Source organism: Typopeltis vanoorti, chromosome 21, assembly GCF_054136105.1.
Source record: "Typopeltis vanoorti isolate ZY-2024b chromosome 21, IOZ_Tvanoo_1.0, whole genome shotgun sequence".
NCBI lineage: Eukaryota > Metazoa > Arthropoda > Arachnida > Uropygi > Thelyphonidae > Typopeltis > Typopeltis vanoorti.
The window spans coordinates 66,219,620-66,724,811 of NC_143569.1; the positions used below are offsets into that span (position 1 = coordinate 66,219,620).

The following is a 505,192-nucleotide window of genomic DNA, read 5'->3' on the forward strand; positions in this document are numbered from 1 at the left end:
AAATTCCGAGAATTACAAGAATTCTTATAAAATTGCACTTGCGATATAAATCGCAAGTGCAATTTTCACGATATAAATTGCAGTTGCGCATGATCAAGAAATGGCTATTAATGTATACCAAATATACATTATTTTTAGTCATTTTTTCTCCCCCCCCTTTTTTTTTTTTGGTTTGCTGTTGGAAAAAAATAAAGAGTTGAAATTTTAGTTTTTGCGCATGCTCAGAAAAAAAAAAACCACATGTTCAAAAGGAAAAAAAATCCGCGCATGCTCAGAAGACAAAAAGCCTGCGCATGCTCAGAAAAAAAAAACCACATGTTCAAAAGAAAAAAAAATCCGCGCATGCTCAGAAGAAAAAAAATTAGCACATTATAAAATCCCATGAATGTAAACAATCTATTCTGCTCGTATAAAAAAGAGCCTTTTTGCCGTGAATAACCAAAATCTAAATTAAGTGAAAAATACCGAATTTTCTGCAAATATCATTATGCTAATTTTAGCCTTCAAGTTTATAAAATAAGATTGTTCGAAAACTTAATTCAAATTCTCCTAGTGGTGCGCATACATCAACCCATACATTAAAAAGAAAAAAGGAAAAAAAAAAGACGTGTATCAAAAGGAAGTTGGAATGTCGAGTGTTTTCAATCTTAGGATGGATACTATTCATTTCCGACGTCATCCCGTCCCTTCCCCACAAACAGAAACATTAATTCTTCTCAAGTAACGAAATCTCTACGGTATTCCTTCACAATCTCCATATCTTCTTGCGTCGACCCACTCGTTGACTGCCGATTAATTATTCATGAGTCCGATATACTCTTTCTACACAAACACTTTGTGACGGTGGTAAATGTTTGTAGGAAAAGCTGGTTAGAAATTGCCTTCTCTTATACAAAAGTTTGTATGCAAATGATTAAAAAAAAAAAAGACTTTCACAGAAAGTGGACAACGTAGACGTTTTCTGGAAATTAATGAGAATTTTTAGATTCGTTGAAAGGAATAAATGTGAGGTCAGTAAGATAAATATGTTTACGGAAGCGAAATCTTTTGAAAAAAATCCGACGAAATATATTTACAATCGAGATATGTGTACTCATTTTGTTGACAAAGAATATCAATAGATTTTTTTTTTTAGAAAACCAGGAATAAATGCATATCAAGTATCTGTTATATTTTCCTATCCCAAATTATTCATTACAAGTCTTTTTAGTGCATAATTTCGAAACCTGTTTACGTATGCGTATTAAGAAATTGCCGAAGATCCACTTCATCGAAATCATTCATTTTTGCCTTAGAATTCATTTCCGAAATTGATGAAGCTAATTTCTATAAATAAAAAATAAAAGCAAAAATATTCCATAAACAGAACTTGATATGACTTGATGATTGCAATTAATATATTTAATTTCTTTCAAATCCTAATGATGTATAGGAAAAATTATTAAAAACTTAAATTTGTATCGGTAATGTTACAAAAGTAATCATCCAGAGAAATGCAGACTTCATCATGACAATGCGCCTGCACATTAATCTGTGCTTAATGTGCAAGCGCATTGTCATGATGAAGTTTACATTTCGCTGGATGTTTACTTTTGTAATATCACCGATAAAAATAAATGTTGACCGTCGTCACTAGTGAAGATCGTCTGTCAGTGAGAACTCAGAGTAGTCATTGATGGCCAATAATCGATCATGTCTTGTTAAACACCTACATCCAAGCATTATTTCTTAATTTTTAGTGTTCATCCATGTTTAAAATAAAGAGACAATTCCAAACCCTGATGGACTATTGTGTTACTTGAAAAATACTGTTTGTGGTCATTCATATGTTCTTGTTATTTACACATCTTAATGCATGCATTCCTTGTTCTTGTATCTTCGACTTCAAAAATACGCTAAAAATGAATTAGCATTCAACGCTGACCACAAATGGTTCAAAAATTAACGAGATGATTTTTTTGTGCTAATAATCAGTTATTTCAATATGATAGAAGATTGCATCAGTTTCCATTTTTTGAAATGAGATTTTGCATTGGGTAAAATCTGATGTTATAATGCGTGAAGACTTCATAAAGGCGGCAGAATAGAAGCTGGGTTGCTGACGAAAACATTTAATACTATCCAGGAAATTCGAGAAACGGTTTCTTAAGCTTTACAAGTAAAGCGGAATTGATCAGTCTCGGGTGGAGGTGGAATATTTTGTTCTCGAGATTAATTTTCTCTTCTCATAAAATAGATAAAATGAAGATCAGAAAACAGGCGTTTGATTGGCATTAAGAATCATGGCCTTGATTCTACTCTCATCCTACCAATCATTTCTAAACATCACTAGAGACAACAAAAATCTAGCGCTAATTCATAACTTTGACCCTAGAGCCTTGCATGTTAATTACAATTTTAAATAAGTGACTCTTTCCTATTGATTTCTAGAGGTGAAATTTAATATTTCTATTAAAAGATTAACTATAACGTTCAGTTATTGAAACTAAAAGAACTACCTTGCTTTGGTAGTTAAAGAAATGGATATTTGAGAATAATAAATTATATTTCATCAAAGTATGTAATTCCAAGCAAACGTTTACAGCGAATACTCTTTATTTTGATTACGAGCGCTTATAAAGAAAGTGATGGGAATGCTTATAGGAAAATACCTGCTGGTTTAGCACCCCCGTATTGTCGTGTAGTCGCTATCACTTCACGACTTGTTTTTCAGTTGTAAATACCTGGCTCGAATCCCGTTTAATATAAGACCAGTCTCGTATGGAGTTGGAAGGGTTTTTTACCTTCCGGAAATTAAGGTTTTACATCCCATTAAAAGGGCAAACTGGTCAAAACCCACGCTGTTAACAAACGTGATGCACTGTCCAAATGTGTGTCCACTAACATAATTACTTGCTTCGTTCGTAATTCCAAACAAACTCAATCGTTCCTAAACCGTCATTATGCAAAACAAATCATAAACTGATTTATTTCACTTGTGAGGTCTTTGGATAAACCAATACTGAATTAATCTTGTTGTAGGGAGAATTTATATTTCCTGGCTGTAAAAATCCCACCAATTTCCAATGATGGCATTGAAAATTTTATTGCCGAGTAGTAATTTAAAAATCACCATTGTATCAATGAAGAATAAGGGCGAATTCGGTTACATGGGAGAAAGTTCTTAAGCTGTTTTCCATTCTATGAAATTCAAACTGTTGTCCCAAATATTTTCTCTCGATGGCAACGTCATTTTAATCTTAAACTTCTTCTTAATCTTAATCTTAACTTCTTCACCACTAGTAGGCCTACTAATTACCGGTCTTCAAGATAGATTCAGCCACTCTCAATCAATAGAAGGGCTTGCCTGCATCACTCACCTCCGGGCTAGTGATGTGGAAAGCTTCAAAGAAACTCGAGCAATAGCTTGATATTTTCAAGGCATTTGAACAGACTTGGCATCTGGCACAGTGGCCTTCTCCTATGATATTGCTGTTTTGTGTAATTGGATTAGCTTTATTTGCTACTTTAAATCCTATCTGTCCCAGTTATAATGATGAACGTGCACTTACTCACAACTGTTTCGTGTTCGACAGGCCAAACAGAACGCAGACATTCAAACCACCAAGATCTCCAACTGGCGCCTTAAATTGAGATTTTCATGCTATTCAGCAAACAAATACTTTCAATACACGTAAAGCCCTGTCATTCCTTTTTCTCAAAATACCCCATCTCATTTATCCGTATTTATTATCCATATTCACAGACAGGATGTGGACTGATATCCTTTCTTGGATTAAATCTGGCCTTTTTTTTCTTCTGAGAAATGAACGCGGTAAATCTCTTGCTTCATCACTCCCAAACACTTAGCAAAAGACTCAAAATACTGAGTCTTTGAGCCCAAAGACTCAGTATGTTTGACTATTCTTCCTTCCTTCAACAAGATCGCCAATCAATGAACTGTTGTTGAACAGATTGGCTTGACACCCGACATCCATTTCGTCCGACAGGTATTCTGTTTGATGTGAATCAGGAATGCCAGTTAAGTTTGTCTACATAATTTTTAACAGTTGTGATAATGCGCTCGGGATTAAAGTCTAACCCCAATATGAACCCCGAAAAGGATGTAGCATGATTCCCTCCTCTTCCGATACATTACAAATTACTCACTATTCTTTTGACATCACTGTGGTCAATGCTTCTGATTTTTATTGTTGATGTTTGGCTTACGCACATCTATTCTTACGTAGGAACTAAAACAGCGCAACTCAGCTCTTTACATAACATCCTACTAGTGACACAAATCCTATGGCCGCTGCGTATGGTTGAATTTGTACTATCACACATGGATCAGCAGCCGCTGATATGGCAACTAGAGACTCAGTCGCTTTCTAAGTCCGTAAATTTTCTACATGCTAGGGACTTTATACAGATATACAGTTTACTCGAAAGTATATATGCTTTACTTGTTTGAGAAAGAAATCAAAGGTCTATGAAAGAGTAAATCAGCGATTCTTTGTGAAAACCGATCGTCAGTTAGTCTGAATATCCTCTTCCAAATAGCATCAAGCAATTTTAGGGAGAATTTTGATGTATCACGCCATGGCTGAGATGGGCTTGTGCTAGAAACTGTTGAAGGTATGTTAACTCAAAGAGCGAAATATGATTTAGTTTAAAGATCTTGGTATTATTCAAAATTAGGGAGGTGATGCATGTTCTATCTTTCGAGGTTAGACAGGACTTATTTCGGTACCATTAAAGTACACAAGATTTTCCTTGACCTACTGAAAAATTGCAAAGCAGGTCAGTGTTTAGGATATTCATTAGTTCTCTAATACTCCTGTGCTGGCGGGACAATCTGAAGAGGAGAAATCATTTGCTCTGCCATGACACGTAGTGAGCCCTTCAAGAGAAAGCTGATGAGCCTTGTAAAAGATAGCGAACATGCTCTAGGATGGTATTTGATGAGCAGTTCTATGTGGCACACTTGATCAAATACCTTAGAAATGTCAAGAGCAAGTGTACAAAAATCTTTCCATGGCTTGTGTCCAAAAGTAGATGGTGAAAGCTAAAAGTTCTTTTTCCTCTCTTCACTTCTCTCATAAAGATGGACAAGCTCATGAGATTGTTCATTCTTTTGAGAGAGGGAGAGAGAGAGAGAGAACTGAAGTGAGGGAAGCTAGACAGTTGCTTGTCGACTGAATGAAGGCTCCTTTCTGTGCTATAGGATGAATGCATGCCGGTTGAGTAGAAAAGATTAAAGAGAAGATATTGGATAGGTGTCAGTTGTAGTGAACAAGTTTTTGGAACAATAGGGGATTACCATTAGAATCACATGATTCGTTGGTATCCAAGTTACTCAGGATTCCTCTGATTTCTTTCTGTTGAAAGACTAGCTGTATCATGGACCAATCGTTTCTTGGTAATGTGGGAATACCTTTCTTTTGTACTCACTTCAAGATTTGAGGAGAAAAGCGATGCTAGTATACATATCAACCGTGTTTTTGAGTCATGTTACAGTAGTGCCATCTGGTGAGCGCGATGGAAGCACGAATAGACAAACATTGTCCAATGACCTTGGGCGAGGGAATAGAATCCTGGATTACTGTTTGAATAAGAGGAAAGTTTGCAATACTCAGCCCATTCAAAATCGGATTTAAATTTATTGATGGCGTTTTTTAAGTAGTTGAAAGCTGAAGTGTAAGAGCTAAGTGCGTTAGCGAATGTTTGATATTAAGACACTTGCGATATGCTGAAGTTTGTTGTTGTTGTGGTGGTGGTGGTTTCCACTACGGAAACCGTAGCCGAACTATGGAAAGGTGGAGTAAAAATCACGAGGTCAAACCCATTTGGCATTCTTATATTATCAGACGACACGAGACAGAGTGACTAGATGGAAAGTGCTTGAGTATTTCGACTGAATACATATATGCAGATAGACAGATATAGTTTGGGTTTCTACCTTATGCTTTTACTATATTTAATCTATTTAATCACAAATTTGCTAGTTATTCTGCTGAAGTGATTTAATAATCTTATTTCGTGTAAAGTTATAAAAATATTTGATTTTATAATTTTCTTCTAAGTTATTGCAACATCAGTACAATTCATTTTCACTTTACCAACCTTTAGTATTTTCTAGAAGTCGCGACTGTTTTCATTAAAAAAAAAAATTAGAACGGACATTTAAAATTATAAACATAATTTCAAATTGATTTCTAATATATTTAGAAAATTTAATTATAATTTACATAAAATATAATCAAATATTCATGTTTTATTTTAGTATAATATTTTATAATATGTTCTAGTATAATATAAATATATTATAATATAATGTATTTATACTATAAATACTAAATATTATAGTAAAATATATTATAGCATAATATAAATTTTAATATTTAGTTCTAAAAAATGTAAACATTTGTTTAACACCTTTTATAAATTAGCATAAGTTAATTATATCTATATCTATTTCTTAGTAGTTTTCTGTTGAGGAATTGTTTCATTCAATCCAATACCCTTGGAGGGTAATGGATGGCAATGCTGTAGCCAATGAAGTTCTAACTGAGGCTTGGCTAGGCTATTACCCTCCTGCCATGATCAGAGCTTTAATTGCTCAATAACATCTTATCCGTACACTGTCCTCTACAGATAACGGGGAAGATGAAAAGCATTCTTGCTTCGCCCCTTTAAGCCAGTCCTTATTATAAGGACTAAGCCTTCTGTTTGTTCATTCACCGAGAAACCGGCACTCCATACATCTCTTCCCTTCTTCGTGATCTTGCATGAAAAATTCTTCGTGAAGTCGAGTTCACATTCAAACCCACTAATCGTGCAAGCTGTCAATTACAATGAGACTGATTACTACAACCGATCATAGCTAACACTACTGCCCTCAGAGGGCGAGCTTAATTGCTCACAAATCTCCCATTCCCAAATAACTCTCATTACAGATAAAGGGGAATATGAAAAGCACTTGTGCTTCACCCATCCTGTCACTAATGTCAATGGTCTGTTTGTTCTGTGCAACTCTATCGAGATACAGATATTCTTCATCTCTTATCTTTTTATAGATATACATAAGATCATACTTCAGAGGATCATTTCTGTAGTGTGATTAACTTAACAGGCTAATAGCATTTCGTAGTATCTGTTCTTAACCGTAACATCGGTACGAGTTCCTTCGGGGCTCACGATATTTAACCGGATATTTACAGATCTTCCTAAACCCCGGACTGGGGAGATTTCAAACACTCGGTGGTGGGAATAGTTAGCCCCCCCCCCTCCAGTACTCCAACGATGTCATCTGTTGGTCCTCGCGTCCGAACCCTCGGCTTTGAGGTGGATGCGTCAACGCCAGCTAGGGGAATAGCAAGAGCTCTCATGGACCATGTAGGAGCCGAAAATATATTCGGGTTCGCTCCTTATGGCGGCGGAAGATACCAAGTAGTCACCAAGAACATCGCTTCCAGGAATAAGATACTTGGCGGTTTTGAATGTGGAGGTAAAACAATTTCTCCCTTCATGGTAGGGAGCATCCTTAAAATGCTCAAAATATCTTGATTTCCCCCTAGAATACGCGGAGAATGAAGACATCATTCGGAGTGTGTTCTCGAAGTGGGGTAATGTAAAAGAAATCCAGATCCTTAACGATGCAGAAAACCCAGAGTGGAAATCAGGAGAATTTAACATCTCCCTTGAGATGAAAACAGAAGTGCCCAACTTCATTCTCATTGGTTTCGCCAGGGTAATGGTCAACTACCCTGGCGTGAAAAAACAATGTTTTAGATGTGGTGCCTTCAGTCATCTTGGGGCAGACTGCCCCAGAATCAAATGCAAAAATTGTCTGAAAATAACCCATACAATAGATAAATGCAAGCCAGCTTGCCTCAAATGTGGTACCTTGTACCACAAAGTGGACACCTGCCCGTCCAGAACCCATGCAGAAAGGATGGGAGGCACGATAAAACCAACAGCTACTACAGAACAAGTGCCAGGAAACCCGGATTTTCCAACTCTAAACGAGGCATACGACAAAATAACGGCCGTAGAAGAGAAGGCAGCCGCCACAGAAACCATAACATCCACACCTAAGAAAGAGAAGAAGCGAGAAATCCATGAAGAAGAAACAGTCAAAAAACAAGCTGCCACACATGATGAAAGCAATGCAGAAGAAGAGAAAGAAAAGGAAACAGAAAATATGGAGGCAAACAGCGCCCCCTTCAAAAGACCACTCAGTCCAGAGGAAAAGGAGAGGAAAAAATTAAAACCAGCAGAAACAGAAGAATAAGAGACTCCTCATGCAAAAGAGCAGGGGAGACTCTAAAGCATCTAGTTAAAGGTATCCCTGGGGTGGCAGAAAAATTTAAAAATGCAATGGTGAGAATAGGGGAACCTGAGCTCCTCCTCACTGGGAAATATGGTCCCAACGTAGTTAGTGAAAAATGGGGTGACCTATTTGTTGAAGACATCAGCAAAATCACCTCTGACCAAGTACAGGGAGCCCTGGACATAGACGAGGAGGCGGCATCGGCGTTCTTCATAGCTCTCTCCAAATTAGACATGGCCAAGGGAAGTGAGGTGGCTAAAAGAATAATGACTGCCCATAACAAACGACAGTCATAATAACAATCCCATGGTTTCTCGTCCATAGCTACACTGTTCTCTAGTTCCCACAGGTGGGGGAGGGCTTGAGAACATGAGCAGCGAAGGCTTACAACGAGGCGGTGCAGCTCCTTGAGAGCTGCACCACTCAGGCCAACCCTTCCCCCACCTTTCTTTTTCGGTTTCCAGTCTTATCTATAGTTTTGTTTTCTCTGTACTTCATGTTTTTGTTTTTGTTACATGTTTTTGTTTTTGTTACATGTTTCCTTTTTAGTATTTTTCCTTTTTCTAAAGTAAAAAATCAACGACCGTTTTAGAATCGCCCCTGGGGGGGGCAAACAGCTAAAACAAGTCGACTGAGGCCTCTTTCACCTACTCTACCACTATGCACTCTATCTTTATTTCCTCTCCTACTATCTGCTGAATCTCAGCATCTATCTCACTCCACAGGTCAATGAATCAAGTTTGTTGAACTCACAAATTATTATTATAGCAACAGTTATTTTCAAAAGCATCTGTACATCCCATCAAATTGGTTCGACTAGCTGCAAATTACGAAGCAACGGATTACTTCAAACATAAAAGACCAAAACCCATCTTAAACTACAATTCGGATGTTTAATATTCAAGCCCGCTCAGGGAGAGCAATTGGCTCATAAATTTTTCCACTCACTGTTTCCCTATCATATAGGGTGAGTATGAAAAGCATTTTGCTTCACCCTTTATGTCAGAAATGTTAATCGTTAATTCATCTGTTTATTCTATTAATTAGTATTAATAATACAGTCATCTAAATTCCCGCTCATACTGGTGTCAGTGGATTTGTAAAAAGCGTTCGATGGTGCAAAGCACAACTTCCTGTTCTAAATCCTAGAGGATGTGGCTTCTTGCAAAAGGGAATAATCAAAACTAACGCAGTGAGAGGAACACCACCGCCCATAGGCTCCAAACAGAGCAAGACTGTCGTGTATGCTGATGATATTGTTAGAACCCTTCGGGATTCCGATTCGATTTACATTTTCTTCGGCAAATTACAACGGGTTGGTGTGCTCAGTGGTCTTCGCGCAAACCTGGACAAAACGAAACTCTTTTTTTTTTTTTTTGAAAATCCAGCCCTGCCAATCTTCCGTTATGGTTTGACACCATTAACCGGACCACTAACAATATTAGGAATTCCCTTCCTTGTGTTGGTAAGACAGGGATTCAATTCCCGTCATTTCAATCTCATCCCTTTTAAAACAAACTACCTATCTTTCAACGCTAAAGCAAAAGTCATCAAAATACGAACTGTTGCACACAATCAACTTAACAAGCAAACATCACAGACGCACAAGATACAAGCAGCTCATCGACTTCTTTGGGAGCCATAGGAAACACCAGGTACGGAGAACTTTTCTCCATCTCTTCCGCTACTCAAGGAGGGTTCGCCCTGTCGATCTTGAAATATTCCTCTTTCACTGTTCGAACCATACGGAAAGCGTTGGCATCAAATCACCCGTCTGACAATCTAATGAAATACTTTATTGGATATTTCCTACCCTGTTACGGAATCACGGGCTACGCTGGACCATGTGCGGAGATGGAGCCAGAGTGGTACCCTACTATTTATTTATTATTATTATTTTCTATTTATTTATCCGAACTGCGCCATTTGTAATTGTCTTTGTTTTCGGAGATACTCTTATCTTTAATGAGCCCTCCTCCCCTTACATCGGTATCTGTGTCTGCTTGAGCATATGTTAAGTTCGTTCTGAGACGGTAACCTCTGTCTTTGCCTAAGATGTTCTAATCTTAAAACTCCCAAAAATTTCAACATATATCATGTAAATATTAGGTCGATAAGGTCAAATGTTGATAATTTAATGTTACTTTTCACAGAAATCCAATCTCATATATAGATGTACTAGTCCTAAGTGAAATATGGATCAAACAACTTGAGGTTGATCGTTATTCTCGCGCAAATTACGATGCGTATTATGATTGTCGCGACTATAATCGTTCAGGTGGATTAATTCTATACGCGCGGAAGAATATTTATAAATTTCATAGATTGAAATCAAAAATGCAAAGCGCTGAAACTGTAGCGATTAACGACACAGCAATGAATATACTTATATTTGCTATATACCGTGCACACGATGGCCCAGTTGATATCTTTCTATCAGAGCTAAATAATGTCCTAAAAACTTCAAAACACGACAGTATCATACTAGTGGGGAATACAAATCTGGACCTTAATAAGAATAATATTAACACTGAAGAATATAAAAATATACCATCTACTCATGGGTTTCTTGCTTACATCGATGGCAATACGAGAGAACCGGACAACTCAGCAAGTTGTATTGATTGCATATTCATAAGAAACAGAATGGACTATGAGGTATCCTCAGCAATCTACTTTAGCAAAATAACGGATCACCATTCGGTACTGTCGAAACTATGCTTATTTAATAGCGTTGACATGAGCTGTGCAGATAGTCATAAAAAATTCGAAATTGGCACCGATTATAATAAATTTGAGAACTACATAAAACATCATCAACTGCCACAAACCGACACATCAGATGCAAATCAGCTACATGAGGAATTTATCAAAATGGTTAAATATGCAGACAGCAAATCGCAATACTACAAAAAAAGGATGTTCACACACACTGGATAACAGATGAACTAAAAATATGATAAGGACAAAAGAAAAGCTCTATCATAAGCATAGGAAAAATCCCTACAATTTAATGTTTGAACAGTTAATATGATAATAGGAAACACAAAGCAGAAAACTCGCAAATTCCCAGAGAGTAATGACGTCACCGATGTACTTAATAAAATGAACAACCACTTTACAAACTATGGTAGTTGTGATTTCGACCCTGCAGAAAAGACTAAGTACGTGAGTCACCTTTCATTGATTAAGAATTCCATGTATCTACACGCAGTAAACGAAGATGAGGTAGAGTGCAGTAATCGGATTCAAAAAAGGGGAAAAAAATGGAATGTGACAATATAAAAGTCAAAAAACTAAACATTATCATTAAATACTAATTACAGTTCTTTACAAATATCATTAATAAATCCTTCGAACACGGTAAATTTATAGAACACTTAAAGACTGCTTCAGTTGTACCTCTATATAAAGGAGGTGACAGAAATGAAATCAAAAATTACAGACCAATATCTATACCATCCACAATCTCAAAGGTTATTGAAATTCTAATTTAAAAAAATCTTAAATACAATATCCTTTTACACAATTAATCAATACGGTTTAAATCTGGATATAGTACCGAAAACGTGCTATTGGAGTTTCATAAAACGATCTATAGTGGAATAAGTAAAGGAATGCACACAGCAGCCGTTTTTCTTGATATATCTAAGGCGTTCGACTGTGTTCATCATGACTTATTGCTACTGAAAATGTCCAAATACGGCATCAGAGGAATTACTAATGACTGGTGTCAGATCCTATCTGAATAATAGAAAACAATATACCAGCTACGGCACATTCAATTAGTGCAACAAAAATAATAAAATACGGAGTCTCGCAAGGGTCTTTACTATGACCCATCCTATTTTTAATATATGTTAATGATCTATGTAAATACAAACTTTTTGGAAAAAATGATATCCTTCGCTGACGATACGGCATTAGTATACACCGAAATGACCCTCGAGGATCTAAAAAATCGGATTAATCGTGATATGTTAAAACTAAATAAATGGTTTAGAAATAATGGACTTAAAATTAATACCGATAAAACGAGATTATGTACTTCACATTATCAGATAAGCTAGACCACAATATAACCACAAAATGGCATGAAAGGAAATGTTGTGACATCCTAAATTGTAACTGTAGCTTAATCAAAAAAACAAAATCCGTCAGGTATTTGGGCCTCCCTATCGATAGCAATATGAAGTGGAACTCTCACACCACTTTCTTAACAAATAAGTTCAGGTTCATAATTAACAGAATATATTATGTTAAAAAAAATTATTGTAAATGCAGCATTCTTAAGATGCTTATACTATTCCTGGGTAAATCCCTCACTGCAATGTGGCATCACCTGTTGGGGCGAGGATTATTACAACCATCAGCTTCCATTAATACGAATACAAACAGAATAATTAGAGCCATAACTACTACCGACTTCGCACATACAACCAACGATCTGTATGTCGTTCATAATATTCTACCACCACAGAAACTATATCTATATGGTTATCTATTATATGTAAAAAGAAACACTGAATCCATAGTCTATAGACTATGGATTACTCAGCGGTCGGAACATGCTGGTAGTACCCAAGGCAAACAAAGAAATGTTTCATACATCCTTCGAATGTCTAGCGATAGCAGCTACAATCAGCTCCCAAATGAAATCAAATCTATAACCTCAGCTTATGCATTTAGAAAAAGATTGAGAGACTACCTCATGGGACTAAGCAATGTTGACAATTACTTTAAACGTATAGTATAAGCGATCATAGGAACTCATATATCAAATCCAATTAAGGTACCAATATACTGTACTAACTAGTTCATTCAATTAGGAGACGAATATACTGTATTAACATGCACATCAAATGAAACCGTGTAAGGTGAGCCCTCATAGATGCGGTTACCGGACTCTCTGCGACTGTTTCGAGCTAATTATTTCTCTGGTAATCAGTATGGCTACGGCCGTTGGTTACACATAAATACAGAAACTAACATTATCACTAAAACCAGTAACTTATTATAAACTACGAAAACTACTCGAAATGTATTTTACTCTACTTGCATATATGAGAAAACGTTTTATTAACTATAACAAAATAAGTAGCCAAAAATTAGTGTAAGTACCAACAGAAAATGATAGTAATACTTCAACTGTATTGTATAATACTGTACATTATTGTAAAATAGTGTACATTGAATTGTACTACTCGAATTTAGAGAAAGATGTTGGAAGTTTTTTCCCACTTGGTTAGACTTTAGTTTAATTTAGTTTAATCCTTTATCCAAGCGTAAGCCTCAATCCTGAAGATACTTCGGGTGCAAACTTTGTTTGCTTACACTTGGATAAAGGAAATTTTGTCTTTTTGGGACTATTGATAAAAAAAAAGGAAAAACCTCTATTTAAGGGGAAATCCTCAATTTAGAATGTTAATGTTTAATAGACCTTGAAAAATTTATATTAGTTAACAATTGCGCGACCAAGGACTATGCACGTTTTTTATTCTTTACAAACATGAGAATTTATCTGCAAAGCACATATAAGAGCCCTTTGTTCATTAATCGCAAGCACCTCTGAATTGTACAGTCGTGGCAGTTACTTTATCTTGATCACACAGGTCCGATAAGTTTTTGTGAGACAGTGCATTGGATCACAAAGATCAGGCAAGCCATTTACAAGACAAAACATGTTTATTTTAACTAAAACAGCAATGGGCATATCACGTGCTTGAATCAAAATTTACGAAGTAAAGCTAAGCACACATTAAACAAAGAAATCTCACACAACTTATTTTTCACACGAGAAAGGTCCTTAGCTTGTAAAGCCTTGCATTCAATTTTTATAGAATTTAAGGCAAAATTTATGCAACACTGTCTATGCGTTAGTTAACACAAGCAGTACACAAAATTACACCATTTATTTATGCACATACAGAATAACTCTTGGCTCTCAAGTTCTTTGCTACGTGTTACAATTGATTAAACAGGACTAGCATCGATTATCTACAGAAACAATCTTGGACATCAACATAGAGCAATCTATTTACTAGCTCACAGTATCTTGTAAAGTCCTACGGTTTTCGAGAAGGTATGGGTGAGTTCCGCTGGTTCCATCCTGATTCTTGCGAAACGGTTACTATTTGATTGTTTTCGTCTTGCTAGTTCTCTCCCTTGGAAAAAGAATAGTTCTTCGGCGATGTTAGGAACTGCTCCGGTTGCAGCATGTCAGCATAGGACGGTACTTTCGTCGAAGAGCATCTCGGAAGGTTCTTTTGAATACGGACTCCTCCCCTTGCACTAGGGTTATCTACCAGTGAACTTCCCAAGATCTCCCCGTAGGACTCCTCGAGGGGCTTCTTCCCAAGACTCCAGAAAAATTCGAAAAAAAAGCCCTCTCGCCGGCCAATCACGGCCTTTTATATCATTCGACGTCCCTTGTCCTACCATCCAAACTCCCTCGATTTTTTTGGAAGCGCCTTGACGTCACCTACGCTTACTTTAGGTCTTAGGACAAAACTCCTATATTTTAGTGACCTTAGAGATTATTGTTCACCTTCAGCTCACTAGCATAATCCTGTCTAATCCTTTAAGTTAGGTGTACTTGTAGTTCTACATTCAGTTATTTTCACAATATAATACAAAGTTCAATACATTAAAGCAGGTTATATGCACATCTAATTTTATATATTTTATGTAAAATCGATAGAGGTGAAAAAAATTTTCTTTGTTTCACCATAAGAGATTTTACAATACTGTACAATATGTATAACACTAAAAAGATTTGCTACAGATGGAGTTCGGGTGCTTCAGCTTAGTCCAAAGCAGCTGCACTGGAAACGTTTCGATTTCTTTGGTTTAGAAAAGCCTGATCTGGACACGAATGAAGAGGTGATCTTTATGAATATCAGAAACATCTGGGAGGCAACCTTTTCACTAGGATTTGGCTTGGAGAATCGCTTACGGCCGACTCCGGATGAAAGTGAAATCACAACATCGCTTCTCACCTTGTGACCCCCCCCCCCTTTTGCGAAGTATGCCATGCATGAAACTGTAGGGAACCTCTTCCACCAGTGCAGCGCATTTGGCGAAGGTTTGCTGAAGTGCTTACGATTCCGTTGTGCATTGCGGTTTACCCCACCGATGAGGAAAAACAAAAAAAAAACTAATTTTTCTCATCAATGTTCTAAAAATATCGCATATGGAAAGTATAAAAAACATCTCCTCACTGAGGAAGACAGAATTTACCATCGAATTAGGAACTGTTTCTCCGCCTATCTGTCTCTCTCTCTCTCTCGCTCTCTGTTTATCTCTTTCTCTCTCTCTCTCTGTTGAATCTCAGCGCCACTTTTATTCTCAAAAGGCCAATGATGAGAGTCTTGAAGTCGCATAATATATTTATCTAAATCCAGAGAAACATTTTATTTATTGTGATATTGATTTAGAAATATATAATAAATTCTTAGGAAACAAATATTAATAATAAATTATAAAAATTTATCATCATGAGATATTTCCACAGAATCCTAGGTCTCTTCGCAGGAGGGCACTGGACTACCAGAACCCACTTTATACAGATTTGACTGTATGCCGAATATAAAAGTCTAATTAACATAAAATGTTAATTAGATAAATCAAATTAGTTAATTAGATTAGATTAAATGTTAACATAAAGATTCCTCTCGTCAAGAAGATAAATGAATCGGTCTTGTCCATTCTCATTCGAAGAGCACACTGTTCTGGTGTCCTTCCAAGTGTGCTACGAAAGCACTTTATTTATTTATATTTACATAACATATGGAACAATAAAAACGAGTAAAATAAAATAGAAATTAATATAGAAGATGATTATTTCTCCTTTTTTTATGAATGTCTAATAGCCTAACAAATACCAAAGGAACTGGGTAACAAGTTCAGAACAATCTTAGGAAGAATACATAAAAGAATTAAAATCTCAGCCCGAAAAAAGCTTTTGAGGATAATTTCTCCAGTTTGCTATCATCGAACAATAATAGAAGACAAATGTTAAAGATTAAAAATAAATTTTATAGATATCTATCAAAGTTATCACGAAGTATATCCTAGTGGTCTAATATTCCACAATACAAGAAAATTAGCTAGAGAATACACGCAGTAATATGCTATCCTCAGTCCTTCCCCAGAAAAAAATATGAAATAAACCCAGTCAGATCCCTAGCTGGTAGTTTATTTCATGTTTTTGAAAGCATCTAATATAACTCAACAAATATAAACGCTCCACATGGAAATAAAAATCATGACTAGGAAACATAATGCTGATGCCACCGAAGGTATTTTTAATTCTTTAAGTTAATTTAGTTAATTTGAAATATTTTTTAAAAATTTATTTAACAAGTATAATACAAGATGAAAACATATTATTTACTAGATAGATTTTCAAAGAAATAATAAGAAATTTTGTATTATCTTTGGATACCAATTGTTATTTCAAATATTTTTATATAAATAAATATATTAGTTCCTTGTAATGGCCGGGTTGGACTTGCCGAAATCCTGTTAAGCGTACAACTGGTGAGATACAAAAACAGATTTGCTTACTGGTACATCTAATAAAATAATATCTTGAATTAAATATATAGTGGTACGCCAATGGAAAATCTAATATCTTGAATTAAATATAGTGGTACGCCACTGGAGAAGGTTGGGAACCCCTGCTGTAGCATATAGCATATTTGCCAGTAATGACAGTTGTCAGATTTGACTACGCTGCTGATTGATTCTGATTCTGTTCCTTCGTTGTCGTTTTGGAAGGCCACGTCCACTTAGATTCTTGCCTGACGTTGGTAGTTTCTTCTCTTAGGAGCCTCAAACTGCGGCGGTGAGACTTCTGTCACATATTGTTGAACACGGTGCCAGAGGTGTAGGTGTAGGTGTTCGTGAGTTGATAGAGGCAGGTGATTGTCTGTTATTCGGGTGGTGAACACATCGTTTATAGTTAGCTGGGTGAGAACCACCAAAGTTTGCACAACTAGCCAGGGTGGTTTTTGGCTTTGTGCCGGTGTTAGTGAGGTGGTTCTTGGAACATTTCAGGCATTTATACTCTGCCTTGCAGAGTCTCTCAGCATGCCAAATCTTTGCCCTCTCTGGCACTGTCCACTTGAAGCTTTCATCCTCGGAGGCTCTCGGGTGATCCGAAGTCCACAGATTGATCTTAGGTCATAAATATTTTTTATAAGCTTTATGGATATCCACTAAAACCAGAGGAATGGGGGTTTTGTCAGCTCTAGTCATCCTACTGACCTTAATAGGTGGCAAGTCCTAGTGGTAGAGGTCGGCCTCTATTTTATCTGTAGTTACATCCTCTGTAACACCTCGGAGGACCACCTTCAGATTCCTCTCCGAGCCGAGAGAGAAAGTGTGGTATTGAGTATTACTTGAACCTAACTCTTTGGTCAGTTTTCTATAGTCCATTACGGTAGCATGCTGCATTTTGATGCCACCATCCATATTCGTAGCTGAGATATAATTGTATTTGTAAGTTTGCCATGGTGGACCTTAAGTGTGTCCATTTTTTCTTCTCCCAGAGGACAATCGATGGTACTCTCTCTTTGGGGGAGGCCGAGGGATCGGAACTCAGAGTGTCATCTGGGAGAAGTTCCAAATTCAGCTTCTCCTCCATCTGGGCAGTGTCTTCTCCCTCCTCAACGTCTTCTGGCAAGGAGTAGAAATTAAAGATGCCGGACCACTCGCGTTTGACGTTTTTTACAATCTTTTTGAGAATGATGAGAGCCCGCCCTTTGTCGAGCGATTCAATATAAGCATCATCTTCCTCCTCGCACAAGGTGATGATAGCACTACAATAGTCAATAATCTGTTATTTATAATATTTATAAGCCAACAATGGCGATTCTAACGACGGTGTGTAACGGAAGTAAAAATTAGGCCTAGTAAATCGCCCTCGTTGCAATTTCAGCAGGTCCAATCCTCCACCAGCTGCTAAAAAAATATTTCTATATGAAACACGATCTCTCAGCACTTATTGATGAACAGCAATAAACTAACTCCAGACTCTTTACAGATTGTGATGTGGAATGCCAATGGCTTCAAACACAAGATGACGGAGCTCCAAGAGTTCACTCAGAGACTTCAGCCAGACGTTGTTTGATAAGTGAGACACATCTGAGGCCATCGTACAGCCCCAAAATTAGGGGATATCATCTCTACAGAACTGACAGGCCAAATTACAGAAGTGGTGGCACTGAAATCTTCATTAAAAATTATATCCAACACCATACAGTGAACAACTCCCCAACCATTAACCTCGAAGTTACTGGTGTGGAGGTTCTTACTAGTTCGGCTGGCAGACTGAAAATTTATGCAGCATACAACCCACCGCACAAAATACCTACTGCACGGCCATCCTAGATGCTAGAGAGCCCATCATTATTGCTGGGGACTTAAACTCCAAACACCTGGCATGGAATTGTAGAACCATAAACAACAACGGACGCATCCTCGCCAGCGGATTCATTTGCGCGGTTTTCGCAGGCCCCACTGAACCTGCTCATCACAACCCGAATGGCACTGCTGACATCTTGGATATAGCCATCCTGCAAAATGTTAAAGTTCAACATAATTTAAGAACATTAAACGAGCTCTCATCAAATGATGATCCAGTGCTATTACAGCTGGGAATGCAACACAACCTGTCACCCCCCCCCTCATACTCATTCACATCCTGGGAAAATTAGCAAAAGCTCCCAGAGTTCATTGGCCCTGTCCCTCCTATAAAGTCAAACAAGAAATTGAAACAGAAGTCAAGCATTTTACTCATTTTACTCAGCAAATCAATGCAGCCATAACAGCAGTCACCTCTTACACAACTCGCTCCACAACAAATCGGTTACCGGAGGATATTATGAACCTGAACAGAGATAAAAAAAAATAAAGCTGGAAAAAGGTTTCACAATACTCGCGCGCCTCAACACAAAAGAATTCTTAACAGATTAAACGATCTGGGAGATACGCCCTCAAAGCCTACAGGGATCGACTACTATGGGAGGATAAGTTGGCTTCCTTCTCACCTGCGGATCACTCTATTTGGGGACTCTTGAGGAATCTCAGAAACAAAAAGATATCTCTTCCTCCTCTCAATCGAATCTGGGCCTTGTGCACACGGATGCAAAGAAGTCAGAAACCATTGCAAAAATTTTAAATGGGCAGTGTCAACCTGTTTATGAAAACTTAAATTTTAACCACTTGTATAAAATTCATCGTCATGTGAGACATGTACTAAAACTTCCTAATGTCTGTACTAATCAGATCATCCCTACTTCACCAGCAGAAATCTACGAGATCATTAAGAACGTTAACAAACAAAAAAAAGCTCCTGGTCCAGATGGCATCACCAATAACGTTATTAAACTACTACCCTGAAGAGCCATTGTGCACCTTACCAACATAATCAATAATCTGTTCCCGATTATTAGATTCCGATATGTCCCTTCCCCGTGGAAAACTGCTTATATACCCCCATTCATAAACCAGGCAAAGACCCACATCTACGGCACACATCGTCCTATTAACCTGATTTCAAACCTGGGAAAGATTGGCGAAAGGTTCATCCTCAACAGACTCCAATCCATAGTAAATAAGCTGAATATTCCCCCAACATCATAGCACCACTCAACAGATCCACAGACTAACTGAATATATTACCACAGGCTATAATTGGCATTAACTTGCCGGAGCTGCCTTTCTGGATATAGCCAAGGCCTTCGATAAGCGGTGGCATTAAGGTCAACAATCTCATTGCCTTTAACATCCCGCTGCAGATGGTACAGTTGATCCAATCATATCTCAGCAACAGATTTATGCAGGTCAAGATAAACTATACTATACTATACCTACCAAGCGCCCCATTCTGGCTGGAGTTCCGCAAGGATCATTACTGGCCCACAATTCTGTTCTCGATAATTATGGCGGATATTCCACACAATCCAATTTCATCTATCTTGGCCCTTTACGCTGATGATACAGCGATATTAACCAGATCTCTTCGCCCACACCTAGTCACCAAAAAACTCTAAGAAAACTTACAATTATTAGAGAAATGGTTCTCCAATTGGAGATTACATGTAAACCTCTTCTGGAGAAGAGCATAGCTATGCTCTTCTCCAGAAGAACAGTATCTCCTACAGGGGACATCTTCCTGTTTCACACCAAAATTCCTTGGAAAACAGAAGTCAAATATCTTGGTTTTCTGATGGATAAAAGACTAACCTTCAATTACTATATCAAGGACTCGTGTGCAAAGGCATTAAAAGCCATCGCCGAGCTCTATACTCTAATAAACAGAAACAGTAAATTACAGATCAGAATCAAACTGCTCCTCTACAAACTGATGATTCTTCCTATAATCACATATGCTTTGCCAGCATGGACCCACACCGTTAATACTAATATTAATATCCTCAAACTGCAGCGAGTGCAAAAGAAGTGCCTTCGTATGATTTGTCCATGGTTTGTCAGAGTTGTTCGACTTTATCGGGACACAGACATTCCCTATATATACTCTTTCCTTCAGTCTCTTGCAGCAAAGTATTTCCTAAAAACGTCTACACATCCCAATCCACTGGTGCAACAAGCTGCTGACTATGATGAAACGGATCTGTACAAACACAGAAGACCTAAAGCCATCCTGATTTCAAGAAATGATCTATAATCCCTTGCCCTCTCAGGAGGAGCATATTGCATATAAACGTTTTCCTTCACTGTATCCATTTCGGACAGTGGGGATTATGAAAAGCATTTTGCTTCACCCTTGGAGTCAGTAAAGTTGAAGTTGAATTGTGGTGGCCGAGATAAGAATAGCTCCACTGTAGCCCATGCATGTCGCACGAGGCGACTAAAATGGGCGCCCAGGGAGAGCAATGGATGGCAATGCTGTAGCTAATGAAGTTCTAACTGAGGCTCGGCTATTGCTGTTACCCTCCTGCCATGGGAATATGAAAAGCATTCTTGCTTCGCCCATCTAGCCAAAAAAAATGTAAGTGAAAATCGATTACATAATTTTCGATTTTTGACTAGTTTGGTCCATAAATAATTCTCTGCTTTTCTCCCCCCCCCGGAAATTTGGTCCAAGTGCGTTGTGATCAGCCATACCATCACAGTCGATGAGGTGTTTTTTCTCCCCGCCCCCTCTGATGAACAAGAAAATCAAAATTTACGTTTTTCATTACGAATTAAAGTGATATTTGAAAGACCAGCCAATGGACATATTTGACCCTTTACGGAAGTCATACAATAATACGATTATTGGTACCTTCTCTCAGTTTCTTTGCAGCTTCCTCATCTTGGAAAAGCTTTCTTAGATATATCAGGCTGTTGTAGAACGATGGTGCCATCTGCAAATTAGGTCAAGATAATTTCAAGATTGACAATGCTCTACCGTTTATTTAAGGAGCAGCCATGTTTTTAAATTGGCTTTCCTTTTAATAAAGAAGGGGATGTTCAAGTTAACATGGACTGCGAATGCCAACTCGAAGTGGAAATCCTTGAAAGAGCTCTCTCGTTTTGTCTTTCATTATTGATCCAGTCGTTTTCGGGATGATCTTTGATAACAAAGAATATCATGAATTGCATTTTCGCTCTCTTAAGAAACTCAAAGGAATTAAATGCATTAAAACCTTTTCCTTGTTCTTACTGAATTTATTTTAAAAAAATAAATCATAAGATTAAAATTAATTCATTCCGTTTCTTATAAAGGTTTTTCTCCCCGAAGAGACTACGTTTCGTAGGAAATGTACACAATATTTTCATCTACAAAGAAAAGAAGAAGAAAAGAAAGAAAGAAAGAATAATAAAAACTGGTCTAAATCTATTTCATACAAAAAAGATGATTAAAAACGAACGCCGAGCCTTTGCTTTCGTTTAAGAATATTTTTGTTTGAATGTAAGAAAATTGATTTTTAAATTCACCAAGAAATTCGAGAACAATTAACAGAATTACTTTGGGGATTTCAGTGAGAGTTTCATTTTGATTGCATTTTGTTTGTTTTAAATCAAAACGCAAGTATTTTGGAGTAAAATATTGTTCATTAAACCATTCCAATTGTTTGGGTGACGTGTGTGTGTGTGGGGGGGGGTGTTCTTTGTAAGGTCAAATATTCTGAATTAAGGCTTTAAGAACTCGAGTTTTTCCTTAGAGAAAAAAAAAACAATTTTCATTGAAATCCCCAGAAAAAAAAAACAATTCCCAGTTTTTAAGGTTATGTTCAGCTATTTATAATACTTGAAAAGATCTGCCAAAGTAAAGTAGGATGCAATATGTAATAAATCGGCCACTCCTTTTATAATATCTTCTCAATCAAATAACTTTTCTTAAATAACCATTCCTTCCCTTATCTTCTTTTGTACAAACCCCCTCATGTAGTTCACGAGAAACTTTTGACTTCCTGTCTATTTTCTTAATGCACTCTCTTAGGGAACGAGTGAATGAATAAAGATGGTCGCTCAATCACCCGGCGTGGGTATGCAACAGTCCATTTATGTCATTAAGTGAACCACCAAGTTTATAACTTATCCATACCACTCCTCTGAATGTCTTTCCTCTATGGGATATCATTTTATTTCTATAGCAACGAATGATATTTGACAGTAGAGTTTTGAATTTCACAGAAAAGATACGAAGAAGAAGAAAAAAAGGCAGACGTATCACTCTGAACTTTTGTTCTCTCTGGATGCATTCAGACGACACCGAGCGAATTTGCATTACAAATATAATTTTTTTTATAGAGCACTTCCGCTATCAAATGTCACTTATTACACAACGTCGATGCTTTGCTCAGAATTAGAATTGTCAGAAATTTATCTGCATCATCCGTATTTACATATCTTAGCATATTTAGCGTCAATATTCCATTTGTTCATTGTCTGTTGCTGCCACCATCACTTAATCACCAATCTGACGCAGTCTTTCAAACAATCCGGATCTGCTTCGATTCAACAAACACATCGCATAAAATAAAACAGAAGACTGGCTTCGAGGAAAAACTAACAATGTGATGTATTCTGCATTTGGCGAATATTGATTTCAGAAAGCTTCATCTGGAACAAGCAAATAATATTTCACATGTAAATTAAATTAATAAAGGTGGCTTATCTTCATTAAAAGTTCCCTGTAGATCATTTCTTTACACTCAAAATATTGCAATTTTAGCTGAGACAGCGAATTTGATTCTTTGACTTAATCAACGCACGATAAAACCGAAAGAACCATTCTCTAAGATTTCTTTGGAAATCTTAGAGAATGGAAGTATCACGGGTATAAAAGTAAGCAAAACTGAAAGTAAAAAAAAAAAAAAAAAAAAAAAAATCAATATTTTTTATTCTTCTTTTTATCGTGTGTTTCTTTGTTTACTTATTTATTTGTTTACTTGTTTATTTGTTTATTTATTTGTTGTTTATTTTATTTATTTGGTATTTATTTACTTGTTTATTTTATTTATTTAGTTGTTTGTTTACTTTATTTAGTTCTTTGTTTACTTATTTATTTGTTTATTTATTTGGTTATTTATTTCTTGTTTACTTTATTTAGTTGTTTATATACTTTATTTATTTGTTTATTTATTTGATGTTTATTTATTTGATGTTTATTTTATTTATTTATTTGGTTTTTGTTTACTTTATTTATTTGTTGTTTACTTTATTTATTTGGTGTTTGTTCACTTTATTTAGTTGTTTATTTTATTTATTTAGTTGCTTGTTTACTTTATTTAGTTGTTTATTTTATTTATTTAGTTGTTTGTTTACTTTATTTATTTGTTTGTATTTATTTGTGTTTCATTGTATTTATTTATTTATTTTATTGATCTATCATTTTATTTTTTTTTAATTTTTGGATCACTGTTGTGTTTCTTTCAGTCACTTAGATCGGAATAACATCACTTGATAACAAAATCAAATAAAAATACTTTTATTATATCGCATATATAGAGAGAGGAATTTATAAAATAGACCCAAATTTATTCCCTTCGATCCTCGTGCATATAAAGACTTATCTCTGGCTGGATGAATTTTGCTGAAATTTGGCATTTGGAATTTTAATGAAATTTTCTGAAATGTTTTTCAACGCTGGTTTAATATAAATCACTTTTACTGGAAAAAATAGGCAAAACGATTGAAAAAGGTATTTAATGTGAGTACTGTTTTTTTTTTTTTTTTAAATTCGAATGCTGCGAAACACTAACAAACAACGTGTCATAGTAAGATATAAGACAAGGGAATTTTTTATAGTAATACTACACATGAGATGTTATTTAATGAATGATATTTTAGGGCCGTGGATGAGCACGATCAAATAATGTCATGAGTGAGATTTAGGGTAATGGCTTCGGAAGACTTTTTTTTTAAATTATGTTGCTTTCACCTACGAAAGGTTTATTTGTAAATGTATAGTACATTCATACAGGGGATGATCAATTTTCTTTTCTAATATTATTCATTTTTTATTCATTCCGTAAATCCTACTCTACAGACCAAACATCGAACTTTTTCAAGCCTTAATCTGCTTTTACGTCCACGTTTTCTACTAAAATGAACTCCCTGTTCGACTTAATTGTATAGTTAAACATTTATATGAACTCGCCATATTTCCTTGCCTTTTATCATTTTTGTCTATCCTATGTCTTGACAGATCATTTCGTTCAAATCTTGCTTGACATTTTCCATCTCTTCTTGAAGCCTTTTCTTTACTCATGACATTCTTTGATCGTAGTAAGTCTGTAACAATATTCCAAATATTTCATTTTACCGATGTCTGTACATTTATTAAAGTTTTATTATTAAATCCTTGTTATACATGTAAATAAGATCGTTCATCTTCGAGACAAGCATTTTCTTTTTGCTATGTTTATTGGCAGCAGGTGGATCCAATTCATGCGTGACTACTGTCGATTCAATGAAAACAGCTCGATATGTTTCGACACGCATTTACTTACTTATTATATAAAATAATTTGTGAGTTCAACGTATCTCATCATTGGCCTGTGGAGTAAGATAGGCTGAGAGTCAGCAGATAGTAGGAGAGGAAATAAAGATAGAGTGCATAGTAGTAGAGTAGATGAATGAGGTCTCAGCTGACCTGTTTTAGCTGTTGACCCCCCAGGGGTTCTTCTAAAACGGTCGTTGATTTTTCACTTTAAAAAAGGAAAAATCCTGAAAAGGAAAAAAAAAAAGGAGAGACTAAGCAAATTTAACAAGTGTAAATAAATCTAAAGACTATGTGGAAGACAATTCTATAGAAATATGAGTTTGCCGAGCAAACCCAGAACAGTATAACCAGGAAAAGAAGGGAGATGACCTGGCCCTGAAGACCCCGCCCTGAAAAGGGCTTGGGACCACCTCGATGTTGGCCTTCGCAGTCGGGGTTTGTTCAGGTCAACCCCAACTTGGGGGACAGAAAAACTTTCAACTGCGAAAGGACTAGACATACCTGTGGGTTAAACGCTGATCGGGAAGGAAGATCGAGATAGCGTCAACACCTACAACTTGAAGGTGTTATAGGTGCAGACACAACCGGATTCCCCCCTGTATGATCTGGCAGATGGTTGGTGGATCGCACCATCTCCTCAGGAACCGCTCTTCTCCCCGTAGGTACCTTTCCTGCTCCAGGAAGCGGCGGAGGTAGGCTGAGAGACAGTTCTTAACACGGAGATAGATGCGATCCCCCTCGTTAAGAAGGTGTTTTTTCCTGATTTTCCAAATGTGGTGCTTAATCACATTTATTAGGAAAATCAGGTGTTTCTTGTTTTTGGTTACTGGGGGAGGAAACTGTAGAAAGACTATTTCGGCGAATGTGAGCACTGGGATCGCAAGCACCTCAGCCAGTCTGTGCCAAACACGCTGTGCTGGCGGGCAGTGAAGGAAGAGGTGCCCTACGGTTTCTATCGCACCGCAGACGTCGCAGAAGGGGTTGCATGGTCGCGGGTTGTAAGCTGATTTTACCAGTTTCCCCGGGAGTCTGCCGTAGGCGATTCTCCAGGCTAAGTCCCGGTGAAATGGTTGCCCCCAGCTGTTTTTTATGTTGGTGAACAGCACCTCTTCGTTTGTGCCCAGATCGGGTTTTTCCCAGTCAAAGCTGTCAAAAATTTTCCAGTACAGCTTGTTTGGGCTGAGCTGAAGCACTCGAACTCCATCCGTTGCAAATTTTTTAAAAAGTTTACATATTGTGTAGTACCACTCCGGCACCGTCTCCGCACATGGTCCGGCGCGGCCAGCGATCCCGAAGTAGGGTAGGAAAAATCCTAAGAAGTATTTCATCAGATTGCCGGAAGGGTGATTTGATGCCAGTGCTTTCCGTATGGTCTGAGCAGTGTTGGTTAGATGGCAGTATTTGAGGATTGGCAGGGCGAATCCCCCTTGTATATGAAGGCCATTTGAAAATATATTCACACTGTAATCTTGTTAAATCATTCTCTATATTTCGTTATTATACTTTCCCAACGTTGGTAACTTTTCTGTTACTGCAAATCTTTTGTTGTTGTTCGCGTTCAGTCTGTCAAGATGGAGTTCTGCAATCCTTTTGTAAACTAGTTGCTGGTCTTGTGCTAATTAGTGTAGGATCTACTTGATAGTAACGTTTCTTAATTTAACGCAAAACTCTGAAAACAAATGTGGTTGATATGGTTGACTTATTTCCGAGTTCATCCCATGTTTCGCACGGACATCCTTTCAGCAATCTGTACAGGTAACACCAATGTGTTATCTGTAGCGATTGACGGTCTACCACTTCTTGGCTGTTCAATGTTTCTCTAATTCTCAAAGAAATGAAGTGCCTACCTTGACATTGTGCGATGTATTACACCACCTCTACGAATTTCAGAATCTAATTTTTTTTTTTTTTTTTTTTTTTACAGTAGTGATTTACGAACTCTGGTCATTGCAAAATATCCAACCTGAGTCAGGTTCTTTTTCCATTTTGATATCTTATTTTATGGAAAAGAGTATCCGAAACAGGGGGGGGGGAGAGAATTCACTGTAAATAAAAAAAATTTAATACAAATAATTTTTTTCGTTTTTTTTTGTCATGATATCCAACATAAACAAGATTCAAGTTTAGGAAATGGGCATAATGGGCATGAGTTAAATATAACAGATTATACTCGTTCATAATCTGTTATATTTAAAAATTAGATGGTAAGTTGTTATATGCGCTGTTCAAAAAATAAAGAAGAAAAAAAAGAGTAAGAAAAAGATAAAATGGCAGTCGTACTAGAGATATTTTTCTTTGGATTTTTTTAATCAAAAAAGTTAATTAGATTTAAAGGAAACAAAAAGACAAAACACTTCAAAAATTTCTATTATCGTTGCGAATTAAATCCAAATAAGGTTCAAATCGTTAATCAGAGGAAAAGTCGAGTTTCCTTCCGTTAGTTTGTATGTTTGTTTAATTCCTTACTGTTCTAGCAGTCTCTTGTTTTAAAAAATTTAATTACCCTGAAAGCATATTGTGATTATGTTACTTCGATGTATCTAACTTCGTTGGACTCTTGAACTACGTTAAGGAATAATAATTGGCCAATGTCTCTCTCTCTCTCTCTCTCTCTCTCTCTCTCTCTCTCTCTCTCTCTCTCTCTCCTTGATACCTAAGGACAAATCATTTATCGGGTTCCCAATAGCGCTATTTAATGACCCGTTGGGATGTTCTCGCAACTTAATGCAATACACATTTCTCTTCAATTACCTTTCTCTTCCAAATGAAACTTGCTTATTAAATTCGTGTATCGAATATCCATACTTTGTTTAATGCACTTCTCATAAACAACCAGAACTGCACGTAACACCGAATGACTTGTAATGGTATGCGAAGCAACAATGTTAAGTGGCAACATTATCGCCATTCTGGATTCCATTAAAATAATAACAACAACGATATTGATAGGATGAGCGAAGCGAACCGCTTTTCATATTCCCCTTTATCTGTATAAGAGATCATGGTAGTAGGAATAGTTTGTGAGCTTTAAGCTCGCCCTTTAGAGGCGGGGAACGGAGTGGTTAAATGTACTCAGAGGATAGTAGAATGGCCTCGGGTCTTTTGTGCTTGTGGTGATCGAATTCATTGTAATTAGCAGCTTGTGTGATCGGTTGATTTTGGTGCGTGACAGAAGTTGAAACTTTACTGTTAGAGAATGAAGTAATGAGGACATATATGGAATAATGGAAGCAGGCAAAATAGCCGTAAATATAACAGTTTGTTTCCCAGAAATAATATCCATAATCGATAGGATTATTTTTCAGCAATTTTTCCTAGATTGGATAGTAAGCTGATGAGTCGGTAATGTTCAGCAATTGCGGGTCTTGACCAGGTTTGTGTATTGGAATCATGCCAGCAACTTTCCATGTGGCAGGAAAATACCGCAATCTTATTATTGCGTTTATGATGTTGACAATATGCACTATTTACTCGATGAGCTGTAGGCTGCTTGGGTTTTTGAGTTTTCCGGCATTGTTGATGTGAACTTCAATGCCTGTTCACTCTAGATGTTTGGTTTGGGGGTTGGTTATGATATTATGTTTAAGGTAGTTTTTGTTATAGATGGCAGTATACCACAACCTCTGGAATCGAGTCTATCATTTTTATGAATAGCGTATCCTCGTAAATTCGGATTGTTTGCCGGCTGAAGATCGGTCTCACTGATTAGAATTACATCTGGGTTGTATCGGAGTGCAAATTCTTGCAGTTCAAGGATTTTGTTGACGAGTCCGTTGGCATTCCAAGCGGCGATCAGGACAGAGTTTGGTAGAATTTTGTTTCTATTCATTACTGAATGCAGTTAGAATGGAGCTGGTCTCTTGCAGAAATCTTTTTGTAGAAATTAGTGATGGGCTGGATTTGCTGAAATCTTGTAGTGTAGCAGCTAGTGAAGCGGTTATAACCGCAGGTAAGTTGGAATTATTTGTTCATGACGTTTCGATTTCTTGGAACGCACCGTATCGGCGTAAGTACTGTAAGGTGGTAGCTTTAGTTCCTCATTTGTAGAGTTTATTTGAGTAGGAGGATGATCAGTATGATTGACAAGGGTGGACGGATGGGAGAAAGGCTTTGTAGTTCTTCTCGTCAATCGATTTTTTTTAAAAGAAATTACAACCTTTGTAGTTGGTAAGATGAGGCCCGCCGCAAACGGCGCATTGAGCAAGTATGGTTCTGGGTTTGGCACAGGAATTAGTTGGGTGATTTTCACCACATTTTGGCACACTTTTTTGGCATCTATGGCATTGTCTGGCTGATGTTCTCTTTCTAAGGGTTTCAGTAGTAATTCTGAGCCGCAGATTGACGTTAATTCGTAAATTTGTTTTTGAGTATTGTTAATTTCCACTAACACGTTTACTATTTAGGATAAAAGTGTGGTATTATATGCTTCAATTGTCCATTAGTTAACTAACGATAATCGCTAACTGTGCTAGGCTGAATTTTTATACCTTCATCTGTATTTTTTGCCCATGAGTAGGCAACATTTTGATCCTTAATGATTTGTGTGAGCGAAGTCCACTTTTATTTGTTGCGTAGAACGACTGGTGGAACCTTCTCATTCTTACATGGCACATCCTTTAAAGGAGAGTCATCCTCCACATGATCGTCCTTGTGATCTTCTTCAGTCCTTCGTCTTTTACTGGCATGTTGCTCCTGTGAATCCAACTGATAAAGCTCCTTACGTGGGGAGACTATTAATTTTATATTTTCATCCTCTATACCAGCATACTCACCTTCAGGGTCGATTTCAAACTTCTTCAACAACATTTTAAAAAGGTCATGCGCTTGATGTCGGTCTAAATTCTTGATTAAGTCGTTCGAGTTTAAGTTTTCCATGGGAAATTGTTGTTTGCTGGTGGGTACCTCCTTCCAAGAGGACTGTACGTTTTTGAGATGGTGGAGTGTTTGCTTTTCTGTTTCTTGTCAGGTTATTTGGGTGGTGTGGTGAGTTCAGCCTTTATAATTTGCTGGGTGTGGTCCACCACAGTTTGCACATGTGGCCGGAGTAGTACGTGGTTTGGAGCATGTGTGAGAGGGGTGGTTGTTCCCGCATTTTACACATTTGTACTCCGCTTTGCATAATTTTTTAGAATGTCCGTATTTTTGGCATCGATGGCATTGTCCAGTAGTTTCTTTCCGCCTTAGTGGTTCCGTTTTAATCACTAGATTCCATACAGTCTTTAGATCATATATTTCTCTTTGGTCCTTGCTTATTTCAATTAGTACCAGGGGCATGGGACGCATGTCCGCCCTGTACATCCTAGAGACTTTAAGTGGTTCGAGGCCTTGTGTTTTTCGGTCAGAGGCTATTTCTTCTGCTGTCACAGTTTCTATGATCCCTCTTAATACCACTTTTAGGTTTCTTTCACTTTTCAGCTGAAATGTATGGTACGGGATTTCCAGCTCGTCCATGTGTTTGGTAAGTCGGCGGTAGTCCAATACTCCTTTAGGCTGTATTCAGACTCCTTCACGAGTTTTTAGCTGAGGTGAAATTAATTTTTGAGTTTTTCATGACCTCCACAATTGTTGACCATTGTTCTTTAGCATTCAGAATCAATTAACAGTAGAGCCCCAAGCGCCGATAGATAAAACGGTTTTCACTGCAGACCGTGAAGCACCAATGGACACGTCTGCACAGATTAAAGAACGAATACCACCGGTGATTAAATAAAAGTCCTCATAAGGACTGGCTTAAAGGGGCGAAGCAATAATTCTATTCATCTTCCCCGTTATCTGTAGAGGACAGTGTAGGGATAAGGTGTTATTGAGCTATTAAAGCTCTGATCATGTCAAAAGGGTAACAGCAATAGCCGAGCCTCAGTTGGAACTTCATTGGCTACAGCATTGCCATCCATTACCCTCCAAGGGTATTAATCACCGCATCTCACGGTCGATCCCCCAATCCTCGGTTATTAGAAGTCCTTAAAAGGACTGGCTTAAAGGGGCGAAGCAAGAATGCTTTTCATCTTCCCCGTTATCTGTAGAGGACAGTGTATGGATAAGGTGTTATTGAGCTATTAAAGCTCTGATCATGACAGGAGGGTAACAGCAATAGCCATATTTAAAGGTAAAGCCGTCTCTAAAAATTCGGACGATCCCTAGGCCACTCAATCGTGGGCGAAAGACCGTCCATCTCAGCGTTGGCTCCACTCAGTGATGGCCTTCCACTCACCACCACCACCGAGCAGAACCGCTCATATTCCGAAGAAAAGCATTCACCGACAAATCCCCTCAGCGGGCCGTGCCGGAGGACACTTTCCCCAGAGACTCAAATTGCTCCCTTAAGGCAAAAACCTTAAAAGAGCGAACTCAAACTCTCAAATCTCTATGCCCCAGGGGGTAACAGCAACAGCCGAGCCTCAGTTAGAGCTTCATTGGTATAGCATTGCCATCCATTACCCTCCAAGGGTAACAATTCCACCCCATCAACAGCCGAGCCTCAGTTAGAACTTCATTGGCTACTGCATTGCCTTCCATTACCCTACTGGTTATTAGACGTCCTTATATCCTTATAAGGACTGGCTTAAAGGGGCGAAGCAAGAATGCTTTTATTCTTCCCCGTTATCTGTAGAGCACAGTGTAGGGATAAGGTGGTATTGAGCTACTCTGATCATGGCAGGAAGCCTCAGTTAAAACTTCATTGTCATATTTATTTAAAGGTAAAGCCGTCTCTAAAAATTCGGACGATCCCTAGACCACTCAATATAGTGGCAGAAAGACCGTCCATCTCAGCGTTGGCAGTGGGCTTCCACCCACATATACCACCACCGAGCAGAACCGCTCAAATTCCGAGGAAAATCATTCACCGACAAAGCCCCTCAGCGGGCCGTGCCGGAGAACGCTAATCCCGGAGACTCAAACTGCTCCCTTAAGGCAAAAATCTTAAGAGAGTGAACTCCAAACTCTGGAATTTCAGAGCCCCAGGGGGGAACAGCAACAGCCGAACCTCAGTTAAAATTCATTGACTACAGCATTGCTATCCATTACCCTCCCATTTCCCGTTATTAGCTGGTTATTAGGAGTAGCTATATTATATAAAATTAATATTGGTGTGTGAAAATTGCTTTAAATTTTCGCTATAGTCATATTGAAAAAAATATATTATTATTATTATTATTATTATTATTATTATTATTATTATTATTATTATTATTATTATTATTATTATTATTAAATTTATTATAAGATTAAACTTTTAGATTTAAGAATACTTTATGAATAACATAAGATTCTATGGTTTTTAGAAACCATAGATTCAGCAGTATCTTTACCAATTCAGCTGATGGCAGTGATGTTTTGAAAGTTTAAAATTAAAACTAAATTTATCTAAAGTAACGTTACAATAATATTAAATTGCAAACAAAATTTAAATGATTAAGTAAAAAATTAATAAGTTTAAAATATTTAAATTGTACATATTTGGTCTGATGTATTAAAATAAAGAACTTTTATTATTAAAAGACCAGAAGATAAATGATAAAATATACAAAGAGCCAACAAGTTTCACTAGCCACTGTCTAGCATTTTCAAGGCTGAACTGGTGTGAAAACAAATGCATTCAGTTGCATTTAAAACATACACTCTAGTAGTAACTGTTAGGCCGTTACATTTGATCATTCGTGTTTGATGGCGTGCATGTGTTCGAATGCTTCAGTCAGAATCCGGTACATGACCACGTGTTGTGTAGTTATTTGCATATTGTAGTTCTGTTGAACTGAGAGAGATGATGAGATTTTTCCATGTCTTTAAGAATAATACCTTGATTTCTATTTATATACTATTATAGTATATTTCTATTTATATACTATTATAGTATATTTCTATTTATACTATTGCCTGTGCGTAGTACCACAGCTGCTTCTTTGAAAGTTCTGTGTCTGTAGTCATTCTCGATGTAAGGCATAGAACTGTTTTTCCAATCTATAACGTGATTTGATGTTGAGAAATGATGAGCTAAACTAGATGTGATGATTCTATTATGATTGACATCCCCCGCATGTTCCTTCTGTCTTATTTCAAAACTTCTCGAAGTCTGACCAATGTAAGAAAGGCCACACGTGCATGGAATTTCATATACTCCAGGACATTTGAAGAAAGGTACCTCATCTTTGGGTGATCTTAAGATTTGTCTGATCATGGTAGTTGGTTTAAAAACCACTCTGATGTTATGAGCTTTTAACATTCTCGCCAATTTTGTGGAAACTGAATTAATATATGGAATGACAACTGTGGACACATATTGGGGCACTATTCAGATTACAAGCTTTCTAATCATGAATCAGAAATCCTAAAAAAAAAAGGGTTTCAATTTTGCCATCTCCCCTAATTTTATCCCTAAAATGGATTTCATATGTGGGACAGAAAAAAGTCTTTTTCCTCTTCCAGAGGCTACAGCAAATGCTATCAGGTTCAATAGTACGATTATTCTTGCGTCAGCTAAACCACCAACACCTAATATTACTCCTTATGATAAGAAATCTATCTGCAACTTACGTAACAACAAAGACATTAAAATAACAAAAGCCAATAAAGGAAATTCAACGGTCATTCTCAACTCGAAAGATTATTTTGATAAGATTAACTTGTTACTAGCATACAGTTCCACTTACCAAGTCTTAGATAAAAATCTAAGACTTGGTAAGTGTCCAAAAAAAAATAAATGTAAGCATTAATTTACTACAGCAATAATTTCCCAAGGGAAAGAAGATTTCCAACCTAAACACAGGATTTTTCACCTACGTACAACAATTTGACGACCGGATAAGAGAGATATCTTTAAGATAAGATTTAATGCGAAATCTTCATTGTTGGAAAATAAATTCACATACAGTTTATTTATTTATTTATTTTGCTCAGTTATTCTGTTAGAATATGTAGTTAAACTGAATTTTAAAAACGTTCTTTTTTTTTTTTAAACTTAAACATAACAAGTGATTTCTAATTACAATAACCGCTGGTCGTATGTTTGGGTAAGTGCAATTCTAATACTGGATAGTCTTTATTCTTTTCATAACGCTGCCGCCATATCTAAGATTTCTCAGAACTCTACTCTAAGAATTCCCACCCTTTAACAGGAAAGAAATACCCCAACATCTATTGGAAAATTAGTACAGCCATCTATAGACAACCAAAGACAAAACATGACGACAATGAGGGATGTGTGTCGCCCTGGGAAAATTCGAAGTTATCTTATCTCAAAAGCATTGCCCGCAATTCCATAGCAAACCAAAACACCACGTTATATCACAGAGAGAGACCTATGTTTCCCATAAATTTCCAAACACATAACGTCACGATTCTTAGGTTTAAATATCACCCACAATACGATACGCGAACCCAATACACCACGTGATTTCCCCTGACAGAAGGCGGGTCCCCCAGCGAAATTCTAAATAATCCAAAATTTCTTATCACTGTCCATCACCCATAATGCCATATGCAAACAATTTACTTATCTATAACTCATAACATACACATCCAAGACACAGACGTCGCTTCCCCATTCACCCTACCCCTATTTTGTTCATAGATTCCCACTAATCACGACACGAATCCTTATCCACTAATAATATCTTCCTTTTCCATTCAGAACAAAAACGTCATTTATTTACGACTAACAAATGACTTCACTTATCTATGTCTGCAAACAACACACACTGACAACACGATTCCTTATCTTATCTTGATCTGGTTAAAAGTGTCCCACCAATCACGACACGAATCCTTATCTCTGCCATCACCTATAAGTCCATACGCGAACCAAGACACAAGAACTGACGTCACTGACACATATTCCCTGGGGAAATTCTAAACATTCCAAAGTCGTGACGTCACACACACACAATGACGTCTTCTCCTTATCAACCAATGAAGTCACATTCCTTATCTTATCTTGATCTTGATCTGGTTATTAGTGCCACCCCCACTACTATCATTGATTTGATCTATGGGGTTTTACATTAGATTCTAAGGCAAGTCTTTTAAACTTAAAGTTTTGATAATTGATAGATATAGACATGGAAAATCTAATAGACGTGACAAAGTTTGTAGACGTTTATCGGGAATTTATCCGCTTGGGTGAGGTGCTTAGTAGTAGGTGTGCTGAGAAAAGTAAAGTTGTCACAGATGACAGGCTGGATAACGTGACGGCAATAGACATCGAACAGCGAAGCTCGGGTCAATCACTAGATCGTGAGGATGCGCAAAGTAATGCCCACGATATATTGGATACAGCTGACACAGAGGAGGAATTCCGAACCGTTAAAACTAATAAAAGGAAATTTTCCGTTACTAGAGAATTACCCAAAACATGAGAAATGGAGAATGATATTAATACAAACACAAAAGAAAGAATACCCCCAGTCATCCTAAGCGATAAAAACCATTGGGCATCAATTGTTACTTCACTCCGAACTCTAGAATATCATTTACGAAAGCCACTAATACAGAAGAAGGAATTCGCATCCAGCCATCTGCCGATTACAGACAAGTAACTAAATTTCTGGATAATAACAACCTTCCCTACCACACATTTGCACTCAATAGTGAAAAGAACCTTAACGTTGTGCTCAGAGGGGTAACGGATTCCATTACAGCAGATAAAGTGCAAGATCTCCAAAATAAAGGTTTTAGTCCTATAAAAGTCAGCCGAATGCGAAGAGCTGATAAAACTCCATATCCTGTAATATTGGTAGAGATAAGTAAGGACCAGAAACAAATCTATGATCTTCAGACTGTTTCTGATTTAGTCATAAAAACTGAATCGCTTAAACATAAACAAACAACGACGCAATGTCATCGCTCTCAAAAGTTTGGCCACTCACAACGCTGCTGCAAAGCAGATTACCGATGTGTTAAATGGGATGGCAACAAACACGCAAATAATGAATGCCAAACAACCCCGCACACAACCAGAAAAGTGTGCAAATTGCAGAGCCCACACTCCGCAAACTGTAGTTTGCGGAGTGTGGACTCCAAACCAATACACAAGAAAGCACATCCTCCAATCAAACCACAATCTCCACAAGACCAACCTACCTGAAAGACCCAAAACCAAACCAGTCACAGCAAACCAAGAAACCTATCCTACAGAACATAACAAGCCACATACAGAAATGGTTGCTGAACTCCGACAAACCAACCAACTGAAGAAGCTAAGAATATCATCTTAAGACACTCAATCACTGCTTGTTGAAATCCTTAATGAATAAGACAATTAGAAAACCTAAATCATTACAGATTGTTAGCTGGAATTCAAATGGACTATTAAACAAAATACAGGAGTTTGCAGCAGAAACCCAAGCAGATCTCATCCTTATAAATGAATTACACCTTTGTTCAAGTGACAAGGTCAGAATCAACAATTCTAGCACCTACCGTACAGACAGATGCAAGAGGAGAAGACATCGCCATCTTTGTCAAAAAAAAAACAAAACATAAAGCATGATATAATAGCCGAACCCCAAACAGAACACATGGAAACAAACCACATGAATAGAAATTCACATGGAAAACACAAGCAGTATCAAGATATTCGCAGTCTTCAACTCCCCAGATAAAAAAAACCCTAGATTCAGATCTGGGATTTTTACTAAGCGCAGGTAAAGCAGTAATCATAACTGGTTATTTTAATGCCAAACATTCCACATGGAACAGCAGAAACTCAAATATCAAAGGCAGACTACTAAATTCGTATACCACTACAAGAAACATGACAGTAATAGGACCCACAGAACCAACACACTAGAGCAACCGGTCGTCCAGATGTACTTGATATAGCAATACTAAAAAATATTGCGCACAGCTATCAAATACAAGCAGTTAACGACTTATGTTCTGATCACAACTCCGTCATTTTTCAATTAGGAACCATACAAGATTTAACGGAAAATACCACCACCTTTATAACTTGGAAACAACTTCCCTCATCCCTCTAGAAAAACCTTGGCCCAGTCCACATATAACAACCACCGACGATATAGAAAAAATTAAAACTTTTGAAAAACGATTACTAACACCAATATCACAGGTAACAAATATAAACCAACTGTGAACCACCAAAACTCCCAGTCCAGTGGATATAAAACGTCTTATCTCTGAGAAAAACAGATTAAGAAGACAATACCACAGAACAACGGATCCCGCAGATGAGTACGCAGTTAACAGAGCAACAAACCAGGTTCGGTATGCTCTAAAGAACCACCGAAACCAACTTTGGAATAACAAAATACATCACCTAAACACAGAGGATCAGTCATTGTGGAGAATGATCAGATCACTGCGTTTGAAGAGTTACACTCCAATCCGAGGTGAATGTAGAGTCGCCTACAATGATGAAGAAAAAGCAGAAGCATTTGCAGACAGTTTAGAAAGACAATGCATCCCCAATTATACCAATGTAGATATACATTTCATAAGAAAAATCCACACACAAGTACGTAAAATCACTTAAAATGCCTTATTCCAATCTAACAACAAATACGTGTCACCAAAAGAAATATATGAGATCATAAGAAAACTAAACAAAAAGACTCCGGGTCCGGATGGAATAACGAACAAAGCACACAAACTACTTCCCCGAAAAGAGGTTATGCATCTGGTAGCATCACTAATGCCATCCTTCGGCTAAATTATTTTTTAGAGCGATGGAAGCTTGAGGATGTCTTCCAAATTCCAAGAGCTGAAAAAAACTACTCAATTTCCTCAGAATTATAGACCGATCAGCCTTCTATCATGTGTAGGCAAGATAGCTGAACGCGCTATACTCACACGGATTCAAGAGGCAACAGATATCAACCACGTCATACAAGACGAGTAATTCGGCTTTAGAAAATATCACTCCACAGCGCTTCAAATTTATAGAGTCGTTGAATACATCACACAAGGGTTCGAATGGCACCAACATTCTGGTGCAGTCTTCCTGGACATAACACAAGCATTTGACGGAATATGGCATTATGGTCTAATTTGTAAGCTACACCAAGTTGGAATCCAATTACCACTAGTCCTACTTGTCAAGTCATATCTAAATAACAGAAAATTTAAAATAAAACTCAATAGAATCAGATCCACAGGGAGGAGAGTCACTGCCGGAGTCCATCAAGGCTCGCTGCTGTCTCCCCTACTCTTCTCCATATACATGGCAGATCTTGCCAAGTTGTCCCCATCCATCACCACTCTCTGTGCCGATGACACAATTATTATAGCCACATTTAGCTTCAAACAAGTTGCACAGATCACTCCATGAATTAGAGAATTGGTACAAACAATGGCGTATCGCATTCAACCCAGGAAAAAACTCTGCAGTACTTTTCACCAGACGTAAAGCAGAACCAAACACAAGCATACAAATGTTTGGAAAAGTTATTCCTTGCCACAACTCTACCAAGTATCTAGGAGTTCATCTGGATAAACGCCTAAATTTCAAGACACACATAAATCGTGTCCCCACTAAAGCAAGTCAGACTATTGCACAGTTATATCCGCTTTTGAATAGGAACTGCTTCCTAAACATAAACAACAAAATTCTACTCTACAAGTCAGTGATAAGACCGCAGATAACTTACGTCTCACCAACTTGGGGACACACGTCTAAACGGAACATACACAGATTACAGATGATCCAGAACAAATGCCTTAGAATGGGATGTAATGCCCCCTTGGTTCATCAGAAACCTCCAGTTACACCAAGAAGTCAACCTTCCAGATATCAAGACCTACATGACAGGCATTGCATAAAAATTCTTCATTGCAGAAAAAAATTCAGCTATCACAGATAATCACCCAAATCAACTAATTCGACAGTCAGCAGACTAGAAATCCTCAGATCGTTTCAAATATAAAAACCCCTAAATCCGCCATCGCTAGAGAAATCTAATACAGCTTACAATGCTCACAATGAGCGGGTGAATTATCCCCAATACTCCCTTCACACTCAAGCTAAAATCAGATGAGAGGTGAAGAGTCGAGTCCATCTCCCAAAGAAGTTCCAAGTTACCTGGCGAGATTAGGATGGTAAGTGATTGACGATTATGGTTTTGGAGAGGAGAGACGTGTTTACTTTCTACTGATAGAAACTGCGCTTTTTTAGGCTGTAGTTTACCACTTACGGTGACATTTCGTGAATCTTGCATTTGAATTGGCTCTAATCCTGCCCGAATTCCTAATGTCTCCCTCTCTGAAAGAAACGTGCATAAGATCAATGGCCGCGTAGGCCCCCACCCGTGATGTGGACCAATGGCGGATGTACAGTGTTTAGTAAGGTAGGTAATTCGAGTTGAGCCAAGTAAGTTCACGGTTTCTTCCCACAACACTCATTAATTCTTTCTCGCAAACTTTGCTAATAGTCTACAGTCTACAGATTATCTTCCTCAGTTTACAGAACATTTACTGGCAGGTCCCCAGCCCTGCAGGATTTTACTTACGTTTATTCTCAAATCTATTAATATGAGCTTGCCCGACCAAGACATCATCATTGACTTGCTCGATGAAGAGCGAGTCAATGATGTGTTTTATCTGCACGTATCTTCACTTTATCTGCATTTTATCTGCACTTATCTTCATGAACAAACTTCTAAAAAAAAAGTTCAAGCTTAAATGGCCTGCAAGTATGATCGATCCTGGCATCATCATTGACTCGCTCGATAAAGGGCTAGCATTCAGCTTCTTAAAAAATTCGAGCTTGAATGGCCCGGCTTCCTAAATTTATATTCCTTACCCGGAGCCGATGATGATGATGAGAATGAAGACACTCCTCAAATGGAGGAAAAACTTAACCTGGTGGTCTCCGCCTCTACTCCGTCTGATCAAGGACAGGCCTGAGTACGCAAGAAGCGCAAAACGCTCGCCATGGAGCCAACAAATGATGTTGGCATGGATGAAGACGCTCCCAATTTAGACTCCTCTTCCTACTCCAATGAGCAGTGCCCCCAATAATCAACCTACAGATAAACTATTCCAGCCAAAAACGCAGACGAGGCATCAAACTTCAGCCCGCTACGGTGACAGACTACAGAAATTTAACAAAGGAAATGGACGCCAAACCAGAGATATTCAGTATCATACCTTCTCACTTACCTCTGACAAAAATTTGCAAGCGGTGCTCTGAGGTGTTTCCGAAGATATTGACCCAGATGAAATAGCTACTGACCTCAACTTACAAGATTTATCTCTTATAAAGATCAGCAGAACGTATAGATTAAGCCGAACGTATATCCCCCCCCCCAATAAGATGAACCTTCAACATCAAACAAAGACATATAACTACGTGGTCCGCTCCAAAAAGACAGTCCAAGGCCAGAATCTGTCTAATCCACATTCAAATATAACAACCGTCATCACCTCTTCTCTTGCAAATATGCTGGAGGATTTCAATAACTCAAATCCATCACTAAGTACTACGAAAAGATTTTTACCACAAACCCAGTCCATTTTATCTGCACTCTCTGATATAGGGGAAAAAATTCACCCCAAATTCTGTGAAGATTATTGGTTGCAACGCAAACGGTCTCAAAAACAAAATACTAGAAATCCAAGAATTCAATGATAGATATAATCCGGATATGTTATTAATTAATGAAACGCACCTGAGATCTGCTGACAACCCAAAAATCAGAGGGTACCATCTTTACAGAAATGACAGACTTGAATATAGAGATGGTGGTACAGCCACCCTTATCAAAAATTAGATTAACCATCATTCTGTAGCCAACCCTACAACCACCTCGAAATTATAGGTATTAATGTCATCACAAACTCAGTCGGAAGCCTTAAAATCTACGCAGCCTACAACCCACCATCAAAAACATTGCTGACCTCATATCTGGATGCCATCCTCGTAGTTAAAGGGCCAGTCATTATCGGCGGAGACTTAAATGCAGAACATCCTGCTGGAGCAGCAAATCGATCAACAAGAATGGCCGCATCCTGTTTAACTACTCAAGTTCCAATTGCGCAGCTGTGGCTGGCCCCTCATTACCAATTCATCATAGTCCTATTGGCTCCTTCGACGTCCTGGGTTGTCCTCCAGAATGTTAAATTACAGTATAAATGGAATCACTAAATGAATTAACCTCTGACCCTAACCCTATTCTGCTCCAACTGAGTAATCAGAAGGGACTGCCCTCTCCGCCTCACACCTTCATACCTGGGGAAAAATTATCCAAAATGCTCCCAGACTGCATTGGCTCTGTTCCTCACATTAACTCCAAGGAAGAAGGCGAATCTGCAGTCAATAACCTTACTCAACAAATCAACGCAGCCATATCATCTATCACCTCAAATACAACTGCTTCTAAGCCTAACCGACTACCAGAAGATATCATAACTTAATCAGGGAATAAAATGAGACAAAAAAAAACCGGTACCAAAACACAAGGGCACTCGATGACAAAACGTTTCTCAACAAACTGAATAGTGCAGTGAGAGATGCACTTAAAGCCCACAGAAACAAATTATGGGAAGACAAATTAGCCTTCATAACACCTGGTGATCAAACCCTCCGGAAACTGCTGAGAAATATCAAAAACAAAAATAAATCTTTTCCCCCCTCTTAAATCTGATCTAGCCATTGTTCACTCAGATGCTGAAAAAGCCGAAACTACAGCAAAAAATTTAGAAAAGCAGTGCAGCCCTTCATATGATAACCTAAACTTCACTCATATTTATAAAATTCACCGCCACGTCAGATACGTGCTAAGACGGTCTGATACCTGTACCAACCAAATCACACCTACTTATCCAGCTGAAATTTATGACATCATACAGAATTTAAAGAATAAGGAAGCTCCTGGGCCTAATAAAGTTATTAAACTGCTACCCCGATAGGCCATCATACATCTTACCACAATAATAAATGCCATTTATTATTGTGATTTAAATTCAAAGATTCAAATACTTTCCCTCTGCATGGAAGTTGGCAGAAGTGGTCCCTATTTATAAGCCTGGCAAGGATCCACAGCTGCCTCAAAGTTATCGTCCCATAAGTCTGATTTCTAATTTGGAAAAAATAACAGAAAAAGCTATCCTTTCCAGAATTCAACTTTCTGATTTCTGATTTGAGTACAATTGCAAAAACGTTATCCTTTCCAGAATTCAAGTCTCCGTAAACAAGTAAAATATCCTTCCAAAAGAACAGGTTCGCTTTCGTCAGTTTCACAGCAATACTCAACAAATCCATAGACTGATTGAGTTCATTACCACCAACTACAATTGGCATCAATACACCGAAGCAGTTTTTCTTGACTTAGAAAAGGCATTCGACAAACTATGGCACGTTGGACTACTACACAAGCTGATTTTAACTGGCATTCCATTGGATCTGGTCTATCTTATAAAGGCATTTCTTAGTGGCAGACGAGTGCAAGTCAAATAAAATGGCGCATTATCTACCCAGAAACGGATCTTGGCAGGAGTGCCTCAAGGGTCCCTCCTGGCACCGATACGTTTCTCGATTTACATAGCGGACATCTCGCACAATCCAATGCCATCTATCATTGCCTTCTACGCTGACGACACAGCAATGCTAGCCAGATCTCTTATACCGCATCTTGTCACCAAGAAACTGCAAGAAAACCTTCTGAAATTAGATCACTGGTTCTCCAGTTGGAGATTGCAAGTAAACCCTCAAAAAAAGCACTGCCATGCTTTTCACTAGAAATTCAATATCTCCTAAAGAAGACATCTTTCTATTTAATATCATAATCCCTGGAAAATAGAAGACAAATATCTCGGTGTACTGCTGGACAGAAAACTAACCTTCAGCCCACATACAAAAGCCTCATGTGCAAAGGCATCAAAAGTCATTGCACAGCTTTACCTTCTTATCAATAGGAACAATAAACTAGATACCAAAATCAAATTGCTCCTCTACCAGTATATGATTCGTCCCATTATCACTTATGCGTCCCCCGCCTGGAGCCACACTTCAAGCACAAATATCCTGAAACTGCAGAAAGTGCAAAACAAATGCTTAAGCATGATTCTGAATGCGCCGTGGTATATCAGAAACGTTCAATTGCATCGGGACACAAATATCCCTTATGTCTACTCTTTCCTACAATCTTTAGCAGTAAAGTTCTTCTGAAAATCGTCTTCATATCCAAATAAATTAGTTCAACAAGCAGCAAACTACAATGAATCGGATTTCTCCAAATATAGGAGACCTAAGGCCATTCTAGTTCCTAACAAGGATCTATAATTCGCACCCTCTCGGGAAGAGCACTAAGCTCATAAACGTTCCCTATACAGGAACCCTATCAGATAGTAGAGATTATAAAAGCATTTTGCTTCACCTTTATAGATAGTAATGTTCTGCGATCTGCATTACCTGGCAACAGTCTTTCGATCCACCCATGTGTTTGGTTTATTCGTTTAATTCAGCCTTTTCTTGAGACATAACAAAAAGAAAGCTCAGTGCTTATGGCAGTTTTATCTTTGCATTCACCAGAAAATCTCTAATTAGTTTGCAATAAAAAATTGTTTACAGTCTTTTTTAAGGACTTTGGCTTGAAAGTTTTTGCTAATGGATGATTACATGAGTTTTAGTTACGTGGTGTCTGTATTGCTAATTGGAATATTTCAAATTCCCGGATGATTCGGTTTTTTTTGCTTGTGTTTTTTACGAGGAGGTCTACCAAAAGATTAGCTTTTTGCATCTATGAAATTAATCTTTGATTAATTTCATATTAAGGAAGATTTTTATAATCTGAAATGTCTTTAAAAGACAGTAAGGCCAAGTAATTTAAGAAATATGCATATTTATAATCATCTGTTCTTATTTATATTAAATTTTCGCAGATTGTAAATTCGAAGCTAACTTCCAAAGTAGTTTAGAATGAAACAGTCTCATTGAGTAAAATGGGGACTTCACTCATATAAACTTAAAAAAAACGAAATATTTATAATAATCACAAACTTTAGAAAATGGATTAAATAATATATTATAAATTGTATTTAAAAAATGAAATTTAAAAATTGATTTTAATCATTGAAGAAAATTTTAAAATTACTTTAAAAATTACATGACACCTTTTAAAATTAATCATAATTATAATAGACTCTAGCAAGATGTGGGTTGTGATGACGAGTAGTAGGTGTGGATCGACCGTGAGATGAGGTGATTAATTAATACCTTTGGAGGGTAATGGAAGGCAATGCTGTAGCCAAAGAAGCTCTAACTGAGGCTCGGCTATTGCTGTTACCCTCCTGCCATGATCAGAGCTTTAATTTAATAGCTCAATACACCTTATCCCTACATTGTCCTCTACAGATATAACGAGGAAGATGAAAAGCATTCTTGCTTTTTAAGCCACTCCTTATAAGAACGTTTGTAATGTCGAGAGATTAGTGGACTTGTTGAGACTGATTTTGATGTGAACAGACGTATTATTTTAGACTGAGCCTGATTAGTTTGTTTACAAGGTTTTTCACGAAACGCGCATTGCACTGGCGCAGACACAGTTTGTTTCCTACTGTCGCCCCCTCTGCATGAAACATGCAAGAGGTCTAATGGCCGGCAGGCCCCACCCTCAATGAGGACCAGTGGTGGATTTATGGTTTTATTTAGGGAGTAGGATTTCAATCTGTGGCAAAGTGATTTCGTGACACTCCTTTTCCCTATCATGGGACAGCTAGTTGTATTTTATTGCTGGTAGACACCTAAGAGTGTCTACCAGCTATAAATTTGGGATTTGCTAGTGAACCCTCAAAAGTCCACAGGATTATCTATTACCTGCTCGGGACACCTGAGCAATCTCTACTCTTTCTCCATCTGTGTCTTAACACATTTCTAAATTATTGGCATGGCAAAACTTCTGAATGAGGCGAAATTCGAGGAAGTATACAAGGAATTCCTCAGACTAGGAAAGCTGCTGAGTGATAATTGGCCAGGAAAAGTCAAGCTCTTTGACACATTCCCCCCACACAGCAGTCACAGAGGAAAATATGGATGACATAAGTGAAGAGCCCATAACTCTGACGTAATCAGATTTTGCATACTCCCCAAGTATGGAAGATGCTACATCCCAAGACAGCAGTTATCAGACCTTGGAATCAGATACAGAATCCCAAATGGCCAAAAAGAAGAGGGAAATCTCAACCAATGTGGAAGAACACAGAACAACAGGGATAGAAACACTCAAAGGTCCTAAAGAAAAGATACCACCAGTCATATTAAGGGATAAGGAAAAATGGATCCCTGTCTCGTCAGCCCTCAGAGAACAAGCATCTCATTCTCATGGGCCAAAAACTCAGATGTGGGAGTTAAAATACAATCCGTATACTGTCATGGATTACAGACAGATGACCAAATTTATGGACAATGCTAATGTCCCATATCACACCTTCACTTTACCTAGCGAAAAGAACCTGAAGGTATACGTGGGATAGCTGAAGGTAACTCCTGAAGATGTGAGCACTGATCTCTCCAAACAGGGCCTGTCCCCAGTAAAAATGAGCAGGATGCTCAGATCTGATAAAAGACCAATGCCTTTGGTGCTTGTGGAATTAAGCAACACACAAAAGCAGATCTATGAACTGACAGTAGTATGCGGACTCAAGATTTCAACTGAGTCTCTTAGGAAAAGAGCATCTGCAGGTCAGTGTCATAGATGCCAAAGGTTTGGACATGCCCAAAAATTATGTAAGGCAGCCTTCAGGTGCTTGAAGTGCAGCAAGGGACACCAGACCATCACATGCACCAAGCCACGCACAACTCCAGCCTGCTGTGCAAACTGCAGAGGCCCTCACCCCGCCAATTACAAGGGATGCCTTTCCAATCCAAAAAATCGAGGATCAACAAAAGTCAATCTTGCTCCTCCACGTAACAACGTTTTAAGCAACCAAATAGATCGTCCCCAAGTCCAAAACACCTCGCCTTCAACCTCACAGGAAGGCACAACCATGACCAAACCATATGCTGAGGCTGCAAGAACTAAGCCTCCTATATCTCCCGAGCTAGAAAGCTCCAACATAACATCACTTTTAACAGCCTCACTTGCCACCATGCTGCAGGAATTCAGCAAGACATGCCTCTCACCATCTTCCAGAAAAAGATTCCTGCAAGGCACTCAAAATATTAGAACAGCCATCTGTCATGAGTAATTAATTCAAACCAAAAGCTCTTAAGATAATGGCATGGAATGCAAGTGGATTGATGAACAAGGCTTTGGAACTTCAAGAATTTGCAACTCGTCTCAGTGCTGATATCATCTTGATTGGTGAAACACAAACACACCTAAGACCAGCTAATAACCCAAAAATCCGTGGATACGCTATGTACAGAAACGACAGAATTGGCACAAGAGGTGGAGGCACAGCCATATATATTAAGAGATATTTGAAACATAATACAATAAACAAGCCCCAAACAGTAAACCTGCAGGTGACCGGTGTGGAGGTACATACCTGCAATGCTGGGAGTCTCAAGATCTATGCGACTTATAATCCTCCGAGCATTCCTCTGCTGACAACAGATCTGGACTCCATACTTGGTCCAAATGACTCCATAATAATAGCAGGAGATCTCAAATCAAAACACACAGATTGGTACAGCTCATCAACTAACACCAAAGTCCACACACTTTTCAACTTTGCAATGCGCTACTCTGTTGTTCTGGCCGGCCCTACCGAGCCCACCCACTTCAGCCCTTCAGGTAACTCGGATGTACTAGACATTGTAATCTTTAAAAATTTAAGATACCAATTCAAATTGGAATCGGTCAACGAATTATCTTCTGACCACAGTCCCATAATGCTCAGTCTAGGTTCATCAGATCAATTCTCTCCTCTGCACACATTCATACCATGGGACAAGTTAGCCAAGCTTCTTCCCGATCATATTGGTCCGGTGCCCAATATCAGTAAAAAGGAAGAGATTGACACAGCAGTAAATAACTTAACAATGCAAATTCAGAAAGCAATAGAATCAGTCAGACAATCCACTGTCTTCCAACCAATCAACCGTATCCCTGAAGAAATCATGGAGCTAATCAGAGCAAAAAAATACAGCCAGAAAGAGATACCACAATACCAGATCCCCACAAAATAAAACAGTATTGAACAATCTAAACAGGCAGGTCCGGGAAGCTCTTCAAAAGCACAGAAACCATCAATGGGAAACCAAATTGGCTAACATCAATACTGAAGATCATTCTGTATGGAAATTCTTAAGAGCAATCCGCACTAAAAAGAAACCCATACCCCCTATAAAGACCAAGAAAGGGACAGTTCACAAAGATTAAGAGAAAGCCGAAGCACTAGTAGATAACCTAGAATTTCAGTGCAATCCATCTTATACAAATCTAAATATCAACCTTATGTACAAGATTCATCGTCATGTTAGGACAACCTTAAGACAGAGCACTGTTAACTCCGAACATATCACCCATACAAATCCGGCAGAAATGATACATATCATCTCCCATCTAAACAGTAAAAAAGCTCCAGGACCGGATGGCATAACTAACAGAATAGTAAAACTACTTCCAAGAAAGGCCATAGTCCATCTCGTCAACATTACAAATGCCATCTTTAGATTCCAGCATTTCCCTACTACATGGAAAACAGCCACCATCATGCCATTGAAGAAGCCAGGAAAAAATCCTCACCTTCCCGAAAGCTACAGACCCATAAGCCTATTGTCCAGCCTCGGAAAGGTGACAGATCCTCTCAAGATTCCAAGCAGAAACAGATAAGTTAGGAATTTTGCCTAATGAACAGTTCGGCTTCCATAAGGCCCATAGTACAGCTCAACAAGTGCACCGGCTGATAGAAATCATTACTTAAGGTTTTAACCGGAAACTCAATACAGCTGCCATCTTCATCGACGCAGAGAAGGCGTTTGACAAAGTATGGCATCAAGGCCGTCTCTACAAACTGATGAAATTTAACTTGCCAGTCAAGTTAATAAAAATAATACAATCTTACCTGAAAGACAGATATATGCAGGTCAGGGTAGGCGAAACGGTTTTTCCCCGACTTAGGATCTCGGAAGGCATACCTCGGGGATCTCTTCTGGCACTTCTCCTGTTTTCAATCTATGTAGCAGACACCCCTCTTAACCCAAGAACAACATTCACTGTATTATATGCAGATGAAACTGCACTGGTGGCAAAATCACTGAGCCCAAAACTGGCGGCTAAAAGACTCCAAAGCAGCATACACATTTTAGAAAAGTGGATGGCAGACTGGAGGATCCAAGTTAACCCCCAGAAAAGCTCAGCTATTTTGTTTACTAGAAAGAAAATCCATATCATGGAGGATATTTATTTATTGGGAGTAAAGATTCCGTTGCGGATTGAAGTTAAATATCTTGGAGTGATTCTTGATAGTAAACTCCTATTCAGCAAACATATCAGTTACATTTCCTCAAAGGCATCCAACGTCTTAGCACAGCTCTACCCTATGATCAACAGACAAGGTAAACTGGACACGCAAACAAAATTAACAATTTACAAGATGGTAATTAGACCGGTTATCACTTACGCATCCCCCGCATGGAGCCACACCGCGAATGCAAACATTCTAAAACTTCAGAGATTACAGAATAAGTGCCTGAGGATGATTCTGGATGTCCCTTGGTTTATAAGAAACACCCAGATTCATAGAGAAGTTAATATACCGTATATCTCTTCCTTTCTCCTAAATCTAGCTGAGAAGTTCTTTACCAAGACAAGTAATCATCCAAACCCGTTAATCAAAGAAGCTTCGGAATATAATGAAGCGGAAAGTTACAAATATAAAAGACCAAAGTCTATCTTAAGTTCAGCTGAACACAGCTAAATTCACTGCGCTCAATGGGCGAGCATATAGCTCACAAACACTCCATTCAAAGTTCTTTCATTACAAGTCAAAGGGGAATATGAAAAGCAATTTTGCTTCACCCATCTAGTCAGAAATGTTAATGTGTGATGTCGAGAAATAAAATTAGATGCTAATACCACAAACATTTGGGTATAGTTGAGTTTGTTGTTGGTAAAAATTTGATGGAGACCTCTAATGTAAATATAGTTGAATTATATAACTTATTATACTTAGTCATAAACATAAATCCTAATGATAACATAGCAGTACAATTTAATGATTGCAAAAAGAAGTAATAAGATAAAATATCAGAAATCAGTAAATATAAAAAAATCAGCACTCTAGAAATACCATATAAAAAAAACCTTACACGTCCGTATGAGATTGGCTAACTTACCTTTCATTGGAAAGTCCTCATAAAGGTTTTTTTCACCCTGAACAGGATTCTAATAAATTTTTTCAACCAAAGAACCGAAAAAGTACCACATAAACAAAACACATCTTTGTTTAAATTAAGGGGATAAAAATCCCTTATTATTTTACAGCCAGTATGCGAAACTCTGAGATCGAAAACTACGATCTAAGAGTTTCATGCCGAAGAACTATCGGCGAATCCAAGCTTAAGTGAACACCTGGTAGTACAACACCAAGGCAACTCGAAGCAAAGGTGGAGCAAGATCCCTCACTATCCTTGATATTTTCTCATAATATAATGTAAAACACCGCTCTTAGAAGGTGTAATACTGCCTTACATTATGAGGAGAGGTGACTACCGAATCTTTTCAACCTTTTTTGAGGTCTCATCAGTGAGTAGGTAGACCTGAATGATATCAAAGTTTAATTAACTTCGCCAGAAAAAATAGCCGTTTGGCTTTTTATCTTAATTATAACACATATTTGTTATTTATTCTTAAAAGCATTGGTTGTTGATCTTACTCATTCTGTAACCCGAATCAGTTGTTATCCTTAGTTTTTGCTTATCAAAAATCCACCTAAATTTGAATTTAAAAAAATAAAAGAATTGTAAATATATCTCTATATAAAAATGTAAATAAACAAGGGAAAAAAAAATTAAGAACGCTCGGTATCATTTACGATTCTAATTATTTTCAAAATGGTTGATAATACATTATGTCTTCAAGGCGTCCACGTGATCATTTTTGGTTAAATCTTGTAAAAAAAACCATTATTTCTTGAAAAATAAAGAAACAAAGCCAATAGTCAGTATTTTGGGTTTATACTTATAATGAAAACAACCGCAGTAACAAGATGGAAGTAATGTGACAACAGCAAGTGGAAACCAAGCAAAAAATAGCTAGAGATAACTTCTTTATCCTCCCCTACAATCTAGCGATACTACTAATAAAATGAAATAAAATTATTGCTTTGTTTGGTGGTTAAAATGTGATATAAAGCCTCTGGGTTGCTATGGATACAGTATAGTACACCACTCCATCAAAATGAATTTTTTTTTGTGATTCTGAAAGTTCCAGCGGTCTATACATAGCCTACTCCCTTAAAAGAGGTCTAAAAATGTCCAAAACTCCATAGAACTAAAGAAACTAACTCTTCATTATATAAAAACCACAACGAATATCATTCATTTATTCCAATAAAAGTACAGTTGAATCACACAGTAAGAACAAAGCAACTTTAGACGACATTAAATGCTTAAGGAGTCCTTGCAATCCGTATGTTCAACATTCAACATATCGGCACGCACCCTTTCTATCGAACTGCAAAATGTCCTATTTAAGTTAACCAGAATTATCAGAATCACGTGTTTCAAGCAGGCATATAATTTTGAAAGATCGCCTTCCCTCTCCTCGCTCACCTTCGGTCGCAGGCAGTTCAAGGATAGATTTGCTCACAGCGTGATCTTCTCTTGCACGATAGCAAAACACAGACCGGAAAAATCATCCATAACACAGCGATAGTTACCGGATGATCGCTTTCTCTTGACCTTCAACCGTAACGACCTCCAGCATCTTAAAGGCCAACTGCTTCCACTGTTATAACCCAGGAAGCAAGTTCTCGTGCCATGTTCATTTACTCAGTTGCATAGCAACGACATCATTATGGAGTACAAGTATCCGGTTATCCCTTTCTCTGTATGAACAGGCGAACGAACAGATTAGTAATTAATTACTCGACTGTATTCATTTCGCAATGAAATCTTACAGACGGAGTGGATGAGACTTTCCAGTTAAAATGCTTTAATTGGGAGGGAAGGGGTTATAATAAAAGAGAAGAGGGAAATTATTGTGGAACGTGCGCGCGTGCACAGTGAACAATAATTGTACATATCACTTTAGGTTTGCTTTATCCTTAGGAGACAATACAGCTGGGATATTTTAAAAGAATCTTTATAACATTCTAGAAAGAAACTCATAATGTTGCTTTATTCTTACGAAATGCTGAAGAAATATGTTGATAATTATAAATGCTTTGTGCACACAGCTCTTAAATTGCACCTTTTGTTGCAGTTAAAAAGGATAATTTTGATGTAAGCTGACTCGAAATACAAAAAACTTAGAAGCGACAGAAGTGAGCTTGCTATTAGGCATGCTGAATGAAGTCATGTTTCCATGACGCAATGGGTTGTCATGGAAACATAAGTTACATCTACTTCGGTGTAAACAAAGCAAACTATATTATATATATATATATATATAATCCATTGACTACTATTTTATAGTAAGTACATTAAATTACTAACGTTGGAACATATTTTTTCTATTTTTTGTGTTTTTATTTATATATAAGCCGGAAACCCTTCTCTACAAGCCAAGACGTGGAATTCCTTTGAGTGATCTCCGCCTCCTAAGTCAGTGGTTGTCTCGCATGGCGAATTTTCATCCCTGAATCCTGTAAAACAGACAAACTTATCCCAAGAACACACGCTATTAATATACATTATACCCTGCCATCAAAGCTTTCATTGCATCGAGCGTAATCTCAAATAACAATTAACATTCACAAACATCCACTCCTAAAGTAGGATTGAAAACCCAGAGTCTGTTGGTTGCGAATAGGCATGCGCTATCCACTCGGTCAATAAGCGAGTCTTATTGAGAAGTTGAATACGTTAAAATCAAATGAATATTCTGTTGATATCAAAGTGTGGTATTGAGACCAAAGGGAAACTAAACAAAACCTGTTTAAGTCCTTTCAATAAGAAGTTGCTGAATTTGTTGATTCCCACTCTTGCATTAACAGTACAATTATTATAACGTAAAAGTCTGAAAACGAAACCCCAAATTCAAGGTATTTGGGGTTCCATTTTACAACCAATTCCTATGTCGTCTTAGTTATGATAATAAGAAATTACGTATTCTGTAGGGTTAGATCGATGGGATAGATAGACATAAATCAAGGCATACTCATATTTATTTGTTCCTAAAATATACGTATATGATGGAAAGAATCTCACAGACTAATGGTACATTATCAATGTAGACCAAACGATTTCAGAAAAAATCCTATAGGAAGCATCTCATAGAAAGAATCATATACTCCAATTTATAGAAAAGCAGTTTATGTTGTTAGCGCCATTACATAAACATCAACTTTAAAATCAATAATAATATAGAAGAGCTTTTAGAGTAAACGCAACCTGAAATTTTTCATGTGTTATTGACATCGATATGTACTGAATATGCAAAGTGCCGATGATCAACACTGGGATAGATTTAAAAAGAAAATCTCATCTTATTCTTCCTGCTAGTTCTTCCTAAGTGTGCCATCATGATTACCCCTACCATCCCGACTTCATAATTACGTTTCCTTTCTTAGTGCACAAATAACCGAATTTCTTTCCATTTGGGTAGGGGAAATTTGATTCCTTCGAGTGATGGTTGGATCCTTTCGTGAATGACCGCTTTAATGGTATCAGCTCCGACCTTTGCAAATTGATTTTTCCAAGCCTACTGGATTAATCAAGCAGATTCTCGTTTCTACCGCTAAAAGGAGGTCTAATAAAATCTTCCCTTTTCCTGTACAGTAAATGTTGACCTAATAGAAAGACGACGAGCTGCTTATCTTGGCATCAGACAGAAACCTTCCCCTTCTCTCTGCTGAAGGAATTAAGGGTTTCCATTATCTTTATGAATCTTATTGTCTGTCTTATTTAGTTCTGTAATCGTGTTGATGTTATGGCCTCTCTTGCTTTTAGTTGGATGCATATTCTCTATAGAAAATTGCGACAGAATCGTTATCTTCCCCCCCCCCAGTAATTACATAGATCTTTCAAAGAAACCATAATCCATTGAAAAGGATTCCTCTTTAAGAAATACAAACTCTATTATACTGTCGACGTGTACGTACTCAAGCTGGCTTTGAGAAGAGAAAATTTTCTCCATAAAAATATGACGTTATTCTACGTGTGTATAATTTAATTCTTCATTCTGAAACTACAGTAGTGCGCATGTGTAAACTATTTTCATGGAATTACAACTACCAGCTGTCGAAAATCATTGTGTTCTAATAATACGCTACAGTCAACTAATAGTTTATCTCGCTATTTATCTTTGTTTTATCTTAATACAAAAGATTGAATTAAGCAGTACACAATCAGAACAGCATGTTATTACACTAAATATAATGAAAAGCAGCTTTTGTTTACATTTTACAATCATAAAATGTATCGTTTCTGATCATTTGTATAGGAAGGTGAAGATTTAGTTTAAATGGCTCCACGATATCTCATTGCATTCATTGTGTTTATAATACACAAAGAACTGTTTACAGCATTTTGACTTTTACAAATTCCACTGACTTTCACCTGCACTTTTCTATCGGTAAGGTATAATCTGAATAGAAGTATCACATTCATTGAAATGTTTGTTCTAATGAATTTTTATAGGAGACCATAGTGCCAGATTTTATCAAAAGCCTTCGCAACGTCCAGGAATACAGCAGTAATCATATATTCTATTACTATGGTTATTCAATACTATGGTTTCGATGAAAGACCGAATTGAAAGAATGATTTTTTTTGGCAATTTTTCCTAGACTGGAGGCTGATGGGCAGGTAGTGTTGAGGTAATTGTGGTTCTTTACCATGTTTATGTATTGCAATAATGCCAGCAATTTTCCAGGTTGGAGGGAAATGCTGTAATCTTAGTATCATTTCTGTACATCTGGAATAATCTTAATTTCGGATTGATTGCAGCTTAAATACGTCTCACTGATTAGGATTACATCTTGGTTGTATCTGACTGCGAATTCTTACATTTAATTTTGCAATGTAGCGTGGCTCTTGTAGGAATCTTTTTTTTTTTTTGTGGAGGTTGGATTTTCTAAAGTCTTATAGCATGGTAGCTAGTGTAGGGGTTATGACCAGTCAGATTTTGTTTGTTCATGGCGTGTGGAGTTTTTGGAACGTTCTGCATCAGCGTACGTTGTGTTAGGTTGTAGCTTTCCTTACTGTTTTTTTTTTTTTTTTTTTTGGTTTGTTTGAGCCGGAGGGCATTCAACTTCCTTTACTTGCGTGGAAGGTTGGGAAGAAGTTTAAATATTTCTCATTATCATTTGGCTTTTGGTTGAAACTACATCCTCTGTAAATTGCAGGTTTAGAGCCATTGCAATTGGCACATTTGGCAGATATGGTTCTCTTAGCTTGACACAGGAGTTAGGTGGGTGGTTTTCACTACATTTCAAACATCTGTCATCTCTGCACAGCTTCTGGGCATAACCAAATTTCTGGCATCTGTGGTACTGCCCTGATGGTGTTCTTTTCCTCAGGGGTTTTGGTGTAATTCTTAGACCGCAGATCGAAGTTAACTCATAGATGTGTTTCTGGGTATTGTCAATCCGACTCACCTTAACTGGAGTCAAACCATGAGATAAGATCTGTTGCAATCTCTTCTGAGGTGATATCCTCAGTGACTCCTTTAAGTACAACCTTTAAGTTTCTTTCACTACTTAGGGAGAGTGTATGCTATTGTAAGGTAGGATTATCCCTCCATTTAATTAGTTAACGGTTGTCGCTAACTGTAGTAGGCTGAATTTTTATACCTTTATGTGCATTTCTTGCCCACGAGTAGATGATATTTGCGTCTTGAAAAATCACAGTGCTTGAAATATCTTTTGTAGGGGTGTCATCTTCCGTTTGAACATCTTTGAGAACCCCCTTCAGTTCTTCGCTTCTCACAAACATGTTCCTCTCGTGAATCTAATTGATGGAATTCTTTTCCGTGTCATCACCTTCAGGGTCACTACTTGTTACTTAATATAAACCAGGCCACTTGGCTTCAAATTTCTTCAATAGCTTTTTAAAGATATCAAGTGCTTGATTTTTTTTGTCTAAGTTTTGGACTAAGTCGTCCGTATCGACGTTTTCCATAATTTAAATACAATTCTTACCTGTTAAGCAGCTGCTGACTTTTGCAACCCCAAAGATAAAGATCAAGTCACTTACTGAACCCAAAACAAAATAATAACAAATCGAAATTCAAAACTCAAAACCATATTTGTGTCTGACTTTATATGTGAAACTATCGAAAAGATAAGCAAATGAAGATGGTGTCAGTAATTCCGTGAAATTTAAAAAATAATAATAAAAATACTTTTAAATATATAAGTTATTAAGCAATCAATATATATTTTGTATTTTATATAAATAAATTATAAATTAGTTTTTTAAACTTTTATGATTACTGAAATTCTATAAATTGCAGAAGCTAGTAAACTGTAAACTTGGCTTCTCCGTAGCGCCATAACGATGGGAAATGCGTCTTTCATTTCAAAAATACTCCTGTTTCATTCTGGTCATGTCGAGAGGCATCTTTTCTATATTTAAATGCGAGCCAATCTCACGTGGAAGTAGTAGTCTCCCCCATAAACAGACAACTCGACCAGAGAACAAACGCAATAAACAAAACCTAATGGCTGGTAGATGGTGCAGTGAAGACAGCCGATTGTGTAGCGTCATGCTGGACAGTGTGGTAACGGATAGTGATCGTGTGGTGTACCCAATTAGTACTAAGATTCCCATGGAGAGAATTCCATTGCATAATAGTAATAACCAAGTAGTAAACAATGTTTATTCTGAAACTTCAAAAGTTTCAAATGTTAACAAGAGCTAACAAAAATAAAATCTTCGGTATGAGATTGCATTTCAAAGAAGCATTTCAAATATTAATTAGAATTTTAAGCAAAATAAGAACAATAAATTAAAATAAAAAATCAGCTAACGTCTCTTATTCCCGTATAAGGAGTAAGAGGACGTTTTTGCCCCATCTAACTTTTGGAGTTAGGCCAATAAAAGATAGCTGTAAGCCTATCACTAATTTAAGTGGCCGCAGTGAAGACAGCTGAACAAGTACCGCCATCTCGTGGTCCTTAATCCTAACACGATATTTTTAATATCTGAAATAGTGTGGGTTCTTGGGTCGATTTTCTTGAGTTTACTAGACGAATAACCCGAGTTTCCGGGAGATAAAACCTACTTGCACGTGCCAAAGATCGACTAACTCGGGAACAGTCGAAAAAAGGCTTAAAAAACTTTCCTTTAGTCGTGACTAGACTTGAACTTAAGTCGATCTTCGGGCGGTTTAGTACTGAGGAGTGCAAACACCATTTCTACTGAGCTACACAGGCTCATAGACAATCACAAACATCCATGTCCACAGGTTGGAGAGTTGGTACGCTGTCCACTCGGCCAACCAGTTATGCTTTATAAAAGTTCCTCTCGTCGGTGACTAGAATTAAACTTACGACGCTTTTTCTTCGAAGGATCTAGCACTATGGACGGCACACGCCACTTCCACTGAGCTGCACAAGCGCTAATAAGAATAATAACTGTAATTAAACAAGAACACAGCTTTAAATATTAATATTAAATTATATTATATTAATTAAATATTAGTAAAATAATAAGTTCATTATTTGAATATTAGAAATAAATTTGAATATCACACGACAACAATTAAAGCCTTTGTCTACGTGTGTTATGTTTGTCAACTGTGAGTTATTCGGCTAGTTTATGTTTTGCATGAGCAAAAATCGGAACTTCCTTGTATAAAAAAACTCTGTCATCGACGTATGAGATGGGTTAACTCACTTTCAGGTACAAAACACACTTAAAAATGTTCTTCGCGTTCGAAATGCATAAATAAGATTCGTATATGATTTTTTTTCTGAATGGCACGTTGGTTCTTCCAAACTACTTTAATGACCAATAAGTGCAGTCTGTTCCCAACAGGGAGAGTGAGTATAAACTAAGTCAAACTTCATTGATGTTTTACGAGTTGCCACCATTTTTATTTCACATCATAAGCTAGAATGACGGTTTATGAGATTTATTTATTTGCTTGTATTGACATTTATCTGAATTTATGTTTCGATTTTATAGTTGAGATGTTGGTGATTAGCGAGTAAAGGGTGTGTTTAGTCCATAATGATTTTTTAATTTAAATATGCCTGCTATTAAGATGATTCTCATTTAATCATACAGCTTTTTTATTACTTAAATGAATTGTATAAAACTTTTCTAGGTAAAAGATTACTTTAAAATTTTCAAGCATATTTCATTTATGAAGTGCGCTTATCTTTCTTTTGTCAAGAGGATTTCTCTTGAACAATTTGTTTCGTGAAGGTTTTCATAAATATTAGATCGGTCTGCGTTACGCATCGTGGTCGCCTAGCGACTTAAATTAGATTTTAATTGCTTTCTGGTGAGGTTATTATGACGTGTCTCTTCTGGGAAATTCGCATCGCATCTTACGTTAATCCTTAATTCATTTTTATTTTTTATTTTTTATCTCTAGAAGGACAAGCGACCCATCATAGTAATTTTAGTAATTAATCAGGAGACCACATTCCCAATAAAGATGAAGCTTCGTTTCAGGTATCATTTAACCAAGGATCACCGCAGTGATTTTTAAGAAAACTACCGTAGGAAGGATAGAAGTGACTTCTATCACTTATTTCTCCTCTGATCGACGTCATTAAAAAAATCAGTGTTATTATCATAAAAAAAAAGTGAACCGAATTCTGAGACAACATGAAATCGTCTGGAAACCAAATGAAGCTCTTTCACTGACATTATTGTTTTAATTGTCAAGACTTTCATTTCTTTCCCTCAGATTGGAACACTTTCATAACAGAGGTAACAATTCCAAATAATGTTCGTTTTTATTTATTTTATTCGTGCGAGGCCCACCCTCTAGGACTGGTTGAGCCTTCCTAATGAGGAATTAACTATGTCTTTGTTGACTATAGTAGCGTGTGTTGACTGAGCCTGTTCTGAGGGACGAAAAACCCGAATTTCCTAAAGAAAAAACCCTCCACTTTCGTATGAGACCGGTTAACTCACCTTTCGTCGAAAGAAACCAGATAGAGGTTCCTCACGTCACGGAGGGGAAGCGAACCCAGGTCTTTCCGACCAAAGAATTTCGTCTATACTGAGCTACGGAGGCACTAATAATATTAGTAGAGAAGCATCTTCTAAATGGCATCCTCTAAGTCATCTAAAAAGGCCTAGAAAGAGTTCCTTTCGTCGGTGACTAGAATCGAACCTATAAGTCTTTCTTCTTCAGATTTGTCACAGAAGATATACAGGGTGGTCAAAATTAAAGCATTCCTGTTTAAGAGCATGTGGAACGCTATTGGGTCATCCAAATGCTGTTGTGAAACTTTGCAGGAATACATTGTGCGTCATAAGGAAGCGATATCTAAGGGGGGGGGGGAGGAAAACGTTGTTCCAAAATTTACCACCAGCGGCGTCGTAAACACCAAATGCATGGAATTTGCATACAAGCAACTCGACAGGTGTGAGGAAGGGTTAAAAAGATGGACACTGGATTTTCCCTTCACTCTGGTTGTTAATATCCTCCACAGTTTTGGCACTCGTCCCGTACTACGTAAACAAACGGCGATGCTGTTTGCTGCACTGCGCGAATTTCTTCGCCTAAACAAACGTCGACGAGGTCATCCGCTATCTCCCTGTGCTCTGCATCGAATGATTAGTCGTTCTGTTAAAACGGGATCGTTGGAATTAGATCTGGTAGAGGTCACAAACCAATCAGTTCACAAGAAGTGAATGAAGTTGCTAGTACCGTTGGGGAACAGCCCATGGATCCCGCAGTTCACGTGCTGTATCAAAACACATGACGGTGTCTTACACAACTGTCTGGAAAATTCCACGGAAGATTCCGCATTTCTAGCCATTCAAGATGACCCTGACAAAGGAGTTGCGCCCGCAGGACTTTGAAAGTGGACTGACACTCGCTTTAACATTTGTTGCTCGAGTGGAGTTGGATGCTGCGTGGCCGTGAATGATTTTATAGGGAGATGAGGCTCACTTTCACCTGAACGGAGCTGTGAATACCCACAGTTTCTGGGTATGGGGTACACAAAACCGGCATAAAATCCAACAAATTCCTTTGCATTCCCCCAAACTTACTGTCCGGTGTGGGTTTAATAACTTCCGTTATTATTGGACCATTCTTCTTGGAGGACATTCACCAGTCGGGTCCTGTGACCTGCTCACTTACTGCCAAGAGCGATATGATCAACAATTTTGTTGTGCCACGGTTACAGCAGCGCCTGTGCACCGATTTAGTCATTTTCTCGAAGAACCTTCCACGTAGGAGATTCTTGGGCTGATAACTTGTCAGCCCTAAATGACAGCATATCGTAGCATGTGCGCAACATCAGTCTTGACCATCTGCGTTCTGCCGTTGAACCCACTGTGCAAAGGATGCAGTTTGTGGCATGCCGGGCAGGACAATACATCGAACAGTACAACCCGTGAATTCATAACGGAAGTAAATAAAAATGCATTATTTATGTTTAAATCACTTTTCTCATTCTTACACCCACAGACAAATTAGATCTACATTCAGCTCATGATACAGCGCTCCTGATGGTTATTTTTAGAACTTTTTAAAATTTTTTATTTTGTTTTATTTTACATATCGCTTCCACATGACGCACAATGTATTTATTCCTGCGTATTTTCGCAGCATTTGGATCACTGGGTGGCGCTCCACAAAGCCTTAATCAGGATACTTTAATTTTGATCACTTTGTTTCATGAGCTAGGCAAGAACCCCCAATGAAAATATAATATGCAAGCTAATAATAATCAAGGCTTTGTTGCTGACATTATGCAGTATTTCAATGAAATACTTTAATAATTCTTATGTGATTTTATTTGTCTTTTTTTTTTAGAAAAAATTAATTCAACATTTAACTTCGTTTTTCAAAAGCTTTAAAATATGTCTGCTAAAATGTTTCTGAAAGTAAAACAAAAAAAAAAAATGTTAAAACGTAATTCGATTAACCAAACTAAAGTTAACGGAATGTCACTTTTTTTCTGAGCAATATATTTACTCCTTTTAGCCATAATATTACTTTAATGAAGTTAAACGAATTAAAAAAAAAAACGATTAATATATATAGCTCACATTTTATTAAAGTTTACTGCTGATATAAAATCGTCAGTATGTGAACACAATAAACATCAAAACGCAGTCATTTAGATAAGTGAAATCGCAAGCGCCCTCTCTCGGTATTTCTAACATTTGAGAAATAGTTATTCGTGCAAGGAATATATTTTGGAATAAAAATAAATAAATAATAAAAAAAGGTTATTCTTAAAATGTCTTTTACACAACGCAGATATTTTATTTAATTATTTGTTCCGTTTTATTATTTCTTTTCTTTTATTTATTTTTATCCATTTTATTTATTTGATTTTAATTCTTTTATATCCGTTTGACATCATCAATATGCTGTTTTCTGAGCATTGGCAGAATTTAAGATGGAAGAACTCTGTATAATTTATTGATGACAACGGTGGGGATCTTAAGGTGGTTTACTGAGTACAATAAATCACCTTAGCTCAACACACCCCAAACCAAAATTAAGAAATCAATATTTTAAACATAAAACAGAACACATTTGATATTTTTTAAATATTCAAAGTATATTTAGTAATTAGGTAATATTTTAAAGATATATACTAAGATTCCTTTTTATTTCCATGTTCTTTTGCGTAATTGATTACTTTTAACTCGAATTTTGAAGAATATGACATCGTTTTTTATTTTCGGACATTTTTATGCGCTCAAAATATTATTAATACATTAACTTATCCCCCCAATGAGTTGCAGACGTATGAATGCTTTCAGAGTTCTAATTGGTTTATTCAGAATCAGCCGTTAATGACGTCCGACAAAGTTAACAAAGGTTAGTGATTGGCGGAAGCCTTCGCGGAGACAAGGTACCGGCAGATTCGCCACGGCAACCGTGGGTCTCTCAACAGGTTACATCCTGAGTATAAGACGACCCTCGATTTTTTGGTCTAAAAATTGGGGGCCGTCTTATACACGGAAAAATACGCTAACTCATTTTTTCTTTCAAATAGGATTATTTCCTTAAAATATATGATTCAAACACTAATGAAAATACAAAGACAACTAACTCTATTGTAATGTTAATACACTAGCATTGTAGCTAGTTGTTGGAAACAAATATCTAAAATATGTTTTTTTTTTCATTTATTAAAACAAAGTGTGTTTACGTTCCTGTTGAATTCGTCTTACAAAGATATTCATCATTTTAGACAGCTGTTGGCGTACTCTCTGAGGACCTTTGTTTACCACAGACTCTAAAGTGTGGCACGTGGATACAAACAAAGTAGAATATTTCATTACTTATAGCCCACTGTTTCCATCCCAAAATAATGAAATTTTTCTTTTATGTGAAAGTTTTTCAGCAGTTTCATTCGAGAAACTATTTTTCAAAACATCAATCACAATCAGGTTTTTTTTTTTTTTTTATGCACAGCACTTAAAGTTTAAAGCTTCGCACGTGGCATCGAGTTCTAGTAGATTTTACAGGAAAAAAAAAAGGTTTTCGTAAGCTGTCGCATACAGTAACAGATGAGGGTGCTGTAAAAGTTGTTACTAGTTCAGGTTCAGCGAGTTACAAATAGTCATCTAGTAAAAGATGCTGCTTTTCTGTAGTTGCAAAGAATAGAGGAAAGATTATAGACCGTTTTGGGGGTTTTGAACAACAACAAAAAAAAGCACATTTTAAGCTCATTTCATAAATTTCTGAGAACATGTTACGTCATTTGCGCCATCTGCCTTGAAATTAACGAACTTTTATTTATGAATTTATTATTGCACCCTGTTGCGTTGTTTGATGATAAACTCAAGTACAGTTATCATATCATGATATCTAATTCTAATTTGCCTGAATAATATTCCTTTATAAATATCTTTAATACGATAAGTAATTCTAAGCTTGGTTCAGGATTCATATTATAAATTGGTGGACTTTTCAAATGTATATGAAGGACTTTTAGGCTTTCTCTGATACTAATTTAACGAAATAAATAATTTAGCCAAAAAAAAAAGCATTTATTTAAATATGAAAACACACAGTTTGATATATTTCATCAATAAATTACAAAAGGAAGCATACATATATAAGATACGTCATACTTCGCGCGTCTTTTGAAATTGCCATATATGGTAATTCTTAGATATATTCATGGACGTGAGTTAACAGCGTTACATCCTGCGCCACATTATTTTAACAAAGGCTCATGGTTAATTTATTACAAATACAAGGTTATTACGAACAAAATTTGACATTTCTTTAAGTGCAATCTTCTTAGAAAAATATGTAAAAGCGAACATAGAGATGTTACAATATGTATATACTTGTCATGCGTAACATACCATTACAATTACCATTAACATTACTGGCAGGATGGGTGAAGCACAAGTGCTTTTCATATTCCCCTTTATCTGTGATGAGAGTTGTTTGGGAATGGGAGGTTTGTGAGCAGTTAAGCTCGCCCTTTGAGGGCAGTTGTGTTAGCTATGATCGGTTGAGAGAAGAATAATAGCCTTGGGTCTTTTGCGTTTGTAGTAATCAGTCTCGTTGTAATTGACAGCTTGCACGATTAGTGGGTTTGAATGTGAACTTGACTTCACGAAGAATTTTTCTGCAAGATTACGAAGAAAGGAGGAGATGTATGGAATGCCGGTTTCTCGGTGAATCTGTGAATTTCTGATGAACCACGGTGCATCCAGGATCATCCTTAGGCATTTGTTTTGGATTCTCTGTAATTTCGAAATGTTTGATCTTGAAGTGTGACTCCATGCTGGTGAGGCGTAGGTAATGATTGGACGTATTACCATCCGGTAAAGAAGCAATTTATTATGTAGGTTCAATTTGCTCTTGCGGTTGATCAATGGGTAGAGCTGTGCTATTACTTTGGAAGATTTGGAGCCAATGAGATTGATGTGCTTGTTAAAAAGGAGTTTCTTATCCATTAATACCCCAAGATATTTGGTCTCTGATTGCCATGGGATCTTATGAGCAGAGAGAGCAGGATGTCTTCTTTATTGCAGATCTTTCTTCTTGAAAACAGCATGGCTGAGCTTTTGAGGGGGGGGGGGGGGTTCACTTGAATTCTCCAGTTGGTGAACCAGTTTGCTAGCTCCTTGATACCACCTTGGAGTCTAGTGATTGCTAGACGAGGGCTGAGCGATCTAGCTAGAATAGCGGTGTCGTCGGCATAAAGGGCCGTAGTAGTTGTTCTTGAATTGAGAGGAATATCTGCCATGGAAGTTGTGAAAAGTATTGGGGCCAGAAGAGAACCCCGAGGTACTCCCGCCAGGATTTTGCGCCTTGATGACACAATTCCGTTGAGTTTTACTTGCATGTCTCTTTCATTAATATATGAATATATGAGTTTCACTAGTTTAATTGGGATATTGTTTTCAATTAGTTTGAAGATAAGGGCTTGATGCCAGACCTATCAAAGGCCTTGGCAACATCCAAAAATACAACAGCAGTGTGAAGGTGCCAGTTAAAACCATGAGTGATATTTGCTGTTAGTCGGTGAATTTGTTGTACTGTGTTGTGAGCTTTGCGAAACCCAAATTGCTCATTTGGGATTATTTTCTGTTTGTCCACTGCTGATTGAAGTCTTGATAGGATGACCTTTTCTATCATTTTTCCAAGACATGAAAGAAGACTGATGGGCCTGTAGCTTTGGGGAAGTTGTGGGTTATTACCAGGCTTTTTCAGAGGTATAATGTCCGTGATTTTCCAATCTGTGGGAAAGTACTGGAATCTTAAAATGGAATTGGTAGTATTAACTAGATGAATTATGGCTTTCCGTGGGAGTAGCTTTATTGTTCTATTGGTAATGCCGTCAGGACCGGGAGCTTTTTTATTCTTCAAATGGGAAATAATATTTATTATTTCTGTTGGAGATGTGGGGGTGATGGTTTCTGAATAATCCTTAGGCTGTCTTAGTGCATCTCTAACTTTACGATGAACTTTGTAAATATGATTGATATTTAAGTTTACGTAAGATGGGCTGCATTGATTTTCCAGACTGTCAATTAGGGCTTCTACTTTTTCTTCATCTGAGTGTGCAATTCCAAGATTGGTCTTCAAAGGGGAAAGTGGTTGTCTTTTGGTACGAAGAAATTTTACGAACTTCCACATGGAGTTATCTTCTGGGTTGATTTTCCTGAGTTTGGATTCCCATTTGGAATTCCTATGCATCTGGAGGGCTTCTTGAACCTGTCTGTTCAAGGTGTTTAAGAGGGCTCTGGTGTTGTGATATCGCTTTCTGGCTTTATTTTTGGCCCTAATCAGGTCCATTATCTCTTCTGGGATCCAGTTGGGAGTGTGGAAGACAGTGGTTTGAGTGCCTAATGCTATTGCTGTGTTGATTTGCCTAGTTAAATCGCTTACAGCTTGGTCTATTTCTTCTTTTTTTACGAATGACAGCGGTGGACCGATGTGGACTGGGAGAACCTTACAGAGCTTGTCCCATGGTAAGAAAAAATGATGGGGAGAGAGCTGATCTTGAAGTCCTAACCTGAGGATGGGATTATGATCTGAGTTAAGCTCTTCTAATGTCTCCAGCTGGTATTGATATTTGATGTTTCTGAGGATAACTATGTCTAATACATCAGAACTTCCTGATGGGCTGTAGTGAGTGGACTCAGTGGGTCCAGCTACTATTGATGAGTTGAGTAAGGTGTAGTTGAATAGGATATGGCCTTTGGAGTTGATTGACGAACTGAACCAGGCCTTATGTTTGGAGTTTAGGTCTCCTGCTATAATGATGGAATCCGTGGAGCCGAGGATGGAGTCTAAGTCTGCTGTTAATAGTGAAATGCTGAGAGGATTGTACGCTGCGTAGATTTTGAGTTTGCCTGCGTTATTAGTGTGCACCTCCACACCTGTCACCTCAAGGTTTAGAGTTTGGGGGTTGGTCAGCGAGTTGTGGCTTAAATAAGTTTTAATAAAAATAGCTGTGCCGCCTCCACTAGAGTTAAGTCTGTCTGTCCTATATAAAATATAACCTCTTAGTTTTGGGTTGTTTGATGGTCTGAGGTGGTATTCACTGATCAAGATTATATCTGGATTGTATCTTTTTGCGAATTCTTGCAGCTCGAGAATTTTATTTGTTAAGCCATTGGCATTCCATGCTGTTATCATGAGAGAATTTGGTTTAAATTTTTTAAAAAATGGATTGGGTTTCTAGATAGAATCTCTTTCTGGAAGATGGTGAGGTGCTTGCTTTGCTGAATTCATGCAGCATTGTTGTAAGTGACGAGGTTAAAGCTTATGTGAGATTAGAGCTTGTTCGCTCTTGCGATGAAGAAGTCTGGATTCTTACCGCTTCTGCACATGATTTGGACATGGATGAAGATCGAGTGCCTTTCTGCGTTGCCGAATGTGAGGTATTATGATCTGGAGGGCGACCTGTTTGGTTGTTCGTGTCATTGCTTGGAGGAGCGTGGTTCGTTCTTGTTGATCCACGGTTTTTTGGATGGAAAAGGTATCTCTTGTAATTAGAGGGATGTGGTCCTCTACAATTGGCACAACAGGCAGGTGTGGATCTGGGCTTGGTGCAGGAGTTAGTTTGGCGACCCTCACCGCATTTTAGGCATCTGTAGGCAGCTCTGCACAGTGTTTGGGCATGCCCGAACCTCTGGCATCTGTGGCACTGCCCTGCCGATGCCTTCTTCCTTAGAGGTTCGGTTGTAATTTTACGCTTACAAATGTCGGTAACTTCATAGATTCTTTTTTGCGTGTTGGAGATTTCGACTAACACCAGTGACATTGGTGTTTTATATGACCTCGACATTCTACTGACTTTGATTGCGGTCAATCCTTGATTGATGAGGTCAGCTGTGACCTCATCAGTTGTGATTCCCTCAGCCACTCCTCTTAGAACTACTTTTAAGTTCTTCTCGCTTGCTAGCGCAAAGGTTTGGAAGGGCAATTTAGAGTGGTCCAGCATTTTCGTCATCATGCGATAATGTGTGACAGAGGTAGGGTGAATCTTTACACCTTCTTCAGTATTTCTTGCCCAGGAGAAATTGATATTTTGTTCTCTTAGGGATCTTGAGACTGAGGTCCATTTATCTTTATCTCGAAGGATAACTGGAGGGACTTTTTCTTTTCTATCTTGGGTGATCTGATTTTGTTGAGTTGTTACATCATCTTCCATTCCATTACAATCGAACTGTCGGGGAGTTTTTGTAGGTGGAACAGGTGTAATGTCCTCTTCGATGTCCAAGTCATCATCTTCAGTGTCATTTACTTGAGTGAAGAGATTCAAGCAACCAGAATAATCTGTTTCAAATTTCTTTAGGATGAATTTGAGAATGTCAAGTGACATATCTTTGTTTAACTGTTGAATGGCGTCCTTGATATCTTTTACATTCTCCATCCTTGTGTACAATGAGGAATGAAATATTTATAATGGCGAAGAGAACGGGCAAAGGCCGGAAAATTGCATCAAAAGTCAAAGTCTTACCTTGTATTTCGCTATCAAAGAAGATTCACAATATCTAAAACTGACTAATCACCACTGAAATCAAAAACATTCTTCGCAACAACAAACATCATGCCGGTATTCATCTTCCGCCATCTTGCAAAATCTTCATCAGAAAAAAAAAAATGCGTAACATAAATGAATACAAGACAAACAAGTATTTATTGTATCTGGTCTGGCGTGTGCTCACAGAGTTATTATCATAGTATCTCATATGTATGAACTGTATGGTCGTGGACTTATTGAAGTCCACGAGCAGACACAGCAACAAAGAAATTCAAAATCCACGAAATATAATACATTAAAAAAATTATTATTACTTAAAAGCCATGTAAATATATGATGTATTGACCTATCACAAATTAGGATTTTTTTTTAATTTTTTTTGTAGTAGAATGTACTGAACACCTATTCGATAGGTAAATGTAAATGTAAATGTCACTAATCATTAATACAACAATGACAGATATTTTTTTCCCATTAAATATCCAAATAAATTCATTAAAATCAGTGCTGCCACCTAATAAACTTCATTATAATTATTGATATCAGCAACACCTTCAGATTCTTCTTTGATGTTATATTATTATTCTGTTTTTAATGCTCACATTTCAGAAGTTTGTCTAAATTCTAGCGAAAAAGTGTTAAAATATCTTTAAAATAGAAAACATATTTAAAAAAAAAAAATAATAATAGCAGATAAACAAAAATCATATCAAGTACTTATCTAACATTGCACGAGATGGCAGCACTATTCAGTGCATTACATTCATAATTCTTTGTCTTGTAGAAGACAAAATATTTGATACACCAGGCCGATCATTTTAAATATTTGAGATTTTATCGTATGGATTAAAAATCACATAAAGTTATAGAAAATAACAGGGGTCAGCTCCTTAGGCTCGATGAAAAAAAAAAAAACTAAGATAATTAGTAATTAAAAAATAGATAATTAGATAAACGAAAAAGCCTTTATTATTATTATTATTATTATTATTATTATTATTATTATTATTATTACATTAAAAGTCTCTTCGTTTTGCCTGTGGAATGGACACAGATTCTGTCTTTGAAATGCTGTAACAACTTAACACAATCACTGCAGTGTTGCCATCTTCTGGTAAAATATGAAAAGTACATTATGCAGTGGTGTTTCATTATTTGCATATAAAAGCGATGATGGCGTTTGGTTGGAGAGTGCTGAGTTCGAATCTTATTTAAAACATATGGAACCGTTATAAGAACTTTTCAAATGAGGGTGAGTTGGTCATTCAGGGTTAATCAGAGATTTAACGCTCGAAAAAACGCACGGAATTTACATATAATATAATCACATAGTCTCTTTTGATTTACACTAAAATATATGGATCACATTGTATAAAATGTGATTCCAAGAAGGGCTAATAAATAAATAAAAAAAATAAAAAAAAAACGAAATAAAAGTGTATATTGGTTATAAGAGCTGTGACTGCGCATGCGCTCAATTTGAGTCAATATTCATCCGCTTAGAGAAGTGCCTCCTAGACGCCATTTCAATATATATATATATATATATATATATATATATATATATATATATATATATATATATATATATATATATATATATATATATATATATATATATTACATGCTCTGTTATTTAATGCATACAATTTGAAAGAATTAATTAAATTTGCTTCAGTTTTTGGTATATTTTTAAAGTAGTCAAAGCTGACTGAACACAGCAACAGAATAATGTCAAAATGCTAGATTTTAAATATTACTCTGAATTTCTCTTTATTTTCGTATTTTCTGTTTAAACTGCTGGTTCATATAAAAAATATATTTATTATACTCATGAGATCTTATAATTTCAATATAATTAAATATATATTACATAAATATTTTAAGAATCTAAAATATTTTATTTTACGTCAAGTTTCTTAAAAAGTTTAGAATTTAAAAAATAAAAGATGAAATTTATTCCAACACCTTTTATTTACTAAATATTTATTTCCTATTATAAATTAAAGAATAAATGTGCTATAAATTGCTATATATTTTGAATGCATGTACTTCTGAAATGTATCTCAGTGGTTCGAGTGCCGTAACAAGCTGGCTTTTGTATATTCTGTTTTTTTTTGTTTAATTACTTGAAAAAACTTTTTGAAAAAATTACCGAGACGCTACAGGCACTCTGAACAGAGAAAATTTGCTCTGATCTCTATCAATTATCAACTTTAGAGGAGAAATTTCTGGAGAGTGCTTATCATTTCACACAATGATAACCACCACTAAAATGTATGAGAGATTGGTGAACAAATTTCAAACTGTAAAGAACAGATTAATAAAGATAGGTTAGTCATTTTGTTGAGTATAATGAAGTAGATAAAATAGCCTTTATCTTTTTATTAAATATATAATTTATAACATTTTTAATATACCAAACTTTTGAATGCATCATAAAATTCCTAATAAATATTTTCCTTTTAACATTTTATTAGGGGGAGGAAGGACGGAACTGAATGGTTCTTGAATGAAAAAGTCCTTTTTAGGACTTCCAGGGTAACAAATGGCAATGCTGTAGCCAATGAAGTTTTAACTGAGGCTCGGCTATTGCCGTTACACAGCCATGATTAGAGCTTTTTAGCTCAATAACACTCCATCCACACAGATTTCCTTCATTCAGATGACGGGATAAAGAGTCAAGGACTCAGTCCATCGCCCAGTTCTTTTAAGAACATTTTATTATTAGCCCACCACAGCTTACTATGCGGATGATATGGCAATTTTGAGTAGATCTCTCAGGCCGTACTTAGCTACACAGCGCTTGCAGACCGCAGCAGCAAACCTGGAAAGATATCTCAGGAAATGGAGAATATCTGTGAATGCTGACAAAAGTACTGCCATTGTCTTCACAAGACGGAAGGCATCACAATACGGAGAAGTCAAACTTTTTAACACAGCTATCCCATGGAAATCCAGCACCAAATATTTAGGTATTCAACTACACAACCGCCTCAACTTTAACTCTCCCATCTCTCATGCCTGCAACAAAGCAAACTCAGCAATTGCTCAACTCTACCCCCAACTCAACCGTAGAAGCAAAGTCAGCCCAGAAAACAAATTAAGAATATACAAGGCAATCGTCAGACCCATACTGACCTGTGGTTCACCAGCGTAGAGCCACACCTCTCCTAGCAACATCAAAAAATTACAAATAATCCAAACTAAATGCTTCCGAATGATCTTCAATGCCCCGTGGTTTGTAAGAACACCATCCTCCATCAAGACGGAAACCTACCAGACATACCTACATTTCTCCTTCAGATAGCAACCAAGTACTTTACTCAAGCATCACTCCATCCCAACCTATTCATTCGTGAGTCATCAGATTACGATGAAAAAGACAGATGGAAGCATAAACGCCCAAAGGCGGCCCTGATCACTGATTGAAATATTTCTACACAGCCCTAATTAGGGCGAGCCAAGTGCTCAAAACTTTCTTCCTTTAAACCGAGAATCATTCATAGCGATGAAGGGATCAGAGTCCACGGGACTGATATCCATCAAAGCCACATCAGTTAACAGTTAACAACATTTTATTAGTGGGAATTTTGAGATTAGCGGATTAGTGTCGTTGTGATCGGACGTATTCCTTTAGACTCTGCCAGGTTGAATTTTATATAACGTTTTTCAGGAAGCTCGCATTGCACTGGAACTAACACAGTTCGAGACCTACTATCTCCCCCTCTGTATGAAATATGCAGAGGTCTAATGGCCGGCAGGCCCCACCCGCAATGAGGACCAATGGTGGACGAATGGTATTTTATGGAGGTCGGTCTCTGCACTGTGTCCAAGTAAGTTCCCGAAATTCCTTTTTTCCTTGTTTAGGATACTCACCTATAATAAACTAACTTTTTGCTGGTAGACGCTTACTCTAAGCTGTCTACGGGATTAGCTAGTGGACTCTCAGAATCTACAGGATCACTTACAAACTACTCGGGAAACCAAAGCAACTGCTGTTTTCTCTTGGGCCAAGTTATGGATTCTTCATATGATGAGCTCGACTTCAAGCAGCTATTACCAATCTTCAAACATGTAGAAGGCCTGCTGCAAAGGAAATGGCCAGGAAAGCTAGCAATCCACCAAATAGAAGAGTTGAAACAGAGGACTATCAATCCCCTGATCCTCTCCCCAGCACTTCTCAAGATAACACCAGAGAGATTATGTCGCCGGTTAACGACCAGCTCCTAGTGGACGCAATAACTCTATAGACTATCAGGTTGTCAGCAGAAAGAAGGGTTCGCCAGCTGCAGATCCTGAAATAATACCTCAACCCTTGGAAAGAACAACTCCAATGGACTTAACAGCACAACCTGATGAAAGAATAGAGACTGACTCCAGGGCACAACCCAAAGAAAGGATTCCACCAGTAATTTTAAGAACAAAAGAAAAATGGTCTTGAATTACAGAGTCGATGAAGAACGCAAACATCAAATTTACATCAGCCAAGAGTACAGATGAAGGAATCCGGATTCAACCAGAAGGAACTTTGGATTACCGCCAGCTCACCAGACTTATGGATGAACTGAAAGTCCCGTATCACAAGTTTCAGCTTAAAAGTGAAAAAGATCTAAAGGTGGTCATCAGAGGTCTGGCTGAGACCATACCAGCTGAAGAAATGGCTACTGACCTCAGATCACAAGGCCTGAAGCCGATTAAGATATCGCGCATGTACCAAGCAGACAAGCGTCCCATGCCTCTGATCTTGGTCGAGATCAATAAAGACTATCGAGAAATTTACGACCTTAAAATAGTCTGCAGCTTAGTCATCAAGACCGAACTTCTCAGAAGAAAAGCTTCAGCTGGCCAATGCCATCGCTGCCAAAAGTATGGGCATGCACAAAGTCTATGTAAAGAAGATTACAAGTGCGGTGACAACCATCCCTCGCACACTTGCGTCAAACCACGAACCACGCCCGCTAACTGTGCGAACTGTGGTGCCCCACACTCAGCCAACTACAAGGGATGTTCACTCCACCCATCCAACCTACAGAAGACTAGAGAGGCACTACCCTTGCCCAATCAGAAGCGAACTACACCAGAAATCAGAACGCGGGCTGTTACTCCCGAGAAATCATATGCGTCTGCAGTCTCTACTAGTAACAAACCGGCATCTAGCAACCAAACCTCCGCAGCAATCCTAGCTCTAGGAGAGATGTTAACGGCCTTTAGCAAAACAAATCCCAATCAGACCGACACCAATAAATTCCTCAAAAACACAAGTCATCTTCTCCATGATTAATGGATAACACGGTCACCATAGCTAACTCAATACAGATTACTTATTGGAATGCTAACGGGCTAAACAACAACCTCCTAGAACTAAAAGAATTTGCTGAAAGATATAAGATAGACATCCCTTTAGTCAACGAGACGCATCTTCGGCCTTGCGACAACCCCAAAATAAGGTACTACACACTACATAGGACAGATAGACTCAATGCCAGAGGGGGCGGAATGGCTATGTTTATTAAAAAAAGCATAAGATACAAGAAATCAACAAAACAACAACTACAAACCTGGAAGAAACTGGAACTGAAATACATACCAACAACACAGGTAGTCTAAAACTCTATTCAGTCTACAACCCTCCAGGCAAACCACTCCTAGCCTCAGACCTCTCCCAGCTCCTTGACACAAACGAAGCAACAATAGTGGTGGGAGACCTAAACACAAAACATCCTGCGTGGAACAGTACAGACACCAATAATAATGGGAAGAGCCTACACAAATTCGCTATGACAAGAAACATCACCATAGCAGGTTCTGTTGAACAAACACACTACGGACCAAACCAACACACTGGGCAAACCTGACGTGCTGGATATAGCCATTTTCAGGAACACTCCACACCAGTTCCAGTTACAGGTTATTAATGATCTTAGCTTCGACCGCAATCCAGTTCCGCTCAGCCTAGGCGGAGAAGCAGAAACCATCTCCGGACAATCCTGTACAAATCTCAACGCAACTCTCTGCAATATCACAGGCCCTGTCCCAACCATCTCCTCACACAAAGAAGTAGACACAGTGATCAATAAACTAGAAAGCACAATCCACTGGCCTTGCAACAGCCTCCACCGTTACCGCTCCACCTCAAACTAACCTGCTTCCAGAAGAGATTCTAAAGCTTATCTGCAACAAAAACAGGATTAGACGTCGATACAATGCAATACTATCACCCTAGGATAAACAAGAGCTTAACAGGGCAACAAACCTAGTCCGATATGCAATCAAAGACCATACGAATCAACTATGGGAGAGGAAACTAAGCTCCTTAAACACTGTAGATAACTCATTATGGAAAATGACTAAAGCCCTTCGCAGTGATCACCCCCCAACATACAACCAATCCATGGAGAAAGTGGTATAGTCTACCGAGATGATGAAAAAGCAGAAGCATTTGCAGACTCCATGGAGCTGTAATTTCAACCAACTACACTCATGCGGACTTGCGCTTCATTGAAAAAATCCACAGGAAAGTATACTATGCACTTCATCATACCACCAGCCATGACAACACAAGCTATACTACACCAAATGAAATATACTAAATCATCAAGAACCTCAATAACAGAAAAGCACCAGATCCTGATCAGATTTCAAACAAAATTATAAACGCACTCCCTCACAAAACAATAATGCATCTAGTGGCTATCATCAATGCGATGCTAAGACTCAGCTACTTCCCCACTCGCTGGAAGTAGGCAGATATAATCCTCATCCACAAACTGGGGAAAGCACCTCAGTTCCTCAGAATTACAGACCTATCAGCCTCTTGTCAGGCCTAGGGAAAATAGCTGAAAAAGTAATCAACTAACAAATGACGTCACTTATCTTCATCTGATAACAACAAACATTCACGTCACAATTCCTTATCTTATCTTGATCTCGATCTTGTCACTAGTGTCCCACCAATCATGGCACGATTCCTTATCCACTAATATATCTCCCTTTTCCATTCAAAATAATACCGTCACTTATTTACAACTAACAAATGACGTCACTTATCGGTCATCTGATAACAACAAACATTCACGTCACGATTCCTTATCTTATCTTGATCGTGATCTGGCCAGAAGTGCACCACCAATCACGACATGAATCCTTATCTCTAGTCATCAAAAAAATGCCCATAATTCCATATCCGAACAAAACAAACAATGTGACGTCACACACATATTCCCCCAGGGAAATTCATAACATTACAAACTCATGACGTCACACACAATGATGTCATCAAATAAACAATCAATCACGTCACGATTCCTTATCTTATCTTGATCTTGTTACTGGTGGCACCCCTATTACTCGGATTCAGCCAAAAACTTCCACCGATTACAGACAACTAACTACATTCATGGATAATACAACCTTCCCTACCACACATTTGCACTCAATAGTGAAAATAACCTCAAAGTTATACTCAGAGGGATAACAGAGTCCATTACAACAGATGAAGTACAAGCAGATCTCGAAAACAAAGGCTTCAGTCCTATAAAAGTCAGCCGAATGCGTAGAGCTGATAAAACTCCTCTAATCTTGGTAGAGATCAGTAAAGACCAGAAATACACATACGTTCTTCAGACTATTTGTGATTTAGTCATAAAAACTGAATCGCTAAAACATAAACAAACAACGACGCAATGTCAAAAGTTTGACCACTCACAACGCTGCTGCAAAGCAGATTACCGATGAGTTAAATATGGTGGCAAACACGCAACAAATGAATGCCAAAAATCCTGCACACAACCAGCAAATTGCGGAGATCCACACCCCGCAAAAAATTTGGGCTGCATAGCATTTCCTCAAAACCAATTTGATTCAAGGTCAGAATCAACAATTCTAGCACTTACCGTACAGACAGATCCTATACAAGTGGAGGAGGCACCTCAATCTTATGTCAAAAGGAACATAAAGCATAATACATTAGCCGAACCCCAAAGAGGACACATGGAAACCACAGGATTAGAAATACATATGCAAAACACAAGCAGTATCAGGATATTCGGATTCTACAACCTCCCAAATAAAAAACTCCTAGATTCAGATCTGGATGAAATACTTAACGCAGGCAGAGCAGTAATCGTAGCTGGTGACTTTAATGCCAAACATTCCACATAGAACAGCAGAAACTCATATATCAATGGCAGACTACTGAATTCATATACCACCACAAGAAACGTGTCATTAATTGGATCCACAGAACTCACACACTACGGAGAATCCGCCCGTCCAGATGTACTTGATATAGCAATACTAAAAAACATTGCGTACAGCTATGAAATACAAGCAGTTAACACTTAAGTTCTGATCGCAACCCCCATCATTTTGCAACTAGGAACCATACAAGATTTAACGGAAAATACCTCCACCTTTATAAACTGAAAAGAACGTCCCTCAGCATTCCAGGAAAACCTTGGTCCAGTACCACATATAACATTCACAGAAGTTATAGAAAAAGCAGTAAAAACCTTTGAAAAGCAATTACTAACAGAAGTATCACAGGTAACAAATATAACCAAATGCACACCACCAAATAAACTAATACCCCCCACACACACAAAGACATGTTTTTGCTGTTATCCGAGAGCAAAAACAGGTTACAAAGAAAATATTACAGGAGCAACAAACCAGGTTCCGTATGCCGTAAAGGATCACCGTAACCAACTTTGGAATTACAAAATACACCAATTAAACACAGAGGATCAGTCATTGTGGAGAATGATCAGATCATTTCGTTCGAAACGTAACACGCTTCCTCCAATCCAAGGTGAATATAGAGTCGCCTACAGTGATGAGGAAAAGGCAGAATCATTTGCAGACAGCTTAGAAAGACAATGCATTCCCAATTATTCCAATATAGATATAAACTTCATAAGCAAAATCCACACACAAATGCGTAAAATTACTCAAAACGCCTCACTCCAATCCAACAACAAACCGGTGTCACCAACAGAAACACATGAGATCATAAGAAAACTAAACAACAAAATGGCTCCGGGTCCGGATGGAACAATGAACAAAGCACTCAAGCTACTCCCACGTGAAGGAGTTATGCATCTGGTAGCCATCACTAATGTCCCCTTAGGCTAAATTATTTTCCAGAGTGATGGAAGCTTGTGGATGTCTTCCTAGTTACAAAAGCTGGGAAAAATATACAATTTCCTGAGAATAATAGACCGATCAGACTTCTATCATGTGTAGGCAAGATAGCCGAATGCGCTATACTCACACTGATTCAAGAGGCAACAGATAACAACCACCTCAAACGCAATTCAACTTTAGGAAATATCACTCCACAACGCTCCAAACTCACACAAGGATTCGAATGGCACCAACATTAGCTCGGTACGCTTGAGTAACTCACTCCACCGCACACATTTATGCATTTGTTCATAATAAAGAGGAGATAGACATTGCTGTAAACAACCTAACCAGTCAAATCAAAAAAGCAATAAAGTCAATCACCCAAACTAGTCTTTCACCCGATCATTGGGATCCCCGAGGAAATCATGGACCCAATAAGAGCAAAAAACAAAGCTCGCAAAAGATACCACAAGACAAGAGTCCCACAAGGTAATACAATACTGAAGAGATTAAATAATAATAATATCTTGCTAATAAACTGCTTTTTTAGCAAGATATCTCAGCTAACTGGCTATCAGAAGACTCCAATCAGTATTCATATATTCGAGAAGTGGCTGATGGACTAGAGGATCCAAGACAACCATCAGAAGAGACTGTTCTCCAAAAAGAGGACATCACCTGCTAAGAGTCAAGATTCCATGGCAGACTGAAGTCAAATATCTCGGCGTGATGCTTGTCAAAAAACTCCAGTTCACCAGTCATATAAAGCACATAAGCTCGAAGACATCCAAAGTAATTGCACAGCTCTACCCCATGATCAACAGAAGAAGCAAACTGGATACTGGGAACAAACTACTCATATACAGGATGGTAATACGCCCAGTCCTCACTTATGCTTCTCCTGCACGGAGGCATACCTCGGATATAATCATTCAAAAACTGCAGAGGATACAGAATAAATGCCTGAGAGTATGGATATTATTTCTGGGAAAACTCCCGGCTCAATAATTTTCCACTCAAAGAACTTCCCTCTCAGACAAAGGAGAATACAAAAAATATATATGCTTCACCCATCAAACCTGTAGCGTTTTGTGTTCTAGTGTGTTTTAGTGCGCATACTCAGGAATTAGTGTGAAACAACTTGCTGGATAAAAGTTGACGCCATGTTTTTCGCACAAGGCTTTGATCTCTAAAGATGTTTGAAAATACAGTACTGCTGAATCATTTTATTTAAAATGTATTACCCTACGTATCTACAAAATGGATTGATGAAATAAATTGACTGAATATCTAAATTTATCTTCTCAAAAAGCATTATTAAATGAATGTTATTATTAATGCGTCCAATATTTAACATGTAAGGATTGGTTTATTAACAAGTATATTAAATGAAAATGAAAATATATAAACCCTGGGTCCGTATGTATTTCTATATTTTTAATTAAAAACATAAATCAGGAAAATGAATAATGACAAACTTTTGAAAACTTAAAACATGGTATATAATGGAAACACTAAACTGGATACTTCATGAATCATTTATTTTATTTTATATTTTAAAGGCTATGGCGTGTTCAAACATTGATCTAGAAAACATTCATTCTTCTTTCGTAATGGTTGGATATTAAAGTTGGAGACGAGTAATGTAGGATTGCATGTTGCGGTGCTACCATAGAAACCTATGTTGTGAGCCTCAGTCCTGAATGGTTTGTGCAGATTCGAGTTCCAGACGATGCCCTTAATTCCAGCATTCAATGTGTGGGCAGACGAATGTTGTTTTTTACATATTATCCTTCGTAACACTGTACGGTCACGGTTGATGAGTTGTCAACTGCGGGTAAAACTTGCAGTTGACTCCTTGCGCTTCCATCTCATTATGGAATAACTGATTGCTGACCTGGGATGGCCCAATTCATCAAACTTTGTAAAACAGATAGGCCTGAAACATGGCATCCTATCGCAATGCCTCTTTCAAATTATTATTATTATTAAGAGAGACCTCCAGGGAGTCAGAGACTCATCGAGGGAGGCCACATACTACACGCACCAGCTATCACATTTATTCTTGAATTCATTCACACTGTTTGCACTCACAACATCCAATGCCAATCCATTCCAATCACGCACCATCCTCTGAGAGAAAAATCTAGCCCTCACACCCTTCTTGGCCGCCCTCATTCTCAGCTTCCAAGGATGCCCTCTCATCCAATCCCACCATCCATAAATTGAAAAATTCCATCAATTGATATCCTGTATGACCCTTTCGGCAGTTTGTAAGTCTCAATCATATCACATCTTTCTCCTGTTTACTAGTGTCTGCAGTCTACAAATTCACAATCTGTCTTCATAATCAGCATTTCACAGTCCTAATATCATTTTTAACACTCCTTCGTTCTCTCTCCAATATATCAGAATCACAACGGAAACCAAGAGACAAGACCTGCGCATAATAGTCCAGGTGAGGTCTTATCAAGGCTTTGTAAAGAGGCAAAATAACATCCTTATTTTTACATGTGAACGTTCATTTCAGCATTGCAATTATCTTTTCAGTTGTATTTGCAATCTTTGCCACATGGCCCCTAAATTTCAACTTCCTATCTATTAACACTGCAAGATACCTAGCCTCATCAATTTCTTCTAGCTTAATCGCACCAATATAATAGACATTGGATATCTAATCATGCCGAAGTGAATGACTTTAGATTTACTGATGCCAATTTTCCCATGCCCACAATTCCAGTCTATTCAAATCATTCTGCAAAGACTGCACATCAGCTGCATTCCTGATTACCCTCCCTATCTTTGCATCATCAGCAAATAACTGTATGTCGATTGTCAAATCCTTCCCAATATCATTAATGTACAGATTGAATAATAGTGTACCAAGCACTGATCCTTGTAGTACACCACTTGTTAACTTAAACCTTGCAGTCTCAGATCCCCCGTATTCCACTTTTTGATATCTGTCAGTCAGCCATTCTTTTATTCCTATCCATGCTAATATTGTATAACCTAAACCCATTTTTTTTTCAATTTATACAGCGGTCTGCCATGCTGTATTCTGTCAAAAGCCTTAGCAAAATCCAAATGTATCATGGTGTATCCATTCCCCTTGTCTAGTTCTCAAAAAAAAAATCAACCAACGCCTTTTTTTTATTCCCGTATATATAGGAGCAGGCGAGGCAGTTTTTAGCCCTATCTAACTTTTGGAGACTGAGTGGGCAGTTTAATCTCCACTGGTACCCAATCAGAGATAGCTGACCCAAGGCTATCACTAATTAAGCGGCACGCAGTGAAGAGAGACGGCTCAATAAGTGCCGCCATCTCATTCTCCCTAACCCTAACACTCTTATTCAATGTCTGAAATAATTTGGGTTCTACGGTAGATTTTCTTGAGTTTACGGGACGAAAAACCGGAATTTCCGGCAGAAAAAACCCGCTTTCCCGTACCAGAGATCGACTAAGTCGGGAACCGGTCTAAAAAAAGCTTAGAAAAATTTCCTCTAGTCTCCGACTAGACTCGAAATCAAGTCCTCTTTCGTGCGGCCAAGCGCCGTGGTGTGCAAACGCCACATCCACTTAGCTACACAGGCTTTCTCTAGTTCAATGATAATATTGTTATAGAATGTGAGCAAGTTGCTAAAACATGACCCTTCTCTTAGTAAACCCATGTTGCTCATTGCAAAGCAGAGATCCACTGTCAACCCATTCCTGAATGCGGGTCTAACCAATTTTTCTAAAATCTTCATCACCACCCCTGAGATACTAATTGGTCGATAGTTGGATACATCGGTCTTTGAACCACCCTTCTGCAATGGAATTACCATGCATTCCTTCTGTTCCTGCGGAATCTTCCCTGTTCTGAGACTCATATTAAAGAGCCTGGTCAAAGGAATGGCCAGTTCAGCTAAACACTCTTTTATCACATGTGCTCATATTCCATCAGTCCCTATTGCTGAATTCTTATTCAGTTTGTGCAACAGCTCTAATACCTCGGCCTCACACACCTGTGTTTCTTCATCTAGTGGTGAGGTAAAAGTGAGCTCAATGTTGCGCACACAGAGTTGATTGCTTTAGCAAAATGGGCACTCATTAATTGAACAACCTCTTCTGCATCTGTAACCCTCATGCCATTAGGATTTAAGAGTTACTCTCTCATTTTCATTCTCTCTTTTACTTGCAGCATATCGATAGAATTCTTGTGGGTTGTCTTTCGCACGCAGATCCAGTTTCTTTTCATACTCAGACTTTGCTTTCAGTACAACAGTTGTGACTATTCTAGCCTGCTGCTTGTAACGTTCATAACGGACGTCATCCTTATGCAAACGATAATCCTTCCACATCGTCATTTTCTTACGAATTTCTTGCTTAATAAGATTACACATCAATTTGATTACTTTATTTATTATTGGAACTCTTGGGACACATTCTGATATCGCATCATTTAAGTATTGTTTAAATCCTTCCCATGCACTGTCGATATTCTTCCCATCCATCAACAGATTCCATTCCACTGAACTCAGTATGCTCCTCAGTTGGTCATAATTTTCTGCTTAGTAGTTCAGCATGTAACCTTTTCTGAATGGAACATTCATAAACTTAGTCACTTCCCAAGTGAGTGCCGCATGATCACTGTCACCAACCGGAGGCAGAATAGTTACGTCTTTAGCTGAAACGTCCTCTGATATTATGATCAAATCTAACACTCTTTGACCTCGAGTTCCTTCTGTCACATGCTGCTTGAGGAAGTTGTCCCGCCAAAGCTCAATAAATGCATTTTCATTCTTCTCATGAGATTCTACTGCTACCAATCAATATTTGGATAATTAAATTATCCCATTATGATTATTCTTTTCGCGCTCACCTTTTCTATTTGGTGATGCATTTCTTCATCGCCAGCAACCGATCCACCAGGTCTGTAACAATCCCCACTATGTAATTTGCCTTGTTAGATTCCATCTCACACCAGATGGCTTCAAACGCACTGCCATGTGAAATATTGTTAGTAGTATTGCTACATTCATAGGTCTCAACTCTAACTGGATTTAAGTCATCCAATATCATTAGCAGCACGCCCCCTCCTCTCCTATCCACTCTACCCTTGCTAAAAATACTGTACCCATGACACTCGACACCAGTTATGCCAGATTCTGATAGCCAGGCCTCACTAATGCCCACAATCTGAGGTCCCAACATGTTGGCTAAGGCAACAAACTCTACCCCTTTGTTTCTGATACTCTTAGCATTCGTGTACAGACATAATAATCTAACTTCATATTCTTTAGTATACCCTTGTTTGCAGTCTGCCTGACCCAAATGGACAACTTGCAGATCTCTATTCTTCTCTAATGCCTTACACATGTCGACATCTTTGCACACACATATGATGGGTTCGAACCGGACGGACACAAACCCGAAATCGTTCTCGACTCGTCATCATTTCCATGACAAAGCCCATTCTCGTCATTAACACAGTTATATACCATTTTCTCTCTTACACTCACGTTCACAGCATTCCTCCCTTCATAATTTAGTGTCCCTGACTCTCTGTGTTAGGTCTCATACCAGTTAATAGTTTTTCCAGACTCCTGATACCAAACGACTTCAGGTGTAGGCCATCCCTCTTATACAAATCCAATCTTCCCTCAAACTTACTCCACACATATCTAAAAACTCGCATCCATTCCTTCTACATAGCCTACGCATTGAATCGTTTGCCATCCAAGCCCTTCTTTTTGATTCATTTTTGTCATAGCGAGGTAAAATGCTAACGATTTTCACTTTCTCACTCTTCACTCTCGTCTCTTCCCGCAACCCTTTCATGTCATTTCATTTCATACTGAACTTATCACCAGTTAAATCGTTCGTACCTACTCCAGCTACCATTTGATTTCATCCGTGGCACATCCGAAAAAATAGCCAAGATTTTTTCGGGTGTGCCACGGAGGAACACAAATCTTACATCTGTAAACACAACTATGGTCATTCAGGCTTGGCTGACCATGTCTTGGACACCACCCACAGGGTATCATGGAAGAAAATCACCATGCTCCACCACAGCAAATTCAAGAAAGAGAGACTATTCTTAGAAGCAGCAGCAGCAGCTCTCAGAAATCAACAAAATCTTAATAAATACGGTTGCATTAAGCTTCCGAAGATTTGGGAAACACTCATCACCAGAGGTCCCACCTTACATTCCAGGCCACCTACTACTGCCCTTAGAGGGCGCTCCACCTAGATAGGACTTTACTGTCACCCACGTGGTTGGGTTAAGTATTGTATGATATTTGTGTTCATGTTATTAGTTGTTTTTGTAATCCCCGTAGATGTCCTAGTGACTAGGACGAAATATAGGAGTATTAAAATCTTTTTTAATCCTTTCTGAGTGTTGTAAATAATCCATTAAGCCTCCAACATGATATCCTCACAGCACTTAAGCCTCTACACACGAATACCATTTCATTTACTTTTCTTTTCTGTTTTTGAATGACTTCAGTTATATTTTTAATTTTCGCTCCAGGAAAACTCGATGTTATAACTCTCTCATCTATAGCATGTTTTATTATAGAGCCATCATACCAAATAATTTCTTTCTTTTTACTAACAACGTCACTTACCTGATTTTCGTTATTTTTTGACTTTCCTGTTTCCTTGCTTTGTCGTTTCTTATTTTCCTGTTCATTTTTCTTTTTCCCCCTGTGCTCATTTAAACGTCTCTCAACTTTTTGCAGTTCCCGCGTTGTCTCTCTGATGATCTGCTTCAACTTTGCTATTTTGGCGGTTAATTCATTTTCATTAACCTCCTCCATGTGCACAATAACCTCGTTGGCAGGGCTTACCTTCTGGTTCTCGCCTGCGGTGCTTTTTTTTTTTTTTTTTTAGAATTACCTTTCTTGCCCTTTTTGGCGCCATTTTAAACGTATACTAAATATTAAAATATCTTAATAAAAATATATGATAAGATACTAAATTCACTATAAAATACTAAAATCTACACTAGTATACTACAAAACACTAATTTTCTAAGGGAAAACACAATAAAACAGACAAAAAGCACCAACTTTACAGGAGCACTAAATTCGCTTACCAACAACTATGCATCCTTGAATGAAAAATCAAAAAAAAAAAAAAAAAGTGTCTCCGCACCAAGAAAGTCCATTCTAAGTTCGATTCTAGTCGTCGACCAGAGAAACTTTCTCTAAGCCTTTCTTCGAATTGTTGTAGAATTACTCGATCTTGGGAACGGACAAACGGTTTTTTTCCCTCCTAGAAACTTTGGTTTTTCATCCTGTATACTAATCAACGAACCAACACTATTTTAGATAATAATATATTGTGTTAGGGTTAGGGACTATAAGGCGGCAGCACTTGCTTTCCATCTCTTCACGAATACCGTTTAAAAATTAGTGATAGTTTTGGAACAACTGTCTCTCTCTCTCTCTCTCTCTCTCTCTCTCTCTCTCTCTCTGACTGGCTAAGGGTGGAGTTTGACTTCCCTTTAGGCTCCAAAAGTTAGACAGACCTAAAACGTTCTTAGCGTTAACCGATTTATTTATTTATTTTTATATTTAAATACTCACAGCGCAATCTCCATCTTCCACCTTGCCTGGGTGAAGATGGAGAAAGCTTCTTCGCGTCCCGTGTTTCCTTTGACTTTTGTAATCACAAGAAACACTAAACGCGAAAATTTGTGTGGAGAAACAGGGATGCTATGATTGTTTTAACTACTCTTAATTTTCAGAAAAATTACAAAATGAAAAAAAAAAAACTCTGTTTAAAAGGTGTTATTGTCTCGACAAAGAAATTCAGTTATTATTATATAGGCCATAGTGGTCCTCCAGGAAGGGTATTTTAAGTGCTGTTAAAATGTCCTTCGATGGAATTAAGCCATACAAAAGATTGTCCAAGTTGAATTTTCTGATATGATTTTCATAAAACGCCGAAGGTTTTATGCATAACGGAGAAAAACTTGGCGCCAAAACCGAATTCATCACCTTTTATTATTATCGTTCTGTTTCTGTTCATTGCAAAGTATATAGATTTTCTGTTACTCTTACTACCTTTTCCAAAATCTTCACTACCGCTCCAGAGATACTGAAAGATCGATAGGTAGACACACTCTTTGCATCATTCATAGGCAATGGGATTACTATGCATTCTTTCCATTCCTGTAGCATCTTCTGTGAGTTGTGACTCAAATTAAACAGCCAGGTTGGCCGAACACCTTTTTAGCATCCATGTTAATATCCCATCAGTCCCTTTTGTCGAATTCTTATTCAGTTTGAACAACAGCTCTAGTATCACCTCTTCAAACACATGCGTTTCTTCATCCATTGCGGAGGTTGCATTGAACTCCCCTTTGCATGCACCAGGTTGATAGCTCTTAACAAAATGGATATTCATTAGTGAAAAAATATCTTCTGCATCTTCCACCCACATAACCTACATCCAGGATAGTTTTACTTTCATGCACTTTTTTTTTCTTTTACTTGCAGCATAATTATAATACTAATAGGTTTTTTTTCTTTATTTTTTAAATAAGAACAAAAATGATTGCATACTCCTCTTTCTGGTTTTCTTTTTAATATATATATAAAATAAACTGAAATAATATGTGTTTTTATATATTTTTCAAAATAAAAATTCTTGCTGTGTGAAATGATGTTTATCAAATATTTCATTCTCCTGTTCTTAGAAAAATCCGCATTTCATAAACATCTCTAGTGCACTTGACAACGAAAGTGATACAATATATTCACTGTGACAAAATTACTCGTTTGCGTTTAGTTAGAGATACTATTTTGTTTATAATCTTCTATAAAAACTTTTATAAAATGTCGTTTATAATATTTAATGTATGGTTTATTACTATATTCTGATCAAGATCTCTTTGATGATATTTCAATTAGTTCATATTAAGAAGGAATTACAGCTTATAAAACTGTTTCATCTATTTGATTAAACAGCAAAAAAATGATATTGAAATATGTTTTAAATGGAAACTTTCTTAAAGAGAAAACAGGAAAATCAGTATTTAAAACATATATATATATATGTTTATTTAAAACACAACAATCCTTATAAATACTGGCTTAAAGGGGCAAAGCAAGAATGCTTTTCATCTTCCCCGTTATCTATAGTGGGCAGTGTAGGGATAAGGTGTTATTGAGCTATTAAATTAAAGCCCTGATCATGGCAAGAGGGTAACAGCAATAGCCGAGCCTCAGTTAGAACTGCATTGGCTACAGCATTGCCATCTATTACCCTCCAAGGGTATTGATCTTGATCACCGCATCTGTACGAAGTTTTTCAACACAATAATCAACCTGACTGTAATGTAACTATCTTATAGTCCTTATAATGACTGGCTTAAAGGGGCGAAGCAAGAATGCTTTTCATCTTCCCCGTTATCTGTAGAGGACAGTGTAGGAATAAGGTGTTATTGCGCTATTAAAGCTCTGATCATGGCAGGAAGGTAACAGCAATAGCCGAGCCTCAGTTAGAACTTCATTGGCTACAGCATTGCCATCCATTACCCTCCAAGGGTGCTGATGATACTCAAAGCCAATGTAACTATCTGATTTCTGATTGATTGAGCAATTAAAGCTCTGATCATGGCAGGAGGGTAACAGCAATAGCCGAGCCTCAGTTAGAACTTCATTAGCTACAGCATTGCCATCCATTACCCTCCAAGGGTATTGGATTGAATGAATCAATCACCGCATCTCACGGTCGATTGTTCAATGTAACTATCAACCTGACTGTAACTTATATAAATCAATCAATACATATAATATAAAGGTGTCGTAAGTAATTCAGTGATTTCAATTGTAAATATTATTATTTATTAATTTAAATAAATGATTCGTATTCATAATTTGGAATTAAAATATTTTCTATAATAGTATTATTAACTTTATTGATTATTCTTGAGGCAGCACCTCATTCAAATTTTATGTTAGCAACAAATACAAACTCAAGAATGCACTACTTCGTCACCTGCTTGTCGTGTGCCAAAATATGACACGTTTCAAGGACTTCTGAATCATCCAAAGAGGTGATAGTCCGAGATCTGGATTTCATGAACAAAGCCGCCGTAGACTCCAGATCGTTTTTCATCAGTGATGCCTGTCCATCCGATTTATTATTATCATTATTATTTTATGTTTTTTTTTAATTTTTAATGTGGCAGAAATATATATATAATAAGTGGGTCGGTGGTCTCAGACGGGGAAACAAAATTCATCCCCCACCTAAAGACAATCACACGCTAAAATATATTTTAATAACCGTCCTGGTTAGCATATTTGTTCTCAAGCCAAAGGCTGCGGGTTCGAATCCCGCCATGGTCATGGATGTTTGTGATTGTGTTACTAACTCTGTATGGAAAAGGAATCTGCGGTCCTACCACTTCTTCTAGAAGATGTTAGATCCTCAAACCCTATGAGAAATCGACATCGAGTGACGTCAAATGCAAATAACTACCTAGTGTGAGACCGCAGCACTTACAAATACATGAAGTATCTTGAAAAAAAAAAAACCTCATGATTAGTCTCTGGATGGGATTCTCAAATTATGTACTCATGATAAATTTCAGAGTCCAGTATTTCGTGGATAGGGTTCTATATAACATAAATAAACAAGATAGGCAAAAAAAAGCTGTCCTATTTTGACAACAAATGTGTGAATGAATTCAATATATTTCATATGAACATTCTAAACTATCGTATATCACTACGCTGTAAACGTAACAGATGAGAATTTAGTCGCTTCATGTGTCTGTCTCCTCACATTAGTCCAGTGGTCTGCAAAAGAATGTAAATCTTGATTTATTTGGTGAATGTAGTTGTTAGTCTACAAACAGAATTACTTCTATTGAAACTAGTTTTTTTTTTTTTTTTTGCATCTCCTTTGGTATGGTTTAAGGGTGATTGACGTTATAAGTTCTACTGAATTCGCTTTCTACACGGAAGAATAACGGATGAACTTCAAAGGTGTCATTAAAACTCTGAGCCTCCCCTTCTCTCATCTAGTATCTAATCCCAACCATAGTTATTCATACAGAGAGAGTCTCCATGGCTCATGTGGTATCGAAGATGCACTTTGGTTGGAAATACTTAGGTTAGAATTCAGTTTAGGAAGCGAAGAACCTTATTCAGTGCTTTTCAAATGAAGGTGAGTTAGCCTGTCTCATGAAAGAGTGAAAAGTTGTTTTCCTCCTATAAAACCAGGCAAAACGGTCAGAAGAACACACGCAATCTATTAACCATATTAGACAATGCAGATAGGATTAACCTCCCTGTCATAAGCAGTGAACATGTGAACTTAATGATTTTGAAGTAGATGGGGAGAAAATGGAAGTAGTTAACAATTTTGTGCTCCTAGGATCCCGAATTGATAAAGATGGTTATTGTACCGAAGAAGTTAGAAGAAGATTATTACTTGGAAAGAAAGTAATGATAAATTTAAGCAAGATCTTTAAAGATAAAGATATTAGCCTCACAACAAAAATCAGAATCGTGAAAGCAATGGTATTTTCTGCGGTACTGTGTGGATGTGAAAGTTGGACCATGAGAAAGAGTGAAAGAAGGAAGATAGATGCGTTTGAATTACGAGTTTGGAGACGTTTAATAAGAATACCATGGACTGCAAAGCAAACCAATAAATCAATGATAGACAGAATAAAGCCAGATTGCTCCCTCGAAGCTGTGATCAACAAGCAAAAATTGTTATACTTCGGACATATTATGCGAGCAAATGACAGTCTGGAGAAGATGATGATGTTGATGGAAGCAGGAGAAGAGGAAGACCAAGAATTAGATGGGTGGATGGAGTTAAAGAAGCAGCTGGAGTGCGCTTGGAAATTCTGAAATACATGGTCAGGGACAGATTCGAATGGAGAATGTATGTTCATAGGATCACCAGGAATCGAAAACGACTCGATGGAACATAATAACAACAAACATAAGCAGTGTTCAGGTTTCTATGATAGAAAGTTATTGGCATTGACAGGCCATTGAGTCTAACACGAAACAAAGATGGGATTATTTCTACAGAAAAATTATGTCCCATCGTTGAACCATTTACGTACGCTTTTCGATTATCCTTTGGCATTCCCACAATTTCAATTCTTCTTATAACTTCTTTTCCGCTGGCCGGTCATCAACAACTGGACCATTTTCTGGGATTTCTTTATGATGTATCGTTTAACTTTCTCAAAGCGGCGTCTTAGCTCCTTTTTTTATTTGTTTTTCTTTCCTTTTTTTAGCTTATATGTGCTTTACTTAAAAAATCCCATAAAGGTGATGCTCTAATCTATATAGATATCTTTCTGTCCACTTTGAACTTTGATACAAAGGACTTTCTAATTTTGTGATAAGGCAGTGTATACATGACTGCAATAACGAAATAAAAAAAGTCAGCAACTTAACACACAGTAAATTAAACTTTTACCCATTCATTCTTTCTTTTTTCTTTTTTTTAACGTCCAATTATATATTCCAACTGCTATGAGAAAGTTACTTAAAGCGCATCTTCATATTCTAATTGAAATGAAACATAAAATTCTACGTTGTTTGTTACAGGTAAGAATTAATGTGTTTGGTTCCTGTTCTTTTGACTCGGTATACCAGCAATGTTAATAAGGTATGCTCTTTCTTTCTATAGAAAATAAAACAAAGGCTATTTCTACGTTTATAATGGAAAAATGTTTGCATTCTTGCTTTCAAATACAGCTACTATTTTATTTTTCTCAACTGTTCATTAATTTCATTACTCAAATTAACCATGACTGCTGACATCCAGTGATGAATACTAGAAAACTGAGAAAAAATGCTTCGATAAATCCTTAATATAATGAATCTAGACAATTAACACAATATTGTAATTAAATTTGAGACAAGTGGTCAATTAAAAAAAAAAAGAAACTTGTACGCTTACAAGCAAAACATTTTACAGTTATTAAAAGGAGATGTCACTTATCACGTTTGAGATTGCGTCGAGTTGTGTTTTAATTAGGATTACATTTTATTGCACTCAATGAAAATATAAGGAATTTCGTAATCTTTCCATCCTTGAATATGCCTCTGCATTTCATTTGTTCAATTATTTATTTCGAAAAAAAAGTAGGTTGATATTTCTACACTAGTTACATGTGAGCATTTTTCTTCACGTAGCAATTTCAATTATTTGTAGTTTTCAATATTGATTCGTTCATCAAAATGTTGATGTTTAAATAAAAATTTGAAAACAAAAAAGTTGTTTTCTTCATAAAAGTTTTATCTACCAACAAAAATATAATTTCTGTGAACTAATATACAATCAATATGGGTATACAGTATATTGATTATTTGATTGAGATATATAAAAATATTTTGGTTTTAAAAGCGATTATAAATTTTATTTTATAAGAAAAACGTACATTTTTATTATTTATATGGAATTAGAACTGAATCATAGGAGGCGCTATATGCACATGCGTGATTTGGGTTATTTTAGTTAGTGTTAAAATGACGGATGATACGTAACAGTTAGCACGCGCGTTAAACAGACAAAAATTACATACTGAAGTTGAACTGAGATAAAGCTATATGTATATATATATATATATACGCTCTCTGTATTTAAAAGATGGTTCAAATTAACTTTTAATTAAAATTTTAATGATTGTTTTTTTATACGCCATTCTATTTTATTTATATATTTTTATTTTTATTTATGCTTAATCTGCTAAATTACTGCATGTGGTTGGAGCGTGAGTTTACAAAGTATTCTATGGAGTGATGTTTTGATTGTGAATTTTGGAATTGGTTTTTTAATGTACTTAAACGTAGTTCACGCGTATCTTTAGTCAGTGAGTTCAGTAACCAGTATCTGCAAGATACTGGTTACTGAACTAGTTACTTCTTAATAGTATATAAGTGCTTCTGGTTATTAAAACTAAACACACACAGGCAAGTGGACTGTATTTATAAGAGTGCGCTTCGCTAGGCCTAACCGCCATTGCTGGCTTACTGTACTAAATTCTTCACAATGTGTGAAGAAGAAGAAGATGATGCTTATATTAAATCGCTCAACACCAAAGGACGTCTGATTAGCATTCTCAAAAAGATACTGAAAAAAGTTGAAAATGATTGGCCCGGCGGTCTTAATTTCTACTCCTTGCTGAGGAGTAGAAATTAAGACCGCCTGAGGAGAAATAATCTGAGGAGAATAATCTGAGGAGAAACCCGATTTGGTGATTTCCCCTTCTACAGACTATGTTGAAACTCGTGCTCACAAGAAACGTAAAACCTTTCATGGATTTAGGTATGGAAGAGGACACTCCCAATCTTGATCTCACAGTCATCCCCAAAGAGAGGGGACCTCCGATTGTCCTCCGGGAAAAAAGGAAATGGACATAATTGAGGTCCATCATGTCAAACCTACAGATACAGAATGACTCGGCTAAAAATGCGGATGATGGCGTTAGGATTCAGTCTGCAACTGTAACAGACTTTAGAAAACTTACAAAAGAATTGGATTCAAATAATATCCAATACCACACATTCTCTCTCGGCTCGGAAAGAATTTGAAGGTGGTCCCAAGGGGTCTCTCAGAGGATATAACTTCTGAAGAAATAGAGGCTGACCTCCGCCTCCAGGACCTACCTCCCATCAAGGTTAGCAGGATGACTAGAGCGAACAAAACACCCATGCCTCTAGTTTTAATAGAGATATATCAAGTCTATAAAAACATCTATGACCTCAAATCAGTATGTGGTCTCCGAATCATCCCAGAGCCTTTGAGAAAGAAGGCTTCAACTGGGCAATACCATAGATGCCAAAGATTCGGCCATGCTCAGAGACTCTGCAAGGCAGAGTTCAAATGTAATCTGTAAAAAATCTGTAAAAAACCACCCTACTAACACATGTACAAAACCAAAAACTACTCCGGCAAAATGTGCCAACTGCGGCGGCCATCACACTGCCAATTATAGAGGTTGTATCCAAAACCCGAAAAACAAACATTCGGATTCAGGCAGACTCTCCTCCTCCTCCCCTAGCAGACCTATCCCTGAGACCGCAACCTCACAGTCCCCCACGGACAACCAAAAACTCTTAGAAATCCATCCTCTGCAATCAGAGATCTCTAAAAGATCATCTCAAACGAATCAGTCCAAGACATATGCAGACGCAGTTCGTACAAAAAAGTCAACCCAGGAAAAGATTCAACCAGCGCCACTATCTAATTTGACTGCTATCATAACCGCCTCTCTAGCAAATATGCTGCTGGACTTCAGTAGATCCAACCCCTCACTTTCCTCCACCAAAAGCTTCCTGAAGGATACACAAACTATCATCTCAGCACTCACTAATGAACAGTAATAAATTAAAACCAGACTCCCTAGAGATCATCGCGTGGAATGCGAATGGACTGAGGAGTAAGATCTTAGAACACCAGGACTTCGCCCAAAAACATCAGCCGGATGTCCTTTTAATAAACGAAACGCACCTAATACCTTCAGACAACTCCAAAATTAGGGGATATCAATTGTACAGAGCAGACAGACTATCCCACAGATGAGGCGGCACTGCCATTTTCATTAAAAATTACATCACTCATCATTCTATAAACATCCCTCCTACCACTAACCTCGAGGTCAGCGGCATTGAGATTCTCACGAGTTCTGCTGGCAAACTAAAAATCTTCGCAGCATATAATCCTCCACAAAATTATTACTGTCCTCTGAGTTGAACGCCATTTTCGATACCAGTGAGCCTACCATGCTGGCCGGAGACTTAAACGCTAAGCATCCAGTCTGGAATAGCCGTTCCACCAACAAAAACGGACACATACGAGAAAACTATGCTGGATTCAACATCCTGCTTGTGGTAGATCCCGCCGAGCCCACCCATCACAACACTTATGGTCGGGCTGATGTCTTGGACATAGCCATACTACAGCATATCAGACTCCAATACACTATAATGACGATTAATGAGCTATCATCTGATCACAATCCAATACTGTTAAAATTGGGAAACTTAGAAAAACTGTCTTCCCCCTCACTCGTTCATTCCTTGGGAAAGGCTCTCCAAGGTACTCCCGAAATATATTGGTTCTATACCCATCATAAAATCCAAAGAAGAAATTGAAACAGCTGTAAAAGATCTAACTGAACAGATTAATGCAGTCTGTGCAGCAGTTACTATCTCCGCAACTACCCGCAGATCCAACCGCTTGCCCGAAGACATTATGAATCTGATCAGGGAAAAGAACAAAGCAAGGAAAAGATACCCCAACACTAGGGCGCCACAAGACAAACGGATTTTAAATAGATTTAACTCCGCAGCGAGAGATGCCCTCACAGCCCACAGAAATCAACTTCGGGAAGAAACATTGACCTCCATCTCTCCTGATAACCACTCCATATGGAATCTTATCAGAAATATTAAAAACAGAAACAAACCTCTTCCCCCCTCCAAACAGATTCAGGTCTTATCCAAACCGATGCAGATAAAGCTGAAGCAATAGCAAAACATTTAGAAATGCAGTGTAAACCTTCCTACGATCATCTGGATTTCAATCACATATACAAGATCCATCGACACGTCAGATGTTCACTCAAGTTTTCTGTCACATATTCCACTCAAATTACACCCACATCACCTGCTGAAATATATGATATAATCAAGAAATTTAAGAACAAAAATGCCCCCGGACCTGATGGTATCTCCAACAAGGTGATAAAGCTACTACCGCGTAGAGCTATTGTGCATCTGACAAATATAATTAACTCCATCCTTCACTACATGTATTTCCCTTCCTACTGGAAACTGGCGAACATAATACCAATCCATAAACCTGGAAAAGACCCTCGATTGCCTCAAAGCAAAGTTACAGACCAATCAGCCTCATCTCAAACCTCGGTAAAATTGCTGAGGTGGTAATTCTTATCAAGCTCCAAGACTCAGTACACCAACTAAATATCCTTCCTGAGGAGCAGTTTGGCTTCACCCAATTTCATAGCACCATGCAACAAATATACAGATTAGTTGAATATACCACCACAAGCTTTAACTGACGTCAGTGAACTGGGGCTGTTTTCCTTGACATGGCCAGTGCATTAGATAACGTTTGGCCTTATGGTCTGTTATACAAACTGATATCAACTGGTATACCAATGGGAATCATTCATCTAATCAAGGCATACCTCTCCAATAGGCACATGCAAGTTAGGATGTGTGGGGTAGTTTCGACACAAAAACGCATCTTGGCTGGAGTTTCACAGGGGTCCTTGTTAGCACCGATTCCATTTTCCATATACTTGTATGATATCCCGCACAATCCATTCTCATCAATAAAAGCCCTATACGCTGATGATACAGCAATATTGGCCAGATCTTTAGAGCCGCACCTAGCCGTCAAGAAAAATGCAAGAAAAACTATTGCTACTCGAACAATATTTCACCAAATGGCGACTCCAAGTGAATCCCCTGAATAGCGTAGCCGTCCTATTCTCTAGAAGATCAATGCTTCCTAAAGAAGATATCCTCCTATTGTTAGACAGAAAACGGACTTTCAGCTTCTATATCGACTCTCTGTGCAAATACATCAAAAACCGTAGCCCAGCTCTACCGCTAATTAACAGGAACAGTAAGCTGAGCACCAGAATCAAACTACTCATATATAAATTGACGGTTCGTCCAAGGCTCACCTACGCTTCTCTGGCCTGGAGTCATACCGCTAATACTAATATTCTTAAGTTGCAACGTGTGCAAAACAAATGTCTCAGAATGATCCTGAACGCCCCATGGTCCGTTGGTACTGTGCAACTTCATCGCGAGACAAATGTCCCCTATATTTACACTTTCATGCAGACTATAGCAACCAAATTCTTCTGAAAAGGATCTGTGCACCCTAACAAACTGATCCAACTGGGTGCCGATTATGACGCAATGGATTATTTAAAACATAAAAGACCTAAAGCCATTCTAAAATACAACACTGAGGACTAATCTCCAAGCCCACTCAGGACGAGTAATTAGCTCATAAACGATCTCCACTCACAGTTTTTCTTAAGATAGCGGGGAATATGAAAAGCATTTTGCTTCGCCCCTTAGATCAGTAATGTTGTAAGTTGTAATTACTGCATTTGTTCTGTTGTATCCTTATATATACAGGGTGTCTCAAAATTCACGCAAGAAGTAATTTTGATAGAAAACACAGGTTTTTAATTAAAAATTGTAATTTCTTATTGATTCATAAAGTATACAGTATAGGGTTATGCATGGAATAGCATATCGGGTAAATGGCCTCCACGGCTTTGCTGGCACATACGCACTCTTTTGTCGAAATTTTCCATGACCGTTTTGCATAAATGTGGCTGAATTTCGTTGATACAGCGCTCAATTTCCTCCTTCAAGTCGTGGGTGATCGTGGGCTTGTTGGCATAAACCTTAGACTTCAAAAAACCCCAAAGAAAAAAGTCCAACGGCGTTAAGTCACATGATCTGGGCTGCCAATTCTGATCACCAAAACGGGAAATTACACGACCAGGAAATGACTCATGCAGTAATTGAATTGTTTCTCGGGCTGTATGGCATGTGGCACCGTCTTGTTGAAACCACATGTCGTCCACATCCATATCTTGCAATTTACACAAAAAACTGGATTAGCATGTCGCGATAGCGAGCACCATTAACTGTTATTGCCTTACCAGCCGCATTTTCGAAGAAGAATGGACCGATGATGCCTCCAGCCCAAAATCCGCACCAAACAGTGACACGTTGTGGATGCATTTGTTTCTCAACAATCACTCGTGGATTTTCTGAACCCCAAATGCGACAATTTTGTCGATTAACGAAGCCATCAAGATGAAAATGAGCCTCATCGCTGAAGATGATTTTGTTCGAAAAACAAGCATCCACTTGTTGTGGTTCCATAATCCATTCAACGAACTCTCTTCGCTGTGTGTGGTCAGTAGGCTTCAGTTCTTCAGTCAACTGAACTTTGTAAGCATAAAGATGCAAATCTTTCGTGAGAATACGCTGTAGAGAGCTTCTCGAAATGCCCAATTCAAGACCACGGTGCCGAATTGATGTTCCTGGACTCTCAGCAACACTCTCACGAACTGCTTCGATGTTTTCTGTTGAACGACTTGTTGAAGGACGGCCAGAGTGTATAAGATCACTAATTGATCCGGTTTCCTTGAATTTTTTAATTAATCTTTTCACAGTTGATGAAGTTAAATCACTATTCCGACCATATTTTGTACGAAAATTGCGAACTGTAGCTGCCAAACCTTCATTATTTTTAAAATATTGCTCAACAATGAAAATGCGTTGTTCTTTCATGTAGCGCTCCATTTTTAATGACCCTGAACTGTCAGCTGTCACGCTGTCTTTTTTTCTCATTGGCAACACTTTACCGTACAAATGGCGCTAAATTTAAATCTTGCGTGAATTTTGGGACACCCTGTATATGTGTGTGTATCGCATCTTATCGGCACCATCTAATGAGTTTCCGTGTTCCATTATAAGTTCCGTTACATCTAAAGTTGTTATATAATACGAAATAATTTTTATCTGCTATCTGATGACTATTTCGCACAAACAGTAGCATTGGAATATTCCATTTTTTAGGCTTACAACTGTCCCTCCCCCTATCTGTTCTTCCACCCATCTTCTCTCATTGATGATGATAAGATTGTTGTGGTTTTAAGCGTTTAAGAACATTCAATTCTGGAAAAGTAAGGTTGGGATTAGGCGATATTGCTTTAAAGTACGTAAGCATTTGTTCACAGAATGAAAATATTCCATAACGGTATATTTTGGGGAGAAACGGCATAGGCAGTCAGAAATATTAGCTAATAATTTACGTAGGCTGTTAGTGACAACAGAAAAAAAACGTCCTGGAACTTCTGATTAGTAATTCGAATTTCCATTTGGGATTATTATTACTATTAATATTTTTTTTTCATTGACCAGAGAACAGTACTACTTAAAACACTGGTGGAACACTCAAGTCTTCTGTTTCTCCCGAAAGTAGGATTGATGTGCTATAATGGTATTTATTTATTTTGAGGTATCTTTTATAAAAAATAGTAGTAATTATTTTACAAAGTCTGTAGCAATATCTAAGAAGTGTACTTCGAAATTTTTTATTAACATTAAGTGAAATTATATCAGGATCATTATTTTCTAGTTTACTGTTCCAATTAAAATCTTATAATTAAATTTCATTTAATTGTAAGATTTTCTTAGTCGTATTTCTTCAATTTAATGACATGATTGTCTGAGTACGTAATTCCGACTATAGACCAAGTATTTTTGAATCAAAGTGGAATTTCACAAGCATACATAGTAACTATGTCACTGTTACCATCGCAGTGGCCTCAGACTGTCGACAATTCTGGAGATCATAATTTTTTTTCCTTGAAGCTAGTAAAAGAATTACCGTTTAAACCGTACCTAAAATTGTATTTCTGGATCCATTATTAAAACAGCATTACATTATTTTCTGTTTATGAACTAACTGAACTTTCCAGTTAGTTTTCAGTCTTCTTGAAATTTTTTACTACTTCAATAAAATTTTTAAGAAAATCTCGACAACCTTTCAAAACATGAACGGTGCACGAAATATGTATTTTTATATTGTAAGCATTTGATTGATTGTTAAAATATTTTAAACTTAGCCTTTTAATTTGATTGCAGAGGACACGAATTCGACCCATCAGAATATGAGAGCTCATCAACCAAATTGATAGTAATCCGAACCTCTGGTGAGTTAGTGAATCGGCGAATGAAGTTGGTGAACTTTATGAAGATTTTGACTCGCTTGTGAATTTCCCATCTTTCTCTGGTGCTCATCCGAAGACAAAACTTGGGACGTTCCCATCACAATCGTGTCAACAATGAGAGTGTTTGAACACTCAATCAGTCCTAAGAAGAAAACAAGGGGGGGGGGGATGGAAACGTTTCTCATCATGAATATATATTTTGACCATTTGGATCCTTATTTCGATCCTTATTGATTTCAAAACACCGAGTCCCTTTTTACGGAAAGTGGATGGTGTTGTAACTTCAAGAATGCGTTCATAATTGGCAAGAAAGTGTGACCAGTTTATTAATTCCTGAAACTGCAAAAATAGAAGAATCATTCGCCTTTCCTACTTTCATATATACCCTCTGTCCAAAAAGAAACCGAACTTTTCGAACATAGAAGAAACTAGTGGGGCCACCTGTTTTATCTTTTTGTTGTCGAAAGCGGCAACCTTCATTAGTGTTGTATCAACTGTTTATGACATTTGTTTCATTAGAAGCCGAGTTATAGTGCCAAGAGTGACAGTGTGCTTTGACGAAGGTCGGTCGTCATGATATTCACGCCGTACGCAACGAATTCTCGCTATCATTCGCTTCAAAACTTCGAGATAAAACTTACCATTGACCGTTTGGCCAGGCAGAACGAATTCTTTGTGAATAATGGATAATGCCCTTGGAATCGCAGAAGCAAATCAGCATTGTCTTTACTTTTGACTTCTCCAAGCGACTTTTTTTCGGATGCCCCTCTTCTGGTGGTCTCCATTCAGCACTTTGGCACTTTGTTTCGGGATCATACTCAAAACACTACGTTTCGTCACCAGTACCGATCGTTTCAAGGAAGTTTAAGTCCTTACGAGCGGTTTTAATGAGGTGCTTGCAGTGTTCAATTCGATATATTTTTTGGTCGTCGGTCAGCTTGTGGGAAACAAATCGCGAATTCAATTTACGAAGGCCCAAACTCTTGGTCAAAATGTTGTGCACAGTTGATTTTTGGAATCCCCAATTCATCATCAATCAATCTCACGCACTTTTTGGATGCTTCGCTCAGTTCAGTTTTTGGACGTCCTCAAGCGTCTGACGACACTTTGAAATCGCTTAAACCACTCGTAAACTTGAATACGGGATAGGCATTCACCGCTCTATGCTTTTTGAAGCATTTGATGCGTTTCGGTAAAATGTTTACCGAGTTTAACAAAAGTCAATCGCAGTTCTCTGTTTGAAACATATTGTCTAACCGTTCGTCAAAACACTGTCATTCTTGACACTATAACTCGGCTTCTAATGAAACAAATGTCATAAACAGTTGACACAACACTAATGAAGGTTGCCGCTTTCGATAACAAAACGATACAAACAGGTGGCGCCACTGGTTTCTTCTATTTTCGAAACGTTCGGTTTCGTTTTGGACAGAGGATGTATGTATCAGTGTAAAATTATTGATTAGAGGATGTTACTAAATACGTTTCTGATTCTTTTTTTTTTATTATGACTGTCTCACTCACGATAGGTTGTGCATAGAAAAAATTCGGAAAAGTGGATTAGAGAGAGCGAATAGAAATCTGAGATAGAAAGAGGCCTACGTAAGTGAATAGAGGATACGGACACTGTTAATCCCCTTAAAAATCACTCACAAATCAGGATCACTGTTTTTTTAATAACCAACCAACCACATCAATCAGACAGCATAATAGAGTATTCAATTATGAATATTCTACCAGAGTGAAATATGCCCAATCCCTTATAAAAGTACGCGTAGCACCACATGCTAACATAATGTGGTGGGGTATATGGTTGTACAAAACAGGGACAAACATGGGAAAAACAAATAACATTACGACGTTCAAATACGATGCCATCGAGCTTCTGTCAAGGATATATTTCCGGTGATCCACATTCCATGGTAGTTAAAATGTACACAGAACAGTGTCAGAGGGTAAATCCTCCTCTCGCTGATGAAACTGTAAAAGAACACAGAAAAGGTATGCTCTTGGTGAACGACGGATGAAATGCCTTTTATGAGATAATTTACAAGTGACATTGTCGCAGCTGACTTCTCAAGAAAACTGTGAGTACAGGAACAATATCCCAGATGCCATTGCGCTATGGCCCACAAAATATCTCTGTCTCACCAGTCATCATCGAAAGTAGGTGCTGTGATGGTATCTGATCTGTAGGAAACAAAAGTAACAGAAGAACGAATGCTGGTGTCCAACAAGGATGATTTGTGCTTCATCTTATTGGTGGGCGGTACCGCTTAAAATATGAGTACCCTCTGACCGCTTATTCACATTTTCCCAACATTCATAGAGAGGAGCGATCATGTCAATTGCATGTTGGCAGTCGTATGATTAGTGTGGTTTTCTGCAAGTCATGGACGTTTTACTCTGTTGCACCTGCTCCCAGACGAGATCTTACAGAACGATGTATCGTCATGTGAATGGGGCCTCACACAGTGTGTGTGTGTGTGTGTGTGTGTGTATATATATATATATATACAGTTGAGAGCAGTTGCTGTTCCTAACATAAGATCATTACACTGTTAAAGGCGATACCAGAACGAAACTTAACCACGGTTTAACTTTGATTTGGATTCCTAATGCTGGATGAGAAAAACCAGTTGTTAAAACAAACTGAAGAATGACCTGGAAAGGATTAAGACAGAAAGTTTCACATCTGTTGGTCCATAGCGAAGGGATTCCAGCAGCCCTGAGATCACGGCATTTCCAGTGTTGACATATTCTCTAAGCAATCCTCCCTTGCAGTTATTATGCTATTTCAGAAGGGTATTTGATGTTTCCGGCCACCAGTACAGAGTTCTTTGGTATTGAGGATTAAAACAAAGTTTTGTTTCAGTACGAGTTTGTTTGCGTTCCGGTAGACGATCTGTATGGAGTTGAATTTAGCTGAATTTTTACCCATTGCTGAGAGCAGTTAAATTGCTTGCTGTTTTAGAAATCTAATGATCAGGCTGTGGCTGTTGTAGTTGGGCTGTGTCTGGTTTGTTCAGTACGCATCATTTTCCTGGGGGTGGCTTACTTCTTTAATATGTCTTGCTATCCGGAGATGCTTTGGTTACTTTCGTTAGCTGCTCGATTGGGGTTGCTACTATCACTTCGTGTATAGTTGGAGGAGTGCTTTGTTTTTTTGCTGTTATGTTTCAGCGTGTTGTTTGCATTCTTTGTAGTTTGCTGAATGGGGTGAAGAATGGGAGGAAATAATTTGCGCATTTGGTTGGAATGTTTTTTATAGTTATTTGTAGGTAGTCTTCATATGTTTATTGTCGTTGTTTTACAACTTTTTTTTTTTTTTTTGCATATTGTCCCGTAGATGTTTTCTGCGGACGGATTCTACTCTGAAAATAAGTCACAGACCGTTTTGATATCGGATTTTTCTCATTGCTATTTACTGATTTTCACCAGCACCAATAGCATTGGACATTTGTCTGATCACTGCATGCGAAAAATTTTTATGCGTCGATTCAATACTATCTTCGTGTTCTCTTGAGTACGAAGTTGTGATCAGGTGCAGTCGTGACATCGAGGAGTTTAGTTAGGTTACAGTAGTCCGATACTAGTTCGGGTAGATGTCTTTGTAAGAGGTTTTCGGCATCAAAAACCAAACTGTTGTCCAGTGCTTTTTAGCTTAGAGGATGATCTGTGGTATTCGCTCTATTGGGTTGCCACTGTTTCTGTCCATGCAGGCTTCTTCATCGGGGCAGTTTTCCATTTCTCTCTCTCTCTCTCTTATTTTTTCCCCTTTCTTCTTGGGATTCATTGAAGCTTGTAGCCGTTTCATGAGTTGTCGAACTGAATTTGGCCATTTTGTCTCCAATTGTTGCCCTTTTGTTGAGCAGGTTTAATTCTTCCTCTTCTTCTTCTTCCCTTCGGGTATTAGGCCTAGTGGCCTGTTACGGAGCTATCTTTAACCCTTTTAAGCCGTACCCGTCCCGAAAATAAGGGGACTATCCCTATGCCTCCCGGTGTGTCCTAATGTCTGTAGCTGCGTGTGTTCACGAGGCCGGTTTGCCTGTTTGCGGGTGGAAAAACACAAGATAAACTGGGGAGAAAAACTCAGCTGTCCACGCCTAAGACCGGCTAACTTGGCTATGGCTGAGAAAGATCCTTAAGCTCCTCACGTCGGCGACGGGAATCGAACCCAGGGCACTCCTTTCCCAGGCATATGGTTGCGAAGCGCAAAGTCACTAGGCTAACCGCGCGGACACAGGTTTAATGTATTCAAAACCGAGACTACATAAAGTGTATCCCACAATGTGAGAGACTGGTGATCTGAATCGATATTATGTGAGTTGTGAGTGTTTGAACAGTGGCGAGTATGTTATACTCTAACTATCAGCCTCAGTAGCTCAGTCAGTGTAGACGAAGCGATTTGGTCGGAAAGACCTGGATTCGATTCCCGTCAGTGACGTGAGGAACCTTCCGTGAGGAACCGCCTAACCGGTCTCATACGTAGGTAGGGGATTTTTCTTCCCCCAGAACAGGCAATCCGGTCCCGTGAACACCCATGGATTACAGTCACGAATACGTCCCGGCCGTAAATCGTACATCTCTCCATGTTAAGGTTCATTTCCTCTGTCAATTCTTTCATTTTAACTTTTTTGTGTGTGTGTGTGTGGGTGGGTGGGAGAAATCACTTATTCTGCAGCTTTCAGCACTCCTAGTTGTATAAGGTCTGAAAGTTCTTTTACGGTTTTCAACAACTGCTCTACATCGTTATCAACCTCGAACTCCAACCCTTAGCTTGCAGCACGATTTGTATTTGTCAAATCCTGTGAAATGTATGAACATATATTTTCAGACAGATTCTTCTTTAAAATAACATTCATACACACCTGCAGTAACTTCTCTCTAAATGCTTCATCTGCAATCTGCATACACAATGCCCTACACACAATATTTCTTCCACCAGTCTCCGAAGGATTTCTCGTTAGCAATAGAAGCATTTGCCTGAAAGGTTGATGTCTTGCAGGAGTGAAGTGGTAATCGGTGAAGTATCTTCACACACACACAGTAAACTGAAACAAGTTTCAAAAACTAAAGTAAAAACAAAAATGTAAAAAAAAAAGTTATTATCGAACACGATTTTATTATCCTTTAAATATGAAATATATAAAGTAAAAAAAAAACCTCAAAATAAACAATAAAAAGACAGAAATGAGTAAATTTTTATTTCGTTCCAAAAAAAAGGTCATGAAACCTAGAACGGTTCGTTTTTATTCACAGGAATAAGCAGTCTTACTCACTACGCCCCTACTATTTCTATATTTAGAAAGAAATATTGGTCGCAACAAGCTTTATAAAAATAGAAACTTTTCTAGTATAACTAATTATTTAAATCTATTTTTATTAAAAAATTTAAATCTTTTAAAAACTTCAAAGTTTAAAAATTAAAGATGAAAATATATTTCAACACCTTTTCCTTTATTAAATAAAGTTATATTTATCATGATTTCATACGGAAAATGATAACATGGTGATGAGGAATTAGGGAATGAACACCTGATTCCCGGAAAAGTCCTTTTTAGGACTTCCAGGGTGACAAATGGCAATGCTATAGCCAATGAAGTTTTAACTGAGGCTCGGCTATTGTCGTTACCCAGCCATGACTAGAGCTTTTTAGCTCAATAACACTCTATCCATACAGATTTACCTTATTCAGATGACGGGGACTGAGTCAAGGACTCAGTCCATCGCCCAGTTCTTTTAAGAACTTAAGAAAATGATAACAAGGGGGGGTGAGATGCGGTGATTGATTCATTCAATCCAATACCGTTGGAGGGTAATGGATGGCAATGCTGTAGCCAATGAAGTTCTAACTGAAGCTCGGCTATTGCTGTTACCCTCCTGCCATGATCAGAGCTTTAATTGCTCAATAACACCTTATCCCTACACTGTCCTCTACAGATAACGGGGAATATGAAAAGCATTCTTGCTTCTCCCCTTTAAGCCAGTCCTTATAAGGATAAAATGATAACAATAGAAGAGCGATACCAATCAAAAGTCCTTTTTAGGACTTCCATGGTAACAAATGGCGATGCTGTAGCCAATGAAGTTTTAACTGAGGCTTGGCTATTGCCGTTACCCAGCCATGACTAGAGATTTTTAGCTCAACAACACTCCGTCCATACAGATTTACTTCATTCAGATGACGGGATAAAGAGTCAAGGACTCAGTCCATCGCCCAGTTCTTTTAAGAATGATAACAATAATAATCGTTATCGAAATAATTATTTGAACTGCTCTTGTGTTTATGTTTATTTATATTTATATTTAACACGCTTTTCATTAATTTTCATTTAAATGAGAGTTTGAGGACTTTTATTTCAGTATTTTGTTTCAAAAATGGGGCACTTAATCACTTCTGCAGAATCCGCCCATTTTGAATTCAGATGTTATATTCTTTCAGTGCTTGATGGAATTCGAATGATATAGTGTACGTGATGCTAATAATGACAAAATCTTAATATCTTATTGTGAGAGATGTAAAAAAAAAAAATGTGTATATATATATATATGTGAAAAATTTTTTTACCTTGGGGATAATATATATTAAGGATACCAAGTAATTTTATAAACTTGGTTTTTTTACTCCTTCTCCCAAGTAAGCAAAACAGTTAAGTTTCCGCCTGAACGTAGTTCAATTCTAAAAGGTAGTGCAACACCAGGGCAACTCGTAAAGGTGGGTAAAGCTCTGATCACTATTCTTAGTATTTCCCATAATGTAAAACACATCTCACTAGAAGATGTATACTGCAATGCATTATGGGTGGGGGGGTCACTACCCAGACCGGTTTCAACCTTTTTTAAGGTCTCCTCAGTGAGTAGCTAGACCCTGAAATACCAAGGTTTTTAGTAATACAGAGCCTTATCAACTTTACCAATACAAGTTGCAACTTGTATTGGTAAAATAAAAGGAAATAATTTAAACGCTTTTCGATTGAGGAAAATTAGTCCTTTTTAGGACTTCCAGGGTAATGGATGGCAATGCTGTAGCCAATGAAGTTTTAACTGAGGCTCGGCTATTGATGTTATTACCCAGCCATGACTAGAGCTTTTTAGCTCAATAACACTCCATCCACACAGATTTTCTTCATTCAGATGACGTGATAAAGAGTCCAGGACTCAGCCCATCGCCCAGTTCTTTTAAGAACTTTAAGAAGCAATTGATGTGCTGATTTGTGGCAATACCCAACGTTACGAATCTGCAGTAACAAATGTTTTTGTTTAATCACATTTAATAAACATATTCCTTCAGTGCAATCACTAATTATGTCTCTTTCCACATGCTTCATTATCGGAAAGTCTATCTACCGATAAATTTTAATAATCAGATATTTTTAATGGATCTCTAGGGAATGGTTGATCGTTAAAATAGTTTCTTCTGAGAGCTGTACTCTCAAAACCTATGCCAAATTAATGAGCAAGTGTTCATTAATGGTAATAAATGTTTTTTTAAAGAAAATCAACTTAAAGAAGCTCTTTCTCTGACGTGCGTACGTTCTAGTTTCATTAAAACGTGATATATCACTGAGTAGCCCTTTGTTTTCTATATGCTCGAGTTTTATGGTCAGAAATATGCACCGCTATTTATGCTGACAACGGCACTGCTGCCCTCTACATTCACAATCTCAAATTATTGCTACCCACGAATTAAGGCAGTGTTTCCACTTTTTCTCCCCTTTAAACTAGACCGTTCTTTTCACACACGAAACTAGCGAAACCTCTCTAAACAGAATATTGCAGAATAAAAAAAAATATTGAAAAATGAGGATGGAAACAGAACTGAATCACGTAAGCTATTAATAATGAAACGTAGAAAAAAGCCTGATCACGTATTGCACACATAATATCAGATGTCAGCTATCAGCCAATGCTCATTTGTGATTGATGAAATGCTTAAGATTCAAAATACTACAGCATCCGATTAGGGATTTTCCACACGTCCCGAAATATAAAGTCTTCTTACCTATTCAGAATCCAGTAAGTGGATTCAGAAGAAATTTTCTTCTGAATAAGGCGTTGTAACTGTAGACCCTTGCGTTTAACAGAGATCCTTATATATGTTAAAGATACCAAGCAATATATAATACATAAGAACAGCTTGTCCGCGCGGTTAGTTTAGTGGCTTTGCGCTTCGCAACCATATGCCTGGGGAAGGAGTGTCCCAAGTTCGCTTCCCGTCGGAGACGTGAGGAGCTGAAGGATCTACCTCAGCCATAGCCAAGTTAGCTGGTCTTGCGCGTGGACAGCAGGGTTTTTTCCGCCAGTTTATCTGGCGTTTTTCATCCCGCAAGCAGGCAAACCGGAACCGTGAACACACAGGCTACAGTCATAGAAATACGGCAAGGAAGGCAACAGGAAAACCACCTTGCATCATTATCTCCCTAGTAATCAGCTGCAACCCTCTCAAAGAGAGGAAGCCACAGGATCGGATCAGAATATACATAATATATACCCAAGGTAAAAAACTTTCTACATCTTACTCTCATCCTGAGATTTTTATTTAATGAGGTCAAAGCACCCTGTGGCAACTTGTTTAGGTAAAGTTTAGAGGCTCTGTGTTACTTCACCCTTGGCATCTTTTAGGTCTGGCTACCACTGACGAGACCTCAATGAAGGTCGAAACCGATCTGGTTAGTGACCTGTACCTTAATGCATAGCATCATTCATCTCCGCTAGAAAATGTGCTTTGCATTAGGGGAAAATTCTAAGTAAAGTGATCATAACTTAATCCACCTTTACCACGAGTTGCCTCAGACTTGCACTACGTGCAGCCGCAAACTTCACTTACTTGTCTGTTTGCTTACTTGGGAAAAAGGATTAAAAACCTAGCTTATAAAATTTCTTGGTTTCTTTAACATAATATATACCCAAGGTAAAAAAAAACTTTCTATATATATATATATATATATATATATATATATATATATATATATATATATATATATATATATATATATATAGAGGCTAATAAGACTTCATATCACTTGCCTTACTATGTATGTATCGCATATTGCAAAGCACACCCACCTTTCAGGCGTATATAATGCAATGCATAATGGAAATGGCCACTACCCAGACCGGTTTCGACCTTTATTGAAGTCTCATCAGTGAGAGCCAGACCCGGGAGAGATACCAAGGTTGAAGTAATGCAGCAGACATATATATCTCATGTACAAGTAGAAGTTCAAGCACCTTTTGTCTATTTGTATATGAAATATATATATAAGTCCAAAATTATGCTTTATGCATAATTTATATTGGCCTTTATGCTCAAAAAGCCAATATACAAGTATATTGGCCTTTTGAGCATAAAAGTGGCGTTGATATTCTGCAAAGAGAGAGATAGAATGAAATAGTGATATAGAAGAGAAAGGGATCTCAGTTGATCAGTTTTTGCTGTTGACCTACCGCATACTTCTGAAAAGGTTCGTTTGACTTTTCACTCATTAAAAGAAATGTCCGAAAAAGTAGAGGAAAAAAGTACAGTAAAACCCTAACAAGAGTAAACAGATAAAATTATTACGAACACTGTAAAAACCAGTACACGAAGCATAAAAGCCTGTAAAACCTAAATAAACGGATAAAACTAATAAAACAACAACAAAATATGTAAACAAATCGGAGAGACCTGCCCTGGGAGATCCCGCCCTAAAAAGACTCAGGACCACCTGGATGTTGGCCTTCTCAGCCCGGGTTTTGTTCAGGCCAACCGGCCTACATTGGAATAAAAAGAAATTAGACTAAAATGATAAACCTAATAGAATCTGAGTTTAAAAGATCATAAAAGCAATGATGTTACAAATACATGCACACTTTAATTCTCCCCTGTGTAATCCGCAGTTCCTACTTCGATGGTAGATTCTGTCTTCCTCAGTGAGGAGATGTTTCTGACGTATTTTCCATATGTGATATTTTAGAACATTAATGAGAAAAATTAAGTTTTTTTTTTTCCCTCACTTAAACTGCAATAGTACCACCTCAGAGAAAGGTGCCCTACAGTTTCAATTGCGTGGCATACTTCGCAAAAGAGATCACAAGGTCGGAGGCAATGTTGTGATTTCACTGGTTTTACCAGGAGTCGGTCGTAAGCGATTCTCCAAGCGAAATTCGGAAAGGTTGTCGAAACCTTTTCGATTGTTAAAGAAATCGAAAAGGTTGTCCCCCAGCTGTTTCTAATATTCGTAGAGCACCTCTTCATTCTTACCCAGATCAGGCGTTTCAAAACCAAAGAAATCGAAAAGTTTCCAGTACCGCTGCTTTGGGTTAAGCTGAAGCACCCGAACCCCATTTGTAACAAATCCTTTTAGTGTTTTACATATTGTATGGCACCATCTCCATACATGGTCCAGAGTGACCAGTGATCCCAAAACAGGGTAGGAAATATCCAATAAAGTATTTAATTAAATTGTCAGATGGGTGATTTCAATGCTTTCCGTATGGTTTGAATAGTGTTAGTGAAATGTGAATATTTCAAGATCGACGAGGTAAACTCTCCTTGCGTAACGAAAGAGATGGAGAAAACCTGCGTACCTTTTGTTCATTGTAACTGCAGAAGTAAGTCGATGAATTGCCTGTAAATAACTTCTTCTTGTGCGACTTTGATGCTTCCTAAGTTGACTGTGTGTAACAGCTTTCGTATTATCATGGTTTTGATGACAATCCCTTTGCCGTTGAAAACTAGTATTAAGGTTCAAACGTATCAACCGAAAGAACACAAAATAAATACTCTAATAAATGTATCAAGCTTATATTAAATATTATTTGGTGTTTGAATGTTATGCTTATTTTTCAGAATTTTTTTTATTTCTATTGAAGTTTTTCTCTATTTCAGATTATTAAAAAAGTTAAAATTGAAGTGAATAGCTAATGATTGAATAACTAATAATTACTACGTTTCAACCAATATTTCCTTTATATCTTATTTACGATTACTCAAATGCTTTTACTCTAATATCATCGGTTTGTATAACGTTCTTCAATATTCTGTGATACTCTTGATAATTTAAGACTTCTTTTTGCTTTCGTAAAACTTCGCTTTGTGAAAGAGACGGTAGTGCATTAATTAACTAAATAAATAATTACTTATTACTCTCTTTGTAACTCAGACATTTCTCTCGATGAAAGTTAAAATGTTTGATTGCCCGGATATTCAGCTTTGTTGAAGAGCAAACGTTGTCAGTCTGCGCATGAGCCAATTTTTTTCATTGAAAATAACCTGCAATTTGGAAAACAAATTTCATACTCTTTAAGGTGGCTCTGAAACTAACAGAAAATTAATTTGCACATTTTTCTCAAGTAAATATTACTTCTAGACGGCCTTAATTTACTTCTTAACTGGATTCTATCTGCACTTGGTTCGCAGTGCCAGAATTGTATTAAGGGATAAAATTATGAATTGATATATCAACTTCTAAGCAGAATAACTGAGTAAAAATCTTAATTTTTTTTTGCATGCATAATTCACCAGAAATCTATGTTTCCAATAATCGTTTTACATATATAACTCAACCAAAATGAACTTTCTTTAAAAATAAAGTGGAGCTTTCTATTATTATATATTATATTATTATTTGGAACTTCTTTGGGAGATGGATCGAGTCCTTGACTCTTCATCAATTCATCTGATTTTAGCTTGTATATATGAGGGGATTATTGTGGGTAATTTACCCGCTCATTGCGAGCATTGTCAGCTGTATCAGCTTTCTCTTACGGTGGCGGATTTCGGTTTTTTATATTTGAAACGATCTGAGGGTTTCTAGTCGGCTCGAATTAGTTGATTTGGGTGATTATCTGTGATAGCTGAAATTTTTTCTGCAATGCCTGTCATGTAGGTCTTGATATCTGGCTTCCTGGTGTAACGGGAGGTCTCTGATGAACCAAGGGCCATTAAATGCCATTCTAAGGCATTTGTTCTGGATCGTTTGCAATCTGAGGATGTTCCGTTTAGACGTGTGTGTATCCAAGTTGGTGAGGCGTAAGTTATCTGAGGTCTTATCACTGATTTGTAGAGGAGAATTTTGTTGTTTATATTTAGGAAGCTCTTCCTATTCAAAAGTGGATATAGCTGTGCTATTGTCTGACTTGCTTTGGTGGGGACATGATTTATGTGTGTCTTGAGATTTAGGCGTTTATCCAGATGAACTCCTAGATACTTGGTAGAGTTGTGCCAAGGGATGACTTTTCCAAACATTTGCATGCTTGTGTTTGGTTCTGCTTTACGTCTGGTGAAAAGTACCGCAGATCTTTTTCCTGGATTGATTGCGATACGCCATTTTTTGTACCAATTCTCTAATTCGTGGAGTGCTCTCTGCAGCCTGTTTGAGGTTAAATGTGGACGGAGGGATCTGGCTATAATAATTGTGTCATCGGCATAGAGAGTGGTGATGGATGGGGACAACTTGGGAAGATCTGCTATATATATGGAGAAGAGTACGGGAGACAGCAGTGAGCCTTGAGGGACTCCGGCAGTGACTCTCCTCTCTGTGGATCTGATTCCATTGAGTTTTATTTTAAATTTTCTGTTATTTAGATATGACTTGATAAGTAGAACTAGTGGTAATGAGATTCAACGTGTAGCTTACAAATTAGACCATAATGCCATATTCTGTCAAATGCTTGTGTTATGTCCAGGAGGACTTCGCCAGCATGTTGATGTCATTCGAATCCTTGTGTAATGTATTCCATGACTATAAATTTGGAGGGTTGTGGAGTGATATTTAAAAAGTCGAATTGCTCGTCTTGTATGACGTGGTTGATATCTGTTGCCTCTTGAATCCGTGTGAGTATAGCGCGTTCGGCTATCTTGCCTACACATGATAGAAGGCTGATCGGTCTATAATTCTAAGGAAATTGTGTATTTTTTCCCAGCTTTTGGAATTAGGACGACATCCCCAAGCTTCCATCGCTCTGGAAAATAGTTTAGCCGAAGGATGGCATTAATGATGGCTACCAGATGCATAACCCCTTTTGGGGGAGTAGCTTGAGCGCTTTGTTCATAATTCCATCGGGACCCGGATCCTTTTTGTTGTTTAGTTTTCTTATGATCTCATATATTTCTTTTAGTGACACGGATTTGTTGTTGGATTGGAATGAGGCGTTTTGAGTAATTTTACGCACTTGTGTGTGGACTTTTCTTATGAAGTTTAAATCTACATTGGTATAATTGGGGCTGCATTGTCTTTCAAAGCTGTCTACAAATGCTTCTGCTTTTTCTTCATCATTGTAGGCGACTCTATATTCACCTTGAATTGGAGGAGTATGTAACTCTTCGAACGCAGTGATCTGATCATTTTCCGCAACTGACTGACTGACTAAAACTGACTGATCCTCTGTTTTAGGTGATGTATTTCGTTATTCCAAAGCTGGTTTCAGTGGTCCTTTAGAGCATACCGAATCTGGTTTGTTGCTCTGTTAACTGCCTACTCATCTGCGGAATCCGTTGTTTTGTGGTATTGTCTTCTTATTCTGTTTTTCTCAGAGATAAGATGTTTTATATCCTCTGTACTGGGAGTTTATTTGGTGGTGCACACTCGGTTATATTTGTTACCTGTGATATTGCTGTTAGTATTTGTTTTTCACTGCCTTTTCTATATCTTCACTAGATGGCGCCATACAAGATCTAACTCCGTTAGATCTTGTATGGCGCCTAGTTGCAATATGATGGGGTTGCGATCAGAACTTAAGCGTTAACTGCTTGTATTTGATAGCTATACGCAATGTTTTTTAGTATTGCTATATCAAGTACATCTGGACGGGCGGTTGCTCCGTAGTGTGTGGGTTCTGTGGGTCCTATTACTGTCATGTTTCTTGTAGTGGTATGAATTCAGTAGTCTGCAGTTGATATTTGAGTTTCTGCAGTTCCATTTGGAATGTTTGCATTAAAGTTGTAGCTGCTGACTGTAATGCAAACATTAATTTATTTGCTGGTAGACCAAATATATTTGCTCTACCGGCGTTTAGTATTTCATCCAGATCTGAATCTGGTAGTCTTGTTTATTTGGGGGTTGTATGCTGCGAATATCCTGATACTGCTTGTGTTTTCCATATATATATTTCTATTCCTGTGGTTTCCATGTGTTCTGTTTGGGATTCGGCTATTATATTATGTTTTATGTTTCTTTTGACAAAGATGGCAGTGCCTCCTCCTCTTGCATTGGATCTGTCTGTAAGATAAGTGTTAGAACTGCGGATTCTGACCTTGTCACTAGGAAGAAGGTGTGCTTCATTTATAAGGGTGATGTCTGCTTGGGTTTCTTTTGCAAACTCCTGTAGTTCTTGTATATTGTTAGATAGTCCATTTGCGTTCCAGTTGACAATCTGTAATGATTTAGATTTTCTATTAACCTTATCCATTAAGGATTTCAACAAGCAGTGATTGTGTGTGTGTGTGTCTTAAGATGATATCCTTGGCTTCTTGAGTTGGGTTGGTTTGCCGGAGTTCATTGTTACTTCAGCATACGTCCTTCTGGAGACTGTGGTCTGATGGGTGGATGTGCGTTCTTGTATAGGTTTGTTGGTTTGGAGTTGAGTCTTTTGGTTTTGAGGAAATGCTATAGTTTGCGGGGTGTGGGCCTCCGCAATTTGCACACTTTGCTAGTTGTGTGCGTGGTTTTTGGCATTGATTGGTTGCGTGTTTGCCACCACATTTAACACATCAGTAATCTGCTTTGTAGCAGCGTTGTGAGTGGCCAAACGTTTGACAGCGATGACATTGCGTCGTTGTTTGTTTATGTTTTAGCGATTCAGCCTTTATGACTAAATCACGAATAGTCTGAAGATCGTGGATGTGTTTCTGGTCTTTCCTGATCTCTACCAATATTAGAGGATATGGGGTTTTATCAGCTCTACATTCAGCTGACTTTTGCAGGTCTGAGGCATTTGTTTTGGAAATCTGCTTGTACTTCATCTGTTGTAATGGACTCTGTTACCCCCTCTGAGCACAACTTTAAGGTTCTTTGCACTATTGAGTGCAAATGTGTGATAGGGTAGGTTGCTATTATCCAGAAATTTTGTTAGTTGTCTGTAATCGGTAGATTGCTGGATGCGAATTCCTTCTTCTGTATTAGTGGCTTTCGTAAATATTTCTAGAGTTCGGAGTGAAGTAACAACTGATGTCCAATGGTTTTTACGTCTGAAGAAAGAATACCCGAGTCATCGCTTTGGATGACTCGGGTGTTCTTTCTTTAGAGTTTGTATTAATATCAGTCTCCATTTCTACTGTTTTGGGTGATTCTCCAATAACGGAAAATTTCCTTTCTTTAGTTTTAACGGTTTGGAATTCTTCCTCTGTGTCAGCTGTATCCAATATATGGTGGGCATTGTTTTGGGATATTATTTGCGCATCCTCAGGATCTAGTGACTGCCCCGAGCTTCGCTGTCCGATGTCCAATGTCGTCACGTTTTCCAGACTGTCGCCTGTGACAATTGTGGAGGGAAAGGTCTCATAGAGTTTTACTTTTCCCGATCACCAACTATTAAGCACCTCACCCAAGTGGATAAATTACCGATAAACGTCTCGAATTTTGTTTCGTCTATTAGTTTTTCCATGTCTATCAATTATCAAAACTTAAAGTTTGAAAAGCTAGTCCCAGAACCAAAATGTGAAATCCCGTAGATCAAATCGATGATCTACCAGCAAATAGAGATCCTGCAGTCGCAAAATGAAGAAAACGCTTATCTTTAAGTAAAGGGTGGCCATAAAATAACTTTCCTTCTTTGGAGGCATCTGTAGCTAAAACCAACAAACGGAATGAGACCAAATTTTATATTCAGACTTTTGAAGGCACGGGGAGATGATTTCTGCGAAAAAAAGATTTAGTATCAAAAGTCGCCGATAGGGGAAATTTTGGAAATGGAAGAGCTGAAAAGGCAGATAAAATAGAATAATAACATTTCGACGGTATAAGCGACAGCCACGTCATTCATTTCAGCTGGATATGTTTCGCGTTATAATGATAATAAGAATAATAATAATAATAATAATAATTAAACTAAAAAAACAACTTGCGAGAGACAAAGAAATTAATGTAGTGATCGAACTCATAGGAAATAATGTTTTATTCATCAGAATCAGGGTCCCCTGGACCAAATACACGATTTTCAATGTGCGGACCTTTCCTGTGCACACCGGATACGACAAATTGCATCCAGTGTGCGACATGCTCTACAGCTGAGCGTAAGGAGTCGGATTGGATGTTCGTAACAGCCCGTTTTATGTTCTCTTTCAAGACATGCAAGTTGGGAACGCCACCAACATACACAACGGATTTCAAATATCCCCGCAGCCAAAAGTCACATGGAGTGATGTGCGGGGATCGAAGCGGCCATGCCGTAGGAAAGAATGACTGATAACCCTCTCATTACTGAAATGCTGGCGTAAAAGGCGCTGTACTGAACGTTTCCAATTCCTTTTTCAGTGGAATTGGTGGTGCTACTGTCCCGCACGCACAGTAAAATTTGCATAATCTTTTTACCTGCGTTTGCTGCAAATATCTGACAGCTTTCGGCTCCGTCAGCGCCAAAATTTCCGCTGCCGGCGACTTTTGGTACTTTTTTTGTTTGTTTTTGTTTTTCGCGGAAATCATCTCCCCATTCCTTCAAAAGTATCAAGATAAAATTTGGTCTTATTCCGTTTATTGGGTTTTAGCTACAGATCCTGCAAAGAGGGAAAGTTATTTTATGGCCAGCCTATATTTTGATTCTTTCGAGTGGATTGAGAGAAGTTTATGGAAGGTCGACGAAAAAGCGAACCGCTTCTCTAATAATTAACAACCTACAATTCAATCCGTAATTATATTATTCACTATTTTTATAACTTAATCCTCACGGGCAAAAAAAATCAAATCACCAGCACAATTCACTCACCATATTATTATTTTTTTGGGGGGGATGGACTGAGTCCTTGACTCTTTATTCCTTCATCTGATTGAAGAAAATCTGTGTGAATTGGGTGTTATTGAGCTAAAAGCTCTAGTCACGGCTAGGTAACGGCAATAGCCGAGCCTCAGTTAAAACTTCATTGGCTACAGCATTATTACTTATTATTATTATTTTATTATTATTATTATTTATATCATTTAAAACTCTGATATAAATAACTTATAATTAAAAATTGTTGTTTTAATAATAGTTAAAAAACTCATCAAAAATAAGTTAATCGCTATTAACTTATTATAATAAATTACTTCTCAATCAGCGATTTGACTTTTGTCTGTTGGCTTGAAGGAAGATTGCTAAGCAATTAGCTTTAATAACTATTCTTAAGTACTAGAAGTACTTCAGTGTTGCTTCTATGATCACTAGAAGCAACAGAACTTCCAATAATTCCAACTAGCTTAAGAGAATAGTTATCTGAAAAATAATTCAGATAACTATTTTACAAATAATTTGAAAATAATATTCGATTATGTAACTTGAAACTGTGGAATCAAGGGATTGCTAAGGTGGACTAATCTTCTCTCTATCAGAAACTTTTTTTTAATTAATTATTTATCTATTTTAAGGCAAAAACTTAGTTAAAAGGTACAACCAGTTCGATTGTATTAATTTATAAGGTATCTATGTGTTGTTTCATTGATCAAGTCATCTTAAAACAGAGGTGTCTCATAAGATCCTTTTCTTCGGTTGCAATTTAATTGTATACAAATACAAATTACATAAGCAAAAATTATGTAGACGTTTTCTACGTAAGGAAAATTTGAAGAAGTCTTGCTAAACTATTTTTATTTGGACGAATGGTTCCGATTCTGGCAATGTTGATTTTACTAATCTTTCAAAATCTTCTGTTTTACAAAACCATACACTTTTCTTCAGGATTCATTGGAGAATTCAAGGGACAATTAAAAGCTGCCGCAAAGTCTTCACTGTTTGAGACGGATCCTAACACCCTAGAGGGGGAAAAAATAATCCAAATGTAGACAATGCTTTAGCGAAAAAGATGCACGGATGCAACAGTAAGTGTCAGCCATTTTGTAAGAAGTTTATAATTATTTAACGACATGTTTAGAATCATTTTACAATTATTTTATATAAAACTGGCAAACCATTCGAAAATACTGAATCACTTTAATAAGAAAACACGAGAATACTTCAAAAAAGAAATTTTATTAACCATCACTTCATACGAAGTATTTCGTTCCGACAAAGATGTATGAATAACACAGAAGTTGACTTTCGTTTTCGGCGTAGTTGAAAAATGTTTATGCATTCATTCTATCCTAGCATCTATCCTAGACTTAAATGGAATAAGAATTCGAAATACATTTCACGAAATGACAGTACTGTACATAGCCATTGATCGCAAATAGTTTGCGTTCCAGGTGGTCTAACGAGATGTAAATCACTGGGAGCCAGATCAAGACAGTGTAGCGTGTAGAACATGTTTTAACAAAGCATCCGCACCAAACCATTTCCGACATATCGTTGGTGTCTAAATGGGATGATGTGTAAAATGTATCCCGTGTGGTGACCGGGATAAGAATAGCCCCACTGTAGCCCATGCACGTCGTACAAGGCGACAAAAATGGGTACTCAGGGAGGGAAACAGATGACAAAGCTGTAGCCAATGAAGTTTTAACTGAGGCTCGGCTATTGCCGTTATCCCACCATGATCAGAGCTTATAGCTCAATAATTCCCCATCCATACATTTTCTTCTGCAGATAACGGGGAATATGAAAAGCATTCTTGCTTCGCCCATCTAGCCCAAAAAAAAAAAAAAAAGTATAAAATGCGTGAGCACAATCGCCACCTGTTCGTCAACTTTGTTATGTTTACGTTTTTCCTGATTTGCGCTTAAGTGTAGACCCACACTTCACGCGCAGGCATTCGAAACTAAATCGAACAGAACAAGTGGGTTAATTCTTATTCCCAAAGTGGTCTATATCGGTATATTGCGTGTGTTCTTCCGGCCAGTTTGTCCGTTTTCAGGGCCGAAAAAAACCCTCCACCTCCGTATGAGACCGGCTAACTCACCATTTTGATTGAAAACATCTCATGACGGTTCCTCGCGTCATAGACAGGATCCGAACCAGGATCTTTTCGACCAAAGGGCCCGTCTAAACCATTACCGGATTGCCCCCCCCCTAAGTGAGCTACGGAGGCTCATGTACAAGTAGGATGTCATATTTAGACGTTACACCTCCGGTATTAGGGGATCCTGCCGTGTATCAAGAAAATACTTCTCACACTATCACATTACAGAGCAGTGATCATCCCGCAGTGTCTGAAGTAAACGAGTCCACCGATTCTGTTGGTATCGGTAGTATAGGCTGTCCAGCGTATAATAAGTGAAAGCAGGATTTGTCACTGACCAATAAGATGTCTCGAGCCACACATCCTTTGGTTGAATTTTTGTTGATGTTATTGTTGTTGTTTTGTATTAAACAACTAACTGGACTGCCCTAGACACAAGTAGACACGAGTAACCCAAAAGTAGGTCAGTTTACGTCCTTTATTGAAACCGACTATCAAAGGCAAACTGTCGAGACCTAAGGGTATCAAAGACACTTTAATCTAACTGTCATTACCTATAATTAGGCGTGGGCTTGACATACTTTTGCTAACCTGCTTTATATAGCTTCGCAGAGACAAGAAACAGTCGATGATTTAGTTGATGGTAGTGCACCTAATAAACTGCTCGCTAGTGTGCATGTGTAATTAATAAATTTATGCATCAAATAATGAATTAAGTTAAGCAATTTGTGAAAGTTCTTGTCATTTCATAACGAGTTTGCAATAACTTTACATTTTTTCAGAATCATCCTAAAATCCTATTAGAATTTTGTCATTTTTATTTAATTCAAATATATCACGAACAGAATTCTAGAATATCACGATTATTATTATTATTATTATTATTATTATTATTATTATTATTATTATTAAGAGATGCGTCCAAGAAGTTAGGGACTCATTGAGGGACTCTACATATTACATGCACCAGCTATCATACTTATTCTTGAATTCATTCACACTGTTTGCACTCACAACATTCAATGGCAATCGATTCCAATCACGCACCACCCTCTGAGAGAAAAATCTAGCCTTCACACCCTTCTTGGCCGCCCTCATTCTCAGCTTCCAAGGCCTCTCATCCAATCCCTGCCCTCCATAAATTGAAAAATTCCATCAATTGAAATCCTGCGTGACTCTATCAAAAGTTTGTAAGTCTCGATCATATCACCCCTCTTTCTCCTGTTTGCTATTGTCTGCAGTCTACAAATTCTGAATCTGTCTTCATAATCAGTATTCCACAATCCTGATATCATTTTAACACTCTCCTTTGTGCTCTCTCCAATATATCAGAATCACTAAGGAAACCAGGAGACCACACCTGCGCACAGTAGTCTAAGATAAGGTCTTATCAAGGCAAAATAACATTCTTATCTTTACATGTGAACATTTGTTTCAGCATTGCAATTATCTTTTGAGTTGTATTTGGAATCTTTGCTACCTGGCCCATGAACTTCCTATGTACTAACACTACAAGATCCCTAGAATCATCAGTTTCTTCTAACCTAATTCCATCAATATATTACGACATTGGATATCGTGCGGAAGTGAATGACTTTACATTTACATATCATTAGAGTTGTTTTTATTTATTTATTTATTTTTGTTTTAACTTGAAAGGGAACCTGACAGGTCACAGTGAGTTGCTCTGCGTTTCATATTTAGATGGAAAACATCCCTTAAATATATAAATAATAGACGGTGATCTAACAACGCTATTTGAAACCACAAAATTAGCCATATCTCAGAAATAGTTTTAGCCTAGCGGTGAATTCGGATTAGAGGAACTTTTGAGCTTTTTTTCAGTTATTCCAGTTAGTCGTTCTCTGGAACAGGCAACTAGAGTTTATTCTACTTGAGAAACTCAGTCATTTTAACCTAGCAGTTCTTATAAAAACTGGGCGATGGACTGAGTCCTTGACTCTTTATCCCGTCATCTGAATGAAGTAAATCTGTGTGGATGGAATGTTATCGAGCTAAAAAGCTCTAGTCATGGCTGGGTAACGGCAATAGCCGAGCCTCAGTTAAAACTTCATTGGCTACAGCATTGCCATTTGTTACCCTGGAAGTCCTAAAAAGGGCTTTTTTCCAACCCAGCCGTTTGGGGAAAAACATGGCTTTATTATCTTCGATATTCGGCGATTTTTGGTGTTAATCACGACCAATTTCAAAACAGTTAAGAAGAAATCAGTTCCGTCTACTTTTTTTTTGGAGAAAGGTATTAGTGATTTTATTTATTTTCTTATTTTATATTATATTATATTATATTCAATTAAAGAAAATATTTTATTTAATTCACTGTCAAGAGTTAATCTGAAAAATACTACGATATTATACAATAAAAACATTTTTATCATGATAGCGTTCGTTTGCCACAAGACATTAACAGAAAAAAAAAATTGTTCTCCTAATTAGTTAATATGACTTATTCTTACCTGAAAATACCAGGAGCATGAGAAGCTGTCAGAATCTTTTTCGGTGTAGCATCACTCAGAGGACGTAAGGAACATTCAATCTAAAACAGAAACTTATTGTATGAGAATATCACAAATATACACTCAAAATAAATAACTTCAAGTTAATATCTGTGAAATCGCAATTATCTTCGCTAATAATCCTGAAACTGGATTTTTCGTCTATCAAACCAGTCAAACCAGTCCCGTGACCATTATCTACAGATATACGTACTCTAAAACTCGATGTAGTTTAGAAATATCAAAGCGCTTTACATCGATTTTTACAAAGGTCAAGTCTCATGAGAACTGTTACAAAAATAACCTTATTTGTCTCTATGTAATTTTGTTAATTATATAATGTAAATAACCCTATGGGAATTGATTATATTTACCGTTTTAACTAAAGTTTCTAGAATGTCAAAAACAAAGGCAGTGCTTTGCCATCGGAACATTGCATAATGTATAAAAACTATGTGTAAGAGGACAAGAAAGTTGTTTACGATTAAATGTGTGAGAAAGTTGTTTGTAAGCTCTGCGCATGAACACCTTCAAAGCTAGTATCAAAGAGGTCCGCTAGTTTCAGAGAAGTTTCCGCAACCTACAAGACAAAGAAAACAAGAGCGCACGGAAGAGAAAAAATAAGGGTCCGGCCTGAACAAAGAGATCAAGGAGAACTGCCGATTTCTTCGGGGTTTACAACCCTTGGTGTAAGGTCCCAAGAAGGTGAAAATAAAAGAGGACTGAGCCGAACATCGCGGGGAGTTTCCGGGAGAGAACCAGAGGCAGTTGAGAGGAGGCAAGGTCCAGTTGCTGAAGCAGGAGAGGTGAAGCGCTGTTACCGAAGAAAGCAGTTTGCGGAGAACCAGGAGCTTACTGACTTAGAGAAACAGACTTTTCCGCGAACCCACGCCAGAGGAAAAAATTGGGAAGTCGACCGAAGCCAAAAGCCGTAGAAGGATCTTCAAGCCTGTATGCTGAAACGTCTTGCCTGAGCTTTTGAGTACCGGGAAAATGGCAGTCCAAGAACCGCTAATACTCTGACGAAATGCTCCCTGAAGCAAGGCCTAAGATAAAAGAAGAACCTAGTGACTTTGATGCAGGACTTTTGGAAGGTGTCGTGACAAAGAACCTCCGTAAGTGTGTCCAACCTTTAATGTACATTCTTTTTGTAATCTAGGAGATATGTCATAGATGGAGTGATAAGAAATAGTAATAAGAAATATATATAAGAGAGCCCTCTGATATGTTGTTAACTGGAACATAAATTGTAAGATAACTTGCCATAACTAGCTAATCTCTTTATGAGTAATTCAATCTCGGCAATTTGATTTTTTTAAGCAGAGAAGTAACAGAGTAATTGTATATATTGTATAGTCATTTAATATTGAAAAGGGAAAATTTCTTTATACCAAAAGAGTAGGTAGAGAGAGAAGAGTAACCTCCCTATCGCTCATTTAATCGACTTTATTTTAAATGTAAATAAATGTGTTTTAATTATATGTGTATAGAGTACCCCCTGCTTGTTTATTTTACAATGCACTGTTCCTAAAAAAAAATATCGGACTTGTGAGCGGGAAACCAAGTGCAAATAGATTGTTTGTGTAAAGTTTTACTGAAAGAATTTGTGTTAAAGTACGAGGGAGAGAAATCAGCCGGCCGTATTATTACTGAGTTTTATGCCAATTAAAAGATATTAGTGGAGTAGTCTCAATAAAAATAAATTTTCTACTATCCATAAGCATAAGACTCGTAGTGCGAAAGGTAGATAAACGTCATACGCAATCGTATAAGCAAGAAAGGTTACGAGAGAGAACGCGCGCACTGCTAATTAGAATAACGATATTTCAAATTCGCAGTAACCAAACAGGCTCTATAAAAGGCTTTATAAATAGCAGCAAAAAATAGTAGCACACAGTTTACAGTACAATACTATTAGACAAGGAAGGCCATCCACCTTATAATGATTCCCTAGTAATGTAGCATTGCTACTTCACCAACCATTGGGTTCAGGGAAAACAACCACACTTCATGACTGTAAGAATCAAAATATCTATGGACACTTTTAAAGCAATCCTTACGCAGTTGATTTTCAGACGTGGGGTAAGTGCATGGGCTCTTGTAGAAGAACAGAAAATAACTAAAAAAAGTTAAGTCAGTTATAAGGTCCATTTTTGGGATAGCGCATTTTCAACTGCGAAGTAATCAGTTTGCGTTGAGTCCTATTAGAAGTGCATTCACCATCTTCATTGGATGGATTTGGGATCATACCTTACTAAGTTTTTCGAGTCGTTTTGGTTTGCGTTTAGTACCTAAATTACATCTCTTGTTTAACAAATTTTGGTATTTTAGCGTGCTATTGAGCACTTACAAGCAAACATGATGGCGATTGGTGGGCAATCATCAAATGTACACCATCTGATCAAAAAATATTCATACATCCCTATGTAGTAGGGAATGTCTTCATGAACAGAGTAAAATAGGTTATACTGAACTGGTCAGTGACTTTCAACGTATATCTTGACTTATAGCTATTGGTTTGAATCTGATAATGGTTTTCAATATGGGGATGAGTATTCATCTTACCATCTACATAATAAATGATCTAGATATCGGAATATTTGAAGTGGAGGCTATTTCTGCAGTTCCATTTAAATTTCATCGCTATCTTCTACTAATGACCGCGGATAAATTTTTTGCGAACAAGATTATCCGTGACACTTCTCGACATGTAGGTTATTATACTATATCTAACCCAAGATGTTCATGAACAAGGAAATCTGTTGTTTCGCATGTACCATGGCGAAGGCGTTTCTGGATGTCTTGATCATCACTTAGGCATCACACACACACACACACACACACACACACACACACACACACACACACACACACACACACACACACACACACACACACACACACACACACACACACCAATATGAATTTCTTAATAAATTCTTCAAAAACGGGTGATGTGAATGTTTATGTAAAATTATTATTATTATTATTATTATTATTAATGACACCTCCAGGGAATCCAAAGGCTCATCGAGGGAGGGCATCTACTCTACAACTCTGTCTCCACCACTCAATGCACCAACTATAACGAACCGCAATTACACCAACGCTATCTACCGCACACCACCACCACTAGTATTTTCACAGACAATCACAAACATCCATGCCCATGGCGGGATTCGAACCCGCAGCCTTTTACGCTAACCACTCGGCCAACCAGGATGGCAAAATTATCTGAACCATCACCTCCAAAACAGAAGATATTTCAACTGATCAATACCTCTCTCTCTCTCTCTCTCTCTCTCTCTCTCTCTCTCTCTCTCTCTCTCTCTCTCTCTCTCACACACACACACACACACACACACACACACACACACACACCACATAAAAAAAATTCAAGTCAGCTATTGTCTTTTGCTTTTCGTTGCTTGTTCTTTACGGCTCCGTTTTTACAAATTACGTTACAGCACTTCAAAATCGAAATAGCCAAAAACCATCTGACGATCATGTGTATTAAGAAGGCCTAAAATGACTTGAAAAAAAGTTCATGTTCGGTCTCTAGAGCTGAGATTATATAAGAAATAAATAAAAATAGAAAAAAATATAAAATTAATAAAAACAGAAAAAAAATCCTTTGCTTTCAGAAATCAAATCAATCTTTCAGAAATCAATCAGTTACTTTGTAATTTAGTACCAGTGTGGGTACATTAACTATGAAACTATATTTAGCCTTACGATAAATAACCTTAAGATGGAATAGTAAATGCGATGAATCAGAATAAGTTTTACGGTAATTTTTCATATGATTGCAATGATGATGATGATGATGATGATGATGATGATGTACCCATGCGAAAGAGATGAAGAACATCTGCTCGTCTGTGAACTTCTCCAAACCAGGCAATTTCATGTCGCCTCCTGTCTCATTCTTCCAGTTCTGATAAGCCTGTAAGAAAAACAAGAAGGCGATCTGGTCATTACGAATAGAAAGAATGGGGAAAATTATCAATATTATTATGAAGGAAGCAATAGTAGCATGATTAGTAAAAGGGAGAGAATAAAACTTTTGTAATAGCCTTTTCAGAAAAAATATTTTAACACGCAAATGGCATAGGGAAGCACAAATGCCCTTCAGGGGTCACGTGACTTTAAGTGTTACTACTTGTTCACCAAAATAAGCTATTTGCCTAATATTTACCTGAAGGAAAAAGAGTCTAAGAACTTTTGATATGATTTCGCAACATAGGCTCATTTTAAAGACAATTTTAAATGATGCATATTAGGAGTCACAGGAGTTATTTTTCCCTTGACTACTTTCTCCAAGACCTTGACAACGACCCCTGATATGCTGAATGTTCATTAACGATATAGGGAATGATCTGAGAGGAAGGGTTCATTTGTTCGCTGATAATGCAAAGTTAGGTAGGGCAATAGTGAATGCAGAAGATGTCAAAATTTTGCAGGATGATTTGGATAGATTGGAGTTCAGGGCTAATTGTGGAAAAATGTAAGGTTATGAATTTTGGGGTGAAAAGATTAGCAACAGTATATCACATTGGTGGAACTGTACTCCAGGAGATTGATGAGGCCAGGGACTTGGGAGTGTTGGTGGATGGGGAGTTGAAGTTTAGGGGGGTACATTGCAAAAGTGGCTAAATCAGCTCATCGAATCACTTGGATGCTGAAGAATACTTTGACGAGCAGAGACAAGCAAGCTATTGTTCCTCTGTATCGAGCCTTGATAAGACCGCATCTCGACTGCTGTGCCCAGATTTGGTCACCTAGGTTTCTTCTTGATGGGGAGGAGGTTGAGAGGATCCAGAGGCGAGTGACCAAGATGATAGCAGGTCTATGGAATGAACCTTATGAGAATAGGTTGAAGATTTGTGGGTTGCAAAAATTGCTTGATAGGCGGAAAAGGGGAGATATGATTGAGACATTCAAATTACTGAAGGGTTTCTATAGGATTAATTCAGACGATATTTTTGAGAACAGGACTGGTGGTGGGAGGACTAGGGGACATCCATGGAAGCTTGGCAAGAGCGTGGTTAGTAAGGGTGTTAGAGCTAGATTTTTTACTTTTAGAGTGGTGAATGAGTGGAATAAGCTGCAAGAGTCTGTTGTGGGTGCTACGACAGTGAATGAGTTCAAGGCAAGGTATGATAGATACTGTGTGAATGTCGAACAGTTAAGATGGACATGATGTTCAGGGCCTCCCTCGATGAGTCTAAGGACTCCTTGGAGTCTCCCGTAATAATAATAATAATAATAATAATAATTAAATGCTCAATAGGTTGTATCTCAGAAGCTATGGAATAGAGAAAGGTTCACTACATAATTGGTTCGAGTATCCGTGAAAACTTTCAGTTCTTTTAGTTGCGAGTTATTGACACCAGATGGCAGCAGGGATGTGACCAGTGACAATCTGACTACTGCTTCTGCGCATAAACATTGCTAGATAGTACAGTAGCTTGAAATTAATCATTTTAATTCTTAGATTGAAACATTGCAACATTGAAACAGACATTTAAGTTCTCTTGAATCAAATGAAATCGAATATTTTATTTTGAAGCTGTGAAGCGGTTAAAATAAATAGTAGAAAACTTCCACCTACCCTAAAAGCTTTACGCAAAGAGCCGCTGTCAGCCATATTTTCTGAAAGAGTCGCAGCACTGGAAATCTGGAAAATAAAGCTAAAATAAACCATTTTCTTAAAATATTAAGAAAATAATTTATAGGACTTGCATATTTATTAATAAATGTGGCAAAACAATCAAGATGGTTGACATGAATGTTTCCGCCAGTGTAACACGATTTCATTAACTAGATAGTACTATTATGTTAGTTTAAGATTATTTTCTTAAACATAATAAAAGAAGTGGTGATTTTTTACAGTTTAGTTAATTTTCAGCCGTTGTTTTAACCCTCGGAGACTGATGTTGGACTAGTCTATCACCTAGATAAATAAAAAAATTTTCTATCACAAATAAAAAATTGTGATAGACAGAAAAACAAAATACTAGTCTTTGGATGGGGTTCCCAAATTCTCAACCCTATTTGTAATTGAATGTAATGAATCTGAATTATGAGTAATTAAAAATTAACAATAAATAAAAAATAGCTACAAGCTACACTTTACCCAGTACGATTGATAATCACTAAAATGATTATCAATCGTAAGAAACTTACGAATAAAAATTGAAGTGAAAGCCACAAAACCTGTTTGTGTTATCACTTGAAATGTTATGTTAAATCTCTGTACAGTAATGAAGACACATTAATAATAAAAATATTGATTTGTTGAGAAAAAACTTATATAGGAAAGGTGTCACGTGATTAGATTATGAGAAAGAAACAGAAAACTTAAATAAGTAATGTTGTTCCTAAAACAAAAAATGAAATAAAAAATTGTAAATAGAGATAAATATATTTGTTTCGAATATACATAAACTGTTTTAAGAAATAAGATACATTTTTGAAACACCATTTTATTTTATACATACTTTTTTATGTCTAGTCGAGTAATTGAACTTTTGATTTGGATATGGATATGGATAGGTTTGCTTATATCTCATTAATTGCAGTTTTCGGCCTTTTGGCTAAGATCAAAGTGTAGTATCTGTGATTTTTAGCTTAGGTAGATTGTGATTTTCCTGTGCTTATGTTATATGTTATATATTATATATATGTTATATATTATATATATATGTTATATATTATATATATATGTTATATATTATATATATATGTTATATATTATATATATATGTTATATATTATATATATATGTTATATATTATATATATATATGTTATATATTATATATATATATGTTATATATTATATATATATATATATATATATATATATACATATATATATATATACATACATACACATATATATATATATATACATACACATCTAACAATTATATGTATATATATATATATGTGTATGTATATATATATATATATATATATATATATATATATATATATATATATATATATATATATATATATATATATATATATACATACATATATATATATACATACACATATATATATATATACATACACATCTAACATATATATATATATATATATATATATACACATCTAACACGGGTTCCATTGGGACCCAAGATATTAAGCTTTCTAGCTTTTCTTCAGTGTAGCATCTGATCTTACAGATCTACACCTAAACCCTGGACTGGAGTAATAATAAACACTTATTTTGTTTTTCAGAGGTGTTGCAAGTGAGTGCATAGCACTGGTTACACCGGAATGTATCCCCTCTACACAATCGTGTACGAGGGTTATAGCCGGCAGGCTTCAACCGCCAAGAGGACCAGTGTTGGGAGTACTTTGGTACGTTATATCTAGAGTAAGGGAGTCTGAGACCACGTACGAACCTCTTCACGTTCCCCCGTAATAACATCTTTCAGTTCCACTGCCTACGATACGATAAAGTGGAACTGCCCTACACTAATAAAGTTTTCTTTCCATACCTTTCTCACTCTTCTAGTTAAAATGCCTAATGAAAAACTATCCAGATCCTTGACTGTTCGGTTTACCTTCAAAAAAGTAGTAAAACCTGGGGATATTGCGGAAGCTATAGTCAATGCCGTTAATGTAGACAACATAAAAAATATAAATTGCTGGGACTACCAGAAGGGTCTCTACGAAGTGACAACCAAAGACAAACTTTTAGAAAGTGGTATTATATTAAAAGAAGATGTGTTCCTTCCAACAGCTGTAGATTCATTAGGTTTCAAATTTGTATACCTTCGAAAACTTCCGGCCGAAATTGATGACGCCGCTCTAAATTCCAAGAATACGGTCGCGTTTTAGAAGTAGTCCGTCCCGAGTATTGAACAGGGGACAAGATTCACCTCAAGATGCATATGACTAAAACCGTGCCCAACTTCATCAACATTAAAGGTCACTACGTGATGATATACTATTCTGGCATGGCTAGAGAGTGCGCCAGATGCCATCTTGTTGGTCATATTGCGAGAAACTGTCCTGCAAATAGGTGTGAGAATTGTGGAATACTGGGTCATTCCCAACCAATCTGCACCTCACCATGTAACCAATGCTCCGACCCATCTCATAGAAAATTTGAATGCCCAGTTTCCTCGTCAGCTGTAGTGTCTAATGAAGAGTTTCCCCCTCTTCCTGCACCAAAAGTCACCATTCAAGAGTCTGCGGGACAAATTGAAGAGGAACCCCCCCCCCTCCTACAGACTCTGGTCAGAAAACAGTAAATCCCGATGAGAAGGAAAATACCCTTATCCTGGCGGGAGAAATTAATAATGATATTAACCAGGAAGTTGACCAAAGTCTACCGACGTTGACAGTGGATGCAGTGGCAGACACCCCCAAGTCATCCCTTACAAATGATGATAGTCTTATGGATTTTGCATGTTCACTCTCAGAAATGCCAAGGGAAAACATACCATACGATGAAGACTCCCTTTCATCATTCCCAGATAACCTTTCTCAAAAAGTCTTGGAAATAGATGTTTCACCTAAAAAGTATCCCACAGAAGAGGACAGCAGAGGCCCCTTAGAAGAGCCTTCCTCATCCTCATCTGAATGTATAATGGTTGAAGAAAAATTAGAGTCCGCTCATATTAACTCCGTCAAACAACTAAAAGTTCCGGTAGATTTTACCAGTCAGGTCTCTAATATTCCAGGTCCGAAGAGACCACGGTCTAGTACAAATGGTTCTCATGAGTCTGAAAATAAAGGTAAAAAATCAAAAAAAGTCCAAAAATCTCCCAACATCTTCTAAACACCAATAATGTATCAGCAACTAAAGATTGTGACCTTAAATTCTCAAGGTTTCAACAGTTCACATAAGCAACACTGGCTATATGATATAATGTCCACCTGCAATTGGGATGTTATATTCTTACAGGAAACCTTTATCAATAAACTTCAGTTGGTTAAAAATATAGAGAATAAATTCAACACTAAATCCTTTTGGAGCTTCGGCACCAACAGAAGTAAAGGAGTTGGCATCCTTTTCAGTCCTAAATTCAAGGGCCAACTTCTATTTTCTAGGAGAGACCAAGAAGGGAGGATTATTTTCGTCCACTCCAAAATTAACAATTACTCTATTAAATTTATAAACATTTATGCACCTAATAACAAGAAATAGAGAAAATCATTCCTTACGGGGCTTTACCGTATCTAGACGGAGATTTTGAAATCATCTTAGGGGGGGACTTTAATTGTATAATGGATGCTAAACTTGACAAAGAAGGAGGAGATACAGGGAAATATCAATTGATCGATCCATGTAACGATTACAACCTTGTTGACAGTTGGTCCTTGCTTCACCCTAATCAAAAGGGCACAACGTGGAGTTCCAGTAGAGGTGTCAACTCCAGATTGGATAGATTCTACATTTCTCACAACCTTGCATCTCACCTCCATCAAGTTACTATAGACAAATCATCTCAGATTAATAAAACTTCGGATCATGCAGCAGTAGTCATGACCTTACAATTCCTTAGTGATTCCTTTTATGGCACCGCTCATTGGAGGTGCGACCCAATTTTGTTTGAAGACAACAGCATTAGACAAGAACTGCAACAACTGATCTCCAAACACTTAGAAGACAGACACACAGACAAGCTTGACGATTGGTGGGATAATCTGAAGTTAGCTTGCAAATTGAAGCTCCAATCTCTGGCAGCAGAGAAGAAACTAAGATCTAGAGAAAAAATAAGAACATTATATAAACTAATAAGAATTTTCCAAAATGGCAACAATAATATCAACATTCCTCAGATACAGCTTACCATCCAAAACTACAAACAAGAAATAGCAACCTTAGAACAAGAAGATATAAAATCTCAATCCTTAAAAGTAAAAAACTCGGGATTTTCCCGAGCCTTTTACTCCCAGATCAAAAATGACAGAAAAAACAAGAATATTAATTGCTTACAATTTAACAATGTAATCTCTTCCTCCAAAGATCACATCACTGATGCGTTTTGGTCTTACTACTCCACTCTCTATACAGCAGAACCGGTCGACAAAACTTTATGGCCTAGCCTTTTGGAAAATTCTCTCATTTTGTCTCACCATCATAGAGAATTACTTGAGTTTCCCCTTTCGCTCGACGAGTTAAAGAGAGCTATGAGATCCTTCAAACAGAATGCTGCGCCAGGTAGTGATGGATTGCCAGTAGAATTTTACAGAGTATTCTGTCCCAGTCTGGGTCCCACTTTACTACTCACCTTAGAATATTGCATTAAAAACGGTTACCTATCCAATTCACAACACGAAGGCATTATTACTCTGGTTCCCAAGAAAGGCGATTTAAAGGAGGTCTCCAACTGGAGACCAATCACTCTCTTTAATGCCGACTATAAAATTTTTGCTAAATGTCTCTCCTCTCGCCTCTCTCTGGTACTGTCAACCATCATTCCGAACAATCAAGCTTGTGCAGTTCCCGGAAGGGGGATGTCACACAACACTTTCTTCATCCGCGATGTCATCGCTTACCTGAATCATAAAAAAATGTCAGCAATTTTAATCTCTCTTGACCAGTGTAAGGCCTTTGACCGTGTTTGTCATGATCTTCTCTTTCAAAAGTTGTCTGCACATGGTATAGGCCCTAAGTTTTTCCATTATCTGAGGATGCTATATCACAACCCAACAAGCCGTATCGCCATCAACGATACGCTGTCGGATCCTATCAATATTTCCAGAGGAGTCAGACAGGGATGTCCAATCTCCCCGATACTATATGTCACTTATATTGATATTTTAGCCACCTTGATAAGTCAAAATAAGGAAATCAAAGGTATCGAACTCCCACAATCAGTAGGGGCTCCATTAAAATGTCTTCTGTGCGCAGATGACCTCTCTATCTTCATCTGCTCCGAACAGTCAAAAGAGGGTCTTCATCATTCGATTAATATTTTTGAGAAAGCCTCGGGTTCCATGATTAACCACCAAAAGTCCACTCAACTTCCAATCGGGTACTGGGAAAATATTCAAACACCTATCACTCCAGTTAAAATTTTAGGTCATTGGTACAATAATGAAAACTCACTGGTAAACCTGCAAGAAATTTATGACAAGCTTAATAACATCAAGGAGAAGTGGAATTCTACCATCACAGACTACTGGGGTAGAGCCCAAATAATTAAACAACTGATGTGGCCCATCATCTCGTACTATCTTCTAGTCCCCACATCTTGCTTTAAGCAATGTGAATCTATCATGTTTAAATTTCTGTGGAAAGATAAACTGGACAAAATTAAGCGCATTAAGATGACTCGCCCAACTGATGAAGGTGGCTTAAACATCCCTCTGCTCCCAGAAGCTATCACATCCATTCAGTTAGAAGAACTTAAGAAAACGTTGATCAACCCGTCTCATGTCGGTCATGGCCTCGCTACATACTGGCTAGGCTCGAGATATTGTTCCGCATTCAACTTGAAATATGTCGGCCCCCAAGCTATCCTTCCCCCGAAGGAATACCAAAAAGTTACAAAATCTATTCAACGTCTTTCTCCTCACCTTACAGAAGTCAACTTTTCTTCTCTTAAAAGAACCAAAATTTATTCCATATTAAGGTTCTTGAAAGACCTGGAACCTTTGACTGATGACCAAAAATGTACATGGCAGAACAACAATCTCAACATTATCTATACTACACGGAAACAACTAAATTTCAAGCTGACTCATCAGATACTGCCAGTGAACCACCGTGTTTCTAAATGGAAAAAGTGGACGAAAGATAAATGTGTATTCTGCGAAGAAAAGGAAACCATCAGCCACCTGTTTTATGAATGCTTCACTGCTCAAGCTGTGTGGCGTCGGGTCTCAGACAGATTCAACACCTCCGTCTCTGCAAGTATGGCACTATCTCTAATACCTCTTCCCACCACCATCTCCAAGAGTCAACGTAATCTACTTTTATTCACCATCATAGGGTTCCGCTTCCATATCTGGAAGATTCGAAATGTTGCCTACTTCCAGAAATGCAGAAGAGGCCTTCCAGACATCATCAGGAGTTTTCGTTCCAGTCTTAAGTATTACCTACAAATGAAACTTGAAGAGTTAGGTCCTAATCAATTCAGAAGTCAATGGTGCACCCCAAGTTCCTTGTGCTATCTGTGGAATGATCATCAGATAAAGATAACATTTTAAGTTAAGTATTTTGGTTTTCTAGTGATATATCGTAATCCTTTTATCTCTAGTTAAATTACCTTCTCTGTCACTTCCACTAATTAGACATCTTACTGTCTTCTTAATATCTTATATTCTCCAGGCCTGTTATTAACCAATGAGGTGAATCATTGAGGTTAATATTGATTTAAACCTTAAATACTAAACTATATCCTAGTTTTTTTTTTTATAATGCTTACTTTTAGTTGTTTAATAGGCAACAGATAGTAGCCTGTGCTTCTTTAAAGTCACCTAACTAGTAGAGCAGTTTTGCTCTATACCAGAAATGATGACTAGGTGACGCCGTAAAAGTGATCGGTACTAGTCTGATCTGATCTGGTATGTATTTCGAAGGGTATATACTTCAATGTTTGGTGATTTCACTACTAGATTTGTTTCCAACCATTTTAAGACTAACTGCTTTAGAAGGGTCAGAAAGAAATCCACCAGTCCGGTGCTGTGTCGTGTTATCACTAGAGCAACTGCTCAATTTCAATTCAAGATACTTTAGGATTAGAAGATGCTAATTCTGTTTGGGAAGTGTAAGTGGTTTTACTAGGTGAAAGATGTCACTGCACTCCCTGCGGATCGTGGATCCATTAAGGTTCCTAGAGAAAAAAATCTGGAAACTGGATTAAGGAGTACACGTCAGTTCTATTTTTCCTTTCCCTCCGATTTCTTAGCGCCAGAATCTTCCTTCTTCAAACCATAGTCTCCATATTTTCAAGTTGGCGGATTCTGATAAGATCTTCTCTGCCCCATACAACCGTTTAAATTTGTTACAGTGAACAGTTGAATACCCTCTGGACAGTAGACCACTCAATGGAAGAAACGACCAGCAACAAACAGCATAAAGTATACTTAAAGAAGTGGATGTATCACTGAAGCATTGATGATTATAATTATGCCCTCTTGTGAGACTCAACGTCCTACCTTAATCAATGAGAATTGTTACCCATAGTTCCAATAAACATAGCTATGGTACTGAAACCAAGGTCACCACCATCCCAGTAAGATGCCTTTCAGCCCACTTCTCGCTATGGATGATTCCTAATACTTTCCAAACTGGTACAGATAAGGAGTGGATTTTTTTTTATATTTTCTTTATTTTTTATTTTTTTTATTTTTTTATTTTTTGGACAGTTGGGATCTGGGTTCGTGCTTTCTCTCCGTATTTTAAAATCGAAGATATCATATTAGGATAGATTGCATAAGTAGGTCGGTCGAACTGAATTCTAGCAAACGGACTACAGAAGATTATTACATGATGGATGCATTGGTGATTTGAAAATGGTATCATTCTGAAAAATCCCCCCAAAAAACTTATTACAATGATAACCGTTTGGTAAATAAATAAACTAAAAAAGAAACAAAGTATCGTTTTTCAGAATATATGATTTCTTTTTTTTTGTTATTGTTTCGTTTGTATGTATGGACAGCCATGTATAGGGGAAAAAGTTCAGTTGTAAAGCTAGCAAGAGCCAAGTGTAAAAAATTCAGAATTTCGGATAGTTGATCTCCTTCCTACATAAGTTGAACTTGCAATCACTGATGACACAGCTTTCTGAATATTAAGCAATATGCAGACAAAGCAAACTTCAAAGAAATCGCCAATCGACATAAGATTGGTTTTGTCTCGTAGAGTACATTTAGTGAACTACAGGAAATTCTCTTTACATGGATTATTTCTAATGTGAATAGGTTAATCGATTGAGTATTAAACTAAGTTCCTTTATAATTCGAGTGAATTATAAAGTATTCTTGAATTTTTAACATAAACAAAAAAGGCAACAAAATTTTAATTTTTTGTCTTTTTTTCGCGAGTTTTATTCTAAAATATTAAATTAGCAATTCATATTTCCGACAGTTTATTATCATCATTAGTTCGATCGAGAACGACCTCAGAACTTTCGTAGAGAAAAGAAACAGATTTTGGGGATATTCTTCCGATTATAAGTTCTTATTTATTTGCGACTTCGACTAGTCTTTAGTCCTAACGATTCTGTTCCAAGCGACTAATTGAAAATTCCTCTCCTTACAACGTGTTAGTAGAGAACTAATTGAAAAGCATATTTCTTCTGTGAATTGTTCTAACTTATTTATTCTGACTCTTTTGTTCAAAAATTACGATAACTATAGTGTTTTAGATATTCGGTTGAATCACGAAATCAACACATTAATTAAATTAATTAAATCACGAAATCAACACATTAAATTCAGCACTTACTTCATGCATGTCTGTGTCCGAAATATAAAAACGATTAAATTGATCAACGAAGCAGTTTTTCCTCTTGTTATATTCATCTAGGGTAACGTTATCCCACCAATTCTGCAAGTTACCAAACTTGTCTCTTTTTCTACCTTTTAGAATCAACATAAATATAATAAATATTTTAAACACTACTTACTTAAGTTGATATATGATAAGTGTTCTATTATACAGTAATATTTTCTGAAGATCTTAAAATGTCCTTTCTTAAAAAAAAAAAAAAAAAAGACGAAAAATAAAATTATTTATTATTTAAAAATAATTTATGGAACTCTTCTTGTGCTCAACAATCCCTCTCCTTTATTATTCTAAACTATTTTTTTTATTTTTCATTTTTATATTCATATAAAAATATAATAATATGTATGAATGAAATGTAGATGTTACTCAGATCAGTTCTTCTGTAAAACTCGATGTAGCTTGGAGGTACCAACGCGCTTTACATCGATTTTTACAGAGATCAAGTCTCATGAGATTGTTACAAAAATAACCTTGTCTGTCTCTATATATTTTATGCTAAATATTAATGTAAATAACCCTACGGGAATTGACTGTATTTACTGCTTTAAGAAATTTCTAGAATGTCAGAAACAAAGGCAATGCTTTGCCACCGGAACGTTGTATAATAGCTCTATGTAAAGGCACAAGAAAGTTGTTTACGATTTAAGCGTATGAGAAAATTGTTTGCGAGCTCTGTGTATAAACATCAATGATTAGTGTCAAAGGGATCGGCAAGTTTCCGCTGCCCGACAAGATAAGATTAAAGGAGTGCACAGAGGAGAGCGCGTCGGTCTTAACAGAAGATCAAGGAAACCTGCCGAATTCTTCGGGGGTTACAACCCTTGGTGCAAGGTCCCATAGAACGTCAAATAAAAAGGGACTGAGCCAAACATTGGGAGTGTGGGCAAGGTGGGCAGTCGACAGAGAACCAGGGGCAGTTAGAGGAAGTCGGCAGAGAACCAAGCAGTCGGCAGTTAGAGGTAGAAGTTCCAGAAGTAGGACGTTACGGCGAACCCACGCCAGAGGAGAAGAATGGGAATGACAAGAGAACAGCGGATGTAAATATCCGAGGCAGTGTCGGTCGGATTGTCTTTTTGCCCCAGGAGGTCAACCGAAGCCAAAAGCCACAGAGCGATCTTCAAGTCCGTATGCTGAAACCTCTTGCTTGAACTTTTCGAGTACCAGAAAAATTGCAGTTCAAAGCCCGCCAATATCCCGACAAAACGCCACCTGATGCAAGACTCTCCAGGTGGAAGACTAAGGCCCGAGATGAAAGGAAAAGCATAGGGACTTTAGTGCAGGACATTTCGATGAGTGTGCGACACAGAGCCATATTTTCCAGTGTTCAAACAATAAATAAATAAATAAATTTTCCAGTGTTCATAGGCATACGACTAGTAGATACGAAAGCGAAAGGTGGATAAACATAGTACGCAACAGAATAAGTAAGAAAGGTTACGAGAACAAAAGCGCACTTCTAATCAGAGTAAAGAAGATATTACAATATCGCAGCCGACAATCGACATCATTATTATTACACTTCTACAGTTACTGTGTGTAATTCCTTACGATTGATAAGTTCCGAAAGATAAATCGGAACAATACATGAACAATACTGAGCCCACAGGTGGCTGAGTAAACTTCTAGTAAATTCCATAATGTTCTATCAGCAGAACAGATTCGACTATACTCGCTGCCTAGAAGAACAGAAGTTTTTCTGTGTTTCCTACCCCCCCCCCCACCGTGGCCACTGATTCTCGATTTAGTCGATCTTTGCACTGTCAAGTAGGGACTTTTTTTTCTCCCGGAAAAACTTTGTCAATCCACTTGTAAGACTGGCTAACTCACTTTCAGTTGAAAATCATTCGAGTAAGGTTTTCAAAACCGAAAGGGCACGTGATGATAGCAGTGATCTGCTATACACTCTACAAATTGTCAGCAAAACAGAACTCAACTACAGGTGCTGGAAAAAGGTAAGAACAACTGCTTACTAGTTTTTCAATTGGCTAGCCTACGATTCCTGCTCCTCCTTTTGGGAAATAAAAAGACATTCATTTATTATTTAGCATACCGGTTCATTAAAAGTTTGTAATTTTTTGTTACAGTATGTTTTTTTTTCATATTTAAAGTAAAATTTATGTTTTGAATTCGAATCACAATAATGATGACTATCTGGTTGACCAGCAGATCATTCAGTAGGATTACAATAATTTTCATGACAATCAAAGACGTTTTTCCCAAATTACAATTTTAATATGCAGTGTAATAAGGCCTGTGTAGCTCAGTGAAAGTAACCTTTGCATCCATAGCGCTAGGTCCCAAGAAAAGACCAAAGTTCAATTCTAGTCGCCAACTAACGGAACTTTTTCTAAACAGTTCTTCGACCGGTTCTCACTTAATCGATCTCTGGCATGGCAAGCGGGTTTCTCGAAACGTAAACTCAAGAAAATCGACCGTAGAATCCTTACTATTTCAGACAATAATAATATTGAGTTATGGTCAGTGACCGCGAGGTGGCGACATTTGGAGTCCTTCAGCTAATTTTCTCCCATTACAGATATCCTTCTCAGCCGAGGCTGGAAAAAAGTTCCAAGTTCATCTCTAAAGTAGGGTGTCTTGATTATATAACCCCTTAGTACGTTTAGTACTACAAACAATACTAAATGTATTCGGTTTAAAACCTTGTGCGCTTCAAACCACACACACACACACACACACACACACACACACACACACACACACACACACACACACAGTGTATGTGTTTGAAGAACTAAATAGTATTCTAGAATGAAATACCGTTCACCGAATAGCCAGCCTCAAATAATAAATGTTTAAATATTTCTTAGCTGTACGTTACACAAAATTTCCAATAAAACTGATGTATATTAAAATAATTAATATTGAAACACTCTTGACTTTTTGCATTTTTTAACTCCACTCATTAGGGAATTTTTATAGATACATTTGGCTTATATAATTTCGTTATTATTTTTAGTGATTCTAGTGGGATAATTCCAAGTTTTTAGTCATTCGACTTGAACTATTTCATTGATTTCGTAACTTTACGTATGCCTCGATTTCTAACCTTATTAAAAGAACGCGGAGAAGTCTTCATGTCGATCAGGAAGTGATAGGTTGCAACTGCAGTGGCACATTGTGGATCGGTGAAATTCTTGACATTTCTGCAGTTAGAACTGATGGTTCTACGACAACTGAGTATTTCCATCCTAAATATTTCAATAGAAGATATTTGCCTATCTTACCTATTAGTATTTTATTGTCGTAAGCACTTCGAGGAAATCACAGCATCGATCATAAACAAATAAAATTAGTCAGTTTATAAGCTACAACTCTAAACAGAAAACAAAATATTTGCTTACCGGATACATCAAAGTCGTGAGTAAATTCGTGTCCGATGACGGTGCCCAATCTTCCGAAATTCACGTACCTGAAACGCAAGAAAAGAATTCTTCGTTTTCTGGAAGCATCTGATTATCATTATACCGAAATTTAATTGTAGATTTCGATCATGGATCGTCAAGGAAGTAACTCATAAATCATCCCATCGATCGCACACTTTAAAATTATCAAGTCATATCATAATATAATTCTATTATTATTATTATATTTTTTTACATTTTATCATTTGGAGTGGGACAGACCGCCTCGGCAGTCCACCATGAATATGCAGCTTATGTTCTGTGTCTTAAACTAAAACCACAACTTTCATTCAGACCCCAAAAAGTGTAAGATAATTATCAACGATTGCAAAGCAGACTTCATAAAAATGAAATGCAATAACCTTGTCTTCTGCTCAACTGGCATTCGAAGCTTCTGCTTTCTCGCCAAGGCTTTCGGGCATAACTTCTGACATTCCCTGTTTCTACCTTTTTCACATCCTGATGGTACCATGATAATCTCATACAAGGAAAAGAAGGATCCGTTAGCATCATTTTTCCCTTACAACCCTTGCTCGGATCATCAAGGCCTACTCCATGCTTGCTCTGAACTTTCGCCAGTATCGGGAAAATCTTAATATGCTAATAAGGCTCATGGTCCAATATGAACATCCTCCAGTTGTCCTCAAAACTTGTGCCTCAGAAATAACATCCATTCTGTATCGCCTATCTCATATCCTATTGGCACCTATCCAATAGCATGGAATCAGGAATTCATCCAGCCATTCTCTTTCTACAGCTAGCTTCCTGGCTAACTCATCCATTTTTGAATACAGGCCATAGAATGATTTGGAGAAACCCAAGTGGTTACTTTTGATATTTTAAAGGCATTCGATCGTGTCTGACGACGAGGTCTCCTGAACAAGCTACCATCTTATGGCCTCTCCCTGCACTCTGTGATTGGACTGCCAGCTCCCTCACTGGTCGTTTATTGTATGTCATGGTGGATGGCTTTCTCAATACTGGAATATCCCAGTGTTCTGTACCCATCACCCACGCTCTTCCTCTTTACATCAATGACCTTCCCTCTCTCTCTCTCTGACTTCAAAACCTGTTCACAGTTTTGTCGATGAGAGAGTACTCTTCATTCGAGAAACCCTGAAGTACTCAAATGATAAGAACCTCAAGATCATCCCCAACTAAAGACTTAAACACTGATCTTAACAACCTCAAATGGGGAGAAAACAACTTAATAAATTTCAATGCCATAAAAACTCAAGCCTGCCTTATTACCCTAAAAAAAATTCCACTTCATTCCCACTTGTTCTTGATAACGTTCCTATTTCCTTTTAAGATCAACTTTCTCTTCTTGGGCTGATTGTCACATCCAGTTTATCCTGGCACAAGCATATTATATACATTGCCTCTTTAGCCTCTAAAAAATTTAGTGTTCATTTTTGTTCAAAACATTATTTCTCTTCTTTATACGTCTCAGATCGAACCAACCTTGGAATACTGTCCCACATTTTGGGGTGACGCATCCAAAATCCCCCAAAGAATGCTTGCTGATATGTAGAGGAAGACGATTCGCTTAGACTTTCTTCAGCCACTTTCTTATAGGCGCTCTGTTTCAGCACTGTTCCTTTTCTACAGCCACTTGCATGGGCATTGCTCGTCTGAATTGGATGCTACCATTCCTCTGCTGTACTCTAATCATGTAAGAACTAGAGCTGCCACTGGCCAACACCCATACATTGTCCAACTTCAAACATACCGAACAAACTTCTCATCATCCTCCTTCATTCCAGCCACCTCTATTCTTAGGACAATCTCCCCCCCCCCCCCTGCCATACTGTTATTCTCACCGAATACAACTCCAGCTCTTCAAGAAATATATCAATGGATTACTTCCGTCTCCATAAATGTTTGCCCATATACGGCACTGTTGTGTTTTAGGTGCTGTATCCTTTCATATGTGAAGCGATCAGTAACAAAATGATATATATACTTTAATTGTAATATTTATATTATAATCATAATCAAATTTTATTTTTATAGTCATAATTTTTATATGACATTATATTTTTATGTAGCTCCAGCCCGCTATGGTCGTAAACCCCATCGCACGTTTATCAGAAAACGAACGCCGTCTATCACCTAACAGAAATTAAATCCAGAATGTTTCCTATCGAACATGGGACTTCAATCCACGACGCCTAGATTATCATTCTCTTGTTCTACTGACTGAGCTATCCGAACTCACAGGAATGAAATTATATAAAATAATTAATAATAATAAGTCAAGCCATCTTAAGAGAACAGTAATGTAATAACTACATTATAACATGATGATATAATATAAAATGAAACTTCGATTGAAATAATGCTATAACAAATGTATATATTGTATATATGATTCATTATGATGTAAATAATTGCAAAAGTCGATAATAAAGTTGTTAAAGAAAAAAAAAAAGGTAGCTCAGTCGGTAGAACAAGAGACTCTTAATGTCATGGGTTCGAGCCCCACGTTGGGCGTGTTTTTTTTTCCTTTTCTTAATCTAAAGAAATAGTCAAGTAAGAGTTTATTTTTTACGTTAACCAGGCTGTTGGTAATGCCAATGTCATGTTCAATTCATGACGTCATGCTTATGAAGTAATGATGATATACCCATACCCACGATTTTGAAGATAAATTGTTCTAATGTTATCAAATAATATTTTAAACAAATTGCGACAATTATATTATTATTAAACATTATTATTAGTATATATTTCATAACTTATTTATATCACTTACACTTCTTATATTATTTACCATATGATTATTACAATTTTGCTCAATGGATGGCACTGTATTGTGCATAAAGAATTTAGCAATAATTAAGAATTAAAAAGTTATTTTAATACTGAACGTTTATATCAAACGTAAAGTTAAATTGCTTTTCATTATATTATGGACATTGAACTACTTTTAATAATATTTTACGCATCTGTGTTCTGGGTTATGTTTTCAATTAAAAACAGAACAAATAGCGTAAACTATTAGCAATGAATTCCGATTAAAATTAAAATGAAATATTATATAGACAACGAATTTATTTTCTAAATTTATTCAGTTCTAATAAAGTTTAGAATTTACTGAATAAATCCGTAATAAATAAATAAATAAATAAAATAAAATAAAAAAGATTCTCACGATGGAAAGTTGGGGTTGAAATATGGATCATTCACGTATGCCATATTCAGAACTAAAAATAAAAATAAATAAATAAATAGCAGTTATAATAAAAGAATCGTGGTAAAAATTGTAATAAAAAATATAATTACTAGATTGTAACATCATAATATCATCATAATAAAAAATAAAAACAAATATAAATATATAAATATATTTGTGTTTTATTTTTTTATTTGTATTTTTATATTTATTTATTTATATTTGTATAAATAAATAAGGTTTATTATAAATATTTCGCCAATAAAATACACTTTCAGAGCGCTCAAGTTTGATTATTTGGTAACCTTAAACCATTTAAAGACAACTTAAGCCACAGACGAATACTCTCGAACCTAAAATGATTTGTCATCGACAAAAACGGACCAAATCTTTACGAAATATTAATGAAAGCTCAAAGAGTTGCTAATTCGCATGCTGCTTTTGCAGACAAACCAACCTTCAGTACCTACCCACAAGACTATAAAACAGACTAACCACGCTACCCTACCCACACCACTATAAAAAAACAGACAAACCAACCTTCAGAAACACACGACATTAAAAGATTTGGTATATAGACGTTCATAGATTTTTTTATGTATACGAAATAATAAATATGGTTGCCTCGTAGTCCTGTTGAATTCTAATCACCTTGGAGAAACCTTGTTCTAATCCTTTTTTTTTTTTTCAGTGGGTTCCCTAGTTAGTCGATCATTTGTAGAGGCGAATCAGGGGCGACAGGGACAAAATATTATTGACAATTTTATTATTAAATATTTTATTTAATATTATTCAATATATATTATTGACAATTTTATCGATAATAAACAATATTTTTTCATGTTTAATTTTTTTAAAAACGTTTACCATAATTTTGATATTTTATCCAAACACATATACACTGTACTTACAGTGTGCATGTATATTTCGAAAGTTGCCACGATTTCAAGACACGAACCGCCACTGGGCAAATGATTTTTTTTTTCTTCTCGGAAACTTTAGCTTTTATCACTGCAACTCAGAAAAACCCAGGATAGAATTCACTTTTCAGATAATAATATATAGTGTTAGGGTTAGGAATAACGATATTGTCTACTATGCTATCCTCCTTGGATGCCTATTAAAACCATTCATAGCCTTTGGAGAGATGCCAGCGACGGTAAAGCGGCTGCCTCTCAGTCTTCAAAGAAGTTAAACAGAATGATTATGCCTAACTGTCTTTGTGGAATAAGGGACTTTAGTGGATTTATTTATTCGAAAAATAAAAACAAATATAAATATATTTGTGTTTTTTTTATTTGTATTTTTATATTTATTTATTTATATTTGTATAAATAAATAAATATAAAAATATAAATAAATATAAATAAATATAAATATATTTCTGTATTTTTTTATTTGTATTTTTATATCTATTTATATTTGTATAAATAAATAAACATTATAACATCTACCCAAACCATGCAAATAACTTATCTTAGCTTTGCTGACGATGTTGTATTAATTGATACAGAACCAACAAATGCACGAAATATCTCAGTCTACTGAAAGCACAGACTAAACTTATTGATCTGCAGATCAACATCCAAAAGTCCAAAGTATTCTCAATAGGTTATGAAAACTTAATACTTCATATCAACAATAAACCCTTAGAAAGAGTAAAGGACTTGCAATATCTTGGATCGTACATCAGCAATACAGAAAATGATATTAGAAAATATATACCATCACTAAAGATAAAATTAAGACTATACCATGCAACTAGTAGATCCATCTTCTTGTATGGTTTTCAAACTTGGACAATAAGCACAAAAAAAATACAGATCTAATTAACTCCTTTGGAACTACATGTCTCAGGCTGATCCTTGGATACACTTGGATGGACCATGTCACTAACTCTGCTGTACTAAATCTGGCTAAGTAAGAACCAGTTGTCAATAAAGTCAAAAAACTACACTCAGATGGCTTGGACATCAACTCAGACATTCTGGAGTCTCACCCTTTTTGGAATCCTCATTCTGTACAAACCAGAAGATGGCAATCGCAGTAGAGGAAGACCATGCAAACAATTTTGGCAATACATATGTGAAACCATCAAAAGGCTGAACTGTGAAACATCTTCCAGTTAACTCAAGATAGAGAAAGAGATTGGAAGATCATAATTTGCGATCATTAATTTTTAATGCAAACCTCTTTTCCCTTTCATATTGTATCATATTGTGAATAAACTATGATGATGATGATGATGATGATAAATAAATATAAATATACAAATATAAAACAAACAAAGTATTGTAAAGTAAATAAGTAGGAAATGTTATAATTGAATTGAAATAAGTAAACTTGATTCATAACTTAACGATTATAATATTTGTTAATTAGTAGCACAGCTTGCTATTAGGTTGAAGGAGAGAAAGAACGACCATGAAAGGATTATTTAATTATAAAGAATAATTAAAAAGTTATATATATAGTCCTTAAAGTCCTTAAAAGGACTGGCTTAAAGGGGGCAAGAATGCTTTTCATATTTCCCGTTATCTGTAGAGGACATTGTAGGGATAAGGTGTTATTGAGCTATTAAAGCTCTGATCATGAAAGGAGGGTAACAGCAATAGCCTCAGTTAGAACGTCATTGGCTACAGCATTGCCATCCATTACCCTCCAAGAGTATTAATCACCCCTATATATATATATATATATATATATATATATATATATATATATATAAGAAATTCATTTTTGTGAATTACGTTATACATCTATAAATGAAAATGGTGTAGAATCAAATTATAAATAAAACTTTTCAATTTTAGAAAATCAAAAAATGTCTGTAAAGCTTATCAGAATCGTAAATAATATATTTTATATTAAGTTATAAGGAATCAAATGATTCTAGAAACAGATTTTAGAAGTATTTACTGTATTATTACTGATGTTAATTACTTATATAAAACCCATTCGCACGCTCTTAAAATAAAAACATGATCCACACATGTCAAAATTTAAATTAAGTACGTCATTTCATGAGAACTTTACTGACCTATGATATTAAATTCCAGGAAATTGTACGCATTTATTGATGTAGACGTCGCCATGAAAGGCCATCTGCGAAAAGATTAATAAAATGTTAGGTCCTACAATTGTGCATAAACATAATAAACGAGAATGTGTTTCAGTTTATAATAACTCATAATGTAGAAATGCAAAATGCTCGACCATTTATTACATTAACTTCTCATTACGCAACTTCTTTCTGGACTCTAACTGAGAGGATTTTCTTTGGAGTAAAAGTATAATGAAATTTGGTATTAAAATCTCTATTAATATTATAATTTAGAGAGAACTCTAAGGCGTTAGGGACCCATCCAGGGAAGTCACATATTACTCGCACGAGCTGTCACACTTGTTCTTGAATTCATTCACACTGCTTGCACACATAACCTCCAATGGCAGGCCATTCCAATCACGCACCTCACTCTATGAGAGAAAAATCGAGCTCTCATCCCTTCTTGAACACATTCATTCTTAACTTACAAGAATGTCCTCTCGTTTTTTCTCCTCCATAGAAAGAAAACTTCCATCTACAAATATCCTGTATGATCCTTTCAGAAATTTGTAAGTCTCAATCATATCACCGTCTCTCTCTCTCTCTCTCTCTGCACTGTATCAGAATCACCAAGGAAACCAGACTTGCAAACAAACAAAAAAAAAATAGTCCAAGGGAGGTTTTATCAAAGCCTTGTAAAGAGGCAAAATAACTTCTTTATTATTACATGACAAGGTTCGTTTTGACATCACGATAATTCTCAGAGTTGCATTTGCAATCTTTGCTATATGGTCATTGAACTTTGACTTCTCATCTCCTAGAAATCAAAAATCCGTCATCTGATCAGTTTCTTCTAGCATAATCCGACAAACATAATATGACATTGGATACCTCAATGTCATATTATACCAAAGTGCATGACTTTACATTTAGCAACATTGAATCGATATCCATTTTCACATGTCCATAATTCCAGCCTTTTCAAATCATTCCTGATTACCCTGCTAATCTTTGCATCGTCATCAGCAAATAGCTGTATGTCTCCTGTCAAATCCATCTCAATGTCATTAATGTATAGACTGAATAACGATGGACCAAGCACTGATCCTTGCGGTACACCAATGACTATCTTAAATTTTGCAGACTCAAATCTCCCATATACAACTTTTTGATATCTATCATTATGTCAGCCACGCCAATATTTTATAAATCAATTCTATATTTTCCAATTTATGCAAGAGTCTATCATGCTGTATTTTGTCAAGAGCCTTAGCAAAATCCAAAAGTATCATGGTGTATCCATTCCCCTTGTCTAACTGAACGATAACATTGTTATAGAATGTAAGCAAGTTGCTAAAACATGACCTTCCCTTAGTAAACAACGACAATGTTACCATTGAACTAGACAAGGGGAATGGATACACCGTGATGCTTTTGGATTTTGCTAAAATTATGCTATCTTATCAAGGCCTCTTTACAAGGCCTTGATAAGACCTCATTTGAACTATTGTGGGAAGATCTGGTGTTCTGGTCTCCGTTGTGATTCTGATGTATTGGGGAGAGTGCAAAGGAGAGTGTTAAAAATGTATCAGGATTGTGGAATACTGATTATGAAGACAGATTGAGAATTTTTAGACTGCACTAGTAAGCAGGAGAAAGAGGAGTGATATGACTGAGACTTACAAACTTCTGAAAGGATCTTACAGGATTTCAATTGATGGAAATTTTCAATTTATGGAGGGTGGGGATTGGATGAAAGGTCATCCTTGGAAGTTGAGAATGAAGGCTGCTAAGAATGGGGAGATGGTTTGATTTTTCTCTAAGAGCGTGTGATGGGAATGGTTTGCCACTGGCTGTTGTGAATGCAAGCAGTGTGAATGAATTCAAGAATAAGTATGATGACTGGTGCATGTAATAAGTGGAGTCCGTCCCTCGATGAGTCTCTACTCCCTGGTGATCTGTCTTAATAATAATAATAATAAAACCCATGCTGTTCACTGCAAAGTATAGCTTTTCTGTTAACCCATTTCTGAATGCGAGCTCTAACCAACACCAGTTTTCTAAAATCTTTACCACCACTCCTGAGATTGGTGGTGCAGAAATTCTTCACCACCACCACCACCACTATTCCTGTGTGAACTTCCCTATTCTGAGATCCCAAATCATATAGCCTGGTCAAAGGAATAGCCAGATCAGATGAACACTCTTTCAGCATCCATGCTAATAACCCATCAATACCTGCAGAGTTCTTATTCAGCTTGCGCATCAGCTCGAATACCTCCTCCTCATACACTTGACTTTCTTGATCCAGTGAAGAAGTAGCATTGAGCGCAGTGTTGTATACACCAGAGTGATAGTAAAATGGGCACCAATTATTTGAACAATCTTTTCTGTATCTGTCACTCGCACGCTATCTGCATTCGGTAAAGTTATCCTTTCACATGCAATCTTTCTTTTACTTGTAGCATAACAATAGAAATTTTTTAGGTTGGTTAGCTTGCAATGACAAGCTAACTTAGCTAGCTAGCTTCCACGTCATCTTTTACTTTCGAATCTATTGTTTAATAAGACACCCGTTTCATTCCTGTCCTATTTATTCTTCGAATTTTTGGCATGCATTCCGATATTGCATCATTTAAGTATTTTTAAACGCTTTCCATGAATTGTCGACATTCGTCCGGTCCAACAACCGATACCATAGCGCAAAACCACCCAGCATACTCTTCAGTTGGTCATAATTTCCTGCTTTGCACTTTAGCATGTGAATTTTTTGAATGGTTCGTAAACTATTAGTCACTTCCAAGTGAGTATCGCATGATCCCTGTCACCAACCGGAGGCAAAATAGTTACGTCTTTAATTGAAGCACCCTCTGGCACTATAATCAAAATTGACACTCTTTGACCTCGAGTTCTTTCTGTCACATACAGCTTGAGGAGTTTATCCAGCAACAGCTCAGTAAATTCAGTTTCGTTCTTCTCATGAGATTTCTCAGCTACCCAGTTCGGATAATTAAAGTCCCCCCGTTATGATTTCTCGTTTCTCACTCATCCTCTTTATTTGGCGATGCATTTCTTCGTCACTAGCAACCAAATCCACTAGGTCTGTAGAACACCCTACTATGTATTTGATCTCGTTAGACTCCATCTCACACTAGATGGATTCGAATTCACTGCCACGTGGAAAACTGTTACTAGTATTGCATTCATAGGTCCCAACTCTAAGTGGATTTAAGTTATCCAATATGATCTCCTCTGTTCTCCTGTCCGTCTGTCTTTCCTGAAAATATTGTAACCTTTACATTTGATACCAGTTACCATGTCTGCCTCTGGTTGCCAGGTCTAACTAATGCCTACAATCTGAGGTCCCAACATATTGACCAAGGGAACAAACTCTACCCCTTTGTTTCTGATACTCCTAGCATTCGTGTACTGCATATCTTTCTTATTATCTAATATCTTACCTATGCAGACATCTTTACACATGCTTGATAAGTACGAACCGGGCGAACACAGCGTTTTCTCCTCAGAATCTTTTCCGTAATAATAATTCATTGACACAGTTATTTAACATTGTCGCTCTAGGTAACATTTTCCAGGTAACGTATTGCCTTACACAAAGATTCTCACGATTCCTCCCATCATAATTGGGTTTCCCTAACTCTCTGTGTTAAGTCCTATACCAATTAATAATATTCAAGACTCTTGATGCCAAACGCATTCAAGTGTAGGTTATCCCTCTTATACAAATCGATTCTTCACTTAAATTCGCTCCGCACTTCCCAAAACTCCAACCCATTCCTTCTACACAGCCTATGAATTGAATCGTTTGCCATCGTAGCGGGATTATGTAATAATATTCTGTATTCATGAAAAAGTAAGACGATAAAAAAAGTTTTATTACATAAACATTGCAAATTTTGGTCTTTCAACAGCTTATCATAAAATTTCTTACACTCCATCACACAATTCGGTCTTACAACTAACATAGTCTTATTGTCTCAGCACTTAATCCAGATTTCTCCTTTGATCACATACTGTTTATAACAGAAAATATTCTCTCAAGTGCTGTACTTCCTGGAAGACAAAGAATAAACTCTAGTCTTGAAAGGCTAGGCGTTTTTCGCTCATTTCAGAAAAAATCTGTACCCCTCTATCGGATACAGGAATGTTTTCTTTATTCCATGTATCCAACTGCCTCACAATTATAGATTTTATGAGGGTCCGCTGATCCACAAATGATTACAGATTCTGAATAATAATTTATGATTGACCAATATTAAAGTATATTTATAGTTTTTATTAAAACTGGACAAAATTGACATTTTTATTAAAACAACGTGACAGCCGGAAAATATGAAAAAAACGGTACTGTCCCGTTCAAAATGGCACGTATGGTCAGCCTATTCTTAATTCATTTTTATCGTATCGAGGTAATATACAGGGTAATCAAATTTAAAGTATCTCCGTTTAAGACCTTGTGGAGCGCCACCTAGTGATCCAAATGCTGCGAAAGTTTGCAGGAATATATTATGCGTCATGAGAAAGCGATATATGAGGGAGAGGTGAGGGAAGAAGCTTCGGAATTCACTACTAGGGGAGCTGTATGATGTATTAATTTTTCTGTGTGTAAGGAAAAAAAAGGAACACAGGCATAAATAACGTATTTTTATTCACTTCCATTGTGCATTATACGGGATGTACTGTTCAATGTGTGCTGCCCTGCCAGGTATGCCACAAACTGCACCCTGTGTCCAGTGGGTTCAAAGGCAGAACGCAACTGGTCGTGACCGATGTTGCGCACATGCAGCGTTGTGTGGTCTTTCAACGCTGGCAAGTTATCAGGATGAACGCGATAAACCCTCTCTTTCAGAAATCCCCAGTGCCAATGGGGAAGGTCAGTTAAACGAGGCGCCCAATACAGTGGTAAACGACTGACCACTGTGGTTTCCGTGAAATGTTCTCGAAGAACCTCCAGAACGGAACGACCGATGTGTGACGGGGCCCTCATCCTTCATGAAAATGACTGAATCCATGTAGCTGTGACAAAACAAAATTGTTTATCATATCGCGATACCACTCGACAGTAACTGAGAATGTCATAGTCCTCGAATATCCTCGGAAGAATGGTCCAATGATAAACGAAGCTGTAAACCAGCACCAGACGGTAACGTTGTATGAATGCAAAGGACTTGGTTTGCATGCGGGTTTTGAGTAGTCCATACCCATCAATTGTGGGGTATGGATGCACAGCAAAACCCGCATGCATAGCATTCAGGTAAAATAGCACGTTCAGGTGAAAATGAGCCTCATCGCTCCACGGTCACGCAACTTCCAACTCTAATCCAGCAAGGAATGTTAAAGGACTGCAAAAACCAACGCTGTTATTCGTGGTCTACTACACGACGGTAGTAGCAACTTCATTCACTTGTGGTGAACTGGTTGGTTTGGGACCTCTTCCAGGTCTATCTCCCAACCAGTTTCTTCAACACGACTAATCATTCATCGCAAAGCACATGGAGATAGTGGACCTCGTTGACATTTGTTTAGGCTACGAAATTCGCGGAGTGCAGCAACAGCATTACAATCATTTGGGTAGTACAGCATCACGAGCGAAGCACGTTGGGGCAAGGTTAGTGCCATCACCGTAAACGGTATTAACAACCGAGATGAAGGGAAAAATCCCGCGTCCATGTTTTTAAAACCGTCCGCAGTAATGGTACTGTGGACGGTTTTATATGCCTTGGTGTTCACAAAGCCTCCAGTGGTGCATTTTGGAACTTTCTGTCTCAGATACTTCCACATAACAATGTATTTCTCTAAAGTTTCGCAGCATTTCGATTACTGGATGGCGATCCACTAAGCCTTAAACCAGGATACTTTCATTTTGATCACCCTGTACGTACGAACTTTCACTTTAATATCTTCTATCATACTGAACTTATCGCTAGTTAAGTCGTTCGTGCCTACTAGGGCAAAGTTAACAATACAAAGTGTATTTGTACAGTTAGAATAATATAATAAATAAATAAATTATTCTAACTAGAATTAATTCATAATGGTTGAGTGTAATGTAATGAATTTGTTATTATGATCTCTATTAATATTTTCGAATTATTTTAATTTTGGTTTCATTCGGACCATTTAGTTACCAAAGTAGGGAAAAGATTTTATATGCATTCAGTATACAAGCTAAAAACTATTCTAAGTGTCCTAAAATCTCTGTAATGTTTGATACTTAGAATTTTTCAAAAGTACCATCAACAGAGAGAATTCTTAGAAGAAAAGAACTTACATTTGATTCAACGTTATGACAGTTCTCTCAAAAACTAGGAAAGTATCTACACTCAACAGCTCATAATTAAACAATTTCATACCGTATTTTATATTATATGTCAATGTGTACACGAATTTAAAAACTGGAATGCGCTTTTGTTGTAGCGAGCACAAATCAAATTATGCTTCTAAGAACAAAAATAATTTTTAAATTCTTGTATTGTTTTTATACAAAAATCTAAAGACTGTATTTTAATTATTCTAAATAAATATTGAAAATAAAGGAAATATATAAAGACTTTTGGTTTTTACAGAGTATATTATAATTTACAAATAATTAAATTAATTTAGAATGTTAGATAAATAAATGCATATTCGTGTGTTTAATTTTTCAAAGAAAGAAAGAGTAGCTTTAAAAACAATGTAGAAATATTTATTTGGAATGTTCTTTGGATCATCGGTATGTAAAATATATTAGTTAACTAATTTCTGTATGAAAAATATATTAATTAACAAAATAAAAATACATGAAATATATAATAACAGGGGAAGAAGAAGAAGAGAAATCTGCTAAAAAGAAGACTCTCAGATGCTGCACTGTTACGTGCATAAAATGCATTCACACTTACTCGGTTCTGTTTATTTGTTTAGCGAGCAAAGCAAACATCTTCCTTTGACAGAATAATTTGATTTGCCTGAAATTTTCAATTCGGGAATCTCCCAGTTCTGGAAGCTGGAAAATAGAAATACGTATAAGACACCTATAATATTGATTCGTGTGTGTGTGTGTGTGTGTGTGTGTGTGTGTGTTTACTACTTATTAATTACAATGAATTGGGTTTGAGGCGAGGAACTTGACAAAGGATTTTTCAGGCGAGGCGAGTTAGCCAATCTCAGGCTGGTCGAATAAAATTTTTCTTTCTGGAAATTAGTTTTTTGTTTTTTTTTTCACCTAGGAAACAGGATGTGATTTTTAATCCAAGAAACAGGCAAATTGGCAAAAGTAAGCACGTAGTTAACAGAATAATTCATAACTAACCTACTTGTTTCGCTAATTCAAAATGACCCAATCCTCCTCTTGCTGAAACCTTACTTAACTGTTCACACTCTTTATCTCTATTCAAACTTTTACGCTCCAGAATTTCGTACTCCCTCCCACCCCCCGAACTCTAAGCAGTTGAACGAGTCTGTGTAAATCTAAAAAAAAAAAAAAAAAAAAAAAAAAAGCGAGAAATTCGCTGCTGTAATAATGAGTTAATATTATTAATGACAATGAAGAAGAAACTTCTAATTATACAGATAATTCTTAATTTTAATGAACAGAGAAAATGGTTATTATTTTAAACAATAATATTGAAAGAGAATATTCCGAAGACATTATATCGTCAGTAATACATTAGAAAAGTACTTGAAATTGTTTCTCGATTTAAACCTACAAAAAGTATCCTAAAAACTGTATAACTCAAGTATGTTTTTGTTATATTGTGAAGCATAACATAATCGGGAACAAACAAAACTAATAAAATCAACTTAAAATTTATTGAACTGAATCTATTTGCTAAATTTCTTGAGACCAACATATCAATAAAAATGCTACTCACTCGATCATAAAATGCATCCACATAAGTTTTATTCTCAACCCAGTGCGCATGAGATAGGAAAACATTGGTATAGTCCAACTATGTGAAAGAAAATAAATGCAAAGATCATTTCACTTCGTTGCCCAAATTGGGACAGAAGAGGAAACTTATTATATGATTGAATTTAAATTAGGAATGATTTTTAAAACTCATTTTAAAATCCATCTGTAGACATGGTGTAACTGGAAGCCTATTAATGGTCACTGTATTTGTCCCCTTTACGAGTGGGGGGTGAAGAAAACGAATGTAGTGATCGACGTCATTTTTATACCTCTAGTAAATGCTCAAATGTTAAATCTATGTAGTAAATGTTGGTCAGACAGTTTCTTGGAATAACATTACTGGAAGAGAGGGGTATGGGTTCTGAGTAGAGAATATTTTAACGGTCACTGTTTACAACAGCTGTTACGTCATGTAGGGTCAAAAGGTAAACACTGAAGCTCGGAAATGAACAAGAAGTTTGGAAAATATGGAGAGCAGGATTGCTAATATTCAATAAGGAAAAACATGATACAACTAGGACCTTATAGCTACCACCAACCCCGTCATTTCCCAAAATAATAGTTCAAGTACTGCTATAACTGGAACTGGCGGAAACGTGAACTTTTATAAAGTTAATGGAACTGGAAATGTGGTTCTCAGCTAATGCGCAGTCTACGGAGTACGCATTTATTCAAAAATCACAGCTTTACACGCACGTACTGATAAAGCGCGTGGCAATAAAAGGAGTTTTTACGTAACAAATAATGGAGATCTAGTGATGGTATGCATATAAACATGAAAATTATATGTGCTCTCTCTCTCTCTCTCTCTCAATCTCTCTTGATATTAGCAACAGGGTTCTGATTGCTATTCAGGTAAACTTGGAAGCCATTGTACATAATTTTGGCCTCGCGTTATGTTTCACATCTGATTCCAGTGTTCCATCACCTACTGAAGTAAGTCATGGAGCACTTGAAGAAATTCTTCCAGAATGGTTGGCAGTGTAGAACAACCGTACGATTTAATTCCGTCCTAGACTGTGATGGAAATGCACAAAATAGGAAAGCACTGGCAACAGTGTCAGTGCTAGGTTTTATTGAAATATTTATTTCTAAATGAATTATAAACGCTAAACTAAAATGGACCATAAAGCCATTTTTGTTCTCCCTTTGGGTTTATCGGACTTGGCTAAGAAGAGCAAACTGACAGTGTCAAAAAAAAAAAAAAAAAGAGACATCGTCTGATCAAAGCTCTGCTACAAAAATGAAATGTCATCTAATTAACAAGAGGATGTTGTAATCTCTAAAAAACAGCCGAACTTGTTTAACAGAGGATTGAAAAGCACACTTGGTGACTGGATAGCCTCATTGAGAATCACAAAGGAGATTGAACAGACGGCTTCTTTTATGAGAAAGCGTGTCCAGTGAAAATAGAACCAATGGATCCAGAATTACAAGACCTCCACCAATTTGCCAGAATTACAGTTTTCCTCAAGAACTCCGGAATCACTTGGTGCTAAGAATGGTACAACTGTGAGATCTGAATCGCAGTTTGGGGTGAACAATTCCATACTGAAAAGTCTCTCCGCATAGTTTTCTGCAAACACTGTACATTAATTCCTTAACTACGTCCTTAGGAAAGTCGTAACTTTTGCCAGAAACGTATTGCAATTTATGTACGAAAGTTACGTGAAATATAATTTATTAGTATGCTGGTAATAAGTGTGTGTCCACATCTGGCTGTAGCCATGAAAACATTTTTCATTTACAGGTAAAAATATAGTTTGTCCTTTCGACTCCAGTATAATTCTGTGGATTATATTTGCATGATTGTGTTTTTGATAAAAATTATTATAAATCTAAACGATATTTATATAATTGTATTTATAATATAAATTGTTATAAATTTAATAGAATATATACTTCGGTAGATTATATTATAAATCATATTTACATATTTGTATTTAAATAAAATTATAAATTTCGATGTTGTTACATATTACAAAGAAATGACGCTAAGCTAAGAAAAGTGCCCGATGTAGCAGATGACTGTATCTAGCTTTGGAGGAACCAAATATGCAAATTTGGTTTCAACAACCAATAAAGCTGACAAAATATTCGATAACTTCGTAGAAAGCTATCTTGCTCATAGAAGGATAATCAAATGTTTATTTTAAAAAATGGTCATATAATAAACTTTTGAAAGCAGCGATAATACTGGAAGAACTGTTTATTCGAATTTGACAATGATTCGATTAACGAGGCCGAACTTGATTTCATAGTTTCCTGAAGTTATAACTCTATTCGTAAATTATCAGTGAACATTCCACACTCTCGCCATTTGGTCAAATTTATAGCCACTAAAACGATTCCAACTCTCAACCTACAATCAGGTATTTGAATAATTAATTCGAGTTAACGACCCTCTAAAACTGTGACCTTCATTTTATTGGGTTTTGACCGGAATATAAGTAAAATTAAGTGTTGTTTTAACACTTTCGTAAGTTGTGAATCTCTTCCGGTATTCTCACAAATGGCTGAAGATTTCATGAAGTTCGTATCGATAGTAATTTATTACTTCAAAAAAGAACATAAAAGATTATACAAGTATGTTGAAATACTTACTTTTTCTAGAGCTTTTCGCTTTGTATTTTTATCGAGCCAGTCGTTTTCTTTAATTAACTCGTGCGTGGCATTTCTAGTATAATCCACGATCATTTTACCCTAACAGAGATTAAAAAAAAAATGAAAACTATGAAAAAAAAATTGCATTGGCATTTCGATTTTAATGATATCACAAGATTTCTTTTACATTTGTGATGTAGCCTAGTTGTACACAAATGCAAAATATTAGAATTTAAAAAAAAATAATAATTAAAACATGACTGAAATGCTACTTTGCATCTACGTCATATGTAATGTAACATAACAACGTATTAGCGTTTGCCATATTTTCATATACAAATATTGCTTAGCAACTGTTACTAAACAAACTATCCGCCTCGTTTACCATGCGTTAGTTTCGCATTACAGAGTAGTTTAAAAACACAAAGAATGCATGATTTATATTCCCTTAACTGTTTTATATTTCTTTCACTTAATTGGTTATAATTTGATGTAGTGATGTTTACTTTTTATTCATGTGACAGTTTCTTAAAAAACAATTAGGAATTATAGACACGTTAACACAATAATATTTTAATATTTTAATGCCGAATATTTCAGTCTGAAACTAACAGACTATCCTCGGTGGCTACATAGGAACGGTTTTTTAACAAGGTGCTACCAACAATTGATCATTCAAAAGTAGAACGAGCTTCCTGATGTTACATTGCTAAGCATTAAAGAGAGGAAAAATTTCATCAGAGTGATGACTAAATTATACGTATTAATTCAAAATTTCATTAAACAATCTTAATTTATAAATACAATTAAAGATAATATTAGACTAATGTAAGAATTAAAAGTTTCAATAAAAAAATTAATGTGTTATCCTGATTAAACTTTCCAATATTTTTGACAAGAATATACAGTCATTTCGATTCAAGTTATGGCGTTGAAGTAAGCCCCTCAGCACTCTTTGAATAGGCGTTCGAATTTATAGCAACATCTCTGTGTAGGAGGCGGGTCTTAGACCAGAGGATGTTGTGGCTTGTCTCTATTCCGTGCTGAGCCTATCCAGACATCGCATTTGTTATGCAGAATGTATGACTGATCAATAATTAATAACGGAAAATAAAATCAAAATTAATAACGGAAAAAACTCACGTACAAAGATTATTTAATAGTATAATTTTCGCCTGTGTGTCACAGGCATCTTCAGAACATATTAAACTCAAATTAAACAATAACTGACAATTACAAAACAGCGTCACCTAAGTAGGTGGTGTAAGATAACTAAAAAGGTCAATAAATTTCCAATAAAAAAAATACAATAAAAAGTTACGAAAGATTAGTTGATTTGTAAAGTACTATCTCCCATAAAGGGGATAGACGTAAGCCGTCGGATCTGTTTAAGTTAGGAGAATGAAGTAGAGTTCCACATGTTTCTTTATAAAGGCGTTCCACGAGGAACTGACTTTTGTGAAGAACTCTTGTCTTTCTCCAATGAACTCTATGTCTAGTGAAGATGGCATGTTCTGCAAGTCCAGACTTTTCAGGTTTAAAGTATTCAATATAAGATTGGTGTTCTTCTAGCCGAATAGAGGCAGAGCTTCCCGTTTGTCCGTAATAAGATAATCCACAAGAGCACGGAATCTGGTATACACCTGGATAATTAAGATGTCGGATCTTGTCCTTAGGAGAAGTGAGAAAGGTGGAGATTTTTCTAAACAGTCGAGAGACAACAAAAATATTCATTGGTTTTTAAAACTTTTCCTATACGTTCACTGATGCCTTGTACATAAGGGATAGGAATGCGCGTTATTTCTTCTGTGTTTGAAGAGGAAGACATATTAAAACTACTCAAAGTTCATTTAATGAAGTAATTCTTATAACCATTAGATTGATGTTCTTGAATTCTTTTATCTATAGAGCGTCCTGTTTGTCCAAAGTAGGACAGATTGCAGTTACAGGGAACTTGATATACACCAGGCAGAGACATAGTTGAGCTTTTATCTTTAGAAGAGGGGAAATAGGTGGATATTTTCTTAATAGGGATATAAGTGGCATCATATTTCTTCAGAATTCTTAAAATTAGTTCTGAAATCCCGGACTCGACGTATTGATTCTTTGTTGTTCTGGATTGGATTGTAGGAATCGAATAGATGTTGTGTACTTTTTTCGGAGAAGCCATTTAATGTCATGTGATGTTTGATAGTTGAAAGTTCTTTCTGTAATTCACGAGGAGTTGAACAATTAGTTCTAGCTCGTGGAATTAAACATTTCATGATTCCTGTTTTTTGATAAGGATGATGGGCAGATAGTTTGAGAATGTAACGTCCAGTAAAAGTGGGTTTTCTGTAAACTGTTGTTGTCAGAATACCTGAAGGTGAACGGATGAGGAGGATGTCTAAAAAGGCTGGAAAAAGACAACAGGTTTACCTAAAAAGGTACACTTGTTGTCTTTTTCAATCTCCATGGTAAACTTAATACGAGGAATTGATTCTGGCTAAAACGAAAGGTTAAGAATCTCTGTTGCGAGGCCACACTGAAAAGATGTCGTCTATACATCTGACCCCAAAAGGATGGTTGAGGGAATATAGATGAGAACAGGACGTCTGCTAGCTGTTCCAAATAAAAGTTGGCTAAAGCAGGTGAAAGTGGACTTCCCTTTCCTTCCATTTGGTTGTAGAATTTGTTTTGACACAAGAAATACTCAAAGTGCATCACGAAATCAAATAATTTTACGATATCTTGTGGGAAGATGTCAGTAATTGTAAAGTCTCTTTCAGAGGTGCATTAGTATATAGGGAGTATACATCGAAGCTCACCATAGGATCAGTAGGTTGTAATGAGATAATTCTTAATTTATTTAGGAAATCCGATGAGGTTTTCAAAAACGAGCGTAATTTGCCTATATGTGATTTCAATAATTTCGCTAAATATTTGGCTATGCGATAAGTAGGCGAATCAATACGGTCCACTATAGACGAAGAGGAAAATCTGTCTTGTGGATTTTAGGTAGACCATAAAATTTAGGAGGTCTTGCGAAATGTGTTTTAAACCTTTCTATCGTGTCTGCATCCAAACTTATCACCTCATCTAGAAGGGAATTTAATTTCTTCAGTTGCCTATTGGTGGAATCGTGATCAAGTTCTTGGTATGTTGATCGATCTCGAAGTAAAAGAGAAATTTTTCTTCTATAGTTTGAAGAATCCATAATTACTATCGCTTTTCCTTTGTCTGCTTTAGTGATAACATGGTGACTGTTGCTTCTTAAGGAACGTAGAGCTTTCTTTTCAAAAGGAGATATGCTGGAAGGAGGAAGCTTGGATTTAAGTAGCGTAGAAGCAACTTCTAGGAGGAGAGAATTGGCCTTTTCACTGGAGAGATGACTAAGGTTCCGTTCGATGTTAACCAGAAAATATAAATACCAAATCTTTTTAAGGACTATAGCAAAATCATCTCCTTTTGAGAGGATGAGTGTTTCACTACTCGTTTGAAAAACTCTTCGGATTTCCTAAATAAATTAAAAAATATCTCATTACAACCTACTGATCTCATGGTGAGCTTCATGTCTAATCCCTATATACTAATGCGCCTCTGAAAGAGACTTTACAATTACTTACTGACATCTTCCCACAAGATATCGTAAAATGTAAAATTATTTGATTTTCGTGACGCACTCTGGATATTTCTTGTGTCAAAACAAATTCTACAACCAAATGGAAGGAAAGGGAAGTCCACTTTTACCTGCTCTAGCCAACTTTTATTTGGAACATCCAGAAGACGTCCTGTTTTCATTTATATTCCCTCAGCCATCCTTTTGGGGTGAGATATATAGACGACATCTTTTCAGTCGTCTATAGATTCCTAACCTTCCGTTTTAGCCAGAATCAATTCCTTACATCCTCGTATTAAGTTTACCATGGAGATTGAAAAAGACAACAAGTTATCCTTTTTAGACATCCTCCTCATCCGTTCACCTTCAGGTATTCTGACAACAACAGTTTACAGAAAACCCACTTTACTGGACTTTACATTCTCAAACTATCTGCCCATTATCCTTATCAAAAAACAGGAATCATAAAATGTTTAATTCCACGAGCTAGAACTAATTGTTCAACTCCTCGTGAATTACAGAAAGAACTTTCAACTATCAAACATCACATGACATTAAATGGCTTCTCCGAAAAAAGTACACAACATCTATTCGATTCCTACAATCCAATCCAGAACAACAAAGAATCAATACGTCGAGTCCGGGATTTCAGAACTAATTTTAAGAATTCTGAAGAAATATGATGCCACTTATATCCCTATTAAGAAAATATCCACCTATTTCCCCTCTTCTAAAGATAAACGCTCAACTATGTCTCTTCCTGGTGTGTATCAAGTTCCTTGTAACTGCAATCTGTCCTACTTTGGACAAACCGGACACCCTATAGAAAAAAAAAATACAAGAACATCAATCATACATTCAGCACAACAACTTCGATAAGTCTGTATTGCCTCAGCACGGAATAGAGACAAGCTACAACATCCTCTGGTCAAGACTCTCCTCCTACACAGAGATGTGGCTATAAATTGGAACGCCTATTCAAAGAAAGTGCTGCGGCCTTACTTCAACGCCCTAACTTGAATCGAAATTACTGTATATCCTTCTGAAATATATGGGAAAGTTTAATCCGGATAACATATTATTTTTTTTTATTATTTTTTTAATTGAAACCTTTAATTCTAATATTAGTCTAATATTATCTTTAATTGTACAGGGTGGCCATAAAATAACTTTCCCTCTTTGAAGGCATCTGTAGCTAAAACCAATTAACGGAATGAGACCAAATTTTATATTGGGACTTGGAAGGCATGGGAAAATGATTTCCGCGAGAAAAAAAAAACAGATTTATTAACAAAATTCGCCGATAGGGTAATTTTTGGCGCTGGCGGAACCGAAAACAAGCGGATAATTACATTAAAGGCAGATAAAATAGAATAATAACATTTCGACGGTGTAAGCGACAGCCGCGTCACTCATTCCAGCTGGATATGTTTCGCGTTACAATGATAATAAGAATAATAATAATAAAACAACAACAACTTGCGAGAGACAAAGATTTTAATGTAGTGATTGAACTCACAGGAAATAATGTTTTATTCATCAGAATCAGGGTCTCCTGGACCACATACACGATTTTCGATGTGCTGACCTTTCTTGTGTACAACAAATTGCATCCGGTGTGCGACATGCTCTACAGCTGAGCGTAAGGAGTCGGATTGAATGTTCATAACAACTGGTTTTATGTTCTCTTTCAAGACATGCAAGTTGGGAACGCCACCAACATATACAACGGATTTCAAATACCCCCACAGCCAAAAGTCACATGGAGTGATGTCCGGGTATCGAGGCGGCCATGCCGTCGGAAAGAACTGACTGATAACCCGCTCATTACTGAAATGCTGCGTACAGTAAAATTTGCATAATCCTTTTTACCTGCGTTTACTGCAAATATTTGACTGCTTTCGGCTCCGCCAGCACCAAAATTTCCTCTATCGGCAACTTTTGGTACTAAATATTTTCTTCGCGGAAATCATCTTCTCATGCCTTCAAAAGTCTGAATATAAAATTTGGTCTCATTCCGTTTATTGGTTTTAGCTGAAGATGCCCCCAAAGAAGGAAAGTTATTTTATGGCCACCCTGTATTTATAAATTAAGATTGTTATATGAAATTGTGAATTAATACCTCTGATGAAAGCATTTCTTCTCTTTAATGCTTAGCAATGTAACATCAAGCGGCTCGTTCTACTTTTGAATGACCAATTGTTGGTATTTCAGCTTGTTGAAAACTGTTCCAAAGTAGCCACTGAGGATAGTCTGTTAGTTTCAGACGGAAATATTTGGCAAACATTAAAATATTCTTGTGTTAACGTGTCTATAATTCCTAATTATAATATCACAAGTGTCTCTCGAGAGTAAAAACCAATACCAAATGGCTATTGTGTGTTATGTTCCATCGAGTGGTTTTCGACTCCTGATGATCCCACGAACATTCACTCTCCATTCAGATCTGTCTCTAACATGTCTTTCAGAACTTCCAAGCACACTCCAGTTGCTTCTTTAACTCCATCCACCCATCTAATTCTTGGTGTTCCTCTTCTCCTGCTTCCATCAACTTTAGCAAGCATCATCATCTTCTCCAGACTGTCACTTGTTCGCTTAATATGTCCGAAGTATGACAATTTTTGCTTGATGATCACAGCTTCGAGGGAGCAATCTGGCTTTATTCTGTCTACCACTGATTTATTGGTTTGATTTGCAGTCCATGTATTCTTAGTAAGCGTCTCCAAATCCATAATTCAAACGCATCTATCTTCCTTCTTTCACTCTTTCTCAGGGTCCAACTTTCACATCCATACAGCACCACAGGGAATACCATTGCTTTCACGATTCTGATTTTTGTTGTGAGGCTAATATCTTTATCTTTAAAGATCTTGCTTAAATTTGTCATTGCTTTCTTTCCAAGTAATAATCTTCTTCTAACTTCTTCAGTACAATAACCAGCTTTATCAATTCGGGATCCTAGGAGCACAAAATTGTTAACTGCTTCCATTTTCTCCCCATCTATTCAAAATCATTAAGTTCACGTCTTTTTGAGGTTATTTAAGATCATATTTATCACTTTCTTCTTTAACTTTCATAATAAGTTCCTTCAAATCTTCTTTGCATTCTGCTAGCAAGGTGGTATCATCTGTACACCTCAAATTATTGATATTTATCCACCAATTTTAATTCCAACTGGAGACTCCTCCAGGCCTGCCATTCTTAAAATGTATTCGCTGTACAAGTTAAACAAGTACGGAGATAAAATACATCCTTGTAGCACCCTTCACCTATTATGAAATACTTAGTTTCTCCAAGATCTGTTCGTATGTAGCTTCTTGTTTATAATAAAAATTCCTCAGAAGGATAATGAAATGCTCTGGTACTCCCATTGGTCTTAACAAATTCCACAGTTTCACATGATCTACAGAGTCAAAAGCCTTGCTATAGTCAAGGAAACAAAGGTAGACATTCTTGGGATATTCCTGTGCTCTTTCTATTATCCATCTCACATTGGCGATTTGATCTCTTGTTCCTCTGCCTTTCCGAAATCCTGCCTGTTCGTCTGGCATTTCTCTCTTTAGGAATGGTTCCAGTCTTTTCTGAATGATCTTAAGTATGGCTTAACTTGCATGAGAAATCAGTGCTATAGTTCTGTAATTTTCGCACTCTCTTGCATCGCGTTTCTTCAATAAAGGTATATAAACGACTATTACGTAAGGAATAATAATAACAAAGGGTACACGTATATTTATCTATATAAAGTAATAAGATATACGCCAATTCAAATTTTCATTTTGTATATCAAAATTTATTAAATATTTCTAAATAATTTATTAAAAATCATAAAGATATTAAAAATTGCAAGGGTATTTCTTATTAATAAACTTAGAAATTTTGAATAACTATTCTGATTATTAGAATTATTTAATAAACCTATTTTTTTTAACATTATTAATATGATAAGATGACGAAGTTTGCAATAAAAATTACCTCTTCATTAAAAAGTCGTGAATCGTTAGTGTACAGCAAGTATTCAACTGCATAGGGCAGATCGGTCAAAATTTGCCGAACACATTGAAGCATTTCAACGTTACTCACATCTCGACTATTGGTAGCTGAAACTGATTCTTCTGAATAACAAAACTTTCCGACTTCCGGTATTAAGAATCCGAAACCCAACGTCATGCACCATCCAAAGTAATTCATAATAGACCTAGAAATTTGCAAAGAAAGCAAATATTTTTAAGAGTTTTAAATGAAAAGACAAAGCCAGATATAATTTCTTATGTTGGATTTTTCGTTGTTTTACAAATTTAAGTCGAATACCGCGTGTGTGTGTGTGTGTGTGTGTGTGTGTGTGTGTGTGTGTGTGTGTGTGTGTGTGTGTGTGTGTGTGTGTGTGTGTGTGTGTGTGTGCTGTTTTTCTCTTAGAAATCTACATTTTATGAATTGGAAATTAATAACACAAAGAAAGGCAATTTGTGCTTTTTATATATATTTCTTTTCTCTATTTTTAAACTAGTCGTTCTAATATAAAAAAAACAAGAAAAAAATTTAACTTATGTATGAAATATCGGCTTCATTTTTCCTGAATTCTGAAATCTCACGTATTTATTTCCTATATTTGAAAAAGCAATGTTCCCTTACGAAACTGGAACAATGAAAAGTATTAAAATAATACCTTTGATCGAAGGTACTGTTGAATGCCTTGATGATTTCTTCAATAAATTCATGACTTGCAATCCTTATGGGTTCGTCCTCAGATAACTTGTGATCGTCGACAGTGTTTCCCAATATACCTTGTAAGAATTCCATCCAGTTAATCTGCAAATGCAAAAAAAGAGATAGATATATATATATATAAAAATCAGCTAACGCCTTTTTATTCCCGTATACGGGGAGTAGGCGAGGCCACTTAGCACTATCTAACTTTTGGAGACTGAGTGGACAGTTCAATCTCCACTGGCACTCAATCAGAGATAGCTGGCCCAAGGATATCAGCGAATAGTAAATAAGCGACACGCAGTGAAGAAAAATGGCTCAACAAGTGCTGCCATCTCGTGGTCTCTAACACAATATATTTAATGTCTGAAATAATGCGGGTTCAACAGTCGATTTTCTTGAGTTTACAGGACGAAAAACCCGAGTTTCCGGGAAAAAAAAAACCAGCCTGCCCGTCTCAGAGATCGACTAACTCGGGAATCCGTCGAAAAAATTCCTCTAGTCGGCGACTAGATTCGAAACAAAGTTTTCCTTCGTGCGGTCAAGCGCCGTGGTATGCAATGCAACATCCACTGAGTATATTTTTATTAACACTAAAGCATCTATGTACAATCAAAATAAATATATATATACAACTATTTACAATATATACATTTGTACATAGAATGCTTATTCTAATTGGCATTTTGATTTACATTTCTTGAGGCTACTTCTAATGAGTTTATTTGTATCAACAGCAGCAGCTTTGTACATTTAAAAATAAATATATATACAGCTATTTACAATTTGTACATAGGCTGCTAATTCTATCAGGCATTTTCATTTACTCGTTACAATATACTTATGACATTTGTTTTACAATCATTGTTTAAATAAGATACGACATCACATGCTCAATTTCTATTTTCCTTATTGTCCTATTGAATTGCTTGAGCTGTTATTTTTGTTGGTATATGTTACATAGTGATTTCAGTCTATAAGTTCCATTATCAGATCAGTCTATTCTCGTTTATATATATATATATATACATACATACACACATACATACATATACATATATACATACATATACACCCACACACACATATACATACATATATATGTTAGCATTGACATTTTCCATATGTACAATTCGTTTGACATATATCTTCATTTTATATCTTTGTTCACATATTTTGGAAGACTATTTTATTAACTTAATTTAAATGCGCATCTTATTCTTAAAATACATGCATTGCTTATGTTTTTGTTTACATTTATATATGCATATATTTTGGTAGTATCTCTATATCTCATGCAGATTTTATTTTTTTGTAGGCACTCTTATTTTTACAAAAAGAATTCCATCTTGCTTTAACATTATATTGTTTGCTTAACTTAAGAGGTAAATCTGTAGTTTCTTATATACAAAGTTTTCTGAATTGCAGAATTAGTTACAGGTCTATAAATGGATAATATATCCTATTAACATTTTGGGTTATTATCATGTTATGAACTTATGTTATCTGCATTTCTTACAATTGACATTTCTACCGTCCTTGTGTCTGTATATACAAGAACATATACATATTTGTGGTAATATATCTTAATCTACATATTTATTACTAGAGTAGTACTGACTTATCTTAAGGAGTAATTTGCTATTTACTTTTTTTTTTTTTTTTACACAATTATATATATATATATATATATAACATTCTTATCCTTATTATTATTTTTTTTTATTTTTATTTTATTTTTTTTTTATTAGATTTGATATCTTGTTGTCATTATTCCTCTCGTTGTGGCGACTGAGCCTACGTTAACAGCACCTTTGTCTGGGATTATGCTTTTTGTTCAGATAGTGGGTTATCATTATGCAACATCCACTGAGCTACACAGGCTCTTTAATCTACACATTCATTATGCTTCATTAAGCTCAACCCAGATGCTATTATATGTGTACAGATAAACGGATAGACAGAGACAGAATAACTCCTAATAGGTATCAACACGTGAATAAAATATAATAATAATAATCGTATGATGATACACGGTCGTGTGTCCCCTTTACGGGGAGGTTCGGCACCATCTCAGTCCCCCCAAATTTTATCCGCGCTCCAGAACCGGCATAACTGACGAATCAGACCTATGGCTGGGTCAGTATTCCTAACTGTAATCCGCGTGTGTTCACTGGACCGGTTTGCCTGCTTGCGGGATGAAAAACCCCAGATAAACTGGTGGAAAACACTCTGCTGTCCAGGCCCAAGACCGGCTAACTTGGCTATGGCAGATCCTTCAGCTCCTCGCGTCGTCGTCGGGAATCGAACCTAGGACACTCCTTCCCAAGGCATATGGTTGCAAAGCGCAAGGCCACTAGGCTAACCGCGCGGGCTGTGAATAAAATATAAAATGGTTTGATAAAGTCTAATGTCGTTTTGATATTTGTGAAGATTTGTCAACGAATATTATATTTTTAGAAATAGGTTGAAACTTTCATTGGAGATTATTCAAATGAAGTGAATATTGAATCCAACATTATTTCAAAGCCAAATAGAGAAACTACAAGACATTCGTGCCGAATATAAAAAGTATAAATGTTTCGGCGGATCCAAGCGTAAGCAAACCTTTCATGACAGAGGCAACTCGTAGTAAAGGTGGAGTAAGCTCTGATCACTTTCTTTAGTATTTCCCATAATGTATACAAGAGCCCCCCCCCCATAATGTATAGCATTATACATCTCCTTGCGGACATGTATGATGCTATACATTATGGGGGGGGGGGACTCTTGTAGTTTCTCTATTCGGCTTTGAAATAATGTTGGATTCAATATCCACTTAATTTGAATGATTTTGCATCGCCGAAGTGAAGCCTTTTGGCTCTTTATTTCAGTATTTCATTGGAGAATTAGTAGTAATTAAGCAGCATTGGAAAAAGAATAATTTGTAAACTTATTTACATATTAATAAACTAAAACGATAAATTTTATCTACGTCATTCTGAAATGCACCAGTCACATATTTGCGAAAACGTTTTGAACCAGTCAACAGCAACTTGAAGCTGATCTGTAAACATTCGTCTATTTCATTTTTGACGAAATAAACTATCACATGTTAGCTACAGGCAGAACCTGTATCTAACTACACTACTGTATCTAACTATACTACTGTATCTAAATGCAGTAGTATAACGCCATATCATAAGAATAATTAATGCTTTGATAGGCTAGTTAATCTTATCTGCAAAGCATATCGGCGTGTATTCTTGCAAAGATGAAAAACCCAAGTTTCTAGAATTATTGGTTTATGTTTGAACTATCCGTAGAACCAAAGGCCATCAGTCTATTACGTTTGCTCTTTGGCTGGTTTGTCTGTTTTCTTAATAAAACAATTTGAGATTCCTAAGGTAAAAGACTGGTAATTGATTTTCATCTGAAAAAAAAAATATATATATGTGTGTGTGTGTGTGTGTGTGTGTGTGTGTGTGTGTGTGTGTGTGTGTGTGTGTGTGTGTGTGTGTGTGTGTTCAAGATACCAAGTAAGTTTATATAAAGTTGGTTTTTAATCTTATTTCCCAAGTAAGCAAACAGACAAGGAAGTCAAGTTTGTGCCTGCACGTAGTGCAAGTCTCAGGCAACTCGTGTAAAGGTGGATTAAACTCCGATCACTTTCTTTAATATTTTCTCCCTAATATAAAGCACATCCCCTTGCCGAGATGTATGATGCTATGCAACGGTCACTACCCATACCGGTTTCGACCCTTTATTGAGGTCTCGTCAGTGGGGCTTGGGAAATAGGATTAAAAACCAAGTTTATATAAAATTACTTGGCATCTTGAATTCATAATATACCCAAGTTAAAAAACTTTCTACATCTATCTCTCATCCTGAGATTTTATTTAATAAGATCAAAGCACCTTGTGATAACTTGTTTAGGTAAAATTCATAAGCTCTGCATTACTTCAACCTTAGCATTTGAGGAGACCATACCCATGGAGGGTAATGGATGGCAATGCTGTAGCCGATGAAGTTCTAACTGAGGCTCGGCTATTGCTGTTACCCTCCTGCCATGACATGATCAGAGCTTTAATAGCTCAATAACACCTTATGCCTATACTGTCCTCTACAGATAACGGGGAAGATAAAAAGCATTCTTGCATCGCCCCTTTAAGCCAGTCCTTATATATAAGGACTATAAGAACCTTAGCATTTGACGTTAGAAGATAGATATATATAGATACATAAAAGTCCTTTTTAGGACTTCCAGGGTGACAAATGGCAATGCTGTAGCCAATGAAGTTTTAACTGAGGCTCGGCTATTGCCGTTACCCAGCCATGACTAGAGCTTTTTAGCTCAATAACACTCCATCCACACAGATTTTCTTCATTCAGATGACGGGATAAAGAGTCCATCGCCCAGTTCTTATCAGAACCTTAGCATTTTCAGGTCTGGCTCCCACTGACGAGACCTCAATAAAGGTCGAAGCCGGCATGGGTGGTGACCATTGCCTTTAATGCATAGCATCATATCTTTACATTAGGGGAAAAATACTAAAGAAAGTGATCGGGGCTTTTACAATGAGTTCCCACAGAGTGGCACTACATTACCACTAGTTGCCTCCGACTTGCACTACGTGCAGGCGCAAACTTGACTTACTTGTCTGTTTGCTTACTTGGGAAATAGGATTAAAACCAAGTTTGTATAAAATTACTTGGTATCTTGAATACATAATATATCCAGGTGAAAAAACGTTCTATATATATATATATATATATATCAACCTACCTGTGGAAATAGTTTTTGAAGATCTCTGAGTTGCATCTGTTCAGTAGAACCTGCATACGGATACCCATGAGTTGTGGCCACCTAAAATATTCAATTGAGATTTATAATATTGGAATTAAAGTCATTGTTTCAGATATGTGAAATCATAGAATGATAGGATTAATATATTAGATCATTATATAATTATATTATCACATAAATGCTTTATTCTAGACCATATAAATAAGAACTAGAAAGAGTTCAGTTGTATCAACTAACACTAAATTGATCCATGCTAAACTTGGGCTAGATATTAGATTATTTTGACACAAAAAATATTTTTAAATAGATTGTGTAATTATAAACTACTCACAGAGACTATCTTTGCGTTCACTTTTTCAATTTTCAGCAAGTCTTCCATTATTTGGGAAACATTATCGTTGCCCAACTCTCTGGCTAGATTCAAAAAGAAATTTCTGCTGATGGAATTCCCAACAGGGTGAGCAGAAGTTTTTCCAATCTGGAAATTAATTACAGAAAAAAAAATGATATTGAATGAATAAAAACTGCAATCACTGTGTGTGTGTGTGTGTGTGTGTGTGTGTGTGTGTGTGTGTGTGTGTGTGTTCTTCTAGCCGATTATTATTATAAATTTATTTTAAAAGACTTTTTTCGCTAAAAATCAATAAACAAAACTATTCAAGAGCATCACCAAACCTATCACTTCTTTCCTACCTTGATATAATACGTTAGTAATTAACAAAACATTATGAATATTGTATATTAAACTATTAAACACACATATATTAAAATGGGAACGTAGCTTAGACTCAGGAAAAGGTCATAGGACACACACACACACACACACACACACACACACACACACACACACACACACACACACACACACACACACACACACACACACACACACGAGAAAGAGAGAGAGAGAGAGAGAGAAAGAGAGAGAAAGAAAGAGAGAGAGAGAGAGAGAGAGAGAGAGAGAGAGAAAGAGAGAGAAAGAAAGAGAGAGAGAGAGAGAGAGAGAGAGAGAGAGAAAGAGAGAGAGAGAGAGAGAGATTTACTTACATAAAGCAAATAGTTCGTTGTATTCCAGGCATTTCGTTTTACAAATACTTCCATACCACACCAGGTGGCAGCTTCGCTCGCACACACTGCAATAGCATCTTGCCAGCGAATCTTTTTGTCTTTCCACCTACGCCCCTCAATTAAAGGCCATCCTCCTATTGCCTTGTAAAGCTTTACCAGAGGGCTTAAATCAGCAAACGCTGCTGTAATATAAATTAGTATTTAGTTGTTGTTGTTTCGCAGTCAAGAGAAATATATAATATTTCGTGATATCATTGAAAGAAGGCCAATCTTTAGATTTTTATGTAATACGAATATAGTGTTAGTTTCTTGCATTGATTCATTGACACTTACTTTTGCTTATGCATGTTTTAAAAGCTTTCACTGCTATGTGAGTAGCACGGGGTGCACTGGAACTGTCATTAAAATTAAGAAGCACACCTGAAAATCAGAAATTATCACAATGTTAACCAGAAATGCTTATTGTGAGAAGATGAAAGATAAAATGGGTTAGTCACTTAACTACCTAATTTATTAAATAACAAAATAAGTTACTAAATAAAGATTTACAATCATTATTACGTCTTGAGTGGAAAGAGTTTTAACTGGACGATGTGACCAAATATGCAATGATTGTGTATGTGCATTGATGGTGCCGAAGAACTCTATCAGGAAGGCATCTGACAGTTAAAAGAAAGAGAAAAGCTAATCCTTGTAAAAGCCTAAGCAGCCTTTCCTGATACAAAAAGAGGAAATCTATTAATGTTCCTTTTTGAGTCCATACGGTTTCCGAAGCATCGCCCCGGCTTTTACAGTTGCAATGACAAGAAGCTATGGAGAAAAATCTAGAGATTCTGATGAACATGCTCAGGCTCCTCGTACAATTTCGTTAGAAATTAGACCTCTCAAGGAGATCGTTGAGTATGCCACTGGTCCTAGACTTTTACCCTATTCGCTACTGTCCATTCTACGACGTGATTCCTTGTCAAACTATCTCGGTTTTCTGGCAATGCAAAAGAGCCATATTGAAATGCTTGCGTCATTGAAATCAAGCATTGGCTCCAAAAGTAAATTCCACAAGCCAAGGAATTGTCCTCCACCAAGATCTGTGATAGCTCCACTGCTCTTCAGTCTCCATACCTGTGACATCCCCACCACTGTCTCATGGAAATTTATATATGCAAATGACATTGAAAAATGCAACTCGGAGGACTTATCAAAATTTGAATACTCGAGACAGTGGACTTACAACCTAATCTACATAAAATTGAAGTCACCGCTTTCCTTTTGATATGTATGCTCCTAAAGCCTACTTTACAAATAGCATGGTAAAATACAAACCTCAAAGTATCTTGTAGTGACTCTTGACAGATCCCTGACTCAAAGATTGCTGACAAATTAAAAACTCGCAATGACATCTTGCTGGAACTAACAGGCTAATCTTGGGATGCGGATGCTGGTACATTACGAACAATAGCTTGTCATTAGGGTTTCCCACACGTGATTTAACAATGGCTAGATCTCATTGATTGATATCCATCTCAACCCGCCACGATATATCTAGAACAATAAGGTCAGCACCAACACAATAATATTGTTTCTCCTCCAATTACGGAGGAAGAGGGACTTACATGCAGGCATCTTCCACACAGCTTCTCAGAGACTGAAATCGATGTTTTTCTGACTGACAAATAAATGTTTTTGTCTTGGATATCATGGATGATGATATTTCATTCATGATATTCATCATACCAAGACATTAAAAATATTAATTACGATACTTACGTGCTATCGAAGCATATATTTTATTTCTTTTCGTCGAAGTTCTACTGACGGTTTGGAAATGATTCATATCGGATACTGTCCTATCGAATTTCCCACACATAAATTCATAAAAATTGTCACATGGTTTAACTGAGTGATTCATTGTTTCTAGCATTCGTGCAGCTGAAAAAAAAATAATTAAATTAAAAAAATAATAATAATAAAATTATATATATATATATATTCCTAAGCTTCTACTCGGTTGTAATGGTACATTTTAAAGAATAAATATTTAATGACTTAAACCGAGATAAAATATTAAATTTTAATGATAATGATACAACTAGTTTCAGCCTTTTACAACCTTCTTCAGGTATCCACTAAAGGTAGAACACAGTAATAAAAATTGAAGTTACAAAAAACTGAGAATTACAGGTAAAAATGCAATACATAATTGACATAAAAAACGTTGTATTTTTCAAGTCGTTCTATCTAACGTGCTATTGTTTGTTGTATGCGTGTTTGCAGGTTCTCGTGAGCGCCAATATTGAACAACTGCAGTGTGGCTATCAGGGATGTTGTAACTCAAATTGTTGTTCAAATGTTCAGGATTAAGGAGGATTTCCCTGGTTTTCCTTTCAAACTCATCACTGCAGCGAAAAATGTTTTTGGATTTATCCCAGCAAACTGAGTGACTCTGTAGATCATCATGAGGATTGTTTGAGAAAAGAACATGACTGGATAGGGCAGATGCATGTGATCTTTTATAGGAGATGTCTCTCTTATGCTCCTCAATACGCAGTTCAACATATTTGTTAGTCTGTCCAAAATAAGGAATATTACAGTCGCACCATAACTTGTATACACCTGGATATTTCAGGTTATGATGAATAGGCTTCGGATGGCTTATAAGAGAACGGATTTTAGGGAATGTAGTGAAAAACGTCCCGATGTTGTACTTTTTAAGGACTTTAGCCAATTTATTGGAGACTGAACTAATGTAAGGTATTGAGATGCTACCTTTAAAATCAGCAGTTTCCGTAGTACACTGCCTAGGAGGGTCCAGAAGAAATTTCTTAATTGTTTTTTCAGAATATCCATTTTGCTTAAAGATAAGAGAAAGTTGTTCAATTTCTTTTCCGAGCTCATCTGGTTCATTTAAAAGAGATCGTGCTCTGTGTCCTAAGGTAGAAATAGTTCCGAGCTTTTGTGGTGGGAAGAGATGAGATTGACAGTGCAGATATCTGTTGGTATGAGTTGGTTTTCGGTATATAGAGATTTTAAATCTATCAGAGCATCGTGTAAGAAATACATCCAGGAAAGGAAGGCAGTTGTTTCGTTCTAGTTCGGCAGTGAATTTTATATTAGGATGCTGGTTGTTAAGATGTTGAAGAAAATCCATGAGAGATGTGTGTCCGTGACTCCATATAATGAAAATGTCGTCAACGTAACGTCTCCAAAGTTTCGGCTTAAATGAGAAGGATGATATGGCTTTCGTTTCAAAATCTTCCAGGAAAATATTTGCTAGAACTGGGGATAAAGGGTTTCCCATTGCTAGGCCTTGGTTCTGTTTGTAAATGGAGTCCCTATGTCTGAAGTAGCCAGATTGATTACAATGCTTTAATAAAGCAAATATCTTTTTAGACAATTTGTCCTTAAGTAATGTTAACACCTCCTCAGTAGGGACGTTAGTAAATAATGAGATAATGTCGAAACTTGCTATGATATAATTTTCGCTAATTGAAATATTTTTGATATGAGAAACGAAGTCTGTGGTGTTTTTGATGAACGAAGAAGATTTATTGGAGAAACACTTGAGGTATTCTGCAAGATGTTTAGAAAGCTTATAAGTAGGACCATCAATTCCTTCCACAATTAGGCTAAGAGGAGTACTTTCCTTGTGGATCTTCGGAACTCCATAAATGCGTGGTATAAGAGATAATCTTTCTCCTGCCGAAAGACAGGCTTTACAGAATCTTAAAAAGAACAAAGACATCATTATTTTACCTGCAGATAAAGGCAATGCCACAGTCGTCCTCAATTCTGAAGATTACCACAATAAAATGCTTCAATTGCTTGAAAACAACATTACATATTCAATTCTTCAGGATGATCCAACAAGCAAGAATGCTTTTTATCTTCCCCATTATCTGTAGAGGACAATGTAAGGATAGGGTGTTATTGAGCTATGAGCGCTGATCATGGCAGGAGGGTAACAGTAATAGCTAAGCCTCAGTTAGAACTTCATTGGCTACACTGCCGTCCATTATCCTCTCTAGGTACCCATTTTAATCGCCTCGTACGACATGCATGGGCTGCAGTGGAGCTATTCTTATCCTGGCCACCACACGAGGAGCTTTTTATCCTCTCTTCTTAGCTACAATATATTTTTAATACACTATAGAAACTTAATGGTGTATCTTCATATGCTAATTAAACTCGAAGGTAAGAAATTATTGAGATGTTTTTATTGATACGGTTATAAGAAATTATATTTTCTTCTAATATCATAAGATTGAATTCAAATAAACATCAAATATAATGCTTTAATCCCTAACTACATAAGCTGCAATGTCTTCTTTGTATTGTTATCTCAACATAAATTGCTAGAATATCATCACATTCCAATTCAAATCTGGACTTAGTAAGAAATTTATTAAAATAGACATAATTCGTGAGAAAATGTATTATTACATTCTTCCAATTTATATAAAATTCTCATAATATGGAAACGGCATCAGAATGCAATTGATATGCCATTAACAATGAATTTAAGTGGTTAAGGCTGAAATGATTTGGATGATAGTTATTACCCCATGCCTGCAATTAAGGGAATGATTTTCTGGGTTCTGAAAGGGGAGGGAAAAAAAAAAAAAAACAGCGAAAGCTGGTGAGATAGAACTACCCATGGCTGTTCCCTTTATCTGCTTGTATAACTTATTCTGCTATGTAAAATAGTCTGTGTTTATGGTGAATTGAAACAAATTAAGAATATCCTGAGGAAAATCAGCTAGTAAGAATTGAAGAGTGATGGAACACCTCGAAAGTCAACTGTTGAATACCATTTTTCTTCATTCTCGTATCCGGATTCGCTTCGTGGATGATATCTTCGCAGGTTCGTTCCATTTAGAAATAAAATTATTACAATTTATGAAGAAAATAAAATCCAGATCCAATAGTGAATCTTTTCAGGTTCACTATTGGATCTGAATAGAAAAACAGTCTTCGTTTTCTGGTATTTTAATAATCCGTACTTGTACGGGCAGTATGCAGTTTATAAAAAGTTTTCCGTCCTTGGCAGATACATCCATCCGTCTTAATACCATCGTGCAATCTGTTCTTCGGATTCCCTTTTGTTGTAAGGATTAGATAAAATTAAAATCGCCTTGGTTTTAATGGGTACAATCAGCCACCTCCAGAAAATGCAAGTCTGGTTATTGTCTGGTTTCCCTCTCAACCAGACTATACTCTGAATTAGAAAGAGTTTCCATACCCTATCTTAAAGGAAGATTGGGAAACGAATTGCACCAGTTCTTCAGAGGTATAATCCATACACCCCTTTCGCATCAGCTTGGATAATGTCTTCTTTCCACACCCACCAAAGATTAATTACCATCTCTCTCTCTCTCTCTCTCTCTCTCTCTCTCTCTCTCTCTCTCTCTCTCCTTGCCTACAGTCTATCAGGTGTTCTATCCATGTGGACTTTGTTATTTTGGACAGACGGGCCATTCTGGTATGATTAGAATCCAAGAACATCACGGCTACATCAAATTCTTGAAATCTGAAAAGTCTGGCCTTGCTTACTGCCATTGATATTAAAGAATCAAGCCACAATTCTTCATGCCAATAGATTTAAATTTGACCGTCTGTTTCTTGAAACTTCAGGAATTTTACAACATCGTTCAAATCTTAACCAGTGATTTCATGCCAGTCTTAGTTTGGAAATCACGATTAAGTGTTCCTGTTGTTACGCAGCCTTCTATTTGAATTACTAAAGCTAATCACTGTTTACCCTTTGAACTCTATTATAGCATTCTCATATTAACATATACACGCAAAGTATTTTTACTGGATTGAAGTTTCCTTTTTTTTCCCCTTTAGCGCTTAGGAAGTTTCTCATTTGTCCATTTACTGTTTACTGTGTACTCAATTAATCAAAGGATTTAAGACAAATCTTTACGGGATATTGCGCAATTACTTACCTGCTATGATGCAATCTTTATTCATGCAAACTGCGTTTTTATCTTGAAGGGCTTGAGCATCTAAACCTATACGAATATCACAGATCTTAGCATCGAGGTAATAAAATGTTTTTTTTTAAAAAAAAAACTAAGATTAACTATAAATTTCTAGAAAATCTACGAAAACTTGTTAAATTAAAAGTTCATAGGTTATTTTTTGTTTTGGATGGCCAGTATGGACGATTTATAGTTTATTCAACGTGATTATCCTTAAAATATCAACTCATAAGTAATGCTATTGCTATTATTTTCCTTCTCGTTTCAAACATAAAGATATCGAATCATATTTAATTCCGTATAAATTTACAAATCCTCTATGGTTGAGATAATCTTTCAAAAAAAAAAGTGCGTCTAAAAGCAAGTCATTATGAAATTGAATAATAGTCTATTAACTTTGTTGAAGGACTTATCTCAGTTTAAGAAACAAACACTTTATTAATTAAATATTAGAATTAAAAATTATTCTGTAATTAATTTTATTATTAATAATAAATTAATTTTATGAAAAAATCATTAATTTTATTTATTTTTAAGATAATTTAATTTTGACACCTTTTTTTTTTATGAAAATGATTTTCTATTATTTAAGATTTCTTCCGTTCGATGGAATCAGAATCCATCAAAGCCATATCAGTTAATGGTTATGAGCAATTATTAAGGTGTATTAAATGAAAAATAAAAAATAAGAGATAAAGAAATGGAATACTAAAGCATTCCAAAATATAGAGAAATAATTGATAATTATCAGAATAAAAGATAAATTTGCAATAATAGCAAAAGGAAAGAATATAGAAGAAAAATTGGACTTAATCCAACGAACAATCATAAATGCAGCTGAAGAAGAAATAGGATGGTATAGGAAAAAGAGAAATGAATGGTTTGATTAATGAAGGAAATATTTGAATTGAAAACCAAAGCAAGGAAAAAGTATTTACAAAGGAACACAAGAAATAACACAAAATTTTATCAAGTATGATATATTAAAGATTAGAACCATATATAGAAACAATAATAAGAGAGTACTAGTGTAGTTTCAGAAATAAAAGATCCACAATTGATAATATATTTACGCTACCTACAAAATATACATGAAAAATGTTCAGAATATGATACAGAACTTCATAATTTATATATTGATTTCCAAAAAGCATTTGATAAATGAGATTAAATAGGCAAGAAATAATACATAGCAATGACAACATGGTAATACCAGGAAAATTAATTAGATTAATTAAAATTACATTACTTTAGAAGGAGGATTCAAAATAGTAGTTAAAATACAAGAGGAATTAACGGACCTCTGAAATAAACTGTGGAGTAAGACAAGGAGACGCGTACTTTCAGCAAGTTTATTTAATTTGTACTTGAAGCAATAATAATAAAGTTAAATATGAGAGAATTTATTAATAATAAATTAATACAAATATGTGTATATGCAGACGATATATCATCTGCATATATCTGATAAATACAATAATATATCCGATAAATTAATAGTTGAGTCGTGGCTGGAATTAAGTGTTATTATATTTATAAAAAGTTAATCACTAATAAGATTTTCTTAATTGTAATTCAAACTAAAACTTTATAAAACAACTAGAAAGCCTATAACAACATATGGATGTGAAATTGGCCATTAACACAGAAAGATATAGATAGAGTGAGAATCTTTGAAAGGAAAATATGGACCAATAAAAGAAGAAAATGGAATGTGGAGAATTACAAATAATGAACTTGAACTAACTAACTAATGGTGAAGATATAGTAAGATATATAAAGACACAAAGAATAGCGTGGGGTATATAGAAAGAATGGAAAAAGATAGAGGAGTTCAAAAAATATTTGAATGGAAACCATTAGGACAAAGGAAGAAAGCTAGACCAAGAAAAAGATGGAGTGATGATGATGTACAAAAATATCTTAAAACTTTAAAAGTTAGGAATTGAAAGAATATTGCACGGAAAATAAAAGAATGGCTAAAAATTGTTTTGCAAGCTAAGAATAAGAAGAAATGTAAAAATAAGCCCATTAGATTAAGAATTGTGAACAAACTCATTAACCTGCGGACACATTTTAAAAAGTGAAAGTTCATTAGGGGGGAAAAACATGTTTAGCATAATCCAGGAAATGGGTCAAATTTGATACAAGTCTGTTTATAATTCTGACGAAGAAAAAGAAAAAAATTTGAAATCTCGTTCAAAATCAAGAGTTTTTGAAGGCGATTATGAAGAAGATTTTTTGAGAAGGAGAAGTTTTGAACCTACGGGTGTTCTGTAGAATATTACATAAATAAAGCATAGATTTGTGAAGTTACTCACCTCTGCTTGGATTATTCACAGATATAACGACAATTACTGCTGCGATCACAATTAAAGGCACCAGAAGTATTCCGGTTAATTTGACTTCTTTTAAATCCCAAATTCGTCTAGAACATTAAACAATAAAATAAGAATTAAAAACATATATTATATTAAGACCATACACAAGGTTTTCCTCAAACCTCGAACAGTCTCGATCTTCCTACTTTATTATTATTATTATTACCATCATCATTATTGTCAAACAGGCTTTTAGCAGTTCATCCCCAGAAATTCTCAAAATTTTTCAAACTTCCACTTGTGCTTAGATTTTGAAATTTTTATATTTTAATTCAAGAATCATATCGCACTGAGATTTTCATTCTTCTGAACACGAACATCTGGATGTCTCGAACCGTGCGACATAAATGCATACATAGATTTGATAAACCTTAGAACATTCAGGCAACTTCAGGATATTGAAGCTAACTGAATTGAAACTGAATCTGTATTTAACATAAAAGTAATTCACGGTACTCTCTTGGGAAAATATGAATAAAAAATATCAAATTGTCCATCTGCTACATAATGGTTCGACCGACCGTTACATATTTGTCACCCATGTGGACTGATTTGCTAAGAAAGTGGAAACCGAAAATATTACGAAAGATAAATGGAAGAGTGAATATTGACCAATATGATCCGAGGAAATTTATACCCATAACTAGAAAATTATCAAAGAAATTAAAGTTCGCTTCCTTCGGTGGAATGAATATATATAAAGAGAGGATCCCAGATGAAAAAATTGCTAAGAAAAATCTGGAAGAAAAGCTCTTCTTATGTGATCTTCTATCTCAACTTTCATTTGAAAAGTCCTCCATCACTTCTGTTTTCCTTTGAATCCTAGACCGGATTCGAAACGAGATCTTTCCTATCAAATAGCTTCGTCGATACCAGCTTGGCTGCTTAGACTGAGCTATTTTAAAATTTGTGCGTGAAAACAAAGTACATTCTCAGCAACAGAGAATGAAAGAGCGACTTTTATTTAATACAGCAATTTCAGCCACAAAAGATTCCTTGCCTATAGTTTTCTAGTAACATGGGTTGGCAAAGTGGATTGACCATTAAAAATAAATAAATAAAATTATTTTTTTTTTTTGACTAAATATTACTAAGCTATAGAAACATTTGACTTGCTATTTTGTTTCATAGAAGAATAGTATCAGGAAGCCTTAGTAACTCAGTCGGTATAGAAGTCTATTGGTTGGAAACACCTGAGTTCGAATCCCATCTAATACACGAAAAACTTTTATTAGGAATTTTTCAACTGAGGGTGAGTTAACCATTCTCATACGGGGTGGAAGGATTTTTCCCTCCCTAGAACTCGGGTTTTACATCTTGCGAACAAGCAAACCAGCCCATGAACACACATCAATGAACAAAAAAAAAGACATATTGAGCAAGGAAGGCAACAGGAAAACCACTTTGTTTTATTATTATTCCCTAGTCAAGTATAATTGCTACATACTAACCATTTGGTTGAAAAGAGAAGAAGATTAGGAAGATTTCAAGATAAAGTCAAATACAAATAGGCTGATTTGTTCGATTCTAGTTCTTCTAGTCACTAGAAGTACTTTATTTTTCTGTCTTTTTTTCCCCAAGAGATTCCACAGCAGGTAAATAGGACGTTCCAGGAAGAAACTAAGATGTTTAATCTCATAACACAGAAACATACATCGTAGAACAAAAGTAATGTTAGTTAGGATAAGGAACACAAGATGGCAGTTGTCTAGTGTACTCTTGTTACTTGAGCTCAACCGCTGCAGAACGGTTGTCAGGTATCCAAAAGTTAGGGCTAAAATTGAGTTATCTTTCGAAGTATGAAATACATTAAAATATTTATTTTTTTATAAAATTAAAACGAGATGTGTAAATATTTTAAATTTAAGAAAGTTAAGGATCTAAGAGAAGCTTTCGTTGTTTAGATTTATCAAAACTATCAGAATGAAGCCACCAGATTGTTAAACAATGAACTAAAGTTGTCAGTGTAAATTTTAATAACTAATTAAATATCTTGTTATTACTGCAACATTTCATGTTTCTATCTATGGTTGTATGGAAATAGCGTCTTCATATAGTTTCGGTACTAGAATTGCTGTCTTACTGTGTTTATGAGTTGTTTAAATGAATTATTTTGTGATGAACAATATTGCGTAGTATTTTCATTGAATTTGCAGTTAAAAGGTTAGTGCATTTTAAGACCAACCATGGTGAGACCATTCGTATGCAGCATCATTATTGATTCTTCAATGGAGGAAATACATTGTGAGATGGATTTTAACTTTTTCTGTTAACTTGGTTCAGTTCTAAATTGAACCAAGTTCAGTGAACGTGGTGAGGTTATCATAGCAACTCTATCATAATTCTGAAAAAAAAAAGAAATCGGAACTGGGAGACAAAAAGGTGTAACACTTTAAAATAAATTAGAAATGTTTCAGTATTTCATCGATCGCATTTTAGTGTCTTTTCATCCTTAGAAATAAGTACTGTTTTAGCTATAACTTATTGAAAATAGTTCTCAATCTCATCTCTCCCATTGTCGTACTGGAGTGCATTCCTGTAGTAGATAAACGGCACTATTCCTAACTAACTAACTAAACACATTCTAACTTGTGTTTAGTTCTTTGCGCTTATGTGAGTTCTGCAGTTGATTTTGTCTAGTTGAGTGGTCATGAAACGAAGTGTCTTCTCCGAGGAAAAAAGTGCGTTTGTTGTGTGTGTGTGTGTGTGTGTGTGTGTGTGTGTGTGTGTGTGTGTGTGTGTGTGTGTGTGTGTGTGTGTGTGTGTGTGTGTGTGTGTGTGTGTGTGTGTGTGTGTGTGTGTGTGTGTGTGTGTGTGTGTCAACAATTGTCGGTAGCGATGGAAATTCGAAAAAGCCCCGTTTGTGTGTGCTCTGACATGTCCTTGCTATCTAAATTAAACGATAAACGATTGGGGGGGTTGATGGTTTGACACCCTCCAGTCATTCTACCACTGTCCGATACAAACACGTATTTTTTGCAAGAGCTATGGCAGTGCTCTACAGGTTTGTTGTAGTTTTGACATTTGGCTCTTATGCATTCCACTCTAGATGATTATTGGAGCCACACCTAAAGCACTGCCTCCTAGGTAATAATTGATCATAAATTACTGCGAAGTTGGAAACAGGGCTCTTCATTTCCATTGTAAAGTTAATCTCCCCAGATTTCCACTCCGGATTATTGCTGTCAATGCTTTTGATGTCTTTAATAGTTCCTCATTTCGAGAAGATCTTATGAATGAAATCATCGCTATTCTCGACAGGCTGCTAATCATGATCGGAGTTATTTTGATCCCGGAGCATTTAAAACCCTGCAGTAACTTTGTCTTGTTTCTACATTTTACACTACTATCTGAAATCCTTCCCCCCCCCCCCCTCAAAGGATGAAACCATAAATGTTGCTAGATCCAGCTTCCTCGGTAAAGCTTGGCATACAACAACTCTTTTTTCTATCTTAGGCTCTACTTCAAAACTTAGAGTTCTTACCTTAGGCAAGGGCAAGACCATAACTGATTTAAGACTGTTACAAAAGGGAGGGAGAAGAAAAAAAGGAGGAAGAAAGTAACTACAGCTGTTGAAACCACTATCTTATAATCTCCTAGGAACAAGTCCTACCATCTACACAATCATGAGAACCCGAAAGTTTACTAGTAATAAAATCCCTTAGGCTCGAAGTCCTACCAGCAAATAAATAAAGAAGAAAGATAAAATAAAATAAATCGGCATCACCGATGAACTTAGTACATTATTTTCATTATATATATATATATATATATATATATATATATATATATATATATATATATATATATATATATGGTGGAAAAAAGTGAAAACAAGGGTGTTCAGTTTATCGAAATATCAATACCAGGAGATAGTCGGATTGACGATAAAGAAACTGAAAAAATTACAAAGTATTGTGTAATTTTTTACACGATACTTTGACGTGATTTGCAAGTCGAAGTTGAACGAATCTGGCAAAAGAAAACGAAAGTTTTTCCCATAATAATAGGTGCTTTAGGCGCCATCCCTAAAACATTGAAAAAACATCTAGAAGCACTCGAGTTAGATGGATTAAAAATTGGGAAGCTGCAAAAGGCCGCTTTGTTCGGCACAGCTTTCATTTTCAGAAAGTATTTCCACAACTCATAGGCCCTTGGGTAGGGCTCGCATTAGTGGAATATAACCAGCCTTTTACTTAAGACTGAGGAAGCAAATCAAGCTTGGATGAATATTATATATATATATATATAATAAATATAATAAATTTGCGATCATGTATAGACCCGGCCTTTTGCCTAAAATTAATAATAGAGAAAAGAAGAGAATACAATTTAGAAACACATATTGCATTTATTGACTTTGAAAAAGCATTTGGCAAAGTTAAAAGAAACATATTATTTAACATATTAAAAGAAAGACAAATATCAAATAATATCCTAAAAGCTATCACAAGTATATACGAAAATAATCAAGTACAAATAAGATTAAATCACGAGCTATCATATACGAGAGAGATAAACCAAGGGGTCCGACAGGGATGTCCCCTCTCAGCAACTCTTTTTAATATTTACCTAAACGAAATAATAATAAAATGGAATAAAAATTTCCATCAAGGTATTAAACTTTCTCCTATTGTGAACTTAAACACTCTTCTTTTTGCCGACGACCAAATAATAATTACAAATTCTGAAGATAACTTATAGAAAGCTATTTTAGATCTAAATGAGATAGCCAAAGATTATGGAATGATAATTTCAACAGAAAAATCAAAAACTATGGCCTTTAAATGACAAGATCCAGCAAGAATTAAGATAGTAATAGATAACAAGATCTTAGAACAATAAAACTGGACAATAAAACAGAAAGATAAACAAAGATTAAAAACAGCAGAAATGAAGTTTATGAGAAAAACTGCAAAGTATACTCTATTTGATCACAAAAGAAACGAAGAAATTATGACAGAATTAAACCAAGAACCAGTAATAGAAAAAATTAAAAAATATTAACATACATATTAAATATTAAAATATTAACATAAAGATTACCAAAACAAGCCTTAAAGTACAAGCCATTAGGACAAAAAAAACCAGGACGTCCTCTTAAACCAGTGGTTCTCAAACTGGGTGCCGCGGCACCCTAGGGTGTCGCAAGTATGCCACAAGGGTGCCGCGAAATTTTGAATCGTTTATTTGAAAAAAGCAAAATATTCAATTGCCACAAATAACTAAATCAAAAACAAAAAAATTATATAATTTGATTTTAATGGATGAAGCGTATATAAAAATTATCATTTTTTGTAACACTCTTATATTATATCCTGGGATTTCATTAGATCACCGCGTGTCGTAGTAACTAGATATGTGACGGCACATAAATACTGGGGAAAATGAACTAATGAATGGTTAGTTGTCCTGCTGTCTGTTTTAGTATTTCTCTGTTCAGTGTGACAAGTATTATACATGATCATTTCCCCTAAAGAAATGATCATGAGTCTTTTGTCATCGGTGAGAATAAACGAAGTACGATATAAAAGTCGTTAAATTCAGTGAGTAGAGGTTTTTCTTATTGTTATATGTTCCAACTATAACGAGAGACATCGTAAACAAATGTTTTTCCTTTTTCCATCCGGAAAAAAAATTATTTACTTGAAATCAATTTTAAAATAAAATATTAAAGTTACATATGCCCTTCAAAATCATGAATAATTTTTTCCTTAAAAAAAGAAGTGAAGATTCTGACGATCAAGAAAGGTCTACTTATAGCAAAGCTAACGAACCCATTCGCACTAATAAATTATCAAAAACTGATACTTGCATTAATGAAGATTTGACTATTTTTAACGTTCAGCAACAAAAAAGCACTAATGAAACAACAGAAACAGAAAGAATAAGTTCATGTAAAAAGGGAACAATGAAAAAGAATGTAAAAACGTTTATATCAAGAGAGCTATCTAAAAATGGGATTTACGTGGTGTGGTGATAAATTAATTCCCAGACCTAAATGTATTTTGTGTGGTTTGGTTCTATCAAATGAGGCTATGGTTCCTAGCAAATTATTGTGCCATTTCTCCACAAAACATGACAACTTGTCGAATAAAAATCCTGAATATTTCAAAGAGTTAATAAGATTACAAGAAAAACAAAGTAAAAGTTTTGTAAGAAAGTTTACAGTTTCCGACCAAGTTCAAGAAGCGAGTTATTTAGTCGCTGAAATAATTGCGAAGGAAATGAAGCCTCATACGATCGGCGAAACCTTGATTCGTCCGGCCTGTTCAGCAATTGTGAGAACAATTTTTTGGTACTGAGGCAGAAGAAGAAATAAAGAAGATTCCGTTATCAAATGATACTATGAGTAGACATATTAATGATCTGTCAGTCGATATTGAAAAGTCAGTTATAACCAAAATAATCGAATCAAAACTTTTCAGTTTGCAGTTAGATGAGTCAACTGATATCGATGGTAAAGCACACTTATTTGTTTTTACTCGATTCATTGAAGATGATAAAATTATCGAAGAATTTCTATGCTGCAAGGAATTCGAAAAAACTACGACGGGAAAAGATGTTTTTGATATAATGAACACATATTTTAATACAAATGGTCTATCTTGGAAAACTTGTGTGGGTATATGTACAGATGGTGCACCTTCTATGGTTGGAATTACAAAGGGTTTTTTTTTTTTTTTGTTTCCTTTGCTAGAAAAGAAAATGAGAACATTATAACAACTCATTGCGTCATTCATCGTGAATCATTGGTGGCAAAGACAATAGGCTTGGAATTAAAAAGTGTATTAGAAGAAATCGTTCAGATGGTTAATTATATCAAGGCCAGACCATTAAAATCTAGAATATTTACTGGACTATGTGAAGAGATGCAATTTCATTACAAGAATCTTCTTTTTCATACCGAAGTAAGATGGCTTTCAAAAGGTCGCGTGTTGGATCGTTTTTTTTGAACTTAAAGAAGAAATATTAATGTTTTTCCAAAATGAAGACAAACCAGAATTCTATAAATTATTACAAGATGATTTTTGGTGTTCCAAACTAGCCTATTTAACAGACATATTCGATCATCTGAACAAGCTGAACTCCAACATGCAAGGAAGAAATGAGACTATTTTGACATCTACAGATAAAATTAAAGCTTTTAAAGATAAAATAAAAATGTGGAAGATAAAATTAAGCACCAACAATGTAGAAATGTTCCTTAAAGTTGCCTCCAGAAAATGTAAGAACACTGATCTTCAAAAGCTTATTTACAGTCATTTAACATCGTTAGAAGAAAAAATTGACCATTATTTTCCAGACATTTCAGTCAATTTATACGATTGGATTCGAAATCCATTTGTAGAGTCAACATCAGCAATGAGTGAGTTAAGTCTTATAGAAGCCGAAGAATTAATTGATATAAGTAACGATCGTACGTTGAGATTGAAGCATTCAGAAATGTGTCTGAATTCATTTTGGATAACAACTATGAAGGAGTATCCCAATATAGGATTCAAAGCACTTAACATCTTATTGCAATTTTCTACATCTTATTTATGTGAACTGAGTTTTTCTGCACTCATAAATATTAAAACAAAGAAGAGAGAAAGACTTAAAGGCCCTTGAAAATGAGATGAGAATATTTCTCTCAAAAACAAGGCCTAATATCAAAGAAATATGCAAACAACACCAGGCACATATTTCACATTAAGTTCATATTTTATTATCTGAACCTTTATAATAGCTTTTGTTTTGTATGTTTTGGGGTTGTTTGAAAATAAACCAATTTAGTTTAAATAAAATCTGTTTTCTTTTAAACACGCTTTCCTTCATATCTTTAGTATCTGTAATATCAATTTATTTATGGGTTATATATGCGAGTCTTTCAGAATCAATTAATCGGCACTTTACTCTCTATAAAAAGCAAATAATACTAGGGGTGCCGTGAAATTTATTTATTGATTTTAATGTGCCGCCAGACAAAAAAGTTTGAGAACCACTGTCTTAAACGATTCAACGATGACTTCTAATGCCGGGACAGGCCACGTTAGGCCTAAATCCTTGATATGCAGGATGATGATGATGATGATGATGATGATATATACAGTATATATATATATTTTTATGAGTTCAAGTCTCTCATCATTGGTCTTTGGAGTGAAGAAGATGCTCAGATTCAGCAGATAGTTGGAGAGGAAAATAAAATATAGAGGAGAGAAGGAGACCTCAGTTGACCAGTTTTAGCTGTTGACCCCCTCCCCCGGGGTATTTCTAAAACGGTCGTTGACTTTTCACTTTTAAAAAGGAAAAATCCTAAAACGAAAAATATAGTAAACTAGGAAAAACTTAACATGAGTAAACATATCAAAAAGGACTATGAAGGTAGAAATCTCTAGAATATAATAAATTTATAGAAAACCAAAAAAAAAAAAAAAAATGGAGCGATAAGACCGGTGAACAAAAAAGGGAGAGGACCTGGCCCGGAAGACCTCTCCCTGAAAAGGGCTTGGGACCACCTCGATGTTGGCCTTCGCAGTCCGGGTTTATTCAGGTCAACCCCTACCTTGGACTAGAGAAACCTTGAACTAGGAGTGGTGAACTTTGAATAGATATTAAATAAATGCTGGGTAGAAGGAAAGCTCTAACGGCAGTGGTGTTGCAAGTGTACACACACTTGAATTCCCCCTTGTGTGATTTGGCATATGGTCTGCACCATCTCCTTAGGAACCGCTCTTCACTTAGAAGGTACCTTTCCTGCTCCAAGAATCGACGAAGATAGGCGGAGAAACAGCTCCAAATTCGATAATAGATGCGGTCTTCCTCAATAAGGAGATGTTTTTTCCGTATTTTCCATACGTGGTGTTTTATTACATTTATTAGGAAAATTACATGTTTCCTGTTTTTGGTAACCGCTGGGGGGAACTGTAGTAGAATTACTTCTGCGAATGTGGGCACCGGGATTGCAAGCACTTCAGCCAGCCTTTGCCAGACACGTTGTACTGGTGGTAGAAGTGGTGCCCTACAGTTTCCACTGCACGGCAGACGTCGCAAAACGGATCGCATGGTCGCGAACTATATTTGGACTTGGCCATTTCACCGGGAGTCTGCCGTAGGCGATTCTCCATGACAGGTCCCAGTGAAAAGGCTGTCCTCAGCTATTTTTGATGGTGGTGAAGAGCACCTCTTCATTCGTGCCAAGATCAGGCTTTTTCCAGTCAAAAATATCCAAAACATTTCCAGTACAGCTTGTTTGGACTGAACTGAAGCACCCGAACTCCATCTGTTGTTAATTTTTTGAACATTTTGCAAACTGTGTAATACCACTCTGGCACTATCTCCGCACATGGTTCGGCGTGGCCACTGGTCCTAAAGTAGGTTAGGAAATGTCCTATAAAATATCTAATTAAATTACCACAAAAATGATTTGATACAATGCTTTCCGTATCGTTTGAACAGTGTTAGTATTTGAGGATAGGCAGAGCGAACCCTCCTTGCGTGGGGGGGGGAGATGGAGAAAAACCCTGCATACCTCTTGTTTCCTGTGGTTCCAGAAAAAGTCGATTATTTGTCTGTAAATAGCATTGTCTTGTGTGTCTGTGATGTTTGTTAGGTTGATGGTGTGTAGCAGCATTGGTTGCAGAATTGGTTTTTATGACTGTTGCTCTGTCGTTGAATAAGTAGTTCGGTTTAAAGGGGATGAGTCTATCGCGATATGAGTCTATTAATTTTTGTTTTGGTAACACCTGGGTCGCGAGGAAGGGAATTCCTAATATCGTTAACGGGCCAGTTAAAGATTTCAAACCATACGGAAGATTGGCAGGGCCAAATTTTCCGAAAATTTTGATTTTCGTTTTGTCTGGATTTGCGCAAAGACCACTGAGCACGCTAAACTTTTGCAGTATGCCAAAAAAAAAAAAAAAAGATATAAATAGAATAAGAATCCCGGAGGATTCCGGCAATATCATCAGCATACACGACAGTCTTGCTCTGTTTGGAGCCTATGGGCAGTGGTATTCCTCTCACTGCGTGTGAGTCGTCGATTTTTTTTTTAAACGAGGTTCAAGTACTAGAGAGAAGAGAAGGGGTCTCAGGGGGGGGGAATCCTTGCCGAACCTCTCTGCGTACGGGAATGGGTTTAGAGAGAGAGACCCATTAATTGCGATAGATGTTGTTATTCTATTATACATGCTTCTCATTGTTTCCCTTACGCGGGCCGCCACTCCGGCTTTCTCTAGGATAGAGTGCAGGAAGTTGTGCTTTGCACTATCGAACGCTTTTTCCAAGTCAACTGACACGAGTGCGAGTGGAGTTCCTTGTTCGTCACGAAGCGAATAAGATCTCTAATCAAAAATAAGTTGAGCTCCATCGACCTGCCTGGAACTCCGTATACTTATGTGCTAGTTAGCACATTCCCAATGCCAAACTTCAGACGGTTACAAATCACTCTTGCGAATAATTTGTAGTCAGTGTTGGTCAAGGAAATGATCCTCCAGCTACCCATGCTATTCAGGTCTCTCCCTTTTTTGGGGATGAAAATCGTGTACCCATTGACAAAGTCAGCAGGTACGTCACCGGTGAATAAAAAGGTATTGAATATCGAGACCATAATAGGCAGGATGAAATTCCAGGCTGATCGATAGAACTCAACGCCTAGCCCATCTAGGCCGGGAGTTTTTCGGAACTTAAGTTGTTAATAAGCCCGAGTAACCTCTTCCGAAGTAATCGGTCTCCTTTGAAGTGCTCTGAAGTGTTCAGGCATGCTGTTTATGTTCCAGGCGTTGAAATCGCCTGTTTCCCCGGCTTTGTCGGAATAGGCACTCGAATAATGATGAGAAAATTGCTGCAGGATGTCTGCCGCGTGCTCTTGAGAATTTGACCGTTGACGTGGATTTGCCGAACTGTTTTCCCGTCGTATGCTGCTATGCGCTGCGGATTGTAAAAAGCGGCCGAGGATGTTTCCGCCTGTCGGAGAAACAGCCTGGTGCGGAAATCGAGCTAGGCAACTTTTTTCATCGAAGTGCCTCGAGCTCGATTTTCACGGTTTTAATTAGCGAATCACTGGGAATGCCGTTTCTCTGGTTTGCCCGGTACCACCCTAGTTCTCGGTACAGATCTCTCATTTTTTTCTTCGCACATACGCCCTTTCTCTCAAGGTGTTTTGGAAGAGCTCTTTTGCCTCGGTCTTGAACCGGGCCCACGAGTCCCCGTCCCATTCAACGTTTTTCCATTTTTCGCATAGCAGCTGCAAATCCCTGTTGTATATTTTTGGGAAGCTTGGAGGTGGTTTCCAAGGCCCTTTGGATGTGTCGACGACCTCGGGTAGTTCGATGTTTAACAGAACTATTTTGTGGTCTGTTATTGAACTGCCAACCGCTATATGCTTCACTGTAACAACTCGTGGCCCTAAGTTCCTGGAGATGTAAAGGCGGTCGAGTCTCGTTGCGACTCCTCCTCTCGCCCATGTGGTACCGACTGTGCCTGGATTATGCTCCCTCCAGATGTCAATGAGGTCGACATTATCGCAGCACAGTTGCAGTTCCCTAGAGCCACTACTGGAGTTGTTACCACTAACCTTGTCATATCGTGTATCTACGATGCAGTTCTATCCCCCTCTCCCCCGCGATAATATATTGAACCCCGTAAAGATAGGATTCTAGGGAACGTGAAGAACCTGCTTCGCTGGTAGCTATTATTAGGGGCATATACATTAAGGAAGCGGATGGTTCTGCCCCCAAACTTCCAGTCTGTAGAGACTAGACATCCTGCAGCATCTTTCGGTACATTGAAAAACCCGCCTAGAATAGACTGACGAACAAGAATTCCCACCCTCCTCGCGCAGCGCTCTTCGAAACACCAGAAGCTCTGTATGGGGAAGCTTCTGGAAAGTTTTTGATGTCCCAGAACTGATAAAAGTGCGTCTCCTGGAGAAATAGTACTTGAACCTCATGTAGTAAAAATAGTCTCCAGATAGCGCGTTGTGCGGAGATAGAGCATAAATCCTTGATGTTTAGAGTGGCGATGCGAAAATGGGAGTTGTTATTCATGTTCGTGATAAAATTAATATGGTAACCGCCTCCCCCCCCCCTTTAACTATATCGATTAGTGTCTTGTGTAGTTGTATAGTGTCATCTTCGTGTAGGCCCATATTGGCGACTAGGATGGAGTTCTTGAAGGAGTCTTGCGGCAGAGTTAAGATATCGGTCACAGAAAGAGGGTGGCCCATTCCACGTTGACAAAGAGTTCGGTCGAACCTTTCTTGTGGAAGGTGTAGAAGATTGGTTTGCCGAACCTGTCTATTGCGGAAAGAGTTTTTCCAATGCATCAATCGTTCCTTGGAAGGAGCGGATTATAATTGCTCCCCTTTTTATTGTGCTGGAAACTGGTGGAGGGCTTTTCTGTTTCTCTTTGTGGTCGAGTTTTCGCCGTTGGCGGGCAGTCTTTTGCATGTAGCATGTTCTTCGTCTACATGCTCCCTTTGCCTCTTAACTGTGGTTTAGAAACGTTTCCATCTCTTCTGCGGGTGTTACTTGTTCTGCAGCTATTGCGTCGATGTTTGTGTGTGTGTGGGGGGGTCTCGCTCTCTGTTTTCCGTTGTGACCTATTCTTCTTTGTTTTGCTGAGAGAAGTCTTTTTAAACTCTGCCTGTTTTCCCTCTTCAGGTCTGGCTGATGTTGTGGGTAGAGGTGGAAAGGCAGGAACATTTCCTTTCTCTTCTGATGTTTCCATGCTGTGTGAAATTAGGAGTGGAGGAGTTGAGAGTGCTTCTATCGCACCCCCCAGACGTTCTGCTGCTGTTCTATATGGACACATGTTCGCTTTGTGGTCCCTTTGCTGGCATTTCTTGCAAGGGTTACTGCAGTGTTGTAAGGTGTGTCCCGATTCGCTGCAGTTTCGGCATTTGGCTTGTGCTCATTCTGCGCCTAGGTGGTCATAGGAGCTACACCTAAAGCACTGCCTCCTGACGCCTGGATAGCTCACCATAACCCTTGCGGAACCAATTGAAACGAAGTTTGGAACAGGAGTTTTCATCTCCATGGTGAAAATGATTTCTCCTGATTTCCAGTCTGGATTGTCGTTGTCTCTTTTGATATCTTTGACGATTCCCCATTTGGAAAAAAAACCTTGCGGATGACGTCGTCACTGTTCTCCATATATTCCAAGGGAAACTTGTCAATTTTAAACGTTCTTAATAAGCTGCCTACCATGAATGGGGTAATTTGAGTCCCCGCACACTTGAAGCTTTGCAAAAGCTTGTCTCTAGTTTCAAAAATTTTTACAACTACCTGGAATCTTCCCGCCCCATAAGGGGTAAAACCATAAATATTTTTAGAGCCTACTGCCTCGCATAACGCTTGACAGATAAGCCTTTTCTCAAACTTAGGGTTTGTTTCAAAATCCAGAGTCCTGACCCTAGGAATGAGCGAAGCCATAACGTAAATTTAAAGTCTTAAACTTAAAAAAAAGAGAAAAGTAAAGAAATAAGATGTAAAATGATAGTGGTAGTAGAGATTGATATAGTGAAATCCCGTAGGAACAAGGCCTACCAGCAAAAATCCTGTAGACTCGAAAGTCTACTAGCAAGAAAACCAAGTTACGAGAGAAAACTCGATACGAAGGTAAAGAGGAAAGGAAATTAGAATCGCCAAGCCTTCCTGTTAGCAGAAATTATATATAATTTCTGCTATAATTATATTATTATATACATATATAATTATTTTGAAGTAATTATATTTATTTATACTCATTTATATTTATATAATTATATTTATATTTATCAATTAATTATATAATTAATTGAAGTAATTATTGGTGCCTTTTGTGAATTGAGACCTCAAAAAAGGTCGAAACCGGTCTGGGTAGTCCCCCCCCCCCATAATGTATAACATCAAACATCTCCTAGGAGATGTGTTTCACATTATGAGAAAATACTGAGGACAGTGATCGGAGTTTACACCACCTTTACTACGAGTTGCCCTGTCATGAAAGGTTTTATAGTTTCTTTATTCGGCTTTGAAATAATGTTGGATTCTCAGCGAAGTGCAAACTCCACTTCCACTCATCTACACAGGCTCCTTATAATTATAATTATATTCATAATTATATTTCTATAGGTGTTTCAATATTTATTAATTTTTTTAATTTAAATTCACTAAATAAAAACATTTTTTATAAAATTCAAATAATATTCAGAATGCTATCTTATTTTATATAAAATAATAGACTATTTTAAATAAACGTTTCAAACTTGTGATTTATTTACAAGTGTTTATAATTGTACTCGTTTATTTTTTTATTATTTTATTTATTTATAATTAATACACGAAAAATGCCATAGATATGCATTTCTGAATTACCTTGACTGTCTGATATGTATATTGCAGTCGTTACCATCTTCTGGAATGCCATCCATAATGCAAAATCCGGTTAATTATCTGTGAAGTAAAGTTAAAATAAAAAAAATTTATCAAAATACGAACTTTACAGTTCATATTTATTTTAAAGTATATATACACAACTTCACAAAAATACGTAAAATTATTTATTGAGCTGCAATATTTTTCTGGATTTCAAACCATCATCTTCAAAGCCTTAAAATAAAATAAAATAAATTAGAGTCATAGCACATACACGACAATTTTAAACTGATTCCATAATTCTTGGCAACCTTTTTTTTTTTAAATTTTCTAACGATGCTGCTTTGAAATCCATTGAAATATTAGCAATTTAATAAATAATCTTATTTATTTTGTACTTGTGTTGTTATGCATATACTGCAAAAATTAATATTATGAATAGCTACCATCAAATAAATTAATAGTTCATAAAAGTAAAAAAAAAAAAAAAGTAAAACAGTAGCAAGCATAAGGAAATATATTTATTTTTAATCTAATTTTTCCTTCAATAATCGCAATTTGCGTAGGTTCATCCATACAATATTTTATATGAATAAAGTATTGTAAAGCGCCTCTAGTGGCAATGCATGGAAATAGCTTCTTATTTGCATGTATTGTCACTAGAAGCGCTCTAATAGGATTAACGCTACATATGAGTTCTGCAATGTGGATGAAAATTGTCATAATTTCTGTAAGATGTTTTGCTGTAAGATGGCTAATTGCATATAATTATTTTTAATTTTGGTAATGACATTGTTGTATAGTGACATAATTCTTTATCACAGGAAATGAACGTAGCCTTTTTTTGGCTTAGAGTATTTGCTTCCTTCTATACATCCAAGTCCTATTTAAATCGAAAGTGCGATAACGCGACAGATTTTAGTAAGGATCTTAAATATTAAGTTTTAGTTAAATCAGTCCTACTACTACAGGAGCGAGAGAATGGCATGTATGGAAATTGAATCGAACTGAAGGAAAAAAATGAATCGAGGTATTTTGATAAATGCTCCTGAAAACGGCTAGGAATACTTATGAAAAGAAACCTGTGTTTGTAAAACAAACAACCATACTGATGCATTTTCTGGATTTCTTCCATAAAACAGGCAAGCCCGTCGGATAACACATACGAAATCAAACATAACAAAATGAATCTAATAATCTTTTTCTGTCCGTCACATATTACAACACAAACCTAAAAAGAATACAAAATCATCACTTTAATATAAGATTTTTAAACGTAAGGAATAGCCTAGTAACAAATAATTGTGGCGGGTACGAATGAATTGAAAGGTGATAAATTTTTTGAGAGAGGACTTGAAAGTATTGTTAAAGGTAGCGAAAGAAAAGAGTGACAGAGTTAGGATGGTGAGTCTGTTGCCGCTGTACGACAGAGATGAGTATAGGAGGGCCATAATCGCAAATGACTTTATGCGCAGGTTATGCAGACGATGTGGAATGAGTTTGATGGGCGAAAGCACTTATACAAGATGGATGGCCTGCATTTGAATGGACTTGGTGTGCGAAGACTGGAAAAAGTGTTGCTGAATGAAGTGAAAATGGATGTGCAGAACCAGGGAAACTAGAACTACCAAGGATGGGGGGGGGGGAGTGGATATGCAGACATCAGTGAGACAGTTGAGTGTAAAAATGTATATAATGTACCTGTGCCAGCACTAAGGACCAAAAATGGGAATGGGATATTTAGAATAACGCATCAAGATAGGGGTGGGACAAAGGGATCACTGCATTTCATGTATACTAATGCCAGGAGTATTAGAAACAAGAAGGAAAAATTTTTGGACTTGATTGGCTCTTCCTGGCCACAGGTTATTGGCATTAGTGAAACATGGCTGACGAAAGATTATATAGTTAGTGGGATAGAATGTGTAGGTTATAATGTGTTTAGGAGGGACAGAGAGAATAAAATGGGGGGGGAGGGGTATTATTGATGATAGCTGATGAACTGCAGCCAAGGAGAATAGAAGTGGAACTGCAGGATAGAGAAAAGAGCACATTTGAGGCTATTTGGTGTGAGATTGAGACTGGCAGAATAAAATATACAGTTGGGTGCTGCTATAGACCAGGTGATGAAATAGATGGTGGAGATAGTATGCATAAACAAATTGATGAAATGAGGGGAAGGAGGGTAATTATTATGGGGGATTTTAATTATGGTAATATTGATTGGAAGGAGGAGAGGACACATGTGAGGAAGGAAATGGATTTAATTCAATTATTAAGGGATAACTATCTGAGACAGCATGTAATTGAAAATACTAGGGATGTGAGAGTGCTTGAGCTGGTAATAGCATCTCACAATTTGACTGTAATGAATATGACCATGTTGCCACCTATTGGTGAGAGTGATCATAAGGTCTTGACCTGGGAGGTGGCTAAAGGTGGAATTTTTGATTAAGACAGGGTATATGTGGAATTACCGTGCTGGCAAGTATGGCAAGCTTAGGAGATTGCTTGGATCAGTGCCATGGCATGTACAACTGCAAGGGCTGGACGTCGATAGAGCATGGGAAGTGGTCAAGGAGCATTTACTCAAGGAGCAGGTTATGGCTGATTGTATACCTAGGGTCCGAATAGTAAAACAAGTAGGGATTAAATGGATGAATAACACTATTAAGCTTGAGCTGCAAAAAAAGAAACAACTGTGGAAGGAATTTAAAGAAAGGGGTGACCTGCAGGCACACGAACGGTATAAAGTGCAGGCCAGAAAGGTAACGAGCTTGTTACCCTTCTGGTAAAATTTTGGTAAAAACAGCAAAAGCCGATTATGAAAGGAAACTAGCTATGCAAGCAAAAGAGAATCTCAAACAGTTCTTTCAATATGCTGCAATCAAGAAAAAAACTGTACATGGCAAAATGATTTTAAGGAATGACGATGGTAAGGAGGTCACTGAACCAGTCGATATAGTGGAGTTACTGAGCGCGCACTTTGCAAAAGTATATCATCCAGGTGGTGATATTGAAAAAATGAAGGAACCATTAGTTTATATGGGAATTGTGATGAATGAAGTGGAGGTGAATAGTCTATTACAGAACCTTAACGTGAACACATCTGTGGGATTGGATGGTATACCGGCACGGGTCTTGCGTGAAGCGGCTAAGGAATTATCAGTGCCCTTGACCATGTTGTTTATGAGTCTCAGGTCAGGTTTAGTCCCGAAGGTGTGGAAAGAAGGGAAAATAGTTTCACTGCATAAAGGAGGATCCAAGACTACGGTTGCAAATTACCGACCGATCAGCATATCAGGAGTCGTTGTCAAGGTCTTGGAGAAAGTAGTCAAGAGAAAAATACAGGAATGGATTGATGAAAATGAGATGCTGTACAGGGGACAGCATGGCTTTGTAAAGGGTAGATCATGCCTGAGTAACTTGCTCAAGTTTTATAACAAGGTGACAGCTGAACTGGACAAGGGAAATGGGCTTACAGTGATACTGCTGGACCTGGCAAAGGCGTTTGACAGGATACCACATGGAATTCTAATCCGTAAACTGCAACATATGGGAATGGATATAGGGTTGGTGAGATGGATAGGTGAGTGGTTGATGGAGAAATATCAAAGAGTGGTTTATTCAGGAGTGGAGTCCAAAAGACGGTCTGTGACTAGTGGGTTGCCGCAGGGTTCTGTTCTTGGACCACTGCTGTTTAATCTGTTCATTAACGATATAGGGAAGGATCTAAGTGGAACAGTTCATTTGTTCGCTGATGATGCAAATTGGGGAGGGCGATAGTGAATGCAGAAGATGTCAAAGTCTTGCAGGATGACTTAGATAGATTGGAATTCTGGGCTAAGGAGAATGGATGTCGATTTGATGTGAGAAAATGTAAGGTTATGCATTTTGGGCTGAAAAGATTAGCAGCAGTATACCACATGGGTGGAACTGTACTCCAAGAGAATGATGAGGCCAGGGACTTGGGAGTGTTGGTGGATAGGGAGATGAAGTTGAGGGGGAACATTGCGAAAGTAGCTAAATCAGCTCATCAACTCACTTGGTTGTTGAAAAATACCTTAACGAGCAGAGACAAGCAAGTTATTGTACCTCTGTACCGAGCTTTGATAAGACCTCATCTTGACTACTGTGCCCAGGTTTGGTCACCTCGGTTCCTTCTTGATGGGGAAGAGATGGAGAGGATCCAGAGGCGAGTGACTAAGATGATAGCAGGTCTATGGAATGAACCATATGAGAACAGGTTGAAGATTTGTGGGTTGCAGAAACTGGTTGATAGGCGGAAAAGGGGAGATATGATTGAGACACTCAAATTGCTAAAGGGATTCTATAAGATTAATTCAGAGGATATTTTTGAGATCAGAACTGGTGGTGGTGGTGGGAGAACTAGGGGACACTTGTGGAAGCTGGGCAAGAGTGTGGTTAGCAGTGGTGTTAGAGCCGGGTTCTTTACTTTTAGAGTGGTAAATGAGTGGAATCTGCCAGAGTCTGTTGTGGGTGCTATGACAGTGTGCGAGTTCAAGGCAAGGTATGATAGATACTGTGAGAATGTCGTATAGTTGTGTGGACATGATGTTTAGGGCCTCCCTCGATGAGTCTAAGGACTCCCTGGAGTAGGCCGAAAATAATAATAATAATAATAATAATAATAATAATAATAATAATAACAATGGGAGAGAATGACATATTATTACGTGATTTACATCTACTGAAAATAAATAGTTTGTTACTATTGATGGGCTCATAGGCTTGAGAAGTTGATTAACTACTTCTCAAAAGAATCTGTAAAGCACACTTCAGAATTCCTTCAGTGAAGGTGTAAATGATGATTTTGATTATGTAGAAAAAATAGATTTTGATTACCTTTTTTAACATGTGTTCAGTTCATAACACATCAAAAATAATCTCCGTTATCAATGAGCAAGTATCCAGAAAAAAAGAAAAAAAAATTGGTTTTATATCTTGTGCGATTCGAGACTCTGAAGCTATCGATTGTGTTTGTAGTTAATTTATGTCTGTGTACGTGAATGGAAAAATAAAAATCAACAGAAATGAAATATTTCGCTAAAAGTATTAAAGTACTTTAATACTTCGAAAATATTTTAATTCGATTTTTTTCAATTTCTAAAATCGGACATTTTTAAATATTATTATTATATCAAGAGAATCCAAAATTCTGGTACTGTATTATTATTATTATTATTATTATTATTATTATTATTATTATTATTATTATTATTGTCTATCTATCCAAGCATTATCTATTGCATATTAACAAAAAAAAGTAATTGTTAATGTGAATTGTGAATAAAAATAAATTGTAAAAGTAAAATATAAATTGATAAAATGCAAAAATGCAGTTTAACTGTTTTAATGTAAAACGGTAACTGTAAATTGTTTTTGTTAGGATTATTATTAATTTTAACATTAATTATAGTATTATATTGTCCTAATCATAATAATTTTAATAACATGTAACAAAATGTACCCGACACTCATGTAATTTCTTTGAAAGATAATAAACATGTGGTTAAAAAAATATTTTTATAATTTTTTTTTATTTTTAATATTTTATAAAAAAAAAGTATATATTATTATTATAATACAGCTATATCGCCTGCTTCAGTTTAGGAGTACCCCTGTTTAAATGTCATTGGCTATTTACTCATGGGTTCTTAGGGCATTATGAGTGTAGATGTACTAAGAAGTATATGTAGCTTAAGGAAATAGAAATTGCACATACCTTTTTCTGGGTGTTGTGGCTTTTCCTCTGTCTGCGATGTCGAGAACTGCAGAGTGTGTGTGTGGGGGGGGGTAGGCAGTTTGGTAGAATAAGTTAGAAAAACCCGGGTTTTTTTTTTTTTTTCGTAATATGTAGAAACATATACTTTTATATAGGGTGGGGAAAAAGTGAAAGGGTTAATTTTTTAAAATAGGGAGGGGGAAGGGGAAAGGTGGTTGACGGGGTGTGGACCGTTTCGACTATTCGTGGTCATCATCGGAACCTATTGGGAAAGTGGAAGCTATGTCAGGTCGGGTGGGTGCTTCAGAGGTGTTTGTGTTGTCTCCTATTGGTCGGGATTGTGACCTCAATTTAATGTTGTGAAGCTTCCAAACCTCGGAGATTATGTAGGGCCTGTGTACGTTGATCGAGTTCGCGTCACACTTTATAGCTATTGTTTCCGATATTCTGAGCATTGTTTCATTGTCTTGTCTGTCTATTATGATGGCCTTGTCTATCTGCGGGGTGTGTTTTTGTTCAAGGGCGTGAACAACTATTTCCGTTTTTCCTGTGCTTTGTATACGATTTTTCTTTTTAATGTTGCGTTTTTTTGTGTTTAAATGTTCTGGAATAGGGATGTTACAGTCACGGAAGTGTTCTTGTAGTCTTGCCCATAAAGACCTGATGGTGGAACCTGTGTAGGTGATGTCACAGTCTTTTTGGCAGGGAAATTTATAGACTACATTGTGCTGTTCAAATATATCTTTTTGTGTGTGAGGTTTGGTGGATTTTAGGAGGTTAGCCAGTTTTTGGCTTGTGGTGAATACCAGTTTGTAGTCAGTATGTTTGAAGATGTATTTATAGGCTTTGTATGTGTTTTGGGTGTATGGTAGTTTGATAATTTTTTGTGTAGGGAAGTTCGTTTTGGTACTTGGGTTGTTTTGGCGGTTTTTTGCCGTCTTGTTTGCGTAGTTAATCAGTTGTGTAGGATAGTTGCGATTTAAGAAGATCTGTGTTAGTTTTTTTATTTCAGCGTTTAGACTATTTTGATTGGTTGAAAATTTGTGAGCATTTATGAATTGTGATAAGATGACGGATTTTTTAACAGAATACGGATGGTATGAGTGAAAATGGAGGTAGTTTCCGATGTGTGAGGGTTTGTGGTATATTTTCGTGGCTATTTTGTTGTGTGTTCTGGTTAATGTCAAGTTTAAGAAGTTGATGGATTTGTTCTGTTCGGTTTCTGTGGTGAATTTTAACCTGTTGCTGTAGCTGTTTAGGGATGTTTTTAAGGTGGTGATGTGTGTGGGATTACCAATGCACAGAATATCGTCCACGTATCTGCCATAGAAGGTGATGCCGGGGGGAAGGGAAGGGTGGAGTAGAAGTGATTCTATATGTGCCAGGAATAATTCCGCTAGTTGTCCACTGATGTTTTGGCCCATGGGGAGTCCGAAGATTTGTATGTACATGTTGTTGTTGAACTTGAAGAAGTTTGCCGAGATTACTAGTTTTATTAAGTTAATAATGTCAATGGGCGTTAGTTTAGTACGAGTGTGTAGGGTGTGGTCTTCTGTGAGTAGTGTGTGTACGATGTCTAAAGTTCTGGGGACGTCCACGTTAGTGTATAAAGAGGCCGCATCTAAAGAAGTGAGGATATCTTCTTGGGATAGGGTTAGGTCTTTTATTTTATTGAAAAGGTCGTCCGTGTTTTTTATCATGAAGTTTGACGTTGTGGTTAGTGGTTTGAGGAGTTTCGCTACGAATTTTGATAAAGGGGCTGTGGTGGTATTTTTGTAGGAGACTATTGGTCTCATCGGGTACCCGTCCTTGTGGGTTTTTATTTGTCCGAACATACAAGGGGTGCGTGTGGTGCGGGAGATTGTTGACATTAACCAGAACACACAACAAAATAGCCACGAAAATATACCACAAACCCTCACACATCGGAAACTACCTCCATTTTCACTCATACCATCCGTATTCTGTTAAAAAATCCGTCATCTTATCACAATTCATAAATGCTCACAAATTTTCAACCAATCAAAATAGTCTAAACGCTGAAATAAAAAAACTAACACAGATCTTCTTAAATCGTAACTATCCTACACAACTGATTAACTACGCAAACAAGACGGCAAAAAACCGCCAAAACAACCCAAGTACCAAAACGAACTTCCCTACACAAAAAATTATCAAACTACCATACACCCAAAACACATACAAAGCCTATAAATACATCTTCAAACATACTGACTACAAACTGGTATTCACCACAAGCCAAAAACTGGCTAACCTCCTAAAATCCACCAAACCTCACACACAAAAAGATATATTTGAACAGCACAATGTAGTCTATAAATTTCCCTGCCAAAAAGACTGTGACATCACCTACACAGGTTCCACCATCAGGTCTTTATGGGCAAGACTACAAGAACACTTCCGTGACTGTAACATCCCTATTCCAGAACATTTAAACACAAAAAAACGCAACATTAAAAAGAAAAATCGTATACAAAGCACAGGAAAAACGGAAATAGCTGTTCACGCCCTTGAACAAAAACACACCCCGCAGATAGACAAGGCCATCATAATAGACAGACAAGACAATGAAACAATGCTCAGAATATCGGAAACAATAGCTATAAAGTGTGACGCGAACTCGATCAACGTACACAGGCCCTACATAATCTCCGAGGTTTGGAAGCTTCACAACATTAAAATGAGGTCACTATCCCGACCAATAGGAGACAACACAAACACCTCTGAAGCACCCACCCGACCTGACATAGCTTCCACTTTCCCAATAGGTTCCGATGATGACCACGAATAGTCGAAACGGTCCACACCCCGTCAACCACCTTTCCCCTTCCCCCTCCCTATTTTAAAAAATTAACCCTTTCACTTTTTCCCCACCCTATATAAAAGTATATGTTTCTACATATTACGAAAAAAAAAAAAAAAAACCCGGGTTTTTCTAACTTATTCTACCAAACTGCCTGCCCCCCCCACACACACACTCTGCAGTTCTCGACATCGCAGACAGAGGAAAAGCCACAACACCCAGAAAAAGGTATGTGCAATTTCTATTTCCTTAAGCTACATATACTTCTTAGTACATCTACACTCATAATGCCCTAAGAACCCATGAGTAAATAGCCAATGACATTTAAACAGGGGTACTCCTAAACTGAAGCAGGCGATATAGCTGTATTATAATAGTTTATAATGAGGAGTAACATGGGAGTTTTCCCAGAAATAATATACAAAAGTATATATATATATATATATATGTATTTCATGCAACTATTATTTTATTGAATACTGACCTGAAGTGAAGTAAATATTCGCTATTTCGTGCCAGAGCTAAAACTTTTCTTCTGTATACATACAAACAGAAAGGGTGGTTTTTTTTTCTTTTTTTGATAGGCTAAAATGATAATCTAAGAAACTTTTAATGCTTAATCTTTAAATTCATCAATGGTATCCTTATAAAAAAACAAAATTTTCAAATGCGGATATCGAATATACGTAATGCAGTTATGAAATAAACAAAGACGATGGTTGTTTGTAATGGTTGTAATAGAATGCAATACATTCTATTACAGCTATTATTTTACGAGATGGTAAATATGGTAGTTTGGAACAACATCCAAACATTTTACGATAAGACAGTGCAACACATTCTGAAAATAAATATTTTTATCAATAGAATTAAATCTGTAATAACATCACATAACTAATATTAATAACTATTAAACTGAAATTAAGAATGCATTTAATCGCCAGCACGCACCCCCCCCACCACCACACACATACACACAAACTACAATCGAACATAGCTGTATTAATATACATTATACTTGATGATAATTAAATAGGTGAAACTATCTGAAATCTCCGAATAATAGTTTACTACTGATAATGATGAGGTATTTCACCAGTAGAGGGCAAAGTGGCGACTATCAGACTAAAGAATGACCAATCCATTACTCTTCGATATGCCTGCAATATTAGCATAAAAAGCTCCTCCCACTTAATACGTAACAGCGCTGTTTAAGAACAGAACGTAACATACATAGCGAGGATAATTGCTTGTACATGATGCGTGATATACATTTAGAATTTGCAAGGATACGGATTCGTAAATATATTACCAGAAAGATATGAATTTTAATAAATCTTATTTCTGTAAAAAATTTCCATGTTACTCCTCTAAATTAATATTAATTTTATGGCTATTTTGCCATATATGGCAAAATACCTACATAAATATTCGTACATTCATTACATTGTTAGATATTGTGAAGAAGAAAGTGTCAAAGGGAGGATTGTGTGTGTGTGTGTGTGTGTGTGTGTGTGTGTGTGTGTGTGTGCTGCCTCGTTTTGACAATTGAGTTAAGTAGAAGAGCGATAATAATGAATGATATGATTGCAAGAATGTGAAAAAAAAAAGAGGTCTGAAATTTGTCGATGTCTGGAGTGTGTTTGAAGGCAAAAGAGAGCTGAATGCAAGAAATGAGTTGCATCTGAACATGGAAGGTCATAAGCGATTGAAGAAGTTACTGTTTTCTGAACAAGTTGAAGTAATTGGGCAGGGAAACTAAATTTGAAATGGTTGAGTGTAAGAGGGAGAAACTTATGCAGGGAATGTATTTGTTAATCCTTTTTCGCGGAATAATTTGAAGAATAGAGTGGATAAAAATCAGCATAGGGGCTACTGAAATTAGTAAAATGTATATCAGTTCTAAAACTGGTACAAGAACTAAAGAGAATCGGCAATTTTTGTATGCCAATGCAAGAAGCATTCGAAATAAGAGGGGAAGAATTTTTGGCATTAATCAGTGCAATCTCACCAAAAGTTGAAGGCATTAGTGAAACTTGGCTGTCAGCAGAAGATGTGGTCACTGGAATTGAATGTGATGGGTACAGTATTTTCAGGGAGGATAGAGAAGATGGGACAGGGGGGAGGAGTACTGTTGATGATAGCTGATGTGTTATAGCCAAAGAAGGTAGTATATCAAGATGATAGACGTGTGAATGAGAGTTCATTTGAGGCAGTCTGGTGCGAAATAGTGACCAACGCAACCAAATATACAGTTGGATGCTGCTATAGGCCAGGGAGTACGGGGGGGGGGGGGATATTGAATTCATGCATCAGCAAATTAGTGCAATGAGTGCAGGTTTAGTGATTATTATGGGGGATTTTATGGTGATATCAGTTGGAAGGAGGAAATATCCCATGGCAAAAAGGAAATGGAATTCATACACCTTCTAAGAGATAATTACTTGAAACAGCACATAACTGAAGGGACTCGTGGTGTGAGAGTGTTGGACCTGGTTATTGGTTCAGAGGATACATGCATAAGTAAGGTGTCCTCGTTACCTTCAATTGGCGAGAGCGATCATGTGGTATTGACTTGGGAGGTTGCAAAATCTGTGGATTTTTCTGTTAAGAAGGGGTATATACGGAACTACAGGTTAGGTAATTATAAGACGCTTTGGAGTGAGCTTACAACCGTCCCATGCCAGAAAATATTCAGAGGAAAGATGTTAGCAGTGCATGGGGTATAATCAGCGGGTATCTGAGGGAGGCAATATCAGAATGTATTCCCATGGTTATGAAGATTTACAAGGTAAGCGTTAAATGGATGAGTAGTAGTATCAGGCTTGATCTGAAAAAAAAAAAAAAAGAAAAGAAAGAAAAGAAAATGTTATGCAGAATTTACATGGAGAAAGGTGAAAGATCAGTACTTACTAGCCTGAGCAGTACAAAGTTCAGGCTAGTAAGGTTACCAGCATAGTAAGAAAAGCTAAATCAGATTATGAGAAGACCTTAAGCAAGGGGATCAAGGGTAATTCCGAAGAGTTCTTCCGCTACGTGGCAATTAAAAGGAAGAATGACTTTGGAAGGATGACCTCAGTGGGCGCTGATGGTTTTGAGGTGACCAAATCAGATGTAATAGTAGAGTTACTATGTGACTATTTTTCAAACGTCTATCACCCAAGTGAGGATATCTCTGTACCTGTAGCAGTAACTGATGTGAGAATTGAAGTTAATAAATCAGAGGTACTTAGTATATTGCAGAATTTAAATGCAAACACTGATGTAGGTTTAGATGGAATATCAGTTCGGGGTCACGTGAATGTGCAAAGGAATTTAACTTACGTTTGAACTCTGCTATAGTCCCCAGGGAGCGGAAGGAAGGCAAAATAGTTCCTTTGCATAAAGGTGGCTCTAAGACTGCGGTAGTAAATTACAGACCAATCACCATCTCGGGAGTAATGGTAAAAGTATTGGAAAAGTTGGTTAAGGACAGAATTCAAGAATGGGTGGATCAGAATATGATACTCTATAGGGGCCAACATGGTTTTGTTAAAGGTCGGTTCTGCCTTAGCAATTTCTTTACTTTTTATAATAGAGTGACATCTGAGTTGGACAAAGGAACTGACTACACAGTGGTACTTCTGGATTTTGCTAAAGCTTTTGACAGGATACCCCATGGAACACTTTTACGCAGGAGCAGATGGGAATGGATACTAAATTGGTGATATGGATAGGAGAATGGCTCATGGAAAGATACCAGAAAGATAGTGTATGGAGGAGCAGAGTCCAGGATGAAGCAGGTGACCAGTGGTGTACCTCAGGGCTCTGTGCTTGGGCCATTGTTTAATTTGTATATAGAAGATATAGGAAATGACTTGAAAGGAGATGTTCAGTTGTTTTTTGATGATGCAAAGTTGGGTAGCGCAATAAAAAATCAAGTTGATGTTGAGAGTTTGCAAGATGATTTAAATAAGCTGGTAAAATGGGCAAAAGGAAATGGATGTCAATTCAATGTGGAAAAGTATAAAGTTATGCATTTTGAGATTAAAAGATTACCAGCTGTGTACTACATTGATGGAACAGTACTCCAAGAGATTGATGCGGCTAGGGACTTAGGGGTGTAGGTAGATAGGGAGATGAAGTTCAGGGGACACATTGCTAAGGTGTCCAAGATTGCACATAGAATTACTTGGTTATTAAGGAACACACTAACATCCAGAGATAAAGAGGTTATTATTCCCCTTTATAAAGCGTTGATGCTTCCACATTTGGATTACTGTGCTCAGGTCTGGTCACCCGGATTCCTTGGAGATGAGGAATTCGTGAAGAGGGCTCAGAGGAGAGTGACTAAGTTGGTGAGTGGTGTAAAAAATGCTCCCTACATTGATAGATTGAGAGCTTGTGGATATCAAAGGTTGGTTGAGAGGCAGAGAAGAGGAGATATGACAGAAACACTTAAATTATTAAAGGTTTTTATAAGATTGATGCAAGGGAAATATTTCAGCTGTGTGATAGGGATGGAAAAAGAGGGCATTCCTGGAAATTAAGAAGAGTATGGTTAACAAGAGTGTGAAAACTAAAATTTTTTGCTTGGAGAGTGGTGAGTGAATGGAATGCGTTGCCTGATTCAGTTGTGAGTGCTTCGTCTGTAAATGAATTCAAGAAAAGATATGATAAATATTGTTTTGCTAGTTTGGGTCTCCCACGATGAGTCTTCTGACTGCATGGAGTCATAATACCCGTATAATAATAATAATAATAATAATAATAATAATAATAATAATAATAATAATAATAATAATAATAATAATAATAATAATTATTATTATTATTATTATTATTATTATTATTATACAAGTAGAAAATTTCTCATAAATTTCCATAATTTATTTATTTATTCTGTTATAGGAGTCACTGTAAATCAACGTTAATAAAATAGTACAGCTTCTCCTCTTGACGTGTTGACCCCAATAGCCAGCGACACCTATTTTCGTTTCATATAAGCCTATATGATAAAATGCTTTTAATGATAAAAATATAAGGATGGAATTTCATTAGTATTGAAGTTATCTTCATAAACCTTTACATAACGGGAAGTGGTATGATGTCATTTAATAGATTGATCATTGTATGTCTGTTTATTCGTGAGTGTCTTCGGTAAAGATCTTGGTCGAATGCTGTCTGGGATGTGAAGAACTTTTATATGGGTCTTTCAAATTAATTCTTGTTAGCTGGTCTCCTATGTGAGCGAAGACCGGCTAACTCCCCTTTAATTTTTCATCACATAAAACCGACAAAAGCTATTAGCACATATTGCAGTTACTAAACATAATACATTGGCCTCAGAGACTTGCTTGCTTCGATATTAATTGCGAATAACAACAGTTTGTTTGTGTGTTTCGAGATTCGTCCAATGCGGATTTGGCCCGCAACTTAAGCATGTGACGAACTGTCAATACTATAATTGAAAATTAATTGTCTGCTAAAAGCAACACGATATTTTTGTCATATTTATTTTGTTCATGGGTGAAAAGGATAACAGAAAAAGCATCGTTTAAAAAACGTTTCTATAGGCCAAAAATAAAAAATAAAAAATAAAAATAAATAAAAAAATCAGTGACCAAGAGTTCCGCTTTTTCTTCAAACATAGCTTTGAATAAAATCAGAACTGTATCATTGAATCGAATTTAAAAAATACACACTTTCAAGTTGAAACATTTGTTTCCCAGACTGAAACTAAAGAGTACACACTGAGTTAGCTTTGCATTAGGAACATATCTCCCCCCCCTCTCCGATTTATATATTCGGTGCGATAACGAAGTACCACGCGAAATCAGCGTCATGTGCGACTACTATAAATGGGTACAATATATGGTTATAAATCCTTTGTACGCAATTAGTAGACGTTTGTCAGTAATGGGGAAACGTGGTAACGTCAGCCAATTTGTAGCGGGTAGATCGTTGGGACCCGGAGGGCAGGTGCCAGTATATTGGAAACAGCCGCACTTGTTAATTGGTCCCGCCCAACTGTATCAAAGGTGTAGCAGGACTGGATTAACCAGGAACAGATTTCCACCACGACTCACATTGGTCAGCCACGTATTGTTGATTCTAGAAGTGAGCGTCGGGTGTCATGACTGGTATCTCAGCAACAACGTGCAACAGTCACACAGGTCACCCACCAGTACAGAATTGGGGCAGTTCGACCCATTTCCATATGCATCATGCATCGTACCTTGCTTCTCCTGGGGTTCCCCAGTCGGAGACCAACAAGGGTACCCATGGTGACGGCCAAGCGTCCCGAACAAAGCCTCGCATGGGCCAAGGAATGTCGGCAAAGGATCCTCGACAGATGGAGGAAGGTCGTCTGGAGTGATGAGTCCTGTTTCCTGCTGCACTATGGTGATGGCCCGATTCACCCTACCCTTTGCACAGTTGAGGTTCAACACGCCGGTGGAGATGGTGTTATGGTCTGGGGAGCTTTTTCCGGGCGCCCTAGTTCCGTTGGTTATCATCCCACAAACACTAAATGGTGAGCGCTATAGGGACGTGTTACCGAATATCTCCATTCATATCTGTAGGAGGTCTATCCCGACCACAGTTTCGTCTTTCAACAGGACAACGTACCTTGTCATCGGGCTCGTACAATAACTGAGTGGTTGAAGGAACACGACAACGAATTCACCACATTGCCTTCGTCCCAAACTCCCCTGACTGTAACCCAATGAACGTGTTTGGGATATGCTAGAACGGGTGTGAGAACAGCTGATCCTCCTCCTCCTCCTCCTCCTCCTCCAAGTAATGAGCGTGAACTGATGGAGTTGCTGCAGCAGACATGGTTCGAGTTACTCATGGAGGATGTTCGACACCTTGTGAAACCTGTTCCTTGTCGTCTGCGAGCCGTGATTGCACAGAGGTGGACCAACGCATTATTAGGTAGGTTCCTAATGCAAATCTAACTCAGTGTATATTAGTTGGCACACATTGTCACTGGATGTTTAAAGTAGCTTGGGTTTTGTAATCGCATTTGTTTGTATTTATATTTTTACTTTTATTCTTCACTTTAATCGAACAATGCAAACTTCAATAAACCAACTCATGATATTTGAAGACTTTTTTTTTTCCCGATAACAAATATGAAAGGTACTAATTATGTAGATTTTATTAACTATTGTGAAAACTATAACTTTCGAAACTGGGAAAAATGAACCTTTCTGTTATAGTTTAAATAATTACATCATGAGTGATCTATTTGGAAACGGAAATATCGTAAATGATAATTGCGAGGATCAAATAGTGTTACTCTTTTTTAAAAGGTATACTATGATTTGTTTACAACCAAGTAACATCAGTATTCAGTGTGGTAGGGTTAATAGACGAACATTGGGAAAAAAAATCGTATATTTTCAAAAATCATGCATTGGTTTATTTAAGTTTGCATTGTTCGATTAAAGTGAAGAATAAAAGTAAAAATATAAATACAAACAAATGCGATTACAAAACCCAAATGAAGACTGTTGCCTACTCATATCAGAAGCATTTTATGGTCATCGTACTAAGCAGATAGAACACAAACCTATATAGATGCAAGTTACTTTTTGAACGTTACACGGTCTTCCTTGAAGGCATCTCGACAAAATGCCTTCAAGGAAGACCGTGTAACGTTTAGATTAACATATGTGACAAAAGAGAGTTTGGCCTACTTTAATCGCAAGATGACATATTATTAAGACAGATCCATCTCATTTTTAATACCCCACTTAATACCATTTATATATATTTCCTGGAGTATTATGACTATTTCAAAAATATATAAATGAAAGAATTACGAACAAAAAAAGCCTTCATCCTTTTTTGTTCGTAATTCTACCGGCAGGTGGCGACTGTACTGAAAGTCTCGGTACATTTCAGTCATGTGGTTATCCTATCAGTAATGAAAAAAAAAAAAAGGGCTATGCAGTTGTCATGGTCCCAGAATGTCACAGCAAGCGATATTTATCATCAGATGGCCCTGTATGCGGAAAGAAACTTTCATCACGTAGTGAAGATAAACCTGTGCTGAGTGTTCACGCATTGTTAGCGATGCCGGAAGGTCTGGGCGGCCGAGAACTTGGCCACGCTTTGTTATGGGAACTGACTTGTATTATCATACCGTCGAACGTTTTACCTAAAAATATTTTAATTCTCAGAAAGAATTTCTGATATTCACTGCTTGCAGCGGATTTTACATTCTTATGTGATTAAAGAAGTGTTTCATAATTCTGAAAAGGTATTTCATAGAATACCACATGAAACTCTAATACGCAAATTAGAACAAACGATATGACACCGGTTAAGTGAATGGCTGCTGGACAGATATCAAAAAGTGGTATATGGAGGGGCAGAATCGAGGCGATTCTGAAGCATGTGACTAGTGGTGTGCCGTAAGGTTCAGTGATTGGAGCATTGCTGCTTAATTTGTACATAAACGATATAGGAAATAAAGTGAAAGGAGATATTCAGTTGTTTGCTGATGATGTGAAATTAGGTAGAGTGATAGTTAATCAAGGCGATGTGGAGAGCTTGTAGAACGATTTAAATAGGCTATCAGTATGGGCAAAAGTTAATGAGTGTCGGTTTAAAACCACGCTACCGGCCAGGATGTATATATACGTCCACATTTCCATGGATGCAAAGTGCATATTAAAATTGTAATACCATTGATATTACATTGAAATTTATGATGGATACGAAGGTATCCATCATAAATAAATTAAAATCATTAACCACCTTACATAGGTAAGGTGGTTAATGTCGAAAAATATAAAGTTATGTACTTTGGGATAAACAGATTACAAGCCGTTTATCACATTGATGGCACTCTGCTCCACCAAATAGATGAAGTTAGAGATTTAGCAGTGCTGGTAGACAGAGAGTTCAAGTTCAGAGGACATATTGCTAAGGTTGCTCATAAGATTACTTGACTATTGAAGAACACATAAACAAATAGAGATAAGGAGTTGTTATTCTTCTTTATGAGGCCTTAATACGCCCACATCTGGATTGCTGTGCTTAAGTCTGTCCCTAGAGTTTCTTGGGGAAGAAGCGGTGGAGAGGACAGAGGCGAGTGACCAAGATGGTCAGTGGCCTGTGGAATGTGCCCTATGAGGATAGATTGAAGGTGTGTGGATTGAGAAGATGGTTGGTTGAAAAAGAGGGATATGAAAGAAACATTTAAGTTGCTTAAAGGACTTCATAGGATTGATGCACGGGAAATGTTTCAGAGCTTGCCTAGAAGGGGCCAGAACAAGAGGGTCATTCCTGGAAGTTGAATAAACGTGTGGTTAGTAGAGATGTGCGACTATAATTTTTGCTTGGGAGAGTTGTGAATGAGTGGAATGGGTTGCCAGAATCAATTGTGAGTGCTTTGTCTGTTAACCCTTTCTGCCCTAGTGATTCCGATCGGAATCACTAACTTTCTTGATTCCAATTCTGAAATGATTCATTGAAAATGAATCATTTCATTTTCAATGATTCATTGAAAATGAAATTTCCATGAATCATTGAAAAAAATACATTTTCATTTTATGAAAAATGAAAATGTATTTTTCAGAAAAATAACTGATACCCTTGCTTTTTTAGACCTAAAAACAAAATAAATAGAAAGAAAACTTTTTTCACTTGTAAAAAAAATTCAGGTCAGAAAGGGTTAATGGGTTCAAAGAGAGGTATGATAGACAAAGCACTTCATGGAGGTGCCTGTACAATAATAACAATAATAATTTATAAATGTCAATTACATTTAACTTGAACAGACTATTAAATGACTGCTATCAACTCTGCTCCTTACTTACATTTATCAACTAAGGAAACAAGTAATTTAATTTTGAGAGGTTCTGATATATATATTTTTTGAATATGTTTATTATTATTATTATTATTATTATTATTATTATTATTATTATTATTATTATTATTTTATTCACATAATTGATACACAATCATCAATTCTACCCAAGAATCTAAGAATAGGCCGTCAGGTGGCGTCCAATATTGTCTCTATTTTATGCTGCCACCAGTTATCAGAAGTAGGAAAGCCATATTTTTTGCATTCTTCTTCTTCTTCTTTGGCAGTACAGCCTCATGTAGGGCCTTTGCCTCCCGTTTTTGGGTTTCATAACTCACTACGAGGTGGGGGTCGTTACTCCCACGCTCAACCATGTGTAATTACACATGGTTGAGCGTGGGTTGTGAGTCTGTGAAGCGTTCTGTTCTTAAGACCGGTTTGCCTCCTTTGCGGGAGGAAAAACCCAGATAAACTGGGGAGAAAAACCCTGCAGTCCATGCCCAAGACCACTTGGCTATGTCTGAGAAAGATCCTTAGCTCCTCACGTCAGCGAGGAGTCGAACGCAAGAATTGAACACGACACTCCATTTCCAGGCATATTGTTGCGGAGCGCGTGATCACTCGGCTAACCGCACGGACATTTTTTGCATACATGCCAAGCTTGAGCTATCTTGCTGCAGGCGCTGATTCTACAGTCTCATCTTTCTGATCGCATAATTTGTATTTGCTGTTATTATTGATGTTCAAAGTTTTTGCTCTGATAGCATTAGTTTGTAATGCCTGTTCTTGAGTTTGAATTTCTAGAATGAATCTTCTGTTTCTTTTTTAATATATTCATATTGTAGCCATTGCCACGTCTTGCTCACGTCAATTTTGTTTTCAGTATGTCGAAGAAATTATTATTATTATTATTATTATTATTATTATTATTATTATTATTATTATTATTATTATTATTAACAAAGATTTGTTTGATTAGGCATCCTTAGAAAAAGTCCATATCTTCGAAAAAGTATACTCGTAGCTGTTGAAAGTGGTTAATGTGTAGATTTAAATGTAAAATGCATTACGCTGAATCACTTACCACCTGTCCTTTTCTGCGCATATTTACGAACATAAATAAATCGAATTCTTTGTCAAAAAAATGTATTTGAAATATTACAGTGTCGTCGACATTTCAGAATACAAACCTGAAAGATGAATTCTTAATATTTTTAATGTGTTTTTCATAATTTTTTGGCAAGTGGCCACATTGAAGCTCTTAAGACGTTCCAAAAGTAGGTGTTCATGTTTACTTCAAAGAAACAACGAAGTATGGAGAATTTTTATCACAAAATATCACAAGTAATTTTTAGCAGACGGACACTTCTATACAGAGAAGTTTTTGTCATCACTGACGAAACTGGTTGTTCAAACAGTTCAAACAAGGGCGTAAAAGACTGGTTATCCGATATCATCCAATATATAAAATGTTAATAAGTCAAAATACGTTGGCAACGTCTTTGTTTCATTTACGTTTGTATAAAAGTGGTTCAGTTGGGCAGTGTAGGAGCTATAATGACGTGTGGTCAATCATATAAAACTACTATGAACAACATGCATTGAAAATATGTAGCGAATTGTTTACAAGACTTTCAATGCTTTCCTTTCTTGGAAACATTTTAAAGACAATGCAGTTAAATCATTTCAGCATCCAACTGAGTGGCATCCTTAAGTTCTGCTTCCACACAAGAAGAAATATATACTGTGAGGAGGAATGGGATGTTATAATAGCTGAAGACTTTAACAAATTTCACAAATCTTTTTCTGGACGATTTTTCCAATACGAAACTATCAGTAAATGTTCATTAATGCCATTAACTAAAACTGATAATGATTTTCTCAACGAAAACAATTGATAAAATGAACTACACAGCTATATACGAGTATCTGAGTCAAAGTCAAGCATCTATTGAAAACTTCTATAAAATATTTCACCCTTTTCTCGAAACATAAATTCGGAACTCAAATATTCATCAGAAAGTTTAGCTACATGTGTTGATCACTAGGAACCTGGAGATATCCATGAATGTAATGTAAAATGATTTCACGCTAGCAATCAAGAATAATGGTCTGGATCTCTCCCACTTCAACTTTCATATCTTCAGTCTCTATGAAGTTGAAAAGAAGGATTTTCCTGAGGGGTCTAAAGCGGAGTAGCAGGGCATGATTGATTAACCAGTGAAATGCTGTTCTCAATGTTTCATGGTCACATTTTTGTGGCTGACGAGACTAAGTCATGTAATCTATACTGCAGTGAGCTTCTATTGAACCACAATTATATAGTTCATGTTTTTAGAGTGTTTATCTGAATTACAGAATAACTATGCTATACATGAAATTATTTCCGAAAGTAGAATTTAATACATATTTAAAACACATGGTATAAAAATACACTGCGGTCGAGAATTTGTTGCATATGCTTTATACATCATACAGCTGCGCAAGCACGCATGCGCACCCACACACACAGTTTTGTACTTAATTTAATATGACAATTGCAGTCAGTCTTCCTAGTATAATTTATTAGTTTCTGTTCTTGAACGATTCTCGTGGATGTTACTAGGAATAAAGGAGATTGGCTTCTAGTACCGAGTTCACCAAATGACGCACTTTTCTTGTGGATTCATCGGGGAACCCACGGGGCATTGAAAAGCTTTTGCAAATTCTTCGCTGTTTGAAATCGCACCGATCACTCTGTAAAAGAAAAACAGCAGTGTTATGTTGACTACAAGCATGCGCACTCTCTTCCAGAAAAAGATAAATTAAATAAGTTTATTTAAATAAGTAAATTAAATAAATTTACTGTATTTGATGACAAGTTGCTTACAGCGGCTTTCAATCAAATTTTCCCATCCCATCTCATTAACTAGATTCGATTTCTCCAAGAACCAAATATACAGCAACTTAAGTAAGCATTATCGAAAGCATAATTGTAACATCTTACCTGAATTTTCCAGGGGGATAATTACCTTGAAGATATCGAGTCCACAAAGTGGTTGACAGCGGATTAACAGTGCACTCCATCTAGAGTAAAATTGGTAATTATTAACAGTCAGAAACGGAAGCAAGGATTTTAATTTTTTTTTAAGTTAATTTTCTTCAAGCATCCTCTGTATAATCAACTGATGCACAAAATAGTACAAACATTACCAAAAAGTTCTGTTCTCAACTGATTTATTGCGAGGTTTGTCAACTTTTTTATATAAACATAAACATTTCAAGTTCCTTTTTAAAACCTGTCTTCTTCTTCTATCATTTTAGTTGAAATTTCACATGGATAAACTATCTTAACAAAAACAAATCACAGCAATGGTAAATTTTAAATAAAAATATTTTTCTCTCTCTCTCTCTGATTCTGAGTAGTGTGGAAGACAGATCATAACGTAGGCCACTTAAACAGGTGTCTATGTCGCTCTATGGAAATGGTGTGCATCTTTAGCTGTACGCTGCCAGAAGAAAGACCACGATAGGTTCGAGTCTAGTCGGCAACTAGAACTGACCATTACAGACAATGATTCGAATCTTAAAATTTAGGGCCACCAGATGGCGGCAGTTGCCTTTCCTCCTCTCCCCCACAGAAAGCCTTGATTCATTCATAGCTTGAGTTCACAGTCATTGAAGGCTGAAAGACGGAGACCCAGTTATTTAGGAGTAAAAGAGCTTCCTTTGTTGACTAAAAGGCGTTATGAGCGTTTTTTTTTTTTTAATTTTTTTATTTCAGGTATAATTATTTTATTTTTGGAGATACTGACTACTCAGCCTTGTTGGCTGAGTGGTTAGTATATCCGCTCTCCAAATAACATGGTGCGAGTTCGAATCCACTGTTGGGCACGGATGTTTATGAATGCTTTTAGATAGGAGATGAATTTCATCTCCAGGTGAGAGAAGATAGCACTGCTTATTGCAGCCCTGAAGCGGACTGAAAAAGTTTCATGTTTGGACTCGCGAGCAGGGTTTCCAGAGACTACGTAAAAATAAATTTTAAAAATATAAAAGTTGGTACAAAATTAATAAACATAGAAAACAAAAATCCTTAGCCCACCCACTGTAAGTCCGAACAGGCTTACAACCCTTGTGGATGGGTGGGAATCACATGTACCTACACACTACTAGTATACATACAAAAACAGAAGTTTAATTTTTCAAAGTTCAAATAACATAAATGAAACCGTACCCATGCATATGAAATGAAGAACATTTGCCTCATTGTAAACTTCTCTAGACCAGGAAGCTTTCTATCAACTCCTTTGGTTTTTTTCCATTCATCGTAAGCCTGTAATACGGAAACAAGTTCATGATTTAGGTTATAAATAAACAATAATTGGATCCTCATTAATTTTATTTAGAAGTGATTAATATTAATTTCAACAGTTTAAGCGCGCATTCTTCGGGTCACTTTGCCTTTTTTGTCAGGATGAAAAACCCGGGTTTGTGGAAGGACAAATCCTGTCACCATCCGTATGGGTCTCTGTTTCTATGGGAACAAGAAATTCTGTCTGTATAAACAGAAGATATGTTTAGTATAACGGCAATGGATGTTGTGGCAAATAGCATAGTATGCTACATACTAATGGCTTGTTAATTAATTGATATTGAAAAAAAAAAAAACATTAAATCAGTATAAAAAAGACATGATGTATGCGAAGTAACGTACAGAGATTTGGGCTGCCGGCTATTTTTTTTTTTTTTTCATTCCCTCTTATGAAAATATTTTGCTTTTTGTTTACTTCTTTAGCGAATGGGCTTGTTATATTTCAATGGTGAAGACTTCAAAGGTGCTTTTTGATATTATAATTATGTTGTGGATACCCGTTAGTTGATGAAGGATCACGTTTATTAACACCTTCAAATCCCCACTCTCAAACATGCATTTTGGGGAGGAGAAGCGAGGATATTCTCCATTTAAATTCACTTTCATCCATAGAAGTGCGAAATGCAATAAGAATGTAAGCAAAAAAAAAATATTTAATAATAAATAAAAATTACTTTTTTTTAATATTCTCTAAACACGAAACAGAATAATTTATAAAGTACTGTACAATCACTGAATAAAAAAAAGTTTTACTTACCCTTAAAGCAATTCTCACTGAACCGATATCGGCAATGTTATCAGACAAGCTTTTCTGACCAGAAACCTGAAAATTAAAATAGAAGAAGGTTCGCTGACTTATTGACCAAGCATTATTATTATTATTTCTGTTGGAGTAGTGGGAGTAGTATCAGTTGAATTAGCATACCACTTAAAAAAAAAAAAAAACGAAAAGAAATTTGAGGTTCATTTTATTTTAAATGTAATTAATGCGTTTTGATATCTAACTAACACCTTTATTGGCTCATTAGGCTTAGCTCTGAGAGAAGGATATCGTTGTTGGACAGTCTCCAGAATGACCAATTATACTTTTAAAGCAGATGTGCGAACTAATCTATAATTTAATCGCTAGAAGCCTTTTGGCAATTACAGATGAGCACCTGCCAATAGAAATGCAGTTTCAAAGGTGCTCATTGGGAGAATAATAATAATAATAAGGAGCGCTGAAATCGTTTGATGGGTATTCTTATAGAACTTGCAGTTTGTTTTCCAGATTAATTAAAAGTGAAGACACTTTCTTTTTCTTTTGTTGAAATCAATGATCGATCATAACACACGCACGCAAGCTCTCGCAAAAAAAAAAAAAAAAAAAAAAAAAGTTTCGTTCGTGTCTGCATTTCCAATACGTGATTTAGTTTTATAAGTTCGAAGATGGAGGAGAGTAGACACGAACGAACACCTTTTTTTTTTTTTTTTTTTTTTTTGCGAGAGCGTGCGTGCGTGTGTTATGATCGATCATTGATTCCAACAAAAGAAAAAGAAAGTGTCTTCACTTTTAATTAATCTGGAAAACAAACTGCAAGTTCTATAAGAGAATACCCATCAAACGATTTCAACGCTCATTATTATTATTATTATTATTATTATTATTATTATTCTCCCAATGAGCACCTTTGAAACTGCATTTCTATTAGCAGGTGCTCATCTGTAATTGCCAAAAGGCTTCTAGCGATTAAATTATAGATTAGTTCGCACATCTTCTTTAAAAATATAATTGATCATTCTGGAGACTGTCCAACAAGGTATCCGGAGAGTTCATCGAAAAACAGTTTACCAAAAGACAATATTCATCGAAGGCAATTAATCGAACAACAATTCATCGAAAATCAGTTTATCGAACAACAATTAATCGAAAAAGTCCGATGAATTGTCTTTCGATTAACTGTTTTTCGATGAATTTGCCTGTAACCAACAAGGATATCCTTCTCTCAGAGCTAAGCCTAATGAGCCAATAAAGATATTAGTTTTTATGTTTATGTTTGTCCAATGCTAATTGTAGCCTTCCTAGGATGACTTTTTCTGTTACTTTGCTGAGGCAGGAAGGAAGACTAATGGGCCTGTAGCTTTGGGGGAGTTGTGGGTTATTACCAGGCTTTTTCAGAGGGATGATGTCAGCAGTTTTCCACGCTGTGGAAAAGTACTGGAATCTTAGTATGGAAATGGTCATATTAACTAGATGAATTATGGCCTTTCTTGTGAGTAATTTTATTATTACATTGGCGATGTCGTCGGGACCAGGAGCCTTTTTATTCTTCAATTGGGATATAATATTGATTATTTCTGTTGGAGTAGTGGGGGGGGGTGATGATTTTTGAATCATCCTTAGGCTGTCTTAAGGCTTTTCTGACTTGACGAGATGAACTTTATAAATGAGATTAATATTTAAGTTTTCGTAAGATGGGCTGCACTGATTTTCCAGATTGTCAATTAGGGCTTCTACTTTTTCTTCATCTCAGTGTGCAATTCCAAGTTTGGTCTTCATTTTGGTACGAAGAGATTTTAGAAATTTCCACATGGAGTTATCTGTAGGAAAGATAACTGGGTTGTGGGAAAGACTTCTGGGTTGGTTTCCGTAAGTTTAGATTCCCATTCGGAATTCCTGTGTTTCTGGAGAGCTTCTCGAACCTGTATGTTCAGGTGGTTTTGTCATGCGAGGCTCCAGTGTTGTGATATCGCTTTCTGGTTTTGTTTTTAGTCCTAATCGGGTCCATTATCTCTTCCGGAATCCAACTGGACGCGTAGAAGACAGTGGTTTGTGTGATTGATGTTATTGCTCTGCTGATTTGTCTAGTTAGGTTGCTTACAGCTAGGTCTATGTCTTCTTTTTTGCGAATGACAGGAGGTAAGCCAATGTGGTCTGGGAGAACCTTAGAGAGCTTATCCCATGCTATAAAAGAATGATGAGGGGAGAGCTGATCCTGGGTATCTAGCTTGAGCTGGATGGGATTATGATCTGAAGTAAGCTCTTCTAATGTCTCCAGCTGATATTGATATCTGATGTTCCTGAGGATGACTATATCTAGTACATCAGAACTTCCTGATGGGCTGTAGTGGGTGGGCTCAATAGATCCAGCTACTATTGATGAGTTGAGTGACGTGTAGTTAAATACGACTTTAAACACATTACATAATAAATGGGTCAAATTAGTGGAAATTTGTCACTCGTTTTGCTGTTAAGAATTCTGGACTTGATTTCTTTTACAAAGATAAATTATCTCATTTATTTGAGGGAGCGAGATATCGAAAACGACACCTGAAGTTAATTGCGGCGGAGAAAATAAATGCACAATATCGAGTTTGTCTTCTCACAGTTAGTGCAGTGCTAGAAGAAACAACGATATTATACTCCTATATCAAATGGCGGTCATAAAACTTCATTTCCTGGAGAATAAACACTTTCTCACAAAAATGATACACCACTATTTGTTTGCATTATCTTTTGTGGATGGATGGAATACCTAGTGAAATCTTAAACAACAACTGGAGGACAAAGGTACAACAGAAACATGGAAACTCTGCAACTTAATTTACAAAACAGGAGTATGGCCTAAAGATTTCACAGAGAGTATTCTTATACCAATTGAAAAGAAAAGCAGTACTACTAAGTGCAGTGACTACAGAACTATAAGCATACTCTTGCATTCCCCAAGTACTGCTAAGAATATTAAATTCAAAGATTGTATAAAAGAGTGGAGTATTTTCTGGAGATGATAATTTGGATTTAGAAAAGACAGAGGAACTAGAGATGCAATTGGAGTAATGAGGACCATATGGGAAAGGAATATAGAAGTAAATAAAGAAGTTTATGTCCAGGGTGGCCATAAAATAACTTTCCCTCTTTGAAGGCATCTGTAGCTAAAACCAATAAACGGAATGAGACCAAATTTTATATTGAGACTTTTGAAGGCATGGGGAGATGATTTCCGCGAAAAAAAAAAAAGGGGGGGGGGAAAGATTTAGTACCAAAAGTCGCCTAAAGAGGAAATTTTGGCGCTGGAGGAGCCGAAAACAAGCGGATGATTACATTAAAGGCAGTTAAAATGGAATAATAACATTTCGGCGGTGTAAGCGACAGCCGCATTACTCATTCCAGCTGGATATGTGGTGCATTACAATGATGATAAGAATAATTAAACTAAAACAACTTGCGAGAGACAGAAATTAATGTAGTGATTGAACTCACTACATTAATGAGTTGAATGATGTTTTATTCATCAGAATAGGGTTCCCCTGGACCAAATACACGATTTTCAGTGTGCTGACCTTTCTTGTGTACAACAAATTACATCCGGTGTGCGACATGCTCTACAGCTGAGCGTAAGGAGTCGGATTGGATGTTCATAACAGCCCGTTTTATGTTCTCTTTCAAGACATGCAAGTTGGGAACGCCACCATCATATACAACGGATTTCAAATACCCCCACAGCCAAAAGTCACATGGAGTGATGTCCGTGGGATCAAGGCGGCCATGCCGTCGGAAAGAACTGACTGATAACCCTCTCTTTACTGAAATGCTGGCGTAAAAGGCGCTGTACTGAACGTTCAATGTGTGGCCGTCCTCCATCCTGCATAAAAATTATGGAGTCCAAACGTTGTCTTTGCTGCAATGCAGGAATGACAAAATTTTCCAGCATTCGTTGATAAATCTCTCCAGTAATGGAGCAGGTTACAGGACTTGTAAGGGTAATACGCTCAAAAAAGCCACACCACACGGTTACTTTTGGAGAATGCAGTGGTACTTGCTGGATCGCTTGGGGATGTTCTGATGCCCAAATTTTGCAGTTGTGAGTGTTGACCGACCCATTCAGATAAAAATGAGCCTCATCACCCCACAATATTCTCCAAGGTCAGTCATTGTCAACCTCCATTCGGGCAAAAAACATTAGCGCGAAGGTCATGTCAATCGCTTATCATAATCTGCGGTAGTTAGTGCTTGCACACGACTGAACTTATAAGGATAGAAGTGAAGCATTTTCCGTAAGATTTTCCAGACTGTACCATAAGCCATATCAAGTTTGCGCGCTATGGCGCGAACGCTTGGACCAGTATTGGTCCCTGTGTCGTCGAACACCGCAGTAGCAGCGTCTGTTACTGTCTCTTCTTGCACTGCTTTCCATCCTCTGCCAGGTCTAACTCCTAGTGATTCAGTTTCTTCAAACTTTTTAATCATAGCTCTCAGTGCTACAGCTGACATAGGACCTGTACAGGTTATGAAGCCTTCTAAATTCCCGAAGGGCCGCTACGGCATTGCACTGTTTAAGGTAAAACAACTTAACACGTAAAGCACGCTGAGGCAAGTTAGGTCGCTTATTGAGCACAATTCGTCAGTCATTCGAATAACTGCCTGAACGTTCCCAATTCCTTTTTAAGCGGAATTGGTGGCGCTGCTGTCACGTACGCACAGTAAAATTTGCATAATCCTTTTTACCTGCGTTTACTGCAAATATTTGACTGCTTTCTGCTCCGCCAGCGCCAAAATTTCCCCTGTCGGCAACTTTTGTTACTTTTTTTCCCACGGAAATCATCTCCCCATGCCTTAAAAAGTCTCAATATAAAATTTGGTCTCATTCCGCTTATTGGTTTTAGCTACAGATGCCTCCAAAGAGGGAAAGTTATTTTATGGCCACCCTGTATGTTTTATCGACCTTGAGAAAGCATTTGACATGGTGAAATAGGAAAATCTGATGGAAATGTTACACAAAATAGGTTTAGATTGGAGAGACCGGAGGTTAATAGCTGAATTATATATGAACCAGACGGCCCTAATAAAGACAAAAGTAGGAAAAACTAAAAAGTGTGTGATTGGCAGAGGTGTAAGACAGGGATGCTGCCTGTCACCGAAGCTCTTCAATATATTTGCAGAAGAAATGATAAAATAAGCATTTGACGAAGAGAAAAGAGGAATCACTATTGGAGGAAGAACAATACAAAATATTAGATTTGCAGATGATTAAGCAATATCAGCTAATACTGAAGATGAACTACAGCACCTAATGCAAAAATTTGAAAGTGTATACAAGAAATATGGTATGAAAATTAACAGACAAAAAAAGTGATGAGAGTCTCCAGGAAACAGGAAGTATCAAGGTGATGATGAATGGAGAAAGTGTAGAGCAAGTGAGACAATACAAATACCTTGGTAGTATAATACAAGAAAACGGAAAATGTGACATGGAAATAAAAGAAAGAATTAATAAAGAAAGATATGCATTTTATAGCAAGAAAATTTGTTTATTAATAAAATGAATACAAATCTAAAGAAAAGGCTTATTAAGTGTTATATTTGGAGAATGACCTTATATGGGTCAGAATCATGGACATTTGGGAAGAAAGAAGTTAAAATGTTGGAGGCATTTGAAATGTGGTTATGGAGAAGAATGGAGAAAATAAAGTGGGCTGAAAAAAATCACCAATGAAGAAGAAAGGAATTTGCTAAAGACCATAAGAAGAAGAAAGCATAACTGGATAGGATATATATTAAGAGGAGGAGACAGCTTACTAAAAAGAATGATAGAAGGGAAAATTGAAGAGAAGCGACCAAGAGGAAGGAGACGACTAAAGATACTTGAAGATATAATGGACACAAGAGGATATCAGGAAATGAATGAGGAAGCAAGAGAGACAGAGGAAATTGGAGGAAGAGAATCTGCTGAGTTATACCATTGGACCTGTCAAGAGACGGAACACTAATGATGATGATGATGATCTTTTGTGATAAATGAGTTCATTTATAATCACGAGTTAAATTAATTTTAGTGATATGAAGAATAAGATAATCATGACGAACTGAACCAAGCTGTATGTTATATCGTACTGTTCTTAAAAGAACTTGACGATGGACTGAGTCCTTAACTCTTTATTCCGTCATCTGAACGAAGAAAATCTGTGTGGGTGAGATGTTATTGAGCTAAAAGCTCTAGTCATGGCTGGGTAACGGCAATATCCAGGCCTCAGTTAAAATTTAATTGGCTACAGCATTGCCATTTGTTACCCTTATGTGTAAGTGAAGCCGGCTCTAAAAATTCGAACGATCCCTAGACTACTCAATAGTGGGCGAAAGACCGTCCATCTCAGCGTTGGTTCCACTTAATGATGGCCTTCCACCCACCACCGAGCAGAACCGCTCATATTCCGAAGAAAAGCATTCACCGACAAAGCCCCTCACCGGGCCGGGCCGGAAAACACTTTTCCCGGAGACTCAAATTGCTCCCTTAAGGCAAAAACCTTAAGAGAGCGTGCTCATATTATTATTATTATTATTATTATTATTAGCAATATTAGCAATAGCCGAGTCTCAGTTAGAACTTCATTGGCTACAACATTTACCATTTGTTACTCTGGAAATCCTAAAAAGGACTTTGCTCCGTCCATTATTATCGTACTGTTCTTAAAGTTCTTAAAAGAACTGGGTGATGGACTGAGTCCGTGACTCTTTATCCTGTCATCTGAATGAGGAGAATCTGTGTGGATGAGATGTTATTAAGCTAAAAAGCTCTAGTCATGGCTGGGTAACGGCAATAGGCGAGCCTCAGTTAAAACTTCATTAGCTACAGCATTGCCATTTCTTATGTTACCCTGGAAGTCCTAAAAAGGACTTTTGGCTTTTTCGATTTTATCGTACTGTATTGACAATTGACATTTATGTCTTTAGGGGTGAAGCAAGATGCTTTTCATATTCCCCGCTATCTGTTGTGGTTGCAGTGAAGGTAAAATTTATGAATATCGTACTGTAAAGTACAACTACAAAAGGTATTATAAAAATATTATAAAAAATAAAAGGTGTATTATTAAAGTTTATAAATGACTTTAATTTCTCAAAAGCTGTTTAAAATTTTAAAGAATTAAACTTGTAATTTAATTTCTCTTATATTTTATATATAATATATAATTATGTTCCCTAAATAGTCGATTATAATGTGCTCTAGAGTATTAAAAAAAATTGCATCTATAGAGTCTTAATGATAAGGATAGAGTTGTGATTGTTAATAATTTTTCACTTTTTCATGACGAACTTGATGTTGGGTTAATATCAGTATACATTTTAATACTTAAAATATAATGAAGGAAAAATGGAAGTGATTAAAGATGATGACTATGATAATAATAATTTAAGTAAACAATGACATAATCAAATATTGAAATAATAATTATAATTAAATAACATTTGCTTTATTATTATTTATTAATAATAACGAAACAATATTATTATAGTAAGAGTTTAAAAATGTTTCTTTAAAGGTGTCTTTCGATGTCTTTCGATGCCTCACATTAATTTATTCATATTGATGCTATTTTTCATGCCATATTCGGAGTTCTACCGATAACTGTCGACAACAGGGACAAGCTGTAAAGTACCGTTCCCAAACTTATTTCCCAAAATTAAACAATTTTCATTGAGTACATATAATCGATATGGATTTTTCTACTTTTGTGAATAAAAAATGATTCACCTGAATCAAAATTGATAAGACAGATTTTAGTAGCGATCCTAAAGAAATTAAATTAAATTCATAGAGGAAAAACACGCGTACGGACAGACAAAGGAATCTAACAGGCGCTTGAAAAATGCGCCTAAAAATAATATTAATTATCATAAATTATAAAGAGGAAACCGGTTATACTGTTTAATTGTGACGCCTAATGTTATGGTGTCCTTCGCCTCACCTTGACCACGCATGCATAAACACCAAGATAATTATTATTACTTTATTGTACTACGCAAAAAAGGCTTCAGCCTTCTCTTACCTGGTAGTCGCCATCGGAACTTGGCATCACATATTTATCGTACTGATCCACGACGCACTGTTTTCTCTGATTGAAATTTTCATATGTTTCCTCCTTCCACCAGCTATTCGTGTTTCCAGTTTCATCTCTAAGGCTGCCTATTCCATTTCAAGTAGAAAGACAGGGTCACAATTAAAATGCAGCAAACAGTCATTGAAAATGTGATCATCGCGGTAATTCCTCGAAATGTTAATGAAAAGGGCATCTTGCTAAGTTGTCAATAAATGACATTATGGTTAAGTTTTTTTTTATGTAGTTTTACCAACTTTTATAACTAAACGACTTTTATGAAGAAATAGCAAATAATGATGATGAAACGTTAACTTTATTAATCAAATGACAATGTTTGTGTTTTGTAAAATGTTTAATATTCAGTTTTCTGATTTGTTTTTAAAAGATGCCAAGCTTTCAAGCTTCTGTTGAAACGCCCCGTCCTTGGCAAGACCCCAGGTCTTTCGAATTGGGTTCTTCGCGGAATTCGAATTTCAGGGTTCGAATCCCGCCGTGGACATGGATGTTTGTGATTGTGTGTGTGAAAATACTAATGGTAGTGGTGGTCGGTAGATGGCGTTGGTTGCGTTTGTTTCTAGTTGGTGGAGACAGGGTTGTAGAGTAGATGCCCTCGGTCGAACAATCTTTGGACTCCTTGGAGGTGTCACGTAATAATAATGTTATCCTAAGATAATCATAGAAATTCTTAAATTTCTATAAAATGATATGGATTAAATTAAATATGTTACCGTTAATAATGTGCGTAGTTTAAATTAAAAAAAAAAAACCTCCTGTAGCCTACTGCGAGAGTATTAATTTCTAAACAGGGTGTTCTTTAAAAGTGAATTCAAAGAATGTTCTCCATATTTTTAAATGAGAAATTTTAAATTAAAACGAGCGATTTTTTTCTTTTTTTAGAAGGCCTGTGTGGCCCTGTTTGAAGTAGCGTTTGCTAGGCCACCCGAAAAAAGCTGTTTTCAGTTTGAATCAGGACCATTTTTCTCATCCTTTCTTCGTCCCCCCCCCCTTCGTCGAATACCGTTTATAATTAGAACTACCGGTGAAGATTGAGCTTTCTCTCAGTCTCCAAATGTAAGACAGGGATAAAACGACCTCGCCTACTCCCTAAAAGGAATAAAAAGCGTTAGTGGATATTTTAGTATATTATTAAAGCAGATTTTTCTTTTATAATCGAGAACTTGTTACTTAAAAATTTGCAATTTTTCGATTAAAAAAAAATAGCAAAAACTTGGCGGTAAATGACAAACTACTGACTTGCGATGATATGAAAATATTGCTTTCAAAAAATTTAAAAAAATAAGTGCAGAGTTAGTGAAATAATGTTAAGCTTTATTAAATCTCCTTATTTGCTGTTATGATATTAAAGATTAGCATTCTCTAGTGTAGCGCAAAACTTTGGGGCCTTTATTGCTACTCTCTATGTGTTAAAGAGCGACCTAATCTTATATCATTTCTATTCCTGACAAATATCGTTAAGAGCTTCAGGAAAAGCTTGGATATCCGTCATTGTTCCTGACGTTCATGCTCTGACGCTATTTGAGGTTATTGCTCTTGACGTTTTAAGTTCTAAGAACAGTGACGAAACTTGTTGAATAGTGATGACTAGTAAAAAAATATTTTTTGCTCGGGAAAAAAAAAAAAAAAACTTTTATATCTATTTTAATTTTCTTATAAAAAAAAATTCATTCCATGTGAATTGAAAAGTGTGACGCGGATCAAAAGTATCTACTTACCGCTCTGATCGAAACTATGAGTGAGTTCGTGTCCAAGAATGGTGCCGAGTCTTCCAAAATTTAGATACCTGCAAAAACCAACAATAAACATGATAAAGCAACATTTCCCAATCCCAGTTAATTTTGCAATTGTAATTATGAAAGTCCGTTACTAATGTTACTAATTTCGTGCTGTGACACACACACACACACACACACACACACACACACACACACACACACACACACACACACACACACACACACACACACACACACACAAAGGAAGGAAATTCTCCTCTTGAGTGTGCGCACCTCCCATTTCAGGATAAAGACACTGAATCCCACTAGTGATATTAAACATCCGTTCAGAGGCCCTCTGTTCGTTTTTATTTATTTATGTGGCTCCCATACACGACATGTTGCAAGCCTACACTACATTAGTACCTTGAATAGGCTAAAGCTCTTATTATTTTTTTAAATATTTTTTTATTTATTTTTACATAATCTGGAAATCCAGCTTTTAACGATCAAATAAGGAACTTTTTAAGCCACTTCAGGCCTACGTAAATAAGCAGAAGATGGCCTTAGACGAGGGATGAAATTCATCTTCCACCTAAAGACAGCCAAACATCTTCCTAAAGCGGGATTCGAACTCACAGCCTAATGGAGGAAGAGCGGAATACGTTAGCCAATCGGTCAAAACAGGATGTTGTACTTCCTGAAGAAGTCAATTCCGATAAACATCTAGAAGCGAAGGCCATTATAAATTCAAGATTCCAAGAACTGTAGATGGCATTTATATGACGTATTATTTCGTTACAGAAAAAAAAATGCGTTTTATTCTTGTCGCTAATTTATTGTTAATAAATAAATAAAAACGAAGGATGTTTGTAAATAAGTAAATAATCATTAATTAGACTAAATAGAATGGAAATTCTTACCATGGAAGCTCAGAACTAAAATATGGATTCTGGAGGTAGACATTGTTAATAACTGAAACGGGATAATTAAAAAAAAAAATGAGGAATTGAATTTTGTGCGGCTTCAACTGAATATCTACCGTAAAAATGATAAACAATAATTATCTATAATGAATATGTAAACACACCATGATGTCTGTACATTACTGTGAACGTAAAAAAATATATCTAGAATTAGTCATCGTTAACAAACTGAATAGAATTTCTTAAAAAATAACTCACTTGAAATAACGATCAAATATCAGAGGCATTAAATCATTTGACATGAAGCTTTTGGTGTTAAATTCTCTCTCTCTCTCTCTCTCTCTCTCTCTCTCTCTCTTTTACTTTGTTATTATTTTAGCTGCTAATAATATATATTTGTGTATATTCATATTAATTCAATAATAAATATAAAAAGAAAAATAAACACATAATTAATAAAAGAGAACTTCACTTTAAATATGAAATTTGATTCAGATGATTGTAGCAAAATAATAATAATTAAATAAATAAATAAAATAAAAATAATCGGGTTTTTCATTCCGAAAACAGGCAAACTGGCCCCGTGAATTCACATATCTACAGACACAAAACACACCCTTAGAGGGATGCGGCAGAGGAATGGCATGTCGGTTACATTAAATTACCTAAAATTCCTAATCGAAGTGGGGGCTGACCCATATTTGAGGGACGGGAATTGGATGGATGAAGACACGAATCTTTCATTAATTACCAATTATACGGTAATACAGAAGTGTCCAGTTTTCATGTTGAGTACTATTTTTCAGATGGAACTATCTTGCTATTTTTTTAAGATATATATGGGATATTGCAGGTAGTATCGGTACAATTCAAAATAATTAAAGAAATTATTTATTCAAAAATAAATGAGATTTATTTTTGAATAAATTTGTGAATTTTTTTAATTTTTATATCTGACCCACACACGAAAAGTCACAAGACCTACAACAGATTAGTGCCATGTGTAAGCAAGAGGAATAGAAGAAAGGAGGAATCTGTTCACATTTTGTTTAAACAGCTGAAGGCAGAGTGGGGGAGACTGTCCAAGGAACAGAAGTAGATGGAATGAAAGAGGATGCAGCGAAGTTGGTGAACAAAACGGTGTTGGTTAACAGTGCCTCTTGTTCTATTGATTTTGGAGGAAAATAGAGGAATAATAGTGCCACAGCAGAACATTGTCCATGAAAGTACCTATACGTAAGTACGAGAAATCTTAGAGAGGATTTTCGGGCACCATCCCCCAATATTCCATGTTTTGGCGGATTTGGGATTTGTAGAGTTAGTATCTGTGCGAAAAAGTACACCAAGTTTTTTTCTGGCGGCTGCAAAAGCCATAGATGAAATGTGGTTGTGCCCGGAAAGGTCGGAAGTATAGGTCAGTCCAAGATGGGAAATCTGATCACGTTTGGATATCTGGGTATTGGTGAAGGTAGGGGTGAGCTCTTTCTTGAGAGAGATTAGACAGGACTGATTCTTGGTAGCATTTAAATTTACAGAGTTGTCCTGGTCCAATTGAGATATATCTATCTAGGAGGTGGGAGTTCAGGACGTTGGGTTGTGGTGGATCATGATGATTCTAATAATTGAGCACTAACAGGTTTGTGAAATGAAAACAGTGTATCCTATTCATAGGATACACTGCGGGGGACTTTAAACTAAAAGTGAAAGAACGAATCCCTCGGGTACTCCTGAATTGGTAGAGAAATCTAAGGGGGGAAGGAAACCATCCACCATGGCACATAGTGGATGGTTTCCACTATGTGCCATGTAAGAAAGTTGGTGATCCAGTTGCAGAGTGTAGAAGGCTGTTTGATAAGTAGATGTCACACGCGATCATATGCCTCAAATGTTCGATCTACAGCTAGAAGATCTGCTGTAGATGTGGCGAAATCCGTTCTACTGATCACTGGTCAGTTGGTAGGTCTGTAGGTGGTTCACTAGTTGTTGTTGATACTTTCATAATTTTAGACAGAACAGAAGTGAGAACAATTGGAAGGTAGTTCTTTGGTGACTATTATCACTTTTCTTTTGAATGTGTTGGAATGTGGACCTGTTTCAATGTAGAGTAGATGCCAGTTGAATAAAATAGATTGAAGAAGCGATACAAGATAGGTGTTAGTTCTGGGGCACAAGGTTTTAACAATAGAAGGGATACTGGGATCATTCTTCACCTGAACACAAACAAAGCATCTTGTCCTAATACCATCAGGACCAGATGCTTTGTTTGTGTTCAGATTATTAAGGATTCTTCGGATTTCTTTCTGGCAGAAGATTATAGGTGACATGGAGAGAGCAGTTCTTCGTGGATCTTTGCCCAGGTCATCAATGCAGGAATTGGAAGAGAACAGTGATGCCAGTAAGTCGGTATTGTCTTTAGGCGAAGTGACTACAGTACCATCCAGATGTGAAAGTGGTAAAAACTGGGTGGGTAAAAGTTGTGCTCAATGGCCTTGGGACCATTGAGCACTTGGGTCCAAGGGACCGGAAGGCGCGTTTGTAGCATTCAGTCCTTTCAAAGTCTGATTTGAAAGGATTCTTTGAAAGGATTGAAAGATGGGAAGCCAATTAGAGAGAGAGAGAGAGAGAGAGAGAGAGAGAGAGAGAGAGAAAGGTGAAGAGGTTAGAGTGGTTAACGGAGTTTGATGAACAATAGAGAGAGCATATGAAAATGGCAGGTTGGTTTGATAGGAAAATTTTGAGCCAGAAGCAGATCAAACGGGGGGGGAGGGGAAGTTCGCGGTTTTGCAATCTCTAGCATGATAAGCCAGTTTCTGATGAATGCACAACTGCCGTCCTTATGGCGAAAAGAACTGTGTAATATGTAGTTTGGGGCAGTTGAGCCGGACAGTGGTTGTTGAGGTTACCAGTTGGGGTTCTAATAGGAATAGTAGTTCTGGTTTAGATGACTGTAGGTGGTGGCGCACGTCGTTTATATTGCTGTTTAGGCCACAAATGTTGGCGAAGTGGATGCGAAAACTCTTTTTTTTTTTTTTTTTGGTACGGATTTTTGGTTGGATTTTTGTTGTGTTTCATGTTTTTTTTTTGTTGGACTTTTGTACAGCCACTGCACTTAAGGTCTCTCCAGTCACGAATTGGCAAAATAAGTGGTGCAGGATTTGACGCTGGCTGATCGGAGAGCTACTTTCTTTACTAACTGATGCAGTGCACTAACCAGCGGCTAGTCTGCGGAACTGTTTTACTGCTGTACCCTCGAATGGGGGGATTCCCTATATGGACGATATCCTGGATGAAAAGTTTGCATTATTGTAGAAACAATCGTTAAAAGAATGTTATAAACTTTTTTTTTTTCGAAAAAAAAAAAGTCACCTTACATGACGTGATAAACTAATACTGTTTCTAAAATAGAACCAAATAAAATAATATTTTGATAACTTTTCTATATGAAAATGCAATACTAACCTATGAGGTTGTGTTGCAAGAAATTGAAGGCATTTATGGAAGTTGAAGGAAACATCAATGGCCATCTGAAAAGGAAAACATCATAATTAAATCAGTTTTCAATGGATAATTAAGGAATTATGTACAAAAGTAAACAACGTGGATTATATCAAGGTAAACGCAGATAAAGAAATGAAAATTATCTATTTATAGAGTCTCCATTGCCTCGGTTTAGAAGCCCTTTGGTTGGAAAGTACTGGCTTTGAATTCCGCTTCGACGTGACGAACCTTTAGGACTTTTCAAGGGAAGGTGAGTTAGCTGATCTCATACGAAGGTGGAAGGGTTTTTATTCTTCCGGAATTCTGAAAAATAAACAAACGGACTAGAAGAATACAAGCATTATACAAACATAGGAAACTGGAGAAATAAGGATTAATATCATCGTATTCCGTCGGATCTGGTTTTGAACGTCTGCATGGTACGGTGTGGGTTTACGTGTAAACGTAAAACTGAACAGAACGGAAAACATTTAAAACACGTACTATTTTTTATTTGGCAGTTATTGTTTTTGCAGTAATAACTTGTATACTTCATTAACTCATTTAGACTATTTGATATTTCAAATATGAAATTTTATCTGCATTGATAAGTCCTAATTTTGCAGAACCTGTTCCAGCAAATCTTATTTTTAAAAGATTTTTTTGAAAAAAAAATTATTTATATATTTTTTTAAATATTTAATTCAGATTCAAAAACTATAATTTTTACTAGAAAAAGAATTATTACAATAAAATATTTTGCTTATGGAGTTTGTCCACGTCTGATTTTAATTTTGTGATAGTAGAATATTTTGCATTCCATTTCTTTATCAGATTACAGATGGCGTTAAAAAGGAATTTTCCTTCATGTAACATTCGTGAGGGAATTATGCACGAATTTCCCTAAACGTGTCTTTAAAACGAATGTATTATCATGCATTCTTATATTATTTTCCACAAAAATTATTTCTGATAATTAGATATACATAAGAATGTGATATGAAACAATGACAGACACAGGCACCATGTTGACGAAATACGCATGCGCGAATGGAAAAGTTTTTAAAACGTCATTACTCATAATGTTAATGAAATTAACGTTGAATTCAGGTGAGATGGTATATGGTAACTGTCTCAGTGTGTAATAATACGTTCGGTTCGCAAAAATGGCAAGTAGCTAATGTAGATCAACACGATGATTGAATATTTCGTGGGATTCTTGGATTCCTTTTATTTAGTTGATTGCGAAATTATGGCTTCTCTTAGCTTTAGAAACTCGTTTTTCACCAGAAGACGGCTTTGTTCACAGTAAGTTACAGGATGATCTTCTCAGCAAGTGGAGGTATTCTTATCAGTTCAAGGTCAAAGAGTGAATGAAGGAAGGACGAAAAACCACAAGACTCTCCTTTAAATGGGGAATAGGATATGAAGAATCGATGTTGACAACAAAACAAGGATGAACAGTATAAGTCGGATGTTAAATGAGATGTAAGGCAGAGTAGTATGCTATGTCATCTGTTTTATATATATATATATATATATATATTTTATCTCTCTCTCTCTCTATATATATATATAGAGAGAGAGAGATAAAAGGGTTTAAAATAAACGGGAAAATAAGAGGGCAAACAGAAGCTGCATTCTTGGTAGTCAACCTATAGGACAGGTTACACGTTTCATTAGCTATTTGGGCACAATTTTTAGTGAAGAACGACAAATTATATATAAAAATAGATATAGAAAAAAAAAAAACAAGAAAGTCAACAGACTAACTTTATTTAGAATAAGAGAGAAGAGAGAAATTAGCCAAAACACCAAACTAGTAGAAAAATAAATAAAATAACTGTTCAAATAATTTTTTTTTTATTGACTTGAGAATTGAGTTAGAAATGAAATAGTTGATGAAAGACGAAAGACGGAATTATTTATGAGACTTTTAAAAAAAAAAATTAGAAGGGGAAACATTATCAACTGCAGAACCATATTTAAATGACGATATCAGGGAAAGTACTTGAAGTTATTGATATTCACAAATAGGTAAGCAACCCTAATCAAGGTGCTATGTCACAAAACAAAATGGGGTTGGTATAAGGGGTTAAAAGATTAGCAAAAGAAGTGTTTGGGTGAATAGGATAAATTAAAAGACCGAGATATGGGTGGGTTGATGAAGTAACTTTAGAAAATCGAAATCTAAGAGCTTACAAATAAACAGTTATTTCTAAAGAAAATCTATTCAGAAATTAGATACCCTAGAAATTTCTAGATTTCTTTAGAAATTTAGATACTCTAACCACTTAGCCTGGTTGGCCAAGTGGTTAGAGTATCCTCTCTCCAGCCAAAAGACTGCAGGTTTGAATCCCGCCGTGGGCATGGATGTTTGTGATTGTCTGTGAAACTAGTGGAGATTATGGACGGTAGATGGTGTGGGTGTAGATGATGATGATGATGGTAGTTGCGGTTTCGTTGTAGTTGGTGGATTGAGTGGTGGAGATAGAGAGTTGTAGAGTGCCCTCCGTCTATGAGTCTTTGGACTCCCTGGAGGTGTTACGTAATAAGAACGTCACAATATCTGACAGACGCCTTGAAGATAGTCATCAGAAAGTGATGATAATCATGGCGATGATATATTTAGTAAAAGTCGTATGAAGATATCTGAAAAAAAACCAAAAAACATGGGTATCAAGAATGTAAAGTTTAGTCACGTCACTTCTACAGTAATAGCTAGAATTCATAAAACTTACTCATGTCTGTCAATTTCAGTCCCCAAAGCTCGGAAAGCCTTTGTTTGGCGAAATATTTTTATTTTTCGATAGTTTTCAATAGGAGAGGATCCCAAATCTGGAAGCTTTAAAAAAAAAGAAAAAAAGTTTCAATATTGTAGAGAAAAGAAATTTCATTATATTATATCTCACTTATTTGACATATTTAATTATAGGGTAAGAAGTGAAATATCCATAATAATATCATGAATATCCCATACACGACATCTCAACTGAGTATTATTCCTTTATTTATTATTATTTTATTTTTTTTGCTAGCTAAACTGATAGCAATGGCCACAAAGTACTGATAGCTCGGTAGATATCGACGAGACCCTTTGCTTGGAAAGACTTGGGTAAATTGCAGTTGCGTCTAGGCAGCAACTAACCTTTTATAGGGACTTTTCAACTGAAGGTGAGTTAGCCCATCTCATGATGAAATGGCAGGGTTTTTCCTTCTGGAAACTCTGAGTTTTTCATTCCGTAAATACAGACAAACCGGCCACAATAACACACGCAATTAACAGATATAACAGCCTGAGCTGCTTCAGCCGTAAATCCAAAACAACCAACCAATTTCAGTTATTCCAATTCAAGAAGAAGCTTGTTGTTCGATACAGTAATGTTGTTTTCTCCTTCAGTCTATATTTTTGCTGATAAAATCAATGAAAAGAGAAAAACATTGAATGAAACCATACACTTGGTAAATATTTTTCAATTCCATAAATCTTCTGTTTGTTTGTTTGTTCTTGTTACTATAAATAGAAGAGAAGTGTGGGTATACCAATCAGATATCGCTTATTTCGATATCTGATTGGCATTATCGAGGAACTCTTGTGGTCAAAAATTGCCGCACATTGGTAAATGGAGAGCGTCTGTACTGCAGTCGGGAGATTTGGCCTTTAGTCTGGAACTAAGTTCAAGTCCTGGTTACAATGCCAGGAACCTTAATAAGTGATATTTTTAAGTGAAGACGAGTTAGCCGGCTTCGGATGGATGGGGTAGAGGATTTTTTTTTTTTCTTCCCTGGCCAGAAATGCAGTTTTTTTCATCAAGGAGACCGAGCCAAGCATATACACGAACAACAGTACGCTAACCTCGCAAATTTAATTGATTCGGCTGTAGCTCATCACAAATTCATATAAGCTAAGGGATGAAATATTTACTTAATGCCATGCAAAAATGCTCCATCAACTCAAATTCTTAAGTAAACTTAGTTTTATAAATTAAAAATTCTTTTAATATATATATTACAAACTAACGAATTTTTGTGAAACATTCTGAATATCAAATTTCACTGAAATTTGTCCGGTCAGAATGGTAGAATTACAAGAGTAAGAAAGGACAAAACAAAGAGTATAACCAAAGTGCTTATTCATTTTCAGAACCACCGTTTAATAAAGTCTGATTTGGTCAATAAAGTCTACTGCTACGATCACACTAAAGCATGTACTATGTATTGGGATAAAATTTTATTTTATAGAGCTGCATTTCTCCTTCTACTTTTTTTTTTTTAATTATAGCAACGATTTATTTTAATCTCTATTTCCCAACGCCTCGTCGCAGAATATATTTATCTGATTACTTAAAATAATTTGAAAATATTTAAAATTATCAAAATATTATTTGAAAAAATCAAAGAGAAAGAATATATTTCAGCAGATATGATAAAATAATAATAATAATAATAATAATAATAATAATAATAATAATAATAATAATAATAATAATAATAAAGCGCTAGACACCAAATGGAAAGAAGGCCGAGAAATGGAGAGATACCTTGGAGGGATGGTCTTGAATACGGTGATCCTACAAGTTTAATAGCGAAAAGAAGCAAAAAAGTAAGAAATTATTTAATTTATATTTGAAAAAGTATAATTTCTCGGCTCTGACAGGTATTGTCTACTACCCCCCCCCACAAAAAAAAAACATAAAATCGTAATAAATTATCAAAGAGAAATACGATTTCACTTTTCAAATACAATTACGCTGTAACTTACCTCTCTATAAAATTCACTCACTCGTTTTTTGTCAGAAATCCAAGCAGGATGTGCAAGAAGGACAACAGTTTCTTGCAACTGTATGAAATAAATTAAAGATAATTTGAACAGAATTATATTGATTTAAATTTACAATATGATTGGTTAAGTTTTTTTAGATTATTAAATTATATATACGTAATAAGCGACATTTTAAAAAACAAGATGTTTAATCAAGTAGATTGATTTTAATTTAAATAATCATTCAACCGAATCATTTTAAATAATATAAAATTAATGTTAATTTAATTAAATAAAATTAAATTAAAAGAATATTTAATATTTTTTAAAAAAATAGTAATAAGTTTAGAAAAATAAAATGTGAATTGAATTAGACTTTAAATTTAATCTTTAATATTAATGATTAATATTAATCGGCTTGAATTTTTTTTTAATTACAGCGTGTGTTTTTTCTAATTTCATTACTAATTGTTATTATTATTTTTTAGTTATTCGTCACCGCGATTCCCACTCATTTAGAACAAATTTTCGTGCTTTAAATAAATTATTTATATGAAATAATTTTGTCGCCAGAGTTATTAATTAAAAAACATATCTACTTCAGCCGGATGTGACGTAAAGGTTCCATGTCAACAACAGGTTGACAGGTAGTTCGTGTACGTTCGTGAAACAAGGCAAGTTGTAACACGGTGGCAAGAGTATGCTTACGTTATGTGTTCTGGTTACCCTTGCATAAGAACTTAACACTTTCTTTGCCAAGCTGAAAATTGGAATTTCGTGTGGTGGCCAAATTTTTTTTTATTGTTTTATTTAGTTAGCGACGTCCACGCGATAACGCGTGATGGGCCGTTTGGTGAGAACTCGCATCGTGTGATCGCGCGATATCGTTCATTGCCAAGCTGAAAATTGGAATTTCGTGTGGTGGCCAACTTTTTTTTATTTTTTTTTATTTAGTTAACGACGTCCACGCGATAACGAGTGATCGGCCGTTTGGTGAGAACTCTCATCGCGTGATATCGCGTGTTTGGCAATGAACATGTTAATAAAAAAAAAATTTTTTTTTTTTTTTTTTGTTTTTGGTCAATTTTCATACGAAACTTTCATAGTTTCGGTATTCGGCTTTGAAATAATGCTGGATTTAATCCACTTCATTTATTTAAAAAACAAAAATAAAATAAAATAAATAAATAAATAAACCTCAAGATGTCATTGGAATTTATTATTAATTTAACCTCGCAACTTTGTTGGAAATAATCATGTATGATTGCGAATCATTGTTTTACATTAAAAGTTATAGGCTTATAATGCGTATCAGTTATGATATTGTCTCTCTAATCAAAGTCTCGCTACTATATGAGGGGTGTCAATCCTATTGTGGACATTAAAGACTTATGCTTATTTAATTTCAGCATAAACGTAAAACGTTAATAAATATTCTACAAACTGAATTGTAATGTGTAACATAACCTACTGCAGAATGTCTGAAAAGCGTCATATTTATGTTGTTTTCTCTCTACCCCCACATGTGTGTGTGTGTGTGTGTGTGTGTGTGTGTGTGTGTGTGTGTGTGTGTGTGTGTGTGTGTGTGTGTGTGTGTGTGTGTGTGTGTGTGTGTGTGTGTGTGTGTGTGTGTGTGTAAATATTTATAAGATAATGAACTTACTTTGTTCAAGGCCTTTTCCTTGGTTGCTGTATCTAGCCAGGTATTTTCTTTAAGAAGATCCTGAAATGCTGATTTCGTATAATTCACAAGAATACCTCCCTTAACGAGGAGAAAAAAAATATATACATATGTCGTTTTTAGTGTACTTCATATTTATTTCTTTCATGGTGCAAATAAAGCCTATTACAAAATATTTAAATTTATCGAAAAAACAAAAATGCAATTTTCAGTATTGACTGTAGATGAATACATTCCTTACCTATTTTTTTATTTTATGCATCCGAAACGTCAAAATAATGAAACTGAAGTAATTAATGATGCCTACTAATCCAGTTGAGCAACTTAAACTCTCTCTCCTACACTTCCTTCATCATATATCAGGAAAATGCAATTGCTATTTTCACAACTAAAGAAAACATTCTTTCGGAAGAGTATCTGAAAGCAATTGTTATGATTGCACAGTGAAGAAATATCACTGAGTGCAACAGGAACCGTACATGTGTATTTCAGCCACACCTCAACAGTGTTGTAAAAGAGCATTGGCATCGTCCGGTATTACCTAGAAACAGCCTCAATAGTATACTAGAATAACAGTATCAAGTGTTCATCCCCTGAAATCCCTCATCAGTTTCTCAGAAGATCCTTAACGCAATACAGTGCTGTTACTGGGAAAATACACACAGTGTCAGCATACAGGAAAGCATAAATTTGCTTACATCTGTTTTCCGAAGACAAACACTAACGCACTTCCCAAAAATTATGCGTTAAATAACTTGGAAAGATCATCACACTCATTTGGACTACATAAATGAATTCATGTATACCTTCTACATATCCGTCTCACCACAATGTTTTTACTGTCCCGAAGAGAGTCACATTACTGTCACAAACAAAAATGATACAGGAACAGACACTCCATATAATATTAATCAGAAACAAACCAGGTATTATTGCTTATGAGGAAAGGAAATCAAAGTATAGAAAAAATTAGTCAAAAACGCTAACCTCAACATCGAAACCTCTACAGGAAAAGGACCCATCAATTTCAAGCGATGAAACTCCCACAACAAAATGCATCTAGCATACTTTCTAAAAACAGCATATCTCCCGACGTGGATGAACACGAATAACAACAACAAACAATATTAATAAATAAATAAAATTAAAAAAATAAGGAATTCCCAGACCCACCAATTAAAATCACCTAATTTAAATTCTTAATTAGATGATCCTCTTGCTAATTCAGAACTTCACCAACCAACATAAGGTTGGATTTTGATACAGAGCTTCACTTGAGGGCATTACTGAAGTAAATAGAGCGATTCCACATAATGAGAAGGAAAGGATTCCTGGACATGAGGACCTAGTAAATGAAAAGTGAACCCCCCAGTCATGGAGAGCCCTAACATCAAACAGCTCTCATCATCATCATCATACAGAAAGTGAGAGGTTCCCATCATAAATTAACGATAGTCCTCAAATGTATAGCAAATGCAAATGTCCTTTAGTTCATATCACAGTCCCAGTAGAGGTAAACACGTGTGTTTTCCTCATATATGTGGGCTGGAAACAAAATATCAGGACACTGATCAGCGAAAGGAACTCGTAATGTCCTAAATTTATTACATCCATAATTTCTCTGGATATTTTGTCCCTAAATGCAGGAGGATGTGCTCCTACCCTATGCAAATAATCTTTGTGTGTGTGTGTGTGTGTGTGTGTGTGTGTGTGTGTGTGTGTGTGTGTGTGTGTGTGTGTGTGTGTGTGTGTGTGTGTGTGTGTGTGTGTGTGTGTGTGTGTGTGTGTGTGTTCGTAGATTCTCATCGTCTAAACGTACCGCCTCAAGTTAAAATAAATAAATAAAAATTGAAGAGGCACATCGAACTTCGGTAATAAGAATGTCCATTGATTGGAAAGACTAGCTTTACATTTCCGTCTAGGTCACGAAGAACATTTGTAAGGACTTTTCAACTGAAAGATAGTTAGCTCATTATCATACTGGGATAGCAGGGTTTTTCGTCCTGCAAACCTGAGTTTTTCTTACAGCAAATTCAAAGCGGCCAAGAAATACACGCAGCTGACTGACACAGTAAAATATTAGACTGTGCAAAGAAGATTTATCTCCTTATTAAGGTTTTGAAGCCAAGCTACTGAGCCAAATACATAAGGAAAATATGAAATGAAACTAAAAAAAAAAAATATTATTTCCACATACGGCAGTGATCAACCAAAAACTGGTTCAGTTCCCTGCATTGAATCGTAATTCACTTCTTGATCAGGTTTGATTCTGCTTTACAAGGATCAAGAGACATTTCTTTCGGTCGTGAATTGACAGTTTGTCGTAGTAGAGTCTGCACTAATTATTTCTCCAACTGAAGAATGCTTCTTAATTTCTGTTGTTTGCTTAGAAAATAATGTATTCGTAAACATTAATACACAGAATAAGGATAAACGTATTACAGTATTTTTGTATAAATTGGCACGTCTCCATTATTAAGAAAAAAAAACGCAAAGGACGTTCCAGTTTACTGTTGTTGCCTATACTGCAGTGCAACACCTCTAATTTGATTAAAAAAATCGAAAAAAAAAAAAACACGAGGCAGTGGTTATTCGTCCCAAGTATAATCTACCTCATTCGGAATTTCATATTCCACTAAAGGCACGTTCCCTTCTAGTATTGATTTAAATCCGCAAGGACCAGCCTAAGAACATTTGCAACTGACTGACATGTAAACTTGTTTATAATATTATAGTTCAAAACTAAGCATGTTTACACAAAAAAAGTGGCCAATCGGAGCATAAAATTATACGAAAACGTCATTAAACTTTCTCGAATTCTCAAATAACAAAAATAACAACGTAATAAGCTTCACTAAGCACAAAACAGCTACATACTTGATTTAAAACCATACCTTGCTATGGTTAAACATGGGATTACCATAAAGAATGTGTTCAACAGCATACGAAAGGTCTCTATTAATATGTTGAGTGCATTTAAGAATATTTTCGTTCGTTGGCAATAGGTTTCGAGAGACTTGAACTGTCTGTTCAGGATAGCATACTTTTTCTAATGATGGGATTAAGAAGCGGTAAGCGGCTGTAATGCACCATCCAAAATAATTCATGATATCTCTGTAAAATAGAAAAACGGGGGAAAAACAAGGAACTTTTTATATAAATACTGTAAATTTATTTTAACAAAATACAAGAATGTTATCAGTCACTGAAAATCGAACCTCTTTTATTTTTGCAAAGAAATAAAATCAACGGCTTTGATTGAAAACATTCAAACACGTTAAATTAGATATAACTGGTTGAAACAGCATTACCTCTGGGAGAAATCTCTGCTCTCAAATATTTCTATAAGTTCACTAATAGCATCAGAGTTGAAAATTCCTATCAAGTCTTCATCGGTTAACTTATAGTCAAGGCTAGAATTTCCCATTATGGACTGTAGAAGTGTTTTCCAAGACACCTGAAACACAAGACGTTGAACATAGTAAGAGATGCATAAAATGAGTGTGAAATAATATGAACTGTTATTTATTTATTTACTGTGATTATACATTAAAAATAGGGTATTGTTTTAAGAATTCACGTCAATAAAAAATATTCTTTCACGATGTACAGGGTGTTTCTAATGAAAGTACCCCTATTCAGAGCAATCTGTAGATAGAACCAATAAATGAAATACCCTCAAACTTTAACCAGATTATAGGAAAGAGATTTTGACAATTAAAAAAAAGTTCAAAAATTGACCGATAGGGGAAATATGGCGCTGTGAGCGGGATAAAATTACATTAATGTGAATCTGATTTTGGTGTGTGGTTATGAAACAATTCGAATCAATGAGAAACGAAGTTATTCAATGATGTTTATTTCACTCATTTCGTAAAATAATGTGATACAAAAAACAATCACATAGAGTAATGTTTCTCAAAGTGTGGTACGTGGATCCCCGGGGGTCCGCGAAAGGTCTTCAGGTGGTCCGTGGCAATTTTCGGCTATGCATCATTAACGCATGGAATAAAATTTAAGTTTGAGATCGCAAAACGTTCCTATTGTATCACTGAATAAGGTACAGAGACAGCTGCAGGCTGTGTAATATGTTTCTCAACAAACAGTGCAATTAGAGACAACTAGCACTAACTAATGAATCGCATGACCCCTCCCACATAAAATGCTGTATAGTAGACAATCAAAACCATGTGGTGCACCGGCAACATATGGTTTTGTTTGAGTGAACGTGTTAAAACTAAGAAATATATAGTGAATATATTTCAGATATTATATAAGGAATTCGGTTGAAGAGAATTAGCATTTCAACTGAACTGTCAGCTTGCCTTTGTCAATTAGTAGCGCGACTTTTGTTAATACCGCACCAATCATATGAATGTCTTCATAGCTACTTTATCTCTACTGGCCTACCATTGCTGTCTGTTTCGAATTCTGTTTTCACTAGCCATTTGTTGAAGGACTATTTGTTAAATACGGCAATTTTTTTTAGCTTTCAAATTCTTAAGTATGGATCACTGGTTAAAGACTGGATTTTTAAAATGCGCAAAAGAGAGGAACAAAGTAGATACAAATAGCTGTCAGCAACAAGAAAATGTTGGTATTGTATCTGGATCAAGTGAAATTGATAAGTGTGTCTCGTCTGACATCTCTAAAGAACCAACTAGGAAGAAGATGAGACAAGTTCGTAAGTACGATATAAATTACTTGAAATGTGGATTTTCATGGATGGGAAATGAAGAGGAACCTATTCTATTATGTGTAATTTGCGGTGAAACTTTAAAAAATGAAAGCATGAAACCATGTAATTTAAATCGCCATTTTGAATCGAAATATAAATGCAAGGACAAACCTGTCGATTTTTTTCAAAATAAACTAAAAAATTTAAAAGGGTCTCAAAAAGTGATGTCGATCGTGTCAGGAGGTGAAAACATGAAGGGTTTAGAAGCTTCATATCGTGTGTCGCTATTAATAGCAAAAAAAGTGGTGCAGCGGAAACAATTGGTGAAACTTTGGTCAAGTCTGCAGCAAAAATAATAGCGGAAATTATGATCGGAGATAATGAAAAAAAGATCTTTCCATCGGATTTGCCTTTCAAATAGTACCGTTCATCGAAGAATCACTGAAATGGCTGAAAATATAAAACAGACATTGTTATCCGATATACGTAAGAGTCGTTATTATGCGTTGCAGGTAGACGAATCCACCGACATTACAAATTTTGCAAATCTTCTAGTGTTCATTAGGTACGAAAAAATTCATGACGACCTTTTATGTTGCCTACCCTTGCCAGAACATACAACAAGAGAAGAAATATTCAACAGTATAAATACCTTTATGCATCAAAACAAGCTTGATTGGAAAAGTGTGCTGGAATAAGCACGGACGGAGCGAAATCCATGGTCGGATCTAAAAAAAGGACTTGTTTCAAGGATTCAAGCTGTTGCACCAAATGCAAAGTCGATACACCTGTAAAAATCATAAATTATATTAAAGGTCGTCCTCTAAACGCCAGACTTTTCTCTCATCTTTGCAAAGAAATGGGAAGCAACTATACACAACTTCTTTTCCATACCGATGTTCATTGGCTTTCTCGTGGAAAAGTCCTAACTCGTTTATTTGAACTTCGGAATGAACTACAAGTTTTTCTTGATGAAAAGTTTGAATTGAAAAAGCATTTACATAATTGGAAATGGCTCAGTCAATTAGCATACCTGGCAGATATATTTACTATATTAAATATCTTAATTTATCTTTACAAGGCAAGGAAATTTCTATATTTCATGTCCAAGATAAAGTGAACGCCACTTTGTCAAAAATGAAGTTATGGCAAAAGCGGATTGGTAATGGAGAATTTGACGCATTTCCATCGCTTCATGAATTGCTCGCAAGTTCAAATGAACAAATTGATGATTGAAAATTATTATCATGCAGCATTTAAAAAGCTTACAAATGAATCTAGAAAAGTATTTCCCTGAATTGGACATTAATATTGAGTGGATAAGATACCCTTTCAATAAAAACAAATTTATGCCAAAGGGTCTATCGTCAATAGAAGAAGAACAACTTTTAGAACTAGCTTCTGATGGTTTCCTAAAAAATAAATACAGCCAGAATACGTTATCATCATTTTGGCTACAAATACAGAATGAATTTCCTGAATTAACAGATAAAGCTCTAAGGTTCATTTTTCTATTTCCAAGTTCATATCTGTGCGAAGTTGGATTTTCGGCCCTTGTAGATATTAAGACGAAGAAGAGGAATCGCATTATAGATGTCGTACCGCATCTGAGATTGAAATTAACAACTATAGAGCCAAATTTTGCTGAAATTTTATCTCACCATAAGCAATTTCACTCCTCTCATTGATATTAAATTATTTCAAGTAAGTAAAACTTTATAGTATCTTTATAAAGTTTGTTCTATTAAAAATAAATCATATTTTTTGTTTACATGAACATACAAATTCAAATAAAATAGATATTTAATTTTTTAATATTTTAATTAATTTATTCATTTTAATTAATTAATTTATTTATTTTAATTAATTTGCTTTTTTATTAATTAATTAGGGGGTACTTGGAAATAATGAAACTTTAAGAAGGGTTCTGCGGATATCTGAAGTTTGAGAAACAATGACATAGAGCTATGCTTCAAGGAGCTTTGCCCTGATATGCCATGCTTTTCAGTAATCCCAAAGCCAAACGTCACAGGGGTTAAGGTCTGCTGAACGCGGTGGACATTTCATAAAAAATAGCGAAGATCATTTATTTATATCTCGAATTTCAGCTTCGTCACGTTCCTCATGACCGAACTTTCGCCAGACAATCATCATCAGTTGCATCAGTCTTGGGACTGGTAGCTCAGCAGCAATTTCCTCCATTCCGTCCTATCACTGGCTTTCTTCTTAATCTTCTGGTAGCTAGCTTCTCAGGCCCGTGCATTTTTTGACTTTTCCTTGGTCTGCCTCTTCTTCTTTTCCCCACCATTTTGCCTTCAGTTATTCTTTTCACAAGTCCATCATGCCGAACTATATGTCCATACCATCTATCTCATCTAATTTTGATCGATCTAATTAGACTTCTTGTTTCGCTTATCTCTCTCTCAGGACTTGTTCATTTGATTTTTTCTCTGTCCACTTTATTCTGCTCAAGCGACACCAGCACCACATTTCAAAAGCCTTTAAAAGGTTTCCTGTTAAAATGTTTTTCATCTTAGAGAATTGGACTTTTGCGTTGTTTATTCTTGATCTTATGTCACTCTTGTTTTGCTATCTTCTGTTATTAGGATTCCTAAATATTTAAAGCTTTTTACTTGTTTAATTTTTTTCCAGCTGATGTCTATGCTCTATATTGATAGGGGTTTTGCCTGTAACAAGGATTTTAGTCTTATCTGTGTTGATTTTCATTTTATATTTTTCAACGTTATTATTTAGTAATTCTAGAATTGTTTTTAACGTTCTTCTGTTTTCTGCTACAAGGGCTATGTCATCAGCAAATCTCACGCACATGACTTGCTCACCATTTATGTTTATACCACTGTTTATTTTATCTTTAGTTTCCTGAATAGCCTTTAATATATAAATTAAATAAAAGTGGTGAAAGTATACATCATTGTCTTACTCCACTCCTTATATTTATTATTTTCTCCATATCATTGATTCTAATCAGTATATGTTGATTTTTATAAATTTGATAAATTATTTTCCTATCCCTCAAGTCTATGGCGATATTATTTAGACTATTTAGGAGTATTTGCTGCTTTACTTTATCAAATGCTTTCTCTAAATCATAGGTGGCCAACAGCAGGCCCGCGGGCCGCATGCGGCCCGTAACGTGAATTTGTGCGGCCCGCGGCAGGATTAAAACTATATTAAATTATATGTATTATTAATTTAGTTATTAGTTTTGACCGCAGATTTTCTGATTGATATACTAGTTATATTCATTATTTCTGATCACGGAAACAATTTATATTCTCAACAATGAATCAAAATTGCTTTAAAAAGATTACTCAATTTATAATGTCTACTGCTTCTCTGTGCGACTTGTAGCAGTGGAAGTGGTAGATTTCTATGCTCTCGAGTAACGCATCATTGAAAGTCACTTGCTCTGGTTACAGTGAACAGTTTCAGAGACTCAGTTTCAAGTATTTTATATTGTTCTCCCAGTAGTAAAATGATTTAACAAATATAGCAATTCAATACATATAACTATTGCCTTGAAAAAATTTAGAGTTTATTTTTATTTAAGTTCTGTCTAAAAGTGTGCGGCCCGTGACGCTACCACTCATCATATATTGGCCCTCGTATAGAATGAAGTTGGCCATGCCTGCTCTAAATCAAGGAAGCAAATGTTAGTGTTTTTACTAAGATCTATTCTTCTCTCCATTACTGTTCTTAAACAGAGTATTGCCTCTCTTGTCCTTTATTCCTTCTGAGTCCAAATTGGTCTTCATCCGGTAGACAATCTATTTTTGAATAAATCCTAATGTTTTTTTCTTGAATAATTTTTAATTTTGAATAATTTTTAGCAGAATTTTGCTAACATGTGGGATTAAAGCTATTGTTCTGAATTGGCTGCATTTATTAGCATTGTTCTTTTTTGGCATTTGTATTATAGTTGATTTCATTAACTCCTTTGGTATTTCTCCTCTATCATAGATTTGGGCTATTAATTGATAAAGTTTTTGTTTCATCACCTAGATTTTGTAGTAGTTCTATAGGAATATTGTCTACCCTGGACTTTTTCTCTTACTCATTTCTGATAGTGCTTTATCAAACTTCTTCTTGCATTATTGCGGGTCCTAAATTATCTTCATTTTGAGTTTCTATGCTAATATCGACATCTAGTTCGTCGCCATATAGAGATTTTCAAGATAATCCTTCCATTCTATTAATATATCCTCAGATTCTATGAGTAATTTTCCATTTTCGCCTTTGATGGCATTGTTTTTGCTATTCTTATTAAATTTGAAAGTCAATCTATTAATTTCTTTATAGGCTCTCTATGTTTTCTTTTTTAAATCATTCATCTATGTTATTACACTGTTCTTCCAACTATTCTTTTTTAGCTTGTCTACATTTTCTTGTAATTTAATTTTTAAGATATTTATATTTGGCCACATCTTCTTTAATGCCATTTTTATATTTTCTTCTTTCATCCATGAGGCAAAGTATTTCATCTATTACCCAATGTTTTCTTTTTTCTTTTTCTGTTATTTTTCAATAATTGATTTGATGCATTTGTAATAGTCTCTTTAATCATATTTCATTAGTTTGAAAAAAATTCCAGAAAACTCTGACTATTTAATTTTTCTGGAATGTTGTGATCAATTGTCTCTTGGTACCGTCCCTTTACTTTTTACTTTTTAATTTTTCAAGGTTCCATCTTACTGGTTTATCTCTTCGGATTCGTTCCCTATGTTTTAGTTCTGTTTTCATTAAGACAAGGTTGTCACTACTGATGTATTATATCTGGATAGCTGGATACCTGGATAGCTTTTGCAATTTTTTATTTAGTTTCTGTATCTTTTCTTGACCAATATATAATCGATTTGAATCCCCATGCGCTTTCCAGGTGTATCGTCTTCTTTTTGGAACCTGAAATAATGTATTTGTTATCACTAATTGTTTTTGTGTATAAAATCTATTAATTTCTTTCCTCTTTCATTCCTACGTCCAAGACCAAATCTTCCTGAAACATTATCATTGTCCTTTTCTCCCACTATAGCATTCCAATCTCCCATTATTATTGTATTGTCTCTGTATTTAAAGCTGTTCCCGATTTCTTCTATTTCTTCATCACTATGTTGTGATTGGCATGTAGACCATTATAATATTGTCGTTTACTGATTCATTTTGAAACTTATAGCCATGATTCAGTCAGTGGGGTTAATTAATGTAGTGATTAAATTTACAACTTTTTTCTGAAGTACTATTGCAACGCGTGACTCTCCCTTCTTTTGTCCTGAATTTATTCGAAATTCTCCACTCCAGAAATCACCCTGTCCCTCCCATCTAGTCTCACTAATGCCCAGAATGTCTATTTTAAGTCTTTCTATTTCTTTTTTCACATTTTCCATTTTACCTGATTCTAACAGTGTTCTTGCATTCCATGTTCCAATATTCAGCTTATTTCTTGTCTTCATTATTCCTTGTCTTCAGGATTTCGTTGGCTGTCGACCTGAGAAGCCTGTTACATCTCCTGCAGGGCATGAATATTTCAGTGAAGGCTCCATCACCGATCTTGACTTCATTTTTAACTGCCATTGCTGCTTTTACTTGGGAATATAATGTAGTGGTTTCCCCTTGCCTTCTATATTGCAGTATTGTAGCATGTATGCTACAGGAGGTTAATACAAGTAGCGCTGCTGCTCCACTACTAGGAATGTTAGTAGTTAGTTGAAAGAGGAGGAAACACCCCTAACCCTCGAATACTCTAATAGCTTCAGGGAGGATGGAGGACCTCCTGAAGCTATTAGCTTATAGCTTCAGGAGGTAAGAAAAGAGACAAATAAAAAGTTTTAAGTGAAGAGCCCTCATTAAGAAGAATGTTAGTATGAGGGGAGAAGCAAGAAGTGGAAGAGTAAGAGAAAAGTATGATCAAAAGTTTTGAAATAGATCATACTTAGCTCTGGGACCCCGGGTTAGCCATGCCCGTGCCTGCAAGTCGCAAGTCCCATGGGGAATGCCAGACAATGCAAATCCAATTTTGCCTGTGAGTGCGATGTTGTTAGCATTATAGAAGAAGAAATGTGCTTCTTCTATAATGCTAATTAACAGGCATATGCACATAGAAGCAATATGCTTCTTCTATGCATATGCTGTTAATTAGCATTTTAACAAGAATTTTCATAAAACGTCAAGAGTTTTTATAGACAGGCTATCAAGGATTTTCATAGACATCTGGAGAGGGGAGTACGGAAGGCAAATGCCACCATCTCGTGTTCCCTAAACCTATTATTAGGCCTATTATTATATATTATAATCTGAAAGAGTGTAAATTCTGCGGTCGATTTTCTTCAGTTGCAGAGTCAAATACACGAGAAAAATCCCTACTTGTATGTGCCAAAGATCAATTAGCTCAAGAACTTACTGAAAACGTTTCTCTAGTTGGAGAACAGAATCTAACACTTGCAAGTCTTTTTTTTTTTTTTTTGGTGGTCTAGCGCTATGGAAGCAGAAAACAGTTCCACAGAGCTACATGAACAACTTTTAAAAACATACATTATATAGAAAGTATTTTTCCTTGGATATAATAAATAAATGTTAAAGATACCAAGCTATTTTAAACCTGGTTTTACTCCATTTCCCAAGTAAGCAAACAGACAATTAAGTCAAGTTTGCGCCTGCAAGTATTGCATGTCTAGGTGACCCCACACGTAATGCAAGTCAAGGCAACTCATGGTAAAGGTGGATAAGCTCTGATCATTATTCTTAATATTTACCCTTAATGCAAAGCAAATCTCCCGGAGGAGATGTATGATGCTATGCATTAAAGGCAAGGGACACTACCCAGACAGATTTCGACCTTTGTTGAGGTCTCATCAGTGGGAGTCAGGCTAGAAATACCAAGATTTTAGTAATACAGAGCTTATAAGTATTTTACCAAAACAAGTTACCATAAGTTACCATATACAGGGTGTTCGGGATAAATTTGACAGTTTCGTAAGGAAAAAGAAAATCTTCTTTGTATCTATTAAATTTAATGAATTGACAAAAAACATTACAGGCAGAGTTAATTACAATACTATCAACAAGATTTACTCAAAATAACCACCATTAGCATCGATCACAGCTTCAATCCTGCTTCGGAACCTCGAACAAGCTGACGCTACAGTCTCCCTGGGAAGGGCCGCAAAAACTCTTTTAATTTTATCCATTAACTGGGCTTTTGTATTACTGGAAGTGCGATTGGTGTCTTTTTCAACTGCGCCCCATACAAAATAATCCATGGGGTTAAGGTCTGGGGAGTTTGGAGGCCAAACATTTGGACTGGTGAAGTCGTAGAAATTTTCAGACAACCATTTTTGACTTTTCCCAGAGGTGTGGCAAGGGGCCGAATCCTGCTGCCATACATACGGCCTACCATTGGCTACCCTTGTTATCCAGGGCTTGACTACAGTGTTTAGCAACTCCACGTAGCCATCTGAAGATCTTCAACACCTGTTCCTGCAGATTTGCGAGGAATTCTGCTGTACGAACGCAATCAGATCGTCTGCTAGGGATCTTTCTTCTTGCTACATCCTCGTAGTCACCATTGCAAGTCTCTAGTTCATGCCTGATTGTTTTTACTGTATTCAGGGAGCATTGGGCAGCAGTCGAAATATCCTTATTTTGATGGCCGGCACGAATCATCATGATACAAGTTATTCTCTTCCATGATTCAGGTGGGTTCCAGCTATCCATCCTTTCTGACATCTTGTATATGAATGAAGAAGGGTCCAACCTTTTAAATGAAGAGAAGTGTGTGTTAATACATGTAACTTATGAAAAAATATAATTAATTATAAATATGTCAAATTTATCCCGAACACCCTGTATATATATATATATATATATATATATTTTGTATTTTTTCATTTTCTTTGTTGTCAATCCGACTATCTCCTGGTACTGATATTTCGATAAACGTAACACCCTTGTTTTCACTTTTTTCAACCACTGTGATATCGGGTGTGTTACATTCCAAGCTTTTGTCAGTCTGGATTTTGAAATACCAGAGTATTTTAGCTTTTTCTTTCTCAACCACTTTCTGGCGAACTTTATGCTTCCAATAGTCTTTAGATACTTCAAACCCATACTTTTTACATAAATGCCAGTGGATTATTTTAGATACGTTATCATGCCTTTTACGGTACTCAATTTGTGCGATTTTGCTGCATCCACTTATAATGTGGTCTACCGTTTCTTCCTTTTCTTTGCACAATCTACATTTACTGTCTTCTTGAATTTTTTGTATTTTTGCCTTCATAACGTTGGTTTTAATGGCCTGTTCTTGTGCTGCAAAAATTACCGATTCTGTTTCTTTGTTTAGTGCTCTATTTCTCAACCATTGCCAGGTCAAGTTGCTGTCAGCGCTGTCCTCTATGATGTGAAGGTATTTTCCATGCAATGCCTTATTTTTCCATCTTTCGGTTCTCACTTTTACTTGGTTGGTTTTGTATTCCAATTTTGTCTCCATGGGTTTAAATAAACCCTGTTTCCTTACCTCAATTAGAAATTTTCCGTTATTTGCTGCAGATAATCATTTAAATTTCGTTTTTCTTCTTCAATAACTTGCTTTACTTGTAATAATCCTCTACCTCCTTTTTTGCGTGATAGATAGAGCCTATCATGTCACTGCGAGGATTGAGGGCATGGTGCATTGTCATTAATTTTCGAGTTTTTCGATCTAAATCGTCCATCTCTAGCTGGGTCCATTCAACAATGTTTGCTGAATATCTCAGAACAGGTATGGCCCAGGTATTAATTGCTTTTATCAAATTTCCAGCATTAAGCATTGATTTAAGGAGTTTTCTTAATCGTCTTATGTATTCTGCTCTAGTTCTTTCTTTGATCTTATTGTGCAGAATTTGTGATGCTTCTAAAATTCCCAAATATTTGTAGCTGTCTTCGAATTTTATTGCTTTGATTATTTCACCATTGAGCAGCTCGATTTCGTTCATATCTTCAAACTTTCCTCTTGTTATTCCAGCAATTGCACATTTGTCTAAGCCAAAATCCATTGATATATCTTGACTGAATATGTGCACAGTGTTTAGCAGCGATCCAAATTCATTCTCTGATTTTGCATACAACTTCAGGTCGTCCATGTATAAAAGGTGAGATATCTTTGCACTCTTTTGCGCAGTTTGATAACCATGAGCAGTTTTATTTAAAATTCTAGTTAAGGGGATCAATGACAATATAAACAATAGAGGAGATAATGAGTCTCCTTGAAAGATGCCCCTTTTTATGTTTACCTCTCCAATTTCTTCTCTATTTATAACCAACGCTGTTTTCCAGTTTTTCGTGCTGGATTGCAAAAATTTTTGCACGTTTTCGCTAATACCAAATAGTTCTGTGCATTTTAAATTCCAACCATGAGGCACCGAATCAAACGCTTTTTTATAATCTATCCAAGCCATATGAAGGTTGGTTTTTCTACGTTTGCAATTTTTAAGAATCATTTTATCAATCAGCAATTGGTCTTTTGTGCCTCTTGAATTTTTGCTGTTACCTTTTTGTTCAATTGGGAGAAGAGAATTTGCTTTAAGATAGCTGTATATTTTATCAGCTGGTATGCCTGTGAGTAGCTTAAAAGTTGTTGGCAGGCAGGTTATTGGTCGGAAGTTTTCTGGGTTTGGACCTTTTTCTTTATCCTTTATGATCAAAAACGTTTTCCCTGCTGTGAGTCACTCTTCTTTCCATTTTCCTTCTAAAACATCATAAAATTGGTTAGCAAGTCTTTCATGTAAGCCTGTTAGATATTTCAACCAGTAGCCATGTAATTCATCCTTCCCGGGTGTTGACCAATTTTTTATTTTTTTTGCTTGCTTTTGAACCATTTCAGTTGTTATTTTCAGTTGGTCCATTTTTCGTTCTTGAGATTTGTTCAATCCATTTTGCCTTGTTATTGTGCCTCTTAGGGTCGTCCCATAGGTTTTTCCAAAACTTTAGTGTATTTTCTTTGTCTCTGGTATTTATATTTATATTTTCTTTAAAGTTATCATTCTTGCAGCAACCAATTTTCTTGTAAAACTGGTGCTGATTTGTGCGAAACATCGAATTTTGCTTGTACTGTTCAATGCGTGAACTGTATTTTCTTATTTTAGCTGCAACTGTAACTATTTTTGCTTCACTTCCTCTAATACTTCATCAATAGGTCGTGTTCCAGTATTTTATCTCTTTATGAGGTTATTTCGGATTTTTGTGTTTTTCAGCTTCTTTTCCTTAAGGTTTTTCAAATTGCTCACGTCTGCTCTGAGTTTAAGAATTTTATTCTCCAGTCGATGCTTCCATTTTGGTTCCTGAGCCTTACTGCTTTTGGGTTCACTAATCTTATATCCTAATTCAGATGTTACGACGTAGGCTATTGAGTACATAAGTTGATTTGTTTGCCCAATAGTTCCAGTAGGAATATCCCTTGCAGCTTTATTGGCTTCTTGTAGGAGTTCCTTGAGTTTTTGTTGAGGTACTTGTCTCAATATTGGAAGCCTAACTCGTTCCTGGTTGCTGTTCATTTGCTCGATAATTTTTCGTGTGAGTTCTTGTTCCTTATCTGATGGCTTCCTTTCAACTATTTGTATATTTTCAAAATTTTCAGCATTCTGCACGTTGGAATCTGGTTCTTCTTCATTCATATTCTTGGTCACTTCAGGGTCAGTACGGTCTCCTTTTACAGCTTGAGGTTTCAGTGCTTCCAGCTCAAGTTCACTAAATACCTTGCGTTTGATAATGAAGCAGCGTTGCTGCATCAGCCTTTCGAATGAAATTTCAGAATTTGGGTGCCGTTCAAGCCAAAGTTGGAACATTCGTTTCTGAAATCCCCTAACTGATGGGTTTGAACTGTATAGCACTGCATGACTTGTCTATTTTCAGCCATGCTCCACTTTTTCCTAGCAAATACTTTCGAGTTCTGTGGATCTTGCTCCTGTAGCCCATTTGTCACTGGCTGTCCAGGAAGCCTAACATCCAGTGCGGTCCTTGGTAACCCGCGAGACGACCGATGCGGTATAGTCTTCTGATTTGTCTTCACCATTTTTAACTGGGGGTGGGCAGGCGCATGAGATAAAAAAAAAATAGGTAAATAGGACAGAATCATCCCTAGCCCTCGAATACTCTAATAGCATTGGGGGGAAGGAGCAAGGTGAAAAGAAATACAGAGGGAAAGAAGAATATGGGCCAGTCTACAGATAATATAACAGGTATATATTTCATGAAGTAAGGCGTGGTCCAGCTTCAGGTGCCTCGGGTTCGCCATGCCCACATTCACTAGAGTGAGCCCTTGAGGTATATATATATATATGTATTTTTTTTTTTTATTGTGAACATAACAATCTTATTTACAGGATTAACCGGTTTTTGGTTCTCTGCAGTCAGGCAGAGAGGTTACATGCTCATATTCTTGTTGAGGTATGTTACATCGAAGTCACTTAAAAGACAAATTACCTTTTTTTTTTTTAAATTAAAGCCATTAAGAGTTATTCTAACGTGATACTGTATATGATCATAAAAGTGGAAGAACATAGGAGTTTCTATTGCACAATATTGTCTATTTACATAAGAGTGCCAGCTGATTAATTTTCGCACTGTTAAGCACAACAATCCTTTTTTCCCCTTTCTTTGGGGGGGGGTGTCACTCCTATGCTGGAAAGTGAATTATAATGCAGTCGCCCTGCTCAGCCAGGAGTTGATTCCGTGGATTCCAGTCTTGGTGGAAAAGATCTAAGGTGTTGTATTGCCTGTGGTGGTGATACTCGTGTAGGATCCGACTTCTCACCTTTTGTTGGAAGGCTGCAGTGAGTTGGTCAGTTGCCTCTCACTGTGAAGTTGCTGTGCTGTCTGGCCTTGTATGTCTGAGGTAGAAGTTGTATATTACCGCTTTCGAGGTGATGAAAAGGTAGTTGCAGAATGAATGGTTATTTGACTCCGCATGGACGAGATTGAAATATTCCTCTTCTGTATGAAGACTACCACAGGTGAGAGCTGCCGTTTCCCGAGACAAACTGATTAATTGGGTGTTGACTGGGCATTCCAAGTAGATATGCCGGACTGTTCCTAATTGGTAGCAGAACAGGCAGTTATCTGAGACAACTGATTAAATTTTGGTGATATAGTAGGAGTGGGTAATATATTGTGGCACATTCTCCACTGAATATCTGCGTCACGTTTGATGGCTCTTGTGCGATATGGTAGATCCCATTGAAATAGTGTTTGATCCGATGATGCAGGATTTTCCAATAAAGTGCTTTGGTTCGACTGTTGTGTTAGAGTGCTGTAGAACTTGTTGGTGTTGCTGGGTGTAAGTTTCTCCCTTGAGTTATTGGTTTTTATCAGAAAGATAGGCGCCAGATCTTCTGAGTTGGGAGGGCTAAGCCCCTCTTCTGTTATGCTATCAGGCATAGCGGCTTGAAAAGCGGCCTTTAGGTTAACTATCTGCTCAGACTGATTCCCATATTCCAGGTTTTCGAGAGAATTTGGAAAGCGCCAGGTGAGGCTTGGAGAAAGAATGTCACCCAAGATCCTCACGCTTCGCCAGCTCCATGGAGGAAAGAAAAACTCTTTCTGAGTGATCGGGCTTCTTACCATCGTGTTGTGAAAGATGGGTTCCATGGGGTTCCATGAGGATTTCAGGTAGGGATGCTGTCTTCACTGTGTGCTGGAGGTTTATCTTCTTCCATCGTCGAAGGGCATCTTTGTAGAAGTTTGTTAAATTTACTGGCACTTGAGCTGTTGTCATTCTTAAGGTTGTGGAGAGAGAGACCTCTAGTGGCAGAAGTGAAAATATATTCAGTGGTGCATTTGTGTGATATTTCCTTTGGTTGTATGGTATTCAGGAGAAATCGAGCGCGGAACGTTGTTATCCTATTGTCAATGGAGATCAAATTTTGTCCTCCATCTTTAAGAGAAGTACATAGCTTGGAGTATAAAAGCCAGTTTGTTTTGTTCCATATGAATCGATATATGGTTGACTTTATTTGTTTGATGAATTGCTCTGGTCGCGTAAGAATCTTTAGTGTATGCCAAAGGACACTGGTGGCTATTTGGTTAACGATTATTGCTCTCCCTCTTGTGGAGGCAGAGGCTCGTAGTGCTGCCCACTTTCCTAGTACTTGCTTGAAACGCTTGTTCAGTGCTTCCCAGTTCTTATCCATATAAGAGGGTGTGTTTCCGAGGTAAATCCCCAGGTATTTGTTTCCCTCTGTGGACCAGGTACCAGACATTTTGGGGAATCCGTTCGGTTTTTCCATTTGCCACACCACAGTCCTGTGGTTTTATGTGTGTTTAGTTTCGCTCCTGAGGCTGCCTGATATTGTTGGTATGCCATCTGTATGTTATGGAAGTCCTCTTCTTTGCGGGTTATGATTGTAACATTATCAGCATATGCTGTCAGGGTTATGGTTTGGTAGGGAAGTTTAGGGTGACATGCCCTGAGCAGCATGCTGAGTCTACACAAAAAGGGTTCAATGGCAATTGTGTAAAGAGGACCGGAGAGTGGACAGCCTTGTTTAATACCTCTTCTGTATGGTGCAGTTATGGTAAGCCTGTTGTTTATTTTCATGCAAAACTGTGCCTTGGCATACAACATCTTAATAGAGTGAATGATGCCTGAACCAAAGCCAAATGCTTTCAAGCATTTGAAGAGGTATAGGTGTTCAACGCGGTCGAACGCTTTTTCTTGGTCTAGTGTTACAAGACCCATTGTTTCACTGTTGTTGTTCGCTATGCTTATGAGATCCCTTATGAGGTGTAAGTTTTCGTGGATTGATCTTCCAGGGATGGAATAGCTCTGATGCCTATTTATAATTTCGCTCAGAGCGGGTTTAAGTTTGTTGGCAACGGCTTTTGATATAATTTTGCAGTCGGTGTTTGTGATAGAGATGGGTCTCCAGTTTCCTAGTTTCGTTGCGTCTCCTTTCTTTGGAATGAGTTTAATAACTGATGTTGTCATATTGAGTGGGAAGCCATTGGTATTAGCGTCGACAAAAACTCTGTAGAGGATAGGTCCAAGCTGTTCCCAGAAGGACTGGTAAAATTCAGTGGTGAGCCCGTCTATGCCAGGAGATTTATCTTTTGGTAAGGAGGTGCAGGCAGTTTTCAGATCGTGTAACGTGATGGGGAGTTCTGTGTTACTCCTTGTTATTGGTGAGAGTCTTTTCACATCGGAGAGAATTATATTCATGGCCTCCATAGATGTTGAGTTGGCTTGGTACAAATTTTTGTAGTACTGCAAGGTATGTAAGAGGATTTCGTCATGATTTTCTATGATGTTTCCATTATCTGTTTTAATAGCAGATATAGTGGTGCGCTCTTGTTGGCGTTTTTCTAGTGAGAAGAAATACTTTGTGAGGGCATCTGCGAAGTTAATATGTTTGCATCGTGCTCTTATTAGTGCTCCTCTTGCAGAGTGCTCTAGGTGTGAGCGTATGGTGAATTCTAGGGATTCGTATTCCTCAGATTCTGGATAATACAATTGCTGTTGTTGTTGCAAATTTTTAAGGACTGAATGCTTATTCAAATTTCTTCTGTGACTATATTTTTGGGTGAATACCTTAACTTTGGATTTAAAAAGTGACCACCACTCGGAAATTGATTGTGAAGTAGGTATATCTCTGATGAGAGTTTCGATATAGATTTTGGAGGTTCTGAGATATTCTGTATCCTTTAGTAGGCTGTTGTTAAAAATCCAGTATGCTCCTCCTTTGTGTCTGGTGTGTCCAGGAATGCAGATGTTAAGAAGGATGGAATCATGGTCTGATGCATGAGATGGATGGTAATTGACTCTCCTGATGTAGGGTATTGTGTGCATCGAAGTGTAGTATCTGTCGAGCCGTGCCTGGTATAGGACACTGGTAGGACCACCTTTGGCTTTCCAGGAGAACACTTTCTCATGTGGGTGCAAGTGTCTGAAGGTGTCATTCAGCTCGAGGTCATTTATTACATCCTGGAGAAGCTGAGCTAGTGCGTGTCGATGTTCTTGGCATTGCTGTCTGTCCATTGCAGGATCCAGAGTGCAGTTGAAATCCCCTGCAAGTATGATGTGGTCATTCACCTTGCTGAGGTGGTTTTGCACAAACTCTAGTACCTGCACTGCAAGCTGCTCATTTTGTGGGATGTATATGTTAATGATATATATTTTCTTCCCTGTCTGAGTTGTAATGAGTGCATATATTACACACCCAGGAAAGGTATCGATTATTTCTACTTTTAGAGCGCTGTTTTGGTGAATTCCAATGCTGACTCCAGATCCATGAAGTTGTATGGCAGGACAGTGGTGCATGGTATAAGGCCAGTTCTTCCAGTGTTGATATGAAACTTTGCTGTTGCAATGGAAGTTAGTTTCCTACAGCATAACTATTTCTGGCCGGTGGGCAAGGATATGCTGTGGGACCAGCCTGTTTCGCAGTGGTGTGGCACATCCTCTAGCGTTTAGTGAGAGGTTTACTGAGGTGCTCATTATTTTATGGTTTAGTTTTATTTGGTGCGGTAATCTTCACTTCCTTTACGGATAGTTACGCTGCCGCTGGGATTCAAGCCCGTTTATCAGGTAGTATATCCTTTTCCTGAGATTGGTGGTTTTTCTCCCTCTTTTTCCTGCCAGAATAGTTCTTAATTCTTCCAGCTGTGTGATAAGGCCACTGATGTCAGTGGTGTAGTCATAGGCTGTCAGCAGTTTTTGTGAAGAGCCTCGAACCTTTTTAAGAAAGCTCTGAAGCTGCTCATTTGTAAGTGGGCCTTCAGTGTGAGGAAGACCTGCATGTCCAGTTTCCTCTTCATCATCTGAGGACTCAAGAAGCTCGATCTCTTCATCCCCCCCTCTACAGACTGTTGGGAGGTTTCCAGAATGCTTGGAGGCAAAGGCTCCCTTCTGCAGCTGCGCTGGTTTGTCTTTGGCTGTTTTTCCGTTTTTGTTTCTTGCTCCTCTTCGTTATTTTTATCTTTTTCAGAGTTAGTTAGTTGTCTCTGTTCGGTTTCCTCTTCTCTAGGATTGCTTTTACTCGATGTTGGTGGAGGTTCTTCCGAAAGGTGGGTTTCGTTAGTGCTATCACTTGATTTTGTCTCCTCGGTACTCGACTGAGAGAGCTGTTTCCTTGAGATCTTTGTTGTTTGTTAGGGATGCTCTGTTTTTTGGGGTTGTCTGCTTGCTGCTTCTGATTCTCTGATCTGTTAGGGTTGGTAGTATTGTTAACTGGTTTCTCATTTCTGGATATATACGGGCATAATTTCCTTACATGGCCTTCTTCGTGGCAGTAAAAGCACTAAGCAGCAACAGTAATATAAAAGGTGTAGGGTACTCCGTCTATTTCTGTGTTGTTTATTTTGGGTATGGAGCCGATTGTATTGTCACCAAAGTGCATTAGAGCCTGTCTTCTAAAGCTCTGGATGGGAGCGAATTCAGGCCTAGTTGTAGAGGTGCGTAGCGTTCGGATTTTACCTGTCACTCTGCCGTATTTTGATAGTAATCCGCGAAGCATTTGATGGCTTATTTCCGGTGGGACATTTGACACTGTTACTTTTGTGGGAGCAATTGCGATTGGTGAGACATTCACATGGCATGCTCCGATGTCTATTCCCTTTTCAATTAATGTCTCAGACCAAGATGCGTTTTTAAAGTACATTTGTACGGTTCCAGCAACTCTTGAAATGTGAGTTATATTTTTGGGGGGAACATGTTGAGCTACTGCGTCTAGAAACTTTTCCAGTGGGGTATTTTCAATTGCGCAAATTACAATTCCGTTGACTCGGGAAACGCGGTTGGCTAGCTGAACATTTGTACGCGCGGTGGTGGTTGTTGCAGTAGTATTAATTCGGGCGGAGGTATTAGCTACAATGTTGGCATAAGAGACAGAGAGTACTGACCTTTGTCCGTTGTTGTCCGGGGGGGGGCTGAGACTGATGTCTTTTCCTTCTCGGGAGCTGTGGCTGGCGTCTTTTCCTTGATCGGAATTCTGCGACCTTTGACCGATTCCTGCTGAGCTCGGGCGTGGACCAGCTGCTGGTGGTGGTGATATGCTGTGGTTTATACTGGCCATTGCTTCGGGCGAATAAGGGGAAACGCAAGCTATCACAATTTCCCGGAACTCGAAGGCATACCGTTGTAACAATAAGCACACGAACAATGAAGATTTTAAAATTTAAAATAACTTTTCCTAGCTTCACAAATTTAGAAAACTTATTTTTTAACGCGATAGATTAGGTGCGTACGATTATGTAGGTATAAATCTTGAAGTTGATTGACGTATTCGACCGCACAAAATACAACTTTAGGCAAGAGCGACCTTGGACACGTCTGCACACTTCAGCGTCGCGAATAGATAGATAGATAGAAAGAAAGAGAGAGAGAGAGAGAGAGAAACTACAAGAGTTTCGCGCTGAATATAGATATAGAAATTATGAAAGTTTCTGTATTCGAGTTTCCCCTGTCCTGAAAGGTTGCTTACGCTTGGATCCGCCGAAACGTTTATAGTTTCTATATTCGGCACGAAACTCTTGTAATTTCTATATATATATATATTCGGCTTTGAAATAATGTTGAATTCAATATCCACTTAATTTGTATAATAGAGTATTTTATTAAAGAAAGTAGAAAGTTCTCGTGGATTTAATCGAATGTAAGTGTTCATTGTCTTTTCACTGATAACATCAATTCATTCAAGTATTGTTGACATTGTTTAATATGGCGTAAGGATAGACAGTTGGAAGATTGTGAAAAAAGGTAAACTATGAAAAACTGGAAAGTCCAGTTACTGCAACATGTTTTCTGATGGCAGAATTAATCATTCTTTACTAAAATAACTTATCAAGTTATTTTGAATTAAATAATTAAGTTCATTTAATCTAAATACAAAATGAATTATTTGACTTAAAATATTAAAATTAAAAATAAGTTCAATTAATTAAATAAAATTTGATCAGATTTAGAGAAAATAGAAATCTTGCTCTAAACCAAAGATGGAACTTTCTCAAGCCATTTCAGGCAATCAATAAGCAACTGGGTGACGAAAATCATTTAGCACACCTTAGTCTGTAAATCAAACTGATTTTAAAATATCTAATTCTAGTATAATCCGTACATAGACCGGTTAGTATAAAGGTAATTTGAAAAACTTTCAGACAGTCTGGTTACCTGAGGAAACATCTCTTGCATATCACTTAACTTCATTACTTTCCTCTTATCTAGAAGAAATTGTGGGTAGGAAAGCGAAACCTAAAAATATAAATTTAAATGTTACTTGCTCTGTGTTTCAAAGACACCTAAAATCATTCATGAAATTAATGTTCTCAGATATCACAAGCATTTTAAATTATAATTTCTCTAAATGTCCAAATTCTAGCATCTTATAAACCTGAATTCTGACTGAGCAGTAATTCACAATATAAGTTTTTAATGTAAGAGAGTACGAAAGTAATGTTTCCTATTTTGCTCTCACTTCTCGAGTTTAAAAGCTTTACTGGTCACCGAGTGCACAGTAGCAATCTCGAGTGCCACCACAGAGTGGCGCTTCAATCGTTTGCATAAGCGCAGTTTATGACTTTAAATATTTTTATGTAATTAACATATATTAAACAACTATTAAAGTATGGAGCCGAAAAGCTTTAATTTGGCATAAGTAAGACAGTGAAATGGGGATATTATGGATCCATCCGTATTTTATAGCCAAATAATGAAACTTAAAAAAAGTTGCGAAATTTACCAGAGGGCTTTTGAGAATTAAGAGGCCCTGAGTCTATGCTGTTTTAAGTAGTGCAAGCCAAGGCACCTCCGAAGCCAAACGTCATAGTGTGTTTTCATAGATTCTCCAGTAAATTTAGAAACTTTTAAGTTTCTTTCTATATTTGGATAGAAAATATGAATGAATATATAACCTCCTCCATTTAAATGAAAAAATACAAAATAATATAAATATAACATTTCAAACAATAATAATAATAATAATAATAATAATAATAATAATAATAATAATAATAATAATAATAAAAAACCCAACTAAATGAAATAAATTATAATTTATTAAAAGCTATTATAGTTAGAATATATATTAGAAGTTCTAATATATAGATATAAAAATGACAAATATTTTAAATAACATAAAAGACAATGAGAAAGAAAAACGAGGGTAGCGAGGGTATCTATAAGTGTGGCGGATGGAGGGACAGGAAAGTCTGAAAGCCTTATAAACAGATATCGAAAACAAATACTCACGGAGTTAATCATTTTCACCATTTGTTCAATTTGTCTGATATCCTCGATGATTTGTTGACGATTATTGTTACCCAATTCTCTAGCTAGGTTCAAAAGGAAATTTTTCGTTTGGTACGTTTCTGATGAAGGAACGAATGGAGGTGACTTAATCTGCAAAATAATGTACAGGAAATGCTCCAATAAATTTTCTTTTGTATCATAAGTTGTTTCATTTTTATGTCTTTTATACTTTTTATCTCTAATCGCATAACACAATACTGCTTTATGTATATAAAAATAAAATAAAATAAAAACCAGCTAGCTCGACAGCAAAAATAAATAAATATATAAATAAATTAATTAATTAACAATAAATATTACTCGTTTCCTACAGGAAGATAAATACTTTCTTTTTATTGCTTCCAGATTGGTACAATTAAACGTGTGCTAAAAATGAGAATTCACTATAGAAGTAATAAATTTATATAATTTAACATAGCATTAATAAAATGTATCGCAAAAAAGGTTTACTCACCGAGAGCAACGGGTAGCTCGTATTCCAAGGAAAACGCGTAATCCGTATTCCAATACCGCAGATTTTACCCGCTTTAGTTAGAGCTATAGATACAGCGTCTTTCCAAGTGAGTTTGCTTTTCCAATTCTTCCCATCAATTAACGGCCATCCGCCTATTTCTGTATACAAATTACGCAAAGGGGTCAAGTCTGCGTATGAAGCTATAATGGGAAAAAAAAAAAAGACTTTGTAATCATATCTTTCTTAACAGCACTTTTCTCTCGGAGGTGGCAAGGTTTTTATCTGCGGAAAGTCAAATTTTTCATCCCGCAAAGCAGGCAAAATTAGAATTTTTTAATAATTTTTAACTCTTTATATACTTTTGTACAATATAGTTAGTTGGTAACGTCATCAGAATAATACCCTTTTTAATAGAAATACGGGATATTAAAGATCCAACCCAATTTCATAGTCGAATATATGTAGAAAGTTTGAATTGTGGAAATTTGACAAGAAATCGTATGGGTGGTCTTTGCTTGCACCACTTAAAATATACGAGCGCTGCCCAGGCATCCGTCTATTCGTCTACCAGTGCGTTTGATAATATCCTTTCTTTGATAATATTCTTTTCTTTTTTCCACAAAGAGTACTTACTATTTAATAAATGTCAGTGCAAGTATGCTAGGAAGCTGAAGCTTACTACGCGATAAATTGAATTCTGATTAATTTCGTAACATAGGGTCTACGGAGTTACGGTCAGACATTAACAGTCTACCACAGTAGCTTTATAGTGTGTTTTCTCTTGTTCCCTGCAGCCAGCTTTTAGTCTATATCTCTACCCCCCCCAAAAAAATAAACTAATTTATTTATATTTTTTTTTAATTTTATATTTTTATTATTTTTTAATTTTTAATTAATAATTTTTTATTTTTAATTAAAAGTCAATTTATTAATTAATATAACTAATTATATTAATAAAATAAATAGATTTTCTTCAGTTTTTAATATAAAAATTAGTATAAAATTAAAAAATTAATTTTAAATTAATTAATATTTAAATTAATTATATTAATTTTTAGAGCCTGTGTAGCTCAGTGGATGTGGCGGTTTGCATACCACGGCGCTTGGCCGCACGAAGGAAGACTTAGTTTCGAGTCTAGTCGGTGACTACAGGAAATTTTTCTAAGCCTTTTTTCGACCGGTTCCCGAGTTAGTCGATTCTGGCACGGGCAAGCGGGTTTTTCCTCCAGGAAACTCGGGTTTTTCGTCCTGTAAACTCAAGAAAATCGACCGTAGAACCCACATTATTTCAGACATTAAAATATATTATGTTAGGGTTAGGAACCACGAGATGGCGGCACATTTGAGCCGTCTCTCTTCACTGTGTACCGCTTAATTAGTGATAGCCTTGGGCCATCTATCTCTGATTGGTACCAGTGGAGACTGAACTGCCCAGTCAGTCTCCAAAGTTAGATAGGGCTAAATGGCCTCGCCTACTCCCGTATACGGGAATAAAAAGGCGTTAGCTGATTTTTTTTTATATTAATTTTTATATTATATTAATTTTAAATTAAGCCTTTTTAAGGCTTCTTCAACAATTAGAATCACACACCGACCGAGAGTTCGCTTATAAAAAATACAACTCTCGGACATAGTATTAAACAGAGACTTTTGCTGTCTTAAGATTTCGGCATAGTGTCTGATGAAAACCAACTGTTCGAAACAGTTGTCAGACCAGTGAAACTTAATCAATGCACTAATAAAAAGGAAACATAAGGTTCACGGCAGAGCTCGTGTCTTTAAAGTGGCGCAAGCCATTGGCAACTCTGATGCTGAACGTTATACTAAGGACGGATTTATAATATTCCGTATTTCTATTAATTCTTTTAATGTGTTCTTACGATGAGCATTACTATTTTTATTATGATTAGTCTCTAATATTTTGCTTGAAATAAAAACGTTAGACACGGAGGGAAAATATCGGCCACGGAAGATTATAGTCAACTGCTGATTTTAGATATGACTTACGATATTACTTCTCTAATTAGTAACCGGATAGTCCGTGGTCGGATATATAACAACCAGATGGATTATAGCGGCCTGTGGATGTTAGATATGCCTGACTGCTAACTAATTGATCAACGACTACATCCTGCCAGTCTTTTGACCGGATATGCTTTGATTTTTAATATTAGTATGACATCTTTTGATTCGGTGACTTAAATCACAGTTTTTAAAGTAGTGTGTGTGTGTGTGTGTGTGTGTGTGTGTGTGTGTGTGTGTGTGTGTGTGTGTGTGTCACTTTGAGTGAATCAGAATTTAAAAGAAAAAAAAAAGGAAACGAAAAAAAAAATAATACTGTACTGACAAAAACTGGAGTATATTGTAGTAACATTTAGTAAATAACGTACAGTATATCTACACAAAAGAGATAGTGTACATTATTTATTAAATAATAATACAATATATGTCATTTTGTATTATTTCGTTTCCTGTGAGCCCCTGAGATATACTTAATCTCAGGGGCTCACATTGGTGAGTACGGGCATGGCAAACCCGAAATACCCAAGCTAGACCTGATCTTACTTGTATATCATATCATATACAAGTAATATCATATCTGGAGACTGGTCTTCTACTCTCTCTTACTTCTTACTCCTCCCCCCCCCCCCCCTCAGTGCTATTAGAGCAACTCGAGGGCGAGGCGGTTACTCTTTCCTCTCAAACTGTAGTTTCCACTATCTACTCCAAAAAGCGGCTGAATTGAGGTCAAGGAGTGGTGGTTTACACTTGACGAAAACTTAATCATTGAAACCGAATGAACTCTAACCAACCTAAAGATATATGCTGTCTCGACCGTCGCCAGGTCACACAACGGTTCCACCCACTATTAAGGAATCAAGATAGTGAAGGCGAAAAATATGCTTTTGGAACAAAACATCACCTAATAGACAGGAAAAACATAACAAGCACATAGGAACATGGATTGTAAGAACTCTTCACCAGAAAGGAGCATTAGAAATACTACTGCATGAATTAGACAACTACCGATGGGAAGTGATTGGACTCTGTGAAACCAGATGGACTGGAAAAGGAGAATTCCACAAAGGACAGTACAAAATCTTAACTTGTGGCAAGGAGGACAACAAACACCAAGAAGGAGTAGCACTTATATTAAAGCCAAAGGCTCAAAACTCTCTATTGTCCTACAATCCGATCTCACCTAGGATAATTAAAGCAAGATTGAAAACATCAATCGGATCACTGACTATTATTCAAGTATACTCATCAACTTCGACATCATCAGAAGAAGACATTGAGAAGTTCTACATAGATTTACAAAAAGCAGTACAGCAGACATCAAGTGAAGATCTGCTAATTGGAATGGGGGACTTAAACGCAAAAGTAGGCAAAGACGGATACCTGGCCAAGAGTAATCGAAAAGTTCGGGTATGGAGGTAAAGAACGTAAAGAAATTTACGTTTTACTACAATGTTACTACTATGTTACTACAATAGACTTCAGTTTTTGTCAGTACAGTATTATTTTTTTTCGTTTCCTTTTTTTTTCTTTTAATGAACGTAAAGAAAGACTGCTAAACTTCTGCTCAAATAATAGACTAACAATAACCAACACTCTCTTTAAACATCCAAAACCACAAAGAAAATGGACATGGATATCACCAGACAGACAAACCAAGAATATGATAGACTATATTATTGTAAACCAAAGATGGAAATCAAGTATCCTAAACTGTAGATCTTTCTCTGCAGATTGTGGATCAGACCATAAGCTAGTATTAGCAAACCTAAGAATAAAGTTAAAATCTGGAAGCACTTTTAGAGTCAAAAGGAGACTAATTGTAAAAAAACTACAAGACAACAATATTCTAAGAAAATATCAACTAGAACTAGATAAAAACCCGAAGGAACTACCAAAACAGAACATAAACATCGAAGAACATTGGTGCAAATTAAAGTAAATAATATTAAATTCGGCAGAAAAAACAATGGGTTACACAGAAAGAGAAAGTAATAAGGATTGGATCTCGAATGAAGTAAAAAGGTTAAGCGATCAAAGGAAAAGCATGAAACTAAAATAGAAATGAATTTAATAGATTAACCAGAGAAATTAGAAAACTAGTTAAGAGACAAGAATAACTGGTTAGAAGAAAAATGCAAAATGGCAGAAAAGCTATCAAAAGAAAATAACCTTCATGGATTATATAAACAAATAGACCAAATTAGTATGACACGGACAACAAAAATTATAATGATCAAAAAAAAAAAGATGAACAACTAATTGAAAGTAAAACAAAAAGAATGGCCAGATGGGAAGAATACTTCAAAGATTTATATAATAAAAACAGCTCCCAGGATATTACGATTCCAGCCACTGAAATGGAAGAGGAAACAAATATCTTTACCAAAGAAATAATAGCACACAGCATAGAAAAACTCAAAACTAGGAAAGCACCTGGCATTGATCAAATACATGCAGAATTCTTAAAAGCAGGAAAGGAACAACTTTTGGAACCATTAAAAACATTATTTGAAAGGATCTACAAAAACAAAAGCAGTGCCTGCTGATTGGACCAAATCAGTCATAACTCCTATATACAAAAAAAAGGAGATAAAATAGAATGCAATAATTACAGAGGCATTAGCCTTCTCGGTATTCCAAGTAAGATTTTTACGAAAGTACTCCAAAAACAAATTAAGCCATATATAGAACTGCATTAGGAATTCAAATTTATGTAGCAACCAAAGTTGCTACATAAATTTCATAGACTTCAGGCATTTGATTCAATCCGTAGAAGAGAACTATGGAAAACTATGGAAGAATTTGGAATTCCCAAAAAAACCATAATAATAAAGAATCTATATGAGAAATCTGAAAGTGCAGTACGAATGGAGGACACCTTAACCATCTGGTTCCATACAGAGAGCGGAGTAAGACAGGGATGCAATCGGTCACCAGACCTGTTTAATCTTACACTGGAAGAAGCAACCAATAAGGCCTTAAACAATGAAAACTCTCTGGAATCAAAATATATGGGAAAATGTGACAAATGCAGAGGACATTGCATTACTTTTGGAGGACTTAATAAAACATGGAAGTCAAGAGACATCAACCAAGTAACAAAAGTAAGAATCTATGAAACAATGGTCCCCAATACTCCTCTATGGAAGTGAATGCTGGAATTCTCAAAAAGGCTGAAGAGAAAAAATTATTAGTTACTGAAATGGGTTGGCTAAGAAGATTACTTGGAGTAGCTCTGCTGAATCGACTAAGAAACGAAGACATAAGGAAACGACTAAAACAAGAAATAACAATAATAGACAAAATCCAAGAAAGAAGACTGAGATGGTTTGGCCATGTGACCAGAATGGGAACAGAAAGACTACCATCTAAAGCCCTGCATACAACGATGGAAGGTAAAAGATCCAAAGGACGGCCCAGAATTAGATAGATAGACAAAATAAAAGAGGGCCTGAATACCAAATCACAACAAGCGACACCAAACTGGACAGAATTGTTCGGACTCTACCGGGACAGACAGAAGTGGAAAGAGTTCATTCGGCCTCATCATCCACATAGATGATGGAAGAGAGAAGAAGAAGAAGAAGAAAAAGAAGAAGATATACTTAATATTAGTGAGGATAATGACTATTACACTGAATGTGTTGTACTGAGACCAAACTACCAGGACAATGTTAACAAAAATAGCAATGGAGGGAATTTACTCAACGACTGATTGAAAATAATAATAATAAGAAGAAGAAGAAGAAGAAGCCAGTGATATTCTCCACTCGAAAGTTCAACAACAGGCAGCAGCAGCAGAATGCACCAAAAGAGTTAAGAAATATTCTTAAAACAAAACTAAAACTAAACGGATTAAACACAATTAGAGATAAATTCTTGGGCTATACCAGTTATCCGATACACAGATGGCATAATAGACTGGACAAAAGAAGACCTGAGCAAACTGGACCGCAAAACTAGAAAACTAATGACTATGCATCATGCATTACATACAAGAAGTGATGCTGACCGGTTGTACCTACCAAGGAGAATAGGTGGATGGGTCTGCTGCAAGTGAGACAGACTGTGGAAGAAGAAGAAATTAGCTTAAAAAGTTACATCAACAATAGCTCTGAGCAAATGCTTCAAGCAATTACACAAGAAGGCCTTCTAAAATCAACAGGAAACAAATCCGATTACAAAAAGAAACAACAAAATTACAGATATGTGCGCTGGAAAAATAAACCCTTGCATGGCCAATTTCTTCGAGATACTGAGAACAAAATTGACGTGAACAAGACGTGGAAATGGCTACAATATAGATATATTAAAAAAGAAATAGAAGGATTTATTCTAGCAGTTCAAGAGCTGGCATTACAAACTAATGTAATCAAAGCAAAAATTTTGAACATCCATAATAACAACAAATGCAGATTATGCGATCAGAAAGATGAGACTGTAGAACATCGAATGAGTGCCTGCAGCAAGATAGCTCAAACTGACTATAAATACCGCCATGATCAAGTGGCCAAAATAGTTCATTGGCATGTATGCAAAAAATACAGCTTTCTTACTTCTGATAACTGGTGGCAGCATAAAATAGAGACAGTACTGGAAAACGAAACAGCAAAAATTCTCTGGCGCCTTAGAATACAAACTGATCGGCATTTGGAATAGAACAGACCTGACATCACAATTATCGACCATCGACAAGTTTGAATTATCGATATCGCAGTACCCAATGATAACAATATTAACAACAAATCTCTGTAAAAAAAATTACTAAATATCGTGATCTGGCAATCGAAGTTGGCCGACTGTGGCTTAAACACAGCAAAGTCATTCCAATAGTTATCGGTGCACTTAGTGCAACTTCAAAGAAGCTGTCCAACTATTTACAGCAACTAAACATCAACATCTGAATTGTTCTGAATCATCAGTCAAATTTTTATTTATCTGATATCGTGTTTTGACTGTGTATCAATACTACTACTACTAATAATAATAATAATAATAATCTACATGCTTCTGTGTCTACTAATTAACAGCTTCTTCAGAAAGATAATGTTACTAGAGAATATAAAAAAAATTGTGGACACTTCTAACAGCAGTTGTTTTGTAATGTATATCATTAATAACTTAGTTACGCACGTCATTTGACATCTGAAGCGTGAAACCTTCATTGTTGTGCAAGGCCCTTAGATGGTTATTGGCATAATGGCAGTCAGAGAGGTCACATAAACGTGTAAGAGACTTCTAAATGTCATAAGTTTGAGGGCCTAGTTCCTGTTTAGGATGCCACGTGACCTCATCACCATCGAGGATTCCTTAAACGTCCTTGAAAACAGATTGCTTCCCAGATTGCGTACTGTAGCAGAGGGCTAATCCATTTCGTGATGAACGGATAAAATATATGCAGTGAGGCTCCTCTTTTACGTTATCCTAAACAACGTCACACGTTTCAAAACATCTGCTGTTAGAAATGTTTCAGAATTTTGCGTACATTCTCTAGTACAGTTATATTTCTGACGAAGCTGTTAGTAGATAGCGAAACATGCAGAAATTTTCTTTATTTCTTTTATAATAAACAAAATATAATCAGTTTCATAAAAAAAAAATATTATCATATTATATTAGTTACTTTCTATATTATTGTCATCATATATAAAGGCACCTCCGGAAAGTAAGGAAAACATTCGAAAACAAGGAAAACAAAGTTCTTAATGGAAGTGAAAAGCGCTATATTAGTTAATTACGACAGTTATCCGTAAAAGTGAAAGGCAGTGTTTTGCTATACGACGAAATTTGAAACACGACGGTGGTCTGAACCTTAATGTGTCGTATGAACGAGGTATACCGGTACGTGAAAAAAAAAAACGTTTGATAGGAAAATGAGAAATTCGTTTCACTTACTTGGGTCTGTGCATGCTCGATATGCACGAACAGCCATTTGAGAAGCACGAGGAAGTTTCCCACTTAATTTCGTAGACGATAAAATCCCTGAAACGAAACAAAAATATAAATGCGTCGTGCAGCGACTTCGTGGGATGAAAATAAAACGACTGTTTAATCCCCTCAATGCACATCGCTTTTAAACAATAAATTGCACCTTTATTCCTTTTTTTTTTTTAATATTAAAAAAATTATTTCTGGATTTTTTTTTTTTTTTTTTTTTTTACCACGAAGTTTGAATTTTTGAGGTTGTCATGTTATTATAAAAGTACTCTAAAAATGGTACTCACGATCGATAGCAGAGAGTATTTTATTCTTGTCCGTACTAGGACGATTAGTGATGCCTTCAACAGAAATAAGGCTTGGCAATTCGTGATAGTAATCAGCACACACGTATTCGTAAAAATCTTCGCATGGGTTTATTGACTGGTTCATTGCTTCCAAGATGTCAGCAGCTGAAAACGGAATGGGCAAAAACAGTACAGTTATTATGATATAATGCAATATAAAAAAATTAAGGAATACATTCAAAATGACAAATTGATCTAGAATCAAACGCAAATGAGCATGCGATTGTTTTTCCATTTTTCTCGTGAGAGCTCATTGTAAACTCACGTTTGCTGATACTCAAATCAAAAGTTATACTGAAACCTGAAGTGTAAGAGTATTTAGCTGTGTTAGCGGCATGCATTCTAAACTACTTCATATGTACATTCCGTGGCCAAAATATTAGACATATCCATATACAAAATTGCATTCCAATAGCTATAAATATGAAGTAGATCACCTTCGGAAGAGAGAATCTGTGTTCAAGTATGTATAACAACAGACAAAGATTAACCTGAATGATTTCGAATGGGGGTGAATTACAGTGAAATCCAGATAGGTCAGTAAAAGTCAGTATCTCAAAACAGCGTGCCGTGCCCCGGCTCTCACAAACCAGACAAAAAAATCACGCATTTCACAAACAATACATTGGCATCATAGTAGCCTTGGTTGCTTCGGTAACTCCGAACAACCCAATCCAACCTTGCCATGCAAGGAAAGGGATGGTGACAAAAAAATCAGCAGGATGTTTTAACATGTTCATTGCCAATCACGCGATATCGCGCAATGCGAGTCCTCACCAAACGGCCGATCACGCGTTATCGCATGGACGTCGTTAACTAAATAAAAAAATAAAAATAAAAAAGTTGGCCACCACACGAAATTCCAATTTTCAACTTGGCAATGAACGATATCGCGCGATCACGCGACGCGATGCGAGTTCTCACCAAACGGCCGATCACGCGTTATCGCGTGGGCGTCGCTAAGTAAATAAAAAAATTAAAAAAAATTTGCCCACCACACGAAATTCCAATTTTCAGCTTGGCAATGAAAGTGTTAAAGTCCAACAGACATGCCTTAATTGGTGAAATGACTGTGGTGCAACGAGGGACTTCAAGGGAGTATATGAATGCACAGGAATCCTGATGGAGACGAAATCTGAGGGAATGCAAGCATCTCTTGTCCAACAAAAGCCTTTTGTTGGTGAAATGGGATATTTGCGATGGAATGCTCCAGAAAACCCGACGGAATTTCAGAAATTCATTGTGTTCGCGTGGAGCAGGAGTGTTTTCAGAACATTCCAGCTTATCGACGCTCTTCTGATGATTCACAATAGTTCAACGCGCTATTTAATGACGTGTTGGGATTATCTAATAAACTAACCACTCACTATATATTTTTATAACGATCCGCGAACAGTATATAAAACTGGACAGAAAGCTTAGACTTTTCCTGGATGTAAGACACTGCACATCATACATTAAACGGGCGAGCTGGGACCATAGATGAACTCGTTTCAACAGAACCATATCCTTTGTCACAAAATCAAATGTGCGAGAACTTTGTTTGAAAACGACAACTTCATTGCAATGAAACCACTTACTCGGAGTCCTGATTTTAATTCAATGGAAAACACTTGTGGAATGAATTAAGATGTTTACGAAATCTCTTATGAGAGCAAGCTTAATTTCTCCGATGGTTCCTTGTGGTGAATTCAAATATTAGTTGAAATGGTGAAAATATCTTTCATTAATTTTTGCAGAGGTCAGTTAATAAAAATAATATGTAAAGAATTAACGGGATTGTTATTTGCTCAAAAACATAGACTTTTAATTGTATATAAAACATCAACGATCCAGAATAAAGAATTGAATTATGCTTCACATAACTAATTAAATGATATTTTATATTCGTATTTTAAAGTAATTGTTCGTTTCATCTATTTAAAAAAATTGCTTAGAAGTTTTAGATTTGACAGTAGGTATTTTTCGTGTTGCTGTTTATTTTGTGGATTTATCCTCTATATGGTTAATAAATTATTCCTAAATCCGTCACCCTCATTTGTTGATGTTGATTCAAAATGTTGATGATGTTGTTCCAAAAATTTGTTAATGCTGATCCAGCAAATGATGTTAACACCAACATCACTTGTTGCGATCGATGGCATTATATTTACGCCAGTCTACTATATTCTTATAGTCTTCTTAAACTATATTTACTTATCATTTGGTAATTCTAGTCTTTTGGGAAATCACGTCACGTTTTTTTTTTTTTTTTTATCAAGAAATCAGCTCATTTCATACAGAAATTGTCTAATATCGGCATTCTCACTAGTGTCGAAATGATATTCTCTTTGCTAATGTTCCTGATGATAATGTTTTAGTCCTCACTGGAGATCTTTCCACTAAATGTTATCAAACTATTTGAACGCTGCCTCTAATTCAGTTTTTTTCAGAGGATGGATGTCTTTAAAGAAAGAAAACAGAAAACAGCTGCGACTAGCACTGCTTATTCCTTTATTTCCTCCCTTCCGCTGATCTTTATTGAGAATTTCGAAAGATGTTTTCTCGAACTACTTTGAAACTAGCAGTTTGGTGGCGATATCTATCTTCATTATTTGCAAATATGAAATCCCGAATCTTGTTTGCAAATAATGAAGATAGACATCTCCATTATATCTCCAATCTCTCTCTCTCTCTCTCTCTGTCCAAAGATCATTGACTTTCAAGTCGACGCAAACCGACTGTAGCCTTCTCAGATCTCCTACCTACAGACAGCACCCTCCCCTTTTACAAAAACAGGGGGATCTGTACACTGCCATGCTCATGTAGTTTGGGTTACATAGGGCAGTTAGGCCTTAATTTTGAGGTGAAAAAGAAGGAACATGTTGGAGACGTTGATCACAAAGAAAGAAAAAAGATCTAGTCTAGTACATCATACTTCAATTATTTTGATTTAACAGAAACCAAAGACATTAAATGACATCGGAAATCTCTCATTAAATCTTTTAACATATTAGATTTCAAATTTTGCAACAATTATGTTCAATCTTTACCAGGTAGTAGCTAAAGCATGCCACGTGACTTTATATTCTTGTTTAGATGAATTTATTCATTTCCATTGTGACGATTTTTTCGTCGCTGAACAGCACTTGTAGTTATCTATTTTTCTGTGTTTTATGTGCTTTTCATACTCTGAAGAAACCCCCAGATGCGTGTCAGCGAAACCAGGTGGTATAAATTTTAATTATGAAACGACTAACAAAAAATAATTTTTATTCTCTTTTATTCTCAAATGATTGCTTGAGTTGATATTTTCGACGTTTAGAACTGCTCTGTGACGTTTCTCCAGTGAGAATAACGCAAAGCTTATTGCTTTAGTTTAGAGTCGAACAAATCGTCAAATGCATGCACACTCTAATTCTCGACTTGAATTTAAATGCCTTATTTTTATTTCGTCTCCTCGACATTAAGCGTATAAAAGTGAATACACAATCAATCAAGCTTTAGGAAGCCGTGGCATGTATTCAGTTGTTTGGTTTGAGCGGTTAATAGCCACTTACTAATTTGCTTCATTCTACCTAATGGATTCCACACCCTAACACGTTTCGGTGATTGATGAGCTTTATCACACGGTGGGAATAATCCCCACTTCACACGGAAAGCGAGTAGAATACGGCATAAATAAACCCGTGTAATGGAAGAGGTAATTGCTTCCATCAAGTAGGCTTACTTTCTCTCTCTATTGCTATTAATGGGGACAATTAATATTCGGAGTCATGGTGAGGTAAATAACGACTAAAAGTTATATAATGGCTTAAAGAAGAATCTAAATAAGATGTTTAAACGTGAGAATACAACTACGTAACGGATTAGTAACTATTTCTGTTAATTGAAATCCCAAATAAAGCATCTTCCTTTTTTTTTTTTTTTCAGGAATGCTCAGAAACACTCGACATGGTTAATATATGTCACGTGATATTTTTAACCCATAGAAGAATAGCTTTAAAACATTGAACTTCTGATAACATGTGGTCTTTTCAAAACAAAATAAGGAGCAACTCAAGTGAAAAGTGTTAAAAACGACAAGTGTTTATTTAATCAAGACCCGACCAAACCCGGCGCGAAGCATGGGCGAAATGGGCGAATGCTGCAGGCGAAAAACTTATAAAGTTTATGTTACAATTATACTGGAGGCAGAATTAAAAATTAAAAATATATATATATATTAAATTGGATAAATCATATATTTAAAAAATATTAAATTTATATATACACATTTATAAAGATAATTATATTTCATTCTAATTATATAAGTCCAAATAATTATTTTTATTTTGATAATCCCTGGGACAGAAACATTTAGATCCAATTTCATTGAGAAAATTGAGAAAAGACGAGCAGAACGAGAAGTTATTCGAGCTCAGCAAGAAAATCAATTATGGAAATTTTTGAAATTATCAGAAACAAGAGTCAGTGAAAGCGACGTTCCTGTGAAGTCCCCCACTGACAATGAGTCTGAAAATTCGAATTTGTGTTTAGATGATAACCAAGCTCTTGAGAAACATCCAATAGCTCCGACTTCAAATACAAATACCTCAACACTAAATTACGAGCTTTTTGACGATCCAGCTTTATGGCCAAACTTGTCCAATTCAATAATTGAATAAAAAAAAAAAAAAAAAATCAGCTAACGCCTATGTTGTTCCCGTATAGTGAGTAGGCGGGGCCGTTTACCCTATCTAACTTTTGGAGACTGAGTGGGCAGTTCAATCTCCACTGGTAGCCAATCAGAGAGATAGCTGGCTCAAGGCTATCACTGATTCATCGGTACGCAGTGAAGAAGGCGGCAAGCTAGTGTCGCCATCTCGTGGTCTCTAACCCTGACACAATATTTTTTTTAATGTCTGAAAATAGTGTGGGTTCTACGGTCGATTTTCTTGAGTTTACGGGACGAAAAACCCGAGTTTCCGGGAGAAAAAAAAACCCGCTAACCCGTGCCAGAGATCGACTAACTCGGGAACCGGCCGAAAAAAGGCTTAGGAAAAGTTCCTGTAGTCGGCGACTAGTTAGTAAAATGAGGTCCTCCAGCTGAATCAAAAGAGACTTTTTTTCCACGCGATGAACATAATAGAAGATTTCATGTATCGCATTATTATAATAGGATTTGGAGTAACGAAGAAACCATTAAAAGATCTTGGTTAATTTACTCAAGTTCAAAAATTGTAGTATTTTGTTTCTGCTGCAAATTATTTTCTATATTCGAACTATGAACTTAATTTCGGAAGGAAATAACGATTGGAAACATATGTCCCAAGTTCTTCAGCGCCACGAAAAATCTCAAGAATATTTTAATAATTTTGAAAAATGGATTGATTTGGAAAAGCGTTTAAAAAATGAAACTACAATTGATCAACATCAGCTAAAATTACTCAAAAAAGAACAAGAACACTGGATGCATGCTTTAAAACGCATAATATCGGTTATTAAATTTCTTGCAAAAGAAAACATTGCATTCAGAGGAAGTTCAGATACTCTATATACAAATAATAATGGAAAATTTTGAAACCGATTGAATTATTCGCCGAATTTGACAGTGTATTACATGCAGAACGCATAAAAAACAATGAAATTCGCGTTCATTATTTAGGGAAATGTGTACAAAACGAAATCATTAATATACTGAGTAATGAAATTTTAAAAAAATGTATCTGAAATAATGAATGCTAAGTATTTTTCAATAATTGTTGATTGCCCCACTGATATTTCGCGGAAGGAGCAAATGTCCTTAATTGTAAGATATGTTTCTATAAAAGAAAAAAATGAAGAAACCCAAGATATTATATAAATAGAGGAAAGATTTCTAGATTTTATTAAAATTAATAATACAACAGGAAGTGGTATGGCTGAAGTAATTTTAAAATTATTAGAAGAAAGAAACTTAAATATTCAAAATATCCGTTGTCAGGGATATGACAACGGGTCAAATATGAAGGGGAAGAATGCAGGGGTACAAGCACTTTTAAGGAACAGAAATCCTAGAGCATTTTTTGTTCCGTGTTGTACGCATTCCTTGAACTTGGTATCCTCTTCCTCCCTTGCTTCTTTTCTTGTTCTTGTTCCTTCTTGTTCCTTCCCCTGAATGCTATTAGAGGATTCGAGGGGAATCTTTCCTCTTTTGCTGTATCATTTTGTCTTGTGCTAACAGGATATTATCAAACACCGTAACATGATCAGGCCGTCAAAAAATGTTCATACCGCATCGTCCGTCGCGCGGGTTACCAAGGGACGCGTTCGGGTTTTAGGCAGAGGGACCCGTTCGAAAAATATGTTACAGTCTCCCTTAGACACCACTCCTCAGCACTCTGCTAGAGGAAACTCCATCAATGGGTCCGCTACCCGTTTGGGGAGGTGTTTAGGGGAAGCGCAAAGAAATGGTTCTGCAAAAGGACGGAAATGGCAACGACAACGGCACCAGACTATGGCTTTAGGCAACTGGAATATCTTCTCTCTGACAGGGAAGGAGTTGGAACTGGTCGAGGAAGCCAAGCGCTACCGGCTAGACTTAGGGCTTTCTTTGACCAAGAGGAGAGGCTCTGGAACTGTCGACCTGGATAAGGGATGGAAGCTCTACTACTCTGGTGTGAGCCTGACAATGTCTGCTCAGGTGGTTGTGGGGATACTCACAAGCCCTCAGCTATCAGACTGTGTTGCTGAGTGGATCCCATTGGTGGGACAGGTATGTGTGTTAAGGCTTCAGATGAAAAACCATGATTTGGCTGTGGTGCAAGATTATGCACCTAATCTGCAGTCAGAATACTCTGCCTTCCTAGAGGAAGTGGATGCTGCTTTTGACATGGTGGCAGACATGGAATCAGTCCTGCTAATGGGTGACTCCAATGCACATGTTGGAACAGATGACCAGACATGGAGGGGTGTGGTTGGGAGGAACGGCGCCCCTGACCTTAACGCGAATGGGTTGAAATTATTGGACTTCTACTGTACTAACAGCTTGTTCATAATGAATACCTTCTTCCAGCACCGAGAAGTCCATAAGTATACCTGGTAGAGGGATACACTAGAACAAAGGTCTCTGATTGACTTCTTTATAGTTTCAGCAGACCTATTTTCCTCAGTGTTGGACGTTCGTGTGAGAAGAGGGGCAGAACTGTCAACTGACCACCACCTTGTGGCGTGCACTTTACAGCTTCAGAAACCAGATGCTACCATCAACGCTGGTAGGCCTAAGCAGCTATACCGCGTGAAATGGGAGACATTGGAAAATGAGGCTGTGAGGAAGAATTTCGCAGATGACATTTCCTCCAGGTTCAAAGAGATTCCCAAGCATACTGCAGATGTTGAGGAGGAGTGGAAGCTGTTCAGAACAGCTGTCACTGCCTCTGCACTCCCATGCTGTGGCAGAAAGGCTCGGCGTGGCAACTGGCAGTGAGAAAAGGACACCTTGGTGGAACCAAGAAGTCCAAAAAACTGTCCGGTCAAAAAAGGAGTCCTACCTAACATGGCTTAGAGTCAGGTCACCTGAGATTCGTTTGCGGTATGCTGAGGCACGAAAAGCTGCTGCTGAGGCAGTAAAGACAGCAAAGCAGAAAGCTTGGGAATCCTTTGGAGAAAGATTAGACTCATCCTATGCAAATGCAAACAAAGTATTCTGGCAGACCACCCGCCGCCTTCGAGGGAGGAAATCGTGCACAGCAAGGGCAATTAAGGCCTCTGATGGTACACTTTTAACAACCGAGAAAGATATACTCAATAGATGGAGAGAATACTTTGAGAACCTTCTTAACCCGGGTGGCCCAGCAATTGTGGACATCCAAGATGTGCAGATCGGGACAATGACCAGTCTCACAGCAGAAGAGGTCCATTTAGCAATAAAATCGCTAAAATCGGGCAAGGCTGCCGGCGATGATGAAATTCGGCCCGAAATGCTAAAAGCCTTAAATCGAGACGGTGTTCTCTGGCTGACTCGAGTATGTCAGACTGCTTGGATATCTGGGCGAGCACCAAAGCAATGGTAGACAGGAATAATAATACCAGTCTTTAAGAAGGGAGACCAGAAGGATTGCAGTAACTATCGTGGCATCTCTCTGCTCAGCCTGCCCAGGAAAGTGTATGCTAAGTGCTTGGAAAGACGGTGCAGGAGCATAGTTGAGTCAAAGTTCCAGGAAGAACAATGTGGCTTTCGTCCTGGTAGAAGCACAACTGACCAAATCTTCACTTTAAGGCAAGTCTTTGAGAAATCTTGGGAATATGCCAAGCATGTCTACACATGTTTTGTGGACTTGGAGAAGGCATATGACCGGGTTCCTCGGGATAAGCTTTGGCAAGAAGTACAGGAGTATGGAGTGGATGGCCAACTATTAGCTGCCATCAAGTCCCTGTATAAATGCCCAGAGTTTTGTGTCAGGGTAAACAGCACAAAGTCTGAACCTTTCACAGTCTCCGTTGGCCTCCGCCAAGGGTGTGTTCTGTCACCCCTCCTTTTCATAATATTTATGGACTGGATTGATAGGCACAGCCGAGGCAGTGAGTGTGTCAGAATTGGAAGATGTAGCATTGGACGTCTGCTTCTTGCAGATGACCTAGTTCTGCTTAGCTCTTCCACAAATGACCTCCAGCGGACCCTGGATAGGTTTGTAGCTGTTTGTGCAGACGCCGGAATGAAGATCAGTGTGGCCAAAACTGAAACATTTGTGGTCTCAAGACAACCATCCCAGTGCACTCTGCATGTAAGTGGAGTCCCAATGAAGCAGGTGGAGAAGTTTAAATACCTTGGGTCCATATTCCCGAATGATGGAAAATGGGACGTAGAGCTAGATACTCGAATTGGCTTAGCAAGCTCAATATTGCGGGAGCTTGGCCGTTCGGTAGTATTGAAGCGGGAGTTAAGCCAGAAGGCAAAGCTGGCTGTCTTCAATACAGTCTATGTCCCCATCCTCACCTATGGTCATGAGAGTTGGGTAATGACCGAAAGAATGCGGACACGAATCCAAGCGGCTGAAATGAGGTTCCTTCGAGGGGTTGCGGGGATGACAAGACTCGACAGAGTCAGAAGCTCTGCAATTCGGGAAACCCTCAATACTCAACCGCTGCTTCTCCGTGTTGAGAGATCACAGTTACGTGGGTATGGGCACCTGGTCAGAATGCCACAAGAGAGGCTCCCTCAGCAGGTCCTCTTTGCCAAGCCAGAGGGTGGGAGGCCACGTGGAAGGCCAAGGACTCGCTGGATAGATTATATCCAAAACCTTGGGTGGACACGTTTGGGAATCCCACCAGAACACCTGAGCTTGGTGGCAGAGGATCGTGACCATTGGAAGTTAAGTTCCTCTTGCAGCTGTTACCCCCACAACCCAATTAGGAAAGGTGGGCCTTGAAGATGTATGTATGCATATACATATACAATTTCGACCGAAGGGCGGGAAGAAAAATCTTGCCCACACCAAAAATTTGCTCGGGCCGGCGCTGGACCGGACAGTATTTTATTTTCGATATATTATAATGATATTTAATAGCTTTTCACGTTTGCGAATGTCTGTAATTATGTGTTAATTGTATCTCTTCTAAACTGAGAAATCTGGGCTAAAGTAAATTCGAATATAGCGCACATCTAATCTCGTAATGGTGAATATAATAAGAAAAATTCAAGCCTTATAAATAAGAATTAACTCTATATTTAAACCAAACCTAGTTCAAAAACAAACCAGACTAAAAGTATACAATACATTAGCCCTACCGGTCTTAATGTATGGAAGCGAAATCCGGACAATAAAACAAAAAGACAAACAAAGATTAACAATAGCAGAAATGAAGTTTATGAGGAAAAATTACAAAGTATACTCTATTCGATCACGAAAGAAACGAAGATATTATAAAAGAAATAAACCAAGAACCAGTAACAGAAAAAAATTAAAAAATATAAACATAAATGGAAATGGATGGAACACGTTGGAAGAATGAAAACAGAAAGATTACCAAAACAAGTTTTAAATTACAAACCGTTCGGGGGGGGGGGGGAATCAGGATGTCCTCTAAATAGATTCAACGATGACTTCTAACGCCGTAACAGGCCACTCTAGGACTAAATCCTTGAAAAGCGTGATGATGATAAAGAAATTTAAAAAAAAAACTTTGTTTAGAAGAAATGATTTATGTTATGTAGCTGCTTATACTGTTTGTAGTGTTCATAGAAGCTGCTGTAAGGTTGCAATAAGTTGAGCAGTTACGGTCTGCAACCTGTACTTTGAAAACTTAAATCACTGGTATAGAATACAGACAGTCTTTAACCACTTCAGTAACTAATCATTAGCAATTTAATAAGAAAAACGCTGTCTTACCCGCTATTATACAATCGTCAGTAGTGCATACCCTTTCTCTTCTTCTCTGACTCAAAGGTTCAGGACCTGGGGGAGGAGAGAAAAAAAGAAAAACCTAATTTTAGATTCACTCTACTAGACGAGTTTTTTTATTTTATTATTTTCTTTTTGCAGTCACAAAAAAATTAAAGTAAAAAAATAAAAATACTAATTATTAAATAAAAGTAAAATAAATAAATAACTTCAGTTATTATAAACGTCTTTGTTCGCAAAATATGTAAGCCTAACAGAACTTTATACTTTTCGTAAATTAGATTTATTTACCTACTTTACGCTTACACCTACCTCTTTTCAAAGTAAACATAGCGATGACGGTAATTATTCCCAACGTAAACAAAGCTGGTAGCAAACCTATCCATATTCTTCGTAGTCGGTTCAAACTAACAGAATGACTGAAATATGAAAACAAGCCTGAATAAATATCGTTATCGCAAAAGCGGTCAATTGTGAATTAACATAATAACTGCAAGGTCTACTCGCCTAGTTAGGTGTATGACAGACGAACTGGAAAACAATGAAATGCGTAGCTATTGAAGCGCCACTTTTGGTGAATGAAAATTACAAAGAATTTTTATAATTTTGAGTTAAATAATGTTTGTGTTTTGCTATTTACCTAAAATTTCGGATTTCTTCGGTTCCATTATTAAGCTGCTCATGTAGATTATTCATTATTGTGCGAAATGGTTCAATATCGTATACAATTCTATCTCTAACACTCCTGGAACTCGTAATAGTTTCAATATCTTTAGCCAAAAACTGCTTGTGTCACATTCCTTGGATCTCATACAATGAGCTACATCAAGAACAATAATAAATAGTGATTAAGGAAAATAAATAGCATACTTAATATCTTAGCATTCTAAATCCTTGTTGATGAGTAAAAAAGTAAGCTAGTAATTAAAGATATGTTACTCATCATGCTTAAATAACGTTACACAGGCATACGTGATCGGCATGCTGCTACTGTTGATCATATTTCGTCTTATTTGAGAATCAGAAACAACACATTTTATATGCCTTTTCTTCAATGGCTGGAAAAGAAGAATAAGAAACTAGAATGTACAGTGGTATATCTCAAGCGAAATGGAAACCCAGAAAATGAAATCTTCACCATGACAATGCTCCTGCACACTCGGCCCAACACCTGCTGCAATATTTTGCCACAACTTTAGTATCTTATTAATGCTACTAAAGTGATTACCGAGAACGGCTACATATGACTTTGTTACCTAAACAAATTGCGATGTTGAAGATTTAAAGAAAGCTATTTTTAAAATATACTTTCAACGGTAGCAGTGAGGAACTAGATTAGCGTTTACATGCAGAAGTTCTGCTTTGGAAAAGAAGTGGGGAAATAAATCATACAACATTTGGTTTCCGCTAATGCATTCTTGGAACTTTTTGATACCGTACTTCGAATATTGATTATGTATCCTTAACTTATTAACTTTTTTTTAGTTAATAATCAGGGGTAAAGGATTCGCACTTTTTAAGCCCATCAACAACAACACAACAATTCACATAGAAACTGTTTTGCTTGTATAAGCAGCAAATTATGGCTAACTCTTCATGAAGAACATTTGCTAAATTTGATATACACCTTCAGTTAATTTTCGGGTACTTATGTGAACTGAGAAACAAAATGATCAGAATCACAAAAAAACTTAATAAATAAATAAATAGTCCTTCGTGAGCCAGATTAATGTTGCCCTTTTAATTCCTTTCATTTGTGCTATGGCAATGATGCATTACATCCGTCTTTGAGGTCAAACAAAAGAAACTACTATCTTATAGAACGGTAGTTAACAATCTGTAAACTTTGAAGTAGATGCGCAAAAGAGAGACAGAGAGAGAGAGAGAGAGAGAGAGATTTGAAATCATAAATTTACAAGAACTGCCCAGTATGCCTGATGATAAATGGCATTCGCTTTAACCTTCAGAACAGCCTCTCCTTGTCAGGAATTACTCCCCTCCACTCCCTTCCCGAAGGAATGCTGGTCCGTGTAAACCCACTCCAGCAATTGCCTCAGATTGAACTGCATTGTGAATACCTCTTCCGCCTCATCCCATGCATGTTCAATTTGTTAGATCTTGTGGGTGAGCTGCTAATGAGGTACGGTAAAGTGACATTTATGTCTGTCGAATAAATCCTGTGAATGGAGCATTATTCCTGTAAATAATATTAATCAGGCGGATAAACTGTGAAGCATGAAGCGATTCATCTGGTTGGTAACAATGCTCCAGTGGACTAATGTGACATTCATTCACTCTCCCGCCAGTCTGCAGTACTGTCATTAGCATTCTGAGTCCATTGATTGGTGCTACTATCATACCCTGGTCCTGTTCTAAGATAACTGTTCTAAGAATAAGATAACTGAGATGGGATTCATCGATTTTTGCTATACCACATCCGTGGTACAGTCCAACATATTCTGCGTGCCGAACAGACTGCTCATAAGCTGCATTGCTATTTGACCACTTATGGCTTGCTTGTTAGAATGAATGTAATCTTTCGTCACGCTCTTACATCAATGAGCTGTTTCTGCCCAAAGACTGCTGTTGGTAAGATGCTTTCTGTTGTTTGGTAACCATCCTCAGTACATTGCTGGGCATGAACCTAAGAATGACGACAGTTTTCATCATTCTAGCAGAGGACTGGCTGACGCCTACATCATACTGTGCCTCAAAGTTGCTTGAGTAGCTGCTGGTTTATGCAGACTGGAAATGTCCATTTAGTGTAATGTATGTATTGTAATGTAATGTATTGTAATGATATATGTATTATAGATTTTTAAAATACTTTTATTTAATCCGATCATGTACATTCGAAATAAATAGAATCGAAAATCGACCATAAATTCCACACAATTTCAAACAACATATTGTATATGGTTAGAGACCATGAGATGACGACATTTCTCTGCTGTCTCTTCACCGGATGCAGCTTAAGATTAGCAAAAGTCCTCGTCTACTCCCTATAAGGTGAATAAAAACCGTTTGCGAGTACATCCTTCATATGTTACTTTTCCAGTTTGAAGGTGTAACCATTTTAAAATACTAAGGCACTTATAGGATTATATTTGTTTATCAGCGGTTAGAATTGCACATTTTCCATGATATCGATCCAGTTGAGTAAGTTGCATTAGAATATAATATATAAGTGCGAGTTCAATATTCTTCTCACCAAAAGTGGTAGAAGCCTTCCTAGCTCTGTGGATATGGACGATGCCCTTCAGCTGAAAAGACCCGAATCCTGTCCAGGATGCGAACAATCTTTCATCCTTCAATAGCTTCATAGCTTTAGTTACATCCGCCATAATTCTAAAACAACAACAGCTAGAGGTAAAAAAAAGTCTTATTGAGCTACTAATGACCGAATCTTCTCTGATGCCTTGAGGAATTAATAAAATTCATGTTACGTTGAATTCAAGTTGTAATTAAAACTCATGATTAACACACGTGACACTGTTATAATCAACAATGGTATCACTTGAATAGCGTATATATTTCTCTAAACTACATGCTGTATTTATTCTGATAAATTAATTAATCTAATTAACAGATTAATCAAAATTAAGTCGCTTTAGCGTTACTATGCATACTTCGTAACATATATCGATGCATATATCGATTATAGTTCTGAAACAGAACTATAATCGATTGCAATAATATTTAGGCACCCACGTTATTCTGAAATCGTGATTATGAAATTATAATTATCATTGTTATTGAAAGAATATTGAATTAAATTTTTCCAACATATTTCACGTCAACCAATATTGCTGGAATTTTTTTCCCTAAACTGTGTCTGTTGTACACAGTTTGAACTAAATTGATTAATCAATTAACCCAACCTTATTCGTGATCTTAGAATACTTACCTTTATATGTTGTTTACTAATCTTTTCTTATTAAATGAATTAGTCGAATAAATTTAAATCACCTTTTTAGCAATATGAAAAACGAAAAGTTAATCATTAAAAATCGTAGTGTAAGCACAATTTCAAATTCAAAAAACTAGAATATACAAATACCAAATGAAAATAAACAAGGAACAGCACGTTTCTGTTAAATTTGCTTTATGTGCAAAATTGTGGAAACAAACGAGATTTATACGCGAGTGAATATTTATTTCCAGAATTCCATTCACTGTATAAAATGAGTAAAGTAAATATTTCTCTCTTTCGGATTTTTTTTTAATTTTTTATTTTTAAATTGTTACTGAGTATATAATTAAAATACGACAGCAAACTATAAATAATCTAGGATCTAGGAATTTTGCCGAATGTGCTATTGGAAGGGTGGGAGGGGGAAGAGAGTTGAGAAATTGGTTAAAAATGTTTGATAAAAAGTATATATATATATTGAATAATTCTTCTGCAAGTTCCACTGTTCTATATCAACATTATCAAGGATTATTTTATTTTGATATAATTAAACAACAAAAATAACATTTGATATCTAAAGTACTTGAAGCTTTATTTTCCAAGTCTTTCGCTTAACGAAACGTTTTGAAATCGGCCATAAACTTCTGAATGCAATGTAAACATAGTTTTGTTTGCCCTTGCAGCTAGGTTGTGCCGTTTCTTTGACTTTTTCATCACATGAACATCACACAATACCTCGTTTTAGGCGACATAACATGCAAGAAGGTTTTCGGTTTGTTTGCTGCTTAAAACTACTTGTAGTATGAATACAGTCGAAGCAACTAAGGTTACGATGTCAGTGTCTCATGGTTCTTAGTTATGTGTTCTTCTGTCCAGTTTGTCTGTTTTGCAGGATGAGGAATTCGAGTTTGCGAGAGACTCCCTCCCCTCATTCCTGTACGAGACCAACAGCCTGAGTTGAAAGCTTTTAATAAAGATTCTTCGCGTCACAGACAGGATTCGAACCTGAGTCGTTCGAACACCGATCGATACCGATGACCTCCGTTTACATGCTGTTGAATCTATTCAAGGAAATGGGGAATTAGCATTAATGCCAAAAAATTTTTCAGTTTATTGAGAAGAAAAAATCTAGATCGTATGTAAAAAAACTACTTCTGACTTTTTTTTTCTTTTTTTTCCCTTTTTTTTTTGTGAAAGTGAAATCGTCTGCAGAGTTCAGTTAAACAATGCTTCGAGAATCTCTATAAATTCTGAATGAATAAATCTGATTAACGTACTGCAGCCATTTGGAAATCAATGCATTTTTAAATGATCATTATTTAGCTTTTCATATAACAGCAAGAGATCATGAAATTTGGTCATCTAGTTTGAATAATGTTCAAACAAGAAAGTCCACGATGAACATATTACTTGTTAACTATGGGTGTGTAGTATCCAGGTTTTTTTTTTTTTTTTTTTTTTTTTTTTTTTTTTTTTTTTTTTTTGAGGGGAGGAAAGGCATAAGTTGCAGGATGGAAAAACCCTACAACTTCCATAAAACCAAATTACACTCGACTGCAAAACTGTTGATACAAATGTTCCCTACCGGATTCGACTTAGGTCTTTTAAACCAAAGAACACCGTCGTTCTTACTACTGTACCGTCTGAACTATCAATCATAATGGTGGAAGGGCCTTACTCTAGACAGTAAGCCACAAATAAAGGATCCCTACCTCTCCTTTCTTATGTTCATTTATCTCAGTACTTTTAAAAACATTTTCAGTTCAATATTCTTGCTAAATACTTTGATATTTTTGTCGTCCGGTTGCTTACAAATATGGTGACATCATCACAAATTTCAAAACTTGGGTGATCTCGTGATGACTTCTTTGTTTAATCTACTCATTATACGGTGAAAATTTTTTCGAATTTTTCGAACCTCTTTTTTCAGATAATTCCAGAGTTAGTCAGTCGTTTGCAGTGATCATGAAAGAATCCCACCTTTCGTGATCACTGCAGTTCAATATGCAGTGTATATAGGAGTTTTTTTTTTTTTTTTTAACGAATAAAAATCACCCATTGTAAAGGATATTTCCCTATCATCCAAAATGTCTTTGCGTGACAAGTATGACAATGACTTGCCATCCCGGACCTAAAGTACAATATTTGCTATTTCTGGTATATCCTCATTGTGATGTATTGCTAAAGTTAAAATAAACCGGACAGCAAAAGATTGCTTGCAAATATGACATACCAGGAAGTGACATCTTCGTATGAATGGATTTAGAGAATTCTGGTTACAGATAAACGTCATGTATTAGTTCAAATCAGCACATGATATATGTCGAAATCAGGTTACTTCTGCTCACCGAACGACCCATGGATTAAAAATAGACTCGTTTGTTATTCTGCTGTGATTCTTGTGAAACATGTTAACATGTGATATTAAAACAATGTTGCTCAATAATGTCTTCCGTAAATACCACCTTACGATAAGGACATGTTTATATACGAAATAATGTCTGATTTTAAAACCAGAATGAATGAAGATGAATAAATCTGATTAAATATATTTCGATGATTTTATAAATTTATATTTTATAAATATAAATTTCCATAAAATCGAAAATTCTAACAAAGTGATAGCGATATAGTTGCTATTACGTAGGTGGAAAATGAATATCATCGGCCGATGTGAGAACATCTCCTCGCTTATTGGAGGCTTGAAGTGGCTTATGAAAGTTCCACGTATATTCTCTAGAACCATGGAAAATATTTTATCTGTTAATTTTCTTGGTTCTGCTATGGATTTGTCTGTTTTGTGGGGTGAAAAACCCAAGCTTCCAAAGAGAAAAAGCCCTTCCTTCGTATGAGACCGTCGAACTCGCTTTCGGTTGAAAATAATTAAATCAGTTTTGATTGATACAGTCTTAACTATGAATTCATTGCTTAGTATTAGGTCATCTTCTTGCTTATTGGAGTGGCTTGCAACAGTTTTCACATTCGGTCTCTAGAACAAAGTTTCAGAACTGTGTAAAAAATAAATTCAATACATAAAAAACAAACCTTAGTCCATCCACTGTACTAAAGTATTTGTGACATGGAATCACATAAAAAAGGTATCATGTCTTGTGGGGTATTCTCTCCCTGGAGAAATTTGCATATGTGAAACTATGAGATACGGGGAAACATGTCAACGTGAATTAGTTGCATAATTGATCCATTTCCTTGTAACATATTTTCAATGTCACTTGAGAATTTATGTGGATAGGAGAACATCTGAGTTTTCATTGACTAATCTTCTCGGCAGTGTGGGGTACAGAAGTGCAGTAACTACTGTACAGTCGAGGGTGTAGCACAGAGGCAGCCTGCCTCATGGTGCCTGTTAATAAGAGCGCTGGTTCAGCCATATTGTGGTAGGCGCCATATTAGGGCAACAAGATATTTTACAAATATACGGCGTTTATGTTTAGTATTATATTTTAATAATAATAAAAAATATAGCCATACATACTAAAACTAAACATTTTAGAACCCACTTATTAGATCAGTGTTTCTCAAAGTGTAGTACGCGAATCCCCGGGGATAGGTAAAAGGTCTTCACGGGGTAAGTGAAAATTTTTGGCTATGCATCACTAATGCATGGATCATTATTAAGAAAAAATAATTAATTTAAACTCCTACTCAAATTGCAAGTTACTCGCTCCTTGCGGTTAACAACACGTCCTCCTCAACAGCTACACTGCAGATGCACGAAAACAAAGTACTTTTATTATGTCACTGAATAAGGTACTGTATGCCCAAAGATGCGAGACCCTTCGACACTTCTGCGCATGTCAGAAGAAGGAGAATCCATTCCGATAATAGGGTAATCAATCCGTCTCGTGGGATGAGTTGTTTATTATTACACGTCCGAAAATTAACTTTTCTTTTATGAACAGTGTCGTTTTTAAAATGGTAACTATTTTACTTGTATAACAGTTGGAAAAGTTTACATATAAAGCACGTGGTTTCGCGTATTTGTAACCAATTCGTACATCCTTTATTTATTTCTTCCCCTTCAGCATGAATTGACTCTTCTTGGCACATTGCAAGACTAGGGTCTCGGATCTGTGGTCAGACAGTACAGAGACATTTGCAGGCTGCGTGATATATTTCTCAACAAATAGTGCAATTAGAGACAGCTGGGATAAAAACGACACTAACTAATGAATCACATACGACATGTCCCCTCTCACAAGAACTGCTGTATAGACTCAAACAAAAGTATATGTTGAACTGGAAACATATGGTTTTGTTTTACCCCCCCCCCCCGTCGTGAACGTGCTAAAACTAAGAAATATAGTGAATGTAGATATTAAGGAATTCGGTTGAAGAGAATTAGCATTTCAACGAAACAGCATGATATGCATTTGTTATGTGTGTGTTTTTTTCCCCAGCTTCATTTCAATTTTGAATGTGAAACATATTGAGTGTGTTGTGTATTCTGTGTTTAAGTGACTTTGGACAATTTCTGACTTTGATTTTAATTGTGTCCTTATTTTTGGATTTTGGATAGACAAATAAAATTTTAAAAGTAAGTAGTAGTCTATAAATTATAAACATATTAATCAGAGGGCATTTTGCTAAAATGCCAAAATCGCTCGTTGGGTAGCATGCCTTATGTCTTACATTCGCCCTCAATAATAATAATAATAGTTTACCTTTAATTATCAAATTTTCAAATTATTGTATAAATTAATTATTTACAGTAAAAATCAAGAGAAACTTTAACGCAAACTTTTGCGTTAATGTTTGTAATATTGCGTTAATGTTTGTAATAAAAACAACTCTTGTAACAAAAACAAAATAGCTTTTTGAGATTTTCTTATATTTTTGTCTTATAAAATCCATCGGGGGGGGGGGGGGGGTATTTAATTGTTTGCTTCATGGCGCGATCTAATCTGGCGATGGCCATGAGTAACCATGTGTGAAACGTGACCCACAAATGAAAAACGAAGTCAGTTGAACCACGGAATTCAATGCGATATACTGAATTCAAAAGTTCGCTATCCATTCTTAATTCGTTGCCAACTAAAGATATGCGGGACTGTCCAAAGGACACGTCCAAGGGTAGCTCTCACAAGTAAAAATTTAAACAATAGGCATGATTTTGTAGCAAGTTCAGAGTGCTTTTATAATAACGTGCAATAACGTACCAAAGCTACCAGAAATAATGGATTACATACGTTATAAACGCGACGCGTGATCAAAGTGGTTTGAATGTAGAATGTTAAAAGTATAACGTTTTTTTTGTATTTGAAGAAATATTTGCGATATTGAATAAAGTAACTGAATTAAAGATATCTGAATGGCAGGCGGTGGTGCTCCCTAGAAGAGCAATGATGATGATAACAGTCCAGCACACGAAAGATTTTGATGTGTATTTTTAGATACACAGATCCAAGAAACCTTTCTTGGTCTCTCATAGATATCTGCTATTAAACCAACATCAAACGATAAATATTGCACGAACAAGAGGACACAATTAGAGAGATGTTTATTTTCCGGCACACGCAAGTATTTAGCTATTTTTCGAAACTTGATATCAGCGAGCACATTGTTGATCGGTAAACCTATATGCTTTGTCGTTACTTGTTAGCTACAGAGCATAAATAACAAACTACGCAGAATTTCTAGGAACCAATGACAGTAGGAGTTAAAAGTGAAGAGCACTCATATTTCATCTAAAGTTCATCTTAGAGCTAAGATGAATTTGTCACACCGGAGTTGCGGGTATTTAATGTTTGAATGTCAAACGGTGTTGTATTTCTCAGACTTTTTGCTGTTGAGTAATACAAAAGGAGTTATAATGGCTTATATTACTGTAGTAGAAACGGATACAGAAAACGATAAATAGACTATGGAATATCACACACGTATTTTAAGTAAAAAGAAAAAATAAAGTTTTTTTTTCTTTTCTCCCTGTTTTCTTTCTTTCTGCAATTTTTTTCTCGCCTTCCTGCGTTTTGTAAGAGAGAAGGGTACTTCCGTTTCCTCAGGCAAAAACAAGTGAAAACTGGCTCTACAACTCATAGTGGAACTGACTCTGAAAACAGAAACAGAAGGGCAAGTCAACCTCAGAGGAACTCAAACGCTTCTCAGATACATATGCACGCGAATGATAAGCATTTATTACAAACTGGATTCTTATTAGTTCATTTAGCCACTTCGAATTGAACTTTTTTATCCATATTTCAAGTCAAGATGAAGGTAGGAATTTTTATTATCCTTATTATTATATTATTAGCATGTTTTGTGGAAAAAAATAGTATTTGTATGATAACCATGTTTATTATTTTTATTTATATTTCACATATTTATTTCAATAATCTTTATATGTGGGTGATATTATCATCATCTGTGATATTAACAAGCTCATAAGCGCCTCTAACCTTTCAAATGTGCCTAACAACTATATTTTATGTGTAGATTGCGTTTGTTCTACAGCCCGGTTTGCCTGACTTCGAATGAAAAGCCGTATGAACCAGGTTAACTCACCTTCAAAATTAACCCTGAGAAAGATTCTTCGATTTGATTGGTTGTGTGCCACTATTTCCTCTTTTGCTAAATTATTGTTTTTTTTAAAAATCCATTTCTTAAATACGAGAAATTAATATAATAAATGACTTTGAAAACGTTACTTCGTTCTTTCGGAATTAAATTACATAGTTGAATAAATTGAAATAAAATTTAATAAAAATAAACTTTAATTTAATTCAATTTAACACAAATTAAATGCAGACTACTATAAATAAATTTAATTTCATTTAAATACAAACTACTACAATGAAATAATGATGCTAACATCAGACTGTCACATTCGCCCTCTGATGTCTTTCCCTGCAGTTACCAAAACGCCCGGAATCGGCCGATATCTCCTGAAATTGTAATCGATCCTAGATGTCAAATATATAGAATGAATGTTTAATATTTTGATTATTTACATAAGGAAAATACAGAAAAATGCATTCAAAATTTATTTATAGAAAATCAAGGATCATATTGGTTATATCACGCAGTGTTTCAATTACTGAATTAATTAATGATCTTAATATGCAGAATTATTCCATGAACTTCGTTGGCTACTCTCACCAGTGAAAATGTATGTTTTTTCTCCTAGAAACTCGGGTTTTTCCCTCCGCAGTTACTCACCTAATCACCCGTCTGATATTAACACTCCTTCAACCGTGTACCAAATGAATATGCTGTCTAGCTGACAGTCGAGATAAATGGGAAAACCTCCCATATCTATTGTCTAAGTGGAAAATGGTCGAATGCACATTGCTTTTGTTATAAACTAATGATTATGGCATTCCCAACCTCAAAGAACAGTTATAAGATTCTGAATACGTAAACCGCCAGGTTTACATATTCAGAATCTTATAACTGTATTTCAGTGATAATATTTCGCCGCATAAAATATAGAATTATAGATGAAGCAGTCACTGTTAGTGAACCAATTAGTCTTAATGAAGTATATATAGACAAGGTAATGAATAAAGTATTTAGGAATCGGATTATTCAGGGATTGAGGACAGTGCAGTATGGTTTCATTAAGCGAAAACCGATTATGACAAACTGCTTACTTTTTTATGAGGTCACTAGGAAAATAGACCAGGCTAATAGTTATATTGTGATTTATTTGGATCTCATTAAAGCCATTTATATCCTTCCACAAAGAACTTTCTGAATAAAATTTTCTGATTAGTATGTGTAGACGGGGGGGGGGGGGGGTAGTGACTTCTAAATGCTAGGTGATTTAGAGAAGGTTACTCCAGATTTTATAAATATATTAAACAAGGGTCCTGTAAGAACCTCCTTTTGTTGAATAGAATCATAAATGATTTAAGCTGAAATATTAGGAATAAGATTTCCCCTCTTTGGTGATCATTGAATGTAGTCAGAGTAAGCAATTCTTTGGATGTTCCGGACAGGATGAATATAAACATTAGAAGAGTAGATGTAGGGTTTAAAATTTAATGTGTAAAATTTAATTTTCGTTTATTTATATATTAATGTGCATAAGAGCCTCCGTAGCTCAGTTGGTATAGACGAAGCCCTTTGGTCGGAAAGACCTGGGTTCGATTCTCTTAGGTGAGGAAGAGACCAGATAGAGGAACCTCTATATGGTCTCTTTCGACGAAAGGTGAGTTAGTCGGTCTCATACGGAGGTAGGGGTTTTCACCTGGACACTCGAGTTTTTCGTCCCCCAAAACAGGCAAACCGAACCCGTAAACACACACGGATTACAGTCAGGAATACCTAAGACCCAGCCATAATAGGCCTGATTAGTCAGCTATGACGGTCCCGAGCCCGGATAAAATTAGGGGGTGGGGAATGAGATGGTGCCGTACTTCCTTGTAAAAAGGGCCTCACGGCCATTGCATCATCATCATACGCTAAATAAATAAATGAAGAATGTTTATATAAATTGATTTATAAATCTTGTTATATTCTTATGATTTCTAGGCTATTTTTTATGTGAAACACCTATGAAAGGCTGAGAATCTATATATTTGGCACCGTAGGTGCGCTGAGGGTTAAAAAATCCGTAAAGTACTCTAGTCTAGAGATCAAACACGGTACTATTTCTGCGAGTCATCTCATACATCAGTAGATGGGATAGCTGTACCTCATCAGGCGACGTTACCGGTTACCATTTTGATATACCTATTATCTGATAAGAGAACGTTAAATGACATATTTGGGAACATCGATGACCTAGAATCAGTGATGTGAGGAACTTAGTTTCAATAATTTTAACACAGAATCTGTATTTTTCAGTATATAATTATCTGATAAGTGTCGTAGCAGTGAAAGGTGGGGAACGGGAAGTTCTCCAGCAGAAAAATCCTAACAAGACTGAACATCTTTCTGAATGTATGAAGGAGTTCAATCATTTCAATACCCATTTCATGCCTAAAAAGAACAAGGGTGTCGCTGTGCCATTTTCTGATGACATCTTTACTTTACCCAATTTAAGAATACCAAGAAAGAACGAAAACATAAGTTTTCTCTGGGTTTCCTCCACAAGTTTCGATCGCATCCCTGAAAAAATTTCTTTGGAACTATAAGTATAAGCAGACTGACAAATAAAAAATAAATAATTTTAATTAAAATTAAAATTGAAGCTATTCCTCCAAAAATTTTGCATCTTCATTCCATTATTATTATTATTATTATTATTATTATTATTATTATTATTATTATTATACAGGACCTCCATGGAGTACTTATCAAGAAAGGCCCAATGATAGTTCATCAACTATTAACCATCTGTGCACATACTCATACTTTTTTTTTTTGAAATCATTACTGACAAAGCACTTACAACTGACTCCGAAAACTCATCCCACTCATTCACCACTTTCCAATAAAATAAATGAAATCCAATCCTCACAACCACGTTAGAGCCTCCATGGCTCAGCCAGTCTAGACGAAGCCCTTTGGTCGGAAAGACCTAGGTTCGATACCCGTCAGTGACGTGAGGAACCTTTATCTGGTCTCTTTCGACTAAAGGTGAGTTAGCCGGTCTCATACGGAGGTAGAGGGGTTTTTTCTCTCCCGGAAACTCAGGTTTCTCGTGCCCTAAAACAGCAACCGACCCCGTGAACACACATGGATTAGTCATGAATACGTCCCAGTCATATGCCGGTCCCAAGCCCTGATAAAATTGGGGGGGGGGGAAGCAATGGTGAACTACCCTGTAAAAATCTCACCATGAATACTTTGTGGGCAATGCCTACAAAGTCATCTACGGTCGGAAACGTCTGAAAGGGAAAATCAGTCAATCAACCATGCTATAAAAAAAAAAAAAAGTTTTACTCAATTTACTGAGTTGACACCTAAATCTCTCTTCAAAAATTTTTCAGTAGAAAAATTTCTTCTGGATCCATTCTATAAAAATAAAAATAAAAATGAAATTAAAAAAATCTTTATGAGTATTATATGTCTCTGTCATATTACTCACTCATATTAAATGGATTTTTTATCTATGCAAAATTGTTGTTTACTTGTATGAAATACTCTCAAATATTTATCTGCAAGCTTTCCAAATGCTGCCTCATAATTGTCAGCAAATTGTTATCAATTTCGTTTGTTGAATTTGTTACTAACTCGTGGAGAGATGGAAATGAAGACAGACAGATTGTTTAACTGATTTTCATCTCAAAGTTTTTAGCTGAAAATCTTTTAGCTGGAAGAAAAAAAAAAAAAAAAAAAAGAAAAAAAAAAACGTAGTTATTCCGGAAACTCAAACAGTCGATTTAGGACTTTTCTACGCCAAACTAATAAACTTATGGATGTGAGAAAAAGTTGATGCATCAACATATTCTTTCTCACTTTTAATAATTTTCTTCACTATTTTGTATTGTGTGTTTCAGACATCCCGTTTTTAACCAGTGACCAATATTAAAATTTTTACGAAATGCAAAAGAGAAGTATTGATATTAATTAAATCTTTTTAATAGTTAATTATTGTTAGACTGCACTTCAGGATTTGTTAATAAACAACTTACTCGTATAAAAAATAGTAATGGTATTTTCCGCGTGTGTATAACCTTATACATCCTTGACAACTTGTGACATAAACACGATTAAAATGTATCGATGTCAGGAAACAATCGCTGAGGACAGTTACAATTTAAGATACAACTGATTTCGAAATTTAGCCGAACTACGACCGCTTGGTTCGAAGTACTGTATTTGAATCCAAGCTTTTCATAGCAACCATTCAAATACCGTTTAAGTGTAACGTGATCGTGCGATCAGCCAGACACAGCCCTAACGGTCACGGCCCTAAAGTCAGTCTATACATGCCAAGTAAAACATTTTATTTAAAACTTCCTTTGCATTTTTTAATTATTGAAAAATTAATTATAATTATAAAATAGACCTGCACTCATCTGCAGCAAAAATATAAAATTAAAAAAAAAAAAATTTTTTTTTTCTATTTTTAGCCTAAAGACGTAAAAGTTTGTTCAAGAAAGGGTTACTAATTTTACTTTATACATTCTGACATTTTTGAGACACCCGAAAACATCACTAATCATCATCTCATCAAAAACTGCATTACGACAATTTTTAATATTTAAAAGAAGTATATGGGAAAACCAAGATCCATAAAGTAAAATTCAGTTGCCTGGTCAAATTCAGTCTTTTCGTTAAATGCCATAAAAGCATCAAATCACCTCCTGCACTAGTTGTGCTCAAATCTAAAGCCCCAGAATTAACACCCGTCTCCTGTATCGTCCTGTATCAATTGTCATCTACTCTACAGCATGGAAGCAGGCTTTCATCCAGCCTGTACTAAACAGGGAGACAAAAGTCAACCAGCTATCTAACTATCGTTCCATTGTTCTTACCTCTGTACTTTCAAAAGTGGTGGAGAAGGTTATCAACAACTAGCTTCACTACCTGGAGACTCATCAGTTAATCACACCTCCTCGACAATCTCACTCACATTTGGACACAGGCTGTGGAAAGGTTTAGAGAAACCCAAGTGATTTCTCTCAATATTCCGAAGGCATTTGATCCTGTCTAGCCTCGAAGCCTTCTGAATAAGTTACCATCTTATAAGATAGTAGCTAATATAGTTTTTCTAATTATAACCTATAAGATGGTGGCTTATAGTTCCCCCCTTCTTCACTTTGTGATTGGATTGCAATCTACCTCACTTGTCGTTCAGTGCGTGTCATGGTGGATGGCTTTTCATCAGATTTCGTTATCAATGTTGGAGAGCACAGAACCGCAGGTTCTGTACTCTCATCCACGCTCCTTTACATCGATGACCTTCTCTCTCTCTCTCTTTCTCTCTCTCTCTCTCTCTGACTTCAAATCCTATTCACAGTTTCTCAGAATATAACATCATTTCGCTGGTTACAATCAACCTTATAAATATAAGGTTGATTGTAACCAGCGAAATGTCTATTACTGGACAAAGAGCTGAGGAATAGATTTTAGCAAAAGTAACAGTGCTATCATCCTGCAGAGTTTAGGCATTCGGTGGAAATTCATCGTCCAGTTAAAATAGTAGGGCTACAAATCGGCGAGTCCTTCTTGCTGTGTGGCCCTTGTATGACAGAGAAAGGTAATATAACATGATACTGAAGATACCGTGTACATTGTCATGATCGGTCGGGATATTCAAAATAGGCATGATTGTAGAACAACTGTTGAAAGTTGGTGCGATCCAAGAAACTGCCAGGATTGAGGGCTCTCTGCACAGTGCTATAGCTTAGGTGTTCCAAGAATGGAATGATACTGGACAGAAAAGTAGCCAAAGGGCCAATAATGGACGCACACGCCTCATCAATAATGGTGATGAATTCAAGTCGTTCTGCCACGTGTAATGGAAAAATTGTGAAAACGCTGACCATGGAATTTAACCAGGGGACGAGTGGTGTGTCTGGTGTTCCGCGGAATACAATCCAATGTATATCCTTTGTATGCGGCTCTGAAATGGGTGTTCAGTCAAGGTACCTATGCGCATGCAAGAACATCGATTATTAGGTCATTGGACCATTTAAGGTGTAAAAAAAAAAATGACTTTTCGGATGAATCTCGTTCCATTTATTCCTCATGAATGGTAGATGGAGTGCTGAGCAAAAATCTGGGGAGAGAAATCATGGCAATGGACACTGCATAAACAGGGAGGAGGTGTTAATCATTATGATAACTGAGACGCTTTATTGGAAATCTCTTGGAGCTCTGATACCATCCATTGTGTCTAATCAGATATATCCTCCCCCTTTCGTGATGACTGTCTTCCCAGATGGCACAGGGGTGTTGCAGCAGGAGAATATGCTATGCCGTGCTACTCTGTCGAAATCTTTCGAATGGGGTACTTCGAACATGACAGCGACTTCCAAGTGTTACATTGGCAGCAAATTTTGCCCGATTTGAATCCCATAAAACATATCTGGGATTATTATATCGAGAGGTCTGCGTTTCAATTCCAAAATTCCAAGATCTGTGGGAAGGAGTCCTGACGAGTTTGTACAGCATATCTCCTGCAGAGTTCAAGTCATAAAGTTCGTGCAGCACCAATTCTGTCAGTAAGAGTATGAAACTATGATAGTAGTGGTCATAATATTTTGACTGGATAGTGTATAGTGACGTGGAATACAGTTACAAAACCTTACTAGGAAAAAAAATTCATTATCCTAACAATAAAATTTAGTTGATGTAATCCTATGTGAATCATCTATATTCCGTGAAACTCTAAATAATCATCTACACTTCTGGAATTCTGTACAAAAAAAAGATAGTAGGACTTTTTTTGCGTACAGTGAAGATGGAATGAGATTTTGCAAACATAACGTTCAAGCTGGTGCCATAGTAATGCTTATTTGAAGAAAAATTCAAATGTATTTGGATAATGGTGTATTTCAGAGATCTTGTATTTTCACAAACTTCAAGAAACCAACTAGCCTCTTTTTATCTGCTAATGCTACTTTTCTGGGTAAACTCTCTGCTAAGAAAATAATCGTGCATTCCTCCAGCCAAATAACAGTTTCACCAGTTTCTCTTGATTATAGTTCCACCTGCAGCCAATATTCTAACTCTTCCCCAAGATACTATCTAGAGGAGTGTAATCTGGCTCATAGATGATCCTTAGTTTATTTTAGATGATTCTAAAATGATGATTGCGCCACCGAACTGGCAACCATCATTCCTCCACTTTCTGTTGTACCTGTTATTACAAGAGCAGCAGCTGAAAAATGCATCATATATCATTCCCACGAGTTTCTGTATAATGTAATTGTTATATTGCTTCAGATTTTTTAAATGCTATAAATAGATAGCAAGAGCTAGTTTTCGCATTTTCGTGCTGAGATCGCTATGTCTAGTTACGTGCAGTTAACACCTCGCAGAAAAAAGTATGATTCAAGCTTTGAATAGAGAAGGCTGTTCCTCTCATGAAATAGCTAAAAGAGTGTCCTGTAGTCAGTGGCGTAGCTAGGGGGAGGGGGTCCTCCCGGGTGGCACTTTGAACTTTTACAGTTAATTCTAAAATACAGTCTCGAGAACTCAGTTCCAAATATTGTAATACCGCTGCAAATTTTCCTCAGGATTGCTGTAAGTGTTGCTAGTTGTGAAAGGAGTTTTTCTAATAAAATTGATTAAGAATTACCTACATTACTATGAAATAGACTTCGCCAATGTCATCGATGATTTTGCTAACAAAAAATAAACATAGCGTTTTAATTTATTTCCCTATACGTCGTTTTGACTTTTTGTAGTATTTTTGATGTGTATTGAGAGGGGTGGCAAATTCAGGCACCGCTCCGGGCGGCAAAAGTCGCTCGGAGCGGTCAATCTACTGTGGTATGTCTGCTGTCGAAAGTGAAGGAAACCAGATCTGCTGAAAGGAAGAAGACAGGAAGAAAGCTACTGTTTACACCATATGAAGATCAAGTTCTAAAGCGACTCTGCTTCAAAATTCGCCGTCTGTGGTCCAGACAACTGAAAAGGGACTGGGAAGAACAAACGGGAGTTGTGGCAAGCTGTGTAACTGTCAGAAGAAGGAGTCATTCGACAGGGACCGATAGCCAGGCATCCTAAAAAGAAGCCTTTATTAACCAAAAAAATGAGATTGACTGAGTTAAATTGGTGCAAACAGCATGCCAAATGGATCCCTGATCAGTGGAAAAGTAATTTTTTTTCTGACGAAAAAAAAAGTTTACCTGCAGTGCTCCGACAGCAGACAGACAGTTCGAAGATGATCAGGGGGGTAATTCAACCGTGACTGTCGCTATCAAGAGTCAAATTCTCAGCCAGCCAGATAACCTGGCGCTGCATGTCGTATTATGGTGTTGGTTGCCTGCATTTCACAAAAGGATCAGTGAATGCACGAATATACCAGAAAATTTTAGAATGACTGAAAGGGCAGGCAAAACGTGCAAGTAATGCTATTATAATCTTAAAATGTACCATATGAATTCAGTTGGAACAAAAATTAAATTCGATTCAGCGACTACCTTGACCAGGAAACAGCCCAGATCTCAACCCTATTAAGAATTTGTAGTACCAAATGGAACACAAGACGAAGCCCAAAACACTTCGGGAGCTCCGAGAAGCCATGGAACCATGAATTGACTGTTTCATCCATCAGGAAATTGATTTTGTCAATGTCCCGCGGATGCCAGTCTGTAATAAAGGCAAGAGGAGGACCCACGAAGTAGTAAAAATTGAATTTTTAGCTTCGAATGTAAACTGTGTAATTGAACTAAATTTTGATACCGGTATTTGTTTTTCCGTGAAAATTTCACTGTCCACTCCATTTTAAAATATTTAAAATTTGTCAAGTTTATTGCCATTTCCTAATTATGTCACATCTTGTACTAAAAAGGATAAATATTAAGCAATAATAAAAATGCTATATTACCTTCTTCCTTATTTGTGACATTTATTGTGTTATTATCTCTTTTCAAATAGGCATTCGAATTTAATTACAAAAACATAGTTACAGCAGGTGATGATGTGGTTTCTATAAACATGAGTGTATGTGTGTGTGTGTGTGTATATATAGTCTAAATTAAATTTACTGAGTATATCTTCTTCAAGTGTCATCTCCTAGAATGTAGTTGGAAACCGTGTCACGGAACTTTTTTCTTTCTTTTGCTGCTCTGGAACATTTGTTGTAAATCAGGCGAGTCCGGTCCTTAGTGTCTTCAAACCACATTCTCCTGGGTCTATCTTTCCCTCCAGTTTCCCTTCTAATATTAGTTTCTGAATGCCTTTTTTTTTTTTTGTCTAATTAGATGTTCAATATATTTAAGTTTCTTTGTTCTTTCATTTTTGCTTTCTTTAAAACTTCTTCATTTTTCATTTTCTCTGTCCATGATATTTTCAGCATTCTTCCGATGGTCCACATTTCAAAAGTTTCTATTTTTTTTCTCTGCTTCTTTATTTAGAGTCCAAATTTCACTATTGTATAGAAGTCTTGACCAGATATAATGTTTTATTAATCTTATTCTTGTGTCTATGATAATGTCTATACTGAATTCTCTGAATGCAAGAACAATTTTCATATCAATGAAGGTTTTTCTTGCTATCTCTATTCTTTTTTTTTTTAATTTCTTTAAGGGAATTTCCTCCTTCTGTAAACATTTGTCCCAGATATAGAAAAGATTTAACCTGTTCAATTTTCTTTTGGTTAACAGTTATATTTAGTTTCTTATTTGTTAGTTTTTTTCGATATGATCATGCATTTTGTTTTCTTCAGGTTGATAATTAATCCCATGCCTAAGCTTCTTGTAAATTTCTGTGACTAAATTTTGAAGATCATCTTCGGATTCTGCAATAAGGACCGTGTTATCTGCATATCTAAAGTTGTTGAAGTTCTTATCCCTACTTTTACACCATTGCAATATCTTTAAAAACTTGTTCACTATATGTATTGTACAATAAAGGTGATAAGACACATCCTTGTCTTACTCCTTTTTGATTTCAAAGCTGTCAAAATATTCATCTCTGTATCTTATTGAGGCTATTTGATTCTCCAATATATGTTTATAATTATGCGTAGATCTTTTCCTTTTAGACTATTATTCTGTAGGATATATATTAATTTTTTTTATCTATTGAATCAAATGAAGCAAAGTTCTATGCTTTTCTGGTTATCGAGGCTTCTTTTGCATAATATTTTCAAATTGAAAATTCCTTCTCTTGTACCTTTGTCTTTTTTTTTTAAACCTGGTTGAGTGTCATCTATTTATATTGACAAAATGCCTTTTATTATTTCTAGGATTATTCTCATTAATATTTTCTTAACATGGTTTATTAAATTTATTAATCTATATTCTGAACATTCAAAAGTTCTTGTAGTTTTGGATATACAAAGATGGATTTTCTTAGATCATCTGGGATATATCCAGTATATATATTATTGAAAGTATATTTTTAGATCATTAATTGTCTTTTCATTTAATTTCATAATAATTCGACAGGGGTCTGATCAGGGCTGGTGTTTTGTCTTTTCCCATTTGGCTTATAACACATTCTATTTATTTATATGGAATTGGTTCATCATCCATATTTTGTATATCTGGTGCCTCTGTGCGATCAGAGTCAAACAGTTCTTTTCCATATTCTTTCCATCTTTTCATGATATCATGCTTTTCTAGTTGTAATTTTCCATTTAGATCTTTTATACAAAGATTATAGTTGAAGTTTTTCTTTTTATTTGTTAGAGCTTGGATTGATGTATGAATTTTCTTTACTATTGTGCTTGTTGTCTAAATCCTCTATTTCTTTACATTTTCCATTTATTCACTTGTCTTTAGCCTTCTTGCGTTCATTTTTTTTAATCATTTTACTGAGTATGTTATATTGTGGTGTGTTTTTCTTTTTTCTTTCATTCATAAGTTCTAATAGTGATTCTGTCATCCAGGGTTTTTCTTACTGTATTTAATTTTTGAAATAATTTCATTGACTGGCTCATATATTGCACTTCTAAATTTTGACAACAAACACAATAGTAAAGAAAATCCATACATCAATCCAAGCTCTAACAAATAAAGAGAAAAACTTCAACTATAATCTTTGTATAAAAGATCTAAATGGATCTTTTATACAAAGTATAAAAGATCCATTTAGATCCATTTATAGAGTTATCATGGTTTGTCCAAGTATATAGTCTGTGCTTTGGATGTTGAAAGAAAGTATTAATTATGCGTAAGTCCTTTTGAATTCAGAATTGTATCAATCGCTTGCCTCTTTCATTTCTTTCACCTAGTCCAAATTTTCCAACAACCGGATTTTCTTCCTCTTCGCCAACCTTTGCATTCAAGATAAGCATCACTATGAGTATCGCATTTGATTTAACATATTCTATAGATTTTTGTAATTTATTATAAAAAAAAATCTTCAATTTCTTTGTCATTGTATCATTCTTTTCATTTATGGTCCACAAACCCATTATAGATTTAAAGATGCCTTTCTTATTCACAAATCCCCCCCTCCCCTCCATATTCATGCTTCTCTCCACCAGAATACATAAATGTAAAGTCATCTTTACCTAGTTTCCCTGAGTTAGGCGATCTTGGTTTCACTAATTTCCATCACATCAACTTTAAGTCTTTTCATTTCCTGTATAAGAGAACGACCTTGACATTGCTTCATATGAAAAGACCGAATGGATCTGCTTTGCTTTAACATATTCGGCGATAAGTGCTATAACCCAAAAATTGGAGTTCTCCCGAAATTAAATGAACGTTATTATTAATAATTGTTTTCTGTAAGGTTTAACAGCACCTGAGGATATCCTTCCCTTTCACTTCGTGGAACTAAGGATGGTTTTCCTCCATCTGTACTTTATCAGGATGTTTTCTTATTGGCTATTCAAAACTTTTTAATATTTTATAGATGCTTACTATTTAATTTCTTCATATTCTGAAAACAGATCGCGAACCCTTTGTTGAAAATTTAGAGAAATGTCAGAAATGTATAATTCAAATAATAAAATGTCGGCCCTCAAAGCAGTCACGTGTAATGATTACTTTTGCTCCTCGGCATAAGTGACGTGTTTTAATATCGGCTTTCAGTAGTAAAGTGCACATATGTCAAGGTCGTCCTCTTTGATGATTGTTTTTAACATAGTAGTGCAATTCCAGTTAAAATGCCATTTGACGCAGTCAAGGATATTTCGAAATGAAGATTGTTTGATTTGTCACAATGCAAAGTGTGCGTTCCGTTCAATGCTCTCATAATTTGTGATTTCATACTCTCGTGTCTACGACAGATGCCAAATCTTGCTTGACTAAATAGTCTTTTGTGTGTGTGTTTTTTTTACCCTCTTTGGTGAGTTAGCATTACGTGTTTCTTTTATGTCAGTTTCTGACCTTTTTTTAAATTTCTTTATTCATGATATAAATATATCATCACAAATCAACTTTTTTGATAATTTATTAATGTGTGTGTGTTACTGTCTAATTAGTATGAATGAATAATTTAATTTAATAATATTTAAATTTTAAGCAACTTTATTTTGGGTTTCGTTATTAAAGGTTTTATGGTAAAACTGATAGTATATAAGACGTTAAAAAACCACATGGTCAGCAGATTAAAAAAAATGAATGTATAAAAATGAATGAAAAAAAAAAATGAGGTATCCAGCGCTTTCATGCTAATAAGAAGTGGACGAATTTCAAAAAGGAAACTTTCTTAATATATATATATAATATCATCTGAGTGACATCACTGTGACAAATCAGCTTTTTTGATAAGGAGAAGCAGAAAGAAGTCTACTTATGTTTTATTGACTACACAAAGGCCTTTGACAATATACAACATGAACAACTAATCAAATGCTTCAGAAATTTAGGAGTAAATGGTAAAGATACCAGATTATTGATAAATCTATATTGGGAGCAAACTGCCTCAATAAAATTATCAGGAGAAATCTCGCAGGAATTCCCAGTGTAGAAGGGTGTCAGATAAGGCTGTGTTCTTGTCTGATTATTTAACCTCTATACTGAAAATATCTTCCAGCAATTAGAAGAATTTAAAGGAGTCAGCATACAAGGCAGGAATATAAACAACTTAAGATATGCAGATGATACAGTACAGCTAGCTGAAAATAAAATAAAAATAAAAAAATCTTCAAACCTACTAGAAGAGATGCTGAAGCTAAGTGAAAAATATGGACTTAATTTCAACTTCAGAAAAAACCAAACCCATGCTGGTAACAAGAGAAAAAGGGAAAATACTCTATATAAATATTAAGATCAGAAGAAATACTTTAGATCAAATAGATAAAATATTTGTTTATATATATTTGGGTCAACTAATTACAGAGAATGGGAAGTGTGATAAGGAAATATTAAGAAGAATAGAAATTGCTAGATCAACCTTCATTAGCATGAAAAACATTCTGATCTCAAGGGAAACAAGAATTAGGCTGTCCAAATGCTACGTTTGGCCAACACTGCTATATCAAATAGAAACCTGTACAATATCAAAATATTGTGAAAATAAACTAAAAGCCTTTGAGATGTGGATCCTCAGAAGAATTCTTAGAGTCCCATGGACTGCCAAAAAAAACTAATTTAGAAATATTAGAGATGATTGGAGAAGATAGGAATCTGTTGAAAACCACCTACCTTGGTCACATACTAAGGCATGAATCCCTACAAAAAACACTTCTAGAAGGAATGATACAAGGAAAAAGAAGAAGAGGAAGACAAAGAACAGATTGGATGGGAAATATTAAGGACTGGACCTTTTTGTCCTATGAAGAATGCAAAAGAGAAGCACAAAACCGTACATGGTGGAAGCTCATGGTAGTCAACCTCCTGGAAGGAGATGACATCTGACAGGACAAGACAACTGAGGGTATATGTATAAAAGTGTAATACTCCCAGCATAGCCCATAAGTGGGACACTGTTATTTATTGATGTAATGATGCTGTGTGAGAGAATTAAGTTTTAGAGTTCTCATCAGGAGATGCGGTAGGGTAGGCTTATCATGCATTCCAGTTAAAGTACATTTAAGGAAGACAGAGAGAATAAGATATTATTAATGATAGCAGGGAAATTAAATCAAATCTGGGTTGTGATTCATCACAAAGGACATAGTGATATGAGTACTACAAGGCAATAGGCTTGTCTATTCAGCATCAGGCAGAGACAAATAGGGTGAAGCAATACTTGGTTATTGTTATAGATCTGGACTGGAATCGTGGGTCCAACAAGGAGGAAGATTATTAACTGTACAGGCAAATTATCTTAATCAGTACAAAGTAATAATCATCCAATTTCAATGGCTGGCATGGATTAGGAGATTATTATAGGACAAACACTTAATGCTCATGATGAGAAGGCAAGATATGTTTTAAGATAAATTCAGTAGTACCATTAGTAAGATGTTTATAAATGAAGCAACTACCTTTACATCTAGTCCAGTTAGAGATGACATGTAATTTTGACTTGGGAAGTAGCCAGATAGCATGGTTTTTATCTCCTAATAACGAAGGCTTTTTCCTCAGCAAATAGGCAACTCTTCCCCTCTTACATATGCAAATGATAGACAGAAAATCACTTCACCCAATTATAGTTTTATTGTAATAAAAATAGTGGCATGCCTTTTTTGTATGAGACTTGTAGCTAGTTATTATTGTTATCATAATTTCTAGCCTTGGTTCCAAGTGTTAGCATACCTGCTCTCCATTCAGCAGGCTGTGGATTTGAATCCTGCTGCAGGTGGGAGATGAATTTTATCCAGTGAAATAACTACCCAGCTTATGAGAAACCTGAAATGTCTTGAAAAAGTTCCCTGTTTGGTCTAGAGTAGGGTTTCCAGATCATGAAAAAATAAAATAAAATAAAAACTATATTAGTATTTGACACCTCCAGGGAGTCCATAGACTCATCGAGGGAGGGCACCTGCTCTACAACTGTCTCCACCAACCGACCGACCGCAACTACACTATCTACCACCACTAGTATTTCCACAGACAATCGCAGCAGGATTCAAACTTGCAGCATTTTGGCGGGAGAGCAGATATGCTAATCACTCAGCCAGCCATGCTAGCATATAAAATGAATAAAAAAAGAAAACTAAAACTCCTTAGTCCATCCATGCTACTAATATACTATAGGTTTATAATCTTTTGTGAGTGGGAAGTTGTATAAATAAAATAAATACCACCATGTCTCTATTATTTGAAAGAATGGCAAGTAGTTCCTCATTTCTGAAACCCACAGTTAATTTCCACAGTTCTTCCAGAGACACTTACAGGCTGTATTAACATGTTTTATGCATATTATATATATATATATATATATATATATATATATATATATATATATATTTCCCCCCCCCCTTCTCCCAGCACTTTCATGCTAATAAGAAGTAGGAGAATTTCAAAAAGGAAACTTTCTTAATATATATAATATCATCTGAGTGACATCACTGTGACAAATCAGCCTTTTTGATAATATATACGTGTGTGTGTGTCACTATCTAATTACATTCATACCCATTTTTGGTCTGATGTAAGGACTGGCTGTCTTTCCATTCTATTGGGTGGCATGTTTGAAGTTCATGATTAGAAAGAGCTACTTTTCTGTAATGAAAAGCAGGCCTTTCTGACTGATGTACCTTGTGATCCAGTGTATATAAATATTCCTGAGGGTAATGATATAATTGTTCAAAATTCCAATTTTATTTTAATCTAATTAAAGTAAGTTCTTTAACATGCTAATGTGTTTCTATAATTATTCATAATTACAGAAACACATGCGTTCTCACACAATAACAATTAACATGGTCAATTGTTATTGTGTGGGAACTTTGTAATACCAATATTATGCAGTTTAACAAGGAGCATAAATATTTTTGGAGGCTAGATATGCTGTGGGGAAAGCATTGGATAACCAGAAGATAGTTATGTTGAAACACTGGTTGCTGTCTGTGTTACAGATAACTTTTCTCAACAGGTTTTCTGGTTCCAGTTGGATGTACGCCAGAACTAGCATTTTATGTCCTTTTCCTGCTTGAGGAATTACAGAATGCAGTCTGCTGGTAAAGCTATGATGCCTGACACACTAGACAAAGTGATGAATTAATGTGATTACTGTAATATATACTGTGTGACAAATGGCTCATATTGGAAACTTTTGGATTTTAGGTTTATGCACTGACTGCTGTAACATTATCACAGTCAACTTAATGGAACAAAATATAAATAGTTAAAATAAAAAAAATTGGATTCATTTTAACTGATATTTCTCTAATGTAACATTAGTTTCTTGAGAGCTAAAACACTATAGAAACTATTAAGAAACAATAAAATAGTCAGTTGGGCTGTTCTGATAAATAATTATGTTTTAACATTTACAACAGTATGTGTTTACTTTACTAAAAGATATCTTCATCTAGCTAGACACTTGATATCATTGAAACCCTTGCCCACTGAGCCCATGTTTTTTGTTCAAACGAAAACCTATTGGTACCGCAAATCACTATCACAATAAGGTGATTGCCACAATAAACTGATACATGCAAACTGAACCTTTAAATTGCTAGAGCTTATCCATCATTAAGAAAATACAGTACTGTGTAACTATGTGCCCAGACAAGAAAATAAATCTGATAGCTGTTCCATTTGCCAAAGGTATTTCTGAAGAAGCGTCTTATATTCATAAAAAATTCAATTTTTACCTTCTCTTAATTTAAGGGAGACAGATGCAAGCTTTTTCTTGCAAGAGTTCAGACAGGGCTGAGTTTTGGTGGCATCGAGCAGATACGCTAACCAAGTGGTTAGCGTATCTGCTCTCCGTGATGATGGTAGTTGGTGAATTCAGTGGTGGAGAAAGAAAGTTGTAGAGTAAGAGAGTAAGTGCCCTCGATGAGTCTTTGGACTCCTTGGAGCGTCACGTGATAATAAATAATAATAATATGTACTTCTTTCCTTTGTATTCTTGCCAAAGACAAAGTACACATCTAATCTCTTCCTTCTCAAATAATTTCCATGTGATCTTAATTACTTTTAGCAAAATGGTTAAACTTCTGGAGTGAGGTATGAAGAACATATGGATTTTGTCTGTTTCCAAAAAAAAAAAAAAAAAGGAATGTCAGGACTAGGTGCTACTGTCGGTTAGCCACCATATGAAATGGTACTTAATAGTAATTCCTTTAAATTTACAACATTATTCAAAGCATCGTGTAAATTTCGGCTTATCTTTATATATATATATATATATATTTTTTTTTTTTTTTTTTTTCCTGTGACGAGGGGGGGGGAGTTACTTTATATTTCAAAATAATTATATACCTTAATTTTATTGTACTTGTGTATTGTTCTACTTTCTGAATGCTAGTGTATAACACTGAGAAACATTTAGCTTTTTCATATTTTTTTAAACTGTTCTTGTTTTATTCTGTTAAGTAATTGCAAATTTTTAAGTTTCTTACAAATACAAATTTGTTTTTTCCTTGTCATATGTAGTATTTGTACAATAAAATTATATTGTGCCTAACCTTTTAAATAGCTCCATATCATATCTATATATATATTTTCCAGCAAAAGTTGGTCAATTGGTAGAGCCTCTGCTACTAATGGCTCAGTTAAGTAAGTTTGAGCGGTTAGTAGTTGGAAAGGGACCAATCATTCGATGCTGTTAGCATACTCTCCCTCGATGAGTCTTTGGACTCCCTGGAGGTGTCAAATAATAATAATAATAATAATAATATATATATATATATATATATATATATTTTTTTTTTTTTTAGTGCCTTTAGATTCCTGCCCAGGCATGAGAATATCTCAGATTCTCAGCCAGTATTTATTCATTAAAAACTGCTATAATTTTTATAATTGAATGTAACACATAGGTTCAAAAACATTATGGCTTTTATCTTTTCTTCCACACTACTCCCTTCCAAAACTGCCATGCTTGACATTGTAAATAGTGTTTTTAGAATATGACAACAAAATCATGTAACATTGTGTAACTCTTTTAATCAGAACAAGTTCCACTAACCCTAATATAGGCCAGTGGAAAGTGGAAAGTCTTAGTCGATAACATTGACCTGTACAGGTCTCTTTTTATTATTGCTAGATTTCAATCAGTTATCTAGATTGCAGAGAGAGAGATCTTTCACAGTTCTGAACTGACATTTCAAAATGCATTATATCCATTCTTTAGTTTTTCACTTTTCATTATATAGTAATGAATGTATATATTTTAGCAATTTTGCTGGCCTGGTTGGCTGAATGGTTAGCATACTTACTTTTCAACCAACAGGTCACAAGTTCAAATCCTGCTGTGGGCATGGATATTTGTGATTGTCTTTAGGTGGGAGATGAATATCATCATCTGGTGTGAACCCCCACTTATTTGAGGCCTGATATGGCTTGTACAAGTTCCATATTTGGTCTCTAGAGTAGGATTTCCTGACTAAGTAAAAATAAATAAAAAATTACAAAAAAATATATAAAATTGATAGAAATGAGGAGAGAGATTCTTATCTCGTCCATAGTACCAATATACTGTAGGTTTATTAATAATGTTTTGTGGGTGGGAACCACAAAAAAAAGAAAAGATAAAAGTTTATTTTACAATGAACATAGCATTTACATATTTTTGAAAGCAAATTACTATATTCTTTCGTTGTTATTTGAGAACTTCTTTTTTCATCATTTTTAAAATTATAAAATATTTGACTATTGCAGACCTGTAAGACCTGTACTTGCCAAAATACTTATGGCCGATTCTGACTTCAGGACTTATTATGGGCATAGATTTTATGAAAGGTGAAGTAAATATTTTTAATGAATGTCCATTAAAATTTGGATTTCATTTGAATTTTATATATAAAGTTATTTATTATTTTAATAGCAAATTTAGCCTGTTATTAAAACTCTAAATCCTATCTCACTTTTATTAGCTATATGTAAATATAGCTAATAAAAGTGTAGATAAAAATGTGTAGAACTTTCTAGAATCTTGACAGGTTTTATCGTTATTAAAATGTATGTGAGAATTAGCCACATAGAATCAATTTAGCCATATAAATTTTATCCACATACACCAAACATTTATTCTAGACCCTGTGCCAAACAGGGTCTAGAATAAATTATTTCATTTCTTTATTTGCATTAAATAAGAAATCAGGTTGGTAGGGAAGAAGAATTTTTTTCAGAATTCTGTATTTCAATGATACATTAATTCACATAACATTTAGTCCTCTTAAGGCTGATAAGATAGAAAAATCACATTCTAGGTGGTCATTTAATTGATGCATACTGTAGATCAATTTCATATTATCTTTAATATATATTTTATAGAGTTTTTCTTTCAAACCTTATTATTATTATCATTATCTCTTAACTTCCATGGAGCGAAAAAAATTCATGTGGGTTCTTACATCTGATACTGCTCATCAAACCATGCCTGAAACTCAAACTTTCCACACACTCAGAGAATGTATTTACTTGTTTATCAGCCTTCAAGCATAAAACCTGTTCCCCACTCTCTTGTCCATGCTCTCCTTATACAACTTTCAAGTATGGTCTCTTGTTTTGTCTTCTCTACTCTATGAAAACCTCTTGTGCATTAAAGTGGTGCATGTTCCTCAATGACTGATAACTCTCGATTGTATCATCCCTTCTAGAGCAGATCTCTAGCAGTGTGCTGAAATCTGTAGCATACAAGACCCACCTTTTCAGGCTTGTAGCAGACATTTGAAAATCTCCATCAATCTTTATCTCAGTAACACACAAATCACCAGATAGGATTAGATATCTCTCTCTCTCTCTCTCTCTTACCTCCAGCTTCTAAGAAACTAGGCATTCTTTTCTACTCAAGTTGCTCCTTTTCACCCATATCTACCAATTCTGTACAAATCTCTCTGCCTATCATTAGAATGCTGTTTACATTTAGGTGATACACATAGCTTTCCTCTGTAGCCCAACATCAATAATGCCCTTTGGTTGGAAAGACCCGACCCGAGTTTGAATTCTGTCTAGGAGATGCAAGAAACTTTATCTTGGCTTTTCAAGTGAAGGTAAGTTAGATGTTCTCATATTGAGGCAGGGTTTTCCTCCCATATACTTGCATTTTATAACATAGCAGGTAGTATGGATATGATTAACCATCCTTTGATCAGGTTTCTTGGCCATGAGAGCCTCTAAGCCTAAAATGAAAAGGAAGATCAGATGGGATTGATCCCTTTCTCACTGAATTTGCTTCTCTTCTTTTATTCCATCTACCTTTATGAAATGTTTCCCAACAGTTACGTCCTCCAACTCTTCAAAAAAAGTGTCAACAATTTCTTCTTCTTTCTCAGCCCTCACCTGCACTCATGCACAGCTCTGATGTGGTATAAATTTTTCTACCTCTTGTGTATGGAACTGATATAAAAATCATTCTGCAAACATTGCACTCACCCATTTAAGCCTCTTATTATTAACATACCACTTAAACAATAATGGCCCCAGTAACTTTCCTCTTCCTGTATACTGTTCCTCCATACACAATTTGCTGATACACATACTGTGCAGTTATGATTACATTATTACTAGCTTGCTTCTTGTCAACAATTTTTTTCATAAGTCTGCTCTGCCAGGTTTCCATAATATTGTTAAACCTTACATTTTGGTCTTCTAAGGCAGTGCTTCCCAAACTTCTGGATGTTAGGGCCCCCTTTGCAAAAATTAAAATATTTCACGGCCCCCCTCGAAAAAAATCGTAATAGAGAGATATATTATTATAATATTTATTATATTTATATTCAATACAAAACATACTCAGCGAATATTGCAAAAATCAAATGCATATGTTACATTTTTTGCCTCTTACCATTGGTTCTGAGGACGATGCAGGCTGTTCTGGTAAAATATACTGTTTTTTTTTTTTTTTCCCCCCCGAGTCTGTTTCTTTTTCTCATGAATGTTTGCGGGATTTTTTTTAATTTTTTTATCAGCCACTTATCCATCTCAGGGTGAAATGTTTTAATGTAGAATAGATCAAATAATATCACCACTTACCGATACTGGTACACCACAGACTGATAACATGAAATTAGTGAATATTACCTGAATAAGAGAATCCCCGAACCAGGAATATTTTTATATTTTGTGATTTTTCTCCCTTTAGGGTAATTAAGCCTAATCCGAAACAGACAGCAAAGGCAGGTTATTAAAACGTGCATATGATTGGTGCTGTATTAACAAAAGATCGCGCAACCGAAAGATAAAAGCATAGCTGACAATCGCGTTGAAATGCTAACTCTCTTCAACCGAATTCCATATGTGAAACTGCCATAACATTCATTATGCATATATATTACTTAGTTTTAACACTTTTACGAATTTTAACACGTTTACAATTTTAACACGTTCGGTTGAATTTTATTGCTGCCTTGGGAAATCGAACTCGCACACATCTAATTAATAACAATAGTTTTTAGTTAGATACTGTGTTTGCCCATGCAACACATGGTTTTGTTTCAGTCTATATATACAGCATAGTTTCTGTATGAGGGGACATGTGATTCATTAGTTAGTGTGTTTTTATCCCAGTTGTCTCTAATTGCACTATTTGTTGAGAAATATATTACACAGACTGCTCATACCTTATTCGCTGGCATAATAAAAGTACTTGTTTTTATTGCCTCTGCAACAATATAGTGGCTGTTAGGGAGGGGTGTTGTTTACCACTGCAAGCGAGTTACTATCTCCCCACATGAACTTGTTTAAGCTTTTTTCATGTGTGGAGTATATGCGAAACTTTTATTGGCAACAGAAAACTAGCTCGGATGACAGTGATAATATAAAACAAGTTTTGATATGTATATAAAGTCAATATCAACAGTCCCTGATTACGAACGCCTGATGAAAGGGACAGGAAGATTTGGAGCTTCCCTGGAGAGCATTCGAAGTAAATACAATTAACCACTGCTTTGAAATGAAGCATATGAATAAGCAATATTTACTAATATTCATTAAGCGCCGAAATACGCAGAAAGCAAAGTTTATGAACCAACACCAATGTGTGAAATTTTCCATTAAAATATAAAAAATAACAAAAAAGAAATAATAAATAATAAAAGTTAAATACGTTTCTTTTAAAATAAAAAAAATCTACTTAGTCTTAAAACATTTAAATTTGTTTTCATTATTTCACGGCCCCCTCAACAAAACCTACGGCCCCCAAGGGGGCCGCGGCCCACAGTTTGGGAAGCGCTGTTCTAAGGCATTACTAATTTTGTTCCTATCTCCAAAATGTTACACATATATGGCATTAATACTGTGTGCAGGCTAAAGATTTTTATCATTTTTTAAATTTTATTTGATTTTTGTATTTATTTTTTATAGTCCAGAAACCGTGTTTGAAAAGTTCCATGTTTGGTCTAGAGACCAAAAGTGGAGCAGAGTTCTCATATTGGGTGATGAAATTCATCTTCTCCCTCCAAAGACACTCATAACTACTCAGCCACCAGGCCAGCTATTTACATCATACTTCCTAGATCTTGTCTTCCTCTGGGCCAGCTTTTCTTATCTTATTATAGTATCTATTTCCATATTTAATGTGCAATCTTCCCCAAAAATTGTATCTAAATAGCTGAAATATTTTACTTGTAGGTTTACCAATCCAGTTAATGATTCCCATGTTCCTGCCTATTTTCTGTTTTTTTTTTTTTTTCGTTTTTTTTATTGATGATTTTTTACACCAAATCAGTTTAGCAGAGTCATGAAGTTTTGTGACTGATTTATGTAAGTATATAACATCTGCAAAAAGTACAAACAGATTTTAATATCTTCAGTTTAATGCACTTTACTTCTTAATGTGATCTATTTAAATGACAAATAACAGCAGAAATAGCATAGCAAAATGTAAATAAAAGCATGACTCTCCTTAACAGACCTGTGCTACCCATAGAGAATTTTTCTGTTACAACCTAATCCTATACGGAAGCGAAACATGGTCCATGAAAAGGAAAGATGAAAAACTAATTCAAACAGCAGAAATGAAGTTCCTCAGAAAAACAGCTGGATATACCAAGTGGGACCACAAAACAAATGAAGAAATCTTACAATCCCTGAAAATAAAACCAATTAATTACTATATAAGACAGTATAAACAAAAATGGCTAGAACATTTAAATTGAATGGACAACAGCAGACTACCAAAAATATTATACAGATACAAAATAAGTGGAAAAAGAAGAATCGGAAGACCAAGAAAGAGATGGCATGAGACTGGAACAGGCCACATGGCCTAAATTCCATGTTAGGAAGAAGAAGAAAGAAGACAACCTAATCCTGTCCTAGCCCAGCTTCTCTACCACCTTAATTATAACTCTAGATGCACAGACCGGCACTTAATTTGAAGTCCATTTGTCAAATAATAGTAACTAGGCCATGCATTTGTATCACTTCATCATGGTTTGTTTTACACTTTATCTTTACACTTCTGAGTTCCTACTCTGTCGTGCCTACCACATCTAATGCTATCAACAGAAATGTAAGACTATTTAACATTGGTAAATAGAATAAAGTAGTTAGACTATTCTCTCTCACATCCACTTTCTTCTCTCCTGACTCCATTATGCTTAATCTTTATCAGTTATAATCAATTTGGTTTCACATTTTTCAAGAAACTACTTCTTAGTGTAATATGAACATGCATGCATATGAATATGATGGTCTGTCATAATAGATTGATAGAAACTTAAGGGATTAAATGAGGTTTAAGTAGGACAAAGGAAGACAAGTTTTTTTATTGTTAACTGTTGCATTTCAAGACGGCAGCAGTTATTACTTTTTTTTTTTCTGTGCATTTTAAATTAGCATGTATGTGTTTCCTTTTTAAGTTTTGGACTCTGTTACCATAACAGTACTACTGTTACTCCAGCAGTCCTGCTAACCTCGTTGGCCGAGTGGTTAGTGTATCCACTCTCCAACCAACAAACTGCAGATCTGAATCCTACCATGGGCATGGATGTTTGTGATTGCCTTTAGGTCAGAGATAAATTTCATCATCCAGTGTGAGATCACTGACCCTGTTTATTGGAGGCTTCAAGTGACTAGAAGTTCCATTTTTGGTCATTACAACTGGGTTAACTTAGTCCACCCATGGTATAAATGGACTGTAGGTTTACAAAAAACCTTTTGTGGATGGCAGCCATATAAATAAAAAATAATAATAATAAATCATCCAGTTTAAATAGAGCCCATGCAGTATCTTATCCTAAATTGAAACCATAGGCATGAGTAAATATTTCCTCATGTATGGTTTAGTGTTTAAGAAATTTTTCTGTTTAACTTTTTTGGCTAGCACGTTCACTTTCTCTCAACTGGAATGGAACTCAAAATGTCAGAGAATAAATTTAGCAGAAAGTTTTGATAGTAATTTTAAGTTTAATTATAATTTATTCATTTAAATATGTTTAATTTAAAAAAAAAACTTGAAAGGTTATATATTTTTGAGGAATTTGTGATATTTTCAATTGTAAAATGAATATATTTTTCTCATAGATGCTATTTAAGGTGTCCAGGAAAAGAAATCTCAGTGGCTGTGTTAGTAATAATGATCATTATTGCTGTCATTTTGTTAGTGTTAACCCTTCTTGGTAAGTAAATGAAAATAGCTGTTAATAACATTTACAAAATTTAAACCAAGAATACTCTTTGGTCTGTGACATTCACAAAGCCATATTGGAAGTTTTTTCCCACTTGGTTGGACTATAAATTATATATTTAGTTTAATCCTTTATCTAAGTGCAAGCAAACAAAGTTTGCGCCTGAAGTATCTTCACACTAGGGCAACTCGTGGCAAAGGTGGACTAAGTTCTGATCACTTTCCTTAGTATCCCATAATGCAAAGCACATCTTCTTGCAGACATGTATAATGCTATGCATTATGGGAAGGGTCACTACCCAGACTGATTTCGACCGTTATTGAGGTCTCTTCAGTGGGATGCCGACCCAGAGATGATATCAAGATTGAAGCAATGCAGAACTCATATTTCCATATGCCAGTTGCCAAAAGGTGTCACACCTTATTATTAAATTACTCTGAATTAGAGAAAGACATTGAAAGTTTTTTCCCACTTGGTTGGACTATAAATTATATATTTAGTTTAATCCTTTATTCCAAGTGTAAGCAAACAAAGTTTATGCCTGAAGTATCAGGACTATGACAATTCATGACAAAGGTGGACTAAGTTCTCATCACTCATCTTAGTATCTCTCATAATGCAAAGCACATCTCCTTGTGGACATGTATAATGCTATGCATTAAGGGAAGGGCCACTACCCAAACCGGTTTTGACCTTTATTGAATGTTGAAGTACAGGTCAAACTCCAAAAACTCTGTGTTGTTCCACTCAGAGGTTCACCTTGCCACTTTCTGTAGTATCCCATAATGCAAAGCACATCTCTTGAGTCTTGTTAATATTAACAAGACTCTGGGTCTGGCTCTCACTGAAGAGACCTCAGTAAAGGTCGAAACTGATCTGGGTAGTGACCCTTCCCATAATTCATAGCATTATACATGTCTGCAAGGAGATGTGCTTTGCATTTTGGGATACTAAGGAAAGTGATCAGAACTTAGTCCACCTTTGCCACGAGTTACCCTAGTCCTGAAGATACTTCAGGCACAAACTTTGTTTGCTAACACTTGAATAAAGGATTAAACTAAATATATAATTAATAATTCACAAGCCATATTTATAAAACTATTACATTGGGAATGAATTGGAGCAGTGTTTCCCAAACTTTTAGTACCCACGTACTCCTTTTAAAATTTTAGAAAAGCCAGCATTATCCTCTCAGGCAATGACAATTTTGGGAAAAGTTATAGCACATTCAGGCACGAGTAATTATGAAGTATTTATTTTTTTATATTAACATTATGATAAATTAAGGGCCAGTACTCATTACTTTCATAACAAATATGCATCAACATGTTCTTTCTGACAGTTACAACAATTATTTCTATTTCCTTTAGCAGAAAAAAAAAGTTAATAGTAATTTTAAGTTTAATTATAGTTTATTCATTTAAATATGAATATTTTTTCTTCATATTTAATGATGCCAACCTTGGCATCAATAAATTCACTATTTTCTGTTATATGTTTGAAACATATAACAGAAAATAGTGAATTTTCTGTTGTACATTTCAAACAACCTGTTTTTAACTGGTGAATTATTCATATTAGAGGATTTAAGAAATACAAAAAAGATATTTTTTTAAATAATTAATATTTTTAATATTAATTATTTAAAACGTGCTTTGCAACCATATGTCTGGGGAAGGAGTGCCCTAGATTCGATTCCTGTCGATGATGTGAGGGACTTAAGGATCTTCCTCAGCTGTAGCCAAGTTAGTCGGTCTTGGGCGTGGACAGCAGGGTTTTTCCTCCCGCAAAGCAGGCAAACTGTCCCCATGAAACACATGCTTCAACAGACATGGGACACTACCGGGAATAAGAAGCAACCAACCTATTCCACGGGATTATTCGGTTACAGCAGCTTATGCGGTAAAATGCGTAGGCCTGCACGAAAAGCGTAACATACGATTATTAGACTGCACTTCAAGATTTCTTAATAAAGGTAAGAGTATTCTGCATGTGTGTAACCTGTACATCTATCACAACTTGTGACACAAACACTATTAACATGTATAGGTGCATGCATGCATGGATGGCAGAACAATTACCGAGAAAAATTACAATTTCAAGTATGGTTGATTCTGAAATTTAGAGGAGAGATCCAACTGCATGGTTCGAACTATTTGAAACTTTTAATGCACAGAGTCAGAAGCATGCATATGGAAGGCAGCCTTAATGGAGCTCAGTCAGTGCATGTATGCACTTTGATTAACACTTCCTTTAGATTTTTTAGTTACTGAAAAATTAATTATAGACCTGCACTTATCTATGACAATATAACAACAAAAATATAGAATTAAAGACAAACAAACAAAAGTAATCAAAGTTTTTTTTTTTTTTTTTTTTTTTTTTTTAAAGTGCTATGTACCTCCCTCTCAAAGACCTTTTGCATATTCCAGGAGTCCATGTACCACACTTTAAAAAAATTTATAATCTTCATCATCAAGGGGAATACAGGATGCCATGAGAGTATTACATGATTAAGTTTATATTAATACTAATGTCCTGTTAACACTTTTCCTCCAAATTAGTCTATCACTTGTCAGTTCTCCAGCAGTGTCAAATCTTATATTTCTTCAGGACACCTATCTTGTCTTTTTTCTGGATTATTTTTTTGCCATCTTGGCATCAAATAGCTGTTTTGCTAACCTTTCCTTTCCCATTTTGCTTAAGTAACCAATACCACTATAGATCAGCTCTGCTCATGCATTCCTAAATGCAAACAATATCAAGTTCCTTCTTAATGCCTTCATTTTTAATATGATTCTGTCATTGATGTCATCTGTTTACTCTCCTAATTTTTCTCATTTTTCCTTTCTATAGTCTCCAGTCTTCAATTGTTTTTATTTCTAACCTAATTCTCAGACCTATATTTAGTTGACAAGTTTAGGTGTCAGACATTATTCATAACTTTTTAACGGTATTAGAACACCAAACAAAACAGTTATGAAAGGATGTTTATTAAGTGGCTTATATTTGGATGGATTTCAAACCAGCATCTTCAAAGCAAAACAGCATGTTACAGTTTGCACTTGACAGTAAGGGAAACAATTCAAATTGTAACCAATGAAAAATCTATAGTTCTAATTTGGCACCCTCTAATGTTGAATAAAAGAAGTATTGCAGTTGAGTAGGGGGTTGATCTTAAAATGTCTCCCAAATTTTTGACAGATTAATGCAGCCATACTTGTTGAGGATAGAATGCTTCATAGCCATTGCTGACTCTAAAAATAGTCTTTCTGACTTGTAACGACTTCTACATAGTGTAAATTGTTTTCTATTTAATCCAGTGTGAAGGAGTGTCCTAAGTGTGGTCTGCCAGTCCTGACACGGCACAGCAACAGTCTTATTATCCCACATAGCTGTGTTATGTTCTTCATCACTAAGGACTTATTGCTGAATCCATAAAGGTGTATAGTTTGTGGTATTGAAATGATAATTTACATGTTATTAGCTGATGTGTGTGTGTGTGTGTGTGTGTGTGTGTGTGTGTGTGTGTATACAGACATCAGTAACCAAGATAGTATGTTTTCATTCCAGCAGCATCATCAGACCTGTGTTAAATTCATAATCAGGTAAGTCTGCCATTAGGTCACTAGAAATATGATTCTAATGCACTGAACTGTGATAACCACGTGGTTGAACACTGGATATTTAGTCTGAGCCTAAGGCATTTGCACCTATGACAGTGAATGATACCATTGTTATTATCTCTGTCTTCTGTCTCCTTAGTATGTGATCTTAGAATATGTATGCTATAGAATCTGGAAGTCATCAACAAACTATGCACCTCTAAAAGTTTTGTTAATAGTTGAAATTAACTGTGAAGTAGTCCATGCCAAATATTGGACAGTCTATGAAGAAATTAATCAAAGAACCTGGAATTGTTGAATGTATCAAACTTGAGTGACATTTAACATTACATCACAAGGCAAGTTGAAGACTTCTATACTATGCTAGGTTTTTTGCACAATGCATAGCTAGCCATTTGTTGATCACTTAATGATTCTACCATAATCAACTTAGAGAGCTTTGAGCTATGCAGAATCATATAATCTTTTCTATTTATTTATTTAGTTTTACTTTGCCATTTTAAACTTTTTTTTTTGTTTTGTATTCTTGTTATAAGTAACTGTTTTTTAATTTTATACATTTTGTGTATTAATGTTAGTAACTTGAATTTATTGCATTAGATAAATATTGCCTCACATCTTTCCTTCTTTAGTTAACTGCACAAATTAAATTTCTGTCAAATAGTTCAGCAAAAATATATTTGGTAGCATATTCTAGATCAGGCCACTAGACTGAAGGTCACAAGAAACATTTATAAGAATGTTTTTATAAACCAAATAACTTTATAAAAAACCAAGTGATTTGGCTGTAACCATCAGCTGAGCCTAATACATAAGAGGAATACATACATGCACCTTATAGTACGGTGTTGCAAAAATTATACAAATCCCACCTCTCCACCCGACTTTTTTTTTTTTTAATACTGTGTAGTAGTAACCCATGGCAAGGGAATAGGGAATGCATGTAAAATGACCATAGTTGTGTAAAGTACTAGAAATAAGACATGGTTTCTAATTATCTTCTATCAAGTTGTATTGTCATTAGCATGTTATATTAGTCATTAATTAGTTTGTGCAACTGTAGCACAACTAGAATGTTATTAAAAGATGGAAATATAATGATAAGACATCAATCAGAAGAGCCTTAGAAGAAAGAAATAGAAGATATGACAATATTAGAGTGCTGACAAGTGATAGACTAATTTGGAGGAAAATTGGATAAATTTTCCTCCAGGAGATTAGTAATTATATAAACTTAATTATGTAATATTATCATAGTACCTGTTATGTACCTCAAGGGGTACATAACAGGAAATTGATAACAATGACGATGATGATAATGAAAAAACATCCAAGAATAGTTGAGCAGGCTAAACTGATTGAAGGAATAGGAAAGTGTCAAATGGTTTTGTGTTCCTCCCATTGTGCATTATTGCATTCTCTCAAACTGGAATTCAAGATGTCCATAGTTTGTAGAAGTTTTGCAAATGTTAGAATATATATATATATATATTCTAACATTTGCTTCTTAAGAAAGAAGTGAATGTTAACATGTATTCGTTAGAGATTGGTGATAGTCAACCTGTTCTAGCTATAGTCACCTCCCATTATAGTAAAGCAATATATAGTCAACCATCACTATAAAAAACTACCAAAAAGTCAACTAAAGCTTCATAAGCATACTGCTATTTTCATTCACTATAACAAACTACTGTAAAGCCTCCCACACACACACACGTTGCTATACTAAAGGAAATGGAAATTCACTTATTTATCAATTATTCCTGTGGCCCTGCAAGTTTGGTATAATGAGTCAACTTGTGGGGACCACAATAATAATTGATAAATAAGTGAATTTCCATTTTCTTTAGTATAGCAATGTGATGTGTGTGTGTTTTATAGTGATGGTTGACTATATAATGCTTTACATAATGGGAGGTGACTGTAGTTAGAACAGGTTGACTATCACCAATCTCTAATGAATACATGTTAACATTCACTTCTGTTGTAATCTTTGCAATGGTGCTCATACCACTCTTAGTTTTCTATATATCATTATCTAATGTTATTTACATGTACACTTCTCTTAGTTATAGACAGATAAATAGGTGATTTATCTGTCTATAACTAAGAGAAGTGTACATGGTAACATGTAGGTATAATGCTAATGGCTGAAATGTAATGATCAAAAGAACTTAAATTCATTGTTTTGATACCAGTTATATATTTGGTTTAATCCTTAAACCAAATATATAACTGGTAAGCAAATAAATTTTGCGCCTGAAGTATTTTCAGGACTGGAGCAACTCGTGGCAAAGGTGGTATAACTTCTCATCACTTGCCTTAGTATCCCATAATGCAAAGCACATCTCCTTGCAGACATGTATAATGCTATGCATTAAGGGAAGAGTCACTACCCAGACCGGTTTCGGCCTTTATTGAGGTCTCATCAGTAGGAGCCAGACCCAGAGGTGGTGATACTAAGTGGAAGTAATGGAGAAGTCATATTTCCATAATAATAAAGGTCAAAACCAGTCTGGGTAGTGATTGGTTTTAATGCATAGCATTATACATGTCCACAAGAAGTTTGCTTTGCATTATGGGATACTAAGACAAGTGATGAGAAGTTATACCACCTTTGCCACGATTTGCCCCAGTCCTGAAAATACTTCAGGAGCAAACTTTGTTTGCTTACACTTGGATAAAGGATTAAACCAAATATATAATTGTCACATAGCCAAGTGAATAAACTTCCATCAACTTATCTCTAATCCAGAGAATTTTAATAATAAGGTGTGACACCTTTTGGCAACTGGTATATGGAAATATGACTTCTCCAGTACTTCACCTTAGTACCACCACCTCTCGATCTGGCTCCTACTGATGAGACCTCAATAAAGGTCGAAACCGGTCTAGGTAGCCCTTCCCTTAATGCATAGCATTATACAAGGAGATGTGCTTTGCATTATGGCATTATGGTCCGCAAGGAGATGTGCTTTGGATTATGGGATACTAAGGCAAGTGATGAGAACTTATACCACCTTTGCCACGAGTTGCCCCAGTGTTTTTTTGCTTACACTTGGATAATATAATATATAATTGGTAGTATAGCCAAGTGAAAAAACTTCCCTCATTGTTTTGATACTTGTATTCCAAAGCTGCTTAGGTGTACTGTTGTGTTAAAAGAAATTCAGTATAAGAATTTGTTATAGTGTGAGTTAACTGTAATTTTTAAATCTATATGTTTCCAGTTCATTATAACTTACAAAAGATTCAAGTATTATCTGAATTCTGAATATGGTTTTCTTTTTTAAAATAACATGCTACTTGAGCATGTTCCCATAAATAAAAATACTTTTTTTTTTTTTTACTTTAAAAACTTATTGTATTACTAGATATCTTGAAGTTTGAGTAAATATAATGTAAGCCTAATTTTAAAAACTTTAAATGTACTCTTTAGGTGCTGGATATTCTCAAGTGAAAAATTGCACTGATGATGAATGTCACGAAGGTATAATTTAATTTCGGTGTCTTTACTTTTTTTTATTTTTATTTTACTTTATTTTTCTAATAGTTTGATAAACATCAAATTATTTTGATCTCTTTATAGAATAAACAAATATTGAGTTTTTGGTCAAGTACAGAGATTCTATGTTATTATTGATAATCTCTGGATTCAAATCCCGTCATATGTTACAAATGTTTTATGAAAGTCATTTAGTTGGTAGATAAATTTTCATGCCTTCAGTAAGCTGGGTGGTGGTATTTCACCACCATCTGGTTTGTTAGATGAGGAGGAGATATACAAGCTAGACAACAAGATACTCAGAGAAAAATACTGATGAGGAAATGGAAGAATATTGTAAGCAGAATGGAAAAGGAAATAGTTTTATGTGGTTCCCACCCATGAAAGGTTATTAGTAAAACAATAGTTCATTTGTACCATGGGCAAACAATGGAGTTCCATGAGGAATTCTATAAAATTTTGTTGGTGAGAATCACATAAAAATTTTGCACTTTATTTTTATATATTTTTTATTTATATATATTTTTATATGGGGTGCTTAAGGGCCAAGCATGTATAACTGGGAGAAGACATCTACGTAGCCTTTTAAGGAATGTGGAGAAGCGGCCAGGGCTTCTGACCTAATGTCCAATCCTCACCTTCTCTTGTTGCACCCTGTAAAGTATCTAACTGGATATCGACTGGCAATTTGGGATTTAACCGACCAATATTGTATTCTTATTGGTTTAAACCACAATAATAGAATGATGGTACAGCATGACAGAATTTCATGTCAGCTGGGGAATTGCCTGGTTAAACAAGGCCATCATTGTTTTCACCAGGAAACCAAGGCGAACAGTGAAAAGTTAGCTACTGGAACAAATCTGAAGCAAACTCCAACTCAACATCACCAGAGTTCAAGATCAGTACTATCAACATGAAAAGCCTGAATGGTAAAGAAATGGAGCCAGCTGAGGAATTGGATAAGTACCAGATCAACATAATAGGGGTGACTGTAGCAAAGAAAAAACAAAGACAAAAACTGGTGAGATCTTTCTGAGCAATAAATACAACATATTATATTTAGGCAATGACAATCAAGTAAAATGAGTAGCTATAGTATTCAACACTAAATACAAAGCTAAGCTTCTTGAATGACAAGCAATATCAAGTAGAGTGTTGTGGGCAAATATCAGAACGGGGAACTTGACAATGAGACTTATTTGTGCCCCACAGAAACTTCTACTTAGGTAGAAGTGGAGGAATTTTTTAAGGCTTTGGAGAAAGCAACTGACACAATAAAAAATGAAAAGTTAGTCCTTGTTGGGGATCTAAATAGTAGCAGACGTGCTTAAGGGTCAAAGCTGTATAACTGAGAGGACACCTCCACATAGCCTTTAAAGGAATGCGGAGAACTGACCAGGTCTACTGACCTGATGTCCAATCTTCTCGTGGTGCACCCTGTTGGGTATCTACTTGGATACTGAACGAACGAGGATGGGCTGGCAATTTGGGATTTAGCCGACCAAATTGTATTCTTATTGGTTAAACCCAAATAAAAAAATGATGGTACAACATGACAAAATTTCATGCCAGCTGGGGCGTCGCCCGGTTAAACAATGCCCCCGTTGTTTTCGCCACGGAACCAGGGCGAACAGCGAAAAGTCAGCTACTGGAACAAATCTGAAAACACACCCCAACTCAACATCACCAGAGTTAAAGATCGGTGTTATCAACATAAGAAGTCTGAATGACAAAGAAATGGAGCTAGCTGAGGAATTAGATAAGTACCAGATCGACATAATAGGGGTGACTGAAACAAAAAAGACAAAAACTGGTGAGATCTTTCTGAGCAATAAATACAAAATGTTATATTCAGGCAATGACAATCAAGGAAAAGAAGGAGTAGCCATAGTATTCAACACAAAATACGAGTCTAATCTTCTTGAATGGCAGTCAGTCTCAAGTAGAGTAATGTGGGCAAATATGAGAATGGGGAACTGGACAATGAGACTTATTTGTGCCTATGGTCCCACAGAAGGTTCTACTGAGGTAGAAGTGGAGGAATTTTTTGAGGCTTTAGAAAAAGCAACTGACACAATGAAAAAGGAAAAGTTTCTCCTTGTTGGGAATCTAAATAGCAGAATAGGAAATGATTGTGAGACATACAAAAATATTTTGGGAAAATTTGGAGAAAAGAGCAAAGCTAATAATAATGACAAATATTTGTTGGATTTCTGCTCAGGACATGGACTGGTTATTATTAACACCATGTTCCAACATAAAAATGTGCATAAATTCACATGGAGAGAAGAGGCAAGGAATAAGAAAAGTCTCATTAACTATGTTATTGTTGATAGTGATGTTTTCTCCCTGGTGCAGGACACCAGAGTGTACAGAGGATTTGAAATTGGAAGTGATCACTATTTAGTCTTGAGCAGGATAAAATTGAATTGTATATTGAAAAGAATAACATGTAAGAAAGTTTTAAAGCGAATAAAAGTTGAGCAGCTCTCAGATGTGAACTGTAGACAAAAATTCACAAAGATTATTGAAGAAAAAATGAAAGAGTTTTAGAATAGGAATCAAACCTTGGAGATTCAGTGGCAAGCCTTGAAGAAAACCATGATTGATTCAGCTAGAGAGGCATGTGGTGAAGTTGTCTGCAAGGATAGAAAAATGAGAACTGCATGGTGAACACAGGAAGTTAAATAGGCAGTGAAGGAAAAGAAGAAAGCCTATCAAAAGTTCCTGGCAAATAAGTCAGTTTGTGCTCTTAGAGAATACCGAGACAAATGTAAGAATGCTAAACACTGTGTAAAACTAGCTAAAAAAAAGTCATGGGAGGACTTTGGCAAGAATATAGAAAATAAATATCAAGAAGGTGGCAAAGTATTCTGGAGGTTGTTGAAGAAGCTTAGGAATGGAGGAAAGAGTGCTGTAAACGCGGTTAGAATGATAAAGGTGACATGAAAACAGGAGTAAAAGATATCCTTGAAGTATGGAGAAATTATTTTGAAAAACTGCTAAACGAGACAAGCAGTGATGACAGCACAGTGGTAAAAAACACTAACAAGGCATGCAGTCAGGAATACATATCCATACTTGAAGTAGAAAAAGCCATCAAAGGCTTGAAATGTGGAAAGGCAGCAGGAGTAGATGATATTCGACCAGAAATGCTGAAGTATGGTGGTATAAAAGTCTTACAGTGGCTGCACTGCATAGTTCAGAAAGCCTGGACAGAGGGACGAATTCCCGATGATTGGAGTAGAGCTCTCATAGTACCCATATATAAAAAGGGAAATAAAACTGAATGTGCGAATTACAGAGGTATTTCCCTACTGAGTGTTCCTGGCAAGATCTATGCAAGTATACTTGAGAAACGGTTGAGAAGAATTGTGGAAGAAAAGCTGGGTGAAGAACAAGCTGGATTCAGGCCAAATAGAGGCTGCCAGGATCAGATCTTCACTTTACAACAAATAGTCCAGAAAGCATGGGAATATAACAAAGATCTGTATTTAAGTTTTGTCGATTTGGAAAAGGTATATGACAAGGTGCCAAGAGAGAAGCTATTCAATACGCTACAGTTATATGGTGTCAATGGGGCATTATATCAAGCAATACTTAGTCTTTATTTGAGTTGTAAGTCAACAGTTAGAACTGAAGGAAGTACAGGAAGATGGTTTAATGTTAAATCTGGTGTGAGACAAGGATGTACATTATCCCCTCTGTTATTCATTATCTATATGGATCGCATTATGAAGGAAAGTGGTATTAAACATGATATCAAAATTGGAGATGTTAATGTCAGCTCTTTGCTTTATGCGGATGATGTTATACTTCTAAATAAATCCGCTACACGTCTGCAAGATTCTCTGACTAAATTGAATAACTGTTGTAATAGATATGGTATGAAGGTCAGCAATAAAAAGACAAAGACAATGAAAATGGGCAGAATCATTGAAAATGTCAACTGTGTTGTGAATGGAGAACCTGTGGAACAAGTAAAACATTTCAGCTACTTAGGCACAATTTTTACTGAAGATGGTAAACTAAATATAGAAATAGACAACAGAATCAGCAAAGCTGGTATCGTGGGAAGTCAATTGAATAAATTCATATGGAATAAGAAAGAAATTAGTCGGAACACTAAATTAGCTGTATACAAGACTGTGTTCAAACCAATTTTAACTTATGGATCTGAGAGCTGGGTCAGAAATAAAACACTTGACCAAAGACTAGAGACCGCAGATATGAGAGTCCTGAGAAAGATTAGAGGCGTGAACAGATGGCATCAATGGCAATATCATATTAAAAACGAGGATATTCAGAAAGAACTTGACATTGTCAGCATCCAGGAATGCGTTAGCAGAACTAATCTCAGGTGGTATGGTCACTTAAACAGAATGGGCGAAGAAAGATTAGCAAAACAAGTGTTCTCTGCAAACAAAACGACCCAGAGGAAGACCAAGATATAGGTGGATTGATACGTTACAAAGTGCCTTAGACGATAGAAATATGAGATCTGATAATGTTTGAGTCTTGACAAGTAACAGACTGATTTGGAGGAAAATTGTAGATATGAAGTTAGTAATGATGTAATTTTTTTCATGTAGTACTATCATTTCCTGTACACCCTTTGAGGGTACATGGCAGGAATTTGATGATGATGACAAAAATATTTTTTTTAAATTTGGAGTAAAGAGCAAAGCTAATAATAATGGCAAATAAATGTTGGATTTCTGCTCCGGGCATGGACTGGTTATTACTAACACAATGTTCCAACATAAAAATGTGCACAAATTCCCATGGAGAGAAGAGACAAGGAATAAAAAGAGTCGAGTTGACTATGTTATTGTTGATAATGATGTTTTCTCACTGATACAGGACAGTAAAGTGTATAGAGGATTTGAAATTGGAAGTGATCACCATTTATTCTTGAGCAGGATAAAATTGAATTTCAAATTGAAAAGAAGAACATGCAAGGTTTTAAAGTGAATAAAAGTTTAGCAATTCTCAGATGTGAACTGTAGAATAAAATGCACAAATATTATTCAAGAAAAAATTAAAGAGTTTGAGAACAGGAAACAAATCTTGGAGGTTCAGTGGCAAATTCTGAAAAAAACATTAATTGATTCAGCCAGAGAAGCATATCGTCAGGTTGTCTGCAAGGATAGAAAAATCAGAACTCCATGGTGGCACAGAAGTTAAACAGGCAGTGAAAGAAAAGAGTAATACATATCAAAAGTTTCTTGTGAATAAGTCAGCTTGTGCTCTTAGAGCAGTGGTCACCAAAGGGGTCGATATGACATTGTTAGGGGTCGATTCGGGCTCAGGGGTCGACAGAGAAATATAAGACATCATTGTATGGGTAATATTTAATTCGGTTAACTTGGATTACCTCCATGACAAAAGACATGGAGGTAATCAATTAAGAGTGAATCGTGGGATCAGTACCTCCATCTTACAGGTCCATGAATAGGAACTATTCATGGACCTGTAAGATGGAGTAAGGTCATGAAAATAGTTACTGAGGCCAATCAAATAGGCCAAAATGATGTATTTACCAATAAACGGATGTTGGTGGTTCCTGCTGGCCGGCGCAGTGGGAGCGGGATTGCAACACGTGCGTGGTTCTTATTTACTGATACTTACAAGTATTCGATCCCAGTCTCATTTTTGCGCATCGACATACAAGTGAGTTAATGTTCTAAAATTCATCAACATACATATTATATCATACAAGATGGTTTAATGTTAAATCTGGTGTCAGACAAGAATGTACATTATCCCCTCTGTTATTCATTATCTATATAGATCACATTATGAAGGAAAGTGCTATTAAATCTGATATCAAAATATCAGGTTTAATTCCATTGGAGATGTTAATATCAGCTCTTTACTTTATACAGATGATGTTATACTCCTAAATAAATCCAGTCTCAATACTTACAAAATTGAATAACTGTTGTAATAAATTTGGTATGAAAATCAGCAATAGCAAGACGAAGAGAATGAAAATAGACGCATTGAAAATATCAACTGCATTGTGAATGGAGAACCTATAAAAAAAGTAAAACATTTCAGCTACTTAGACATGATTTTTAGTGAAGATGGTAAATTAAATATGTAAATAGATAACAGAATCAACAAAGCTGGTATGGTTGGAAGTCAATTGATAAATTTATATGGAATAAGAGAGAAATTAGTCAAAACACTAAATTAGCTATATACAACAGTGTTCAAGCCAATTTTAACTTATGGATCTGAGAGCTTGTTTAGAAATAAAACATTTGACTGAAGACTAGAGACTGCAGATATGAGAGTCCTGAAGAAGATTATGGCATGAACAGGTGGCATCAATGGCAATATCATATTAAAACGAGGATATTAGTTCTTTCCTAAGGAAAGAACTTGACATTGTCAGCATCCAGGAATGCATTAGGAGAGCTAATCTCAGGCGATATGGTCACTTAATGGGAGAGGAAAAATTAGCAAAAGATTAGTCATAGAATGGGAGAGGAAAGATTAGCAAAACAAGTGTTCTCTGCTAGGTTGGCAGGAAAAAAGACCCAGAGGAAGACCAAGGTATAGGTGGATTGATACAGTAAAAAGTGCCTTAGAAGTTAGAAATATAAGATCTGATAATGTTGGAGTCTTGACAGGTAACAGACTGATTTGGAGGAAAATTGTAGATAGGAAATTAGTAATGATGTAAGTTTTTCATGTAGTACTGTCATATTCTGTACTAGGAATTTGATGATCTGTGCTAAAGACCAAAAATGAAACTGTTTCAACCCACTTCAGGCCTCCAGTAAGTAGAGTAGTGGTCACCCACGAAGGAATGAAATATTTATTGAATTAAAAAGAAAAAATGAAATTTATTATTATTATTATTATATAACACCTCCAAGGAGTCCAAAGACTCATCGAGAGAGGGCACCTACTCTACTACTCTCTGTATTCACCAACCACAGCAAACTGCATCATCTACACCAACGTTATCTACTGCTACCCCCACCACTAGTATTTTCACAGACAATCGCAAACATCCATGCCCACAGATGGATATTTGTGATTGTCTGTGAAAATAACAACCATCCATGTCCATGGTGGGATTCAAACTAGCAGTCTTTCATCTGGAGAGTGGATATGCTAACCACTCAGCCAACCAGGCTGGAAATTATTTGAAAAATTTTAAGAGAGATCTTAAATATCAGATTTCATTAAACTTCCATTATAAATTCAAATTTTTATTAACATCAGTTGGAATAATCATTTTGCCAATAAAAACGATTTAGTTGAAACCAAAATTTTGTACTTTTGAATTTTTTTTGATCAGTGTTGAGCATTTGTTTGATATATATCACATGGAGACTGTTGAACAATTATTTTATTAAGTTTAAATCTATTAGTTTTGTGTGCATTATAGTACACTTCTTCAGAAGAGTGAAATAAAAACCCCACTGATATTATATTACTGAGTTAATCTGCAAGCAAGTTAGTGATACAGAATATTTTAAATAGACTAATATAATGGGAAAAGTGTCTGAGATCAGCATGCACCAGGTTTCTTTGATGACCAAACAAACATGATATAGAATCATATCTGTTTCTTCTTACATTGATCAGCAGTGACGGATTAAGGATGGTTGGGGCCCCCAGGTAAATTATATTTGGGGGGGGAACCCAAAAAATAATAATAATAAAAAAGAATAAAAAATAAAAATAAAAGTTAGGTGACAAATAAATGAAATTTTGTACTTTTGAATTTTTTGAACTTCTGGATTTTTCTGCCTGTTAAAGGATGATAAATAATAAATTTTTTTATTTTTTTTAAATTTTTTTATCAGTTTTTTTTTTTTTTACTTGCACTACACTCAAATAATGAAAACACGAAAAGTCACACTAAAAAGTTATTTTTGAAACAAACACCTCACTCTTACACGATTCAATAACAAATGAAGTTAAGGAGCAACCAGGCGAAACTTCCTATCTCGGCAATGCAATCATTTTTTGTGACCTCTAAGCTGTCAACAACGCCGTGCCCCAGCATTGGTAATGCGGTTTAATTTAAAGCGTAGATAGCGCACTGTTCAAAACGCTATCTATTGAGTATTGCGGCATTATTTAAAGCATAGATAGTGGCGCGCTGCTCAAAATACGTATTAAAACATAATAATTGTTTTGAAAAAATTTTCGCTTAAAATAACGAGATTTTATTATTTTAAGGGCATGTGCCCCATTTCCTTAATGGGTAATCCGCCACTGTTGATCAGGGTTTTTTTAATGTTTCCGATGACTCTTTTATATGAAAAACATGAGGGAGAAATTGTAATAGGCCATTTTAGCATACTGTTGTGCTTCTTTGAATCTGGTTTCTGTAGTATGTGCTGCTCATTCCAGATTTTTTTTTTTTTTTTTTTTTTTACATCTTTGCGTTCTAATATATGTATATTAACAACCTCATAAAAGTTAATGGTTATTAACTATAAACATTTTGAGTTTCCATCAGTATATTCTATCTTGAAACATTCATGTTCATTGTTCAAAGAATGCATATAGCATTTTACTTTTGTCAGATATTCATGTTTTTTGATTTTGACTTAAGGATGATCTGTGTAAATATTTAAAAAGTAGTGTGTCTACATGCATGCATTTGTGCTGATTTAGCAAAGTAAATCTTCTACTATATTTCATTAAATTTCTAACTTGCAAATTTTAGAGAGCAAAATACACTAGCATGTTTTTGTTATAATCTGGCATCTTTTTTTTTTCAGTTAGATCACCTATTTGGTAAACATGACATCCTGATTCTTGCTTCTTATATTTACTGATTATATGATTTTCATTTTGTAACTCATAATCAGGCCAATGAATTACATATTCTTTATATGAAAATCTTGCATTTTTATATTAAAATGCAATATGTATTGTATTTTAACTTTTAAATGATATTACAAATAAGTCCATGAGTTATCTAGATTCAAGTTACTTGTATTCTTAGAAGCATTATTGTGGCTCTTTGACTTATAACTAGCTAAACTATTTGAGTGCCACCTTAAACATAACAGATGGCTTTCCTATTAAACTGATGCATAACTGAGTGGCATTGCCACTTTTTTCATCATGAGTGCAAGTTTTCTTGTTAGTGAGCCTATGTAGCTTATTTTAAACAAAATATAAACAACCCTAAACATGTCTGAGAAATGTAAAAGTGATGAAAATACATATGCATAAGATGATGATAATAATTTATGGTTTTAATGGTGCAAGAACTGCTGAGGTCATACTGCTGTCCATATCCAAGGTTATAGAGTACACAAGGTAAGACATTCACAAACATCCATTCTGCAGCATGATTCGAACCCGCAACCTATTGGTTGGAGAGCAGATATGCTAATCACTCGGCCAACCATGCCATCCACATGTAAGAAGAGTGCATTATGACTCGGGAGACTAAAAGGATCTGAAGAATATGATGATATAATAGAGTAAATGACTATTGAATTGTTGCAAAATCATACAAAGAAATTGAACAATGAAGCTTGAGCAATGAGGTTTCAGAGGAAGAAGTTGATCTATCAAAGCAACATAAGACTAAGCAGATGGCAGAATGCTTTAAAATGATTGAAGGACTTGTTACCTTAAAGGCCTGGATCCAGGCACTAAATAGTTTGCAAAAATGTTTGGAGTAGTGCACTATTTTTGGGGAAAAAATCATGCACTACTAAAGTGCATGATTTGAGGGGGAAAAAGAGCTATGGTAGTACAGGCATCATTAGACAAGTACGTCAAAATTCCATTAACATCTGCAGAGTTGGGGAACATATTAAATGATTAATATGTATGTGATCATAATAAATATGTAGTAATGTATGTATCAGTTTTCTTACAATTACATAAGCTTTTATATTTATGCACTCGATATAATACTAAATAAAATTTCATTTTCTGAAAGTTTTCTTTTTGTAAGCTGTGTGGCTTTAATTATCCTTTGAAAATGAACATATATGTCAAAAATACATTCTAATTGAGCACAATTTGATGTGCAGAAAGCTTCAGAATGAATCAGCCACACACACACACACATTCTAATTACTTACTGTAATTAGAAATTAAAACAATAAGTTGACTTGACAAAAATTATTTGAATTGACTATATCTTATCTTTACAGATTTTTTTTTTTTTTTTTTTTCAGCATATAAACTCATGCCACTCTCTGAATATCTAAATTTTTCTGTAAATCCCTGTGATGATTTTTATGAATTTGCTTGTGGAGGATGGATTTCAAAACAAATTCTTCCTGAAACTGCTTCATCAATTACTCCATACAGAATTCTTCAGCATCAGGTTACAAAAGAAGTTACAGGTTAGTAATATACCTGAACAGTTGTATAGTATTCCACATTCAAGCAGATATCTTTATCTACCCTATATATATAAAATGATAAGCCTTTTTGTGTAAAGTTTTTGTCATGTTTTTTTCAAGTTATTTGAAATGTTTTGAAACTTGGGGTGCTGGGGGGAGGCAAAACCCCCTTTTGAGTCTTTGAAATTAGAGTCATCAGAATTCAAGGAGAACTGGCCTACCGGTCCAGAACTCGGGGAGGGGGGTCACCGTAGGTGCAGGGGGGAGGAGGAAACCCCTTTCGAGTCTTCAAAATTCGAGTCATCAGAATTCAAGAACTGGCCTACCAGTCCGGAACTCGGGGGGGGGGGAGCGGGACTGGGCGACGTAGGTGTCAGGGGAAGCGGAACCACCTTTCGAGTCTTCGAAATTTGAGTCATCAGAATTCAAGGAGAACTGGCCGATCGGAACTCAGGAGTGTTGGATGCGGGGGGAACCCCCTTTCTAGTTTTCAAAATTCAAGGAGAACCGACCTATGGGTCTGGAACTTGGGGGGAGGGTGGTGGTGCCATATGTGCCGGGGGGGGGGAGAATCCCTTTCAAGTTCTCAAAAGTCGAGTCATCAGAATTCAAGGAGAACTGGCCTACAAGTCTGGAACTCAGGGGTTGGGCACCAGGGGGGGGGGAACCATAGGTACCAGGGGACAGAGCCCCCTAGTAGAATTATATAACACCTTTCAATTTCATAGCATTTTTTAAAATTTAGTTGTTTTTTTTTAAGTTATAATCAAAAATAAAGATGTTATGAGATTATTGTGAAACTGTTGAGATGTAGGGATTGAAGAGTATGTGGTAACTGCACCATATATTCAACTGTGTTGAAAGTAGAACAAACTTAACCCTCAGTCACAGTACTCTTAGTTACTAGTAATTGTAGAAAACAGAATCTACTGGAATGCAGTTTACAATTGCTGCCACTCTGTAATGTATTTATACATTACTCTATATAAAAACATAATTTTATATAGAGAACCCATAGATTGCACTGAAAATGCTATCATTTAAAGTATTTGAATTCCTGTGATTGCATAAAAAATTAGCCCTTTTTATGTGGCTCATCCATGAAAGCTTATAAACGATAAATTAAAAATGCTAAGAAATTATATTCTTGGTTTAATCCTTTATTCAAGTGTAAGCAAACAAAGTTTGCATGTGAAGTCACTCCACGACTAGGATACTTGTATATAGAGGCTACAGAAAAGCTTATAAACCTGTAATGTTAGTACTGTGTGTGAGCTAAGGATTTTTATTTTCTGTTTTTAAGTTTTTATATATTTTATAATTTATTATTGTCTACATAATTTGGAAATGCTGTTCCAAAGACCTAACATGGAACTTTTTTGAGCCACCTCAGACCTCTAATAAGCAAGGAAGTGGTACACTGGGCAATGAAATACATCTTCCACCTACAGGCATTCTTGGGCATGGATGTATTCAAACCTGCAGTGTATTGGTTTGAGAGTTGGAGAGCAGATATGCTAACTGCTCGGCCAACCAGACTGGCAACCAGTTACAGGATTTGAAGTTGATTATCCTTCACAATGAGCATCTTATGGCAACACTACTTAAGTCAGTTGTTTCCACTATTGTAAACATTTATAAATTAAAGATGCGAAGAAATTATTCTTGTCTTAATCCTTTATCCAAGTTTAAGCAAACAAAGTTGCACCTGAAGTATTTTCAGGCCTGAGCAACTCATATATAGAAGCTAATGACTTCACATCACTTGCCTTAGTATCCCATAATGCAAAGCACATAGTTTGCAAATTGTGTCCTTTTATCCTTTTGAATGCTACCACTTAACCCTTTTGTGCATGATTTTAAAATTTGAATGTGTACAGGCTTTCTATTTGAAATTGTTATTTATATAAATTATCACAAGCTGATTCGTCTGAATTTGCGGTTGTAATTTTCAGAAATAGTGTTATTGTTAGGTTTTGGATACCGGTGTTTTTCCTTATCACTGTTGTGCTATAAGTTTTGCAGCCTGTTGTTTGTATTGCTCAGAATGATACAAGACTAACAACGATTGCTGAAACCATGGACAAGAGGTTCGAATCGTATTGTGATCTTAGAAGTGATGTTAATAAAAAAATAGAGGGGGTTATTAGTGAAAGAATGTAAGAGCATTCCACAAGTGGGGAAGAGATATATATAGTGTTAATTAAAAGGATTGTTTTTTTCATAAAAAAAAAAGACTGTGTTCGTTCATTGAAAATGGAATAAATAAAATTTTATTTCTGCACTGCCACTGATTTTTGACAGTAGTGGCACATTTGATCAACATAGTTAATTGTGATTTTGAATTGAGAAAAATCTAATAGCAGGTGTTCAGTATTTTTTAGGACATTGGAAAGAAATCACTGCAAAAGAGAACATTTTGTTTGGCATCATCCATGAATAAGATTTCCAAAAGTTTATTTATTTGTACCATTTCACAAGAACACACATTTTTCTTTGAAGACTTGTGATTACAGGAACCAATTTCCTGTAATCACAAGTTCTTGTGAAAACAAGAAATCCTGTAATTTTACCTGCAGTTTATCTCCCATATTTTATATATGTGAAAGAATATCTTAATAACATATTAAAATTGAATATGATACTTAAAAGGAGATGCCATGGTTGTACTGCAAGATGGCACACAGCTTATTTGTTTTATGTTGGAGTTTTGTGAGGGTTATGCACCATTAGTAAAGTGTCTCATTGATTGCCTGATATTAGTAAAAGTGATGCAGTAGAATATAGAATCAAGATTTGTTTGACTTGTGTTGCTCATTCATACTTGAAGATTATTAGGACTAATTTCTTGTAAACTTCATAGTTTTTTTTTTTTTCATTTTTAATAAACAAACTGGGACAATGGATAAGGATGTACATTATCCCCTCTATTATTCATTATCTATATGGATCACATTATGAAGGAAAGTGGTATTAAACATGATATCAAATTTGGAGATGTTAATGTCAGCTCTTTGCTTTATGCGGATGAAGTTATACTTCTAAATAAATCTGCTACACATCTGCAAGATTCTCTCACTAAATTGGATAACTGTTGTAATAGATGTGGTATGAAGGTCAGCATTAAAAAGACAAAGACAATGAAAATAGGCAGAATCATTGAAAATGTCAACTGTGTTGTGAATGGAGAACCTATAGAACAAGGAAAACATTTCAGCTACTTTGGCACGATTTTTACTGAAGATGGTAAATTAAATATAGAAATAGACAACAGAATCAGCACAGCTGGTATGGTGGGAAGTCAATTGAATAAATTCATATGGAATAAGAGAGAAATTAGTCAGAACGCTAAATTAGCTGTATACATGACAGTGTTCAAACCAGTTTTAACTTATGGATCTGAGTTATCTGACATTAGCCTATATATGGATCTGACAGTAGCCTACTCATCTCAGTAGCTTACTGAGATGAGTACTATATTATATTACACAACACGACACAGAGACGAAATAATGGTCCACACTGCGCTACTGTCAGTAGCCTACTGAGATGTGTACCCTATGACTGGTTAACTAGCAACAAATGTTTTGTACGAAAATTCGTTTCTGCACATAAAAACCATTCACTGTTGCACTTTAGATAGATTGCAGTAGACACAACATTCTGCATGCAAGCATTTAGCCTGCTTTCGCTGCAAAATTATAAACAGCCGGCTGATCAAAGAGGTGGCAATATACAATTTTTTTTTATTATTCGGTGTATCCGACCTTATTTATTTTAATATTGATCATTTTAAGAATTTTTTGGTTTTATGATAAAAATTTTGTTTCTTAAAACTAAACTTACGAACCGTGTCCCGGCAGCGGCGCCCGCATACACCGTATGCCCGCTTCCGCCGGCCCTAAATCCACCTATATCTTGGTCTTCCTCTGGGTCATTTTGCTGCCAACCTGGCAGAGAACACTTGTTTTGCTAATCTTTTTTTGCCCATTCTGTTAGTGACCATACCACCTGAGATTAGCTCTGCTAATGCATTCCTGGATGCTGACAATGTCAAGTTCTTTCCTAATATCCTCGTTTTTAATATGATGTTGCAATTGATGCCATCTGTTCACACCTATAATCTTTCTCAGGACTCTCATATCTGTGGTCTCTAGTCTTTGGTCATGTGTTTTATTTCTGACCCACCTCAACATTGTACATAGAAATAGAACTGGTTATGCTAGTGTTGGAGGAGTGGAGAGGATTGTCTGGTATTCTGGTTGGTAGATGACAAAGCTGTATAACTGAGAGGAGATCTCCACATAGCCTTTCAAGGAATGCAGAGAACCGACCAGGGCTTCTGACCTAATGTCCAATCCTCACCTTCTCGTGGTGCACCCTGTTGGGTATCTACTTTGATACTGAACGAACGAGGATGGGCTGGCAATTTGGGATTTAGCCGACCAAATTGTATTCTTATTGGTTAAACCAAAATAAAAAATGATGGTACAAGATGACAAAATTTCATGCCAGCTGGGGCGTCGCCCGGTTAAACAAGGCCCCCGTTGTTTTCGCCAGGGAACCAGGGCGAACAGCGAAAAGTCAGCTACTGGAACAAATCTGAAAACAAACCCCAACTCAACATCATCAGAGTTAAAGATCGGTACTATCAACGTAAGAAGTCTGAATGGCAAAGAAATGGAGCTAGCTGAGGAATTAGATAAGTACCAGATCGACATAATAAGGGTGACTGAAACAAAAAAGACCAAAACTGGTGAGATCTTTCTGAGCAATAAATACAAAATGTTATATTCAGGCAATAACAATCAAGGAAAAGAAGGAGTAGCCATAGTATTCAACACAAAATACGAGGCTAATCTTCTTGAATGGCAGTCAGTCTCAAGTAGAGTAATGTCGCAAATATGAGAATGGGGAACTGGACAATGAGACTTATTTATGCCTATGGTCCCACAGAAGGTTCTACTAAGGTAGAAGTGGAGGAATTTTTTGAGGCTTTAGAAAAAGCAACTGACACAATGAAAAAGGAAAAGTTGGTCCTTCTTGGGGATCTAAATAGCAGAGTAGGAAATGATTGTGAGACATACAAATATATTTTGGGAAAATTTGGAGAAAAGAGCAAAGCTAATAATAATGGCAAATATCTGTTGGATTTCTGCTCAGGACATGGACTGGTTATTACTAACCAGTCCACGTTCCAACATAAAAATGTGCACAAATTCACATGCAGAGAAGAGGCTAGGAATAAGAAAAGTCTCATTGACTATGTTATTGTTGATAGTGATGTTTTCTCCCTGGTGCAGGACACCACAGTGTACAGAGGATTTGAAATTGGAAGTGATCACTATTTAGTCTTGAGCAGGATAAAATTGAATTTTATATTGAAAAGAATATCATGTAAGAAAGTTTTAAAGCGAATAAAAGTTGAGCAGCTCTCAGATGTGAACTATAGACTAAAATACAGAAAGATTATTGAAAATTAAATGAAAGAGTTTGAGAACAGGAATCAAACCTTGGAGATTCAGTGGCAAACGCTGAAAAAAACATTGATTGATTCTGCCAGAGAGGCATGTGGTGAGGTTGTGTGCAAGGATATAAAAATCAGAACTCCCTGGTGGATACAGGAAGTTAAAGAGGCAGTGAAGGAAAAGAAGAAAGCATATCAAAAGTTCCTGGCAAATAAGTCATCTTTTACTCTTACAGAATACTTAGACAAATGTAAGAAAGCTAAACAGTGTGTAAAACTAGCTAAACAAAAGTCATGGGAGGACTTTGGCAAGAATATAGAAAATAAATATCAAGAAGGTGGCAAAATATTCTGGAGGTTGTTGAAGAAGCTTAGGAATGGAGAAAAGAGTGCTGTAAAAGGAGTTAGAGATGATAAAGGTGACATGAAAAAACTGCTAAATAAAACAAGCAGTGATGACAGCACAGTGATAAAAAAACACTGACTAGGCATGCAGTCAGGAATACATATCCATACTTGAAGTAGAAAAAGCCATCAAAGGCTTGAAATGTGGAAAGGCAGCAGGAGTAGATGATATTCGACCAGAAATGCTGAAGTATGGTGATATAAGAGTCTTACAGTGGCTGCACTGAATATTTCAGAAAGCCTGGATAGAGGGACGAATTCCCGATGATTGGAGTAGAGCTCTCATAGTACCCATATATAAAAAGGGAAATAAAACTGAATGTGAGAATTACAGAGGTATTTCCCTACTAAGTGTTCCTGGCAAGATCTATGCAAGTATACTTGAGAAACGGTTGAGAAGAATTGTGGAAGAAAAGCTTGGTGAAGAACAATCTGGATTCAGGCCAAATAGAGGATGTCAGGATCAGATCTTCACTTTACGACAAATAGTCGAGAAAGCATGGGAATATAACAAAGATCTGTATTTAAGTTTTGTCGATTTGGAAAAGGCATGTGACAAGGTGCCAAGAGAGAAGCTATTCAATACGCTGCAGTTATATGGTGTCAGTGGGGCATTATATCAAGCAATACTTAGTCTTTATTTGAGTTGTAAGTCAGGTTAGAATTGAAGGCTGTATAAGAAGATGGTTTAATGTTAAATCTGGTGTGAGGCAAGGATGTACATTATCCCCTCTGTTATTCATTATCTATATGGATCACATTATGAAGGAAAGTGGTATTAAACCTACAAGACAGTGTTCAAACCAGTTTTAACTTATGGATCTGAGAGCTGGGTCAGAAGTAAAACACTTGACCAAAGATTAGAGACTGCAGATATGAGAGTCCTGAGAAAGATTCGAGGCGTGAACGGATGGTATCAATGGCAATATCATATTAAAAATTAGGATATTAGGAAAGAACTTGACATTGTCAGCATCCAGGAATGCGTTAGCAGAGCTAATCTCAGGTGGTATGGTCATTTAAATAGAATGGGAGAGGAAAGATTAGTGAAACAAGTGTTCTCTGCCAGGTTGGCAGGAAAACGACCCAGAGGAAGACCAAGATATAGGTGGATTGATACGGTACAAAGTGCCTTAGACGATAGAAATATAAGATCTGATAATGTTTGAGTCTTGACAAGTAACAGACTGATTTGGAGGAAAATTGTAGATAGGAAGTTAGTAATGATGTAATTTTTTCATGTAGTACTGTCATATCCTGTACACCCCTTGAGGGTACATGGCAGGAATTTGATGATGATGATACCTCCAAGAACTTGTCGCAGGAGGGCACTCCACTCTATTCTGTTACACAAATCTCTCCATCTCCCCTACTACTTAATTCTGCACCTACACACAGTGACACTACTACCATCAACGCCATCTACCACCCATCATCATCATCAACAATAGTATTTCTGTCTGTAAATTGCATGTGTTCTCATGACTGATTTGTCTGTATGCAGGAATAAAACCCGTGCTGTGTGTACAATAACTACACAATAACAATACACACGCAGAATACTTTTTCTTTAAATCTCATCAAGGAAATAATAATTTTGAAATTGCAAACTCTATCTTGAGTTATTATGAGTGCATGATGAATATGCATTTTAAAAAATGTTTTGTGCAAGTCCCTATAAAGCTTGATTAAAATTAACAATATATTGAAAATACTGTAGTAATTCTTATGAATAAATTGTTGCACTCCTGCTTCACCCAGAATAAGTATCCTGCTGTCCACATCCTAGGTAACTCTCCAGGCATTAGTAACTGTTGAGCATTAATGGACTGTAGCAAACTGTTATTTTGATGGAAGGTGCATATATTGAACATTTCTAGATTTTAACTATACCTCTTTGAGTAGTTCCTTCAAGTGTTGACTTGAATTTGTGCAGTTGACTCACAGGCACCCATAAGAATGGTTTGTTGTATTGAATAGTTTGCTATGATGCTTTTCCTTGACATCATGAAATCAGTGAATTTAAATTATAATTTAAATTTACAACTTTAACATTTAAATTACAGGAGTTGTTAAATTATTCACATAATTTTTAATTATATTTACAGATATTTTAAAATATACTAAAATCACTCCCAGTCTCCATCGTGGTGCCAGACTTGCTTTAGAAGTTTTTCATTCCTGTATAAACTCAGGTATTTTATTAAGATATTGCAATATGTTTATATTTTACAGCATATTAGTTATTAATCACTTTATATATGTATAAAATAATAAATAACTGATATTCCTTTTTTTTTTTTTTAATTTTTTTTTTATTACAGTTCTAGAAGAAAAAAAAAAATTATGATTGCCCCATCTGTTTGCTGTTTTCCAAGAACAGGAAGATGTTAAACATTAGGATAAAAGAATTTAAATTGCAGAATTATTGCACTTTTTTTGTTGAGTTTCTTTAACAGTTCCAGATGCCAATATTGAATAAAATCCATCTGGTTAGTCTTAAGTTCTAGAGACTACTAAAAAGCTCTTAGCAGTGGAGGAATATTAAAACTGAAGATAAGAATATTTTGAATGTCTGAAGTAAGTGATGAATAAACCCAGGAGGACACATCAGTACTTGAGGTAGAAAAGCCATCAGGAACTTAATGTTGGAAATGTAGCAGCAGTAGATGGTATTTGACCAACCTGAAATGCTAAAACATTGGTCAACATAAGTTTTACAATGTCTATCCTGCATAATTATGATGGTCAGTGACAAGTTCAAGTCTCACATCATACCATTTTATGGGAAAAGAGAAATAAAAGTAATGTGAGAATTATAAAGGAATTTCTGACTGATGTTCCAGGAAAGATTTATGCAAGCATACTTGAGAAAAGGTTAAGAAAAATTACTGAAAGGAAAACTGGTGAAGAATAAACTAGATTTAGGCCATATAGTTTAATACTAGATTTTTACTTTGCAACAAATACTGAAGAAATATTGAGAATATCACGGGAATCTCTAGTTAAGCTGCATTGATCTTGAAAAAGCATTTAGCAAGGAATCATCTGTTCAGAACGTTAAATCTATATGTAATACAAATAGTGATACGTAGCTATCCTAAGTTGCAAATTAGAAATTAAATTGTATGGTATGATGGAAATGGTTAATTTGGGTATAAGGCAGCGTTGTACATTATTTCCACTGCTGTTTTATAACTTATGTGAAGCACATCATTAGAGAATGTTGTATTAAATCTGATATTCAAATAGTAGATGTTAAGCTTAGTTCTCATTACAGATGACTATTATATTAACTAAATCTTAAAATATTCAAGGGTCTTCAGCCAAATCAAATAACTGCTGTGACAAATTTTATGAAAATCAGCAGTAAAACTATGTAAATTGACAGAGAAACAGAAAATGCCACCAATTTTAACACAGATTGGAGAGTTAAATTAGAAATAAAACAGCTAATCAAAGGAAAAAGGCCATGGATCTAAGACATATAAAGAAAATTAGGAGTGTACAAATGGCATCGGCTGCAGAAGCATGTTAAAGTAGAACTTGACATTGATATTCAAGAATATGCAAGCAGCATTATCTAAGATGGCATGTCACTTTAAACAGAATGAGAGATGAAAGATTAATGGCAGGAAAAAGACCCACAGGATAAATTGAAATGTAGATTGGTTGATATACAATTAGAAGTGCCAGATGATAAAATTTTAAGAGATGAGCAAATCAGAGATCTGGCCAAAAATAATACAGTAATTTAGTGATTGAAAATGCTCTTTGTGATATATAATTTGTATTAGAATTCTATGATATCTGGTATATCCCCCACAAGGAAATACATTAGAAAATTATGCTAAATAGTTTTAACAGGAATTAAGAATGCACAAATATTCTCCATTCAAATAGTTCTAGACACCAAACAAGTGTTCCTCATTAAGTAACATAACATTTTCCTTTTTTTGTTGCTTACTTTACTTCCATATAGGAACTCCAAAAAGTAATTTTAGCCCTCTTCCCATTCTAAGTTCACTACTAAATATAAAAATGGTAAAATAAATCCTGGGAATAATTACTTAATTTCAAGTTTCCACAAATATAGTGATTACCTTTCCTTTTAAGAATATTCTGGTATATTCGATTATTCTTTCTAAAATAAATTTTAATCGGTAATATTAACTTTTTGATTTACTAAATACTCTCCATTTGCATTAAGCTTTATTATTACATATTAGTATAAAACATTGAAGTTACAGAAAACTTAGTGTCTTAAAATTTACCGTATTTTATAAAATAAGATCAATTATATAATGAACTGGACTGGAAACAATATTTCAAAATAATAATTGACTTATTGAATAATAATTTTAAGAAAAAGATAAGTGATAATTCCAAGCTGCTGAATCTGTATGGTTTCAGAAAACATTAAGACTGATTCTGTTATTTTACACAGAAAAGCAAAAGCTGGGCATATATACTACAGCTAACACTCACTGAAAAAGCCTGTACCATGTGCATTTGAATAAATGCAGTGATATTTTAAAATCCTCATTGTAAAAGAAATAACAGAAAGATATAAAATGGAAAGAACTGCTGCAGTGACTGAATTGGTGATAATGAATTAGTTTTGTCTTCTTTCCCTGAAAAGACGTAACACTCTTGAGTTCATTTGTTCATTTGTAACAGAAGTTAAACTTTGTAATATTTTTGTTGCTGTTGGGGAAAATGAGCGTGCACTATTTTGACATTGTTAGACAAATAGAGAAGAAATCAAATCCAAAATTTGTAATATTTTATTATCATTCTAAAAATCAACTGAAGGATCTTTTTTCATCAGACCAAACTTCATCATTCAGTACAAAGATCCTACAAAGTACAAAAAGTCATCCAAAACCTGAATTGTTGGAAGGCAGTAAAACTTTTATACATTGGAAATGTATAAAAGTTTTACAGTGGCTATGCTGTATAATTTAGGTCTGGCCTGAGAGTCAAATTCCTTTGAAAACATCAGTTGCATCCTAAATGGAAAACCTATAGAACAAGTAAAACATTTCAGCTATTTAGGCACAATTTTTAATCAAGATGGCAATTAAATATGAAAATTTGCAGAGTTAGCAAAGCTAGTGTAGAGAAAGTCGACTGAATAAATTTATATGGAATAAGAGAGAAATGAGTCAAAACACTGAACTAGCTGTATGCAAGACAGGACTCAAACGAATTTTAACTTATGGATCTGAGAGCTTGGTTAGAAATAAAATGCTTGATCAAAGACTGGAGACCATAGATATAGAGAGATATCAGAGAGTGGTTTATTCAGGAGTAGAGTCTAAAAGATGACCTGTGACTAGTGGTGTGCCACAGAGTTCTGTTCTTGGACCACCACTGTTCAATTTGTTCATTAACGATATAGGAAAGGATCTGAGAGGAACTATTTATTTGTTTCCTGATGATGCAAAGTTGGGTAGAGCAATAGTGAATGCACAGGATGTGAAAATTTTGCAGGATGATTTGGATAGTTTGGAAGGCTTGGCTAAAGAGAATGGATGTCAATTTAATGTGGCAAAATGTAAGGTTATGCATTTTGGGGTGAAAAGATTAGCAGCAGTATATCACATTGGTGGAACTGTACTCCAGGAGATTAACGAGGCCAGGGATTTGGGAGTGTTGGTGGATAGGGAGTTGAAGTTTAGGGGGCACATCGCAAAAGTGGCTAAATCAGCTCATCAAATCACTTGGTTGCTGAAAAATACTTTAACAAGCAGAGACAAACAGGTATCAAGTCCAGATGGGGCCAATCCAGTTTCTTATGGAGGAGGTGGAGAGGATCCAGAGACGAGTGACCAAGATGGTAGCAGGTCTATGGAACGAACCTTATGAGAGCAGGTTGAAGATTTGTGGGTTACAGAATTTGGTTGATAGATAGAAAAGGGGTGATATGATTGAGACATTCAAATTACTGAAGGATTTCTATAAGATTAATTCAGAAGATATTTTTGAGAATAGGATTAGTGGTGGGATGACTAGGGGCCATACATGGAAGCTGGGCTAGAACGTGGTTAGCAGGGGTGTTAGAGCTAGGTTTTTTACTCGGAGAGTGGTGAATGAGTGGAATAAGCTGCCAGAGTCTGTTTTGGGGTGCCATGACTGTAAATGAGTTCAAGGCGAGGTATGATAGATACTGTGTGAATGTCGAATAGTTGTTCTTGACATGATGTTAGGGCCTCCCTTGATGAGTCTATGGACTCCTTGGAGTTGCCCATAATAATATAAGACTTCTAAGAAAGATTAGGGGAAGTGAATAGATGCCATCAATCACAGTATCATATTAAAAATGAAGATATTAGAAAAGAACCTGTTATTGTTAACATTCAAGAATGTGTTAGCAGAGCCAGTCTCAGGTGATATGGTCACTTAAACAGAATGAGAGAGGAAAGGTGAACAAAACAAGAAACAAATATTCTTTGCTAGGATGATAGGTAAAAAAGATTAAGAGGAAGGACGTTCTAGGTAGATTATACAGTAAGAAGTGCATTAGAAGACAGTAATATAGGAGTCTTGACAGATAATGGATTAATTTGGAGGAAAATTGTTGATATGAAGTTAATAATTATGACATTTTCGCATCATGCTCTCATAATATCCCATACACCTCCCAAGCGTGTCAGGAAATTGATGGTGATGTGGCCTGCCAATTTCTACACAATTTATTGCAAATTAATATAATGTAAAGCAACATTTTAGTTGCTTTTATTTGTAGCAATAAAAGCCACCTACTAAAATGTGTTCGGTTTCAGTAATTTATAATGAATTTAATAAGGAAAAAAAGTCTTTGGGATAAAAATTGTTCTCATTATGATATTGTATTTATGTTCTCTGTTGATGTTTTCTAAAGTTTTATTACATATTCATATTTCTTCTTCTTTCCATAGTCCTAGGACCAATTTTTTATATTGTCTATCCAGTTTATTCTGTCTTCCTCATTTTGAGTTCCTTCAAGGACTTGCATTGCAAGGCCATTAGATCTGCTGATATGGCCAAAGCAAATAAGTCATCATCAAATTCCTGACATGTACCCTCAAGGGGTGTACAGGATATGATAGTACTACATGAAAAATTTACATCATTACTAACTTCCTATCAACAATTTTCCTCCAAATCAGTCTGTTACTTGTCAAGACTCCAACATTATCATATCTTATATTTCTATCATCTAAGGCACTTTGTACTGTATCAATCCACCTATATCTTGGTCTTCCTCTGGGTCGTTTTCCTACCAACCTGGCAGAGAACACTTGTTTTGCTAATCTTTCCTCGCCCATTCTGTTTAAGTGACCATGCTACCTGAGATTAGCTCTACTAATGCATTCCTGGATGCTGACAATGTCAAGTTCTTTCTTAATATCCTTGTTTTTAATATGATATTGCCATTGATGCCATCTGTTCTTCTTACTTCTTCATACTTACTCATACTTCTTCCATATAGAAATACTGAATTAACTAGTGTGTCAATAAGACAATCTGTCTATAGTGGTTTTAGTTTTTGGAATGCTATTGTTGCTTTTGCAGTTTTTGTTTTGATCTTCCAGATTTATTAATTAAAGATATTGCCTTTTGGAACATCAGTGGTTACCTTAAATCTTGCAGACTCGCATCCCCCATATACCACTTTTTGATATGTCAGTCAGCCATCCTCTTAACCACACTAATATTTTATAATCCAAACCTATGTTTTCCAGATTATATAAGTCTTCCATGCTGTGTTCTGTCAAAAGCCTTAGCAAAATCCAAAAATATCATAGTGTATCCATTCTTCTTGTCTAACTCAATGGTAACATTATTATAAAATGTAAGCAAGTTGCTATAAATGACCATCTCTTAATGAATTCATGCTGTTCATTGCAAATTAGAGATTTTCTGTCAACCCATTCTGAATGCAAACCCTAACCAATTTTTCAAAAATCTTTACCACCACTCCAGAGATACCAATAGGTCAATAGTGGTATACATCAATCTTTGCACCACCCTTGTGCGATGGGATTACCATACATTCTTTCCACTCCTGTAGAATCTTCCCTGTTTTGAGACTCATATAGCCAGTTCAGCCGAACACTCTTTTTGCACTCATGCTGATATCCCATCAGTCCTTATTGCTGAATTCTTATTCAGTTTGTACTACAGCTTTAATACCTCCTCCTCATACACCTGAGTTTCTTCATTCAGCAAAGAGTTAGTAAGTGCAATATTGCATACACCAGGTTGATAGTTTTAGCAAAATGGGCACTCGGTTGTTGAACAACCCCTTCTGCATCTGTTACCCTCATGCTCTGCATTGAGTTATTGTTTCATATTCATTAGATCTGCTGAAAAGCATTACGATGGAATTCTTTGGGGTTGTCTTTAGCTTGCAGTGCCAGTTTCTTTTCATACTCAGGCTTAACTTTCCATACAACAGTTGACTCTTCAGTTCTGCTACTTATAATTTTTATAATGGACGTCATCCTTATGCACATGATATTCCTTCCACATCATCCTTTTCTCAAATCTCTTGGTTCATGAGATTAAACATCCATTTCACTCCTACTCTATTTATTCTTCAAACTCTAGGTACACATTCTGATATTGCATCATTTAAGCATTTTTTTAAACATTGCCCATGCATTGTCAATTCCTTCCCTTGTGAAAAATACAACTTTCAAATGTGAGATTACATGATATTTTTGCATTTATAAGGTTTACGCTTGGTCTTTAATGAGAACCAGCACTCCAGTGGTCTAATAGGCCACTCAAATGTTAATCTGAAGCATAATTTAAATAGTGCAGTATAGAGACCACTTATCCTGACGGTTGTATTCTCCCAAGTTCTGTCACTTTTGAAATTCTGTAAGTGTTAAAAGAAAACCTTATTTTGCTACTTGGCTATGAAACATAAAAGATATTTCATTATCCTTTAAGTTTTTGATGCCAGTACATAAGTCTTTCAGATCCTTTTTTTATACTTAAACAAGCAAGTAGATATACTGACTTTTAATGTATTTTTTTAAATATAAAATGTGTATATGTGCATAGGTATATACAGATGTTTTTTTTTTTTTTTTTTTGTTGTTATAGATTCACAGACTGATCATGATCTTGAATCCTTGCTGTCATTATACAACAAATTAGGAGGATGGCCCCTATTAATGGGAAATAACTGGAGTGAATCTAACTATAGCTGGATTTCAGCTAGTGCTGCATTGATACAAAAATTAGGTGTCAATTCAATAATTGGTCTTCGAATTTCTGTTGATGACAAAAATACCAGTAGAAATATTATTTATGTAAGTTTGCATTTTGTGAGATTTTTTAATCATCTCTATTTCTTTGTAACACTTATTGTTTCTCATTTTAAAGGTTGATGAATTAATAGTAATTGATGTCATAATCCTATCATAAATTGATTAGCATGGCTTGTATATGATATATCACTGCTTTGCACCTAATTTACTGTGAAATTTTTTTGGACTGATGAGCGGAAAAAAATAAAAGTACTAAAATATTTTTAAAATGTATTTTTTTAATATTCTAACATGTAATGATGATGATAAAGACTACTCCGTTTAGAGGCTAGATTTCTCTCAAATGGTTGAGTTATGCTTTAGATAACCCCTTTTGAATGAAGTTGTTTACTAGGCTTATTTAAATTAAGACAGCTTTTTATTATGTATTTGCAGTATGCATTTGGATCATTGATTGTGATGAATTCTGCAAGTGTTCCACATCACTGTTTGATAAATGATTCTGCTAGACTTGGTCCATATAAGAAGTTCAGTCCTATTATTTTAAATGGGCCATGGGATTTGTAGGGTACTACTGATGTATGTTTACTATTTGGCTATTTTGATGGAATGAATTAACATTGTTGAGGGACCTTATTAGTTTTTTTGCATAGTTGCAGTTCTGTGATAAGATTATGACATCAAATGTCAACATTTTATTTTATACTCATTTTATTTGCTTTTACATAATAACTCTGTTAATTAGTTACTCCTATGTCCATAGTGTGTCAGTGTTTTCTAATGACTTGGTCTATTTTTAGGAATTAAAAATCAGTTTTCAAGAGGGAAAAAGTGAGGGAAAGTGAGAAAACTCATTTTCAGATGAAAGTCCTAATAAATGTCTTTTCTCTTGTCTTAACAGAATGTATTCAAACCTAGGTTTTTCTCCCTAAGAAAATCATTGCTATTAACTACAGAGGAGCTGTTTTAATGTTATTTAAAATATTTTATGAATTTTTTTAAGAAAGAAGTAAATGCTTTCATATTACTATTTCTTGCATAAGTTGTCTTCTTTTATATGATCATTACAAAACATATATTTTTTTTCAGCTTGATCAACCAGATGTCTCAGATTCACCTGTTTCAAGCATTTTAACAAAACATATGATTATTGTTATAGCTAAAATTCTTGGCAATGATAATGCTAGGGAAATCTGGAATGAACTGGAGGATGTAGAAAAATTGGATAGCTTTATAAGATCAGTAAGTATTCTCTGGAACATTATTAATTTTGTATCTTTTTTTACATGATATGATTCTGCACATATTGCATTTTTAACTCCTGTTTTGTCTATCAAACAAAAACTCATTACATTTCAGGCTGGAACAGGTGATTGGCTGATGCAAGATATAATGATTTATTGAGTGAAATTAGAAATGCAGACTCTTAGGATGTCTAGCATATCTTGAAATAAGACAGATGTAAATTTTATTTAGAACCTCTATATGAAATATGGAGGTTCTGTGCTTGGGCCATTGTTGTTTAATTTGTACATAAATGATATAGGAAATGGATTAAAAGGAGATATTCAGTTGTTTGCTGATGATGCAAAGTTGGGTAGCACAATAAAAAAAATCAAGTTGATGTTGAGAGTTTGCAGGATGATTTAAATAAGCTGGTGAAATGGGCAAAAGGAAATGGATGTCAGTTCAATGTGGAAAAGTGTAAAGTTATGCATTTTGGGATTAAAAGATTACAAGATTACTACATTGATGGAACGGTACTCCAAGAGATTGATGAGGCTAGGGACTTAGGGGTGTTGATAGATAGGGAGATGAAGTTCAGGGGACACATTGCTAAGGTGTCCAAGATTGCACATAGGATTACTTGGTTATTAAGGAACACATTAACATCCAGAGATAAAGAGGTTATTATTTCCCTTTATAAAGTGTTGATACTTCCACATTTGTATTACTGTGCTCAGGTCTGGTCACCTGGATTCCTTGGAGATGAGGAGGTTGTGGAAAGGGTTCAGAGGAGAGTGACTAAGTTGGTGAGTGATGTAAAAAATGCTCCCTACATTGATAGATTGAGAGCTTGTGGATTGCAGAAGTTGGTTGATAGGTGGAGAAAGAGGGAATATGATAGAAACATTTAAATTACTAAAAGTTTTTATAAGATTGATGCAGGCGAAATGTTTCAGCTGTGTGATGATAGTGATGGAAGAACGAGGTCATCCCTGGAAATTGAGGAAAAATGTGGTTAGCAAGGGTGTGAGAATGAGGTTTTTTGCCTGGACGGTGGTGAATGAGTGGAATGCATTGCCTGATTCAGTTGTGAGTTCTTCAGCTGTAAATGAATTCAAGAAGAGATATGATAGATATTGTTTTGATAGTTTGGGTCTCCCGTGATGAGTCTGCTGACTCCGTGGAGCTACCCATAATAATAAAAAATTTCATCAGCACATTGCTGACATCTTGTGGGAAAATAATATTATATACATGCAGAATATGCTACTTCATCAAAGAAAGAAAACTTTGATAAGCATAATGCATACAATGGGTGAAAGCAGTGTCAAATACAGCTGTGAATTCATAAATTTCAGCTGATAAAATCTTTAAATATATACATAGAATCATTAGTCATAATTTTATAATGTTCTAAATAAAATTTGTCTATTCTTATTTCAAGTTATGCTGAACATCCTAAGAGTCTGCATTTCTAATTTCACTCAATAAATCATTACATCTTGCATGAGCCAGTCACCTGTTCCATGCTGAAATGTAATGAGTTTTTGTTTGATCACACAAAAACATAAGACCTATTCTTAAATAATCACAGAAGATTCTTAAAATCATCATAGAAGACTAAATTAAGCTCTCTCAGGTGTCTCACTTTGGTTGGGAAGTTACTCAAAATTTGAAGATAGAAAAAATTCAGGCAAGATTAATTTTCATATGTCATCAGCACTTGATATATCAGTATGACATCTTACACCTTATCTTGTCCTGCCTTGTGTTGCACAATCATGTAATATACTTGAGTTGAATTTTCAACTGAAAGTGAATTGGCCAATCTCATACAGAGGTGGTAGAGTTTTGCATCCCAGAGAACAGACACTTCATTTAATACACATAATATATACATAGCCATAATTCCAATCAAATCAAACCATTGTATCTGCTGCAGTGGTGGCTGGTGATATTTTTAAGTGGGGGTGCTGCATATACATAAAAAAAAAAAAACAATTTTTTTTAACTAATCAGTAACGAATTTATTAATAAATAAATTTACATATTAAAAATATTTCATCCTCACCACAAACAAACACCAATAATAAAAGTTTCGTATCAATAGCAATGACACGCACAAACGAATATCGGCGTTAGATTGCAGTGCATTTGTTTCGTGTAACAATAATTGTAAAAATATAATTCATTTCATATTTTCAACAGTGACACTTGTCATAATTCAGCCTTGTATCTATAATAAATAAATAATTATATGTTATTTTAATAAAATAAGATTTACAAAAAATAGTTCACAACGAACACGCACCAATAATAAATGTTTCATATCTCACAGAAATAACGCGCAGAAGCATATGATACACTGCCCAAACGGCAGTGTATAGTATGACGTAACATGCAAGTGCAAACGAATATCGGCGTTAGATCGCAATTATCGTTACACGAAACAAATGAAAAAATATAATTCTTTTCATATTTTCAACAGTGACACTCGTCATAATTCAGCCTTGTATCTATAATAAATAAATAATTGTTTTTTTAACAAAATAAAATGAGATTTACAAAAAAATAGTTCACCATGCACCAATAATAAACGTTTCATATCTCACAGAAATAATGCACGTAAGCATACTAAAGATACACTGCTGTTTGAGCAGTGTGGAAATGACGTAATGGGCAAAGATGCAAACGAATATCAGCGTTAGATCGCAGTGCATTTGTTTCATAATCTAAAGCGTTAATAGAACTATTCCAATTATTAACTATTCAATCAATGTCAAAATATAAGCTGTAACCTTTAACATGTTGTATTGCATTTATATAATGTTGTAAGCATTGTTATTATTTATAAACACAAACAAAACGTAATTTTTTCATTTTTTCCTTGGGGGCACTGCAGTGTTACAGTGCTTATGTATGGGCTGCCACTGATCTGTTGCTTGTTATGTCATTATCTATATGTTTTTTATTCTTTCTTTTAGGAACATGTAATTATGCAGGCTCCATTTTCCATTTTTTCAAGTTTTTAGTGCAAGTAAAAACAGTGATAAAATTTGCAATGTAGTCACTTTAAGTGAGTTTTCTGTATATGAAAAGAAAAAAAAAATCTTAAAGTGTTTAGTAATTAGGACACTTAATAAGGTTAACTATAAATTTGCTTTTCTGTAGGTAAACTTGATCTTTCGTTAAGTGTGACAGAAAGGGAATGAGAAAGTGATTGCAGAGTGAAGATATTTTACTATCTGGTAAAGATAGTAAAGATGTCACATTTGCTATTTGATTATGATAAGTTTTATCAACTCTTTTACATCAGTAGTATGATTAATAGTTGATGCATTGTTTGGCACAGCTTTCATAAACTGTCAGGCACACATTTCCCACATTATGCTAAATGGTATCCATTCTTTTATAACAGTTGGGGTGCTTAAGGGTCAAAGCTGTATAACTGAGAGGAGACCTCCACATAGCCTTTAAAGGAATGTGCAGAACCGACCAGGGATTCTGACCTAATGTCCAATCCTCACCTTCTCGTGTTGCACCCTGTTGGGTATCTACTTGGATACTGAACGGACGAGAATGGGCTGGCAATTTGGGATTTAGCTGACCAAATTGTATTCTTATTGGTTAAACCAAAATATAGAATGATGGTACAACATGACAAAATTTCATGCCGGCTGGCGCGTCACCCGGTTAAACAAGGCCCCCATTGTTTTCGCCAGGTAACCAGGGCGAAAAGTCAGCTACTGGAACAAATCTGAAAATAAACCCCAACTCAACATCACCAGAGTTAAAGATCGGTACTATCAGCGTAAGAAGCCTGAATGGCAAAGAAATGGAGCTAGCTGAGGAATTAGATAAGTACCAGATCGACATAATAAGGGTGACTGAAACAAAAAAGACCAAAACTGGTGAGATCTTTCTGAGCAATAAATACAAAATGTTATATTCAGGCAATGATAATCAAGGAAAAGGAGTAGCCATAGTATTCAACACAAAATACGAGGCTAATCTTCTTGAATGGCAGTCAGTCTCGAGTAGAGTAATGTGGGCAAATATGAGAATGGGGAACTGGACAATGAGACTTATTTGTGCCTATGGTCCCACAGAAGGTTCTACTAAGGTAGAAGTGGAGGAATTTTTTGAGGCTTTAGAAAAAGCAACTGACACAATGAAAAATGAAACGTTGGTCCTTGTTGGGGATCTAAATAGCAGAGTAGGAAATGATTGTCAGACATACAAAAATATTTTGGGTAAATTTGGAGAAAAGAGCAAAGCTAATAATAATGGCAAATATTTGTTGGATTTCTGCTCAGGACATGGACTGGTTATTACTAACACCATGTTCCAACATAAAAATGTGCAAAAATTCACTTGGAGAGAAGAGGCTAGGAATAAGAAAAGTCTCATTGACTATGTTATTGTTGATAGTGACATTTTCTCCCTGGTGCAGGACACCACAGTGTACAGAGGATTTGAAATTGGAAGTGATCACTATTTAGTCTTCAGCAGGATAAAATTGAATTTCATATTGAAAAGAATAACATGTAAGAAAGTTTTAAAGCAAATAAAAGTTGAGCAGCTCTCAGATGTGAACTGTAGGCTAAAATACACAAAGATTATTGAAGAAAAAATGAAAGAGTTTGAGAACAGGAATCAAACCTTGGAGATTCAGTGGCAAACTCTGAAGAAAACATTGATTGATTCTGCCAGAGAGGCATGTGGTGAGGTTATCTGTAAGGATAAAAAAATCAGAACTCCCTGGTGGACACAGGAAGTTAAAGAGGCAGTGAAGGAAAAGAAGAAAGCATACCAAAAGTTCCTGTCAAATAAGTCAGCTTGTGCTTTTAGAGAATATAGAGACAAATGCAAGAATGCTAAACACTGTGTAAAACTAGCTAAACAAAAGTCATGGGAGGACTTTGGCAAGAATATAGAAAATAAATATCAAGAAGGTGGCAAAATATTCTGGAGGTTGTTGAAGAAGCTTAAGAATGGAGGAAAGAGTGCTGTAAAAGGAATTAGAGATGATAAAGGTGACATGAAAACGGGAGAAAAAGATATCCTTGAAGTATGGAGTAATTACTTTGAAAAACTGCTAAATGAAACAAGCAGTGATGACAGCACAGTGGTAAAAAACACTGATCAGGCATGCAGTCAGGAATACATATCCATTCTAGAAGTAGCCATCAAAGGCTTGAAATGTGGAAAGGCAGCAGGAGTAGATGATATTCGACCAGAAATGCTGAAGTATGGTGGTATAAGAGTCTTACAGTGGCTGCACTGCATAGTTCAGAAAGCCTGGACAGATAGACGAATTCCCGATGATTGGAGTAGAGCTGTCATAGTACCCATATATAAAAAGGGAAATAAAACTGCATATGAGAATTACAGAGGTATTTCCCTACTAAGTGTTCCTGGCAAGATCTATGCAAGTATACTTGAGAAATGGTTGAGAAGAATTGTGGAAGAAAAGCTTGGTGAAGAACAATCTGGATTCAGGCCAAATAGAGGATGTCAGGATCAGATCTTCACTTTACGACAAATAGTCGAGAAAGCATGGGAATATAACAAAGATCTGTATTTGAGTTTTGTCGATTTGGAAAAGGCATATGATAAGGTGCCAAGAGAGAAGCTATTCAATATGCTGCAGTTATATGGTGTCAATGGGGCATTATATCAAGCAATACTTAGTCTTTATTTGAGTTGTAAGTCAGCAGTTAGAATTGAAGGAAGTACAGGAAGATGGTTTAATGTTAAATCTGATGTGAGACAAGGATGTACATTATCCCCTCTGTTATTCATTATCTATATGGATCACATTATGAAGGAAAGTGGTATTAAACATGATATCAAAATTGGAGATGTTAATGTCAGTTCTTTGCTTTATGCGGATGATGTTATACTTCTAAATAAATCTGCTACAAGTCTGCAAGATTCACTGACTAAATTGAATAGCTGTTGTAATAGATATGGTATGAAGGTCAGCAATAAAAAGACAAAGACAATGAAAATAGGCAGAAGCATTGAAAATGTCAACTGTGTTGTGAATGGAGAACCTGTGGAACAAGTAAAACATTTCAGCTATTTAGGCACGATTTTTACTGAAGACGGTAAATTAAATATAGAAATAGACAACAGAATCAGCAAAGCTGGTATGGTGGGAAGTCAATTGAATAAATTCATATGGAATAAGAGAGAAATTAGTCGGAACACTAAATTAGCTGTATACAAGACAGTGTTCAAACCAGTTTTAACTTATGGATCTGAGAGCTGGGTCAGAAGTAAAACACTTGACCAAAGACTAGAGACCACAGATATGAGAGTCCTGAGAAAGATTATAGGCATGAACAGATGGCATCAATGGCAATATCATATTAAAAACGAGGATATTAGGAAAGAACTTGACATTGTCAGCATCCAGGAATGCGTTAGCAGAGCTAATCTCAGGTGGTATGGTCACTTAAACAGAATGGGCGAGGAAAGATTAGCAAAACAAGTGTTTTCTGCCAGGTTGGCAGAAAACGACCCAGAGGAAGACCAAGATATAGGTGGATTGATACAGTTCAAAGTGCTTTAGACGATAGAAATATAAGATCTGATAATGTTGGAGTCTTGACAAGTAACAGACTGATTTGGAGGAAAATTGTAGATAGGAAATTAATAATGATGTAATTTTTTTCATGTAGTACTATCATATCCTGTACACCCCTTGAGGGTACATGGCTGGAATTTGATGATGATGATAATGATTCTCTGTGTTTAAGAGTATTGTACTGCCCAGGAGATATTCTGGTTTTTTTGTTTTGAATAGACCACAATTATTTTTAGTCTCACAGTAAACATTTGCATTTGTTTCATAATTTAACTAGCACAACTGAAAATTGTTAATTATTCAAGTTATTTAATTAAAAAAAGTGTTTGTTATTGTATATTCATTAAAATATGCCGAGGTGGAGGGGTAGGGTATTTCACATATTGCTTCATCTAAAAAACTTTTATACTTTCTAATTAAGCTGAATATGTTAACATGTTTTAATGATGGATTCCAGGAAATTAAATAATACATTCCTACTTTTGTTAATTACTATTAACATCAAATACCACTAATGCGAACATAATTTAACTAGTAACTAAGTTCTGATTGCTTCTAAATATATGAAATTACATATACTATCAGCTACTTCACTTATTTGCTCTCTACATTGAGATGCCATATTGGGACACGAGTTTTTGTGTTTCCTCCTCAAAGTAGTTTGCAATCAGTGTTTTGACCCAGTCCATTTGCCAGCTTCATACCATGATTGCTTTTGAATTGTTGAGCTGTTAGCAATCTCTTCAAGTGGTCTCACAGTAAATATTTGCATTTATTGTTGTTTCTTGAGGCATAAAGTCAATGAGCAAAATATTTGTTTGTCCAAACACAGTACACACAATCTTCCTAGAGGAAAGTATCTTCTTGAATTTCTTTGCCTTTGGAGATCCCCTATGTCAGTGTTTCCCATCCTTTCTGATGTCGCAGACCCCCTGTAGCGAATGTTAATTCACCGCGGCCCCCATAAAATCCAAAATGGATATTTTTTATATTTTACATATCATAAAGATGAAGTAATAAATGACAATTTTACAACACTAAATGTGTCATTTATGACAATGCAATACTGTTATAAATGGAGATATTCGGAAGAATACGAACATATCAATTAGGCCAGGTGTGAACAACATGATAAGATAAAGTTTAATGAAAATAAACTATCCCACAGACCCCCCTTTGAATTACTTGCAGACCCCCATGGGTCCGTGGACCACAGGTTGGGAAACACTGCCCTATGCCATCATTGCATTGACAGCTACTTACTCTCTGGTGTCACATGAAAAATCTAGGTTTCATCTCCTATCACAGTGTGGTTCAAAAATTTGTTACCTTCATTATGATTCTATTCCAAGTGGTGGGGCACAAGTAAATTTGTGTCCCACCACTTGGAATAGAAAAAAAAAAGTTTACTACTGTATTTTTGCAAAATGAATAGAAAAAAAAGTTTACTACCATGTACTGTATTTTGTTTTGGGATGATCTGTTAGCATTTTTGGCATCCTTACAATCTGCGATACTGCAAGTGTTCCATGACAATTTCATGCAGTAAAGAATTGGAAAGTGTGCTATTCTCAGATGAACAGCACACTTTTCATGATGAATCTTCTGTTTCTCAAATCTCCTCATTCATCTGGTCAAGCAAATTGGTAATGATTAAAGTGGCTAGTTTCTGTCTTCATTATGTACATTCATCTTCCCTTCGCTGAACATGATATGCTATCTTCTCACTATTCCCTTACTAACTTGCCAGTAAAGTTCAGCTGGGCAAACCGTTTTGGAATTTAAAATTTTATCACTGACTGTATCCAGTTAGTGGGTTTTTTATTTTCTTATTCATTTTGCAGAATGATTGTAAACTTATAAACACTGACTGAGAACTAACAATATGTTCATCATATACTTAACTCTTGCAATATCAGTAGGCACATCCAGTATGCATAATCCAAACTTAGTTCCAGGGCGCACACATTTGCTTTTCTGTAAATGTTATGATTTTATTTAGCTATTTATTTTTTATGTTTCAGAATATTCGGCCAGAAGGACAAAGAGTGAACATAAGTAATTTATACCAAAAAATGACTATTGCGAAACTTCAACAATACATGCCTCAGGTTAGTATGTTAATGTAATGTACTTAGAATTTAATACATTATTTAGTTATCAGTCTATAATTTCAATGAGTAACAAAATGAACAAAAATAAATTATTATTGTCAAGATATGTTGGGGGGGGGGGGGTATATGCATACTTCAAAAGAACTTTTACACCATAACTATGTAAAGTAATGTCAATTGCTCCATTGTAAAATATATTCTGTCTACTTTAACTTATACTCTATCCTTAATTTTGCTTTATTTCTTTGTCCTCAAAAATTTTCCTTTAAGTTCTACACATTTCTCATACGCGCGCAATAATCTGCTTATCTTAGGCCCCGCAATTAATCCTTTCTAATCTTACTTATGTCTGTACTGTTAGTGAAAGATCCTTGGTTTTAGTCTATCCACTATAACAGGTTACCAACTCCTACACTGTGTAATTTAGAGAAATTTATTTGTTTTACGACTGCGCCACTCTAAATTATGTATACAGCATGAGAATTTATGTTTGAACATATATAAGATCTGAATCTTAATATACTCAATTCCTTAAAAGCTAGTCTTGGCAATTCTTACTTTAATCAGGCTCGCAGGTTCGATATTTATTTGGAAACAGTACATTAAAAAAAAATTTAATTATTTAGAAACTGCATTAAAGCTAAATTCTATTTAAGATAACATGGGAAAAATATTCTTTCTTATAGATAATCTTCTTTCAGTAACGATGATGTCCTATTTTTAACATTACAATTGTTTTAGATTTAGGATTCTGGATATCTACAGTCCTGTTTATAGTTAATTCTTAGAGAGAAAGGTTCCATGGGTAGAATTTGTGCCTTCCATATGCTCGGGATTTTTAGACCATCATTATTGTTCAGATTGGGGTGGTTGATAAGAATCTCACAGGCTTCCTTAAATTTACGTTCATACCATGTTTTGGTGTGATGTAAACAACTGGTGCTTTTCCAGTCAATTCTATGTAAAGTGTTCAGGGCATGATCAAAAAGGCCAGCTTCACCATAGTTATCACATTTAATGTGTGTCGTTTATGTTCCTTTTGTCTGATAGGAATTGTGCATCCTGTTTCCCCTCTATATGGTATATTATAGGTGCAATAAATACGGTATACTCCAGAATGGGCCAGCGGAGGGAGTAGGTCTTTGGATGAGTTGAGTAAGCATTTTAATTTTGCAGGAGGTTTTAAAGGTGACTTTGAAGTTCTATTTTTGTAGTATTGTATTTATTTTATCTGATGTCACTTTAATGTAAGGAATGGTTATAGTTTTATTGTGGTCTGGTTTATCTTTGTTTTTTTATTCAGGTCTTGTAGAGAATTTTGTTAATAGTGTTTTGGTTGTAACTATTTTTTTAGAAAAGTATTGCTGATAACTTTATATTCGTCTTTCAGCATATGTTCATTAGAGCAGATCTTCAAAGCCCTGTTTTTTAGAGTATTAATGACACCTAGTTTTTGTTTTGGGCAGTAGTGGGAGTTTATGTATATATATTGGCCAGTATGTGTTGGTTTCTGGTAAACAGTGAAGGAAAGACTGCCAGGAGGAAGACATGTGACAAGTGTATCTAAGAAACGGAAGTGTGTTCTGTTTTTCAATCTCAATTGTGATCTGTATGCGTTTGTGTTGTTAGTTTAGGTGGCTAAGGAACATGTCTAGTGTCTGGCAGCGATGGGACTAGATCATGAAAACATCGCAAAAAAGACATTACATTAGAAAAAGATGATTTATTAGTCAGTTTTGAGGTCTCTGCTCTCTTTTTGCGAATGTCCCAATCAATGATACAATCCTTCTTTTACAGAACAAATTCCCTCCAGATATCACGGCACTCCTTGTGCATGTATTACGTTCTGGTTATTTTGTATGGCAAAACGCTTTCTACCTACAAAAAGAAGGTACAGCCATGGGCTCGCCATTCTCCCCCCCCGTTGCTAACTTTTATATGGAACATTTTGAGCAACATGCTCTAGATTCCTCTCCTTTAAAACCCAAAGTCTGTCTTAGAGATGTTGACAGTGTTTTCGTGATCTGGTCCCATGGCTGCTAGACGCTTTCCTTAGCCACCTAAACAAACAACACAAAAGCATACAGTTCACATTGAGATTGAAAAACAGAACACACTTCCATTTCTAGATACACTTGTCACACGTCTTCCTTCTGGCAGTCTTTCCTTCACTGTTTACCGAAAACCGACACATACTGGCCAATATATACACATAAACTCCTACTACCACCAACACAAAAACTAGGTGTCATTAATACTCTAAAAAACAGGGCTTTGAAGATCTGTTCCAATGAACATGCGCCGAAAGATGAATTTAAAGTTATCAGCAATACTTTTCTAAAAAAACGGTTATAGCAAAAACACTATTAACAAAATTCTCTACAAGACCTCAATAAAAAACAAAAATAAACCAGACTACAATAAAACTATCATTTCTTACATAAAGTACATCAGATAAAATAAATACAATACTACAAAAATACAACTTCATAGTCACCTTTAAACCTCCTGCAAAATTAAAATGCTTACTCAACTCATCCAAAGACCTACCCCTCCGCTGGCCCATTCTGGAGTATACCGTATTTATTGCACCTGTAATATACCATATATAGGGGAAACAGGACACACAATTCCTCGTAAGATTTATGGAAATATTATTATTTATATAGGTACTCCATGCTATTTATTAATACAATACCTATCATACATGTCCTTAAACCTGTTCACTGTTGGGTCGCTCACAACACCTCTGGCAATCCATTCCATTCATTCACCACTCTCCAAGTAAAGAACCTCTTCTGCACACCCTTACTAACCACACTTTTAGAAAACTCCCAGGTGTGACCTCTTGTTCTCCCCTTACTCTTCATGTATGGAAAAATTTCTTTTGTGTCGATCTTATAGAATCCCTTAGTTTGTCGTATCAAACTTATATCTAAGTTTGTCATATACGCTCTCCTCTTCCTGTCAGCTGAGCTCTGCAACTCATGCCTTCAGTCTGTTCTCATAGGAAGCATTCCACAGACTTATCACAAGCGTGGTTATTCCTCTCTTAATCCTCTCCACCACTTCCTGATCCTCAAGAAATCCAGGTGATTGGATATGTGCATAGTCAACATGTGGCCAAATTATAGCATTATAAAGAGGGACAATAATCTCCCTGTCTTTACTTGTCAATCTGCTCTTCAAGATCCAAGTAATCCTCTTACCTATTTTGCAAACCCTTGCAATATGTCCTCTGAATTTCAAATCTCTATCCACCATTACCCCCAGATCCCTAATCTCATCAATTTCCTGCAATCCATTATCATCAGTATGATACAATGCGTGTAGTGTTTTTTGATTTGATTTAAATCATTCTGTAGGATATCTACCAATGCACAGTTTTCATCATCAGTCAACGACTGAACCCTTTCCCCAATTCCTTCTGCTGTATCTTTTAATGTGCAAATTAAAGAGTAGTGGCCCTAGACAGAGCCCCAGTTACTCCTCTAGTCACCCTCATTCACTTTGATTCCACTCTGCCATCACCACCTTCTGATTTCAATCAGCTATCCCCCCATCCATGCCACCAGCCTCATATCCATTCTCATTTGCTCCAACTTATGTAATAGTTATCCATGTGATATTCTGTCAAATGCCTTTGTGAAGTATCATGGTATAGCCATTTTCTTTTATCCAATTCCACTGTCACCTTATTATAAAATGTGAATAAATTCCTAAGGTAGGACCTCTCTTTTACAAAGCCATTCTGCCCTTTATAGAGTATCATATTCCTATCACCCATTTCTGAATGTTACTTTTAACCAACTTTTCCAATACTTTAACCACCACTCCAGAGATACTAATTGGTCTGTAATTTGCTACTTCTGTCTTGGAGCCAGTAATAGAGCTACTACTTTCTACTGCCTTGGAACCTTTCCAGAGCTGAGACTTAGATTAATCAACTTTGTATATAACTAAGATGAAAAGCCAAACGGCTATTTTTCTGGCGAGGTTGATATAAGTTAAGGAGATAAAAATCCCTTATGTTTTTCAGCCAGTAAGCGAAACTACGATCGAAAACTACGATCTGTAACGTTTCTTTGCCGACGAACTGTCAGCGTATCCAAGCGTAAGTGACCACTTGGTAGTGCCACACCACGGCAACTCGTTGCAAAGGTGGAGCAAGATCCTTCACTGTTCTTGATATTTTCTCATAATGTAAAACATACAGCTCTTAAGTGATGTACTACAGGCTGAAAAACATAAGGGATTTTTATCTCCTTAACTTATATCAACCTCGCCAGAAAAATAGCCGTTTGGCTTTTCATCTTAGTTATATACTATGTTATAATACAATATAGTGACACACCTTTCCGGCAATCGTATAGCAAAAGTATGTAAGTTTTCTTCACTTAATCTCTGATATTCTAGGTCTAGCTACTCACTGATGAGACCTCAAAAAAGGTTGAAACCGGTCTAGGTAGTGACCTCTCCTCATAATGTAAAACAGTAGTACATCTCTTAAGAGCTGTGTGTTTTACATTATGAGAAAATATCAAGAACAGTGAAGGAGCTTGCTCCACCTTTGCAACGAGTTGCCGTGGTGTGGCACTACCAAGTGGTCACTTACCCTTGGATACGCTGACAGTTCGTTGGCAAAGAAACGTTACAGATCATAGTTTTCGATCGTAGTTTCGCTTACTGGCTGAAAAACATAAGGGATTTTTATCTCCTTAACTTATATTAATCAACTTTGTCAGAAGCACTGCCAGTTCACCTGCACATTCTCATAGCACATGGGCTGATATACCATCCAGTCCCACTGCTGTATTCACATTGATATTTTTCAATATACTGAGTACATCCAGTTCGTCTACCTCAGTGCTCACATTAGTCTCTGTCACCACCTGGATGATATATTCTTGCAAAGTGATCACTTAGTAAGTGAAAAATTTCTTCTGCTTCTGTCACTTTCCTACCATCAGCACTGAGTTAAAGTTATCTTTCTATGATCATTCTTTCTCTTATTTGCTACATGGCAAAAAATCTCTTTTGGATTTACTTTGGCCTACTTAGCTACTTTTCTCTCAAAATCTGATTTAGTTTTCCTTACCATACTAGTTGCTCTTCTTGCTTGTGCTTTATACTGCTCATGGGCATGCCGATCAACTTGTTTATATTCCTTCCATAATGCTTTCTTTTTTTTTTTTGCAACTCTGATACTGACTTGCTCAAACAATCCTTGACCACTTCTCATTTACTAATGACATTCATTTCATACAGTTTCTTATGCCATGGCACTGCTCCAAGTTGTCATAATCACCAGCTTTGTAGTTCACGTAAACGTTTTCTTAACTGAAATTTCCACATGTTGAGCTATCTCCCAGAACAAGACTGCATGGTCACTTTTCTTGATTGGAGGTAGAGTTTTACTACTGTAGTTATAGATAGATCTTCATATCACCATAGTTGGTCTCCCATGATAACAACTCAGCCTGCACTCATTGTACTAATCTGCTGATGCATGTCATCCACATTTTCTGGAGGTCTATAGCAGCAACCAACAATATATTTTGTCCTTGGCCTCTATCTCACACTAGACGGTCTCAAATGAACCATTTCCATCAGATCTACAATATTCCTTAACTTCGATTTTGTTGATTGAAGTTCTTCAGCTATGATTAATAATACCTCCTTTACTGCCCTGTATCCTTTATCTTTGAAAATACAATATCAAAATAGATTACATTCTATCCGTGTAACTGCATCATTATCTAACAACCAGGTCTTGCTGATGCAAATAATTTTTGGCCAAGTCGAGCTGACCAATACCAAAAACTCCTCTCCTTTATTTTTGATACTTTAGGCATTTGTGTACATGCATTTCATCATCCCCTTGGGCCCACAGTTACCTTTACATAATGTCATTACCTTCCCATTCAGATTCAGAAACCTGGGAAAATGCACCTAGCTCTTCACAACCATTCTTGCACTCATACTTATCTATCCCAGGGGCAGATATTTCTGCATAAGCATTCTTGCACACGCACTCATTTGTCCCAGAGATTTAAATCATCCTGTAGCACACTATCACTGCTATTTATCATATTTATGAACTGCTTAAGGGTTAAAGCTGTATAACTGAGAGGAGACCTCCACATAGCCTTTAAAGGAATGCGGAGAACCGAGGCATCTGACCTAATGTCCAATCCTCACCTTCTCGTGGTGCACCCTGTTGGGTATCTACTTTGATACTGAACGAACGAGGATGGGCTGGCAATTTGGGATTTAGCCGACCAAATTGTATTCTTATTGGTTAAACCAAAATAAAAAATGATGGTACAACATGACAAAATTTCATGCCGGCTGGGGCGTCGCCCGGTTAAACAAGGCCCCCGTTGTTTTCGCCAGGGAACCAGGGCGAACAGCGAAAAGTCAGCTACTGGAACAAATCTGAAAACAAACCCCAACTCAACATCACCAGAGTTAAAGATCGGTACTATCAACGTAAGAAGCCTGAATGGCAAAGAAATGGAGCTAGCTGAGGAATTAGATAAGTACCAGATCGACATAATAGGGGTGACTGAAACAAAAAAGACCAAAACTGGTGAGATCTTTCTGAGCAATAAATACAAAATGTTATATTCAGGCAATGACAATCAAGGAAAAGAAGGAGTAGCCATAGTATTCAACACAAAATACGAGGCTAATCTTCTTGAATGGCAGTCAGTCTCAAGTAGAGTAATGTGGGCAAATATGAGAATGGGGAACTGGACAATGAGACTTATTTGTGCCTATGGTCCCACAGAAGGTTCTACTAAGGTAGAAGTGGAGGAATTTTTTGAGGCTTTAGAAAAAGCAACTGACACAATGAAAAATGAAAAGTTGGTCCTTGTTGGGGATCTAAATAGTAGAGTAGGAAATGATTGTGAGACATACAAAAATATTTTGGGAAAATTTGGAGAAAAGAGCAAAGCTAATAATAATGGCAAATATCTGTTGGATTTCTGCTCAGGACATGGACTGGTTATTACTAACACCATGTTCCAACATAAAAATGTGCACAAATTCACATGGAGAGAAGAGGCTAGGAATAAGAAAAGTCTCATTGACTATGTTATTGTTGATAGTGATGTTTTCTCCCTGGTGCAGGACACCAGAGTGTACAGAGGATTTGAAATTGGAAGTGATCACTATTTAGTCTTGAGCAGGATAAAATTGAATTTTATATTGAAAAGAATAACATGTAAGAAAGTTTTAAAGCGAATAAAAGTTGAGCAGCTCTCAGATGTAAACTGTAGACTAAAATACAGAAATATTAGTGAAAAGAAAATGAAAGAGTTTGAGAACAGGAATCAAACCTTGGAGATTCAGTGGCAAACTCTGAAGGAAACATTGATTGATTCTGCCAGAGAGGCATGTGGTGAGGTTGTGTGCAAAGATAAAAAAATCAGAACTCCCTGGTGGACACAGGAAGTTAAAGAGGCAGTGAAGGAAAAGAAGAAAGCATATCAAAAGTTCCTGGCAAATAAGTCAGCTTTTACTCTTACAGAATACAGAGACAAATGTAAGAAAGCTAAACAGTGTGTAAAACTAGCTAAACAAAAGTCATGGGAGGACTTTGGCAAGAATATAGAAAATAAATATCAAGAAGGTGGCAAAATATTCTGGAGGTTGTTGAAGAAGCTTAGGAATGGAGGAAAGAGTGCTGTAAAAGGAATTAGAGATGATAAAGGTGAAATGAAAACAGGAGAAAAAGATATCCTTGAAGTATGGAGTAATTACTTTGAAAAACTGCTAAATGAAACAAGCAGTGATGACAGCACAGTGATAAAAAACACTGACCAGGCATGCAGTCAGGAATACATATCCATACTTGAAGTAGAAAAAGCCATCAAAGGCTTGAAATGTGGAAAGGCAGCAGGAGTAGATGATATTCGACCAGAAATGCTGAAGTATGGTGGTATAAGAGTCTTACAGTGGCTACACTGCATAGTTCAGAAAGCCTGGACAGAGGGACGAATTCCCGATGATTGGAGTAGAGCTCTCATAGTACCCATATATAAAAAGGGAAATAAAACTGAATGTGAGAATTACAGAGGCATTTCCCTACTGAGAGTTCCTGGCAAGATCTATGCAAGTATACTTGAGAAACGGTTGAGAAGAATTGTGGAAGAAAAGCTTGGTGAAGAACAAGCTGGATTCAGGCCAAATAGAGGCTGTCAGGATCAGATCTTCACTTTACGACAAATAGTCGAGAAAGCATGGGAATATAACAAAGATCTGTATTTAAGTTTTGTCGATTTGGAAAAGGCATATGACAAGGTGCCAAGAGAGAAGCTATTCAATACGCTGCAGTTATATGGTGTCAATGGGGCATTATATCAAGCAATACTTAGTCTTTATTTGAGTTGTGAGTCAGCAGTTAGAATTGAAGGAAGTACAGGAAGATGGTTTAATGTTAAATCTGGTGTGAGACAAGGATGTACATTATCCCCTCTGTTATTCATTATCTATATGGATCACATTATGAAGGAAAGTGGTATTAAACATGATATCAAAATTGGAGATGTTAATGTCAGCTCTTTGCTTTATGCGGATGATGTTATACTTCTAAATAAATCCGCTACAAGTCTGCAAGATTCTCTGACTAAATTGAATAGCTGTTGTAATAGATATGGTATGAAGGTCAGCAATAAAAAGACAAAGACAATGAAAATATGCAGAATCATTGAAAATGTCAACTGTGTTGTGAATGGAGAACCTGTGGAACAAGTAAAACATTTCAGCTACTTAGGCACAATTTTTACTGAAGATGGTAAACTAAATATAGAAATAGACAACAGAATCAGCAAAGCTGGTATCGTGGGAAGTCAATTGAATAAATTCATATGGAATAAGAAAGAAATTAGTCGGAACACTAAATTAGCTGTATACAAGACTGTGTTCAAACCAATTTTAACTTATGGATCTGAGAGCTGGGTCAGAAGTAAAACACTTGACCAAAGACTAGAGACCGCAGATATGAGAGTCCTGAGAAAGATTAGAGGCGTGAACAGATGGCATCAATGGCAATATCATATTAAAAATGAGGATATTAGGAAAGAACTTGACATTGTCAGCATCCAGGAATGCGTTAGCAGAGCTAATCTCAGATGGTATGGTCACTTAAATAGAATGGGAGAGGAAAGATTAGCAAAACAAGTGTTCTCTGCCAGGTTGGCAGGAAAACGACCCAGAGGAAGACCAAGATATAGGTGGATTGATACGGTACAAAGTGCCTTAGACGATAGAAATATAAGATCTGATAATGTTGGAGTCTTGACAAGTAACAGACTGATTTGGAGGAAAATTGTAGATAGGAAGTTAGTAATGATGTAATTTTTTCATGTAGTACTGTCATATCCTGTACACCCCTTGAGGGTACATGGCAGGAATTTGATGATGATGATGATGATGATGAAAACGGGAAGAAAAGGTATCCTTGAAGTATGGAGTAATTACTTTGAAAAACTGCTAAATGAAACAAGCAGTGATGACAGCACAGTGGTAAAAAACACTGATCAGGCATGCAGTCAGGAATACATATCCATTCTAGAAGTAGCCATCAAAGGCTTGAAATGTGGAAAGGCAGCAGGAGTAGATGATATTCGACCAGAAATGCTGAAGTATGGTGGTATAAGAGTCTTACAGTGACTACACTGCATAGTTCAGAAGACCTGGATAGAGGGATGAATTCCCGATGATTGGAGTAGAGCTCTCATAGTACCCATATATAAAAAGGGAAATAAAGCTGAATGTGAGAATTACGGAGGTATTTCTCTACTGAGTGTTCCTGGTAATATATATGCAAGTATACTTGAGAAACGGTTGAGAAGAATTGTAGAAGAAAAGTTTGGCGAAGAACAAGCTGGATTCAGACCAAATAGAGGCTGTCAGGAGCCGATCTACACTTTACAACAAATAGTGGAGAAATCATGGGAATATAACAAAGATCTGTATTTGAGTTTTGTAGATCTGGAAAAGGCATATGACAAGGTGCCAAGAGAGAAGCTATTCAGTATGCTACATCCTGTTGGAGGCTTAATGGATTTTTTACAATACTCAAAAAGAATTAAAATGGAATTTAATACTTCCTATATTTCGTCCTGGTCACTAGGACATCTACGGGGATTACAAAAACAATTAATGTAACATGCACACACAAATCTTACAATAGTAAGCCCAACCACATGGGTGACACTAAAGTCCTATCTAGGTGGAGCGCCCTCTAAGGGCGGTAGTAGGTGGCCTGGAATGTAAGGTGGCACCTCTGGTGATGAGTGTTTCCCAAATCTTCGGAAGCTTAATGCAACCGTATTTATTAAGATTTGGTTGTTTTCTGAGAGCTGCTGCTGCTTCTAAGAAAAGTCTCTCTCTCTTGAATTTGCTGTGGTGGAGCATGGTGGTTTTCTTCCATGATACTCTGTGGGTGGTGTCCAAAACATGGTCAGCCAAGCCTGAATGGCCATAGTTGTGTTTACAGATGTGAGACTTGTGTTCCTCCAGGCGGATGGATGCTGATCTGCCTGTCTGTCCAAAGTACGCCAGCTTACGGGAACAGGGTACTTTGTAAACTCCGGGCAGCGAGAGAGGAGGCAGCTGATCTTTCGTAGAATGGATAAGGGTAGCAAGTTTGCGGTAGGGCTTATATGCTGTGTGTAGGTTGTACTTTTTTAGTATCTTGGCTATTTTTTCAGATGTGCCACGGATGTAGGGTATGGTGATGGCATTTTTAAAATCTTGTTGACGAGAAGGATGGGGAATGGAGAAGGAACTGTTTTTTTGATACTGTGTTCGCTGTAGCCATTAGAGATTAAAGTGTTGTGTATGTGGTTAAGCTCAGTAGTGAGGGCGGTTCCTTATATGGCATCATCAAAACTCTTACCAAGAGAGCCCACAAAGATTGTGGGCTCTCTTGGTAAGAGTTTTGATGATGCCATATTGTTGTGAGGGATGGTGGTGGGAGAGTTTGTGAATGTATGTGCCTGTGTGTGTGTGTGTGTGTGGGTTTTTCTGTATACAGTGAAGGCAAGTGTATCATTAGGCAGGCCTGTGACTAAGGTGTCTAGGAAGGGTAAACAATTGTTCTTTTCCTTTTCCATAGTAAACTGGATTCTTGGATGTAGGCTATTGAGATGACTGAGAAAGGAGTCTAACGTGTCTGGGCCATGAGGCCAAATAGAGAACACGTCATCTACATATCTTAGCCAGATAGAAGGTTTGAGTGGGGCTGAGTCCATGGCTCGTTTTTCGAAATCTTCCATATAGAAATGTGCAAGGGGGGGTGAGAGGGGGGAACCCATGGCAGTTCCCTCTATCTGCTTGTAGATTTTGTTCTTCCAAGAGAAATACCCAGAGTTAATGGCAAAGGAAAAGAGATCTAAGATGTCAGAGGGAAAAACGTTTTCTAAGAGAGATAAGGTGTTGGTTAAGGGAATATTGGTAAACAAAGAGGAGATATCAAAGCTTACCAATATGTCTGCATTATTCAAGGTTAAATTTTCTGTGAGGGCTTTAAAGTGGGTGGGTCGAGTTTTTTATATAGGAAGTGGACCTTCCGTTGAGGGGGGTCAGAGAGTTGGCCAGCTGTTTAGACAGTCTGTAGCAAGGTGCATTGGTGGCATCTACTATAGGGCTGAGTGGGGAATTGGGTTTGTGGATTTTTGGTAAACCGTATATTCAGGGGGTGATGGGAGCAAAAAGGTTTAAATTTTTTCGTGACGTCAGGAGGTTACCTTTTTAAGTAAGATTTTTAATTTCTTAACTTGTGTTTTTGTTGGGTCGTGTTCTAGCGGGATGTAGGTAGCGCGATCGCAAAGGATAATGTTCATTTTACGATTGTATTCACTGGTATTAAGAACGACTGTGGCATTACTCTTATCCGCTCTGGTGATGACGATACTTTTTTCTTTGCATAGTTTCAGGAGAGCCATGCGTTGGGCATACGATAAGTTGCTTTTTGGAGATGAAGAATGAGCGAGGATGTTGGCTACGTCAAGTCTGATGTTGTTGGCTATCTCCGACGGTAAGCGACCGATCTCCAGTTCGATGTTACCATTACATAGAGCACCGGCACTTCCTTCGGAGCGACGGCAAAATTACGGCTGAGGCAAAGGGCACTGATGGCATCGTCGTTGAGCCTTTTGGAAGAGAGGTTTACTACTGTCTGGAGTGGTTGAATTTGGGGTTGTGGTTTGTCTTTAACCAGGTTGCTATATTTCTTGACGTGTTTATTTTTTATTTTTTGAAATTCTCTCTGTGCGGAGTTTTCCGAAATGCCAGAGAGAATCGACCAAAGTTCGGGGTTTAGAACAGTGGAGAGCTCTGAATGTAAGGAGCCAACGGCGGCGTTCATCACTGAGAGGGTGGCACGAGTAGAGGCGATTTGCTCGCGTAGTAATGCCAGGCTGGCACGGTTATATATACGGAGTGCTTTTTTGGAATAGAAATTGATCTTCATTTTAACGCAGTTCGGTATCACTCTTGTATCCCGACATCTTTTTAAAAAGGCCAGCCTATTTAGTTGCCTAGATAGTCGTAGTTTTTGCTTACCGTATTGCTTGGATTTGCGTGCTAAATCTTCTCCATGAATGATTAGAATTCGTGTGTAGAGGCTTAAGTGCTGTGAAGACATCATGTTGGAGGCTTAATGGATTTTTTACAACACTGAAAAAGAATTAAAATAGAATTTAATACTTCCTGGAATGTAAGGTGGGACCTTACATTCCAGGCCACCTACTACCACCCTTAGAGGACGCTCCACCTAGATTGGACTTTAGTGTCACCCACGTGGTTGGGCTTAGTATTGTAAGATTTGTGTGTGCATGTTACATTAATTGTTTTTGTAATCCCCGTAGCTGTCCTAGTGACTAGGAAAAAATATAGCACATCTGTGGCACATCTGAAAAAATAGCCAAGATACTAAAAAAGTACAACCTACACAGAGCATATAAGCCCTACCGCAAACTTGCTACCCTTTTCCGTTCTATGAAAGATCATCTCCCTCCTCTCTCGCTGCCTGGAGTTTACAAAGTACCCTGTTCCTGTAAGCTGGCGTACTTTGGACAGACAGGCAGATCAGCATCCATCCACCTGGAGGAACACAATTTTTACATCTGTAAACACAACTATGGCCATTCAGGCTTGGCTGACCATGTTTTGGACACCACCCACAGAGTATCATGGAAGAAAACCACCATGCTCCACCACAGCAAATTCAAGAAAGAGAGACTTTTCTTAGAAGCAGCAGCAGCTCTCAGAATCCAACCAAATCTTAATAAATACAGTTGCATTAAGTTTCCGAAGATTTGGGAAACACTCATCACCAGAGATCCCACCTTACATTCCAGGCCGCCTAAAACCGCCCTTAGAGGGCGCTCCACCTGGATAGGACTTTAGTGTCACCCACATGGTTGGACTTAGTATTGTTTGTTATTTGTGTATATGTTACATTAATTGTTTTTGTAATCCCCGTAGCTGTCCTAGTGACTAGGACAAAATATAGCACATCTGTGGCACATCTGAAAAAATAGCCAAGATACTAAAAAAGTACAACCTACACACAGCATATAAGCCCTACCGCAAACTTGCTACCCTTATCCGTTCTACGAAAGATCAGCTCCCTCCTCTCTCGCTGCCTGGAGTTTACAAAGTACCCTGTTCCTGTAAGCTGTTACTTTGGACAGACAGGCAGATCAGCATCCATCCGCCTGGAGGAACACAAGTCTTACATCTGTAAACACAACTATGGCCATTCAGGCTTGGCTGACCATGTTTTGGACACCACCCACAGAGTATCATGGAAGAAAACCACCATGCTCCACCACAGCAAATTCAAGAAAGAGAGACTTTTCTTAGAAGCAGCACCAGCTCTCAGAAACCAACCAAATCTTAATAAATACGGTTGCATTAAGCTTCCGAAGATTTGGGAAACACTCATCACCAGAGGTGCCACCTTACATTCCAGGCCACCTACTACTGCCTTTAGAGAGCGCTCCACCTAGATAGGACTTTAGTGTCACCCATGTGGTTGGGCTTAGTATTGTAAGATTTGGGTGTGCATGTTACATTAATTGTTTTTGTAATCCCCGTAGATGTTCTAGTGACTAGGATGAAATATAGGAAGTATTAAATTCTATTTTAATTCTTTTTGAGTGTTGTAAAAAATCCATTAAGCCTCCAACATGATGTCCTCACAGCACTTAAGCCTCTACACATGAATCAATACGCTGCAGTTATATGGTATCAGTGGGGCATTATATCAAGCAATACTTAGTCTTTATTTGAGTTGTAAGTCAGCAGTTAGAATTAAAGGAAGTACAGGAAGATGGTTTAATGTTAAATCTGGTGTGAGACAAGTATGTACATTATCCCCTCTGTTATTCATTATCTATATGGATCACATTATGAAGGAAAGTGGTATTAAACATGATATCAAAATTAGAGATGTTAATGTCAGATGTTTGCTTTATTCGGACGATGTTATACTTATCAATAAATTCGCTATGAGTCTGCAAGATTCCTTGACTAAATTGTATAACTGTTGTAATAGATATGGTATGAAGGTCAGCATTAACAAGAAAAAGATAATGAAAAGAGGCAGAAGCATTCAAAATATCAGCTGCATTGTGAATGGAGAACCTGTGCAACAAGTAAAACATTTCAGCTACTTAGGCACGATTTTTAGTGAAGATGGTAAATTAAATATGGAAATAGACAACAGAATCAATAAAGCTGGTATAGTAGGAAGTCAATTGAATAAATTCATATGGAATAAGAGAGAAATTAGTCAGAACACTAAAATAGCTGTATACAAGACAGTATTCAAATAATTTTTAACTTATGGATCTGAGAGCTGGGTTAGAAGTAAAACACTTGACCAAAGACTAGAGACCACAGATATGAGAATCCTGAGAAAGATTAGAGGCATGAACAGATCGCATCAATGGCAATATCATATTAAAAACGAGGATATTAGGAAAGAACTTGACATTGTCAGCATCCAGGAATTTGTTAGCAGAGCTAATCTCAGGTGGTATGGTCACTTAAACAGAATGGGCGATGAAAGAGTAGCAAAACAAGTGTTCTCTGCCAGATTGGCAGGAAAACGACCCAGAGGAAGACCAAGATATAGGTGGATTGATACGGTACAAAGTGCCTTAGACAACAGAAATATAAGATCTGATAATATTGGAGTCTTGACAAGTAAAAGACTGATCTGGAGGAAAATTGTAGATAGGAAGTTAGTAATGATGTAAATTTTTCATGTAGTTCTATCATATCCTGTACAACCCTTGAGGGTACATGGCAGGAGTTTGATGATGATGATGAACTGCGTTATGGAGGAAACTGGTATTCTTCCATAAATCTTAAAAAAATCATGGAAAAGAAACAAACATAGAGAAATTTATTTGGCTATTTAGCCTGAACAAGCTGGGTTCATGCCAAATAGTTTGTTAAAGTGAAAATATAATCTTCACAAGGATTTCTATTTAAGATTTATAGATATGGAAAATGTATATGGAAAGGTGTACCTGGAAAAGGATTTGAAAAACACTCTAGTTACATGGTGTAAACAGGAAGTTATATTCAGTGATTCACAGTCTGTATCTAAGTTGTCATCAGCAGTTAGAATTGAAGGAAATATAGGACAATGATTTGAAGTAAAATCAAATATAAGACACCAAGATGCACATTATCTCCACTGTTATTTATCATGTATATGAACTGCATTATGAAAGAAACTGGTATTAAACCTGGTATCAAATTGGTATCAGGTTTAATGCCATATTATACTGGAAAATAAATCAAGTCTGCATGGTTCCTTGACTAAATTGAATAACTGCTATAACAAATCTGACATGAAAATCAGCCATGAATAGACCAGATTATGAAAATTGGTAAGAGCATTGAAAACATGAGCTGCATCCTGAATAGAGTAACCTGCAGAATAAGTAAACATTTCAACTGTTTAGGCAGAATTTTTAGTGGAGATGGCAAATGAATACATTTATTCATTTATCTCAGAGAAATTAGTCAAAACACTAAATTTGCTGGACACTATTCAAACCAGTTTTAACCTGAGAACTGGGTTAGAAATAAAAGCATTGACAGACTGGAGACAACAGATATGAGAATTCTAAGCTGTGGTTGTGATAATCAAAATTGCAAAGAAATAGTCCAGTTTTAGAATACCTGCTTGAGCAGACATGGTAATATTATTTTATATCTTAAAACAGTAAAATGAATTAATACATTTTGGATACTGAAATGTGAAATATTTCCTTTGAGAAATTTCAAACCAGTAAAATCTCCAACCAACAAGTTGCAGGTTCAAATCCTGCCTTGGGTGTGGATGATTGTAATTGTCTTTAGGTGGGAGATGAATTTCATTGCCCAGTGCGAGACCACTTCCCTGGTTATTGGAAGCCTGAAGTGGCTTGAAAAAGTTCCATGTTTGGTCTCTAGGGCAGGGTTTCTGGACTATATAAAAATAGATAAAAAATTATAAAAAATAGATATAAAATTGACAAAACTGGGGGGGGGGTGATCCTTAGCCTTCCTATGGTACAAATATACTATAGATTTACTAATAACCTTTTATGGGTGTGAAGAACATAATAAAATGTAACTCTTAGTTCCAGATGCATAGATTTGGGGATATAACTGGAATACCTCAATGCGAACATAAATTTGAGTTAATCTGAATGTAATATACTTCATACATTTTCACCATATATATTTACAGCACTTAAAAATTGGATACTATTATTGAAATTGGTATCCTAAAAAGAAAAAAGAAATCTGTTTCATTTAAGCTGAAACTGAGGTTATAGTATTACTCCATATAAATTTATGATTAAAAAGAAAAAGGGAACCACTCCCACAGTCAAAAAGCAAGTTTGTTGTTTGGTGTTATCTGTAAGCATGATAACCATACAGCCATATTTAGAATTTTGCAAGATAATTAAAAAAAAATCAGATTGCATTTATTTCATTGATTGTTATTTGAAAACATGATTTTTAATTAAATTAATACTTAACAAAATTCTTTTAAATGCAAACATTTGAAATACCTTGAAAATAATTTCCACCATATTTTTATTCAAATGAAAAAATTGGAATAAAATAAGTAGCGTGCAGATATTTCTAGTACTAAACAAATTTATGGCTAAGATTGATTTCACTTCATATTTTGAAATAGATATCATTTATTGATATCATTTATCAAGTGTAGTAAATTGCACTTGAAACTCATTGCGAACTTAGTGCTATTTGATAAGTTGAAAAAAAAGTGCATTACTTGTCAGTTCTTTGCTGTTTGTTTCTTTTGAAGAAAGATAAATTTTGCTCTTCAGAGGGGTGATCTTTATATTATTGTTGCCAGAATGACTTACTGCAGAGGTAATAAAACTTTGGTAGCACAAGAATTGTAGGTTAATATATTCAGAATGTTTTTTTTTGTTATTTTAATTGCTCTTTACTGATATTTTTATGGCATTTATTTTATTACTTTTTTTTTTTTTTCAGATTGATTGGTTGTATTTTATTCAAGCAGCAATGAATGAAACATTGCATAAGATGAATGAGCATATTACTTTAGATGAAGAAGTGGTTCTCCTGGGAATGGAATATTTGCTTAAAATTCTAGAAAATATAAGAGCTGGAAATTTTTCAGAAAGGTTAATTATATTTTAAATATTTTTTGATATTTGAAAACACGAGTGTGCATGTGTGTGTGTGTCAATCCTCTTCTATACACACAAGGTCACAGAGCCTATACCTGTAATGTCATGTATGAGCAAATGTTCAAGGAGGTGGGGGGAAAAGTAGGGGAGGGAGAAAACTTAATGATATTTTTCTGGCAATGAAAGGTCTTAGCCTTTGGAGAAAACAGTGCAAGGAATGCTTTGCCAAAGAATAGAAGTAGAGATTGAATGAAAGATGAGGGCAAGAAAGTTTCAGTTTCAAAGTTATGAAAATAACTATTTTGAAGCTGAACTGTGTATGAATGTTGACCAGCAACTGCTTTTGTTTTTACATGCTTAGGGAAAAATGAAAGAATAATGGTAACCAGTTTGAGAGAACAGTGTCCATGAAAATACCTATAGAAAGGCATATGACAGAAATAGAATGTCTGTGAGAAATTCATGATCATATTCCTAATATATACCCTACTCTCAAGGAGTATAGTAAATACTATGATAGTACCATGTGATAAGTTTATACTATTACTAACTTTTCACCGACAATTTTCCTCCAAATTAGTTGGTCACATATTGGCACTCTACTATTGTCAGATCTTATATTTTCATGTTGTAAGGGACTTCTAATTGAATCAATTCCATATCTTTGTCTTTCTGGCATCTGTTTGTTTACTGTTCTTCTTTGCTTCTGTTTAAGTGACCATCTCTCTCTCTCTCTCTCTCTCTCTGTTGTTAGCTGACCTATTTATGGAGTGGGTTTGAAAAAATAGCCCCCTCCAGCATCAAGAAATGCAACTAAAAATATGGCGAAGATATGTTGACGATATTTTTATCATCTGGCCCTGTACTATTACCAAATTAGAAATTTTCATCACCTATCTGATTTTACCTTGTTTGGTCTTCATCAATTCATCATGATACACTTGTATCTACCAGTAGTATACAGCAACCCATGAACAGCAGACAGTGTAATAGTGAATGCATGCTTTCTATTTGTTAAATGTCTACAAATATTTTTCACTAGAGATGTGAACTGTCATTACTTGCTTTCTAGTTTTTTAGTTTATTCACATTATTTCCGAAGAATTTCACATCTTTGTTTGTGGTTTAATACCATATAAAATATTTCTAGAATGTCTAGCAATTTTCTAATATCTTCATTTTTCATATGAGCTGTTTAAAACCCAACTCTACTCCATAAGTTAAAATTAGTTTGAACACTGTCTTGTCTTGTGTGCTGCTGGTTTATCATTTTGGTTAATTTTGCTCATGATCTTTTAAGTCCCTTTTTATAACATTGTGGTTATAGGCCAACTCCATCTTTCTCTATTGAAGGATTCCTGATGCCATCACACTCCAACCATCTCCACTAGGTCCTTTCATCTTCAGTTATTCTTAACATGGTAGTAGTCTCCATAATTTTATCAAAATGAAGGTTGATTTATTAGTTTTGGCATCTACATTTGTGCTCAATGGATATAATCAGGACATGAGCTTGAATATTTTGCACTGTTTCCCTTTGTGGTGATATTGCTTTTGCTTTAGCTTTAAAAATACCTCAGTAACTGGAGAAGGAATATTATAATAAAATGCTTGCTTTTTTTAATAATTTGTAATAAGCCATTGGAAACATCAAATAAAAATTTACTATGGCCCATTCACTTGTTGGGTTACTTTCCTTTATTTTTGCTCTCTCTTTTCTCATGCCCCAACCTCGTACACATTCACATACAAAGCATTCATTTATAACAGAAATATAAGTAGTACACTGAGATTCTTACGATATTATTATTATATGGTGCCTCCATCAAGGCCATGATTCTTAATTGATAGCATGTTTATTTAACATAACACATCACAGACAAAGCTTCAGCATTTGCAGCAAGAATGTGGTTTGATTAGTTTGTTGTGCTACCTTGATTTTCATTTTTCAGTATGGGATTTGATATGCATTCATTGATCTAGCAATGCATTTGTCAATAAAGAAATAAGTACTCCAACAATATACCATGTCACACTTCTTGACAGAATGACACAATACATGTATCATAGCCATAATATTAGCTAAATTATATCTCCTCCTCATCTGAGCACATTCAGGTATAGGCTTTTTATGTCCTGTTCCTGCTCTGCAGATGAAGTTGGTCTTTCCATCTTAGTCGTGGACGTCTGTGGTCTCTTCTTCCTGTAGGTTTATATTTATGTGCTAGTTTGGGAATCCTATTGTTATTCATCCTTTCTATGTAGTGTAGCTGATTTTGCTGATATTCTTATATTTCTTGCATGATGTTCTTTGTATTTAATCGTTCTCTTATTTCTTTTTTCTGTGTTTTTTCTTTTTATCTAATCTAGTGAGTCCCATAGAGGTCTTAGAAACTTCATCTGTGCTGTTTCCAGTCTTTGTCTGTTTCTTTGTTTTAGAATCCAGGTTTCACTTCCAAATTTGAGAGATGGTTTAGAGGTCATATTATGTAATCTTAATTGGGTTTCTTTAGTCATTTGTTTTCCAAAATTTCTTTTAATTATGCCATTCATTCTGTTGTAAATTTGTAGTCTTGCTTCCAAGTGTGAATCAGTATTGATTGCAAGATTATATTTCCTAAGTATTTGAATTCTGTAACTTGTTCACACATTGCCATAGCTTTTGTTTTTGTTTCAGATATTTACATTTTATGTTTTGCTCATTCATTTCATATGGTGATTCAATGGCCATGAGCCCCTTTTTTGGGGAGGTATGGCACCACCTCAATCCCCCTATTTTTATCCGGGCTTGGGACCGGCATAGCTGACAATTTAGACCTATGGCTGGAGGGATTGTCTTAAGTATTCCTGACTGTATCCGTGTGTGTTCATGGGTTTTATTTTTTTGCTATTTCATTTAGATGGTTAGTTGCAATTTGGAGTTTATCTTCTGAGTTTGAAATTAGTACTTGATCATTTGCATAAAGTATTGTATTTAGCCATTTATTATTTGTTAGTTTAATTCCATCTTGGACAGTTCTTTTCCATTCTTTTAGGATTCTGTTTATATAAATGTTGAATAGGATTGGGGATAAGCCGCAACCTTGTCTTGCTCCTTTATTTATAGTTATAGGTTCTGATAATGTTCCATATGCAAATTTTTGTTTTTCTGTATAGACTTTTTATTGCTTTAATTAATCTAGGAGGTATTTTATCATCTTGTAATATTTTCCAGAGTAGATTTCTGTTCAAGTTATCAATGCCTTTTCGTAGTCAATAAATAAAAAAAAGTGGGCAGATTAAATTTTTTTCTTTTTTCTATGATCTGTTGCATTGTGAAAGAGGCATCTGTGCATCCTCTCCCTCTTCTAAACCACACTGTTCTTCTAAATAATTTTCTGTATGTTTAATTAGCTGTTCTTTAAGATGTTTGCATGTTTAGATGCTGTTATTAAGAGAGTAATGCCTCTGTAATTTCCACATTTGTCCTTGAAACCCTTTTTTGTGAATATTTATTACTACTCCAGTTTCCCATTCTTTTGGGATCTTTTGATATTTCCAGATATTATTGAAGAGTTTAAGTAGGTTTTCTTTTAAGCTAGTGTCTACATATTTAAAGAGCTCAATGCATATTCCATCCAGGCCTGGGCTCTTTCTATTTCTTGAGTTTTTTAATTCTTTTTCTAATTCTTTCATTACTATTTCTTCTGTACTTTTCTGTATATTGGTATCTTCAATTTTGTGAGTTTTGTCATTGTTTTGTATTTCTTGTTTTTCATTCCACAATATTTTATAGTGTTCTATCCAATCGTCTTTGGAAATTAGATTATTTCTTAATTGCTCATTTTCTGCTTTTTGTAGTTGCCTGAAAATTTTAAAATCTATCCTTTGTGGTCCAGTGATATCCTGCTCTAATGATTTAACATATTTACTCCAATCTTCTCTGCATATACTTCTGGAAAGCTTTCTGACTTCAGCCCATAATTTCTTATATTGTTTATATAGAGCCAGCAGTGTTTTTATTTTACAGATAGATTTTAAAAGCCTGTTTTTTCCTTTCGATTAATTTCTTTAAGTCGTCATTCCAAGTTCTGAGCCATTTTTTGTTTTTCCTTGATTTGCATCCTTAACTTTCTTCTACTGCTTTTAGTATGGTTTCCTTTATATTTTTCTAGTCAGTTTCAGTATTGTTTATGGTTGATTTTTTTATTTTATCTCTTATTCTGCTTTTATATAAGTTTCTAATACTCTCCTGTTCTATGAGGTGAATTTTAAATTATTAGATGTTGGTTCATTATCTTTTTTTTTTTTCTTTTGAAGCATGTGGTCTTTTTATGAATTCAAATCTGCTTTCAACTAACGTGATCACTATCAATTTCGCTCCCTCTAAAAACCCTTTTATCATTGATATTATTATTTAGTTTGTTGTTAATAATAATGTAATTTATTATTGATTTTGTTCCTCTTGCTTCCCATGTGTACTGATGTATATTTTTATGCCTGAAGAAAATATTGCCGATTTTTAGATTGTTAAATATGCAGAAGTTTCTTAATAAAATTCCATTGTTATTGATTACTGATTCTCCCTCTGATCCAATGCATCCTGTTATTGGATTATTTCCCGCTCAAGCATTGAAATTATATCTGTTGTAGATATTTATTGAATATTAATTAAATGCGCTTGAACTTTGATTGCATTTCTGATCAATTCAATATATAATAAGTGTACTCATATTAATAGTTGGTCAGCTTCTTGTTTTTTTTTTTGTTTTTTTTTGTGACTATCCCAGTATATTTTGGACAAATGTTAATTGTAGTTTGAATTATATAAAGTTTTGTGATTTTTGTGAAGGAATATGTTACTTTCCATAAAGAAGTTCAAGTTGGTACAATTTTAGCAAAGTACTTAATTTGGCTAGACTACAGTATTTTGCTATTAATTTTTGAGAGCCTCTTATCCTAAACCTAAATTATCAATTTTGCTTAATGATTATCTGATTGTTGATCATTTCTAAGTAGCTAGAGGAACTTTTAACTTTTTTGGTTTTTGAATTGTATGTGTAAATATTCAGAAATTTAGTGTTGAATTAATTACCATACAGAACTAAGATAGACACTTATGTAACATAGTTGTTAGAACAGTGAAGCATTCTTGATAGAAACTTCAGTTTTGTTAATATTTCATTATTATTTTTCATATTTATTTATTTTTTTTTAACAAGGACGATTGCCAATTATATTGGATTTGTGGTTGCAGATGAGTTTAGCATATTAATTCCCAATGCTCTGAAACTATACAGAAATCAAATAGATGATTCTCCTGATAATGGTGAAATTGAAAGTACATTTATCAAACGATGCAGTGAAAAAGTTACAGACTATCTTTCCTTGGCTGTAGATTATCTGTATATTCAAAATAGATCAGATATCAATCAGACACAGGTGAGTAACTATTCTGAAATTAATATTATTATTATTATTTCGAGCAACTCCAGGAATCCTTAGACTCATCGAGGGAGGTCCTAAACATCACACAACTGTGCGATTACATTCTCACGGTATCTATCATACCTTGCCTTGAACTCGTTCACCATCATAGCACCCACAAACAGACTCTGGCAGCTTATTCCACTCATTTACCACTCTAAAAGTAAAGAACCCAGCTCTAACACCCCTGCTAACCACACTCATGCCCAGCTTCCATAGGTGTCCCCTAGTTCTCCCACCACCAGTCCTGATCTCAAAAATATCCTCTGAATTAATCCTATAGAATCCCTTTAGCAATTTGAATGTCTCAATCATATCTCCCCTTTTCCGCCTATCAACTAGTTTCTTCTTCTTCTTCGTCTATGATCTCTTATGCTTTTAAGCATCGAGATTTTGCCAAAGAGATTTCCATGCCATCCTGTTCAAGGTTTGTTGTTTTGCTTCTTTCCAGTTAATTCCCTTCTTTTCCAATTTTTCTTTAATTTCCTTTTGCCAACCTTTCCTGGGTCTGCCTATGTTTCTTTTTCCTATTTTCTGGCTTTCGTATACAGTTTTTGCTATTCTTCCTTCTTCCATTCGATTGAGATGTCCAAACCATCTCATTTGGGCTTGTGTTATGAATTGATTCAGAGGTGCAACTTGAAGGCTGTCTCTTATGGTTTGATTTCTTATTCAGTCTAGTCTTGTTTTTTGTGCCACTTTCCTGAGATATTTCATTTCAGTTGTTTGTAGTTTATTTGTGTTTCCTGTTGTTAAACACCAAGACTCACAACTGTATGTTAATGTTGGTAGAAACACTGAATGGTACGCTACCATTTTGGTATTTTGGGTGACTTCTTTCTTATCTAGGAGTGGGCCTTTCATTGCATAGAATAGCTTTGTTCTCCCTCTTATCCTGTTGTTAATTTCTGTGTCTAGTCTACCATCTTCTTGTATATATGATCCCAAGTATTTAAAGGAGTGGACTTGTTTCAGTTGGTGATTTTTCTTTTTATTGTGTGTTTTTGTTGGTTTCTAGATATGATCATTGTTTTAGTTTTATTTATATTTATAGTCATATTCCTTTTCTTTGTTTCTTCATGCCAAATGTTGATGTTGATATTGTACTGCAGATCTTCAGCTGTATTTGCTAGAATCACTACATGCTAGAATGGGGATTACAGGTGTCCCCACACGGGTCAACTAGTTTCTGCAACCCACAAATCTTCAACCTGTTCTCATATGGTTCATTCCATAGACCTGTTATCATCTTAGTCACTCGCCTCTGGATCCTCTCCACCTCCTCCTCATCAGGAAGGAACCGAGGTGACCAAATCTGGGTACAGTAGTCGAGATGAGGTCTTATCAAGGCTCGGTACAGAGGTACAATAACTTGCTTGTCTCTGCTCGTCAAGGTATTTTTCAACAACCAAGTGAGTTGATGAGCTGATTTAGCTGCTTTTGCAATGTGTCCCCTAAACTTCATCTCCCTATCCACCAACACTCCCAAGTCCCTGGCCTCATCAATCTCTTGGAGTACAGTTCCACCAATGTGGTATACTGCTGCTAATCTTTTCACGCCAAAATGCATAACCTTACATTTGGTCACATTAAATTGACATCCATTCTCCTTAGTCCAGAACTCTAATCTATCTAAGTCATCCTGCAAGACTTTGACATCTTCTGCATTCACTATTGCCCAACCCAACTTTGCATCATCAGCGAACAAATGAATTGTTCCACTTAGATCCTTCCCTATATCGTTAATGAACAGATTAAACAGCAGTGGTCCAAGAACAGAACCCTGCGGCACACCACTAGTCACAGGCCGTCTTTTGGACTCTACTCCTGAATAAACTACTCTTTGATATCTCTCCATCAACCAACCACCTATCCATATCACCAACCCTATATCCATTCCCATATGTTGTAGTTTACGGATTAGTATTCCATGTGGTATCCTGTCAAACGCCTTTGCCAGGTCCAGCAGTATCACTGTAAACCCATTTCCCTTATCCAGTTCAACCGTCACCTTGTTATAAAACTTGAGCAAGTTACTGAAGCATGATCTACCCTTCACAAAGCCATGCTGTCCCCTGTACGGTATCTCATTTTCATCAATCCATTCCTGTATTTTTCCCTTGACTACTTTCTCCAAGACCTTGACAACGACTCCTGATATGCTGATCGGTCGGTAATTTGCAACCGTAGTCTTGGATCCTCCTTTATGCAGTGAAACTATTTTCCCTTCTTTCCACACCTTCGGGACTAAACCAGACCTGAGACTCAGATTAAACAACATGGTCAAGGGCACTGATAATTCCTTAGCCGCTTCACGCAAGACCCGTGCCAGTATACCATCCAATCCCACAGATGTGTTCACATTAAGGTTCTGTAATAGACTAGTCACCTCCACTTCATTCATCACTATTCCCGTATAAACTAATGGTTCCTTCATTTTTTTCAATATCACCACCTGGATGATATACTTTTGCAAAGTGCGCGCTCGGTAACTCCACTATATCGACTGGTTCAGTGACCTCCTTACCATCGTCATTCCTTAAAATCATTTTGCCATGTACAGTTTTTTTCTTGATTGCAGCATATTGAAAGAACTGTTTGGGATTCTCTTTTGCTTGCATAGCTAGTTTCCTTTCATAATCGGCTTTTGCTGTTTTTACCAAAATTTTACCAGAAGGGTAACAAGCTCGTTACCTTTCTGGCCTGCACTTTATACCGTTTGTGTGCCTGCAGCTCACCCCTTTCTTTAAATTCCCTCCACAGTTGTTTCTTTTTTTTGCAGCTCAAGCTTATTGGTGTTATTCATCCATTTAACCCCTATTTGTTTTACTATTCGGACCCTAGGTATACAATCAGCCATAACCTCCTGTAAATGCTCCTTGACCACTTCCCATGGTCTATCAACATCCAGCTCTTGCAGTTGTACATGCCATGGCACCGATCCAAGCAATCTCCTAAGCTTGTCATACTTGCCAGCACGGTAATTCCACATATACCCTGTCTTAATCGAAAATTCCATACCTTTAGCCACCTCCCAGGTCAAGACCTTATGATTACTCTCACCAATAGGTGGCAACATGGTCATATTCATTACAGTCAAATTGTGAGATGCTAGGTCAAGCACTAGGTTACCAGGTCAAGCACTCTCACACCCCTAGTATTTTCAATTACATGCTGTCTCAGATAGTTATCCCTTAATAATTGAATAAAATCCTTTTCCTTCCTCACATGTGTCCTCTCCTCCTTCCAATCAATGTTACCATAGTTTAAATCCCCCATAATAATTACCCTCCTTCCACTCATTTCATCAATTTCCCTATGCATACTATCTCCACCATCTATTCCATCGCCTGGTCTATAGCAGCACCCAACTGTATATTTTATTCTGCCAGTCTCAATCTCACACCAAATAGCCTCAAATGAGCTCTTTTCACTATCCTGCGATACAACTTCAATTCTCCTTGGCTGCAGTTCATCAGCTATTATCAGTAATACCCCTCCCCCCATTTTATTCTCTCTGTCCCTCCTAAACACACTATAACCTACACATTCTATCCAACTAACTATATCATCTTCCGTCAGCCATGTTTCACTAATGCCAATAACCTGTGGCCAGGAAGAGCCAATCAAGGCCAAAAATTCTTCATTCTTGTTCCTAATACTCCTGGCATTAGTATACATGAAATGCAGTGATCCCTTAGTCCCACCCCCATATTGATGCGTTATTCTAAATGACCCATTCCCATTTTTTGTCCTTAGTGCTGGCTCGGGTACATTATATACATTCTTACACTCATCTGTCTCACTGATGTCTGCATATCCATTCCCCCCCCTCCTTGGTAGTTCTAGTTTCCCTGGTTTTGCACATCCATTTTCACTTCATTCAGCAACACTCTTTCCAGTCTCTGCACACCAAGTCCATTTAAATGCAGGCGATCCATCTTGTATAAGTCCTTTCGCCCTTCAAACTCATTCCACACATCCACGAATTCCACACCACACCGTCTGCATAACCTGCGCATAATATCATTTGCGATTATGACCCTCCTTCTAAACTCCTCTCTCATACCGCGGCAACAGACTAACCATTCTAACTCTGCCACTCTTTTCTTTCGCTACCTTTAACAATACTTTCAAGTCCTCTCTCATAAAAAATTTATCACCTTTCAATTCATTCGTACCCGCCACAATTATTAATTCTTTCACCCTCTGTTTTTGCACTCTGATACTCTCGCTTACATTCTTAAATTTCGCACCCGGTAAGTACGATTTAGTTACACTGCCATCTATCACCCCTCTTAATAACAAGTCACCATACAACACTCTTTCCTTCATTTCAGAAACTCTCCCATTCTTACTCTGTTTATTTACGTCAGCCGAATCACTCTGGAAAGAGTTTTGCAGGTGCTCTAATTGCCGCTGCACATTTTGTATCACTACGCGCAACCTAGCGATCTCACTTCCTACAAATAATTCCTCATTATTTTTATCATTTAAACCATTTTATCTCTATATTGATATAAAATATGCATGTGGAATGATAGTTCTTAACATTTTTGGATAATGATTGGGATTAGGTTTGTAGGGTCAGCCTTGTAACCCTGTAGTTTATTTACAATGTAAAAGACACAAAATTCAGGAATCATGAAACATCTAAATAGCTCATACAAAAGTGGAAAAAAATTAATTCAGAAAGTGATAATATATTAATGTGAATCTTGACTTTGTTACAAAGTCACTGTGTAGGAGGAGATGGTGTAATCAACTCTCACTATAGCAAATGTCCAGAAACCATAAGAATAGTTTGTTGTGGCAGATAGTTTACTATAATGAATTTCTTTTAACATATTGTTATACCTATGGAGCTTCGGTCAGGACTTTCTCAGTGGTGGTCTATGCTTTAGTGAGAGTCAAATATAGTAGGTGTTTGGGGCTACATGCTATTCATTGTTAATACATACTCAGAATTATATCATACACTTCTTTCCAACAGTCAAAAATCCTAACCTGCTTGGGAAGAAAATTTAAACTGTTAGGGAGATCGGCTGAAAACATAATTTCAACCCATAGGTTAATAAACATTGATAATGGGTGTTTGCACAGCATCGGATGCATGCTCAGTGCATCCGATGCTGTGGTAGCGAAAAAATAATGGAAACATTGATAAATGTCACATAAAAAGTAATAGCTTTCCATGTATGTCTGTGTATCATATATTTAGGAAAAGCCACAACCCTCTTTGTGGAATACAATACTATTTATCCATTAGAAAGGTCAGAGGTTATTTATAACTGGAAAATAATATAAGTATTACTCAAGAATATGTTACAAATAATCAAAATATTGCATTCCATCAATTAGAAAGATCATAGAATGCCTCATATAATTTTCATAATCCTCAAACCATGTTGAGTTATCATTCATTAATTAATATTCATTAGTCCCATTTTGCATGTCCAAGATTGCATTAGAGAAGATTGAGCAGTTTTTGCACCTACTTTTATACTGTTCTGCTGTTATCAAAGTATCTAATGAACAGTTTTCATTCACACAAAGTGATATTGTATATCTCTACATTGAACTATACGAGGTGCATGTGCTACATGAAGCACTGATGAATATAAATTAGGAGCAATACAAGCACTTCTACTGATACCTTTTTTTCTGATAATCTTTCATTAAAAGGTATTCTCTTGAAAATTACCAGTGTTATCTTGAAAATTGCTTCTTGTTGCTGTGCTTTTGGTAGCTATCCTTATATTGAGATACAAGCCCCAATAAAGATAAAGCACATAAAAAAAAAATAAATGTACATGGTCAGCAAGAGGAGGTAAGTCAGCCAACATTGTTATCACAAATTTTAAATTAACTGAGTTAATCCTAGATGTAAGAGCATATCGAGGCTTTGAATTAAACTCTGATCATTTGTTATTGGCTAAAAATAATTTAGTTACAAAATTTCTTCATTACAAGATCTGCATACTAGGTAATGGTATCAGAAATGCACTAATTTAAAAGCAGAAACCATACATGAATCAAATGACATAGAAGAGGAATGAGAAAATCTGAAACAAATCCTGACAAAAGAAGCAACATAGCTTAGGAATAAAGAGAAAATGGAATAGAAAAAGAGGATTACAAAACTGGAACAAAGAAATAGAAAGATTTTAAAAAAGTTACCAGAAATGGCTAAATTCCAAGACAGTACAATCAAAAATAGAGTACAAAAGAAACATTGCAATTGTAAAACAAGCAGAAAGGAAAAAACTTAGAGAGATGAAAAAATTTTATAACAGAACTTTTCTAGTTCTATAAAATAATAAAATATACGAAGAAGAAATAAAGGGTAAAAATACAAACAACAGATTTAGAAACAACTTATTCTCAAAATCACTGGACTGATGATAATAAGTAAAAGTTTTTACAACAGAGAATAATCTGACAGAAAACATTATGTCAGAACTCAAAAAAATACAATAAATAATATCAAAAATAGGAAAACATGAGGAGAAGACAATATAAACATGTAACTGTACAAAGCTGCAGGTGAAAAATTTAATGAAAGACTGAAATTCTTTAACATGGTCTGGATTTCTGGAAAAACTCCAAACCCTTGGAAAAGAGCACTGGTTCTCCCAATTTATAAAGGAGATAGAGATGACTGCAATAATTATAGGGGAATTACTTTGCTAAATGCAGGGTACAAAATATATGCAGGAATATTAAAAGAGAAACTCGATAGTATTGTAGAAGACAAACTACTAGAAGAATAGAATGGATTCCGAAAAGGCTGATCTTGAATTGACTCTATTTCCACTCTAAAATTACTGATCAAAAAGAAGAAAATTTCAAAAAAGAAATGCACATGGCCTTAATTGATTATAAAAAAGCTTTTGCCAAAATTAATAGATGAAAATTATTTAAAATATTATTAACCAATCTAAATATATCAAGCAAGCTCTTACAGTCTATTCAAGAAATATACACAGCACATAAAATAGCAGTCAAATTAGAAAAATATCAGAATGGAAAAACATATCAATAGGAGTATGCCATTATATACAGGGTGTCCCAAAATTCACGCAAGATTTAAATTTAGCGCCATTTGTGTGGTAAAGTGTTGCCAACGAGAAAAAAAAAAAGACAGCGTGACAGCTGACAGTTCAGGGTTATCAAAAATGACCACCCACAGTGAAGAGAGTTCGTTGAATGGATTATGGAACAACAAGTGGATGCTTATTTTTCGAACAAAATCATCTTCAGCGATGAGACTCATTTTAATCTTGATGACTTTGTTAATCGACAAAATTGTCGCATTTGGGGTTCAGAAAATCCACGAGTGATTGTTGAGAAACAAATGCATCCACAACGTGTCACTGTTTGGCGGATTTTGGGCTGGAGGCATCATCGGTCCATTCTACTTTGAAAATGTGGCTGGTAAGGCAATAACAGTTAATGGTGCTCGCTATCATGACATGATAATCCAGTTTTTTGTGCCTAAATTGCAAGATATGGATGTGGATGACATGTGGTTTCAACAAGACGGTGCCACATGCCATACAGCCCGAGAAACAATTCAATTACTGCATGAGTCATTTCCTGGTCGTGTAATTTCCCGTTTTGGTGATCAGAATTGGCCGCCCAGATCATGTGACTTAACGGCTTTGGACTTTTTTCTTTGGGGTTTTTTGAAGTCTAAGGTTTATGCCAACAAGCCCACGATCACCCAGGACTTGAAGGAGGAAATTGAGCGCTGTATCAACGAAATTCAGCCACATTTATGCAAAACGGTCATAGAAAATTTCGACAAAAGAGTGCGTATGTGCCAGCAAAGCCGTGGAGGCCACTTACTCGATATGCTATTCCATGCATAACCCTATACTGTATACTTTATGAATCAATAAGAAATTACAATTTTTAATTAAAAACCTATGTTTTCTGTCAAAATTACTTGCGTGAATTTTGGGACACCCTGTATATATATATATATGTGTGTGTGTGTGTGTATATATATATATATATATATATATATATATATATATATCATTATACCAATCTGAAAACAGCATAACCCATTTGATATACAAATATAGATACACTATTATTTGCAGATCATCAAATTGTATTAGCTACATCAAACAATGATATACAGAGATCAGTGAAATCATTAAATGAAATATTAAATTTGAACACTGCCTTGTATACAGCTAATTTAGTGTTTTGACTAATTTCTTTATTATTCCATATAAATTTATTCATTTGACTTCCTACCATACTGGCTCTGTTGATTCTGTTGTCTATTTCCATATTTAATTTACTGTCTTCACTAAAAATTGTGCTTAAGTAGCTGGAATGTTTTACTTGTTCTATGGTTGTCCATTCATGTTGCAGTTGATATTTTCAATGTTTCTGTCTATTTTCATTATCATTTTCATTCCACAATTTTTTCTTAGCTGTTTCTCAAGTATATTTGCATAAATCTTACCAGAATGCTCAGTGGGGAAATACCTCTGTAAATGTCACATCCAGTTTTATTTTCCTTTTCATAGATTAGTGTTGTCTTCCCCCAAATGCAAGAACCCTGGCTGCCTCGGTGCCAAGAAGAGTCAATTCATGTTGAAGGAAGTCAATTCATAACAGATGTATGAATTCGTCATCAACACACAAAATCACATACTTTATACATAAAATTTTCCAACTGTTGTACAAGCAAAATAGTTACCACTTTAAAAACTAGAATTTTTATAAAAGAAAAGCTAATTTTCTGGCTTATAATAATAAACACTCATCATCGATGAGTGTTTATTATTAGAATGGATTCACCTTCTGCCGTGCACAGAAGAGTCAAGGGGGTCTCACCTCTGTGGTCGGACAATACTATGAGCTCTGCTCCAATCATCTGGAATTAGACCTTCTGACCAGGCCTTCTGAATTATGCAATGCAGTCACTGTAAAACGATCTGTATTTAAGTTTTGTCGATTTGGAAAAGGCATATGACAAGGTGCCAAGAGAGAAGCTATTCAATACGCTGCAGTTATATGGTGTCAATGGGGCATTATATCAAGCAATACTTAGTCTTTATCTGAGTTGTGAGTCAGCAGTTAGAATTGAAGGAAGTACAGGAAGATGGTTTAATGTTAAATCTGGTGTGAGACAAGGATGTACATTATCCCCTCTGTTATTCATTATCTATATGGATCACATTATGAAGGAATGTGGTATTAAACCTGATATCAAAATTGGAGATGTTAATGTCAGCTCTTTGCTTTATGCGGATGATGTTATACTTCTAAATAAATCCGCTACAAGTCTGCAAGATTCTCTGACTAAATTGAATAGCTGTTGTAATAGATATGGTATGAAGGTCAGCAATAAAAAGACAAAGACAATGAAAATAGGCAGAATCATTGAAAATGTCAACTGTGTTGTGAATGGAGAACCTGTGGAACAAGTAAAACATTTCAGCTACTTAGGCACAATTTTTACTGAAGATGGTAAACTAAATATAGAAATAGACAACAGAATCAGCAAAGCTGGTATCGTGGGAAGTCAATTGAATAAATTCATATGGAATAAGAAAGAAATTAGTCGGAACACTAAATTAGCTGTATACAAGACTGTGTTCAAACCAATTTTAACTTATGGATCTGAGAGCTGGGTCAGAAGTAAAACACTTGACCAAAGACTAGAGACCGCAGATATGAGAGTCCTGAGAAAGATTAGAGGCATGAACAGATGGCATCAATGGCAATATCATATTAAAAATGAGGATATTAGGAAAGAACTTGACATTGTCAGCATCCAGGAATGTGTTAGCAGAGCTAATCTCAGATGGTATGGTCACTTAAATAGAATGGGATTGGAAAGATTAGCAAAACAAGTGTTCTCTGCCAGGTTGGCAGGAAAACGACCCAGAGGAAGACCAAGATATAGGTGGATTGATACGGTACAAAGTGCCTTAGACGATAGAAATATAAGATCTGATAATGTTGGAGTCTTGACAAGTAACAGACTGATTTGGAGGAAAATTGTAGATAGGAAGTTAGTAATGATGTAATTTTTTCATGTAGTACTGTCATATCCTGTACACCCCTTGAGGGTACATGGCAGGAATTTGATGATGATGATGATGATGATGATATTTGAGCATTTCAGTTTTTTGATGACTTGAGAAGAGTGTCTAAGAAAGTTATAAAACGAATGAAGGTTAAGCAGCTTTCAGAAGTGAATTGTAGACTCAAATACACAAACATCATTGAAGATGTTTGTGAATTTAATGCATTCCTGTTTGGAGTTTTCTACCACTGCTTGTTTCATTTAGCAGTCTTTCAAAATAATTGCTCCAGACATCTAGAATATCTTTATCTTCAGTTTTTATGCTACCTTTATCATCTCTGATTCCTTTTACAGTACTTTTTCCTCCATTTCTAAGCTTTTTGAATAGCCTCCAGAATATTTTGCTACCTTCCTGATATCTATTTTGTATTTTCTTATCAAAGAATTCCCATGACTTTTGTTTAGCTAGTTTGTATGAATGAATGTGCTTTAATTTCTTGCATTTTTCTCTGTATTTCTTAAGTGCACGAGTTGCCATACTTGCCAGGAACTTTCAATATTTTGCTTCTTTTGCTTTGCTACCTCTTTAACTTCCTGAGTCCACCATGGAGTTCTGATTTTGCTATTCTTACAGACAACCTCACCACATGCCTCTCTGGTTAAATCAGTCATTGTTTTCTTCAGAATTCGCCATTGAATCACCACGGTTTGGTTCTTGTTTTCAAATCCTTTCATTTTTTCTTCATTGATGTGTGTGTATTTGGGTCTGCAATTCACCTCTGAAAGCTGTTCAACCTTGATTCGTTTTATAACTTTTTTACACACTTCTTTTCAATATGAAATTTAGTTTTATCCTTCTCAAAACTAAATAGTGATCACTTTCTATTTCAAATCTTCTGTATACTCTTCTTTCCTAAACTAGTGGCGGAAACAATGCTGTCAACTATAGTCCCATAACTTAAATAACACACCATTTCACATGTAGCAGATTATATATCATTTAGTATCTCAGCAGTGGTGCTTAAGGTGTTGGAAAAGCTAGTTAAGCATAGAATCCAGGAATCTGTTGATCGGAATATGTCACTGTGTAGTGTACAGCATAACTTTGTGAAGGAGGGTGAGATCTTATATTAACAATTACTTTCCTTCTATAATAAAAAATGACAGTGAATTAGTTAAAGGAAAGGCTACACCCTGACATTGCTAGATTTTGCAAAGATATTCACTAGGATTTTGCATGGAATCCTATTAGGTCACTTGGAACAAATGGGAATGGACTTAAGCTGGTGACATGAATAAGAGATTGACTAATGAATAGCCATCAGAAAATAGCATGTGGTACAGCTGAATCAAAGAAAAGGCAGGTGACCACTGATGTGCCACAGGGCTCTGTATTTAGATCACTGATGTTCAGTTTGAGGGGTATGTCCAACTGTTTGCTAGTAATGCTAAACTGGGGAAAACAGATAATGAAGATGTAGAAGTCCTTCTGGATGAACAGACCAACAATGTGGGTAAAGGATAATGGTAGCTAGTTTAATATTGCAAAATGTAAAGTTATGCACTTTGGGATTACATTATCATCAAATTCCTGACATGTACCTTCAAGGGGTGTACAGGATATGGTAGTACTACATGAAAAATTTACATCATTACTAACTTCCTATCTACAATTTTCCTCCAAATCAGTCTGTTACTTGTCAAGACTCCACTATTATCAGCTCTTATATTTCTATCGTCTAAAGCACTTTGTACCATATCAATCCACATATATCTTGGTCTTCCTTTGGGTCATTTTCCTGCTGACTTGGCAGAGAAAACTTGTTTTGCTAATCTTTCCTTGCCCATTCTGTTTAATTATTATTATTATTATTATTATTATTACGGGCAACTCCAGGGAGTCATTAGACTCATCGAGGGAGACCCCAAATCATTTTCATCACAACTATTCGACATTCATACAGTATCTATCATACCTCGCCTTAAACTCATTCACTGTCACAGCATCCACCACAGACTCAGGGAGCGCATTCCACTCATTCACTACTCTAAAAGTAAAGAACCCAGCTCTAACACCTTTACTAACCACACTTTTGCCCAGTTTCCATGGATGTCCCCTAGTCCTCCCACAACCAGCCCTGTTCTCAAAAATATCTTCTGAATTAATTTTATAGAAACCCTTCAGTAATTTGAATGTCTCAATCATATCTCCCCTCCTCCGCCTATCAACCAATTTTTGCAACCCACAAATCCTCAACCTGTTCTCATACGGTTCATTCCACAGACCTGCTATCATCTTGGTCACTCGCCTCTGGATCCTCTCAACCTCCTCCCCATCAAGAAGAAACCTAGGTGACCAAATCTGAGCACAGTAGTCGAGATGAGGTCTTATCAAGGCTCGATACAGAGGAACAATAACCTGCTTGTCTCTGCTTGTCAACGTATTCTTCAGCAACCAAGTGATTTTATGAGCTGATTTGGCCACTTTTGCAATGTGTCCCCTAAATTTCAATTCCTTATCCACCAACACTCCTAAATCTCGTGCCTCATCAATTTCCTGGAGCACGGTTCCACCAATGCAGTAAACTGCTGCCTCCCATCTTTTCACCCCAAAATGCATAACCTTACATTTTGCCACATTAAATTGACATCCATTCTCCCTAGCCCAGACCTCCAATCTATCCAAATCATCCTGCAAAATTTTGATGTCATCTGCATTCACTATTGCCCTACCCAACTTCACATCATCCACAAACAAATGAACTGTTCCTCTCAGATCCTTTCCTATATCATTTATGAACAAATTAAACAGCAGTGGTCCAAGAACAGATCCTTGTGGTACACCACTAGTCACAGGCCGTCTTGTGGACTCAACTCCTGAGTAAACCACTCTCTGATATCTCTCCGTCAACCACCCTCCTATCCATCTCACCAACCCTATGTCCATTCCCATATGCTGCAATTTACTGATTAGAATTCCATGTGGTATCCTGTCAAAGGCCTTAGCAAGGTCCAGCAGAATCACTGTAAACCCATTACCCTTATCCAGTTCAGCCGTCACTGTGTTATAATACGTGAGCAAGTTACTGAGGCATGACCTACCCTTCACAAAACCATGCTGTCCCCGATACAGTATCCCATTTTCTTCTATCCAATCTTGTATTTTCCTCTTGACTATTTTCTCTAAGACCTTGATAATGATTCCTGTTATGCTGATTGGCCAGTAATTTTCAACAGCAGCCTTGGAACCACCTTTGTGCAGTGGAACTATTTTCCCCTCTTTCCACCCCCTTGGGACTGACCCAGTCCTGAGGCTCAAATTAAACATAATGGTCAAGGGCACTGACAATTCTTTGGCCGCTTCACGTACGACACGAGCTGGTATACCATCCAATCCCACAGATGTATTGACATTGAGGTTCTGTAATAGACTAGTTATCTCTACCTCATTCATCACAATTCCAGTATAAGCTGTTGGTTCCTCCATTTCCGCACAGCCACCACCTGGATGATATACTCTTGCAAAGTGCTCGCTCAGTAATTCCACAACATCGACTGATTCAGTTACCTCCCTACCCTCAGCATTTTTTAAGATCATTCTACCATGAGCATTTTTCCTTTTACTTGCAACATATTGAAAAAACTGTTTGGGATTCTCTTTAGCCTGCATGGCCAATTTCCTTTCGTAATCTGCTTTTGCTTTTCTTACCACCCTTGTTACCATCCTGGCCTGAGCTTTATACTGTTCATGCACCTGATGGTCACCCTTCTCCTTAAATTCCCTCCACAATTGTTTCTTTTTTTTGCAGCTCAAGCTTAATAGTGTTATTCATCCATTTAACCCCTACCTGATTTATTATTCGGACTCTTGGTATACAGTCAACCATTGCCTCCTGCAAACAGTTCTTAACCACCTCCCATGCACCATCAACATCCAGCCCTTGCAGTTTTACATGCCATGGCATTGAGCCAAGCACACACCTATGCTTGTCATACTTACCAGCCCGGTAATTCCACATATACCCTGTCTTAATTGTAAATTCGATTCCTTTAGCCACCTCCCAAGTCATGACCTTATGGTCACTCTCACCAATTGGTGGCAACATGGTCATGTTCGTTACAGCTACATTCTCAGTTGCAATTACTAGGTCCAGCACTCTCTGCCCCCTGGTATTTTCCAATACATGTTGCCGTAGATAGTTGTCTCTTAATAACTGCATAAAATCCAATTCCTTCCTCCCATGTGCCCTCTCCTCTTTCCAGTCAATGTTACCATAATTGAAATCACCCATAATAATTACCCTCCTTCCATTCATTTCTTCTATTTGCTTATGCATACTATTCCCACCATCCACTCCATCACCCGGTCTATAGCAGCATCCAGAAAAATTTCCTCTAGTCGGCGACTAGATTTGAACCACCAAACCCTTTCTTCGTGCGGTCAAGCGCTGAAGAGTTCAAACGCCACTTCTACTGAGCTACACAGGCCTTGGTAAGTGACAATACCACCTGAGATTAGCTCTGCTAATGCATTCCTGGATGCTGACAATGTTTAGTTCTTTCCTAATATCCTCGTTTTTAATATGATATTGCCATTGATGCCATCTGTTCACGCCTCTAATGTTTCTCAGGACTCTCATATCTGCGGTCTCTAGTCTTTGGCTAAGTGTTTTACTTCTGACCCAGCTCTCAGATCCATAAGTTAAAACTGGTTTGCACACTGTCTTGTATACAGCTAATTTAGTGTTCCAACTAATTTCTCTCTTATTCCATATGAATTTATTCAATTAACTTTCTACCATACCAGTTTGGTTCATTCTGTTGTCTATTTCCATATTTAATTTGCCATCTTCACTAAAAATCCTGCCTAAGTAGCTGAAATGTTTTACTTGTTCCACAGGTTCTCCGTTCACATGCAGTTGACATTTTCAACAATTCTGCCTATTTTCATTGTCTTTGTCTTTTTATTGCTGACCTTCATACCAAATCTATTACAACAGTTATTCAATTTAGTCAGGCAATCTTGCAAACTCGTAGCGGATTTATTGATAAGTATAACATCGTCCACATAAAGCAAACAGCTGACATCATTAGCATCTCCAATTCTGATATCATGTTTAATACCACTTTCCTTCATAATGTGATCCATATAGATAATGAATAACAGTGGGGATAATGTACATCCTTGTGTCGCACAAGATTTAACATTAAACCATCTTCCTATACTTCAATTCTAACTGCTGTCTTACACTCAAATAAAGACTAAGTATTGCTTGATATAATGCTCCATTGACACCTTATAACTGTAGCGTATTGAATAGTTTCTCTCTTGACACCTTGTCATGTGCCTTTTCCAGATCGACAAAATTTAAATACAGATCTTTGTTATATTCCCATGCTTTCTCAACTATTTGTCGTAAAGTGAAGATGTGATCCTGACAGCTTCTATTTGGCCTGAATCCAGCTTGTTCTTCACCAAGCTTTTCTTCAACAATTCTTCTCAACTGTTTCTCAAGTATACTTGCATAGATCTTGCCAGGAACACTCAGTAGGGAAATACCACTGTAATTCTTACATTCAATTTTATTTCCCTTTTTATATATGGGTACTATTAGAGCTCTACTCCAATCATCAGGAATTCATCCCTCTGTCCAAGCTTTCTGAACTTGGCAGCGCAGCCACTGTAAGACTTTTATAACACCATATTTCAGCATTTCTTGTCGAATATCATCTACTCCTGCTGCCTTTCCACATTTTAAGCCTTTGATGTCTTTTTTTACTTCAAGTATGGATATGTATTCCTGACTGTATGCCTGTTGAGTGTTTTTTACCGCTGCTATCACTTCTTGTTTCATTTAGCAATTTTTCGAAGTAATTACTCCATACTTCAAGGATATCTTTTTCTCCTGTTTTCATATCACCTTTATCATCTCTAACTCCTTTTACAGAACTCTTTCCTCCATTTCTAAGCTTCTTCAACAAACTCCAGAATATCTTACCAACTTCTTGATATTTATTTTCTATGTTCTTGCCAAAGTCCTCCCATGACTTTTTTACAGTGTTTACAATATACGAAATTTGTGATTACAAGCATTTTTTTTTTTTTATGTGGCTCCCACCTACATAAGGTGTTTTTGTAAACCTATGGTACATTCATACTGTAGGTAGGCTAAGGATTTTTTTTTCTTTTTATATTAATTTGTTTACATAATTTGGAAACCCTACTCTAGAGACCAAACATGGAACTTTTTCATGTCACTTCAGATCTCCTGAAGGTGGTCTTACACTGGGTGATGAATTTCATCTCCCATCTAAAGACAATCGCAAACATCCATGTCCATGGAAAATCTGAGATTTGTTGGCTGGAAAGTGGATATGCTAACCATTTGGTCAACCAGGCTGGCATTGATGAGATTGCACTGCAGGAAATTGGCAAAGTGGGGGATTTTGTGGTGATGTAATAAATTTAGTTTAATCCTTTATCCAAGTGTGAGCAAACAATCTTTGCATGTGAAAATATCTTCAGGACTGGGGTAAAGTAGTGCAAAACCAGGCAACTCGGAGCAAAGGTGGACCAAGCTATCATCACTCCTATCTCAGCATCTTCCATAATGCAAAACACATCTCCTTGCGGATATGTATAATGTTATGCATTAATGGAAGGGCCACTACCCAAGCTAGTTTCGATCTTTATTGAGGTCTCTTCAGTGGGAGCCAGGCCCAAGTGGAGATACCAGGCAGAAGCATTAGCAAGGTCATCTCTACCTATAGGAGTTGCCAAACGGTGTGCCACCTTTTTATTAAATTACTCTGGATTTAGAGAAAGATGTTGAAAGTTTATTTTTCACTTGGTTAGACTATAATAAATTTAGTTTAATCCTTTATCCAAGTGTGAGCAAACAAAGTTTGCACCTGAAAGTATCTTCAGGACCAGGCGGGGTAAGGTGGTAAACAAGTTGCAACAAAACTTTGCAACAAGTTGCCCGGTACAACACCAGGCAACGTGTTGCAAAGGTGGAGCAAGCTAACATCACTCCTATCTCAGTATCTCCCATAATGCAAAACACATCTCCTTGTGGATATGTATAATGTTATGCATTAATGGAAGGGCCACTACCCAGACTAATTTCGACCTTTTTTGTGGTGATGGTGGACAGGAAGTTCAGAAAACATACTGCAGAAGTGGGTAAAATAACTTCAAGGATCACATTGATGTTAAGAAACAAGAATGAGGTTATTATTCCTCTTTATATGGCTTTGGTATGACCACATCTGAGCTGTTTTACACAGATGTGGAGATTGGAGAGTAGATTCAGAAGCAAGTGACCAAAATGATGACTGGTACTCCTATGAGGATAGACTGAAGGTCTCTGGGTTACAAAATTTAGCTCATGGGCAGAAAAGAGGGAATATGATAGAAACATACATAAAACAAAAATGTTTTATAGCTTAGATGCTAAAGGAATTTTTCAGTACATGACTGGATGAGAGAGAACAAGGTATTGCCCCTAAAGGTTGTGGTTAGAAAGGGCACAAAGGTTAAATTTTTTGTATAGAGTGGTGAATGAGTGGAATGGATTACCAGAGGCAGTTGTGAGTACTCTGCTGATAAATGAGTTTACTACAAGGGATGATAGGCATTGTAGTTAGTGTGGGTCTGCTACAAGAATGAGTCTTCAGATTCTGTGGAGATGCCTGTATAATAATAATAATTTTGATAAATGACTAATTGCTTAAATGTAGTCTTACAGTAGGAGTTTGCAGGGTGTTTTTAGATCCTACAGTAGTACATCTGATTGTACATGAATTGTAATCTTAACTGCAGCATAATTTATTTACCTCTTCTGATTACAGGAAACATTTCCTCAAAGTATGGTAATATTCTCATTTCTTTTAAATTTCTCTAGATAGTAGCAAATTCTGATCATATCTTAAAATTATATCTGCTTATTATTCATCCCCTATGTTGCACTAAGTGAAATTATTATTATTTTTTTCTATTTCCTTGTATACATGCAAAATGGAATCATTGTATTTAAGGATGCCAACATGTTTAGCAGCATTTTATTAACTTTGAAAAAATTTTATAGTTTTATGTTTCAAGAGCAGAAATTTGCTTAACAGAATTCAGTTGGTGGTATTGTTAAAAAAAAAAAAAAAAAAAAAAAATGTTGGTACTTTACATCCTTAAATTCTTAGCATGTAAATCTAAAAATTCTTATCAAATATGAAGATTTTTTAGATTACATTTACATGCTAAGAACCTAGGGATATGCAGTTGCTGATATATTTTTTGACAGTACCAACAATTGAATTTTGTTAAGCAAATCTTTGCTCTTGAAACATAGACCTGTAAAATTTTGTCAGAGTAAAAAAAAAAAAAAAAGCGAAATATCATTGAAGTGATGTGAAATGTCAAAGTAATGTGTGTGAGAAGTATAAGTTATGAATGGAAGAGTTGATAGCGTATTATATCATATTTTAAAAAATTTATAGTAATTATATATAGCTATGTATTATACTGCCTTTTAAATTTAGGCTAGGGAAATGGTCACTTACATTCGTAAAGCCTTTACTACAATTGTGGAAGAAGCAGATTGGATTGATGATGAAACAAAAAAGGATGTAATAATTAAGGTAAATTGCATTTTATGGGCTTATATATAAGCATACATTAAATTCTAAAATTGGTTCTACATAGTATATTGTTGTAGATGCAATTATTCTTTAAATAATTTGAAATTTATGTTATTGTTCTTATGCTCTGCTCTGAAGTGTGGATACAAGCCATACTTTTTTAAGAATTATTTATTATAAAATTTTTCTATTTCTGATTTTGAAATTAGAAAAAAAAATCATATTATTAATATTTTTTATTCTAATTTATTTTTCTATAAAAAAACTTGGAAATGTCTTATATTCTTTCTAATAAATTCAGTATCTATTTTCAGTTTGGGGAAAAGTTAATCCCATTTCATATGGCTACTTTCTATTAAAATTATGCTACCCAATTCAGAGAACTGAAAGAACAGACACATTAGCATTTAAAGCCAGAGCTGTAATTGAAATCATTATTGACAAAATTAAAATGAAATAATGAAGAATATTTATCTTTGAAAAGTTATTGCATAATTTAATTAATAATGGTTTTTTGACATATTCACAATTTAAGTTTTATGTATATGAATATTATATAATACAGTAATTAAATAATACAAGAATGGGCTCATCCTTTCAAACTTTTAATTCTTTGTCTTGAACCGCACTAAGTAAAATCCCAGAATGCAAAATCATCACTAGCTTGAACAACTTTAAATTCAGTATCCACATTATACAAAGAAGAAAATCTGCTAAGATTATTTAATGAATCCTGTTACTTGAGAAGTTATGCCGAAGGATAAATTGCAATTTGATCATCAGTTTTCTGTTTAGTAGATGGAAAGAAATTTTCAAACATTTTAATAATGAAAATGTTCTTTTAACACGTTCATTGCGAAGCTGAAAATTGGAATTTCGTGTGGTGGCCAAATTTTTTATCGCGTCCACGCGATAACGCGTGATCAGCCGTTTGGTGAGAACTCGCATCGCGTGATATCACGTGATTGGCAATGAACATGTTAAGAATATGAAACCCATTGTGGAATTTATTTTGACATTGACTGGCTCCATTTCTTCAGTAGAAACAGTTTTCTCTTTAATGAATTTATTATGGAGCAAAATGAAAAATCAATTGCATATTGACACAGTAAAATCAATGCTAATTATAAAAACCTATGTCAAAGGAATGAAGTGTGATGATTTTCATGGATTTGTGCATAAAGAAAAACAGTATTAAAAAGACACATTCTACTGAAAAGTATATAAACTATAAATTTAGATAGGATTTAGAGGCAAGTAACTAAGATGGTTGCAGGACTGTGTGATGCTCCATATCAGGAGAGATTGAAGATCTATGGTTTAAAGATGCTGGTTAATTGGTGGATGGAGGGGGGGGGGATGATAGAGACATATAAGTTGCTTGGGGAGTTATAGGATTGATGTGCATGAAATATTTCGCTTCATAAATAATGTGAGGAAACCTAGAGGTATCCTTGGAAATTGAGTGATAGTGTGGTTAGTAAAAGAGTGAGGACTAGATTTTTTGCTTGGAGAGTGGAGAATAAGTGGAATAGTTTGCTACAGTCAGTTGTATGTGCTTTATTGGTGAATGATTCCAAGACAAAATATGACAAATATTGTACAGATATTGATAATTGTTGATTAATATTTTTGAAATGGACCTCCTGCAATGAGTTTACAGACTCCATGAAGATGCTTGTACAGGGTGTTCGGGATAAATTTGACAGTTTCGTAAGGAAAAAGAAAATCTTCTTTGTATCTATTAAATTTAATGAATTGACAAAAAAACATTACAGGCAGAGTTAATTACAATACTATCAACAAGATTTACTCAAAATAACCACCATTAGCATCGATCACAGCTTCAATTCTGCTTCGGAACCTCGAACAAGCTGATGCTACAGTCTCCCTGGGAAGGGCCGCAAAAACTGTTTTAATTTTATCCATTAACTGGGCTTTTGTATTACTGGAAGTGCGATTGGTGTCTTTTTCAACTGCGCCCCATACAAAATAATCCATGGGGTTAAGGTCTGGGGAGTTTGGAGGCCAAACATTTGGACTGGTGAAGTCGTAGAAATTTTCAGACAACCATTTTTGACTTTTCCCAGAGGTGTGGCAAGGGGCCGAATCCTGCTGCCATACATACGGCCTACCATTGCCTACCCTTGTTATCCAGGGCTTGACTACAGTTAGCAACTCCACGAACAAAGCCCGAATTCCAATGCCAGGGTTCTTCAACACCTGTTCCTGCAGATTTGCGAGGAATTCTGCTGTACGAACGCAATCAGATCGTCTGCTAGGGATCTTTCTTCTTGCTACATCCTCGTAGTCACCATTGCAAGTCTCTAGTTCATGCCTGATTGTTTTTACTGTATTCAGGGAGCATTGGGCAGCAGTCGTAATATCCTTATTTTGATGGCGGGCACGAATCATCATGATACAAGTTATTCTCTTCCATGATTCAGGTGGGTTCCAGCTATCCATCCTTTCTGACATCTTGTATGTGAATGAAGAAGGGTCCAAACTTTTAAATGAAGAGAAGTGTGTGTTAATACATGTAACTTACGGAAAAATATAATTAATTATAAATATGTCAAATTTATCCCAAACACCCTGTATATAATAATAATATAAGAAACAGAACCAGAAGGACCACTTTTTCCAAAGAAAATGGAAAAAGTGTCCTTGTTAGAGATCTGAACAGCAGATTAGGAAATAAATCCCACCAAGCATATGGGAAAATTTTGAGGAAAGGGCAAAGCTAATAATAATGGTATCTATTTACTGGACTTCTGCTCAGAGCTTGAACTAGTCATTACTAACACCATATTTCAACATAAAGATGTGCACAAGCTCTCATGGAGAGAAGACAAGAAAAGTGTCATTGACTATGTCATTATTGATAGTGATATCTTCATGCTCGTTCAGGATACAAGAGTGTACAGAGGATTTGAAATTGGAAGTGACCATTACTTAGTACTAAACAGAAAAATGGATATCACACTGAAAAGAACAGTATGTAAGAAAGTTTTTAAAATGAATTAAAGTTTAGCAGCTTTTACAAGTAAATTGTAGACTCAACTATACAAACATTATTGAAGAAAAAATTGAAAACAAGAACCAAACCTTGGAGTCTCAAGTGGCAAACTCTGAAGAAGACATTCATTGATTCAACTAGGGAGGTATGTGGTGAAGTTGTCTGCAAGGATAGAAAAATAAGAACACCATGGTGGACACAAGTTAAAGAAACAGTCCTGGAAAAGAAGAAAGCATACCAAAAGTTCCTAGCAAATAAGTCAGCAGATGCTCCAGAAAAGTCACGGGAAGACTTTGGTAAGAATATTGAAAATAAATATCAGGAAGGTGGCAAAATGATCTGGAAGCTATTAAAGAAGCTTACACCCCTTGAGGGTACATGGCAAGAATTTGATGATGATAGAAATGGAGGAAAGAGTACTGTAAAAGGAATCGCAGATGATAAAGGTGACATGAAAACTGAAGATAACAACATCCTAGCTGTTTGGAGTAATTACTTTGAAAGACTGTTAAGTGAACTAAGCAATGACACAACCATGCTAGAAAATTTTCAAGAGGAGTACATATCAATACTTGAGGTAGAAAAAGTCATCAGAAACTTGAAATGTGGAAAGGCAACTGAAGTAGATGATATTTGACCATAAATGCTTAAGGATGGAGGTATAAAAGTTTTGCTGTGGCTACACTGCATAATTCAGATGGCCTGGTCAGAAGGTCAAATTCCCAGTGATTGGAGTAGAGCTTTCATAGTACCCATCTATAAAAAAGGGAATAAAACAGAATGTGAGAATTGCAGAGGAATTTCTCTACTAAGTGTTCAAGGTAAGATTTATGCTTGAAAATAAGTTGCCTTTCCACATTTAAAGTTTCAGATGGCTTTTTCTATCTCAAGTATTGATATGTACTCCTCATGAAAATTTTCTAGTATTGGGTACATTATTTCCACTCTTATTCATCATCTACGTGGATCACATTATAAAAGAAAGTGGCATTAGGCTTGATATAAGAATTGGAGATGTCAAACTTAGCTCTTTGCTTTATGGCATGAAAATCCGCAATAAAAAGATCAAAACTATGAAAATAGGCAGGAGCATAGAAAACTTCAGCTGCACATTCTGAATGGTGATCCTATAGAACAAGTAAAATATTTCAGCTATTTAGGCACAGTTTTTAGTGAAGATGGCAGGTTAAATCTTGAAATAGACAACAGAATAAGCAAAGCTGGTATTTTTTATTTATTTATTTATTTTTTATGTTGGGCCCATATACAAGAGGTTGGCTGGTTAACCTATAGTACTTTAGTACCGTATATGGGTAGTGGAATGGGAAAGGAAGAACTTGTTAACATTTGATTTGAAAGCCTGTATATTGTATTCCTTGGGAAATACCTCATGGAGAAGACTGTTCCACAGTACAGCAGTAGCAGGGATGAAGGAGGAGGAAAAGAAACTTGTTCTGTGGGTTTCAAGGTGTACGTGTTCCAATGGGTTTAGTACAGAGTGGGGGAATTATTGATGTTGTTTCAGATGAGCATTTTCCATGAAAATATTTGTAGAATATACAAATTGCAGAGACTAAACGTCTATGTGAAAGTGGGGGGAGTGAATCGGTAAGAGATGGATCATTTATCAGTCTAATTGCTCTCCTCTGTATTGAGTCAACCATTATGAGGGAACCCCATTCCAAATGTGAGAACAGTATTCGACAGCTGGGTGGATTTGCGATTTGTATAAAGCTGTTTTGAAGTGAAATAACGTCTTGAGTGAAAGAGAAAGCCTAGTTTTTTGGAAGCTGAAGATGCAATGGCTGTGATGTGTTCATGCCAGGAGTGGCCTGATGTCATGGTAATTCTGAGAAGAGAAATTTCATCTTGTCTGGGAATTTGAGTGTTATCAAAAATAATACTGGGAGAAAATGGTTCTTTTTGTAGGAAATAAGACTCTGAGCCCCATCGAAGGATGTTTTGGAGGTCTGTGTTAAGGGAAGTTGTGGTTGATGTTCTGCGGCGGGTTGAAGTGAGTTGTGTAGGGTAAGGTTTATCAAATGAAAGAGAGGAGTGCAATGTGCTGTCATCTGCAAAACTATGTATTGGGTTGGAGGTCAACTAAAGTAGGTCACTGATGTATAGAAGGAAGAGGGTCGGTGAGAGAACTGAACTTGAGACCCCAGCATTAGTTGGATAGTGGAAGGATAGGGAACCATCTACCACTACACATAGTGTGCATCCAGGCAGGAAGCTAGCAATCCATCTGCAGAAGTCCTGAGACAGTCCAAATGATGGAAGTTTGCTTAGTAAGTCTTTGTGCCAAACCTAGTCAAAGGCTGTAGAGCTATTTGTTTGGTATGGTGGGTAGCCAGCTAAATAAATTTATATTGAATAAGAGAGAAATAAAAACACTAAACTAGCAGTATTTAAACACTGTCTTGTATCCTGCTGGTTCAGTTTTTGCATCAGCCAATATAGCAGAATTTATAGAAACTGCTAGGACTTCAGGTGAGACAAGTAAATTTTGAGATAATTTTCATGTATTTTACTGGAAATTTTACTTTACAATTTTAAAAAATGCCAGTTTATTATTTTTATAGTTTTAAATTATGGATCTGAGTGTTGGGTTAGAAATAAAGTATTTTATCAAAGACTAGAGACCACATATATGAGGCTTCTGAGAAAAATTAGTGGAATGAATCAATGGCAGAATCATATTAAAAAATGAAGATATTAGAAAGGAACTTGACATTATTAGCATTCAAGAATATATAAACAGAACTAATCTAAAGTGGTATGGCCGCTTAAATAGAATGGGTGAAGAAGGGTTACCGAAACAGGTGTTTGATGCCAAAATGGTAGGAAAGAGACCCGGAAGAAGACCAAGGTCTAGGTAGATTGATTTGATCAGAAGTGCCTTAGAAGCGCAAAATGTTAGATATGACAATATTGGAGCACTCACATGGTTGATTTGGAGGAAAATTGTTGATAGAAGATTAATAATAATGTAAACTTAATCATGTAATGCTGTCATAGTAACCTGAACAGCCCTTGGGATACAAATCAGGAAATTGATTATGAAGAAACAGAACATATCAATTGCATCAGCCAACATAGAAGAATTTATAGAAACAGCTAGGACTTCAGGTGAAACAAGCAAGTAAATTTTTATTATTATTATTATTATTATTACTTGATGCCTCCAGGGAGTTCAGAGACTCATCGACGGAGGGCACCTACTCTACAACTCTGTCTCCACCAACTACAACAAACTGTAACTATACCAATGCCATCTACTGCCCATTACCACCACCACTAGTATTTCCACAGTCAATCACAAACATCCATGCCCACGGCGAGATTCGAACCCACAGCCTTTTGGCTGGAGAACAAATACGCTACCACTCAGCCAGCCAGGTCAGCTAATGTTGAGGTAATTTTTATCTATTTTACTGGAAATTTCACTATACAATTTTAAAAAATGCCAGTTTATTATTGTTATTATTATTATTTTATTTTTTTTTTTTTACTATTAGCAATTTAAATACTTATTACTGCTCAATTACTTAATTGGCTGCTACACACACACACAAAATTATTTTACATTAAAATATTGTAACAGATAAAAGGAATATTTTTTAATTCCTAATTTCTAATTTGCATTATTTAACAATTTTATAGTCAAAATAGTGAATTTTATTTGATGAAAATAATTTTTTAAAGAAATCTCAACCCCATTCCCCAACAGTTTCTGTCCTGTTTTTTTAAATTATGGGCGCCCTAGGCAAGACAATCTGAAGTCCTGGTTTGGGACTAAACATCCTTCCAAGGCCAATTCATGCCTCCACTAATTAGGATGGTGGAGGTTTTAACTGTTTCTATGATGCTTATTAATAATGTTGTGCATTTTTAATAGTGTTGACATTCATCAAGAAAGAAGTTTGACTTTCGTAGTGTTTTATTCATTTTGTTAGCTATAAAATGGATACATCTCCAAGAAAGTGTTCAAAAATATATACTCTTTCTCAGCACACATCCATGACTCAAAGACAAATTGCCAATCAATATGGTGTTAGTTTGGGTGCTGTTAATGCAATTTTAAAGAGGTTTAGGGAGCCAGGTACTTTCTCTCATGACAGAAAAGGAAAATGTGGGTGGAAAAGGAAAACGACACTTACTCAAGATCGTTTACTAGTTAGGAATGGCAAAATGAATCCAAGATTGTCTGCTGTAGACTTAAATAGACTTTGCAGCTAGTGGAATTAATGTTTCTGACAACTTAAAATATTCCATGCAACACCAGGAAAAAGCCAAAAGGAATTTCACCTATTTACAATTACACCAACTGACGTAATGGTGTAATTGTAAATAGTTGTATGAATGAAGATTTAATTAGCGAACGGTCATGTGAAACATTGTATAGGTATCCTTTCTTTCATACTTGCATGGTGATCAGAATACATTATGGAAAATTATGGAGACAACTACCATGTTAGAACAAAACTTTAGTTTAATATAAACCAAAATGAACACTCGATGTTTCAACCTTCATAACAATGTAGCATACACATATATACAGAGAAACAATGTGTATGCTCCAGATGATGACCTTGATATGAAGGGCGAAACATCGAGTGTTCATTTTGGTTTATATTAAACTAAAGTTTTGTTCTAACATGGTAGTTGTCTCCATAATTTTCCATAATGTATCATACAGGTATATTACTCACCTGACTTGACATGACTGAACACCTCCCTGAGGATACATATCAGGAAATTGATGACGATGACTTAACATGCTTTTTCTTGCTGAATTTAAAGTCTTAACATACAAGAAGTTAAAAACTAACAATGACTTGGTAATTATGAATCACAACGATGACTCATATTTTAAGGAAAAATTTTAATTTTGCAAGAAAATAAGTAAAAAATTAAATTCCAACTTTACCTAATAATTAATATGTGCTCCTCTGTTCCTAATAAGTTTATTAATTCGCTTAGGCATGGACTCTATCAACATAGAACACATTTTTCTTATTTCTGCATCTCGAAACCATACTTTTATAATGATATAAAAATCTTGCATAGTTCAGAGGGATGACAGAGAGAGCTCTACTCCAATCCAGATGATTGGAGTAGAGCTCTCATAGTACCCATATACAAAAAGGGAAATAAAACTGAATGGGAGAATTACAGATGATGGGAAGTATAGAATTTGGCATGAATTAAGAACAATCTGAATTCATGCCAAATAGAGACCGTGAGGATCGCATTTTCACTTTACGGCATATAGTTGAGAAATCGTGGGAATATAACAAAGATCTATATTTAAGTTTTGTAGACCTGCAAAGGGCGTATGACAAGGTGGCAAGAGAAAAGCTATGAAAACACTATAGTTATATGGTGTCAACAGGGTATTATATCAAGAAATACTTGGTCTTTATTTGAGTTGTAAGTCAGCAGTAAGAATTGAAGGAAGTACAGGAAGATGGTTTTACATTAAATTTGGTGTCAGACAAGGATGTACATTATCCCCTCTTTTATTCATTATCTATATGGATCACATCATGAAGGAAAGTGGTATTAAACCTGATATCAAAATTGGAGATGTTAATGTCAGCTTTCTACTGATGATGTTATACTTTTAAATAAATCCATTAGAAGTCTGCAAGATTCCCTGGCTAAATTGAATAACTGTTGTAAATAAATTTGGTATGAAAATCAGCAATAAGACAAAGACAATAAAAACAGCCAGAAACATTGAAAACATCAACTATATCCTAAGTGGTTAACCTATAAAACAAGTAAAACATTTCAGCTACTTAGGCATAATTTTTAGTGAAGATGGTAAATTAAATATGGAAATAGATGACATAATCAACAAAGCCAGTATAATAGGAAATCAACTGAATAAATTTATATGGAATAAGAGAGAAATTAGTCAAAACACTAAATTAGCTGTATATAAGTATTCAAGCCAATTTTAACCTGTGGATCTGAGATCTGAGCTGGGTTAGAAATGAAATGCTTGACCAAAGACTAGAGACCACAAATGAGAGTCCTGAGAAAGATTAGGAGCATGAACAGATGGCATCAATGGCAATATCATATTAAAAACGAGGATATTAGGAAATAACTTAACATTGTCAACATCCAGGAATGTGTTAGCAGAATTAATCTCAGATGGTATGGTCACTTAAACAGAATGGGAGAAGAAAGATTAGCTAAACAAGTGTTCTCTGCCAGGTTGGCAGGAAAAAGAACCAGAGGAAGACCAGGATATATGAGGATTGATAAAGTAAAAATTGTCTTAGAAGATAGAAATATAAGATTTGATAATGTTGGAGTCTGGACAGATAACAGATTGATTTGGAGGAAAATTGTTCATAGGAAATTAGTAATGATGTAAGTTCTTAATGTAGTACTATCATAATATCCTGTACACTACTTGAGGGTGCATATCAGGAATTTGATGATGTATTAAGTTATCCTTTGTATATCACAATTTAATTTTCCAAGTTATGGCCCACAAATTTTCGATTGGGTTAATGTCAGGAGAATTACCTACCCACTGAAGCAATTGAATGTTGTGATTTTTAAGGAACTCTTTCACTGTTTTTGAAGTGTGGCATGGAGCGAGATCCTTTTGGAGGAAGAGTTCTTTGTCTTTCTGGATCTGTAGGACCACTCATTTCTTCATACTGACAAAAGTGACTGTGGGTCACTTTTCATCATACTGTCAACAGCACAAGTTATCCTGGACTATCAACCCCCCCCCCCCCAAACATCTGTTTAGTTGGGGTGTTTAGAACTTATGAAGGTGAGCAGGAAAAGTCTTCTCAGCCACTGATTTGCAAACATACAGTACTCGCTCTCCTTGGACAAAGAAATGGCTCTCATCTGAGAATATGACCTTCTTCCACTTCTCAACAGTCCATTCTTTGTACACTTTTGCCCACTGGAGCCTCTTTTTCTGCATAGCCTTTATCAATAGTTGTTTCTTTTTTTTTTTTTTTTTTTTTGGTTTGGGGGCAGTCCACCCTACTTCCAACAATATTCAATGCACTGTTATGTCAGTAACATTAATTCCACTAACTGCCAAGTCTATTTAAGTCTACAGCAGACAATCTTGGATTCATTTTACCATTCCTAACTAGTAAATGATCCCGAGTAAGTGTAGTCTTCCTTTTTCACTCACATTTTCCTTTTCTGTCATGAGAGAAGATATCTGTCTCCCTAAACCTCTTTAAAATTGCATTAACAGCACTCAAACCAACATCACAACTCATTGTCAATTTGTCTTTGAATCATGATTGTGTGCTGAGAAAGAATACATATTTTTTTGAATGCTTTCTTGGAGATGTATCCATTTTATAGCTACACGAATAAGTAGCTATAACTAAATAAATAAAACACTATGGATATCAACTTTTTTACACTATTAAAAATGCCCAACATTATTAATATACACCATAGAGACAGTTGAAACATGCTGCACTCAACCAAAACAAATTCGGCTTGTTCAGATTAATTTGTTTGCTACTGTGTATCAGGATGTTTGATATCTTACTTCTGGCTTTTGTTTGCAGACGTTTTCAATAAGTAACTCAGATCTAGTGTGATTAATTAGAATGACTTACTACTGCTGATATGTTGAAGATGTATACCATAGCTGTAACTCAACTGGCAACTTTGTGATTAGATCATTGAGATAGAACCATTTACAAAATTTTTCAAAGAATGCAACATTTCAAATTCATCTGAAGATAATCAACTGGTGAAAGAAGAAAGGAAAACAAACCTAATAGTAAAGGATATAACAATGAATCAAAAAACCCTGGGAGTAAATAGTATTAATTGCATTTTATTGGTAGATGGTCTTAGCTGTAATAATATTTTTTATTGTTTCAATATAAACTGCATTGTTGTACAGCTGCAGTGCAACTTATATAAAAAAATTGCAATATATCAATTAGTTCAATTTTCCTGTCTTCTGATTCCTTATCATGGTACAAGCACATTGATAAGAAAGGACAAAAGACAATCACCACAACACTCTCACAGTGCTGTGGTGATAACAGCAACAAATATAAGTATTAATTAAAAGCTCAATGTTGATTACATATACCTCAGATGTTTGTTGTTTTTAGCATTTAAGTGAAGAAATGAAACAGTCAATAACTGTCTAGAATGTCTAGAATGGAAGAAAAAAAAACATGAAGGCTTTTTAACCAAAGGTGGGTTAATGACATCCCAGATGGCATAACAGTTCATCTTGTATCATCATTGTCTTTTGTTATTAAGCCAATGCAGAATACAGTTTGGTCAGCTAAACCCTAAATCCATCTTCTTTCATTCATTATCTGATTAGATACCTACTAATGGGGTAGAATAAATGAGGATTATAGATTAGATCAGAAGCCTAATCAGTTTTTAATATTTCTGGATGCATGGAAGTCTCCTTCCAGTTAACTATCAAACTTTGACCATTTAGTGATCCCAAAAGGAATGTATCAGTGACAAATCTTATGAAATCACTATTTGGAAATTGTAATTCCAAATTTGCTTGTAACTAAATATGCTTATTTTTTTAGCTGGAAGCAATGACGCAGGTTATTGGCTATCCACCACTGATGCAGAATACAACTGCTTTGGATGAATTGTTTAGTCTTGTAAGTTGAAATGAGTTTAATTTTTATTAAAATTTGATTATTTATCTTATTTATTTACATGTTCTTGTAGATAACATTTTTTATTGATTACTTTTATATTTAAAAAAAATTGTAAGACATATAACAAGATTAAATCATCAATAATCAATTCAGCCATTGATGATGATTGAATAATTTTGTTTATATTTTTTACATATAAAATTTTATATATCAACTAAAATGACCAATGAAAACTTTCTTGAAATATGGGGAATTGAATCTGCAAATAAATGCTTTATGTGGAAATTGAGAACCAAGAAGAAGGATTAAAGAGAAATTTAAGGAAATTAAGGAGTAGAGAAAATAGATTAAAATAAGATGCCCAGACAAAAACAAAATTGAAGATGCAGGAAAATAAAGATAATCCAGTATAGCTAAAAAGGACTGTAATAATTAAGAACAAAAGAATATGTAAATCCTAGAAAAGATGGAATTCAGCAGAGCAGAGCAAAGCATCAAAGACATAGTTGAAAGATTGAGCTAAAAAGAAGCAGAATGAATTAAAAAGCATAAATATTTTTGAATGTCTTAAAGAATTCAAAAATATTGCATCGTTAGGGTGTGAAACTAACCCAATCCACCATTATTAAATGCTTGAATTGTCTTGAAAAATTTATCATGTTGGATCTTTAAAGTGGAATTTTGGATTATCTAGTGCCCATGGTATTAAATGTACAATCGCATCCATGGAAATTTGGAAAACTTTCATAGATTGTATTGTAGGGAGACATATAAGTGGTACTAATTCTGTGTGGTTTTAAAAAATTAGTACAAAAGACTAATTTGTACAAAAGACTAAATATTGCATCGTTAGGGTGTGAAACTAACCCAATCCACCATTATTAAATGCTTGAATTATCTTGAAAAATTTATGTTGGATCTTTAAAGTGGAATTTTTGGATTATCTAGTGCCCATGGTATTAAATGTACAATCGCATCCATGGAAATTTGGAAAACTTTCATAGATTGTATTGTGGGGAGACATAAGTGGTACTAATTCTGTGTGGTTTTAAAAAATTAGTACAAAAGACAAGATTTATGTAGCAATTTATTAGATTCGTGTAATACAGAAAAACCTCGCTTAACACAAATTCGATATGTATGATAATCAGTTAGCATAATTGAGTGAAATGATACTATTTCCCGCTTTAAGTGAGTGATTAATCAGTTAATGTGATTTTTTTTTGTTAGGCGAAATTTTTTGTTGACAATCTGCAGCGATTGGCGCCACTTGTCAATGTAGTGGGCAGTGGCCGGCAACACTTGGCAGTTGATTCAAAGCTATATCACAAGTGCACATGCAAACTCTGTTCTCTTGCTCAATCACTTTTCTTTCATTTTGCTTTAATTTAGATACCTGTAAGGCTTTATTATATTCAACTCCTGATATGGAAAAGAGAAAGACTTATAAAGAAAGCAGCAGTAATAAAAAAGAGAAGAAAAGTAATTACATTAGAGGAAAAGCTGAAAAACTTGCTTGATTCCCATTCAGAACAGTTAAGTGAGAATGATCTCCTTCATCTAGAAGAACAGTGTGCATATGAAGAAGATGAGGAGGAGCGCGAACATGAAGAGAATGTTATGACTAAGAAGCTAACTGCTAAAGAACTTGAGCTAGTTTTTAATCACATTGAGCATGCCAAGGAAATTTTGTTTGATGCTGATCCTGATATGGAACATGGCTTTAAAGTCTGCAGAAATCTTTTGTAAAGCGATCACGAGCTATCGCAAATTGCATGATAAGGTGAAAAAGTCGAGCACTATTCAAACATCTTTACTCAATTTTTTTGTAAAAAAGTAGCTCAATCAAATGTTTAGACATCAAATAAAAATTTAAGTAGTTGATTTTTATTAACCGATAATTTTATTATTTAATATAGCTTATGAATGTTTTTTTCAAATTTATGCTAACTGATGAATGAATTATAATTATTCGTATTGTTTTGGAAAGACTTTTATTGGGATTATATTGATCAAGTGCATATAATAAACAACTAAGTTATACCAACTAGTTTCACCAACTAAGTCTGTTGGCATCTTCAGGGTACATAACTGATGTACAGCACTAAAAAGTAAAAAACTGTTACAAACTATAATCAACCGATTCCAATTATATTAAACAAAGAACAGAGCACGTACAATACATTCATAGAGCGTGGATGATATCGCTTGTTGTTATTTAGGAATGTTCTAGAGTTGGCACTATAATTCAGTTCTGGCGAGTTGAAGGATCTGATAAGGGTCTTCCAGATCAAGGGCAAGATTAGTCCTAGGTTCCTGTTAAGGTTTTGTATACAGCGGTCAACTGTTGTGGCCTCCTTAAAAATTCAGGAGCGAAAGTCCTCATCCATGTAAGGAATTGTGCTTCTATCCCACTCTATGGTATGTTCGTTCTTGAGAAATGAAAAGCTAACCCCGATTTTTCTTCTCTGTTATTATTGACGTCACCTATGTGTTCTTTTTGCCTAATTTCAAGGCTCCTTGAAGTTTGGCCGATGTAATTCAAGCTGCACGAGCATGGTAGGTTATAAACTCCAGCATATTTGGAGAAAGGATGGCTATCTTTTGGAGATCTTAAGAATTGTCTAATCGTTTCTGTGGGTTTAAAGGCCACTCTTATTTTATGTGGTCTAAGGCGTCTAGCAATCTTATTGGAAACTGTCCCTAAGTATGGAATGACGATGGTAGAAATATAACGTACATCATCTTGTTGTCTTTGTCGGGGGTTCAGAGAAAAGTATCTTGTGGACGAGTCTTTGAGGAAATCCATTCGTGGTAAGGTTGGTGGAAATCAGGGATAGTTCTTCCTGGAGGTCTTGTTGATCTGTTGTAAGGAGAGAGAGGCACGGTTCTTCAACATGTGTACAATACTAAGTTTCTGAGAAATGTGGTGTGAGGAAGTGAAATGTAAATAACGTCCTGTATTGGTAGGTTTGCGGTAAACTGAGAGGTTGATACCACCATTCGGAAGCTTCTTAATTAAAGTGTCCAGAAATGATAATTGGTTATCTTCTTCAAGTTCTAGAGTGAATTTGATTGTGTGGTGTAGAGAATTGATTTTGTTAAGAAAGTCGAACAGGTCCTTTTTTGTGTGGTTCCAAACAATAAAGATATCGTCCACGTATCTCCACCATACTGTGGGTTTAGGGTCTGTTTGAGTTAAGAGGTTTTCCTATATTTGTTGGCAGTGCGGTTAGTGTATCTGCTTTCCAACCAACAGTCTATTGGTTTGAATTCTGCTCCTGGCCATGGATATTTGCGATTGTCCTTAAGTAGGAGATGAATTGCATTGCCCATTGTGAGACCACTGCATTTCTTATGGTAGGCCTGAACTCACTGGAAAAAGTTACAGTTGGTCTTTAAAGAAGGTTTTCTGAATTATATAAGAGTTGCATAAAAACGTGTGTGCCTAGACAGTTATTTGATATTTTTCTGTAACAAACTGTGTTTTTTTGGATGTAGGCGATTTAAATGCACTAAATATGTATCTGATCTGTTTGTGCCTTTGGGCAAATAGCAAACGCATCATCAACATGGCACAGCCAGACTAGATATTTGAGTTTAGCTGTGTTTTTGAGGGCTTTAACTTCTAAGTGTACTTTTTATATAAAATTTGGCTAGTGGGTGTGTATGGGGGGGGGGGGTTAAATCCAGCAGAATATCAGCAGCCTAATAAATTAGATAATTTGGCTTGTTCATGTATAATGTTGTCAGTTGATGTTACTAAATTGGTTTATGCTTTAAAAATTTAAATAATGTAAACTATAGAACTTCACTCGAATAGTTTGTAATAACTTTATTTTATCCAGCATACATAATTTCAGGTTTTTATAGAATATGTGGATGAAAATTGTTACGTTACTGATTTTCTAGTATTTATTCAGATTTTTTGAATTCAGATTAAATTAAAAGAAAAATAATAATGTAAACAAATTATAAGTACATTGGAGAATGTACTTACACATTAAAAAAAATTAACATAACTGAAATGTGAGGGAACACTTTCATCCAGTCAGTTCATTATGGTGTCAGCAATTATTCATTATGAATGGCATGGCTACAGGAGTGGATGGTATCCTCCCTGAGTTTATAAAACATCTTGGTCAATGAGGTCTAACATGGCTGGCTGCCCTTTTCTCAAAAATTATAATGACTGGAAAACCATCAAATTTGTGGTGGGAAGCCAAAATAATTGCCATGCCTAAACCAGGGAAAGATCCAAATGATGTCAAAAATCTACGACCTATCTTCTTGCTTTGTTCCAGTTTTAAGCTCTTTGAAAGAATTCTTCTTAAAAGAATTTCACCACTCATCGAAAGAGCACTCCCAGTTGAACAATCTGGCTTCAGCCGTGAAGAAGTTGCTGTGACCAGGTCCTGGTCCTAACAACACAGATTGAAGCAGGCTTCCAGAAGAAACTTAAATCCAGGCCACTTTCATTGACATAACTTTAGCTTATGACACAGTCTGGATCAGAGGCCTCCTACTAAAGCTGGGAAATATTATAAGATGCAAAAAAACTTTCCAGCTTTTTGAATCCATTCTCTCCAACAGAAAGATCCAGGTCCATATTGGTGGAAAAAAAGAGCAGGCCCAGATTCCTTCATAATGGTCTCCCACAAGCTCTGTGTTAGCCCCTTTACTCTTTAACATCTACGTGTACAACTTACCACATACCAGCTCAAGCAAGTATATGTACGCCGATGACCTAGCGATCCTACATCAATCTACCTCCTTTGCCAACCTGGAATCAACCTTGAACACAGACCTTGAATATCCTAGAAGAGTACTTCAAGCAGTGATACTCAAAGCCAAATCCAACAAAAACTGTGTCCACAGTATTTCACCTGAACAATGCAGAGGCAAACCGACACTCAACCTTTCTTTCTGTGGAAAAATGATAGAATACGAGCCTCACTCAAAATACCTTGGATTCTATCATTTCAAGGCTTGCTGGAACAACCTGGGGTTGTGGTGCAGAAGTCCTGAGGTCGTCTACACTAGCCTCGCATTCTCTGCAGCAGAATATTGTGCCCCTGTCTGGGAAAGAAGTGCACACACTAACATTATAGACACCAAGCTAAATTCTACCAGGCGCACAATTAGTGGGACAGTGAGAAGCATCCCTCTTTCCTGGCTACCTGTCTTATCTAATATTGTTCCACCAAACATGGAGAAGACAAGCATCTATTAAAGAATTTAATAAAGCAATGAGCAACCCACTCCTGCCCCTGCACCAGACCTGGAATCAATTAATCTTTGCCTAAAATCTAGAAAACCTTTCTGGTCCATGTATGAACTCTCTTCAGCTGGCATGTGGAGAGAATACTGATCCAACAAACAGCTTCCTGGTAGAAGATCCCTTGCTCTGCAGCCTGGTTTTGCTCTTCCTGGGAAGGTTCAGTCATCTATCAACAGGATCAGAACTAACCAGGGCAGATGTGGCTACTTACTACATAAATGGAGGTTGTTAGACCACCCTTATTGTGATTGTTCTCCCGTGTCTCAGACGATTACTCATATTGTGAATGACTGCCCAAGGTGCCAATTTCACAGTGGTGGGCTATAGGACATCCACAAGGTAACGGATGAGGCCTTGAATTGGCTCTCCAGACTGGATATTGACCTGTAGCTGTTTTGTATTTCTTTTTCCATAAGAATAAATAAATGAATGAATAAATGTGTTGTTTTGTAATCACAAATTATATGAAATATGCTAAATTAAAAACTATATTCTCAGATAAATCATTACAGTTATGTGTTATTTTATTGTTCATTCCCAAATATCTTCAATATAACTTGAACATAGGATCTATTTGACTTGGTTATCAAGATGAGCTAGCTAAGTGGTCAGTCATACACTGTACTTATGAGCTTTTCTTTTCCACATATGAAAATGTAGGAGACACAAACTGTATGTACATTATACTGACGTTGAGTTGCATTCTTCATTAATTTTTTTTTTCTATTATGTGAAATAATGTTGCTCAAAATTTACAACTCACAATTATAATATTAAAATAGTTTTAAATGAGTAAATTTCTTCTTGCTACTCCTTCAGAGTGAACTAATCTTCAGTTAATTTTATAGCAATTAGGAATGAAATATGCATGATCCAAGTTAATTGTTCAGCTGTTTCTAAAACCATAGAGTGAACACTCTTGTGATAATAATTTCAAAAATTCTGCACATTTATGACCAATGGGATGATGTAATGGTAACAGTTTCTGCTTCATGTTAGTTGTAAACCTGAGTAAAGATGTTGTGTGCTTATTTTTCTATTTCTGGTGTTTTTGTTCCAGTGGAGGAAGAAGAATCTGACTTAGAATATTGTGCAGTGACCAGTGTTTGTGATCAAAATTGAAATCTTATGTGGAAAAAACAAACTGAGATGCACAATATGCTACATGAAATTTGTGGAGATGGTGCAGTAGATATCTGCAGTGCTATAATGGGTATTTCACTTCCATGATAGTCTGACAAACAGTAAAGACCATCTAAGTGGCAAGCCCTCGATAGCTATGTATGGCACCAGTATTTGTAAACAGCATATTGGAAGAAAATCAGTATAGAACATGGGATAAAATTGCAAATAGATCATATCTGCTTTCAGAATTCTGACCAAAATTTTGAAGAAGAGAAAAGTTACTTCTGCAGGTTACACATCAGCTGACAGTAGACTAGCAAGCAGCTCGCCAGAGGATATCAGAACTTTTGCATTATTATGCTACTGATGGTGAACACCTTTAGAACAGAATTGTTGCTTTAGATGAAACATGGATAGAAGCATTTTAACCAGAATTGAAGAGTCAATCCTCACAACAGAGGCATCAAAAAAAAAAAAGTTGGCATCAGCAGTTCAAGGTTAATAATGAATGGTTTACAAGGAAAATTAAGTGATAGTGACAGACAACGCATCTACGTGATTGACTCTGACAGTAGAATACTACTGAAAGTTTGTGCTTGAAAATTTGCAGCAAAAGACCTGAGATGTTTACAGCCAGCACCATCCTTTTGAGTGGCAGTGTGAGGCCATGTTTCACATAAAGCATCTGATCTTATGAAAACATTGGATGGCAAGTGTTCCCCCCCCCCAAAAAAAAAAAAAAAAAACTTTATTTTAAGGAATACAAGACTCATCTAATCTAAATGCTGGGTAGCAGTGATAAAGACAAAAATGGAGATAATGTTATACCCTGATAAATTAAGAATGTTAAAATTCCACTTATCATGGTTTAATGAGCAAAGAAGTAAAAACCCTGTAAATTAAATAAGTAAACATGCTTGTTTCTAAGTAGGTATCGTTGTAAACTTTAGAAAATATTGAATACATTGATTTAAGAAGAATGAAAATATTAATTGGCTCAAGGAGAATTTTATAATGTAAAGAAAAAAAAAGGGAATTAGATAAATATGTATAAAGGAAAGTTGCCAGAGATAAAGTATAAATTAAGAGAGTTATGGTTTTGTGTTGATATAAAATCTGATGTACGGGAAATTTGTAAAAGAAACACTAGAATGTAATCTGTGTGAAAGATAGTCCTAGGTTCAAGGACACGCTAGTGATTGCCCCCCCCCCCAAGCAGTTGTGTGCTTTGCGCGTGGAGCGAACAAGCGGGGGGAGAATGAACGTCGTGAGGTCATGTGACTAGAAATCGAGGTGCCGGATAAACAGCGAAGTTTTTTTTTTCCGATAGGGTGAACGTATAAAACGGTTAGAGGACCCCCCCCCCCCCCTTTGGCTCTCTTGGTTTTTTCGTCGTGTGGAGTTCTCACGTTTTCTTGAGTAGTGAAGGTTTAGTCTGGTTCGGAGATGGCCAAACAATACCTCTAGACTGGGACGATGTTACAGCGGGTAACCCTGTCCCAGATTCCTGGAAAGTAGCGGCAGACCATGCCGCTGAAAGCTCAGCAGAGACTTGCGTCCCGAAGGCAAAAGCTGGTAATTACTATAAATTCTTGACCCAAGGTAGATCGAAGGAAACAAAGAAATCATCATCATCAAATTCCTGCCATGTACCCTCAAGGGGTGTACAGGATATGATAGTACTACATGAAAAAAATTACATCGTTACAAACTTCTTTTTCTACAATTTTCCTCCAAATCTGTCTGTTACTTGTCAAGACTCAAACATTATCATATCTTATATTTCTATTGTCTAAGGCACTCTGTACCATATCAATCCACCTATATCTTGGTCTTCCTCTGGGTCATTTTCCTGCCAACCTGGTAGAGAACACTTGTTTTGCTAATCTTTCCTTTCCCATTCTGTTCAAGTGACCATACCACCTGAGATTAGCTCTGCAAATGCATTCCTGGATGCTGACAGTGTCAAGTTCTTTCCTAATATCCTTGTTTTTAATATGATATTGCCACTGATGCCATCTGTTCATGCCTCTAATCTTTCTCAGGACTCTCATATCTGCGGTCTCTAGTCTTTGGTCAAGTTTTACTTCTGACCCAGCTCTCAGATCCATAAGTTAAAACTGGTTTGAACACTGTCTTGTATACAGCTAATTTAGTGTTCCGACTAATTTCTCTCTTATTCCATATGAATTTATTCAATTGACTTCCCACCATACCAGCTTTGCTGATTCTGTTGTCTATTTCTATATTTAATTTACCATCTTCAGTAAAAATCGTGCCTAGGTAGCTGAAATGTTTTACTTGTTCCACAGGTTCTCCATTCACAACACAGTTGACATTTTCAACAATTCTGCCTATTTTCATTGTCTTTGTCTTTTTATTGCTGACCTTCATACCATATCTATTACAACAGTTATTCAATTTAGTCAAAGAATCTTGCAGATTCGTAGTGGATTTATTTAGAAGTATAACATCATCCGCATAAAGCAAAGAGCTGACATTAACATCTCCAATTTTGATATCATGTTTAATACCACTTTCCTTCATAATGTGATCCATATAGATAATGAATAACAGTGGGGATAATGTACATCCTTGTCTCACACCAGATTTAACATTAAACCATCTTCCTGTACCTCCTTCAATTCTAACTGCTGACTTACAACTCAAATAAAGACTGAGTATTGCTTGATATAATGCCCCATTGACACCATATAACTGTAGCATATTGAATAGCTTCTCTCTTGGCACCTTGTCATATGCCTTTTCCAAATCGACAAAACTTAAATACAGATCTTTGTTATATTCCCATGCTTTCTCGTCAATTCGTCGTAAAGTGAAGATCTGATCCTGACAGCTTCTATTTGGCTTGAATTCAGCTTGTTCTTCACCAAGCTTCTCTTCCACAATCCTTCTCAACCGTTTCTCAAGTATACTTACATATATCTTACCAGGAACACTCAGTAGGAAAATACCTCTGTAATTCTCACATTCCGTTTTATTTCCCTTTTTATATATGGATAATATGATAGCTCTGCTCCAATCATTGGGAATTCGTCCCTCTGTCCAGGCTTTCTGAACCATGCAGTGCAGCCACTGTAAGACTTTTATACCACCATACTTCAGCATTTTTGGTGAAATATCATCTACTCCTGCTGCCTTTCCATATTTCGATCCTTTGATGGCTTTTTCTACTTCAAGTATGGATAGGTATTCCTGACTGCATGCCTGGTCATTGTTTTTTACCACTGTGCTGTCATCACTGCTTGTTTCATTTAGCAGTTTTTCAAAGTAATTACTCTATACTTCAAGGATATTTTTTTCTCCCGTTTTCATGTCACCTTTATCATCTCTAACTCCTTTTACAGCACTCTTTCCTCCATTCCTAAGCTTCTTCAACAACTTCCAGAATATTTTGCCACCTTCTTGATATTTATTTTCTATATTCTTGCCAAAGTCCTCCCATGACTTTTGTTTAGCTAGTTTTAGACACAGTTTAGTATTCTTACATTTGTCTCTGTATTCTCTAAGAGCACAAGCTGACTTATTTGCCAGGAACTTTTTATATGTTTTCTTCTTTTCCTTCACTGCCTCTTTAACTTCCTCTGTCCACCATGGAGTTCTGATTTTTCTATCCTTGCAGACAACTTCACCACATGCTTCTCTAACTGAATCAATTAGGGCTTTCTTCAAGCTTGCCACTGAATCTCCAAGGTTTGATTCCTGTTCTCAAACGCTTTCATTTTTTCTTCAATAATCTTTGTGTATTTTAGTCTACAGTTCACATCTGAGAGCTGCTCAACTTTTATTCGCTTTAAAACTTTCTTACATGTTATTCTTTTCAATATGAAATTCAATTTTATCCTGCTCAAGACTAAATAGTGATCACTTCCAATTTCAAATCCTCTGTACACTCTGGTGTCCTGCACCAGGGAGAAAACATCACTATCAACAATAACATAGTCAATGAGACTTTTCTTATTCCTTGCCTCTTCTCTCCATGTGAAATTGTGGACAATTGTATGTTGGAACATGGTGTTAGTAATAACCAGTCCATGTCCTGAGCAGAAATCCAACAAATATTTGCCATTATTATTAGCTTTGCTCTTTTCTTCAAATTTTCCCAAAATATTTTTGTATGTCTCACAATAATTTCCTATTCTGCTATTTAGATCCCCAACAAAGACCAACTTTTCCTTTTTCATTGTGTCAGTTGCTTTTTCTAAAGCCTCAAAAAATTCCTCCACTTCTACCATAGTAGAATCTTCTGTGGGAACATAGGCACAAATAAGTCTCATTGTCCAGTTTCCCATTCTCATATTTGCCACATTACTCTACTTGAGACTGACTGCCATTCAAGAAGATTAGTCTCATATTTTGTGTTGAATACTCTGGCTTTTCCTTGATTGTCATTGCCTGAATATAACATTTTGTATTTATTGCTGAGAAAGATCTGACCAGTTTTTGTCTTTTTTGTTTGGAAACAAAGAAATGTCCTTATGAAATAGAAGATAGACTATAGCAGATGCAGATGGATAGAGGTAACATCAAGTGAAGATAAGTAAAGTTTTGTTATTTATATGAATGCAATCTGTATGTGTATTGATATGTAATGCTTTGTTAGTGAAGAACTCGGATATAATTATAGGTCAGGACTATAGCGCATGTTTTATAGAAAGTCATGAGTGAAAGGTTAATAACTAAATCTGAATCTTTGTATGTTGAAGAATGATTAATGTTACCAGTTGTTAATATAGAACTTAAATAATGGAATTTAGTAGTAATCTAGATGATATAGAATTATTAACTTTGTGTGAATTACTTGAAGAAAATTGTGTTCATTGTATTCTTGACTTCATATCTGATGAAGTCAAGCTAATTAATTGATTTAGATTAGATTGTGTCTTATTTAGAGTGATGATTGTTCTTGTATGTTAAACTGTAAATTTAGAAACAAATAAACCTTGCTTGGTTTTAACTAAATATGAGTCTGTGTATAGAATTCGATGCACCACTTGTGAAACTCGTTACGGATCTGAGCGGGAATTTAATTGATTAAAGTTGAGGACATGATTGCAACCCTAGGTCACATGAGTATATCTTCCAACTTACCTCTTGATTGAGTTATTATCTTTAATCTAATAATTCTAAGTGGCGCAGTCTAAAAATATAAATTTCTTAGGATTTTAAGAGAGGTGAGGTTTGAGGACTCTATCACATTGAATTTTGGCTCTACCCTGAGGCATTTTCTTTGTGTGATTGAGATACCACGTGACCCATGTAGGAAAGACTTCACTTTTAGTGGCTCGATATAGAAAGCAAGAAATATTATTGAAAGTGGACACAACAATAACATGGAAAGCATGTAAATATATTTTGTTCAGTTTTAACAACAGGAACACCATGTGTAGAACTTTGTGAATGACTCTTGTACAATAAAACACTATTACAAAGTTGTGAAAAAGTAACAGTTAAATATAAATAAATAAAAACTGTTGAGAAGATGATTAATAAAATTTGCTTTTGTTACTTCCCAAAATTTTGATAAGTTTAGACAGCCATTTTAGTTGTGTTGGAGACCAAAAAAAACTTTTTAAAAAGTGACACTCTGAGTTGAGTTCTTTTGCAAAGAACTAGTTATGTTCTAGTTTATCATGCGACTAATGAAGCCTTCTTAGGTATGAACCATATGTAATATAGTTTTCTTTCTTTCTGTGAATATAAATAGTTTTGCTTCCTATGAATTTGCAAATGTTATTTTGTGTGTGTAAGAAATTACTCATTTTTGAAGATTTGTTGCCATCTGCTACTATACTTAAATATTATTTTTAGATTCCTGATCTATCTTCAAGCTCTCTTAAAAATTTCATAACCATTATGGAGGTATTTGCTTATAGAGCCTTGTCATCTCTTCGCATTGAAGCTCAAAAAGAAATGTAAGGAAAATTTTAATTATTAATTTAAGGTTTTCATATAGTAGAAATTACTCGATGTTTCAAATGATTCAGCACTTAGCACAAAGGATCATCCCTAGAAGTTAAATAAAGGTATGGTTAGTAGGGATGTGAGGACTAGATTTTTTTGCATGGAGAGTTGTGAATGAGTGGAATGGGTTGCCAGAGTCAGTTGTGAGTGCTTTGTCTGTTAATTGATTCAAGGAGAGGTATGATAGATTGGGTCTCCTGCAAGGAGTCTTCAGACTCCTTAGAGGTGCCTGTATAATAATAATAATGTTCCTCAGAAATGTTGATTATTGCGAAGTAGAATTTTGGACATATTACGTGAATAGATGATTCATTGGAAAAAGTGGTTATGTTAGGCAGGATTGAGATCATGAGGAAGAGCGGAAGACAGCAAAAGAGTTGGATGGACAACATAAAAGGACTCAAAAAAATTTAATTACAGCTGCTGAAAGAAAAGATAAGTGACTGAGTGAAATGAAGAATCTATGTTTTTGAAAAGAGATCACCAAAAGTCAAACAGATGACATATAACATCAACAGCTGAATGATGTTCCTAGATAATTCATGTTACTGTAACATGATGCATATACTTAAATCATTGGGGAGGGGCGATTATCACTGATGTTTTTTGTTTAATAGAAGAAACACATCCAGAGATCACTGAATTTTTATTTAATTATTAAGCCAGTATCTCATCTTGGTCACCAAGGAATCTTTCCAGGTAGGAAGACGAGATTATGCACTTGCCCATCTAGAAAATATAAAATGTCTTTACAAAGATGTCTCGGGAAAGGCAAAATATTGATATAAATAATTTAAATAAAAATTTAATTATTATCCATCATGGAGTTGTGGAAGAAAAACATTCAGAATATTGCAATAATACAGAAGGATTTCTTAGAAATATTAGATATTATCATAATACAAGACCATGCTATAATACTTGTTAAATCATTCTTACTATCATTTTTGGATATGTTGTAACCTATTCAAATAATTTACTAAACAGTGTCACACACACAGTTCTCAATGGTTTCTGTGACTAAAATGTTGTAACCTATCATAGCTGATTATTTGCTCACCATTGCATTCTCTGACATAGAGCTCATTACAGCATGACCAGTTATTGATAATTAAAGTGTGGGGTTGTAGAATAGAATTCTTTCAGAAGGCTTAATATTTAAAAGTATTAGCAGTATTTGGTGTTTCCATACCAAAATTGTTAAGATATCCTTTAATCAATAACCATGAAATTTGTTTATTATAAACAGTCAACTTTATATATCATACTGATAAATATATATTTAGAAAGCCAAATGGCTATTTTTCTGGCATCCTTAATAATAATTAAGGGGATACAAATCCCTTGTTGTTCAACTGCCAGTAAGCAAAACTCTAAGATCGAAAACTACAAATCTATGAGTTTCATATATATATACCGAAAAACTATCGGCGAATCCAAGTGTAAATGACCACTTGGTAGTGCAACTCGAAGCAAAGGTGGAGCAAGATCTCTCACTATCCTTGATATTTTCTCATAATGTAATGTAAAAACACAGCCCCTAGGGGATGTAATACTGTAAAAATATATATTTAAATATATATTTAATTAAACTTAACTCTGTATAAACTTTTTTGTAGAAATATCACACCAAAACCACTAACAGAAGTTGGTGCATATTATATGTTAAGAAAAAATGCCTTTGGTAAGTACTGATTTCTCAATTCCACTAGCTGAGACTTAATATATTAATTGCTTTAGTAGCAAAAGCAAGAATGAGTTTGATTACTATCTTATAATGAAAACTATTAGACTTTAGAATTATTTGGATTAATTTGGTACTGTTAATGGAGTTTAACATTAATACTACACTACTCGCTAACTTTTATTACTGGAAACAAGTAAGAAAAGTTTTTTTTCAGATTGCAAGGAAATTAAATCAACATTTTCATCCTTGTTCTATCAGCATAAATTATTTCCATAATTTATAAATGAATCATAATCATTCCTATGCATCCATAAGGAGGAGGAGGAGATGCAAGTTAGTGATTATACCATCTGATTAAATTGGCATTATTACTAGCTTTCTATTTGACTTTTTATTTTATTTCTTTTTCTTTTCTATTTCTTTCTATTCTATTTATTTCTATTCTATTTCTTTTCTATTTGACTTTTTTCTTTTCTCTCCCTAAATTGATCTGTTGTCTCCAGTATTTTCAAATCTAATGTGCCTTTGCCTGGCAGCAAGAATGCTAACAAGCAGAATTTAATATCTTTTGGTATCATTTAATGCTTATTTCCCTTATAATGCAATCCATATAAATGATGAATAAGAGATATGCATTCCTTTCTTACTTATGATTTTGCATTTAACCATCTTTCTGTACCACATTCAAGTCTAGCAAATTGACTAAAAACTTAAGCGTAAGTTGTATATTGTTCTGTATGATGTACTATTCACAATATATAATTAGTTTTGATTAGAGTTTCTCAGATCACCCTGTTGTATGCCTTTTTCATATTTATGTAACTTTAATACAGATTCTTGTAATATACCTATAATTTTTTGGACTGTTGTCTTCTTCTTCTTCGTCTATGATCTCTTATGCTTTTAAGTGTCGAGATTTTGCCAAAGAGATTTCCATGCCGTCCTGTCCAAGGTTTGTTGTTTTGCTTCTTTCCAATTAATTCCCTTCTTTTCCAATTTTTCTTTAATTTCCTTTTGCCAACCTTTCCTGGGTCTGCCTATGTTTCTTTTTCCTATTTTCTGGCTTTCGTATACAGTTTTTGCTATTCTTCCTTCTTCCATTCGATTGAGATGTCCAAACCATCTCATTTGGGCTTGTGTTATGAATTGATTCAGAGGTGCAACTTGAAGGCTGTCTCTTATGGTTTGACTTCTTATTCGGTCTAGTCTTGTTTTTTGTGCCACTTTCCTGAGATATTTCATTTCAATTGTTTGTAGTTTATTTGTGTTTCCTGTTGTTAAACACCAAGACTCACAACTGTATGTTAATGTTGGTAGAAACACTGAATGGTACGCTACCATTTTGGTATTTTGGGTGACTTCTTTCTTATCTAGGAGTGGGCCTTTCATTGCATAGAATAGCTTTGTTCCCCCTCTTATCCTGTTGTTAATTTCTGTGTCTAGTCTACCATCTTCTTGTACAGGGTGTTCGGGATAAATTTGACAGTTTCGTAAGGAAAAAGAAAATCTTCTTTGTATCTATTAAATTTAATGAATTGACAAAAAAACATTACAGGCAGAGTTAATTACAATACTATCAACAAGATTTACTCAAAATAACCACCATTAGCATCGATCACAGCTTCAATTCTGCTTCGGAACCTCGAACAAGCTGATGCTACAGTCTCCCTAGGAAGGGCCGCAAAAACTGTTTTAATTTTATCCATTAACTGGGCTTTTGTATTACTGGAAGTGCAATTGGTGTCTTTTTCAACTGCGCCCCATACAAAATAATCCATGGGGTTAAGGTCTGGGGAGTTTGGAGGCCAAACATTTGGACTGGTGAAGTCGTAGAAATTTTCAGACAACCATTTTTGACTTTTCCCAGAGGTGTGGCAAGGGGCCGAATCCTGCTGCCATACATACGGCCTACCATTGCCTACCCTTGTTATCCAGGGCTTGACTACAGTTAGCAACTCCACGAACAAAGCCCGAATTCCAATGCCAGGGTTCTTCAACACCAGTTCCTGCAGATTTGCGAGGAATTCTGCTGTACGAACGCAATCAGATCGTCTGCTAGGGATCTTTCTTCTTGCTACATCCTCGTAGTCACCATTGCAAGTCTCTAGTTCATGCCTGATTGTTTTTACTGTATTCAGGGAGCATTGGGCAGCAGTCGTAATATCCTTATTTTGATGGCGGGCACGAATCATCATGATACAAGTTATTCTCTTCCATGATTCAGGTGGGTTCCAGCTATCCATCCTTTCTGACATCTTGTATGTGAATGAAGAAGGGTCCAAACTTTTAAATGAAGAGAAGTGTGTGTTAATACATGTAACTTACGGAAAAATATAATTAATTATAAATATGTCAAATTTATCCCGAACACCCTGTATATATGATCCCAAGTATTTAAAGGAGTGGACTTGTTCCAGTTGGTGATTCTCTATTTTTATTGTGTGTTTTTGTTGATTTCTAGATATGATCATTGTTTTAGTTTTATTTATATTTATGGTCATATTCCTTTTCTTTGTTTCTTCATGCCAAATGTTGATATTGTACTGCAGATCTTCAGCTGTATTTGCTAGATTCACTATATCATCTGCAAAAGCCATATCTGAAATCCTAGTTTCTTTCAGTTTCCTGTATCCTAAGTGGAATTTTTTTGTTTTTGTTTGGCATGCCTTTAAAATTTCATCCATTACTACGATGAAGAGAAGAGGGCTGAGGATACAGCCTTGCCTCACTCCTACATTTGTTTCAAATTCTTTTGATCTATTATTACAGGTTCTTACATAATTTCTATTACTTTTGTAGAGGCTTTGTATGGCTGCTATTAAGTTATCTTGTATCTTGTTTTTCTTTAATGTTTGCCATATTAAGTGTCTGGGAGCTCGGTCAAAGGCCTTTTCAAAATCTATAAAACATGAATGTAGTTCTTTTCCATATTCCAATGTTTTCTCTGATATTTGTCTAAGACCGAAGATAAGATCCTGTGTGCTTCTATTTTTTCGAAAGCCATGTTGCATTTCATCCAGCGTGTCCTCTATTTGATTCCTAAGCCTTGCTTCTAAAATGCGGGTATATAATTTTCCTGGAACACTTAAAAGCAAAATTCCTCTATGGTTTTCACATTTGCGGTTGTCTCCTTTCTTAAATATGGGGATTATTATAGCTACTTCCCAGTCTTTGGGAATAATTTTCTTTTTCCATACAACATTGAATTGGTGTAAAAGAAATGTTATGGCTTTCATTTTCCTAAATTCTTTACCATTTCTGGTGTTATTTAGTCATGGCCTGCTGATTTGCCCAGTTTTATTTTATTTATTGCTGCTAACAGTTCGTTTGCATGAATTTCTTCACTCTGATCTTCTATTTCGCTTGTGTGTCTTGCTCTTAGGGTTCTATTTTTTCCATGTCCTGCATCTTCCAATAATTCTTGAAAGTACTGTTTCCATCTTTCCATGATGTCTTTGGAATTTGTGAGTAACTTTCCATCCTTATTTTTGATAAGGGTGGAAAGTTTATGGGGCATTCTTTCTCTGACCTCATTCTTCTTAAAACATTATAGAAGAGTTTTTGGTTTCCTTTAAAATTTTGTTCTAAAGTATGTCCGAAGTCTTCCCAGCATTTTCTTTTCTCTGCTTTCACTAAGGTTTTAACTTTATTTCTTTGTATAATAAATTTAGTTTAATCCTTTATCCAAGTGTGAGCAAACAAAGTTTGCGCCTGAAAGTATCTTCAGGACTGGGTTAAGGTGGTACACACCAGGGCAACTCGTTGCAACCCAGTCCTGAAGATACTTTCAGGCGCAAACTTTGTTTGCTCACACTTGGATAAAGGATTAAACTAAATTTATTATACTCTAACCAAGTGGAAAATAAACTTTCAATTTATTTCTTTGGTTGTTTTATAGTTCTCTATCAACCTGCAGCTTTGATGTTATATATCTCTTTCATAATTGCTTTTTCTTTTTAATTTCTTCTTTTAGTTCTTCAGTCCACCAGGGTGTTTTATGTTTCTTCTGTTTATTATTTAATGATACACCACAAATTTCTTTGCTTGTTTCTAGAAGTGTTTTGAACCTGTACCATAGGTTTTCTACATCTTGGTCTTCATATATCTCTTTTTCTACTTCTTTCATCTTCTCTTCTATTTTACTTTTATACTCAATGGCTGTTTCTTCTTTCTTTAGTTTATAGTTCTTTAGCTTAACATTTATTTCCTTGCTACTTTTTCTACATTTTTTCAACTTTTATTTTATCGATTGTTTCCAATACTAATAAGTAGTGGTCACTGCCAATTTCAGGACCTCTGTAGACTCTTGCATTTTTTGTATACTTCCAGTACAATCTGCTTATAATGGCGTAGTCGATTATAGATTTTTCATTTCTATTGGGCTCTTCCCTGGTAAACTTATGGATTTCTTTATGCTTGAACATAGTATTCGCTATCACTAAATTATTTGTAAGGCAAAGATTTATTATTCTTTCTCCATTATTATTCCGGGTTATTTCTCCTTGTGATCCCAACACTTGTTTCGTTTCTTCATCTACTTGATTCCCTACCCGGCCATTAAGGTCTCCTAGTAGTATGATATGCCCTTGAACTCTTTCAATTGTTTTTTGTAAGAGTTCGAAGAATTCATCTTTAATTTCTTTATTGGCATTATCGTTTGGGCCATATGTAACAATTACAGTGAATACTTGGTTGTCTGATTTAAAATCTATAGTGATTGTCAACAACTTTTCGTTTATTAGTTGCCATTTAGTAATATATTCTTTGAGATCTGGTTTAATTATGCAAGCTACCCCTTGTTTTCCCCATTCTCTTGGGTTTACCCCTGAATAGAAAAGTATATACCCATCTTTCATTTTCTGGCAACCTTGACCTTTCTTTTTTGTTTCTGTGACTGCTAGCAAATCCAATCTTGATTTTTTAAATTCATCAATTAATTCGTTTTCTTTTCCATGTAGACTTTTAATGTTCCATGTTCCATATCTCATATACCTTTTTCCTCGCTTTGTCGTTAACCATTTAGGCAGTTCGGCTATCTCTTTGTTATTTCTTTTAATGAGTGAAATTTTAAGGTGTGCAGGGGATTAGCCTTCAGCACCTGAGTCTGGTGGTGGGGCTGCCACCTTCAAGGCCCCCAGACCGGCCTATGAGGGAAGTGCTATCCTGTTGGTCCGCGGGAGGTATTTTATTTTCCTCCTACCCTTCATAGTAGCCTATGACGAGCATTCCCTGATCCGCCACCAGGGGATGCGCCCGATGGGGGTTACAGGTGTCCCCACATGGGTGGACTGTTGTCTTAAGGTAAAAATCTAAAGTTTTATCCAGCTTGTTTTTCCTAAAATTTCTCTACCATAGATTTTCTTCTCAGATATGCACATATATATATATATATGATAATCTTACCTAGAACAGTAAAGAAACTCCACTGTATTTCTTGGACTTTTTTATTTCCCTTTTTATAAGAGCTCTACTCCAATCATCTCATCTAGAATTCAACCTTCTGACTAGGCCTTCTGAATTATGCTGTGTAGCCACTGTAAAATTTTATACTTCCATATTTGAGCATTTCTGGTCAAATATATCACCTAAAACAAATGAAGTCCTACTAAATAAATATAGGATGTATTATTTGGACAATAATGATCAAGGAAAGGAGGAAGTAGCAATAGCATACAACATCAAACATGACGATAAACATCTTGATTGAAAGTCGATTTCAAGGTAGATTTATGCAGGCAAACTTCAAAATAGAGAAATGGACAGTGAAACTTATTTATGCATATGGTCCCACATACCAAGGTAGCAGTGGAGGAATTTTATACATTAGGGAAGGCATTTGACATAAAAAAAAATGGAAAAAGCAGTCTTTGTTGGAGATCTAAACAGCAGGGTAGGAAATGAATACTACCAGACATATTTGGGGAAAAGTGGGAGAAAGGGCAAGGCTAATAATGTAAGTACCTAGTTGTTACTATGTTCCAACATAAAGATATGCACAAGTTCACATGGAGAGAAGACACAATAAATAAGAAAAAGCCTTATCGACTATGTTTTGTTAATAGTAATCTCTTTGTGCTTATTCAGGATACAAGAGTATACAGATGCTGAAAGTTTTTCCCCTTGGTTATACTATAAATTAAAGATGCCAAGAAATTAATTTCTTTGGTTTAATCCTTTATCCAAGTATAAGCAAACAGCATTTGCATGTGAAGTAACTTCACAACTGGGCAATTTGTATTTAGAGGCTAACTTTTTTAACTAGTTAGGTCCTTGATGTTTGTATAATACAAGTCTCACTCAGAAATGGAAAGACTGTATGATGGTCCTTGCTTCACCCTCATACAACAAGATGTACAAAGGCAGAGCAAAACATTAACTGCTGACTATCAGCATTCCTGGAGTGGTGGTGAAGATTTTAAAGAAATTACAACAACTTGCATACAGAAATTGGGTAACAGACAAGCTATACTTTGCAAGGAACAGCATGGGTTTACTTATCATGTGTGAGCAGTTTGTACAGCATGGTTATATTGTATGTTATTGGCTAAGTTGGAAATAAAGGAAACATAACAAAAGCAAATCAGAGGAAATAAAAGAAAATCACCAGAAACAGAACAAAGAAAATGATGGGGAAATCATACATTGAGGACAGAACCCTAAGGATTGACAGGAATCATGAAAAGTAACAATGCAAACAATATAGTTAATTATACTATTGAACTGTTGAAGGCATTTGATAGGATACCACATGAAAGACTGTTGCATAAACTGGAGAATAACTGGCTCCCACTGATGAGTTCTCAGTAAAAGTCGAAACCAGTCTGGGTAGTGACTCTTCCCATAATGTAATTTTTCATTTCCCATTGAAAATTTGTTAGCATCACTTGAAATTGTCTACAATTCAAGTAGTTATCTTGATGTTTAGTGCTGATTTCTTTTAGAACTATTTCTTTGTTTTTCTTCAATTCCTGTAGAGACTTGTATTCACTAATGATATGTTGGTTATATATTGTTGGTTGTAGAAATAGTTATCACCAAAGTGGATAAGGGGAACGCCACTGTGGTACTCGATCATAATTACTACACATGTAAGCTTAAGGCTTTACTATTAGATCGAGCTACTGACCTCCCCATTGAATACAATCCCACCAACTCACAAATTAGAAAACTCCATAGGCTCCTTAAGAAGGTCACTTCTTGGCATGTGGAGAATACTAACAGACTAAAATCATATAACTCTAGACCTGCCCCCCCCCCCCTGTATATATGGGCTCCCAAAAATACATAAAGAAAATGTGCCATTACGTCCCATAGTGGATGGTATTGATTCCCCCACTTACAAACTAGCTAAATATTTAGCCAAAGTGCTCTCACACTACACTGGAAACACACCATCACACATAAAAAAACTCAGTCCATTTCAAAGCCAGTATAGAAAACCTTACACTCCAACATAATGACATAATGGTCAGTTTTGACGTCTCCTCCTTATTCACAAATGTCCCTCTCAAAGAAACCTTAGAGCTAATCCAAGCTAAATTTTCTCCCGATATCTCAGCCCTATTTCAGTTCACAATGAACTCAGGCTATTTCGTTTGGCAGGAAAAATTCTACTAACAGATAGAGGGGACAGCCATGGGTTCACCACTTTCCCCACCCTTGGCCAACTTCTTTATGGAGACTTTTGAAGAGAAAGCCTTAAACTCTGCCCCACAAAAATGTACAATATGGCTTTGCTGCGTTAATGATGTGTTCGCTATTTGGCCACATGGCCCAGATACACTAGTCTCCTTTTTAACACACTTAAACAACCAACACCCTAGAATCAAGTTCACTCTGGAAAAAGAGAAAAACAATAGACTCCCCTTCCTAGACACTCTAGTCACCCGCCAACCTGATGGAACCTTGGTTTTCTCAGTTTATAGAAAACCCACCCATACAGGCAGATACATTCACCAATTCCCCCCCGCCCTTCACAACAATTTAGAGTTATTAAGACACTATTCAATAGGGCAAAACTAATCTGTTCAAATGACCAAGCCCTAACTATTGAACTAAATCACATCCTTCACACTTTCTCAGCCAATGGCTACCCCCCCCCCAAAAAAAAAATCCAAAAAATACTAAAACCAGTTATTCACAACCCACCTCCCCTCCCCCTTCACAAAAAATGTTACTCTAAATCCATCACCATTCCCTACATCCGAGGCACCTTGAAAAAAATCAACAAAATCCTAAAAAAACATGACTTGACCTCTTGTTACAGACCATATAGAAAATTGGCATCCCTTATTCGCTCCACTAAAGACCAGCCACTTCTCCTAGACCTACCTGATGTATACCAGGTCCTTTGCAGCTGTAAATTGTCCTACTTTGGCCAAACAGGCAGGACAGCAAATATCAGAGTCTCAGAACACAAGGACTACATCCAATTTCACCAGTACAGCCACTCTGGGCTTGCAGACCATGCTCTTGATACTCTCCACAGAATAAGGTGGAAGAAAGCCACAGTAATACATTGCAGCAAATTCAAATATGAAAGATAATAAATTTAGTTTAATCCTTTATCCAAGTGTGAGCAAACAAAGTTTGTTCCTGAAAATATCTTCAGGACTTGAGTAAGATAGTGCAACTCGTAGAAAAGGGGGACCAAGCTAACATCACTCCTATCTCAGTATCTCCCATAATGCAAAATGCATCTCCTTGCAGATATGTGTTATGCATTAAGGGAAGAGCCACTACCCAGACTAGTTTAGACCTTTGTTGAGGTCTCTTCAATGGGAACCAGGCCTAGAGGTGGAGATACCAGGCAGAAACAATGGCTGATCATCTTTACCTATAGGGGTTGCCAAATGGTGTGCCACCTTTTTTATTAAATTACTCTGGATTTAGAGAAAGATGTTGAAAGTTTATTTTTCACTTAGTTAGACTATAATAAATTTAGTTTAATCCTTTATCCAAGTGTGAGCAAACAAAGTTTGCACCTAAAAATATCTTCAAGACTGGGATAAGGTAGTATACAACATAGGTAAAGATGACCTGCCATTGCTTCTGCCTGGTATCTCCACCTCTGGGCCTGGCTCCCACTGAAGAGACCACAATAAAGATCAAAACTAGTCTGGGTAGTGGCCCTTCCCTTAATGCATAACATTTACATATCTGCAAGGAGATGTGTTTTGCATTATGGGAGATACTGAGATAGGAGTGATGTTAACTTGGTCCACCTTTGCTATGAGTTGCCCGGTGTTGTACTACCTTACCCCAGTCCTGAAGATATTTTCAGGCACAAACTTTGTTTGCTCACACTTGGATAAAGGAGTAAACTAAATTTATTATAGTCTAACCAAGTGAAAAATAAACTTTCAACATCTTTCTCTAAATCCAGAGTAATTTAATAAAAAAAAAGGTGGCACACCGTTTGGCAACTCCTATAGGTAAAAATGACCTGCCATTGCTTCTGCCTGGTATCTCCACCTCTGGGTTCTGGCTCCCACTGAAGAGACCTCAATAAAGGTTGAAACTAGTCTGGGTAATGGCCCTTCCCTTAATTCATAACATTATACATATCTGTAAGGAGATGTGTTTTGCATTATGGGAGATACTGAGATAGGAGTGATGTTAGCTTGGTCCACCTTTGCTACGAGTTGCCCGGTGTTGTACTACTTTACCCCAGTCCTGAAGATATTTTCACGTGCAAACATTGTTTGCTCACACTTGGATAAAGGATTAAACTAATTTTATTATAGTCTAACCAAGTGAAAAATAAACTTTCAACAAATATGAAAGACTATTCATGGAATCAGCCTCAGCCCTTAGGAACATGCCAAACCTCAACAAATTTGGATGCATGTGACCTCCCCAAATTTGGGAAACATATATCAGAAGAACTTCAGCCCAAAGGCCAAGAACAACTAATATAGCCTGCCAGGGGGCACCATCAGGACTTTAGGAAAACAGTAGCTTCCTCGCTTCATTTCTCATTTGCTGTTATGTAGTACTTGCATTCCCTTGTCTTTATCTGAAGTTCCCATGAAGATGGCAACGTGACGTTGCCGAAATATCCGAAAGTATATATTAAAGTTGATTTAATTTATATTTCTAGTGTACGCTGTCAATTCCTTAAGTATTTACTTATCATGTTTATCATGTATAAGCCTTTCTACAAGAATTACATTTTTTTTCTGTATTCTCTGAGAATACAGGAAAAAAAATGGCATCATCTAACTTATTTTTTAAATGCTTTGAATATGCATTATTCTTTTCTAGGGGTGTTTCTTTAATCCACCATGAAGTTTGGATTTTTCTATCCTTAAAAGTAACTTTACACATGTATCACTGGTTGAATCAGTAATGTTTTTTTTCAGGGTTTGGTTCTTACTTTCAAAACTCATTTTTTCTTGAATAATATTTGTATGTTTGAGTATAGTTCACCTCTGAAAGTTACTCAGCTTTGATTCTTAGAACTTTCTTGTGTCTTTTCAGTATTTTTTAAATTTAAATTCATCACAGTTGATGAATTATATTAATTTTATGCTTATTTCCAATGACCTTGACAGCATGATGAACTGTGATGATCTTATATTTATATTTATAAATATATTGTATAAAAATTTATATAATATGTATATATTTATAAAACAAATTGGTAAATATCAAAATATAAAAAACCAGGATATGATCAAAAAATCATTGGGATTGAATAAGGTTAATATTAATGTTTAATTACATAGTTTCTTACTTTCAAAAGAATAATTTCATTACAAATGTATTTCATGGTGGCATACTTTGCAGATTAATACAAAATAATAACTTTCATAATAAATAGAATTCCATTAATCAAATTGCATGGATATATTTCTTATCATTTAGCTATTAAAAAATATAATTGCTTGTGAGCAGTTTTGATGCAATTTTGATGCAAATATGATGCAAAACTGCTTGTGAGCAGTTTTGCATCATATTTTATTTATAAATTACTATAAATAATAACCTTTTCAAAAGTTCTTTATATCTTTTTATTTGTATTTATGTAGTATTTCCCATATCCATCCAGCATAAACCATATTATTTCAGTAAGGGACCATGGTAAGTAACTTCCTACTTCTCTATTAGAAAACATGCATATAGTTTTATTCAGAGTATTTTTTTTTTTTTCAGAGCACAAGGTTTATTTGTGAATTAAATATATAATAGGATGTAGCTGTTGTCTTTCTCAGTGTAAGTCCTAGTCATCATTATTAGGTTCTGTTAGTCTCAAAGGATTGAGAAATGGGAAATAGAAAAAAAGAAAATAGAGTAAAAAATTTGAAAAAAAGAGAAACAGGAGATTGAGAAATAACTGTAAAAGTGAATTGTGCTTTTTCTTGTATAATTTATAATGTCTATAGACTGTGGTCAGTAAATAATGAAAAAATTCTGTTTATTTCTTTTCAATGGAAATGGATGTGTGAATGGGAGTATCTATATGCATATCCACACCTGCATACAGCCATATGCAGGTACATTAAGGTACTGATGTACAGACATATCCACATAGTCCGAAGAAACAGAACCTGGTGTTCTGGCAGACCACTCCAAAATAAAAATAACCCTCCTATGAGTATAATTAATGCAATTAGAGTATGTTAGCTCTACTAGGATCTACTTCTGTGTATGTGTATGAATAGTTCTGTTAATTGCCAAAAGAGCAGTATGATTTTGTTATTAAACTTATGCCATAATTTCATTGCCATCTTAAAATTAGGCACCTAATATTATCCTTTTCTTTTCTGTGTACAGTTATGCAACAGATAAATTCTCGTGATGTAAAAAAATGGAGCACACTTTTGAATAAACACTTCCTATCCAGTTCTCTTTTTTTAATGGTGCTGAGAGAGAGAGAGCATTGAACAGCTTTTTTTGTAGTATTTGATGAATTTAGTATGTGCTCAATATAAAATTTAAAAATCCATTTATGCCTTGTTAAAAACCTAGCTCAAAATAGTCTTAAATTTTATATTTGAAAACATTATTTACCAATCTATGAAATGTTCCATATTGGAGACATATGTTTGTTTATATTATACTGGACACATTTTGACCAATGGCTACCAGTTTGCTTTCTCCTTGATAGGCATTTCAAAAAATATAAAAATATAAATAAAAATAACTCATTTAGGCTCAAAATGATTAATAGCTGAAAATTAATAAAACTTTGTATGCTATTATATTTCAGAGCACACTTTTTTTTTTTTTTTTTTCAGTTCTTCTGTAGCATGATCAGTAATGATGATGAAACTCTTTGGCTGAAAAATATGGGCTTGATTTCCCATCATGTATAAGATTTTCCAAACAAAATGTTAACCAGTTGTATATGGAGGTGGATGACTATGACATCAGATTACTATATTATAATTATCAAAATTAGGTTTATAAAATGCCAGGTTTCTTATAATAGTTCATAGTGTCTAATATATGGAAGAATTGTATGTTGTAAATGTAAACACTACTTTATGCAAAAGATGACACTAATTTTCAACAGTAATTTCCTCAAAATCTTAAAATTAACAGTCATGCTGACCTGGTTGGTCAAGTTCACCCAACAGGCTGTTGCAAATCCCATGGTGGCATAGATATTAATTCAAGATAGATTAATCTATCTTGCTATTATATCACTACCCTACTTATTAAAGACATGAAATGACCACAGAAGTAGCATGCTTGATCTCTGGATCAAGGCTGTCAGTTTATTGAATCATTAGTCCACTAGTGGTACTGATGTATGATAGTTGACAGCCTTACTAAAGTGAAATTTAGAAAGTGAAAAAGAAGAAGAAAAAAATCATATCCCACTTTCATATTTAGCTGTTATAGGTTGAACTATAACAGCTGTTTCACCTATAACATAGAAGTAAGCTTATATTTAGCTATTCCAAAAAAAAGGGGGTTCTCAGTTCATTTTTCTCAAAAATAATGGAGAACGTCATTAACAGTCAACTACTTCACCAGCTAGAAGCTCAAGAGATAATCAGCAACCACCACCTTCCAGGTTTTATCACTCTTGATTCATAGCAGATCTCCTTACACAGTACTATGACTAATTGGATGAAGAGATAGAGGTGCATGAAGAGGAGGTTCTAGAGTTGTTGCATAATCTGGATAAAAATTTGGCAATAGGGACAGATGGGTTATCAGCATACAGGGTGTTCGGGATAAATTTGACATATTTATAATTAATTATATTTTTCCGTAAGTTACATGTATTAACACACACTTCTCTTCATTTAAAAGTTTGGACCCTTCTTCATTCACATACAAGATGTCAGAAAGGATGGATAGCTGGAACCCACCTGAATCATGGAAGAGAATAACTTGTATCATGATGATTCGTGCCCGCCATCAAAATAAGGATATTACGACTGCTGCCCAATGCTCCCTGAATACAGTAAAAACAATCAGGCATGAACTAGAGACTTGCAATGGTGACTACGAGGATGTAGCAAGAAGAAAGATCCCTAGCAGACGATCTGATTGCGTTCGTACAGCAGAATTCCTCGCAAATCTGCAGGAACAGGTGTTGAAGAACCCTGGCATTGGAATTCGGGCTTTGTTCGTGGAGTTGCTAACTGTAGTCAAGCCCTGGATAACAAGGGTAGGCAATGGTAGGCCGTATGTATGGCAGCAGGATTCGGCCCCTTGCCACACCTCTGGGAAAAGTCAAAAATGGTTGTCTGAAAATTTCTACGACTTCACCAGTCCAAATGTTTGGCCTCCAAACTCCCCAGACCTTAACCCCATGGATTATTTTGTATGGGGCGCAGTTGAAAAAGACACCAATCGCACTTCCAGTAATACAAAAGCCCAGTTAATGGATAAAATTAAAACAGTTTTTGCGGCCCTTCCCAGGGAGACTGTAGCATCAGCTTGTTCGAGGTTCCGAAGCAGAATTGAAGCTGTGATCGATGCTAATGGTGGTTATTTTGAGTATATCTTGTTGATAGTATTGTAATTAACTCTGCCTGTAATGTTTTTTTGTCAATTCATTAAATTTAATAGATACAAAGAAGATTTTCTTTTTCCTTACGAAACTGTCAAATTTATCCCGAACACCCTGTATATGCTAAAGGCATGCTCAACCAAAGTGGCCATGCCCTTGACATGTTTGTATAATTTGATTTTCACCTCAGGAAAAATCCCACAGGAATGGAAAGAATGTATAATAATTCCATTATACAAGGGTGATGCAAAGACTGGTGCATCTAACTCTCAACCTGTAACTATCTTTGGAGTGACTGAAGATTTTAGAGAAGTTGGTAAGAATTTGCATAAAGAAATGGGTTGACAAACAAACAATACTTTGCAAGGAACAGCATGAGTTTACTAAAGAGAGAGATCGTATCTAAGCAATTTGCTCTTATTTTATATTAATGTTATGGCTGAGTTTGATACACTATGATACTGTTGGACTTTGCTAAGGAATTTGATAGGATACCATGTGAAAGGCTGTTCCATAAACTGGAGAGTACGAGAATGGAATATAAACTATTGGCTTGGATAAGTGGGTAGCTAATGGACAGGAATTGGAAAGTGGTATATAGCAGTGAATCTGCCAGATTTAAGGTGACTACTGGTGTCCCCAGGGATCAGTCCTTGGTCCATCATTGTTGTTTAATGTATATATTAATGATATTAAAAAGGGCCTGACAGGAGTTGTTCAACTGTTTGCTGCAGAGCAAACAATTAAACATGATGCAGAGATAGATGTGCAGGCTGATTTGAATAGACTGGTGGTGGTGTGGACAAACAGTAATTGCTGTCAATCGAATGTTAGTAAGTATAAAATTATCCACTTTGGTATGAGGAGATCTAACTACATATTATATTGGTAGAGTTATGTTTGGAGAAACTAACAAACCTAGGAATTTTGGAGTTATAGAAGATAGGAAGTTGAAGTTCATAGGTCACATAGCAGAAATTGCAAATACAACTTACAAGGTTAGATTGAGAGAGCATGTGGACTGCAGACACTGGTAAACAAGGGGGGGTGGGGTTATTATAGTGTCTATAAACTTCTGAGAGAATGTTATAGGATATTGGTTGATGAAATTTTTCATTATATGGGAAGTAGGGAGAGAGAACAGAGGGGCATCTTTGGAAGTTTGTGTGGTTAAGAAAGGAATGAAAGCTAGATTTTTCTCTCCCAGAATTGTGAGTGGAATTTGTCTGTTAAAGTAATGAGTGCAACTAGTGTGAATGAGTTCGAGAGAAGGTATGGCAGCTGGTTCAATGACAATGCGTGGCCTCCTTCATGAGTCCTTGACTCCATGGAGACCTGATAATAATAACAACATACTCATCAAACCACATTTCTTCCTCTTTCTTAAAATTAGAATTTCTTACCTAGTGTTTCTCAAAAACCACGACTGCCAGCAGTTCATCATCATCAAATTCCTGCCGTGTACCCTATAGTACCTAGATAGTACTACATGAAAAATTTACATCCTTATTAACTTCCTATCTACAGTTTTCCTCCAAATCAATCTGTTACTTGTCAAGACTCCAACATTATCAGATCTTATATTTCTATCATCTAAGGCACTTTGTACTGTATCGATCCACCTATATCTTCGTCTTCCTCTGGGTCGTTTTGCTGCCAACCTGGCAGAGAACACCTGTTTTGATAATCTTTCCTCGCCCATTCTGTTCAAGTGACCATACCACCTGAGATTAGCTCTGCTAATGCATTCCTGGATGCTGACAATGTCAAGTTCTTTCCTAATATGCTCGTTTTTAATATGATATTGCCACTGATGCCATTTGTTCATGCCTCTAATCTTTCTCAGGACTCTCATATCTGCGGTCTCTAGTCTGTGGTCAAGTGTTTTACTTCTGACCCAGCTCTCAGATCCATAAGTTAAAACTGGTTTGCACACTGTCTTGTATACAGCTAATTTAGTGTTCCAACTAATTTCTCTCTTATTCCATATGAATTTATTCAATTGACTTCCCACCATACCGGCTTTGCTGATTCTGTTGTCTATTTCTGTATTTAATTTACCATCTTCAGTAAAAATCATGCCTAAGTAGCTGAAATGTTTTACTTGTTTCACAGGTTCTCCATTCACAACACAGTTGACATTTTCAATGATTCTGCCTATTTTCATTGTCTTTGTCTTTTTATTGCTGACCTTCATACCATATCTATTACAACAGCAATTGAATTTAGTCAGAGAATCTTGAAAAATTGTGATGTCACCAGTCAGACAAATAATTCACTAGTTAGATTTTAGTGTGGCTTGGATGTATTCTACCATGACCACCTAATACATCATAGTGACATATGTAATCCTGGATGTGGTTAATTTATAAGTGTTTGTTAATGCTATTGCTAATTTTTACTCTGTATAACTACCAGTGTTTAAGGAAATGTGTTGCCTGCTTATGTATTAGTGTGTTTATCAGTCTGTGAAGAAAAAAATTGATGCAATTTTATAAGTGATATACAATATCATTCTTTAAAATTAATTATACTATTTTTTGATACATTTTCATTTATATGTCTTGAATTGCCTTTAAGTAAAAAAAAAAAAAAAAACTATTTCTTCTCTACCATTATAAAGGTTGAGAACATTCAATATTATAAAAACTCAAATTAAATCCCTTACATTTACGCATATAACTGTTGAAAATTCAAATGCTCTAAAGCATCATCATCAGATTAACAGGACCAGCGATGTGATGTTACATGGTGGTAACCTAGAAAACAGTTGAAAAATATTTAGGTTAAAGTCAATATAAAGAAATATTTTGGGAGAAAAAATGGTTTTCTCTCAACTTCCAAGTTTTAGTATCCACTATTAAGTGTCAAATTCTGCATATTCCATCACTGGATATGAAGTAAGCTAATTATGATATCCACTGCACGTCTGCTTTAGAGTGCTGTATCATGAGTAAACAGTTACCTCACAATATGACTGAGTATGCTCTCTAAGCACTTGTTTCTTAAATGGTTTGAAACCTTACATAAAAATGTTTTGCAGAACCATGAAAATTTTCATGAAAAATGATCAGAAAAGAATTAATTTCTTCTTCTGCAGCTTCTCCCACTTAAGTGGGGTCACTGTTGATAATGAGTCTCCTCCACACCTTCCTGTCTTGGGCTGTCACCACATCCAAGTTCTTCATCCTCAAGTCCTCTTCTACGAGCTCCCTCCATCTCTTCTTTGGCCGCCCACGCTTCCACCTTCCTTGCACATCCATCTGCATGATCCTTCTTCCCACATATTCGTCCTCCCTCCTCATCACATGACCAAACCATCTCAACCTTGCCTCCTGTATTTTCGCTCCTAAGTTCATAACTTTCACTGTTCCCCTGACATAGTCATTTCTCAGATGATCCTTTCTGGTCACACTGTACATCCACCTAAGCATTCTCATCTCTGCTACTTCCATCCTGCTGATGTTATTTTTCCTCAGGGCCACCGTTTCTATAGCATATATCATAGCTGGCCTCACTACTGCCCTATAGATTTTGCCTTTCAGATTGATCGGCATCCTTTTATCGCATAACACTTCAGCCATCTCCCTCCAGTTCCTCCAACCTGCTTGTATCCTGCATCCCACTTCCTTCTCAGCTCCTCCATCTTCTTCCACTGTTGAACCTAAGTATCTAAAGTCTCTCACCTTCCTGATGACATTTCCTTCCAGCTCCAGATCTGTCTCCTGGCCACTGCCCACTGTGCAACACATATACTCTGTCTTACTTCTGCTCAGTCTCATACCTCTCTCTTCCAGTACTTTTCTCCATCTTTCCAGTTTAGTTCCTGCTTCTTCTCTTGAATCTGCACACAGCAAGATGTCATCTGCATACAACATTGTCTAAGGTGCATCTTCTCTCACCTCCTCTGTTACCACCTCCATCACAATATTAAACAGAAACGGACTTCTTTATGCTGACCCTTGATGCAAGCCAACTGTTACTTGAAAACTTTTTGTCTGTCCCAGACAGGACCGAACACTTGTCTTCACATTTCCTGCACCAACCTGACATATTTCTCCGGAACCTTCTTCTCCCTCAGACACCTCCAGACTTCTTGCCTTGGCACTCTATTGTATGTTTTCTCCAGATCAATAAATGCCAGATGTAGCTCCCTTTGTTTCTCTCGATACTTTTCCATCATCTGCCATAACCCAAAGATAGCATCTGTTGTTGATCTACCAGGCATGAAGCCAAATTGTTCCTTTGCAATCTCCACCTCCTTCCTCGATCTACCATCAAGAACCCTTTCTAGGATTTTCATTGTGTGGGACATCAACTTTATTCCTCTGTAATTTTTACAGTCTTGCGCATCCCCTTTACCCTTGTAGATGAGGACAAGAGTACTCTCCCTCCATTCCTCGGGTATATTTTCCTGTTGGCAAACTTTCATGAACAAGTCCCACAGCAGGTCAATTCCCTGTTCCCCCAGTACCTTCCATGCCTCCACTGGAATTCTGTCGGGGCCCACCAATTTTCCATTCCTCATCCTCTTCATGGCCTCCGTCACTTCCACTCTACAGATGTTCTGCACCATCCCCTCAGAAGGCTGCCCATCTTCTCTGTGAGTCCTTGCATTTTCCTCATTCAAAAGTCCCTCAAAGTATATTTTCCATCTGTTTCTTATGTCCACATCCCTCCATAATACTCTTCCTTCAGCATCTTTGATCTGCCTCACATGTAAGATGTCCTTTGCTGCTTTATTTCTACACTTCGCTAGTTGGTAAATTTTTCTCTGTCCTTTCTTTGTTTCTAATTGATCATACAGAACTTGATATGCCGTGGCCTTTGCCTGTGCCACAACTCTCTTGGCTTCTTGCTTTCTCTCTCTGTCCTCTTCCACTCTTGACTCATCCCGCTTCTGCTTTGCCTTCCTCCTAGCTGTCACTTGTACATTATTATTCCACCACCAACCCTCCTTCTGCTCTCTAATCTTTCCAGATGTCTCACCAAACACCTCGATTGCACAGCTCAGGATTACTCAGAATTAACAAAACCTGCAAAATATTTTACTCAAGAAAACATATGATACATAATATTACCAATAATAAATAGTTAAAATAAATAGAAATAAATAAATTCAATAAAAATTAATATTTTCCCCATTCATTGAAGTTTTTTTCAGAAACTATATCTAATACAAATTATAAATGTTAAAGCTCTAGGGTTTTGCAAAACAGCTTAAGATAAAATGACTGTACTGAAGATAAAATGTGTGCATATCCTATCATCTCATTGATTGTATTCCATTACTACAAAACCAGTGATAATTTATAAAACAGGCATTATAATCAACAGCATTTCCCAGTAGATGCAATAAGGTAAACATACAAAAAAAAAAAAAAAAAAAAAAAAACTATTTGACATGAAACAGAATTGGTATTATAAATAAAACTGACAGTTAAACTGAAACTCTTCAGCTTTTTTTTTAATTCATCATTGATGAGTGACGAGCACATTTTTTTAAGTCTTGGTAATAGTGGCATATTTGAGTCCAGTTCACCTCTGAAAACCACTGATTATTTTTAAAACTTTTGTAATCCTTTCTTTTAGGGTTACACGGTGATCAGCATTCATTTTAAAAATTTTTATGGAATTTACAACCGTGTTAAAAAAAACTTTTTTTATTATCCCGACATTTTGATCTTCACATCAAGATCATCATCTGGAGCGTACATAAATATACAGGACAAGCTGAGTTACATCATTAACTGTAAGCTAGAGAAACAATGATTTGATCACATGTTATTCTACTGGCGTGACCTCTGGTGGGAAAAAAAAAAAATTACATCAAGCTAAATTCTATTTTACAATGACAGGAATAAACATTCTTTTAGATGGTTTTCTTTCAGAAACAATTGGTGTCCTATTTTTAGTATTACAATTCTTATTTTTGATTTACAATACTGGATTTTCTACAGTCCTGTTTATAGTTGTTCTTGGTGAGGAAGGTCGAATATATACCTTCCATATGTTTGGGATTTTTAGACCATCATTGTTGTTCAGATTGGGATGGTTGATAATAATCTCACAGGCTTCCTTGAATTTCCATTCATACCATGTTTTAGTGTGATGTAGACAGCTGGTGGTTTTCCATTCAATTCTGTGTAAGGTATTCAGGGCATGATCAGAAAGGCCAGCTTCACCATAATGTTCTGGCTGTATTGGTTTTTTGGATACAGCCAAAACACTATTAACAAAATTCTCTACAAAACCACAATAAAAAACAGACATACCAAACTACAGTAAAACTATAACCATTCCCTACATTAAAGGAATATCTGACAAAATAAACAGAGTACTACAAAAGTACAACCTCAAAGCCACCTTTAAACCTCCTGCAAAATTAAAAAGCTTACTCAACTCATCCAAAGACCCACACCCTCCACTAGCCCACCCTGGAGTATATCAGCTTTATTGTACTTGCAACATACCATATGTAGGAGAAACAGGATGCACAATTCCTATTAGACAAAAAGAACATAAACGACACATTAAATATAATAATTATGGTGAAGCTGGCCTTTCTGATCATGCCCTTGAATACCTTACACAGAATTGACTGGAAAACCACCAGCTGTCTACATCACACTAAAACATGGTATGAACGGAAATTCAAGGAAGCCTGTGAGATTATTATCAACCACCCCAATCTGAACAACAATGATGGTCTAAAAATCCCAAACATATGGAAGGTATATATTCGACCTTCCTCACCAAGAACAATTATAAACAGGACTGTAGAAAATCCAGTATTGTAAATCAAAAATAAGAATTGTAATACTAAAAATAGGACACCAATTGTTTCTGAAAGAAATTTTTTCCACCAGAGGTCACGCCAGTAGAATAACATGTGATCAAATCATTGTTTCTCTAGCTTACAGTTAATGATGTAACTCAGCTTGTCCTGTATATTTATGTACACTCCAGATGATGAGCTTGATGTGAAGATCGAAACGTCGGGATAATAAAAAAAAGTTTTTTAACACGGTTGTAAATTCCATAAAAATTTTTAGAATTAAAACTTTTGTGTTTTTTCAGTATGGCATTCATTTTTGAATATCACACATTTAATATAATAATAGTCATTAAAACATTGTTTTCAATATTTTGTTTCAGTATTTTTCTTCAATACCTTACTAGATACATCCTCTGTGGTGTGTGGGTGGGGGAGGATGCTCAATTTACATGCATATGTGAACAATCCAAAAAAAATGCTTAATTAAAACAAAAATTTAATAGGATATTTATACTAATACTTATAGATATTATACTATCATTTTTTCTCTCTCTCTCTCTTTAGGTATTTAAATTTTGGTGCAATTGGTTCTGTTATTGGACATGAAATCACTCATGGCTTTGATGATCAAGGTACCATATTTTTGTTCTTGAACAATTAAGTCTGTTCATCTGCTATCTAATATATATGTTTTAGTTTTTACTTTAATGGAGTTTATATTCATAAGTGATGTAAATATAACAAGAATTATTGGAACGTTAACAGAATTATACTATGTTTATGCTACTTCTGTGATTAAAAAGTTGAACACCTGTAGCATGTTAATGTCCTGTGGATGTATTAGATAATAGTTGTGAATGCTGCTCTAGAAACTAAATGTGATTTAATGCACTTCAGCTCTCCATCATAGTGTTCTTTTTATTTTGGAAAATTTTATCTCATGGCCTGTCATGAGTTCAAAAGTTTCAGCACAAAAGCTTTTGACTTTATCTACTGAAGCTGGATCTACAATTTATGCTTGCTTGGATCCAGCTGTGATTATAATAGAATCCAGAATTAGCATTGCATAATAATGTTAATTCAGCTCTGATTTCAAATATTCATGCCAAAAGAGTGCAAGTTGGGCACTCCAAATCTATGGTGTTCTACCTAGCTTTGTTGTTCTTAAAACATTCTTTGATGGAGTGATAACTATGTAAAATCCATTAGAATAAGAGCATGTTTTCATAGTAAGAAATTTAATTCAAAGTAAAAATGAGTTAGATTTATAAGTTAGTTTCTTAAATCATCATCATAGGTATTAATGAATGAATAATTGAAAATTCAAAAACAATGTAATTATGCTCATGAGAATGGTATATTTTTTCTGTGTAGTTGAGCTGTGTAGGTGAGCGCTAGAATTAAAAATTATTGTACTATGCAGATCCTATATATATTTATATAGAATCTGAATATGTTTATATTTATATATACACACAAGTATTAAAAAATGAATAAATGTAGTTTTAATGGCAACTTCCCATATTTTGAAATAGAAAGTCCGTTATTGAGATTTGGATGATAAAATACAACCTTCAGTGCTTCCTTTGAAAAGATGTTCAAATTTATAGGTGTTTTTATGTAGAAGTTTAGTATTATCCGAAAGGATATTAGGGCTGGTGTTATCAGTTCCATGTTCTGCAAGACTGAACTTATGACACTTATTAATTTAATATGGGATTATTATTCAGAAATACTTTGTGGCAGAGCATCCAGTTTGTCCAAAATAAGATAAGTTGCAGTTATAGGTAATTTGATGGACTCTTCAGACAGTACTAATAGTTGTGCTTATGGAGAAGGTAAAAGGAGTTTGATTTGGTTGAAGTATTTGTATTATATAAGATTTTCCTCTTACCCATATTCCTATTCTTTTATGCTGCCAACTTCATCTCAAACTAATGAGCTAATGGTTAGTTTTGATATCAATTTGCTCTTCACTAACATCCCTCTTAATGACACCCTTGATGAATGATATTCTTGTTATCTGGAAAAAAAAAGTCACACCAAAAACTAGAAGGTTTCCTCTAAAAAAATTAACAACTCACACTCTAAGATCAAATTGCCTTAGAAATAGAATCAAGCAAAACTCTGTCGTTTCTTGACATCCTTATAAAATAAGAAGAAAACAATTAACTCATTACTTCTGGCTACTGCAAACTTCTTTCTGGTTGCTACCCATCAGATGTCAGCTTGCTATCCTTCCCTTGAAATATGGTGAAATATCACCATATTTCATGGAAGGAAACTTCTCTGAATGGCTACAACTCAAGAATTATAGACAAAATCATCAACCTTTTTTTTTCTTTAGCCGTGAGGTTAATTATGAGAACCATGTAGCTCTAATAGCATTTCACAAGGTTGGAATGCAGCCGCTTGTTATTTTCACCATGCTAAAAAAAAACACTTTGGAATTAGTAGGATGTTTGTGGATTGGATGATTAACCATTATAATGATAAAGAAGACATATCTGACTGCCAAAGAACAGGTTGGCCACACTACATTAGGACACAACAGCTTGGGCGGGCTGTGAAGCCATGCCTCTGCTGTAATCCTGTGAGAATGCATAAAGTGATGTCACAAGAAACAACATTTTGCAGAGAATGATGCTATGTGTACTAACTAATGACCTAGGGGGTGAGAGCCTATTGTTGTCCTGCTGGACACTTCCTACAGCAGAAGATGATAAAATCAAAGGCACTTCTCTGGAAGTACACATACAACAGACACAAAATTCTCCTCTTCACAGATGAGAAGATTTTCATCATTGAAGAGTCATTTAATCGTCAAAACGATTCAACACGTGCCATAGCACCAGGATGGTTTAGTGTTGGGGGGGGGGACGTATCAGGGTAATCCAAGTTGCATTTCTATGAGAAAGGGATATCAAAACCTGGGCCAGAGTGTATCAAGAGACACTATGCTAGAACCTGTGGTACAGCTCCTGAACAACACCTTGTTTTGTGATAGGCAGTGGACCTTCCAACAACTCAGCCCCTGCACACAAGGCAAGGACCACACAACAGTGGTTGGAGGTGAATTTGCCAGATCTCATATCACCATCCGATTAGCTGTCTGACAGTCCCGATCTGAATCTGTTGAACTTCAAATTGTGGTCAAAACCTGAGAGAGTAGCCTGCAAGAAACAACACCTTAGCATTAAGATGGATTTCAAGCGAGCAGTGGCAGCGTCTCCATTGGATATTGTATGGACTACAATTGATTTGTGGCCTCACAGACTTCAGGTGTGTGAAGGCAAAAGGTGACTATTTTGAACATTGAGTGCTGCTATATGCACATTATACATGTGATTTGTATGTGGTGGAAGCTGTGAACAATTTACTGATAGATTAAAGGTTTATGCGCTGTTCAAGTTGTAACAGTATTTATGGCTAGAGTAGGTATATATATATATATATATATATATATATATATATATAGAGAGAGAGAGAGAGAGAGAGAGAGAGAGAGACTGACAGACACACACACACTATCAATAATTGTCCAGACAATTTAGCAATTTACAATTGATAATCTAATATTGGATATGACCACCTTTTGACTTTTATCTCCTCCTGCACCCTTTGAGAGAAGGTTTTCATCAATGTGCAGCAGACATCAGGTGGAATTTTTCTCCATTCCTCCATCATAGCAGCACTAAGTTTTCAGCAACAGATTGAGGGCATGCTGCTCTGAACCTCAATTGCCACTGCAATTCATCCCACATGTGTTTGATGGGGTTGAGATCAGGACTCTGCACAGGCCAGAGCAGTCATTTAACACCAATCTCTTTCTATCATTTTATAACAGCTACAGCTTTGTGGCATGGAGCATTGTCATCTTGATAGCAACAATGGTCTTCCATAAAATCTCCACAGTGTATGCAGCACATGATTATCCAGAATATCAAGGTACTGAGCTGCCTTGAGATGTATAGATTGATGGATCCACAAATCATCTTGTACAATTTATTGTGCTTGTTATGTGAATTTATTTTTATTTCCATTTTTCACAATTTGATACCTTACTCTCTAAAGGGAGGTATCCAGTTGTGAAAAAATTCCAAATATGTTCTTCATCAGGTGAGGAACTGCTTTCTAAATATAAAGAGCAATACAATTATTATTGGAATTATACATTTGTTCAACAATTCTACCTTCATATTAAGGTTATAGAAAATGAATTAACCTCCAAAATAGTGAAATTAAAGCAGATCATCAAAGATGTCATCCCATGTAGGTACTAACAATTTAATGAGCAGCAAAATCGAGAACTAGAAAGGAGTTTATTGAAGATATTGAGGCGGTTAATGAAAATGAGTTAACCTCCATAATAGCAAAATTAAAGCAGATTATCAGAGGGGGAGAGAGAGAGATGACATGGGAATTACAGAAAGTCAAGAGGCGTTTGAATAAAGATAAGGAGGAAAATAAAATTAAGCAGCAAAATAAAAAAAAGCACAGAATCAGGTCTGTAAGCCAAAGTCAGGTAAGTAATGTTGTTTGTAAAAAGAAGGATGTTATTTGGTATGGTGACTTGCTCATAAAACATGCTGTTGATGAGCAGATTATAACATCCAGTTTTCCAGCAACTAAAGTTAAAAATATAGTACATGGAATTCCAAAACAGAAAAGAAAAATAAACGAGATCATAATTGCAGTAGGTACTGATGACTTAACTAGTGATAAGTTCACTATGAAAGAGGACATAAAAGGGTTGTTGGAAGAGGCAAGAGTGAAGATTGAGAAAGTGAAAATAGTAAGTATATTACCTTAATATGATACAAAGGAATTAATAAGGGCTATGATGTCAAACGATTCAATGCATAGGCTGTGTAGAAGGAATGGATGAGAGTTTTTTAATGTTTGCAGTGAGGTTTGAGGGAAGATTAGATTTGTATAAGAGGGACGGCATTCACCTGAATGTGCTTAGTATCACGAGTCTTGAAAAACTAATAACTGGTGTGAGATCTAATACAGAGAGTCAGGGAAACTTAAAATTTTAATGGGAAAAATGGTGAGAATATGAGTGTAAGAGTGACAATGCTATATAATTGTGCTAATGACATGAATGGGCATTTTCATGGAAATGATTACAAGGAGAGAACGATTTTGACTTTGTGTTCATCCAGTTCGGACCCATAAAGCATGTGCAAAGATGTCTACATGTATAAAGCACTAGAGAAGAATAGAGATCTGCAAGTTGTCCAATCGTGTCATGCAGACTGCAGAAAAGAGTATACAAAAGAACATGCAGGTAGCTTGTTCTTTTGTATGAATGCTAGGAGTATCAGAAATAAAGGGATAAGAATTTATTGCCTTGGTCAATATGTTGGTACTTCAGATTGTAGGCATTAGTGAGACTGCTATCAAAATCAGCCATACTAATTGGTATTGAGTGTAAAGGGTGCAATATTTTTAGGAAAGATAGACAGGATAGGAGAGGAGTCATCACATGACTTGAATCCAGTTAGTGGAGAACTATGATTGTATTTCATGTGGCAGTGAATCTGAAGCCATCTGGTGTGAGGTGGAATCTAACAAGATTAATTACATAGTGGAGTGTTACACACCTGGTGGATCAGTGCTAATAGTGAAGAAATGCACCACCAAATAAAAACAAAATTGGCATGAAAAGAGTAGTCATAATAGGAGACTAATTATTCAAATATTGATTGGGTAGCAGAAAGATGAATTTCATAAAAAAAAAAAAAAAATCTTAAGAAATTGATTGTCTAGTCATTTTAAGTGATGAATTATGCATAAAAAATTGTATTTAAACAGCCAGCATTCATAATTGCTGCTCACTAAGCAAAATTGTGTTCATTTTAAAACTAGTTTACAAAAACTTGATCTGCAAAATTCAGACATCATGATCATATCTGTTTGCTAATATACCACTAAGATAGTCTCATGATCTTAAGTCCTCCACCCTCGACATATTTGAATTATTCAAACACTAATTATGTTGCTTATTCTAAATGGAAAAGAAAAATATACAGACAACTCATGAAACAATAGGTTGTTCACCACCACGCACATACATATACACTATCCCCTTTAGCCAATTTCTATGTAGAGAACACTTACAGAATTGAGTCCTCGCACTCAGATGTTCAGTCTTGCTGGACTGTGTTGATGATGTATTTGACCCCATAGTCCCAACATATTAAATACATTTTCAGCACATTTATACAGCCAACATCCAAAAATTTCATCATAGGAAATTAATCAATTGTTTGTCTTTTCTAGGCATATTAGTCACACATCTTTCAAATGATTCATTATCTTTTTTGTATTTGTAGAAAACTAACACACATACTGTAATGTACTTAAACAATCACACCTTCACCCAGCCATGAATATAATATTCTTAAAATACTGACACATCAGACCATTATTATTTGTTCCATTGACACAGTTCTTGTCACAGAACTTGTTTATCTATGCCATTTTTTTTAATTAACATTATTTTAAAATAGATAAACTTTGCCTCTCCCTGTACATACAAGATCACAGCAGTACTATTCCATCTGCTATATTCATATAATAGGTGTTAATAGTATGTGTTAATGTCCTAAACAAATACAATTTTCATAACACTTTTAAACCGCTCATCAAACTAGCAACTGTTATCAGTTCTTCTGAGGACAGTATCCACCCATTGACATATCAGAATATATAAGGTACATTGTGCCTGCATCTTGCCCTATTATGAACAGATCAGAAAAACAGTTAACATCTGCCTTGAGAACCATAAATACATGTTATTATTATTATGGCAAGTCATGACTAGCAAAACATGCAAACACCTTTATATGATTAGATAGAAAAAAAAAGCAATGTTGTTTCATATAAGTTGTTGCAAGTGAAAGACACTATAGCATTTTATTTTTGGAGTTGCAATCTGCAATGAAGCATTCATTAAATCTCAACATTAACGTACCAAACATTTGGGAGATGATAATTTTAAAAGAGCTGTAGCTAAACAGCTATAGGCTACTTTAAACCAGTCCTAGAGGGTAACATGATGGGACATTAGTGCTTTTGTTCGTTACATTGGGAATCATTTCTACAAGTACTTAATTGTGGTGACAGTTCCCCCTCCACAAACACGAGTGTTGATTTGAAATAGCAGCAGCATAATAATTGTCATATTTATTGTTGTTTTTATTTGATGTTGAGTTAGTACTGTTAAAAATTAATATGAGCACAAGAACTGCATTACATTAGCGATATGATTGGAAATTGTTGCGATGCTAGTTCACAACAGTGAATGTTGAGCTTGACACTGACAAGCACCAGGTAATAAGGTCTCTCATATTTTCAGTATATGATCAACAAGCTAGTGCACATTTTAAAGAATATTGGAATTTTAAAGCGGCTTTCATGAATGTAAAGAAAAGTTTCTTTCATCTTGGATTCTTAATTTCTGCATGCACCAATAAAGTATCTATCAAATGTATTGTACATCTAGCATGTACTGTCTTGGATAGCCAGGCAGATTTGAACACATTAAAAATATTTGGAAAAGAAGTTACAAAAATTAGGATTAACATTCCATACTACAAAGGATAGACACGATATTACTTCAGATGAAAATGCCTTACATTGCATAAAAGTTACATAAGAAGATTTAGAGATCATGCAATTTAACATAGATGAAATGAGCTATGCATGTAAGATGAGCATTAAGTATTGTTTAGACATAAAGTATAAAATCATTCTTTTAACAGATTTATACAAATGCTGTTTTATTTTGTTTTATATGTGTAATTTCTTCTGTTCATAGTTTTGGCCAATGTCCTTGTAATCCAGATCCTGAAGAGCTGTTCATAGTAGTAATAGTGAAAAATTGATCTGATAAAAAGTATATATTTTGATGTGAAAATTGCTGTGCAGGCATTATTTGTTCACGAACAACAATCACCAAAGTTTTAAAATGAAAATATCTGATTTTTAAACAATTTTGTGTTCTACTAGTTTCTTTTTTGTAAATATTCTATCTTCTGTTTTTTACTAGTTTAAAATACTGCTGAACATGCTCAAATAAGTAAGTTTAAAAAAGTCACTTATCTTAGGTTTTTTTTTTTTTTTTGTGGAAAAAACTCACTCATAACAGCATGTGCATAAAAATGCATGTTGTTATGAGTCTAGTAACTCAAAAAATATGTTTGTAAAGATCTTTAAAGAATTTAGTAGATATAGTAATTTTAAAAAGAAGAATTGATTTTTCTGGAAATCTTGATGTGGTAGTAAAATCTTGGAATGATTTCTTTATCATAGTTGGAAATGCATAAGAAATACCAAAGATCAGATGCAGCTAAAGAGAAAATGTTTGAATAACATTGGAAAAGTTTATTTAATTACCTTTGTTTTCTTTGTTTTGGTCATTATGTTAATTTTGATCATTTCAGAATAGGTTTGGGCTTGCTGCTAAACTTTCAGCCATTAGCATTATGTACAGTTTTGCACTATGATAGATATAATGCAGTTAGCTAGTATTCCATAACATAAGCAAAACTCTGAAACCAGAAATTGCTTTCAGATTATTTTTGAAATAAAGTTTGACACTCTGGTTTGCCTTACATTTTTAAAAGTGCAAAATAGTCGAAATCAGCATGCTCATTTAGAACATATATAGATATTGAAATTCTCAGTTTCCCCTGAAAGTCATCTTAAATGGTAGTGGCTTAATTGCTTGTTTTAATGCAAGCAGTCTTTTTGGGATATTACAGTATTTTTATTATTGTTGTTGTTGTTCTCAGATGACAGTTAAATCATTCTTATGTTGATTATACTTAATACATGTAAGTAATCATATTTAATTTTCCTAAAGGACACAGGCGAGACAAGAATGGCAATCTTCACTCTTGGTGGAGAAATGGTTCCCAGATAACATATACCAAGCGAACAGAATGCTTTGTTGATCAGTACGAGAAATATGAAGTTCCTGAAATCCAGAAAAAGGTATTATAATGTACAAATATTTGCAAACCTTAATATAAAAATCCTTATCAACCAGAGACTATTGACTGACTGGCGAAAAACCCTATACCTCTGTGTGAGACCAGCTATAACTCACTTTTAGTCGAAAGAGACCAGATAAAGGTTCCTGACATCATGGACAGGAATTGAATCCTAGTCTTTCCAACCAAAGCACTTCGTCTATACTAACTGAGCTACGAGGTAATGTGAATACATTCTTGAAATCTTGTTTATATAAAGGAACTGTCAAAGGCATATTAAGAATTTTGTTACTCTTCTTCAACACCCATTGAGGGTGAAAGTATGCCTCGGGTAGCACAGATCTTCTTCTTTTTTTTTTCTTTTTTTTTTTTTTTATGTACTGGAAATGTTGTGGACTATCTCATAATGTTTTAATCATGCATATCTTTTTTACTGGATGATAGTGTGAAGCTGCATATAAAAGATCATGTAAATACTGAAAAGATTGATCTTTATTTCTTTGTTTACTATATCAAGGAACAGTAATTTTTTGTGACCTTCCAGTTCAAAAGTGAAATTTATGTTTTGGAGCAAGCTTTTCAGATAATCTTTAAATTGAGTTAAATCATCTATTATTCCCAAAGTAACAACAAAAATGTCACAACATAATACAACCAAGCTTTCGGTTTTTTTTGTGATAATTTTCAATAGCATTATTTTCAAAATTCTCCATAAAGAGATTTGCTAGGACTAGTGATGGGAGGAATCCATGGCAAGTTCTGTTTGTTCTAAATATTTGTCCTGAAATATGAAGAAAGTGCTTTCCATGCAGTGTGTTTGAATATTCTGACTGTGTCCAGTGGAAAAAAAAAATTTTGAAGAAGATCCACTGCCATCCCTAGGAACATTAAACAAACTGACATCTAAACTGGATGTCTGTGGGTTCTATATTTAAATCCTTTACCCTTTCAATAAAATGTAAGCTATTCTTCCCATATTATTCTGTCTTTCCTATGCATGGAGCTACTGGGATTGACAAGTACTTTGCCAAATTTGAGGTCAGGGAATCTCTCCTATCTGCATGGGACATAGCAGAATATCCTGTTTGTGGATTTTGGTGCTCCATCAATGTTTGGGACTAAAGTATGTTTCAATATTAGATATTTTTTAAAATTCTTCTGGTCAGTTAAGTAACTTTTTTTTGATTAAGTCACTAGTTTTATTATGCCTATGCCATGTGGAATCCCAGTCTAAGGCTGCATAGGTTGTTGGAATCTTTTAGTAGGGTGTTAATTTTTCTTATGTATTCATCTGTGTTCATCGCCACTGTTGCATATCCTTTGTCCACTTAAACTATCACAATGCTTTTATTTTGTTGTAATTCTTTAAAAGCTGTTAATTCCAATTTCAGGATATTTTCTAGGTGATAATTTAGTTGAAGTTTGAATATAGATGAGGTCTGCAGAATCTGTTGGGAGATGGTGTATTTATTCCCTTCTCAGTGTTGTACTATACTACAATGTCCACATATTTGGGATGGTCTCTGGAGATAAAATTAAAACTTCTCACTAAATGGTTCTTTTGGTTTAAGATATACACACATACACAATGTGTATATGTACACACACACACACACACACACACACACACACACACACACACACACACACACACACACGGGGGTATATATATATATATTAGGGTTACCAAGTAATTTTATAAGCTTGGCTAATTAACTCCTAATCCCAAGTATGCAAACAATTAAGTTTGTGCCTGAAACATAGTTCAAGTCTAAAGATGGTACAACACCAGGGCAACTCATTGTAAAGATGGGTAAAGCTCTAATATATAATTTGATATATATATGTATATATATATATATGTATATATATATATGTAATTAAAAAATTAATTACACACACACACACACACACACATATATATATATAAGTGTGTGTGTGTGTGTGTACACACACATATGACATGAGGGGTACACATGAGGGGAGGCATATACCGTATTTTTCCATGTATAAGACAATACTTTTTTCTAAAATTTTTAAACCAAAAATTGGGGGTCATCTTATACACGAGGGGTAATCGGTTGAGAGACCCGCAGTTGCAGTGACGAAACTGCCGGTACCTTGTCTCCGCGAATCAACAAAGACTAGTAAACTAATTTATTTTACTAGCCTTTGTTAACTCTGTTGATTGACATCATTAACGGCTGATTTTGAATAAACCAATCAGAACTGTGAAAGCATTCATACATCTATAACTCATTGGTGGGGTAAGTTAATGCATTAACAATGTTTTGAGCACTAGCCCATAAAAATGTCCGAAAATAAAAAAACAATTGCCATATTCTTCAAAATTCAAGTTAAACGTCATCAATTATGCAAATGAACATGGAAATAAAGCTTCAGAGAGACCGTTTGGACCTTCTCCCACTGAGTGTATGATTAGACAGTGGAGATGTTTAAAATATTGATTTCTTAATTTTGGGTTCAAAAAAGTTGGGTTTGTCTTATACATGGAAAAATATGGTATATATATATATATATATATATATATGTATACATATGCATATATTTTTTTTTTTTTTTTGGATGTGTGTGTATATATATGTGTGTGTATGTATATATATATATATATATATGTATATATGTATATATGTATTGTTTTATGAAAAAAATTGAATGACTAGAACCGAGATTTAATTAAAAAGGTTTTAATATAAACACACTACTAGTTTCGGCCTGTGACAGCCTTCTTCAGGTGACATTATAAAAGAAAAAATGATTTTGTTTGTAAATATTATCTTGAAATTGAAGTAACCGGACCTGATGCAATGTGTAAGCAAGGCTAACATTTTTTTGGATAACTTGTCCTTGAGTAATGTTAGGACTTCATCTGTTGGGACATTAGTGAACAAAGAAGTTATGTCCAAGCTAGCCATGATGTCATTTTCATCAACTGTAATATCCTTGATGTATGTAACAAATTCTGTAGTGTTCTTGATAAAGGAAGGTGATTTCCCTTTTTACTTCAAATTTCAAGATAATATTTACAAACAAAATCATGGACTGGCTATGGGTAATCCTTTATCTCCTGTTCTTGCAAATATTTACTTAGAAGATTTTGAAACCAAGGCTATCTCTTCCTTTATTTTAACACCTAAAGTTTGGAAACGTTATGTGGATGATGTCTTCATTGTTTGGAGCCATGGACATGAATCCCTTATGGTTTTCCTCGAACATCTCAATAGCCGACATCAAAATATTAAGTTTACTGCTGAGCTTGAAACGGATAATTCCTTGCCTTTTCTTGATGTCAAACTGACTCGCTCTTCTGCTGGTAAACTAAAAATATTGATATATAGAAAACCCACACATACCAACAGATATCTGCACAGTCAATCCCATCATTTCCCTCCTCATAAGCTTGGAATAATTTCCACCTTGGGACATAGAGCCCGTTCTCTTCTTGATGATCCAAATGAACTGCTTACAGAAATAAACCATCTGAAAACTTCTTTCGAAGTTAATGGATATTCCAAGAAAATCATTAACAAATTCCTTCTTAATCCTCCCAGACATCACTCAGAAGAAACAAATAGATTCAAAAGCAATATATCTATTCCTTACATAAGTACTGTTTCACATAAATTAGCAAAAGTTCTAAAAAAATACAATATCAGAACCTTGTTCACTCCACTTCCAAAGATCCGTTCCTTAATTAGCCACCCAAAACCTTGTCATCATCAACTCAAATACCCTGGCGTATATATAAAATATTATGTGACTGCGATATTCCTTATTTCGGGCAGACAGACAAATCTGTCGAAATGCTTATGGAAGAACACATGAGAGACATTACTTACAAGAGACAGCGAGCAAGTGCATTATCAAGTCATATCCTCTTCTCGACTAATCCTAATGATGATAACCAAAGTCACAAAGTCTGCTGGGAAAAATCTACAAACATCTTCCGTTGCAGTAACGAAATAGAGAGAAAAATTGTGGAATCGAGAGAAATCATCTTCAATCCTGTTCATCTAAATAACAACTTAAGCTACAACCTCCCAAATAGTCATTCAGCTGTAATCATGTACTGGCTTTCACGTGATGCAGCAAGCACGCACTCTCCCAACAATGCAACAAATGAAAGAACAGCTTCAAATACAACTACAACGTTTTAATGCTAATTATGTATAAAGACTGTCTATGATGTTCATAGTCTTTTAACCCTCAATGTTTAGTGTTTTTTCTTTTATAATGTCACCTGAAGAAGGCTGTCACAGGCCGAAACTAGTAGTGTGTTTATATTAAAACCTTTTTAATTAAATCTCGGTTCTAGTCATTCAATTTTTTTCATAAAACTATGTATGTTAACCGAGTCAATGATCATTCTGTCATCATATATATGTATATATATATATATATATCCAAATATACCAGAGAGAAAGAGAGGGTGAAAATAATGAAATTTTTAATAGTGGGCTCTGTAAAAAATACAAATACTCTAGTATTTGTTTTGAGCTTTTTTGTGGCATTGCACAAAATGTAAGCATGTAATTTTAGATAATTGCAACATATAAAGGGCAGTATAAAAGTGATGGGTTTTTTTTTTCCTCAAAAATATAATTTATTTTACAAAGGCTTTCACAGACATCTTGTCGCTTTTGAACAAAGTTTCCATCGTTATCTATACACTTTTTCCATTGCTGAGTGAGATGCTGTATGTTGATCCTGAGTCTTTCTTTATCCATGAGTCCATGACCAAGAGTTTTTATCATGCTAGAGCTCTTTATCGATGTGTGTTTCATGGAGATATGAAAACATCTCCATGTCTCCATATCCCCAGTTACCATTCTGAATTGTCAAAAAAAAAAAAAAAAAAAAAAAGCAACTGTAGACTTGTCCTGCAGAAACATAAATGAGGTTCTCTTTCTAGCATAAAAGTGCCAGAGCTCACATCAATCTGTACACTAGGGATACTACAGTTGCAACATTATGTCAGATTGAACTTTCTCATCCCATCATTAGCCTAGGTCTAGCATGTGCCTGACTATCTTTGGCATTTTGTTCATTCATGAAGAGCTTTAACTTAAGAGTAAAGACTTATGAGGTTAGCATACAGCATCTTACTCAGTGATGGCAAAAATGTATAGGCAATGATAGAAATTTTGTTGAAAAATGACAAGATGCTTGTGAAAGATGGGAGATTAATTTACGTAAAAGCCATAGTTAAATAAATCATCATATTTTCTGATAACATTGTAGGAGGCATTATTTTTATACTACCTCTTGCACATGTTCAGTTTTTTTTTTCATCATATCTTGTCTGTTATATAGATGAATGGAAAGAAGACATTGGGTGAAAACATAGCAGACTGTGGAGGATTAAGGCAAGCATATTTTGTAAGTAAATACTGTTATTTCTTTATATAGAATTTAACAAATTTACTTTAAATTTGGTAGCCACTCATGAAAACACTTAGGAGACTATTACTATGCTTGAGGGAATGTAAACTTATTTACTCTGTGCTTTGTATATACAGTAGCCCCCCCCCGTATCCATGGGGTTTGGTTCTATCGTCTTCCGCAGATACCTGAAACCGTGGATAGTAGCGAACCACTAGTGAGATCCAGATTTTTGCACGTATATATAGCAAAATTGAAGCAGGAAATTATTAGTAAATTGACTTAGTCTCACTCGCTAGGACTGTAGGGTGCTTTAGTGAATATGTTATGTAGTTAATATATAATATATACACTAAATTGTATGACAAAATAAATAATAAAAACAAAGAGTTTTTTTTATTAAATGAGGTAATTTCTACTAGACTACCACTTCACCCGTACTAGCTAAGGATGCTATCTACCGCATTTGGAATGTGTGCCCAAATGCGGTAGATAGCATCGATAATAATTCCTCGATAATAATATTACATATTTATTTAAAATTATCATGAGACCATTTTATCGTCTTTAGAATCTATGAGGAGCAATGGAATGTGTGCCCAAATGTGATAGAAAGCACCCCTGAGTAGTACGGGTGAAGTAGCAAACCAAAAAAATTGCCTCATTCAATGAAACTTCATCTTTAGACAAATAAAATTTAACCCACATAATAATTATGTGGAATGAAATGAGAAAATATGCTAATGAGAATGTAATTGTTAATAAAATCTTAACATTAACATTTTTATTCTTATTAGGAGGAATCAACTGAGATCAGAACACCTTGTGTTCAGCTACATATTTATTCATCTTCCGAATCTTTGGTAGTCGGCTGCTTACTTGCCTACTGAGCAAATGATGTGGATGGCTGAGGATCATCGATAGTAGAAGTTTTGTCGACTTTTTTAAAAAACATTGTTTTTGGAAGCTGCCGTTTTTGTCTCTTCAATTTAGCAAACAGGTTCTGCAAATGTTCCAAAGCTTCTGTTATTGTGCGAGTAATTTTTATGCTGTGCCCCAATATTGAATCATAATCCATTATCTGTTCCTTTAATGTTTGAGCCATTCAAAATATCATGGCAAATTTTTCGAGTGTCCATGCTGGTGGTTCTTGTTCACTTTCATCCTCATCGTCGTCATCTTCTGTAGAAGATTTGGCAAGATCTTTCAACTCCTCGTCAGTGAGCACCTCACAATGTCCATCTATGTAATCATTCAATTCTTCTGTCATATCATCAAATCTCCCTCCAACTATTTTCCATGCTGTATTAATTATCGTTATTATCTGTGAGTTAATATCAGGGGTGTCTTGGGAATTATGAACGGCATCACTCCACAAATTCTTCCAGCATGCAGTTACCTTTTCTGGTTTCAATTCGTTCATTGCTCCCTTGATGAATACAATTGCATCTGCAATTGTGAATGATATCCAGCATTCCATTACTCCAACATTAGCAGAATCCTCAACCATTGCACGAATTATATCGAAAACCTGCCAAGCATATGAGACTTTGAAGCATCTAATGACACTGTCATTACCGTCAAGTGATTGAGTGGCTAAAGCAATGAGGTCGTATTAGGTGGGAAGAAAACCACTTGAACATTTTCATCTTCGGTGACTAGTAACTCAGGGTTCCCTGGAGCGTTGTCTATTATCAATAAAACTTTAAATGGTAATCCTTCCCTCTCCAAGTATTTTTTCACCTCCGGAATAAAACATCAACGGAACCATTCCGTAAATAACATGGCTGTGACCCACGCCTTCAGATTTGATTGCCAAAAAACAGGCAGATGACTTTTGTTTTTGTTTTTAAGAGTACATGGATTCTGTGCTCGGTAAACAAGGCCAGGTATAATTATATGACCAGCTACATTGCCACAAAGTACCAGCATCAATCTGTCCTTAAATGCTTTAAAGCCTGGTGCTTGCTTCACAGTTTTATGGATGTAGGTCCGTTGGGGCATTTTCTTTCAAACGAGGCTGGTTTCATCACAATTAAAAACTTGCTTAGGATGATAACCTTTCTCTGCAATAATTTTTTAAAATTCTGCTGGGAACAATGCAGCAGCTTTCTCATCAGTTGATGCAGATTCTCCTGTAATTTTTATGTTTTTTAGATTAAACCTAGTTTTGAATCTATGCAACCAGCCTTTGCTGTAAATGACTTTTCTTCCTCTTCTGTTTCTTCTTGCAGCTGCATGCCTTCATATAGGATCAATGCTTTTTGTCATAACATGTTACCGTCAATAAGAATTCTTTTTCTTGTTATGTCTTTCACCCACAAATTCAAAGCTTTCTCTACCTTGAGTAATGCCTTATCATGCACTGTATCCATAACTTTTGCAGATTTGGGCGCAATGGAAAGACTGGCACGAATGTTTTCTTCTTTGTTCTTCAACATTTCACGTATCAAAGATTCGTTTTTATTATAGATCTGGGCAAAGGTTGCAATTGACTTTTTTTCTTCTTCAATCATATTGATTATGTTTGATTTTTCACTAATACTGAGCACTTCATATCTTCTCGGTTTTGAAGCCATTTTTAAATTTTTCACAATTTATTTGCTTGAATTTAATGCAATTTTTAATTGCAATGACAAACAATTGACTGCTTTCTTCAACAATTCGAGTAAAACTAAACATGAACAAACATGCACGTTTAAGTCCACGCAACTAGCAAAACAAGCATGTTTCGACAAGTTTTCAGCCTGCGCATATGCATGTTTCAACCGGCATGGTGCTCGACCATTTCACATGCTTTTTTTCGAACTGCGGATAACGAAACCTCGGATATGGCTGGGGCCTACTGTACATGTATGCTATGTTTTCTGTATTATACTGACTCCTGAGTGTTGCATAAACCCTTCATTTTCACAAACCTCAATACACCATTGGTAATTTACAGACTCCTGATATGAACTCTGTGCTCTACAGAGTATAGAGTTCAAATCAGGAGTCTGTGATTCTTCAATCCATGTTGCCATAGTCATTGCTTTGTGATATGGTTTTATTATATTGATACGAACTGAGCTCAGCTGGTTGTCTCTATAAAGTCATCACGGCATAGGGACACCATATTTGTCTATAATATGATATTTACTGTTAATCTTTCCAGGCATTACTAGGGGTTTTAGTCCAAACCAAGAGAAGCATTTCCACATGACACCACAACTATGTATAACAGATGGACAGAATTATCTAATAAATAACCGACAACCATCATAGCCGAGCACAGCCATCTTGGAATTCATCACATCAAACCCTATTTCATGCAAGTTGAGCCCTAAGCATAAGTGTGTGAATCTTTATTTTTATCTTCTCACTTGGCTTAAGTAAATCATTCCCCATTATACCATATTCACTCGAATATAACTCACCCTTGCATATATCTCACACTGCCTGATTTTACTTTACAAAAAGTGAAATTAAAAAGTTTACCTCACACAAAAAAAAAAAGTTTAAATAGTGATGCACAATCATCCTTACATAAATATTATGTAAGGAAGAAAGTTGCTTCCTTACATAATATTCAAAAGGAAAACAATGCCGAAGGGGAAATTTCCCTCTGGAATTCATGTAAGAGTTCAAGAAAAAGGGTGGTTGGATACTACAATGGTTCAAAATCAGATTGGCACAATTTGAAACCACTCTGGAGACCAGAAGCAGCAATAGTGAATAACAAATTCTTGGTAAGTGATACCCATTTTCAATTGTTTTTTTAAATCATAGTGATCTTATGATTCCGAAATGATAAAAGGACAGTTTTAATTTAATTATAGAAGCATTGTCGCTAAAGATTCAAATATATCGCATGATGAAGGTGAGCGGCCGATCATGTCAATAACGTTGATAATTCAAATTTAAATGCGTTAATTTTATAAATAATGCGAGCAATTATAAATTATAATGAATACTGAGGATTTAATTATAAATGTTAATTTAGATGTTTCCTAAAAAACTTTAGTTTCCAAAAATCCCTGTATATATCTTGCACCATGATTTTTTAACTTTAATTTTGGGGGAAAAAAGTACAATTTATATTTGAGTAAATATGGTATATCATTCATTTGCTGTTGACTATTTCTGTACTTCTGAAAAATCACTCTCGTCTTTTTTATCCTGAAGCTTTCTTTCCTACAAGCCAATGCCAAAACAGTGAAGATCTTTCTTGGTGACTTAAATGTCTGCAATTTCAATCAGCATCCTTTTCTCTCTCTCTCTCTATACTGATCAAGCTGAAAGAGAAGTATTTGGTTTGCTGTAATCAGTGACCTATCATCTGTATGCCAACTAGAATGCTAGATAGTCCACTCTACTTAACACCAGAAAGATCTGGAGTGTTTAGTAACCAGTTTTTTAACCAGTTCTCCTTTGAGATGCAATGTTGAATCTATCTCTCTTCTTGGTAACTGACCATAATTGAATATAAGTTTCATTGCCAGTGGAATTCTCTTCTCTAAGCCACTCTCAACCTTGTGTCCTTTGGCAGTATAACTTCATCATTATAACTTCTTCTTTTTTTTATGATTAAACTGCTCTTTCCACTCTCTAGGTTCAAATACTTGCTCTGATTAGGTTAAAAAAATTAGATATATTGGAATGAAAGTCTTAATTTCCCAACTCTATTAATAATTTCCTGCCATGTAAATGGTTAGACAGAGAAAAAAAAAGCATGTTGCAAGAGACAAAAATCATAGCCTTCATTCTCAACCTACAGCAAAATGGTTGTTTTATTAATAAATTCTCATTTTCAATCATTAATAAATCTGACTTGAAAAGGGTTAAATGCATAAACTCATCTATTGCACAAATAGCATATTTTCTTGTCTCTTGCAAATGTATGTCATTTAGTGCATTGTGCAACTTGTCTGTCTGTTTATGCTCCTGCTCCTCCCTGGAAGACACTAAAGACAAACCTGACCTCCTGGCATTATCATCCTCCAACTCCTACATAGATCCAGGACAGATCACTAGCCATGCACAGAAAGAACAACAAAAACATCAGAAGTATTTCAAACATCTTATTTAGCAGTCTTCTGGTGCTGCTGATAGTATATTGGCAATTTTAGTTAAGAGATGTGCTTCACAACTAACAGCTGTCCTCTGTTATCTCTGTACTATATTATACTTAACAAGCATCCACCCAGCAGTGCAAATTGTCATCTTATGCTTTTCACCTGTTATAATTGTGTGGTTAGTTTACTCTCTGATGATTGTTCATATAATGGTGGATGGCTTTTTTTTTTTTTTTTCATTAGATTTCTCTTCTAATCCAGGAGTTTTTCAGGACTCCATCTCATCTATGTTCTTCCTCATAATACATTAATGGCCTTCCCTCACTAACCTGAAATCTTGTTCATTGTTTTGCCGATGATAGCACACGCCATCTGCTTAGTCCTGTAGCAAAAGTTTTAGTGCTTGACCACATCAAATTTCAAGGTTTTGGTGACAACCTAGTCTCCTTCATTGTTACCTAGATTAGTCCTGTTTCTCCTTGCAGGTTGATAACTCTTATCTTAAAATCTGAGAGCACATCTTTCTTCTTCGACAATCATCATAACATCTCTGGCTCCTTCAACATCCTAAAAGCTTGACATCAATTTTTTTTTTTAAGCTCAAGACATTACTTTTTACTTGCATTTACTAACTTTGTACAAATCTCAAATATGCCCAACATTGGAATGCTGCTTTTGCATTTGTAGTGGTGCACCAAAATCTGTCTAAAAATTCTTATATGATAGCATAGAACGGTTTGGCTCATTGACTGGCATTCATCATTCTCCTCTACTAATTCATTCATTTCTGTTAAGTCTGCATCCATTTATGGTTCAGCTTACTTGCTATAATAATAAAATACTTGGGGCCTGCTCGACCTTTGCAGCATCATTTCTCAGCCTCACATTCATAGATTGTGTGTGTACACAATCTATGAATGTGAGGCTGGCTTGAGATGTAAAATGTATTTTCTAGTCTACACAGTACAGTCACTTGAACGCATGCAAAACAGTGAGGGATGTTTGTAGCTGTGCAGATTTAATCAAATTAATTTAAGACTTGCAGTTTTACAGGTTATAGTTAGATGAAAAAAGGCAACATCAATATGAGAAATATTACTTTAGTGCAGACATTGGTCTCTGAAAACATGCACAAAATGTTTTTTTTTTGTGTGTGTGTGTGTGTGCATGCACATGGGTCAGCAAAAAGGAAAGAGAACATTGCCAGGAACCCTGCTCTGGAGGCCAAACATGGATGACTTCAGGGCAATAAGTAGAGCTGAGCAGTGATCTTACACTAGGTAATGAAATTTGTCTTTCACATGAAACTTCACAAACATCTTTGCCATAATGGAATTCAAACTTGCATCCTATTGGAGAGTGGAGATGCCAGTCCGAACTGCAAGGGAGAAATCCTTGCTTATTGTACAGTTGTGTTGTTTGAGTGTCTACAATTCATGAAAATCTGAGCAACATGGTCTTGATTCCTCAATTCTGAATTCTTATATTTAACTCATATATGTTGGAGACATATGAGCATAGTGTAATGAGAGTTGACTGTAAAACTGTTATATCTTGTAACTTAGTGCAAGTACTCGCTTACATGGTTATCGAATTGCATTCTTGTTTCACCAATGTATTGAATTCTCTCTTTGCAATGCAAATTAGGGATATGCAACTTGCTCTACTAAGAATTTACACATTTTATGTTCATTTTTGTTCTCAAGTTGTTTTCTTGTTGACACTTATTATTAACTGTTATTTTTTAATTGTATACTTTATAAGATGTCCAGTCTCATTCTAGGGTTATGAACCTGTAGCATTTTACTGCAGTAGGTGAGCTAAGAATTGGATAATCCAAGAACCCATACCTTTTTATTCACGCCATGTCAGGACTCCAGTAAGCATTGAGAATGGTCTCACATGAGGCAACTGCAAACATGGCACCTGAATTTGTTATAGAAATGAACTAAAACTAGACATCAATGCTTCATCATACATGTTACAGAACTCTTACTATGGTTTGGTAACAAGTATGCTATATGCTTATTAAATGGGTTTATATAGTTGCTTTAAGTGTTTGATGCATTTTTTATTCATGTATTTTCATTTTAGTTAAATTTTGGCTTTTTTGATATTTGTATATTTTCAGAATGGAAATGCACCATCTAATAATAATATATGTCAATGAAAAAAAAAAAAAACTGCAACACATGCTTTTAATGTTAATTTCATTATTGTATATGATGTCAAGCACTCATAGCCATAATATGTATTAAAGTTGCTGTTATATTTATCTGCTACAATTAATTATTTACTTGATTAAACAGGCATATAAAAACTATATAAAAGAGCATGGAATAGAAAAACGATTTCCAGGCCTGGAGAAATATACACCTGAGCAGATGTTCTTCATCAGTTTTGCTTCTGTAAGTTTTTGAGAATTTTGTTACATTTATATACAAAGTTCTTATATAATATGCACACACACAATCTTCTCCACTAAATATGTCAAGATTGAACTTGCTTCATTATGCTAAATTTGTTATGCTTTCTTTATACAAGTGCATAATTCTGCTCTGAAATAGATTCACATATTTTCTTCCCTGCATGTTTCCCTTCCCTTTTGCTCTTCAATTTTTGTATCTTTAAACATGAAACTAAGTCTAAATAGGTATAGTCTCTGTGGCTTAACAAAAAATAAGACTAAAATCCAAAAGAAAAAATCAGAGATGATAAAGGTGACATGAAAACTGAAGATAAAGATATTCAAGATGCTATAAAGTAATTGCCAGCCTGGGTGGCCTGGTGGTTAGCATATCCACTTTCCAGCCAACAGGCTGCAGGTTCAAATTCCATCATGGGCATGGATGTTTGTAATTGTTGTTAGGTGTCCTCAGATAAATTTCATTACCTGATGTGAGACCACCTCATCATTTATTGGAGACTAGAAGTGGTTTGAAAAAGTTCCACATTTTGTCTCTGCAAAAGCAGAATTTCTGGACTCTGTTAACAAATAAAATAAATTTTAAAAAATGTATATAAAATCAATGAAAAAAATATTTAGTCCACTCAGAGTATAAATTTATATGGGTGGTCTGAAAAGTTCTTGGCCTTGACCATAGATGGCAATACTATCAGCATGGTTTTTTTTTTTTCCTAAGTTGCTACATCTGTCATAAGCATCCATGTGAAATTGCAAGTCATTCTATCAAGTAGTTTGTTTTATACAGCTGCCTGAAGCAAAAGTGTTGTCTGTATCCCTTGAAATGGATAAAATTGAGTATCATGTACTCAATTCTTTTTGTAAAAGAAAATTTAATGCCAAAAGAAATTCATTCGAAGTTCCTAAAAGTTTATGGGCACTCTTGTCCATTTTCGACAATTAAAAAATGGGCTGCTAAGTTTAAACGTGGCCATACCAGCCTTGAAGATGATCCACGTGAAGGATGTCCAAAAAGTGTAACAACACCAGAAATCTTTGATCAAGTGCACGATATGGTATTGGAGGACTGGCGAGTCAAAGTGCGTGAAATTGCTGAAACTGTAGGCATTTCAAAAGAACTTGTAGGATATATTTTGCACGAAGAATTGCAAATGAAAACGCTTTGTGCAAGGTGGGTGCTGTGCAGATCAAAAATGCACTCGCATGAAAATCTCTGAACAGTACTTGGAACATTTTAACAAGAATGAAATCGATTTTGTGCATCGATTTATTACTATGGATGAGACTTGGATTACTAATTACACACCAGAATCTAAACAGCAGTCAAAACAGTGGACAGAAGCCAGTTTTTCAGCGATAAAGAATACAAAGTTGGTTCCATCAGCAGGAAAGGTCATGGCATCAGTGTTTTGGGATGCTAAAGGCATTCTGTTTATTAATTATCTTGAAAAGGGTAAAACAATAACTGCAGATTATTATTCTGCTCTTTTAACCAGATTAGATACAAAAATTCGTGAGAAAAGACCCAGTTTGCAGAAGGAAAAAATCATCTTTCATCAGGACAATGCACCTGCCCACAAAGGTGTTTTGGCAATGGGAAAACTAAGGGATCTGCACTGTGAATTGTTGGAACATCCACCCTATTCCCCAGATTTGGCTATCTCTGACTTCTATCTCTTCCCAAAACTAAAACTCTTCCTCACTAGTCAGCGTTTTTCTTCAAATCAAGAGGTGATTTTGGCTGTAGAGGGGTATTTTGCAGAGCTTACTGAGAACCACTACAGGGATGGGATAATAGTGCTGGAGCATCGCTGGAATAAATGTATTAGTCTTAAGGGAGATTATGTTGAAAAATAAAAATAATTTTGAAATTATAAATTTGTTTTTTCATTGTTATGCTGAGAACTTTTCAGACCACCCTTCTACTGGTTTGCAAAAACTTTTTGGTGGTGGGAACCACATTAAAAAAAAATAATAATTGAAAGATTGCTGAATGAAACAAGCAGTGATAGCATGGTGGTAGAAAACATGCAAATGAATGCAATCAGGAATACATAACAGCATTCATCAAAAAAAAAACATTAAATCAGATTTTCACTTTATGACACAGTATGAGAAATCATGGAAATATGTCAAGGCTCTGTATCTGGGGAAAAAAAAAAAAAAAAAGGCATATAACCAGATGCACACCCTCAACTCAACATCCCCAGAGTTAAAGATCGGTACTATCAACATAAGAAGCCTGAATGGCAAAGAAGTGGAGCTAGCTGAGGAATTAGATAAGTACCAGATCGACATAAAAAACTGGTGAGATCTTTCTGAGGTGAAAAACAAAAAAGACAAAAACTGGTGAGATCTTTCTGAGCAATAAATACAAAATGTTATATTCAGGCAATAACAATCAAGGAAAAGAAGGGGTAGCCATAGTATTCAACACTAAATACGAAGCTAAACTTCTTGAATGGCAGGCAGTCTCAAGTTGAGTGATGTGGGCTAAATTCAGAATGGGGGAATTGGATAATGAGACTTATTTGTACATATAGTCCCACAGAAGGTTCTACTAAGGTAGAAGTGGAGGAATTTTTTGAGGCTTTAGTGAAAGCTACTGACACAATGAAAAAGGAAAAGTGGGTCCTTGTTGGGGATCTGAATAGCAGAGTAGGAAGTGATTGTCAGACATACAAAAATGTTTGGGGAAAATTTGGAGAAAAGAGCAAGCTAATAATAATGGCAAATATCTGTTGGATTTCTGCTCAGGACATGGACTGGTTATTAAAAATGTGCACAAATTCACATGGAGAGAAGAGGCAAGGAATAAGAAAAGTCTCATGGACTATGTTATTGTTGATAGTAATGTATTCTCCCTGGTGCAGGACACCAGAGTGTACAGAGGATTTGAAATTGGAAGCGATCACCATTTAGTCTTGAGCAGGATAAAATTGAATTTCAAATTAAAAAGTATTACATGTAAGAAAGTCAAGTGAATGACAGCGAAGGAAAAGAAGAAAGCATATCAAAAGTTCCTAGCAAATAAGTCAGCTTGTGCTCTTAGAGAATACAGAGACAAATGTAAGAAGGCCAAACATGTGTAAAACTGGCTAAACAAAAGTCATGGGAGGAATTTGGCAAGAACATACAAAATAAATATCAAGAAGGTGGTAAGATATTCTGGAGTTTGTTGAAGAAGCTTAGAAATGGAGGAAAGAGTACCGTAAAAGGAGTTAAAGATGATAAAGGTGACATGAAAATGGGAGAAAAAGATATCCTTGAAGTATAGAGTAATTACTTCGAAAAATTGCTAAATGAAATAAGCAGTGATAGCACAGTGGTAAAAAAACACTCAACAGGCATACAATCAGGAATACATATCAATACTTGAAGTAGAAAATGCCATCAAAGGTTTGAAATATGGAAAGGCAGCAGGAGTAGATGATATTCGACCAGAAATGAAGTATGGTGGTATAAAAGTCTTACAGTGACTGCACTGCATAGTTCAGAAGGGCTGGACAGAGGGACGAATTCCTGATGATTTTAGTAGAGCTCTAATAGTACCCATATATAAAAAGGGAAATAAAACTGAATGTGAGAATTACAGAGGTATTTTCCTACTGAGTGTTCCGGGCAAGATTTATGCCAGTATATTTGAGAAACGGTTGAGAAGAATTGTGGAAGTAAAGCTTGGTGAAAAACAAGCTGGATTCAGGCCAAATAGAAACTGTCAGGATCAGATCTTCACTTTACGACAGTTAGTTGAGAAAGCATGGGAATATAACAAAGATCTGTATTTAAGTTTTGTCAATCTGAAAAAGGCATATGACAAGGTGCCAAGAGAGAAGCTATTCAATATGCTACAGTTATATGGTGTCAACGGGGCATTATATCAAGCAATACTTGGTCTTTATTTGAGTTGTAAGTCAGCAGTTAGAATTGAAGGAAGTACAGGAAGATGATTTAATGTTAAATCTGGTGTGAGACAAGGATGTACATTATCCCCTCTGTTATTCATTATCTATAAAAGGCATATGACAAGGTGCCAAGAGAGAAGCTATTTAATATGCTACAGTTATATGGTGTCAATGGGGCATTATAACAAGCAATACTTAGTCTTTATTTGAGTTGTAAGTCAGCAGTTAGAATTGAAGGAAGTACAGGAAGATGGTTTAATGTTAAATCTGTTGTGAGACAAGGATGTACAATATCCCCTCTGCTATTCATTATCTATATGGATCACATTATGAAGGAAAGTTGTATTAAACATGATATCAAAATTGGAGATGTTAATGTCAGCTCTTTGCTTTATGTGGATGATGTTATACTTCTAAATAAATCTGCTACAAATCTGCAAGATTCTCTGACTAAATTGAATAGCTGTTGTAATAGATATGGTATGAACGTCAGCAATAAAAAGACAAAGACAATGAAAATAGGCAGAATCATTGAAAATGTCAACTGTGTTGTGAATGGAGAACCTGTGGAACAAGTAAAACATTTCAGCTACTTAGGCACGATTTTTAGTAAAGATGGTAAATTAAATATGGAAATAGACAACAGAACCAACAAAGCTGGTATGGTAGGCAGCCAATTGAATAAATTCATATGGAATAAGAGAGAAATTAGTCGGAACACTAAATTAGCTGTATACAAGACGGTGTTCAAACCAGTTTTAACTTGTGGATCTGAGAGCTGGGTCAGAAGTAAAACACTTGACCAAAGACTAGAGACCACAGATATGAGAGTCCTGAGAAAGATTAGTGGCGTGAACAGATGGCATCAGTGACAATATCATATTAAAAACGAGGATATTAGGAAAGAACTTGACATTGTCAACATCCAGGAATATGTTAGCAGAACTAATTTCAGGCGGTTTGGTGACTTGAACAGAATGGACGAGGAAAAATTAGCAAAACAAGTGTTCGCTGCCAGGTTGGCAGGAAAACGACCGAGAGGAAGACCAAGATATAGGTGGATTGATACAGTACAAAGTGCTTTAGATGATAGAAATATAAGATCTGATAATGTTGGAGTCTTGACAAGTAACAGACTTATTTGGATGAAAATTGTATATAGGAAGTTAGTAATGATGTAAATTTTTCTTGTAGTACTATCATATCCTGTACATTCCTTGAGAGTACATATCATGAATTTGATGAAATGATAAACAGAAAAGCCATTCAGAATGCTATAATTATATCTCTTATAAATGAGACATTATATTGAGCAATAGATAGTATTTTTGAGTTGTAAGTCATCAGTTAGCATCAAAGGAAGTACAGGAAGATGGCTCGATGTTAAATCAAGTACGAGAATGGTGCAAATTATCTTTACTGTTATTCATCTTATCTATACGGGGTGTCCCATTATAAAGAAAAGTGCATTCAATCTGATATCAAAATTAAATATGTTAATCTCAGTTCTTTACTTTATGCATGTGATTTATATTCCTAAATAAATCCACTAAAAGTCTGCAGGAGTCCTTGTCTGAAATGAATAACTGCTATAATAAATTTGCTGTGAAAATCATCAATAAAAAGACAAAGATCATGAAAATAGGAATATTGAAAACATTAGCTATTCTGAATGGGGAACTTATAAAGCAGGTTAAATATTTCAGATATTTAGGCACTGTTTTTAGTGAAGATATTGTATTTATAGATATTCTTTCTCTTAAATCCATGAATATTTGTAAGTTTGTGTTTATTTTCATTGCATGTAACAGTAAATGCATACTCATAGATTATTTATGATTAATCAAATCATTTGAACTGATTGTAAGGAAGTATATTCTTTTTATTTTATATTTTTCTCTCCAATGAATAAAATAATCTCTAATATTTTTCCACACAGATATGGTGTATCAAAAGTGAACCTAAAGCTATTGAAGCAATGCTTAAAAATGATATCCATAGTCCATCTAGATTCAGGTATACTGATTTTGAATATTAAATGTGTGTGTGTATATACTGGCAATATAATTTAACAATTTTTTACAGATTCATAGTTTATTAGACACACATATTCACAAGAATATGATAATTTTATTACTGCAAATATTTCAACCAGAAATAAACTGGTTATCAGTACATCAGCATAATCACAAGATGAAGCTAGAAGAATGTTAATCCTGTTTACAGATCTGAGCCATTTTTTATTACTGCAAATATTTCAACCAGAAATAAACTGGTTATCAGTACATCAGCATAATCACAAGATGAAGCTAGAAGAATGTTAATCCTGTTTACAGATCTGAGCCACGTGCTAAAGTGCCACCTAGCAGGTGGTTAAATGAAAAATAAAATTTAATTTAGATAACATGAAATGAATAACAGCATTATATTAATTAAATTAAAAATTAATTAAATAAATACAGGGGAAATGCAGTATTGCTTGCCATTTATGAGGATGAGACTCTCTCCCAAATCTTGGCAACAGAGAGGCTGTCATTCCAATTTAAATTTGGGGAGTATAGAAATGTTTCAGCACTCTCTTCAAATAGCCATTCAAACCTAAACCTGCACCAGTGTAAAAGGTACACTTGATACATTTTATTGTACCATAGGATATTGTGGTCGGTTTCCATCCATGTTGAGCAAGGCCAAGATTTTTTAGGTTTATTGTTGTTTAATCTGTTTAAAAAAAATAAATTTTATTTTTGTAACCATCCACATTTCAGCATTGGCATGTGGCTCAGCTCTCTAAATAGGATTAACATTCTTTCTTCTAGCTTCACCTTGTGATTATGCGGATGCACTGATCAAAATATTTGTAGTAATAAAATTATTATATTAACTAAATTTTAATAAACTTTGTTATGCCACAAGTGCCATTACAGATTCATAGTTAAGCATAAAAGGAAACATGTTGTATGTGTCAGAACTAAACTAAATACCTTTCATTTGCTTTTATCCTTCTTATTATTATGAGAAGTGCTTAAATAAAACCTTTTTACATATTTTTGATATGATCTTGGCTTTGAAAAGTTTCTAGTCTAGCCATAAATACTGTTATAACTTGAATAGTGCATAAACCTTTAATTTATTAGTAAATCATTTACAGCTTTCAGCACTTACAAACCACATATCTTGCATACAGCAGCACTCGATGTTCGAAATGTTCCCCTTTTGCCTTCATGCATGCCCAAGGTGTGTGAGGCCACATGTTACTGGCTGCACAGAACATCCAACAGAAATGCTTCTACTGCTCACTCCAAATCCACCTTCAGGCTGTGATGCTGGAGTGTCATTTCTTGCAGGCTACTCTCTCTCAAGTTCCAACCACAATTTGAAATTCATTGGATTCAGATCGGGACTTCCATATAGCCAATCAGATAGTGATATGTGATCAGGCACATTCACCTCCAACCACTGCTGAAAGGTCCACTGCCAACCATGAAACAAGGTGTTGTTCAGGGACCATACCACAGGTTCCAGCATGGTGTCTCGATACACTTTGGCAGAGGGTTTTGATCCCTTTTTTTTGCAGAAATGCAATTTGGATCCCCACTAAACCATCATTGACATGGGGGGGGGGGAGGGTGATGACCTCTCTGAATCCCTGGTGCTATGGCATGTGCTGTGCAACCAACCAGGGCCTGTACCAAATGGTTTTGGCAGTTAAATGACTCTTCAATGGTGAAAATCTTCTCATCTGTGAAGAGGTGTGAGGATATTTTTGTGTATGTTGTTTGCGTACCACTGGAGAAGTGGCGTTAATTTTATGACCCTCTGCTGCATAAGTTGTGGTGTTAGGAAGTGTCCAGTAAGACAATGATAGGCTCTCACCCCAGGTCATCAGTAGTGCACATAACATCATTCTCTGCAAAATGTTCATTTCTTGTGACATCACTTTATGCATTCTCACAGGATTACAGCAGAGGCATGGCTTCACAGCCCTCACAAGCTCTTGTGTCCTAATGTAGCTTGGTCTACCTGCTTTTTGAAGATCAGATACATCTTCCATAATGTTATAATGGGTTAATAGTCCGATACACAAATATCTACTGATCCCAAGCGTTTTTAGCATGTTGAAAATAATAGGTGGCTGCATTCCAATCTTGTGAAATGTTATTACAGCTACACAGCTCTCATAGTCTCCCCACTGCATGTCAATCCATACAGCTAGACAACTCTCTCTCTCTCTCTCTCTCTACTGAGAAACATGTGAATGTTGGCCACGCACTGTACTGCTGATGGAAGTGGGCTCACGCAATTCTGTGGGCAGCATGGGGGCATGCAGAAGTTGTAACAGAATTTATGGAAAGACTGTGTATATTATTTTTTAACTACCTATGCAATCTTGATTCACTGAACTGAGGTAGTTAAAATACTTTTCAAACCCAAGATAATAAATTTTTATATTTGTTACATAAATTTCATGCCAGTCAACAAATCTTAACTAATGGGAAAGTTTATTTTGCACTTGGTTAGACTATAATAAATTTAGTTTAATCCTTTATCCAAGTGTGAGCAAACAAAGTTTGCGACTGAAAATATCTTCAGTACCTTTCCTCAGTCCTGAAGATATTTTCAGTCGCAAACTTTGTTTGCTCACACTTGGATAAAGGATTAAACTAAATTTATTATAGTCTGACCAAGTGCAAAATAAACTTTCAACGTCTTTCTCTAAATCCAGAGTAATTTAATAATAAGGTGGCACACCTTTTGGCAACTCCTATAGGTAAAGATGACATCTCCATTGCTTCTGCCTGGCTCCCACTGATGAGACCTCAATAAAGGTCGAAACTAGTCTGGGTTGTGGCCCTTCCCCTAATGCATAACATTATACATATCCACAAGGAGATGTGTTTTGCATTATGGGAGATACTGAGATAGGAGTGATGATAGCTTGGTCCACCTTTGCTCCGAGTTGCCTGGTATTGCACTACCATTCCTCAGTCCTGAAGATATTTTCAGGTGCAAACTTTGTTTGCTCACACTTGGATAAAGGATTAAACTAAATTTATTATACTTAACTAATGGGGGTTGGAAACCTTTACTGGGCCAAGAGACTAATAATATGGCAAAAAAAAATTATAAATTATGTTTTATTGTTTTATTAAGAAAAATAAAATCTAAATATATTTTATTTTAATAATTGCCAAATACAGATTGTCAGGATCAGATTTTCACTTTGAGACAAATACCTGAGAAATCTGGGGAATATAACTAATCTGGAAAAGTATGTGACAAGGTTCTAAGAGAAATCTTTTGCAACACTACAATTATCTGGTGTAAATGGGACATTCTACCGAGTGATACACGTCTATATTTAAGATGGTTTGATGTAAAATAGGTGTGAGACAAAGACACACACACACACTATCTCTGCTGTTCTTGACATTATGAAGGAAAGTGGCATTAAACCTGATATCAAAATCAGAGATGCTACTCTCAGCTCTTTACTTTATGCACATAATGTTTTATTCTTGCAGAAATACAACATAGGTTTGCACAATTTCTTAACTAAATTGAATAATTACTATTACAAATTTGGCATGGAAATCAGTTGTATAAAGACCAAAACTGTGATAATAGGCAGAACATAGAAAACTTCAACTGCATTCTGAATGGAGAACTTATAGAACAAGTAAAACATTTCAACTATTTAGCATAAATTTTAGTGAAAATGGAAAATTAAACATAGAAATATAAGATGGAATTAGCAAAGCTAGTATGGTGGTGAGTCAGTAAATCTATATGGAATAAAAGAGATATTAGTCAAGATGCTAAACTAGAAGTATAAAAGACAGTGTTCAAGTCTGTTTTAACATATGGATCTGAGATCTGGGTTAGGAGTAAAACATTTGATCAAAGACTGGAGACCACTGTCATCACAACTATCACTGGAGATATGATAGTTGTGAGAAAAATTGGGAAGTGAACGGATAGCAAACAATGGTGATTCATATTAAAAATGAAGTTATTAGGAAGGAACTTGACATTAGCATTGAGGAATGTGTAAGCAGGGCTTATCTCAGATGGTATAGTCACTTAAACAGAATGGGAATGAAAGATTACTTTTATTCCCATTGTAATTTGCCAATGCATGTCTTCCAAATCATCTGTGGAAACTCCCCCTCAGCCTATAGCAACAACTAACTGTATATTTTGCCTTACAGGCCTTGATCTCACACCAGACTGCATCAAATGAACAGCCACCCTCCAGCCTATCACCTATTCGTTTTGGCTGCAATTCATCCACTATTATCAGCAGTACCTCTCTCCCCATCCTGTCTTCTACCTTCCTTGAAAATGCTAATCTCTTCACATTCTATCTCTGTAACTACATCATTTGCTGTTAGCCAAGTCTTACTAATGCCTATAACTTTTGGTAAGGTTGCACTAACCAATGTCAAAAACTCCTCCCTCTTGTTCTTGATACTCCTGGCATTAATATATAGAAACTGCACCATCCTTAGCGTCCCATCCACTTTTACTTCCTGAATTGACTACCCTATTTAATATTTTTGCTTGAGAGACTAGATTCTGCACTTGGTCGTTCTCATACTTGCTTCTCTCACGGATGCCTTCACACAAATTCACCTGCTTCCACCCTAATTGTGCTTCAGCATCCACAAATTCTATATCATTCCTTCTGCACAGATCTTCAATTCAGTATGGCACAAGGCATTGTGGAGATTACTGAATCAGTATGGAATAGATAACAAAAATAATATGCCTAATTAAAACTCTTTACCATTCTTCAGAAATGTTAATAAAAATCAATCAAGAAGTCTTTCAGAATGGAAAGAGGTGTGCACCATGGCTGCACAAATGATGTTTTATATATCCCAAGTATAGATTAAAAAACATCGGCCGATGTTTTTTAATCTATACTTGGGATATATAAAACAAGCTTATCCTTGGAAAACAATGGTATTGGAATTACAGTTGTAGCAAAAAAAAAAATCAATTTCATATTCACAGATGACATTGACCTTATAGCAGAGAATGAGATCAGTTACAAGAATTAACAGTTTAATTTATTAATAATTAATTAAGTTTCTAAGGTACTTAGTGATTGTAGATCAAAGATCAGCATTCAAAAGCAAAAATGATGATTTTTGGCAAAAAGGCTGTGAAAATTTCAGTTAATGATGAAAAATTGGAAGAAGTAGAAAGATTCACCTGCTTAGGAAGTGTACAACACAGAGATGGCCAGTCTAAATATATTAAAGTATGTAAAGCTAAATCAGCTGTTGCCATTCAGAGGTTACAGCCACTTTGGAAGAACAATAAAATACAACTAACTACAAGACTCATTGACACCTTGTTAGCTCTGCCTTGCTATAGATGCAAGAACTGGACACTGCTGAAGGAAGATGAGAAAGGCTATTGCCCTTCAAGATGAAGTGCTACAGAAAACTTCTGAAGATACCATACATGGCACACACAAATGATGAGGTTAGAAAGAAAATCCAGTCAATTGCCATTGCCAGAACACATGAAAATATCATCACTAAAATACTTCGAAAATAGCTCCAGTGGCTGGATCATGTGGCTAGATCTGATAGTTTACTTAAAATAGCAGTAGAGAGCTTAAAATTATCACCTGGAGAAGTAATATCAGCAAATGGACTAACTTTTTGTTCTCCATCTTGTTAAAGAGATCCCAAGACAGAAGCACCTGGAGAAAGTATGTTAGGACTGTCACCTTTATAGTGCCCCATTCAGTCTACGACTGAATGACAAAGTTAAGTAGGATAAAAATTAGTAATATGTTGAAAAGAAAAATATGTACTGAAGTTATGAAAGTAAGTCCTAAAAATAATCAAAACTGAATAACTTTCAGGTGTGAATTGTACACTCAAATATACAAATATTACTACATAGAAGAAAAAGTACCATAATGATAGTACTCTCCATTCCTCTTTTTTGCACGAGAAACTTTGTAGTATTCAAATACTGGAATATTAAGCATAATATTTTGGAATTCATTGTGCTTGCCAAGCGGACTGCAGATGTAAATATATGAAAAAGCCAGGTGCATTAGAAACAAATGGCTTAAGTTTGTTGTATTGATGAATATGTTGTAACCTAAGATGTTGACATTAGTGAAACCTGACTCTCAGAAGTAACTGAAACCACCAAGCCTAGAGGATATAGTATTTTTTAGTAAGGGCAGAAGAGATAGGAAGGGCAGGGGTACCAATAATGATGTCAGATGATTTCAGTCCAGTTAAGGTAGAAACTCCTGAAAGTAATAATGTTCCATGTGGTGGTGACTTTGAGACTATCTGGTGTGAAGTGGATGTGAAAGTAACAAGATGAAATATATGGTACTACAGTCCTGGCAGCTGCTGGAGATGGTGAAATGCCTTGCTAAATTACTCCGATGGGTACTAAATGATAATCATTATGGATAACTTAAATTATCTGAGCATTGGTGAAGTTAAACTCATGAGAATGAAGGAGAATTTGAGATGTGTGAGATCATGCTGTACTGAACTGGAAAGTAGCCATGGATATGGATATTCTAGTTAAGAAAGATTGACTATGACAAGCTCCCGAGAATATTATGCTCAGTCCCATGGTATCACTTACTTGAATGGCAAGGATATCAGCATGAGAAGTTTTGAAAAGATGCTGAAATGCTGCAATACCTGAATTTGTGTTCCTAGAGTTCAAAAAACAAAAATAGAGTGGAAAGAAATGAAATGCATGTGCAACCTTATTAAGTAAAAGATCCATAAAAAGAAGATATAGAAGGGAATATCTTGAGAAAAAGGATGAGAGAAATATAAAATGCAGGCCAGAAAAGTTGCAAGTATTGCTTTGGAAACAAATTTCTTTTGATATTTATCAAAAGAAATTTGTTGTACAAGGGTGATACAAAAACTAATGTATCTAACTTTCAACCTATCAGCATCTCTAGATCAATGATGAAGATTTTAGAGAAGTTGATAACCCACATACAGAAATAGACTGGTAGACAAGCTGTCACTTTGCAGTAAATACCATGACTTCTTGAAAACAGGCCTAATAATGTTTATTGAAGGGGATCATGGCTGAGCAATTTGCTTGTATTTTATAATGTTATGATTAAGTGATAAAGGAAATGAATATACTATGATACTGTTGGAACTTTGTTAAGGCATTTGACAGGATACCACATAAAGGACTGTTGCATAAATTTGATTTGTCTAAGCAGGTGGTTGATGGACAGATCAGAAAGTGGAATATAGGAGAGGAAATGCAAATCTACCACATTAAAGGTTACCAATAGTACACTACTTCAGGAATCAGTTCTGTGACCATTTTTGTTCATTTTATACATTAATGATATTGAAAAGGACCTAACAGACTATTTCCTGATGATGCAAAAATAGGTAGGGCAATTAAAGATGCTACTGATATATAGCACTTAATGACTTGAATAGGCTGTATATCTGTATCATCTCTAATTGGTGGATAGGAAGTTGAAGTTCAAAGATCACAGCAAAACTTGCAAATAGAACTTAGAGAATAATTGCGATGTGATGATGAAACATTATGTAAGGATAAGAATGTCATTTTTCTTCTCTACAAGGCTTGATGACTATACCTGAAGACTACTTTGTACATATTTGGTCTCCTTTCTGATGGAATGAAGAAGCTGTGGAGAGAGTGCAAGGAAGAGTTACAAAGATGATATTGAGATTATGGAATGTAGATTATGAGGACAGATTGAGAGTGTGAACTGCAGACACTGATAAACAGAAGAAAGAGGGTGATTATGATAGAGGCCTGTAAGCTTTTGATAAGATGTTAGGTGATATAGGTTGGTGAAATTTTTCATTATATTGAAGGCAGGGAGAGAACAAGGGAACATCTGTGGAAGTTGAGTTTGTGTGGTTATGAAAGGGATGAAAGCTATATTGTTTTCAGAGCAGGAATGAATGGAACAGTTTACCTGTGGAAGTGTTGAGTGCATATAGCGTGAATGAGTTCAAGAGGTGTGACTCCCTGGAGGTCTCTGATAGTAATCTAAGATGGTTACAAAAAACAGAATAGGAATTAGAAAAATATGTTTGAAGCAAGAATAGCACATAAAAAGACCCCAATAAAGACCAATACATAGACAAGTTGAGATAGAAATTCTAGAAGATTGAAATGAAAGAACTGATCAAATCATACATGACAAATATATCATTTTGGAAGAAATTTGGTGATAGGAAACTAGTAATGAAATTGTCTGTTATACTATTTTAAACATTTGATATACCCTCATGATGCTGTAGAAAATTATGATAAAAACCCTTCTTGAAATGAGGCCTAATGATGTTTCCATTACAGATGGAATTTAAACCTGGTCACTTTCTGAGGCAAGTGAGTGGAGTGATGTGTGATAAAACTTTTCAGCTTTGGAGACATCAGCGACCATTTTCTCTTAATATGAAAATGGTCGCTGACTCCATCAGCGACCTTTCAGGCTTCTACACAATTATGTGAAATTATGATTTCATATACATTGTCAAAATAACCTTTCTCTAATGAAAATTTCATTGCATTTAAGGGGGAGAACCCATTAAGATAAAAAAAAAATTATTTTAATGATAGATTTTGTTTATCCATAGTGATTTTGACTTTTATATTTTAATAGTGTGTGTTTATATATATATATATATATATTTTTTTTTTTTTTTTTTTTTTTTTTAATTTTTTTTTTTCTCCCAGGGTTTTAGGATCTCTCTCTAATTTTGATGAGTTTTCTAAAGTATTTAATTGTTCAGCAAGCTCCCCCATGAATCCTCCAGAAAAATGTGTTTTATGGTGATACCAAACTTCATCATACTATACGTGATTTGTGGTTATTGACTGTTTACAGAATTTTATCCTTGACGTACCTGTACCATGATTTGGAAATTGTAAAAATCAGGAAAATTTTGTTTCACTTCTAAATCATTCATAGTATTTAAATCTAGAAGTTTAAGCTTTGTTGTCGACTGCTTGTAATTCGAAGAATATACAATAACTAGATATGTGAAATATATAATTATTTTTATTATATATTTCACACCAAAATATATACAATTATCTTGTTATTTAATTTCTAAGTAACCAATCCTCAATGAATGGATTAGCTGTCATCTCAGTCTTGAAACAGCACCGTGTAAACCATGCATTTGGTTAACCAAACAACAAACCAATTTATCAACATTATTGGATAATATTTGAGAGATTACTGTGTGTATGCAAAGAAATTACAGAAATTTTTGAGAAGTTTTTTGACCTATGTCATAGTCATGTGTGGAAACACCTTGTAAGCACCATATTTGAAAATTTAAATTACATTTACAATTAAATATTTCTTATAAATTGTTAATTATAAATTATAATTCACTTATTATTAATCCTTTGAGCAGTGAATTGAAATTTCATATCTCATTATTTATGGCTTATTATCAATATCTGTGCAATATGTGTTACTTCTAGTTAAAAGGTTTTCTCCGTAAAGACATATATAACAGATCTGTTCTTACAGAGAAAATCAAATGTAATGTAATTAGTCTCATGAAGGTTTTTCTGTGTTAGGTATAAGTAGAAGTGCTGGTTTTAGAACCAACATTCCAACTACTTGCCTGTTTGATCCAGTTTCAGTTTTACAAAACTGTATCATATCCTCTCCAGTTCTCATGCATCAAATTCCTTGAGAATATGGTGTTTAAGTATTTTCCAATTGTTTCTCATTAAAAAAAATAAGTCTAAATATATGAATGATATAGTACTATATTCTTGTTTTTGTGATACATTTAACAAAATAATTTAATATTAGCTTTCATGAGGATGTGTTTGGGAGAGAAGAGATATATAATTTAATGAAATGAAGGTTAAAAATGTTAGAATACTAATCTAACATTTAGAAAAATGTTAAAGATGTTAGGAAGCATGGTTTATTGCCAATACATGTTACAGAACATATATCTTAAGAAAGATGATTGGTGTATTTGAGCAAGATGGGCTGCCAAAATTTGGATAAAGTCATATAATCATTGTAGTTAAGATTTAGTATATTTTGTAGAACAACACAGAATTATATATAAAACTCTCAGTTGTAGTGCAGGGGATGATAGTGGAATGTAGTGGGCAATTGTAGTAGATGATCTTTGTTATAGTACATCAAATCCTTATAGTTAACTAAACCATTTGTCAGCTTTAAGAAAGCAAGTGTGGTTCTCAGAGGCATATCTCACATAGTCTGCCAGTCTGACCAAAGTAAGGCAACTTGCAAGAGCAGGGTGCATCATATACTTCTTGGTTTGGTAGTGAACAGTGGTGGTCTTTAGAGAATGAAAGTGGATAGCTTCCCCCTCCCCTGCTTGGTTTTTAGGATGCCCAGAAGTTGCATTTATGATTCTAGAACTGTTTTTTCAGATGGGATTTAATATAAAGAATGAAAATCGTCATAGTCTCACCAGATCTAGTCTTTCGTACTAAACTTTTCTGGACTAAAATGAGATTATATCCCATTCTTAAAAATATACTCCTGATCGTATGATTATCATTGATCCTAACTTCTGCTATATACTATAATAGGAATCTCTATATATGTAGTGGCTAGTATGAGTATTAAACAGGGGGGGGGGATAACCATTGAATGATGCAAATATAAAGAAAATATAACTTGTTTTGCTTTATTTTTCAATACTGGATCATATTCTTGAGTGCTAACTTTGATAAAGGTCAGAAATTCAAGCAAGCTGCTTTGTGAGGTTAAATTGCAAAAATGCCAACACCATGCTTTAGCCACATAGATTATTTAAGAGTAGCAGTGGCTTCCAGCCTCTTTATTTTGGTGGTAAATCTCTCCATAAAATAATTGGTTGGTCAATAAAGCAAAGATAGTCTGAAGTGCCTATGGTGCTTCTATTTGCTTACAGAAACCTCTCTAGGAAATAATCTATGCAGACTGAATTAACTGGAAACTAACAGGAGAGAAATCTTTTCTATATTCTAATCTTTGCTAAAGAACCTCTTTCCTGTCATATGCTAGACATAGTCTATTTCCAGTCTGGGAATGCATGATTTCACCAGAATCTTTCCCATTATATTATTTTGACCAGGCTGCTAGAACAGTCAAATCTCTTTGAGCATGAAAACTATATTCAGTTTCTTAAAGCAGACAGTTTAGTCTAACCAACATGGATTGTCACTAACCACAAGACTTGAAAACTTGATAGACAAAAGTAAATAACAGGCACCACAGTTGTCCAATGTTAGGTATCTTTCTTGAATCATGATTATAATTCAGAGTTTTGGTTTTTGATAGGAACCATTTTTTAGGTCTCTGGCATAATGTTTAGCATTTTTCTTTCCTTTCTTTCTGGCACTCTCATTTTCAGCAAGCTCATCGTGCTCCACTTTAATTACATTTTATTGTTCTTCTCTCTTCACTTCCATTAATTTTAAGTCATTTGTCACCTTCACAACCGTTGAAATGGCTTTGTTGTTACGAGTTCTTTATACTTGATTTCTAACAAAGTAAAATATGTGTTACTGTTCATATAAAAGTTTAGTTTATTAAATAATTCTAATATTACACACAGCTTCCATGTTTAAAATAATTTTTACAGTATGAATAACCTACCTGTCTCTTCATCAATGTGTATTTGTAACTTAGTTTTGTATATTGAGAGCAGCATTGCTGTGTCCTTAAGAAGTAGTGTGTTCTACTACAGTAGAATGCACTACTCCTTAAGAAGCATTTCTTGCTCTCCATTATAGTGTATTATAAGAATTATCATGAAGATGCATTTAAATCCTTGCTTTGAATATTGTTAATAGGCATTTAAGCTCTACAAAGTACCTTATGTTACCTCAGTAACAGAAACCATACTCTATACAAAAAAAAATAATAAATAAAAATATGGTGTATCACTTTTCTAATTAAAGTGGATATGAAGATATTAAAGTGGATATGAAGAACTTTTAGAAGATAGGGAAGCTAAGGAAACTTTTTTTTCCAGTATTATATAATTAAATTATAAAATTAGTTAATTAATAATAAAATTAAGTAAATAAGCCTCCGTAGTTCAGTCAGTTTTGATTATATCATTTGGTTGGAAGAACCTGGGTTGGAACCCCATCAAAAATACAAAAAAACTTTATCAGAACTTTCATTTGAAGGTGTGTTAACTCATCTCATATGGAGGTAGCAAGGTTTTCATCTTCCAAAGCAGGCTAACTAATGATAAGATAATGCAATTGACAACCCTGATACATGAAAGGTAGAATTAACTGCCCATATAAATTACTAAATTAGTCAAGTTACTTGACTATGACAGGCTATTGAGCCCAACATGCAATGAGGAATGGGAAATAATTAAAGTAAATACACTATAATGGAAAGAAAAGAAATACATTTGGTGGTTTATTTTCCAGTATAGATACTTAGAGCAATTTAAGAGCCATTTAAACTATATCACACTTTAATTTCAGGATATTTGGGCTTGTTCCTCTACCAAGGAGTCATGACCATCAGTCTCATCTTCATATTAAGTCATAAATTAAAAGTAATTTAAAATAATTACATAAAATTCTCATTTTCCATTGAGTGTTAGGCTCAGTGGCCTGTCACAGCCAAGTAACTTGAAATCTTTGAAACCTAATTAATGCACTGGTAAGACAATTATTATTATTTATTATTATTATGACACCTCCAGGGAGTCCAAGGGACTCATCGAGAGAGGGTACTTACTCCACCACTCAGTCCACGAACCACAACTGCCATCATCATCATCTACACCAATGTCATCTACTGCCCACTACCACCACTGGCATTTTCACAGACAATCACAAACATCCATGCCCACACCAGTATTCGAACCCGTAGCCTTTTGGCTGGAGAGCAGATATGCTAACCACTAGGCCAACCAGGCTGGCAATACTTTGCTTTTAAAACTTTCACAAATTTATTGCTATTTGATTTTCACTAATGAGTAGTAATTGATGTTAATGCAATTGGACTGAATTTTCTTTGTATTCGACAGTTTGATGTTTTTAAAATGCATTAAGTTGCCATGCTAATAAAAAAAAAAAAAAAAAAAAATTAACATTTTCTTAGAAGCTCTGGTTCGATGTAACATTATTCCAGACATATCCCTAACCCCTACCGACAGTTTGGATTCTTATAATTGCCTTACATTTTCCAGCCTAGTTAAGTTAGTGGATAGTGTTAGCACTTTCCACCTGACTGACAGTAAGTTCAAATTGCACAGTGGTATGGAGGTTTGGGAATGCCTTTAGATAGTATTGAATTTCATTGCTCAGTTTGAGAGAAGATAACTCCTTTAAATAGTAATAAATTGCATTGCATAGTGTGAAAAGAGGATAACCATTGAATGATGTGTGTTTTAAAATATACTGTTATTACTTTAGTTTTCAGTACTGAATCAAATTCAAGCTTAAAAGTACCCTGAAAAAAGTATCATGTTTAGTTTCTAGAGTAGGGATGGGAAATGTTATTTAATTCTTAAGTCACCATAGTATAAATTGTATGATAGGCTACAACCTTTCATAGATTTGGGGGAGTCACATTAAAAGAAAGAGACGAAATCAAGTATTTTCACTGTGTTAAAAATACAACTATGAAATATAATTGTGTACACTTGAAAAAATTTCAAGTTTGCAAATGAATTTGCAAACACTGGAATATAATATGGACTAAGACAAGAATATGCCATAATTTCTTATATACTTATATGTGACAGTTCTTATGAGGACCAAAACTTGTAATAACTATAATGGAAATACCAAAACCTGTTGGCATTAATGCTAATCATAACCAATGAACCATCCCTAATGCAATAAACTTTTCATTATACTGACTTACAGCATCTTTTTGTGAAGAAGCGATCCTTGCAGTATACAAAAATATAATTTCTCATATACATTATAATATTATTGTTGCTGTTGTTGGCCTTTCACCAGAAGACTTAAGTCCCGTAACAAGGCTGGAATGACACAAATTACCAAATGCCTTTGAAGTTTATTTCGTACAATTCAAATATACTGTTTAACTATGTAGGGGGAGGGGATTCTGTAACACCTAAATACTGGATTGTTACAGCTTCAGATAAGGAAATTACTCTTATTTTAAGGAAGCTTATATTCAGTTATAGTAAACATTTGATGTGCAAAGTTTCAGGCATGTTACTTATGAAATACTTTTGCACATGACCAGTGTGGTGATAGCAAAAAAGGCATCTTTTCATTTTGTTAGTCTTTTTAAATTTCAGTGTAGACTTAACTGATTCAGTTCAACCTTAAAAATGTTCTAAAAAACATAATAAAGTTTATCAACCCATGATAAGATCAGTATAAATTTAAACTTTTATTTTTTTTTAATGTCTGAAATTAGATACTAAGATAATTTATAAGTATTATCCAGTAAAAGCTTCGTTATCCAGCAAGTATGGGACTTGACAGATATCAGTTATTCTGAAATTATACACAACACATGCATTAAAAAAAAAAAAAAAAAAAAAAAAAAAAAAAAAAAAAAAAAAACAGTACAGTTAGTGGCATATGCAGTTATGTGTATTATGGATGGTATCACCTCAGGTGATACCATCCATAATATACATAACTGCATATGCTTTTCTTGAGAACATTGCCTTGATTGCTTAAATGCATGTTGCAAAATGAAAATATACCATGATGTTTTTGCAAAATTATTATGTTAACTTAAAATTAAAAATTGCTTGCTCTTTTATAATGCAAGTGAAGGATATTTTCATCCTCACAGCCTTTATAATTTACTGTGTTTCATAGGCTTCTCATTTTCATCCTGAATAAATCTAAGTTTGAATCCTATCTATAATGCAAGAAATATTTTCCAGAGATTTTCAACAAAAGTATAAAGTTGGAATCTGTTTTATTTATGTGAAGGAAGGAGGATTTTATCTCTTTGAATCCAGAATCTCTCTTCCTCTTCCCTTTCCCCATGAAATATATAATAATTAAACATAATGCAGAAATGTCTTGGCCTATGCTGCCTTGGCAAAATCTTAAACAACTTGAATCAATCACTGATATCGCCTATCTACCTCTCCTTTTCATGAATGCTGAACAAAGTTCCCAAGATCTCTATTTCTCTCAGTCTTTTGCTGCATGGTGTTTCCTTGTAGGTTTTGAATATACAGAGGCAATTTCAAGCCTTGGATCCATTTGATTGTTGTTCATCCAAGTCCTCTTACATGATTGATCAGATGAAACTACTCCAGATAATAGTAGCTTTTCTCTGATTTGCATCTTCACCTTATCTTGGCTGCATTCTTTAATTTTTATTTCTTTATTTTTATCATGTTTTGGAGGCATGCATCCTAACATTTTTGTCCTAACATCCTAACAAAATTGAATTTTCGCACAAATAATGGTATAAGTTGCATTTTTAATATTTAAGAGTAACTAGAAATCTTAGATGGTGCAGTATAATTGAACTGACTGTGGAAATATTTTGTAAGTAATAAGATTCTGGTTACAATGAGCTAGATAACTAACCTTTTACTGTTTATAGTGAAGCTGTTTCATCATGAATGAAAAAAAAAATGTATATAAAACTGTGTCAAAAAATAAAAATTAATACTGTTTACAAGTTTCTTGTTTATAACAGTTACTATAGTTTTTGATTGAAATTATGATATTTCAAAAGTGACTGTGATTACATTATTAGATTGAATGACTTATAGAATAACATCAGTACATATTTAATAACATTGTGTAAACAAATTGCCTTATTAGTCACTTCAGGGTTTGAAGTGATAAAAAAAAAAAAAAGATTGTAAAATATTTGTGTGTAGTGCCTATAAATAGCATTGTAAATCCATTAACTGTGATATCTGTTGTTATAACTGTATATATCATGGTTTGTTACTGTTTAATATTTTTATTTTATTATAAAAATATTTTAAAAATCTCATAGTACATCTTTTCTAAAAGACATTTTGTTCAATAGCTTTTTATCAGAATATGTATGTGTTCTGGGAGAGATATTTTGGGCAACATTATGTACTATTTCTCTTTTTATAAAGCATCTTTATATGATTCATTGGGAAAGTTGGAACCCTGACAGTTTATCAGTTTCTTCACAATTCAGTGTTTTTTCATAGTTGGTATATTTGGGTTATTTTTTCTTTTACTGTTATTTAGTTTCAGAAGAATTTTTGTCTCCATTTTTCTTTACTCTATTTTACCTGAATATAGGTAGGTGTTTCTATTTTATGCATTCATCTAGTTATTTATTTTGCATTTGTATTTGTCATTTTATTTATTTATGTTTTTTTTTCAGCATAAATTTGAGTTAATTTCATGTAAATACACTGCCAGTTTTATGCATATCATAAGCTCAACATATTCATGAAATTTGCATCGATATTTATTCTACAGACTTCCTCTCGAATATTTAAGTTTCTGCCAGAATTCTTATTACTCAGAAAACTAAAAGTATTTTGCATGATTGATAAATTTTCTCTTTCTTCAAACATTGTCACAATACCAATTAAATACACTAAACTTCAGTGCAGATTTTATGCATCTATATAATTTCTTCTTTATATATAATTTATATTTATAAAGTTATGTATATTTTTAAATCTCAAAGAAACATGATTTTTGTTTGCTAAAGAAGAATTTTGCTATATAAAAATTAACTAATTAAATTGTTATAAACTCTGCATATTAACAAGAAAAGCACATCTATTTATAATATATTCAAAATACCCAACTACCTCAACTGCAGAAAAGAAACTTGTGTCTATTTAAATAACTAGCTCATCGGAATAGAGTCCACGTGTATTTTATACTATTGTGATAAAACTTATAGTAATGGTGATTAGTAATAGCTATTCAAAAATCCTGTGGATAATTCATAGTTGTTGTTTTTTTATTGTAGTAATCCTGTAAATATAAACATCCTAGTGCTTCAGAAATTGATTATTATGGCTACCACAGAATTCTGATATGTTCATAGAGGTAAAAAACATATTACATATATAGGATAAGGAGAAAATAATGTATTTATTAAATAATATAATTTATTTCCTTGTTTGTATCTGTATAAAATACTCAATGAGAATAATATGGTAAGACTTACTCTTTTTTTTTTTTTTTTTTAACTTATATTGTCTGATTTCAGCACATTTTATTTTGTAGTTTATTGTATACATTTGTTCCTTGTACTGTGGTTCATCATGAAATGTAAATATAGTACTATAAAATTATGGTATAAGTGTAAATTTGAAGCATAAAGGGGGTTGCACATTATTTTTTTTGAGATGAGAACATCTGCTTAGAGATGAAATACTGAATTAGCATTTTCTAATAAAAACCACAAGTGTTGTTATTAGTGTATGTAAAAAAGAAATGTGCTTACTTTGTGAGGAAAAAAAAAAGGTATAAGTTAGTTTATATTCAGAATACTTAATGTCTCATACTGATAGTTGTATATTTGTGATAGTTTTATATTATTTATGAATAAATTATATATAAAAATACATTGTATAATTGAATTTTTCATCATTCAAGAAAAGTAATACATGCAATTTTACTAAGCACAGTAAAAGTGATATTCTAATAACACTGTGTCATTGGGTTGAATAACATGTACATTATATACCCACTATGAAAAGTTATTAAACATAATGTTTTAAGCATATGCTCAGAAATGACAAAACACACAATCACATTATTTTTAGAAAATTTATACAAGTCTGTATAAGGTGTCTAAAGTAATATAGATCTCCCAAAGAGGCCTTGCGAATAGTTTTTTGTAGTGGAATATATAGTATAGTAGATATGCTTCAAAATAGCATAGGAACTATAAAACTTTAGCTGACACTTTAGTAGTTACTATATTTTTCAGTATAACATAAGTAAATCGTTTTTGCTTATAATGAGAGTTGATTATATTTACCTGTTTCCTTCGGACAGTGTTTTTAAAGTAGTCAGATATTTTTTTTATTGATGTGGAAGTGTGTATACACATGTGCATTTCTTTTCAATGTGAAAAAGGTTACATAGTAAAATAAACTAGATATGAAATTATCTTCTTGATTTAATTCTTTAACTTTGTTTGCTTACAATGTAAGCAAACAAAGTTATGCTTGCTTTGCTTCACAACTTGGCTACTACTCTACAGACTGTTGACTTTACATCATTTGCTTTGGTATCATTAGCCAGCCACTTATATATCATTGCACAATCTTTGTTCACTAATACTTAGGTAAAGGATTAAAAGACTATCATTTGTCTAGTGTAATTTATCTGTAATCAAGCAGAAAAAAATTTACAGCTGTCTCTAATCAAGAATATTTTAATAACATGATGAGACATCATTTTACTGATTGGTGTGGAAAATATGACTTCTGCAATTTGTATAATTTATCTAATTAAGCAGAAATTTTACAACTATCTCTGATCCATAATGTAATAATATGGTGAGACATTTTACTGATTAATGCAGAAAATATGACTTCTGCATTAATTAACCTGCACTATCTTCATGAGTCTAGCTTCTGCTGATAAGACCTCAACTGAAAAAGCTGAAAGCTAAAGCTGGTCTAGGTAATTATTCTTCCCTTAATACATAGCAATATACATTTTCCAAATGAAGTATACTATGAATGTTGGGAAACAGTGGAGCCAACAGCCTCTATATACAAGTAGCTTAGTTGTGAAGATACTATATGTGTACATTTTGTTTGTAAATTGCCTATTCAGTCCTGTAGAAATAAATAGCATTTGCATCCATAGCAGTAGGCTGCCCCAAAAAAGTCTGTTATGAGTTTGAGTTGAGTTGCCAACTAGACTGACTTTGATCTTTTCTTCAATTGGCTCCTGAATTAGTCTCTAGCATGGACATGTAGGATTTTTTCTCACAGAAACTTAGGTTTTAATCCTGTAATTGAAGAAAATTGACCATAGAATCCACACTGTTTCAAAGAAAACATATATGGTTAGAGGCCACGAGATGGCAGCTGCTGTCTGCTGCATTCTCTTCCCTAAATTCCAATTACAACCATTGATAGCCTTTGGCCAACCCTCTGTGATTGGATAAGGATGGAGATTCATTGAACCCAGTCTTCAAAAGTTAGTTGAGGCAAAGCAGCCTTGCCAATTCCCATTTGGGGATAGAAGGAATTGGAAGATTGTTTTTTAGGCAGAAGAACTTATATTCTTATTTTTAATCCTTTACCCAGGTGTAAGCATACTTTGTGAAGTATCTTTTTCACAACTAGGCTACTTGCATACAGAGGCTGTTGACTCAGTGTCCCATAATGCAAATCACACTTTTGACTTTTATTGAGTCTCATCAGTGAGGGCCACCAGGAAGATACTGAAGTTAAATCAATGCATAAAACATGTATTTTTCCTGTACAGGTAGTAATATGGTGTACACCACATTAGTAAAATATAATGGAAATTATATTTTACTAATTATATTCTTATTTTAATATTTTATCTAGTCATAAACAAAGTTTGCACTTACAACTAGGCTACTTGTAGAGGCTATTGACTTTTGCCACAGAATCCCATAATACAGAGCATACTTCCTTTTGGACATATATATTTCTATGCATTATGGCCAGCACTCAACAAATTATGCAAATCACTACTTGTCAGGCAAAAAATTTACTTGCCCAAGATCTTCCATTTTTTTAATGGTATGTCCCTATAAGTCAATAGGAATTCCACAAATTGATTATTAAGGCTATTTGTATATAGATGCTGTTGACTTCATGTCAATTGTCTCAGTATTCTATAATGCAAAGCACACTTTTGTATGTGTGCGCATTTTGAGATACTGAAGCAGTCTATATGAAGTCAGAAGCCTCTATATACAAGTAGCATATTCATAAAGATACTTGACATACAAATTTGGTTTGCTTATGCTTAGGTAAAAAGAATTAAAACAAGAATATAATTTCTTCTTTAGTATAATTCACTTTGGCTCCACATCCTTAGTTTCTTCAACTGCAATCCCAAATAGTAACAGCAGTTTTAATACATAGACCTTAATATTTGAACAGACATTAATTTGAGCCTATCGTACCAGAAAAGGTTTTGTCTATATATATATTATACACTGGTTTCCATAAATTAAGGAAAAAAGAAAAAAATCATAACAGCTGGCTGGTTCATATGTACGATAATCTCTTCTTGAAGATATTAGTCCACAAGCTTCACATGATGAGGACAAACATTGTCTTGTAGGATAAATGTCTCCTATTGCACAGGCATAAACATAGGGATCAAAGACCTTATCTCTAAGCTGCAGCATATGTGGTTCCACTAGGAAGGACATGCAGGTCCGTGCATCCACCCAACAGGATGCCTTCAAAAACCATCACACTTTCTCCACCATGTGTGTGTCCCTTTCATGTTTATTAGAGATTGATTAATAGGGAGTTGATGGGGAGCCTGGCCCCTTTCAAATGTTCTATCCTGTGGTGTGGAGATAGGGAAATAGACTTCCAGTTGCCTAGCATACAGACCACCTTGTTAAGCCACCTGTGCACAGCAGAAGCAGATATCAGTGTTCATGTAAACGACACAAGATCAGATTGCAAGTGATTTGGAGGTAATATTCCAGTTTTGGTGAGCAGATATTTGGAAGTATTGGTCACCTGCTGTGCTTGTAGCCCATACTCTTCCTTCCCTGTACACTGCCAGGAAAGAAATCAGCAGCCCCTCCCCATAGGCAACATGCATCGTGCCCTGTAACAAGTCACTTGTTTGTAGCCAGTATAAACTGGAGGAATATGATTCTCCCAAGTCAGTGCAGCTGTGCCCAGGTGAAATGGCTGCAAGAAGGAACCTGATGAATTTTGAAAGAGGCACTGTGATAGGATGCCATGTTGCAGGCCTCTGTTTTTGCAAATTGTTGACAAATTGGGCCATCCCAGGTCAACATCAGTGATACCATACTGAGATGGAAGTGCAAGCAGTCAACAAGTGATGCCACCCCCAGTGAACAATTCACCACACTCTCCAAACATGACCATAGGGTGCTACAAAGGATAGTATGTAAAAACTGCCATTTGTCAGCTGACACATTGAATGCAGAGTTCTGGGCATCGACTGGAACATGAATCTGCACAAAAACATTCAGAACCAAGGCTCACAACATGGGCTTCCATGGTAGGACCACAATATGCAAGCCCTACATTACCTGAACCAACATGTAGTGTGTCTTCAGTGGTGCAAAGAGTGTATACAGTGCAATGTGGAAGCTTGGAAAGCTGTGTTATGGAGTGACAAATCATGCTACATCCTCTACCGAGGAGATGGATGGGTGTGGTAAAAGCCCAGTATACATCTTTTACCAGAGTGCATAACCCCAACTAGGAAATTCAGAGGTGGCAGTGTTGGTATGGTTCTGTTGTTTTATGGTTTGGCCTCGGACCTCTGTTTGTAGTGCCATGAACATTGAACTCTGTGAGGTATCTGAATTACGTGAGATATTACATTCTGGACAATACAGTGCTTCCTACCTTGCTGTGTTAGCTACAGAACTGACCATTGTCTCTTTCAGCAGACAATGTGCTATGTCATAAGCCTGCTGCTGTAACTGTGTGGTATGTGGATATGAACATCACCACACAGAGCCCCGATCTCAACTCTATTGAATATCTGTAGGATGAACTAGAGCATCGAGTGACATCCACCCCACAACAGTCCTGGACCTCATTACATTCCTATTGTACACTTGTGGAAAATATGCCCCATCGGATTGCAGTCATCACAGTGAAAGGAGATCATGCATCTTATTAAGATGGGCACTATGGCTGTTTGTTCCTTACATTATGGTGTCCATTGACTTCTTTCCAAGCAGTGTATCTCTGAGATGCAGTTTGTGACTGTTGGAATTGGTTCCATAATCTGTATATTGACTGACATGCAATCATCTGACTACCTCTGCATGACTTTAGCTGGCCTGTAGTCTTATAATGGCTCACCACCTGAATTCATTGGTTAACTAATATCTTGCAACCATACCCAAGAATTTTGCGTTCATGAAATGTCTTGTTCCAAGCTGCAGGCATAAAGTGGAAAACCACACTAAAACTCCCCTTTTTATGCTGTGGCTCATTTACATATACTGCTGACAGCATCACATATTACGTAATATGCTTGACTTTCAGATGTTTTCTCTTTCTCCCCTAAAAAAGTTATTGCCATTTTTTATTTGTTCCTTAAGCACACTATTTATTGTTAATTAACAATTTGTTTAATCCTTTATCCAAGTGTAAACAAAGTTTGTGCATGAAGTAAATTCATGACCAGGCTACTTTTATGTAGAGGCTGAAGACTTCACATCATTTGCCTTAGTATCCCATAATGCAAAGCACACTTCCTTTCAGACATGTATATAGTTTTTATATGTTTGTGTTTGTCATGCAAGAAGTTGTAAAACCTATAACACATCAGTACTGTTCTTGGAATAAGAGAAACACATCTTTATCCTGCAACGATGATAATGTGTTCCAAAAAAAGTTTATATATATATATATTCCTGTAAAGCAGCCTTAGCATTTTCCAAACTTTAGATATCTGGGGACTAGTTTTTAAATTTTTGTAGTCTCATGAATATGTATGTAGTTTGCTGAATAAATAAGTTTATTTGTGATCTACTATCAGATACATCTGATATTTTACTAGCATTACAAATTATTTAGTATTCAAAATAGTTACAAAAATAGTTACAAAATAGTTGAATGTTTTCTCTGTATGTTATTAAACTTAATAAAACTATACTTACATGCATCTATTGTTTAATGTAACTTTTTTAATCACTTATGGCTTGATTTTCTCTATCAACAGTTCACAGTCCCATGTTTCATTATTATATTTTATGAGGATACCAGAGGAAAAGTCAGCTAAGCCAAACTAAATCATCTGACTATTTTGACTGGTTCATAGGAAAGTTAAGAGACTTACTTTTGATATCAGTACTTCAAAAAGTTTTGAGCCAGTCTAAAGATGATATTAACATCTGACCACCATGGAGTAGAAGAGACTTATCATGGGAGGTATACACTATTGCACACACAGTGCTCATCCAACTGTGTCTCGAAATGATTCAATATGTTCACAACACACTCAGGCAATGCATTCCACTTATCAACCGTTCTCCATGTAAAGAAACTGCTTCTCACATCCTCTTTATACAGTTTCCAGTGATGGCCTCTTCTTCCCTCCCCTCCCATTTTATGAAAATCTCTTCCATGTCAATCAACCTGATAACCCCTGACTAGCTTATATGTCTCCATCATATTCCCCCCCCCATCTTCCTCCTATTCATAAGGCTTTGCAATTTCCATTCAATCTGTCCTCATATTCCACATTCCAAAGACCACTGACAACCTTTATGAATCTTCTCTGGACCTTTCCAATAGATCCTTGTCACCATGAAAACCTGATGACCAGATCTGTGGACAATAATCCATATGAGGCCTGATCAAGACCTTGTAGTTTTTTCACTTAGTTATACTATAAATTAAAGATACTAAGAAATTATGTACTTGGTTTAATCCTTTATCCAAGTGTAAACAAACAAAGTTTGCACCTTAAATATTTTCAGGACTGGGGCAACTCGTATAAGGAAGCTAAGACTTCATCACTTGCCTTAGTATCCCATAATGCAAAGCACATCTTGTGGACACGTATAATGCTAGGCCGGACCTTGACCAAGGCAAGTGATGTGAAGTCCTAGCTTCCTTATACGAGTTGCCTCAGTCTTGAAAATACTTCAGGCACAAACTTTGTTTGCTTACACTTGGATAAAGGATTAAACCAAGTATATAATTTATTAATCAAGACCTTATACAATGGCATCATAACCTTTTTTATTTCTGCATGTCAGGTCCTTATTCACTACCATTCTTAGATTTCTCAATTCCTCTACCTTCTTTAAAATTTCCCCACCAATTGTGTACTTTGCATCCCATCGTTGCTTACTAAATTTCAAAACCTTACACTTTGCAACATTGAACTGACAGTTCCACCTACCTGCCCATTCATGCAATCTATTCAAGCCCTCCTGCAAGGCCATAACATCTGCTTGATGCTGCATTGCTCTCCTCAATTTTGCATCTTCTGCAAACAGCTGCATATCACTAGTTATGTCCTCCCAATATCATTAATATACAAATTGAACAACAATGATCCCAAAACTGACCCCTGTGGTACACCACTAATGACCTTCCTCTTACAGGATCCTGCATCCCCATATACAACTTTATGATACCTATCTAACAGTCAGTCACTGATCCAACTCAGAAGTCTGTTATTCAGTCACATTTGTTTCAATTTATTTAATAGCTTGTTATATGGGAACCTATCAAAAGCTTTAGCAAAATCCAAGTACACCACTGCATATGCATCTCCCATGTCCAAGGTATTTGTCACCTTGTTATAGTACATAAGTTAGTAAAACATGATCTCCTCTTAACAAACCCATGCTGATAATCGCAAAGAATACTGCTGTTTTCAACCCAATTCTGTATCCTACTTCTCACCAATCTCTCTAGTACCTTCACCACAACTCCAGATATACAGATTGGCCAATTTGAAGCCACAACATTATCGCCACCTTTATGCAGTGGAACAATTTTACCTTCTTTCCACTCCCTTGGAACCTGTACTGTTGTAAGACTTGTTAAACAAGCATGCCAATGCTACTGCCAATTTCCTGGAACATTCCCTTAAAATGTGTGGTGATATGTCATCAAATCCTATTGCCTTATTGACACCAAGCTTAATTATTTCCTCAAATACCTCCTACTTACTCACAATTAAGCCATCCTCTGCTTTGTCCTGTGCACTCAAGTTCCTGATGAAACATCCTTATAAATTGATCACTGAATACCTCAACAGTGTCTTCTGCAGCAGTTGCCATTTTCATCCATTAATATCTTAACATAATCGACTCTTGAGAGTTTTTCTTCACCTGATTTGCCAGTTCTGTTCATATTGCACTTTTGTTTTTCTTACTGAGTCACTGTCCTGGCTTGTTTTTTATGCTCTTCATGTAACTGATTATTATTATTATTCGTGACACCTCCAAGGAGTCCGAAGATTCATCATGGGAGGACACCTATTGTGCAACTCTCCATCTCCACCACTACACCGAACTTCTACTACCAATCATCTACATCAGCGCCATCCACTGCCCACTATCACCACAGCTAGTATTTTTTGTCTGTAAATTGCATGTGTTCTGAAGGGCCGATTTCTCTGTATGCAGGATGAAAAACCTGAGTTTCCGGCAGAAAAATCCTGCTACCTCCATATGAGATTGACTAACTCACCTTCGATTGAAAAAGTCCATATAAAGATTCCTCCCATCATGACGAGACTCGAACTTAGGCCTTTTCCAATCGAAGGGCGCAACATACCGTCGTTCTTCCAATTGCACTACGGAGGCGCTAATTACCATTATTCATCTTGTGCTGCCTCCAAAGTATCTTCTTCTAGATTTCATGCCTAAGCCCCTCATTCGTCCATTTTACACCTACCTTATTCAGCCTTTTGGCCTTTGGAATATATTCACACATTGATGTTGTTATGTATTTCTTTGTCGGTTCCCAAGAGCATTTATTTCCTTACCACTCAACTCCTCATTTGATGCTATAGCTCCAAGCTGTCTCCTAAGCTTGTCATAATCACCAGCCTTATAATTCCACATATATCCTTTCCTCACATCAATCCACATATAGCTAACCACATTCCAGGTGATCACTTCATAATGACTCTCACTAACTGCAGGAAAGTGTGAAATCCCACTACACAATTACATCCTCTGATGATATAATCAGATCTAAAACTCTTGTATGCCCTCCTTTACATGCTGCCTGAGATAGTTTTCTCTCAAGAATTCAAGGAATTAATTTTCCTTATTCCCAAATATTTCTTCATTCCAATCAATACTGCCATAATTAAAATGACTCATAATAATTGCCCTTCCTTTGTTCACTAATCCAAGTTATTTATACATTTTTTCATCGCATTTCCTGTCCTACAGCAACATCCAACTAAAAATATCTTCCTGTCAACTTCCATGTTATACCACACCACCTCATAATCAGTGCCACTATTTCCCTCTCATGTCTACCTTATGCAGACTTAATTCCCCTGCTATCAGCAGAAGCATTCCCCTCCTCCCTTGCTTCTATTCTCACAAAAAATATTGTCTCCTTCCATTTCTATTTCCATTATGGTATCATCTTCGTGGTTATATATTTTATAATTGTAGATTATCTATTTTGTAGCAGAATCTGTGCACATTTAGTTCCCATATGCAGCTGGGAATACATATAGACTTCTATGACTGGTTTTCTGTTTTGTAGAATGAAACCCACCCTATCTCATTATCAGATTAACTAACTCACCTTCAGTTAAAGAGGTTCTTAAAGTTCTTTGCATTTTAAACAGGATTTGAACTCGGTTCTTTCCAACTGAAGAACAAATGTCACATCCTTGTTGACTTCACTATGGAATTGCATATACTGTATATATATATATTATCAATACATTTCACACACACCTCCGTAGTGCAGATCTTGAGGATGATGTGAATAAGTGACTTTTCAACTGAAGATAAGTTGCACCCATACAAAAATTCTGATTAAAATATTTAAATTTCCATAAATTTATTCTGTTGATATGAATCAGATGTGAAGTTATTGCTTTGTAGATAATAGACATTCATGATATATTTACTAGATGAATAAGCATTTTTTTTATTAGCACTGATAAAGCAATAAACAACCTTAACCTGGTGTCAGTAAACAATCCTAATTTATTAAACTGTAACTTTATATTGGTTTTATTAGTTGACCAGAGATGTTTGTAAAATATATATACAAGAATTGTCTACAAGCTTCACCAACATTTCTGTCTGGCTTCTTCAGGACATGTACATGTCCTGAAGAAGATCCTCACTAACCTAAATATTTCTTTAATGTCACCTGTCACACATTCTGGAAATACGTTCCACTTAACCACAATTCTTCATTAAAAAAAAAAAAAAAAAAACTACTCGCACCTTTATTATTATGTGACACCTCCAGGGAGTCCAAAGACTCATCGAGGAAGAGTGTGCCAACAGCATCGAATGATTGAACTCCTTCCAACTACTAACCGCGCTCAAACTTGCTTAACTTTTTGCGAGCCATTAGTAGCAGAGACTCTATCAATTGACCAACATCCAATTCTCCATTTACACGGTAGATTGGTTGCAGAAAAAAACGTAAAAAAGAATACAGTGCATATGAAAAAATAGAAGAATGGTTCCAGATGTGAAAACCTGATACGAACAATAAGTTATTTTCAAACAAAAACATGAAAATCATTGAATAAAACTATTTAATTTTAATGGAAATTTTTTTTATTTTAAATACTTATTTAAAGTACACAACTTCCAGGGATGACTTCTTGTTCTTCCCGCTCTCACTTTCCACTCTTTTTATAATCTCCTTATTAATCTGATAAAATATTCTCACTAACCTAAATATTTCTATAATGTCACCTGTTTTCTGTCTGTTTATCAAACTCTGCAATTTACATTCCTTTAACTTCTCTCCATAACTACTATTCCAGAGTCTTGATACTACTGTCTTGGTCACTCATCTCTGGACCTTCTCCAATATTTCCACCTGACGATGAAAACTAGGTGGCCATTCAGGTCTGACCAATGCTTTATATATCTTATTTAACTATATGATTATCTCTGCTCTTTATCATAGCAGCAGTCTGACATGTATTCTTTGCAAAACTTGCAGTGTGTGTCATCTAAATTTCGGTCCACTATTAACCATTGCCAGGATCCTCGTTTGGGTATATGCCCCTAGACAAGCACTATTTTGCTCCCCCTAAATTCAAGAAAATATGTAAAATTTAAAAAAAAAATATATATATGGTTGAGATACAATTTTGCCAATTTTTATTGCCCTCCAAACTCTGCACCTAGACATTGCCTTAATCGCTTAGTGAGTTGTGACCAGCCTGACCATCACTCCATATCTTAAATCCTATCCACTTCCATCAATACAGTACACAGCCTTATATCTCTGCATTTCAAAGTTCTATGCCTTACACTTATTAGTATTCAAACTATAACTGCACTCATTTATACAAACTAGAAGCTTATTTAAATCTTCCTGAAGGAGAATTAACATCAGTTCTTTATTATTCTCCCCAACTTTGCATTATCAACAAACAGAATCCCCAGTCAATCCACATGAAATATCATTAACAAACAAATAATAATAAAACATTCTCCCCAACTTTGCATTATCAACAAACAGAATCCCCAGTCAATCCACATGAAATATCATTAACAAACAAATAATAAAACAAAGTAGTATTACTATTATTCGTGACACCTCCAAGGAGTCCGAAGACTCATCGCAGGAGGACACCTACTGTACAACTCTCAGTCTCCATCGTTACACCGAACATCTACTACCAATCATCCACATTAACGCCATCTACCGCCCACCACCACAACTAGCATTTTTTGTCTGTAAATTGTGTGTGTTCTGAAGGGCCGATTTGTCCATATGCAGGATGAAAAACCCGATATATATATATATATATATATTTTTTTTTTTTTCCCCTCTTTTCCTCTTTAAACATATGTCAAACCAGTACCTCATGATCACTCTCACTAATCAACAATAGGATTGATATCTCATTAACAACCACATCCTGTGAAGATATTACCAAATATAACACTTGAAAACCTTGCACTACTTCCATCATGTACCACTTAAAATAGTTGTCCCCCCCTCAAAAATTCACAAATTCTTTTTTTTTATACACAATCTTCTTCCACTCCACGTTCCTATAATTAAAATTTCCCATTAGGATTGCTTCTTTTAAGGTGTCCAACCAATTTGCCTAAACATTTTATAGTCCGTGTGCTTTATACATTCCCTGGCTTATAATACCATCTTATATGTATTATTCCATTAATTTCAACTTTACACCAAACATTTCAAATCTTCAAATCCTGCCATTTGCAACTTCTGCTTTCCTTTAATGTTACATGGTGATCACCATTCATTTTGATAATTTATGGAGAATATTACTGTGTTATTTAATTTCCCAAAGTTTTGACCTTCACATTAAGATCATCATCTGGAGTAATGCACATATATACCATGTATAAAATAAAAAAACAAGCTAACAAGCTACATTACAATTCAAACAGTTTGCCAAAGTGATGATTTAATCAATCATTATTCTACTGGCCTGACCTCTAGTGGGGATAAACACAACATCATTGCTAGTCCTATTTTTTTTATAACATAGAGCAGAGTTTCTCAAAATTTTCCTACGATGAAACACTTCACAAATCCTGAAATTTTAATGGAACACCTTGGTTAGAGTCCAGTATCATTGGTCTCGTATTCAATGTAAAGCTAAGCGCACACTATCGTTGCAGCAGGCTGTATTGCATCACAAAAATGTGACAGTGCACACTACAGCATGCTGGACCGCAGTGCATCGCATTGACCTTGCTTGGGACCTCACATTTCCTAGAATAGATACCTCTGTACTTCACTTGCGCTCAGATGTGTCAACAACCTCAGGTGGCTGAGTCAAAGCCAGCTTGCTCTGGCCTTGACTCAGCACAATCCACAAGCAAAGTAAGGAGCACCTGATTTTCAAACATGTTTGAACTTGTCACAGCATTTAAAACAATTCCAGGCTCATATTAATTGTGATAATTTTTCATGGAACACTTATTCACTTTCCGTGAAACATAATTTGGGAAACGCTGACTAGAGAATAAATTACTATATTATCTTTTAATACAGCATTTGTAGTGGCCTAATCGATAATTGAACCTAGGTGTTTGTTATATTAACGCTAAGATACTGGAGTACTATACTTCTAATTATAATTTATAATGAATGTAGAACAAAAGGTTATGCAGTTTGAAGATGCATAAATTCCATCCAAACTTTGGAATTTTTAGACTATAGTTAAGACTAGGGTGGTTGATTAGAATTTTAGCTTCCTTAACACCAAAACATTAAGTATGGTATGAGTGCAAATATAAAGGCCGTGATAAATCACACGGAAAAAATATGCCAGCCAAGTGGTTAGCATATCTACACTCTAGCCAAAAGGCTGCAGATTCGAATCCCACCATGGGCATAGATGTTTGTGATTGGCTGTGAAAATACTAATGGTGGTAGATGGCATTGGTGTAGTTGATTTGTTGTATTTGGTGAATTGAGTGGTGGATACAGAGCTGTAGAGTAGGTGCCTTCCCTCGATGAGTCTTTGGACTCCCTGGAGGTGTCGTAATGATAATAATAAATATTCTTCCATTGTTCCTTGGAGGGCAGGCTTGTATTTCTATGCTATTCATTTCAATAAGTATGATCACTGAGATGATGTGACCATTTCCATTTTTGCATTAATTGTAAAAGCCAGACCTTGAGAGTAAAAGTTTTGTGTGCTCGTTTTCTATTTTCAATACAGTGGTTAAATTCTAAAGGAATAAGTTCCAGGGCCCTATACAAAATAACCAAATGTATTTACCTTTGAATGCTATCCAGGGAAAGCTCCAAACCTACCTGTCACTTTCATCGTGTTCGTAATCAGGAGACTGGATATTGACTATATATATATATATATATATATACACACATTCAAAACTGTAAACAGTTGTTGTATAATATAACACAATAATGTAGGCATAATTACCATAAAGGAAGAAAAGTCACAAAACAGAAAAATGTTCCTACAAAATGTATAAGGAGGGTGTGAGCAAAGGAGTGAGCAGATTCTTTGCATGGAGAGTGGTTGGTGAGTGGAATTCATTGTGTGAGTGTGTTGTGGATACATTGAATCAGTTTAAGATGCGGTTGGATGAGCATTGTATGCAATAGGGAGTACCTCCCACGATGAGTCTCTGACTTCATGGAGGTCAAATGTTAATAATAATAATAAAATAATCAATTGTATTTACCTTTGAATATGATCCACTGGTCGAGTGTCCAGCAAGGCAGCAAATCTTTCCTTTCGTTCAGCATATTAATATTATTGCATTGCAACTGATGGGAATTCTGTATTCTTTCTGGGGATTTGTTACAGATCTCTTTCTCTTCAGAAACTACACACAAACTGTCATTACAAACCCATGTTGTATTATCACTGTCATCCGAACTATCTTTCCGTTTAAAGAAAGTATCAATGTATCCTTATCCATAGTTGAAATACCATATTTACTCGAACATAACTCGTACCCCTGATTTTACTTTTCGAAAAATAAATTAAAAAGTTTCGCATCTACCTCGCACATGAAAAAATGCTTAAATACGTTCACGTCGGGCGATAATAACTCGCTTGCAGAGGTAAACATCATGCCTTCCCCAACAACCACTATACTGCACAAGGCAAGAAAAACAAGTACTTTTATTATGTCAGTGAATAAAGTATGAGCAGTCTGTGTAATATATTTCTCAACAAATAGTGCAATCAGAGACAACTGGGATAAAACGACACTAATTAATAAATCACATGTCCCTTCATACAGAAACTATGCTGTATAGACTCGAGCAAAACCATATGTTGCACCGGCAAACACAGTATCTAATAAAAAACTATTGTTATTAATTAGATGTGTGTGAATTCGCCTACCCTAAAGCAACAATAAAATTCAACCAAACATGTTAAAACTAAGAAATATATATATATAGTGAATGTTGTTATGGCAGTTTTACATATGGAATTCGGTTGAAGAGAGTTAGCATTTCAACTCAATTGTCCACTATGCTTTTATCTTTTGGTCGCGCGATCTTTTGTTAATACAGCACCTTCTTAATATCCTGCCTTTGCTGTCTGTTTCGCGTTAGGCTTAATTACAGCAAAGGGAGAAAAGTCACAAAACAAAAATGTTCTGGGTCCAGTGCATAAAAAAAGTTCCGGGGGCTGGGTCCTGTTGAACCCTGGCTGAATTTAACCACTGCCTCAAAAGTAATGAAAAATCTCACTCGGGTTGAATATCGTGTAATAACCAATGTTTGTACATCAAAACTAAAACTTTCTGTGGGAGAAAAAAAAAGAAATGAGATTCACAATGCATTATGTGAAATATTTGGAGACTGTGCAATGGAATGCAGCATGTCTCACTATGTGTTATTGCCCGAGCTCCGTAGCTCAGTTGGTTTTGACAATGCCCTTTGGTTGGAAAGACCTAGGTTCGAATCCCACCTAAGATGTGAAGAACGTTTATCAAGGCTTTTTAAATTAAGGTGACAGTCGGTCTCATACAGCTGTGGCGATGTTTTTCTTCCTGGAAAAGCGAGTTTTCCATCACATAAAATAAGTAAACTGGCCATTAGAACACACGTAATACACTGGCTACTGTGACTGAGTTGCTTGGGCCCATAAATCCAAATCAACTAACAATGCAAGTGCTCATAGAGACATCGGAAGACAATCAGCGTAACGTGTGATGAAAATAATTCAGCCACTTTGTTTGTTTTTTTTTCGGAATTCTGAATGAAATTTTAAAGAACAGAAAAGTTGCCGCCAAGTGGATTCCACTCCATCTGAGAGAAGACTATCAAGCTGTTTGAAATAGGATAGTAAAACTGCTTGCATCATTATGAGACTGAAAGCAGACAATTCTTGAACTGAATTGTTGTCTTAGACAAAACATGGATATGAGAGTTTGAATCCGATCTTAAAACTCATTCCTCACATTAGAAACATTCAACTTCTTGTCTAAAAAAAAAAAATTGTCAGCAGAGAAAGTCGAATCATAATAGTGCCCTACAAGAATGATATGATAGCAACAAACAGAATATCTGAAGAGCAGTGGCGGCTCGTGGCTTGAAATCGTGGGTGGTGCTGCAACTTTCGAAATATACATACACGCTGTAAGTAAGAGAAGTGTATACTTGTTTGGATAAAATATCAAAATTATGGTAAAAATTAAAAAATAAAATAAAAATGAAAAAATATTGTTTATTATCGAAAAAATTATACAGTTTGGTATAATTCAAAATTACTTAAAAATAAAATCCATTCTTCTTGTTTTGTTTCATGAAAAAATATTGTTTATTATCGATAAAATTATATAGTTTAGTATAATATAATATAATATACAGTTTTTCAGTAAAAACATTAAGACTAGCTGGTTGTGTTGAATAGTTTAAGCCTTCTGAAATTCTGTTTATTTATTATTATTATTATTGTATTATGTGACATCCGTGGAATCCAAAGATTTATTGCATGAGGTCACTCGACGCCACACAACTCACCATCTTCCATCTACGCACAACACGAGCTTCCAAGTTTTGATTCCCCCCCCTCCAGCCAAATATGAATCTCTAGGCTCATGTATCTCTTTATGACAGCATTGATAGTGGTAAAATATCAGCATAGTGAAGAATCGCAGTTTTCGATATAAGTTTGTCAATTAAAAATAAATAAATAATAAAAAATGATTTAGTGTGCCTTACGAAGAAGATTCGATCCAAAGCACCTCCATAGTGAATTTGAGGAGGAGGAACGGAATGTTATGCCCTTCGATTGGAAAAGGACTGCTTTTAATTCTCGTCATTGCGAGAGTCATCTATATGAGGGTGTTTTTATATACTGTATATATATTATTATTATTTGTTTAGTTGAAGGTGAGTTAGCCGATCGTATACGGTGATAGCGTTTTTTTTTTTTTTTTTTTTTTTTCGGAAACTCGGTTTTTCATCCCTCTTAGGCAAATTGGCCAGAGGACGCACAGTTTATAGTAAAAAAAAAAAAGAAAAAAAGACCATTAGTAGGCAGTAGATGGCGCTGCGTATAGGTGATATTACAGTAGTACGCCGCCTTACGACAATCTGCTCACACAACTTTTGAATTATGACCAATTCCCATTTATATGAGTGCTTCACTTATAAGACGGTTATAGTGACATGATGATCCTGCGAATTAACTGACGCGCACTTTTTGTGAAATATATGTTGACGCCGTCAACATATATTTCACAAAAATTGCGCATCAGTTGATTTCTCCCTCTCTCTGTGTTTTGGTGTTTTGTTGTGAGTTACTGGTTGCTGTTGCTTCCAGTGAAAAGAAGACGCCTTAACCTATTACATTAGATACTAAGCTTAATATTATTGAATTTAGTAATAATCTCAGTGTATCAAATGCTGAAATAAGGCGCACGCTAATAAACTTGACTCACATTACTGTTGTT

General features: G+C 35.9%; 3 protein-coding genes across 4 annotated transcripts; 1 reads left to right on the forward strand and 2 right to left on the reverse strand.

Moving 5' to 3' along the window:
- Window positions 1–114,518: 114,518 nt before the first annotated feature.
- LOC150094938 (neprilysin-1-like) lies at window positions 114,519–199,449 on the reverse strand. Of its 2 annotated transcripts, none has more exons than XM_090410889.1 (22): window positions 198,965–199,449; window positions 189,911–189,988; window positions 175,509–175,615; window positions 173,152–173,217; window positions 168,971–169,132; window positions 167,540–167,626; window positions 167,186–167,388; window positions 166,470–166,616; window positions 166,118–166,198; window positions 161,312–161,454; window positions 160,621–160,843; window positions 153,051–153,149; window positions 150,406–150,483; window positions 149,434–149,537; window positions 142,526–142,590; window positions 139,465–139,516; window positions 136,248–136,315; window positions 132,823–132,956; window positions 124,007–124,072; window positions 122,138–122,338; window positions 118,354–118,433; window positions 114,519–114,794 (listed from the first exon to the last, which is right to left on the reverse strand). In XM_090410889.1, exons 2-22 carry the CDS (start codon window positions 189,964–189,966, stop codon window positions 114,695–114,697), a joined length of 2,322 nt encoding a protein of 773 aa, XP_090267015.1. In that variant the 5' UTR covers window positions 189,967–189,988; window positions 198,965–199,449; the 3' UTR covers window positions 114,519–114,694. The 2 variants fall into 2 exon arrangements, with proteins under 2 accessions (XP_090267015.1, XP_090267016.1); XM_090410890.1 differs by having other exon boundaries at window positions 122,240–122,338; window positions 198,965–199,444.
- An 11,219-nt stretch (window positions 199,450–210,668) lies between these two features.
- Window positions 210,669–281,210, reverse strand: LOC150094939 (neprilysin-11-like). The gene is made up of 22 exons (XM_090410850.1): window positions 281,048–281,210; window positions 277,781–277,960; window positions 277,453–277,559; window positions 277,129–277,194; window positions 266,741–266,905; window positions 266,412–266,498; window positions 258,495–258,694; window positions 257,981–258,130; window positions 256,904–256,984; window positions 237,386–237,531; window positions 236,969–237,188; window positions 234,057–234,155; window positions 232,394–232,471; window positions 230,373–230,476; window positions 227,614–227,678; window positions 224,152–224,203; window positions 223,229–223,296; window positions 221,445–221,581; window positions 213,400–213,465; window positions 212,505–212,603; window positions 211,275–211,354; window positions 210,669–211,024 (listed from the first exon to the last, which is right to left on the reverse strand). The coding sequence occupies exons 2-22, from the start codon at window positions 277,834–277,836 to the stop codon at window positions 210,925–210,927; spliced, it is 2,226 nt and encodes a 741-aa protein (XP_090266976.1). The 5' UTR covers window positions 277,837–277,960; window positions 281,048–281,210; the 3' UTR covers window positions 210,669–210,924.
- On the forward strand, window positions 279,893–487,018 carry LOC150094940 (neprilysin-11-like). The gene is made up of 22 exons (XM_090410851.1): window positions 279,893–279,909; window positions 306,256–306,336; window positions 312,064–312,158; window positions 319,233–319,283; window positions 329,480–329,650; window positions 337,631–337,717; window positions 344,625–344,833; window positions 345,881–346,033; window positions 354,638–354,724; window positions 372,284–372,435; window positions 377,643–377,862; window positions 396,503–396,601; window positions 408,200–408,277; window positions 420,516–420,619; window positions 422,288–422,352; window positions 433,389–433,440; window positions 443,673–443,740; window positions 451,984–452,114; window positions 457,448–457,513; window positions 464,880–464,978; window positions 470,840–470,916; window positions 479,647–487,018. Exons 2-22 carry the CDS (start codon window positions 306,287–306,289, stop codon window positions 479,744–479,746), a joined length of 2,214 nt encoding a protein of 737 aa, XP_090266977.1. The 5' UTR covers window positions 279,893–279,909; window positions 306,256–306,286; the 3' UTR covers window positions 479,747–487,018.
- Window positions 487,019–505,192: the final 18,174 nt, after the last annotated feature.

Excerpts from the sequence above, each read along its gene's own strand:
- LOC150094940 (XM_090410851.1), top strand. The coding sequence starts at position 306,287 with ATGGCCGATTCTGACTTCAGGACTTATTATGGGCATAGATTTTATGAA. Across the intron at positions 346,034-354,637 it reads TGGATAGCTTTATAAGATCA|AATATTCGGCCAGAAGGACA; the intron begins GTAAGTATTCTC and ends TTTATGTTTCAG. Across the intron at positions 377,863-396,502 it reads CAGATATCAATCAGACACAG|GCTAGGGAAATGGTCACTTA; the intron begins GTGAGTAACTAT and ends TTTTAAATTTAG.
- LOC150094939 (XM_090410850.1), bottom strand. The coding sequence starts at position 277,836 with ATGAATAATCTACATGAGCAGCTTAATAATGGAACCGAAGAAATCCGA. Across the intron at positions 277,195-277,452 it reads TATGTTTACTTTGAAAAGAG|GTCCTGAACCTTTGAGTCAG; the intron begins GTAGGTGTAAGC and ends CTCCTCCCCCAG. Across the intron at positions 256,985-257,980 it reads TGGTGAAAATGATTAACTCC|GTTTCGCTTTCCTACCCACA; the intron begins GTGAGTATTTGT and ends TTATATTTTTAG.
- LOC150094938 (XM_090410889.1), bottom strand. The coding sequence starts at position 189,966 with ATGGATGGCATTCCAGAAGATGGTAACGACTGCAATATACATATCAGA. Across the intron at positions 175,616-189,910 it reads ATACATATCAGACAGTCAAG|ACGAATTTGGGATTTAAAAG; the intron begins GTAATTCAGAAA and ends TTAATGTTCTAG. Across the intron at positions 149,538-150,405 it reads TGGATGCATTTTATGATCGA|CTTCCAGAACTGGGAGATTC; the intron begins GTGAGTAGCATT and ends TCTATTTTCCAG.